The following is a 495,097-nucleotide window of genomic DNA, read 5'->3' on the forward strand; positions in this document are numbered from 1 at the left end:
GGTGATGAAGCTCCTGGGTGACTGTGAACGCTCCACACTAACTGATGAAGAACTAACACAGGAGTTTGAAAAGATGTGGACTGAAGTCATTGTAAATGTGTCTGGGCTGAAAGAAGAGAATATATCTGCAAACATCCTGATGCAACTCCGAAAGAATTTCTTAAATCGTAATGTCGCTGAAGAATTACAGAACATTGGAGACCTGAAAGAAATTGGGAAGTGTCCATTCGAGGTCAAAGAAGAACATATAAACACTGCACAATGGAAAAAAAAAATTAAAATCTTTACCTACTGGACAAGGAGGGAACTGCAGAGATTTGCAGATGGTGTCATTGAGTCTTGTACACGGTTTGTTAATGATACTACACAATCCAACAAAGATTACCATGACTGTTTCACAAAGGATCTTCTAGAAAAAATTGACGAATCTCTGAAAAACTGCAGCGAGAAATGTAATTCCAAGTTTGAGATTGATCTGAAACTTCACATATGTGGCATTGCCTCAAGGGAGTTTGTTCAAATGCACAGAAAATTCTTGTTAGATAGAGATCCCAGAATTCAGCTGGACAAGTACAAGACTCAGTATTTGTCAGATTTTCTTGATTTGTACAAACAAAGAGATGATTGCCAACGCAAAGCTACTGATTTTGTTAAGGTTTGCATCAAACCTGCTGTAGAAGACTTCATCAACAGGTCTCTTGGAATAGAAATTGTGGATGATATTTTGACAGGTTCCTATTCAGCAGAATACAGTTCACGCTCCTTTTTCCAGTACAACATCCTTAGAGAGTTGCTGCTTAAGGAAGACTTTGAGAGTTTCGTCAAGTACATTAGTAACTATGAAATATATGTTAAGGATTGGATATCTCACCATGTTGTGCATAAAATGTTGGAAGACAACACTTTGTGCAAACTGGAATCAAAGATTCTGAAGGTCATAATTAACAAAATCCTAAAAGCAATAGAATTGGCCTCAAAAGGTGAAGACGGTGTCATGCTGCCAGATACCAAGGAGAATATAACAGAGCTCATCAGCAACATGCGTAAATATTTGATCAAAGACATCTCAATTTCAGTGGAAGCTGAAAAAACCACTCTGTTTCAAATCCAGAGCACATGTCATCCATTTATCAACAGCCTCAAAGTCTCAATTAAAGATTTGAAAGAGCAGCTTGAAGAGGAATTCTCAAAATCCGAAGACATCAGTAACACATTGAATAAGCTCCCAGTCAAACCACAAGATGAGCTTTTCAACAGGGTGTTTGGTTGTGGAAAGCAGTGTCCATTTTGTAAAGTTCCCTGTGAGGCTGGAGGCAAAGAACACAAGCAGCATCATGCAGCTGTGCATCGACCACAAGGACTTGGTGAATACAGAAATGTCCAAACTGAGAAGTTGGTTGAAACACTGTGTACAACAGATGTGCATAGTCAACGTAAATTCAAAAACACAGACACTAAATGGGAGTGTCATCCTTACAAGGACTACACCAAGTTCTATCCAGACTGGCACATTCCTCCAGATCCCACCATAGAGGCGTCTGACTACTGGAAATATGTCCTGGTACAATACAATGACAGATTTGCTGAAGAATACAAGGCCAAGCCAGCTGATGTTCCAAAGGCCTGGACAAGAATCACAAAGGACCAAGCACTGAAAAGTCTGAATGATGCCTTCAACATAAAGTGAACAACTTACAGTGCAGACAAACATAAAATGATTCCACAACAATCAGTCAGGGTAAAGATGAATCTAGATTTTTATTTTAGAAACTGATTACCTTAACTTTTTATTTTCTTAAATTAAAACTAGACATTTTCAGCCTTCAGTGTAATAAATTATTAGGTCACCTAGTGTCTGGTGAAAATGAAAGTGATGAGTGAAAAATCATAAATTGAAAAACTGAAATTAGTCAGGACAGAATCTAAATGTAGTTTTATTTTTTACATATGTATCTACCATATATTATGTTTTTTTATCTTTTAAGAAAACCTGATGGATATTGATTGAATGTATTTCATATATACAATGATGCTGTCAATTAAAATGATGAAGACCATGATGATATAGTACAAAGATCAAGTTAAAAATAAAGCATGGTTTGGTTTCATGTTGTTGCTACATGTGTAATAAGTGGTGTGAAATACTTATGTTCACAAAAAAAACATTCACATCAGTATGGTATAAAAAATGTTAACTTGTCCTGTTTTTAATGATAGCAGTTCATTAGATCTTGTGCTGTACTGTATGCTAATGGTAATGCTAATTGAGATTTACTACAAATATCCTTAAAAAAATATTTTTTATTTACTATCAACCAATGAAGAAGAATACAGATAGAAATTAATGGTGGTTTTGAATTTCTTTATTTATTTTTATGTGGATCAAGGGAAGTTAAACAACACAAAAACCTGTGAAATTGTTGTACACCTAATGTTATTCTCTTAACGTATACTATCTTCATATATTTAGGAAACCATCATAATGACTAGTGGCTGATGTATCACTATTTGTATTTTGTTATATTTTCAAAACAATAATTGTAAAACATTTTTACACTAAAATATAATGTGTTCCTGGGTAGTGAATAAATCAGCATTACTGTATGTTTTAGCAAAATGTATTTTGTTCCTTTTAGCAGATAGCAACATTGTTGACCAAGTAACAAAAAAGTATACATTTGGAAAATGTATACTTTTTATATTCGGACTCGTATTGTGTTTTTTTTTTTTTTTGATGATTATAAAAGCTTTGTGTTATTTATTATGCTAGACTTATACTGTATGTATATAAAGACTAGTGCTGAATGTAATGAAGCTGATGCTGTCAATGATGATGATAAAGTCCACAGGCACAACTTTCCTAATATGAGACTACTATTTTCATAATTTTAGAAAATTATTATCCCCCTCTCAGGCTAGGCGTCACATCTAACAGAGGAGGGTTTCTGCAAGAATATCAACATCGGCAGATGCACTCAAAGCATCACTAACTACGGATGCCACAGACACAACATAGTTGAAAAGTGTGAAATTCTGAGATTTTTTACAAAACTTTAATGTATTTGAATTATGTTAGGGACACTTAATTTCCCATGTTGACTTACAAGACATTTATGAGCATAATTTGTTGTAGTTGGTCACAATAAAAACAACAAAGTCATGGAAGAGGGTTTGTTACATTTTATTTGGTAGAGTCAAGTCCCAGAAGAAAACATGAACACAGAGAGACAAGGTGGGCTAAAATGCCGTTGCAAATCCCTGTATATATTTTAAGCTAAATGTTAATGTGAAACAACCCCAAGTAGTGACAATTCTATAACCACTGTAACTGTATTAATTTGAATTTTATTTATTATAATTATATATATATATATATATATATATATATATATATATATATATATATATATATATATATATATATATATATATATACATATATATTATTATATATATATATATATATATATATATACATATATTATTATTATTATTATTATTATTATTATTTTTTTCATATTTAAGCAAGTATTTATGTTCATAAGCATTATTCATGTTGCCGGTGCAATAAGACTGACGGGGATCATACAGGTAAGTGTAATGTAATTTAATAACAAAATGCAGGGAACACAGGGAAACCAAACAAACACTAAAAGTAACAACTTAAAGAGACCCATAAACACGAACAAAACAGAAACTGGAGTCATGGAAGGTGTAGCGTGTGAGGAATAATGGGCATATGATGAACAACAAACTAGCAATGAACAGAGACTGAGGGGAACTTATAAAACAAAGAGACACACAGGTAAAATGAGTCAGTCAAAATTAGTCCAGGAGAGTGGAGGAAGGAAGACCAGGGAAACACCAGGGGGAGACAAAAAAACCCAACAGGACGGGGATGAGGCAGCAATCCTGACAGATGATTTTCCTTTAAGGTGCAAAAAGTATCGGTATTGTACTGTACTGTATTTACTTAGTATTTCCCATCAGTGTTAGGGAGTGGGACATGGGGAAAACTAAAAATAAAGATATTTTCCCCAAAGTTGGTTTCTGGATTTAAGTAAGCAAATAGGTAAGATCCTCCCATTGAATAAATAATGCATGGATGATTATGTTTCAGCTGGTAACAAGTTATTTAACCCTAACTGAACCAGTGAGTAGCTTGTCATTTCTTAAAGAACCATGTCTAAAGACACATCCTGTGGTCGTGGAAAAAATGTTCCACTGTGACATCACTTTCCACACAGCTACACCCTGAAGGGCTGCATTCCTCTGCTGCTCCAGTCACTGCTCCTCCTCCTGGCTGAAGTGGAGGTGAGTGTTTGGGTCACACACACCGATCCAACCACCAACCTGAACCCAGGACACTGACAAAGAAGCATCAGAGGAACAGGGAGACGCTGGAACCAACAGGTGAGTGCGTTCAGATGATCTCTGAGCTCTGCTGAACCTGCAGCCTGCACAGAGAAACCATCATCACTGTAACTCATGGAAAAATGAGGAGGAGGAAAAAAGGGAAAGTTTCCATTTGTGATTTTTGTGTCTGGTGTCAACACACACGTGTTTTAGTTCTGTTCATTTGAACTCTGTTTAAACATTGAGGGAAGGTATAACTCCAACACAGCAAGTTTAATTAAAGATCAGAACATAATCTCAACTTATCAGTGACTAAATAAGTAAAGTGTTGACAGCTGACTTCTACAGGACAGAGGTAATAATGGGATTCATGTTTTATTGTAGTTACAGTTTTCTGGGTTTCGAGGACGTTTAGTTTCGGTTCGTTCAGAGTGACGATCAGTGATACTCAGTGATTTTGAACAGTGGTAAACGCAGAGCTGAGGTATGAGCAGGTGGAGCAGGTGGAGTCGGAGCGCTGCAGGAATGTCAGCGTGTTCTGCTACATTCCTGTGTGGGACAGCTACACAAACACAGACCTTCATACACCGCACTCACACTCAGTGTTGAACTGATCGTGATGTGGTTTCAGTAAAACACCTGGTCCACTGTTCACTCACTGGGTTACACAGTGTCTGTGTTACGTATTAGTGAGCTGCTGCCATCACACGTGTTCATCTGCACCACTGGTCAGTTACTGTTAATATTATTAGTTTGGGTTCAGGAACAGCACGAGTCTGAGCTGAAAATGTTATAATAGCATAAAGACGACAGCATCACAAAGTCATCAGGAGTGTTTCCTTCCACCTGTTTTAGAGCGCTGTAATGAAACGTGTTCTACTGGAAAACTAACATCAGTTTTACTAAACAACAAAACTCTGAAAACAGTACAACCAGGAGCTTTGATCAGCTGTTCTTCTACTTGTAGAATCTCAAATTCTCCCAGGGTTCAAACGCACACATAACTCTATCATCTCCCTCATGTCTGTCTTTGTATTCTGACAAGACATACAAGCTGAAATAAACCACATATCAGTTGAACAACTTTGACCTGCCACATTTTTATGTTGTACTGTTCATAGTAGCAGCCTGATGAGAAAAACCCAATTTTACATTTACTTGCTAGGTTTATGTGTTAACTAACTTTCCCCAGATAAACTGTTTCTACGGAGGTAGAGTGCAAAAGTGAGTGTATTAATAATTACATTATTTCAATAATAAAAGTAACCAGTCCATAAACCGTCAAGGCAAGAGTCCATGTAGGGCACAGAGACTAAATAAGCCTACCGCAACCACTGGGGTATGGCTGTTCGTTCTCCTGGTCTGGTTCTTCAGGCCCGAAGCCTAGAGGCTAGCCATTTTATGGAACCTATAATAGGAAACAAAAGACCAAGGAAAGGAAAAGATGGATTCCTGGTCAAGGACAAGGAACCTGGCCTGTACAAAACAGGACCAAATATCAATACTAATATCTAGTGTAAATATTCTATCAATATTATTAAAAATAGATTAAGTTCTACATGTACATGATTTAAAGTTCAAATTGTTGTCAAAATAGACATACAATTATTCAAACATACAACTGTCCAAACATAGACAATTATAAACAATTACAGAGCTCTATTCTACTATAGTATTAAATATCTCAATACATATATACAGGTGACTGGGGAGCCAACGCCCGAGCTAAGCTAACACAACCGTAACCAAATCATACAAACAATACAATGTGGTGCTAGCATACTTACAAACAAGGGAAACACTCACCAGTTTCCGGTTGTTAAGAGAAAACTGTGAAACAGCTAATCATATTGTCACACTCTGTACTCATGCTATCATTGTTTTGGTTTATACACAGCCTTCACCCATACACACACAACTGACGGACCCCAGGACCGGAATAGCCCAGTTCACACACACACAGACATACACACATACACATCATCACACCCACTCACACTGTGTACATTCTTATATCACATGACTATAAATAAAGGACCAAGGAACTCCCTCGGTGTACTCTCTCAGGGTGTTACACTGGGGAGGGTGCCCTTTGTACAAAGACTACGCTGTCTGTGTCTCATCTGTCTGATTGCAGGGTTTCTTAGCAAGGAGTGAAATCATCATAGGTGAAATTCATCATAGGTGACAATCTCCTGACATTTCTCTGGTCCTTCGAGCCGGATCCGTGACTGTTTTGGCGACACTGAAGTTCCACACCGAAGTCTGTCGACAGCCAATCCACCTTAGAGGAGGTTGAAAGACCTGAGGCGTAAATTCGCCTCTGGCCGGTGGGTAGCGGATCGGCAGTGCCGCCACTACAGTGCATCGGATTCCGGACCCGTGTTTGGGTGAACCTGGATCAGAAGGTGAGATACTACACGTAAAGACCAGTGTGAATGTGTTAAGAAAAAAGGTACCAGTGAAACGGCCAGTCAGAGCCGACCTTAGGGAGCAGTCAGAATCCCAAGGTAGAAGTGAGACGGCCAGTCAGAGCCGGTCTAAGGGATCAGTCAGAATCCCAGGAGGGCCAGTCAGAGTCCTATTGGATCCACAGAGGTGTGAATGTTATACGTGTGCGTGGAGTGATCAGGCCAGCATTTTGTAACCTTTAGGAGAGGTTTGTGCCCTGATCCGATTGTTATTTTACCTGTGGGAGACGAAGTACTGACGCTCAAAAGCATCAAGGTCGGACTCAGTCCATAAAAATAACACCGCACCATATTAGTTGGTGTAGAAGGGCGTGTTATTGTCCTGCTGGAGGGCTTGAATGTCAGAGAACTCTCTCACCGGACCCAGTAGTGGTAAATAATGTTATACATCGTAAAATACAAAGATACCGGTGGACAGACGTGAAATAAGTATATCTCTAGATGACCAAATGAAAATAAATTAATAATAAAGTAAAAATAAATTAAGTGAATAAGTACAGTAAAGTATAGATAAATAATAAGACTTGCATTAGTAAGAGCAACAATTCTTATCACAAGTGCGACACCCAGACTAGAAATGGGGAAAACACAGAGCAAGGGAAAAGCTGTGTCCACATTGGAAGGTGATGAAAAGTACATGGAGACTCAATGTGCGGGGGCAGGACGAGTGAGTCAGAAGAAATGGAGGAAGAGACACGGTTTCAGTGGGAAGTTGAAAGTGGAACATGTGTTGGAATTACAGTCAAAGTTGAAGTTGGAGATGATGAAAGTGAACAAAGAAAAGAGAAAGAAAAAACGAACTGAGTACAAATTGTCAGACAAATGGTTGGAACAGAGCAAGGCGAGAGAGTGCCATCAATGCCTGCTCATAATATTTGGAACAGAGGTGCTCGCAGCAGACAGCCAGCCACTACAAATCGTAGTGATTCCTGTGATGGAAGCAGTAAAAACACAGTTTGCAATCAGAGCTGATTATGGCAAAATAGGAGACTGCAGACATAAGCAAGGAGAAGAACCCTCGGAGTACAGAGATAGACTCGAAGAGGTGTTTAAGAGACACTCAGGCCTTGTGCACAACTCAGACCCAAACTCTGCATATCGACAACAGTTGAAGATGGCTTTTGTAAGAGGCCTCAGAGACCCCGTCCAGCTGCTGGTGAAAAAGCAATGGGTTAATATAGACACAGGATCTGTACAAGAGGCAGTTAATCATGCTAAGCACGCAACAAGAGTGCTGGACCAAAAAGACAAAATGACGGGGGCGTTCACGAATGAACTAACCAGCTTCAGAGGACGTGGCAGAGGCCGCGGGCGTGGCAACAGCTACGGAAGAAGAAGAGGTGGATATGGTCGAGGACGTTCACCATATCACAATAAGCAACAACAGAAGGACGAAGACTATGAGAAAAATCAGTGTTATGTCTGCCAGAAAGGAGGGCACTTTGCTGCAAACTGTCCAGACAAAAACAACCAGCCATCTGCATGACTACAATCTGTTGAGCCTGAAGATGGGGCACAGCTACATATAGATATACATGCATTAGTAGCTCAAAACAAAGACACAGGAATGCCAATGAGAAAAATTAATGTGTCAGGAAAAGAGTATAGTTGCCTCTGTGACTCTGGTGCTTGCACCACAGTTTTAACTAAAATGCCACCACAGTTCCAGGCCAGCCATAAAGTATTGTGGGTAAGGAGTGCATCAGGGCACATAGCACAAAATAGATTATCAAAGCCACTTCGGGTAACAGACGCAGAGACCGGTAGGGAGGTAAAGACTTGTCTCCTTGTAGATACCTCATGCCCAATAAATTTGCTAGGCAGAGATCTGTTAACAGCATTAAACCTCGCCGTTGTACCCACAGACAATGGAATGAGATGTGTCCCAGTGACTGACGAGGCGGTTCTGCATGGGCCAGGCGAGCCACATTACTGTAGGACACTAGACGTCGAATGTGGGGGGGGGCGACCCAGTTGCTGAAATTGATAACTCAAAATCTATACTGATAGTCAGTATGCATTTGGAGCAGTACATCACTTTGCTAAAATATGGAAAAACAGAGGCTTTAAAACCTCAGCAGGCAAGCTGCTGACACATTGTTAGAAGCCGTTCAACTTCCAAACCAACTGGCACTGTTGCAGCTCACCAGACTGATAACTCAGACATAACACATGGGAACAATTTCGCAGATAAAGCCGCCAAGGTTGCGGCACGGAAGGACATGCCAGCACAACAACAACTCCTGTACACAGCTGCGATCACTGTTGACATACTGAGAGAAGAACAACAGGCAGCAACACTGGCAGAAGTCAAAACTTCTACTTCGGCAGAGGTATAGGACGTTTCAGCAGAATCCTTAGTCTTCATACCTGGCTCCAGTCTGCCTGCATGTCTCAGCATCTTGGATTTATTGACAACTTTAACCTCTTCTGGGATAGACCTTCATTTTTCAGGAATGATGGTTTGCATCCCAGCCGTCATGGCAGCCGCATGCTCGCTGCTAATATACAGCACGCCATTCAGTGTACTCCTCATGACTGACGGTCCCTCCTTTTACCACCTGGAGATCCTCATCTCCTACCTTCACCTCAGGGATCTGCTCCCCTCAATTCCCCTCTCTGTTCTGTGATCCCCACTAACCTAAGTTCTCTCTCCTCTAGCTGTCTTGTCCACTCTGTACCACCTCTGGACAACACACCTGTCACAGGTTATCATCAAGGGGGGAGCAGGTGTTACTCCTCATCAGTGAGGCATTTCACCAGCTCCCTCATCGGTCCAATCAGTGTCAATATTATTCCAGTTATCATCAATGGCAGACAGCAAACAGGTCACAGAGCAGCACAAAGAAACTATTCTAATCTTGTTAGGCCTCTGACCAACCCTAGTACTAATATTAGTTCTCCTACTACAAGACTTGGTCTTCTAAATGTCAGATCCCTCTCTAACAAAACATCTCTCTTAAACGACTTTATCCTCTCTCAGAATTTAGACTTCTTTTTCTTAAATGAAACCTGGCTGAGGATAGGTGAATCTATCCAGTTGCAGGAGCTCTGTGCCCCTAATTTCATTTATTTCACCTCCCCTAGATTAAGTGGTCGGGGTGGTGGTGTTGCTGTGGTCTTTAAAAATCAATTCAAATGCTCAATGCTATCACTTAAACAGGTTCACTGCTTTGAAGCTCTGTCATTTCTTATCCACTGCTCTGTTCCTGTATGTTGTACTGTCATCTACCGCCCACCAAAAGCTAATGGTAACTTTTTGTCAGAGTTTTCCCAGTTTGTTGCTGACATTGTTGTGAGGTATGTTAAGGTCATTATCGCTGGAGACTTTAACCTTCATATTGACAATAATACTAATACTCTAGCAAATGATTTTATCAGTCTTACTGAATCTTTCAACCTGGTTCAACATGTCAAAGGTCCGACCCATAACCAGGGCCACACCCTTGACTTGATATTCACTTTAGGTTTGACTCTAAATTCTATTGACTTAAAGGACTCCATCTCTGATCATAAATGTGTCCTATTTGATACTTGTCTTCATCCAATCACTGTACCTCAGAAATCCACAGTTAAACGCCATCTATTTAACAGCCAGTCAGCAGCTAAATTCACTAGCACCTTCTCTGTGTTGAAGCAGGGTATTTCTTGCACATCACATGTTGATGATGTCGTCCGCCTTTTCAACAATAATTGTGCCTCTGCGCTAGAGGCTGCTGCTCCCTTAAAAACTGCAAATGTGTCTCGTAAAGACACCAACAAACAGCCTTGGATAGATGTCGGGTGTAGGAAAGCTGAGCGGAGATGGAAGAAAACCGGACTTCAAGTGCATTATGAAGCTATGAAAGAAGCATTACTCCACTACAATACGATGGTAAAGAATGCCAGATCTAAATACTTCTCAGACCTGATCACTGCTCACTGCCATAATCCTAAATGTTTATTTCAGACTGTTGACAAGTTAGTAAACTCAACCTCTCCTAGCATCCCAGCTGAAAGTGATGCAGATTGTGAGAAGTTCTTAACCTATTTTAATGATAAAATAGAATCAATCAGAGCTTCTGTCATCCCCAACTCCTCACCAGTCATAGTTTCACACCCTTTTAGAGAATGCACTTTAAGCCAGTTTCCTCCCATGTCCGTATTTGAGCTACTACAAACTGTCTCTAAAATGAAACCATCTTCCAGCCCAGTTGATGTCATCCCAACTAAGTTCTTAATCTCGATCATTGATTCGCTTGCTCCCTCTCTCCTGAATACTTCTCTGTCCACTGGGATTGTGCCAGATTATTTTAAAATTGCATCTGTGCAACCTCTTTTGAAAAAACCTGGTCTAGATCCCTCATCCCCCGAAAACTACAGACCAATCTCCAAACTACCCTTCATATCAAAGATTTTAGAAAAGTACGTGTCTAAACACTTATTTCTAGCCGCAGACAACTATAACATCTTTGACGAACTGCAATCTGGTTTTCGCAAACACCACAGCACAGAGACCGCCCTACTGAAGGTAACCAATGACATTCTGTTGGCTTCTGATGCTGGTTTGTGCTCTATTCTTGTCCTCCTCGATCTTAGTGCTGCTTTTGATACAATAGACCACCAAATTTTGTTAGACCGGCTAAAGCACTGGGCTGGAATAGAAGGCGCTGCACTGGACTGGTTCTCCTCATACCTGTCCAACAGATCGTTTTGTGTTACAGTTAATAACTACAAGTCGTCTTTTTCTCCTGTAAAGTACGGAGTCCCACAAGGTTCAGTGCTGGGGCCAATCTTGTTCTCTTTGTATATGCTCCCTTTGGGACATATTATTCGCAAACATGGTGTTTCTTTTCATTGCTATGCTGATGACACTCAGCTGTACTGTCCCTTTAAGATATCAGACCACGGGGGACTGAGTTCCTTACATGAGTGTATAAATGAGATAAAAAACTGGATGGCTCAAAATTTCCTGCAGCTGAATTCTGACAAAACAGAAATAGTTGTCATCAGTCCACAGCGTGTAGCCAGACACATTCTGCCCTGCACAGATTCTCTCTTAGCTAATTCTAAGCCCACTGCAAAAAGTCTTGGTGTTTGGTTTAATAGTAAACTTAACTTCGAGCATCATGTCACAAAGCTTGTCCAGGCATGTTTTTATCATCTTAGAAATATCTCCAAAATATTGGTTGTATTGTACCTCAGACAGCACAAAGAAGGTGTTTTCACAAATGGCCTGAAATAAATAAGACAGAGAGGCATACCAGTAAGTAGGGTTGGTTCGTTTGACACGTAGCTTCACAGACAAAAATCACAAATGGAAACTTTCCCTTTTTTCAATGATGATTGTTTCTCCCTGCAGGCTGCAGGTTTAGCAGAGCTCAGAGATAATCTGAACACACTCACCAGCGTCTCCCTGCTCCTCTGATGGTTCTTTGTCATCATCCTGGGTTCAGGTTGGTGGTTGTTGGTGTTTCTTCAATTTCATCTCAGGGAAAACTCGACTTTGAGCTACTAATTCATTTTTATTACATTTATCTTTAGTTTGTGATTTTGCTTTGAAAACTTTCAGATTTTTATTTCAGTATAAGATAAAAGTAAAATCATGTGTTTCACTTCCTCCTTCATGAATTTCCCAACATACTAGAACACTCTGGAACAGGGTAAATCTGGACTCATCAGACCACATGACCTTCTTCAATTGGACAGTTCTTCAACCAGTTTTAGTAGTTTCATCAATCTCCTTAGATATTTCCTTTGCTTCATTCATTTCAATAATTTGACACTTCTGAAACATTTCAATTCAATTTATTTGTATAAAGCTTTTTACAATTGACATTGTCGCAAAGCAGCTTTACACAAGCAAAGAAATTCTGGAAGTTTACACAAACAGTGAATGTTTATTAATCATAATAATAAGATCGTCCATGATGAGCAAGTCAGGGGCGACAGTGGCAAGGAAAAACTCCCTGAGAAGGCAACAGGAAGAATTAACAAAGAAACCCGTAAACATGGTGGAATAAGTACAAGCAAAACCATAAACAGACGGACAAAGTACCAACTGAAAACACTGCAGCAGTGCAGGCAAAAATGTGAACTAGCAAACTAAACACACAAAGGACCGACAAACTTAACAAAAGACTTCACGGCACAAACTACAAACCTACACAATAACAAATACAAAGTAACAAACAAAAATCACTGCTGAAGGCAGGAAAACATGAACAAATACACAAACCAAACAATACAAAGTAACAAGTAACAGGCAAAAGGCAAACTCACACATGAAAAGAACAGTCCAACAAACAGAAGAGGCCCAGGGAATCCAACAAACAAACATGAAGGGACTTGACGGACAGACAAATCAAAGTCATAGAGGGGAATAATGGGCATGTGGAGGACAAAGAGTATGTGGTGAGAAATTGGCAGGTAGAAACATACACATATGTGGACAACACAACGAACCAGCACTGAACAGAGGCTGAGAGGAGCTTATAAAACAAAGGGACGCACAGGTGAAATGAATCAGTCATTAGGAGTCCAGTGAGTGGAGACTGAAGTAAGGCACATGAGGGAAACACCAGGGGGAGACAAAAAACACGAACAACACGGGGATGAGGCCGGAACCATGATAAGGGGAGAGCAGAAGAGGAGCGATAACAGTTAGGTATGATCACTGAAACAGATTAACATCTTTCTGACCGCATGATGTGTCTTCAACATAGTTGTTTAATGGTGATGGGCAAATGATACTGAGGCTTCGGAGCTTGTGTCACTCTTCGTGAAGTGCAGTGATTCGAATCGCTGTATCGGAGCTTGTATCGAAACACCAGTGTCACGTGACAGATGACGTTCGAAGCTTCGAACATGTTATGTACATGTTAATGATGAGTCATCAATGCACAGCAAAGTTAGCTGCGGAGTTCCACAGGGTTCTGTGCTCGGACCAATTCTTTTCACTCTATGTCGGTGAAGATTCTCAGTTGTCCAGGTGAAGTTATCTGAAAGTTGAGTCATGGCAACTGGACTTCCTTTAGTTAGTTGAAACGTTTCTCTACTCATCCAAGTAGCTTCTTCAGTCTGAAGATAGTTGGTTAGAGGCCGCAAATTTATGCTCCAAGACTGGTTTCACTCCACCCCTTGCCCTGAATAGGCTTGTTAGGTGAAACAAAAGATGGGGGGGATGTGAAGGATGTAATGATCACACCTCTGCCCACCCCCTCTTAACACCTAAAGGGGTCGTTAAGTGTGTCCAACCTGGTGCAGGTGTGAACTGGTTCTGGCCTTTTTGGGGATAGATGAAAGGGCAGCATGATAAATAGAAGACAGGTTGTGTCTCAGTCCTCCACCTCTGTTGAGAGAGGGAGTGTTGATTTGCACATGCAGGGCTTCCCTCACCCCTCTCTCAAACCACTTGTTCTCTTTGTCCAATATTTGAACGTCACAGTCCTTAAATGGTGTGTCCTTTGTCCTTAAGATGAAGGTACACAGCTGTTTCAGGACTTGAGGTGTTACTCCTCCTGTGCTGTGCCGTCCTCCTGTATAGCGGCTGTTTGGTTTCTCCAATGTACAGCTCAGAAGATTCTTCACTGCATTGGACCACATACACTATATTGTTCATCTTGTGTTTAGGAGTCTGGTCTTTGGGATGTACAAGTTTCTGTCTAAGTGTGTTGTTGGGTTTGAAATAGACAGGGATGTTGTGTTTTCTGAAAATCCTTTTTAGCTTCTCTGAAACCCCAGCCATGTACGGTATGACCAGGTTTTTGCGTCGGACCTGGGACTCCGACTGTTCCCTTGTTCTATTCCTGGAACAGGTTGCTGCTTTGTTGAAGGCCCACCTGGGGTATCTACAGGTCTTGAGAACTGTCTTCAGATGCCTGTCTTCCTTTTGGGCTTCTATGGAGGTGGGGATGTTTTGAGCTCTATGGTTCAAAGTCCTGATGACTATTTTGTGTTGTAATGGATGATGTGAGTCGAACAACAGGTACTGGTCCGTGTGGGTGGGTTTCCTGTAAACCTCTATTTCCAGTCTTCCACCTGTCCCAATGATGACCGCACAGTCCAGGAAGGCTAAACGGTTATCTTTGTGTCTTCTCTTGTGAAACTGATGTTGGTGTCCACCGAGTTTATGTGGTCTGTTAAAGACTGTACCTCCTGGATCTTGATATTCACCCAGTTGTCATCCACATATCCGAACCAGTGGGTCGGTGTCATCCCTGGGAAAAAGTTGAGAGCTTTCTTCTCCACCTCTTCCATGTATAGGTTTGCTACAATGGGTGACACTGGGGAACCCATGGCACAGCCGTGTCTCTGTTTGTAGAAGTCACCTCTGTATGTGAAGTATGTGGTGTTGAGACACAGGTCCAGGAGCAAACAGATCTGGTCGGGACTGAGGTTTTCACTTTACTGTACATATGCCCCCCTTAGGCAATATTATTAGGTAATACTCTAAGTTTCCATTGCTATGCAGATGATACCCAGCTATATTTATAAGACCAGAAGAAACGAATCAATTAGTCAAACCTCAAGTATGCTTATGTTACAAACAGGACAAAAACTAAGGCAAACGAGTACAGACAAAAAGGTTTATAACAACCTGGTCCAAAATACAGGGGTCATGGGAAACTAACCAACACTAACAAAGTAACAACTAAGAGACCCGAAAAACGGTGATGAGCAAAGGTACATACAAAAGCATGAATACAAAGAATCAACAAAAATGCTCCTCTTAGGCATGCAAAAATACTAACATACAAAAACAATATAAAGTAACAACAATAATTCACTGTAGATGCAGGTTAAAAACCAACTAAACACACAACTGACTAAACATACAAAGTAACAACACAAATCAAAGTGCTAATACCAAATAAATACTAAACAAGAAATACAAAATACTGAACAGAACATCTCTGCAAAAGGCAGGCTAAACACTAACGAACAAACAAAACAATACAAAGTAACAACGGAAAACTATGCACAAATGTAAGAAAACCAACTCACAAATGAGAACAAAGTCCAACAGGTGTGAGGGGAAAGGTGTGGAGACCGATGAAAGAAAAAATGAACGAATAAATGAACAGTCCAAAGAGTAATCCTAATGACAGACAGACGGACAAACAAGTGCAGAGTATGGTATTGAGTCCAATGTGCAACAAACCAGCAGTGAAACAGTAGACTGATGGAAGCTATAAACGGAATGGGACACACAGGTGAACTGAATCCATTATTAATGAGTCCAGCGAGTGGAGAAAGAGGAGGTCCAAGTATGGGCAAACAGCAAGTGGCAGGAGAGGGAGTGAGACCAGGTGGAACAAACAAAAATAAAACAACTGACAGGGGACAAAGGGAGGAACTGTAACAGTTCAGACATAAAGGCCTGGATGTCCTCCAATTTCCTTCTCCTAAATTCTGACAAGAGGTTTTTTTATTTGGACATAAAAATCTCAGAGACACTATGTCTGACTAATCACGTTCTCACCCTTGATGATTTAGTATTGGCCTCAAGTAATACTGTAAGAAACCTCTGAGTTATCTTTGATCAGGATATCTCCTTCACTTCATACATCAAAGATATCTCTAGAACTGCCTTTTTTCACCTAAGAAACATTAAAGTTAAAATTAGGAGCATCCTGTCCCAAAGTGATGCTGAAAAACTAGTCCATGCATTTGTTACTTCCAGACTGGACTATTGTAATTCCTTATTCAGCGGCTGGTTAGTGTAGTGGTAACATCACCGCCTCCCATGTGAGAGACTGGGGTTCGAATCCCAGCTGTGGCCTAACACCAGTAGGGGCAAGACCTCCTCACGCTCACCCTGCCTACCATTGTACCTTGTAATGACTTGTAAGTCGCTTTGGATAAAAGCGTCTGCTAAGTGACTAAAATGTAAATGTATTAATAGTTTGTCCCAATAACTCATTAAAGAGCCTCCAGTTAATCCAAAATGCTGCAGCCAGAGTTCTGACTGGAATTAGCAAGAGAGATCATATTTCTCCAATGTTAGCTTCTCTCCATTGGCTCCCTGTTAAATCCAGAATTGAATTTAAAATTCTTCTCCTCACTTATAAACAGAGTTAGGTAGAGTAGCCATATATTGTACTCAAGTAAGAGCAGCTGTACTTCAAAATAATATTACTCAAGTAGAGGTAAAAAGTATTTGGTGAAAAGACTACTCAAGTACTGAGTAACTGTTTCATCATAATGTCTGATTTATGTAGTTATTTTCTTAGAAACTATGTGAACACTGCAGCCAGTAAAAAAAATGATAATTTCCAAATAATAAAATAAAATGAATTAAATAAATAAAAATAAATGAGTAAAAACATATCACAACATAAAGAATACATTTTTGAACAATTACAAATTTCCAGAGTACATTCAGTTGTCCTCCAAATGGCAGCAAACAACAGAGGACTCACTTTGCAATAAACTGGTTCTGCATGTTTGGATTTTCACTCAGTGAAGTGATGGTTAAGCTTTAATAGTAGTCGGCTTTCAAGGTCCTTGGAGTGAAGCTGTGACCGTTTAGCAGTGAACAGGAGCCCTGCATGACTAAAAAGTCTCTCACAGACTGCAGATGCAGGAAGACCTGTGTTGACCTTCAGTGACAGCTTCTAGATCTGAGGAAAGGTATGCAATAGAGCCATACCTGCAGTGGATGGACATGAAAGGCACCTATCCAGCTCTCCTGCTTCTGTCTTTCCTGACCCCATGGATCCAAAGAAGTCCTCTTCATCAGAGAGGCTGCTGTTTGTGCTGACGTCATCAAACTCTGTGTCTAGATGAAGTCTGATGAATTCAAGGCCTGTGGGAAGATAAATGGTTTTCAAAAGAATGTAGGCCTGTGCTTTATTGTTACCCTTCTAATGTACAGGCTGCAACACTGCTGATGTTTGACATGAAAGGTTCCCCAAGCTTCTAACTCTTGCCACCCTGTGGTTTACTCACTGACACACTGAACTCCTAATGACAGTAACATTAACAAAAATTAATGTATGTCAGTGTCAACTAGCTCACAATTCATAAACAATATGATATTTACCAGCTTTTAAGATGATCTCCTCTGTAGTCCATAAAGTTGTGAATCTTGGTAGGAGTACTGCTGCTGCAATCAGCTCAGGCTCTTTTTCATGACATCTACAAAACGTTTCAGGATCCCTTCCTGCAGGGCATCAACAAGAGGTCCACACACTTTGCATGATGACTGAAGTCTCTTCAGCTTCTCCTGCAAGTGGTAAAGTGTTGACAGCAAGAAGCCCATGTGCACAAATGACTCCACTTGGAGGATGTTAAAGGCCATGGCAACAGGCTTCATCACAGTAGTGTACTCAGCCAAAAATCCCATTTTAGCAAGATTGAACCTAAAAAGCGTGTAAAAATTAGTTATTTCTAGTACAATGTATTTAATGTGTACTGTCCATGTTAAATACACAAATAATTACAAAACAAGTCAGTAAAACAATTTGATTAATATCATCTACAATTGCCATTGTCTTGCAAAGTTTACTTAGAAAGGTGGATTCCTCTGTTAATTATGCATCAGTGTCTAAAAACAACATAAGCTCTGTCAACTCACATCTTTGTTTTTAATGTGCAAACATTGAGAATTGCGTTTTCTCCGTGCTCTTTCTGAATCTGCAGAACCCTTTCCACAGCAAGGAACAGAGAAGAAAGTAATGGGTCTGTTTGAACCACTGTCTGCTGTTGTCCTGGTCACTTTTTCACTGATGTGATACTAAGAATGTATTTCCTCTAATGCTGCAGCCAGGATTTCAAATGTGCATGAGCCCTTAGGAGGTCTACAAGCCAATGCAGCAGAGTGCCTCTCTGGGGAGGTGTCATCTATCCAGTGACAGGTGACTCCTAAATTGTTAAGTTGTCTGGCAGACCAGCAGTCTGTTGTAGTAGCGTCATACTTCACAGTGCTCAGCTTTTTGATGATTAAGCTCTTCATGTTCTTTGCAGCTCCCTGTATTTTTTAATACAATGTTTTCCTTGGCATTACTGTACAATGAGGTTGCAAGGTTTCCATCATAGTCTGGAAGGATGTTGTCTCCACAACAGAAAATGGTTGGTTGGCCTCACATACAAATGTCAGCACAAGTTTGTCAAATGTTGCCTGTGTTACCGCCCAAGAGCAAGTGATGGAATCAGTGTTTTTTGCTTTTCTCATAGGTTCTTCAGTACAAGAAGAGAACTTTCGTTTCCTGTGCAAGTCTCTCTGTACACGTCTTCAGTTTGTTGGGGTGAACTCTCTGTTGACAGAAACATATATCAGGCTGCAGGGCATGAAAATGCACTCATTACACATTCACATCCATTTGCTAAAGTTAACTTAATCAAAAGAGGATCGATCGCCATTTGATGGCAATCGAAATAAGAAAATCCACGGCACACAAACTGTCCGATATAGGATATAAACGTTATTAACGATATAATAAACAAATCATTCTATACAGGACACAGTGACGCTACCACATTCATGTAACTACTTATCCAGTAGAACAAATTTAAGAAACTTATATTTTTAGCCTCTAGCTTATTTGCTAATTAAATATGCTAATATTACCACACTAAATGAAACAGCTAAACTTATCGCAACATGTTTCCTCAGATTAGATGCTGAAATGTCTGTGTGTGTTTTGGCAGACAGAGAAGACATCACATGACAAAGCTGTTCATTTTCACTGTGTGTAAACAAAACATGTTTTTAACATGAGGCCAGGGGTTGTTCATTCTCTTCGGTTGTAATGTCGCTGATAGAGAGCTCCGCCATTTCTTACCTACCAGTTCCGACCAGGACTGATGACTTTTTTCCCGCTATGCGAATGTAGCTGAGTAAGAGTAGAGTTCCTTCTACACAAAAATACTAAAGTAAAAGTAAAAAGTATGGTGCAGTAAAACTAATCATAGAAGTACATTTTTTTCAAAAAGTTGAGTAAAGAGTAAATGTAACACGTTGCTACCCACCTCTGCTCATAAATCCCCTAATAATCAGGCTCCATCTTATCTTAAAGAACTCATAGTTCCATATCTTCCAAGCAGAACTCTCCGTTCTCAGACTGCAGGTTTACTTGTGGTTCCTAGAGTTTCCAAATGTAGAATGGGAGGCAGAGCCTTTAGCTACCAAGCCCCTCTCCTGTGGAACCAGCTCCCAGTTCAGGTTCTGGAGGCAGACACCCTCTCCACATTTAAGACTAGACTTCAAACTTTCCTTTTTTATAAAGCTTATAATTAGAGATGGATCAGGTGACTCTGAACCATCTCTTAGGTTGCTTTCACACCTTAATCCGTTTGCTTTGGTCCGAATCAGTTGATGACTTTGTAACATCGTATCAGTTTCTCTTCGGTTCGGTTTCGTTTCACACCGAGTAAAAATTCAAACGAACCAAAACACGTCACTTCAAACTACGTGAGAACATCCTCTCCTCTTATTGGTCAGATTGTTTCTGCTGCGGAAAATAAAAAGTAAATACAGGAAGGTGAAGTGTTGTAGACTACTGTACGTTTGTGTGACAGGAGAGAGAAGATTTTTAACTATAAATGTTAATGCAGATTGATCATCCCGTTCATTATTGTTTATTACGTTACATCGCTTGCAGAGTCATCGGACGTGGTGCCTGTGAGACACTTCACCTCCTCACGTCTCCACGTTTGTCCTCCATTAATCAGACAGCATGTTTTTGGTGGACAAACGAAAGAAATTGGAATCTACACACTACCCAAAGTCCTCAAATCATGAGATTTATAGCGTTTGGTCCCGTTTTGGTTCGGTACGCGTTCTCACCAGGAGGACCGCACCAGAGTTCGCTAGATGATGCGGATCGAGACCACCTCGTTTTGGAGGTCTCGGTGCGGTTGTTTTGGTGCGCACTCGAGTGCGATTACCGTGTTCACACCGGACAAAACGAACCGCACTTGGAGGGAAAACGAACTTGAGTGCGATTTAATCAAACTAAATCCTGTAGGTGTGAAAGCAACCCTTGTTCTGCTGATATAGCTTAGTCTGCTGGGGGACCTCTACTGATAAACTGAGCTCCTCTCCTCTCTCCTTTCTCCTGTATCAATGCAAATTCCACCATTGCATGTCATTAACTTTGTGTCTTCTCTCTCTTTTAGTTGTGTTTCCTCCTCTCTGTACTTTTCTGCAGGTATCCTCGGCCTGGAGCTGTACATCTCCAGAATCCAGTTCACCTGCCCAATGTTCTTGCTGCTTGTTGTTGTTCTTTTCTCTCTTCTCTTTCCACTCACCCCAACCGGGCAGATTGCCACCTACCCTGCTGGAGGTTTCTTCCTTTAAAGCAGTGCTTCTCAATTATTTTCTGTTAGCCCCCCCCCCCAGGAAGAACTGAACATTTGTCATCATCATTGACAGCATCAGTTTCATTACCTTCAGCACTAGTATTTATATACATACAGTATAGGTGTAGCATAATGAATAACACAAAGCTTATGATTATCAAAAAACAAAAGAAGCAAGAAACAAAAAAATGAGTCGAAATAAAATAATTTTCCAAATTTGTTACTTTTTTGTTACTTGGTCAACTATCACTTTTCGCTATTTACTATCAAGAAGAACAAAATACATGTTAATTGTCTACATGTATTTGCTAAAACATACAGTTATGCTGATTTATAAAAATATAACAAAATACAAATAGTGATACATACACATAGTATGCATTAAGAGAAAAACTTGGTGTACAAAAATTTGATAGGTTTTTGTGTATTTTAACTTCCCGTGATCCTCATGAAAAACAAATAAAGCATGATATTCATTGCAAAACATGGTATTTGTAGTAAATCTCCTTTGGCATTATCGTTAGCATACAGTACAAAACAAATCTAACCAAAGAGCTGGCATCATTAAAAACAAGAGCATTTCAAACATTTTTTTATACTGTACTGATGTTAATGTTTTTATAACATCATAAATGTTTCACACCACTTATTATACAAGTAATGACAACATGAAACCAAAACATGCTATATTTTTAACTTGATTTTTGTAGTATATCATCATGGTCTTCATCATTTTAATTGACAGCATCATTGTATACAAGAAATACATTCAGTCAATATCCATCAGGCTTTCTTATAAGATAAAAAAACATAATATATGGTAGATACATATGTAAAAAAGGAAACTACATTTTGAGCATAAAATGAGGAGTCTGTTCTGACTATTTTCAGTTTTTCAATTTATGATTTTTCATTTATCACATTAATTTTCACCAGACATTAGGTGACCTAATAATTCATTTTCAGTACATCTTGTTTGAGTTTTAAGCCAACTAAACATACAACTATCCATCCATCCATCCATCCATTTTCCTCCGCTTATCCGGGGCCGGGTCGCGGGGGGAGCAGCTTAAGCAGAGATGCCCAGACTTCCCTCTCCCTAGACACCTCCTCCAGCTCTTCCGGGGGGACACCGAGGCGTTCCCAGGCCAGCCGAGAGACATAGTCCCTCCAACGTGTCCTGGGTCTTCCCCGGGGCCTCCTCCCGGTGGGACAGGACCGGAAAACCTCCCCTACGAGGCGTCCCGGGGGCATCCGAAACAGATGCCCAAGCCACCTCAACTGGCCCCTCTCGATGCAGAGGAGCAGCGGCTCTACTCCGAGCTCCTCCCGGGTGACTGAGCTCCTCACCCTATCTCTAAGGGTGCGCCCAGCCACTCTGCGGAGGAAACTCATTTCGGCCGCTTGTATCCGCGACCTTGTCCTTTCGGTCATGACCCAAAGCTCATGACCATAGGTGAGGGTAGGAACGTAGACTGACCGGTAAATCGAGAGCTTTGCCTTTCGGCTCAGCTCCTTTTTCACCACGACGGACCGGTACACCGACCGCATTACTGCTGCCGATGCACCAATCCGTCTGTCAATCTCACGCTCCCTATTTCCCTCACTCGTGAACAAGACCCCAAGATACTTAAACTCCTCCACTTGAGGTGGGATCTCCCCCCCAACCTGGAGGGTGCAAGCCACCTTTTTTCCGGTTGAGAACCATGGCCTCGGACTTGGAGGTGCTGATTCTCATCCCAGCCCCTTCACACTCGGCTGCAAACCGCCCCAGTGCCTGCTGGAGGTCCCGGTCTGATGAGGCCAACAGGACAACATCATCTGCAAAAAGCAGAGATGAAATCCTGTGATTCCCAAACCGGATTCCCTCCGACCCCTGGCTGCGCCTAGAAATCCTGTCCATAAAGGTAATGAACAGGATCGGTGACAAAGGGCAGCCCTGTCGGAGTCCAACATGCACCGGGAACAAGTCTGACTTACTACCGGCAATGCGAACCAAGCTCCTACTCCGGTCATACAAGGACCGAATGGCCCTTAACAAAGGGTCCCGAATCCCGTATTCCCGGAGTACCCCCCACAGGATGCCACGAGGGACACGGTCAAACGCCTTCTCCAAGTCTACAAAACACATGTAGACTGGATGGGCGAACTCCCATGAACCCTCGAGCACCCTAGCAAGAGTATGGAGCTGGTCCAGTGTTCCACGGCCAGGACGAAAACCGCATTGTTCCTCCTGGATCCGAGGTTCGACTAGCGGCCTAACTCTCCTCTCCAGCACTCTGGAATAGACTTTCCCAGGGAGGCTGAGGAGTGTGATCCCCCTATAGTTGGAACACACCCTCCGGTCCCCCTTTTTAAAAAGAGGAACCACCACCCCGGAGGAGGAGATCCTCAAAGTATTCCTTCCACCGTCCTACAACGTCCCCAGTCGAAGTCAGCAACTCCCCACCTCCACTGTAAACAGTGTTGGTGGGAAACTGCTTTCCCCTTCTGAGGCGCCGGACGGTTTGCCAGAATTTCCTAGAGGCAGACCGATAGTCCTCCTCCATGGCCTCGCCGAACTTTTCCCAGGTCCGAGTTTTTGCCTCTGCGACCGCGCGGGCTGCGGCACGTTTGGCCTGCCGATACCCATCAGCTGCATCAGGAGTCCCACAGGCCAACCAGGCCTGATAAGACTCCTTCTTCAGCTTGACGGCTTCCCTTACTTCCGGTGTCCACCACCGGGTTCGGGGATTGCCGCCACGACAGGCACCAGAGACCCTACGGCCACAGCTCCGAACAGCCGCATTGACAATGGAGGTGGAAAACATGGTCCACTCGGACTCAATGTCTCCAGGCTCCCTCGGGACCTGATTGTAGCTCTCCCGGAGGTGGGAGTTGAAGACCTCTCTGACAGAGGGTTCCACCAGACGTTCCCAACAGACCCTCACAATACGTTTGGGTCTGCCAGGTCTATCCAGCTCCCTCCTCCGCCATCGGATCCAACTTACCACCAGGTGGTGATCAGTTGACAGCTCAGCCCCTCTCTTCACCCGAATGTCCAAGACATATGGTCGGAGGTCAGATGACACAACCACAAAGTCGATCATAGACCTCCGACCTAGTGTGTCCTGGTGCCACGTGCACTGATGGACACCCTTATGCTTGAACATGGTGTTCGTTATGGACAAGCTGTGACTAGCACAGAAGTCCAATAACAAAACACCGCTCGGGTTCACATCAGGGAGGCCGTTCCTCCCAATCACGCCCCTCCAGGTATCACTGTCATTGCCCACGTGGGCGTTGAAATCCCCCAGTAGGACGACAGAGTCCCCAGTCGGAGCACCTTCCAGTACCCCTTCCAGAGACCCTATGAAAGCTGGGTACTCTACACCGCTATTTGGCCCGTAGGCACAAACAACGGTGAGAGACCTATCCCCTACCCGAAGGCGCAGGGAAACAACTCTCTCGTCCACCGGGGAAAACTCCAACACATGGCAGCTGAGCTGGGGGGCTATAAGCAAGCCCACCCCTGCCCGCCGCCTCTCACCATGGGCAACTCCAGAGTAGAAGAGAGTCCAACCTCTCTCAAGGAGTTGTGTTCCAGAGCCCAGACTGTGTGTGGAAGTGAGCCCGACTATCTCTAGCCGGTACCGCTCAACCTCCAGCACAAGTTCAGGCTCCTTTCCACCCAGTGAGGTGACATTCCATGTCCCAATTGCCAGATTCTTTGTCCAGGGATTGGGTTGTCGAGGCACCTCCACACGGCTGCCACCCAATCCACACTGCACCGACCCCTTATGTGCCTTCCTGCGGGTGGTGGGCCTACGGGAAGGCGGTCCCACGCCGCTCCTTCGGGCTGCGCCCGGCCGGGTCCCGTGGGAGAGATCCCAGCCACCAGGCGCTCGTCTACGTGCCCCAACCCCAGGCCTGGCTCCAGGGTGGGGCCCCGGTGACGCCAATCCGGGCGACGTATCCGACCTTGATTTGTCACTCGTCATGAGGGGTTTATGAACTGCTCTTAGTCTGGCCCGTCGCCTAGGACCTGTTTGCCTTGGGAGACCCTACCAGGGGCTAAAGCCCCCGGCAACATAGCTCCTAGGGTCATTCGGGCACGCAAACCCCTCCACCACAGTAAGGTGGCAGTTCAGGGAGGGGAACATACAACTAGTCAACTAAATAAGCAAAACAATGTAAATGTGTGATTTGGTTCAGGCTGAAAATGTCTAGATTTAAGTTAAGAGAATTTTAATTGAAGTTCATTGGTTTCTAAAATTATATCCAGATTTGTCTTTACCCTGACTGAGCATTGTGGAATTGTGTTGTGTTATTTTTTCATTTTTTATTTGTCTGGACTACAAGTTATGTTGAAGGCATCATTCAGACTTTTCAGTGCTTGGTCCTCTGTGATTCTTGTCCAGGCCTTTGGAACATCAACTGGCTTGGCTCATATTTATCAGCAAATCTGTCATTGTATTGTACCAGGACATATTTCCAGTAGTCAGACGCCTCTATGGTGGGATCTGGAGGAATGTGCCAGTCTGGATAGAACTTGGTGTAGTCCTTGTAAGGATGAAACTTCCACTGAGTGTCTGTGTTACTGAATTGAACCTGACTGTGAACATTAGTTGTACACAGTGCTTCAACCAACGTTTTGGTGATTCTAGTCCTAAAAGATCCAAGTCCTAGTGGTCGATGCACAGCTGCATGATGCTGCTTGTGTTCTTTGCCTCCAGCCTCACAGGGAACTTTACAAAATGGACACTGCTTTCCACAACCAAACACCCTGTTGAAAAGCTCATCCTGTGGTTTCACTGGAAGCTCATTCAGCACCTCAGAGACATCTTCAGAGTTGGAGAATTTGCTCGGAAGCTCTTCTTTTAAGTCATTTACTGAGGTCCTGAGGCTGTTGATAAATAAGCAGCAACTCTCTAAGGATGTTGTACTGAAAAAAAAGGAGTGTGAACTGTATTCTGCTGAATAGGAGTCTGTCAAAATATCATCCACAATGTCTATCCCCAGAGTTCTACTGATGTAGAACTAAATCAGTAGCTTTGTGTTGGCAATGATCTCTTTGTTTGTACAAAACACTTTAGGGCCATTTCCTGTTGCAAGAAGCTGTCAGCACAGAAGAAGAGGGCTACGATGAGGTCCAGAGGGTTAATCCCTTTGTCCGCAGAGTAATCTTCTGTGTAATGGTCAAAGTCAAGATCAACGTCATTGTTTTCTTCCTCCTCATCATCATCATTATTTGTTAATTGTATACAGCTCAGGCAGTCTGCATTGATTTTAAACAGTTTTCTAAGAAAGCACCATGGTATGTCTTCTACTGACGTAACAGTTTCACCATCTATGCTGTCTCTGTTGATCTCTAAGAGTGACCGAAGAGTGAGTTTGTTGGGATAAAATTTCTCCAGTCCAAGCTTGGAGAGAAAGTTCAAAATTCCTAAAACAGATAAATCCAATGGGAAAAACGTCAGCAAAGGTTGCAAATAAACTACTTATCAACAGGTGTACCACTGGCCAAAAAACACATTTTTATAGGCAGAAGAGGAATGGGGAAGGAACCCACCCTTGACCAATGGTGTAGATTTCCATGTGCACAGTAAGGACATGTCTTTACCAAGGAAAACCTCCAAAATTAATGAGAGCATTGTTTTAGTATTACTATGACTTAATACAGATAATATAACAACTAATAACACATGACTGAAGCTGAACTTGAACTCAATCTGCTGGTGTGAAAGTCTTGGACTCTGCTCATTCGCCACTGTCCCCAACATACCTAAGTAGATCTCTGTTTCTCTGTGCAGATGTAGGGCAACACTTATTCATTATAGGTCTGATTTTAGCCAAACCAGTCGCTCTCGTTGCTCAGTCACTGAATCCAATGTATTTCAAAGTATTTCCCTGTTAGCAGGACGTAACCAAGAATTCACTTATTTATAGCTGCTTGTGTTTACAATCTATCGTGGTCTACCACCAATCTATACTGTTGGTTAATCTAATCTGCAACACTATTTGAAGAGTGACATAGCTTAATCCACAACTGAACAACCAAACCATAACTTCTTAACAATTTGTTTGAAGATGTAGAGAATATACAGGAGTATGCAAAGGTGTTGATTTGGTTAAATACATGCTGTAAACCAAGAAGCCATTTAAAAAAAACTTGTACTTTGTTATTGTACAGTCAAAAGTGCTGGAAAAAGAGAAAGATCTAAATCCAATACATATTAACTGTGACCAACCTTTGCATCCAACAAACTTTTTACAGCACTTCTTTAAACCTGTCTAAAACAGTATACATTAGTTTGGGTACTGCCATATATTCTACTAGCTGTGCTCCAGCTAGTTGTTAGCATTTTGCTATTAATATAACTGTATTTCATATATGTTAAATGTGTTTGTTTACGCCAGGTGATGACCTGGACCAAGGATCTATAAGTCTCTCCAATCTGAATCTTCTGCCTCAGAAAGAAGTTCATCATTTGTTCAGATACTTGTGCAAAGAACAAGATCCCATCTCCGGAATCACATTTGCCAAGAGCAGGAAAAGACTAAAAACTTTTGCTGAAAGCATTACCAAGGCCTAGGCACAAATATAAATATATTATATTTGCTTCATAGTTCGCTAGCATTTCTATTGTGAACATGTTAGCATGCAGATATTAACCAGAAGCCCAACTTGCCTGCCTCTGAATGACATTGTATACATTTATTAAAAACTGCAGTTGAATCAAACTGTACCCTAGCGCACAAGCGTCCTAAGGTTCTCGTGCTTTAGTTCCATTTCCATAACCATTATTACCTCATAATGCATAAAAAAAATTTAATGAATTGACTTTGAGGATAGGGATAAATGTGATGAGACTAAAAATGGCTAGATTGTATTACCAAATACTAAATATACACTTTCTTTTTACACAGATGGTGCAGAATCTTAGCCATAAGTAAATTTATTCTGTATTACTATGTACCTGATCTGTATTCTTCCTTGTCCATTGTTCATTAGGTCATCTGTGGAGAACTTCATAAACCTAGACTGAAAGATAACAGCGCAATGATAATAGCACAGATGAAATATTTTTTAGTCAGAGGCAAACAAAATCCCATAATGTATTACTGTTTCTTACTTACGATTCATACAGTACCGTGCAAAAGTCTTTTTTTTCCGAATAATATCCACATGTGCTTAGTTAATATTAATGCTATTCATCAACAGAAACATATGCCAAAGAGTAATTTGATGTTGGCAAATAAAGCTTTGACTTACCTGACATCAGGCTAAAGCACATCTCTATTCATCTGATTTGCTTCTTTAATTCTGGTCACAGGTGATGTTTAAGTCAAAGATTATACTGTAGTCACACCCTGTGTGACACATTTATAACACCTTAATGGCTGATCTATTCCTGGACTTTGTAAGGGTGTCATGCATTGTTTTATTGGTCTAAGCTGAGCAGTTGTGACAGATAAGGACACTCCATCAATTTTTAAGTTTTAGAATTCAGAATTCTTAAACATTTCTTTAGAACCCCTTCCTATAAGAAAGTGTAATACAATCATTTGAACCTAATCTAGTTTCTGCCTAGCAACTCATAACAGGTCTGCCCTACAAAGGTGTGAGAAAGTATCTGCCTGCTTGATTTCTGCAACTTTTGGATGTACTGTACCTCATACTAAACTGTTTTAGATCTTCACACAAAAGTTATTATAAAATGAAGGAAAACAAAAAATAAAAAAAACAAGTCAATGACAAGAATTGACAAAATTCTGTATGTTATCAACATTAATTGGGCTTTTATGAAATATGATTTGCCACAATCAAAGAAAACTCCAAAGTAGATTAGGAAGATTCAGTCCCTAGTCTCCAGTTTGTCAGTCCTGCATATTTTTAAAGCTGTGTACCACCTGAGCGTACCTGCAGACCTAATCAGCCCATGCTGTCACTGGGCCATCCCAACATTAAAACCACCAGGTAGTTTTAATATTGTTACTGTTTGATGGATATAAGGATAAAGATAATGATGTCTTGCTTCTTCATCTGCCAAACAAATGCCACATTTCTCTTGATATTAGAATTGCTAAAAAAAAGCCTTCACTTCATTTATTTATTTACATGTATTTTCATAAAGTTTCTAGATATGGAATGGGAAGCAGAGTCACCTGATCCATCTCTAACTGCTCAAAGCTGATTTCACAGGAGCTTGATAGCTGAAGGCTCTGCCTCCCATTCTACATTTGGAAACTCTAGGAACCACAAGTAAACCTGCAGTCTGAGAACAGAGAGTTCTGCTGGGAAAATATGGAACTATGAGTTCTTTAAGATAAGATTGAGTTCAATATTTTAATGAGCACATTTAGTTATTATTTGCATTACATTTATTGGTTTTCTGTTTTTAAATTATTTAATTATATTATTTGTATTATGTCTTAATATTGCAAAATAACAGTTGCAATGTCCAACTCTCAACCATACAACTCAGCATGCCAAAGCAACCTTTGTTTTTGATTTGATAACACTTAATTGACAAGGAGTATAAACTAATATAGAAGGTTGAAAGTTCAGGTTCAGAAAGTACAGTTCAACTCTCACCTCACAGAACTGTGTCTACTTTTACTTTAATATAGCAAGTTAATATCAGTGGGAAATAAAACAATCCAACCATTCTGTATTGAAATCTAACTGTAAAATGTACATTTTCTTAGTTTAAATGTGTTTAGTAGTAGATTCACTACTGTTTAGGGTCACTGTCCTATCATGCAATTACTGAGCTTCAGCTGGTATGCAGTTATTCTGACAGTAACTTCATAAAATTGGTAATAAATCTTCTCCTCAACGATAAAGCTGTACAGGCCTAGAGGCAGCAAATCAACAAATCATGATGCTCCCTCTTCTATTCTATTACACTCTTCAATTTATGTCACCTTGACCCAGCTGTTCAAAGTGTGACTTTTTATTGCTTTATGATCCTTTAATTAAGGTTAATTTGATTATAATCTGCTGCAGTGAAGCCACAAGGAAGTTAAGATATGCTAAGATAAGATAATTCTGTTTATACTGTAACAGACCTATATAACAAAACTTTAGCTGACTCTTTCACTTTGTTCACTTTACTATTAACCATCAGTTTCTTCCACAGTCTGTATCTTCTTCTTCTTTCGGCTTTTCCCATCAGGGGTCGCCACAGTGAATCATCCTTTTCCACCTCACTCTATCATGAACATCTTCTACCCTAACACTAGCCAACCTCATGTCCTCTGTTAAGACATCCATATATCTCCTCCTTGGTCGTCCTCTTGCCCTCCTGCCTGGCAGCTCCATCTCCAACATCCTTCTACCAATATATTCACTATCCCTCCTCTGAACATGTCCGAACCATCTCAGTCTGACCTCTCTGACTTGTTGCTAACTCAGACAACGTGAGCCGTCCCTCTGATGTACTCGTTCCTTATTCTGTCTAACCTGGTCACTCCTAAGGAGAACCTCAACATCTTCATCTCTGCTACCTCCATCTCAGCCTCTTGTCTCTGTCTCACAGCTACCATCTCTAACCCATAGAGCAGAGCTGGTCTCACCACTGTCTTGTACACCTTTCCATTGAGTCTTGCTGACGCTCTTCTGTTACACAACACTCCTGACACTTTCCTCCACCCGCTCCAACCTGCCTGCACTCGCCTCTTCACCTCTTTTCCACACTCCCCATCACACTGAACTGTTGAACCCAATTACTTAAACTCCTGCACCTTCTTCACCTCAGCCCCCTGTAACCTCACTCTTCTACCTGGATCCCTCTCGTTCAGACACATGTATTCTGTCTTACTACGACTGACCTTCATGCCTCTTCTTTCCAGAGCAAACCTCCACCTCTCCAGCTGTTCCTCTACCTGCTCTCTACTCTCACTGCAAATCACAATATCATCCGCAAACATCATTGTCCAGGGAGATTCCTGTCTGACCTCATCTGTCAGCCTGTCCATCAACATAGCAAACAAGAAGGGACTCAAAGCTGATCCTTGGTGTAGTCCCACCTCCACCTTGAACTCCTCTGTCTGACCTACAGCACATCTCACCACCGTCATACTTCTCTCATACATGTCCTGAACTACTCTGACGTACTTCTCTGCCACTCCCGACGACCTCATACAGTACCACAGCTCCTCCCTCGGCACCCTGTCATACGCCTTCTCTAAATCTACAAAGACACAATGCAGCTCCTTCTGACCATCTCTGTACTTTTCCATCAACATTCTCAAAGCAAAAATGGCATCAGTGGTGCTCTTACGGGGCATGAAACCATACTGCTGCTCACAAATCTCCACCTTCTTCCTAAGCCTGGCTTCCACTACTCTTTCCCACAGCTTCATTGTGTGGCTCATCAACTTTATTCCTCTATAGTTGCTGCAGTTCTGCGTGTCACCCTTGTTCTTAAAGATCGGAACCAGAACGCTTCTCCTCCATTCCTCAGGCATCTTCTCACTCTCTAGAATCCTATTGAACAAACTGGTTAAAAAACTCCACTGCTGCCTCTCCTAAGCACTTCCACACCTCCACAGGTACGTCATCAGGACCAACAGCCTTTCCACTCTTCATCCTTTTCAGAGCCTTCCTAACCTCATCCTTTCCAATCTCTGCTATTTCCTGCTCCACAACATCCACATCTTCCTCCCTTCTTTCTCTGTCATTTTCCTCGTTCATCAGCTCCTCAAAATACTCCTTCCATCTTTTCTGCACACTCTCCTGGGTTGTTAGTACCTTTCCATCTCTGTCCTTAATCACCCTTACCTGTTGCACATCCTTCCCATCTCTATCTCTCTGTCTGGCTAGCCTGTACAAGTCCTTCTCTCCTTCCTTTGTGTCTAACCTGTCATACAGCTCATCGTAAGCTTTCTGTTTGGCCTTTGCCACCTCCCTCTTCACTCTACGCTGTGCTTCCTTGTACTCCTGTCTACTTTCCTCAGTCCTTTCTACATCCCACTTCCTTCTAGCTAACCTCTTCCTCTTGACACATTCCTGTACTTCCTCATTCCACCACCAAGTGTCTTTACCTTCTTTCCTCTTTCCAGATGACACACCTAGCACCTTCCTACCTGTTTCCCTGATAACCTCTGCTGTAGTTTCCCAGTCATCTGGAAGCTCCTCCTGACCACCAAGAACCTGTCTCAACGTCTGTCTGAATTCCTCACAAGTTTCTTCATTCTTTAGCTTCCACCACTTGGTCTTCTTTTCTGTCTTCCCTCTCTTCTTCTTCCTGACCTCCAGAGTCATCTTACACACCACCATGCGGTGCTGTCTGGCTACACTCTCTCCTGCCACCACTTTGCAGTCACTAACCTCTCTCAAATGACCTCGTCTACATAGGATGTAGTCCACCTGCGTACTCCTACCTCCACTTCTGTATGTCACTCTATGTTCCTCTCGCTTCTGGAAGTAAGTGTTGACTACAGCCATTTCCATCCTCTTAGCAAAGTCCACCACTATCTGTCCTTCCAGATTCCTTTCCTTCACACCAAACCTGCCCATCACCTCCTCATCACCTCTGTTGCCCTCACCAACATGCCCATTGAAGTCTGCTCCAACAACAACTCTCTCTCCTCTGGGGATACTCTCTATGACCTCATCAAACTCACTCCAGAATCTCTCCTTCTCTTCTAACTCACAGCCAACCTGTGGCGCATACCCACTGACTACATTCATCATCACCCCTTCAATTTCTAGCTTTATGCTCATCACCCTGTCTGAGACTCTTTTCACCTCTAGAACACTGTTTACAAACTCCCCCTTCAAGATCACTCCTACCCCGTTTCTCTTCCTATCAACACCATGGTAGAACAGTTTGTATCCTCCTCCAATGCTACGTGCCTTGCTGCCCTTCCACCTTGTCTCCTGTACACACAGTACATCTACCTTCCTTCTCTCCATCATGTCTGCCAGCTCTCTGCCTTTCCCTGTCATTGTGCCAACGTTAAGAGTCCCTATTCTCAGATCTATGTCCCTGCCTTTCCCCTTCTCTCTCTGCCCACGAACCCTTCTGCCTCCCCTCTTTCTTCGACCAACAGTAGTCAAATTTCCACCGACACCCTGTAGGTTAACAGCATCGGTGGCGGTCGTTGTTAACACGGGCCTCGACCGATCCGGTATGAAAATCTTGTGGATGATTCGCATGGTTATTTTGGCAATTTTTACGCCGGATGCCCTTCCTGACGCAACCCTCTCTATTTATCCGGGCTTGGGACCGGCACAGAAATCACTGGCTTGCAACCCCTGTGGCTAGATTTTCCACAGTCTGTATGAACTCAATAATCTCATGACTGTCAAATTTTAAAGATGTTCCTCTACTGCTGTCATTAGTGATCTCATTGTCAGACCATGAAACCCTACTCATTCACTGCCAGTTTTTAATCAGACAGAGCATCCTCTGATTTGTCACTATGCTCACCTGGCCCCTTATCGCCTGATAAATAAGTCAAAATTATCAATTGTATCTCACAAGGTAATTAGAATAAACTTTTCAATATATCAAATAAGTCGTACAGAGCAAATAGGTAATTCCCTGTGTATTAATTGCAAACGTAGTTACCATTTAGCCTTTAGCAATATTACCATATTTCTTGTTATAGTTTTGTTATCACAGTTTTAGTTTTGATTTTAGTGCGGGTTTCTCTGCTCCTACCATCTAGTCTCTGCTTACAGTGCGTATAAAAAGTTTTTACTCCCTTGGATGTTTCATCCTTTTATGGCATTCTAAATGAATCATGGTTAATAAAAGTTGGTGACTTTGACATTACTGAGGTATTTTTCTGATTTTTTTGTCAAAGTGATTTCTACAAATTAATGTCAATTTAATAAAATATCTATAGGTTAACTCAGTGTTTGCATTAATATTCACCCCCTTCAGGTCAGTATTTAGTAGATGCACCTTCGACTGCAGTGACAGCATGGAGTCTGTGTGGATAGGTCTCAATTAGCTTCGCACATCTCGACACTGGAATTTTTTAATCTTCTTTGCAAAACTGCTCAAGCTCTATAAGGTTGCATGAACCATTTCTGTGTAGCTTTCGCTGTATTCTTCGGGTCATTGTCTTGCTGAAAAACAAATTTCTAAGCCGTGGTTGTCTTGCTGACTGAGTAAGATTGTCCTCTAGGATTGCTCTACATTTTGTCACATTTATCTTAACCTCTATTGAGCACCAGTCTGATTCAAGTTGACTCCATCATCTATAGGAGCTGCACGCCCTCTGCTGGCCTGGAGGGAAAGAATATGTGTATCTATCAAAGTGTACACACAAATTATTTTATTTTTTTAAATAATGTCTAAAGTCTAAAGTAGAAGAGAAGAAGAAGAATGTTACAATAACAACTTTATTTGTCCACTTACCTGCACAACACAAACTCTGAGGTGACTGGACTGTGTACAGCTGTGAGGGTCCAGGTAATCTGAACTGAACTTATGTTGACTTGTGGGTTTTATCCTGTAAATTGTGAGCCTTTTATTTTGATTGTATCTGCTCATAAGCGGCAAACATTTACTTTTTAAAATTTTTGTTTTCATTGCATTTTCTTTGGTTTGGAAAGAGCAGTCACTGATTGTTTAACTAATGCAGGTTTAAATCTTTTATCTTCCATTATATCACTTAAAAATAATAATTTCTGACTTGATTAGTTTGCAGGTTTCTTCTTTTTATGTCAGTGAAGATTCTCAGTTGTCCAGGTGAAGTTAGCTGGAAGTTGAGTCATTGCAATTGGACTTCCTTTAGTTAAGTTAAACATTTTGCTACTTATCCAATTTGCTTCTTCAGTCTGAAGATAGTTGGCCAGAGACCACAAATTTATGCTTCAGGTTTGGTTTCACTCCATCTCTTGGCCTGAATAGGCTTGTTAGATGAAACAAACGATAGGGGGGCATGTGAAGGTGTTGGTGGGTTTAAAGTAGACAGGTATACAATGTTTTCTGGAATCCTTTTCAGCTCTATGAAACCCCAACCATGTAAGGCATGACCAGGTTTTTATTAATAATGTAATATAATAAAAAATTTATAGATTCCTGTAGATATCTGGTTCAGCATTCTGCAGCCTAAAGAAGCTTGACCAGAAATGTTTTTTGTGGAGGGAGAGAAGGCAAGATACCACTTTTTGTATTTTAAGTTAATAAAATAAAAAAGAGGAATAAGTCAGAAATCATTGTTCATAAAATAACACAGCAAATGGTGCCTCAGACTTTTGCACGGTACTATATGAATCTTAAGTACGAAACAGTAATACATTATGGGAAAAAAATTTCATCTGTGCTATTATCATTGTGCTGTTATCTTTCAGTCTAGGTTTATGAAGTTCTCCACAGATGACCTAATGACCAATGGACAAGGAAGAATACAGATCAGGTAATACAGAATAAATTTACTTATGTCACCATTTCTGCGTATTCTGTTCTCTGCCATTCCTGTCTGTACTCATTTATGGTCCCTTTCTCATTTCAGATACCCTGCATGTTTCCGCTCCTCAACCTCCAGGCACCTTGTTAACACTCATCTGGTTCACCTGTGTCATTGTCTCTGCCCCATTCCTATATAACCCACTCCACAACTCTGCTCCCCTGTCAGTTCGTCACCTTCTCTGGAAAGACCACACCTGTTTGCCTGAAACCAGCTCAACTAAAAAGATTCTCTGAACCGTTAACTCTGGACTGTATGTATGTCTGTCTACCTGCCCGCTAGAGCAGCCAATTTTAGTTATTAACCTGTTTTTGGACTTTTTCCCCTGCCAGTGCAGTTATTCAGTTATTGTATTTTTGTTTTCTTACACTCCTGCCGGTTAGTGCAGCGTCCTTAGTTTTTTCCGTTCATCTCTTGGTTTATATATCTATCACCTGCTGAATAAAAGACACTTGCTCTCCAGCCTGCCTCAGCTTGTGCTTTTGGGTCCACGCACCTACTTGTGATAGAACGAACTGACCAACATGGACCCAGCAAACCTGGGCAATGTGGCTGGTGAGTTGGAGGCACAGGCGAAAGCAATTAGGTGTCATGAGCAACAGCTGGAGGACCTTACTCTGCAGCTCCAGCACCTTACACTCCAGCAAAGATCGGATGCCTCGCCAGTGGCGGCTGCCGCCCGGGAGCCACATCTTCCTCCGCCCGAACGGTTTTCCGGTGACCCCGAGGTATGTGCACCATTCATCACACAATGCACTCTGATCTTCGCTCTGCAGCCATCCTCATTTCCATCGGAGGACGCACGGATCGCCTACATCATCTCGCTGCTGTCAGGACCGGCTCGGCAGTGGGGAACGGCGGAATGGGACCGGCGTTCCGCCATTTGCTCCTCTGTCCAAGCATTCACGGAGGCCATGAGGAAAGTTTTTCAACTGTACAGCGCCTTCCAAAGACGCCTCACGCCGGCTGCTGCGTATAGCTCAAGGGGCTTGGTCCGTGAACGATTACGCCGTGGATTTCCGCACGGTGGCAGCACGAAGTAAGTGGAATGAGAACGCACTGTTTGATGTGTTTTACCAGGGTTTGTCTCCGACGATCAACTGGCTACTAGAGACTTACCGGATTCGTTAGACGATCTGGTGGACCTCGCTACCCATGTGGATCTCCGACTACGGGAACGGATGGAAGAGCGACGGCAGGAGAGCGCAGTTCGGCGTCGTCCTATCCCGGTTCCTCTCTCCTCTGCACCTCCACCCCGTTTCCACAAACCTGCACCCGATTCAGACGCACACTCGGTCCCGGCGAGTCATTCCCCGGAGCCTATGCAGTTGGGCCGCTCCCGTCTGTCACCCGAGGAGCGGCAACGGCGCATTAAAGGTAACCTGTGTCTATACTGCGGTTCTGCGGGACATTACCTGAACAGCAAAAGACCGGGCTCATCAGGGGCAGTGAGGGTCCTGGTGAACCGAACCCACAGACTGTCTTCTCCCTCACGTCCGACCATGCATGCCTTAATCTGTGGTGGTTTCCAGTCTCTCCGTCTCCCAGTGTTTATTGATTCAGGGGCCGAAGCCGACTTTTTGGATGAGGATATCGCTAAACAGCTGGGGGTGGAGCTAGTGCGCCTGCCTGAACCGCTACGAGCCGAGGCCATTGATGGCCGACTTCTTCATGTGATCACACACCGGACCCAGCCTGTGTCTACCACAGTTTCAGGTAACCATAAAACCAACATCACTTTCCTTGTTACTAAGTGTCCACAGAATCCTGTAATCTTGGGCCACCCCTGGCTTTGTCAACATCGCCCCCACATTGACTGGGCCACTGGCGCCATCTTGGGGTGGCACCCCCATTGTGCATCATCCTGTCTGTCATCAGCCTCCAATGCGGTTTTCAGTGTTGATTCCTCCTCTGATTCATATCCCTGTTTGGACTCTGTGCCCTCTGAATATCTGGACCTGAAGGAGGTCTTCAGTAAACCCCGAGCTACAGCTCTTCCACCGCACAGGCCATATGACTGCTCCATAGACCTTCTCCCAGGGTCCATCCCACCCAGAGGTCGTCTTTCTAATCTTCACAATCTTAACAATCTTCACCAAATTGGACCTGCGGAACGCCTACCATCTGGTGAGGATTAAGGAAGGGGACGAATGGAAGACTGCCTTCAACACTCCGAACGGCCATTACGAATACCTGGTGATGCCGTTCGGGCTCACAAATGCTCCCGCTGTATTCCAGGCCCTAGTGAACGACGTGCTCCGAGACATGGTCAACATCTTTGTATTTGTGAATCTCGATGACGTCCTGATCTTTTCCAAGGACCTGCAGGAGCATATAAAGCATGTTCGCATGGTCCTGCAAAGACTTTTGGCTAATGGGCTTTTTGTAAAAGCAGAGAAATGTGCTTTCCATGTGTCATCCACAACCTTTCTCGGATACATCATCTCCCCTGATCGCATGGAAATGGATCCAGGAAAAACCAAGGCTGTCCTCGATTGGCCTACTCCCACCTCCCGGAAACAGCTGCAGCGCTTTCTGGGGTTTGCAAATTTCTACAGACGATTAATTCGTAATTATAGCTCAGTCGCCTCACCCCTCCACCAACTGACCTCCAACCAGTCCCCGTTCTTCTGGACCGCCGAGGCTGACCAAGCCTTCCGGGACCTCAAACACCGCTTCACATCGGCTCCTGTCCTTACCATCCCTGACCCGAAGAGGCAGTTTGTGGTTGAGGTGGATGCCTCAAGTTCTGGCGTAGGAGCAGTCCTTTCTCAAAGGTCAGTGTTGGACAATAAATTACACCCCTGTGCCTTCTTTTCTAGAATGCTGCTTCCTGCTGAACGCAACTACGATGTGGGCAACAAAGAATTGCTAGCCATCAAGTGGGCGCTGGAGGAGTGGCGCCACTGGCTGGAGGGGAGCAAACAGCCGTTTGTGGTCTGGACCGACCACAAGAACCTGGCATTTCTCCGTTCTGCCAAGAGGCTAAACGCACGGCAGGCTCTGTGGGCTTTATTCTTCACCCGGTTCAACTTCTCTATTGTCTACGGGCCGGGTTCCAGGAATACCAAGGCCGATGCCCTGTCCCGCCAGTTCCCAGACACCGAGGACCTGAGCCAGCAGATCTCATCATCCCCTCGTCCTGCTTCATCGGTGCTGCACGTTGGCCCATAGAGAAACAGGTAGCTGATGCAGTCACCAATCTCCCTGTTCCACCTGACTGTCCTCCCTGCTGTCTGTTTGTTACTGATGCTCTCAGGTCACAGGTTTTGGAGTGGTCCCATTCTTCTCGCCTCGCCTGTCATCCTGGATCTGATAGAAGCCTAGCCATGATCAAACAACGGTTCTGGTGGCCGACTCTCCATGCCGACGTCAGGGACTTTGTTGCAGCCTGCTCTACCTGTGCTCAAAATAAGACCTCCAACAGAGCTCCTGCTGGGCTCTTGCACCCACTCCCAATTCCACGGCATCCTTGGTCACACCTCTCTGGATTTCATAACAGGCCTTCCTCCATCTGAAGGTAACACAACCATACTCACTGTTGTTGACAGATTTTCTAAAGCTGCACACTTTGTTCCCCTTCCAAAGCTGCCCTCTGCCAAGGAGACAGCTGAGGTCATGCTGTCACAGGTGTTCCGGCTGCATGGTCTGCCGTCCGACATCGTCTCTGACAGAGGGCCCCAGTTTGTAGCGAGGTTCTGGAAAGACTTCTGCCAACTCCTGGGGGCTACAGCCAGCCTCAGTTCTGGGTTTCATCCCCAATCAAACGGCCAAACCGAAAGGATGAACCAGGATATGGAAAGGACTCTCTGCTCGAAAGAACCTTCCACTTGGTCAAAATTCCTTCTCTGGGCAGAATATGCTCACAATTCCCTTCCCTCCTCAGCAACTGGCTTCTCACCTTTCCAAGCCTCCCCTTTTCCCATCCCAGGAGCAAGACTCGGACATGCCCTCTGTTCAGGCCTTCATCCGACGCTGTAGGAGGACATGGCTCAGAGTTCGGAACTCCCTTCTCAGAACATCCCACCACTATGTTACGACGGCCAACAAACGCCGCTCTCCAGCCCCCCAGTACGCCCCGGGACAGCGTGTTTGGCTGTCCACTCGTGACCTACCATTGAGGGTGGATTCCAGAAAGCTGGCTCCCCGCTTTGTGGGTTCTTTTCCTGTCTCCAAGATTGTCAATCCCGTGGCTGTGACACTCAGGCTCCCTCGGTCCCTCCGGGTGAATCCCACCTTTCATGTCTCACACCTCAAGCCTGTTCGGACCAGTCCTCTGGCTCCTGCCTCCATGCCTCCTCCGCCCGCCCGGCTCGTTGGTGGCGCGCCAGCCTTCACGGTCCGCCGTCTCCTCCGTTCCCGCCGGCGAGGTCGGGGTCTTCAGGATCTGGACGACTGGGAGGGGTACGGTCCTGAGGAGCGTTCCTGGGTTCCTGCCCGGTTCATCCTGGATCCAGCTCTGGTGCGGTCCTTCCATCGTGCCCATCCTGATCAGCCTGGTGGGCCGTCCGGTGCCGGCCGTTGAGAGGGGGGTTCTGTCACCATTTCTGCATATTCTGTTCTCTGCCATTCCTGTCTGTACTCATTTATGGTCCCCTTTCTCATTTCAGATACCCTGCACATTTCCGCTCCTCAACCTCCAGGCACCTTGTTAACACTCATCTGGTTCACCTGTGTCATTGTCTCTGCCCCATTCCTATATAACCCACTCCACAACTCTGCTCCCCTGTCAGTTCGTCACCTTCTCTGGAAAGACCACACCTGTTTGCCTGAAACCAGCTCAACTAAAAAGATTCTCTGAACCGTTAACTCTGGACTGTATGTATGTCTGTCTACCTGCCCGCTAGAGCAGCCAATTTTAGTTATTAACCTGTTTTTGGACTTTTTCCCCTGCCAGTGCAGTTATTCAGTTATTGTATTTTTGTTTTCTTACACTCCTGCCGGTTAGTGCAGCGTCCTTGGTTTACTCTGTTCACCTCTTGGATTATATATCTACCACCTGCTGAATAAAAGACACTTGCTCTCCAGCCTGCCTCAGCTTGTGCTTTTGGGTCCACGCACCTACTTGTGATAACTTATGGCTAAGATTCTGCACCATCTGTGTAAAAAGAAAGTGTATATTTAGTATTTGGTAATACAATCTAGCCATTTTTAGTCTCATCACATTTATCCCTATCCTCAAAGTCAATTCATTAAATTTTTTTTATGCATTATGAGGTAATAATGGTTATGGAAATGGAACTAAAGCACGAGAACCTTAGGACGCTTGTGCGCTAGGGTACAGTTTGATTCAACTGCAGTTTTTAATAAATGTATACAATGTCATTCAGAGGCAGGCAAGTTGGGCTTCTGGTTAATATCTGCATGCTAACATGTTCACAATAGAAATGCTAGCAAACTATGAAGCAAATATAATATATTTATATTTGTGCCTAGGCCTTGGTAATGCTTTCAGCAAAAGTTTTTAGTCTTTTCCTGCTCTTGGCAAATGTGATTCCGGAGATGGGATCTTGTTCTTTGCACAAGTATCTGAACAAATGATGAACTTCTTTCTGAGGCAGAAGATTCAGATTGGAGAGACTTATAGATCCTTAGTCCAGGTCATCACCTGGCGTAAACAAACACATTTAACATATATGAAATACAGTTATATTAATAGCAAAATGCTAACAACTAGCTGGAGCACAGCTAGTAGAATATATGGCAGTACCCAAACTAATGTATACTGTTTTAGACAGGTTTAAAGAAGTGCTGTAAAAAGTTTGTTGGATGCAAAGGTTGGTCACAGTTAATATGTATTGGATTTAGATCTTTCTCTTTTTCCAGCACTTTTGACTGTACAATAACAAAGTACAAGTTTTTTTTAAATGGCTTCTTGGTTTACAGCATGTATTTAACCAAATCAACACCTTTGCATACTCCTGTATATTCTCTACATCTTCAAACAAATTGTTAAGAAGTTATGGTTTGGTTGTTCAGTTGTGGATTAAGCTATGTCACTCTTCAAATAGTGTTGCAGATTAGATTAACCAACAGTATAGATTGGTGGTAGACCACGATAGATTGTAAACACAAGCAGCTATAAATAAGTGAATTCTTGGTTACGTCCTGCTAACAGGGAAATACTTTGAAATACATTGGATTCAGTGACTGAGCAACGAGAGCGACTGGTTTGGCTAAAATCAGACCTATAATGAATAAGTGTTGCCCTACATCTGCACAGAGAAACAGAGATCTACTTAGGTATGTTGGGGACAGTGGCGAATGAGCAGAGTCCAAGACTTTCACACCAGCAGATTGAGTTCAAGTTCAGCTTCAGTCATGTGTTATTAGTTGTTATATTATCTGTATTAAGTCATAGTAATACTAAAACAATGCTCTCATTAATTTTGGAGGTTTTCCTTGGTAAAGACATGTCCTTACTGTGCACATGGAAATCTACACCATTGGTCAAGGGTGGGTTCCTTCCCCATTCCTCTTCTGCCTATAAAAATGTGTTTTTTGGCCAGTGGTACACCTGTTGATAAGTAGTTTATTTGCAACCTTTACTGACGTTTTTCCCATTGGATTTATCTGTTTTAGGAATTTTGAACTTTCTCTCCAAGCTTGGACTGGAGAAATTTTATCCCAACAAACTCACTCTTCGGTCACTCTTAGAGATCAACAGAGACAGCATAGATGGTGAAACTGTTACGTCAGTAGAAGACATACCATGGTGCTTTCTTAGAAAACTGTTTAAAATCAATGCAGACTGCCTGAGCTGTATACAATTAACAAATAATGATGATGATGAGGAGGAAGAAAACAATGACGTTGATCTTGACTTTGACCATTACACAGAAGATGACTCTGCGGACAAAGGGATTAACCCTCTGGACCTCATCGTAGCCCTCTTCTTCTGTGCTGACAGCTTCTTGCAACAGGAAATGGCCCTAAAGATGTCGATGTGCCAGTTTTCTGTCCCACTGCTGTTACCAAAAGGAAATAACAGTCAGTGTACACTGATGCTGTGGGCTCTGAGAGATATTGTTAAAGAATGGTGTCCACATCATTTAACTGAATCAAGAGGGTTTGTTGAAGACAGTGTTGTTCAAACAAATATACCACTCTACTCCTTTGTGAGGCTCAAGAACTGTAGTTTGTCAAAGTCTCAACTTTTGAACTATGTTCTCAGCCATGACCAGTCTATTGATGTCTTCGTACACAGATATATGAAAGGAGGAGAACATGACAGGAAAATTGCCAATGGATTAGTGGAGGTTAGCTGGTACCTTCCCTGTGGTAACAAAAACATGGACAAATTTCCAAAACCAGTTGCTTTCACCAATTTGCGTGGAGACATTTATCAGTCACTTGAGCAATTCTATTTTCTTTTTCAAGTGTCAACTGCTACTTTTGTGTTTCTGGACAAAGTTGAAGAAGAAGAGGACAAGCTTCTGAGTTCTCTTGAAGATGTGACATCCAAACTCATTTTGGTTATTAACCGCAATGAAGATAACACTAGAGAGGACAATATGTCTGTTAGCATGATGCAGAAAAAAATAGGTTTACCAAACCACAGCATCAAAATCAAACAACCAAGGGAAAATGTTGCAGGCTTTTCAGAAAAAGTTTGCACAGTCATCAAGAAATCATTAAATCAGACAGCTTTGACAACCAATATGAGCATTGAAAATATGCTAGACAAGGTTGTTGAACTGGGTCTGTCTGTGGATGAATGCACAAACAATGACCAAAAGAAAGCAGTTGAGGAGACTGTGAAGGTAATAAGGGTATGTAGTATACCAGATTATAAGAAAAAACTGCTTCCTTTACAAGGAGAAGATTGGAAAAAGCTATCACAATTAGAGAAAGAGGAGTGTAGTTTAAAAAATGCTGGTTATCTAGGACTGGAGGACTATAAATCTCAGCTACAGGATGATAAACAACAGATTAAGGAGAATCTGGGCAAACACAAACTATCTACAGCTGTGAGGAGTTTCATTGAACACTTATCTGTAAGTGACAAAGAGAAAAGAGATTTTTTTTTTAAGTGGATGAAACTTAAGCTTGATTCACATTCACGTAAAACACTGTCTGAATTACGTAACAGTTTTAAGGAGCAATGCAAAAAGAAAGATGCAAAACTCATAGCAGAGTTAGATCAGGCTTTGCTGGAGAGCTCATTAGGAATAGAGCATTACTTGAGAGAGATGGGACTGACCTACGAGTTCTCCAACTCAACAAAAGCTGCTGATCAAATAGCTCATCTCCCTGTTGTAGCAGCTGAAATGCTGTTGGATGGATATCCTTTAGAGCTGTTGGACGGAGATGCTTCCAACATCCCAGAGAGATGGGTGACAGATGTGTTGATGGAGCTTCACAAGAAGGTTGGAGAGAAGAGCAGACTGTTGGTGCTGACTGTGTTGGGTGTTCAAAGCACCAGGAAGTCAACTCTCCTCAACACCATGTTTGGTGTTCAGTTTCCTGTCAGCAGTGGCAGATGCACAAGAGGAGCTTATATGCTCTTTCTCAGAGTTGGAGAAGATATGAAAAATGAACTGAACTGTGACTTCATTGTTCTCATTGACACTGAAGGTCTAAAATCTCCTCATTTGGCAGAACTAGAGGACAGTTATGAACATGACAACCAGCTGGCCACCTTTGTCATTGGTTTAAGTGATGTCACCATCATCAATGTAGCAATGGAGAACTCCACAGAAATGAAAGATGTCCTGCAAATTGCAACTCATGCATTTTTGAGGATGAAGAAAGTTGGTAAGAAGCCAGTTTGTCATTTTGTCCATCAGAAAGTTGCTGCAGTTTCAGCTTCTGACAAAACAATGGCTGAAAGAAAACATCTCCTAGAGCAACTTAATGAAATGACTAAAATAGCAACAGAAATGGAGAATCTGGTTTCTATCAAAACATTCACAGATGTGCTGGAGTATGACATGGATAAAAACAACTGGAACATCCCAGGACTCTGGTATGGAACCCCACCTATGGCCCCAGTGAACACAGGTTACAGTGAAGCTGTGGCAGATTTCAAGAAAAACCTTTTGGAGATGGTACAAAATGAACCAAACCATGAAATCTCACAGATCCCTGAGTTTCTAGAGTGGATGAAGAGTCTCTGGAAAGCAGTGAAATATGAAAACTTCATCTTTAGTTTCAGAAACACTCTAGTGGCCTATGCCTATGACAACCTCTGCAAAGAGTTCACTGAATGGGAGTGGGAGTTCAGAAAAGAGATTCTCTCCTGGCAGACACAAGCAGAATTGGAAATCTCAAATGATGGCAATGATTCTGATCTCTGTGATTTAGATAAATTGTGTGAGTCTAAGAAATCAGAAGCGTCTGACAAAATAACAAAACAACAAAAAATGATGGACATGAAACTTCAGGACTACTACAAAAGGAAAGACAGACATGCAAATCTGATAGAGAAATACAAAACTGACTTTTTCAACAGTATCAAAGGTCTTGCAAAAGAAATCCAACATTCAGTGACCAATAAATTGGATTGTGCACTTGATCTAAGAAAAAGTTCAAGAAAGGCTCGAGAAATTCAGATGAAATACAGAACAGTGATCGAAGAGCAGGTGATGAAGCTCCTGGGTGACTGTAAACACTCCACACTAACTGATGAAGAACTAACACAGGAGTTTGAAAAGATGTGGACTGAAGTCATTGTAAATGTGTCTGGGCTGAAAGAACAGAATATATCTGCAAACATCCTGATGCAACTCCGAAAGAATTTCTTAAATCGTAATGTCGCTGAAGAATTACAGAACATTGGAGACCTGAAAGAAATTGGGAAGTGTCCATTCGAGGTCAAAGAAGAACATACAAACACTGCACAATGGAAAAAAAAAAAAAAATCTTTACCTACTGGACAAAGAGAGAACTGCAGAGACTTGCAGATGGTGTCATTGAGTCCTGTACATGGTTTGTTAATGATACTGCACAATCCAACAAAGATTACCATGACTGTTTCACAAAGGATCTTCTAGAAAAAATTGACAAATCTCTGAAAAACTGCAGCAAGAAATTTAATTCCAAGTTTGAGATTGATCTGAAACTTCACATATGTGGCATTGCCTCAAGGGAGTTTGTTCAAATGCACAGAAAATTCCTGTTGGAGATAGAGATCCCAAAAGTCAGCTGGACAGGTACAAGACTCAGTATTTGTCAGATTTTCTTGATTTGTACAAACAAAGAGATGATTGCCAACGCAAAGCAAACAATTTTGTGCAGTTTTGCATCAAACCTGCTGTAGAAGACTTCATCAACAGGTCTCTTGGAATAGAAATTGTGGATGATATTTTGACAGGTTCCTATTCAGCAGAATACAGTTCACGCTCCTTTTTCCAGTACAACATCCTTAGAGAGTTGCTGCTTAAGGAAGACTTTGAGAGTTTCGTCAAGTACATTAGTAAATATAAAACATATGTTAAGGATTGGATATCTCACCATGTTGTGCAAAAAATGTTGGAAGACAACTTTTTGTACAAACTAGAATCAAAGATTCTGCAGGTCATAATTAACAAAATCCTAAAAGCAATAGAATTGGCCTCAAAAGGTGAAGACGGTGTAGTGCTGCTAGATACCAAGGAGAGTATCACAGAGCTCATCAGCAACATGCGTAAAAATTTGATCAAAGACATCTCAATTTCAGTGGAGGCTGAAAAAACCACTCTGTTTCAAATCCAGAGCACATTTCATCCATTTATCAACAGCCTCAGGACCTCAATAAATGACCTAAAAGAAGAACTTCAGAGCAAATTCTCCAACTCTGAAGATGTCTCTGAGGTGCTGAATAAGCTTCCAGTGAAACCACAGGATGAGCTTTTCAACAGGGTGTTTGGTTGTGGAAAGCAGTGTCCATTTTGTAAAGTTCCCTGTGAGGCTGGAGGCAAAGAACACAAGCAGCATCATGCAGCTGTGCATCGACCACAAGGACTTGGTGAATACAGAAATGTCCAAACTGAGAAGTTGGTTGAAACACTGTGTACAACAGATGTGCATAGTCAACGTAAATTCAAAAACACAGACACTAAATGGGAGTGTCATCCTTATAAAGACTACACCAAGTTCTATCCAGACTGGCACATTCCTCCAGATCCCACCATAGAGGCGTCTGACTACTGGAAATATGTCCTGGTACAATACAATGACAGATTTGCTGAAGAATATAAGGCCAAGCCAGCTGATGTTCCAAAGGCCTGGACAAGAATCACACAGGACCAAGCACTGAAGGGTTTGAACGATGCCTTCAATATAAAGTCCAGACAAACATCTTGAATGTGGCAGAATTCTTCATCTAGCAACAAAAATCAGCCAATAAAACAAACAAACAAAGAAATACCCTTAAAGATGTATTGAACTGAGCTGAAACATTATCTGGGTCCTGTGAATAAAATAATGTATTTTACATTTCATGTTTTATTGTGAAGAGACTAAAGGTCTAAATAAGCTCCTGATGTCAAATGCTCACAAATCTTTGTCTGGTGAACAAGATGAATAACAAATCCATTGTCCTGGTACAATACAAAAGGTTTGATCAGAAATCTGATGTTTCAGAGGCCTAATGGGAATCACCTGGGAACAAGTACTGAAAGGTCTGAATGAAGTCTTCAACATAAAGTAAACAACATACTGTTCTGACAATTTGCTCTTGTTTTGTTCATTGATAAGACTTTTTTTTAATTCTTCATTTTGCTGTTGGTATAATGATGATGATGATTATGGAGGTTTACAAAGACAAAACAGATGTTTTCCATTTGGTCAGATGTGATGGTTCATTCTTATTTTCATAAATGTAGATAAAGACTTTTATATTTATTATTTATATCTTTCATAGTCCTTTTTTAACATACATTTATTTGTTTTTAATACATAATGTTTCAGCAGTCAAGAGGCTGGATGGTGTAGAGGTAATGTCGCTACCCTGGGGACTCGGGTTCAAATCCCAGCTCTGGCTTGTGTCCAGTAATGGTTGTGTCTTTGTACCACAGCCTGAAAAATGTCAGATAATGTAAAATGACTTTTAGCTTTATCTACTAATACTTTGAAGATAAAGCTACTTTAAATCCTTCAGGTGTTTATTGTTCTTTTTGACAGATGCTGATGTTGTTAGAAATGATTTTATATTAATTAAACTTGGTTCATTTGTATTTAGTTTTTTGATGGTTACTAAATTTTTCATCAGCTCATGAAGCTGATGCTGTTGATGATGGTGAAACTGTTTTTATGATGTGTGTACAGAAACTACATGGTTGAAAATTACTGGAATGTTGGTGATATTTTTTTATTTCTCAAGTTCATAAACAAACAATATGATAATGTACAAAGTGATTATTGATAAACATCTACAAACATCATGTAAAAATGTTTTCTAATAAACACTGAATGTTAATGTACTTCATATTCTGTATCAAATGTCAGTGTGAGACTCATGTCTCTTAAATCTACAGAGAATAATCTCCAGCTCCTCTACAGTTGAATATACAGGCAGAAGCATTAGCTAGAACACAGCTCTCATCAGTGGTTTTCAGACAACTTGTTTGTTCTGGGGCATCATGAAACGTTCCCAAAGCTGAATATTTGTTGGTTTTCTAGGATTTCTGTGGTAGTTAAATGGCGTTTGGGATTTTATTCTTTAAGATGCAGAAAATTTAACAGCACATCTGCTGCTGACACCATCTCTGTTCTGGTGCTATAATTCAACATTCAGCAGATGAGTTCTTTCTCAGCACAAACGCACAGTGCTGGAGATTCCTAGAAGAACGAGCAGCAGGAGCCACTCCTTAGTTGTTATCATTCACGCTCAGTGAAAGGAATCCGGTGTCAGTGTCACGGTGACATCACAGTTTAGAGAGATAGAAGCCGTAGTGGAAGAAGTACTTAAACCTTTGATTAAAGTAGAATCAGCAGTATTATAGAGGACACGTAGAGTTCTCATGTACTCTCTACAGTTAGAGTCAACAGGTGTTGTAACAAGTCCCGACTGTATCAGAACTGAAGATAGTGAAGTGTTGAGTTTGTTTGAACAACTTGTATTTCTAGTTTTGGGGGAAAATCATGAAGGAGGAAGTGAAACACATGATTTGACTTTTATCTTATACTGAAATAAAAATCTGAAAGTTTTCAAAGCAAAATAACAAAATAAAGATAAATGTAGATACAGATTAGTAAAAATGAACGAGGAGCTCAAAGTCCAGTTTCTCCCTGAGATGAAAGTGAAGAAACTCCAAACTGTACCTGTGGAAATGTAAATGAACTTAACCCCCTCCCACCAGTTTCACTTTGACATCACTTTCCACACAGCTACACCCTGAAGGGCTGCATTCCTCTCCTGCTCCAGTCACTGCTCCTCCTCCTGGCTGAAGTGGAGGTGAGTGTTTGGGTCACACACACCGATCCAACCACCAACCTGAACCCAGGACGCTGACAAAGAAGCATCAGAGGAACAGGGAGACGCTGGAACCAACAGGTGAGTGCGTTCAGATGATCTTTGAGCTCTGCTGAACCTGCAGCCTGCACAGAGAAACCATCATCACTGTAACTCATGGAAAAATGAGGAGGCGGAAAAAAGGGAAAGTTTCCATTTGTGATTTTTGTTTCTGGTGTCAACACACATGTGTTTTAGTTCTGTTCATTTGAACTCTGTTTAAACATTGAGGGAAGGTATAACTCCAACACAGCAAGTTTAATTAAAGATCAGAACATAATCTCAACTTATCAGTGACTAGATAAGTAAAGTGTTGACAGCTGACTTCTACAGGACAGAGGTAATAATGTGTTTCATGTTTTATTGTAGTTACAGTTTTCTGGGTTTCGAGGACGTTTAGTTTCGGTTCGTTCAGAGTGACGATCAGTGATACTCAGTGATTTTGAACAGTGGTAAACGCAGAGCTGAGGTATGAGCAGGTGAAGCAGGTGGAGTCGGAGCGCTGCAGTAATGTCAGCGTGTTCTGCTACATTCCTGTGTGGGACAGCTACACAAACACAGACCTTCATACACCGCACTCACACTCAGTGTTGAACTGATCATTACTTTTACATTTACATTTACATTTAGTCATTTAGCAGACGCTTTTATCCAAAGCGACTTACAAGTGAGGAACAAGGCAAGCAAACAAAATCTAAGTCAAGGAGAAACAACATCAAAGCAAAGTGCTATCAAAAAAGTGTTTCTGTTTCAAGAGATGTGAGAACGAAAGAGCAGAAAGGTGCAAAGTAAGATGATGCAGAGTTCTGTTTTCAGCAGTTTTTTAAAGATTGCAAGTGAGGTGGCTGAGCGTGCAGAGATAAGCAGCTCATTCCACCATTGTGGGATCACTGAGCTGAACAGTATTCCTTGGTGTCGACTGTGTGGTGCTGGTACCACCAGACGTCGTTCACCGTTTGAGCGCAGTGGACAGGAGGGGATGTAGACCTGAATGATTGAACTGAGATAAGATGGAGCTGTGGAGTTAACCACTCTGTAGGCAAGAGACAGAGCTTTGAACCTGATCCTTGCAGCCACAGGAAGCCAGTGTAAAGATCTGAAGAGCGGTGTGACATGAGACCTTTTTGGTTGATTGAAAATGAGGCGTGCTGCTGCATTTTGGATCATCTGGAGGGGTTTGGTCGTGGATGCCGGTAAACCCATCAGTAGTGCATTGCAGTAATCCAGGCGAGATAAGATCAACGTCTGTACAATGAGTTGGGTTGTGTACTCCGTTAGATAGGGTCTGATCTTTCTGATATTGTGGAGGGCATATCTACAAGACCTAGAGACTGTGGCGATTTGTTCCGTGAAGGTCAGCTGGTCGTCAATGATGACCATGATGTGGTTTCAGTAAAACACCTGGTCCATGTGGTCAGTTACTGTTAATATTATTAGTTTAGGTCCAGGAACATCACAAGTCTGAGCTGAGTTACATTAGCATAAAGACGACGGCAAAACAAAGTCATCAGGACTGTTTCCTTCCACCTGTGTTAGAGCGCTGCAATGAAACGTATTCATCCACTATAAAACTAACGTAAGTTTTACTAAACAACAAAACTCTGAAATTAGTCATTTTAAGTTAATGAGTCATTAAGCTTTTGTCATATATTTTCACAGTTTCAATGTGAGCAGCTTAGTTGAACTAAGGCGGGGGTTTCAAACTCAAATTCACAGTGGGTCAAAATTAAAACTGGGACGAAGTCGCAGTGTTCCCATCTCTCCAGATATGTAATGTTAAAGAGAAATTACATTTGAAATAAAACACATCAGTGGTATTTGCTTCTTATTTAAAAGAATAAAATAAATGATTATGTCTCTATCTGTAGTCTTCTGAGTTCCTTTTTAATGAAAATCTTTTTTCACTGTCCAACAAAAAAAACAAAAAGAAAAAATTAATAATTTACTTCAATCTTTCAACTTTTAACAGTCCATGCCTTTGAGTAGAAAAAGTGAATAAAGACACATTTTTATGTTGTACTGTTCATTGTAGCAGCCTGTTGGGAAAATCCCTGTTTAACATTTTCACTTGGTTAATTTGTTAACTAACATTCCCCAGATGAACTGTGTCTAAAAGAGTTATATGCAGCTTTGTAACTGTCGAGGGGCTGTGGAACTGAATGTGAGGGGGACACCTCATAATTCTGGGCATGGAGATGACTGAAGACAGGAACAACACCTAAACCAAGGACAAAGAGACAATTGTATATACACTACATTTACATGTAATGTGATGGAAAAACAGCTCATGTATAAAAAGACTTGTGGGAGACTGGCTGCCTGAGCAACCTGGGCATTGAACTGCACATAATGTATTTGTGTTGATCTGCCTCCTTGTGTAAGAAATAAATGCCTCTACTAAAATAATTGCTGGTCCTGTGAGGTGTGTTTTTGTAAAATAACTCTAACACAAACCCATCACAATTACCCGGTACAGCAACTTTTCAAGGATAGTTTAAAGCTCTGTTATCAAAGAGCAGCACAAGAACAAACCAGAAATGAAATGTTTCAAAGAATTATAGACAAAGTGATTTTGTATGTGCACAATGTGACAGGTCTTTGTACACCCACAAAGTAATTTACAGCTGATGTTTGAGCTGTTGATGGTTGAACACTTTCTGACCTTAGTTTCAGGGAAACCACTGTGACAACAACACTGTCTGTGTTGAGAATAATTGTAATTAGGCAAAACAATTTCCCACTGGAATTAATAAAGTATTTTGAATCTTGAATCAACTAACATTCCGTTCATTGTGATGAAGCAGAAACAATTTTGAAGTGATATAATGGAAGACAGAAGATTTAAACCTGCATCAGTTAAATAATCAATGACTGGTCTTTCAAAACCAAAGAAAATGTAATTGAAAAAATACACTTATGAGTTGATATAATCAAAATAAAAAGACTCAGGATTCACAGGATGAAACCCACAATTTAAGATGAAAACAGCATAAATTCAGTCCAGATTACCTGGATCCTCACATCTGAACACAGTCCAGTCAACTTCATGTTGAGCAGGTAAGTGGACAAATAAAGTTGTTATTGTCACATTCATCTTCTTCTTTTTTTTTTTTTACTTCAACATTAATTAAAAAAGAAATAATAATTTGTGAGTTTCACATTTTGACACACACGTTATTTCCCTTTGGCCAGCAGAGGGCGTGCAACTCCTACAGCACTGGCTCTGTTTGAATTGATGGAACAATCAGAGAGGTGTTCAAAGATTCAGTCAACTTTAATTAGACTGATGCATTAATTTTTGATGTTGTATTGATGATGGAGAGTCGAACGCTGCACAAAGTCCTCACCAGCACATCCCAAAGATTCTCAGGTCTGAAATCTGTGGTGGCCAATGCATTTGTGAAAATAATTATGTGTCATGCTCCCTGAACCACTCTTTAACAGTTTGAATGAATCCTGTCACACATCAGGGGAGAAAAGAAATCCATGGATGGAATAACCATAACCTTACTTATTTGCTTGGTTAAATCCAGGTGGGGATCATTATTTTGGACGGGCAGTTAATCTTCTTCCTGTCCTAGCTTTTATATCTTGTTTCCTATGTTTGTTTGAAATGACAACCTCTGCTTGGGCCTAATCTTTTCATATGTTTGCTGGCTGGTGCAAAGGGCTGATTTGAAACTTAAAAACCAGTAATAAGTTTTATCTACTTTTAATAAACTCTCTGTTTCTATACTTCACTAACACTTGCTCACTCAGTGGCGGCCAGTCAGCCCTACATCTGGAGTTACTGTGAGCATTAAAATGCATCCTTATACTCCCGTTAGTGACTTAGCGTACAGAATGTAGTTCTGTATCAGACTGAACATCATTTTTCAACATGTTTGTGCTAAGAACAAAAATCTGATTTGCATGTCCAATAGCTAAGATTTTTTTTTTAAATCTATTTTACTGTTAGTAGAATTCTTTGCAGATATTCAGACGTAACTCTGTGTCTTCTCTCTCACATAGTTGTTCTTTCTCCTCTCTGTTCTCCTCTGCAGGTATCTTCCTCCTTGGTGCTGTATATCTCTACACTGTATGTGCATGTCATGATTCCAGCCTCATGGCTGCCTGTATTTCCCCCATGCTCTTATTTTGATAACTTCCTGTTTTCTCCTCCCAGTCTGATTGCCTACACTCACCTAATTGACTACACCTGGTCTCCCCCACTAATAAATACCAGCCTGCTCACCTGTCTCCCCTGATAGTCTGTTCTCTACATCCGGACACTATCCAGCGTTTCTCTTGGACTGACTTGTTTTGGATTTTTTGGACTCTGTCTGCTCTGGACCCTGTGTCTCGCCTGAACACCTGGTGCTGTGAGTTCTGTTTATTCCCTGTCATTCCCCCTGCTCACAGTACCAGACCTGTACCTGGACCTGCCTGATTCCCTTTCCCGGACCTGTACCCCTTCTACCCCATCTACCCTGGATTCCCCCTCACTGGACCAGCCTGACCTGACCCTGCTTCCCGTCTACCCCTTTGGTTCATTGAGTGTTTCCCCTCTGATCTGTTTTCTCCCTCGTTGTTCTCTTCCCTGCTCAGACTGTTTGGACCTCCTAATGTTTTCGACCTGGATTGTCTGTTCTGTTGTGGATTTTGCCTGCCAGATTTATCTCTAAACTGCCTAACTGTGTATGATCTGGATTCCCCTTGACCTCCGAGTTTAGCCTTTGGATTTATTGTTTGGACTGCCTTGTTCTTCACCTGACACTGTTTTCCCACATTGGACATTGGTTTCCATCACATTCTGTGACTGTTTATCATTGTGCTTCTGTGATACTCTGGTTACACTCCTGGACTCTCTCCACCGGTTGTCAGTCACCACCATTCACCATCTCCATTGTCCTCCATTTTGTCCATGTGCTCTCTGTTGGTCGGCCATCTTGGTCGTGACGTCACTTCCGGTTTCCACCCAGACCACCATACCCACCCTACGTCATCTCCTCCCATCTAGTGACTGTTGTATTCATTGATTTACTATTGCTCTGTCGTTATAAAGATTCTCCAGCTCGTGACAGTGCAGTTACTGGCCTTCTAAACCGGTGCAGTTTCTGCTGCTTCTGGTTCTTTTTGCAGAGGATCCCGATGATGTAGTAATCATCAACATCCACAGAACTGTTTAAGTTATCATATTGACTTTGTATTAACTCTGAGTATTCCTGTTTGCCCATACTTGGACCTCCTTACCCTCCACTCACGGCTCATTAATCATGGATTCATTTCACCTGTTGGTCCCCGTCCCTTTATAAGCTCCCCTCAGTCTTCCATTTGGTTCTGGTTTGTCAAATTGAACACCTTTTGTTCCTTCGCTCGTTGGATTACCCTGGACTGCACTGCTTTCTGCACTTCCCCCCACACATCAGTTTGTTTGTTTGTTTTTTGGATTACTCTTGTTTATTAGCTTTCGTATAGCGTTTTTGTTGCTACTTTGTATTCATAGTTAGTGTGTAGTTTTTTTGCTTGCGTCAGTGCATTGGATTTTGTGTTGTCACTTTGTTCATGTTTTGCCTACGCTGTACGTCTCTGAATCCAAGCGGTGTCACCGTTTCGGCCTGGCATCAGGCCAAGCTGAGGATTTCCCTCACTTCTCCACCTCACTCTCCCTCTGGACTCCGCCCACCAGCCCATTCTCTCCCTCTGCTCACAGCAATCAGCTGAACATTGGACTCACCTGTGCCCACTTTCCCCTACATAACTCTCCTCAGCCCTTTTCCCCTCTGTCAGTTCGTCGTCGCTCCCAACCTGTTTCCAGCCTGTTTTCCATGCCTGTTCCTGCCCGTCCTCCTCAGCCCTGTCTGCTTCCCCCTCTGGATTCCCTGGACTTCGTTCCCCCCTCTGAACTCTGGACATTATTACCTGTGTTTCCCGTGAGTGTTTTCCTGCCTTTGAGCAGTGGTTTTGCTTTGTACTTTGAGATTCTGATTTGCTACTTTGTTTTCAGCCATTCTGTTAGTTTTACGTTGTCACTTTGTATCCCGGTTTTCCTGCCTGTTTTGTAGTGTCGGTTGACACCCCCCTTAGTTTCCCTGGTTTTTGTAGTGTGTTTTAATAAATCCTGGTTCAATTCAGACCTGCCTCGTCCCCCTCCTTAAACTGTGACAAGAGGATGTCAGTCAGTTCTTCTATTCCAGAGGAACCCTAGAGCTAAAAACATATAGAATCGTTTACTAAGTAATATTGTTATTTCAGATAAGTAGCTACTTACAATTAACTATGAGCGCATCATGACGTCATACAATGTAATTCATAGAAATAACAATGCTCAAAAAATGAAGGGAACACTTTTTAGGTCCCACAACAGGTAACATCTACAGTTGTTAGTTGAATCATTTACATTTACATCGAATGATGTGGCGTGTTTTCGTTCCTTAGACCTTACCCAGTCTATATCGGCATAGATATCTAGCATGATTTTCCCCATTGAGATCTCATGTGTTTTCAAAGTGCTCCTTTAATTTTTTTTGAGCAGTGTACATCAAGGCAAACAAACATTCCAAACAACTCCTCAATACGATTACTGAAAAGCACAAGTTATTTATATTGATATAAAAACCCGCCTTGGACTTATTTGGAGCAATTGTGGAATCTATAGTTAAGAAATAAAAGCAATATGGCACATGCATAATAGCAAGAGTTTGGTAGAGTTCAATTGTACAAGTGGCACCAGTGTAAGCTGCACATGACTGTATCCAGTAAAGTATCTGTATCCAGCCATTTCACACATTTTTGCTCCTCAGCCCTTCCTATTCTCTACTGAGGAGTCCTACATAATGAACATCATCTTTCTACTCTAATGGAGAGGGGGCGGGGGGCTGTCAATGGCAAATGGCAAAGTGGGAGAGCAGGTCTGAGATCTGCTCACCTATCAAGAGCTTGAGAAATCCCCAAATTGTTGTTCAGTGGCAACTTCTTAAAGATATGTGACCTTCTATTCAAGTTAAATTACTCATTTACTTTGCATTAATCCCACATCTCATGTATCCAAAACAGTGTAACTCACACAGACACACAGTGCTAAAACAATGCAATGACAAACTTAAATCCAGCAAGAACAGGAAAACGTTTAATGACATGGTAATAAAATAAAATGTTTAAAAGTTTGTCACCTGTTAAATTCATTACATTCATTCAATGTCATCAATAGAACAGTTTTATTTGAGGGATTTTTATAAATAAATGTGAAGTAAACATAAAATTGTGCTGAATACAATAAAATTTTTATATTTTATGAGAATTTATCTTTCTATAAACATAAAGAAACTAACAATAGAAAACCAGCAAGAACACCGGGCTACTGTTCCATTTCCCTTTCTGCTAATTCTGACCAGCTTTCGTCTCATCATGGCCTAAAAGGATGTCAGGTTTCCAAGCTGGCATATAGCTTAGGTATGCTTTTTTGATAGATAGGTAAACACACTGCATCCGTTGACACGTTTTTTACACCTTAATTATTTAAAAGAGGGAACAAATATGGTGTCTGTATCAGCAGAAGCAGTAGTATCAGAATCCATGTCAGACACCATAAAGTGGTATGAAACCACAATTTGTCAATGCACAGTTGCAGAATGTTTCTTATGTTTATTGCTTCACATTCTACATTATTAAATTAACATTGTTGTTCACAGACAAACATCCTCTTAAAAAGCTCACTCATTGGTCCTTCAGTGCCTCAGGCAGTTGATGGATGTAGAGCTTTGGCTTGGATTTGAAACGATAAGCAGTTTCCAGCTTCTACTGAAAGTAAAAGGTCTTTGATCAGGGATCTTTTTGGTGCTATGTTATTCCGTCATATTTTTGCGATTGCCAAGCCCACGTTCTTCTTTTTGATCTTCTCAAAGTGTCAGGATGTGTTGTTATATTGAATCTTTAATATCTATTTCATAATTTCAAATGTAGATGAACAAAAGCTTTGATACAAAACTAGACAAAATCACTTCCTTTATGTGCTTTTTTTGTGATCTGTCCATCTTAGTTTATATACATAAAGGAATTCCAACAAGTACTGAGTCTTGAACTTCTCCAGCTGAGTTCTCAAGAATGTTTTGTGCATTTGAACAAACTCTCTTGAGGCGATGCCACAAATGTGAAGTTTCAGGTCAAACTCAAACTTGGTGTTTTTATGTGGTTTAAGAGATTCTTCCACTTTGTCCAGAAGATCCTTTGTGAAAGACTCATGATAATCTGTGTTTTTCTTTGTAACATCAACTAAAATCTGTCTGCAAGACTCAATCGTATTATCAGCTATGTCCTGCAAAGTAGGCCTACTCACCGGTACACAAGCTAATAAACAACTCGAATTAGAACTAGTCACTTCGAATGAACTTCTCCCAATTTCTGTTAGGTCTCCAATGTTCTCAAAGAACTCATTCACCTTACGATTTCCGAAACTTGCTCTCAACAGCTTCAGGATGTTTTCACATATGTTTTGTTCTTTTAAACCGGTCACTTTATTAGTTTCTTTGGTCCACATCTTTTCAAACTCATCTCTCAGCTCTTCATCAGACAGTGTGGATTGTTTGCAGTCACTCAGAAGTTGTAGCACCTGCTCTTCAACCACTTCTGTGAATTTATTCATTTTGTCCTTAAGCTCTTTTGACTTTTTACTCAAGTCAAGAGCTTGATCCAGTTTATTATTTACAGAATGTCTGATTTCCTTTGCAAGACTGCTAATGCTGTTGAAAAAATCTATTTTGTATTTTCTGATCAAATCAATGTGTATGTTTTTTCTCCTGTAGTAATCTTCAAGCTTCTGCTTCATTATCTTTTCTTGGGCTGTTATTTCTTCTGAAGCCTTTGATTTTTTTGACTTAACCAAGTCACTTAAATGTTGGAGTGTGGATTCAGTGTCGGTATTGTGGATTTCTAACTCTGTTGCTTTTTGCCAGGAAAATATCTCTCTTCTGAACTCCCATTCCCAACGACAGAACTCTTTGCACAGTTTGTCATAGGCATGAGCTGCAAGAGTGTTTCTAAAACTAAAGAGAAAGTTCTCATATTTCACTGCTTTCCAGAGGCTCTTTATCCATAATAAAAACTCAGGGATCTGAATGTTTTCTCTGCCTCTATCACCTGACAATGTCTCCAAAATGTTTCTCTTGAAATCTGCTACAGCTTCACTGTAGCCTGTGTTCACTGGGGCCATAGGTGGAGTTCCACGCCACAGTCCTGGGATGTTCCAGTTGTTTTTTTCCATGTCATACTCCAGCACATCTGTGAATGTTTTGATAGAAACCAGATTCTCCATTTCAGCTGCAGTTTTAGTCATTTCATTAAGTTGGTCCAAGAGATGTTTTCTTTCAGTCATTGTCTTTGCTGAAGCTGAAACTGCAGCAACGTTCTGATGGACAAAATGACAAACTGGCTTCTTACCAACTTTCTTCATCCTCAAAAATGCATGAGTTGCAATTTGCAGGACATCTTTCATTTCTGTGGAGTTCTCCATTGCTACATTGATGATGGTGACATCACTTAAACCAATGACAAAGGTGGCCAGCTGGTTGTCATGCTTACAACTCTCTTCAAGTAGTGACAAATGAGGAGATTTTAGACCTTCAGTGTCAATGAGAACAATAAAGTCACAGTTCAGTTCATTTTTCATATCTTCTCCAACTCTGAGAAAGAGCATATAAGCTCCTCTTGTGCATCTGCCACTGCTGACAGGAAACTGAACACCAAACATGGTGTTGAGGAGAGTTGACTTCCCGGTGCTTTGAACACCCAACACAGTCAGCACCAACAGTCTGCTCTTCTCTCCGACCTTCTTGTGAAGCTCCATCAACACATCTGTCACCCATCTCTCTGGGATGTTGGAAGCATCTCCATCCAACAGCTCTAAAGGATATCCATCCAACAGCATTTCAGCTGCTACAACAGGGAGATGAGCTATTTGATCAGCAGCTTTTGTTGAGTTGGAGAACTCGTAGGTCAGTCCCATCTCTCTCATGTAATGCTCTATTCCTAATGAGCTCTCCAGCAAAGCCTGATCTAACTCTGCTATGAGCTTCACATCTTTGTCCTTTTTGTGGTATTCCTCTCTAAGTGTATTGTGTAATTCATGTAGTTCAGTGTCGTACTGTGAATGTGAATTAAGTTTATGTTTCATCCATTTATAAAAGAAATCTCTCTTCTCTGTGTTATTTTCTGATAAATGTTTAATAAAACACTTCATCGCTCTGGATTGTTTGTATTTGCCAAGTTGTTTCTTAATCTGTTCTACTTCAACCTGTAATGAAGCTTTGTATTCCTCCACACCTACATCACCAGCTTTCTTCAAGCTACATTGTTCCATTTCTAACTCTGATAATCTTTTCCATTCATCTCCTTGCAAAGGAAGTTGCTGTTTCTTGTAGTCTGATATTCTCTGAACTTGAATTCCTTCTACAATCTGCTCTGCTGCCTTCCTCTGGCCAACACCTTTGACTTCATCCACAGACAGATCAAGTTCAACAGCTTTGTCAAGTGTATTTTCAATGATAACTGTGTTTCCTCCATTTCTCAGTGATTCACTTATCACTAAACAAAGTTTGTCTGAAAACTCAGCCACATTTTCCCTTGGGCTTTTAGCTTTTAACCTGCTGTTGGGTAAATTCAGCCCTTTAACCAGTGCCTTCACAGACATAGTGTCCTGTCTAGTGTTTCCTTTCTTGTGATTGACAACCAGGAAGAGTTTGGATTTCACATCTTGAAGAGAAGCCAGAATTTTGTGTTCTTCTTCTTCAACTTTGTCCAAGAGTACAAAGGTGGCAGTTGACATTTGAAAAAGAAAAGTGAACTCTTTAACTGAATCACAGATGTCTCCTCTCAGATTGGCAAATCCAACTGGTCCTGGAAAGATATCTAGATTTCTGATACCACTAGGAAGGTACCAGCACACTTCCACCAATCCATTGGCAATTTTCTTTGTGATTGCTCGTCCTTTCATTTCTCTGTGTATGAAGATATTGTGATTGTATTGATTATAGCTTAGAGCGTGATTCAAGAGCTCAGATTTTGACAAACTACAGTTTTTCAGCCTGACAAAAGAATAGAATGGCAACTTGGCTTGTACAATGCTGTCTTGGACAAATCCTCTTGATTCAGTCAAATGATATGGACGCCACTCTTTGACAATGTCTCTCAGAGCCCACAGCATCAGCGTACACTGACTGTGGCCATGTGGCAACAGCAGTGGGACGGGAAACTGGCACATTGACATCTTGAGGGCCATTTCTTGTTGCAAGAAACTGTCAGCACAAAGGAAAAGTGCTACGATGAGGTCCAGGGGGTTAATTTTATTTTCTTTGAAGTCATCTGCATTGAAGATGTCAAAATCACTTAGATCATCATTTTCCTCATCAATATCATCACTGTTTGTTAGGTGTATACAGTTCCTGCACCCAACATTGATTTGAAATAGTTTCCTGAGAAAACACCACGGTATTTTCTCCAGTGATTCAACTTTCTCTTCATATATACTGTCTTTATTGATTTCCAGCAGTGACTGAAGTGTGAGCTTGTTGGGATAAAATTTCTCCAGACCAAGTTTGGAGAGAAAGTTGTTTATGGCTATGGAAGAGAGAAAAGATCGAGTTTACAAATCCCATAATGACAGGATGCTGTTAAGATAGGAGAATAAGTACCACATCAATACATCTGGGGTTGTTTCTTTGGATAATGTAGTAGTAAGATTGCTACAGCTGGAAGACTGGGGTTCAAATCCCAGCTGTGACCTACCTCCAGTAGGGGTCCTTAGGCAAGACCCTTACTGTTACCCTTCCTGTCTTTTAAGTTGCTTTAAATAAAAAAGTTTGTAAATGACCAAATGTAATTATTTTATATCAAATATGTCTACCTAATCTCTCTATCTCAAAGAGGCCACAGGGAAATCTGCCATCACCAAATACCTGCAGAGATTAAGGCAAGTACTTTAGAGTCCAACACTTATGCACTGCTGGTTATCAGATACTCCACTGGGGTAAAAAGCTGGCCGAACGACGAAACAGGAGCCACCAACATCATGACAAGAAAGCTCCTTCAAATGCATGTGGGGTTTCACCCCACTTCCACACGTCTCTGGACACAACTCTTCCCACTTTTTACCAGTTTGTCAACTGCTCCACCAGAGACAATACGACCTTAGATTTACTGTATGCAAACGTGAAGGATGTATACACCTCCACTTCTCTCCCTCCCTTAGGCAGATCTGAACACAACCTGGTGCTCCTCACCCCCGTCTACACTCCTATTGTTCAAAAGCAGAAAGTGACCATGAGAACGGTAAGGAAGTGGTCTCAGGAAGCTACTGAGACTCTGCAGGGGTGCTTTGAAGCCACAGACTAGAAAGTTTTCTGTGACCAACATGGAGATTACATCAATCCACGACAGACAGCGTCACAGAGTGGACAACATCATCCCAACCAGGACAGTGAGGTGCTTCTCAAACAATAAGCCCTGGCCCTGTCAGACTCACAGACAGAACAGTGTCTCCACTGATGTCCCCCCACACCCATCCTACAATGAATATCAGAGATGGTCATAAAACCACACCCGTCACTGGAACTCTTAAGGACAAAATTATCCCCCCGTCACCCTCCTCCCCTTCCTCTACCATACCCACCCCCCCTACCCATCTGTCAGTGACCAGCAGCCAGGTGAAGAGGCAGCTGGAGAAGCTGAACCAGAATAAGGCAGCAGGACCTGATGGTGTCAGCCCCAGAGTCCTGAAGTCCTGTTCTGAGCAGCTCTCTGGGATTCTACAGCACCTCTTCAACCTGAGCCTGAGAATGGAGCAGGTGCCAAAGGTCTGGAAGACATCATGTCTGACGCCAGTTCCAAAAACCTCATCTCCTTCTGCTCTAAATGATTACAGACCAGTCGCCCTCACCTCACACATCATGAAGGTCCTGGAGAGACTGGTTCTGACTCATTTGAGACCTCAGGTTGAGACATCACTAGACCCACTGCAGTTCGCCTATCGCCCCCGGGTTGGAGTAGATGATGCAATTGTCTACCTGCTCCAGCGAGCTCTCTCACACCTGGACAAGGCTAACAGCACTGTGAGGATCACATTCTTTGATTTCTCCAGTGCCTTTAACACCATCCAGCCTGTCCTGCTGAGAGAGAAGCTGCTGAAGATGCAGGTAGACTCCTCCACAGCCTCCTGGATCACTGACTACCTGACAGACAGAACACAGTTTGTACGTCTGCAGGGATGTGAGTCTGAGCGGGTGGTCAGTAGCACAGGAGCACCTCAGGGGACTGTCCTCTCACCGTTCCTCTTCACCCTGTACACCTCAGACTTTCAGCACAACACTGAGTCCTGCCATCTGCAGAAGTTCTCAGATGACTCTGCAGTGGTTGGGTGTATCAGCGGTGGGGATGAGACCGATTACAGAGGTCTGGTGGACAGCTTTGTGAAGTGGTGTGGGAACAACCATCTGACCTTGAATGTAAGCAAGACCAAGGAGATGGTTGTGGACTTCAGGAGGAAGAAAACTGGCTTTGACACTGTGTCCATTCTGGGTGAGAAGGTGGAGGTGGTGGAGAGGTACAAATACCTGGGAGTTCACCTGGACAACAGACTGGACTGGAAGTTCAACACAGAGGCTGTATACAGGAAGGGACAGAGTAGACTCTACTTCCTGAGGAAGCTCAGGTCCTTTAATTTGTGCGACAAGATGCTGCAGATCTTCTACCAGTCTGTCGTAGCCAGTGTGATATTCTTTGCTGTCATCTGCTGGGGCAGCAGCATCAGAGCCAGCGACACTAAGAAACTGAATAAGCTGATCAGGAAAGCTGGCTCTGTGCTGGGGGCTCCTCTGGAACCTTTAGAGCAGGTGGTGGAGAGGAGGATGCTGCACAAACTGCTGAGCATCATGGAGAACAACTCACATCCTCTCCACAGCCTGCTTATCAAACAGCGGAGCAGTTTTAGTCAGAGACTTCTCCAGCTCCGCTGCGACAAGGAACGGTTCAGGAAGTCATTTGTGCCAACAGCCATCAGCCTGTACAATGACTCCCTGACAGAGAGTCAGTGTCCACGCTGATGGTTTAACAATGTGTAACTTAGTCACTTTCCATTCAAGTCCTACTGTGTGTTTAGTTGTTATTACTGTCTATTCTGTGTGTTATTCTTGTACTGTGTTTCGTGTATTGTTGTAGAGATTATGTTACTAAGTATATAGTACTACTAAGTATATATAGTTACTACGGATATAGTAGTAGTAGACAAACGGGAAGAAGACCATAGTGATAGATGGACCCATTCCATCCATGTTTTCACAGACAACATTAAAACTCTGTGATAATGAGAATAAAACTGTGTGAATTAATTTTAGCTGGAAGAGTTAGAGCCAAGTTGGGAAAGGTTGATGTGACACAGACTAAATTCTAATCACTCATTTCCTTCCTGTATTATATATTTTTTCAGTAGTTTGAACAGTTTGTGGACATAATTTAGAAAATGTATAATTTTATTGTGCTATTAGGGGTTTAGGAACAAGTACGCTGGAACTTGTTAGGAGTGTCTATGTGCGTTACACTAGGATGGGCAGCTGGCCTACTTGACCCACTGTAGATCTGCACCTACTACACAACCGTTGTCAAATAAACTAATTTCAAACAATACTTTTATTTCTTAGGTCAAGAGTTAAATGTGCATCCAGTATCCTTCTTTCCAGCTTTTTTAACATTTACCAGTGGTTCATGACTTATTTTTGATTTAATTTTATAACTCAGTGGTCACCAAACCTAGTCCTCATAGCCCAATGCTTTGCTTGTTTTCCAATTAGCTTCTGATTGGCTGAAAACACCTGATGCAGGAAATCAGCAGTGGGTGGGACAGGGACAGTTGGAAAACAAGAAGCAATATGTCCATTACCATTAACTGTCTTAAGGACACTGGGTTTCACCAAAAGCTAAGCAAACTAAATTTAGTGGCAGATGTCTGCATATAAAGGAGTGATAATATCTGAACTGGATGTGGTTTCTCTCCTGCCTGAGTCAAGAATCTCATCCTCTTTTCTGACATTTCTGTGTCTTTTGTTAGTCGCTTCCCCTGCATGGTCCATGTATCTTTCTACAAAGATTCTTTGACAATACAATTATTTTTCTATTTACTTGTGCCTTGCATTTTAATTGGGCCCAATGAAACCAGAATTGTTACAGAAAGCTGGAAATAAGGTCAGGATGCACTGGAAATACAAACCATAGAATCCTGTTGTTGCTCTTATGACAAAGGAGGAAGTTTTAACACTAGTTTGATGCAGAGACATGTATAAGTGTGTGTGTGTGTGTGTGACTATTACTAACATTAATTAGTTGTTTCTACTGAACGTTTTGCTTTTTGGACTTCTAATGAGTAAAAAAAACTTTAACTTCATTGACCTAGACAACCTTGAACTCTTTCTCCTTCCTATCAGTGCTCCCACTATTTGTTCCCACTTAGCACACATCTTTAATGAGACCTTTTTAACAGCTGTGATTCCTTCTGTCTGGAAAAGTAAGAGTGTGGATATTGGTAAATATCTAAACTTCCAAATATCTCTTAGTAAGCTATCAACAACATGTCTTCGTAGTGGAGACAATATCATTGACTACTGAAACTGTAGATAGGAAACTTGGCTGTGCTGTTCTATGCGTTGATCTATTTTAATGATTGGACATGATGAATCACACAGTATTACTGAATAAATACATCTATTAACTCCCAAAATCTTCAGCTCTCTGGCAGAGCACTCACCTGTCTCGCTACGTCTCCCAGAACCCTCAGCTCTCCAGCTACCAACTCACCTTTACTGTTTCTCTCTTTCCCACCTGGGTCTCTTAAATAAATAAATAATCTAACCAGTTATAGTGTTGTCGTGTTCACCTTATCAACTTGTCAAGGGACAAAACCTCACAGTTCTACAAACTGCTATTAAATGAAATTCTTTATTTTGCCTTGGGTATTTTAAAGCTTCTTTAGTAGATATGATCTTTTCTGTTCATTTTGCGCTGTCAGTGGGTAAATCTTAGTTTTACTTGTGTAAGTTCTGAATTATTTAAAGATTGGGTTTTTTTTTTAATTGTCCTCATCTTTGTTTTGGTGAATTTTTGAATGTTTCTTGTTCCCTACCAGACTACCTACCAGGATACCAGAATAAAATAACATTCAATAATAAATGTTGATTGATTTTTCTAAGCTAATTTGAACACATCTATTCATTGGGGACCATTGTTTATTTAAGCACATTTATACTGTTACGCAGCTGCTATTGATAAGATTCATAAAAGGTGCCACAGTTTACACATTTTCCCATAGCTTCCCAAAAAAGAGCTTGAATTCCACTTCTTTAATTGAACGAACCTTGTGATTAATTTAAACTCTAATCTGTTAGGCATCATGTTTGTTTCTTTATCTTGAGCCATATTCACACAGTTTTCTAAGCCTAAAAGTTGAGTAGAATTTTTAAGAATTTAAAGATAAGATTAAATTCTAGTAAAGATAAAAGCAGGTTGTTTTAGTTCAGTGTTCTGGAAGTGTACCTGAAACCTCTTGTTCTTCCATGTTCATTGTAGAAGTGCCTTGAATTTTCACTTAATGTCTCTGTAGTTCAAACATAAAAAAATAAGTAAACATTTAATCTTTACCTTCAAGAACCACTTTTATTTTCACTTAATTATAAACATTGCATTTTTATTGGTTCATTACGGGCAGTTGAAGATAAGATAAATAAAAAAACAAAAACAAAACACTGCACACAGAGTTTCTGTGGTGTGTCATTGACTGGATAAAACGACAGAATAATGCTGAAAGAAAGCTGCTAAACATGACTAAGTAGTGGACAAAAAAAAAGTAAACTAAAATAAAAATAAACTAAAAATATGTTTTTAACATACAGCACTTCAGTGAAACTTACCTGACATCAAGCGATAGGATCCTCTGGAGCTGTATGCATCAGCTGTGGCTTTTATCCTGTTTTATAGAAACTGAAAGCATTCACTAAACTGGAACAACAGGTTATTATCACTTGTTTATTCTCCTCTGAGTTTGTACCAGGAAAACTGTCATTTTGATATGCTGTTAATAAACCAGTATGTTACGATTCCTCCCTTTGCTCCCGTCTGTGGGTTTGGTTTTTGTTTCTCATTCTGCTGCCACACCCATATGTGGACTTCCTCTTCCTCCACTCTCCACTTACCAGACTATTTACTGACTTCTTTCACCTGTGCATCCACCTGTTTTATAAGCTCCCCTCAGTCCTCTGTTCATTGTTGGTTTGTTGCTTTATTCATGGACTTTGTGCCGTGTGCGCCACAACTTTGGTCATTTTGTTTGTAAGTTAGTCAGGACCCACTCTGTTCTCCTTTTGTTTTATTTGTTTGTTGGGCTTTGTTTCTGTTTGTAAGTTTTGTTTTGTTGCTTTGTATCGTTAGTTTTCTCTGCTGTTGCAGAGACTGTCAGTACTTTGTGTACTTTGTCGGTTCGGTCTGTGTGTTTTTTTTTCTTGTCTGCATTTATGCAGCGTTTTTAGTTGATACTTTGTACTGTTGGTTCGTCTGTTTGTTAATGTTCTCCTGCCTTGGGCAGTGATTTCGTTTGTTACTTTGTATTTCTAATTACTGAGTTGACGTTTGTATTTTAGTATATTGATTAATTAGTCGGTACTTTGTATGTTTTTGTTGGTTTATTTCATATTTTTCCTGTGTCACTGCAGCGTTTTGTGTTGTTACTTTCTTTATTTTCTGTGCTTGTTCAAGTTTTCCCCGTGTCCCCTATTGTTGGACCGGGAGTTATAATAACCCTTGTTTTTTGTTGGTACTCATTGGTCCCGTCAGTCTGTTCGTAACATAGTGTGGTTGGTTTGAAATCCAAACCAGAGTTTAATTACAGACAATGAAATGCCAGGTTAAGATATTTAATCTTAATTAATTAATTTATTTGTGATTTATTTATCGTTTTGTAATTTTGTTATGTTGCAGTCTTGCACTCTTTCCAAAATTGATTACATACATTATCTATATTGTCCATGATATGGACAATATAGAGTGATCATTTAACCTAACTGCATGTCTTTGGCCTGTGGGTGGCATCCTACATGGAATACTTCTCTGTAGGATTCCTACACAGGTGCAGGGGGTGCATGTAAACTGCACCCTATGCCACCTTACAAAACTCAGGGACCTTCTGTGACAATGCGTTGTCATTCGATGGTGGGAGGTTTGTTGTGGGCACATTTGGATCCTGCCTTGCACTTTTCACAGCAAAGCTTCATACATTTAGATCACTGCCAATCTCCTGCAAACACAACTGGACCAGAATTCTTCCTTCTCTCACAGTCCAAGTTGAATGTACCCTGATTTATATAAATGACAGGAACAGATCAGAGTTTAGCATCCGGTCAATTAAACTTCTGGCATATTGATCTGGTCAGATAAGAAGCAGAGGGAGTTGTTAATCAGTTTCAGCTGTTTTTGTGTTAATGAAATTAACAACAGGTGAACTAGAGGGACAACAATGAGATGACCCCCAAAGAAGGAATGGTTTGGGGGTCTGCCTCCTTTTTGCTGTCATGCCAATGCGTTCTGTACAGGCACACGTGTGGTTGCACATGGACAAGTGTTTAGAAACGCAGAAGGGCAGTTAGATTTCATTTGCATTTAATAATACCATCTGGCAAAATGCCATTAAAATTCATTTTAAACACTTAAACGGCAAGAAAAATTAGCAAAATGAAGATTTCTTTGGCTTTCAATTCCAACAGCTAGAGAGTATAGATTAAAACCAAGAAAGAATTCTACTGAGAACATACTGAAACTATTTTTAGTAGATTCCAGAGAACATTCTCGTTGTTCATCATGTGGAAACTTCCTTGTATGTAAGATTGCCAGCAAATTTTCAGTTCTCAGTAATTACTGACATAGTTTTACTCCACTTCCTCCAAGCTGACAGGAATCCTTTTCTGTCACGTAGATTAATTCCTAACGTGTTTTCCAGAGGCAACGTTGACACACTGTTAAAAGGACAACAGTAGGTGTTGCTCCTGTAGAGCAGGTTGTGGTGTTTCATATTGTTTATTACATATATTTTTTGTTAGATTAATTTCATATATTTCATATATTTTATTACAAAACAGAGTGTTCTAACTGACTTAACTAATATGAGCACAGATCACAAGAGTGAGGCAAGACTTAAAATATAGGAAGGAACAAATCTTGGTCCACTTTACTCCAAAATTTTACACAAAAACAACTCTTGCCCTCTGCCACCTTACTGAAGAACAGTAAGATTGCCTGCTGCCTACACAGCATGTAATCACCCATATGAGGATGGGTTCCCTGTTGAGTCTGGTTCCTCTCAAGGTTTCTTCCTGTTGCCTTCTCAGGGAGTTTTTCCTTGCCACTGTCGCCCTCGGCTTGCTCATCAGGGACAATCACATTATTATGACTCATACACATACACTGTTCATGTACTGTTCTTTGGTTGTGTAAAGCTGCTTTGTGACAATGTCAATTGTAAAAAGCGCTCTACAAATAAAATTGAATTAAGTTTGCTCAGGCAGTGATTCAATGTTTTATTATTTAGTTTAATAAACAATTTATTTCGATTGTGCTTTTGTTTTCCTGCCATACTAATACATTGACCAATGGATATAGTGAGTTATTACACCTATATAGTCATGGATGGATCAAGAAAAAATAAGCCTGTAAATGTTTACAGCATTTGTGGTTGCTTGGTTGGTTGGGTTGTGTAGGGTTGTCATTTAGCATTACTGTGTCTCTTTTTGGACAGAAAGTTGTGCTGCAAGGAAGGAAATAAAATATTTTCTTATATATTGGAAGAAGTGATCTTCTTAAATATATAGACAACAAACAGAACAGTGATTAAGTAGCAGATATGTCTCAGTGCAGACATATCAAGGCAAACAGTTTGGGTGTCAACGACTGTGAGTAGATTTAAATGATATTGTAGCTCCTTCGGGCCTTCATATTCTAAATGGTCTTGACAATAAATATATGCGTGGTAAATACGCTATTTACTATCATATGGCATTTTAGTGTCTGTACTCCACTGTGAACTTGCACACATTGTAATTAAAACTGTATAGTTTCGATTTCAAAACCAGCCATGCTGGTTTATTCACAACATGTCAAGTGCACCATTTTCCTTGTAAACCGCTGAAGTGAGAAGTCAAAGTAACCTGTTTTTCCACTGTTTTGAATGCTTTAAATTTCTGTGAGTAGTATAAATACCACAACTGACACAAACACCTCCAGAGTCTCAGGTCGCCTGATGACAGGTAAGTATCAGTTAGACTTTATATGCTGAAACTATTTTATTAGTCTCATTGTATGATGTTGCAAAGACAATAAAAGTTTATCTTATCTTTTACAAATGTTCATCCACATATGTTGCAGTCACTTACTAATTGTTAGCTGAGTCCTTTGTTATGAAATTGCACATACAGTTTGGACAAAGGGTTTCTATGATCTGTAATCTGTGAAGAGTCTTTCAGGATATGGTTATCCCAGAAGACTTCATCAGTTCAGAACTATAAAACCTTCTGGATAGAAGGTGAAATGTCTTCAAGAACCGTCCAGTTGCCAAAGAACAGCATTTTGTGTTATATTTGGACAGCAACACAGTTTTCATAATTTTGACTTTATACATCAAGAAAATACATTTAGTCATTCGGCAAACACGTAGTTATTATTAGCATCATTAGTCCTTAGCATTACTGTGTGCAACCTGTAGGTTGAGCTGTAAGGGCAGGTACTCACCAAGCCAACATTCATCTGTCTGCAAATGTGCTTAGATTAACTGTATTTTAAATAAAGCTGGTGCTAAATACACATTATATGAACATGATTCCCAGATTCTGATGTGCAGGCGAGTGAGAAGTCAGACCTGAGCTACGATGGACACAGATGGAAGAGAATCTGAAGGTTTGTCCTCTATAATATGTAGAGTTGTGGGAACAGGCTTGTTCTACAACCAGAAGGCATCAAACTTGCTGCTATTGTATTGTTTGTGCATACGAAGAATTCAACTTGGGTTTCTTGGGCAGAGACTTTGCTTTTGCTGGTTTAGATTGTTTGCTTGTGCAGAGGTTGGTGTATCGTTAAAACATTTGGAAACACCTGAAGACCTGCACTCTGAGATCGAATGTAGGGTAAATATGGAACTATGAGGTCTTTAAGGTGTGATGTCGCTTAATTATTAGCTGCTTTATATGTGAGGAGAAAGATTTAAAATTCTATTCTGGATTTAACAAGAAACCAGTGGGGAGATGCCAATTTCAGTAAGAACTCTTTTTTGATAAACTGGAGACTTGTTAGGAGTTATTGGGACATCTTATTAATAGTGAATTACAATAGTGTAGAAGTAACAAATTGTTGGATTTATTTTAACAAATACACCAGACAGGCCTCTCAGGACCAGCAATTATTTTAGTAAACACATTTATAACCTGCAGAGCAAATGTTGTTCCATTCTCACCTGTTTCCAAAACCACAGTTCAGGTGGTGCACCCCATGTTCTTGAGGACAATAGAATATTCCTGTCAGTTAACACATAAGCATAGCCAATAAAGGGATAATAAGAATTTTCCCATCACAAATGCATGGACTAGTATTTTAGCATCACAGGAAGCTCCTAATTTTACCAATATTCCTCAGAAGATGGCAGTTCTAGAGACTGTATGATGTAAACGAGATATCCTGGTCAAAGACAATTTGGATTTTCTTACAGTATTACTTCAGACCAATGCTATGTCATCTAGGGTAGCAATATAATTAGATAACATGTCTCTGAAGTTTTAGGGCCAAATGGAATAACCTCTGTCTTGGCTGAATTGAGGACATCCAGGCCTTAATGTCTTAGTATCTCTTCCACATCACATATTTTATTTTATACCTTTATTGTAAAATTAAGATTATATTCCTTTTTTTCCTGTACAAAAATACTCCATAATGCCAAAGTGAAAGACGTTTGAAATCTGAATAATCAAATTTATAAACAAAATGTATAATTTCATATTTTACATGTCTGAGCACAAACCAAAACCTGAAGTCCAAGGAATTGTCTGTAGACCTCTGAGACAAGACTGTATCGAGGCACAAATATGGGGAAGAGTACAGAAAGATTTCTGCAGCATCAAAGGTCCCAGTGAGCACAGTGTCCTCCTTCATCTGTAAATGGAAGAAAGTTTGGAACCACCAGGACTCTTCCTAGAGTGGGCCGCCTGGCCAAACTGAGTGATTGAGAGAGCCTTAGTCAGAGAGGTGACTCTGCAATAGCTTCAACTTTTCTTTGTGGTCACATATCTAGAATCAGACTCCATTGCCAGGGATGAGACACAAAGCATGGTGAAAGAAAAAGTCTTATTACAACAATATAATGTATTGGCAGATTCGGGCCGGTTGTTGGCAGGTAATGGCATTGAGTTGGCAGTAGGTTTGGTTGGTTGAAGAGTAGGCTATTGCAGCATGAGCCGAGTTAGCAGACGTAAACGGGCGGGGTGTGAGTCCAAGATGGCAAACAACTTCCAGTGCGACCTCCGAAATGGCAGACGGAGGTGGAGTATGTGTCGTTGCAGAGGCTGAGGAGACAAACTGGCGAGAGGCAAAGTTAACAGACGCACAACACCAGCAAACTCAGAATGATGTGACTGTCTTAATGATCAAAGTCACAAGGGGCAGGCCAGAAACCAAGTGTCCAGGGGCAGTCCAGATCATACACAGAGTAGCCGTACACCAAGGGCTAAGCAGAGTAGTTGAGGTCAGAAACATAGTCCAAGTCATACACAGCAAACGATTATGAGGGTTGTCAAAAATCCAAAACACAACACAATCCAGGTTATACACGGTAAGAAAATCGGATGGACAGGTCAAAACACATGGAGGTCCACACAGAAACAGAGCAGGAGGGGGAAATAAGGAAGAGGTCAGAGAAAAACTCATGTACATTTACATTTAGTCATTTAGCAGACGCTTTTATCCAAAGCAACTTACAAGTGAGGAACAAGGCAAGCAAACAAAATCTAAGTCAAAGGAGCAAGCAAAAGGCGGGATCAGGTCAGACAGATCCGGTAACAAGTAGTCAAAAACCATGAAAGGCTGTATAGTATAATTCTCAATAAGGCGTGAGAAAGCAGGGGCGAGGAAGATGACTAGGAGCAGGGCTGATAGCAGGTTGGGAAAGAATGAAGCTCTGACAGGACAAGCGTAACATCATATTAAAAAAAGACTTGAGGCTGCAATTGGCGCTAAAGTAAACAAAGTAAAACCAAAGACTGTGAACAGCGTTATACTGTTCATGTGATTTTTGTGTTTCTTTTTACAATTTTTATTACAGTTATAAAAATGTAAAAAAAAAAACAAAAACCTTGACATTTTAGGATATTGTGATTATTATAGAACAAAGAACAAAATAAAGTGAAAAGAATCGGGCCAAACAGAGAACCCTGTGGAACTCCATAATTAACACGTGCATGGAAAACTTATCACTGTCACAAATTAGGAGGGGAACGAGGCAGGAATGAACTGAACACAGAATTTAGTAGTAAGAATTACAAAAACAGGGAAACTAAGGGGGGTGTCAACCGACACTACAAAAACAGGCAGAAACACGAGGACAAAGTAACAACGTAAAACTACCAAAATGGCGGGGGATGAAGTAACAACCAATAAAGTACAAAACAAAACCACTGCTCAATGGCAGGAAAAACACTCACAGAAACGGTGACAATCACTGAACAAACTGGAATATATCTGATGTATAAGATTTAAACCAGCCCAGTGCTGTTACTTAACTCCAATGACAAGTTTCAGTCTGTGTAATAAAATTGTGTCATCTCTATTATTATATTCAGCACTAAAAAACAAGACGAGTATAGAGAGAAGTCTGTTGTCTGACGCAAAGAGAAGATAGTGACTTTAAAACCAATGCTTTTTATGCACCATGGGCAGATCCCAATTCCCTTAATTGCATCCATGTTTACAAAACTTGCCATTAGTTTCTGTGTTTCTTGTTGCGTCTGCGTTTCTTTAATTACACAGAAAGTCTTTCAGGATCATCATTGTGCCGAACACTATATTATTGCTGCTTCTCACCAGCAAATAAACCCATCTGCTCAAAACCTAAAACACAAATAACTAATTTTAATGATATTTATGGACATTTCAAACCATAAATTGATCATCAGAATCACCACTACTGCATGAAATCATTGTAATATATAGTTTAGATTAGTTGAGTTTTAACCTAATACAAAAACATGTTTTGTATTTTTTAGACAATTTCTTTGTTTATTATTATGCAACATCTGTGTAATAATAGTTTGTAGACGTTTTCATGAACAACATGAAATATGATAATATCAGCATGAATTCTAACAAAAAAACTGATAACATTGCATCACTTAAGCTGGAAGTTATAACCTCATAACAAAAACTAAGATAATATCTATATTTCAATATTTGTCAGTAGACAGACTGCCAAAACACAGACAGAACTCAGCTTGAATAATGTGTCAATATACACATCAGTTTATTTCATGTTGCAAGATAATAGTTACTGTCTATTAAGTTAACATTAGTTTTGTTTGCAGCTACCAACTGAAGCTAATGGTATTAATTTGCAATATGAAAAAGTCTATTGTCAATGTTATCAAATAATGCTGACCATAGCTGTTTCCATTTACGTTGGGTTTGAAATGCATCTGCTGTGCTTCTACATTGGATCAGGACTCTGTCTTGAACTGACCAGTTCAAGTAGCCTGACAAGCTAAATGTTGGATTCTATAATGAAAGAAATGGCAAAGCTAAGCAAAGAGGAATATTAGTCTACAGGCAAGAAGTTATCTGTATGTTTCTGTTACAAACTTTGAATTTTAAATACAGTATCAAAACAAGTCATTAAGTAACAACAAATAATGTTAAGTTAATCTAGCTGTCAGTTGTGTTTTGTTATTGTTCAGCAGCATATGTGGGGATTATTTTTATTTCACAAAGCAGTTGGTCAAACTTAACTGTTGATCATCTCACACAACATTAAGGTCACCACTGAACACTGTATGTTTAAGTTCTGTGTGTTGTTTTGGGAAACAGCTCAGGAGACCAATGGAAAATGTATCTTAATATTATTTCAGAAGGGAAAACATGTGATTGGTATAGAGTGACATTTTGTGATTCTGTGTCAGATCAATAATGATGATTGAGTTTCTCAGGAAGGAGCCTTAAGACTGCTGGCACTGCAGCAATAACTGTGTGAAGAGGCTCCTGTGCTTTTAGGTTTAATCCTAGTGGTCAATTAGGATTGAGTAGTGTTGGCTTACCCTTGTTTACTGGTGCACATACATTTTTGCATATATACTTGCTAAATGTTAAACGATATTAAACGCTGTTAACCTAAGTTGTTTGATCAGCATTTCCTAGCATTTCACATTGATGGGAAACATAGTCTGGCAGGGGATGGTTGGGTTGGCATCCTCCACGTGCCTGCTGCTGCTGCAGAGGAATTGTGTGTTAGCTGGGAGAAACAGGTGAAAGCTGGGTAGAAGAATCTAGAGGTCCTCTTCGTGTGTTGTGATACACAATACAGTTCCAGAACAGAGACCCAAGAGAATCCAGAGCAACACAAAAGGTACAAGAGATATCAGAGAGAAAGTCCAATAACCAGAACCAGAGTCAAAACCAGAGAAACTCACAAGACTGCAGGAGTCAGAAATAAGGAAGGGGTAACTGTTACTAACAGGACCAACGAGTACCAACAAAAGTATATTTATTAACATAAGAAGGGCAGGGGACACAGGAGACTAACACAAACTATCAAAGTATCAAATTAAAAAGACCCAAAAACGCTGTGGCAAAATACAAATAAAACCATAACCTGACATACAAAGTAACTGAAATCACTACAGAAAGCAGGCAAACTGGAACAAACATACAAAGCTAACTAGCAAAGTAACAACAAAAAACCACGCACTAATAATAATAATAATAATAATAATAAATTCATTTATAGAGCACTTTTCTAAACATATGTTACAAAGTGCTTCACAAGACAGACAAGAAACACATGTAGCCCAACAAGATCAACTTGAGCAAGCACTAGGCAAACAGTGGAGAGGAAAAACTCCCCCTGGGGGAAGAAACCTCCAGCAGAACCAGGCTCAAGTTAAACGGCCATCTGCCTCGACCGGTTGGGGAGCAGGAAACAGCTATACAAACAAAACAATAATACAAACAACTACCACATCGGTCCTTGGGGAGACCAGTTCCAACGTAAAGACATTGTAATCTAATGGAGAGTCTTCCCAAGGACCGATTTGTTTTAGCTTACAGAAGATCGCAAAAGGCTCGCCGGTAGAGGTATGTTTTAAGGAGAGTTTTAAAAGATGTTACTGAGTCAGCTGATCTTATATGCTCGGGTAAGCTGTTCCAGAGTTTAGGACAATAATGCAGACAAAAACCCAACAGACAAACTAGACGTACAACGTAACAAGCCAAAATCACTGCACAAGGCAGAATGGATGGAAACATACAAAACTAACAGGACAAAGTACCAACAAATAATGCTGCATAAACACAGACCAAACTTACAAACAAAACAGCGGTTCCTGACAGACAAACGAACTAACAGGGAGAATGCGATGAACAGCATGTATGATGAATGAACAACAAACCAGCAATGAACTGAGGACTGAGGAGAGCTTATAAACCAGAGGGAGTAACAGGTGAACTGAGTTTGTAATTAGTCCAGTGAGTGAGAGTGGAGAGTGGAGGCAGAACAAAACAAAACCAAACCAAAAGACAGGGGCAGAGGGAGGAACTGGAACAGGTAACAGTAATGTACTGTGATTCAAACGCATTCAACATCTATTTTCCTATTTGAAGTAATTGAAATAGATAGACTAACACTTTTCCTTGATTTGACATGTTCATGTCCTACAGCAACATCTAGCGACCATGAGTCATCTTAGCAGTTTCATTAGAGACAGTATGCTTTATGGATAACCACCCAGATTCAAGGCAATGAGAAAACACTAACTAGCAAAATAAAAAATGTTGGACTCGCCAATAGAGAAATTGATTATGAACATTTTACACTACAATATTAAGTTGTAGTTAAAATACTGATGTGATCATATAAGTTCTCACCTGAGCAGGTTTCTTAAAAAGGATGAACCACTAAGTTATACCTAATACTGTAGGGGAACCAACGGGTAACTAGAAAAAAGTATTTGTAAAGGGTAAAAAAATCATTCATCTTGTATTGTGGGTGCAGGCACAGATAAAGTTTTGCTAAATATGGATGATTAGCAGGTAAATTAAATAAACAATAAAAGCAGAAGTGATAATAAAGTCCCAGTTTATTATTATAATTCTGTAGCCTAACTGAGAATGCAGCTGATTGACAGAAAAGAGAGACATTATCTTTGCATCACTTAATGTTGTAGGTGTTTAACTAGGCTACCTGTCAGATCAGGTTTAGATTTCCTTAAGAGATACTGTAAGTGTAGATAAGCTGGAAAAGCAGAGTAGGCACCGATTTGGGAAACTGGATCTGTGCAGCTCACTCAGCCAACAGAACTCAACTCAACATAACCTGTGAGCAATAACATCAGACCGTGTGTTATCTGTGGAGCAGAGGAGTGTGGATATGGTCAAAAACTGTACACACAGCTGTTCTTCAATATTGCAGTGAACATTCAGGACTTTCTGGACACTTTTAAGAGGAGCATTCATTTTCTTTTACCTTTACAAAGACAAACAATGACTGGTCATGACAATTCAGACAGCTCTTACATCCTGAGGGGATGTGACCATTGCGTTTCAGTCTGTTTGAATTGTTATTTCACTTTGGTTTGTTTTTTGAATTACCAGTTACTACAAACATGGACACACACTGAAAAAAAAAAAGAAAAAAACAATATTACTAGTGTTGAGCTGTATTGCAAATAGAAAGTTTGGAAATTGTGTGATTACATCTTATTTACAATAGAGATTCAATGATTTTGGGACTATTGTGATATGTCTTGTTAATTGATTTTGTTTTTAATAATTAAGTTCATTTTCTCTTTTATAGCCTTGCTCAACTATCTTTGCAAACTTGGCCTGGAGGAATTTTATCCCAACAAGCTCACACTTCAGTTCTTTCTGGAAATCAACAAAGATAATATATACGAAGAAGAAGTGGAATCATTGAAGAAAATACCATGGTGTTTTCTCAGGAAACTATTTAAAATCAGTGCTGAATGCAGGAACTATATACAATTAAACGATGACAACAATGATGAAGAAAGCATTTATCTGAGTGATTGTGATAATAATGAAGACAATGACTTCTTAACTACAGAGGACTCTGCGGACAATAAGATTAACCCTCTGGACCTCATCGTGGCACTCTTCCTCTGTGCTGACAGCTTCTTGCAACAGGAAATGGTCCTTAAGATGTCGATGTGCCAGTTTCCCGTCCCTCTGCTGTTGCCACATGGAAATAACAGTCAGTGTACGCTGATGCTGTGGGCTCTGAGAGAGATTGTCAAAGAGTGGCGTCCACATCATTTAATTGAATCAAGAGGGTTTGTTGAAAACAGCATAGTACAAACAGATACTCCCTTTTATTCCTTTGTAAGGCTAAAAAACTGTAGTTTGTCGAAGTCCCAGCTTTTAAATCATGTTCTCAGCCGTGACCAACAGAATCAAAATATCTTCATACACAGGGAAATGAAAGGTGGAACAAATGAAAGGGAAATTGCCAGTGGGCTAGTAGAGGTTTGCTGGTGCCTTCCCAGTGGGGTCAAAAATCTTGACATATTCCCAGAACCAGTCTGCTTCGCCAATTTGCGAGGAGACATTTGTGAGTCACTTGCACAATACAGTTTTCTTTTAGAAGTGTCAAGTGCTACATTTATATTCTTGGACAAAGTTGAAGAAGAAGAAAACAACATTCTGACTTCTCTTCAAGATGTGAAATCCAAACTCCACTTGGTTATTTGCAAGAAAGAGAATGTTCGACAAGACATGATGACAGTGAAGACCTTGGCAAAAGCACTGAATGTATCCAAAAACAGGTTAAATATTAAAGGCCCACAGGAAAATGTGACAGAGTTTTCAGAAAAACTTTGTGCATCCATCAGGAATTTGAAAAAAGAAGGAAACACTGTTGTCATCGAAAATTTGCTTGACAAAGCTATTGAACTTGGTCTGTTTGTAGATGAAATCACAAGTGACACACAAAAGAAAGAAGCTGAGGAGACCATGAATGGAATTCGGGTGAACAAAATGACGGTCTACAAAAATCGAGAACTTCCTTTGCAAGGTGTTAACTGGAAAACTTTATCAAATCTGGAAATGGAGGAATGTAGACTGAAAAAATGTAGTGACCAAGGAGTGGAGGAATATAAGTGCAAGTTACAAGAAGACAAAGAAAAGATCAGGAATGAGCACAGCAAGTACAAACTAACCACAGCCATGAGGTGTTTTATTAAATACTTATCAGAAAAGGACAAAAACAAGAGAGATTTCTTTCTTAAATGGATGAAATATAAACTTAATACAAATTTGCAGTCTGCCAATGAACTAGCTTCACTGCGTGATAAACTGAAGGAGGAGTGCAACAAAGAGAAGAAAGATATGACACACATAACAGAGTTGTACCAGAATTTGCTGGAGAGCTCATTAGGAATAGAGCATTACTTGAGAGAGATGGGACTGACCTACGAGTTCTCCAACTCAACAAAAGCTGCTGATCAAATAGCTCATCTCCCTGTTGTAGCAGCTGAAATGCTGTTGGATGGATATCCTTTAGAGCTGTTGGACGGAGATGCTTCCAACATCCCAGAGAGATGGGTGACAGATGTGTTGATGGAGCTTCACAAGAAGGTCGGAGAGAAGAGCAGACTGTTGGTGCTGACTGTGTTGGGTGTTCAAAGCACCGGGAAGTCAACTCTCCTCAACACCATGTTTGGTGTTCAGTTTCCTGTCAGCAGTGGCAGATGCACAAGAGGAGCTTATATGCTCTTTCTCAGAGTTGGAGAAGATATGAAAAATGAACTGAACTGTGACTTCATTGTTCTCATTGACACTGAAGGTCTAAAATCTCCTCATTTGGCAGAACTAGAGGACAGTTATGAACATGACAACCAGCTGGCCACCTTTGTCATTGGTTTAAGTGATGTCACCATCATCAATGTAGCAATGGAGAACTCCACAGAAATGAAAGATGTCCTGCAAATTGCAACTCATGCATTTTTGAGGATGAACACAATTGGTAAGAAGCCAGTTTGTCATTTTGTCCATCAGAACGTTGCTGCAGTTTCAGCTCATGACAAAACAATGGCTGAAAGAAAACATCTCCTAGAGCAACTTAATGAAATGACTAAAATAGCAGCTGAAATGGAGAATCTGGTTTCTATCAAAACATTCACAGATGTGCTGGAGTATGACATGGATAAAAACAACTGGAACATCCCAGGACTGTGGCGTGGAACTCCACCTATGGCCCCAGTGAACACAGGCTACAGCGAAGCTGTAGCAGATTTCAAGAGAAACATTTTGGAGACAATGTCAGGTGATAGAGGCAGAGAAAACATAAAGATCCCTGAGTTTCTAGAATGGATGAAGAGTCTTTGGAAAGCAGTGAAATATGAGAACTTTCTCTTTAGTTTTAGAAACACTCTTGTAGCTCATGCCTATGACAACCTGTGCAAAGAGTTCTGTCGTTGGGAATGGGAGTTCAGAAGAGAGATATTTTCCTGGCAAAAAGCAACAGAGTTAGAAATCCACAATACCGACACTGAACCCACACTCCAACATTTAAGTGACTTGGTTAAGTCAAAAAAATCAAAGGCTTCAGAAGAAATAACAGCCCAAGAAAAGATAATGAAGCAGAAGCTTGAGAAGTACTACAAAAGAAAAGAAATACCTGTACATTTATTGTTGAAATACCAAAGTGACTTTCTCAACAGCATCAAGAGTCTTGTGAAGGAAATGCAGCATTCTGTAAATAATAAACTGGATCAAGCTCTTGAATTGAGTAAAAAGTCAAAAGAGCTTCAGGACAAAATCAATAAATTCACAGAAGTGATTGAAGAGCAGGTGCTACAACTTCTGAGCGACTGCAAACAATCCACACTGTCTGATGAAGAGCTGACAGATGAGTTTGAAAAGATGTGGACCAAAGAAACTAATAAAGTGACCGGTTTAAAAGAACAAAACATATGTGAAAACATCCTGAAGCTGTTGAGAGCAAGTTTCCTAAATCGTAAGGTGAATGAGTTCTTTGAGAACATTGGAGACCTAACAGAAATTGGGAGGAGTCCGTTTAAGGTCAAGCTTGTACATATAGAAGGTGCAAAAGCTCTCTGCAATTTACATTTTTACTTACAAAAAGACGTAGAAAGAGAATTGCAGAAAATAGCTGACAATACCATTGATTCTTGCAGACAGATTTTAGTTGATGTTACAAAGAAAAACACAGATTATCACGAGTCTTTCACAAAGGATCTTCTGGACAAAGTGGAAGAATCTCTTAAACCACACAAAAAGCTCTGCAAAACCAGGTTTGAGTTTGACCTGAAACTTCACATTTGTGGCTTCGCCTCAAGAGAGTTCGTTCAAATGCACAGACAATTCCTGTCAGATAATCACCCTCGAACTCAGCTGGAGGAGTTCAAGACTCAGTACCTTTCAGATTTTCTTAATTTATATAAACTGAGTTCAAAAAACGAGACGGATGACTGTGAAAGTAAAGCAACTAATTTTGTTCAGTATTGTATCAAACCAGCTGTAGAAGAGTTCATCAGAAGATCTCTAGGAATAGACATTGTGGATGAAATTTTGATAAGCTCCAAGTCAGAGGAGTTCAGTTCACGCTCCTTTTTCCAGTACAACATCCTTAAAGAGTTGCTGCAAAAGGAAGACTTTGAGGGTTTCATCAAGTACAATGGTAACTATGAAATATATGTTAAAGAATGGATATCACAGCACATTCTGCAAAAAATGTCACACAACAAGACTCTGTTGAAACTTAAAAATAGGAATCTGCAACTGATTATTCCAAAAATAGAGGAGGCAATAACAAAGGCATCAGAGGGCGAAGACAGTGTCCTGCTGCCAGATACCAAGGAGAGTATCACAGAGCTCATCAGCAACATGCGGAAATATCTGATCAAAGACATCTCAATTTCAGTGGAAGCTGAAAAAATCACTCTGTTTCAAATCCAGAGCACATGTCATCCATTTATCAACAGCCTCAAAGTCTCAATTAAAGATTTGAAAGAGCAGCTTGAAGAGGAATTCTCAAAATCCGAAGACATCAGTAACACATTGAATAAGCTCCCAGTCAAACCACAAGATGAGCTTTTCAACAGGGTGTTTGGTTGTGGAAAGCAGTGTCCATTTTGTAAAGTTCCCTGTGACGTTGTACTCCGAGAACATAACAAGCATTGTGCAGCTGTGCATCGACCACAAGGACTTGGCAGATATAGAATAATAGACACACAGAAGTTGGTTGAAACACTGTGTTCAACAGATGTGCATAGTCAACGTAAATTCAAAAACACAGACACTAAATGGGAGTGTCATCCTTACAAGGACTACACCAAGTTCTATCCAGACTGGCACATTCCTCCAGATCCCACCATAGAGGCATCTGACTACTGGAAATATGTCCTGGTACAATACAATGACAGATTTGCTGAAGAATATAAGGCCAAGCCAGCTGATGTTCCAAAGGCCTGGACAAGAATCACAAAGGACCAAGCACTGAAAAGTCTGAATGATGCCTTCAAAAACTTACAACCCTGACATTTTTTTATTCCAACAAAAAAGCTGGAGGAATTTTTTTGTAAACTTTGAAAAAAAACAATGGGTCCATCCTCTAATTTCTGCTTGTCAATACCCTAAAACCAGTTATTTACAGCATTCATGATTTGGGGAGTTTAAGTGCAATCACTAGTTTAATATTTTAAATTTGTCTTATGCATAATTGTATACTCTTTGACATTAGGCTTTTTCCATTTTTATGAAAAGTTGAACAAGCAACAAAGAAATTAAAAACACAGAAACAGCTTCTCACACTTTACTATACTTGCAGGAATTTTAACGTGTATATTTTCTTGTCATTTTGTTTGCGCTGTAAGAAAAATGAAAATGTTTTTGTGTTTGGAGATCGAATAAATCAGCACAAGCTGATGCAGACAATTTTTTATATTGTATACAAATATAATAAAATATATAATTCTAACCCTAACGCAATGACCTAATTTCACCATCATATATTTTGAAAAATGATGTGGTGAAATTTTGAAAATTACTTTTTTTACTTTTTGAAAATTACTTTGTGTTTATTTGTTTCAGTTTTCTTTATGTTGTTTATGATAATTATAAAGATACATTTTTCTATCATTCACACTACTTTTTATATAACTAGTGCTTAAAATTCTGATACGCCTGCTGCTGATGTTAAAAGTACACAGGCCATCAAACAGAAAGTTTCCATTTTGACATTGATATTCTAATTTTATTTTAACATTTTAATCTTATCATGTCTATTTAATGAAAGTAAGAAATATATATTTGCAATGATATATACCAATCAATCCAAAAACTGTGAGATCAGATTGGCAATTCAACATTCTTTCAGACGGATCAGTAAATTCTTCTGCATTTGACATATAAGATGACCTTTTTTTAATTTTTCAAGTTGATATACCATATAACTGTGTGTGTAATGATTAGTGAGGATGTACAAAATCTATGTGAAAAACATTCTAATAAATACAAACTTCAAAAACTAATTATGAATGCATTTTCAAGTTAAGTGTGAATCATTATCTTTATCAGTGTTATTCACATTTACAGTCAAAAGAACTCATTTTCAGTTTCTGTCTCTGACATGAAGAAATTACTAGAAATTAAGTATCACTCTTTACAGAATATTACTCCAAATGGCTATTATACTATTTATATTTACAGAATTACTACATGGGCACAATATGTGGTTGTGAAAAAAGACAAATTTTACATCTTAATAATATCATAATATGCAGTGTATAAGCTTTATACAAATAGTTAAAGCTGTTTGACCATAATAATTAACTATAATATTATCTCATTTTTTATTAGTATAGTGAAAGTAATAATAATAATAATATTTCTTTCAAATTGAGTGCTGCAGATATTTCTAGTTCTAAACAATGACACAAAACTGTTTCAGCACTTCCACAGCTGTACACTGTGACGAACATGTTCCTTATATATTTCCACTGGACGTTCAGACCACGCTGAGCAGACTTCACCAACATTACTGAGAGAACTGATGAGACGCAACCTACATTATCACACCATCAGAAGATGAAGATATCGTGGTCATAAATAACAGAACATCAGGAGATTTACAGTTTTCAGTGTGAACTACATGTACTAATGGCTGTAGCACTTTGATTAAGTTTAACACAAATGTGAATGATCCTTTCAAAATCTAGCTTAAACAGTAATAACTCTGTCTTCTAACATTTATGTTATGTTTTTACTTTTCTGTGATTGAAAAGTTCAGGTGTCTCAGCTAAAGACTAACCTTTTGTCCTTGCTGGTGAATGTGTTAGTATTTGACAACATACAGACTTCATCAGTATTTTAAATTATCATTAAACAAAATTTAGTGTGTACTTTGGTAGTTTACTTTGGGTTTTGTTTGTGTCATATTAAGATTTGTTTGTTCATCTGAATCCTTTAAGTACGACAAATATGTCAAGATTTCAAGACATCAGAAAGTGGACAAATACTTCTTCACAACACTGTGCATTAACCCGCTAATAATGAAAATAATTGTCATGATCCCTGCCTGGTTCTGCTTCAGTTAGTTTTTCTTCCTCTGTTTCTGCTCACACACCCCTGCCTCTCTTCCCCTGCTCTGACTGTATTTAGTTAATTGACTATCTCTCTCTCCCTCCAGGTTTTCCTACCACTTGTCACCCAGATCTGTTGAAACTGTGTCCTTCTCTTGATAACCATCCTCTAGTCCTCACACCATTGCCAGATTGTACCACTTCATCCCTAAAGCCACTTGCCAGTTATTTTGATACCTGCTTTATTTCAAGTGACGGTTAAGCTTCAATAGTAGTCTGCTTTCAAGGTCCTTGGAGTGAAGCTGTGACCGTTAAGACTAAAAAGTCTCTCGCAGGCTGCAGATGCAGGAAGACCTGTGTTGACTTTGAGTGACAGCTTCTTGATCCGAGGAAAGGTATGCAATAGATCCATACCTGCAGTGGATGGACATAAAAGGTACCTATCCAGCTCTCTTGCTTCTGTCTTTCCTTACCCCATGGATCCAAAGAAGTCATCTTCATCAGAGAGGCTGCTGTTTGTGCTGACATCAACCAACTCGGTGTCTAGAGGAAGTCTGATGAATTCAAGGCCTGTGGAAAGATAAATGGTTTTCAAAAGAATGTAGGCCTGTGCTTTATTGTTACCCTTCTAATGTACAGGCTGCAACACTGCTGATGTTTGACATGAAAGGTTCCCCAAGCTTCTAACTCTTGCCACCCTGTGGTTTACTCACTGACACACTGAACTCCTAATGACAGTAACATTAACAAAAATTAATGTATGTCAGTGTCCACTAGCTCACAATTCATAAACATTATCATATTTACCAGCTTTTAAGATGCTCTTCTCTGTAGTCTATGATGTTCTGAACCTTGGGAGGAGTATTGCTGCTGCAATCAGCTCAGGCTCTTTTATGACATCTCCAAAACGTATCAGGATCCCTTTCTGCAGGGCATCAACAAGAGGTCCACACACTTTGCATAATGACTGAAGTCTCTTCAGCTTCTCCTGCAAGTGGTAAAGTGTTGACAGCAAGAAGCCCATGTGCACAAATGACTCCACTTGGAGGATGTTAAAGGCCATGGCAACAGGCTTCATCACAGTAGTGTACTCAGCCAAAAATCCCATTTTAGCAAGATTGAACCTAAAAAGCGTGTAAAAATTAGTTATTTCTAGTACAATGTATTTAATGTGTACTGTCCATGTTAAATACACAGATAATTACAAAACAAGTCAGTAAAACAATTTGATTAATATCATCTACATTGTCATTGTCTTGCAAAGTTTACTTAGACAGGTGGATTCCTCCCTTATTGATGCATCAATGTTTAAAAACAACATAAGCCCTGTCAAATTAATATTTTAAACTCTAGTTTAGCTAATTAAATATGCTAACATTGCAACATTAAATGAAACAGCTAAACTTGCCGCGACATGTTTCCTCAGATTAGACGTTGAGTTTATATACTCTGAAATGTCTGTGTGTGTTTTGGCAGACAGAGAAGACACCGCATGACGAAGCTGTTCGTTTCCACTGTGTGTAAGCGAAACATGCTTTTAACATTAGGAGTTGTTCATCCTCTTCGGTTGTAACGTCGCTGATAGAGAGCTCCGCCATTTTTGTTCCTAGCAGGACTGATGACTTTTTTCCCACTATTCCGAATGTAGTGGAGTAAGAGTAGAGTTTCTTCTACACAAAAATACTCAAGTGAAAGTAAAGAGTATGGTGCAGTAACACAAAAAAAAAAGTTACTCAAGTACATGTAACCGAGTAAATGTAACGTGTTACTACCCAGCTCTGTTTGCCTCACTCTGATAGTATGCTTCTGGGATTCAACTTGTTATGGACGGGACAACTTCAGTTTTTCAATGTCATTTATTTTAGTGTCGCTGTCTGCCAACATCTCTGCTAAACCCCATCCTGACTAAACTGCTTAAAGATGTTTTACCTTTGATCAGCATGTCCATATTAGATCAGATCAATCTTTCCTTACAAAGAAGCTTTTAAGGCTACTCAAAAAGCCTACTTTGGAGAGGTTTCAGCCAATTATAGATTAATATCCAATCTGTCCCATTTCTCTAAAATCTTTGAAAAGGTAGTTATAGGTAGTAATTATGTGACCACCTTCGCAGGAATAACCTGTATGAAGATTTCCAGTCAAGATTTAGAGGACCTCATAGTACCAAAACAGCCCTGGTAAAGGTCATTAATGATCTTCTATAGCATAAGGCAATTCAATTTCTATCCATTTCAGCCCTCTCTTAGTTTTGCTGCTATAGATGAGTCTGCCGGGGAACCTCTACTGATGCACTGAGCTCCTTTCATTATATGGCATTTACTTTGTGTCTTCTTTGTGTTCTCTCGCCTGTAGCTGTTTCCTCCTCTCTGTCTCCCTCTATCTGTTCTACTCTGCAGGTATCTCTGCTTGTTGATGTTTTTTTTGCCTGCCGTTCTTTTCTCTCTCCTCTTTTCACCCCAACCGGTCGAGGCAGATGGCCGCCCACCCTGAGCCTGGTTCTGTGGAGGTTTCTTCCTCTCCACTCTCTCCTGGTGCTGCTCAGTGGGGTTGTTGGGTTTGTTTTATAATTCTGTATACAGTTATATTTTATAAGGTCTTAAACACTGTAAAGTGCCTTGAGACTACTTCTGTTGTGATTTGGTGCTATACAAATAAAATAAAGTTGAATTGAAATTAATAATATGTTACATGTATTGTATTTGTCTGAAAAGATTATTTTTAACTTCTATGACTAGCAGATATTTAACAGCACATCTGCTGCTGACACCATCTCTGTTCTGCTGCTATAATTCAACATTCAGCAGATGAGTTCTTTCTCAGCACAAACGCACAGTGCTGGAGATTCCTAGAAGAACGAGCAGCAGGAGCCACTCCTCTTAGTTGTTATCATTCACGCTCAGTGAAAGGAATCCGGTGTCAGTGTCACGGTGACATCACAGTTTAGAGAGTACTTAAACCTTTGATTAAAGTAGAATCAGCAGTATTATAGAGGACACGTAGAGTTCTCATGTACTCTCTACAGTTAGAGTCAACAGGTGTTGTAACAAGTCCCGACTGTATCAGAACTGAAGATAGTGAAGTGTTGAGTTTGTTTGAACAACTTGTATTTCTAGTTTTGGGGGAAAATCATGAAGGAGGAAGTGAAACACATGATTTGACTTTTATCTTATACTGAAATAAAAATCTGAAAGTTTTCAAAGCAAAATAACAAAATAAAGATAAATGTAGATACAGATTAGTAAAAATGAACGAGGAGCTCAAAGTCCAGTTTCTCCCTGAGATGAAAGTGAAGAAACTCCAAACTGTACCTGTGGAAATGTAAATGAACTTAACCCCCTCCCACCAGTTTCACTGTGACATCACTTTCCACACAGCTACACCCTGAAGGGCTGCATTCCTCTCCTGCTCCAGTCACTGCTCCTCCTCCTGGCTGAAGTGGAGGTGAGTGTTTGGGTCACACACACCGATCCAACCACCAACCTGAACCCAGGACGCTGACAAAGAAGCATCAGAGGAACAGGGAGACGCTGGAACCAACAGGTGAGTGCGTTCAGATGATCTCTGAGCTCTGCTGAACCTGCAGCCTGCACAGAGAAACCATCATCACTGTAACTCATGGAAAAATGAGGAGGCGGAAAAAAGGGAAAGTTTCCATTTGTGATTTTTGTTTCTGGTGTCAACACACACGTGTTTTAGTTCTGTTCATTTGAACTCTGTTTAAACATTGAGGGAAGGTATAACTCCAACACAGCAAGTTTAATTAAAGATCAGAACATAATCTCAACTTATCAGTGACTAAATAAGTAAAGTGTTGACAGCTGACTTCTACAGGACAGAGGTAATAATGGGATTCATGTTTTATTGTAGTTACAGTTTTCTGGGTTTCGAGGACGTTTAGTTTCGGTTCGTTCAGAGTGACGATCAGTGATACTCAGTGATTTTGAACAGTGGTAAACGCAGAGCTGAGGTATGAGCAGGTGGAGCAGGTGGAGTCGGAGCGCTGCAGGAATGTCAGCGTGTTCTGCTACATTCCTGTGTGGGACAGCTACACAAACACAGACCTTCACACACCACACTTACACACCTGGTCCACTGTTCACTCACTGGGTTACACAGTGTCTGTGTTACGTATTAGTGAGCTGCTGCCATCACATGTGTTCATCTGCACCACTGGTCAGTTACTGTTAATATTATTAGTTTGGGTTCAGGAACAGCACGAGTCTGAGCTGCAAATGTTATAATAGCATAAAGACGACAGCATCACAAAGTCATCAGGAGTGTTTCCTTCCACCTGTTTTAGAGCGCTGTAATGAAACGTGTTCTACTGGAAAACTAACATCGGCCATCACATTACCACAGGCTGAGATCTCACCGTTCATCATTCATTTACATAATCGACTCCTCTTTTACAGTCACAGTGACACAGGCCGTATGGAGGTGATGGACGGGCTCATATGATCAGTTCAGGCTGGAAATGTACAATTTAAATTCACCATTGAGAATTTAGAGTTGAACTGAAAACCACACACTCTGTTAATGATTAGAGTTCAGTTTGCTGAAGCTCTACTGTGAATTTTAACGCTGTCTCTACTGTGTGTGTGTCTCAGTTTAAACCCAGTCTAACTTATACTGTGAAGTTTCAGAGAAATGTTTTGGAGGTAAAAGTTCAACACTTCCTTTTAAAGAAGCGGAGCAGAAAGTTACAACAATGACAAATCCACGTTCTGTTTTCTGGGAAACTATTTACTGTTTTTCTTTTACATTTCTAAAAATAGAAAAATAAACTTCTGCTGTGAAATTATCTATGTGAGAAAATTCCTGAAGCAACCATTTGGATACTGACGCCATGAGAGAGTGAGAGAGTGATATCTTATACCTGTCTCCACTATCAGGCTTCAGCGTCTTACATTAGCCAGGAGGGAGGTTTCAGTGCTGTGTGGAAACTGTAGGGTGACAAACACACGAGTTCCCATAACAGAGACAAACACTAATCTGACAGTCTCCAGGTTCTATAGTCGACAATCTCAGATATAAACCACAAGTAAATGTGTTTCTGAGGAAATAGAATGATGAGCAAATTACTGCAAAGTGTTTTTTATTATCAGGCAGAGGAATAAATATGAACAGTGGCTGTCAGCGAATTGTTCACTGATGTTCCAGCAGTTTTTACTGGATCATTCAAACAGAAAAGAAAATAGTCTGAAAGAGTCACAGTGTCTGAGAATGTAATGTAATGTTGACGTTGTGCTATAATGAGGTGTTGACATTGTGCATATTAACAGCAGACAGCTCAGAGCTGCATCTCATTTAGTGTCTCGGTGTTAAATAAGTGTTGGAAACTGATATCAGATGAAATGTTAGTTAAGTCCAGTAGGGAGTTAACACATGGTTCATCAAATGAGCTTTATAACTGTCTTACAATCATACAGCATGAAAGGCAACAAGAACCAGGGTTCACGTGACTCCTACTATATCCTCAGAATTAACACAGAGTGCTGAGATTGTTTCAGTTCACTTTTATTATTATTGGACATTTGTCTCATTTCGGTTTCTTTACATTTGCTCTCAGTTCATGTAAAGTCAACCGTCTCATTAGCTCCCAATACCTGGTGATAGTTTGATCTGCAGCAGGCAAAAGGAACATATAACAATCACAGATATAAATGTACGACCTGCCTTTTCATTTAGGCCTTGACCAACTTCAAACCACCATAGACAGAACAGTGGTTTGGTTCCAACCATCAGGAGTATGAACAGCGTCCGTACCTGCAGATTCTTCAGCCCTCGATGAAGCAGATTTTTATCCAACATGATTCCTCCAGTACTTTGCTTAGTCACTACCTTCGGCCCACAGCACCCAGATACAAATCAGCCCACCATGAAAAACCAGACCTGATGGTTCAGCACAGACACAATTTCACCTGTGTCAAGGTCGAGAAACTCCAGTAACACCTGCAGTAAGATGTACAGGGTTACTGTCGTGGAGCACAAAATACCCTCTAATACCCAGGATACTACATATAGATATACATTTATATTTATATATTTATATTTATTCTCACACAAAACAGTTGCTGCAGTCCAGAAATCCCAAAATGCTGACATCATAAGGAGCACAGGAAATACTGAGCTCTCCTGTGGTCACAGAATCTAAATTGATCAGATTACCTTTTATTTTGGTTTGTGTGTGTTCATTAAGAAGTAAAAGCAACGCAAACAGTGGGTAGCTTCTTTTTAGCTGAATCCATTTAATTAATACATGTTTCACAGTTATTTATTCATTAGTTCAGAGCAACTCTGGGTGAATTTAAAGATTATGAAGTTTCTAAAGAAAGAAAGTCAGAAAGTGTTGTTATATTTATATTTATATTTATATAATATATTATTATAATTCAATTCCACTAATGTGTCATTATTTCATTCAACAACACTGAGTTAAAGTAAACTTGACTGTGTTTTATTCTGAGTCGCTCTCTTAAAACCGAGGTTTGGTGATTCCCTCTGACTTTACAGGAACTGATCGTTCAGTTGATTTTCCTGTTCACTGTTTCCTTTTATCCTAATGAACGTGCACTTTACTCATGTGTACATCTGCATCCCTGCAGGTCAGTGGAGCTTGAAGGTGCTGAGTGTGCGTGATGGAGCTGAAGGTGTGGGTGGACGGTGTGGCCAGGGTGGTGTGTGGACTGTCACTCAACACTTCCTGTCAGGATGTTGTCATAGCTCTGGCACAGTCTATTGGTAAGTTTTTCAATTGTCATTCCACATATAACTAATGAACACCAGTCATCTTTATTCTCTTTAAATACCAACAACATCGTTCACTTATAGTTTTGTACTTTTTATTGTACCTTGAAGTATAAGTACAAATCGTCAAGTATCTCTGTTTCGCACAGGTCGAACAGGTCGTTACATTCTCATCGTGAAGCTACGAGGAACTGAGAGACAGCTACAGGCGGAAGACTGTCCTCTGCAGCACCTGGCTCAGCTGGGACAGCAGGCTACAGAGGTCCAGTTCATTCTGCGGAGGACTGGTCCCAGCTCCAGTGATGGTCAAAACCCAGCAACCACCAAGACACGGCTTCCCCTGCCCAGACCTTCAGAACCAGATCCCCTCAAACACAAGGACTCACACAAGACTCATACCATCAGTCAGGGTTCGTCTACACTGCCCAGAAGGACTAAAGCAAACAGGACCCGGACCTCATCCAGAACCTCTCCAGAACCACGAGCTTCCCCTCTGTCTTTTCTAGATGCTCCCAACTCTGTCAATGCGTTTCCCTCTTATGTTTCTAAAGAGGACGTGTTCAGGCAGATTCTGCAACAACAGAAAAAACTTCAAGACCTGAAAATTCAGGTCCAGGCTTTGGAGAAGGAGACAGACGCGTTGGAGCAGGCGACGTCATCTGCTGCAGTTCCTGATCTGAACCTGGACCTCACAGAGGAACTGATAAAACTGGAGCAGCAACAGACACAGAACAAGGAAGAGCTGATCCTCGGGGAGCAGTGGGAGGAACTGTTACAGGCCGAGTCGGACAAAGAACGAGGTACAGTCCCACATCATCCACAGATGTTACCCCCCGACCCTAACCCTGTCTCCATCCTCTGATGTTTCTAAACCACTAAATGTTAACACTGCTTTTATCAACAGATATGCACAGACGTGTGAACCAGGTCCAGTCATCAGCGGACGATCACATCGATCAACTCAGGGAGCTTCAAGCCAGTGCTGCACTTCTGGAACAGGAAATAGAGCTGACAGCACAGAGACAGAGGTCAGCCTCTCGACAGTCACAGGAGGCCCTGAAGCTTCTGAAGCAGGAGTTCCACAACCGCCAGCAGCAGGCAGAACAACTGGATGCAACACTTTCAGAAACACAGAGGGAGCTCAAAGCTGCAGAGCGAATGCTTCAGGTATAAATCCTCCATCGTTTTCTTATTTCTACTGACTGTCACACTCCTTCACCTGTTCACACACACACTGATGAAGGCACTGCTGGACCCACCGGAGCAACCTCGGGTTCAGCATCTTGGGACATTTTGACATGTGGAGCTGAGAGGAGCCGCTCCTCTTCCTGAACCACAGCCACAGAGGACGAAGCTCCACCAGGCTTAGGACACACAGACAGTATGTGTTGGTAATAAACTGTACCCTGCATCCTTTAGGGAAGATGGGAGATGATTCAGGTGCTTAATAAGGAGCTGAGGCAGTGCGACCTGCAGCAGTTCATCCAGCAGACCGGCGGGCCGAACGCTGACCAGACAAACGCCCTGCCCATCACTGAAGCTTACCTTGGTAGGACTGGTACTATGGAGTAGGAGCAGCCGAAGCAATGTGAGCAGGTTGTTTGACATTAATATCACAGTCTTATAGTGTTGTTTCCCTCTTTTTAAGAATGAAACACATAATGAACTTAAAGAGAAAAATGCTGACACGTGAAAATCCTCATCTATTTTAACTTTTGGGGATTTTTATCCAGATCAGATAAACAAATTAAAGTGAACCAAACAAAAAGACTTTTCTCACCACATAAAAAGTCACTTCTATTGCTTTAATGTAAATTTACAACAACTGACACATTAACGTAGAAGCATAGATTATTATTTTCTATTCTTTTCTTTTATTTCTACAGTTTATTCACTAAAAACCCAAATAATGATGATTAATTAGACTGACACTGCATTTCCTCTGTCTCTACTACAGAGCATGAAGTAGAAGTGAAACGTGTTCTCTGAAGACCTAAAGACCTGAAGACCTGAAGACCTGTCCTCATCAAACTCTGTGTGTGTGTGTGTGTGTGTGTGTGTCACATTGTGTATATGTTGTGTAAATGGCTGTAAATAAAGTTTTCTGTAAATAAAATCAAACTGATGTCTATGCCTATGAAGTCTGTTGTATCTCTATAAGTATGTTCATTTATTGCTCACAGTACTTTCACTGTCTTCCTGATTTCAAGTAAAACTCACATGATCATGTTTTCTCCACCAGAGGACGCCAAAGCTCTGTGTATGAAGAGATGCTGCTTTTACATCTGAAATCACCTAATTAATATTTGTCAGTTATTTTTATGCATTTGTTTACTGATTTAGTTCTACATATAATTTTAATACCTACATTCACTTGACTTTGTGAACTATGTTTGGGGGGGGATCCAAGACCTGAGCCTAGACCCAGATGGACTATCAAGTCCACAGGGTGCAGGAGTTGTGGTGTTGAAGGTGTTGGTCCCAGAACCTCATCTTAAACAGATATGAATAGAAGGTAAAATGGGTCCAAACCAGAATAAAGGAGCATATCTCAAAAAGATGAGTTTTATAGCTTATTAATGTGACCAATGTTTCGAGCACAACTGGTCGTGTTGTGTAGTCAAAGTGTCAGAAAGACAAAAACAGAAATTAAAAATGTAGGTTGAATAGTTTAATCTTTTTTATCTTACATTTAGTCATTTAGCAGACGCTTTTATCCAAAGCGACTTACAAAGGAAGGCAGGGTAAGTGTAAGGAGGTCTTGCCTAAGGACCCCTACTGGAGGTAGGACACAGCTGATATTCAAACCCCAGTCTCCCACTTGAAAGGTGGTTATGTTACCACTACAGTAACCAGCTGCTCATTTGGGTGTCACACAGGTGAAACACCTGTGTGACACCCAAATGAGCGGCTGGTTACTGTAGTGGTAACATAACCACCTTTCAAGTGGGAGACTGGGGTTTGAATATCAGCTGTGTCCTACCTCCAGCAGGGGTCCTTAGGCAGACCTCCTTACACTTACCCTGCCTTCCTTTGTAAGACGCTTTTATCCAAAGCGTCTTACAAAGGAAGGCAGGGTAAGTGTAAGGAGGTCTTGCCTAAGGACCCCTACTGGAGGTAGGACACAGCTGATATTCAAACCCCAGTCTCCCACTTGAAAGGTGGTTATGTTACCACTACAGTAACCAGCCGCTCATTTGGGTGTTTTGGTGAAATCCTGTGATCTCATGTGTTTCACCTGTGTGGACGCTGATTTAGCCGCTGATCGTGCACTGATGGCAGGTGTGAGATGAGGTGCTTTAAAGTGTTGTATTAGTTTTTTCCTTGATTCCAGACATGGGACTGCACAGACTGTGCACAGCTTATGGGAGCTCTTGACCTTTAGCAGCCTCAGAAGAGCTGAACAACAATTCCTCATGTCGCTCGGTGAAACAGACTGATGCTCTTTTCTGCACATCCATTTTCACTTCTTACCTTCTTGATGTTTCCAGCTGTTTTGTCATATGTCTGTGAACTGCTTCTTGTCTTTGGCAGCAGAACTTGTACAAGAGTCTGATTGTTCTGCAGCGAAAGGCCCAAGAGGAAGCAGAGAAACACGTCCAGGTGTCCATTTGGACTCTGTAACAGCTGTAAGGTTCATCATTTCAGACGCTTCTGTCTCCTAATAATTGTTTGGGTGTAGACAAAGTCAAATAATACATGATAAAGATGCACTGCATGTCTTTGAAAGGCATTCATGTCAGGTGCACTAAATACATATTTTTATTCATATTCTTGTTCCATGTTTTTTTTTTTAACAAACACTATAAATTGATCTTTGACTCTTGTGTCACTTGGAGTCACATCAGTCAAATCAGAAATTAGTAAATCCTTCACCTGGAGGATTTAAACATAATCCTCAGAGGCTTAGTCTAAACAGATAAGCTTTGGCTTCATTTGTCTGTAGTTCATGTAACAGATCTGAAGTGTCAGAGTGGGGAAGACAACACGGAAAACACCATAAATACAGTGATCGTCTGAATTAATTAATTAATTAATTAATTAACTGAGTTATGCTGGTGAAATCAGCAGAGCCCGGACATTAGAACACAAACACACACACACAGACAGAGTTGATTAAGTGATATGAGTGTTTTCAGACAACACAAACCTCCCTCAGAGGGATTTATACAGTAATCTGTACAGCAACCATCACCATCTCTTCTCACAGGACGATCAGATAAGCCACAAAAACAGCTCACCTGGCATAAAATAAAAAAATACATCATGATGTAAAATGAAACCTCAACACTCAGTAGAGTACAACGAGTAATGTACAGGATGGATTTGAAAAGCTGTAGAGCAGCTCGAAGATGATGATGATGAGGACGGGACACTGGGCAGGTACCATACATCCAAAATATACACTTCAATGTGTACAAAAAATATTCTGGTGATCAATATACTAACACAGTTATTGACACTGTGCAACTCTATGTCTTTATTCTAACAGCACCTGTAGGGGTCCTGCTTTACTTGTCATTCTCTGCTCACCTGAAGAAACCTCACAGGATCAACGCTCTGAATGGATTCTGACCCCATCTCACTGGGAGCTCATGTTTACTACAGTTCAATTCATTAGTGCTCAGCTGTTAGTGAATCACTATTTTCTTAAAGAGAAATGCAGAGTGAGGTTTTTTTTTTAGGTTTGAGAAAATACAAATGTTGAAGACAAAAACAAAACTCCAGCAGGGATCTGGAGAAGATCACTGAGGGGTTAATTGGATTAGTTCTGCAGGTTGCTCTGAAATAGCCTGCACACAGTTTCAGTACTCACAGAGACGACAGAGCGATGAAGGCGCTCCACTGCCTCTGAGTAGGTTTCTGTCTTAATGTTTAAAAGTATGGGTCAAATGCACAGTGGCATGGAAAAGGAAGTGACGCTTCAAAACATCCAGGAACTCTACCGAAAGTTCACGGCTGAATGTCCCAGCGGAAAAATGCATTTACATGAATTCAAGAAAATCTTTGGGGGCAACAGCACCACAGAAGAAGAATCTGCATATATGGAAATCGTGTTTCAATCCTTCGATGCAAATAAGGTAATGTCCAGTAACTTGGATTCAATGATGCTGATTAGATAAGAGTAGCATGGATCAGTTGTGTGTTTTGAAGCTTTAATATTCAGTTAGTATTAACACTGAATGATGTGATCCACATTATCTCCTGTCTCCGTCTCAGGATGGTAAAATCGACTTCATGGAGTACGTGGCAGCTGTGAATCTGGTTCTTCGTGGAAAACTCGAGGACAAACTGAAATGGTCCTTTAAAGTTTATGACCGAGACAGAAACGGCTGTTTGGACAGACAAGAAGTGAGACACGTTGTCAAAGTAAGTTTCCACTTGTCACAGGCATGTTTTCTGTTCCATGTACTAACTTTTTACAGGGAAATATAGAAAAACAAGAAGCTAATACGTTCAAATGAAATTACAGTACGAGATATATTCTATCAAACATGTGAACTAACATCAGCCTGTTTCATTTTTCCACCTGTTCAGATCATTTACAAGATAAAGAAGCACAATAATCCCGACATCACAGAGAACACAGACTATATCTGTGACAGGGTGTTTGAAGTGATGGACAAAAATAAAGACAGTAAGTAGCGCGCTGAACATAAAACAGCATTAATGCTGCTGAGTCAGCTCAGATTTGGTTCAATTTGATCCTAAACAGGGTGTTTGTAGTGTTTACTGTCTCATTCTGTTTCCTATTTCCAGGTCAGATTTCTTTAGAGGAATTTATCGAGGGAGCCAAAAAGGACCCGTGGGTGATGGATCAGCTCCAGCTGGATATCAGACCCTGTGACTGGTTCCTTCAGCACCAGAAGAAATCCTGATTCAGGACCGGACACTGAGTGGTGCTGACAGTCTGCCTTAACAAATAATAAATCGGTGTCAGTGACTTAACGCGTGTTCAGGAGGAACCGAGAGTCAAACCGCTCTTAAAATGTTGTGTTGTAATCACGTTATTTGGTCTGGAAGAGATCCAGAATGATCTGACTCTTCCATTAAGGCACTGGTTTCACCTGGAGTCTTTTTTAAACGTATTTTTATAACTCATTTTTGGGAGAGACTCGACTTCATCACTAAAGAAAACCTGAGAACCTTTCAAGTGCTTTTTCCTTTCATCCGTTTTTGCTGCTGGACGTTTCAACCTGACTCATTCTCCACTTTTTCATCATAACGTGCTTTTCTCTGCTTTCCTTTGTACTTAGTTTGTTTCTGAACATTTACTTCTGCTCTGACATATGTTCACACACTGTCATTGGATTAAATGCAGCTCCATTTTTTTTAAGGTACTGACTTCAAGAGGCCAAATGAGCTGCTCGTTCTACATTTTTAGGCCGAACACCAGAGTTTTACAAATAATACAATACAATACAAGACAGAATAAGAAAATTGAATATGAAACTAATGTTTGACCTGTGACTGCATTGACTGTATCACTGATGTTTTTTCAATTTCAATTTGGCCAAACGTTGTAAAATTAGAAAAAGTATTGATGATATTAATTTGTCGTTTTATATCATTTAAGAATTATTTTATATGTCTTGTCAAATGCAATGATCAGAACTCAACTTTACTGTTGTCTGTCTTAACCTGGTCTGCTCACCACGTGCCTCCTTTATAACCCAATATATTGTTTCCTGTTGTTTCTCTCAGCTGTTGTTCTGCCGTATTAAAGTGTGTGATTAGAAAAACAATGATAGTGTAAATGAGACATCTCGATCAGCTGTGCAAATTGTTTTATATCTATTGTCCATTTGATTTCTTTCAACTTCACATTTTTGTCCAGATACATTTTTGTGCTCATCTTAAAATAAACTATAAACCAGACCAGCGTCTACATGATTTTATATAATTGCACTAATTCTTATTTTAGCATGCTCTGGTTACCATGTGGAGAGTTTATCAGAGCTTTACACTACAGTACTATGCATGGATTTAACCTGACTTACTATTCTTAGCTTTTAAGGCTCTTTACCTAACAGTATGGTAACCTTTGACCTCAGTGAAAACCACAGAATCACATTTTCTGTCAGATTTTAACCCACTGAAATTCAATTATCAAGACTAATTTTTGTGTTAATGTGTTCTAGGAAACAACTGGTTCCTATCTGTTCCTCCGCAGCGTGACAATCAACACGAAAGACCCATAGACATAATGAATGAGGTGAGGGTGGGGCTGTGGGTGGATGCAGGGTGAAGTCAGGTGTCTGTGAAACCAGTGGATATCATACTCTTGGGAAAAGAGTCTTAAAGGCTAAGATTAGCCAGACAGGATAAGTGTGTACAGTAAAAGCTCCCACAGGGTCTTTATGAGTTGGCTGGAGGGAGTTGACCGGGGCTTCGTGTAACACATCACCAGCTGTCAACAAAAACTATATTATAAATAGTTTGAAAAACTATTCAAATGGATAAATATTGCCGAGTTGGCATCTGATTAGAATTCAGTATAACATGTTGCAGCAGTATGAAACTTAAAATCAGCTATGGTGGTGGTATTTAAAAGTAATTAATTACTGCATTTAAATGCATTTACTTACTTTTGTACTTTTGCTTTTGCTGAGAGAGAAGCTGGAAGGGGCAGGAGTGGACGGACGACTGGCTGCATGGACAACTGACTACCTCACCAACAGGCCACAGTATGTGAGGCTACACAACTGTGTGTCAGAGGTGGTGGTTTCCAGCACTGGGGCTCCTCAGGGGACGGTGCTCTCACCGTTCCTTTTCACCCTTTACACATCAGACTTTACATACGACACTAGCAGTAGTCACCTCCAGAAGTTCTCTGAGGTCCTTTGGAGTGTGCAGGCCTCTCTTAAGGACATTTTATGACTCTGTGGCAGCCTCTGCTATCCACTACGCCGTGGTCTGCTGGGGAGCAGGCAGCACAGACCGGGACAGAAAGAGACTCAACAAGCTGGTCAGGAGGGCCAGTTCTGTCCTGGGCTGTCCACTGGACTCTGTGGAGGAAGTGGGTGAAAGGAAGATGTTGGCCAAGCTAACATCCATCATGGACAACACCTCTCACCCACTACATCGGACAGTGGAGGGGCTGAGCAGCTCCTTCAGTTGCAGACTGTTACACCCTCCATGTAGGAAGGAGCGGTTCCGCAGGTCATTCATTCCAACAGCTGTTAGATTGTACAATGCCACAGTTTAAATATACATGTACAAAACCGGTCCATAGCCCATCTGACTGTATTGTTTTTTACTTTATTTTATTATTACGTATAACATATTATATATGTATATATATATATATATATATATATATATATAAGTCGTAATAGTGTATATAGTTGTAGATTCTCGTAAAATGTTTATTACTTTTGTATTTTTGCACACCCTTTCATTCTTTTTGCACATTACTGTTGTTCTGTTGTTCTTTTTGCACTGACCTGCTGTAGCAATTGAATATCCCCAATGTGGGATCAATAAAGAATATGTTATCTTAGAGTACTGCGGTATAAGGATTATTTAAAAGGCCCCATTAACAGGCAGATCTTTTTCAGTAGGTTATGGTGATTTTTTCCAATGCATGAACAAATATTAAAAGCTGTATTGTATCATTTGTAAAACATTAATAATCGGATGGTCCTTTATAATCATGTATAACAGTCGTTTAAACGAAAACAGAACCGATATTCAGGTAATTATCTTGGTTTGTTTCTTCTTTGATAAACACTGATGGGACACTTCAGGAGAAAAAACGGAAATAATGAGCGGACCGGTTCAGTTCTGGATAGCTCCAACAGCTCCACCATCATCCACAAACCTTCCACCTGTTCTTGTTTTTTATTTAGTGCTGATTTTTAAAATGTGTGAAGATGCGTTTCCTCACGGACCTGCCAGTCTGACGGAAGTGCGCAGGCGCAAGTTCCTCCCAGTTGTCTGTTGACAAACGTGACCACTGCTGATCTCCCATCGCCAAGTGGAATAAAATGGGATTTTACTGGATTTTGTCGACGTAGTGATGTTTCATCTGGGTTCTTTATGAAGCTGTGAATCCGGTAAGCTCCTGAGAGGGACACATTCCCGGATATTCGTTGCTTGACTGATTAAACAGTTAGCTAAGATGCAGTTTACTGCTAACGCTAGCAAAGTTAGCATGTAGCTACACATAGCTGGCGAGATAAAGTTAGCTAACAGCTAGCCGAATTCACGTTAGCTCAAACGCTAACGTCAGCTAACTGGTGTGTTCTTAAATATCTGGTTGGCATCCCCCTCAGAGCCCAGAGGCCTTCTGCTGGGAGAAGTGTGGAGGGTTTGGGGCTGACGTGAACCATGATAGAGGTTACTCATCGGCACAGCTGCTGCAACATTAGCATTCAACAGGGCAGGCTAATCAATGAAGCTAACACGAAAACCTGTTTAACAGACAACTTTTAGTGACGTTAGACTTTGACAACAGTCGTATTTCAAATGGTTATTTTCTGCAGCTCAGTCAGTAACATTTTGTAGGGTTTTCTGTGCTTTAGGTTTTCTGGAAACTACAATTATCCTCGACATAGGACTTGTCTGGTAGGCTGCATTATTTACTTTGTGCTCTCTCTTTAATCAGTTGAACCTGAATATGTGAACGACACAGTCTCCGTGGAGGAACACTGCTGCCTCAGACTATACCCAGTGCACATGTTCTTTTACTTTATTACTTATTTCAGATGAGTACATTTATTCTTTGCTTGCTTTAATAAATTGTATGAAGAGTTGTGGATCCTGAAATTCGGGAATGGGACCAGACAGACACAGTGTCAGGGTGTTGCAGCCTGCAGTGGTAGGTATGAGAACCAGTCTGACCTGATTTTGCTTGTGTATCACTGTTCAGCAAGCTGAATGAATGTGGCTCATCGTTCACTGAAGCGTCCCTGAGCTCTACGTCTGTACCAGGCCTCAAGTTTATTTTTCTATCTGTGTGGGTTCTAGCTGCAACACGTACCAACAGCCACACCTGTCATTCAGCTTGGAGACAGGACTGTGCGTCTGTGACATGGAGAGTGGTAGAGGGCCTTCGTGTCTCTGTGTCCTGACAATCACCTGACTACACATAGCGCTGATCTGCATTGTCAGGTTGGCTGGTGAACTGACCTGAAAGCCTGCACTCCATAGTCTATCATTTGTTATTCTAGGATACTCTTAAATAATTTAGGGAAGGAATACTGTGAGAGCGAAGTCTTGTGTCGCCTGCAACTCTATTATGCGTGGCTTGGTGATTCATTTAAATGCAATACCAATCCTGCTCTTTGCTTGTAATATTTTAGAGCTGATGCTAAACATTATTTGACATGTTAGGTTCTCCTAGCTGCAATTTAAAGTTTAATATACAATAAACCTAAACAGCATTTAGGGCTGCTTAAAATTCATTCATTTTTACAAAGAATTAGATCTGAGCAACTGTTTAAAACAAAGGTATAGGCAGAGGTAAAGCACTACTGAAAGAGAAGAATAATAAACTGTCTGTGAAGGCTTTAGTTCTCATCAGTATAGAAAGGGGGCTTAAAATAAGACAAATTATGTTACTTCTTAAATGAAACACCCCAGTATTAGCACCCCCAGTAGAGGTTCCACTGGATCTCTGGATTCGCAGTAATGTATTTACTTTGTGTGTGTTTTAGATCTAAACTGAAACCATGCTGAAATGGTTATCTGGTGAGGAGGGAGAGTCGGGCTCTAGAGTAAGTACACATGCTTTGTATTTCTTTCTTTTTTTTATTTGATTGGTCACATTGTGATCAGTGTCTGGTGGTTGGTGTTCTAAAACTGCTGTTGGCAACCAATACACAAACAACCATTCAGACAGGTCATATGTTTAGTTTATGAGTGACATGTCTGACTGCTTATTTCCACTGAACCACTTTATTATGTTTGTACATTTATAGAAATGTTTCCACACATTCCACATTTCTTTAAACTTCAGTACAATGAAACGGTGTGTCTAGTAATTTTAATAAGTGCTGACATGTTTTTACCTCTAATGTGCAGTGTTAATATTGCTAACAGTTCAATTAGCTAAGTGGAAACACGGGAGAAACTTCAGTGTGTTTCATGTCCAGATAGGCTGGAATTAGGAAGACTGCTGAGCACAGGGCTTTAACTCACACAATTAGAGCTCACTCAGGCTTCCTGTGAGGGGGGATCCCTGCTGTACCTTAATCCCTCTGCTTCCACATTCTGTTTGCTTCACAGCCTATATGTTAATCCTTGTATTAGTTCTTGTTAGCAATGAAGTGATTGCTAAAGATTCACCCTCATTACATTTTGATAACAAAACATTTACTTTGATAATCCAGTGGATTTAAGAATTATATGAAAATGTACTAATCTGAGGTGATGCTAGAGCAGCATTTATTGTTTTGCATATGTTGGTCTTTCAAACACCTTTTCACTGTTCTGCATTCTTGCTACCAAGATTATATATAATATAATAATATTATTTCTAAATTTAAAGGCATAGTTTAGAAGTTAATTATTAACTAGAAGCTCAGAACGTTGGTGTATGGCCCGCTGCTAGTTGTGTGTATTTACAGCCTCATGTCCCCAGACATATAGGAAAATGAGCTCAACACAATATTTGGTATCAGATACAAATATTTATGTATAACAATCAATATCAAAAAGGAGAAAGTGTGATTATTTATTGTTTTTGTAGTCTTAGTTTTCACAGTGTGTTACTGATGAAATTGAACTTATTTTAGTTAAACATGGAAAACAACTAACAGTAATTTAATTCGAGCATCAGATATGTTATGTGCATTCGTGCTGCTGCCCTCTTCCCTCAGGGCCCAGGCTCTCCCCATGGTGGTTCTGGTGGTGGTGGTGGTGGAGAGGTTGCTGTGGAGGAAATGGCAGAGAGGCTTACCCAAACTGAGCAGCTTGTCACTCAGCTGAAGGAGATGATCCGGGAGAAGGATGCAGCTCTTCGTACCAAAGATGATCAACTTAAGGTGGCTGTTCTGGTTTTACAAGGCTTGCTAATAGTAAACACATGCTGACTAATGAGAGGTCAATGTCAAATGGTCAAAGATTTTAGACATGTTGGACCACATGATAAATGCCTGTTTGTCTGTGAAATCAATATGAAAATAGATTTTTTTGGCAACTTGCAGTGCAGTAATACTTACATTGATTATGATGTTCACTTGTTATAGAGAATTCATATTATTTATGCCCACATAACTGATCACCTGTGATAAATAGTGGTCATGTTTAGTTTGAGGACTGCTTCTATGATTACCTAAATCATGACACTAAGTGTAACTCTGTTTCCATTCAGTAACTGGCTTTCTTTTTTAGGTAGCTGCATATTATCTTATGACCATAATTGTCAACATATTGGCAGTAGTAGTTACTTCACTGAACCAGCTGTTGTTATTGGGGTTTTAGTTTTTAGTTTACGTGTGGAGTTTTTCTAATACTAATGAGGTAGTTTCTGACATGCATGCTCTAGTGCCTGTTTGACAGGGATTTGTGTCTGACTGAGCCAGGCACAGTTGGCCGCATGATTTAATCTAAAAGAGTTTGTAATGTGGCAGGGGCTAATGCTGTTAGTCACTGACTGAGATCATTGAGTAGAAATCCTGTTCTGGTTAACTATTAAACTAAGCCACAGTCTGCTAAGCAGTAATAAAGACAGGAATGTGAGATTAGAGTTCAGCAGCCATAACACGTTAATATTTGTCTTAGAAGCCAAATTGCAGGAGAGTGTAAACAAACTCCACTACAAGCTATTACTGCCCTACTGTTCACATATCACACTGCTTAACGTTTGGCATCTCGTCAGACTTTCTAATAAACACTGCAGCTCATATTGTAATGAAGCACTTGCATGTGTGGTTAAGAATTTATTGTCTCTGACTCAGGTGGAGAAGGAAGCATGTGAGGCCAAACTGTCAAAGCTGCGGCTCCAGAACAAGGCCAAAGTGACCTCACTCACCACCCAGCTGGAGGAGCTGAAAAAACAACAGGGTGGTCAGGGCACGCCAACACACAGCAAGAAGGTACAAGCACACAAACAGATTCATGTTTGTACAGTGAATACCTGTCATGCATACATCATGTCCCTTATCTGCACCATCAGATTTTAGGTAATAAGTACTTTTCATCACTAGGGGGCACAAAAGCTTTGATAGTGCTTTGGTAAAGTCGGTGTAAAACTGGGCGGCATATACTACAACAGGAGGGTAAAACCAATGCAGAAATATGTTTGACTGACCACCAGGTTCTGTTGAGAAATAGTAAACCTAAAATACTAAATCACAAGTCATTATGCCCTCTGTTGCTAAATTCAGGCCCTCTAAATAATGAGCTGGTGGCCAGTTTGTAAGTTATTCTCCATTAATAAGATCCGCAAGTGGGTGGCATCATGCTTTGCTGCATTCATCTTTATATAGTCTGTACATGTAAAACACGTGAGATTGGCAGCAGAAAATAAGCAAAACAAGCACCAGTTTCATTGGTGTATCTGGTGTTCTGTCAAATGTAGTTCAACACATGAACCATTTTTTTGTGTTTCTCTTTAGGGGTCATCAGAAGGAGGAGGAGAGCAAGCCAGCAGGGGCAAGATTGTTTTACTGAAGAAAAAAGTTGAGGAACTAGAACAGCAGCTTGCACAAAGACATGAAGAACTGGACAGCATGGTAAATTATGTTTGTGTCAGATCTACTGCTTAAAAAAGCATGAGTTAACCTTTTCATAAGCTTTAACAGTAACATGATCTTCACAGTACAAGGAGCCCTTAAGGCATGTTTGAATGTCTTTCTCTCTTGCTGCATTACTATATTTATAGGGTTTAGTTGAGCAGCTCCCAGGTATAGACTTACAGAGGGAGAAGCAAGCAAGCATCAAAATCGGTTTTCATTTCTCTAACCAAAAGTGTTATTACTCTCTTTTAGAGGAAGATGGTGGAGTCACAGAGGCAACGAGGTGAGGAAATGGACGCGATGCTGACAGAAAAGGACAGGAAGCTGGCAGAAAAAGAAGCCTATATTGTCCACCTTCAAACTGCATTGGCAGGCGATCAGCCCATAACACCTGCACCACAACAAAAGGTCATACGGTCACACTTCTTAATACTTTTCCATTGCAATCCTTTTTCACACAATTAAATGCATTAAAAAAGAAAATAACATATATTTCTTTGCACACTCCCAATTTCCTAGTTCAATAACCAGCACGCTCACTAATGCTCAGCTGTTTGATTCCTCCTCAGGTGGCAGGAGACAGTGGAGCAATGAATGAGCTTCAGCTGCTGGTGCAGAGCCTGACCAAGAAAGTGGGAGAATCAGAGGAGCGTTACAGTTTACTGCAGGAGCAGACAGACAGCCTTAAAGAGCTGCTGGCCACAGAGAAGGAGCAGTACATCCAGAAGGAGACAATGTACAAACAGAACGTAGGTGTACTGTACTTTGATGCTGCAACTGTGTTTTTCTGATTATTTCAAAATGCAGTGCAGAGGCAGTGATGCTTCAAATAAAGCCACTTTTAAGACAAAGTGTATCTTATGTCTGGTGATGCACCACGTGTTTCTTTTCAGATTCAAACATTCAAAGATATCATCCTTCAGAAAGATAACCAGCTGATGGAAATCAACCAGATACACGAGCAGGAGCTCTTCAAGCTAGCAGCAAAGTCTGATGCCAGTGCAGATTTAGAACAGGTAGTAATCCTAATGTTGTTCTTTAAGACTAACGATTAAAGATTTCTTTCTAAAGTCTGAAGCCTGCCTTACACATCAGCTGTAGTGACATGATTCCAACATAGTGAGCTGCATTTAGTCTCATTAAATCTGTGTGACTGTACTAATGTTTAGGCAAAAAGCTGGGAACATTACAGGAAGGGTCTCGCTTATGTAATGTTTACCATGTTTTCATCTCCTCAGCTTTTGAAGGCTCTGAAACAAAAACTCCATGAGAAGGAAGAGGTGCTGCTGGGTAAAACCCAAGTCATTGATGTTCTGCAGGGAGAGGTGGATGGCAGGGATCAGCAGATCAAGGTCAGTAAAGACGTTGCTTCCCTTAAAACATTGTTGTCTTTATTTTCTCTTTGTTTAAATGAATTGTCTCCCAGAGTTTGCCCTCTACATCTTGTACTTTATATTTTGAGATGACGTGCATCACTTTTAATCATTTGGGCACAGAGTATATATTTTTTTCAAACTCTCGTCTGTCCTGTCTCTTTATCTTGCCTTATCTCCACAGGAGCTTACAGAACGACTGCGTCGGATGCAGGTTGAACGAGAGAGCCTGGAATCAAAGATGGAGGCAGAGAAGCATGTGATGCGAGCACAACTTCGTGACCTGATGGAGAAACAGCAGGCGGAGGTGCAGCGAATGACTGAGCAGCATCAGGCACAAGTGAACCAAGTTCAGCAGGATCTCCTGGGACAGATGGAAGTGCTGAGGAAGGCCTCTGTAGCAGCACCACCTGCTGGTCAGGAGGCCTCAGAAAATGGAAACACATTTGCAGATTCAGCCTCCGTCCAACGGATAGCTGAACTGGAAGGTTGGTTTTTCTCATACTACATGGTCGTTGAGGATGGTCTAAATGTGTTTTTTTAAAAATGTAGACAGTAAACAGGGATGGTTAAAACATTATAGTAAAGATCCATCATTTTGCCTCACATATACATTGGATCTTTGCTCGTTGGTTTTCTCTCTGGACTTCAGCCATTTCATGTGACTTTCTCTTTTTTATGTTTTGCAGCTCAAGCAAAGCAAAAAACAGAGGAGGCCAGCAGATCAGAGGCCAAGTTCCTGAAAATGAAAGCCTGGTCCAAAACTCGAATCAGACAGTTGGAGGAGGAGTTGAAGAAAAGTCAGGTAAGCCAACGAAATTTTCATGATTGATGTACTGTGTTGTGCTGCGTTCTAGATGTTTAAAGGAAAAGTATGAAACGCATCAAAGTGAAGGAAGTAGTTAAAAACATGACACCCATTTAAAAGATGCTGACCATGTCTCCTTTAGGCTGGCGTTGCCCCCCCAGATCTTACTGCCCTGCGGAGTCGTATTACAGCTCTGGAGGAGGAGCGAGAAGAAAACCTCTGGAAAGTCGAGCAATATGAGGATCTCAAAACACAGAACGGTAACTAAATCAATTCAGAGTTTGTACTTTGTCGAGTGTAGCAGAAAATCTGGTGAACCATACTGATCCACTTAAATTCACTGAAATCATTTTTTAAGTCCGTGTCACTTGTAATGTTCACGTGAAAATCAATATTTTGTGTATGTAATTATTTCTTCTAGAAATGCTTGAGGCCAAGCTTGTGGTGTATGAGGAGCAACAAAGGACACTACAAGCAGACCTGGAGCAGTTCACCAAGAGGGCTGCCTCTCAGGTCAGGGATCCAGGATTCTTCTGTGTTCTCCTGCTTGCAGTCTATAGCTAAGTCGGTAAGGAATAATGATTGTTGTCCTGTTTCTCTCTGCTCCTTCTGGCCACAGGCAAGTGAATCGGGTAGTGCTGATGATGCTCAGAGCCAGGTCCTGGAGTGGCAGGAGATGGTAGCTGAGGCAGTCAGTGCCAGGGACCGGGCCAGGGAGGAGAAGGCTGCCATGGCCCTCCGGATTAGTCACATGGAAGAGGAAAGAGAGGGTAAGACGCGTCCAAGAGGATGACTACAGTATGTCACGTCAAAGGCAAATTAATAAAAGAAGTAATTCATCAGGGTGAGAATTTATGGAAAAGTCTGGGCTATCGTTTTTATTTTATAGTTTTACTGACGTAATGTTTTATGTGCACAAACCTGCCACACCTACCAAACCAATGCACACCTAATCTGTATAGAAAATCTGACATACTGTACTACTCAACAAAACTCATGCACAGTGAGCCTTATTTATATGAAGAACTGTCCTAAAATAACTTTTTTAGTGCAAGTAACATTGTTTTGGGCATAATCCAGAACAGAATGCAGCCTTAAGACAAGCTAGTTTGTACAAGAAGCTTGTACAAGAAGTTTGTACAAACTGTTATTGTCTCCTTTTAATGTCCCGTCATTTACTTTTTGACATACAGTAGACGAATTGTCTGTAACCTAACTTCCTGCTCAGTGCAGTCTGACCTAATTAACAATAAGCCAATCAACCTTAAACCAATTACTTTATGATTTTGCTTAAAAAAAAAAGTTTGCTTTTTAAGTTGGCATCATACTCAGTGTTTCTTTGTTAGTCGTTACATTAATATGGCACAAAGAACATGTCGACTTAGTGGTGGTGGTGTTTCTGATAGTTCTGACCTGCTCATAGTCTTTGACACACCACAAATTTGAAAACTTTTGATGGAAGAACAAACTGACCATCTTAGGCTCTTAAGTTTCACCGGGTTACAGGTATGGGAAGCATCAGGGTCTGGCTTGTTTTTGCGAACGAATGTGTCTTGTAGTTTAAATATAAAAACAGAACAAAACAGCACAAACATAATGATACAAAACCAAGAATAATGTTAAAGTTGAAATTATTTAACAGACATTCACAAACAATTGTAGACGTAGACATTCATATCAGATCATATTCAGTCAGAATTTTGTTTATATTCATGTGAAAGTGGCTTTTTAAAAATCCATTACACAAAATGAGGAAGACTTTATGATTTTGTGTTTTGCCTATTTCAGGTTCTTGTAAATGATTAAATACGCCACTTTCGTTTCTGTTTGTATCCAGCATTGACACCAACCTGTTACTTCACATTCCAGTGAACGTTAGTCATCACAGTGTAGATGCCGATCCAGTTTTGAGGCTGTAGTTTGTGTTTTTGAGTTGTATTGTTTCACACTGTGAGATTCCCCACTAAGATGTTTCAGTTTTGTGAGATGTGTGAGATAGGGGAGATTTTTTTAATGCATTGGAAGCTGCTGAAGAATTTGGTATAAGGGCTGAGACTGCTGAGTTTGGTGGTAGTAGTAGTAGTAGTAGTAGTAGTAGTAGTAGTAGTAGTAGTAGTAGTAGTAGTAGTAGTAGTAGTAGTAGTAGTATTTTGTTCACTACTGTGGAACAGTTGAGCTGAGGAGCTTTGTGGTTTGGATGTGGTGGAGAAAACATTTACAAGACATTTCAGGGATTCACTAAATCAAAGAAACTGGAGACGAAGTGTATATTTTTGTAAAGTTTGTTTAGTTCAGTTAGAGTTTTATTTTGTTCACTCCACCGTTACCAGCAGTACCATCAAACTTGGTAGTCCGGATAGATGTTGAATCTGTTTGACTGTTTACCACATGTCCTCTGTTGTCTGACTGAACATCACTTTCTTTATCTTTATTTTTTCCCATCCTCACCTTTGTTATTGGGGAGCATTTGGTTGATCCCGTGCTGCCTCCCATCTCATGGACCTTCACTCCCCCCCACACTCTCCCTCTCCAGCCCCTGCTCCAGGGATGGGAGCAGCCACACAGAACAGTTTCCCATCAGTTTTGTGCATGCAGGTTCCTCCAGACCTCTGTTGCAACGTCTGCTCACTGTACTACCTGCAGGTTTCCTGAGTTTTTCTTCATCTGTGGGGTTGAGCTACAGGCAGTACAGAAGCAGACGGCATCAGACTGCCGTTTTGTTTTCCCTGTTCTTCCCCTCCTGTATTGATACTCTTCTCCATTTTAACCCTTTCTGTTCTTCTGTCCTACTGTTTCTTTTTTCAGTCCTTTTATTAACTTTTTTAGATGAAATCAATGCACCAATAACAATATTGAGGTTTCAAATAAAATCAAACATGTTTCTGTTGTGGTGGATGGTTTAATTTTAATTTTAAAGTTAATTTACACTAACTTTGATACAAGGATGAATGTATGTGTACCCCCCACTCCACACACAATAACGTTGATATATCTTTGTTTGTAGTCCGTAGAAAGCAGAGAAGCATTTTATTGATAAGAACAGATTCATCCATTTCTGAAACGGATCACTTAGTGCAGGTACATACTTCATGCTTTTGTAATGGATTTATTTGGGGTTTAGAATATAATTATCTTTATAGTTTTTAGAATATGTATAAGAAGTATAAGTAGACAGAATAACAAACAGATTAGGTACAAGGAAGCAAATCTTTGATTCCTCAGATATATTTTAGTCACAGCTCTGGACAACCAGATATTTATAAACCAGAGTAATGAATGAAATGAAGTTAAATAAAATGTAAGTCATGCTCAGAACAAAGTGGGTAATAGTCACTTTTACATTATAACTGTTGATCCTGATGAACTGTGTGTGCTACCAGCTGTTAAATTACAGAACCAATGAAGTGACGTAGAAATTAATGAACCTAGTGTAAATAATGAGACTCGAAATCCTAACAACTCAACTCACAGCCTTCACAGTAATTAACACATTTTATGAAGGACGACTGCAGATAATTTGTTGCTAGAGTTTAATGAATCTGTGTCTCATTCACTTCTGTTTCTTCTAACGCTGACAGAAAACCAAAAACCTTCCCTGAACCGGCATTTCTTTTTTAGTGAGACCTAGATATAGTTAATTTTTCATCTCCCCATTGATTTGTCCTGTTGGTGTCTTCTTTTGTCGATTACAGATAGAGTGACTGCAGGAAACTCAATTACAAGTGTAATTATTGGTTTATTACTGAAATGGAAGCTGCCTCTTATGTAATACACTCCTATGATTTGGTTTGATTAGTTTGACAATAGCTTGCTTTCTGGTTTACTGATTTTAAATTGGATCTTACCTGTTGATATAAACTGTAGACACGTTAACTAAAGCTTCATCAACATCAGTGCATGCTGAGCTTTTGCTTCTCTGTTTTGCTGCTGCAGGCTGCAATATTTCTAGCAACGTTACATTATTTCTAAGCAAATCATTACTTTTAGGAAGAGTTAATTTGAGAAACAATGAAGGTCCAAGCCTTTTTGAAAAATTATTCATGTGCGGAATAATAAATCAGCTTCACTTTGCATTAAAATCACATTCCCAATCTCAGTAAATTAAAAAAAATAACATATAAACACAGTCTTACCTAAAGAAGCCTGAATAAGCTGTATGCTTTGTGATTTTGGCACTGCTGTTATGTTAGGATATGATATATGAGACACTGCATGACTGCATTACATCTCAGGCACTAATAAAGCAAACTCAACTCAAATATATATTACGGCAAAGGACTCACTGTTTTGGCTTCATGAATAATACTCATGTCTCTCCTGCTCTTTTCATCCTCCACATACAGTATAATCTGTACTGCTGTGGTCAGTGTAGGTGTACAGTCTGCCTCTGTTCTGCTTCAGACTTGTTTATCCACAATGAGAAGTGTGGAGGATTTTAGTCCTGGTAAATGCTTAAAGTTCTGTCTTAATAATGTTGTATTATGTGATCAATGAATAGATTAGATTAGAGCCTGCTTAACCCTGCTTATGTACTGAACCCACACTGACCACTGCTTAACCCATTGAACTCCATTTCTGTTTCTGCCCCACCCTTTGCTTTGAGCTGCCCCTCCACCCCTTGACCTTCCCCTACACTTTCAAATCAACCTGTTGTGTGTCACAAAACAGATGGGAAATTTCTTTTCAGCCTGATCAATCTGGCATTATCCTGCTTGCGTCCTATGCTGCTAAATGAAAATCAAAGTAATGTAAAACCACTGCAGGAACCCCCCACAGATCCACGTCTGCCTGGTGTCCCTAAACAACTGTCTGGTCTCCTTATTGAAGTCACAATGATGAAACATTGGCTTTACGTGTGACTCATGAAACTGGACGCTCTCCTTCCTCCCACAGCCACTTTCCCTTCTTGTCTCCCACATGTTTAAATGCTGTTTTCCTCTGCTATGCAAATTAGGTGTGCATGGCTCTGACCAGAATGTTGCTCTTGAAGTGTTTCTCAGGTCCATATGCCCTATGCAAATACAAAAGTACATATACTTATACAGTACAGTGTGTCTGTAACTTTCTCCATCTTTGATTCTCTCAGTCTCTGCCTTCATACTTTGTTCATACAGTCTATCTATCTAGTTGTCTTCACTGTTGGATGTTTTCTATGTTACAAAGTTTATTAATGGAGTTGAAAGTGCCTCCCCATCTTTATCAGAACCACCAACACCATCTATGCCACCACTCTCTTCTACTTTGCAAATCTGTCTTCTTGTTTGTCACATCCTCCTTTCACTGCCATCATTCTGTCCATTACATTTGTACCCACCTCCCATCCATACAAACATCCTCAATCCAACGCAACTTCCCCCTTTCCCTGTGGCACAAAACTGATTGAGGATGACTGGTTCTTTCCTGGCTGCTCCGATTCAGCACTGGCCACTCGGCAGCAGGAGTTGGAGGAGGAGTTGGCTCAAACTCGGGGGCTCGGTCAACACAGGCCCAAGAAACTGGTGGTTCCATCCCAGCGAAGCCTGCAGGTTGGTGGCCAGACTGCTGTGGTTGCACAAGTGTTTATGTCAGGATACTTTACCTGTCTGCCTGTACGACTTTAATTTGAGCAATCTTCAGAAGGTGGAAAATTACATTAGGTATTACCCTTTGTTAAAATAATTATAAAATAATCCAATTCAGAAACATGTAATATACCCAGCTCTAATTAATTTTGGCATAAACAAAACTGCCTAAATTAGTGCCAAAGGTACGCATCTCTGCTAAAGTGTTCTTCACAGTCAGCACTTATTCCTGACCTGTGTGTAACCCTCAACAAGTTCCAGCAATTAAAATCCAAAAGAGCGTCTCTAAACTAAACCAACAAATTTATTCGGTAACTGTGTGGAAGCAGCTGCACAGCAGTGGTGTATGTACCCTCATAATCTGAATAATGCAGGGGACATTGTCCCTCCCCTGACTTTGTAGTTGTCTTCACCAACTATAGGAATTAATAGGAACTTACAGGTACCAACTAAAAGAATGGATTGTGCCTGGAGACATTATTTAGAGTAAACAATTAAATATACTTTATAATATCAGTCTTTTGACTTGTTCGAAAGCTTGCCCACCGTTTTCTGCCCACCAGCAGCTTGTTGGTGTGTGATTCATTTAATGAATTCAAACCCAAACAGACATGTAGAATTTACAATGTGTAGTCCGTCAAATCATTATTTTGAAGATTGTGTGCTTTACAACCTGCGACTGCTCTGCTTCAATTAAATTCATCCCACTTGCAGGAGGATTTTGAGTTTGATGGACAGACCCCTTTCCAGGACCCGAGCAGCACCTCAGGAGGCACAACCCCAATGGAGGGAGAGAACATGGGAGGTTGGTGGCCCGAGTACAGTACTCCTGACACAGGTGTGAGACCCACTGGACAGTTTACACTGGCATGCACACGTCATCTGCACATTACTTTGGGAACTTTAAGTTGTCTTTGGGTTGATATTTTGTTGGTTTCATTATAACACTCCAAACATTGTACTGAGTGTTGGATTATGGCTGTTGGTTGGTTTTGTCTTTGTCCATCTAACCTGCCGATATTGTGATTGTAAGGGCTGGATTACCTGTATTGGGTGATTGTGTTTTACTTACTATAAGGATTAGCTTGGTTCAGCTTGCCTTCTTTTCACACTTGAGCAAACTGAATTGAAGTTCATCCTCAGTGAGTAAAAAAATGACTGAGACAGTTGCTATAATCCTAAGATTTAAACACTCATTTGTTGGTTTACATTTTCATCAATTGACAGTATTTTTGTTGGACATGTGCATGCTGGTTGAGCTGACTAGTGTTGCTAGGATTGCACTGAATTCTGGTGAAAGCATAGAATTATATGTGGAGCGGTACTGCCCGGCTGTGGTAAGTTATGTTTTTTCATTGTTTGCATGCTCTGCTACTTTTCTTTATTTCTTTTCATGCTGTTTGACACTGCCCCTTGTCATAAAACATTGTCATGTGATTCCACTGATTCATGTTTTCTACAAACCTTACCTGCTTTCCCCCCCCCCTTTTATCAATGCCTTAGAGCTGTCACTTAATATGACCATGAGAACAAATATAATATTCTACAATTGGTTTGATAATTAATGCAGTTATATAATTATATAATTAACATTGTTCTGTTAATTTATTCTTAAATAAGAAACTAACTTTTAAATTCAGATTTGGTGTTAGTTCAGCAGTTTTACCTTTAGCCACAATTTATCCATCTGAATTTTAAAATGATTTTGTTGTCAGATAGTTTGTGTCCAGATTATCTGCTTAGCAATTAGTTACAACTAGCACGTAAGAAACAACTGTTATACTTGAAATTTAAATTCAGGCAAATCATTAAAATAAAATCATTACAATTAAAATCCATTTCTTGGTCTATGAACAAGTTTTCTGCCAGTGCTACCCCAGTACAACAATTCTCAATTCCCTTTGCCATACTGGATGGCTTTTAATCTGACAAAAACTGTGCAGGGAGTGTTGCATTTTATTAAACGTAACATGAACAGCCTGAACTCTGTTGTTCAGCTGATTATTATTATTATTATTGTAAAATTTGTCCTGTAAGCTATTAGAACATAGTTAATTCTTTCCTATATGTGTTGATTACAGGTATCGCAGATATGTTTTCTCAGTTTTTTTCCTTTCTGATGATTCTAGATGGACTACGGTCCGTTGTGGAGGAGTTGGAACTGGAAAGGAACCAACTGCAGGAGCAGATACTGACCTTAGAGGAGCGCTGTCAAGATCTGGAGGATCGACTGCAGCTGCAGGCGCGCATCGAGGCACTGCAGGTAACCTCACTAAACAAATCTTCTGCCAAGATCACATCTCATAGCCCCAGGGTTAAGTTAAACCAGTTGTACTAAATATTGTATTACACTCACACTATGAAGATGTAACTTACCTACTGATGAGTGAATTGCATGTTTTTTTACCCCAGAGGACTAGGATTTTGTAACAAACCCTTCTAACACAGGTGACGTTTGATGTAGATGAAGATGAGCAGCCATATTGGGTCTCTCAGGTGTGTTGGGTCTCTCGTGTTTGTGTGCGCTAGAGAGCACCTCTGGCGGTGACAGCTAATGGTGTGGTGTGCTTGTTTAATCCAGTACACGTGTGTTAAATAATGTTTTAAGCAAGCGAAATGTTCTCTCGCAGACTCACTGGGTGTTGAAAACCACATTTCAATGTTAGAAATGGTGAATATCAGAGGTGACTATTACCAAACATATAGAGATTGTGATGATTGTGACATAAACGGTGTTGCTGCTTTTTAGTACAAAGAATTTAATCTTTGCATACTGTTTGTTGTTCTTCTGCCACGACAGAATGAGTCAGAGAAACTTCAGAGCCAACTTGCCAGTGTGCGAAGTCAACAGAGCAGAGATGCAGAAAAGCATCAGCTTCTGGTTAACAGTCTGAATGAACAGCTCAAAGGGTAAGCTCTTCATTCACAGCAAAACCTGTTTTGCTATGATTTCATTTAAATCAGTAAACAAGGTCATGAATGGACACTATAAATCCTGTAGCCATATAGTAGGATGATTAGCGCTGCTCAAATCGTTAGTATAGCTGGATTCATATACCTGGAAATGAATTTAGTTCTTCATCATGTCAGTTTGGCCAATAAAAGTCAAAGTCAAGAGGTTTACCATTTTTGTTTCTTCTACAAATGTGTAAGTACTATGTGAGAAAAGTAATTTATTTTTAGTGTTCAAGGATTTTAATGCATATTTTACAAAAAATCTATTAAATTCATTATCAGCAGATCTTAATTTAATAAGCTTTCAAATTTGAGTCAGTTGAATTGATCATTTATTTAACTAATCAAGCCATTAAAAATAACATAGTGCTGTATTATGACATGTAGAATATTAAACCCATTATCCCAGAATTACACATTCTGTGAGTGGGAGATTTTATGACATTCATGCACTTTAAAATGAGTGCATTAATTTTCTTGCTTGTGAGTCATTATACAGTGCAGCGTTTTTTAAAAAGTAGTGAAAAAACTTTCAAAATACAGTTTTATCTGAAAAATTATTTGCAGATAATTAAGCTGTGACTGAACCTGAATGAACACACAAACAAAAAAGGCCGTATCTCTGCAGGTCATTTTACAGTCATGTTTAAATTGTTCGGGATTGGATAGACAAAATCTTTTTGTACCCAGGAGTAGACTACCCGACTTTGCATCATACAGCCTGGTATCTGACACTGGAAGTTTAAGTGTTAAATATTTTAGTTGTTGTGATTGTCTTTTTAGGCTGAGTGACACACAAGAGTGCCTGGAAAGCTCCCTCATTGAGAAAGAGAATACATTGGCCAAGACATCAGAGAAACTCGAGCTCATCAACAGCCTCAGAGAATCTTTGAGTGAAAAAGAGATTCAATACAAAGAGGTGTCTGAAAAGCTCCTTCAGACTGAGCACACTGTAAGTTTTTGTTTCGTGTTACTTCCTTTTATTTTTGTGTAAAGGTTCACATCTCATTGTGTGTTTTTCTTTTTTTTAGCTGGAGAATGTTTCCATGAAATGCAGCAGCTCAGAGAAACAATGCTCTGAGTTGAAGACAGAAGTTGCAGACCTCATGCAGAAGCTGAATGTGCTGAAGGACAAGGTGTGATTTTAGTTAATTGAGACATGAATCAAGTTTCAGTGTCATTAATAGCACATTTTTTTATCCATTAATTCCAGCTCACCCATACATGGACAGCAATTAAATATAAGATAATACTGCTGCTGATAATACTTGAAATCTCCTTGATGATTAATCTTGGCTTTGCACTAGTGATAAAACTTTGCATGCTTCACTCAATGCCTCATTGTTGTTTTATATTTCTCAATATTTTCAGACACAAAAGCAGGAAGTCACCATTGAAACACTGCAAACTGAGCTTGATCAGACAAACGAGGAGCTGGACAAACTCAACACCTCCCACTTGGAAGAACGTGCCCAGCTCATTCATGACCTTCAAAGCTGTGAGCGGGAAATTGATAGTCTTAAAGATATCCTGCTGGAAAAGGACAAAGAGATATCCATCCTCTCTGATAACATGGCTGAATATGCAGAACAGGTCACAGTGCTGAAGCAGGAGATCAAATTAAAAGAAGAGAATCTGGTTCATGTAGAAAATGCACTGACTAAGGCAGAGCGGGAGGCCATGATTATCAGAGACTCACAGAATTCAGACCAACAGGTTCTGAATAGCAAGATCACAGAGCTGGTAGAAAAACTCAAGGACACTGAGATTGAGTTAGCCAAAGCCAAAGAGGAAAAAGACTCTAAGGTGAATGAGGTGGAACATCTGATAAAGCAAGCGGAAGAGGATAAGAAAATTATTCAGGATCTTCGAGGGGACGTCCAGAAACAGATTGTGAACCATAGCAATCACCTTTCCGAATGTGAGACACACATCAAATCTCTAAAAGAGCAGCTGACTTTATCCTCACAAAAGCTACAGGAGTCAGAAGGATTCGTTTTGCAGCTTAATGACAAAAATACTAACAATGAGAAATTACAGCAACAGCTTCGTGACAAAGAGCAGACATATGAAAAAGAACTGAAATCCTTTAAGGAAGAACAAAACAGACTTCTGGCACAGGTGGAAAAATACACTAATGAAACTCAGACATTGACCAAACAATTAGAGGAGCAGGTGCAGAGTAAGGATCACATCAAAAAGGAGATTCAAGAGAAGCTGGAAATCATAGCCTCACTGGAAAACCAACTGAAGGCAAATGATCAACAAGCCGAAGACGAGAGGCAGAAATTCAACAGTGAGCTGCAGGTCCGGGATTCAGAAAATCAGAAGTTGAGCAGTGAACTTCAAAGCAAATCAGAAAACATCTCCAAACTTGAGAACGTCTTAAAGAGCCTGAAGACTGAGAAACAACAGCTGCATGAAAACCTTAAAGGGCTGAATGAGGAGCTTGAGCTACAGAAGCAGAATGTAAAAGAGCTTAATGAAAAGGCTTCATCTGCTCTTGAACTTAAAAGTAGTCTGGAGACACAAATTCATTGCCTTACGCAAGAGAAACAGAGACTTGAACTAACAGTAAGCGAAAGTGTAAAAACTATTTCTGAACTTACAGTTGAAAAAGATTCTTTGGTAGAAAAGATATCCTTACTGGAAACACAACATTCACAGAACAACAAAACTATTGAAGGGCTACAAAAAGATAATGAGGAATTGACTGTTCGAAATAATGAGTTAAGTCAAGTTCTTGAACAAAGCACACACTCAAACTCAGAGATCTTACTGGCAAAAACAAATGAATGTATGAACCTCAACCAGTTAGTCAAAGAGAGAGAGGCTCAGGTCACCAAACTACAGGAACAAGTGCAAAGTCTAAATTCTATGGTAGACCAGCTCCAGCGTGACATAGCAGAAAAAGAGCAGAAAGGCACTGATCTTCATGTCCAGTTAGAGGCCCAACAAAATCAGCAAACACAACTTCAGGAAACATTGTCGTTGCTTCAAGAACAGGAATGCAGTCTGAAGTCTGTGATAATAGAGAAAGATGCAATGCTGAAAGAAAAGCAGGAGGAGTTCCACAGTGTGCAGAATGAAATTACAACTCAGAAAAATATTGTATCCAAGCTACAAGCTGAGGCTGCATTACTTTCAGAAGAACATGAACAAAAGCTGAAAAACATGGCACAACTGTGTGAAAAACACAGAAAGGAACTGAATGAGACAAAGAACACTGTCAAGTCTCTGAGCGACCAGATCAGCACCATGGAAGAAAACACCAGAAGGCTCGAGTCTGATGCAGAGCGGAAGCAAACAGAGTTGGTTAGACTCAACAGCCACATCCGCTCAGTAACTGAAGAAAACCACCAACTTCGTAATGCCTGTGAATCCAGAGAAAAGGAGCTTGCTCAGCAAACAGTCATTGTATCAGACCTTAATGGACAGCTTAAAGCAAGTCTGGAACAGAGTTCAAGTCTCAGTGTCCAGTTCAGCAGCCTAACAGAAGAGAATCAAAGACTGCAGGAAGAGTTGGCACAGAAAATCAAATCAGTTTGTGAATTAACCAGTGAGAGGAGTTTGCTCCAAGAAAAACATTCTGCACTTGAAATTCAAATGTCAGACAATCAGAAAATAATTGAAGGTCTTGTGAAGAAAAAGGAGGAACTAACATTATCAGCAAATGAGTTGAAAAAAATCCTCAAGGAAAGTGAACTGTCAAATTCTGCTGGTTTACTTGAGAAAACAAATGAATGTGCTAATCTGTCAAAAATGCTAAAGGAGAGAGCAGAACATCTTCAAAGTTTACAAGAGCATGTTAAAGGTTTAGAAATGAAAGTCAGTCAACTCACTGTGTCATTAAATGAGAAGGAAAAGACTGTGTCAGAGCAGAGTTCACAGCTGGAGGCTCAGCAGAATCAAATGCTGCAGCTTCAGGACACAATATCAATGCTTCAGGAGCAGGGATCTGTTCTCAAGTCAGGGCTAATGGAGAAAGACACGATGTTTCAGCAGAAAGCTGAGGAGTGCAGTGTTTACCAGAACGAACTCAAGCTACAGAGAGATCTCATATCACAGATGCAGACTGAGCAGGAGACACTCAGGCATGAGATAAAGCAAAAAGAACAGACATTAAAAGAAGTAACAAATGAACTTCAGAATCATAAAGATGAGCTGAATAAACGAAATGAATCAGTGATTTCGCTTAGCAGTCAGCTTGGTGCCATGAATGAGAGTGCTGCAGCGATGGAAAATGAAATTTCCAACCAAAAGGCTGCTGTGGAGAAACTCACTGCAGATAATGTTCAGCTGACACAGGAAACGGACCAGAAGAAAGCAGAGATAGTTGATTGTAAAGACTGCATCCAAGCAATGAATGAGCAGAATGCTAAACTCAAGTCAGAACTTCAGAAAACAGTGACGGATCTGTCCAGAGCACAAGACGAGGCTTCAAATCTCAAAACAGCAGTGTGTGATCGGGACAACGAACTGAAAACTGCCTGCTCAGAGAAGGAAATGCTTAATATGACCATGCAGGCAAAAGATGAGTCCCAGAACCAGCAGAAGCATTTGATAGAGCAACTCAGCAGTACTGTGGCTGAGCAGGAGCAGCAGCTGAAACAGAAAGCAGATGACAATGTCAGTTTAAGTGCAAAAGTGTCAGAGCTTGAAGATTGTGTCTTTAAACTGAGAAGCCAAGTTGACAGTCTGACTTCAGAGTCATCCATACTGAAAAATACATTGGAGAAAAAGGAACAGTCAAGTCTTGAATACCAGAGTCATTCTTCAGCAACCGTTGAACATCTTACTTCAGATCTCCACACCAAAGAAGCAGAGTGTGAGAACTTGAAAGAACAGATTTCACACCTTGAGGAATCTGTCACAAAGCTCAACAGTACCTTGCAAGTGCAGGTAGCAGAAGTGGAAAGTCTGAAAAAGGCGTTGGAAGAGAAAGAAACTGCTTTTTTGGAGAAATCAAAGTCACTTCAGGATATTCAAAGAAGAGCAGATGAGGCTTTGCTCTTTAAATCTCAGTTCATGGAAAGTACAGAGTTGGTGTCAGAGCTGCAGAGTCGAATTCAGTTTTTGTCCACTGAGTCGGACAACTGCAGAAAGTCAAGAGAAGAAACACAAAGTGCCTTCAACAATCTGCAAGAGAAATATGCAGCCAACTTAGAAGAGTTACAAGATGTAAAGAAGCAACTGGTCCAAAGCAGCGATGAGGTGTCTAAACTTCGAAAGGTATTGGCTGATTCCAATAATGAACACCAGACAGCAAAGACTACCGTAGAAACTCTGAGAAACGAGTTAATCGTGATCAATCAGAAACTCAGAAAAGCAGAAGATCTGAACTCTAGTGTTTTAAAGGAAAAGGATGAAGCCTTTGCTTCTCATCAGACTAGCGTATCATTGCTGACTGTTGAAATAGAGAGACTTAAATCACAACATCTTCAAGTTGTATCACAAATGAATGCATTGACAGAAAACCTTGAGCAGAGAGAAATGGCTCTCCATGCAATTAACAGCCAGTACACAGCTCAGGCCAAAAATGCATCCCAGTTAGTTTTAGAAATTCAGAAACTAGAAGAGCAAAATAAGAGATTAAATGATCAGATTAGTTTATCAAAGGAAGAGCATCAGAAGCATCTTGATACTATTATAAACGAGAACACACGTTTGCGGCAGGAAGTTGAGAAACTCCTTGCAGACAAGGAAGAGCTGGAACAGAGACATCATCAGATTTGGACATCGCAGGGGGAGCTGCAGGTTCAAATGGAGCAGCAGTCCAGCAGCATGAACGAAATCATGGAGAAAATGGTGTCCGAAAAGGAGAGCCTTCAAGCAAAGGTTAGTGCCAAAGATGAAGAACTTTCTCAGTTAAAAGAAAACATTCAAAAGATAGAACAAATACTGCAGGATTCTGAGAAGGAGTGGCTTTTAGTTCTGGATAGAGAAAAACAGGATAAGGAGCTACTTGCAGAACAATTGAGAAGTGTTGAAACTGAAATGAAATCTAAAGATCTTAGAGTTAATGCTTTGAAACAGGACTTGGACAGTTTGCATGAGAAACTAGCAGAGGCTTCCTCTGCAATTAGGCATGGTTCTGATCAGCTGAGCGCCAAAGAGTCTGAGGCATCAGCATCCAGGATTCAACTTGAGAAGGTATTGGCATCTGTTCAAGAAAAGGATTACGAGAACAACAAGTTGCAACAGACTTTAAAAACCATGGAAAATGAGTTACAAAAACTTGTAGCAATAAAAAATGGTTCTGACAAAGATCCATCTGTTTTGCCACCAACCTCATCTGGGAGATCATCTTCCTCTTTACAGGATATGATAAAGCAGTTACAAGAAACTCATCAGTCTGAGGTTGATGCATTGAAAAATGAATTAGATAAAACTGTTGCACAATTACAGAACGTACAGGATATGCTTAATAGAGGAGAGAGGAGTAATGGTGAGAATTATCAACAAATTGCGCTTCTACAAGAGACTGTTGAACATTTACAGACTCAGCTAAAAGATGAAACAGAAAAAGTGAAAGAATCTGCTGTCAAACACTCTTCTTTACACAGTGACTTGCAAACAAGAGATGAGCAAATCAGCTATATGAACATTCAGATTAGTCAGCAGAAGGAATTACTTGCTGGACTTAGTCAGCAGTTAAGGGATAAAGACGCATCCATTGCCCAAGTCATGGAAGCTGTCTCAAATGAAAGAATGAAACTAAGTGAAGAAAAGACATCTCTAAAAGCACAATTAGAAAGCACAGAGCAAGCACATAAAACCTCATTGGAAGGCCTTGAAAATATTTCTCAGCAGTTAGAAGATCGGCTTTCACTCTGTCAAAGTGAAATTGAGAATAAGAATTCAGAGACACTTGAGCTGAGTAAGAAAAATGATGATCTTAAGAGTGAACTAGCAAAGGTGTCTAAAGAAAAAGATGCAATGAAGAAGAAGCTTCAGGCTGCTCTAGTGGTAAGAAAGGATCTGTTGAAAAAACTTGAGGATTATGAAAGCCAAAAAGAAGAGAGTGTAAACTATCAAACTCAAGTTTCACTTTTACAGGATAAGTTAGCGGCTGTAACAAATCAAGCTCAAGCTGCAGAAAATATGTATCAAGAAAAGGTTTCTCTTCTTGAAAAGAACATTTTTGAGAAAGAAGGGGAGGTTCTTGAACACAAAACGCAAAGTGAAAGATTTGTCAAACAATTGCAATCAGAGAAAGAATTTTTGCAAACCACACTGAGTGAAAAAGAAGTGTATTTGTCAGAAATACAGCAAACACTCAATGACAAAAACACCCTCATTGAGCAGCTACAGTCAAGTTCTGCCGAGAAAGATGAAGAATTTGAGCAAGAACGAAACCACTTTATAAAGAAATTAGAAGAGCTTGAAAATGAAATCAAGACTTGTAAAGAAGAGTTGAAGGACAAATCTTCCTCTGCTGCTTCGACTGTTGATTTAGAAAATGAGCTTGCACAGATGAAATTAGAAAAAGCAATGCTACAGAAGAAGGCTCAGGCTGCCTTGCTGGCACGCAAAGAGACAATGAAGAAAGCTCAAGAAAATGAAAAGAAATTAACTCAAGAACTAGCAGAATTGAAAGACGACTATAAGGCTCTCTTGGAACAACACTGTCAGCAAACAAATGAACTAAATGCTGTCCAATTAAGCTTTGATCAGAATGTCAAGGACCTGGAGGACCGCACTAAAACCTGCTTGTTATACAGGGATGAACTGGACACTTTAAGACAGCTAGTGGAGGAGAGGGATAAAACTCTACAAGATTTGAAGATGTCTCTGGCTGAGAAAGAAAGCCAGTGCCATTCTCTGTCGCACTTACAAACAGAGATGGAAAATGTTAAATCCAAAATTGAGAGCATGTCTCTTGAGTTGACAAGTAGAGATGAGGCTCTCGAAGTCGCAGAGCGAAGAGCAGAGAGTTTGAAATCAAAATTACACATGGTGGAGAATGAGTTGGAAAAAGCTCATGCAGAAGCAAGAGAGAAAACAGAAGAAATGGAGAGATACAAGGAAGCAATCAATGTTGCTGCACTAAGGGCTGAACAGGAGAAACAAGATTTATTTAATGAGAACATAGTTTTAAAGACCCAGCTAAACATCTCTGAGACGCAAGAGAAACCCAATTCTACAAATGAAGAAAAGTATCAAATTTTAAAGGAACAGGAGAAAACTGTTCTGGAGCAAAGTAACTGGATGAAATCAGAACTTGAAGCAGCAGTTGCATTAGTTTCTCAGAAATCATTGGAAGTTTTATCTATCCAAAAAACATTAGCAGAGACAGAGCAGAGACTCTGTGAGGACAAAGAGATTTTGACTGGGGAGCTTAAAAAAACAAAGCTGCATTGTACTGACATGGAAAAGAGTTTGAATTTGTTAAGGCAAGAAAAAGAAAATCTCATAGATGAGGTAACCACACTGAACATGCAGCTGAAGGAGTCAGAGCAGTTAAACAGACAGCTTCAGCAAAAGATGCCTGAAACGAGCAACACGCAGGAGGACGCCTTCAAGGAAGCGGTTTGTTCTTACAGCTGTCCTGAAAGCTTTGAGATGAAACTAAAGGAGAAAGATGATGCTTTAATACTTTCACAGGTGCAAATTTCAGAAAAGGAAGAACTTATTTCTGCACTCGAACGGCAGCTGCAGCAGCACATTGAAATGCATGAAATGACCATTCAGAAAATGAGAGCAGAGACAGATGAGCTCCAGAAATCTCAAGAAGTTAGCACTAAAATGACCAATCAGGACAACCACAACAAAGTTGCACTCCTAACCAGGAAACTTCAAGCAGCCTTAGTTTCAAGAAAAGAACTCAAGGAAGAATTAGAAAAGCTGTCAGCCAAACAAAAAGCTAAAGAAGCTGAGTGTTCTGCTTTGGAGTCATCCGTGTTAAAGTTGACACAACAAAATGTAAACCTGGAAAACTCTCTGTCATCTCTGAACAACGAGAAAGACCAGCTGAGCACCGAAGTCAATCGCATCCTGAATGATAATCGTAGCTTATCGGCAGCCTGTAACAGCTTAAAACTAACCATAGAAAACATCACCCAGCAGAAGCAAGCGTTCTCATGCCAGCTTGAATCTCTTAAGGACTCTCAAACAGAGGAATTGTCCAAGTGGAAGTCGAAGCATGCTGAGCTTAAACAAGAATATGAGTCTCTTTTACAAGCCTATGAAAATGTTAGCAGTGAAATGGATAAGATGAGACAGCTTTTGGAGGGGGCCAAACGTGATCGGCAGGAAGCCCTTAGAAAAATACATAAACATGAGACAGAAATGAAGATTCTGGAGACGCAAGCCAGAGAGATGGAGGAGGAAAATGACCGGATGAAAGAGAGGATGCGCCAATTTTCCAAAGGGAAACAGCAGACGATTGAGGAGCTGGAGCAGGAAAATCAGAAAATCAAAAAAGAGTTGACTGAGATTGATGGAAGTCATAAAAGGGCAATGTCCAGGCTCACTGATCAAAATCAACAATTGGAGACTGAGATTTGCCAAGTTAAAGCATCGACAGAAGATCTCAGAGTGAAACTTACTGAGCTGCAGGTTGAAAATAGCCAGTTGGCAGAAAATCTTGCAGAGGCTAACAGCTCACTGGAAAAGAAGCACTTGGAGTTAAGTACATACACAAACAGCATGCAGCTGAAACTCGATGAAGCACTCAGTTTGAATAATTCACTGACTGCTCAGATTGAGGCCCAGAAAACAGAACTTGGTGCTCAGTTGGAAATCCACAAATTCTTACAAATGGAGAAGCAGAATCTTTCTGAAAGAACTGAGCAGACTCAGAATGATTATGAATTGCAGTTGTCAAAGAAAGATGATGTAATTAAAGAGCTTGAAAGCATTATTAACAAGCACAGCCAAGAGACTATTAGTCTGAATGAGAAGGTAAGAATCTTGGAGGATGACAAATCACTTCTGCAAGAGGAGCTTGAAAATTTTCAAGAGAGTTCGGACAAGGTGAAAAATGAAAATGAATATTTGGAAACTGTGATCCTTAAGAATGCTGAAAGAATTGATGAACTCACTGAGTCTGTCAATGTTCTACAGTCCCAAAACACTCAGCTATCGTCTCAGCTTGCTACCAGTAAGGAGATGAGTAATCAAGTTCGTCAAGAAAAAGAAGAGGAGCAGCTCAAACTAGTCAGAGAGTTTGAGGAGAAACTCAAGACTGTTCAGAGAGGCAACGAAGGGTCCAAGAATGTAAAGAAAGAGCTGCAAGAGTTACTCAAGGAAAAGCATCAGGAGATAAATCATCTGCAGCAAAACTGTATCAAATATCAAGAACTGATTTTAGATCTAGAGAGCTCTTTGAAGAGCTCACAGTCTGCCTGTGAACACTTGGAGAAGGAACTGAAGAAAGGCTCAGAGAAGACTTCTGCTTTAGAAGTGAGAAGTAAGGAAGTTGAAGCTGAACTGATAAAACACAAGAATCTCCTCCAGGAGGCCACAGAAAAGATGGTGAGTGTTCAGTCGGAAAGAGACCAACTGGCTGTGGAAGTATCACAGCAAAGTAAGTCTGAGGTTCAGAATCAGGCTGTGGACAAAACTAAGCTGCCAGAAAATCTAGATGAGAAACAAATACATTTGTATAAGGAGAATCAGTTTGTGTTACAGCAACAGATAGATGAGCTCAACTATTTAAAAGATTCAGAGAGTCAAAAAGTGAATGAACTGATGCAGCAACTAGACTCACGAGATCTACAGATCAATACTCTGAAGAGGGCGGCTGAGACTAGTGAAGCCAAGCTGTCTGCTTTGTTGTCCACTCCTCAAGGCACAGATGCTACGAAACTTTGGAATGATTTGTACCAAAAGACCTTACACGAGAAAGATAACCAACTCCTCGAACAGGGTTTTGTGATCAAAAGATTCCTCGAAGACATGAGAGTAAAAGATAAAGAGGTGAATGAACTACGAGTGACTAAGTCAAGACTGGAAAGGACCCTCAACGAATACTCTGTTGCTGCTGCAGCACAGCAGAGACAGCTGTTTGTCATGAGTGCAAGCAATGCTGAACTTTCTGAATCTGTGGAGCTTATGACTGTGCAGGTGAAGGAACTGAGTGGTCAAGTGGAAAGAATGGAACACGATAAAAATGTACTGAACCGACAGCTGGTGGACAAAGAGGATATGATTTCCCAAATGCAGCTAAATCTCCAGCAAACGGAGACGATAAATGCAGACACAGATGCTCAGATGCTACTTTTAAAGTCTCAAAACGACAAACTTCAGGCCGACTTTGAGAAGCAAGAGGGAATTTCTCTTCAACTAAAAACACTTCTACAGAGCAAAGATGCTGAGATCTCCTCTTTGCTGTCCTGTAAAGATGGACAGATGTCAGGATATCTTGAACAACTTCAGGCTAATTATCGCTCCCAGGTAGCAGTTTATGAGGACAGGTTAGCATCTGTACGCTATCAAAGGGAAAAGGCTGACAAAGAGATGAGAGCGCTTGAAGCCAAGGTTAAAAATCTGCAAATCAAAGTTAATAAATCAGTCCAGGAAAAGGAGCAGATGGCAGCTAAGATGGACTCGTTCAAAAACTCGCTTGTGTCTTTACAGAATGAACGGGAGCGTTTGATGTCAGAATACAGAATACTTGAAGCAAAGAGGGAGTTGGGCTTAAAGGGTAAAGAGGGGTCTGCTGATGGAGAAGGTGGTGCAACCAAAGGCCTTAAACATGAAATTAGAAAGTTGTTACATCAGATGGATGATCTCAATTCAGAGAACGCAATGCTCAGGGCTCAACTGGTTCGGTACAGAGAGGATTTGAATCAAGTGTTATCATTGAAGGACAACCAGTTGAAGGTTCTGCTGAAGAAGCAGCAGGATGTGATCAAAACTCTTGAAAACCAAAAAGCTGCTGCTGAAAAGCAACATAGAGAGTCTCGCTTGGAACTGCAAAAAGAAGAAGAGGCGAACTCTATGGTAAAAGCTGAAGTTTCGAAGCTTCAGTCTCAGGTTTCAATCCTGGAAGCTGAAATATTGAGCCAGAAAAAAGAAAGAGCCACAACAAATGAGGGCAAAGTGATTGCTGACCTACAGGAAGTTGTGGCGGCCAAAGCCGCTGAATGTAACGACCTCCAGCAAAAACGTCTTTCTCAGAAGATCGTAATCGATGAACTAAAGGAAAAAATTCAGTTGGTTGAAAATGAGACAAACAAAAAATTGTCTGAAGCTGAGGATAAGTACAACAGTGAGCTGGACACATTTGAGCGTGAGGTAGAGCTGATGAGAAGCGAACGTGAGACGGCTGATCAAAGGGTGGCAGAGCTGGCTAAAGACCTTCTTGAAATGGAGCAACAGTTATCCGAGGCCAAAATGCAAAGCAAAGGCACAAAGGCTCAAAATGAGTCCCTGTGTAAAGCCATGGCTGCTTTGCAGAATGACCGTGATCAGCTTATTGAAGACTTCAAGACCCTGAGAAACCGATATGATGAAGAACTTCGAGAGACTCAGGCAGCCTTCAACAAAGTAGAGCACAGTCTGCAGGATGCCTCTTCAGATTTGGCAGCATTTTCCAAAGAGAGGGACCTTCTTGTTCATAAATTAAAGGCTGTAGAGAGTAAGGATGCTCACACAGAGTTAAACAAGCTGGTGGATGAGCTGTCGAAGGCCTTGTCAGGGAAAGAAAAGGAACTGAAGCAAGTTGTCCTGGAAAATAACGCGTACAGCAGGCAGCTGTCAGCCTTCTCCAGATCCATGGCCAGCCTGCAGAACGACCGGGACAGGCTGATGGATGAGTTGGTCGAGGTCAAACGTGTGGTTGAGTCCAGGCAAGGATCAAGTCCACAGACTGTCACCTCCACGAGTGGGGAAAAGTCTGAAGGACGAGCAGACAGTGCTGTCCAGAATGAGAGGGATGGGCTGGTAAGTCAAGTCATCAGCTGTGATTTGAGTTTGGCTGTTGCTTGCACTTTCCTCTCACTGCTGTGTTTTCATTTTGTGGACAGCATGAAGGGTCAAGTTAGATTTATTTTGTTCCATAGCTCATTGCTTTGACTTGACTTGCATGGTATTTTTCTATTTGGGTTCATGATCTGGTGTCAGTGATATCGTAATAATAGTTTTTATTTTGTTTTAATGTATTTATTGTTGGTTCGTATGACTTTTTTCTTTATTTTATGTTTTACAGAAGATGGAGGAGCTAAAGCAAAAGGTCCAGAATATACCTCCTGCAAAAGACACCAACCGATCCCAAGATGCAGCGAATATCAGGTAAAAGAAAACTGAAGAGAAGTAAAATTAAATCAGACTTGAATTACTATTTAATTAGAAATGTTACGATTAGGAGACTAAAGTTTGTTTTTTGTTGTGTAGGTCAGACACAGAGAGGAAAGACACACCACCAGTCAAGGTGAGTTACACATGAATATATTCAGAAATGACAAAAGTTAAACTTCTTTAGATTGTATTTTGTAATATTGTGTTTGTGCACGTTTTAAATTTTATTGTATACTGAACTGCTCAAGATGTACAGTAGTTGATGTTGTTGCTGGTACTATAGAAACAAAAATACTGTAAATGTGCATCTAAAACAACTGTCAGCAACTTTTCAAAATATAAAGGGAAACAAACAGCTGCCAGTTCGATAACCAGAATACTTCTGTTCATTCTATTATTTTTCCCTCCATACAACAGGAAACAGTTGCTTTAGTTGGTCAGAGTGGAACAGAGGACGTGGTGAGTCGGCTGGAAGCAGAGAGGGTCCATCTTTACACAAACCTGCAGCGCTGCATGTATGAGATTCAGCAGCGAGACCAGTACTTCCAGCAACTCAACAGCAAGGTATCAAACTGGTTCTATTAAAGTCTTCTGCAAGTTTTATGCAGAGAACAGAATTATTTTTCAGTGGTAGAAAAACCTTCTAAATCAAAACCATTTATGCTAAAATTTGCTGAATCATCTGTCTAAACCTTCCTGTCCCCATCCTCTCTCTTCCTACAGCTACAGCAGGCAGTGGAAGAGAAAGGTGCTGTTGCAGCTCAGCTGAGGGCTGTTTCCCAAACCCTGAGGGACACCCAGAATCACTGTCACTGGCTGGAAAGCCAGGTCCAAGGCCAGGCTCAGGTAAACATTCTTATGTTTACGCACATCTGCTGCTTGTGTGGACAGTGTGTATTCAGTTCTCTACAGTTAAAACTCACACTGTCAAATCAAGAAAAACAAATCAGTCACTCGACTACTTGTAATCTTGTCCGCGGCACCAGGGGTCAGTGTATGCTGAGGTTGCACCAGGAGCCCCCCAGGAGAGAAGCAAGGACTCAGTTGTTGCTGAAACTGCTGAAGCCAGTCAGCTGCGAGAAAGGTGAGGAGCAATGTGTTGTACATCCTGACAGATGTTTGTCTAGAATCAGCTGTTCTCACATACTGTGTGTGCACGTGTGTGTTTTCAGGCTGCTCGAGCTGGAGCTGAGTCTGGCAGATGAGAGAACCAGGAGGGAGTCGGCTGAGGAGGCTCTTCGTGTTTCTGAGGACAGAGCAAAGAGGTGGTTCCCAAATTCACTGACTTAGGCGTGAACCATTAATTCTCACACACACACACACACACACACACACACACATTAGAATCAACACTTCAGAACCTTTTACAGTGTTTGTGTTGTGTTGGTTGCAGCCTGTCCAGAGACGGTCAGAGGGACTTCAGTATCGAGATGGAAACAGAAGAGGAGTGGGAAGCTCTCAGTCTCAACCCAAACCAGCCTTTAATCACTCGCAAGGTACTCGGCAGACTTTCATTTGTGACACTTCCTGTTGAGTAAACCAACGTCATGGCTTCTGACTGTTTCCTGTCTGTTCCTCCAGGTGAAAGGCGGCATGGTGGCGTGCCGACGCTGGCTCAGAGGCAGAAGCCTCTACTTTTCCAGGCTGCTGACGAGCCGCGCCCGCTCTCGATATTTCTTTCTGGCCTACTTGCTCACAATACACGTGCTTGTCCTCATGTGCCTCACTGGTGCCCTGTAGCAAGGTCACACTGGGAAATAACACAAACTGACTGAAGGTTCAATCTCAAAGCAGAAGTCTGTATGTTTATTTTTTATCCAGTTTGTATTGTAAAGCTTGGTGAAACACTAAAACTGGTACATTCATTCTCCTCATGCTCTGGTTGAATCACACCTGTCCTGGTTAATGTTGTCAGGACAGTAAATAACATTTAACATTAAGACACCTGCTCCATTAATGACAGTGTTTATGCTAAACAGCTGGTACCAGCACCAGAAGTGAGACTGTGATATACTGTTGCATAGTGATCGAAGCCTTAAAGCCTGATCCCCTTTTCTGTCCTCTTTGTTCTTTCTGTGAAGAAGCTAATGGGATCTCCTGTTGACTTAGACGTGCTGCGTGTAGTATGTTTTCATCAGATCCACATTAGAAAGGAGATGAAGCTTCGGTGTAAACCTGACATCAAAGCCTGAGAAGGTGCAGAAAGCCATATCCTTTCTTGGTTAACACTACTGGATCAGTCTTGTTTCAAATCTCGTGCAAACATCCCGTCTGTCAGTAACCATTTGTTTTACCTCCAAACCCCAAATGTCGGCACCAGCTGCTTCTTCTGCCTGCCTGGTTTGATACCTTGCACATAATCGTGATGCTGAGTTAAAACTATGCACTGATCATCCAAATGTGTATATAATCATCTCCTGTAAGCTCAGAAGCACTACACCTCTCCCACCTTGCTCCCTTTAAAGTGTAAAGCCAAAGGTGTGTATCGTCACCGTGGCAGTTTAATAGGTGCTCTCCTGTCAAAGTCAGTGGGAGACAGAATATGTAGAATTGACTCCAGTATCATGGTGTGCCATTTAAAATGTGCTGCAGAGGACATGAAAGTAACATACTGTGTGTATTTAAGGTTTTTCTGTATTTAAATGTGCATCAGTATCTGTTTGGGAGTGTATTTATGTATATTTGCTTTTGGATTCCCTGCCTGAGGTTTGATGACTGTACATTTCTTCTTGTTTAGTAACAGACTAACAAGGCACAAAGAAAATGATGAACTGTTAAAGGCCAGACTAACAGAATGAGGACGTTTTCAGTCTTGAGAACTGATCCGGTTACAGACCTGCTCGCAGTTGTAATGATCTGTACATAAGAAGCGATTGATGGACGAAACGATGAACGGAATCTATTTATGGAAAATGTTTAACTACTGAAAAATGTTCCGATTATTTTCTCTACTCTCTATTTTTAAGAGCTGGTGATGCTTCACTTAGTGCAATACTGTCAGAGGTGAACTTTGTAGTTCACACTTGAGCATCTCGAAAGAAAAGATGAATAAAGCTTATTGAACTTTTCTCCACGTTTCCAATATGATGTGTATTTTACGGACAGTCTGTGGCACCAGCTCAAAGCACCTTGATAGGTGAGCAAAAACTGGAAGAACGATGAGCAGAGATGTCTCTCAGGGCTGTTTGTGGATTATAGATGGCACCATGCATTGGCATCACAAAGAATTTCACCTTTTGTTTTTGCACATTTAATTATTTGTCATTAAAGATCTCGGTTAAAATGGATTAGCTTCATTTTTTGGAAAATAATTCTACGTAAATCCTTTTATGGAAGATTGAAAATGTCTAAATTAAAGCAATAAATGAAATAATTACATGTTGTTTGCCTTTGCTTCTATGTACAGTATAGATTTATTGTATCATCATAGTTTTTCAAAAGTATTTTTTACATTCAGCACACACACGAAACACAGTTAAGTTATATTCAAGTCCTGTCCAGCAGAGAGCAGCATGAACCTTATTACATGTAGAATAAATTACCAGAAGATAAAGTTTCTTAAAAGTTTTGTTTGGAAAGTTTAAAGATTTTTATTTTTCCAATATTAAACCTTTTAAATTCTCCTTTTGTTTCTACTCCTCACAGTCAAAGATAAATTGGTTCTTCTTAGACCCAAGTTCCCAGAGACTGAAACCTTAGAACCGAACAGACCAGACAGGATTGGTAATGTCCACAAGGAGCCACTAGATGGCAACGTCTGTCCATTTAACACCAGAACCACAACCCAGAACCACTCAGACCTGCGCCTGTTTGTGCTGCACCGTGGTTTTTCAGTATGTTCTGATATAATCATGAATGGGAGCAAAGAGGTGGCTTGTTATACAGAGGTCCACGGCTTTGCCCCATTTCCCTCCTTCATGTGGAGCTGCAGCTGATTTCCTGCGTCTCAGACCAGTTGTTCAGCTTTATAAATATTAATGAAGAAATTCCCTTTGCTTCTGTTTTTAGACAAGATGTCATCTCACATGATAAAATGTCCCCTTTAAGAGAGAGGAACAGATACTGACCTTACTCTTTTCTCTGTGTGTCTTTCACAATAAAAGCCCCCTGGCAGCTGATCACAGGAGAATCTCCAGAGGTCCTTTCCCCCCTTGTAGTAAAAGTCACTTTTGTCTCTATAAATTTGTCAGTTTAGTTTCTGGAGGACTTGGTTCTAATAAAAGAAGCAGTTTTGTTGAAACCTGCATCTCCTGTATCCTTCAGCTCCCTCTCTCCACATCTCGCTCTCTCTCTCTCCATCAGAGTGAAACAGTCCTCCAGTTGCTGGTGACCCACTTGCCTCCAGCACCAGAGGAAGAGATCCGGAGGAGTAGGAGAAACAGGGCGGGGAGGAGGTAGAGGTGAAAACATGTGGGAGTCTGCTATGATTAATGTGCTTTCAGAGATGGAGTGAGTGAGAGAGACAGAGAGAGCGAGCAGTGAACAAGGGCACCTGAGATGTGTGGTGGTGGAGAGAGTGTGAGCAGGCTTTGGTAAAGGTGCGCTCAACAAACTAATGACCCCAACTTCATCTTAATGCATCAGCGTGAAACACTGCAGCATGTCAGAAGAATTACTGCAATTAAATGGTAGAGTTACTGTATCAGAGGGAAGTGAGTTTAGTTCAGTAACGATGATTAAACAACAAGCTGGGAGAGTAGGCAGAGGTCTAAACCCGGGAGGAAAAATCCCTCCAGAAACTCGCTGACACTGCTGCTAGAGGCAGTGATTGTATCTCCCCAGGGAAGCAGGCAGGACGCCATTATCAGTCGTCCTACTTATCCTCCTGATAGCAGAGGATCGATGGATGGTAGCGAGTGGACTGTTCGATCCTGACCCTCCTGAAACCTCTGCTGTATCACATATCATGAGGAAACCTGGAAACACTAAAGCTCAGGATGACTTTAAATCTGTGGAGGGAGTATTTTGTTATTGCAGCTCCTCTGAGATTGGATGTGTCTCTGTATCGTGCTCCCTAACATCTCTTTCCAGACTTTTCTTTAAACGTCTTTCCAGAGGGATGATTTCAGTCTCGCCTGCTTGTTTGTAATAAAGACGATGATTCATTTGATTATGTGGAAATAACTTCGATCCTAATGAATTGTCTTGTTGCTTGGAGGCAGCTGAACAGGCCGAAAACAATATAAAGACATATTCTCATTTATCAGCAGTCTGATGGTTCAGTGCACGTCCAGCAGCACAGGTCTGTTATGGATTTACAGTACAGTACATCACAGTACAGTACAGTACATCACAGTACAGTACATCACAGTACAGTACAGTACAGTACAGTACATCACAGTACATCACAGTACATCACAGTACAGTACAGTACAGTACAGTACAGTACAGTACAGTACATCACAGTACAGTACAGTACAGTACAGTACATCACAGTACATCACAGTACAGTACATCACAGTACAGTACAGTACAGTACATCACAGTACAGTACATCACAGTACAGTACAGTACATCACAGTACAGTACAGTACAGTACAGTACATCACAGTACAGTACAGTACAGTACAGCACAGTACATCACAGTACAGTACAGTACATCACAGTACAGTACAGTACAGTACATCACAGTACAGTACAGTACAGTACATCACAGTACATCACAATACAGTACAGTACATCACAGTACAGTACAGTACATCACAGTACAGCACAGTACAGTACAGTACAGCACAGTACAGTACAGTACAGTACAGTACATCACAGTACAGTACAGTACAGTACATCAAAGTACAGTACAGTACAGTACATCACAGTACAGTACAGTACAGTACATCACAGTACAGTACAGTACAGTACATCACAGTACAGTACAGTACATCACAGTACAGTACAGTACAGTACATCACAGTACAGTACAGTACAGTACATCACAGTACAGTACAGTACATCACAGTACAGTACAGTACAGTACAGTACAGTACATCACAGTACAGCACAGTACAGTACAGTACAGTACAGTACATCACAGTACAGCACAGTACAGTGCAGTACATCACAGTACATCCTAGTACAGTACAGTACATCACAGTACATCACAGTACAGTACAGTACAGTACAGTACAGTACATCACAGTACAGTACAGTACAGTACATCACAGTACAGTACATCACAGTACAGTACAGTACAGCACAGTACAGTACAGCACAGTACAGTACAGTACATCACAGTACAGTACATCACAGTACAGCACAGTACAGTACAGTACAGTACAGTACAGTACATCACAGTACAGTACAGTACAGCACAGTACAGTACAGTACAGTACAGTACAGTACAGTACATCACAGTACAGTACAGTACAGTACAGTACATCACAGTACAGCACAGTACAGTACAGTACAGCACAGTACAGTACAGTACAGTAAGGTCACAGACACTAAAACACACAGAGCTGCAGATCCAGGTGATAACTCGGTCCTGGATACTCACTGTCATCACCATCAGGATCGAGTTCACTTGTGAACATGTCCTGACGTACCCCTCCCTCATCGTCCTGTGGAGAAGGACTCTGTCTTCTCCTGACTCTTCCTCTTCCTCCTCTTCCTCCTCCTCTTCCTTCTTTTCATCTTCGGTTTGGTGAATGCTGGGTCACTCACTGACAAATTGGTCAATTGACCTAGACCCTGACAGCCTGAGGGGCCCTTTGAGTTAGTGGGTTTGTGGTAATTTGATTACACATTTGTTATGGAGAGGATTAACTGAGGCCCCTGAAGTTCAGGTCCTGACCCCTTCAGGGGCTTTGTGTCAAATCTAGTTTCAGTATCTTCTTTATTCGAGTTGATTGTACTTAGACATAGTAAAATATTTCTGAATTAACTGTGTTCAACTAAATCAGCACAGAGCAGAGCAGCACTGCTGTGTACCACACACACATGGCAAGACGGGGGGGGTCGATGGGAGCCTACAAGCTCCATTTATAAACCTGTTTCTAAGATTGTGACTTTCTTCCCTTCAGTATTTCATTTACTCTACATGAAACTTCTGTTACTTCATTTCTCGTTTTATTTTCTTCATCAACTAAAACTTGGAAACTGAGAACGATGTTTTATCGTTAAAGGTGGAAATTCTAAACTTCAACAACTCCATTCGCCACTGATTTATTTTCAATATTTACATAGAATAAACTCTCCTACATGTTGTCGTCTATGTAATTCAGACTTTATTGTCCCTGAAGAGAAACTCAATTTGCAGCGTGATAATCAAAGCAATCAACCACATATCAAGTGAAAGCAGCACAGCTCTCTCTAATGAAGGTGTGAGACCTGCATATTAAATAAGAGCAAAACAACAGCGAAGAAAGAATCATTTTCTTTTCATGATACTGAATTGTTCAGAGCAAAACTTTGGGAAATGCACTTGCAGAGAGTCTAGAATGTGTTCGTGTTTCATTACAAGAGAATAAAGGAGCATTAACTCTTAAAGATGGACGGCCGGCGCCCACCTCTAAGAACTAACTGTGTTGTGTGTTGTTTGGACTCTGCAGGACTTCGCTGCACCGCTGCTCTCACTTGCCTCCTATTCTCTATTTAGCCTGACATTTTTTTACAGTGTGCCCTATATAATGTCCCACTTTACAATTAGGTCTGCTGCTGGTGTGTACGGAGCGGAGCGGCTACATGCAGATCCCTCCTGCATGTGAAGTGTGTTTGTGAGGCTTTCAGGGTCGTCTGTAATCCAGCCTTTCACTGCTTCAGCTGTAAACGTGTCCTGACAGACGCTGGTCATTTCTTCTTCTTCTGTATTAGACGCGCTGCTTCGATGTAGAAGATCCTTCACCTTGCTACTCACTTTGTTACACATGCTCAGTGAAACAGCCGACTTCAGCATTTTTCAGAGATGTAGAACTGCATGCATGACCCCCCCCCCCACACACACACACACACACACACACACACACACACACACACACTCCCTACGTGGTTCATTAGTTGCCATAGCGACAGGGTCTACCAGCTGAGGACCAACCCAACTCTTGCGACCACAGCACAGCATGTCCAGATGACTGTTTCCTCCGTCTTCTCTGTGCAGCGGCGACTTGACGACACTTAAACCCTGAGGAGCTGAAAATGTGCTGACAGCAGTGACAAGTGATTGTCAGGAAAAAAGAGGTTTGGGAAGCACAGAGCGTTTTAAATATGAGCAGTAGCTCTTTGTATCTGAACCTCAACAAGGTTCTTAAACCTGCATTAATCCACATCTAACCACCGCTCTGAGTAACGGGTCCAAAACACAACTCTGCAGCACCGAAGAAGCTTTAAACTGTCCACAGCTCGGTCGCTGTGTGTAGGCTCAAACACACCCTGAAGGTTGTTCTTCTGTTTTTCTTGGTGCTAGCAACTTCCTCATGGTACCAACTGCACCCAGCTGCTGGTCAACAAGAACTCCACCACCTACAGGACGTACCAGTGAAATCCCAGCTTGTCTTTCTTTACATTTGTGGACATGTTGAGTGATGGTGACGTTTCTCTTTATCAGTCAGAGAACCGCCCTCCCAACAGAAGCATCATCTGTTTCTCCATCTCAGGTTGTTTTAACTTGACTGTGCTGTGGACATCAGAGACTCAGGACGTGCTGATGAGCTGTCTCCACTTGCAGAGACACAGCTTCTTTTAGCGGCTGTTCAGGCAGATTCAGAGGTTGTTCTCTGTGTGTCAGCTTATTTTGATGTTTTCCTCCTATCTGCAGCCCAAACGCTGATAAAAGCAGCTTTATGCTGTGTATTCAAAGACAGATAAGAGTTTATTCACACTCGAGTAATTAAATGCATTCAGTGACTAAATCCTCCGGTTAAGTGAATGTGTCAGAGCTCAAAATCCAACCAGTGACTGGTATAAACACTACAGTGCTAATGTGGTTTTTACCATGGAGTGTTTCACTGCTAATCATAGAGCTCATTTAAAACCTTCACGTTTCAGTGGTACCTGAGAGTTACTCCAAAGGACCAGTGTTTGACCGTGTGGGAATCAGCCTGTCCATACGGACATGTCTGTCCAGTGATGAACATGAGCAAATAAAACATTATTATTATATATTATATAAGATGGAACATGCAATTATGATTTGAACCCACTAGTGTCATATACAGTGATACAGAGTGAAAGTATTTGTTGAGCTAATACTTAGATATACAGATATAGATATATATATAGATATAATAAACAGATATTACTACTTGTACTTCAGTAACGAGAACATCTTCCACCACGTCTTGGACACATTTATTACCCTCTGCTGTCGCTGCCGTCTGGCAGAATATTCAGACACAGCATGATGAGGCCTCTTTTTTCTCATATTAGCCCAACATGGTTTTCATTCTCATTTCAACCTTCACTCAGTGGACCACTAACTTCCTGTTTTACACTCCGGTTGCTCTGACATGAGGGAGCAGCAGAGCTGCTGGATTTAGCTGGAATGTCCATATGAAATGATCATGACAGTGACCGTGGCAGCCAAGACGTCTCATGAAACATCTACGTTGACTGGCCAAAAACTAGACCCCTTGAGTTGACATGCAGCACCTTGATGTGGGGCTTCCTACACTTGCAAATCATTGTCTGTGAACATCCCGGCACTGGATTAGAATTATATAATCATATCTTCTAGTAGACAGAGTCGAACATGGTTGAATTATCCTGTTCCAGCCTGGGGCGACATGAGCACGGCCCCTATTAACCCCACATTCCTGACAATCTTGACAATCTGTGTGCAGTGTGTACAGTTTCCTAGGAACAAAGGTGATCAGTTCCGTGCTTCCTGTGTGGTATCTTGATTTATTAATTATTAATCTTGATTTGTATTTTAGACATGTGCAGTAAGTTACACCAAGTTGAAGTTAATGAAGCTCTTTGGATCCACTTCAAGACAACGATGTCTCAGGATCAGGTAATAAAAACAGCCACTGTTAGGGATCCATGTTGTCAGTTGAAGCTGTACAGATGAACATTCTCACACAAATCAGCAACCAAACCACCACAAACCAATAAACACACAGTAGACGGACAGTTTCTGGGCCCCTGGAGCTTTGGGGCCCCACGACAGTTGTGGGGTTTCCTCAGTGACTCTGATCTGACAAACCTTTGAGAGTCAGGCCCACAGGAGAAGGTTTCTAGTCAGCTGCTGCAGTCCCACTTTTTCCCCCTGTACAGTGTTGTTAACATTAAACTGATGATCCACACAGACAGGCAGAGTCCTCTGCTGCAGTTTGCATGAGGACACTGCCTCAGAAACGTGGCAGTAAACGGCTTCGCTCACTGTGATAAAGACATTAAATCCACAGATGTGGAAAAGCACAAAGATGACAGCGAGGAGGAGGAAGTGGACTCGCTACAACTTGTCTCCCTCTTTGCTCTTTTTCTGCTTCTGCTGCTTTTTCTAACCCACTGATGTTTCTCTGCACACTGTACAAAAACGTCCAAATGCATTATTGGTGTGTGTAGGGGCTGTAAATTATAACACATCCAATAAGTGAGCAGCTTGACATTTTCTAATAAAATGTTTTCTCTCTGAGGGCAAGTTAAAAAAATTCAGTCCAGTACCTCAGTCTGTGCATGAAACTACTGCCGAGATATAGTTAGCTTAGCACGAAGACTGCAGATTGGAGCAGGTGGTCCGGCTCAGTCCAAAGGTAAAACTGAGCTATTATTGAGTTTCTGCTGACGACAAATAAATCCCATCAACACTTTTGTGAATAGTAGTTTTTGTACATTTTAACTTTTGGCATTTTGACACTTTTATTCAAAGCAACGTCAAGTTACACTTAAATGAACGTCTGGGGTTTTGACACATTTTAAACTAATTGTGTCTGAACACAGATCTTTGTGTTGGTAGACAGAAAAAAACTCACTGCACTGCAGTAATACTACTGTAATACTACTGTAATACTACTGTATTTCTCATGTTCACCACGTGTTCAATCCATGTAGCTGCTGTTTTACCTACATGTGAATATGCAGACTGTGGTACTGTGGTACCGTGGTACTGTTCAGTACTGTTCAATACTGTGGTACTGTGGTACTGTACAGTACTGTGGTACTGTGGTACTGTTCAATACTGTGGTACTGTTCAGTACTGTTCAATACTGTGGTACTGTGGTACTGTTCAGTGCTGTGGTACTGTTCAGTACTGTTCAATACTGTGGTACTGTGGTACTGTACAGTACTGTGGTACTGTGGTACTGTTCAGTACTGTTCAATACTGTGGTACTGTGGTACTGTTCAGTGCTGTGGTACTGTGGTACTGTTCAGTACTGTTCAATACTGTGGTACTGTGGTACTGTACATACCGTGGTACTGTTCAATACTGTTCAATACTATGGTACTGTTCAATACTGTTCAATACTGTGGTACTGTGGTACTGTTCAGTACTGTTCAATACTGTGGTACTGTGGTACTGTTCAGTACTGTTCAATACTGTGGTACTGTGGTACTGTACAGTACTGTGGTACTGTGGTACTGTTCAGTACTGTTCAATACTGTGGTACTGTGGTACTGTACAGTACCGTGGTACTGTTCAATACTGTTCAATACTATGGTACTGTTCAATACTGTTCAATACTGTGGTACTGTGGTACTGTTCAGTACTGTTCAATACTGTGGTACTGTGGTACTGTTCAGTGCTGTGGTACTGTTCAATACTGTTCAATACTGTGGTACTGTTCAGTACTGTTCAATACTGTGGTACTGTGGTACTGTTCAGTGCTGTGGTACTGTGGTACTGTTCAGTACTGTTCAATACTGTGGTACTGTTCAGTACTGTTCAATACTGTGGTACTGTTCAGTGCTGTGGTACTGTGGTACTGTTCAATACTGTGGTACTGTTCAGTACTGTTCAATACTGTGGTACTGTGGTACTGTTCAATACTGTGGTACTGTTCAGTACTGTTCAATACTGTGGTACTGTTCAGTACTGTGGTACTGTACAGTGCTGTGGTACTGTGGTACTGTTCAATACTGTGGTACTGTTCAGTGCTGTGGTACTGTTCAATACTGTGGTACTGTGGTACTGTTCAGTACTGTGGTACTGTGGTACTGTACAGTACTGTGGTACTGTGGTACTGTGGTACTGTTCAATACTGTGGTACTGTTGAATACTGTGGTACTGTGGTACTGTGGTAAATGGTAAATGTTGGTACTGTGGTACTTGCGATGGTGGTCTATCACTACCTGACTACCGGGCAACTGGGTTCAATCTGGGGACACTTGGCATGTGCGTCTGGGATATCCTGATGGTACTGTCTGTAGGTGCTGTGGTACTGTGGTACTGTGGTACTGTTCAATACTGTGGTACTGTTCAGTGCTGTGGTACTGTGGTACTGTGGTACTGTACAGTACTGTGGTACTGTGGTACTGTTCAGTGCTGTGGTACTGTGGTACTGTGGTACTGTTCAATACTGTCATTGTTGTTAATTCTTTTAACTTAAACAGACTAATTAAACACATGAACCAGTTCACACAGTTCCTGTAAACGCTGCTCGTTTTTAATGTTGACAGGCTGAACAGGAACCTGGACTCTTGTAGAATGTATTAATATTCATATTTTTCTGTGGATTTGAATTTGTGTTGTGTATTGTTTCAGCCCTTTAAGGTTTAGAAATGGTTCTTGGTCTCTCTACTGTGCTCCCCTGTTCTGAACTATCCACTGATCCGCTGAGACGTCTTGCACTTTAACTACGATGTTGAGACCATGAAAAAAAGCAAAATGATTTCTGGCAGTTCAAACAGCATAACGCTCCTTTCATAATTAGCTCATGTCACTCACTGAACCCCATCCAGAAACGGGTCTTTTAAATCCACAAACAGATGGGCGTGTATTGGAATGCACACACACAGACGTCACACATGATGCGGACAGCACCTACCGACGGGCCTGACCTATATACAGCCTGCACTGAGCCGTGTGTCGCTCTGCATATATACAATGTGTGTATGGAGTGGGAGATCAGGCCAGAGATTAAAGATGAAAGAGAAATGGATATGGAGAGAGAGAGAGAAAGAAGAGGACAAGGTTGTGATGATATGAATAACACAACAGCACAAGCAACTTTCCTCTCATCTTGCATTCCACATCTTAATTGTGTATTTACATAGCAATGAAGGCAGCCAGAAAAACTCGATTTATCAGCTGGTTCAAAGAGAGGATGCAGGGCAGAGCCTCGCTGGGTGGAGATCCTACTGTTAATTGCCACATTTCTCCCTCAGATTAAGTCAGCTCACTTATTTACCGCCCTGCAGAAACGGCTCCATAATGAAAAGATGATATAGGCACGCGGAACAACACAAAAAGAATCTTTCATTTCCACCCCTGCCTTTAAGAATAATGAGCTGAATACATTTTAAACAGCAAAGTGTCTATTGAAGCGGGAATAAAGGCCGAGCGCTCTTCACATAAAGGTGCTGCATGAGTGGGGATTTCATTTCACCGCCGCAGTTTAAGTTTCTGCTCTCTGGTTTTGACTTCTATGCATTAATAATCGTTGTTTATTCGTGTGGAGTGTTTGAGAAGAGAATCTGTGGCTGACCAAGTGCTGCTTGTCTTTGTTCTATTAACTTGTGCCTGTTTTGCTCTTTGTGTTTTTAATGTGAAGAACTTTGTCATTTCTTGTTTGAAAGGTTAGTGCTATAGAAATAAATCTTCACTTAGGGCCCAGACTTAGTTTATGTCTTTTCCTCTTCTTCAAAGGTCATGACCTTTCTGTTAAAGTACAGCTGCCTGTCTGCATTAACAGGATGTGCTGTCCTGTATCTATGTATTGTATCAGAACTCGGATGATAAGGCCACTGAATCAGAGCCCGTTTTTGAGAAAGCTTCCACAGCACAGACAGAAACTGCTTCTTTTACGATTCCAAAGTGGTGAGTAAAAAAACGGCCATATTCTGACCAGACACTCTTTTCCTTTACAGATGTGAAGGATGTTTTATTTGGCAAGTTAGCTTGCACAGCTTGTAATGGGACAGACTCATGTATGTAACCTTTCATGAAACAACATATGGTGAAAGGTTCAGACAGCCTCCAGTCTTCTGGGTTCAGTTTTTCATATGAGCACTGCTGCAGGGATTTGATCCCATTCACCCACAAGAGGTCTTAAATACATTATATGTACACTGTTCGTGTGCTCTAGGCCATTTAGTGTAAGAGTAGATCCAGATGTTAAGGCTGATAAAACATTTAAAGGTTTTACTAAAACCTGTGTACAGATTATTTTCTGTACACAGTTTTTCCTCCTGTCACCATCACATCAATCAATCAAAGGTACATAAACAGATGTGACAAACAGGAAGTCCAAATAGAGAACGCAGCGTTTGAAATTACAGTTGCTTCAAAAGTTTCAACACTTCAGCAGGACTGAAGTAAACTGCAATCAAAACCAGTCCTGCAAGCAGTTATTGTTTCTTCCTGTGAGAACAGGGAGGGGGTATGAATTATTAAATATGTGCACATATTACAATATGATCTCCCCCATGTATTCCATTTTAATTTAGATAGCTTATTTAAATTTGATGAGATGAGAATTAATCAAAGCATATTGCTTATAAACACCTGATCATTCTGGTTAAAGTATGACGATATAGGTCACTAACAGACATTATATAAGTTGTTCACTGGTAAAACTGCTTCTCAAGAGTTCTGTATTTCACACTGATGAGTTGTTGAAAGCAGTTTCCAAAGTGAACAGAGTTAATGAATAATAAACGTAAAGAACTGGAGACATTAGAAGCTGTTTGAAGAAAAGACCCAAAACCCAGATGAGCTTTATTACATGGGCAGCTCCAGAGTCTTCACTAGTGGCCAGTTCAAGCTGTCAGAAGATGTGCCACGGAGAGCTGACAGCGGGGCTTTCATTGGCGGAGCTCCATTTAGCCCTGCTGGTGTGCTGAATGCAGCATGGAGTGGAGAACGTGCTGAAATGGAGGCAGGAAGGCAGGTATGAAGCTGAACGCTAGTGTGACTGAAGATGTAGGGAATAATGCTTCTTGGTGAGAACTGGAAACCATTTATACCAAGGTATAAAAATCCAACAGAAAAGGTCTGACAGCCCTGAGGGGGAAAGATGATCACATAATTATTTTAATGATTTCAACCATCGTGGAATTCAAATGATTGTTCTAGTAAAGATAAATGAAAATATACAACACAACAAAATCACAAAACACTTAAAAAACTATCTTAAACATAAAATGGCAAAAACTCCATAATCATGTTTACTAACCATAAAGATTTTCATATTGGAATTGGAATAGGAGCAAAGACCTGTGAAACATTATAAGTTGAAAACGTGAGTAGACAGTTTTCTTATAACTTGATCTTATTTGCCTCCAAAACTAAACAAAGACAAAGATATTTCTATTCTTCTTAACATACGTTTACCATTAACTGTCACACAGAAAGGTTTTCCATACATATCACTGGCTCCACACAACCAAATCAGCTGTGCGTAATTTACGCATAGAGAGCGCGTCATGGAGCAGCGGTAGATTGGACAGTGACAGCCCTGTCAGAGACACGTCATTATCAGGTAGGAGCAGGTTCATTAATTAATTAATAAACCGATGTCTGCTGGGCTGGATGTAATCTATGCAGCTCCCGCTGTGGTTAAACATCCTTGGTTCAGATTAAAGCTTTTTTTTGTGCCGATATTGAATTGAGTGAAGCTCCGCCCAGTCGGCGCACACTGATTCAATTTTGCAGCGCTTCCACCTGAGCACACCTTCAACCCGCGCACAGGAAATGACATCAAGTGACGTGTTGATTTGAATTTAAACTTTTGCTTTTTAGTTTTCTGCCCAGACAGGTGTTTGATAAAGAAACAATTCAATCAGCTTCTGCCTGAATGTGATTTTTCTCCCACTGTTGTTGAAGGTTAAAATGTGTGGCACTTACTTATCCATGAGAAAAATAAACCAAATCAGATTTGTACATTTAGACCCGTGGGTACCAAAGACAAAGAACTGTCATTTAGGTTTTCTGAATATGAAAACTGGTGCCTGACTTCATCTGTGGCACAGGACAAGACACAAGGAAACATGGAAACATGGAAACATGAGGTACGTGCACAGTGGAAATGTTGTGGAGACGACCAGTAAAACTTCTCTAATCACTGATTCATCAGATATGTCAGAGTTTTAAAACATGTTGCACTTTTTCCACTTACATGCATTGAAACTGTTCCAGGTGGTTTAAACATATTAGACCATGATGGACAGTAACACCATGTTGGTTTTGGTTAAGACTACTGGGCACAGTTTCACAGCTCCTGGTTATAAGGATGTAAAAGTGTATTTTGCTTCACCAATGTAATAGGAGGCTGTGATCTTACAGCAAAAAGGCTTCTCTCCCAAATAAAGGTTTATTGAAAAGTGTCCACATATTGAGTTTCTGAGCTGCATATGTTTCAAAACGAGTTTAATGTTTGGTTAACACACTTTTGGCTTCTGTCAAAAGTGTATATTCCGGTCATGTTAGTTTGTCAGTCAGCAGGATATTTCCTAGACTTGTTTACAGATTTCAATATAAAATTGAATGTTAGCCTGCTGAATGAAGAACCAGTTTCCATTTCTGGTGTTGATCCAGGAATGTTTCAAAGGATTTCTTTATGAGAGGCAATTTTGAACATTTTTCAAGTGCTTCAATTAAAATATCTGGCACATGTATCCTAGGATTCACTATCCAGAGCCTGAATCACATGCAGATCAAACATTATGACAGATTTCTGTGCCTTTCCATGATGGATGTGCTCTCTGAGTGCTGTCTAGTTGTTTATTGCATTCGTACATATAAGACACAGAGAAACACTGAGATAAGACAAAATCTCCCTTTGTTTCAAGGTTGATTAAATCAAATTTGAAGCTTTAGGTTTCCGATGTTATTCACATTCTCTCTGAACGGATGGACTGGTCCTGGCCACAAATCTTTATTTCAGCTTCTCCTGGGGACCCTAACGTGTTCCCAGGTAATGAGATGACATCATCTCTCCAGTGTATTGTGTGTCTGCCTCCTACTTGTTGGACTTGCATCAAAATGGTGGCATTTGTTGATATGGAGTCGTCCATATCAAATGCCTGAACTACCTCAACTGGCTGAAGACAGATGGATGGATCAGCACTTCTGTGCAGAGTCTGACAACATGCTGAGAGGTCCCTGTTCTCAGCCTAACTCTCTGTAAAACCACATTACATCAATGGGCAATACAAAGATTAATTAATGAGCTTTAGAGGTGAAAGTAGGTTTATTTTATGTCAGACTAGATGTTTATCCCTGTTTCTAATCTTTGTGCTAAACTACATTTGCCTCCTGGGGAAGGAAAAGGAATACTAGAGTAGAATTAATGTGAATTCACATATTAGCCTTAAACTCAACCGAATAATTTGTCCCCAAACTGTCAGACGAGTTCTTTAAGTGTATGTGATCGTGTTCCTGAACCATAAATATACATTTCTCATCCCACCAAAAAAAGGGAAATGGAATAGATCACAATGTGTTCAACTGTTCTCAGTAGATTTGAACACAAATAAAAATCAGACTACATACACTGATAATAAACCCTGGTGTTCACGAACCGGCTTACCCCTGGGGTAGAGCCGGGCTGTTGACCTGGCTCCCTGCCACTGTTGCCATGATCAACATCATCTCATCCTGGTTTGTAGTGTGGTTGTCATGGTAATGACCGTTTATTTGCAGGGGGCACTCTAGTCTCCAATATTTCAGAGAGCTAGCGGAAGTGAAGGTGAGAGAGAAGAGGGGAGTTGCCAGACAGGCCATTTGCTCAAAGGGCAGGTAGATGAATCAGTCTCACATACTCCAGCTAAGGTCCAGCTCAGTAAAAACCTAATGGGACCATAAATATCCATCATCCGTTAATTGAATTTGGTTTTACATCACAATCAGTTTGTTCATAACAATCAGACATGAGTTACTCTCAATGAGAAACCTACGTTGTTGATGATGTTGTGCTTTTGCTTCGTAAAATTGTCCTTAGGGAAAGAATCCTGGAGAGATGAATGGCCTGCTGCCACCAGGACGTCCCCTACTGGAGGTAGGACACCGCCTGGATGTGAACCACATGGAGGGCGGCGATCTTACGCTATCCAGCTGGTAGACAGTCATGGTGCCCCATGATTTATCCTGTTTGGTGATTCCCTGACTTTCAAATACTGCAGAGGTCCGTGATGCTCAGGTGACGTATTCTAACAGCACTGATGTTTCCTTGTTTCCCTCTAGTGCCACCATGAGGTTCACATGTGTCTTTTTCAGTGAAACAACTCTGTTCAACTATGGGGTGGATAGTTGTTAGCAGTGCTACACATGTACCACAACAACAGGCTAGGAGATGTCTTCATTTTCCCGTCATCAGGTCAACTTGTACCTGCAGAGCAAATCAGCCCCCACTGTGCTTAGTTTAGTGCTTATTAGTAAATGTAAAGTGCACGATGGAGATTCTGTAAAGTCCTTAAACAGATTCATGTGATGATGTTTGTTCTATGTTGGATTTAATGGGAATCGACTGATTATGCTGCTGAACACTTTGAACATCACCCAGCTGATGTGGTGTTCCTATTTTAGCTCCATCACTCTTACACTTGTATTAATGGACATTATAGTTTCCAGTCTTTGCAGGCTGCAGCAGCCTCACTGTTCTTCACTATTTCTAACCTGCTCTGCTCATAATGAATGTGAGCTCTGCTCTGTGGCAGTGAGCTGGTTTTCAGATTCCATTTTAAAATGATTCACGGAGGTTTCTGCTCCGGCCTGTGACACAATGATGAAAGATATCCACAGGCACACATCCACCTGTCTTGTCGTAAGGCGCTCGCTGGGTGTCCTTATAATAAACGCCCACCTCCCCTCCACCCTCCACCACCTTGCAGCTCACTCCGTTTCCGTGTCAGCCGGGGAGATGTGCAGCTCGGAGCCGCGCTGAGCGTCTGTCGCCTCATATTGAGTTTCAGCGCGGCAGCAGTCGGGTTTCTCGGGAGATCAGGTTGATTCCTCTCCTCCTGCCCATCACTGCCCCTTTCCCTCCGTCCACAGAGCCTCACTTACACACCAAGTTTCCCCGGCAGCGCTGCTCCACCGCTCGCGGTGCGCACGGACAGTGGGAGGCATGAAGCGGCGTTAGGAGAATTAAAGGAGAAGAGAAGAGAAGAGGAAGAGGAAGAGGACAGCAAGGCGAAGGGAATAACATATTCAGACTGAACAGGATCTAGGGACGACGTCAAAGGTAAGCATGCACCTCTTGTTACTTTCTACCCCGCTCATTACGCGCACTGCTGCAGTGTAGACTCTTCTAATGCTGCGTGGAACTCTCCGTGGGACGTGAAAGTGAGTTTGTAGGAACCTTCACCCTCTGGACTTTAATGTTTAAATCTCCATCAGTTTGTTCCCTCTTATTTCTGTCTGGAGTTTTCCTCTCAGAAATATCATGTTGAGTAAAACACTGTTGAATAAGGCACATTGTGAATAAGTGGAACATTTGAGTCCATTAATAGAAAAACCATCAAATTAATGATCAGTTTTCTAAACTGATGAGTTGAAACCATCGAATGGAATAAAAGCAGCTTTTTACCAGCTTCAGAAAAATCTCTGGCTGGTCACCACCAAGTTCAATGACTCGTCAAACACAGGTGGAAGCAGTAACTGGACCTGAGCCATGTTCATTATTTATTGCACCTGAGTTTTTTCTGCTTTGACAAGTTCACTTCTCTGCTGTGAAGACGGCCTTTGACCTTTAGTCCAATTTGAACAACGTTTGGATGTGAAGTAGTCTTTGGTCATGACTGTCAGTAAAGTCATGAACCAGGCTCACGGGTTCTCACCTGTGATAATCTGACAGGTGCAGTCACCTCGTCTGCATCATCCTTAATATTCAATACACAGAAAATTAATCTGCAACAACAAACCCACTGGGTCCCGCTTCAGTCATGAAATGTGCTGAATATGTGAATGCAGTGTGATCTATGGAGTCACCTCTGGAACCCTGTAGACTGTTAGAGGACTGATGATATATCAAATATTGAATTGAATCTCTGGCAGGTGGCATTTGAAGGTTGAGGGTCGTAGTTCAATGATCTCGATAAAACAAGTAGATAAATAAATACTAGATTTCTCACAACCTGGCAACGTGAAAGTTCTAATTAGCACCTTGTAATTGATCCATAAGGTTTGTTTAAGTGGTTTATTTTAATTACATTTGTCTCCCAGAGGATTTTCTTACCTGTTCCTTCTTTTCAGTAGTGACTAAGATCACATCTTTGAACCTGCGTCTGATTGATGGGTCTTTAATTCCTCTCTACTTGACATATTATGGGTTCGAATCATTGTGTTTTTCCAACGAAGGAAGAGGTTCGAGCAGATAATGAGGTTGTAATTCAGAAATCAGATATTTTTGGATGGATGTGTGTTAATAAACCCAGTTAGAGTTTAGTCGTGGGCTAATTAGGACGTTATCCTGTAATCGTAAATGAATAAGAGGCAGAGAGTCAGATGTCCGGTGTCCGGTTGAGAATCTTGGTGATGAACATGTTGGACATCTGCAAACCTGCTGGTGTTGGACTGTAAGTTGTTGTAGCTCCTCAAGCTTGTTCTCTGTGGGTCGTTCTCCCCAAGCTTGAGTTTGTTCTCAGCATCATTCATCACGTCCTTCAGTAGAAGTTATTACAGGAGAAGAAACGGAGCGGGATCGGCTCTTTATATCGGCTCCAGCACTTCTGTTGGATTTCACTGCATTTCAATTGCCAGTTAGTAGGTTTGTTAGCTTGGAAGCTAACAGGACTTTAAATTCACTCAGAAGCTGCATCAAGCTGTTTCCATTGGAATAAGTAGATTTTAGTTTTGCTGTGTTGAGCCTGAAAACCCCCGAACATACTGTATGTGTGACATGTCCCTCCTCCCACGTCTTTCCACTCATTCATAAAAATGTCTCGTGTGAGTTGGTGTGAGGTTTTCAGTCCAATAGGCTTTTACTTTAACTGAGATCTTTATAATGATCATAATCATTCATGCAACAGTTATTAATTAAAACAATCTGTGGATTCTGTTTTTGATGAATTCTTGGTTTAGTTTAACAAAAGTAAAAAAAGAAAGAAAAAATCGGATCACAGCTTCTCAGAGCCGGAGGCCACATCTTCAGATTACTCAATGTGTTCTATCACTTTTCAGATGTCATTTAAAATGTATGCTAGTGGGGAATTCTTAGATGGTTTCTTTTTAGGAGAAGGGAATAGGTATCTGCTGGTCCTTTCTGAATTGGAACTCTTCTTTAGTGTTTTAAAGGCAGACACGTCACAATGGTCCTTTAGAAATGAGAATACATGATGCTGAGGACGAGCAGAAAAGCTCTGCAGAGCTGTTTTCAGAAGTAGAAGTTCAGTGTGGATGAGACCTGGTGACTGATGCAGTGTGATGATTTCCTGAAACCATATCATTTATCTTTTCATCAGTGACATCCAAACGAAGCAGCTGAAGAATGGCATTTACCGTCGGCTAATTTACCCAAATGTCAGGTGTAAGCACAGAGGTGGGTGGACGCTCTCATTTACCTAGAGATGTTTAATTAATACTTTACAGCCTGCACCTGCTGCCTCCTCTCAGCATTACACTGTATATGTGCCATGCAGCACCACCGTTTTTTAAGATCGTCCAGAACATTTAGATAGCCTCTCATTTCCTCCCCCAGCCTCGTTTTGTTCACTGGACTCTGCAGAAGCTGATTCATGCTCAGCTGCACTGCTCAGACCACTGGTGTGGAAATGGCCTAGTGTACTGATGGGAATCTCAATGAGGTCAGGGGTCAGGAAAGCAATTCCTGACATGTTTTCTGTTCTTCACTTCTAGTTTGTTACACTTCCAAGAGAGGATGTGTTGGGGGAGGCTATGACCTGCACACTGATGCTGTGTGAATATTGTACATATTAACCTGGCAAATTGGGTTTCACCAGTTCTCTAAGGTTTGAGGACGTCTGCCTGTGACGTCCCAGTTTGACTGTGTTGGTCTCATGAACCTGTTGATCATAAAGCATCTTTCTCATGATGTGCCACTGTGCATTTTGACGTACTGATACAACTCTTAAATATCTTAAAGGCAAAATTCTCTTTTAACAGTTTAATGGCAGCAATGCAGACCTGATAGAATTTGTCAGTTTAGATTTAAAAGTTTAAAGTTCAGCCAAATCTTTCCGTGGTCTGAGGTCTGTTGTTGGTGAGATGACAATCATCAGGGAAGATGCTGTGTTTGGATTTGGTGTGGGGTGGTCCCTGGGTAGAGTGTGCACGAGACACGACATGCAACAAAAAGTGCACAGCAAATATTAGTGTTTAGGTAACAGCTCAGCGAAGCAGCAGCAGTAGTGTTTCGAAAAAATGTGTTTTTATGTATATAACCCCAGTTTCCTATAAGTGCAGTACAACAGCAGAAAGCATGGTAAATAATTCCCATAATAACTCCCTTTCTGATGTTGTGCTCAGGGAATACCCGCTCGCTCACCTGCTGTATTTGCACGTGGACTCAGCTGGTAATGTCTGTTTTAAACATTAAATAAGAATTTAAATAGTTTGATCATGGATAAGATTTTTAAAGATACTTTACAAAAACAAGCTCTAAGATGCGCTTTCATCACCATCTTTTTTCTAACCTCATCTAGTTAAACCCTAATCACGTGGGGGATGCAGGATGAAGACCATAGACTTAGCTGCTAAGACTTATCCACCGGTGCATTATCATAAGAAGAGTAAACGTAAGCATATCAGACACAGAAAATCCGACTTGTGCTGCTGCTCCTGCTGCTGTAAATTCACCAAATCTCTGGAGAGTGTGGCCCTTTTCCTGCTCCTCATTTATCTCTGCTCTCATACAGGACCCAGGGAGGGGGCAACAGGAAATGCGTATGTGTGAGGCAGAGACGGCTTTGGATTTTGTCATCAGCAATGATCAAAGTCAAACTCAGGGACATCTGAGTCCAATCACTCTATCAGCCTTGAAGGGCTTTTTCCGAGAGACCAAATGAGGGCGGTAAATATGGCAACCTATGAAAGAGAGAGTACACAGACAAACGGAGGATGGGGGGGATGACAATCTGTTGTGCTTCCAAACTTTCTCATTTCTCCCACTCCCTTCCTTGCCCTCCTCTCTCTTCTTTTACCTCTCCTCTCTCGTCGCCCACCCTGCCTCTCTGTGGCCTTCTCCTGCTGCGACTCGCATCTGCCGGGAAAAAAGCCGACTTTAGTCTTGGCAGGAAATCCCCAGCATGCCCACTGCCTTCTCACACTGGGATCTGTGACGTAGTGCAGAGCAGCTGAGGATGGGTTCTGGCTCCTGACACTGACCTTCTTACCTGTATTCTTTATTCCAAAAAGCAGGCGGTCTTTACCCACTGTGCTTTATCTTCTTTGAAGAAAAGAAAGACGTCAGTGTTGTGTTAGTGGAAGTATCATAAGATCGGATGGATGATGTTAAAAGTCTAATAAATAAGATTTTGCAGAATTTAAGATTCAATATCCCGTCCTGGCACCAGAAGAAAGTTTCTAGCTTTCTCTTCTTATTTTTCATGGGTGGGATGTTTTCTGACTGTTTAATGAAACAAAAGAGCAGAAAGGTTTAATGTTGTTTGGGATCAAGATATGTGAAAAAATTTTATTTACAAATGAACAATATGTTTGACTTTATAAACTGACCTGATCGTTCTAACAGATCCTCAGCACTACAGACGTTGCAGCACAAAGCAACCAATGTTCAACAGCATGCGTTTCTCAAGAGCCATATCTGTTCACTCTCGTCCTTTTGCAAGACATGTTTCCAGTTTCCAGTCTCTAAAGCCTTTTACTAAATGTTAACTCAGATGATGAGTGATGAACAAAGCACCACCTTTCAGAGTCGAATACTCTCATTCACCGGCACACGTGCATTTCTCCCATGAGAACAGTGAAGCTGAAAATCCATCCAGAAGGGCCTGTGTAGGTTCATCCACTCTGATTCATCTGGAACTCTACAGCTCCGCCAGGATGTGAGTTGGGGAAGAAAGGTAACAGATGTCTGACTGGAAAAGGTTGGAAAGACTGCTCAGTGCCAGCTGAATTAGTTCAAGTTGTGGTTAAGTTGAAATAAAATTAACCAACTTCCCATCACATTAGAGTCTACAGAGCTGTTGGTGGTAATTCTGTAGTCTGTAGTGTGGCTGCAGATCCTGGAGTTCTGTTTTAACATTGGACACCTGCTATTACAACTGAAGAGTCAAACTTAAATCAAGTAAAAGGACAATGATGGAGAAAACGTTACTTTAAATGCGAGCGTCTTGTCACTCATCGTTCTCCACAGATGTCATTAAAGAAAAAATCCACGATCTATTCCCTGATGAAACATTTGACAGGTTTTGATGTACAGCGTCAGCTTTTTACATTCCTACATGACACCATTAAAATGAATAAACCTTTCTGAGTGGACTTATGAGATCTGCAGAGCTGCTTTTGTGCAGTAGTGTGTTGTTAACCTCCCTCTTCTGCAAATGTAACTGTTTACTATAATTTATTGATGTGTATCAGTGCATTTCCTTTGGTTTCTTTAATCACTGCCGACTCCTGGGTTCTTGTTACTTTGACTCATTCAGTGGTGGATTTAGGTTTGGGGGGCATGGGCAGCTGCCCGAAGGCGGAGTGGTGCGATTAAAATGAAAGTTGATTGTTTTCCTGATGTTACAATGATGCGATGCCACCATGACCATGTGGTAATTAATGCTGTTAAACTGAGGGCCCCAGTGTAAGTTGGTGAGCTGGTCAGGAGTTGGCCTGGGAAGGTACTGTACTAGATGTGGAGGAGGGACGGGTAGGGCCACGTATCCTCACATCACCCAAATGGAAGCCTGACTGGGAGTGAGGGCCGCACATGCTCGCAGCGCCACAGAATGATCAGTGTCAGCTGAGTTTTGGTCATATCTGCTCTTCTATTTGTCGGTTTCCACTCGTTCTGTCCTGACTCCAGATGCATTCTCCTGCTAGTTCTATTCTTCCTCTGAAATCACTCATCTCGTAGCTTTAGGCTGCCACACAGGTCACAAAACCATTGAATACTAGTTTGATTATGAATATGTCTCTACACAAAGCCCCAGAAGCAGTGTAATGGGAAAGCAATCACCATGGATACTATAGTTTGAGCTTCATTACTAGGAAACCCATTTGGTGACCTCCTGAGCAACTGGTGACTCAGCGCTAGAGTGCCAGGCTTGAAGATGTTGCTTTTGTTAAACAGCTGTCTGTATTAATAATGCGTAGTTTTCCCATTGACTTTGCTTTTCTAAAGTATTATACCGTGAGCGCTGTTGCAGATTTAGACGTTTTAGAAACAAAGGTTTAGAAGTGGGTGGTGCACATTTCCTTCAGACACTGAGGGCATAGCCTTCACCCTTGATTCACATGAAGATCAGTTTGCTTTATTTTAATATAAAACATTATGTGTCATCTTTAGTGTTTCTGGGGAACATATCAATTCTGAGAAAAGGAGCCTAGTGATCTTAGCGTAGTTTTGGTAACTACACATTTTTAATGGAAAGCCTCTGCTACAACATGGGAGCACGGAGTCCTGGGACTTTATCAGACTGGAAAGGTCTGAAATGACATTGAGCTGCATTATGAAGAATCCAGTTATTTAGGGTTTTACAGTTGGTAGGGTGTTATTTCAGGTACTAGGACCAGGATGCTGAGTAGCAGATCCAAGGGTTTGAAGGCTTGTCAGATGACATAGGATGTTACCTAAGTGGAGAGCTTCGAGTTCAACAGTCTCAGGTACATGGTAGAAGTACTAAAGCAGCCTAATTCTGCCACCGTTGGTGACCATGAGTTAAAACACTCTCAGTCCGAGTAACATTGTTCATATGGTTTTTGCAGAGGATGAAATGTCTTTTCTGTTCTGATTCTTCGAAGCAGCTTTTCTGAGCCCATATTTATATTTTATCTCCCTAAAGAGTGAAGACTTAAATGTGTTGCCAAGCACTCCTCTCAGGATTTATACCAACTCAGACACACAGTAAACAGCAACTTCTCGCCACGTGAGATGCTCTCAGTGCTAGTTTTCTGTTCGGTTTATGAGGGTAGTACGTGTATTCTAGTAGTACGTCACAGCACTACTGGTTGATTCTGCTCATAAAGGACTACCAAAAGGATCAGACGATGGTCTCTGATAATCAGGCCATTCTGTCACATCTTCATTATTTAACAGCACTGCCAGAGATTCTACACTAATTAGTGAATAAGCCGAGTTGCTTGGTGTGATGCAGCTTTGTTCGTAGTTCTGTACATGTGTGAGGTGTTGTCTGTGTGTGATTATCCTGTCAGAGCAGGAGATTATGTATGGATGGCTGGATGGGTGGGATAGATGGATAAATAATGACTGAAGATATTATTTGTCCATCTGTGGAGTAGATGTCGGTTAAATCACTGGAAACTGCTGCTGTTCTCTCGTTCCAGTGACAGTTTCAGATCAGTCAGATCCGACTTGTGAAATGTTTTTTAAAGGGCAATTACAAACTATATTTCTTTGATTCCTTTGGACGACTTGTTGTTATCACATATCAGTTCCTGCGACTCCAGTAATAATCTATAGACCTCACCTCATTTATGATTTTATGTTTATAACAGATTTTCATTTGACGGTTTAAATAAATTACAACTGGACACTTTTCAATTTAATTCAAGTCAAAGTCTATTTCTAAGCATCCCTTTACGTCTTCTGTTACTAGATCAGATCCTTTTTGTAAACTGGCTTTAAGCCCTTTTTGACTTTTTGACTTGAAATATGGGTTCCCTGTATTCACAATAGAGTATAATACAATATATAAATATACATCAGCCACAACATTAAAACCACCTGGTAGTTGATGTTGCAGTGGAAACAACTCTGCATGCAGCAAGCTGTGGTGTGTTCTGCCGCCTGTCATGGTCAACTTCAAGTGTTTCCGAATGTGATCCCTGCCTACCTCAGGTGGTTTTAATGTTGTGGCTGATGTATATTTACATATTGTATAAAACGCTGCAAAAACACCTTCAAATTACATCTGTGTGTAGAAATTTTAATCTCATAGTCACATTAAAATAAATCCGGTGTATTGGCATGAAGAGTCCAAACAACAGTGTTCAGTACTTATGGTTAGGTACAGTATACAGTACAGTACATACTGGAAATACTGCTGATCTGTGTACACTGTGTACTGTATACTGGATAGTGTATACTTTATACTGTATACTGTATTAACTCTGTGAACCTTCCCAAGCTCACTGACTGGCTGTTACAGAAACACACGCACACTGACAGATCCTCAGCGGTTCTGGTCCTGTGCTCCAGTGCCTGCAGAATGCAGGAACGATAGCTGAGTGTGCAAACAAAAAAGTTCTGCTGATTTTTATTTCTTCTTTGATCTTCAGCTGTTTGCTTGTTTGTTTTACCCCCTCTTTTCCTCCTCCTCCTCTCCTCTGCCCATCCTCCGAGATTTGACTGTGTGCTCAGGCAGTTGCATCAACAGCAAGATTACAGCGTATTCAGATTCGACTGAACCTAAATCTTGAGTGCTGCTTTTGTACAGGAAGCACATTTTTAATGAACTGGCTCTAATACTAGCTCAGAACCCCGGCGTGTTACAAGACGTGCTACCGCTAGATATTGGGCTTCAGGTAAATGTAGTTATTTTTAAAGAGAACTCCCAATTTACCAAATTGAAATAACCAAACCGGTGTTTGATTGGTGGACGTCATGATGTTGTGTCAGAAAACTAAATAACCAGTGGCTTCCCCCACCCACTCTTTTTTTCTCTTCAGGGAGAGAAGTGGGGAGGAGAACTGTTGTAGGTGGACGAGTTGATGTGATTAATGCTTTGTGTTTAACATGTTGCATAATCATAAAGTGGATTTGCATGTAACCAACAGTGTGTCTCACATGAGACGAACCATATTTCACACATGCTGCATGTTGAAACTACACTTACAATAACTGTGCTGAGGTGCAGTCTGTACTTCTACTGTAAATATGAAACATTAAAGCTGAATATTTTTCATCATAGATGTTTGTACAAGGCTCCAGTGATTTAATTCACTGTAGACATCTCTGTTTCCTCCCTCCCCTCTCTTCTCTCCTCCCCACTCAGGGAGCCTGGGTGCAACAGTGGGACCTCCCCCCTGAAAGAGCTTTTCTCCTCTGGATGTTATGGCTGAAATGGTACGTAGGCTCAGTCAAAGGATAAAAATATAGTTGTAATTACGGAGGATGAATAACAGATGAGAAGAGCGATGAGTGCCTGAGCACGCATAGCTCGTTCTTCATTCTGGTTTAGGAACCACAGAGCAGAGAGGAGAAGAGAGATGTCTTTTTATAGAGGAAAACTTTGCCCACAGTAGAAAACTAATTATCACACTTGTGATGGATTACTTTGACCCAGCAAAGGTCAAGGGCCTCTAGGATTAAGGGTTGGTGACATGGATAAAATCTAAATTCCCTGGAAATTTGAATGAGAGAATTCACAGATGCAATCACTGTGGAACAGAGAAGGTCATCGGTTGTACAGACTGATCTAAAGTTATTATCAGATCCTCCCTGATAAGAACGTTTGTTGCATCTGTCTCATAAAATCAGATGTGACGGTGAAAGCTGCCTCAGACAGTGACGAGCTGATGCTTTTTTAAACAGTCAAAAACCTGGACAGAGGTTGTTGTTGTCCACGGTGCAGTCAGGGAGTATCAGGACATAATGTTATCTAATTTATCTGGATATTAGTACATTGGATAAAAAATAAAACCATTACCATGAGGTTAAATAATATTAATACTGACAGTCCATGAGAGAGTCATACCTATTGACACCTATCATCGTACTGTACGGATACAGTTTGAGGTCTGGTTGGTTTGAGCCAGTAGCTAATTCACTTCTTCATGATCTAGATATGTTTGAATGAGTGTGATTTAATTTCTGATGTTTATTAGCCTCTCTGTGCAGCAGGTATTAAGTGTACACCGAGATGGTGAGTGGTACATCTGATAATGTTGTGGTCCTTTTGTGTTGTTTAGTGCTTCAACAAAATATCTCACTTATGCACTTTTTAAAATGAGAATTTACTGAGCTTTGTGGTTCCAGCAGCATGATTTCATGGTCTTTATACCACATTATCCAGCCACTCACCCACCTTGTTATTGTCTGTGTGTGTGTGTGCAGCACTGTTTATTCTCTCTGTTCATCTCACAGTCCTTAAATCTGTGTCATTTATCTCATGTGGTTCCATTGATTGTCCCCCCACTGCTCTGCCTGCCAGTGATTGGACACTTTTCTCCACTTGTCTGGTCTCCCCACTGTTCCCAGCAGCAGCGGAAAGGCTGAGCTTTAACATATTTCTCTGAGTGGCTGCCAATTTCATCCTCAGTTTTCCTCTGCATTTAGTTTTATAGAATGTTCTTTCAGCTGTTCTCTTAAAATGTTGCTATAAGACACATTTCCTGTTGTAGCAGTTTCACTGTTATTATTGACTTGTTTTTTCTTTTTAAATTGGACTCATTTAGTCTGGACCCAGACGGCAGCCAAAGTCTGTTACGCAGATGACAATATGACTGCTTAGAGAGAAAAAGTGGGGCATGGATAAAGCACTGAAGGCCTTGGGGTGTGGGTGTGTGGGTGGAGGGGTTAAGTTAATGAGCACAAGTGAGTAAATTTGGCAAAGAAGAGCGAGAAGAAGAGCAGCAGTTCCAGGCAGAGCAGAGGATAAATCACAGGGAGATCCAGAGAGAAACTGAAGCTACTGGTCCTGAGTCACAGACCTCTGCACCCAAAGGACTCCTGCTTTTCCAATTTGCACTCTTTGCAGTTCGTGATTAGGTGGCTAAAATGAAAACCAGCAGGACTTTGGGACATGAGAAGATAAGATAAGATAACCTTGAACAAAGACGATAACTTCTTAAGACAAAGTCAACACTCTCAGCAAAGCCAAGGCCCCTCCCTCCGAACTTCTCCACACTCTTAAAATTGTAGGCAGCTTGTGGCATCGTCAGGTTGCTGTGAATTAAACAAAAAGGTCATGAGACATGAAAGCTGTGCTATAGCTTCTGTAATGTCACCCACTGGTTTCTGAAAGGATTATTAATGTCTGAGTCATTTACAGTAAATAAATGATAAAAATGTATGCTCTATAACAAAGACAGTAGAAGCAGCGTGGTGTTGTCAGCAAACATTTGTCCACTGTTTCATGTCCTATGGAGACACTTTGATATGTGGTCCATCACTATCATACTGTAGCTGTGTATCTCCACTGGAGACTGTCTCTGATAACAACAAACCAAAGAAGCTTAATGATGAACCAGCTGCTCTTATAAACGTGTCAGTGTGTTCTCTGGTTCTCTTACCACTGTGTACATGTTGGAATCCTTTGTTCTTAGTTTCAGCAGAGACTGCAGGTTTGTAGAAGGCTACAACTTGACAGTGCAGATAACAGACGGATGCTTTTTGTGTTATCAGTCAGTCATGGAGAGTAATTAGCTGCAGTATCCAGGCATGGTGAGGTAACTTGTCAGTGCAACTCAAGTCTAAGCTCACTGCTCTTATAAAAGCTGTGATGAAGATGATTTAGGAGAAAAGCATTCGCTTCAGTCTTTATATCAGACTGTGCTTGAAGAGATGCTTCATGGTGACAGAGCAGGGTCCAAATGTTTAGATTGTGTGTGTGTGTTATTATTATACGGATGCTTTGAAGCATGTTAGAGATAAATGCGATGGAGCAATGTTGAGTTCGAGGCTTATTTCCCTAAGGGGACAAAATCATATCTAGATCATGAAGATCACAGCAGTCCTGACCCTCACCAGTGTAAAGCTTTGAAGTAGCTCTTCAGGCTGCAGCTGGTCCAGTCTGTGGAAGTCAGGGAATAGGGAGAAGCTAATGGTAGCTGGTGTTGACGAAGGAAGCAAACAGTGGTTAGAAAAACACCATCTTTAATAAAAAGCAACATGAAAATGTGACGTTTGTCCTGTTAATCCCAAAAGATCCAGGAGCTTCAGTTCTATATTCAATATTGACAACATATAAAAACACACCCACTGTGTTGATGATTAATCAGTGAATTGAGAAAACAATCAGCAGACTAATCAATGACAGTAACGCACAGTTGTAGATGTTATTGATATTATCATGGATTAATGTATTAGAGTTCATACCGGGCTGAGTGGGATGGTTCACAAAAACAGTCTGTCTTCTCTTCCTCTGGCAAAGTCTCAGCTGAATCTGTGATGTGTCTCATGTTGGAGGAATCATTCATCAGTTACATGTTTAATGAAACTGCAGCTGTAGGAAATGTTGACCAATCATGTGGTCGCTGATGATAACGGCAAACATGTTCTAATAGTACAGGAGTTTGGTTCGAAATGATGTGTCCATTAACTTGCCCATTAATGAGCACGGCACACACAGAAGCTGTTTACTTTGATGTTACGTTGGAGTTTTGCTGCTTTGATAAAACTGCAGCAAAGGGAACAGTGAGGTTTTTATCAGTGGCATAGAATTAAAAACATGCTGCATTATGTGCATATTAAAACATCATAAAGTCATATTTTAAGACATTAGCTAATATGGTGTAATTTCATGTATGATTGACTAGAATAGACATTTCCTTCAGCTAAATGCATCACAGCTGCAGAGCAAAGTGTGAAGTCACTCATTACAAAAGGCATTAGTGTGTCATGAGATAATGTGAATGTAGTCGCACACTCGGAGTAATGTCAAAGCTTTAGGACACACCACACATAGATCCTATGTTCACATGGTAATTCAAACCCTGCTGAGAGCTGAGACTTTTGGAAGTGGCCAGATAATGAGCTGAAGGTCCTTTTAAAGAAGCCAATTAGCCCTAATAAGCTACAGTTTCTGGCAACCCGGGGGAGAGGATGGAGTGTGCCGATACTGTACACATCTCTCACACACTCGTCTTTCCTCCAGACTCCATCTATTTTCACTCCCGGCTCCTGCTCAGTTTCATCGTGCAAACACAATAAGGACACACACTTTGTTCTTGTCCTCACATTTCTGCCTCTGGGACATGCTAGTTTGGTCCCCTGTGTCCGTGGTGACAGTTATTGATCAGAAGAAGATGCTGCTCCAGTTTGATCTCAGTCACGAGGACTCATTATTCAGCTGCTGCTCTTATTCAAGCTAACAGAAGCAGAGGAAGAAGGATAAGATCTTATCTTAAATTTATCTTAGGAGTGGAAGAGACAAACGTTTCCATCCAGACCGTTCACAGCTCAGTCCGCCTTAAGGCAGGGGCACTAATTAATGACTGTAGAGACATGAACATGAGAACTGGTTGGACCGGGTCTGCTGAAGTCTGGCTCAGTTGGTTCTGACAGTCTTATGACCCAGTTGCCGACAGTCATTCTCATGGAGACTTCCAAAACATCACTGACCAATGGTTTCACATGAAATGCAGTGAGGATATACCTGAAGTGAGCTTTGTTTTAAAAAGTCAATTCACCTTTAGTTCCTCTGTCGGCTCCAGACTTGGACTAGAAATCTGAGGGAGATGGAGTTTGTGTGAAGCCTTTGCTTGTCTGCAGGTGTGTCTCCACCTTTACAACTTCTTCCCTTTGATAGAGGAACATCCATATTTCAGTCAGTCTCTGCATGATTTAATGTTTAGTTTGGCTCAGCAGAATAACAAGTCATTCTCCAAGCAGACATGGCGTCGTGGCAAAGACCTGGACTCAAGCTGATGTTTTGGTCAGTGAACAATACTTGTAGTTAATTTCTGTCTTTGAATTAAAAGGTGAGATTCGTCCTTTTCTTAATATTTTTAGTTCCTTGTGAATATAGATGTTGTAGAAAACGATGCTGTAAACACTAGTTTGGACGTAAGTAGCACTTGGAGATGTTGCTGGCTTAGAATAGACACAGCCTATGATGATGTACAAAACTAATAAATAAATCAGCTGCCTCTACACTGACTGCTTTCCAGTCTGAGGTTTCAACAAAGTTGCAGCCACAGTTCTGCCACAGCTTGAGGGCTGCAACATGCTTGATATGGTGACCCACGCTCAAGCTCCTCTGTGTGTTTGTGCACTGTCTGCCACTGTGTGTACATACTTGCACGTTGTGCTCTCATCTCATAGGCATTGTTGTTGCTCATGGACACTGTGGTCCCTGTGGACCGGTCTGCAGTAGCAGCAGACAGGTTTCTGTAGAAGTAGAAAGCAGGAGTTCTGTGTTGAAACCTTTACAGTTTCTGTATGTAACTGGATTCCAGCTGTTCTCATCAATATAAATATGTTGGTTTTCATCGTTCATTGTTTTGTAAGAAGGTTGAAAACACAGTGGTTCAATCAGGATGACTATGAACCACTGTTAACTGATTCACCAACAGTCAGAGCGCCGCACTAAGCTCCTGCTGGACGACCAGCTATGGACACAATCTGCCGACTCCCCATCAACCAATCAGAGGTGCAGTAGTTAGTTTGGTACACAGCTGACATTCACAGGCAAGTTTGTATTGGAGCAGTTGTGTGGTGCGTCTGCTGCACCTATACATAGAACGTACGCTGCAATAGTGTTCAGTCAGTGTTCCCACGGACCAGCGAGCCATGAACAAAGATGATCGGCTCATTGTTCGCACGGTCGCAAACCACAGTGTTTCACATTTTGAAAGGCGTGCATTTAGGGCCGCGGTCTGGCTGCAATTATGTAAGCCCACTTAACTCTGCAGCCCTCAGTGTTTTTGACTGGATGCACACTTGTTTTATTTATTAGTTTTTTTCCATTGTGATGCTTCCCCCCTCCTTTATTTTCTTCCTCGTATAGACTGAAATGGGTGAACACAGCAGTGTTTGAAAAACTGAGAAATATGTGTTTCAGTGCAAAACTTCTGCCGTCAAGGCCTCATACATCTTCCTCCTCTGTGCCGTAGAGCTCCATTATTATCCTAAAACTATAAAAAACACATCAATGAGCCACACTATCGGTACCAGGTGATCGTTTCCTTCATTACTATGAACGAACACACACACACACACTGTAGTTTTATTTGACTCCCACATTGATGCTACAGATACTAACTACAGCACCAAAAGTAAATGAATCCACAGCTGAAAACAAAACATCTGAGAAAAGGGTCATTAGACCTGTTTAAATTACTGAACCTCTTTAAAAGTTGAAAGTTTGTATTTTTATGTGTGACAACGAGAACAACATAGAAAATGATCCTTGACCCAGTAAGTCAAGTCTTAACATCTACATTAAAGCATACGCAGCTTCAAATGGATCAAATCTGACGTCTGAGTTTCTCTTTTTAACGTGGAGCTGTTCTTTCCTTTATGATTGACTCATTGTTCCTTCTTTACTGTTATTTAGTTTGTTTTAAGCTGCTGCCAATGGAACCAACACTTCCTGCAGATGTTTTCCCATTAAAAGAAGTTTTGATTTGCACTAGCAGCTTAAAATAGAATGAATAGAGAAAAAGCAGCAAGTTCAGGCCGACTGCTGTGAACTAGTGTTAAAACAAAGGACTGGTGCTCTGTGCAGGTAAGAGTGGTCACTGTGTGGAAATTAACTTCATTTATGCAGATTAAATAGTTGCTCTGCTTGTTTCGACTGTCAGATAAACACAGTTTAATCAATGTTTGGTTTTTACCATAGTCACATTAATTCCTTAATGGCTTCATGTCAAAGCCACATGCTGATAATAAACTCTAATCTTTGATTTGAAGCTTGAAAATGATTGATGATGAATGTGCTAATCATGTTAACAAGACTGTCAAACAAAAGGGAGTTTGCTATTTTGCATTCACACTTGCAGCTGCTGCCGTATTTAAACCAGGACTCAGAATCTGTGAAGCTCACACACAATATTCAATCATTTCCTTCAGTCTGAGCCTGATTTTTATTTTTCCCCCTAGTGAAACAAATCATAAATGTTATCAGTGAGTCCTCTGCAGTTGGGATCTCTGTTCATTAGCAGCTTATTCACGTTTTTTTTCTTCGTGCTGCTTTCTGAATCATTCTTCAATCTAATTGGGGCGGCTGGTTATTAGATTTGCAGGCGGCAATTGTAGGTACAAAAATGCCATTGAGATAAGGCCTTGTGATTGCTTTCATTTAAGGGGCTGCCACCTTCTCTGCCATTTACCTCACAAAATGGATTGTGGCTTCTCTCTGATCAAGACGCTCACAGCAGTTTGGAGCAGAAAAAAAAGCAATTTCACACCAAAAAGTTCACGGAAGCAGGAACAGGGAATGGAAACTCCAGAACACACAGAGTGTATTAGAAGAAGCAGCGCTATACTACACACACACAAAACCATATTTTCCCTGTTTCACCTAATCCCTGCTCTGAAATTGATAAGACAAACAGCAGCACAGTCTTCAGCCTGGATATCCAGAAACCTTTACGGCTGCACATGGATGAGGTCTGACATTTGTGTTATTTAGACCAAGTGTGGGTTTTGTGACCAATGCCATTGTGGAGTGTGATACCAGACACAGATGTGTGAGGTTCTCTGTCTTATCTGCTGCAGAGATATGGCCGAATGGAGGCTCACAGGAGGCCTCAAGACCACACACAAAAGGAGAGAGGTTTTATCACTTTGACCATTATTGAAGCCTCTTTTTCATTTGTTTGCTCTTCGCCTCAGCATCGTTAGAGGGGAGAGGCTGGAGCGGGCTAATGCCGGACTCTGGAGGGTGCCAGGAACAATTATTGTGAATATGTAATGACTGCTTTGCACAGAGTGGCATTCACATAAAGGTTAGAGAAGAGCTTCATGACTGGAGGGTCAATAATTCAAAAATCTCATTAAGTTGTGATCTGAGACCAAGATGCCAGGAAGCAGGGCAGCAAACACCCTATAGAGACCGTGTCCTCACAGAGGTGGCTGAGTCTGAAAACAGCCGCCTCTAACTTTGTGAGTGATGAATCAGTTTGACTGTTAATAACACCGATCATTAACTAATTCATATCATACTGTAATAAACCTATTTTATTTATAAATAGCTTTTCTCTCTGCTTTTCTGCAGGGAAGGGCTATAAATAAATAAAAAAACGAAATAAATAAATATAAATAAATAATTATTAGTAATCACTTTTCACATATTTTACAATTATGTTTTTTTTTTTAAATCAATGAATATATCAGTTATTTTTAATTTAACAAGTAATTTTGCGATTGACCTAATAGTTATTTGTTAATTAATCCTTTGGTTAACAGTGTTGCCATAGCAGCCATTAGCATCTGCTCTTTGCATCTGGATTTACAGTCAGTGGCTGCCCGATGTCTGATTGTCATGTTCACGACTACATGGCTAAGTTTCCTCCTTTGAGTTGCTTTGCCAGGTCTTTACCCAGCTGCCTTCAGCTGCTGCTTGTTTGTGGGTCTTTCTGCCTTCAGTCACGTCTTCAGTAAGTGAAACTCAGAGATCTGAGTTGAACTGACTTGAATTTAATATCTCATTGTCTGGGCAGCTTTTGTTGGATGTTTTGGGTCATTATCAGTTTTTCAGCACCTGATTCGGATCAGAACCATATACACCTGTATAGTTTACTATAAGCCTTATACCCCTCAGAATGCATCCGGATACTTTTATCTGAAGGTGACTCATCAATAAACACCAGTGACACAGTTCCATAGGAAGTCGTTCATGTCCGTGTCAGATGTCCAGATGATTTTTTGGATCATGAACCGTTTCTTTCTTTCTGAGTTAATCTTGGCTTTTCTGTTTCTTAGTGTTTGGCACCTTGTTGTGAAGCCTCTTCATTTACATTCATGAAGCATCTTTTAACTGTGCCAACGATACACCCGCCTCCTCTTTTGACTTGACTGGATGTTATGATTGGGTTCTTCTTCACTCTTCTGTTCTTAAGAACCTTCCAAACTTTTGTATTGGCCACTCAGTGTTTTTCTCTGTGATGGTTTTATTGTGTTTTTTTAGTCAGTGACCTCCTTCACTTGCATAAACACCTCTTTTGACTTAATTTTGAGAGTTTTAGTGAACAGCTACTAAAAGCAGATGGAACACCTGGTCATGCAACCGCCTGTCAGCCATATTTTCTTTTCTTTATGAGGCACAAACATGTCGGTAATTCCTGAACGGTCAATAGTAAAGTTTTGTCTGATTTCTTGAATTGAGCTGAGGCTTTGCTCTCATTTTGAGTGCTTGATTTCAAATGTGCTGGTGGTGTACAGAGGACAAACACCAACAAACTTATCAGCATTCAGTTACTTATAAATCTGATTGTAGCAGTTGTGCTGCTTTGGTTTAATGTTATTTTTACAAAGCATTTTATCAGGTCTCTTTATCAGGTGTTCAAAGAATCCCACACTTAACAATCACATTCAGACTTCTCCTCAAACATGAACATGTTTCAGCTTTTAATCTTTAGTATTACAATAACAATACACAACATGAAAAATGGTGAAATGACTAGCATTCAGGTGTGATAATAGAGTGGAGGTGTAGTGTTTTAAAAAAACATCCAGTTTGAACCAAAAACAACTAACTGATATAATTAAATTAATTCTTGTGAATCTCCTGTTCGTTCTTAACAACTCTAGCCGAATCTAAAACTATGTTCACATACTTAAGGTCCCTCTGTTGTCTTAGTGGGAAGATAATGAGTGACTGATGATTTGTCTTTACAAACCCTGGAACCTAACCTTTGTGAATTTAGTTTTCTCTGTGGTGACAAATCCAAAATGCCTCCATCCCCCTCAGACTTCAGTATGTTTCATACAAACTGTGCAGGTGTTATGTTCACAGTCGAAGGCCAGCTCAGACAGTCTCTACTCAGAGGTATTCAAAATGTGAGGGCAGTAGTTGTATGAGAAATTCGAAGCCTAGCTGTTTTCACACTTTCATGTGCTTGGCCCCGACTGTGTGATGTGGCTGCGATTGTCTGTTTCAGAAGCTATAAAAGTTGTATGGAATAAAACTCTTCTTTTAGAAACGGAGAAGACTTGAAGTGGACCGAGACCTTGCTGAAAAGAACCTGCATATTAAAAAGTCTGTCCAGTAACTGTCCGAAAAATATTTGCACATTTGTGTTCCTCAGTTCTCAGTCTGAAGGATAAAAATGACTCACAGCTTTTCTGTTCATTTCAAATTGGATATCCACTCCTGCAGGCTCAGGCAGAGAAAGACGGACACTGTAGGTCATGTGCTAGTTGGCACAGAGTTTTCTATTGTGGCACACTTGGCTTGGTAGATGGCTCTGGTTGGCACTGCACACAAACTTACTTAGTCTGTTGTCCTGCCGGATTTAGTTGTTGCTTTTCAGTCGGCACCTTTTTAAACATTTGTTCACACCTCTCTAAAACAAACAAGTCAACCTGCATAACAAGCACTAAGTGGTGTGTAGCCTTTTTGGAAAATTAGTATTTGTTAACTTTCTTATATTGAACTTTTAGTGTTGACTGTGATCTCTCCAATACTTCTCTTTTCTGTAGATTGCTGCTAAGATTTAAAAGCTGGACATCTGTTGCATAAATCTAAATATTTTAGGAGTTTGGATTGTAGATGTGAAGACGTGTCGAGTGGTAGTAGTAGTAGAAGATGACGTGTAATCACTTAGGATATTGGCTTGATGGGCGGATCTGTAAACAGGAGCAAACTACATGTTCCAGGCTGAGCTGTGCATGTTGACAATAGCATGAACAGTGAAGAGAACATACTGGGCCAGTTGATAATAAATTATTGCTAAAATGGCCATTGTTGTTTCTGTCAGAGTCCAAGGTGACTCTGCTTTTGTCAAACAAACGTCCAGAACCCAAATAATTAACAAAAGTACAGCAACAGAACATACTAACATGCAACTAAACATAACTCACTTGGTATAGGGCAGGTGGGGTTAATCTGATAACAGGTCGGAGAGGCTGAAATCAATAAATGCTAGAAAGTATTCATCAGATTTCCTGTTGATTCTTTTGTCAATTCAGTATTAATGTACAACAGAAAAAGTAGAATTGCATACACAGGTTTCCAACTAGGGCAAAGGCTTCATATGAAACATACAACTCCCAGCCCAAGTACAGTAGAGGTGTGTACTCCTACACTGTAGCTGTGTAGGAAAGAACAGAGGAAATCTCTCTCTCATTACTTCTTTATGGAAACATAGGTTTGCCTTAAACGACTTGCCTGTGCCGCTGGCGATGCTTTAACTCTCTGTGAGCTCACATCTTCATCTGAGAAGCCTCCTGGCTATCCTCTCCTTACCTCTGTCTGCTTTCCCTGATGTTCATGTGTATATTTGTATTTGAAGTTCCATCTGTCATTTTTTGTCCATACGCTGGGGTCACGCTCTCTCATGCAACCACATACATGTTACACATGAATCCGTGGATTTCTTAACCTCATTCGTTGCCACTTGTGAACATATCCAAAGCAGTAATGAGAACCCACCAAGCTTTTAGTTAATTAATTGTCATGCATCAGCTTCTCAGGGAAATGAATGTTCAGTCACTCGCCCAGCAGCGAGGATTACCAAGGGAGTGAGAAGGAAGAGAGTGACGGAGCAGATAAAAAGAGGAGAGAAGAAAAGGAGGATGGCCTATTACGCTCCATTTAGACTCTTCTCAATTTGGAGGAACTCCGCTGTGTGTTGGCCTCTTTACACCTTCTCATCTACAGAGACGTGAGCAATGTGTAAAGAAGGAAGGGAGGGCTGGGCGGAGGGATGACAGTGTTCACCATGATGAGTCAGGGAGGCATGAAGAGACATTCGGCGAGGCGGAGGCCTGTTTGGGAGGAGTCCTGTCAGCATGGAGAGTAATAGTATGATACACACGATGAAAACATTAAGAAGGATGTAAAATAGTTTGGGATGAACAGTGTGACCACGTGGAGCAGTTCTGACTCAAAGAAATATAATCTGTAATATTCACTTTCACCTACAGGATGTGGTGCAGTTTGACAGGTAGCCTCAGAAGCTGCAGAGGTGGTGATGTAAGGGAGGGGTAATAGGGTTCAGTTCCCACTGTTGTCTCATCAGGTACACGGTGTGATTGTCTACTTTGCTACGTGATCTGACTTAAAGCCACAAGCAGACTGTTTTGAATCTGTGTTGTGTTTCCAGTTAAAGCAGGCACCAGGTGTCAACAGGTTGATTATAAAAAGTTTAAGGTGCGCACATCGAAATTTCAGATTAACCATGAGTTTAATGACCCATTGTGAAAAACCTGCTGTTTGCATTTTCCCTGGATGTTTTATTTCCCAGATGGATTTTTGATGCAGTCTGTGAAGGTCCAGAATCAAATAAAGCCACAAATTTGAAAGCTAAACAACATTGTTCAGATCAAAACCAAATCATGTTACAACACAAGCAAAAGTTCACATGCCCAGGGAGCAAATAACCAATTACACATCACTCAGAACCCAGGAAATAGAAGAGTTTAATGAAGCAGTGAAGCACAGGCTGCAGCCTGGTGCAACCAGCCAAAACCTTAGTGTCTGTATTGGCACCTGATTTGGTCTAAAACATGAACCGTTTCATTACATTTGTTTTTATCCTGCCAGGAACCATGTCAACACCAGTGGTGGGTGAGTGGACAATAAATGAGTTGCCACATGATTTAGTATCTGTGCAGTACTGTGCATGTTCATACTCATACTATTCATCTGTCACCCAAAATATGGCTGCTGAAATAAATATTTTATTCTCTACACGACAGAGCAAAAAGGAAATTAAACTGATGTCATTTCAAATAGTCTGCAGCTGTAAAACTCTGAAACTGTTTCACTGGACTTCTCCAAATGGTTCACTATTCATGAGCTGCACTGAGGTGCTTTTATTCTCTTGTCCTCACTGAGAAAATAGATTTTTAAAACATAATCAACACAGTGCTCATGTTTAAATATCTTCAATATTATTTCACTAATATTATTAGTGCTCAGACCGGATTGGACCCGGATTAATTAGCATCTCCAAGTATTTTGCAAAATTGCCTTCAGTTACGACACCGAACACAGTGGGACTGAAGGTGGTGATGGAGAATAGAGTGGCAGACGGAGTGGGTTCAGCCCAGAGACCCTTTGTCCCTCTCAGCCAAATCCCTCTCTGTGCCTCCGAGGAGTCACGAGGATCGTTTACAGCCAGTTTTTGTATCCTACTGAAATATTACCATGCCTTGACATTTGGCAAAGCGGAGAACAAGTTCAATTGGTGCATTTATTTAAACTGTCGAGAATGAATTTGAATGTAATCTGCTATCCTCTAAGGGGACCTATTGGGTTATGTGATATAATATGAATATATTACAGAGTAAGAGTCTGGCTCATTTTTTCAATAATGCGTTGTCAGGCAGTGCCATGCATGTTGGCACTTCTGTGCAGAAATCAAGTGTATGAATCACAACTGGGACACCACCTCATCAGATACCACTTTACTCTCTAAGTAGAACTCAATCTGTGAGCGGCCTGCTCATTAATCTGAGTTGAACCTGTTCAAGATGGAGAGAGGCTTCAGGGTCCAGACACAGAGTGGAGCAGTGACCATATCAAAGAGGCTGAAGGGGGTAATGAGACAGATGAGCTGCAGCGAACACTGCTCTGCTCGCTGCTCATTTGACAGCACAGAAATAGGATCCACCAGTCAGATAACATGGCTGCACCGAGGCTGTCACTCTACAAAGGTGTGTGTGTGTGCACGCGCTTCTGAAACCTCTACAGCGCACATATGGACATGTCCGTGGCAGCTTGCCCATTTGTAAGAGTGCAATGTGTCCAAAGGCACTGTGTGTGTGCAGACCTTGTTTGTCACAGCTCATCTATCTCAAAGGGAGCAGGAGACTCTCCCATATGTTGGTTATATCTGTTTGGACTCTGAAAACCATCGACCCTCCTCTTACACATACACTGCCTCTGATACAGGTCACTGCTACAGTTCTTCTTTAATATTATTATTATTATTATGAAAATGATTTGCAGCTGCAATTATAGTACAAAATATATTTTCAACATCAAATATATTTATTACTGATTTTAATTGTTGGTCACTTAATGCAATGCATCTGTCATTGTCTGCTTTTCTCCCTCTGTCTACAAATCACCTAATATTACAAAATAAAACTCTTGAAGCCTCATTTTCTTCTAGAACTGATAAAAATGACAAAATAAGAAAAGAAACTCAACATATTTTTCATTTACTTTTTATTGGGCAGTTCACAGTGGAGAACGAGATGGAGAAGAAGGTGTCTGGCCTGTGTCATAGGACACATAGTGGCATTATGTAGTGTCTGTCTCCAATTTGGCACCATAACGAATCTGGATGGCATCATTTTGTCAGAAAATCTGAGGTGTAAAGACAAATAAAAAAGGAAACACATCTCCAGTTCAGTAAATAAAGAATCATGGGAGAATAATTCTCATGAGGAAACAAGCTCAGAAACAAACAAGAGCATCACAGCAGCAGTAAATGGGTGAAATGAGCAGCTACAGGGCGGCGTATATATCACATTCTACTATTGTTCTCCTAAGATATAAGGTATCACCGGAGTGGTGTTCCATGTGTGGAGGACGCACGCCACATCTAAGCAGATAATCATTTGATTACTGGGATATTTTAAATTAAGTTGAGAGAGTTTCTAGTGTTAGGCTAAATGGAAACGACTTAGTGCAACATTTTAGTGTAGAACTTGAAATATTTTTGGGGTTGATGGATGAAAGGGAGCGGAAGGCATGTGATGCTGACACAGAGGTCTGCTGTTAGATTAGTTTCTTACTAAAAGAGTGTTCTAAACTCATAATATGAGCTCTCATTGACACAGACCTTGACACAGAGTTTGCAAAGTGCTGCTTAAGAACGCCTCTAATATATTAAAAACAAAATAATTGTTCAATTAATTGTAAATAATCAATTTTCTTATTTAGTTTGGATTTGTGAGGTTTGGCACGATTCCTAGTCGGGGTGTAGAGTTCCCCTCTAGTGCTTTAGCATCTTCCTGAGCGTATCGGAGACCTTACACTATCCCAAGCTGTCCGTAGTAACTCTGATGGATTTGCAGTCTGTCCAGATCTCCACCTTGTGCAGTGTCTGATGGGATAAGTTCCAGCCCCTGTGACCGAGCTTGCGAGTAACTTGGTAAACAAAGACTAGAACTCACTTATTCACATACTCAGCTTGAGAAATGATCAAACTTTTCACACTTCAAGAGACTTTGCTGCCTCCTCCTCTTCTGAGCCTGCTCCAGTTTAATCTTTTGAGCCTTCTTCAGACCCAGAATTTCAGAACCTCTCCCAATTCCCAGAAATGGCGTTGGAGGTGAAATCTCCCCCAGATGGTTTAAAAAGTCCGTCAACAGACTTGTAGAGGAATCAAAATATCCACACTCTTAATCCTGTTCAGGGTGTGTTCGGGATTAAAAGTCTGGCAGTAACAATCATGGAGGAACCAGAAGCCCTCACATGAAGACATCTCCAAATGTGCAGGATGTATATGACGGAAGATACAAGCACAGAGGATGTTTGACAAACTAAATAAAATCCTTACTATGAAATAATGCTGAAGGTTGTGAGCCTACACTGTTATAATATTAGGTATTCAGTTGAGCGGGCGTATGCTTGTATAGGAGCAGGACTCGATGTAATATACAGCACATGCTCACAATCTAATTGTCTGTCTCAGGAGAAGGAGAAGGAGACATACAGTACTTATAGTGTATGAAATTTTTATGCTCTGTTTCTTTACTTGTCCTCTGGCTAAACAGCTGAGCAGAGCTCCACAAACTAGATCAGAGCAGATCTGCAGTCAGGCTTCACTTTCTCATACTCACTGAGTAATTACTCGCAGCTGTTCATGCTCTGGATTATTACTTAACATTTTGGTGAAGTTTTAGTCCAGACAGTAGAAAAGAAATAACAAAAGCTCTGTGAAATGTGTTTGCAAACTGTGTGCAACAAAAGCTATAAAAATAATGCTACAGCTTTGCATCATAATGCTAATGGTTTTTTTTCTGTTTGTTTTTTAAGCTGGAGACTGTGTTATTCGTCAACTCTGTGGGGCGTCATTCACATTTCAGACTCATGTTTAGGGCACTTTACATAGAACGTTAAAGACTTCAGAGTGTAGAAAAAAGTATAGAAAGCAGGACAAGGAGACAGTAGGGAAGAGAAACTCCCTTTAACAGAAGAAACCTTCAGCAGAGCCAGGTAGAGGGTGGACGGCCATCTGCCTCGACTGGTTAAAGCAAAAATTCAGGTTCATCGCATGGTGCCTAAATATGGAAAATAGTAAAATGATGAAAAGCTGTTTAATCAACTGAAGAAACGGATTGAGTAAGAAGTCAGGCTGCAGAAAGCTGCACTGGAAAGAAGCAACACGATGTGACAATTTTTAAAAGTCTCTTTTCCTCAATATTACATCTGGATGTTCTTTTACAAACCTGTCGACATGAAACCAGAAAATCCATTAAAGTTCTTGAAGATTTTGATTGTTCTGACAAATTGGGCTTTAAAATAGGTTCACTTTAGAGCCCCTCAGGCTTTGTAAGGTCTAACATTACTTTCCCCAGTGAGAACATGGAAAATCAATTTGTGGCCACATTTCAGTGTCTGCCAGGTACATTTTACAGAACTTTGTTTTAGTTGTGCAGCACGACTGAGTCTTGAGTGTTTGATGCAGCAAGAGCCAGTTTACCTCTGACTCAACAAACATGATTGCACATTTTTTTCCAGTGAAGGTTAATTGCTTAAACAACCCTATAAAAGAATCTGTGAATTCCACAGTTGTCTCACTAATGCAACATGGCTGCAGATTGTAAAGAATGAGCAGAAGATTAAAATTCAGACTGATTCCAAGTTGGCACAAGGATTATCTGCAGTAACTTATCAGTGTAGTCAACCTCTGTGGGTGGCCCCTAAGAACAAATGCAGTGTGCACAAAACTGCTGATTAAACTTTGGCAAAAGATCATGAATAGAATGCAAATGAAGCTTAGCAACACTTTCTCTGGTCAAATGAAACCAAAATAAATGAGTTTGGATCAGAGGAAGCTCCAACGTGCTTGGACCTGGCCACAACTATCACAGTGACGGAAAAGTGCTGCCTGGTGTCTGCCTGCTGAAACATGCATTCAGAAACCAGGCTGCATGACTTCAAAAGGTGTAGAGGGGATCACTTACATAGATGCCAATGTGAATGCAAGTTTATAATTTGAAATGCTAAATGAAAATATGACTCTCAGTCTAAAGACGTTTGTCACAAGATAATTTTTCCAAAAAGTGTTCCCCTGTGTAAGACAGGTCATCATCCCTGTCCATGAAGATCGAATGTGTCTTCAAAAATAGGATATTAAAACAGGAATCTGACGTTTGTCCTGATGGTTGTGCTGAATTCACGGATATAAACAGTTCTTTGTAGGTTTTATTATAGTTTGTATTTATCTCCTCTCTGTAGTTGAACTTGTGTTTTTGTTAGCAGCCACCTGTTGTCATCTGAGAGGTGTCCTCATGTCAAAAGTGATGCACTACACTTTTTTTTTTTTTTTTTTTTTTATACACATTTTGCTTTTATGAGTTGAGGGGACAACACAGAGTCGTGGACATGTGTCACCACAAGATGGATTTTAGCACTTCTAGTGTCGATATGTGTCAGACTGAGATGAATGTCGTTGTCCATTGTCAGTTTCGTGTGCACTTTTTCTTTTGTTGATGGCACCTGAATAGATGTGGACTTCACTTCAGCAGTGTGTATGTTTTTGGGGCATTCACACCTGTAGGGATCTAAAAAACATTATTCTTGTCTTTGTTGCTTCACTTGCTCAAAGATGATTTATACCTTTTTCTAGTGGAAGCAGCGCTGTTGTGCTCCCGGCTAACAGCTGCTGAGACTGACTACGGAGTGGATATATAATTCAGGTTGTCACTGCTGGGAGGTTTATCGATTCCTCCGTCTCTCTAGCTGATGTTCTGGTAGAAGCTGTACTTGTTGCGTGCCTGCTCCAATAATCCTATACTTATTCATTTTCCCAACGATAGTACCTCACAGAAAGATGCATGCTGTTCAGGGAAAGCACACCCAGTGTTGTGGAAACTCGTCACACTGTTTTTCTATATCCTCCTGTTATTCTGCTTTTAGAAATCTCAAAGAAAAAAACTAATTTCAGTCCCAAATTTCAGGCTCCATAGAAAGCTGGTTGCTTTGTGTGTTCTGACATGCGAGTGCTCCATTAAGGGAAATGCGTTCCATCTTTATTCATTACAATTCACCAATTATAGGAAAAGGAACTATAAAATGAACCCTTTAATGCATGTCATCCTTAAAACAGGGACCAGATGCATCCCCTCACAGTCCTAGCATTTGCCTTTTCCCAACACAGAAGGTGCAGGAAACTAGTGCACAGCTCACAAATACATCACACCGTGTTTTCTACGAGCAGCAGAGAATGAAATGATCAGAAGGAGATTACATCTAACAAGAGAGAGGTAATCCTGCATTACAACATTGTTTAAGGTGTTCTGATCATTTTGAGTTAGGAGAAGCTTAATTTAGTTGTTGTTGCTGTTGTCTTTATTTACAGCCTCTGTTTTCCTCTCTGTCATATTTTTATACTAAACTTGGAAATTGTGACTTTAATTCTCTTCCAACATGAGAACCAGAGTCAATAATTGATTATCTTTCCTGTAATAATGATTGAGAGATTAAAGTGCTGGTGGTTTATGATTATGTGTGTTAATTCAGTAGTACCAGTGCTTTAGAAGTGATGGTGACCTATGATAAAACCTCACAGATGCAGCATCAGCATCAGTTAAACTGTGTTTTTCTTTTTCATCATCCATTCTTCCTATTGACAGGTCTAATAAGCGGTGGAGCCGGCACAAGTATCACTGTACAAACAGATGTTTAAAACATTTCAACTGCTATTTGTAGCAGCTGTAGTTAAAAGATAGAACTGTTGAAGTTGTTGAGAGCACACAGTTTGAGCATTTCTGCAGTGTGAGCACTCAGCCTTGCTGTAGTAAATGGTTTGAGGTGTCCTAAAATTAACTATAAGAGCTTCATTATGTGTCTGTATGACCCTCATCACTTTAATGATAATGTTTAACTACTGAAATTTAACCAGCAGTAGACCCAGCATTATAGTAGATTAATATTTTCCATGACTGTGGGAGGTTGACGGATATTAATGTGGAGATCATTTTAATATACCATGTTAGCCAGCACGGTCTGTTGAAGGAGTAGGCAGGTGGTAAAAGCAGTGTGATTGAACAATAACCAAACATGTGAAGAGACGCAGCTTGCTGCTGAACAATGGCCAGGGGATTCTGATGCAGAGAGAACATAACAGAAACTGGGCAAAATAAGAGAGAAAAGCTTCGCTGTTCTGCTGGCGCTTGGACTCATCTGTTTGTTTTGCCCCGCTCGGGTCACGCCGGCTGCTCAGTTTTTGTATCTTTACCTTCCAGGCATTCGCATCCAAAGTAAATAAGAGGAGCCCTCCTGCCCTGACTCTCTTCTGCGACCCCACAATGATCCTGCTGCAGACACACGTCTTTAGCTGCAGCATCACAATAAAATCAGAACTGAGCATTAAAGGGCACAGATGATATTTATTGGGTGAAGCTTGCTTGAATTCAGTAATTCTAGTTTCCATGTTGCCTTCACCTGCAGATGTTTGACACACGAACACCAGCTGCTTGTGTTTGGTGACCTCAAACTAAAACACCTAGCAGCTGATTGTGAAGCAGCAGCTATGAGATCATTGAACACCTTAAAGGTTTGGTGTTTTTGCTCCAGCATAAGGTAGTGTGATTAACCATTGACAGTGTTATTGATTAGATGAGGCTGTGCATCTTGTAAATCAAAGCTCTCACAGTCAGTCGCTGGACAAAAGTGAAAGCAGCAGAGAGGGTGAGAACTTTGTAGATCTGATTAATATGCTGTATAGAGTTCAGTCACTTTCTCTGAACATGGATCCATCAAAAAGAGAAATATTAGGAGTAAACACACAGTCCAACATTACTTTCATTATCTTTGCTTCAAAAAAGTCAAATAAAAAGGACGTATAGCTGCTCTCCAAGCAAAGGTCCAGAGACTTTAGAAGAAGTAGAGAAGAAGAAGTTTAAATCTTTTAAAAACAAAGTAGGTGCAGGCTTCATACACATACACACGTCTGGCCTTTAGGATCCGATAGGACCATGCCACCATGACATTCTATTACAAATCACCATTTTGGAATATTGGAAATGGACGAATGAAACATGATTCTTTATTCTCTGACGTCGTTGTCTAGCCAGCGCTGATACAGCTCCAGCTTTAGTCTTCTTGCCTCTGACTTGGTGACGTTGGTTCGGTTGCCAAACACCCGAGCTGACTCACACTCCTGCTCTCCTGAGATTGTTGAGCCTTCGTCTTTGTTGACACCCTCATTTCCTGTCGGGGCATTCATTAAAACATTCATAAGGTGTCTTTGCTCGTAATGAGTTGTCATAAGCAACATGTCAGTGATACTGTGCCTAATAGAAGTCAGTACAGTTCACTAGTGGAGGGCTGAAGCACTTTACACCAGATCTTCGTACACTGAAAGGTTTAATTTACCAAATTAAAAATGCAGTTTGCTTCTGGGGCTGCGTTCTAGGTCATTTGAGTCACACCAGAAACACATTTGTCCTGGGGAAAATCATGTTTCATTCCAAAGTGGCACCGGGGGAAAGGACTTATCTAAATCAAAAGCTTTTATCCCATCAAGTTAAGCCAACGTCTGTCAGTCTGCATGACTCAGGTGCTGCTGATTGCTACTGTTTTATTGGACTGTTGGATGTTTAAATGTGAAACATCTATGATTTTGTGTATTTCCATTCTTTGCTACCACTTTACCATTTTTCACTTGTATCATGGCAGTATGTTAACAAAACTGTTAGCATGTTGATGGTTGAAGGTTTCTGTGTATTCATCTCTAGAATTTAAAATGCAAATTAAGTTTTTTTCTTTCTAATAAATCAACACATATTACAACAAACCATAAAACAGTTGAAAACACTGAAAGAGTTGTTTATTTTATCCTGTTTTTCCAACAAAATAGTGTTTCTTAATAAAAGGATCCTGTACACTTTACTTTTATTAGAAATTTCCAGCATCATTTTCATCCAGTATTTCACGGCCTGTGCTGTTGCTGCTGTTGCTGTTGTTGTTGCTGCTGCTGCTGTAACCCACAGTCGTTTAGCTCCTACTGTTGAAGATTGTACTCGTGCACGTGCACATGTTTCTGCAAAGGCCTCGTTTTCAGCACTCATTGGATTATGTCCTCTCCAAGTGGCTTCATATAGTTTGTCATAAATATTCAGCGTGCACAGTCAGGCTCCAGATGTAAGCATTAGGCAGAACTGGGCTGCTTGTGTATAATTGAACAGTTTCATTAAACTTTAAACTTGAATAGAATTCCTGGATTGAAGGTCTTTACCAACATATACACACATACAACCACATGTGTGTTTATGTGTAATGCTTATCAAACACAACATAAAAATAATTATTAATCAACTTCAGCAGCTTCAAAAATGTTTCTGTTTCTGACCAGTGTTGATTGTGGGCATGCATTCAGCACTCCATCCATTTGTCTCTGTGTCCTTTCTATTTCCTGGTGCAGTTCTATCTCTGCATCTGTGCTCTCAGGCTTTTTGTCTCCAATTCAAGTCGGAGTAATGTGAGATTTCTGACATGTGGCAAAGTAACTGCATGCACTGCTCATTATTAATGTATTTCTAGTCACTTTTAGTTCCAGGTGACCATCAACAAGAGCTTTCCTGAGACTTTAAATAGAAACTGTAGCTATTAGCTGACATCCAGTGTTAACATACACTTTTCACTTTTATACAAATGAACAAAGCAGAAAATTAAAGTTGTTTTTTCAGTGTTGTGCAGACCTGAGTGGGATCTTCATGAATAAAAGCTGGATTGCTGAGTTTAGTGCTAGGCCCGGCTTCACTACCATAAACAATACATCGTGCAGAGCGGCATGAATGGCTTCATGATTACTGCTGTGAACCAGCCTGTCGCTCACAGCCATTTAAATTAAGAAGGAATAAAAGAAGGTGGTTGGACTAATCATTTGCATTTATAGTATATGGGCTGTGTGACGTGCCTGTTTTAAAATAACATCATTGTTTAGGGATTCCTGTTGAGACCAGGAGCTTTAATTCATGTGTTTGAGGCTGTGCATTGTTCCAACCCGGGTTCAAATCAGTCTTGACAGGCTGCCGTTCTTATTAACAGGTTTTTGAGACGTACATCGTGCACGGACACACTCGAGCACACACCGGCAGTGTAACAATGAAGCCTTCAAATTCATGCTGTAATTGTGAAGGTTATGTGATTTTCAATCATAGTGTAATTTCATATTGTAAGATGAAATGTCATAAATGGTAGTACCTGTCCATCACTGTCTCATCACTTACTGGACAGTGGCTAAAGTCAGGACACATCTTTTCCTCTGCTTCATCCCTTCAACTATACGCTTCTATGTCCAGACAAAGTCAGATTTGTATTTCTCCTAATAGTCTTTTCTGCTTGTTTTGTGACAAAACCATAATTTAAATTGTTCACTTTGACATAAACAACACAGAGAGTGGAAATTGAAATTGTGAAGAAGAGTTATAGCATTTAAGGTGTGGTCCTGATCCTGGTGTGGACACAGGTTGTTATTTATTGTTGTATTGTGTGGCTCTTTCCACTTACCCCAACCGGTCGAGGCAGATGGCCGCCCACCCTGAGCCTGGTTCTGCTGGAGTTTTTCCCCCCCCTCTGTCTCCTGGTGCTGCTCAGTGGGGTTGTTGGGTTTTCTATATAATTCTGTATACAGTTTTATTTTAGAAGGTCTTAAACTTAAACACTGTAAAGTGAATTGTGATTTAGTGATATCAAAAATAAAACTGAACTGAATTGAAAAATGTGCAAACTCACTTTAATCAGCACAGCTGTTGTCAGCAGTGTGTGTGTGTGTGTGTGTGTGTGTGTGTGTGTGTGTGTGTGTGTGTGTGTGTGTGTGTGGGTGTGTGTGGGTGTGTGTGTGTGTGTGTGTGTGTGTGTGTGTGTGTTCAACTTTTAAAGATGTTGCAAGGCAATGCAACCCTAAGTGATCCTAAACCTTTGAAGTGGGCTAATTTAAACTTTTACTTTTTACTATTCACAATATTTAATATTTAGAGTGAAGGTTATTAGGCTTTTTAAAGGTGAATATTGTCATGACTACAAAAGCCAAGCAGAAAATACAAGTGAACCGTGATCAGCATTTATCTCAAAGCTTTTTTAGAGTCTCTGCAGCTTCTATGCAATTTTACAGTTGCTCAAGTTTGTTGAAAGCAAAGTCCTGAAAAGGAGTGCACTCCCATGTAACAGCAATTATTCACTGTGAAATGAAGAGTAAACTCTTTTCTCTCCTCTCTCTTTCTCTTTCATCTTGCTGATATTCACAAATATGCACACAAGCATGAATGCAGTGTTTTCTTTTTTAAAGCAGTCGACCATTTGTGTCCTTTCTTTTGTTCTGGCGACAGAAAAGAGGGGGATCATGGCAGAATGTAGACAGATCTCAGATATACAATATATCACAGTGACAGACTTTAAAGTCAAGGACACAGACAGCCATTTAGCTCAGTATCCATTCATTTGAGAGTTGTGCTAACAAGCAGGTCTTTGTCGCAACTAGATGCCAAAGTCATACATTTTCAGGCTTTGTTGAACCACAGCACGGTGCCCCCATATCTAACTTTGGCAACCACTGACTTTGAAAGTCAGTCCCTCCATTATCTCAAATGCTTCTTTTTTGTGTATAAAAAAATCCAAACTTTCCACTCTCATCTTTATAAAAAACACTTTTTTCCCCTCACTACATTCATCTCACCTCGGTTTATCCTTCTCTCTCAGCACTTCACTGCTCTCCTCCCAAGCCTCAGCAGGGAAATCACACCGTTGCTCTCTGATTGTTCAGGTCAGTAGGGAAGGAATTGCAGGGCATACAGTGCTGAATGGTGGTGATGACACGCTGCACCGATGAAAGAGGACAAGAGCTGCACTGTATGTCCACATATAACAGCTTAGCCAGCGTGACGGCTTCTGTAGCCAACTGCTGCTCCTCGTGCAGCTAATAAACGCTGAACTTCTTGATCATAATTATGACAATTATTTTGTACAGGTTGACATTTAAGTTGACTGTTAATCTTTCAACTCTTCCACTGAAAATCCATCAATTTTACGATGTGACTAAATTCAAAGTTATTTATCAAGCAAAAGTCGATATCCTTGAAATTTATGTAGACGTTGCTTTGGCCCTGGAAAACTGTCAGAAGTAGTTTTTTTTTTTTTTTAACTTTGATTCTTTAGCAACAAATCAACTGTACAAATTATTCATCTCTACCCCTAAAAGCAGGTCCTGAAAGATGTGTGAAGACTCTGATATAGGCATTATATTTCATAGGGGAGTAAAAATTCACCAAATCAGTGTTTCAGTTCAGACTTTATCTCTTATTAAAACAAAATATACAGATTATTTCACAACTTTAAATCGATTAATAATTTGGGGTTGTATATGTGTTACAGCGTTAATAGTGAAAGAAATGGGAAAGTAATTTTGTTAGATTAGTAACATAACGAAGGCTAAAAGAGGAAGAGAAAGTCATCACAGGTCAGTTGGTACAGTGGGGTGTGGGGTTATATGCTAACACTGATGACCTACTCTCTGTGCTGTTCCTAAACACCTCACACACAGCACGAGTTGTTACTATGGCAGCTTGAATTTGCCCAAACATTAAATGTAGCTGTGATGTAAGAAGCTGCTTCCACAAATGTCCGATAAGGTTTTTTTTTTAAACTGCAGTCTCTATTTTTAGAGACTAAACTGATAAATCGATAATTACAGTAACTGCTGCAGTAGTTGTAACCACTGAATCACCTGGACATGTAGTGAAATTAAAACATTACATACATATACAATAATACAGACGCAGGTTGTGTCATAACAGTATCTGCATACAAAAACACAATAGTTTCTATTTGTTCTGTCATTAAACACAAAGCGTTTGAACGAATGTTTTGTTGAGTCTCTGTGTCATAGGACAGATTGGGACCATGTGCTCCATGAACTACAGTATTTAGTCAATGTTATTGACGTTTTCTGACCTCTTCTAGTTCCACAACATCAGCACCAACCGGTGGTTTTAATGTAAGATCACATCTTTCCCAGTAAAAGACTCTTTAGCATCTGTTCCACAGCCAGATCAGTGACTCCACAGAAACACAGACATAAAGTTCTCACTCCTCGTACTACACGTCCCTTTGTGCCATTTGTCGTACATATCCAGCAAGTTCCAGAGGGATTACAAAGACAAACTAGTGCTGATCTATTTGTTGAAGACAGACGAACTTGGCACAGCACTGTCCTGTGTAAGTGTGTGTGACTTCTGTGTTGATTAAAGCAGCAGGTGGTAGATTAACAGAAATGGTACACTGGTGTGTGTGTGTGTGTGTGTGTGTGTGTGTGTGTGTGTGTGTGTGTGTGGACTCTTCGAGTCCAGCTCTTTTGTTGGTGGGGTAGAAAACTTTAACGAGGTGATGGAGGGTTCCTTTTCACATTGTGTTTGTGAGTTAGAAACCACAAAAAGAAAACGCTCATCACATTTTGACGGGAACCATAAACTGCAGCTGTTTCTCTAAACGAGTTTTTGCACATTTGGAAACGGTTTGATCTGAATATCGGTAAAGAAACAGCCAGGCTGTGTAATTTACCTCCATTATACAGACTGTTGTTGTTAGTTCAGATTTGGCTCAGGACAAACACTGAAGTGGCAAAGATCTATTTACTACAAGCGATTTAATAACAGCTGTTGTTATTGCTATTGTTCTGCCTCCCAGTTTCACTCTCGAGGCCGACACGCTGCCTCGCTAGTGATCAATCATGTCCTACTAATTAAAAAGTCCTTAATAAAAATGGATTGATGACGGAGGGCTCAGCCATGAGCTGTTTGTACCGAGGTAAGAAAGAGCTGCACACACGTTTGTTTGAATGTATTGTACAATGATAATAGAAAAGAAGAAACCTTATTCATTCGGTATCTTAACATCATCACATCCTCTGGAGGTAGAGTATATTTAAAACCATCAGACGGATAATGAATCACTCTCCAGCCATGAACCAGAACTTTTTAACTGATGTAACTCAATTAATTGAGCCTGTTAACAATAGAATGAGTTTTATTCAGCGAGGGCTGAAGGATGAATCTGATATTTGAGAACATCATTCTTCAACAGTGTCTTAACAAGGTGTAGCAGGAGAGAGGTCAGTGATGATGATTTCACCTTCAGTTAGATGAAACTAATTAATGTTGATTTAACAAAATAAAATCTTTTGGAAGCTTCTTGGTTAATTTACTCTGTTATACAGTCAATCAGACACGGTTTCATCAAAGAAGACAAACTCATTTGTGGTGTAGAAATAATAAGTATAAGAATATTGACTGAGTACAAGGTTCATTTCACATGAACGCAGTGAGTTATAATTATTGATGCGTTCACTGTAATAACCGTTATCAAATAAATGTTTTGGAGTAAATGTTCATTAATCTCCTCTGAAATGTAGTGAAGTCAAAGTCTGGAGTTGCATAAAATGGAAAGAGATCTCAAAATTGTACTTAGTAAATATGGGTTATGTAGTCACTTTCCATGTCTGTGAATCATGCTTGTAGTTAGAATGCATATTTACATTCAGCTCAGTACTCGAAGTGAAATACAATAAAGATGTGAAACGGCAGGAAATGCCTGTTTTAACATGCACGTAACACTGAAATGTGCATTTCCATAGTGCAGCTTCTCTTCAGAACTAACAGAGCAGCTTAAAGGTCCCATTCAGTGACATCCACTGCTCTGCTCTGGTTTTCTGTCTCTTTTCTGTCTGATGTTAAATAAAGGTGTAAAAAAACAAGATAAAGATAAAAAATAAAAGCTGCATGAAGCAGATTTTCTAGCCCACTCACATTTACATTCAAACATATCAAATCTATGACAGGATGCTGTAAATTAATTCTGAAGAATCATAATATGAAATAAACACTGACAAAAACTGTGTGATCCTAAAAATGTAGCATTTGTTTTTATTTGGACCTTCTCACCTTTAACCTTCAAAATAAGAGCTGTGACTAAATGTAACCTTGAGATGCCAGTGTGACACAACATATACCTGAGGATATTAGAATAAAGTGAAGGTCAGAGACAGAACTCAGTGCTCTTAATCTTTTCAGTCTAAACTATTCGAACATCAATAAAAAACAAACCCTGACTTGGTCAGACCACGTGGTCTTTTCCTCTTTGTTATGAGTTCAGTCACATGGACTTCATTTGATTATGTTGAACAGGAGTGAGATGAGTAAAGACTAAGTTGTCAAGGAGAAGGCATCAGTCTTATAAACACATCCAGTGCCCTCTGGAACTGCTTCCTTGAATTCCAGCACTGCATGGGTTCTTTTTCAGGGTGTAGCAGCTCCTTTAAAACCTCTATCAGCTCTGTTAAAGTGCTCTTTAAACATCTCCTGAGAAACCCCCGAACAATGCCCTGTCCTGGAACAACCCGGGAAGTCTCGGAAACCATTTTTAAAAGGATGTTTCCAGTGGGAGATAATTCAGGTCCTCCGCCTACATCCTCTGTTGCTAAGTGATAGAACTTTAACCCTCTGCCCCTGTTGGGAGGGTTAAAAGGCTGCAGAGGTAACCTTTAGATAAAATGACAACACAACCTTTAGATAGAGCAACAAGAGATGGTGCTTGAATGCAGGCTTTGTCTTTGCTGCTTGCTTTTGGTGATTATTATAATTATGAGTCAGAAAAATGAATCTATACAAATATTCACACAGTTTAACTGTGAACTGGCAAAAGGGGCAATTTGACGCAGCTATGACTACGTGTTTTATGATGACGGCAACGTGAGGCCTAAACATTAACTGAATAGCAACATACAGGCAAAGTAAAAAGGCAGAATGAGCAGAAATGTAAAAGACAAAGGTAAAAAAATAGAAGCATGTTTTCCAATATGAGCCTCAGAAAGCATGAATGTCTCTAAAGCTTTAAGTAAACGTCCTACATAAGATTCTGTAATTCTGTTATAATATATAGTGTTATAAATATTTGATGTTAATTTCAAATAACATTTTTATTGCTGAACTCTCCTCCTTTTCTGTTTCCACTACACGTCTCAGAATATGACAAAGTTATGAAAAAGCCTGCTGCTGTATTGGATCATTTCTCAAACATTGAACCGGTGTTAAGGTATTTCTTCTAGTAATGTAGTAGATATAAAAATTGCTCTGTGCTCCTCTTCCTCAGAAGGTTTCCTCCTGTGTGATAGTTGATCGTCTTTGCCAAATGTCAGCCATTAAAAGCAGCAGGTCCGACTGGCATCAAGTGATATTTAGTGCTGACATTTTCTGCTCAATCAAAACTTCAAATTCAGTTCCAAAGTCAGTTGTTTTGATGAGTCTTAATGTGACCGAAGAACATCACCAGATACCACAAATAAAGTCAACCCAGGAATACAGAAAGGAAAAAGGTAGATTACCAATAATTGCTCAAAGCTTTTTTTTTTAAAATGCTTAATGACGTATTCAAGCTTCCGACCTGTAACATACAGACATTCAACATTCTGCCTTTACGACTGATGTATGACGACTCGAGCTGTTGTCGTCTTTTCTCCTATTAGAATATGACTGTAAAGATGTGTAGATTCAATGTAAATAAAGAAAACTGACCTCTTATCCCATCAATCTATGCTCAGTTTCTTCTAATGACAAAGTAAAATCATGTTTTTAGATGTTCATCATAGATTACATAGATTACTGCTCAGTGTAGGTCTCGCACCTGGGTTTGGTCACTGGACCTCGTTCTTCCCGACAGATCCTCTCACATTCTGTCATATTGGATGGGAAACATCAGTGAACTGCCTTCTTCAGCTCCCTCCGCAGAGAGATGGTTTGGGCTGTGACTGGGTCACTGAAGAGCAGCTTTTTCTTGGCAACCCGTCGTTCAGTTCTGACCAGTCTCCCAGTCTCAGCCGCTCTCATGCTACCACGCATCACTGTAGAGATTGCAGGAGCAGTTAATGAGGTGATGGTGCTCACTGGACATCATGTTCTTCTTCCCACACAATTTGATTTGGTCTCATGAAGCCACCGATTATTTTCCATTGTGCTCCAAACTTCTTACTCTTTAGAATTGGTTTTATAACTGATGATGATAATGATCATGCACCTAATTACTATTCAGAGTGTTTTTAAAAATGTTCTAAAAACACTTTTTCATTCTGAGTAACATAAAATTAACAAGTGCATCCATTCAATATTAAACTGACACAGTAAAAGTGAAGGCACATTCAGTAAGTGCACAGACGGCATCAATCAAGCTCAAACTGTCAATTCAGTGATGCACAGAACCAAGAGGACCCCAGAGATAATCTCCACTGAATGAACAAGCTCATCGCTTGTCTGTCATCTTTGACCTTTCACTGTTTTCAGACTTCTGACCTTCACTGAAGTGAAACCCAACAAACTCATTTTCCTCAACACATTTGTGTCGTACACAGAATGTTATTACTTTAAAAATGACACCCAACTTAGATCAAATCTCATTTGTGCACGTCTATGGACACAAATACATTCACGTAGTACATATTCAATACTTACCTACAATACAGAAAGCAAACCAAGTAAAACCTGTGTCTTAATGTCTCTGTGTAGATATTTATGTGAAACAGTGATGACATCCATTGTTTGAGGTTTACATCTCTAACTTTGCCACTGTGCTGATCCCGATATTAATCCAAACACCTTGTTTTAGCTGTACTGTGCATGGTATCTCAATGCTCAGATCAGGATCAGGTTAGGCTGGATCTGTTCCTGGATTGGGGGTCTGGGTTAGTCTGTACTGACAGATCAGACAGATCAGCCCTGTGACTTGCAGCCTGTCCAGGCCAGACACTGTAGATCTCCCAGTACCCACTGAAGGAGAAGCAGGTAACTAAAGAATGAATGTTTGATTTTAGGAGAACAAACGATAAAACGGTGTGAATTAATTCAGAATCCAGCTGACCAGGTTTCAGAACTAGTTCCCCTGAAGACGAGGTGGAGCTGAAGTTCTCTTTAACTAGAACGTTTCCTCTCTTCTTGCTTCTCTGTATCTACAGTCTGTCTGACATATCAAACATTATTTATTCTGTATCTTCGTGAGCAGCGCCAGCTAATATACCTGTTCCTGTTTTGATGCCGGAACATATGAAACTTATTAAAAATCTCCAGACGTGCTGGCATCAATGAATGAAGACTGTAACCCGTGTTTGAGTCGCTCTGTCTGTCGCCTGCTGTTGAGTAGAAGATTAAAACCAGAACTATTTTTTAGTAAAACCAAGATGTCTTCAGGCTCTGAAGTGATCTAACCATGTTGTGATTGTGCACAACGTGTGACAACTTTTCAGGCTTGTTCCCAGTCTTAGAGAAAAACAGAATCAGGTCTCAGTACTGTACTGCATGTCCCCCCATGTCAGTGTCACAGGTAACCTTTTCATGCCGACTTATTCAAGCAACGCAGGGATCACTGGTAATAAGATGCTTTACTAACATGACAGTTGTTGTAGTTGGTCTACAGTAATTTATTGTACCTAGATGAGTTGCACCCATAACAGGGAATATATCATTATAACAAAGTGCTGTGAGATGGTTGGTATTTAATGAGTCTGTTGAATATTCCCCTGAGGCACTGAGCTGCCTGTGTTGTGTCTGTGTGAGGTACGAACGGAGTTAGAATAGAAAACAGCTCACTCTCTTCAACAGGCTGTGATGGGAAAGGATCTGTGTGTCTGTATTGTCTCACACACAAACACACACACACACCTCTTTGTGCTGGTGCTTTCCTATTCATCCAGTGGTAACAGACATTTCCTTAACGTCTGATTTGAATGAACTGTTCTTCCCACTCTCCCTCCCAGAGCACTTCTGAACTCCCACTTCACTTTCCAGGAAACCAAAAAACGCAGGATTTTCTTCATATTGTTACTGATTAGCAATTAGCATTTCTCATTAACAGTAGCTTCTTCAACATCTGGTGACCACCAATTTTGTAGGAAATTCTTATTAGGTTCAGAAATAAACAAGTCTTTGCTTCTATAAGAAGTAGCTGTAGTAACTGCAGTGCATCTGTTAATAAGTACTTAGTAAAGATAGTAAAGTTAATAGTTAATATCTGTCGTAAACCAGTTCTTCTTTTAGTGAATCAGGTTTAATGTTGGTCTGATACTGTCTGGTATTCTTTGACAGCTGTTTCCCGCCTTTGGAGAAACATTCTGGGCCCATCAGGAGGTTAAAGGTCAACTGATCAGTGGACATCGACCTAACTAAATATTACACTGGTTAATGGCTGAATCTCCTCTGTGACAGCTTCAGGGGAAGTGAGTGTAAAACCTGAAGTCAGCACACGTCATAATCAGACAGACAGCACAGCAACAAGCTGAGTCTGCAGATCATCGACCACAACTACAGAACAGAAGCAGCTGATTGTCGCTGTGTCGTCAGTTCTTTACCTGTCTGACGGCCACTGAATGAAGAAATGCAAACTACTTATTGACATTACTGATTGATCCTTTAATGTACCTTAATGCAAAGTATCACATGTATTTGTTCTGCCTTAATGGCTCCTGGCACTGCTTCAGGTGTTAACCTTATGGATGTCATGGTAATTTACACTGGAGAGAACAATGTTATTTCCTCCTTCTCTTCCTCTTTTTCCAGCGCACTCAATCATACACACACACACACACACACATGCACGGCTCATGCAAATGAAAGCAAATTACTGTGTTCATTACTGAACTCTGCATACTCTCTTAGGTACCTAAAGATTTAGAAAGTCTGAGAGAGAGTCTTTTCATCTTTTCAATTACTCCACTGAATGAAGTGAAGGACTGATGTGGCAGACAAATGAATCTGGGGTTGGCTAGAAATGGCCTGGTTACAATGGACACAGGTGTGTGTGTGTGTGTGTGTGTGTGTGTGTGTGTGTGTGTGTGTGTGTCAGAGATAAAGTAAAGGTGTTTTTTTAAGGCCATTCTTCTGCCTCTCTCTCGCTCCCTGTCTCACACTAAATTTCACACATTTACTTTGATAAAAGCAGCCAGAGAAGACGGGATGCTACTTAAACCCAGCAAGTGTATTTCAGCCCTGGAGAAATCCTCTTGATTTGACTGTGTTGTACATTAAAAACCTGACAGATGTCACAGCATGCTGCTACATAAGCAGGTTAATGAGGCTGATGTGTAGAAGTTGTTGGAATGGTGCAATCTCCTGAAAACTGTCAGTCACTCAGACATCTGAATGTCATCAGACCCCAGATCAGCCTGAGCCTGGAGATTTCATCAGACCTTTCAATGCATCTGCAGCTTTTGACTCATCATTTGTAATCATGCTAAAACTTGGTCACTGCACAGAAACAACCTCAAAGCCAGTCACAGGCATCACCAGAGGTTATGAAAGTGTTATATTGTAAATACGTTGATGGAGAATCTTTCCAGTGATCACTTTTAAAGATCATGCATATTACATCAAAGTCACCTTTCACAGTTTTCCTTATGTTTTATGAGTGTTGCTATGGGGATGGATTGGCTATGAATTAATTAGCATGCTAATCAGTTGATAATTGTCACTTTATGTGACACGCAGGAATTATGTGTCTTTGATTAGCTTTTGTTTTTTTGTTTTTTTGAGGTGATGAGGACCTGGCATTGGAAGTCTCCTCTGTATTTAGTCAACAAGTTTGTCGATTTGCTTTTGTAATATCATTTGCTGTTTTGCATAAAACCAACAGGTCATTGTTTCACTTTAGACTGGACGAAGAGAGGGAGACAGGTCTTCACCATTTCCTGTGGAAATGACAGTCCAGACAAGTCCCTCAACTGACTGTGATAGACGCTGAAAGTGTCAGAACTTTCATCTTTATTTGAGCCTAACAAGTGCTAACTGATTAAGTTATTAAGACTCCTAGTCCCCAGTTCCTGGCCACACGTCAAGGTCTGTTGTCCAACCATTAGTCATATGAATAAGTCACCATTGACTGATACTAGTGTCTATTTCTAAATTCTGTAAGTTTTTCAGTGTATTTTTTTGCATAGGAACAAATGTACTTATGGAGAAACGTACATCTATTTTGCATACACTTACAGTAGAGTACCTTTATAATTAGCCACATGCTGGCTCCGTGGAAAATCATGGAAGAAAATTATACGTATTACATTATGAAGTCCTCAGCAGGAAGTAAAAATGAAAATGTGCAAAAGGTTCCTATAAAGCAGAAGCAGCTGTTCACACTGATGTGAAAACTGGCAATTTCCTAAATGCTTTGTTATAACAAGTCCCATGTTGAGATTGTGTCATTTGTCACAGTGCAGCAGTCGGACAAAACCCAGTGAGATCGGGTTTTATTTTCGGGTAAAAGAACAGAATAAATCCAGAGAAGTGAAAACAATCTGTGGGAGGAAAATCCATCCATCGCACATCTAAGTAAAAAACTTATTGGAATGGATTATCTGTTGTTGTACGAAAACACTTTCATCAGCAGAGCCGTGACACAATGACGAGCACAACCATGGGATGAGTGTCACGGATGCTGCAAGGTGGCGCCCATAACTCAACCTGGACCCTTTCACATGAATAAATTATTAAATGTCCAGTATCTAAAAAAAAATAAATGTAAAAACATCCTGCAAAACGCAGATCTTATAAAACCAGGGAAATGGATCATACATCAGAAGTGTGTGGATTTCAACTGGTTACGTTTTCTGGAAATTATTCACTTCTTCTTCCACCTCCACCGTCTGATTCAGAGTAAGGGGAACTGAGCAGTTCCACAGTTGCTGTTAAGTAAATGGTTTTGTCCAGCTCTGAATCACTGCGGTTCTACTGAGACTCAGAGCTAACTAAGTCACACCCACATTAGACTGATCAAATCCCAGAGTCTTTGGATGAAAATCCTCACAACTTGATACTCTACCCACATCAAATGTAGAACGAGGACTGGGAGAGATGTTTACGTCTATTCTCAGCGTTCAGTCTGTTTTTCAGGAGGTTAGTTGATGGTGAATCATTCTACATATATAAACTAATAGTCTAATGCTGAGGTTTGTGCTGGAATCTTTAGCTTCAGGTCTCCATTAGCAACACACACAATAGAATATTAGGTAGGCGTGTGTGTTGGTAACAATCATCTGTATCTGTATCATGATACAGAGATTACGATTCAATACAGTGTGATACTGTATGAAAGGAGATTTACTGAGATTTTTAAACATATAACTTTAGGATTAAAGAACACAGTCACAGTCCTTCCTCTTCTCTTTTAGTAGGTAATGTCCAGTTCACATCAGGACCACCACACCAGACCAGACCGGAGGGTTTGGGAGCTGTTCTGACCCTTATCACAGTTGCTCAGATCTGATCTCAGATTACGCTGCCATCAACTTCAAGAACTGACTGTTCACTTGCTGCCCAATATTTCCCCCGTAGACAGGTGCATTGTATGAGATAATGGATTTTATTCACTTCACCTGTCAGTGGTTTTAATGTTGTGGCTGATTAGTCTTTCTGTTTTTTGTGTTTTGCACCAAGAAATCAACCAGAAGGGCGTCGTGTCAATGAGTCACCTTAACATCGGCTCGAGTGGGACACTTATTATAGTGCTCTGGACCAAAAATAACTTCTGTGTATTTCTGTTCTATTTTACTCTGAAATGTGTCAAATTATCATCTTAACTTCCCTCTCGATATCTTTAAGTTAAGAAATCCGCAAGCAGCCCAGTGATATAATTAAAGGATTATATTCAAACCAACAGTCCCTGTGAACAGTGTGAATATTAGGTACAGAGCTTTTTTCATGTTTCGGATTTAACCAGGTCACCTGTGCTAGCGTTGCTACAAGCAGTGACTGATGACATGTTACGTGTTTCATTTGATGATCCATAAATCACGTTGACGCCTCAGCTAAATGGAGCACAGCCACTCAGGCCGCCGCATTTTTAAGGTCTTTGGTTCGATTGCTTGACAGTTCAGTTCTCACCCTTTTTTATTCACTCACCTTAATAAAGCAAAACCTTTTTTGAAAATGGACACATATTAATTCCTCTGGGGGTTTGCTGGAGCCGACTCTGCAGGCCCTGAGCAGAGAATAGATGAGGGTTAAACTAGTGCATAAACTAACAAGCACCATTTTTCACTCTCCAAAAAACCAAAAGGTGTTTAATGGGATCATGGGCAGTTCTTACATTTTAAGGCCTACTCTCTTTAATGACCCATGACCTTTTTCCCTCTTTGTGTTCCAGCTGAATCCACCAGGCCTGCTGACTATGCCCCGGAGCCCCACCTCCAGTGAGGATGAGATGGCCCAGAGCTTTTCTGACTACTCCGACGACTGTGCCTCTGACAGCTCCCGTGAAGAAACCATTTACGAAACCATAAGGGCCACCGCCGAGCCATCGCAGAACCGCATGGACGACATTCACACGAACTCGCTGGTCGTCCGTATCCTCATCCCTGACCTGCAGCAGACGGTGGGTGTGGAGATGATGTGTTGGTGTGTGATGGTGTGGGAGTCGATATGAAATGTAACACATTTGTTTTCAGGTTATCCAGCCTTCTGGTTAAGATCCATTGAAATGGAAATTGAGATTTAATGGTGGTTTATATCCTTATTTATAGCCTATTTGTGGAAGCTGGTACATAGAAGACTCACACACAGCACCGTGTTGTTGTTTTAAAGCTTTAAAACATCCCATACTACAGTGTCTCTGTGGCATTTCCACTCTGGGCTTCAAGCAGCGTCAGCATGCATTAAGCAAACAAGTATATATATTTTTAAAAGCCCAAAAAGTGGAATGTGAGCGCAAGCAAACAGATGCATTTCCAGATGTTTAAGACATTTCAAATTACTCTTATGATTTGAGTTAAATAAGCTTGATTCGACCTACAAACTTTTTAATGTCTCTGCATTTACCTATTAGTCTTTCCTTACTTTGTCTTCTAGACCCAGATTTAGAAATAATATCAAAGAAAAACTTTAAGACCTTCTCATGAGATTAAATAAATTTGCATTTGAAGGATTCAAATGGATGAAATACACAAAACAACAGTGCACACACATCTATTTCATAATCTGTTCAATTCTTATTTCATTTTATTTTTAAAGATGGTCATAAGCAGAACCTTGGTTTAGTTTGGAAATATGGCAACTTTTCATTTCTTATAAAAATAATGGCTTTGTGGTTGTAACATGCACTCGATTCCGATAAATTGATGCTTTCATAAGGAGCCTGCATATTATTAATTATCAGCATCTAAATCCTGCTAGGAGCTGCATCTGTTCTTTACACCGACCATTCATTAATTGTAGATCTACATTTACATTTAGTCCGAAGGGATTTGTGAGTGAACCAACAGCCTTTGGTTAATGGACAACCTGCTCTACCTCCTGAGCCACAGCTGCCCTCGCTGATCTTGCAAATGAATGAGTACAGTTACTTGCGTAGGTGCATCATGGTTCAGTAATACAAAGAACCACACTATTGGCACTCAGTAAAATATATTAAGATCAGCCCTGGTCTTCAGAACACCTGAGCTGCCTGTGTAGTGAAATATTTTGGGCTGTTTACTACAGAGGAAGCCCAGAGGAAAAAGGTAAATGAATGAAGAAGCGTCTTATAATTGTTCCTGTCATTTCCCATTAACATGTTAATGAGTGGCAGAAAGTAAGTGATGCAAAATGAATGATATTTTTAGGTCCAGACTTTAAACCTGCACAAAAGAAAAGCCACCATTTCTATTCTGTTTGCCCTCAGTACGTCACACATGTATACTGAACATGTTCACATCTTTCAAATCTCTAAATTAGGTTAGTTCAACATAAAGCTACTTGCTTAGTTTGGACAGACCCTCAGAGCCAATATTGGTAAACTTAATTTATTTTTCAGTGGAAACATATATTGTATTTGTTTTTATATAGTATTGCATTAATGTTTGTTTTTTAGACTCACTCATGTTTAGTGGACGTAAAGCTTCAAACTGTAAATATACTATAATAAATTAAGGCTTAATTTAAATTGGTGCAAAGCAGATCAACATATAAATTTTATATTTTGGTCGGTCTCTCTCGAAGTGTTCAGTGTTAACACTTCCAGTAATAAGTACAGTATTAAATGCTGTATTTACTACACTGGGTTCTGCATGTAGTAGGCAGGTTGTCAGTTTTAAGAAGGTCACAAACATTGTTGGCTTTAAAATACTGCTCACTAATTTAACAAGCACTTAGTTTGAAAGGCTACTGATGCCTTAAGGCTGAATTTGTGCAGCAGTAGTTGCAAACGAGAGCTTCATTTTGAGCCGTTTCTCATTTTGAGGTGGTTTAACAGTACAACAATTGCAATTTAATTATACTGCACTTGTTTCATAAATTCTCATGAGCCAGAGCTTAAAAGTCTCAGTGACTCACAATAAACAGGCTCGAAAAGGTATTTCTACATTAAGAAGAGAAAAATAAAAAACATAAAGAAACATTAATTATATAATGACAAACCTGTGTTTGTGGACCTAATGCATACAGTGGCTTTATGCTGTATTCCCACTGAGCATACAGCACGTGTACTGGATCTGTCGTTGGATATTGCTTTACTGTTATTCCCACAGGTGGCTTAAACATAAAGGTTTTTCATCAAGAGCAGCGGGGCCTAATTGTAGCCCTCTGTAAATGAGCATCTGGGGGTGTTGCCTGAGTTTCTACAGCGGTTTCATCTTTGCCAATATTCATCTTTGCACTGAGGCTCTTTGCTGGTTTGTGTATATGTGTGTGTGTGTGTGTGTGCCCATCCTTGGGTGCTGAGAACGGTTCCAGATAGCTGTACACTGAATGCCCATGACGGTACAGGGAGTTAAAGCCTTTCCTCCTCATTATTGGGTGCTTGCAGAATAAAACAGAAGAATAGGATGTTGGCATGGAGGCTGTTTGGCAGAGCTCTGTCTTTAGCCGCCACCTGAAGTCGCTCTCTCCTGGGTTTCCCTCCTTCATTTTTACTCCTGTTGTGTCCATTTTGATTTTCTGGGTAGATGTTCTTTTTCCTCACACGTCTTTTCATTTGCATTCTGAAATTCCATCACAATGAGTCCAACACAAAGAACGTACTGAGGACTGTAGCAGCTATTAGCAGCTGCTTCAGAGCACTTTGTAACTTTTTGAATGGTAACTTTAACAGAATAAAAGAATAATCCGGTGGGTTTAGGTCCTCAAGGTACAGTATCGACCCAGAGATGAACTCATGACACTTTGATGTAATTAGCTCGGTGGGTAAAGCTCCAAGCACAGGAGGTTTGTGTGTGTGTTCATAAGCTCTCTCACATGTGTGCACTAAAGCTTCTGATTTCACATTCACCACTGAGCACTCAGTGGTGCCACTTGATCACATGATTGAGTCACACAGTCCACTTGGAAATCAAACTCACTTGAATAATTGAAGCTCATGCAGACACACAGCACGTGCATGTGAGCCTGACGGCCAACTGCACCTCTGATGTGCCACAAAACTAAGCTTTTACAGTCACAATATTTGATGTATTAGAACGAGCTCAGTCTGCTGGTACTTTTATCTCCTCCTATAGCTCCATGATTTAATCTCAGTACTTGATCAGTGCTGTGTCTTGAGCGTGGAGCTGGAGTTGGAGGGTGTAAGTTTAGCTTGTTGTGAAGACTTGAAGTAGGAGAAATCCAAAACTGCACTAAAGATCACATTAGTTTTACCATTTCACAAATACATACTGTATGTACAAAAGACAGTTATGTGTCACGTGACAGTTACGTTCAGTTAATCCTGTTGAACAGCAGCCAGAGCGTTGCATAAAATCACAACGAAATCAAGAAGCAATTTAGTATCACATACCGAATTTCAGGCCATTGGAAACTATGGTGTAGTATTCCAGCCATTGTGCTTTTCTTCTTTTCGTCTTATTTAATCATTCATATTTTGTTGTTGTTGTCTTTTCATAGTGTACTTACAAGTTTCTTGTCACAAACTAGTGACACTGAAAAGGTTCAAATAAAGGTTCAGTAGAACACTAATGTAAGAGTGGTGCTGATCTTCTCATCTACCTGTCAGAAAAATGAGGCAAATGTGAAATGTAAAGATGCAGGGAGATGAGAAATGTAATTTTTCCCTGTTTGTCTACTTTAAGTCCTCCACAATCTTCAAATCAGATTCATCCATCTTCCATCTCATTTGATGCCAGTTCACAGTTCTCACATCCAGATGGAGACACCATCTTGATCTGAGCTGATTTTGCTAATCGTTCCGAGATTGGACACAATGGCAGACTTGAGGTTAGACGAGACAGACTAGTTTTCCAAAGGCTGTTGCTTTGAATGCTTGCACCGTGGAGGTTCTGTGAATGCTGGAAAGCTGCGACTGTTACTGTGGTTGCCATAGTCAAACTGTTTGCTGAGTCATTTCAGCAAACATTTAACCAGCGTCAGATGCCAGCAACAAATAGCTGTGTTCAAGAGTGGTGGCTGTCCTACCTCTCCTGGTCACCGCTGCCAAGACTGGCAGGAAATTGAGATGATGCATTCACTGTCTGAAGCACCTTAACAGGAATTTCTGCTATTTTTCAGCCTGAATCTTATTCTGAGCACTGTGGAGATTTGCGCTGTGCATCTTTGCACTCGCTGACTCCATCATAGCGATTTTCTTATCCAGCTGTTTTCCATCATTAGCAGAACGTCAAGCATTCAGAATTATCTTTATAGACGATAGATAACCCGAGGACCTCAGTTTAGTTTCGTTTGCATTCAGATAGCTGGAAATGATTGACGTCATTTCCATATCAAAAAGTACTCTGCTTTAAGAAGTGGAGTGCAAAGTTATTATCACCTATTATTCTGAATGGCCACTATTATGAGAACTATAGCCAGGATGAAAAATGCCAGAAACGTCTTTTCAGTAAAAACTGCGTCATTCAAGTTGTCTAGATAACCACCGGAAAAGGCAGCGAGGACACTGACATAGACAGGAATGTACATGCTCTTATTTTGTAACTGGTTGCACCTTTTATTTTGTCACAGCTGGGACAAAGCCACACTTATTATGCACCATCATTGCATCTGCTCTGACAATCAAATGATCCTCAGCTCCCTGGATGCTTCATATAAACTGTTTAAGTTAACGTCCTGTTGAGGACAGAGGAGGCAGCAATAAGGGGAGTGGCTGGAGATTAGCCACCATAATAACCCAGCAGAAGGAATGGAGCCTATCAGTCCAAACAGCCCCTGACAGATGCCAGACATCTGTTTCTGTATACCTTCAACCCTTCATCTTTCTACCCCTCTTCCTCGTTCTCTGCCCACTCCACGCTGGGCGAGGGGATTATAGGCAGGCAGAGTTCACAGACTGCTCATCCCTTCAGCCTTTATCACAGACGCAGGGCTGCTATCACCGGCTGAGCAGCACATCCAGCTGTAAACACTCACAGGCACTTTGTGAATGCCACCGCACAGCTCCCATAATCTTCTCCGATTCAGACGTGGCCAGAAATCCTGCATTGTACGTTTCTTCAATTCAGGGAAGCTGGGCCTGGGGGAGACCAGAGGCCAGAGGGTCGTGTCAATTACATCCTCTACAAGCAAAGTGGCCCTGTTTAGCATGTAGCTCTGAAACAATACAACAATAAAAAAGCTTGGCAGTGGTGCTTGGAACCCATGGTTTATTTGTAGTAACTGGGACAAGGTTTGGGTTATACAGCACCAATTCCAATGTGTCTGTACTATTTTGATTGGACACCATTGTTCTGTGATTCTATTCTGATCCTCTCATCAGTCTTATGTCTCAACCTATTTGCATCCGTCAATCAAAAGTTTGAGTTCCAGACCACACGTGAAATTTTTGCCACAAGTTGATAAGCTCACATTGCTGTGGTCATTATTTCATAGATGAATATTTCATTTGTGTTGCTAAGGCTGCCAACCATCCTTTCACTCATCACTTTCTAATCAATTTGTCTCTTTTTCCTTCTCACACTCTTCAGAAATGCATGCGGTTCAACCCGGATGCAACAGTCTGGGTTGCCAAGCAGCGGATCCTGTGTACCCTGAACCAGAGCCTGAAAGATGTGCTTAACTATGGACTTTTCCAACCAGCGAGCAACGGGAGGGACGGCAAGTTCCTGGACGAAGAACGCCTCCTTCGGGAGTACCCTCAACCAATCAGCAAGGGCGTCCCGTGTTTGGAGGTGAAACCAATTAGAGTGAAGCTTAAATGTGCAGGGATGGAATTAGAGCTGATGAAAATGTAATATCGTTACAGAAACTTCATCAGACACTGTTGGGAGTTTCTAAAACTCTTAAAGAGACTGAGCCGCTTCCTTTGCTGAGGTTTATTTTGTCATTTTCAAGGTTAACAGGTCGTTTTGTAAAATTAGATTTTTGATGATAAAATTTGATAAAATCTTTTTTGTGTCTGATTTTAAGAGGCCGCCTCTTGTTTAAGTAGCCAACATCAGCAACTCTTTAATGAACGGCACCTCCGTAAATTTGATTTTGTTGTAATGATTTCCTGGGAAGGAGCATTTACTTAAGTCAGATTGTGCCTATTTTTGGAAATGAAATGTCTTTTCTGAAATTATTGGCTGTTATTGCTTAGAAATGGCTTCATTTGTGTAATGGGACAACATTACCTTTTCTCAGTGTGTCGTTTTCTTATCAGGGTTTGTTCCTGACTTGATCACTGCTACAGTTCAGCTGGATGCAGTTATAGTGTCCAGTAAACTCCTAGGAGCTATTAAAGGAAGTCGCAACTGAAATCATGCACTTGAAATTCAAAACCCTGACAAATGAGAGGAAAGACACGATGCAATGTTCACAATTCTTACAGCCTGCCAGCAAAGACGCTGTGGAAATAATTAATTGTGCTTTTCATAAAGAGGACACGTCTCTGGTGATTTTCTGTCTGGAGAAACAGTTGTTTGTCAAGATTTAACCACAGGTGTAAAGTAAATAAGTTATGATGAGTTCTGAGTGAAAGGGTTTCCACTGTCAGTCTACTGTTATTGGAAGAGGGATTTAACAAAAGCCTTTCTCAACCCACTGTTTTCTTCTGGACCTTTGATTTGATTGGATTTTTTATAAGAATTTGTCTTTCACTCCACAGTTCCGCTATAAGAGCAGAGTCTACAGGCAACCCAACGTGGATGAGAAACAAATTGCCAAACTTCACACAAAGGTAAGAAACTCTAACAATGAATTACATAAAATGTTTTTGTAGCCTGTGTTTGAGGTTCCAAAAACCATAGTGGCTCCCAAGCTGAGACTGCAAATGATTAATCGCACTATCACAAATGCCAGATACTGTATGACTGTAAGCACAACCTGGTTATGTAAATGTGGCAATCAACAGCACATCACGTAGACATGTTTATTCCAACTTAATTTTGGCAATCACACAAACAGCATGCTTCGTTTTCTGTGTGCATCAAATTATCAAGATTTTACACAGCACAGTGATGTTGAATGGAAATCAAAAAGATCCTGTATTGAAAAGTATGTACAAAGTGGATGGATGGAGCTGATTTTCTATTTTCAAACGGCGCATAAAAGAATCTGTATGAAGGCATGTGTCTTTTGTCATCAGTCAGTTCTGGACTCCAGCATTCCTCCGATCTGGTTTGATATTGTGGGAAACGTTGCCAGTTGAGAGACAAACTTGTAATCGAGCTTAGCAGGAGCAACCAAACAAAGAAATTCCTGAAAAAAGATGTCACAGTACCACCTCACACCAAAGGTGCTGCCACAGTAGAAGGACAACGTTTGGAAAGGGAGGAAGAGCTCTCACAGATTGCATTATCGTTTTAGCAGCTTCACCGGCTGATTTGTGTAAGAGTGTTTGTAGATGTTTGGTTTAATTCTTGGCAGCCTGAAGTGTGTGACAGTTGAAGGAGGGGGAAGAACACAGCCAGCGTATAATGGAGCTTACCTGTCACTTGGGCTTATTTAGTGCCTTTCTCTTCCTCTGTGATGGCTGAGGAGAAGCTGTACGGTTGTATGCTGCTCAGAAGGAATCTCTTTTTTTACCTCTGTCAGCCCAACAGTAGACCCCTCCCTCGCTCGCTCTCTGTCCCTCCCACATGAATTGAAGTAAATCTCTACAGTAAATTGAAGGTTTTTAGCCTCTTTATGGTTGTGAAGGCTGACTCCGGGCTGCTGTCCCACAGCTACTGTAATCCTGTAGTGCAGCCAAAGCATAAGTGTCTCTGGCAGCTCTCGGTTAGCTGCACACCAGGAAACTGTCTGACAGCTGCTCTAGTTCTACATCCAAATGCAGGAAAGAGGAGACTGGAAGCGACTAGAAAGGACGGAGAGTGAAGAAAAATGGATTTTATAAATAAGAAGCAGAAACATGAACACACACACACACACACACACACACACACACACACACACTCTCTTATTTAATAGACAGTCTTTTCTTATGGAGCCGTTTCCTGCCTTTTTTTTGGGCTGACCCAACTGTTTGGACCTAATCCTGTTTGCCGTGCAGTCTGCTCCTCTGCGGTTGGCTGAAACTCACACTGAGACCCAATCAGCTGCCAGGCTCCCAACCTGCTTCAGCAGAGAGAGACAGAGGGTGGAGGGGGGAGAAGGAGAGGGCACCGTCCTCCAGACTCTGATTCACCAGGCCCACAGACACACACACAGGGGACATATCAGTTACATTAAATAAAGCACTGCATGAAAACACGGGGCCATGAACATGAACTCCTGACATTTCCAGATATTGAACTGCACTGACTCATCACGGTTGATGTCTCACCATCAGCTCTCTGTCTGTGGTCGAACTCGTTTGGTTTAAATCAGTCAGTTCGGATTATGTTTTGAATTCAACAGATTGTCACCATCATAAAATCATTGCACTTAGAGCTGCAAAACACATTATTAAACTGCTAAAATACAATTAATGAATTATTTAGTTAATACAGTTTAATAATAGTGTGGTTGTAAAAATAAATGGTTGCTCGACGATGTTTGTGTCCAGTATCAAGTTCGTCTGACTGCAGCGTTAATAAACATTATGTTCACATTGGAAAAAGGTGGTTCTGGATTAACAGAGAAAAACTTAATGGAACTCAGGTCTCTTTTGTGATTGTTGTGCATCTTCCACGTTCACCTCCTTTACTCTCTGTTTGCCTTAACAAATGCAGAGCAGTCAAATAAAACGCTGATCTATCAGGTATGAAATCTTTAGGAGTTGTTTTCTTGTGGTTTCACCAGTTGTTTAAAGCTACACTTGATTTGATGATGATGAAGATGATGATGATTATCCTTAACATCCTTAATGTTGTAGTCTATTCCCACCTCCTGTCTTTTCTCTCCTCCTCATTTATTTGTATGCTTTTCTTCCCAATCCATTCTTTTATTGCAGCCCATTGTCTTTTTCTTCTTCAGCTATCTCATCCTTCTTTCCTCATTTTCTCCTCTCCTTCAGGGAGCTGCTCTCTTATCTATTTTTATCACGAGGCCTGGAAAGAAAGCAGACAGGAGCAGAACAGAAAGAATCGCCACACTGAATCTTGTCATCTCGCCTCCTGTGCTTCCTGGTTTCACTAGCTTTTTGTTTTACCTTCGTATTCATTGGTCTTTAACAGCAATTCTCCCTCAGTTTTACACTTTCTTCCTAAACACTTCCACTTTTCACCCTCAGTTGTGTTTGGACCTTTACACCTTTCTCTCTCTCAACTTCTATTTTAGTCTTGATGCAGCTCTGAACCTGGATGCCGTTTTCTCTCTCACACCCACCACCATTTGCTCTTTTCTTCTCACTGTAATAACTCTTTCTCTTGTGTGGTTCTGCAGGCAAATCTGAGGAAGGTTATGGACCTCATCCAGCATAATCAGGTGGACAAAGTGTCCAAGATGTTGGAGAGAGGCTTCGACCCCAACTACCACGACAGTGAGACTGGTGGTAAGGTTGCATCCTGTACACAAGCACAAATACCAAGTATTATCAACAAGTCAAGACTTTGGATTTAGGAAAAAGAATTGCACATCAAAAGGTTTGCATATACGTGTAAGCCTGCATGTGTGTTCTTTTCAGACCAGGGTATCTGCAATTGCAGCAGAGGCCTTTTGGAAAAACTAAAGTTAAAAGTAGAGAAAGGCTCAGCTACTCACCAATTTCTCTAGGGTTGCACTCTTTAGTCATCAGTAAGCACCGTGACAGGTGGTTTGACCAGGCACAGTTCCAAAACATGTCCTTCAGCTGTAAAGACTGTATTCAGAATGTGTCCACTGTCTGCATCCTGCACAGGCTGTGTTGAGCTTCACCCAAGTAGGTTTACAGGAAATGCAATTAGCGTCAAATCTTTGGTTAAAAGATCAGTTCTAGTGGTTGATTCTAGAGGTGAGCGACCCTTCAAGACAACACAAAGGGAGTCATCAGCCTGTTAATGGTGCTGCAGTGGGGATTTAACACTGAAAACGGCCGACTAAATACCACCACTGTGCAAAAGTTCAAAGAGGTACGAGCTACTGAAGTGGAGGCTGTTAAGTATCTTCCAGGTGTAAACATGTGAGCTGTGGACCAAGCATCCCAGAGATCACCATGTGTGTTTCCAGTAAACCTACTGCATGCTGAGTAAACTGAGTTAGTGGCTCAGTGTGTTATACTCAACCTCACCGGGCGCAGCCAGTGCCCAGAGTAATGAGCTGTGTCTTAATGTCGGTGTGTTTCCTACACAGCTCACAAATGTTCCATAAGTAACGACGTGAGAAGGTGTTTCATGCTACACTAGGCTAGGTTCATGTTAATTGATGCCATCACTATGTCCTGCAGTGGGAATCAGGCAACGCTGTCATAACTCAGAATGTGTGACTCGTGTCTGCAACAAAGAGCAGTTCCTACACTCATAAATATGAGTATTTGAAACTTTCTAAAGAGTCAAGTTTGCCAGCAGAGACGTAAATTCTACGGCAATAGTTGTTTCTTCTTTCTTTGGGCATTTTAATACTTTCTTCAACAGAGTCGCCATTAAAATCCATTCAAACAGCCATGAACTCACGCTGACTGCAGTCAAGGAGGAAAACATTTTAAAGCCAACTATCAACTGGATGGTAACAGATGAATGTTAGAAATCTCACTTTAATTTGCCTGTTTTTCCCTGTCTAAAGTCTTCTCATCACTCATACTGGTATGAGTATCCAGCTCAGTGGGAATGGGAGAGAGCAATCCATAGGATTGACAGGAAATTATCAAGGCTTTTAGTCAAAACTCTGCAGGGAGGACTAGCAGGGAGTCGGGTTAAGAGCTGTGCTTGTGGAGTGCTTGTGTTACTGTGGCACTGAAAACCATACAAGGTTCAGCTGCCCTGACACATGGTGACACTAATCAGCCAGTGAGGACTTATGAAGAGCACTGAAGAGGAAGAAAAACCTTGTTGCTTTATGAGAACAAAAGAAATCACCCCTCCTCGAGAGACTGTATTCCTGGCAGCGCCAAGAGAAGGGATTATCTTCACAGATTTGAAAATAATTATGCACCTCTCCCAGTCATCTAAAACAGTGTGTAGCCTATTGAACAGCTCATTACAGTCATTTGGTAACCAGCACTGGTTTAAGTGCTATTGACTTCACCTGAGTATTAAGGCTGAGAATTATGTTTATGTACAACCGTTTAATGAATATGTCAAGAGCATCTCAGCGGCGCAGGTGCTGTTAACACAGCCAGTATAGAGTGGACAGAGACTGGCCAGAAAAAACTGCTCTACTGAGGCCAATAAAGGTGCAGCTGAGAGGAGAAAGGGTTATTAAGAAGGGAATTGAGCTGATCTAAATGGGCTTTGAGAGCAGTTGTTAAATGGATGTCTTATTGCCGAGGGGGGAGAGGTGTCTCTGCAGATTAGGCCTCCTGTTACTCGGCCCCTACTACCTATTGAGTTCTGCTGTCCGGCTGAAGGTCTCCACGTGCTCAACAAAAGAAAATAAAAACATGCCGTCTTCCTGAAGCTGGTGTCCACACACCGTCAGCAGAGCTGTCGTCATTCTAAATCATTTCCCAACTTAATGCAAAAATAGTAAATCTACAAACATGCTGGGATTTAACACATCGCTTTAGTGTGACCGTTTGTTTTCACTCATACATCAGAGAAAATGTATTGGAGGGTTTTAGAGCCGACAGATTTCAGACACACAGCAATGAGCAGATAATGATCAATCATCTTCAGACATACACTATATTACGCTATATAACTCTTAAAATAACACTTTATTATGGTACAATAGTGGTCTCAACACTAAAAACGCCTTTCAGATGACAGGTGAAAGGCTGCTCCTGGATAAACTGGCTGCAAACAGTATAAGAAAAACTCAGTTCAGAGGCTTCATAATGAAATTGGGACACATCAATTTTCTCAGTGTCTTATTTTGATGACCTCATTTAGATTAAAATATTCAATAATGTCTCAATTACCTCAAAGTTTTTTTATTTCATTAGTCTAATTAGCTTTGATAGGCAATTGACCTGCTTTTATCAGCTGTACAATACAGAAGAGCTCACAACAACCTGAACATTAACATGAGCTGAAAAAAAGGCCTGAAAAATAAAATCAAATAGAAACACACTGCTATGTTGAGTTATTGACATGTTTCATGCTTCAGTCACGGCTTCCTCTTAGTCGCAGCACATTGTAGCTTGTTTTGGAAGATGAGTATCATCACAACTGGAAATCCAACCACCTGACCACAGCGAAAAGTGGCGCCTCCTTTGAGTGAACTCTGGTGCAGTCTGTCAGAAGTTGGAGTGTAATATCAGCCAACTGCACCAAACAAGCTCCGAATAGATGCTTCCTTATGAAATACATAATGCAGCTGGGAGCTATGTTTGGAAACTCAGCATGACAAAATGACTCAAACTTGAGCTGACACAGATATGTAGCTTTTATAAATACGAGAACAGGTCAGTTGAAGGAAAAATAAGTCGGCTGTACAGAGATGATGGTTCTGCATTGGCCATATAACCAAGACTTGAGCCCTGCGTGTATCCACATCTTTCAGAGCTGACCCAAATAAAATGGAATGATTCCTTCAAATGTGAGACCTGAACTTGAATTGAGACCTAGAGCTATGTTTTTACTTTATTTCACACGAAACTGACCATAACTCTCATAGCATTGGCTGGAATAAGTCCCACTGGGCGTTGCATAACTACTTGCAACACATTCTCTGCATGGACACAGAGGATCAGCACCGAGAGAAACAGAAACTTTAGAACACTTGAAAACCACAGCACTTGGGTGAGGTAGCAGAAATGTCTACTGAGAAAACTGGAGTGTGATGAGCTGCATCATGTGACTTAGTTTGTCTGCGTTCTGCTGGGACCTTTTCTAAAACCTGCTCTCTGTCAGCTTTACATTCATAAAAAATCTTCTTATGCTTTTTCTTTTTTCTTTTCTAGAGAGCCCGTTGACATTTGCTGCCCACCTGGACAACGCTGTGGATCTGATCAAAGTGCTGAAAAATGGAGGCGCTCACTTGGACTTCAGGGCCAAAGACGGCATGACCGCTCTCCACAAAGCTGCGAGGTCAAAGAACCAGATTACACTCACGGTAAAAGGACAACACAACACTCATCCTGCGCTCTTTTCATCTGTTCACTCCAGGAGAATAAGCAATGCAAGCCTCACAATTTCCAGAACGTGCTTGATAAAGGTTTTGCAGCATCAGATTTTTTTAATGAACTCAACGCTGTCATGGAACAGCACGTCGAGATGAGAGAAGATGATGATGATGATGATGCTTCTCACTGTTCTAGTGAAGGGAAAACTAAAGATGAGAAGAGACATAACTTTTGCTGTCAGTACTTTTTGTGCAGCTGCAACAAGCAAAATCAGTTTAATCTTCTAAATCTACCGTACAGTGCACTTCAGTAATTACATTTTTGTTTCTTTTTGTGATAGTTTTTTATCTTTTTTACATTGTTATTTTAGTCCGTTGTAGTTTGTCTCCTGTGACAGATTAAAAGTCTTTGTAGAATTTGTTTTAAAAAATAATGATGACTGCAATTATGATGAGAATTTTTGTTACACAGGAAATCTTCAGTTAATGAGACAGTTTTTAATGAACAGTGACTCTGGAAGCTTTCTAACCCACCTTGCTCTCTCTCGCTCACGTGTCCCTCTGCAGACACTGCTGGAGCTGGGAGCCTCTCCAGACTACAAGGACAGCCGTGGTCTGACTCCTCTGTATCACAGCGTGGTGGTGGGAGGAGACCCGGGCTGCTGTGAGCTCCTGCTGAACCACCACGCCTCTGTCTGCTGCCAGGACGAGAACGGCTGGCATGAGGTTCACCAGGTACACTAAACACACACACACACACACACACACCGTTAGATTCTCCAGGTGTACACACATGTTTGGTTTTTTGGAGCAGTACTGGGGAAGCATCAGTGAAGCACACACAGACACACACAGACACACACAGCCTCCCCTGGCTGTGGGCGACAGTCTTGGCAGCTCTTCCAAGTAGAATGAGATAAAGCTGTTTAAATAGAGCCACTCTGCAGCAGTGACAAAGTGTGAGCGTCTCCACACAATTTGTGTGTGTGTGTGTGTGTGTTCAGGCAAAGAGCTTTATCAGATTGCTTATATCTCTCTCCCTGTCAACTTGCAAAATCTCTGCCTTCCCCAATCTGCCCCATTTCAGACTTGATAACAATCAGCCGACAGGCTGAACGGCTGCTGCAGGGTCAGAGTTCAAGGTTTATTCTTTCGCGAAATCCCAATAAATTCAGTGGTCACATCCTTCTACTTCTAAATTTACACAACATAGAAGGTCATGCTGTGAACTGCTGCCACTGCTAACGGTATCATGCTACAGTTCCATACAACGCTGGTGATGATGGGAATGGCTTTTGTTTTGCAGACATCGGTTTATAATCCACTGGACACGGTGATAGTTGAAGGTTAATGCAGTTATCACTTACTACAATTCATCCTGCATGAATGTGTGAAGCAAATGTTAGGACAGTTAACTGACTAGTTGCTGGGACAGTGGTTCTACTGTGAAGGTTGGGGGGTCACCAGAGGTCACCGGAGAATTAAATGTTTCCGTAGATAAATTTAAATTTTGTGGAAGTTGTATCTAAAAGTTGTTGAGATGTTTCAGTCCGTCTCCCCCAGAGCCACGCTGCTTGCATGGCTGAAAAATACCAAGCATGTTTGCTTTGCTCGTGAAACGTGGGGGTTTGCTCTTTTTCTCTGTTTCGATCTGACATTCTAGATAGAGACAGATGCTATAAATGAACTGTATTTTAATATATGAATACTGCCTGATTGGTCACAATATGAAAACCTAATAAATGTTATGTTCACGGTAAGTTACATCTCCAAAAACACTACAACATTTTTATATTGGTTTTATCTTTATATGAACTGTTTTTATTTTACCCATCGTCCCACGTTTTTGGACTTGTTCATTTCATATTTAAATGTTATTGTCTCTAAACTAGCCGGGATGAGATTCTTGAAAGTATTAAAATACTTTCAGAATGTTTTACCCGACTCAGCAGCTGCCTAATTTTGGGACGCAATTCATGAAATCCTTTTCACTGTAGCCTGCTTCGGTTGATAAGCAGCCATTTGGGTGATTGTCCTCCCTCCACAAACCTCTTAGTCTCTGAAATAAGCTTCAGTGTAAATTGGCCATTTTCAAATAATCCCCACTTGTGCTGAACAACTAGCTGATGTCTGTCAGCACGAGCCCAAACAGAAATAACACTTACAGAGAAAGTTGGTTCATAAAATCAGAGCCTCCTGTTTCTGATTGTCTTTTACACTCTGCCCTGATGGACGTGTCCCAACTGTTTTCCTATTGTATGCTATGCTGTATTTTCAGTTGCACACTTCTTATCAGGTTTTTTAAGCTGTCGCTCCACACATGCTCTTGACGTCGGGGTTCAAACTGAGGGTAGAGCTGCTGCTCATGTTTATCTCATCTGCTTTGCAGCACACTGACATCTAGTGGTTCAGACCTCTTACTGCACCTACTATTGTCTGTAGTAGAAGTGTTAGACACTTTATCTTACTGTGTGTGTGTGTGTGTGCGCGTGTGTGCGCGTGTGTGTGTGTGTGTGTGTGTGTGTGTGTGTGTGTGTGTGTGTGTGTGTGTGTGTGTGTGTGCGTGTGTTTATGTAGGCTTGCCGTCACGGTCACGTGCAGCACCTGGAGCACCTGCTCTTCTATGGAGCAGACATGGGCGCCCAGAATGCCTCGGGAAACAGCGCTCTACACATCTGTGCCCTTTACAACCAGGTGAGTAGTGTGTGCATGTGTGTTTCTGTGCTTGATTCACAGATTCACTAATAAAAGCTTCTTGAACTGATAAGAACTCTGAATTAGGTGAGGTAGTAAATCACAGTACGCATCGAGGTGACATCAATTATTTCACTTTCTATTAACAATTCATAGCTGTACACTGTGAAGGCTTTTGATTAGTTTTTATTAATTCAGACCAGAGACTCACTGGGACTAATGTCGAGTTCTTATTCAATCCAGTTTTTGATGATGCATCTGTTTTTAAGATTTCTCCTATTCTGAGCTTCAAATGTCACTTTAATCTAAATGTGTGATATCTTTTGTCCTTTTATTCCGTTACTTACCGGTGTTTTTGTTTTCATTACTTTATTTCCTCACACATTTAGAATTTATTTGTTGCTTTAAAGATTTAAGATGAATTTCCTTCCCACTGTTAATATTTTCTTCAGTCTTGGATCTGTGAAGAGTGCGAAGTGTGAAAACAATACGAGGCTCAGAAACTGGACAGACGTTTGTTGGTTTTGGTCTTGTGGAATATTTTGATAAAAAATTACATAAACTCTGATTTTATCCTTTAACTGGATGCACACAGAACAGATGAACCATTTCAAACACCACTTTACTGTAAAACTGTGAGTATACACTCCAGCTAAAGGTCAGCCGTGGCCTCTAACCCTTGTTTGTACAGTCAGTCATCTGAGACCATTTATCACACAGCCCTTGGAGCAAGGCCATGAGTGGAGAACTGCAGCTCCGAATCAGAAGCAGCCCACTGGTGTATTTGAATCAAAGCGAGCATTTAGTTCCACTTAAGAAACATAATTCTGCTTCTATTTCAAAGGAGCCATACGCTTTTGACCTTTTTGACATTGCCTTAACACCATCTTCCACCATTTATTGGATATTTAGAGCGTTGTGGAGAAGGTTGGAAGTGTGAAATTCAGCTTTTGCTTTGGTGTCGGTGCATGAAGTTGGTAAAGGCTCATTTTAAAATGTAATATATTCTTAAAGGAGGAGGCTTCATAAATGCTTTATGACCAGCTCATTGGCTCCAAGTGAACATTTAAACCTTTAAAAATGGCTCCCACATACAGGATATAGTATACATTATCAAAAGACTCAGTAATTAACTAAGAAGCCTGGCACTGTCGAACAGTTCAGTAGTACATTTGTTGGGAACTATTTTTAGCTGTGAGTGTTTGTGGCAGCAGGACAGTGAGTGTGGAAGTGAATCAAAGTAAACTGATGAAGGAGCATGTCAGCCACTATAACAGTACATCTCACTGATGTCTCTTCAGTAGATGTAGGACAGCAGTGGCGCTCTGAGGTCCATTTATATTTGGACAGTAACATTTTTGTCATTTTGGCTCTGATGGAAAAAACATGATCACTTATTAAATGTTAGTTTTAGGACATGAACATCAGCAGATGCCTAATTTCCTTCCCTGGTGATAATCTGCCAGGTCTTTACTGCAGCTGTCACTTCCTGCTTGTCCTTGATGCATTTTACTTTCAGGAAGTGCAAACGTAAAGAAGGTGTCACTGTTGAGGACCATATGAGGTTTCGATATTCACACAGGATCAGGTCATTGTTGGTTTGGAGTAAATATGACCAGCATTAACCCTGAAAACCGAATGATTATAAAAGATAAAACCACGTGGACCCTGAGAAGGCGAGTTGGTAAAATGGTAAAACAGTGAGAAGAGTGGATTCAACCTGGATTATTCTGGGATTGTTCTGTATGTTCTTACTCCTCCTAATAGTTTTCTGAACACAGTGCAGAGTGTTGCATAAAAACTACAAAAGCAAAAGATCCACATCAGAACTGTGCTGTGTACTGACCTGCAGTCACTAATACAACATGAAATGCACAAGAAAAATCCATTGGAAGTTTCCCCGCTCTCCAGGCTGCTGCACCCTGGATTATCCTCAGCACCGTGGACATTAGAGATTTGACCTTTCTCACATTTGCTCACTTTGTCTCTCACCTCTTTTTGTTCTCCTCTTCCAACTATGCTGCCCATGTTTTAATTCACAGTGCTGTAATATGTCACACATTTTCAAAGCTTCCCTTTCAAAGCACAATATATAAAGAGAGAGAGAGAGAAACATGTCGTGGGATTGCTACACTCCAGATGGAAATGTCCATGAGTAAAAATAACACACTCATGCGTCTCTTAAAATAAGATGTTAAATGTCTAATCGCTGAGTTGTTTGTAATGCCGACAACACGGTACACATTATGGTTGTGTATCAGTATCTGCGTGAGACTCGCAGCATTTTTCAACTCTCAATAGCTTATTGTGGATCTAAAAAAAGTATTTATATTCGTGTGTGTGCGCAGTACATGCGTGGTTGAGCACTTTGTGGGCGATTTGTGCAGTAGATTCAAACCCCTCAGCACTCTCCATTTCTCTGTTCTTCTCTCTCTCTCTCTCTCTCTCTCTCCCTCCATCTCTCTCTACCTCTCTCATTCTCACTCCCTCTTTCTCTTTGAGTGGAGGAATAGATACACACTTAACAGCCAGTGGAGCTCCATTCCTGACATAGGTAGTTGTTCTGTTGTTTTTCCTCATATTTCTGTGTCAGTGGTGTGTAGATGTTCAACCACACTGACCGGTTCCTGCTCTTCTGACTTTTTCTTTTGCTTTGGGAGAATTCTGCTCATGTCAGTGGAAGCTAATCATCCTCTCTCCTGAACAAAGTAGGAGAATTAAAGGATTTCAGTGTTGTTTGAGACATTATCTCTGCTTAATTTAAATAATTTCTCTCTTTCATCTCCAGGATAATTGTGCCAGAGTGCTGCTTGTTCGTGGAGCTGACAAAGAAGTGAAGAACTACAACAGCCAGAGTCCATTTCAGGTAGAGTTAAAAAAGCACAACACCACTCATCTTCACTACCATTTGTATGTAAGTGATCATAGTAGATCAATTTCAGCTTCAGAGAAACATTTATAGTAGCTGCACATTTTCTTCATCTCATTTGTTACCATGGCAACAGTGCAAAATGGTCAAGGTCAGTTGAAACCAGGGATTGCAAATGTCTTTCTGGCCAAGATTAGATTTGTTTTATTCAAACTGTATTTGGAGGAAAACTGAGAGCGAGCGGCAAACTTCGACAGCGTCTGTTTAGTCATTTTGCTTCTTCTCCTTGAGCGTATGTCTTTACACATTCAAAACACTGTAGTATTACAAAAACCTCAACTTTGAATAATGCAGGAAACACGACTGGAACTGCATTTTGAGTTTATTCCACCTGTTCAGAAAAGGTTTTAATTAAAGCAGAAAGAGTTTTTAATTAATTAATATGAAAATCATTGGCACTGAATCTTGTTTGTATGACACTAGTTGGAGTGTAGAAAGTTAAACCAATATAAAAATGCTCCTATAATCCATGAAAGGATCAATTATTTTACTTTAGTGCATCTAAAAATGATCCATAATTGTACAGAAAGTGCTACAGTTTGAGTGTTTGTGCATAATTATGTGAGCTGGTGTCACCAGTGTGCATGTGCATCTGTACTGGTATGTTTGTGTTTGTAATGTTTGATGTGTGTATGCTTCAGCAGCACAGGCATCTGGGGGGAAAACCCAGCAGAGTTATGGTCTGCAAAGCTGCAATTTTTGACTCATAACCTACGCCTGAGTTACAAAAGAGCATTATTCAGGCAGGCATTTATGAAAGGCAGTCCCACGGGGTCCTCGAGTCCTCTACAGCCACTCCAGTGGAGCGCTTCATTAGCTGGAGCGCTTCACAAAGGGAGTGAGCCCAGGTCGGTAGGAGATCACATCAGTGTCTTAGTCAGAGACTGAGCGTTGAACTACGGTGCAAAGTTTGCAGCTGTGGCCTAGATTTAGATTTCGCTGCCATGTTGCTGTTCGTATGCAGCTTCATTTCTCTCCACGTGATGCTTCACTTTCATTTGCAGGTTCCAGAATCAATAATCTGCTCTTTTGCAGTTTGTAATAAGAACCTCACACTGAGAATATTCATCCAGTGAGAATTACTAACAGTATGGAATGAAAGAAAAGTATGAAGTCAACAGCTCAGTTGATGTTCAACTGCGCTGACAGGTGACAAATTCTAAACGTAACAGGTCTACGTTTTCTCTTTTATCCCAGTTTTATGTCTAAGGTTAAGGTCACATTTGAAATACCATGTGTAACATTGCAAACATGGTTATTGACATGTCTGTATAGAAGATCAGGTTTCTGATTGGTCAGGCAGCACATCTGTTATGTTCACTTACTGCTGATGCACTGAAATATAATCCACTGTTTGATTCATGTGTGCTTGTGCATATTGGGTTGGTCGGGGCCGTTCTTCCTACACCTTGATGATCCCTCTGCGTTCGCAGCATCAACAGGCCTGTTTGTCTACACGTCACATTAACCACGGGAAAACTCCCAGTGGCACATTCGGTTTCTCACATGCATCATCTGTTTGAATACACCATAGACCTTGATCACAACCTGGAGACAAAATTGTACAGTGGAGAAACAGAACAGATGCAGATGCCTTTGTACATGGATGCTCAGTAAAATGAGTTACGTTTCGTACATGTACTTTCGTACTTTTAATCACAGTGATTGCGTTTATTAATTCTTACAACATGTACAAATCTTCTCTTATAATAGTAAAGTAATATTGATGACAAGATCCTGGGCAGTACAATGAAGGCCCTGGTAAAACTATTTTTCCATATAAAAACACAACATCTCCTCAAAAGCTGAATAGTTTTTCATCACTTTCAGAGCTTAGTGTTCATCTCTTGAATTAAAGAACTAGTTATTATCTGCAGCCAACAGTTTGTACCAGCTTTCAACTAACATACAGGCAGAAATCTGTTGTTGGAGACAAACAGCAGTTCCTCTCCTGACAGAAGCCTCAATAGCAGAACAACAAGCAGCCACTAGACATGCTGTGGACTCTCACTTGTTTTCGAGTGGAGAAACTCGCTCTCTTGCTCTTACTATCTTTATCACTGTTGCACTCTCCACCTACACATGGAGCCAGGAGCTGAATCCAACAAGTTTGTGCCTGTTTTCTCAGCGCCCAGCATTCTGGGAAATGTAGGAAATCACTGAAGTGGACATAGAATTGGTGCATGAAAGGTAATGATTTAATTACCAAACCATGTAAAACCAGGATTCACTAACTATCAAACACTTATTAAAACTGTCCAAGTTTGTCAGGATTTTTGTCTGGCCACAAAAAATGCAGATAAACCACAGCTACTTGTGACTCTTGCTTTCAGTCTGCAGGGATTTTCTTCTGTTCACTCAGCACAGCGATTGGCGGATAAAGTCACACAGTCAGTCAGTGCTTCACTTTATCCCAGACTTGTCCCATGTGGTCAGGGTTTGGGCTGCGAGCAGGCCAGTCCAGGTCTTCCACCCAAAACTGGGAAAATTATTTTTTTTAGTTGGACAAATGCAAAACATATGGTTCAACTGAGTAATCTCTGAAGTAGCAGAGAGGATCAATGTGTAATTGTAAATCAGAAAAGATGTAACTGTACACTTCTGTCCACTAGTATAGGAACATTTTGATATTTACCTTCATCTATGCTAAAGATGCAGGTGGGAGCATACTGCTGCACAGGATATTAACAGTAGGTCTTTAGGTTTTCTCCTGAAACGAGTGCTGATGAGGAATTCCTTTTTATTTACACTGTGCTCCTCAAGCATTAGTCGAACCATCTCTACAGAGAGTGGGCACTCTGCACACTTGTCAATTCAACAGAGGGAACTGCTTGGAAACACCATCATTAGGAGCCAAATTAACAATTGGAAAGTGCAAATGTTAATAAGCAGTGATTGCCACAGCTGAACAAGGCACGCTTGTGTTGTGCTGCTGCGTGTGCTCTTAATTAGGACACTGTGTGGGTGTGCGGCCATGCCATTTGATAATATCATGTGTCAGTTCAGTGTCTGACTGTGTGTGTGTGTGTGTGTGTGTGTGTGTGTGTGTGTGTGTGTGTGTGTGCAGTGGTTTAGCCTGATAACTATTGTTGCATAGAACAAAAGAAAACGAATTTGAGCAGAGCCGAAGCACTGAAAACTCCCATCATCCTCTCTGAGTGCTCCGTTCTCTGGATAGAGAGCTTTCTAATAGATAAAAGGGGAATTTCTTTATTTAACAATCCCCTCAGACAATCCTCTCCACTTATTCGACTCTTCTTTGCTCTTTTGTCTCCTCACACTGAGTTTGCATCTCTCCAATCTGACCCGTGTCCTTTCTTCCTCTACAATACCTCATTTCATTTAGCTTTCCTCCTTTCGCTCCAGTTTCACCTCCACGCTCTTCAGACGTGCGTCTGCACGTTCACCGATGCCATTCTTCTAATCTAACTTCGCTCTCTGTTCCTCATTATCTCGTCTATTTCCACTTTGTTCTTCCCCACTTTCTGTCCTGCCCTCTTTACCCCCACACGTTCCCTCGTTCTTCTGCCCTTGGCACACAGTAAGTCAGACATGATGTTTCCATCTGCTTTATTTTCTCTCTTATTATTCAGACACGTGCAGTGAATTGCAGTCACTGCTCTCATGTCATGTACTGTAATACTGCATGTATCATCAGAACATTCAGTTTTTTAAAGCAATAGCAGATAGTTGTAGTAAATATATTTTTTACTTGACTCAGCTTTGCTCCCAGTGAACAGCTGAATGTATTAGTTCATGTAGGTGCTGATTATAGGAGGCCAGAGCTGCTGTTGACCGGCTGGTTTGTCCCTGACGAAAAGCAAATGTTGAAAATTGTAAAGATTAAACAACTTTAGTTCATATTGTTTTTTAATAGTTATAGTATGTGGTTGACATATGCTGACAGTTTCTAATATAATTAGACATCCACTAATAAACTATTCTGATTGCGTCAGCACCATCAGCTGGTGAAGGGGCTGATTCTGCTTTTTTCAAGTATACTTTTATTCATGAGCTTAAAAATCTGTAGAGAAAGTTCAGGATATGTCTAATTATGAAGTAAAACCTTCTGAATTGAATTAATATTGGGTTTATTGACCCCTCCTGAAAACTTTATGAGCAAAATGTCCCTTAGGTTCACATGAATTCACCCAAACATGCTCAGAGGGAATAATGAAGACATGTCCCAGTCCTTCAGTACTGGAGCAACTTTCTGCTTGTAGAAGTTGTAACTCAACACCTGAGCTGGATGTTGCAATTAAAATCTTGCTGGTGCTAAGACGCCCGGGTCTTTTCTCCTTCCTGTCCCGGACTTTTGTTCTTCATTGATTCTGGACTGATTTTCTGCCTCCTGCATCCTCATCCCCGCTCTTGGTTTTGATCTGGCAGACTTGTTACCTCTGCTGATGTTCCACTCGACTGCAAGTGGCTCACAACGCTGCTCCACCTCCTTCCCATCCCCCTCCCACTTACTTCTGTGTTATACACAACCATTTGTCTCCATGACAACCAGGGGAGAACAGGAAAAGAATCAATGTGGGGGCGGTGATGGTGGTGATGGCAGTAGTGGTGATGGTGGGCGGTGGAATGATAATGAGGGATAAATTGTGACTGTGTTTTCTTATAAGTTACCTGGTTTCTAATCAGACCTCATCAACTAAGCATCTTGTGCAGCTCTTTTCAACCTCTAGTTTAAATCAACTTTTATTAAAACATCTCCCTTTTAGCTTCTTCCGCTCTAGTTTCCTCTCAGCAACATTATTTAAAGGTAAACTACAACTAGGCCAGTGTGAAGTCGGTGCAGAGAGGCGTTCAGAAGTCAAATGATTTAATGGGATTGGGTGATGAGCATGAACTGCTGCTGGAATGCGTGATTAAAATCCTTCACCCAAACGTCTACGCTTCAGCGAACTCCAACAGCGCTGTGGCTGCAAGTGGCTTCATCTGGAGCTCACTGCTTTCTGTAAATGGAGGAAAATTCTTTCCTGCATGACGTTTCATGATGTTTAGATGTTGTTATAGTAAAAATATTCTTTATTTTGGCAGAGAACAGAATCAGTTATGTCAAATAGTTCAAAGGCAGATGGTGGAAGTCGGGCCCCGGCTTCAGTGCACAGATTTGCGTCACTCTATTGACGCAAACTGGACCATCATATGTATAAGTGGTCCTTGACATACCAGTGTGTATAGGTACATCATCACCTGTGAAGGCTGCGCTGCTTCAACAGAGTCGTTGTGTGAACTGCTGTTGATTTAAAGCAGCATTATTCCTTATTTTAGAAATAATTCTTTCTGTAAAAATCACTCCCGCATTTGTTTTACTAGAAAACCTGGATAACAAACTGGAGCTGTGGAGTTTAATGTGCCACATGAATGTCTGCTGAAAGTTGAGTTTCATTATGAAAATATGCAATTTTGTCTACACAACGAAAATAATGTCTTTGTACCAGTGTCAGACTGTAGTCGGTGAGCCAATCAAACCCTGACAAAACAACTGTGGACAGTTGCATTAATGCAGCACTGTTTTCTTGCCTGAGGGTTAATTACTGATGTCACTTATCTTTAATTTAACTGCTTAAGGATCATCTGGCTGATCTTGACTCTTCAGTGTGTCTGGTCCTATGGCTGCTCCTCTTTTTTAGTCTTCAGTCTTTATGAGTACAGTGTTAATATAAGCAGTAAAACCAGTCCCTAGTGTGAACGGACTTCTTTTAATTACCATTAAACATGTGTGAGGGTGGGGCAGTGACGTCTCTGTGACATCTCACCATCATCAGATCATTCACATGCTCCATGATGTGATTAATGGGGACGTCTGGAGTTTCTTCTCTAATTTCACTTGGTAATACGAAGGCATTCTTCAGTGCACCGCTGATACTGTTCAAAGAAAAACTGTCAGTTTGCATCAGACAACAATTAGTTCAGCATCAGTCTTAGGACGCTGTGGGATTGACGACTTCATCTGTCACGTCTTCCTCACGTGGTACTCGGTCCTTTCCACTGAGCCTGTTCTGGGATCAAGCTTCCTCTGGGAGAATAGCCTGTCATAGATTTGTCACACACTGCAGCATGTACTATGGGAGATCCTGAAAACGAGTGGGAGATCCAGCCAATTCACCATGAAGGATACGTCCCCTCCTCCGTCTCCTGCACAGGAAACATCACATTTGCCACAGTAGCTTGAAGAAGCACAGAACTGCATTTATTGACTCACACTGTACAGAAGTTCAAAGCCAGCATTTATTTTCTGGGGGAAAATCTGAAGCAAGTTGTATATTAATGCAGTATGTTGAAAAATTCAAGAGGATGTGAACTAGTGGAAAACCTCTCCATTAGAGACTCCCAAGTGCCTCTTCTCAGAAATGCTGTGTTTTTATTTATATGTGGAAAAGGTCAACTGTGGAGGGAGGGAGCAAAATATTACTACTCCAGCCAAACTCGGCTTTAATAACACACGGGCTCCATCACTCAGCTTCCACCGCTTTCTCTTCCTCCTGGAGAGATTTGTTCTCCAGGAGTCAGAGCAGGCATGAGGCTTATGTAATGTTGCTCAGTTTCCCTTGAGGTTGTGTGTGTGTGTGTGTGTGTGTGTGTGTGTGTGTGTGTGTGTGTGTGTGTGTGTGTGTGTGTGTGTGTGTGTGTGTGTGTGTGTGTGTGTGTGTACTGTAAACCCTGTAACACTCCACGAGCTCTGCGCCTGCAGGAGCGACTGTAAGCAGCAACATGACAACAGCGTGATCTGGGTCACCGACGGTGTCGAACAGCCCACTTCAGAGGAAACCTCTCTACTGCCACCTGGTGGACACACAGAAACTCACTACTTTGTGTCCAGTACATCAGAATCACTTTAATTTGGCAAGACGAGTTCAGAGAATGTGTGTTTTTAAAGATTCCTTGTTAACAAACCAACATTTTGGGTCATGACATGAGCTGTGTAAAGCTCAGCCAGTGCAGTTTTCTTTAGGTTTCCATGGAACCAGTTTTCTCTGGTAAAAGATGTGTTTACATATATACTGTAGCAAGACATGCAGAAGGATGAGCTGTTAGAGTGTAGTGATGTGTCAGGTGTATTTTCATAAAACTAGTGTTCTGAACATATTGTGATGTCCTGCTGTTCCAATGTTTCTGTTTCACTCTCTTGTCTCTGCCTGTTTCTGTGTCCAGGTTGCCATCATCGCTGGAAACTTTGAGCTCGCTGAACTCATCAAGAACCACAAAGAGACAGATATAGGTGAGTAGCAAAGCAGTAGATTGTCCTTTCCTCTCTTTCATCCATCTATCACCTGTTATCCTGCTGCCACCCAGCACGTATTCCTGAATCCTCCCCAGGATACATTTCAAATCCCTCCATGGTTTGATCCCACTAAATGACCTCCCAGTATAATCCCCCTGTGTGGGATTATGAGCGCTGTGCCAAGAGGATAAAAGTTGATGTTTACAGCAGGATGATCTCGGCCGGTTAGACCAGGAGAGGTGATCAATACCTCGACCAGTGAGAGCTTTTGATTGGTGTATTAATGGTGTTTGAATTCAAATGAATCTGTTGATGGATTTATTGATTCTTCTGTTGATTTCTGTAGTTTTTTTTATCCATATCAAGCTTTTTTAACTATATTTGAGTGTGTTAGTATAGATTAAGTACTTGGAAACTAGGCAGCTTTTCAGCAATATTTAAATTGTATTGAGTTGATTCAGCATTAGTGGAATTCGCTAAACTCGTAGCATGTTTCCACCACATGGTACCAACTCATCTTGACTCCACCCACTTAGATTTTCACTACAAATACAGTAGTACCCCCTCAGAGTACCTGCTTGTCATAGAGATGCTGCACAAACCTGCTGTGAAACTGCCAACACACACGGGAACACGGAGGATCCTGAAGGAATGTTGTTCTTCTTCCTCAGAACAGTTAGTTTCAGAAGAGACTGAAGGTAAAAAGATGAAGAACTGCTGAAAAAAATCTGCAGAGTTTGGAAAATACGACTGCAGTTACAGTAGTGAAGCTTCTCTGAGCAGTCAGTAGTCGGCAGCAGGGTTTTCAAGAGCAGCTGAGCTGGTGACATGCAGTAGAAAAGTCACAGTGAGGTAAATGGGTCTGAGTGATGACGTTTGGGTCCAAACTGTACGGTACTGACCCAGGTGTCACAACTCTTGCAAAACGTGTCAAGTCAACTGAGCCAAATTCACAGAGGCACAAAGATGGGAACAGGGTTTTATAGGTTTGTTCAGTTTGTTACATTCAGACAATGTGAACATTGTTGATATTAGGTGAGAAATCAAGCAGGTGGAACCTCTAATACAGTTACAATCACACCTTTGGTTGCAGCTTGTTAGAGTCCTTTTAGTTGAAGATTACATTAAATAGCGAGATGGTGTATATACAGTATGAGAGTTATTTCACTCGGCATCTGTGTGTGCGAGGGAACGAGAGGGAGGTGAGAAGACGAGAAAGATTTGTCACGAACATACAAAAATGAAAAAAGAGCAATTTTTTGATCAATTTCCATGTTTTTTTTTTTTTTTTCATAACGCTATTTTTTACCTTCGTTGCTTAGTTGCCTCAGTTACTCACTTATTAAGTTCTGGAGCAGCAGATTGGTGATGGCAACAGACTCGGCTCCGATTTAACACCTGATAGGACGGCGTTTTTCAGTTTCCATGCAATTCAAACAGCCATAAAGCATTAAACACTTAAAATCACTCACTTTTCTTTGGCCTGTTTAAACTGCCGTGTCAGTGTTTGCAGGTTGTGTCGATGGTTTAATACATGGAGAGTGAAAAGAGAAAATGTCGCTGTCCCCCGGAATGAACACAGAGAATTACTGAGAAACTGGCCTGGGCCTGTAGAGTCGATTGTGAAGAGCAGAGATAGCATGAGGATTACAGGGCCTTAGAGAAAATGAGAAAAAAGATGAACAAATAAATAAATATATAAAGGAGCACAGAGAAAGATGAGGTTGGAGGGAAAGAATGGAGAGAGAGAGGGAGAGAGAGAGAAATCTAATCTAAAGATGTAATCCTGCAATAGTTTCCCTGTCTAGTCCATGCCACCCGCCACACAGCAGCAACCCGGTGAATCATCACAGCGCTGCAGGATTACCCCCAAAAAGCCCCCCCCACTGTCAACATCTGCACCGCAACAAACACCACCACCTCCATCCAACGATAGCTTTACAAGGCTCCAGATATGAGCCAGGATAAGCAGAACGTGCTCAGCTAGTCGGTGGGGAATCGTCCCCTCGTCTTCACACAGGTTTGTTCACTCTACTGTGGATTTTGGGATGGGACACGTTTACTTCTGGTTGCCCTATTGGCCACCATGGGGTCAGCCTGCTGCAAAGGTGGGCACCCCACCCCCACCCCTACTCCTCACTCCTTACTTCCATCAATCCCTCACTGCTCCACCTTAAACTAACTTGCAGCCCCGCCCGCTCCTCCAGCTACTGGCTGACTGTGTGTGTGAGTGACAGATTGCACATGTGGTCTGAACTCCATAAGCTCTGTGGCCTCCACACTTTCTCCTGCTTACTGTCTTCAGATGATGTTCAGCCACACAAATCCACTGTTACATTACATCATGTTTTTATATTTGAATATATCAACGACCAACTGGGCAACGGACCTGGTCTATAGGGACCCAGGCCCCCCCTCTGTCACTTTGTGTCAGTTAGTTTGCAGCGGTTACTCTATAAATACAATAAATAAGTTTTAGTATGTGAGAAACATTGAAAAGGCCTTAAAGGAGCTCTCCACTGATTCACTTGATAAAGTGACTTTCTTAACAATCTTTATCTGACTTCACACGACGTCCTCTGCCGACAGGAAAACTCTCCAGCTTCTTCACATCTGAAAACAAACTATGCTGCAGTCTTCCTGTGTACATCTCATGTTCCTGAAAGGTATTAATTTACTGAGCTTCTGGCTGTTTGTCCTCCTGTCGTCCTCTCAGCTTCAGGAGCAGAGAGGACAGGATGTTGCTGTGCATTAAATTAATGGATGCCTCAGTGTTCAGACATTTAGTTGATCAACAGAACAATAATCATTGAAATTAGACCTTTTATATACAGTACATACTATTGTATGTATATAATAGTCTACACACTGGGACATGGGGCCCCATAGTGTGTTATTCCAGGACTGTACATTGTCCATAATTTGCTTCACCCACACCTGAATCAATTCCACATTGATCCCACGTGGTCAGAATTATTTGATATCCACAGGCACCAGCACGATAAAGTCAAATAATTCCAGACAAAACCTTGTGGGAAAAATATAAATGTGGTTATGTGCGTACAGATGGTGTCGGGTGACAGTTGGAGATGCAGATGTTTGCAGTTGTGAGCATCAACAGTCTGTTTCCTGCATGTACTGCATACTGAATTTAATTCACAGCCGCTCTGCCCACAGAGAGTTATTCAGATCAAACCTTCAGATTCAGCACATGAATATCTGTCTGTCACATCTGACTGTGCTGCCGTGGAAGGATGTGAGTCTGCAGTGACGACCTCGGTGTTAGTGGCTGATAAACGCAGGTTAATGCATGAGAGAAGCGAAGAAGTGAGCAGCAGTGTCACACATTATTAGTATCTTAATTTAGTGGTTATGTGAGCTCTTGTGTGAGCTGTGGAAGCTCTTCATCAGCCAGTTATATCATCTACTTTATTTGAGTTTATTACCCAGAGGTGACTAATCTAACTTCAGTTACAAGTGCTTGAATACAGCGAATTATCAGATCAGTGGGACGTTCAGTGTTGCCATCATTTCTGGATGGAATGATGTGCAAAGGCAGATGAAGCTGTGAAGTAGGACACAATGTGACTAGGGGAGGAGAAAGAAGATTCTCAAAGGACACTAACAACCATTTACTGTACATACGCAGCCTGACGGTCTTCATGCATGAATGTGTGTGTGACCTATATACTGTAGTGTAAGTTAGGTCTTCACAGGGCTGGAAACGTCTCGTCTTCAACTTCAGCCTGAGACAGCAGCGAGTGCCGAGGCTTTGGAAGACGTGTCTCCTGCACCGGCCACAATGTTCATGTCCAGCTGCCCTAAATAATTACAGAGTAGTAGTAGTAGCACCTCACACGTCTTTAATGCAATACCTGTCCTGCTGAGAGAGAAGCTCCTGAAGATGCAGGTTGACTCCTCCACTTCCTGGATTACTGACCACCCGACAGACAGACCACAGTTTGTCCGTCTGAGTCCTGTCATCTGCAGAAGTTCTCAGATGATGTGGAAACAATCTCCAACAGGAGATGGTTGTAGATTTTAGGAGGAACAGAGGTACAGGTTATGCTGCAGGTGATCAGCCATAACTGGCAGGTAACCACTTCCACACAGTTTGAATTATTATTATTGCTCGTTTTATTACTCATGTTCTCCAGGATCCATTACGATAACTTGACTTTTCAAATTCCCACCAGCAACATGACACCACTGTCATCAGGAGCATTTTAGCATGATGACGTTGATGATGACAGCGGTTCAAAGCAGCTCTGTGAGTGACTGCAGAGCTGCTACTGTGGCTGTAGATGTACATTTTCTTTCTTTCTTCTGTTTTTTTCATTTGTCTTTGTCCTCAGTTGATTTTTCACTTGTTTTATTGCACTTTGTCTATCACACAGGTTGCACATGTATTTCCTTACGGAACACTGAGGCTAAAGAACAAGGTGGTGTGAGTGGTTAATGGGGAATATATATCAGATAATGATCAGTAACTAGAGGACAGTTACTGTATTAATGAGTGAGTAGGTGTTGATTAATTCAAACATTAGTGGGTTTCTTGTGTAGCCTGACATAAAGTGATTCAGCATAGTGAGTAGTTAAATCCTCATTATTCATGATTTTCTGCCCATTAGTTACTGAACATCACATCCCTCCCTATAGATGGGTAAAAACAACCTGAAGCGTATTTTAAGTCGTTTTATTTCCTGCATTTCTAAACGTGTCCAAAACGTGAGCGACCTAGTATACCAAGTATACAGAATACTTATTTTATCAACGAGTAATTAACGAGTCATTAACAAGTCATTTTATGTCACTCGTTTGTATTTTAGCTGAAATAAATCCAGCAGACAACAATAAGCAACATTTCTCCATCCACACAGTTCATGTCTTTTCCATTCATTTATATTCACATCTCCACTTTTTTTAATCAAGACAATAATGTCCAACATCTGCAGCTGAGCACAAACCTGCGTTACAGTGAAAATACAAGACGACAATAGTGGAAACAAGGCAAACACTGAAACAACTAATGCAGCGCTGTGTTAATGCCAAAATCCTCTTCTTAAAAAGTTGTTTAGTCTGTCTAGTGTTGACTGTCACTCTAAAATAAGATGAGATGAAAATTACACACACACAACACATACTGTAGGAAGTGAGAATAATGAATGAGTGTATGGTGCGGATGTCTGTGGGAGATAGCTGTTGTATTTTTCTACTTCGTGCAGCAGTAAGCCTGTGTAAGAATGATTGACAGATGCGTGTATTAGACCACCCGCTGCTCGAGTGTGATAATCCAACAGGGAGCGTGGATTTTCCACACTCACGCTGCATATGACACACACACCTCAACTACTTTCACTCAACCACCAAGTGTGCTGCAGGCTTTACAGTTGCTTTGGCATTTCTCTTACAGCTCGAGTCCATTCTAACCTCCACCTGAGCACAAACCGGTTCCTGCAAGAGCGCTGGCAAATGACTTCTAAAAATCCTTCCAAAAAAAATCCAGAGCTGGCTGCCACACAGCAGGTCGCAGCTGCAGGAAAACAGACATTGCTGTCAGCTGGTGAAAAGTCATGCAGGGCAGTAGGGCCTGTTTATGCCATCAGGTTTATTTTTATACAGGCACAGCAAGCTGGTGGTTAAAAAGATTGCAGGCAAACAGAAACCCATAAAACAATAAACACATTACACATTCAGAAAAGCTTCATCTTTGGATAATTGAAAGCATTTTGATTATTAGTATTTGTGCTTTGATTGAACTGTTAACATCCAGGTAAACTGAGTAATTAACCATCCAGCTTATTTTAAACGATGAAAAAATGCCAAATAAATAAATCATCAACCACAATAACACAACACAGGTAATCAGCACTTCAGTGGATTTAGTCAATAACTTACTTTACACAGTAAGTGTCTCCGTCCCGCTCGTCGTGAGTGATAAAACATTTCTGTCTTTTTTTGGTCTGTTTTTCCTTAAAAAATAAAAGTCAACAATAATTCCAGCACTTTGGACACAAGTTTCCTACTTCTGCAGCTCTAAAACTGTAAACCTGCCTGCAGGAGACAAACTATTGGCACTGAGGGGATCAGTTCAACAGAGAAACAGATGCAAACCCATCAGTTCACAAAAACGTTCTCTCCGTCTCATCTCTTCTTGTTTGGACTCTGCAGTAATTGAAATGTTTTGCAGGTTTAGCTCATTTTCCTTCACCTGCTGAACTCTCACACCAGCTTTGACTGGTTTTGGCAGGAGACAGCGAGCAGCTGATGTCCCTCCCAGTAGTTCTTACTGTGTGTGGCTCCACATTGTGCAGCAGATAGTGAGGCTCTAAATGTGGGAAGAGTGTGTCCAGCTAAAGAAAAGCCGTCTGTGGCCGATTAGAGGCTGAAGATTAAAGACGTTTTTAGAATACAAATAATTACACACATATATATATATATATATATATATATATATATATATATATATATATATATATGTGTGTGTGTGTGTGTGTGTGTGTGTGTTTTTTTATTTTTTTATCATTCAGTCATTTTATATTTGTGTTTTGTTTTATTTATTTCAGACTGTTGGTTGCCAAAAAAAAGCAATATGACGACGGTTTAAACTCTGGGAACTGTGGATGGATTTCACTCATTTCTGAGGCTTCGTAGATTCAATAATTAGCTGACATTTTAAAAAAGTTAAAATATGTCTTGGTTCAGTCCATTTCTTTCTTGAATTTGGAAACAGTTACAGTAAAAATGACTTATAGTCAAGGGTGGGAGTTGTCATGTTGCACAACAACAAAGTGGTTTTAGATGAAACTATATATAAATAAATGAAGGCTACGTGCTAATTTATTCATTACTGTGAAATGTTCTCTTTCCTTAAACAAGTGTCTTCTCTGTGTTATACACACACTCTCCATGCTATATTTGGCTGATTATGCCAGCAGTGTATCCAGGAAGGAGGACAAATTGATGCTCACAATTTCAGCATCCTGTCAGCAAGGATGCAAAACTTCAGTCACACTGCTGCCGATTTATTTGTACGTTGTATTAGACGTTTTCACATCTTCAACAACAAGTCACGTGTTTCGTTCTCGTATGAGGTTAGTCGACCAACATGAAAGTGCAGCGCTGAGGGGGGCATTCTTCCAGTGACAGTTAATTCTCCAGTTTGTGCTGATTGGTGATATAATTAGTTTGATCTATACAACATGGAGCTGTGTGCGCTGCAGTTACTGAGAAACAAACAGGAGCAACAGAAAATTACCTGTTCTCTAGTGCGTGTGTGCGTGCGTGCGTGCTGCAGACAGTAACAGCTGCTTAAACACTGTCTTGTGTACTTTTGGTCTCTATAGGGAGAATCTAGTGGCCAACGCTGTAGTGTAAAGTGAAATCTTAGACATTAACATTCTGCACAAATAAGAAATGGGTTTTTCTAGTTTAGTGAGGAAGGAGTTCACTTACCTGCACGAAACCTTGACCTCAACCTCGTTCAAGACCTTTGGGATGAACTGGGCTTCCAACTGCAAGTCAGACCAACATTATGGAGTAAAGTGCTGCCTCCAGGTTTCAGTGTTGGGTTTAAAGTCTTCCCAGATGACAGGAGGATGTTAGTGCAGCAGATTAATTCAACAATCTCAACCATCACATATACATGTAGTGTCCTGACAAAACACTGCACACAAGACACGAGAAAAACTACGTTGCAGAGCCTGTTTGAATTTATTTGATACCACGAAGCTCATATGTACATTATTATATTCCATGCTTCATTTTTAATTAGTGTGGGGGACATGACTGGGCACTATATAGAAGTCCATGTGAGTGGAATCAGCTCTCATCGCTGCATTATTGCATAGTTTATGACAACATATGCTTTGTGTGCAGCCATCTGTTATGTCGCTCTATAGTGGGGGACACATCTCGGGCCGCTTTGTATCCGTGTGATGCCATGCTAGTTCTAACAGAAAGAGACGGAAAACACAGAGCTTTAACACGCCTTCATTAAGCCACCATATGGTTCTCACGACAGCTGGGCATGAAATCAAACAAAGCACTAACAAGTTCACAGAGAGTCACATGAATGTGCATGACATCACATAACAGGCAGGTGTGCACGCTAGTGTGTAAATGTAGTTTTAATGATGTATGGAGCCATCCCTCACCGGGTTGCTTAGCAACACCAAGGATTTGTTTCCTAAAGAAGCAGCTCACCAGTCCGTCGTTAGCTCAAAACCTTTTCTCCTTCCTTCATCCCCCCGCTCCCAACAACTGTCTGACATCAAACCCTGGATGTATGGAAACTTCCAGCATCAACGGAGTGATTTTTATTTTTCTTTAGCCTCAATTTCATTCTCAGAAACTAAAACTGCTGTTTTTCACACCAGCATAGAGTAAAAGTACCTGAAACGACACAGTGGAAACCACAGAGCACCAATTTCAAACAGAGGGCGCATGAGGTCGGAGTTCTTGTGTGTTTCTGCTTTAATGATTTTAGGAAAGAAAGATAGGAAAGAAAAAATTGTAATATAAAAAGAACATTTTAAAACTGTGTGTCTGTCTTGGAAGCATGGACCAAAGAAATGTTCTCCATATTTATTTGGATTTACCCATATGTGAACAACCCTGGACATGTTTACATGAACAGCTCAGCTCTCACCTTCAGAATCAGTGGTAGTAACTTGCTCTAAAAGTCTCAACCTGATCTCTTTTTATTTCGCCGTTGTCAAGGGCACAGTATATCCAAGCAGCTACGCATGCATTTGCTTTTCTTTCTATTTCTGCATTTGATGTAGTGGAATTTATATTTGCATTTTGTTTGCATGCCATTGTTATTTTTATTTCTTTGTTTTGAACAGAGATTTGTGTGTGTGTGTGTGTGTGTGTGTGTGTGTGTGTGTGTGTGTGTGTGTGTGTGTGTGTGTGTGTGTGTGTGTGTCTATCTTGGGGTTTTCAGTCTGCACAGTTGTTATTTTCTCCACTGTTCTTTTCATGTTTTATTAATTTTAAACTGTATGTGCAAATGGATCGGCTTGAAACACCTGAGGCCGTGGTTGTAAATTAGATTCGCTCTGCTGAATGTTATTTTATCATTGCAATAGGACAGTCTTTGATATCAGTCTGTAAATGGAGAAGCTTTTAAATTCTGAGGAGAAAAAGCAAGTAGCTTTTCTATTATTCTGCTGTTTATAGATAATTAGTTCCCAAACATTTACCAAAATTACCGTTCAGTTTTGTTCTGTGTGAACTGTATTCTTTTGACAGACAAAAAGCCTGTGAGACAGCATTTAGACCACGCTGGCTGCCAGAATTCTCTCCTGAAACTAGACAAATGTAGATCTCACAATAATTACTGTCTTTAAATGAATCCATTTCAGCGGTTTATGGTTTTAGCAGCCGGAGTTTCTGTACCTGTCAGACAGGAAGCATCATCATGTCTGCAGTGAACAGAGAAAGGTCAGCATCTACTACCGCTGTGGGTTGAACTTTTAAACCTGACACTCAAGACCCTCTTGAAATATATGAATCTGGCTGATGCTCTTCTGTAAAGCCCTGAGTCCAGCAGGTGACCTGTCCTGCTGTTAATCTCAAAATCAGGTGGCACCAGTTTAGTGTGTGAGATGAAGGAGACAACAGAAAGTGAAACGTGAGGACCAAAATGTGGATTCTGCCTAAAACCACAACCATGCTTGATCTCATCTGCTTTTTAACTTGATCCATATGTTTGATTTAATGAGAAATGTGGTATACTCTATACTACTGATGCATAAGCGACCAACACGTGTTCTGTTTTTGGACTATTTTGAATGCTGTAACAAAAGATGCATTTAGTGTTCAGTATAAAGACTTTAGCACATGATTCATATCATGAACATTCACTGACCTGTGTGGAAGCAACTGCATTTGATGGGACTCCTCTAACTACACGTGGAGTGAGAGTATTATTATTATTATTTTACATTACACATCCTCAGGTCTGAGCTGAAGTTAACCTGACTTAAAGTTCTCTCTCCTCAGCTCTCCCTGCACATTCTGCCCTCCATTAGGCCTCGTCCAAATTTAGCGTGCACTCACTCACTTTCCTTCACTATTCTGTGCTGACTGTGGCGTAAATTAGCACCGAGTCCTGGAGGACTAGAGGTTAAAATGCTGATTGAGCCTCTGAGTTCACTTTGTGTACATGTTCTCATGTCTCCTTATGCCTTATCTTTGTCTCAACTTTTAAATGGCACACTATTGCAGTCCATAAGTGCAGGAATGTGTTATGAGGTCATTAAGGAACAGAGCTTCCTGTATTAGGTCTGATTTAAAATACCGGCCAAACATGAACCTTCATGTGCTGAATACATGGGCATGTGCTCCACCCATTTTTGCCATTAATTTGTCACCTGATGGTGCAACACCTCATCTACAACCAAAGTGACAACTTTTCGGCCTCCATGTTTCTTCTCTGCGGACTTCCAGCCGCCGGGACTATGACGCGACATGACCCCCACCTGTGCAGCTGCTCCACCGTGCAGTTGTGCAGTGCAGCTTCTCCCTCATGGGAGAGAGGGGAGGTGTGTAAGGGGCGTGGTTAGGGAGTTCATGTATGTGTGAGAGAGTGAGTTAACGGAGGGGGTCGTGCTGGTTTCCCGGGAGCAGCAGGCGGCGGCGGTGGAACGTGTGAGCGGGATCATGTGCGCCGCGGAGTCGCTGTCCATGGTGCTGAAAGGGAAAGTCGGGATGCACGAACCGTGAAGTCGGAATAAACAAAGAGTGAAAATGAAGTCGATCATCAATGCCTTAAAAAAGGAAGGTAAGAAGCCCTGCGTGTTCTTTTTCTACTTTTCAAATCAGCCGCTGCACTTTCGGACGTTCGGAGTTGGCACCGTCCCCCCGCTGTCGACCTGAAGTCCGTGTGGAGGAATTTCCAGTAGCTTCGTTAAGATTAGTTCATCTACATGTGTTCTCTCTGCATTAAAACGTGATCAGCAGCATTTGAGGGATGTTGTAGGTAGGTCAGTCCGTGTGTAGGTTAAAATAAGAGGGTTTTCTTTTGTTTGTTTGTTTGTTTTAAGAGGAGGCAGCGCGCCATTGGAATAGTTTTTAGGTCACAGAGAGCGATGAAAAATTGGAGTCCAATGTGGAGAAAACACCCACAGACCATACTACGTGCGTTGCCCCGACCCAAACAGAACCTAAACAGCCCATCCATCTGCCTGTGTGTGAAAGCATGTTGGTGTCTTGACGCTTTGATTAGTCCTCTGCTGTTTTCTCAATGGAGACGGAGGCTCATAAGCAGATCTGCACCGCGGGTTGTGTAGTGTGTAGAGGGGGGAGAGGGTGCCAGAAATCTGCATTCTGCAGGAGTGAACTTAGTCTGATGTCCCAGCTTGTTAGTTCACTTATACAGCCGGTGCTTTAATGTTCTTAATATTCTAGTAACGTTTTTCTTACCACTAATAACTGGGCTTGATTGGCTTAAAGGAGCTGTTGCACTGCATTGCAATAGCTGCACTGAAGTGGCAGCTCAGTGTAATGAGATGTCTGTATTATGTGTGCACACATTGCAATATAGTCTCCTGGTCCAGCAAAGGAGAGACTGCTGATTTAAATGACACCTCAAGTACTGAATTGTGTGGACATTTTAGTACCGGTTCTATAGTCCTGTGCGTCTTTAATAAATGTGCACAATCAGTTCTGTTCTTGAAAAACTGCATCTCCACATTTAGTAAAACTGGAAGTTTGAATGTCTGTATAGTAACTGATCTGTTTTAATGTTTGACTACAAGACTGAATTCCAAGAAGGTGTAACAAACTAAAACCTAAATCGTTCTTTTAATCAGTATTTTCCTACAACATAACACTATAAATTTCCTTCAACGAGCAGTAAATAGAGGTTGTGGAAACGTATGAATCATCACCACTTTGCGTCATCACTGACAGCGTTGTGTCACATAACTGTAATTTACCCATCTGTCATGTCATAAGCGCAGAGCAAGCAATGCATTGTGGGATTCTTATAAAACGTAAAGATCTCACTTTGAGCACTTGTTGTTCCATTGTAGGAATTCAGGAAAAGGACTTAAAATTTGTTTCTGTACAATTCAGGAGCGGAAATAAAAAGGATGCAATAGGAACTGATTTTGGACACAACTCGTTTTGTCCACATCCAAAACACGAGAGGACGACAGCAGTAGTTTAAAAGCTGTTTAGAAGGAAAGTGAAACATAGAATAAGGAATTTAGCATCTTCTGCCTCTGACTGTTATGAAAAAGGGACAGTGTGAATATATCTCTGTGATGTTCTGGTGTGGATTTTGGCAGCTGTTGTATTAAAATGTAAAGACACACTAAGTAGACTGAATAATGTGCAGTAGCCAGTAGAATTAACTAATGTCGGTCACTTGAATTGAAGAGCTCCATCTGATGGAAACTTGAAATATTACAGTTTCTTCACAAACATATTAAAGCAAATATTACATTTCTAATTTTAATCATGGAATTGAATCGATTGAGCAGAAACAAGTCCTCTGACACCAACAGTCATCAGATTTATTATGAAGTATTTATTTTCACTGTCTAGTATGAAAATCATTCACAAGTTCAATAAAACATTTATTGTCAAAGCTTAGTTTTTAGTTCAGCTAACACTAATTGGGAAGTTTAACGTTCACTATGTGAGAGATTTTGTGTCACTGATCGCCGTCCTTGATTTCCATTATTATTGGTGGGAACACGCTGCAGATGCTGGACTGATTTTTATTCTGATTAAGAGCATCATGACTCTCTGGAAAGAGTCTGTTCCAGTCGGCGCCATTTGTTGTTGACAGTCAGGAGCTGGAAATCATACGTCTGTGTTTCATGACTCAGATAATTTGCCTTTTGACTCATTCGGTGCCCGTTGTTCTCACTTTGATTATTTTAAGCACGTTATTTACAACTGGAATCAAGACAGCACATGTGCAACATCTGCCGCCTCGAAGTGGGACAAAGGGCTGTAAAAATAAAATGGTCTGGAAATGGCCTGCAAAGTACTACTTAGCATGAGACAGTAGCTATTATTTTATGCCCCACCCCTTCAGGATTCAGTTCAGAGCTGCAGCTCAGCTGAAGTTAACCTGACTTTGATGAAGTTCTCTCTCCTCCAGCTCTCCCTGCACAACCTGCCCTCCATTCACCAGCTTCCAAATTTAGCATTTTGTGCTCAGTTTCTAACACTATTCTGTTCTGATTACAGCAAAGTTAGCAAAGCAGGGGAACACCCTGGTGGACAAAGATGAGACTGGTTAATTTGACACGTTTGCTGCTGCTGCTGCTGTTAACAGCCAACTTCCTCAGTTAGTGAGTGTTGCATTGTGTGTGGGGCTGTTTGGATCAGTGGCTGCACGCTTTAGTTGACTGGCTACGTTACGCTGAAAGCCACACTTGCTTTGTCAGTCAGGTCTGTTTGAGTTTGAATCTGTGCAAAGAAACAATCAGATCGCCCTGACACAAACTGAAGTACAGAGAGACAAACAGCATTTTAACTGTATTCCTCTAACAGCTTGGCGTATTAGCATAATGTCAGCACCATCATTTAGCTCCGCTGAGTGCTTCCAGACTCTCTGCCCTCTGACATGCATTCAGAGTTCCAGGAACATTTAATTATATAGATTTCACTGATTGCTTTTCCAGCTGTTACATAAGATGCCCTGATTGTTTTGACTCCCCACCCAATTTTACTTGATAATTAATTTGTGTGATTCAGAGAAAGAGGGAGTGTGTGTGAGGCTGCACCTACCTCAGAGATACATGCAGATAGGCTGGTAGTTACTAAATGTGCTAGCTCATTAGATTTTAGCACCTCTTCTCTTCGTCAACACGTCTGCTGCAGACCGAGAGAGAAAGAGGTCTGAGATATTAGTCTGGGAAAGTGTTAATGACTCAGTGAATCTCCCTTCAGATGTTCTCGCTGCCAGGAAGCAAAGAGCAGGAAGCTGCGGCACAGCAAACAGGACATGTACCCCTGTATTAATCAACTCATAATCAGGAGATGCTTATTGGAATGGCTGCAGGCCCTGCTCTGCTTCTGCTCTCCCTGCACAGCTGTAATTGCGAGGAGAGCTGGTGAGGTCTGTTGTAGACTTGTCATCGCTCAGCGCGATGGAGGAGTGTATCCATAGGGAAATCAAGGCCAACCTCCATAACTGGTTCAGTCCAAAAGTATAGTGCAGGCAGTGTTGGCAGGGGGGGCAGAGGAACTTGGCTATAATCCTGATAATCATGCTAATGATGGGCAGAGGGAGAACAGCGTGGAGCGTGGAGCCATGGTAAATCACAATTCTCAGGTTCAGTCTTCATGTGTGTATGAGTTGATGCCCTGTGTGTGTGTGTGTGTGTGTTTGGGAGAGACATTACCTTCTCACACTGGGTTTAGCTGCCTGCTATTGGAGGGGGGGCCACGGAGAAAGAGAGAGAGGTTAGATTTTGATGGACACACTCTATAAAAATATAATAACAGGAGGAGGAGTGAGGGTCTGTGGATGGACAGACTGTGTGTGTACATTTACTCATAGTAAACTGACATCACTGAGACGAATAAATAGCAGAACACAGAGGTAAGCTACTCATGCACCTTCTCCTTCTCTGAGGTATAAAAATGCTGATACTCTGTTTTCCAGCTCCACACGCTGATGGTGTAAACTGGCGCTGCACTTGATACAGAGTCAACTGTAGTCAACTCCTTATACCTGGACTGATATACACCATCAGCCTGTATCACTCTTTAATTAATACAGTCTTTATATGCAGTAGTCCTATAGAAGATGACTCCCATACACTTCTGCTCTCGTGCTGTTTTTAAATCCTTTCATTCACTATGATTGAGGACGGAGATCATGGCGAACAGAAGGTTTGCATTTCATTGCTAGATGTCGGTTACTGAAAAGGGAAAAGACTGCAGAGCCTTTCTTCAACTTGCCTGGTGTTGTCTTCACAATCAATAATCCCCTCCAGCGTCAGAAACTTGTAGGAGAAAACATGAGCGGTCTGAGCTGCCCAATTACAGTTCCTGAGGTCTCCACTTAAAAGAGGACCATGTTTAACAGTCCTTCACGTTCCAGCCTTCAGCATGGTCAATACATGTTCTAATTAAAGTGTGACCTAAAATGAAATGCAACAATGACGAGAGGCACCGTTACTGTTCCTCCTTTATTCTACAAATTGTACAGTGTGGACTTAATGAGTGGAAATGAATGAATGTAAACAGTCATTTCATCTTCACACATCCACACTGATACAGAAATACAGTACATACTATGATTAGATGTAATAGATGATGTCAACTCACCACACTGAACCTTATGAAACTCTCTGAATATGTACACATAGGTAGAGCAGTGCTGATATAAGATACAGTAGAATGGTGATATAGTGTTGTTTGTATGTGGGGCTGATTGCACACACACAGGTGAAGCTATCTGACCATCTGACCAGCATCTCCCAAGAAGCATTCTAGCCCCTAAAGCCTTCCATCATCCAGTTTCTTTTGATCCAAAAACTGGATCACAACAAGAGGTTGGACCTCACATCAACGCTGATCTTTAGTGATGAAGGCCACAGAGGAGCAAAAACTCTATAATCCAGTATCTTCCTGCTGAGGTCGGCATTAAATCTGATTTAAATCAGAAACAGCAATATAATGTTTTTATTCCTTGACGTGACGTCAGCTGCTGTACAATACAAAAGACTGTAATACACAGTTAGTCCACAGAATAAAAGCTGTGACATCCAGACTTTACAAGACGTAACGTGTGTGATCCTGTATTTAAAACACTGCGATACAAAATTGTATTTTTCAAAAAGGCTTGTTTTACATGTGCACTGGGTAAATTCAAGTCCACAAAGTGATTGAAGATCAATAAGAGAATCTTAGAATTTATTCAAACCAACAGATTTTCAAACAGGTGTTGTGTGTCTGCTTCAGTTGTTGTGTTGATCAGCACACATGCTGGTGCAGATGTTGTGTGTTGGAGCTGACTCCAGCTCCCTGCGACCCAGCACAGAAAAACAGGTGCGTAAAGTAGAGACATACTGTTCTGTAGCACAGGATTTTTATCGTGATTGGTTTTTAAATTTAACAGTATTTGAGTGTTCAAGTGGGTTTGTGGTTTAACCACATATGAGTGAAGCAGCAGCAAAGTTGTAAGAGACTGTGGCGTATTACATTTACAGTGTAGAACAGATTTACTGCCATCTGTACACTGCATCAGTCAAATTATAATTAAAACAGATGAGAAAATCATATCAAGATATGATCCAAGGTCAGTGTGACATGTTCTTTAATAGTGGTTGAGCTGAGCTCTACTGCGTTTTCAGATAGTTGATTAAGTCTCTGGTTGTAAACGTATTGTGCTGGAAACGTATGTTAATTGTCACAGTGATGTTTTCACTCACTTTAACTTCAGTTAGATCATGTGTTTGATAGATTTATGAGTCTTCAGTACAGTTCACAACACTTCAATCCTTAACCACCTAAAAACCACACAAACAGCTGGTTCGGCCACATTCAGATCGGTTTTATCCACAGTTTAAACCCAAAACTAAATACATAAATGTATGATAAAGAATTAAATCCTACATTTCTAGACAAAGGTAGAATTGACTGTTTTCTCCCCTCTTCACTCTGCAGTGCCTTTCCGCGAGGCTCCAGCCTACTCCAAACGCCGCCGGGGTCCGTCTTCTGGGAACGGCAGCGGAAACGGCCAGTCCCCCTCCTCGTTGTCAGCGCCACGGGTCCTCCTGCGCTCCAACAGCGACAACAACCTAACAGTCAGTCAGTACCAGCAGCAGCACGGTTCTCCTGGAAACTGGGCCCCTCATTTGCAGCAACACCAACACGGCCAGACCCACCTGCAAAGGGGCTCCCAGCAGCCTGGCTCCTCAGCATTACATCGCAGCCTGTCACCCCAGCTGCTCCAGCAGATGCCCAGCGGCAGCCCCAATGGCAACGTGGTGGTCCGGACCATGGGGAGGGGGGCGAGGAGCCGGTCACCCTCCCTCAGCCGGCTGGGGGAGGAGGCTCGACGGGCTCACCCTTCACAGCGCCAACCCAGGTGAGTGTGTGTTCGTCTGAGTGAGTGAATGAGAAGGTTTGAGTGACAGTTGGAGATGCACACTGTCCCTGTGCGGTGGGATTTTATTCTTCGCTTTGCTGACGGACCTCAAAGTCAGAGGTCGGTACTTGACTCACAAATAGTTTACAGTCAGTGTTTTGCTGCTGAGCTCCAGCACAGCTGTGATCTGGTCAGGTCCAGCTAAAGACTCCATCACTTCTACACCTGCCTCTGAAAACACATCCAAATAACAACGCAAAGAGAACTTGTTCAGTGAATGAGTGGATTGTTGTAAAACGTTATCTCTTCATTAATAACATAATCACTTCTTCAACACTTCACTAAGAAGCATTACCTGCAAAACAAGTGGTGATTCCCATCAGCCTCAACTGTTCTGTTGGGGTCATTTGCAAATCTTAGCATGCTAACATGCTAAAGTAATAATGGTGGATATGGGCAACATACTGTACCACCACAAACTAAACTCCCCTTGTGTTAGGGAGATGGTGTGAATGATTTTGAAGTAATTTTATTCTTTATTTTACTCTAATCTACGTTTCTCTTTTAATCATTTTCATGGGTTCAGGTCTCCTGGAGTTTCTCCTTGGAGCTCAGGCTGTGTACAGCGTCCTCGTTTACTGTATATACATTATACATTCATTCTCACCATCCCCCATGCGAGATCATGTATGACGGGTTCCTCTGGGAAACGCGCCATCAAAAAGACTGCGGCTTCCTGCAGCAGCTACAGCAACCGTTGCTATGGTTACCTGCAGACACTTTGCAAGTTTGTATGTATGCAGTATGTGTGTGTGTGTGTGTGTGTGTGTGTGTGTGTGTGTGTTTCCACCTCCACCAGAGTTCATTCAGAAATGCCACCATGTGTCCTGCCTCGGTGTGTGTGCGAACATGTGATCGGTGGAGGATTAAAGTGTGACGAGTGTTTGTCTTGGAGCGATGTTACTGTCAATCCCGATTAAGACACATGCTCTCTGGCCTCCTACTCCTCCTCCTCGTCCTCCCCCTCCACCTCCTCCTCTCCTCGGCAGATGGACACGTTTGGAAGCGCTCTGCTGCACCAACACTACCCACACTCTGTAGCTCTTCTCTCCCCTGTCCAATGTCGAAGAGCGGCAAAGAGAGATGCACTGTACATTATAGACAAGATGTGAACACGAAGCAGGAGAATAAAGACAGGATGAAGAGCAGAGAAAGAAGGAGGAGGCTGCTAAAGAAGAGAGAATAAAAGCGAAGAATGAGGGGTTTAGAGCGAGGGTGGAGCGGACGGAGTTAAGGGAAGACAAGTGATGGAGGAGATGAAAGACGGGGCAGAGAAACGGGGGAGGACAGTTGCCTTTGCTTCAGCAGTAACGTGAACATCACTATCCTGTCTTTTGACATACTTCACTAAAAAACTCAGGGGGCTTGTGGAGGGAAAACGAGTTTGATCGTTGACAGAGGAGCAGTTTTTGTGAACTGAGTGGTTCAGAAAAGAATCTCGAGGATCCTTCGATATCAGAAAGTCCCTCTGAACTCTCCCATGTGGTGCTTTACTGGTAGTGTCATGGATTTAAAATAATGTGATGCTGTAGCCTCCAGCTTTGTATTAGTGGCTATGATTTAGCAATCAATGGTCCAATATGTGATCTTGGCTTCATCACAGATCCTGTGCTTCTGGTCGAGCAGCGTGTCAATGTGTCAACGAGGCATCAATGGACAATTTGTCTATTTTACTTGAAGCTGTGTGATCCTCTCTATGCTGAAGCCTCTTCCATGAGCTGGTTTGTTGATTAGTTAACGGAAATAAAGATTCATCTGTATTTTAATTAAGTCATTTTTAATGCAAATGCATTTTTACTGGCTGCATGTCTTTAATGTGATTGTTCAGGTATTTATTGGCTGCAGCTCTATGTTGGCTGATAATCAACTGAAAACATTTGATAATCAATGAGGAATTTGAATCACTTTTCCATCAAAAAACAAAAAAAACTCAAATGTTTTAGTGGGATTATCTTGTGTTGCATTTCTGCTGGATGCTGGGAGTTTTACAATAACAGGTTTTATTATGGTGATTTACACTGAAATCAGAATCAAATCTTTGCTTGCTGGGAATAATTTTTACACCTGTGTAAAAAAAAATAGTAACATACATTTAGATGAATGTAACTTACTCCTGATCAACAAACAACTGTAAAATGTGGTTTGTGGGAATATTAACAGTTTGAAGGAAACTGCGGCACATTTTAACATATCTATCAATTAACACTTGAACTGAGAGGAAACTTAAAGCAGATATTATAAGAAAATGCTGAACTATTATAAAGCTCTGTATCCTGATCCTCTGGTGTCGTCACATATAGTTTGTTGTAGCCCCGTTCTACTGTACAGATCTCTTCTTGGTCCAGAAACCACTCAACTCGGGTCACATTTTAGTGTGTCGCCTCGGGTCATGATCAGAGTTATTTTATACTCTGCATTGCTTTTAAAGATAAGGCTGCTGATATTCTGTGTTTGTTTTATTACTATAAAATCCCACAGAAACCTGCAACAGATGATAATCGGATCTTCTAGCAGGTTGAATGTATTTCTCTTTGTCCCAAAGCTAAAAATACGTTACACATTAGCTAACGTTAAGTCACATTAGCTAAAACCACAGTGACCAGTTATTTATGAATCTAAATGTTGATACTAGTGTTTTTTAGGTGTGAGAGGGTAGATATTTAAAAAAACATGAACAAGGCGTGAAAGTCAAAGTGCTGAGAGACAAACCAACATGCTGCTGGTTTGGGAGACTGCATAATGACATGGTGCCTCTACAGAAGACATTCTGGGTCAGGACTTTCACTGAGACCTATTTACCTATTTGTGTTCACGTCCTGAAGCACTGCAGATGGATAATTACCCTCATTTTTAAACATTGTTATAAAGTTGTTAAAGATTAGTAGTAAACCGTCCTCACTAGTGCAGCTCATGACACAGTTCAGTCTAAATGACCTCACAAAAAGGCAGCGAAGGTCCTGTGGTAGGTCACAGTCTGTGTCCAATAAATGTCAACTAGCTGTCAAAAGCTCTCCGAGGCCCTTTGAAGCCCTTAATTCCAGCACGTTCTCTCTTTTCTTGTGCTTTCATCCACTCTTCTGTTTCTCTCCTACTCATAATCCCATCCCCCCTCATTTACCCTCCACCCACACAGACACACACACACACACACATGACAATGTCTCCGTGGCGTCCCTTTGCTTCCACTTGACATGTCATTTGTTAGACTGTAACACACATGCATGTGTGAGCCCACACTCGCTCGCAGACGCACAAACAAGCGCACTGTGACAGCTGTCAGTCAGCCGCTGGGTGTCATGGCAACAGCTTCTCAGCTAGATGTGATGAAAAATGAGATGTGTCCGGAGTCGGGACAGACCGGGCTCCAACATACATTATCATGAAATCATAAATATACAGTGCAGCTCTCGTGTTGACTGACAGATCTGCAGGCGGCAGTGATGTGATTTTTAACAGTAAAAACTTCTGAAAGCAGCACGAGACAAGAATCCTCTCTACGTGAGATCAGAGGTGAATCTGTGCCTCGCAAATATTTACTGTTAATATTTTACTGTTGAGCTCGAGCACAGCTGTCAGCTGCTCCCGGACCAGGAGTGTGTGAATGTGTGACCGAGGTAACGAAGGTAGAAAAACACAACAGAAGTGCAGGCCCTTCACCATGGACATAGAAAGAACCGGCACCATCACTTCTAGTCTCGTGTGTCCAGAACTGTTCTGTTCCTGATGTAATATTTATATCGCAACCAAAATAAAATTAAAGCACACTGAAGATTTCTACGGCGAGTTCCCCTGATTTATCTGTTTGAATTCAGTCATAAACCAATGAACACAACAAAGAAACAACACAGCTTAGTGTTAACAGTGTAAGTAGCTGTAACGAAATCAAATACAGGAAGTAAAAATGATCAAATCTGTCCCCAGCACAATGATAGAATAGAAGAAACATTACAGCATGTTAGTTATACCATTGACAGTATAATAACATATTAACAGGTCAGTGAACATCAAGCAGTCATGATGAATACATCATGTAACCTGATACAATACCTGGTATTAACATGACATCTGTATCATGTCCCTCCCCATAATCCAATCTCACCTCATCCACCCCCCGCCCGCCCACACACACTAATCTTACACTGGTTAAACTCCTCTTTGTTAGCACGTACCCAGCTGTTGGTCATGTTTATTTATCCCCATCTGAACTTTACGGTACATTATGCACTTTCAGAATTGGACTGTCTTGATGGCAGCTTGCACTCTGTCTCTAAAACTCCATAAGACAGTGATCACCAACATTTTGAATCACCAGCTGTCCAATGTGTCCAAGTCAATCAGACTCTCTGTCATTTTTTGTTTTGGCTCTGTCAGTTTCCCAGTGAAACTCCCCTCATCACTGAAAAGTACCTTCCAGTTTACAGCTTCAGTCTGTATCCTTATCAGTGTTCAGTTCACTGTGTAACTAGGCAGGAAGAGCTGCTGGACTTGTCAACTATAGTGTGTCCCACTGTCTCACTGCTGCTTCAGGGGCTCCTCTTGTTATTTGCTGCTTGTCTGTAGCTTTTTGAAGGAAGATGCAGAGTAACGTTTTCTTAGCTCTGAGATTAAATATTCCTTATAACAGATTATGAAATGATGTTAAACCATCAGAGAATCATTATCAAACTCAGCAGTTTAGCCTGTTTTGGAACATTGTTTTGGTTTTCAGACACACATCTCTGATCTCCTCGTCCTCTTTCCAGCCTCAGCAGCCGACTGTTGTCACTGAAGAGCCTTTGATGAAGCCAGTGTACACTAGCTGTCCAGCAACAAACAGCACACGTGATAACCTAGATCAGTTATTACACCTTACATATATTGATGAAGTAATCTGTCTCTGTCTTTATCATATCTGTCTTATCATGTGCATTAAAAACTGCATTAACACCTTTTTTCTTTCCACATTCAGATACATTACATTTTAATACCAGGTGCGAACGCGGTCAGTCGTTTTCACTTGAGAAAATCTTACCTGGCGCAAAATATACAATGTGAGGTTAGAAATGTCAAGTTTGCGGCACTTGTGTTTGCACTGTAATGTTTCAGTCCCACCTGTCTCTTTCTCTCCTCTGTCTTTCTCTCCTTGTCTCGGGTGATCATCCAATAATAGCACAAATTATGCACAGCTGGTATTAATCAACACTGTCTAATTAGCACCTCAAAGCCACCTGGGTAATTGCCAAAAAAGAAAAAAAGCATGAGGGAAAACATGGCTGACGGTTTCTCCATCCCCGCCGCTTCCTGCTGATGCTGTAGGATGGTTTCAGTTTCATCTGAAGTGGCTTGGTGGGAAATATTTCTCCCCCATGATTACACCAACAAGTTCAGATTTAGAACGGTCCCACAGCAGCGATGGAGGATGACTTTTCCAAAAGAACCTTTTATTAGTTGTGTCAAAATTAGCAGCATGAGTGTGTAAATTCCTAGTGAAATTTGAAGTTTCACTGAACAGGGGGACGCCACTCAATAATGTGGCGTTATGCAGGTTCTGGTGGTTTGTTTTGTTTACCGTGCTTTTTTGAGCCTTCTCGGCTGTTTAAGTGCATTTGCTGGAGTACTGTGTGGTCTTTAATGTGAATACTATTGATTGCACCTCAGTATTTTGAATAGGAAATGATCCAGTAAGTGATGATCATTCAGAGCTACACTGAACATTCTTGTCACTATTGATGGTTTTGTCGGGTAGAGGCCGTGTGTGAGGGCCACTGGATGTATGTTGTCTTTGATAGATTTTCCTCTTAGGTTCACTGATCACAATAAGTAACCAGCAGAGCAACAGGTCGTGTCATGTTGGGGCTTTAAAGTGTAATTGTTAAATTACTGTTTATTGATCATATTCTGTTCATTTCAGCCGCATCATCTCTGCATAGGAATCAGGTTAAAGTAACCTCTAGAAAGCATCACTGGAGTTTTGTAGCTGCTGAACCTGGTAATAGTGAGAGTTCCTAGAGTCCAGCAGACTTTAGTTTTGTGGCCCCTGGGGTGTCCGTAATCACCAACTCAAACTGAAGCTGTAACTCGTAGCTGAAAACAGGCGCGATGCACAGTGAACTTGCCAAACTCTCACATTTCAACCTGCTCAGGCTGCACCGTTGCAGTTTTTGTCCGTGGCTTTCCCTTGGAAAATGTGCTAGTGTAGTCTCACTAGGTATTGAATGGGGTTAGCTCTCCAAAGGCCCATGAAGGTTTGAGGAGGAACTCAGTCTACAGGACAAGGTGACCCACTTACTTGAAAAAAACATTTCCTTCCTCTCTCTCAATCCCTCGCTCCTGCACTCCATTTCCTGCTCTCTCTTTAATCTCCTAGTTTTTCCTTCACTATCTCTGTGTCGTCTTAACTCTTTGCCTATGACAGAGTAAATGCATGGATAAAAACACTAAACAGTTGATATCAGATGTATTAAAAACCTTCTTTTTCTCAGCCTCATATAAAAACTTTTTGTTTTATATGTTTTGAAAATTTGAAGTAGTTCATCAATATCTGATGTTTGCATCTGTTTAGTTTGACATTTTTCATCATTTACCAGTCAGAAATATATTTTTATATATTTAAATATATATCAGTTTTTCTCAGCCTTTAGGTTTTTAATCTAATTATTAACACGGGATTTTTAAAGGAAAAAGAAAGTGATGTTTTTGTTATTATTATTTTACTGGTTGGTAAAATGTCACACAGTTCCTCACTGTCAAATAAAATACTCACATTTTTGCTTCTGGGTCTCAGTCATGTTTTCCCAGATTTATCGTTCCATCTTTTGTGGTAAGTGTTTCTACAGAGATTGACCACTAAGTGGCGCTACACTATCACATGAGGTAAATCTGCACCACTGTTCTCTCTGTGATCACATCTGAGCTCTGCGGTGGATTAGGGACTGATGGAGATCACTCCTGTCTGTTGTTTTACATACAACCATATAAATCTGTGTTTTCAGAATTAGTCTCTGCACCTTCTCAATGTTCCTTTAAAACACTCGTGACATTTTAAGCATCATAATTTAGCATCTGATATTATCCTAAGTCCTGAGTAGCTCTCTGTGTGGTTAGAGCTCTGTGGGTCAGAACAAGCCCATATTCTGCCCCAATTACTGCTGCGAGTCACGTGTCTGATGTCGTCTAAATATATCCTCTGCACAAGTGGTCTGTGTGCGTGCACGCGTGGGTCTGTGCATATTCACATACATGAATACAGTGAGCACTGTGTGTGTCTACTGTATAACAGCCCCTGCTGCTTATGCTTATTTGGGGAAACTCATAATGTTTCTGTTTCACTTTAAGTTCTTGTCTTTGAGTAGCAACTTTAAAATGTCGTTGACCTTTAAACCTTGAATGTTTTTCAGATTTCTTCCTAAGTAGCTTTTAACACTGACTCTTGAATTCATATAGCTGCTGCAGAGTTCATCTGTATTACAGCAATATTATAATGTACTTTTTACAACATCGTGATATGAAATGGGAATTTCCACATGACCTACGAGTGCGTATCTTCATAGCTTGTGTACTGTAACCACCTCATGAACTTTATTGCTACTTTAAATAAAGTTCCAGTGTTTAAGATTAATGCAGCTGCAGGTTTGACAGGTTTTCTGTAGCACGCCACCACTAACTACGACTTTACAAGCTCCATGAAATTCTCCACAGGACTACTGAAAGACGTGTTTCTGTTGATGTCTAGAAACGTTCTACTTTGACTGGTATCTTTTTCTCTCTCTGTCAGTCCCAGCAGTCATGGTGAGACAATAGGCACCAGAAGGAAGTTGTACAGCGCAGTTCCAGGGAGACATTTCGTGGCGGTTCGTCCTTACACTGCCCAGGCCGAGGGGGAGATCAACCTCTACAAGAACGACAGGGTCAAAGGTTGGTTGCTTGTTTTTGTCTACTTGTGTTCTGGGGTAATATTTTCATTAGTGATGTGGCCACAAGCAGAGTCCCTGACTTCACCTCCGGAGTAACAGTGTCAGTGATACAGACGTACTGCAGGAGCACTGCGGCATGTGTAATGCTCCATCCAATCCAGTATAAGTGTGTAAAATACTGATGTACACACAGAAAAAGTAAAAGTACATTTGAATGTTGAAGTTTTCTTATCAAAGGTGCAAAAGTAAAATATACCTTTCACAACACTTAGTTTCAAATAGTTTTAGTCATGTTGCAGCTGATAGAGATTGAACCTCTTTTATTTATTTCACATACTGTAGAGTAACTTAACTTCATTTTTATGGATTTATTACACGAATCTGCAAAGTACAAGAACTTAAACTGTCAAATAAAAGCTCTGAAATATTCTGGAGTAACATACAGTACAGTACTGCAGTAAATGTATTTGGTTACATTGCACCATTGACCCCCAGCCGGAGACAAAAAGCTTGATTTTCCTCTGTTAAAGGATAAACTATGAATATCAAAAAGCAAAAAGCTAATAAAAGGTGCTGATTTTTGCTGCTTCATCTTATAATTGTGTTTGAAAATGAGACAACTGGAAATCAAACTGCAAATTACCATATGTGATCAAAAAGACTCCCTGGGCTCTGCAGGGTCTAAATACAGAAGCCAAGTAAAGTCAGCCTCTTCCTCTGCAGACATGCACTATTTCAGACCCACTGCAGGTCTGGGGATTCAAGCAGGACCTAAACCAAAAACAGATTAAACCACTTTTCAAGTGTGAGTGGAAGACTGATGATCTTATGTCATTAGCGCTGTTGATTTTTTAAATTATTTTTAAAAACCAAACCATAATCTCAGTTATTTAAATAGAGGGGCTGTAATGCTACAGTCAACCAGCTGATACAGTCCACGTTACACAGGGGACTCACAGAAAGTCACCAACTTCAATCCACATCGTTTCATTTTGAATCCTAGTGAAGAGAAGTTTCCAAAGATACAGACTGTTCCTGGTACATCTGATGGCCATAAAGACAGGGGAGTGTTGGGTGTGCATATTTTACTCCGCTGCAGTGCAGATATGGAATAAGATAATGCAGAATATACTGTATGTATGATACATAATTAGCTAAAACACGGTTTTCATCATTCCAATATTTTAAACATTTAGTGTAAAATAGACTGAGGAGCTCTTTAACCAGCACATGTAAGTGTAAAACTGGACTGAAGGATAAAAACAAAGGTCTGAACATCTTCACACAAGCTGATTTTGGATTTCTAGTGAGGAACATTTGTGTCACACTATCAGAGATTATCCACATTTGAGGCATCACTTGAGACCTCCTGCCATTCTCTCTGTTAATGGATGACATTTAATCACAGCGACTACTAAAAGTCAGCTTTTGTTAATAATGCGTTAATAACCCAGCTCCCTGATAAATATGTCACAGTCACGTTATTGTGTTACAGTGTTTTAAGAACCCAACAGTTGCTCATGTTCCTGGGTATCGTCAGCCTCTGTTTTGATGTGTATGAGCAGACATCATCTTCCTCACTGTTGTAATACTTACTATTCAAATGTGACATTTAAATTAAGTGCTTTAAATCACACAGATCTCTGGTGACACCGTTCTGCTTTTGCCTTTTGTGCTGTAAAACCAATGTCATTTTTCACTTTCCCAACTCCCACTCCGTCTCCCCTTGGTCCAGTTCTGAGCATCGGAGAGGGGGGCTTCTGGGAAGGCAGCGCTCGCGGCCAGGTGGGCTGGTTTCCAGCCGATTGTGTGGAGGAGATCCCGGCCAAGGCCACCGAGGAGAGGAGCTGTAAGTCCGATCACTTGGGGCTGCGTGGCGGTGGGACACTGACTTATGTAGGACACTCACTGTTTGCCATCACCCAGTTTTGTGGAGAGAGAGGGGAGCATGCACAGAACAGAAGCTAAGGCTAAACGATGCAGCTTCCTGAGGCAGAGTAATGGCACGTGGCTTCTTTCTCTCCAGTGCATGAGCTGCATGTGTCTCTGCTTCTCTGTCTGCCTCCCTCTCAGTCTCTTTCCATCTCCCCAGGCCGTGGTGCACGAAGCTAAGCGCTACATTGCCCTGCTAACTCAGCTGTGCTCTGATGTCCTCTGGGTGCAAACTAATGAACATATCACGCCATGCTCCATCCCCCATAAACATCACGTTTCCTTGTCCCAGCGTTCTCTCTTGCTGTTGCCAAGCCCTTTGTGCTGTGCTCGTAGTGAGTGAGGACTGTGAGACCTCCCCCCTCTGCATCCACTGTCTTTCTTTTTACCATGATCTTTTTCCTTCACTGGTATTCTGTTCACTGACAGTGTTTAATTATTGACATTATCAACATTAAGCACTGTGGTACTGGAGTCAACTCACTAAACCCACCCATTCTTTTAGTCTTCCCTGCTCTTAGGAGTGTGTCTGCAATGATGGAGGCTGATAGGGTGCAACTTGTTCTCCTCTCTCTGGGTGTTTGCCTTCTTCTGGGTGGCTTATTTTAAAATCTAACCCAAGGCCACTGGCACAGGGAGCTCCTCTCACACTGTGCCATATCCAAATCGCCCCCAGGCCTGCCTGCAAAGCAAGGCTGTCAGAAAATGGGAGCACAGTATGGTGGCTCGCAAAGACCCATTCAAAAGCAGCCTTAGCCAATGCCACAGGCCTCGCATGTGTGTGTGCTGCAATTAGACGGGCTGTGAATGGCCTGCAAACCTAACAGTTGTGGCTGATTGGGGAAATAGCAAGCAACTGAGAAATACATTTCAGCAAAGTGATTACTGCCTGATAGAAGGTCGCGAGAGTGGACGTTTGGAGTCAGAGTGTGAGTCCAGCGTTTATCTGTCTTTTAATCATTCATAGCATCTGGTATCTTGCATGAACTGTTTACAGAAATACTCATGAGTGCAATAATAAACAGACATTACAGTCTGAAGTCTTCTGTATCTCATACAGTACTGTGCAGTCTTAGGCACTGTTACATTCTTCTTTGGTTTGGCAGTGCTGTTATAACTATAAACCTATTTATATTGTAGTCACTGATTAGAATACAGCTAGTGTACACAGGACATATGTTCACAGTGATAAAAAACACAAACATATCAGAATAAACATGTTTGTTTTAACATTATGTGACTAAAGTGTAAGTGTAATAAGTGTAACCTCTGTAGAGGAATCTGGAAAGGTCAAGGACAAAAACAGAAGTGGAAGATCTGAAGAGAAATTTCCCAGAGTTTCTTCTTTGAGAGATCAGAAGTCCAGCAAGGACCTGGTTCAGCATCGGGCAGCTTCATATGGATTCAAGTTGGTCCTTCTGCAGCCTAAAGAAGCTGGACCAGAAATGTTTTTTTGTGGAAAGGCGAAAACCAAGAAACCACTTTTTGTGTTTTTAATGTTAAAAAAAAAAACAGAAATAAATACTGGTCATCGTTCATAAAAGAACAAAGCAAATGGTGCCAAAGACTTTTGCACAGTACTGGGTTTTGGGTTTTACTTGATCATCCCTTCAACACATGCAGACACACACACACTCATGGTGGTTTAATGTAAACATCTTTAGTTTCTGACTCTTCTAAATAACTAGATATAACACAGTAGGACACACACCTGCCAGGTAAGAAGGTAAAACAGGGAGCACTAACCTCTCAGTGCCAAAAAAACAATCTCTGCAGATTTAGATGAATGCTTTTTTGTGTATTGAGCTGATAGTGACCCCTCAACCTCACTGAACTCATCCAAAGGAGCCTTACAGCAGTACCTGGTTCTCTGACTCAGTATTTTATCCTGTTTGTGAATTAGAGTGGATTAGTGAAGCTGAAATTAAAAGACAAAGACTAATGAGTTTCATCATTATGGCAGAACAATTTTAAAGAGATTGAAAGTATTTATAAGATTCTCTAGAAATACTTTGTCAAATACTATGTTTGTTCCTGGTGGCAGGGAAAGCTGCCATCACAAAGTATGATCAGTGGCAGATTCATTTGCTAACCTGAGACACACTGACTCATCACGGTCAATAGAAACAGAAATATCCTCAACTAAAACTTTACTGTGAAGGTCTGTGGAAAGAAAATAAACCTAATTAAATTCTCACATCTGACACAGAACCACAAAAGGATGAACAGCACATCATTGAGTGTTTCTGTGCTGTATTCACTCATCATCAAAAGAGATGAGCAGGTAAGAACTGGACGACTTGGACACATCTGTTTGGACTGTAACCATCATACAGAGCTTTAAAGTCAATCATACAGACAATCATAAACTACACTTAGAAATCCAGAGGTGGCTTCAGCTGATCTTTATTTGATTCCAATAGTAGTTTGCTGTTTGACCTGTGCCTCCTTCTCTATGTGCACAGTTTATGTAGCAGTGCTCCACACATCCGGCCAACCCCAGTTTGATTCCCAAGCACAAACTGAAATGTCCAAACCCGACCCCCTAAAAACAGCACCTTCATGCATGTGCAGCTGTTGCTCAAAGTAGAATTTTTGGTCAAATATTTCAAAAAAGCTTTGTTTCACCTGATCCTGTGGTGGCTGTTGATCAGGAGGTAGAGCTGCAGCCACCACAGGATCAGTGCTTCGATTATAACGCTTAAGTTCCTAACTAAACCTCTTTAAATGTTATGACAGTCCATCCAACAGTTGCTAAAATATGTCCAATTGGACAGACACGGAGGACTGATGGTCTGACTTTACTGGAGCTATGGTTAAATAAATGTGATGAATAAAATCAGCAGGAAACACTGATACACTGACAGGAACAACATCTTTGGATATAACGATGAAACGACATAGTCCGGGTGAAACACAGCTCTAACTCAACAAAACAACGCCAAGCCATGCATTAGTGTTCCAGTGACAGCTGATCCAGCTGTGCAGCACCTCTCACCGTAGGTAATGGTGTTGTTTCACAGCCAGACTGGACTGAGTGGTGTCCCATTTGGCAAATATGTGTGGCATCAATTCCTCTCATGTCATTCTCACATCTCTCCCTCGCGCATGGTGAGATGTGAGTGAAAGAAGGAGGGAAAAATAAAGACTTGGAAGGAGCCAGATGCCCAATGGAATCACACACACACACACACACACACACACACACACACACACACAGTTACAGTACAAACAGCTGACAGAACAAAGACGGAGTACTGTGCATATTTTCACACAGTGCACAAGTATGAATACTTGATGTTACACATTCAGTTATGCTTATACACACACACACACACACACACACACACACACACACACAGTGCACCGTCTCTATTGATCTGTGACCATAGAAACCAGCTGGCCGCAGTCAGACAGCAGTTGCTATGGAGTGTTACTGTGTTATGGATCTTTTCTCTTTTTCTGTCGCTCCATTCCTTTTTTTTTTTTTTACACATATACATAAGAATTTTCTTCCTCCCGTCTTCTTTTCTGTAAGCTGTTACCATTTTTTAATCTCTCATCAGTCGGTCATTTAACTTCCAGCCACAACCTCCCTTCTCCAATCTGACACTGTGGACAGAGAATCAGAGGGCAGAAAAAATGTTCCTGCAAAGATGACAAGATCTAAGCCGGATCAGAGGAGATGGAGTTTCTGTGAAAGTGTGACAGCTGGTGTAAGAGAGTATGTGAAGGAAAGGAGAGCGAGTGAGAGAAAGGGAGGAGGAGACGGCAGAGCTGAATAGGACAAACAAATGAGGCGGACTAACACTGCAGGAATCTTCACTCTGGAGGTCGTGTGTGTCAAACATACGAAGTCAGATCTCGTTTAATACTCCATAACTTCTGTAATGAAAACACATATGTAGTTTAATGACACTGCACATTTCCACACAGCAAATAAAAACAGAAGCCAAATGAGAACAGAAACAGTTTTAAGAGACTTCATAAAAAATAATGTCTGACCAACATTCATCTTGTTTGTCCTCATCAGAGAATTGTTTCATTTGTTCTTCATCTCACGTTTTTTTGGCACAAAACACTTTTATGAGCGACCAGCCGCAGGTACTTGTTTCCAGGTAAAAGGTTTTGATAAAATTACTACACACTAGGTAACCAGCACCAAACACTCTCCACCCTTCTCTACTGATTCTACTTCTTCTCTTTACATAAAGCCTGTGTTAGGTACTGCTGTGTCTGTCTGTGGATCAGCAGGTAGAGCTGATTGTCCACCACCCACAGGAGCTCTGGTTTGATTTCTGGACAGATGCTTGAAGTGACACACATTTACCTGATGAGGACCTCTAGTGGCTGTGAGAGTATTGGACTTTTAGTGCTGAACATCTCTGTGAGGGGATGTCAATAGCTGGACTTTGTGTGTTTCCTCATATCCGACAAAGTCGACACTGATCTCTCGATATCATACTCGGGTTTTCCTCTACCCTTAACCGAGCTGTTGGTTAAACACTTATATAAAACTCTCTCCATGTACAGCAGGTTCGTTTTTGAGGACCAGATGTTAATTTTTAAAAAGGTCATTGTCAAATCATTCTTGAGAATAATCTCACTCAACATTCTCTTTCTAGCATCTTGCCACAGTTCACATCACGTAGTCCTTATTAGCACATTGTTTTTACCATGTCACGGTGTATGACGTCAAATGCTTAATCCATTCAAACATCTACGGTTTGCATTAAAAACTGTTTAACATGATATAGTTCACATGTCCTATCCAGTTATTGGTACTTCATCCTGACCCGGACTGAGGAACTGCCTCATGTTCAGCAGCATTTTAAAGTGTTTTTTACAGGTACAGGACGGGTTTTGTTCGTCCTATCAACACTGACTGATTTGTAATCCAGTATGTTGTTAGTCACAAATGGACGGTGGATATTGATCTATCTCATTCTGTGATTTGGCAGATTCCCGAGCCGACCGCGCTGACAGACGGAAACTCTTCAGACACTACACTGTGGGCTCCTACGACAGTTTTGATGCCTCCAGGTAAGAAGCACACAAACTGCAGAATTCATATGAAATCAATTTGTAAAACAAATGTTTAAGGGTTTTGATTGATTGGCCTTTTTCCATTTCAGGAGACTGTAGCATTTACAATCTCATTGAAATTGATGTCAATACAAAAGCTGCAGTTTGTCTTCGTATCACAATGTTTCGTGTACAATCTCTAATTAGCTTTTAACAGAAACCTTGTAGTGTTATTAAGAAAAGAAGATTTAAGATTGAACCGTGACCTCTGAACAAAGTGAAAAGTCCCGTCTAATGGTAGCTGACGTTGAATCCCAAGGTTCTCTCCATCTTCTGCACTTAAGTTATTCTGCTCCTGTCTGTTCTTCTCTGCTGTCACATCCACTTCAATACAAGCCTCATTAGAAATGAAGATAGATGTGTGCTGCTCTGTTTGTGTATGTGAGAGAGAGAAAGGCAGACCAGAGGCACATACCACTGGGAAGAGATCCTCCATCAGGAGCAAATTGTATTTAGATGAATCAATCGCACAGGTGAACCCAGCGTCCTTGTACAGACATGAATATGGAAGAGTTGTGGTTTGACTTGGATCACAGCAGGTCGGCCGTCCAACATCATCGGGCATGCAGCAGTTTTAACTCATACGTGGAAATGTGCAGCGGCACAGTTTCACAATATTAAATTGTCCTGGAATGATGTCCTTCCTCGGCCTGTGCTGGAGATACTGTAGCTGCTGAAAATCACAGAATTGTTATAGAAAATTAAATATTAGCAGATTTAAAAAAAGTAGTTTGTCATGTTGTAAATGCACAAATATCACTTCCACTGTTGGAACTCAATTCAATTCTACTCTATTGAATCATCTGTTGGGTTTTTATTTGAATTACACTCCTACATAAATAATGAAAACCATCTGATATATTTCAGTTGCTTGTTTATTTAAACAACAATTTTATTTCATAGAAAAATGTCAGAACAGAGAAGGAGATTGTTACTTAAGAGGTCAAGGAACTGATGCTTTATATTTCTGCATCCCTTCATTTTATAATCATTAATATACTTTCTGCCTAAAGTAGCCAAACATATATAAAACATTTCAAATTGGCAGCTGCAACATAAAACTTCTTCCATCGTGTTGGTGCATTAATACAAACTTTGCCTTTGATCGGATTCTACTGACAATACTGAAACACATTTAGTTAGGTACTTTTTTAAATGCAGGACTTGTATCAGAGTACTTTAACATTGCAGTAGTATTACATTTACTTAGATAAATGATCTGAAAGCCTCTCTCTTCTACATGTGGAAGTAAATTTCCCTTTTTGCATCCAAAGTGCTGCTTAAAGATATTTGTCAGTGTCACTTCTTGTCCTTTTTATCGTGAATCTAACCTTTACATGTTGACAGTCTTTCATCAGCTAATGGAAGGCTTTAACAAACTAATATAAGACGTTAATGCATCAGACAGCTGCCCAAGCCTAAAACAACACGGTGACTGAATTCTAGACTGATGCTGTCACTGCTGGAACATCATATAGCATCAAATTCACACACTCACACATGAGGAATGAACAATAACTAGTGGATGAAGCAGCTATTTGGTCCGTTTTAAAGGAATTAACACTAGTCTCTCTGAGTTCAAAAGGGACAAAATAACAGGAGAATGTGATGATAAGGCTGCGAAGGACACAGTGACTCCTTCCTCATTACTCTGCTGGATTTCCTCTGGCAGGAATCAGTGAACATGCTGGAAGGTGTTTTTCCAGTAAGTTTCCCATATGGGTCAAGGTGAACCATCTCTGCCGTCTCTCGCTCTTTGTAGCGACGAAGGCCGAATGTAAAAGACTAAAGACCCATGTGACATTAATGATCCAGGGGAAATCTTGGCTGGAAATGAAACTTTAACCTGGATATAGACGGAGCTGTGAGGGCTTCATTCTGTGCTTCTTCATGGAACAAACTGTGTCACAACTAATATTGTTCTCTGCTTCAGACGCCGCTGTGTTCGTTGTTTTGGAAAGCTGACTTTTCCAAGACACTCATGTCAAGTCTTCCCTTTGCTCTTTAAAGATTCATAAGTGTTTTTAACTGGCAGAGGGTGCCAGTAAATTTTGAATGAGACAGGAACTTTTCAGGTCTGAGGAAGGTAGCACCAACAAATGTTGAATGGTTCAGTAGCGTATTATAGAATCCAGATACATTCACAGCCATCTGTAGAACTACTGGGCATGTTCCATAAAATGACCAGGTCGCTCAGAGACGTCCTCACTGTCAAGTAAGGCAAGATCAAATAAATATAAAGGAGCAGCTAACTTTTACGTCCCGTCTATACTGAGCTCTTTGTAAGCCAGTTTCTAGTCTCACACCAGTCCACAAGACTTGTACTAGATATGCTTCAGTTAAAATCTGCTCCGCCTCCAACAGCTTGTGCTTTAGTCGTGCAATAAAGCAGAAAACGTAGCCTCAGGAGACGGGAGTTCGAGTCCATGGTGAAACAACTTTCTGTGGTTATTGTGACCATGGGGATGTTGTGTACGTGCTGCTACATATTTCATGCAATGTTAAGAAAGCAGCATTTTTTAAGACTTAAATCCCTCTGGGGTTTTTCCTCTATAATTCAACAAGATCTCCACTCAGCATTCTGAGACTTGCAATGTCATAAGATGCCTTCTGCCAAAGGGGCGCTCTTTCAACAAATCCTGATGTGGCTCCAATGACCAAGTGGAGACAAACGGCGTACTGTAAACGGTCATTTAGGTTGGAGGACACTGATGTTTTAGATGCACAGTTATCTACACACGTGCTGCATTTCTTTGGAACCCATTTAGCACTAACTTCTGTAGCCATAAAGACTGAAGGTTGACCTTTACATTAAGGTAATGGTTAGGAAGACCCCCTTTTCCATTACTCTCCAAATCAGACTTGTGGACAGACGGTCCCTCCTTGCTGACTGAAGCTGAAGCTGTAGGGAGGGAAGCCAGATGTGTATAAGGGCTTGATGACTGTCTCTTGCAACTGTGCCCTTGAGCCAGACCTCAGAACTCCAATGAAGTTCTGCATGGACAGCAGGAGGTGGCTGACAAAAAGGAAACTACTGGCATTGCATAGTGAACCTCTCTTCACAGCTATTAATACACTGCATACTCCCACGGTAGAGCCCATATTGAGGCAGCATGCTCCCTGGGGTAGGCCTGCACTTCATCCCATACAGCCTGTCGAGCAGCATGTCCCACATCCTGCATGCTCTGCTTTGTTTTCCTGAAGCAGCCTCAGTCTGTTGCACCCCCCCCTCATCCCTTGTTGAACAAGATGGCACCTTGGATAAACTGTCAAGCCCTTTTTCTGCACATTGTGGTGCACTGACCTATTGAAGCTGCCACCATGTCAGATGTGGGTGATCGAGGTGTGATTACCAGTGGCCGCCCACTACCGGCCACAGGGTGTGTGTTTGAGAGAGTGTGTAAGGGAATGCTGGGAGATAACCTTCAGTGTGTCAGCACTGCGGGCCTCCTTCCTCTCTCGACAGATTGCGTTGCTAAGGGAACTGTTGCTAGGATGGCAGTGGCGCCTCTCTCTCCTTCTTTATTTCCTCGTCTCTCTGTCTTTTTCTCTCTCTCATCCCACGTGTCCAGTGTGATGCTTGCACCTTGCTGAATGCTGCACCCTTACAGCAAACACCTCAGGCTACGGGAGAAAACTTGGCCTTTCCTCAGCTGCTTTTACGGTCGGTTCTGCTTCTTAACCCAGATGACTCTGATCACGCCACACCAGCCGGCCATGATTACTGCAGGAAATGAGAACTGGAGCGTACCATTTTACTCTTGCATATTCCTGAAAACGAAGACTAGTGGAGGAACAGCTCGTGGTTATCACATTTGGAGCTAAGCGGAAAATATCAGATTAGACAGCTTTCCCGTACAGAGGTGGCTTTATTTTGGAGTAGTCCTGCTGTGGTGGTAGAGAAACTCAGTCACCACATGGAGGATTGTTCAGAAGCACAGCTGCAAGAGTGTAGGTTAGAATAAGAAAGAAATAGTGCCATAGGTTTTCTCTAACATTCGAGCTGCAGTTGCAGGTTCACTGCACGTCTTCTGTCAGTAATGATGTAGAAACATGGAGGATTTCAGAAGATTATTGATCGTTTCAGTCACAAATAGGAAAGGTTGGATTTCCACCCAGGCTCACAGGACAACTGCTCCAGGTCTCCAGATGCCCAGTGTCCCCCTTAAGGCCAGATGATGGTGAAACTGACACAACGTAATTCCCCAGTGGAACACATTGTGACTAGATAATGAGTCTCTAGTTAAAACAAAAGTCTATTCAACATGTTTTCTTTAATATCCAGTGACCAGGTGATGGACACAAACAGTTCTGTAACACCACATCAGTCTGTCTTAGAGTTTTTTCAGAGTTTGGGGTGAACAGGACATTTCTAATGTAGTTTGATATAAAACAAATAAAACAAGCATGTTACACTGACCGGGAAACAAAAAGGAGAACAGCTGATCAGTAAGTGAGCCACACACCGGCCAAAGCCTGTGACACTCTGCTCACCCTGCTCCATCACCCACCTACTCCCCTCACTGTCTCTAACACCACACAGCCCCCCCCCCTCACCAACCAGTTGGTTCTGTGGCTGTGACTGCTCATCGCAGCGCGCACCTAGACATCCATCCACACCGAGACTCTGCTGCTCCCTCCTTCTCGCGCTCTCTCTCTCTCTCCAACCCCCCCACCACCACCGGCGCGCTTCAGCCTTGCTCCCTGCCTCATCATGAGACATTAGCTGCTATCACCACCAGCCTGATGTCGCTTTTTCTTGACGGCGCATCGCCCCCATCCCGCCGGCCGGAGCCTCCGCAGCAGCGGTGGGGGTAACCGAGTTGCCCGCTCCGCGTCTCCGCGCCGGAGAGGCGGCTGTCAGGGGGCGCGTCTCTGTCGTCGTAGTCTCCGTTTTCCTCTCTTTCTTTTTTCTCTTGGTGGTGGGGGTCGTCTCTTTTTTTGGAGATGCTGTCGCCGGGCTGCCGTGGCTGCTGTCACACAGTTTGATAAAGATAGAGGCCGGCGTGAGGAGGAGGAGGAGGAGGCAGCAGCGGTGGTGGTGGTGGGGTGGGGTCGGGGTTGCCCTGCCCTGCCCTGGCCGGACTAGCTCTCCTCCAGCACCATGAACCTCCACTCGGGCAGGGCGTCCGTGGCCATGCTGCGGATGATGGGCTGTGCTAACGGGCGCTCTGCTCGGCATCTGCTCCACAGTGACTGCGTGGTGGACGAGAAGACGGTGGTGCTCCAGAAGAAGGAGAATGAGGGATTTGGCTTCGTCCTGCGAGGGGCGAAAGGTAGGACGATTTCCTGACTTGTTGTGCTTTTACTGTCTGTTTACCCCCAGAATTGTCATCCACCCATGTGAACACAGCAGAACAGAGCATATGGTGCAGGTTTGTGCAGAGTCTGTGGAGTTTGTCTCATGTCTCCTCAGCCTGTGTGTGAGAATGCATGGAGTGATGCTGTAGCCCCCCCTCCACCAAAACTAGATTAAATACATGCAGAACTTCTGCTATTAAACGTGAATTTGAAAGAAACTTTGCTGTGACCCCCCCCCCCCCCCCCACACACACACACACACACACAGCTGGAGTGTCAGACACATAGTGGTGGTGTGTGTTGTCAGGAAAGCAGCTGATTCCAAACCACCCAACTAATAATTAGCCTGATTGTGTGTAAGATGCTTCACCCACCTTTCAGGGTGACATGAAATCTATGACATCACTAGTTAATCCAGAAAAGGCGTCACGTAAATGACGTGGAAGCTTCTTTGACAACAAATCTGCTTCGGGTTCGTGTGTACCTGCCTTGTACTTTTACCTCTTCCCACCACACATCACAAGTTGTTGTGATCCGAGGAGCCTATCCAGGCAGTTTGATATTTCACCAAGCATTTGGATTGGCTCTAAAAATAGCCAGTTTGAGCTGCTGCGTCGGTTTCTATGAGGATTCTCGACATGTCACAGTCCACGCTGCATTCCACAACTGTGCAGTGCGGTTCGGTTGGTCTCCACCACGGTTACTGTAGAGAGGTAAATATAGTACGTCGGTGTTCCTGTTTTTCAAGACACATGCAGAGAAAGGGGTGGAGGGGTGGAGGGCAGAGAAGAGGGACTGACATGGATGGAGAGGAAAGAGGGATTTGGCTTGAAAAACAAGAGGAATGTTCTAGTCATTCTGACACACACTGCTATCACCCCGGGGGAACTGACCCAGCTGAGCTTATCCTGCACGGGGGTGAACACACACACACACACACACACACAGAGGCATGCACGGATGCTCGAGCTGTCACATAAGCTTACATCCTCTTTTGCGCTCTGCATTTCTGCCCGTTTTCTACTCCCGGCCTGTCTCTCTCTCTGTCTCTGTCTCAGTGTCACACACACAGACAGGCGGACAATCATGTAAATACCCTCATAAAACCCTCGGACGTGCTCGCAGACGGTCTTCTGTCTTCCAGTAGCTGGATGAGTTATAGGAGGTGTCACTTGTCACCACTCGTTTCTCGCAGCCACAATGTTTTTTAACCTCCCCAAGAGCGAGCGAGAGAGGGAGGGTGGGCTGCAGCCATGTGTGGGGGGAATGGAGTGATAGTACAGGCTGGATGATGAGCTGTTGTTGAAAACCACTGCATTACAAAGATGACTAATAAAAGCAATGTTTGGTTTTAAATGTGCATGCAATCAACCTTTTATTCGTGGTGGTTTGAAGTGTTCTTAGGATCAGTAGTGCATTATCACTCCCTTTATTTTCATCAACTCCCTTCTAATCTCCTTAAACAGCAGCTTTGGCTTTTGAACTTCACTGCTGTTGTTACCTAGTAAAGTGGTTCCTGATGCAGGTTGGGAAACCCGCCTGCTCCACCCTGAAGTGAAGTGGCCCCAGTGTGGAAGCTAATGTTGCGTTTGCTCAGAGAAAACCTTCCATAATTCTGACTTCACACGTTAATTATTCATACATGATTATCCCCACTGCTTACCTTGGCGTCACACCTGAATGTAATGAGAGGCGAATTTACAGTCGGTGCCGTTAAAGTGTTAATATTATATGTATCACAGTTAATACTGGATTCTATGTAGGTAGATCAGGTGAATACAGCTGTGAACATTTTTATTGTTAACCCCTGTGGAAGTCTTTGTGCTAAGCTAGGCTAGGCTAAGCTCCAGCTCTGCCTTTATACTTTACACTAAGAAGTAAATACAAAGTCACTATTACACTTTTGTTGAATGTAGGTGTAAATGAAATGCATGCATAATAATTTAATGAATTAAATCCTTCTTTGCTGCACAGCGGATACACCCATTGAGGAGTTTACTCCCACACCTGCCTTCCCCGCCCTGCAGTACCTGGAGTCTGTGGATGAGGGAGGAGTAGCATGGCAGGCCGGACTCAGAACGGGGGACTTCCTAATAGAAGTAAGAGCTGCTCCACTTCTAACAACATTTTCCTTTTTTCTGTGTCGACAAATAGGCTGCAGAACCTGGCCCGGCATTTTCAGGTGAATGAGGAGAGAGCTGTTCTTTCTTGCTCATGGAATGTAATGAGAAATGGGTCCTTGGTAATGAACACTGATGAAGTGTGTTTCTGTTTTTGTTGGTAGATTGTTGCTTGTTATTTTGGTTATACAGGATGCTAAGATTATTTGTTGTGATAATTTTAAGCCAGTCTAGATAATGGTGCCAGCTGTGACATGGAGAACTTGCTGCCTTGGCCTGAATTCAAATGTCTGTAACCAAATATGTGGTGAGCTTTTTCTCATTTTCATGTGTTTGCTGGAGAAATGCACCAGAATGCGATTTTGTCATAATACCCTGCTGCATCTGAACAAGACCTCTCTTTATTTGACACCATTTTAGCAACCCGTCACTGTGAAATCATCGGTTTGCATGCAATTAGAGCAGCAGCTGACTCCTGCCACTTTTGATTAGGATAGTGACTAATGGATGGAAGAGAACATTTTAAAGTCTGCAGATTGTAGATGTTGTAATGGGATGAATGTGCTATTTAAGCTGTTTTTTCATGCACTACCTCCCAGTTAACAATTAACTCCAGAATCAGATTTATGCATTAAGTAGTATATTAGGTCAGGTCAGGGTTGCTCCTGATGTCATTGATGTAGCAGTGTGATGTGATTCAATATTATGGTTAATGTCTGACAGGCTAATTTGGTCTTTTGTAAGCAAGGGTGCAGGGTTATCCAACAAAACCAAAAGTTGTACTCCCAGGGGAAAACGTCATGTGATGAATGGTGGATGATGGGATGGAAAGTGGAGTTTTAACGGAGAAATCTGTATCGAGGGAAATAGTACAGTTGTCATTTGTGAGATATTGCAGTGAGGAGATATGCTCAGTTCATTCTGTTTCAGCACCAGGAACTGTCCACGCGTGACCTTTTCAACAGGCAGTAGAAGAGCAGGATCAGTTTTCTCTTCATATCAGACTATTGATTATTGATTATTACGTTTTGAATATGTGATGTTCATTCCACTGGGATTTAACACAATGTGCATTTTTCCAGTAGGGTTCATTTGTCTGGGGCCGTTTAATTTCAGTGGTTAGTCACGTTTTGCTCGTTGGCCTCTGTCCAGCTGTAGAGGCTGAACTGGGAGACGCTCACAAGCTGCTTTACATGTCAATCTGTACATAAGAGTTTCACTGCTGTGGAGTTACATCTCCCGGTCGTGAACTTTCACTCCAGAAGCTTTTGACCAATGGGGACGTGCCCCTGTAACTCACTCCTCATGAGACCTTGCCAGAACTGAAAGGGGAAAGTGGAGCAGCGTAACAGCCAAGTGGAAGTGGAGAATATTGTAATAGTAACTCTTGAAACTCTTGTACAGTATAATTTTTATTGCAGCTGTTGCTTTTGAAGTTATTTTTGGTTGCAAATGATTAATGTTTTCACCCAGTTAGATTTTTGAGAGATTTCATTCAGTATTACTCAAACAAATCTAATCCCATGCCCTTTTTCTAACTGTACTTGTCATGATTACTGTGTAGCCTGCACAAATTACACTGTGTTGTGTAAGCAGTTGCAGAATTTGATCTCATGGGGTTATCTTCCAAATGCCTCCATAGTGAGGATTTGTGTTTATCGAAATGACTTGAAATCATCTTTAGTGCTGCTGTGTGTTTTGCTAATGTGAGCCGGGCCTCTCACAGGAATGTTGCAGAATCATTACGAAAAAGTATCTGAGCGAACATCATGTGCTGAACTCTACTCCAGGAATCTCAGCCACTTATGTGTCCTTGCATATTACACGTTATATCACAGCTGCTGAGAAGAAACAGTGTCTATTTCAAGCTTTCACTGTTTCTGTTTGTGTAAGACTCCATAACAACTGTGTGTCTGTAAGCAGCGCTGCACTGGGGATTGGTTTATTTTGTGTTTCTGCTAAATGGAGCATCAAATGAGGAGAGCAGACTGTATCTGTGTCTGCAGCTCTTCCTCAATATGATAACAGCCGGCTCGCTCCTTATCTCTCATTTGTTTTATCTCAGATTTCTGTTGACCCTTTAATCATCAGTGTGCTTCATTCTCAAGTCAACACTGCAGAGTGTTTACAAGATGCTTTGAAGGGCTTGAACAGGTTTGACAAATTCACAGCTGCACGGCCTCAAGCTAGTTAGCCGTCATGTTCTGTAATACAGGAAATCAGACTCCAATCACTGGACTGTTTATATTGACCTTGTACTGCTCATTCAATATGAACATTTCCCAATTCGTTGGAGTAGTAGAGGACCGTTGCTGAGGCTGCGTTTTTGTATGTGTTATTCAAAAGTGCAGCTCCAACTGAAACTGCAGCGTCCACTGACAGAGCTCCCTTTAAAGGTGAATAGTTGAAACTCCTAGTGACCTCTGCTACTTCATCACATCACGTCCTCACTCCTTAGCTCTTCCCACTTACAATGCCAAGGAACGAAGCACAGATATGAAGCATGACAGAGGAACTGACACAACATGCATTTGCCAAATAGCACATCCTGTCTCAATCCAGCTCATTTTGAAGCAGCGCCAATTACTTACAGCACATTGCACAGCTGTCTCACCTGTCATCAGACTTATAATGGATCGTTCTGTTACAGTCGTTGCTGAGGGAGGGTGATGTACTAAAAGTTGTGGTGTCTGTAAAGTTTATTTATCTATTTATTTATTTATACGTAAGATATATAGAAGGAGATGTTTATGTATTAAAATGTTTGCAGGTCAGGTGGCTTGTAACCCTATTGAAGCTTTAACAGTGTTACATGACTAATAATTACAGATACAGACACATTAACACCAAAAAAATTAGCTCAAGAAAGCTCCAATCTTATAAAAGTAGAAAATGCACTAATGTGCAAGTTTCAATTAGAAAAGAAAACTCTGTATCTAAACAAGAAGTTGGCCACATTCATTTCTGAACATATGTAGACAGCATATGCTGCCTGGTAGAGTGTGTAAGTAACTTAATTAGTGTGAAGGAGATTTAGTGGCGTCTTTCGTACCAGAAACACTGAAACATTTTGAAGAATCGCACAAATGTTTTAATTTGTTTGTGGTGGAGACAAAGGATCAGAATTCATATTTTGAAATGGCATCAAAATATGAAATATGAAGCTTAGATGTCAATTTTCTATATTACTCCAACATAACAGAGATGTCAGTGATTGGACTGCCAGTGTTTCTCACTTCTACAGTTATTCACAGTTCTGGATCCGAGCAGAGTGGACTCTGGACTTCTCCTGCATCTGTTAAAAGCACAAATTCTGTTCTAATTAAAAAGACGTATCAAAATGAATTAAGGGCCGTGATGTCGGCATGTTGTAGGTTGAGTGAATGGATAATTCAGTCTCTTGATAGTTGAATGAACAAACAGCAATAAAGACAGCTGGGAGTGCTTTTAAAGTAAAGTCAGCTTTATGATGCATGCATTAAAGTGTTGAAGCGTAGCTGCTATAATAAACAGTCTAAAAATAAGGTTGGCTATATGTAGGTAGGAGCTCAGAGGACTGCCCCGCTCCTCCTTATCTGAGTCAAGATGGCTTCAGTTGGAAAAGGGATCCCAACACTAACTAACTAACTAAAAACCAAAAGCATGTTGGCCGGTGAAGTTGATTATTCTGTCTTGTAGTAGTCATAACGTAGTGCCGATGCGGTTGCCATGGCAGCCTGTTGGCTCCACTGTATAATCCCTTTAGTCCCACCAGATGGTCTGCACCTGCTAAACAGATTTCCAATCAAGAGATGTCATATTTCCCTGACAGGTGAACTCTCCATGTTCACATGTCCATCGCATGTGAAGAATTTATACGTTCTGCTGTTCTGGTGATAGGCCTCATTCTGGGCCCCTGTTTGAAGCCTGCAGTCGTGTGTTCTGCACATACAGTAGATGATCATGGGTTGAAGGACTGGAACAGTGGCTTATAAGATGTGCAGGAATCATTGTTTAAGTACACTCTGTTATGCACAACAGTGCATGCTGTATGTGTGTGTGTTCCAACATCTGTTTTTGTGTCTGCGAGACTGCACATATGCTCTGTTTCCCTTCTACTGTACATTAGCTGAACATATCCATTTGCATGCATGATTTAGGGCTTGGCTAAGCATCAATCTTTCATTGCCTCTCTCCGCTTGGCATCAGGATGCACACATCCATTCTTTTACTCTTGTACACAAGCACTCAAATCATTTGCCTAAATGTATTTAAGTGGCTGCTCGTCGTAGCCCCCGTCAATAACTGCTATTCTTCAGCGTTTCATATCAATACAGGTTGTTGACTCTCAGTAAGTGAGATGAGTGGAGCGAAGGGAAGCCTGATGATCCAGAGCGTGACGTAGGAAGATAAGAACTTGTTGATATTGTAGTCACCTGTTTGCTGCCAAGGTCATTAAGCCAGAAAGGTCAGCAGTGTCTTCTCATAGACAGGAGTAAAGTCTTGCTGCAGCAGAGTACTACCTTTTCATAGTAGGTGGTCAGTCACCATAATTACGTGGTGTCCTGTGGGGTCGTCTCATCGCTGCTGATAAACCTGCAGACTGAATTCATATTACCAGGTTGTGGCTCTTTTCTCTTCACAGTTGACATTACAGAGCGTTTTTACACACGTTACCCAGCAGCTTTTTTCTGTGTCCTGGACATTACTGATGTTTCTGCACTTACAGATGCGTCTGTATCTGTGAATGTGTTCACTTCAAGAACTTCACTTCACACAAAGCACTTGAATTTAAACTGGCAAAGTTTATTTACAGCCTATAGAACAGCACCAGTTTATTTTTGTCATCTTTAAATGAGATTGCATACAGCTTGAGTTTATAATATACAAAAACACAACGAAATATGAGAAAACAAGACGTAAGGAGACGTCCTCCTTTTAGTCTGTTAAATCAAAGCAATATTTGTTTGTGCTAATGTGTCAGCACACAACTGATGTTAGTATTTTTCTTTGGTGAAGCATTTTCATATTTTTGTTATTGACAGTCGGATCCCCTCCAAAACGGGGGTGTCCCAGGGATCCAGCATCACCAGGAGTCGTCGAGCTCTTCTCTCCCTGCCCTCAATAACTTCAAAAGCTTGAAATAATATTTTTCTGCTTCATTTCCTTTGTGCGTAAAAAGACGTTCACTGAAATAATCAGTGCTGTTCACCACAGACCACTGAAGTTACTGACTGAAACCTGATATTGATACTTTCAGTCATGTCAGTAAGAGATCCGTGAAATTAGAGGAGAAGAAAACCAGGATTAAAGATACTCTGTGATAAGTGTACTGTGTCTTTAAAGAGGAGAGTGATGGTCAAACCGTGGCTGCTATTGTGCCACGTGAGATGCACTTATGTTGTTAAGTGTATTACAGTCTTGCTTGCGACACATAACATGCATAAAGACAGAACATCCTGCATGGTGCCTCCTTTTTGTGAGTCTGCATGTAAGAGCAGCGTGTGTGTGTGTGTGTGTGTGTGTGTGTGTGTGTGTGTGTGTGTGTGTGTGTGTGTGTGTGTGTGTGTGTGTGTGTGTGTGTGTGTGTGTGTGAGTCTGTGTGTGTTTATGCAGTGGGAGAGTTGGAGTGAAGCACTTACTCTTATATAACACTCAACTTTGGCCAAGAAAGGGATGTGTGACCAGTGTAACATGCAAATGCATCTGCCTCCCTGTGCCCCCAGGTGTGTGTGTGTGTGTGTGTGTGTGTGTGTGTGTGTGTGTGTGTGTGTGTGTGTGTGTGTTTGTGTGTGTGTGTGACTCTCTGCACCTTCTGTCAGATCCTGCCTCGCTGCATCTCTCTGAGGACTGCAACACAGCACACAACTGTCAGTTGTGCAGTGAACTAGCACAGACAATCTTCACCATTTCTTTCTCAAAAGCTTGTAAAGAAGCAGGAGGGCTGTGTCATCGCCATGAAGCAGGCAGCTCGCTCAGTCTGTCTCTAAAACTAAAGAGCACCTTTCCTCATGTCCTGGTCTCTGTGTGTAAGCTTTTTTGAAATTTGTGAAATTAAATACCTCTGTTTTGTAAAATGATAAAATCATAATAACATCATAATAACTACGCAAATGCAGTGAAAATCTAAATGTAACTTTCGAAGCTAACTTCAGTGTTTGATCTATTAACGTCCCACTTGAACCACTCTGACAGCTGCTAATGATTCTTTTCATTGTTGACTAATCTGCCTGTTAATGTCTCAGTGAATTCACCATAAAACTTCACACAGTTTGGAGAAACTGATCATAGTTCTGCAGAGCCCTAAACAACATATTAGCACATATTAAATATGTTGTATGTCGCATCTTGAAAACAAAAACAACAGAGAGAAGCAGAATATACACATTTAATTAGCGTGTATGTGGCTTTTAGTTTGAAATAACCAAAATAGTTTCAGTCATCGCTTCAGCTCTACTGAAGTCAGTCAGACGTTATCTACCTGAGATCTATTCAAAAGCTGTTTTCCTGCAGGAATTCACCACAGACAGAAACATGGCACTTTGCAGTTCATGTGATTTTGAGTCATTCCACTCACTCCGTCATCTTAAAGGCAGAAAGCTTTAAAATGCTGTTAAATATAGAAGAGACAATCTGCTGTTTGAGACCAGGGACTGTCAAACGTCTGGTTTTCCCACTTAGGGTTTGTTTCCGTCTGACCTCATTTCTGTTACTTATAGTTCACACGTCTCCGTGAACAAACACATACTGTACCAGCTTGGTTTAGTGGAAGCATTAGGTCACGTCTCTGTGCTCCCTGTGGGATTACGGGCATTACTGACCTCGACCCTTTCTGCATGACGGGGTGTCCACTTTGCAGGGGGCCAGTGTGGCCGACCGGAGGGTTAGAAGGTCGGCTGTGGCAGGTTTTAGCTTATTAAAGAAAAACTGAGCTGCTCTTCGTTCTACACACAAATTGCACAAACTGCAGCCACGACAAATACAAAACAATGATAATTATTATAGTTGCTGCTTCACTTTGTAATTTTAGAAATGCCACGTGCTGTATATATTGGTATATTGGATGCTTTATTCTTAATATTGGTAAATCACCTTTCTGTGTGTCCCTGTTGTTTCATTATCCACTGTGGACGCCATTTTTCATGTTTATATAATTAAATGCTGTTACATTCCCCGAGTAGAAGAAAGTCTTTGTCTCCACAGTCCCATGAATTGATGCTACTGACGAGGATGATATTATAACTTCCTCTGTTCCACAAAGTTATTTACATTTCAACTGTTATTAGAGAGTTTTAAGAGACTCGTATCTAACAACCTTTTGAATAAGAGAGATGCTGAGTTAGTTGGTTTATGATTTAGCAACTTGAAGCAGATATAATGATCATATTTCACCTCTGCTCCCACTTCCCTGCACAGAGCTGAACCTGTAAACCTAAAATCAACCACTGGAGGTTCAGGCAGTCATTGTAAATATTTAGTAAATCTATTGCAACCTACAGAATGTAATGTGTTTAACTGTATCGTCAACTCTCCCTTTTACCATGGCTTCCTATTCCTCCATAGTGCCTTATTGTTTTTATTTTGTCTTATTGTACTTCCTCAGCACCTGTCTCTGTGCTGCAGTTAAATTTCCCTTTGAGAATAAATGAAGTCTTATTTTAGCTCGGCTCAGCTCAGCTTATCTCATCATGGCTTTATTTAATAAGAAAATCTAATTGAAGTCAAGATCCATTTTGCAAGACGCACAACAACAAATTGCAAAAATATGGTGCATATGTTTATACCAATTAAGCTTAACAATACAATTCATCAAATCTAGTCAGTCACGAATGTGCTTTACAGTGTTTACAACAACAACAACATGCGAGTCGTGTACTCCTCACTTGTGATTTCTGCTTCCTCTGTGCCACAGAGCCTCATTGTTGTTCAGATAGACCTCATCCCTGAGCCATACTGCTGCACTGGGGCACATGTTCCTTCATTATTTTGAGTCAGTGCAACATTCACTGTCCTGCTGCTGCTGCTGGAGACACTCAGATGTGTATTAATCTACTTCTGCTCTCTACACGGTTCCTGTTTGAATCATTACTAAAAGTGACAGTTTCCAGCTGTTTTAGAGAATTTAGACTCTGATTTGCAGTGTTTACATAAAGTGCACACACACGCTGACGAGACATTTCTACACACTGATCTAACAGAAGTTTGCCATCCGTTGCTACAATACATAATTAGGTTTGAGAAGAATAGATAAGGTTTATAGAAGATCGACTAACGAGATTATAGAGGAGATGAACCCTTCTGGAGAGGAGACGGACATCGACTTGGGTAGAATACTGCTCAGATGTTTGGACGCTGGACACGTGAAACATGTTCAGAGCTTCTTGCTTTATTAATTTCATCGATTTCCTTTTTTAACAGGATTATGGACATAATACAGAGACGGATGAAGGAAAAGAGTGAGGCGATGAGGCATCACACAAGAGAGGCAGCTTCATGTATTCGCTCTGTGATGACTTTTATATTATCTGCAGGCACAAAGTCTCCACTAAGGTTAAGCTGCAGATGTTTGACATAAGGTCAGTTTGAGGCTGCTCACTGTGACCTGCGTCTGTCTCAATCAACAAGACAAAGTCGCCACTTTGACTGGAAGTAAAAGCTACAGTGGCAAGAAAAAGTGCATTAACTTGTCATAAAATGTGTCTGATCTACATCTAAGTCAGAGTATTAACAAATATAATGTGCCTAACATAAAGACATTAGACATTAAAGATCAGAATGTTTTAGGCACTTGTCGTTGTTAATACTCTTGACCTAAATGAAGATCAGATCACATATTATGACAAATTAATGCAGATGACCATGCAATTCCAATAGGTTCACATAGTTTTTCCTGCCACTGTACTTCCAGTCATCCTAAAAGTTTGCATTGTATGTAAAATTTCCCTGCAGCTGTTACATTTTCTGTTGTCAAAGTTCCAAGGGAAACCCACAGGAGACAGTACCTAGGTAAATATAATATACTGCTGCAGGAGCGGTAACGCAGATTTACAACAGTGAAAAACGTGTTCTGAGCTTCCCTTCGGCTCAGAGCAGCTCACACACCTGGCCTGTGTGTCTGTGTGTGCAGTTAATACTGTGCATACATGTTTGTGTGAATACTGTATGTGTACACAGCGTCTCTCAGTGTATTTGTGTTTACTGTGCTTTTTCCCAACCCAGGTGTGTGTTTCTGAAGGTTCACCTGCAGTAGTGTATCCTCCTCACGCTCCAGTTCACTGCTGAGGTTACATCCACCAGAGACTGTTGGGGACTTCAGTTCCATTTCACATGAACATTACTATTCTGACTTTAGCCTTTGGGATCGTCGTTGGCTTTAAGTTAATCATCCATTTTTCTGAGGATTCAGTTGAGACGAGGGAGAATAAATATTAGTCTTTAACTCATCAGGTGGTAAGAAACACAACAACAAATAAATGCTAATGTTGCTGGATCGGTCTGTCGGCACCTGTTAGCTCATGTTGACCACATTAGCAGGAACAGGGAGAATATGTGTTTGCAGCTTGTGGCCAAGAAATCAGATACAGATTTCTGAAAAGATAAGAATTATCTGTGAAACTCCCTTAATGGAAATATTTTCACGCTCATCGAATGAGTAACTCGACACCTAGTCAGGCTCAAATATTGATTTTTGTGTTGTGGGATTCCCAGAAAGGCAGAGCACTGCTGTCTCCATCATCATCATTAACATTTTCATTACCCACTTTAACACTTGAACACTAATCAATAACTCAGGGAAATCAGGAATGTCTCACACATGCAGCTGTGTGCCCACAAATCCCACAAGTCAGCGCACTTACGCGCAGCCACGCTCTGAAATCACATGATCGTCAGTCTTAAAATAACAGAGTGGAAGCGTCATTCCCTATGAATAATTTATTTATAGGTATAGTGCACAAAGAGCAGCATGCCTGAGCCCACGGTGCTCTGGGAGCTGCTTGTTATTTTTGAAGCAAACACGTCGCAGCCCACTGTCAAAGTGTGGCATGAGACTAAAAGCTTTTAAGACATCTGCAGTGGGAGAAGAAGGAAGAGGAAAATTTGGCAAAGCTGTCATTGACAAAAACGCTCAGTATCAAATTAAGTCCCCGTGTAATGATGGATGGTATGATCCACTGCTCGCCCAAACACTGACAACGTTCTCAGCACCACTCCCACCTCCAGAGGTATCACACAGCAACTGTCGCTTAGCAACCGAGAACACGTTGTGCCTGTGTCGACGGTGTAGACGGTGATAATGCAGCTTTTAGGAGTGAGGCTTAGCAGAGAGTCTGGGGGGAGTTGGCTGCATAGTGGAGGACGCCAGGGCGGAATGGAGGTGACAGCCTGGAATCAGTGTGTGAGGACACGCAGGCCCCAGTCTTAAATCTTACTTTAGTATTCCACCTTTCAGGCTAATTGGATGTGTGGTAGTTTCTGAAGTTGAGAAAAAACCTTTTTTGAGAGTTGGAGGGGGCTGCAGGTTCAAGAGAAGTTAGGTACGAGTTAGGTGAGAGAGTTGGGACAAATGAACTACAGGGGGTTAAACTTAGAGGGTGTTCAAAGGTTATTTAAATAAACCTGATTGAATAAAATCAATTTGTTGCATTCCATCTTAAGAGCTGTTATTTCTATAAGTTGACGAGCAGCCGCCCGTACAGCGCTCCAGGCGTGTCACATGCTTGTTGGTGCTTTCCTGACTGTGGCACATGAAGATGCTGTCCTCCAATTGTAATCCTGTGCTTTGTCAATGAGCAACATCCAGCCCTTCAAACTGCTGAACAGTCGGATGTGAGTGGTGAATCAGACATCTGGAGCCAGGTTGGAGTCTAGAGTCTATTGATATTTAGCACAGTTGCTGTTCCAACATGGGATTCAGAGTTTGGGATACAGGTGATTCAAGATGCTGCCAACTGCCCAAAGCTATGTGCTGATTTTTTATTTACTAACTCTGTAGTAAGTATTTGTACTTTATCACCATGTTGATCTATTTGATATATTCAGAATTAAATTTAAGCCGCATTTCATCCAAATCCAATTCACTTATCAAATCTATTTGTCTTGTTCAATCCTGCTAAATGAACCTTGTGACAAACATTCACAAGTAATAAAGTAACCACAGCTCTGACGTCTGTCTTTTAGTAGTAACCCTTTTTAGTTGCAGCCTCATTAATGAGCTTCAGCTCAGCTTGTAACTCCAACCTGACAATGAGACAAGCAGCAAAATGTCCATTGTATTCAACACTACGTGAAACTTTAATAAGGAACTGTTACCTGTGTGTTTACGTTGCTCTGTGCTGATTTAACAAGTGAAGAGAGGCAAAAGGTTTAAACAGAGGTTATGAGAAAATACGGGAACAATATCTCGTGGGCTTTGAACCACTGATACTGCTTCATCTGGAGAGTGGGTGACAGTGAGGACAGCAGCAGACTACAACAATCAAAGTGTAGCTACAATGAGGATTAACGAGTAAAAGTAGACAGATCCACAACGACCTGGACGTGTCTGCAGCCTGAGGGCTGGCGTGTCAGGTTGAGTGGGCGTGAACCCGGGGTGTGACGCAGACGTGGGTTTGTGCCAGTCACTGCTTTGTCGACTGTTTGGATCTGTGCCACTAGAGCAGAGCGGTCGTTAACGCTATGAACTATCCATTAGTAGTCCTCCTCTGTGCTGCGTGAGAGGCTTATCTATTTCTGTTGGGTCATTGGCTGACAACTCTGTCTCGTGACTTTCTCTTCAGTGACCTGAGCTCCTGCACGAAGGCAACCGATTCGGCAACAGACGATTTTTACAGTCAGTCAGTCTGTCGGTGTCGCTTGGCTCCAAGTCTTACGCCATAGTGTGTGGAGTGTCGCTGTAGTGCTGCCGGAGTGTGTTTCAAGAGAAGGAAGTGAGAACGAGTGTGTTTCCAGGAATCTTCACAGCATGGGTGGAGCTGATGTGCAGGTTTAAAGCAGGACATCGTTGAATAAATTAGATCCTGCATGCAGAGAGAGAGGGTGTGTGTGTGTGTGTGTGTGTGTGTGTGTGTGTGTGTGTGTGTGTGTGTGTGTGTGTGTGTGCACATGCCCTTACATATGCTCTCATTGTCAGTTTGATATGAAGCTATATGATTCATCAGAGTCAAGACTCTGAGTCATCACAATAAAACTCTTGTCTCCATCTTCCCTTGCTCCCCCCATCTTATTTCAGTCCTTCACTTTGTTTTCCCCTCTCTCTTACACGCACACACACTCACATTCTGTATTTAATGAGCCTGCTTTGATGTACTCCAGCTTCCTACAAAGGGAAACACACACACAGAACTCAGAGGGCGCTCACCCAGCCCCCTGTCTTAGACGCAGATCAGCTCCAGTGCTGCTGCTGCTGCTTTTATGTGTGGGTGAAGGTGCACGTATGTGTGTGGCAGCACACTGTTGTCATCACATCTTTCTTTACACTTTATTCAAAATTGTTCTTGTAAATGCCATTTACGTTTCCAGTTTCATTATCTCTGACTTTATTTCCTCTTTCTCTTTACATTCAGTCTCTTGAGAATAAACATTTTGACCAAATTCAACAACACACAAATCAATACATGTCATGTGAAAACAAATCTTCCTTCTCGTTAGTTTAGTAGCTTTTTACCATCAAATCGTTATGTGAGTGATGTGTTCAGTGCTCCTGTCTGTATTTATATCACTGATCAGCTGACCTCGGTGCCGTCCAGTTAACTCCCTCGATGTCCAGTCAGACTGGATTAGCAGCATGTCATCACAGCGGACGTCTGCATAGGTCGGATTATAATTGAATAATCAGATTAACATCTGTCAGCGACTGATGTAGGAATATTTCAGATGAGATTGGATTGGCTGGGGGCTGGTCGTGTTCGGCTAAATGGGCCGGATGATGCGTAATGTTGTGGAAATACTGTAATGGTTATGATAATGGTAATGGCTTTTGAATAAGCCCTTCTGCTTGGGCTGACACAAGGCATGCATACTGTACTGGAGGCCTGATTTCTGTGTGTGTGTTTGTTATTGATTAAACTGTTAATGTTCAGCCATAAAGCTGCTGCTTCACTGCTGTTTTTCTTCCTGTAGTCGGTTCAGGACGGTGTTGGGAGCTTTTGGTCTTCAGGCTTCATCTCATGTTTTTCTGCTCAAGCCAGCTGCACAAACGAAACACTACTCACACTCTCACTCATTCAATAAATCACACGCGTGTTGCTGTGACGGATGGAGTAACGTGGCCTGCATGCTTTGTATCGGATTCAGTGGAAGCGGTGCCGGTTCTTAGCTGGTGCATATTTGATCATAGTTTTGTTTGTAGTTTTGTGTTCACAATGTTGTTGTCAGAGCTAGAGCACAGTATACTGTGATGTGTCTTGTGCTGGTGTCAGTGCCACAATGGAGTGAACTGGGTTGAGGGAGAATGTAGTTACAGAGAGAGTCCAGCAGAGGGAGCGTTGAGCGGCTGAGGTCATCGGGTCGCGTCGCTTCTCCTCCTTCACTCAATACACACATGAGCTGAGGAGAAGTTGTCGTGTGTCGCTCTCATCAATATCTCCCTTTTCAGGGCTTTTACATTTGGAGGCACCGCTGGGATGAGAGAAGTGAGGCAGGTACCCTGCAATAGAAGGAACTCCCACATCGATCATCCCATAAAATTAACCCAGGTGGTAGGAAACACAACCGCAGTTGGAGTGAAAGTCTAGCCAAGGAAAGTGTGTATCCTGAGGTGAATAGTGTTCACCAGGGAGCAGCAAAAGTCCACGGTAACTGACAAAACCCTTCTTTCCACGAATTTGGTTGTGGCTCTCCTGCCAAGATGGATCCAGAAATTGAGAACCTGCAGTTTGAGATTAAGGGAGCTCTTTTCCAATTAACCGCAGACCAGCTGATGCAGATAAGTGACTTTCTTGAAATTTCAGGAACAAGTAGAGCAAGGATAGCTGGTAAATCTTGTAATGCCCTTGCCTCATATATTATCAGACATGTTGAACGAGAAGAACTGAGTGAACTTGAGGATGAGGGCATGTCAGAGCTGTTGAGCCTAATGGACATGATAAAAACCTTGCAAGATCCTAACAAAACTAATATGCAAGAAAACACAAAAGACAGGGATGAGCAGGAGAAATTGAAGAGTGAATTAGAGCAGCTGAAATTTATGGTGCAACAGAAAGAAATGGAAATGCACAAACTCACTAACAGAGAGTATATGACCAGCAATCAAACCATTCCAGTTTGCACAACCCCAGCTTCTGCTAACAGTCCATCATGGCGAAAAGACTATAAAATCTCTGGCCAAATCGGTGAGCCTGGACAAAAGGACAGACTTACATTCTCTAGCCTGGCCCGCCAAATTGAGAATGGGTTGAGCAAAGGGTACCCTGAGTCAGAAATAGTGGATGCTGTCATCAGAGCTATTGTACCGGGACTTCAGCTGCGCAGCTATCTAGAAGGTAAAAGTGATCTGTCTCTGCCTACTCTTAGAAGGATCCTCCGCTCACATTATCAAGAACGAAGTGCGACTGAGCTATACAAACAGTTAACTACAGAGGCCCAAGGTAACAAAGAGACCCCACAGAACTTCTTAATCAGAGCCATGGATTTAAGGCAAAAAATACTGTTTGCATCACAGGAAGCAGAATCTAGCCTAAAGTATGACCCTGCATTAGTGCAGAGCATGTTCATGCACACTATACTCACAGGTTTGCAAAATGACAACATAAAAACTGATCTCCAGCCCTACTTGCTGCAACCAGCCACCTCTGATGAGTTGCTCTTAGAGAGGCTCAATATGGCATGTGCGAATGAGAAAGAGAGGCAGGATAAAAAGAGGCAGACTGCACCACAGCGGCACCCTGCAGTCCATGCAATTCAGTCCAGTGACTTAACTGGAGACAAGAAACTCACAAGCAAACAAACCATAACTATGCTGACCCCAGATGTGTTGTCTGACCTAAAAGAAATCAAAGCAGATATAGTACTGTTAAAGGATCTTAAGGCAGAAGTGTCACAAATTAGAGAGTCCATTCAGCAACCAGAGACTGGTCCTAAGCCTCATCCCCCTATTGGCAAGGAGATTGACAATCAGGCAGCCCACCATCAGCACTACTTTCGGCCCCAGTTCATGGCCTGGGATCAAGGACCCCCAGCTTTCCACCAGTCAGGTGGAGCTCCTCCAGGATACCAAGCTGTGGGTGGACCAAGGGTGACAGGGACTGCCCAGTTTCAGCAGAGATTTGCACCACAGAGATACCCAATGCCACGTGGAAGACCAAAATGTTTTGCATGCCAGCAGCGAGGAGAGGAATATTGCCAACATTGCTTCAGATGTGGAAGTAGCGAACATTTTCGTGCAGGTTGTAGGGGATACAGCGGATTTCCTAATGCTGAAAGAGGGAATCCTTTAAACGAGACACGGTTGCCCCCGAGGGACAGGGAGTGACCAGCATAGTCGGACTGTCCCAAAAGTGTACAAGCTGTGGAGGAACTGAAGAACGTAAGGCGTTTCAACAGTGTTCAGTGTGCAAAGCAACATGCTATTGTTCCAAGGAATGTCAGGTTAGTCATTGGCCCGAACATAAGAAGGACTGTAAACTGTTAACACAACCTAAGAAGAGAACGAAACAAACCCGGTCATGTAAGACGATGACCAACAAAAAGAGAAACATTGTGACAAAAGAACATTGCACAGTGACTGAACTTGTAGGAAAAAAATGTGTTGTCCACTGCTACTTACAAGGGAAGAAAACTCAAGTACTGTGGGATACTGGCTCCCAAGTGTCTGCAGTGGATCAGGTGTGGAAAGCTAATAACTTCCCAGACATTAAGTTGAGAGATATAGCAGAGATAGTCGACTCAGATGACCCCCTGCAGGTGGAGGCAGCTAATGGTACAGAGATGCCCTATGTGGGGTGGATAGAAGTGACTTTTAGGCTAGCTGGTGACACTAAAGAGTTTCATGTTCCTATGTTGGTAATGAGAGGCAACCAACAGCCACGTCCTATTATTGGTTTTAATGTCATTGAACGTGTTGTTATTAACAGTCAGAAGAAGCAGACGAACGATGTAGATGAAGAGAAACTGATAAAAACTGTGACAACAGCTTTTCCCAACCTTAAAAGAGGGAAGGCTAGGGCATTTATTAATGCAGTGAATGTTGAAAGAACAAGTGAGTACTTGGTAAGAACAGCCTGCCAACAGATGAACATAGCTAGTCACAGCGCTGTCCAAGTAGAATGTAGGATTCGTACCAGGCCCTTTAAAGAAGACACCACCATGATATTTGAGCCTGATAGCAACCCCCAGTGGCCAGAGGGACTTGAGTTCTGTGACACGTTGGTGCAGGTGAGGAAAGGGGCACAGCCAAACATTATTTTGAGTGTACAAAACCCCACGGACCATGACATTATGTTGACAGGAAAGGTAGTTATTGGTACAGTACAATCAGTTGCATCTGTGTACCCGCTTAGCTTAGCTGGGGAAACACACTCACTTGCTCATATCAATAGCATTCAGACCCAACACACTGAACATCAGGAGAATGGTACAGAGCCTTGGGACCCCCCGATTGATCTAAGTCACTTACATGAGAAACAGAGAAAAATAGTACGTGAGATGTTGAGGGAGGAGTCAAGCTCTTTTTCTCGGTCAGACAATGATATAGGTTGTATTGAGAACCTCCAGTTGGAAATTTCCTTAAAAGATCCAGAGCCAGTAGTCCGGACTTACATGTCAGTCCCTAAGCCATTATATGAGGAAATGAAAGATTATCTGAGAGACCTGATCACGCAGGGATGGATAGAGAAATCCCACTCTTCCTATGCATCACCTGTTGTTTGCGTAAGAAAAAAATGTGGTTCTTTGCGTCTATGCATAGATTACAGAGAGCTCAACCGTAAAACTCACCCTGACAGACAACCCATTCCCAGGGTCCAGGATATCATGGATGGCCTCGGAGGAAACACCATGTTTTCACTGTTAGACCAAGGGAAGGCATACCACCAAGGATTCATGGCAAAAGACAGCAAACATCTAACAGCTTTTGTGACACCATGGGGACTGTACGAATGGGCCAGAATCCCATTCGGGCTTATGAATGCTCCAGCAGCCTTCCAACGCTGCATGGAGGAGTGTTTAGAAGGCCTCAGAGACAAAATTTGTGTCCCATATCTGGATGATACATTAGTGTTTAGCAAAACATTTGAAAGTCACGTCAATGATGTAAGAAAAGTCTTGCAAAGGTTGAGACAGTGTGGAATTAAATTAAAACCTAGCAAATGTGAATTATTCAAAAGAGAAATCCGCTACCTGGGAAGAATAGTATCAGCAGAAGGAAATAAAATGGATCCCGCTGACACAGCTGCCATAAGGGTTTTGAAAGACAAAAACCCCAAAACAATTGGTGAGTTGAGGCAGGTTCTTGGACTGTTGAGCTACTATCGCCAGTACATTAAGGACTTTTCTCGCATCGCCAGCCCTCTCTATGAGTTAACAAAAGGACCTGACCAAGGAACAATCTCACAGCCCAAGGGGAGGAAGTTGCACACTAAGGGAAATGCGAAAGTGGTGCCATCTCACACCCCAATTGAATGGACAGACTCACACCAACAAACCCTGGAACAACTGATAAACTGTCTGGTTCAACCCCCTGTCTTGGCATTCCCAGATTTCTCCCAACCATTCATTCTCCACACAGACGCATCCAACAAGGGGCTTGGTGCAGTTTTGTATCAGAAACAGAATGGGAGAATGTGTGTAATTGCATATGGGTCTCGAACACTGTCAGCATCAGAAAAAAACTATCACTTCCATTCAGGTAAATTAGAGTTCCTCGCTCTCAAATGGGCAATTACAGAACGATTCCGTGACTATTTGTACTATGCCCCCTTTTTCACAGTTTACAGCGACAACAACCCCTTGACTTATGTTCTTTCCACTGCTAAGTTGAATGCTACAGGAAGCAGATGGGTGGCTGAATTGGCTGATTTCAACTTTACTATTAAATACCGTCCTGGAAAAGAGAACATTGATGCCGATAGTCTGTCTAGGATGCCAGTAGAGGTAGAGAAGTTCATGAATGAGTGCACTGAGGAGATGTCTTATGATGCAGTGGGAGCGACGGCACAGGCTGTAGAGGCACAGCAAGAGTCAAATGCCATATGGTCAATGGCCATCTCTGTCCATGGTGTGCTTGATTTCACGGACACTACCATTGTCTCAATAACACCTGCACAGCTACAACAAGATCAGAAAAATGACACACATATTGGGCCAGTGCTGCAGAGTAAATTGTCAGGAGTAAGGCCATTGCGTAAAGAACAGAAAAACTTCAGTCCTCAGAGTCTTTGTCTCATCCGTGAATGGGAAAAGCTGGAGACAGATGAGAATGGAGTCTTGTGGAGAAAGACAGCCCACAGAAAACAACTGGTGTTACCCGACCAACACAGGATCACTGTCTTAAAGGAGCTACATGAGCAGATGGGACACCAAGGTACTGACAGGACAGTATCACTGATAAGAGACCGTTTCTTTTGGCCATACATGCAGCGAGAAATTGAACAGTATGTACTGACCTGTGCTTGTCTTAAGCAGAAGAAACCAAGCCGTGAGACTAGGGCTCCTCTTACAAATATTGTCACCACACAGCCATTCGAACTTGTGTCAGTGGATTTTCTCCACCTCGATAGGTGCAAAGGTGGCTATGAATATATACTAGTGATTGTAGATCATTTCACTCGCTTTGCACAGGCGTACCCTACAACATCAAAATCTGGGAAAACAGTTGCTGACAAAATATTCAATGATTATGCTCTGAAATTTGGGTTCCCAGCACGCATTCATCATGATCAAGGAGGTGAATTTGAAAATCAGCTCTTTTCACAACTGAGCAAGTACTGCAACGTGGCAGGATCAAGAACAACCCCTTACCATCCGCAGGGAAATGGACAAGTAGAACGTTTTAATCGGACTTTGATGCAGATGCTTAAGACCCTCACTGAGAGAGACAAGCTGAACTGGAAAGAGTCTTTGAATAAGCTCACATTCGCCTATAACTGCACGCGTACAGAAGTAACAGGTTTCTCCCCATTTTACTTACTGTATGGCCGCTCACCGAGGCTACCTGTTGATATGATGTTTAACTTACCCATTGAAGCAGGGAGCTATAGTCGGCGTAACTATGTTGAACGGTGGAAACAAGGAATGCAGGAGGCATATGCTATTGCCCGAGAGAATTCACAAAAATCTGCCCAGAGAAACAAGAGGATTTATGATGGAAAGGTGAGGAGTTCAGTGTTGTACCCAGGTGACCGTGTGTTGGTGCGAAATATGACTCCTCGAGGAGGAACTGGAAAGCTAAGGAATCACTGGGAGGACAGCATTCACACTGTAGTCCGACAAGTAGGAGAGAATGCCCCCATTTATGAGCTGCGTCCTGAACATGGGAAGGGAAAGTCCAGAATTTTACACAGAAACCTCCTTTTACCATGTGATCACCTACCTTTGGATACTGAGGTGTGCCTGCCTACAACAAATAAAAGGAAGACAAGCCAGACCGACAAAGCCAGCGAAAGTTCCGAGGATGAGGATGAGGATGATTATTACAGCATAGAGATGCCACATCAACCTATCGTTCAGAATCTGGAACCAGTGGGAGAGATGCCTGCAACTGCACATGATGGGATCCCACCTGACCTCAGTACACCTGCAGTGGAACCGTCCCAGGAAGAGGTGGATGATGACAACTCCTTGGAGTACAGGAATGTTCAGGGAACAAACTCAACTGATACTGAAGGGGGACAAGAATCACTCCCCACGGTAAATGTCAGCCAGGAAGAAGAGAAGAACATGAGGTATCAGCGGCCCCAGAGACTTCGTAGGCCACCAAAGACCCTCAGATATGACAAAATGGGAACACCATCCTGTTATACACTGGCTGCACGTCCCCTTTATACAAGGCTTCCAGCTTGGGTATAGTCAGGACAGCCATGTTATGATCAACAATTGTATCTCTATAGAACTTAGGATGGCCCTGCCCTGGACAGTTTAAAATGCTGGACTTACAGCAAAAGCCAAGTTTTGTTTATTATGTAGACATTACAACTTCACACTCATCACACACACTCAGAGGCGTAAAGTAAAGCCAAGTTCTGCTGTTATGGACATTGCACGATAAGAGACTTTATCACAATGACTGTGCTTGATTTAGGAAATGTGTATATGTACTCTGAACAATTCTCACATATGTATACGCATTGGACAAGTGTGTTTGATAGAGGAAATACCTGAATGTACTAAAAGAGTTCCAGTCTGTACATTCACCTGCAACATGGGACTGAAAACGGAAGAACAAAATGTAACAAAAGAGTTCCAGTCTGTAACAAACCTGTTTGAACATGTTCTACCAAATTTGATGACTGTTACGGTTAATGATGTTGAGGACAACATCTATTTTTGATGGGGAGTATGTGACGGATGGAGTAACGTGGCCTGCATGCTTTGTATCGGATTCAGTGGAAGCGGTGCCGGTTCTTAGCTGGTGCATATTTGATCATAGTTTTGTTTGTAGTTTTGTGTTCACAATGTTGTTGTCAGAGCTAGAGCACAGTATACTGTGATGTGTCTTGTGCTGGTGTCAGTGCCACAATGGAGTGAACTGGGTTGAGGGAGAATGTAGTTACAGAGAGAGTCCAGCAGAGGGAGCGTTGAGCGGCTGAGGTCATCGGGTCGCGTCGCTTCTCCTCCTTCACTCAATACACACATGAGCTGAGGAGAAGTTGTCGTGTGTCGCTCTCATCAATATCTCCCTTTTCAGGGCTTTTACATTGCCCATATGTGTGTCAGCGTGCGATGGATGTATCTACACCAGAGTCAGCGACTGTGAAAACTAATCAATATCACTAATCGTCTGCATGTAATTGATAGTCGACGCATTGATTTGCCCCCAACAGTCCGACGAGATTGTTGCAGACATAGTAGAACTCCATTAGGATGATTTATTTCTTTGTGTTATGTTAATATTAACAGGTATTACCATATGAACACAGTTAATGTTCCAGATGTTCAGCTTTTTCTTTATGTCGACAAAAGTCCAATCTTACTGTATACAGACAAAAACTAAACATCAACTTTTAAAAATACCTCATTTAGACCTTTGTGTTGGGTCAATGTCACTGAATTGAAGTCAGCTTTGATTTGAATTGAGTGGAGAGATATCAGAGATTTTACTGTTCAGCACAATTCATGAACAAAGAAAATGATCACGACAAGGTCGAGTTGACAGGTCTGGAGATTTTGGTCACATGACATGATCTTCATCAGGATTGTGTCCCGTGGTTTTCAAACAGCAGAAGTATAAAAAATAAATAATAAATTCATCTCACATAGTGAAAGTCGTCGAGATGCAGAAAGAACTTTTAAACATGAACCCGCTCTGATCTTTGTACAACACGTGTCTCAACCTTGGAATGCCGGTCCAACCAGGCTCTTTACCATGAGTTTGACAGAACAAAATATTCACGAGTGTGTGTATGTTCATGTGAGCGTGTGTGTGTTTCCCTCCTTCTAGTGTAGTTACATAATAGGGTGGAAAGACAGAAGATTATGTAAGGCTACTCCTATATGTGAACTCGAGTACTTGTGTGTATTGGAGTGTATCGGTGGACCACAGTGTGTGTGATGGAGCATGACGGAGGGAACACAAGGTCACGCCGAAACAGCTGTTGGAGATTTCTCTCTAATTACCAAAATGTCCCCCCTCGTGACGCCCGAGCAGCGTTTGGTAGATTAAATCCCAAGCAGAGAAAATAAAGTCTTCCTGTGTCTCTCGGTCTCTGTCTCCTACGTTTTGTTGTGACGCAGTCGCTCCATCGTTCTCTGCATTTTCCCTCATCCATCACTTTTGCTTTCTCTCCCTCTCCCCATCCATCACTGCTCTCTGTTGCTCCAGGCCACGTCCCTTCATCTGACCCATCTTCCTCTTTTTGTCTTGAAGAACAGGGAACGAGTGGAGCTGATCGTAGGGGAGCGGTCCAGCAGGGCCTGTATTCGATTAGACCAGCAGTAATGAGATGAAGGAACGTCATGTGGGCATTGAGAAAGAATAAAGTGTGTGTGTGTGTGTGTGTGTGTGTGTGTGTGTGTGTGTGTGTGTGTGTGTGTGTGTGTGTTTATTTACACAGGCAAAAGTCTGATGAGTGTGGGGGGTGTGCACAATTTTATATGAGCTGTGTGCGACTGTGGTGGTTCGATTTTTATTATTACAACTTGCTGTGATTTCTCAGTAGCTGCCTCAGTGTTGGAGTAGAACAGGGAGAAAGTGCTAACGCCCAACAACGACCACCGTCATCATCATTCGTATTTCTGTGGTCGGTTTTCTGTTCCTTCTTTTCAGCGCTGCAGGTTTTTCTTCAACATTCGATGCAGTGTCTCAGTTCGTTATCACTTCATGTGCATATTATTAATCGTTTGATCTATGAGATGCTAAAGATGGTAAAGTAAGTAATGGCACCAAACAGAAGCAAGACTGTTCAGTTTGAGACCACATGCACTAAAGACAATATCAAAAAACACAGCTGAGGAGCTAAACGTCTGTCCTTCAGCGCTACACTGTAAAGATACTGTACACTACAGTGAAGTCACTGAACATGATATTTCCCGACAGTTAGAGTTGATGCCAAACAAACTGTGACTGGTTCATATCGGTGCATTCGAAGGTCTTGAAGAACCCACAGCTGCTCTAAGGTCTTTTGAGGCTCTGGTTTAAAACAAGGGGGGACAGAAAGGTTCTGGTTGCAGCAGGGAGTCAGCCTCACCTTCCCCTCCACCCTGGAGAAGTAAAGTCTCTTCTGACTACACCTTTTAAACAATGATGGTGTATTTGTGTACCTGTCAGTCACCTGATGACCCAGAGTGAAGAGCAACTTGTTTCCACTTGTTTGCTTGTAGGTGGAACTACTTTGGCTTTTAGTGTGTTCTCCAAGGACGGAGCTGCAGTTTGTTGTCACTGTCTTACTATTGACTTAAACTAAATTAAACTAAATTCAGTATAAAATGATTTGTTCATGTGATGTCAATGGATTTACTGCTTCTACAGTAATTAGAAACAAACCATGTTTTTTTCCTCCAGTTTCTTCTGTACTGGGCTCAGCGCTGGAATCAAGAGGCCCGTTATAAGGTTTGTTTGTGATGTTCATTAACCAGCTGTTGACGACTGCACTGTGTATTTGTGGCAGGTAAACCAGGAGAACGTGGTGAAGGTGGGACACAGACAGGTGGTCAACATGATCCGCCAGGGCGGCAACCGGCTCCTGATCAAGGTGGTGACAGTGAGCCGGAATCTGGACCCTGAGGACACAGCACGCAAAAAAGGTAGAGCAGAAACTGGGGTGGAAGTGTCTGAACAAGGTGCTCAAGGTTGTCCCACAATATAAATGTAAAATGAGACGGAGCGGGAAATCTAGCTAGTTATTTTTCACTGGGAGCATCAGGTGTGAAGCAGCAAGGCGCAGCTGTAATCCACGTATGTAGTAAAATGGTGTGAAAATCATTGTGCTGTATAGATCTGTGAACAGTTGTACATCCTGTATTAAAATACCAAAGGCTGCAGTAAAGCAGCATGTTGGCTGATGATGTGTTATGTAATAGTATTGCTCAGAGGCAGCAAGAAACCTCACGTACTCCCATTTTCACGATGCAAACAAAAATAACCCATCACCAGAAATTCACATATTTCCCACTGAACTGCTGGCTGTCAAAAGTCAGCTGCTAACAGTTTTTGCGGGGGATAAAGGCAGCATGATTACAGCATGTTAGAGTATCAGAACGAAACCATTGCACCTTCAAACTGTTGCTGTGCTTTGACTCTGAAATCTGAAGTGGCCCACTCCTGTTTTATTTATTTTTTAACTTTTGCTGAGTAACGTGACCACAGAAGAAGAAAATGTGACGCCTGTCGTCCTGCAACAAACACATTCCTACTTTATATCTGAATGAATCTGTGTCCTCCAGCTCCTCCACCACCAAAGAGAGCCCCCACCACTGCCCTGTCCATGCGCTCCAAGTCGATGACTTCTGAACTGGAAGAACTCGGTAAGAGCCTTCTGCTTTGCTTTTTGCTCACGATGGCGTCGGGAAGCCAGAGTCTAACAGCACCTCTCTCTTCTCTGTGTTCCTCTTTCTTATTCTCATTGATTCTCATGGTTTTTATCTCAATAGTGGATAAAGGTAAGCAGTTAATGCTGCACAACCTTTCGCCATCCATTTCACCCAACTGCAGCATCCATCAGCTCACAGCAGCTGAATGCAGCTTTTGTTTTGGCTAATGCAATTTAAATTCCCATCATCTGATTGTTTTGTTATTCTGTGGCTGGTCAATACAGAAGACCACTGCTTTTCCTCCCTCCTCATCTCCTGTCCTCCTCAGCCGTTATGCATGAAGGACATGCTTTTAAAGATCCTGCACCCATGAGCTGTTGTTGTGGCTACAAGGAGCAAATAAGTAAAACATATGACATCAGTATGACAGCGTCATCTTTGTTTGTATCTGTTGTCCTTATATCTGTGTGTTTGGTGAGTGCCACCTCAGATGGCCATCTGTGTTTTGCATTATAAAAGCTAACAGCACCTGACAGACAGGACAGTCAGCGATTCTGAGAGACACAGGAGGCCACAGCGGTGCTGGACAGGACAGAGAGAGGGAGGAAAGAGGGAAGGAAGGAAGGAAAGGAGGACAGGAGATGGACAGACTGAGTGAAATCAGTGTTTCCCAGAGGAAACGGTTAAACAGAGGTGGTCAGTGAGCGACTGTAGATCCTGAAGCGTCTGACGTCTCAGTTCAGTTAGTAGGTGACGTTCTAAACAGTCTCACTAACTACGTGTGCTCCTCCTCCCAGAAGGCTGATGTGTGATTTAATAGGAGTGTTCATTTATTTATCACAGTGTTGAAGTTGTAATCCTTAAGATTTCAGTGCTGGTTTATATGGGGACGTCTACAGTTACCCTGGTAACAACAAGTGCAGTTTAATACTACAGCAAACACTTCTTAAGCAGCTACTCTGTCAGGAATAAAAGCGAAACGCGAGTGGTGTGTGTGTTTAGTCCGGCCCAGCAGACTCGCATTAAGGCGATTTACCAAAGAAGACAGTGGAACTGAGGTCACGCTGCTCACAGGGAGGACACAGTTTATTATATTTAGTTTGTTATATTACAGAAGAGTTGCTGTTCAGCTGGTCACACGCAGCTCTTCATCCCAGAACTCGTGACTACTCCTCCCTTTGAAAAACTAAAACTGATCTGTTGACAAAACCAGCTGAAAATGATTGATGACCAGCCGCTGCTGGATGTTGAATTGAGGACAACGTGAAACCAGTGCAGGGACGGCTATTAAGGATTTTTATTTCAGATATTATTAGGACTTCTGTAAATCTGTGTACAGTTGTAGTTTTGAAACAAATAGTTTATTGATTCATCAACTAACAAACATTAGCATTAATTCTGATAATGAATTATTTCTTCAACCGTTTTAAAATAATTATTTCGTCACTGTTAATTTCTCTCATTGTAAATTAAATACTAAATTAAGATTTTGACAAGCAATTCACCTTCTGTTTCAGTGCTTTTTGTCAGTTACATTAATAAGTTATGGAAATATTAGTTGCAGATTTGTGGGTGCAGCTTGATTTACTGAGCTGACTTATTGCTCCATCATTAGTAACTGCAGCTTTGTGTAAAGGTGTTTGGAGAGCAGACAGGGAGATGAGAGGTTAATGAAAACATAAAAAATGCTGACACAAACATGCCTCGGCTTAGCTTTTTTTCCTCTAGAGCTGCTTATTTGACACATTTGCATTTCATTCTTTCCTTTATGTATTTAGAGTAGGACTTTCTTTAGTGGAGTCAACTCTGAACGTAATAATGGGCTATAAATATGAATGTGCTGCAGCGGGACCAATTAAAATTGATGAAAGATACTCTTGAAAATATTAAAGTTACAATACGAGTCAAATGTTTGTTGGTCTTAGGAGATGGATTAAGTCTAAAATCTTTTTTCTGTCACCCCCCTAAGCCACTCTAAGGAAAAAGAAAGGTGGTAAGTTACTGTGGGCATGTTTAAGTCCGATCCAGTATTTCCAGTGGTTGATTTATGTTGCGTAGTCCCTCCCCCCACCCCCCTCACTGTGATCTACACTAAAACTGTTTGTTGATTTAATATTTCTTTTAAAATGTGATTTGTAGCTCTTGAGTGATAGTAAATGGTGTAACACAACATATTTGCATGATTTACAGTGTGTTTCTGATGACAACTTCATTGTGTTCTAAATGTTGTTGGTGCATGGTTTAATGTTTTAGTGATGTCGAGTAGAAAGATGTTAAAGCTGTGTCCCTTGTTCACAATCACTGATTATTGTTTCTTCTTCTTATTCGTATTGCTCGGGCTACAGAGTCCCATTATTCACATTTTACCTTCAGAGTGCTTCCTAAACCTTTCGTACAAGCAGACCCAGAATCTTCATTGGCAGCAGTAGCAGCAGCGAGCTGCACATTATTTACTTTCTGGGAGAATTTCAAGCTTCGCAGGCAAAGAAATGTAGCAACAGATTTTTAATAATCAATTACAAAAGTATGTATGTGAGAATGAGAGTCTGTGCAAATGTGAAAACCCCACATTACTGTCAGTAAGTCCGGTTTTCTTCATTTCATCTGACTGAAAAAGGTTTGGTGCATCTTTTTTTCTCCATGTATGTGTTTGTTTCTTGGTCCTGTGTCATTGCAGGCTTGTGTGTGTGTGTGTGTGTGTGTGTGTGTGTGTGTGTGTGTGTGTGTGTGTGTGTGTGTGTGTGTGTGTGTGTGTGTGTGTGTGAGTGTGTGTGAGAGGAGGGGGAGGTTTATTCCAGGAAATGTTTCACTCACAGATAGGTTTCCAGGGCAACTGTGTTGCATGTTGTCTGATATGCTGTAGCTGCAAACCAGTTGGAAGACAGATTGGCGAGAGAGGAAATGTGCATCTCTCTTCTGTTTTCTGTGTTTTATGTTTGTGTGTTTCCGTTCTAACCCTAGTTAAGGTCATTGATGCTCCTTTCCTCCCCTTTCCCCCTCTTCCCACCTCTCCTCTCCTCTGTGTGTAGATGCGCAGAAGAAGAGGATTGTTTTCCAAGTCACTCTAAGTAATCACTGCCCTAATGCATGGAAGCTTTCTATATCTTAGGCAGAGCTCCAGTAGCCAGGGAGGTCACACCATAAGAGACCAGATCAGGGCTAGCATGTAGCTTCACTGAGCAAAACCCTTTAGGTGGACTCGATCTGATGGCATCATCACACACCAGAGGGAAGTTCAGTTCTGCCAAATTTGCCGTTGGCACCTTTCTCAAAATGCAGGAAAAGGAAAAAGACTGAGAAAGAAAACGGCAAACTTGACAAACTTCACATTCATTACTCATTTTACATTTAACGAGGGAACGACCCTGACAGTTGGATGATGCTGCTGAGTCGGCTGTTTGGAAAGCGCTTGCACGGCTTCCGAGGCTGGACACACCCGACACATTTCATCACAGTCCTCCTGTCCACCCCTTCAAAATGTCTTTCAATGTTTTCTGTTTCAGTTTCATCTGCAATTCAGTGTGGAAACACAAGGAAGGGTCACTGTGAATGAGTAGCTTGTGTTTGGCCCATGAAAACCTTATGGCTTTGCAATTTTAACCCCACCCCTGTCGTTTTTGTTGCTAATGAATTATGGTTTGCTTTGTCTTGCAGACAAAGTTGAAGAGATGACACATGCTCAGAAGACCTCGCCGGTTGATATGAAGATTGCCACAATCAAACCACGTCCATCCAGTCGCTGCTTGGTTACACCTACTGACATGAATGTAAGTACAGTATTAAAAGAACTTATAGCCCTGTTTGTGTGTTTACATGTTAATTTTAAATGTGTGTTTCTGGCCGTGTTGTGTGCCACCTCCTCAGCTGAAGTCCCTAATGGAAAAATGTAATCATTTACATTTCTGTTCTACAGTAATTACATTTTTTTTACTGATAAAAAGCTAAAACCGAAGCCAGTAGAGACACAATGACAACCGTATATTTCTGGATGTATCATTACCAACTTTCTGCTTTTCAGTCCATGTATCATGACCGACAGGGAGTAGCAGTGGTGCCACCCACTGTGCCAGGAGCCTTCCTGGGGATACCTGAGAAGGGCACAATAAAGAAGCAAAAATCAATAGGTATGATGTGCATACAATAACTGAATGGATGTGAGTGTCAGCTTAATTTGGGAACTGCATGGCTAGTATCTTGTGTTTTTTCCTTATCGTAATAGTCTGTGAGCTCTAGCAATATTAAAGCTAATTATAGATAAATTAGAATGATCCAGTCAGCAAAGTGTGCTCTCAGGCGATAATATTAGAGGTCATTAAGTATATGCTGAAACCTCATTCTCAGTGCTGAACAGGAGGGATGTCACGCAGGCTAATGTTACTCAAAGCTCTTTTGATTTGCAGTGCCATTATTATTATAACAAAAAAAAAAAAGACTGCCTTGCAATGAAAGCACTTTCAGCTTGCTCTATTTTAAAGACCAACTAGGAAAGTGTGAAACATGACAGTCTCTTCTGAGATCTAAATAGCGTTGCTCTTTCACCAAGTTTCCCTAAGCAAGGCACTTGCACCACTAACTGCATCGCTGTAAAAATGAATACTTATTAAACTAAATAGCATTTTTTGCTTTCCTGGTTAGATGAATCCTGAAATACCCCAAATAAAACAGATGCTTTTTCTAAATGTCAAAATATTCCTTAACCTATTTAGAGCTTTAAATGAATATAGATAACTCTATCTTAACCTTTTTAATGCTTACTCCTCAATCACTTTCATGCATTCTGCCTTTAATAAAAGCCTTTATTCTTGTCCTGTTATCAGTTGGTCAAGTTATCTATCAAATTAACTCTGTAAGAAATAACTACTATTCTCATCTGGCCTGAACATTTAGCCCTGATTGGATAAATAAAGGTTAACACTGAGCTTACATCAATACATTTCCTGTCGAAAGAGGAAAATAAAGACACGTCTCCCTCAGGTACTCACCTAATTTTTCTTTATGCTTTATTTCTCCAAGGTACAACAGAGGATGAGAAACAGGGATTCCTTACACCTCCCCTACTGAAGTTCTCCCGCAGTCTCTCTATGCCCGACACCTCAGAGGACATCCCTCCTCCCCCAGCTATTTCACCCCCTTCTCCGCCTGCCTACAACTCATCTGCTGGCCCTACAACTAAGAACTATGGCACCACACGACCCAGCTTCACCCAAAACTCCCCAAATGCAGTGACGACCATCAGCCGAACCACCGATGTTGGGACGTTAAGGCGGGGCTATTTCCGACAGAGCTCAGAGCAGTTTGACAGCACACGCACACGAGGGCGCACTCCAGTGCCCGAGAACCCTTACTCCGAGGTGGGCAATAAGACTCTTTATGTGCCAGCGAAACCAGCTCGAAGGAAGGGCATGTTGGTAAAGCAGCCTAATGTTGAGGACAGTCCAGAGAAAACATGTCACATGCCAGCAAGTCCCTCCAGCCCAGTTTCTATGCCCACTACTCCTGTAGAACGAACATGCTCCTCAATCCCCATCCCCACCATTATCGTCAAGGAGCCCTCCACCAGCAGCAGTGGCAAGAGCAGCCAGGGTAGCAGTATGGAGATTGAGCCCACCACCCCTGAACACCCACCACTTACACCTGCTGTTGGTGGAAGTGGAGGTTTGCGCCCTGAAGACCCTCTGTCCCTGAGCAATCCCTTTGCTGCAGCTATTGCTGGTGCAGTGCGGGACCGGGAAAAGAGACTAGAAGCAAAAAAGAACTCAATTGCTTTTCAGTCAATTGACATTGGAGATGATGACTTGAGTGGTCCTGCACCAACCCCACGCCTTCGCCAGTCAAAGTCTATTGATGAAGGCATGTTCAGTAGCGATGAGAGACTACGAAGGATATTAGCTCCTCCGACCACAGCAAAACTTGGGCCCCCTGTTGGGGGTGGTAGTGGCAACATGACAGATTTTAACACTCCAGAGCCCACAGTGGTGAGGGAGCCTCTAAACACCAGAACAGGCCAGTGTCCCAACCTGGACAGTCCCGTTAGTCTCCCATCCACTCCTCCTAAGAGCCACTACAGGGCCAACGGGACCTACCTCCATCCTGTCACTGGCAAACCCTTGGACCCTAACTCTCCACTAGCTCTGGCGCTGGCAGCTCGTGACCGTGCCATGAAGGAGCAACAAAACCATCCTCAGAATCAGCCCCCAAATCCTCCTCAGGTTCAACAAACTCCCAAGCATGAAGCCCAGTCCCTTCCAATACAGCCAAGCCACAAACCAGACCTCAACCAGCCTCTGTTTATTGACACCAAACTACGGTCTGGGATCGAGACTAGTTTTGCTGCAATGTCCACAGCGACCATGGGGCGTCCTGGCAGAGGCGGCATACGGAGGCAGTTGACAGAGCACAAATATGACTCTGATGGGGCACGGGAAGAGCGACAACATCAGGCAGTTGAGGAGAGGAAAAGTGCGCCAGCGGATGTGGCAGACACACCCAAGTCGGCTGGACTGTTGATGGTTCACACAACCACAGAAACAAGCAACAAGGTGAACAACCAAGAGGGTGAGGGCCAGGACAGCAACAGGCCATCTGAGCTGAAGGACCCCAACCAACCGGATCCTCTCAGTGCTCAAACACTGTCCATAAATCCCCAGCCATCCTCATTACGGAGGAGAAGCATTCCCCTAGGCGAATCCATGGAAGAACCAGTAAAGCTTCCCTTTCGAATCCCTCCTCCACCTCTTGCATCAGTTGACATTGATGAGGAATTTGACTTTACAGAGCCCCTACCCCCTCCACTTGAATTTGCCAACAGTATTGACATTCCTGATGACCAGGCTAGTGCAATTGCAGAAATGCTTCAGCAACACAGACGAAATGGGGGACCTCCTCTGCCCCCCTACCATGCTCACGCCCCGCCACCTGTCACTGATCAGCACAAACGGGTGGTGAACAGTATGCCTCCCTCTTATCCTCCTCCTCCACCTGACCCAGAGTCAGGGGTAGGTGACTCGGGCATCGAAGAGGTAGACAGCCGCAGCAGCGGGGATCCTCAGCACATGGAGACCACCAGCACCGTTTCCAGCATCTCCACCCTCTCATCAGAGGGAGGCTTCTGCGACAGTGCTCTGGAGAGCCTTTATGCCACCGCAGATGGACATGCCTTCTTAGTGGATAGGCCCCCTGTGCCGCCCAAACCGAAGGGCAAGTCCGTCATCAACAGAACATCACTTTATCATGATGCTCTCATTGAAGAGCCCCCTGAGTCCTATGGGTCACCGCCTCAGGCCCCTCTCCCTCCCCCCTCATCTTCCGAACCTCCTAGGACTCCTACTCAAAGGACATCCAAGCTGTGGGGCGATCAGCCCCCTGAGCTGCGCAGCCCTCCATCCACACCAGACAGCAAGAACACCGTTATCACAGAGCTGAGCTCCATTCTGCAGCAAATGAATCGCGACAGGCCACCCAAGCCAGGAGAAAGCCTCGACTCCCCCACGGGGACCAGGGGGACCTTTGGAACTAGGTATGTGATGAGTCATTCCTTACTGGCCTGGGGGTTCCAACTTCTTTTTTTTCTCAGTTTCTATGTGTTTAATGATGTGTAACAGCACAGCCTGCTTCAGTCCCAGATCTTCTTTCATATTTTATTTAAGTTCACCATTTATTTTAATTTCGATGGTTGAGTAAGAGCATCATTCGTTGGGCCCAACACTTACAGTGATTAGTCATTTCATGCAGATATGGCAGTCGTAGGATTTGCATTGTTCTGTGTTCTTCCACAGTATAGACACAGCTATTGAATTGTGACTTTTTTAATTTGTTTGTGAGAATTGTAGAAGCTAGAAATGCCAGAGCTGTTGTGATGGGCTTTAATTACCTGAGGTCTTACTACTTCACTTATGCTTCACATATAGTTTTAAGAAATCTGTTAAGAGTTTTCATAAGACACTGATTGTGCAGAAAGTGATTAGTCTTTGGTGGTCAGTTGTGACTTGCTGTGCTTCTGTGTATTTCTGTGTATATTATACTTGAGCTGCAGAGCTGTGATGGTATTTAGTGAAGTGCTAAAACCAGCATAATCAAGCCAAGGTTCTTCATATTGTTGTGGCTCACACACTCTATATTTATATACTAGATGGTATATATACACAGGTTTTAATGGACATCCCCACACAGACGTGACAAATAGACATAAGAAAGCTGCATTAGACCCTATTGTTGTTCATTAAGAAGCAGTTTCAGCATGTGTAAGTCTTTCTAAAGTACAACATCCACAGACTTTAGTCAACCACATTGATTACTCAGCAATAGATTATAGTGTTAAAACAAGCTTTCACCTTATTGTATAGCACTCACATTTTTTGTCTAAGAGTCATGATCTGTGGATATCTTATGTAGGTTATTAACACGAACAGTTAGTCGGGCGTGTGGATTGTTTTATGTATAAACTAGCACGTGTGTAGACGACACCATGCAGCTCATTCTATCAGGTATTTGTCTGTTTTCTGCCACGTTTTAAACCAAATATTTACTTAAACTGAAGCACAACAGACCAGACCTGATCATTAGTGAAAATTAAAGTGAACATTTTTCTCATTGATATGTTAGATTAACAAATGTCCGTTTGGAATAACAAGACGGAGTTCCTGCCTTGCTGTGTTTTAGATTGTTCAGGACATGCACGACTCCAATTCGCACTAAATGGGACAATGTTTTGATGGACTCTGCACCTGAACCAGTTCAGCCCTGTTTTTTTTTTAAACTCACATCTCCCCAGTATAAGAGCGAAATAAAAAGCACAATCAATAATTTAGTGGTCACATGCATTTTGTATGAATAGTCCCATCGCTCATCAGAGAAGTGTAGAGAGCAGTGGAAAAGAGTTGATTCCTCCGGCGGCTTGTGCCTCCTGATCTAATACACACAGTGAGATCAACACACTGATGTCCGTTTGTGGTAATTACAATGAGATGCCAAGCGCCTGCACTTGTGCACCCCTCCTTTACGCTTCATGCCACATTCTATCATGTTATCCTGATTTTCATCCTCTGCAGTTCAAAGTCATGTCTGTTGACCTTTACACCTTGTACTCATCTCATTTTCAGCTCATGCCTCTCCATCTTCATCTCCATTTTCTCCAGTCTCCTGTACTCCCTTCACCTCTTCTTTCTTCATGCCCCTATGTGTCTCCCATCTTCACAGGTAGGTTCCATCGACTGCAGTCATGTCACGCCCGAGCCTAGCTTCTACTTCTGTGTGTTTTGACATCCAGAACATTATGTGCTTAGAAAATGAGAATTTGGAGCACGTTGTTGCACAAACTAGGAATAAAAGTAGGAATTGTACACTGGGAGGTGCTACACATGATCCTGACTTAACTTTACTGAAGTGCCTGTTGCAGAACAAATGATAAACGGTGGATAATGAAAGTTAACTTAGCTTAGTTAACTAACTTCATTATATTTAATCACACAGTGACTGTGATGTGACATAGGAATCTTAGGAGTCTGTTTTTTCTGCCATTTCGGTGAAAAGCTGCTTTCCTATGAATTCAAGGCTCATCTTTGTGCTGTTTTCAGCTTTATGACGTAAGTGTATCAGGTGCAGTCTCTCAAAGTAAACACTTTATTCCCCCTAAGCCATGCATTTGAATTGATTTCTTTTTTATATATCACTGTGAGGATTGTTTTCCATGGTAGCTGTAGCATGTAAAGTTTTTTTTACTGCAGCAGTACTTTACCCCTCTATATGATCTTATTTGACAGCTCCTTTGGCCAAATCAATGTCACTTCAGTTCCCTCATCACACCAGTAATAATCTTGACCCTTGCTGACATAGTTTCTTTTGAGAGCAGTTGAACATCCATATGTTGACATCTGTCTGGATGCATTGACAAATCAAATGAGGGGGATATAATCAATAATCACTTGAATTGATTTCTTCTGCCTTTACCAGTTAAATACCCTGATTTGTAGCCTCAACATCAACATTGGTGAGTACTTTCAAATATAATAAATTGTTGCTAGTCCAATTTCTGCAGCTTGTTTGACACCCGACAGACCAGTGATGCTGACGCCTTGTGATGAGAACGTGGATGCAGTTAAATACCTGATGTTGCAGTGAAGGATGGTGGGCTACACCCACAAACTCAGGTTCAGATTTTGTTGTAATCAGTGGTTTTTGGATTTCTGGCCTCATGAGGTAGTGTAGAAACCTCACATTTTGTTTACTATTCAATTTTCCTGCCCACATTACATCACACATCACACTATGCAGTGATGCTATGCACCGGTTTTTAGTTGCTGATTCACATATTTTTTATTAAAGGCCCAAAGAAGCAGCTTATTTAAGATCTGTGTGTAGTTTACAGGACTGTTCTCTAGTATGATTAGCTTAGTGAGGTTACTGTTGAGTTACTGAACTGTAACCTCGCTGAGTTGTCAAGGGCAACCAGATGTTGTAGCGGCTGGATAGTGTAGTAACGTCGCTGCTGCGGCGTAACTCCAGGTCCTTACGCTTACTCTGCCTTTGCCTTGTACCTTGCTTTGGATAAGAGCGTCTGATTAATGCAGCTGTAAATGTTGTCTTGCTCTCTGACTGTTCATCTCTGTCCTAAAGTAGCACTAAATATCCTGATGTAATCACTCAGTTGACTGTAATCTGGTCTTTCTGATTGTTTTGTTTCTCACATGGATTTTAAACCTCGCTGTCTTGTATGCCACCAGGGCCTCCTATTATCTGCCTCCATGCTCAGAGGGGGTTTTAGTCTTGCACTGCTTTGTCTCATGGAGCGGGTTGCCAAGCACCGCAGCAGGAGATAAGGTCGTAGGCAGCTAGAGACGAGCAGATAGAGAGCACCTCGTCACATGAAGAGGCCTGAGGAGGGTTACGGTGGTCGAGCTTCTGTGACCGTCACACAGATGGTAACAGAAACACAGAAGATGGCCTAGATTCTTGTGTGTGTGTGTGTTATCCCAGTCTCTTAGCCTCCCAGATTAAATGTGCGTTGGTTGTGCCTGTGGACGAAAGGGTTGCCTAGCAACCAGCTGATGAGAGCAGCCTTGAGGCCTGCAGTGATGTCAGTCTGCGTCGGGGGAGGGGTGTGCGTTTGTACATGTGAGAGAGATGGAGGATAGCAGGCCTAACCCTCAGCAGAGTTCAACATCATCTCACGCAGGTCACGTGCCGCGCTGCTTTAGTAGGCCACCGTTATGTAACCGAACTCAGCCAAGTCAGTCTGTGCATGCGTGCGCGCGCACGTGTTCAGGCTTCTATAAATAAAGACAGCGTCCGCGAACACGCCAATGAGCGCGACCCTGCATGTGCGAGCCGGTGTGTTAGAAAGAAGCAGGGAGTCATGCGATGTGTGGGTGTGGTGAAGGCGAGGTCTCCCACTACAGATATCTATAGCACTGCATCACTTTCCTCTCAACCTGCTCAGCTGATGGAGGGAGAGCATTGTTCCTGCGGCCATTGACGGACAGGTGCTAACATTACTTGTATGAAGATAATGGAGAAACGCCCGGCTCAAGTTTCCCAGAACTACATGAGACCTGTTTAGTTTTTAGTTTAGTCCGACTCACCCGGAGGTTCAGTTACAGTGATATGAAACAGAGCAAGAGAGACAATAGTAGAAGTAAAGTTAATGCACAGCACAAGTAAGAAGACTGTGTAAACAGTAACATGTAGTTGGATTTTCAAGGAATGAGAACAGATCACACACTGTTCAGTCTGCACTCACTCATTAATCATCACTTTATGCCTCAGTCTGTTTTCTTAGTAGATACTTTACTTTCCCGTCTGCTGAGCGTCCATAAAAGGTTCTTACTAACATCATCTCCAACAGTCTGACTCGAATCTGATTCATTATCTTAACTTTATATTTCATTGTGCTGCTGATTCATAGAAACATTTACACAGATATTTATGATCCAGAAAGGATGAATCCTACTGACTGTAGTGATCCGAGGACACCACTACAGCATGTTCATGTCCATCAAAGGCTTAACGTGATGCACACAACGAATAGTTAGTGAAGTGCAAATGGTGCAAATAAAAAACGTGTGTAGACGGATGTGATGTTGTGGATGCTGTCGGCCACCTGAGAGAAAATCGCAGGACCGTCCTCTTTGTTATGTGTGACTCTTGGTAGCTGCAAGAACTGGTAATAAGGTCAGAGAAGCTAAACGAGGCTCCGTGCTAATTAGTCTAAAAGGCAATTACATACTTTTCACATCAATTTAACTCCTGTAACAAAAAGTGTTTAAGAGATGATAGAAGACCAGAACAGGAATGAGAGAGGTGCTGTTTTTTCAGTCGTAGCGTAGCTTTCCAATTCGACGGGTCGACAGGGTCACGAGGAAGAAAGTTCAGGCCTATTAATCACTCTGTTAAGATAAAGGTTCTTTTCTTTGATGTGTTTTTGTGTGTTTCACATGCTGTTTATCGCATCACTGACATTGTCCTCTGTGTCCATCTCATCCACCCAACACAACATGCTGTGGAAAAGCTGGTGCTGAGAAGTGAGAACTGTAAGTTTGTCTTCACTGAGTGGACGCGTTGGTGAACGATGGCCCAGTTCCACTTTAGCAGAACGACCCCCGTAGTCCCCTTCACTTCCCCTCGGGCTGTTCCATATGTTCCAAGTAGGAAGGAGCGATATCTAGGCTACACGGAGCACGTCTCCATTGACGGAAAAAGTCCATTTGAGACTGTGCAGGTCCGATTTGGCCCGTTGTCTGCCCTTGGCTCAGTTCTCTCATCACAGTCGTTCAGGATTAACACAAGCTGTGTGTTGACAGTTTGGTCAATTTATTAGGGGAAGACTCCACAGGGAACAAAGTCCTCGGGGAAGCTGAAGGAAGGAGGGATCATTCTGCATGGTTTGGTGTGTGTGTGTGTGTGTGTGTGTGTTGTGGTGGAGGGTTTCACAGTGTGTCACTGCTCCAAATATCAGGACATCCATCACATCTCTCCATCTGGGACGGCAGGTACTGTAATGTGAGTGTGTGTGTCTCTCACAGCACTCGTGTTTGTGCTTGTTGTGGTGAGAGTTGTTTCACTTTCTGTCTGTTCTTAAAAAATGACACTGTGAGTTTCACGTCCTGCTGTTTTTCCTGCTCATGCTCTTTAGCTTTTTGCTGAAGTTTGTGTCATTTTAACTGCGAAGGCTCAAACCAACCACGTGTCTCAGCAGCTCCTGACTTTTGGGCTCTGTCGCTCTCACAGATACTTCACAAATATAAAGACCCTGTATTTAAAAAAGAAACTGCTGGTTACTGTAGTTTGACTTATCAAACAGGCAGGAGGAGTGGGTGCATTTAGGGACTATTTTCAGTGGCATTGTGGTTTCTGACCTTTCAATGGAATCTGTTAATAAGAAGACAAAAAAATAGATCATCTAACTCACAATAGTCAATATAACTAATGAACTAACTAAAACGACTGAGTACAGTGAGTATGTGTTAATGTCAGTCGAAGCCTCTGATTCTTCTGTCTCTCAATTCATGTTCATGAACACTGAAGTAACATCTCTTCTGATGATGTGAATTTCTCTGAGGGGAAACCGTCACTTCAGTATCTATTATCCTGGTCTCTATCACACTGTAGAGGCTATAAAAAGGTTAGAGTGGCGAACCTTTCAATCCCCATTTTGTTGTACACATCCATCCTTTAAGAGCCGGTGGGTGGACCGAGCGCTGCAGCACACTCAGCGTCTGCAGCAGCTGCTGCCGTGATCCCTTCATATCAAAGTCATAAACCATAAAACACATTGATGGGAGCAGCCTTTAATTGTGTAGATGAATTAAACTGCATCAGTGAGCAGTCCTCTCCATCTAAACTGAAGAACCTTAAAAAAACATTAGGAATCAAGTCTGAAACATGATTCTCAACAATAGCATGAAAAGAAACTGATCTTAAGTCATCAAATGTACAAATCCAATCAGCTGTGTGGTTTCATTCTTCTGTTCCAGTAGTGACCTCATAACATCTGTTCATTTGTTACTTGGCGACTATAAAAAAGTTCTCATCACATCATCATCATCAACAAACAACTTTTGTAAGTATTAACATCACATTAATATCAAACCACATGAGCCAGAGTCTCAACATGTTGAATTTAAGCCAGCTGGTTATAAAAACTCCATATTATCATGTTATAAAATCAGCAGATCCTGTACCTGGTGCCTTCACTTTAAACAGCTGAGTCCAAGACAAAGAACTGAGACACTTCACATACAGACATGACAAAGTGAAAAACTCCTAAATAGAAACAGTAGAACTAGAAATGAACTAAATAGAAACGTCAGGTCAGTGGAACTAAGATGTCTGGAATCAGCTGCTGTAGCTTTGGTAAAATGTTTAGCATATGACGCCACCTGCTGTTCATGTTCCAGCATTACATGATCAGGGCCCTCAGTGTGAATATCTGTTGAATGAGCCACTCTCACATGACTCCTACCTGAGCTCTGATCAGGCTCCGTCAGATCCGGACTAACCTGCTCCCTCCTCTCTGTCCCCCCCAGGCCTCCAACAGAAGACTCAGGAATGCGTAACAACGCTGCCGCCGCTGCTGCCCTCACCTCCACCCCGCCCAGCAGCCTCCCCTCCCAGACGCACCCCTGCAGCCCACCCGACTCCGGCTCCTCCCTCACCCCCTGCTCCTCACTGCCACCCTCCGTGTCGCCCACGCTCACCGACGTCTTCAGCCTGCCCACCCCGCCTATGGGAAGCGGCGGCGCCTACAGTCTGAGCTCGTCGTGCGGCGGCAGCGGGAGCTCTCGCTCGCCGTCGCCGCTCACACTGATGCAGGCGGTGGCGGCCTCCGGCAAACCCTTCGCCTCCAAACCCATGGAGCTGTGGAGCAAGCACGACGTGGCCGACTGGCTGGAGAGCCTCAACCTGGGGGAGCACAGGGACGCTTTCCTGGACAATGAGATCGAGGGCGCCCACCTGCCCTCGCTGCAAAAAGAGGACCTGATAGACCTGGGTGTGACGAGGGTGGGCCACCGCATGAACATCGAAAGGGCCCTCAAACTGCTGCAGGACAGATAAGCCCCGAGGAGACGGGGTGGCGACGCACGGAGTTAGGGCTGAGGAGAGGGAGGTGTTCCCGATCACTTTTACCAATCTCTTCATCAGACATAAGCTCAAGTCGTGGAACTGGGTAGAAGTTTTGTCCAAGCTGATGCTGCCTCTTGCTGTTTCGTCCTCTCTCATCCTCCGTTGTCGCCCTCATCTCAGTGCTCCGGTCTCGCCCTCCCTCCTCCTCCTCCCCACCGTCCTGAGCATCAGGGGGATCATGGGATGTCTGGAGGAACTGCAGGGGGAGAGCAAAGAGAATAGCTGCTATGTCACATCAAGGAGGGAAAAAGCAGAGGAGGCCGGTACGAAGGACTGTCCAGAAACACAAGAACTCTGAGAAAAGGACTAGTTTGTCCTCTGGGAAAATACTCATCTGGAAGTTTATTTCAAGTAAAGACTTGTGCTCACCCAACCGCTTTGGAATACTAAAGACTTTTTCCATACACCCGGTGTGGGTGTATGAAACCAGCTGAGCTGGTCGTTGCTCCTTTTCTATCTTTGCTAGAGTTTGTTCAGAGATAATATTTCTTCACTAGAGTCCTACCGGAGTTATATTTCTGGGTGCATCTAAGGTTGTAGAGAAATATTTGACATAGATGCCATTTTTTCTTCTTCTTTCTTTTTTTGTGTCAAAATAAGAACTTTAGCTGAAATGTTTAAACAAACACTCAACCACATCTCCATGTGTCCGCACACACACACACACACACACACACACACACTATGCACAGTGCCACACTGAATACACACTGTCTGCGCAGACGTACACGTCCTAAGCATGTACACACACACACACACACACTGTTACTGCGATGGCCTTTTTCTCCTGAGAGAGAGCAAAGCATGGAGAGAGGAGGTCACAGAGGAGGAGCTCCGCTGCAGACGGTCTTCACCGAGTCTGTGTCCACCTCATCGTTTAAGGAAACCTGAGGCGAGGACATGAGGTGCGAGACGGACAGACAAACGTTGGACCAGAATTCTTCCCACCTGGAAATGGTTGCACCAACTGGTCCAGCTGCAAAGCACGTCTCTTTGCGTATGTGTGTGCGTGTGTGTTAGTGGTTGACCCAAAATATCATTAAGGCCGGTTTAGCCAGTTCCATGGATCCACTAATTATCCCAGAGCATAGGGAAACTAGAGCCTTTCTTTTGTACCTCATTCTGTCGAATCCTCTTCCACGTCACCATTAGCAGCTCAACACGTGTGGCCCCACAGTAACATTAATGTGAGAGACACGATCTGTGTTTTAAAGAGAACATTCGAGGGGTATTGAAGAGAATCAGCATTGTGGGAAATGCTCTTATTTGTTTTCTTGCCAAAGCTGACATCAGTGTTTATATTTAACATGGAAAGACTGGAATTAGCAAATACTTGAAATAAATATAAGAATAATAAGAATAAGACAGAGATTTATGAGTAAATCGTCACGTTTATCTGAGATTTGACTCTTTGAAGGTTTAACGGCTCCTGACGTGTGTGACCTGCTGTCAAACTGCTTATGAAGGGAGGTTTGATGTCAGACTGTAGAGAGCGGAAAGATTCAGTTAAACTGAACAAATCCTGCAAGTGAAACATCTTCCCGAGCCTCAAAAGCAAGTCAGAGTCTCAGTCCAGGCCAGTCCCCACGTCCACCATGGAGTCCTTATTGGAGACAGTTGTAGGAGTTGTGAACATCTCTCATCTACTCACACTCCTTCTATTGTCCGGGTTCAGTCAGGTGAGAGGTGAAACCAACCTGGAGGATGAGTCGTGAAACTTTCGGTCCAACAAGAACAAAGTCCAGACGTGTTGTTTGTCGTCTGCTTCAACTCCCGGCAAGAAAGCGGTGAAGCACATTTCCCAAACTGCGTTGAACTATGACAGGCTGTCATTTGACAGCATTTTACTGAATTTGAATCCGGTGTTGAAAGATTTTTGGAGCCGTTTTCTGCTCCGAACAGTTTAGAATAACGAGTCATCAAGAACCTAATGTTTGAGAAATAAAACTCAGTGGTTGATATTTAAAGAGTCAAGTTTGACTAGAGACGATACAGATTTTCTATTTAGCTAAACGACTATCTGAACATTTTGTACGTCGCTGTTTAATTACAGTTTGGTTAACGTTGAGCCAACTCGTGCTGGAATCCTGTCAGATCCAGAAAAACCAAACAGCTGCTGCAGCAGTTTGAAGATGCTGTTCTGTGTCTTAGAGCAGAATAGAACAGTCAAATCAAAAGTCCCTTTGGACTGAAACCGCTTTCGGCGGTGTAAAGAAGGCTGCAGGTGCAACACTGCACCGTGAAAGCTGATGGGCACCGACGCCCTGAACAACTCGACCACTGGTCTTTGAAAAAAGCATCAACGTCGGCACGTTGATCTTCGTAGAGCAGCTTCAGCCAGATGACATAAAATCAAGCTGAGCTGTCTGAGAATCTGTGGCTTCAGGGTTTTATGAGGGTTTTATGAATTCACATAGGTCCACATGCCTTCTCCTGCCCTCTGTGTCAGAAAAGAGTGTCCTGACAGTTTCATCAGTATGAGCCCCATGTGAGATTAGAGACGGACTGGTCCTTCCTGACCAGGTGAACTACGACCGGACTGTGAGCCAGCCTATCTGCCGCTCCAGCAGTAGAGACAGGGTTCAAAGGTTGTTATAAGGGTCCAATAAAAAATAAAATCAGCATTTCTAAAGATGGAGTGTACGTGTTCTCCGTCAGCGATTATAGGCTGGTCAGAAGTAGAAGTGCAGTATGTGTTGAAACGTGTACATAAGAGTGTTTAACTGGATAAAATGTCTATTTGATTCTATGTATAGCTCTATTCAAAGGTGTAGAGAGAAAAGAAATTGTAGGAAAGTTCATCTAGAGTTGCCAGAGCTGACTTGATGAGCGAAGCAGTGGTCTCATTCACCCCATCATCCTGCAGAGGATGCCTTAAACAGCTCAGTGTTCCCTTCCTCCACGACTTGCACCTCTGTCGGCTGTTTGCTCCATAGAGGAAAACGGAAAGTAGATCCTGTCGGAGCCTCGTCCTGCGAGCTGCGCTCTGACACCACCCAGTGTCTGGATAATATATAGAAATCTATCATTTCAGAGAGTTCAGCCCGGGTGGGTTTCATTCCGCACTCCACAGCTTCATGTAGGTGCAGCTTTTTGAGGAGACACAAGCTCTGTGTTCTGTGAACATTAGCCGTACGGAGGCCGGCACGGGACAATGCTGCTATAATCCTGTTCCTGTTTGAACGCGTTCTTACTTATTTTCAAACAAACAGCGACGTGTCGGAGGGGGTAGAAAAGCACAGTATTTTTAAAGATTTGTATAGAGTTCTATGAAATTTTATAGAGGTTATCTGAACAAATACTGACACGTGGATTGCCAAAAACACAAATACTATATAGAAAAAAAAACATGGATATTATTAGACTTATGGGTTATGTAAGAAGCAATATTTATTCCCAATGAATCTCCTTGGTTGTGCTTTATTTTCCCATTTTAAAGGTACATATCATGATTCGATCATTTGTCAGTGTTTTAATGAAGTGTTGCCTAAAGTAGAAACTCTCCCTACTGCAGTAGTACTCTTAAGATATTTTTGGCCAATCGAGCGACCACCAGACCCAGGAATCTTCTGACGACCACCATCTGCCTGACTAGACCTGTCTCATCTTCAGAAATCCCTGAGTCTAGTGTGTTTGTATAAAAAGAGCAAAACCTGTAAATTTTACAAACCATATCTCTGCAGGTCGTCTTGGTAGGAACTATATGAAACCTATATATATGTATACATACATGAATCCACCAAAAAGATTAGTGGCGGCTGTCGATTCCTTTATGTGGATCAGCAGGTCCCAATCCGTTTTCTGTGTGGAAATGTAGAGCTGAGTAGATGTAGGAATCTTTGAAGAGCATCGCCGTGGCGTGACGCTTCACCAGGCCATGGTCACGAACCCACTTCCATCCCCCTGAAAACACTGCTCCCACCTTTATCATTGTCCAACATTTGGGTACCTGTTTCTTTTTTTCTTTCTTAATTAATTAATTTCTTTTTTTCATTGATAGATTTTATTCTTTGATTAAGTCTTCATAGAGACTAAGATGTTTTTGGTAATTTGTGCAGAACTTGTGTTCATGTTTTCTATGTTGCTGTAATTTTGTGCTACTAAATCATCATAGAGTCAACTAATTACTGAAACGAAAAGAGAGAGAATTTTCCTGTAACTGCACTCTTTCCCTCTCCCCCGCCACCTCAAATCCTCAAGACTTCTTGTATGGCAACCAAAATTCACTGTAAGAAATAAATATAATATTGCACTAGTGTTGTTTCCCTGTGAGTCTTTACACACACGTTTCCTCTGAAACACACATGAACTCATGAACTCAGGTTTAGTTTGAAAAGAATGTCACCAGCAGCCAAGCTGCACAGATTCAACAACACTGACTGGTTCATTAGGTCTGAGATTGATCAGCGTTGAACAGAGTCTCTGATTAGAGTCCGTTCATTTACTGATGGTTGAAGGCTCATTTTAAGTTTTTCATGTACTTTTGTCGTCGGCTGCTCGTGCTGCCTCTGGTTAGAGCTCCTATAGGCTCATGATCACTGGAGCCTCAGGATGAGATATAAGCTTAATACGGCCACTTAAAATGTGTCTATTAATAATTAAATGTATTTTTGAAAAAGTAATTTAATAAAAATAATACTTCAGCAATTAATCTCACGTTGAAAAGTCATTTTCAAAATGTTTATAGTAATTTAATTTATATTTTTAATAATTATCATTTAATTTCTTTAATGAACTATAAATATTTTAATAAATCACAATATTACATATTTAAAATAGTTTCTAATGTGACATTTTCCTCCTTTTACTTTTGCAGTTTCCATCTTGTGATCATGTTCAGCTACAGGAGCTCTGATTGGACGGCTGCACACTGCTTTCTGAGCAGTCTGAGCTCCGGGGTTGGGATGGAAATAGAAAGAAATGTATAAGAAATAATCTGCTGGGAGTTAATCATTGATTTTCTGTTTAATTAAACTTAATGTTGTTTTTGTTAAATCTATGAAACAGAGAATCTATGTTCTGCTAGTTTCCCACAATGCACTGCACCAGGAGGATGGAGCACCTGCCGACAGGTGGAAACTATTTGAGCTAATGTGCAGGTGGAGCAGCTTCAGGATTGAGGAACGACAGGGAAAAACATTTCACCTTCAGATAAAGTGAAACTAACTGCTGGATTTAACCTGGTGGTTTGATGCAGCTCAGAAACGACTTCACCTCTCACCCCTGAAGCAGGTACGAAATCCTCTGTCATGAAGGTGATAATGTTTTTATTTCCATTTCAGAGAAGTGCAGCTGTCTATGGATTAGTTACCTGGAGAGCAGTAGAAAGAGGAACAACGTCCGCCTGGTAACATCTGATCCATCTCACCACTGTCTGGTAGATTTCCTCATTTCCAAAGATTGATCACTGTTGTTTGCACCTTATGGGGGTTTGATACTGAAGTAATTGCTGTGCTCTCAGATTCACTGGGGCCAGTTCAACACCTGAACAAATCTCACTTCAGATGTGGTTCAGATACGATCTACTGGTGACGAACAGAAAGAAGCTGTAATGTCCTTTTAATTTAATCCAAGCTCAGAATAAAGCTCAACTAAATCCTGCGCTGGCACTCGAACATAAGAATACACGTTACTGCGTCAGTAGGTACCTTATCAAGTTTTCTGTAGTATATCTTAAGTAGACTGTAAATGTAAAATGAGAGTTTATTTGTTATGCGGTATTTTGAAACTGTTCTAAGGTACTTTTACCTAAGTAGAGATATGGATACTTCTCCCAGGAGGCTGGGATGTTTTAAATATTTAGTTCAGGTAGCAGGGTTTGCTGTAGGCCTGTTGTTAGACTGCATTCATTTCATTTCTGCTGATGAGAAAACGGCAGTCTGAAAAGAACCCATCACGTTTCTTCAAAGTGAGTTTTTATCCACTGCTCTGATATAAGTTCCTTATTTTCCTCCTTAGATTTGGATCATTTAGCAGAACTCAGGACGACCTGCCGCTCAGACTCTGCATCATCTTCATCCTCATCTTCATCATTACTGCTTCACTAAGGTAATAATATTCACTGTGATGCTCAGGAGCGTTCGGATGAAGTAGCTGTAAATATATGAAGGGTTAAGATCAGCTGCAACAGATATTTGTCATTTTTATTCAATTACTATATTTTCTTAATTTGAAAGTTTGAACAAATCTGAACTAGACGTGTACAAATACACTTTCCATGGTGGAATACTAGTACTTTTTGTACTCGATCAATTTTAAAGCGTTTTCTAAAATGTCATTAATTAAAACTTTAGAGAGAAAAACAGCACAGCTGGTCAAAGAGGAGCAGTTTGAGAATCCATAATAATACACCAAAATGTGTAGTGAGTAAAAGTAGCATAAAAACCACAGTAAAGTACAAATACCCAAGAATTTTACTTTAAAAATATAAAATTACCAAATATTTATCAAATCTTTTAAATTAAGTATTAATACTACAATGTAAAACTGCTGTTTCCATTTAAAGCTAAGAAAGTAAAATAGTAGTAAAGTAAAATAATTGAAACAAATAAGAAGAAATAACCAAGCAGGATGTTCAGTGTTAGGATTAACTCAGTTAAAACCTATATTTGTGGTCAATCAGAGGTACTGCAAACGTCATGTAAAAATGACTATTTAATGCAAGGTGTTAAGAGTATCTGACAATAGAGACGTGCAATAGATACTTGATTCTCATCCTCATTTGTACTGTAACATGTACAAAACAAGTGTAAACGACCTCATTTGTCTTTTTAACCTAAACATTATTCTAGAACAGTTCTGATTAAAAGAATTCAGCCGCACGTTTCATTCGTAGTTTATTTATTGAAACTAAAAAAACATAATGAGCAGGTAATGATGTGACTCAAGCAAACAGAGGTACAGATGAAAATAATGCATTTGAAAAGGTCACTTTATTATAAAACCCCAAATATGAATTTAACAAAAGCCCTCACTCACACACACACGCGCACACACACACACACACACCTGTAGAAGCTACACTACTGCGATCCACAGACGAGCGGTCTGTTAGAAATAATTAGAGTTTAGAGAAAATCAGCAGCCTGATAAATCACTCACTTTAAAACCTCAGTCACTGTGTGGTCATGATGAAGGATGTTAGTCGCCACCATGCATCTCAACACATTAGGACACAAATACACAAATCTTGTCCACATCCAAAGAAAAACACAGCGACAGGGAACAAAAATAGGTTTTCAAATCTATAATTTCTCAAAGCATCATAAATCGTGATCTCTCTGTACATGATTCTAAATCTGGCGACAATCAACCAGTATAATATGTGATGATGGTTAAATACTATCATCTGGTTGTGGTTTTGTGGAGCTGGAGTCTTTATCGTCCCCACGAGTCTGCAAACAACTTAAACATTGATCGTATGTAACCAACCCTAGTAAAGAGAACTTGGTCTACTCAAACTTTACAGAGACAGACCAAGAAGGAAAGAAGGTTTATCAGCCTTTTGGTCCATAGTGGATGTGCTGGGCAGTAAACAGCCATTAATATACATAATAATCCAAAGCAGAGGGTTTTCTACTGGAAACTGCTCCTGCTTTTGAGGGTTACATTGAGGGTTAAGCTACTAAACAGCGAGCACCTTCTTGTTACTCCGATCTTTGGTGAGACTAAAATCGCTGTAGCATGTGAAGGTGAACCAATACCTTATCTGGAAGTAAAATACTTAAAGCTGCAAAATTCAACCAGCTGTGAGGCGGGAGGTAAACCGTAAAGTCGCCTCAGGTCCTGAAGAAGCCGACAGTCTGAGCTGCATCTTGAAGCTTTAACTACTACAAAGCAGAAGTGCAGAGCGAAGCTTTGTCTGTTTTAAGCCCAGATAACGAGTTCTATATGTTCTCCTGGTGCTGAGTCATTCTAAGAACTCTTCCTCCCCGTCTACTGCTGCACAGACAGAAAAAGTGATGTGAAAATGGAACAGAGGAAGGACAAAAGAAAGCAGCTTGGAGACCTGAGGTTGTCTCGCACAGTGTCGAAGCGCTAAGATGAGGTGAAGAGAGAAAAGACCAAGAACAAGAAAATGTCTCCTTCCTTTTTTTTCTTTTTGACAGGGAGACGTCACATCGGCGGAGCGACATCATTGCCGAAGCTCCACGTAGTTGGCCGGGAAGAGGCCGTAAGCGCCTCTGCACACACCTCGCCACCAGCCCTCGTCGATCATCTCAATGTTGGTGATGATGTCGTCAGGATCGAAGGAGATCTCGTCGTCACCGGCTTAAACAGTGAAAGACAGATTAGTGACGAAGGCGTCTACTCCTGATCTTCCTCCTGAGTCTATTGGTCTGTGTCAAGCATCGACTTGTCCAACTACAGTTTTCAGCAATTTAACATAATTTACTAAGAAAGAAAATAACAAGCGGAGCGAGCTCATTATTTTTTATTATTTTGATTTATTTATTTATTTTTGAAGATTTTATTTTAGACCAAATATCAGCAGACACAAACCTGAAGAATAAAACGTTCTCCGTGTAAAGCAACTGATGTACTGAGAGCCTAACTCTTGTACATTTGCCATTAATGGGACAGTTCAGAGTTTAAAGAGGGTGAATGTGAGTAGTTCCTGACAGATTCAAAGCTACTGCTGCTCATTCTGCATGTTTGAGTGTCTGGTTCCACTCTACACAAACACAATGTGTGATGCATTCATAAACATTTGACTAACTCTATTCTGAGCTGTGTCTCACCTGCTTGGTAGTCGTACAGGGCCACTGCTGTCAGCCCGATGTCCTCGCTGTACTCGTACTGATGAACCTCTGCAAGAAAACAAAAGTGTGTTACCATTTCAAGTAATTTCAGTTTATAGATAAAACATTAAATTAACTGATGGAAAGGACAAACAGACATAAACGTGAACTTCACCTCCTGCAGGCTCGTCGGGGGTCTGGTAGAGGTCCTCCTGGTCGCCGTACGGACTCTGTGGCTCCACCTCATACAGCTGCTCTCCATTCTCCTCAGCAGCATCGTGCGACGCCTCCTCTTGGCTCTAACAAGGCAAAAGTCATCTGTCAGGTAAAGACTGCAAAGTGTCCACTGGAAACCGGTTAAGTGACTTCTCACTGGATAGAGTACTGCTACAGGCTAAAATATTTTCCATATATAACAGTGAAAAGCTTCAGTGTTACTGTTGTTGCCACCACCCATGCCACTAAGCATGCACATTGCATTTTAAATGTAATTAAATTTTAACTGTGTAACACCTGCGATTTTAACTGAGCCATATTTCAAACTTTTCCATGCAACAGAGATAAACACAGTTTTCTTAATGACTGTATCTGAAGTTGTTTGTGAACTCCAGCTGCAATAATGTTCCTGTTTACTGGTGCCATCGGATCCACTGCATGTTTGAAATAATTTACTGATCTGATACAAAAAGGAAAAGCATAATATTGTTGGCACATTTGCAGAGTGGGGTTCATGTCAGGAACTCACTGTGCTCTCTATTTTAAGGGCCTCATTGCAGTAACTACTTCACCTGTAGCTGCACATTACACAGAAACATTATGTAAAAAGCACAGACTCACATTGTATGATGCTGGTGCTGGTGCTGGTGCTGCAGCTGGCTGGACAGGTGGAGTTGGGCTGGGAGTGGGACTGGGACTCGCAACAGGAACGGGAGACGGGGCCCTGGGCGATGCTTCGATTTGGCGCGCCTCCTCCTGCTCCTGCCTCTCCTTGGCCTGTCGACGTGCTCGCTCCTCCTCTGCCCTCTTTCTGTCCTCCTCCTCCTTCTGCTTGGCGATGTTCTCGAAGCGAGCCTTGATGCTGCCTGTGCTGCTGCCAGCTGACCGGTGAAGAATTGGACAAGTGATGAGTTCATGCTGATTTAAGTTGTAACTGATTACAGCTGATGTTGATAAAAGCTCACCAGCCTCCACAGGTCTGGTTTTCTTGTAAGATGGGACCGGCTTCTCCACATCTTCAAATGTTCCTGCACTCTGTCCAACAGAGACATGAAGACATAAGAAAGAGCAGTCTATGCACAATTACACACCAGATATACACAAACAACACTTACCTTATCCATCCGGTCATTCTGGACACCAAACTTCCCTCCAAAACCTTTTGAATAATCTGGTAACCAACGGGAGATAATAAAGGTCAGTGTTCGTTTTCTATTAACGACTCAGCCAGCCAGCATCATCAGAGCGTCTGCAGAACCTAACGCATGCACTAACAAGACGTATGGATTTCAGTAGTGTAATGTACGACACATTACACTACTGAAATGAAAACAACACTTCTACAAAAGCTGAGATGAAGCTAACAGTGGTTGGTTTCACAGGACTGATACAGAGAAGGATGTTGGAATTGGAGGACGGGCTGATGAGCTCATGCAAACCTGTAGAGAGGACGAACCAAAACAAAATCTGAGAGCAGACAGTGGCGGCAGGAGGACCAGTAGGAGAATCTTAACACAAGCCAGACACGTGGGATAAAGCAGCCATCTTAGTTCAGTGTCTGCACTGAACAACAGCCACGGCTGTACGAGGTGGCAGCAGGAGGCCTCAATACAACGTGCACAAAAAGCAAACAAACAGCATCATGGCAGTGCAGGAACAGCAGGGGTGGTGATCAGGGAGGTGCAGGCCTGAGGTGGTGTAATGCCAAAGATAAAAACAGCTATATAAACATCAGTCTGAATATCCTGATAAAGACTGTAGGTGAGGATAAGCTGTTCCATTCAAGCTCAGTGCTCGTAACATCTAAATAAAAACAAAAGATGCTAAGAGAGGAGAAATGTGCCACACCTGAGCAGCACAGACCTGACTTACAAGAAAATACAAATATTAACTACTGACTAAAATGGTAATTAAATACTAGATTTCACTAGAAGATAAGCATCAACAGAAGCCTAACCCTAACACAGTAAGAACCATGAAGCCATGCAGATAGTTTCCGTTTAGTCCCATCAGCTATATATAATAATAAAATGATAAAAACTGTGAATTACCCCAATAAACTGGGACAGTTTTTAGAATAAAATGTTTCTATACAATAAAAGTATTTCATTATTGTCTTTCTTAAAACAAAAACTACCTACATGGTGACAGAAACACTGGAGGTGACTGAGAAAACAGGTTTTTTGTACTTGTGTGACCTGAACCTTCACTACTCTTATCTACACTGATCATCTTCAGTGGTTGGAGGGTGTGTGCCAGTGCTGGGGGTGGGGTGCGGTGGGTGGGGTATCTGACAGAAGGGCCGTGTCTGTCAAGACAGGAAGGCATGTCCATCACTTAAAAGAAAACAGCTGTTACTGAAGAGGACGACGGTGCCACAGAAGGAGCATCAACATAAGAGTTTTTGGGTGGGTAAGGATCGAGGGGAGCGGAGGGGGGGGTTGAAATGGGAGGTGGGTTTGGGGGTTGTGTTCAGGGGAGTATCTGTGCCTTTTTGGGACTCGTGCTTGGCCAGGCTCTCCTTGTGCTCATAGCCCAGGGCACACTGGTCCTGCCTCTCCACCTCTACCCCATACCGCCCTCCAAACCCACGTTTATAGTCTGCAACATAACACACAGACAGACAGACACCAACACACACAGTGTTTGAAAAGACAAACGTACAGAGACAACAACACACGGAGGACAATGGGCGATTAAACACACCTGCTCAGTTATATGAAGGAGACATGTTATAGTTTTAAAATAGGAAGCAGTCATTCTATTTCACATGATGATTATAGTCACTGCCAAGTAATCAATGCTCTACAAGGACCAGAAGGCTTTTCACAGTTCAGGTCTGCCTCCTGGCTCCTGAACAGTATTAAAACCTTTTCAGTGTGGTCAGCTCACCTCTCGTCTGCTCAACATGACGCTCTCTTCTCTGTACCTGGTTTCTATATCTGCCTCCATTCTTTATCTGACCGCTCTGAGGAGTGAAGAATGTTTGTGACATTTGCTCACCGGGTGTTTTACTGTGGATATGTGGTTTTTCAAAATAAGGTCGACTGACACCAGTTGGACCAAGCTCCAAATGTCAAGTTGTGCATATTTTTGAAGCAGTTACTTTGCTGAGTGCAGCAAGAAGATATATAAACGTGTAACTACACTAACTACAGTCCTTTAAACAAAAACCTACCATTTCTCTGCTTGGTGCAGCATATTTACATCGAACTGTACACACACACTGACAGCACCTGACCTGGAGTAGCAGGAACTGCTGCAGTTTCAGTGTTGGTACCAAAACACTAATAAAAACAAAAACATGGGCATAAAAATACAGGTTATATTTAGAGGTTATAGTTACAAACTGCTGCAGGGACAATGCCTCTACTGCTGCCAGTTGCAGAGGTACAAATGCAGAAAGAAGAGTTGGTGAATCTGGGCGTTTGATATCTGGTTCATAACTGCTGCATGAAGTGTCTGTGACTAACAGGATTCTGACATCGTTTAAAAAGGGAAAAAGATGCACATCAACACAAGCCACGCTGTTCGACCCTCTCAAAGAGGCCTTCCACAGTGTTGAACACGTTTGATCTGAATGTCTGATCTCCCTTTGAGAGTACAGGCCTGACATACAAATAAAAAGCGGAGCTCTGGTTCTACTTCCCCTTTCGGAGCAATTTCTTAACCACAGATTGAGGAAGCCATCAACCTTTGAAAGACCACATCCAAGGCAGCAATCAAAACCACATCAGAGTTCAAATGTGGGGCTGTGGAGGAAGGAAGGTCCAACTGTTAAAACAAATTGTGCTGAACTCAAAGCAGACTTGTAAAGACTGAGGTTTGGTGGAAATTTCCAACAAAGAAACTATAAAGGAAGCGGAGCTCAGACATTCAGTCCAAAATGACCATGTTCCATTTGATAATTATTTGATCGATTCTACCATTCACCATCCTCTTCCTATAGATTTCTTCCGATAATCACTATGGAGAAGAATCGAGTAGAATATAACAACACTTCAGCTCATGATTAGTGTTGAAACTATCAGCATCTCTTGATCACCACTAACGCCATATGTACTTGGGTTTACCACCCAGTAAGCAAAACAACAGTGAGACAATAAGATGGGAATCCATTAGCAACCAAATCAGAAGGGGTACCTTTCTGAGACTCGTGGAGCTGAAGCTTCTCCTGGTGGTCCCATCCCAGTGCTGATTTATCCTGCCTGTCTGTCTGCACGCCAAACTTTCCCCCAAAACCCTTCACATAATCTGCAGGAGAGAAAAGAGGAGATTAGAAACCAGCAGAAAGGTTTGATTGACCGATGAGGAGAAAATCTGTTTATGTACATCATATGTTGTGATGCAGCAAATGTTTAATTAATTCTTGTGACTGTAGATTATTGTAGTAAATAATGACTTATTGTCCTTTTCAGTAATTTAAATATTTCATTTATCGTGATATGTTATCACATCAACACAAGCTTCAGTTCCAAATTTAATATGAATATATATTAACTGTTTGACTTAAGTTAATATATATATATAATAACCTTAATTCTATTGTTTACTGTTGTTGGTTCTGTGTTAAATTGCAGATTCATCTTTTACCAAGCTGAATGCTTTTAAACTGGTTTTCCTATAAAGCACTTAGCTTCAAACAAAAGAAGAAAATGACAGAATAAACTCCTTCTTTTTACAAGCTGTTTAACACTGGTGAACACACAGTGACAGTCTGCAGTCAGTCTGTTTAACACACAGTGAAACAACCCATAGCTGTTATCAAAGCATTTGACCCAGTTATCACATATGCAAACACAGCCCAGTGCATTGTGGGGAATTCTCTTGGTCACCTCGACACCAGCCCATATCTTCAAGCTGCTCTTGGCCAACCAGGTTAAGACTGTGCAGGTGTGTCCGACAAGAAGCTACAGGCAGAGCTGCTCTGCTGTTTAAAGACAAGTCGGGACAGACACGAGCGTGACGCTTTCAGACCCTCTGGACACAAAAACCTGCTAACAACATGCCAGCAGCACAGTTTTTAGTGATCACAACTAAGTGCAGGTAGATTTGCTGTGGACCTGGAATCAAATTTCCTTAATCAAGATAGTAAAGAGTCTTAATATGATGTCAAACTGACTACCTTGCTGTCTGTAAATGGTGGGGTAGAGTCATTGTTGTGTGTGATGACACCAACCTTTCTGAGACTCGTGCCTCTCCGTTTTGCCCTGGTACTCGAAGCCGACGGCACTCTTGTCCACTTTGTCGGTCTCAACACCAAACTTGCCACCAAAGCCCTTGGCATAATCTGCCAATGGGCAGAACAGAGACGGTGAAAAACCAGAGTTAAGACAGGAACAAGTGGAACGAAGCACAAGCCCTTCACCGATAGAACGAGCATTTACATGGACAGGTTTCTTCCTGTGCTTCTGCTTTGTTAATTCCTATAATGTTTCTTATTTTGACTCCACCAACAGCAACAATACCCAACTCAATAATAACTCAGGATTATAATGTACATCTGACATTTTAAGATTAACTATTTAAGAAAAAGTGAGCCAGAGAGAAAAGGACAGTCTTTTTTTAAAAGGACAAATATACATATCCAATTAAAATTTTTTAAGAAACCAGCTGGGTCATGCCAAAGTCTCAGACCAGATACAGACTAGAAGAGGCTGGCAAGTCTGAGCCAACACCTGAAATCTGAGATGAGAAGGGAGCAGGAATATTGTACAGGAGAAAACATTTCAAGATAGAAATGTCTATGTCAGAGTGCAGTCTCTTAGAAACACAACAACGTTATCTGACACCGTGTTTCCCCACATCACACATGCAACAGAGTTCAAACGAAAACAAAGCCACTGTTGGCAAGTTTCTATAAGCAGACAGAGGCTGAGGAATGAAGGAAGAGGAAGGAATCAAAAACAACAGGATTTGCTAGGACCTGTGCTTGTTTGTGAGTTAGGGATTATCAATTAGCCTCATTTTCTCCACGTCTCTCCGGGTTAGTGGGAATTCCACAGGGCAGGAAATCTGGACAAACCTTTCTGGGACTCGTGTTTCTCGGTTTTGCCCTGGTAATCGAAGCCCACTGCGCTCTGGTCGACACGATCTGCCTGCACTCCGTATCGACCCCCAAACCCAGAGGCGTAGTCTATACAGCAAAGCAGGAGGGGGGAGGGGGGCAAGGGTCAAAGTCAGGGTGAAGCAGCACAGCAGCGGTGGTCATGGAGCAGCCCAATTCCAAATTGTCCACAGATACTTACAGAGATAAGACGGAATCTAAACACTTAAGACATAGTCAGTAATTTCATTAGGACAATAAAATCAGGCAGGTTTTCAATCTAGTTCCTCTAAAGAAACATTTAGATGACGTGTCGTCCTGCTGGTGCTACAAAAGGAAAGTTCTCAGCACTGGGAAACCGTTGGAATTGGGCAAATGTTCTGGAGACGATGGACGCAACATAAAGGTGGTGATGGCATGAAGTTGTGTGAGCACAGCATCTACTAAATAATAAAAATAATACATCTCTAAAAGCTAAAAGAAGCCGGAGGGAACTCCCAGAGTACTGGGGTTAATATTTATACTGTATGCAGTGCAGGTTATGAGTATTATTGTATTATTGTAAACAGTTCTGTTTTGCCTGTAGTCCAGGACACTTGGCTTCAATAGTAACAGTGAGGTTAAAGTGCTGAACATCAGCTCCGATAATAAATCGGATTAACTGAGGAGAAAAGCTGAACGTCACCACTTTCACCCCCAATATAAATCCAAAGTGTTGATGTAGTGAACTAAAAATACGACACTATCATAAAAGTTTCAAACTGAGCTGCAACTTACAATGTGCCAGAACAAAAAACACAAAATAGCAGCATAACTGGGCCCATTAACACGTGTTAACAACACGCTGTGTCTGTGCATTAGGACCCTGCAGGTTCTGATCAGCACAACAGGAGTCCACATGTAACTGCTGGCCACCTGCCAGATGTTCATCAAACTGTTTACAGCTGGAAAATGTGTCGCCTGCAAGCAGTGTGGAGAGCTTAAGCTGTTACCAAACCCTCACAGGCTGATAACAGATAAGACATTGTTACTGTAATAAGGAAGTCAGGTCCGGCTCCCGGACACTACTGGAATTTTTGTAAGATGTTGAAAAGTGAGATACCACTGTCAGTGACGTGGGGCGGAAACAAATGTGCAAAAGGACAAGTGATGACATCACCTTTCTGTGAAGCGTGTTTCTCCGTCTTTCCGACATATTCAAACCCCACAGCGGACTGGAATGAGAGAGGAAGAAGCAGCACAGTTACTCTCCTACACCTGTATGTCCATAAGATGGAGGTTTGAAAAACAAACTGTCACAATGAAAGATAAAAATATGAGACACTGCTGAAGTATTTCAACTGTAAAAGTTACTTTAAAGTAATCTGAGGTACCATCGTATATCTTACTTCACTACAAATCAGAGAGGAATACCAAACTTCTTCTCCACCACATTTATTAAACAGTGTTAATTAATTGGCAGATGCCGATTCTTACCCTTAAGTAAAAAAAAAAACTAAATGAAAGTTTTACACATCAAGAAAATAAAAATGAAGCGACTGTTATTAGTGCTGTATTAGTGAGATGGACAGTCACAGGAAATACCTCATCCACACGATCTGCCTGCACTCCAAACTTCCCTCCAAAGCCCTTGGAGGTATCCGTCTGGGAGCAGTGCTTGGACAACTTGCTCTGGTAGTCATGACCCACAGCAGACTGTCAAACATAAAAAAAACAGTTTCAGAAAATATTCTTCTGGTTGTTGACATAGTAAAGATGGTCATATTTAAATATATGAAAGGGGTGGGGGGTGGGGCATCATGAAATGAGCGGCACAGCTGAAAACACCACCGCTGGTTTGAAGTGGTGACGTCTGACTCATCACAGATGCTCACAATGTGGAGTAAACTGTGCTCGGTCATCATGTTCACGCTGCAGTGACCTGAGAGAGAAAGGTGTGGATGGATAGAGCCGTTTGCCAGAAAAGGATTAGAGTGTGAAACGGCCACGACTGACTCAGCCTGTTCTCAAACAAACACACACGAGAAACTGCTGAAGGGGTTCAGGGAGTCTTTGAGGTCATCGTTCTTTGTCTAGATTCTTTAATAAGGCAAATCTAGTGAAACTCCAAGAACGGCATCACTGTACAGCGACCTGTTGTCTGTGCTGTTGGCACCAACTCAACTCACCTCACTGACTTAACTCCTACACACACACTTTCGTCAGTGTCCCCCCCCCCCCCCCGGTGTCACATAGGCCATGTTAATCTACTGTGTTTCAATTTTTAGATTAGAGAGATTAATAGTCAACAAAGCAGAGACAGACATAAGATCCCACTGAACTGATAATAAGGACCGACATGATAATATAATTACCTGCCGAAAATGGATATGATGGCGCTGGGATTGATTAATGCAGATTATTCACACACTGCCAATATGTTGGGATCCTACTTTAAAATGACATTTAATGCTAGTTCTGATACTTTAAATCTAATACTTCAACTCAAGGACTATTCAGAAGCACGTGGACATCCACCTGCTGCTGAACAGTTACTAAACGGAGCTTGAAGTGAGATTATTCTGTCAACTTCACCATCACCACCTCATCATCAGGAACACAGCTTTTTGAGAGGGAAAACTATGACTTTATGCCAAGACTATATTAATGGCTTGGTGAGCTCAGATTTGCAGTCTGTCTTACTCTGTCCATGCGATCCTGCTGTACTCCAAACTTTCCTCCATATCCATGAGAGGCCTTGGGCATGTTATCCAGCTCCTTCTGCTTCAGGTCGGTGTGCTCTGATGACACAGTTTCACGCAGGTGGTGGATACTACACAGAGGGAGGACAGAGTTAGGAGACACATGTCGAGGTTTTCCACATTACATTTAACACCAACAGAAAAATAATTTGTTTCCTCACTCTATGTGCTCCTGATGTCCGGAGCCAACCACCGTCTTAGCCCCCCAGCGCTGCTCCTTCTCTGAAACATCGTTCTAAAAATACAGAAAACACAGTTTAATGGAAAGAAAAGAAACGGTGATGAGAACAATGGGAATTAAACAAAATTACAATGAGGAATAAGTTTGGAGAGGAACCTCAAAGTCGGGGTCTGTCTCCCAGTCGTCTCCTCCATCTACATCCACCTTGACTGACTGTCCTGCTGCTGCCCTCCACATCGTTAATGAGCCTATGACACACACACACTGAAACACAAGAAGAACTATTTTTAAAGATAGAAAAAGTATCAGATGTTTTCAAAGTGGAAGAAGGCTGTGGGACATTTTAACACAAGATCCGCAATTAGTGCTAAAAATTTAAATAAAAGATTATTTTTGATATGTAAATAATCAATTAAGGTATGTTCCAACTATAACGATCTTAATTCTCCAGTTGCAGCTTCTCTGATGTTTTTGTTTTCCCATAAACCTGTACATTTAAAGTAAATAATAATAATAATAATAATAATAATAATGATGACCAATACAAATGCCTTATTTTGTACTATTCATTACCATCAGTCCAGAGAGAACGTTATACCACCTGTAGCTGTTGAAAACAACCACTTCATTTGTCTAACTCTGATAAGCTCGCTGTGCAAACAAAGGTGAGCAATAAACGTGAATTTGAATTTGGATTCAATCTGACTGCTGAAGGACTGATTGCAATAAAAACTATTTGGGATTTTTTCCAACATGTCTGACATTTAAAGCTGCAACAGTTTGTTCAATGTTGCGTAATTACTTTCTTAATTGAATGACGAATCATTTGGTCTCTAAAATTTACATTTCCCAGAAATTAAGGCGATGTCTTCAAATCATCTGACCAGCTGTCCAAAAACCAAAGATATGTGATCTATAAAGACAATAAGTAGTAGAAAACAGTCAGATATCGTTTTTAATCATTAGTGTTATGAACCAACTGACTCATCACTCACTATTCAAGCTGTAGTTTCAGATCAGATGGAGTCGGCAACACACGAACAGACGAATCTGAACCAAACTTTCAGAGTAAACTGATGAATTATTTTTTTATCAGGACAATGGATCTCTGCTAGCTCATATCTGCCAAACACTGCTACCAACATGCTGACCTTCACTGATTTGATTAAACCCACAGTCCAGACCAGCTCCATGCTGAATAGTGTGTCCGTTCGCCTGGTTCTGGATGATCTCCAGAGTTCTGGCAGCTGGGACAAAAGCTTTCTGTACTAATTCTAATTCCTGACTCAGCACAATGTGGGCACTGAACATCTGTGTTCAATCAGAGGCTGCAGGAGACGTGGCTGCATCCACCTCAGGGGATGGAGCAGAGTCCTCAGACCAGGAAGCAGCAGCAGCACCAGCCTTGCAAGTCCCAACTTCCAGTGACAGGAGTCTCTCCACAACACAACCACACCCATCTGCGGGCTACATCCGAACCCCTCCGTTTTTCCTCTTTCTGACCAGGTCTGGGGAAGAAAACTTCACCAATGTGTGACTGAGGTGTAAATAAAATCGGGGTAACAAGGACCAGCTGGTAGTGCTGGTTTCCCTCAGCACGGTGGTTATTTCCGAAGCCAATTAGCTCGCAGCTAACGTTAATGTCGTTCACACTGCTTCAGCTAAAGCAGGTCAGGCCACATGTGTCTGGACTATTAAACGTGCAGGTTTCGTTGATTTCTTAGAAACACGCGGTGAATTAAACTGAGATTTAATTGTTGGATTAGTCTGCGCACCGTGTTTTCAGGTTTCACCATCAGACAGGCTGCAGAAACACGACGAACACCTCGTTAATGGGTTTGTCACACATGGGAATTCAACGTAAAGTGACCAGTATATGAAGAAAGCGTTTTCTTTAGCTCTACAATGTGAATATTGTCGGCTGTGTGAGGCTGGCTCTGGTATTTCCTGTTCTAGTTTTCCAGTTAGCTAGCAGGCTAAAGCTAACACGCCTTCAGGAACGATGAACTGACTCAGCGAGAACCAGGTGTGGACGTTTCAGGTGATATCGTCCACTCACGTGTTAAATACTCACCGTCTACGACAAAGGTCGCTCCGAACAGATTCTAACCAGGTTTTCTACGCCACCCCTGATGGATGCAGTCCGCTCACGGCTCCGGGTTGGTAGCACAAACGCTCCTTGGCTCTGCGGACGCTCCGTCCCTGTCTCCGCGGCGCTTCCGGTTTCTCCCAGTATCCCGTTCTCAGCCAGAGCTGACGTCACAGGTGGGCGGAGAAATGTCTAAAATTAAATGAATCATATTAAAATTAAATGTAAAAAATATTTATCCTTAAATTAATATATTGTAAAGTGTCGAGCAACGAATCACTGAAGTAAAAAAGAGAATCTGGGTCATTTTAAATATTCAACGCGTTTGGAAAAATGTTTATAATGATTATAGATTATAATGAAGGAAACCTGAAAAAGTCCTTTTATTAAACTCAGATTTTACTAATAAAACTGAGCGAATAACAGATTTAAAATATCCATCCTGTTTGCTGAATATCTGTCCTGTTAGAGACATAATCAACAGCTAGAATTACTTTCATTTTAAATTAGTGTTTGTACATATATTTAAGACATAACATGTATCAGGGTGGTTGATCATATATCATATTCACTAACTAAATAAATAAGCAAGACCCGTTAGCCTACAACATTAAAAGATGAAGAATTTAGTTTTCAGTATAATCATTAAAAAGAAAGAATTCTTATTTCATGATTACTGTAACAGGGTGGAGGTGTTTCACCACATCTGTGCAACATAAATTAAAATCACATTTTCACGTTGAAGCTGTACTGTCTTGTTTTTCCTATTTTCACTTACACATAACTTAAAATAATCTTTTTTTGATGTCAGTTCAGACTTGGAAGCTTGAAAGTCCTGTCCACCACCACCTGGTGGTGTTATTGTTAATGGACAGAGGCAGAGCAGTGTTCAGTCGCTTATGCAGAAACTTCAAAAGACCACAACCCAGAAGAATCAGTGAATGAAGTATCAACATTTAACTGTTAATTATTATTATTATAACTCATAACACATTTTTGTGCAACCTGCTGTGCACTGATTAAGTCTAAGCGTTATTCTGAAGTGTTTTGTTGTGTTGTAATGTTTAGTATCTGAACTGTACTGACAACACTGTCTCCACTTTCATATAGTTAAAAGAAAATAACAGTTTTTTTCTAGTAAAGTGAACTCCAACAACAGGAACAGTGGGACAGGAAAGTGAGAAGCATTACTTTTTATCTGCAGTGGAAAATAAGTTTCAGTATTTTATTGAAAGTAAGCAATAAATAATACTGTGATAAAAATAGTTTATAAGTACTTAGACTGTACATCATTGTTACAAGGTCGGAAGATTCAGGGAAGAGCAGGAATAAAAACAGCAACATGATTTGCATTGTGCATAAACGACTAAATCACAAACAGAAATAAACTTTCTACTTGAAGCTTTGACTACATGTAGGGTGAAAAAAAAAAACTTTGGTTCCTACTCATTTGTCATTAAAAACCAATGGAGGAACCTGTGTTGTGAGCACAGACAGGAAAAACTTACACACGAGCATGTGCCACATTCAGAGGAACAACCCAGGGCTGAAGCTCTGAAAGGACAACTGAGAAACACAACGTGGATGAGTAATAATAAATACGAACAGACGACAGAGAGGAGTTCAGAAACAATAAGGCTTGATATGAAATCTTCATACAAAGTGTTTTTAAAAAAGTGTTGTGGGTTGGTTGTGGATCACACCGCCTTGAGGGTTATCTAGTCACAGCGGGGATCGACTGAGGCCTCAGTGAAGTTGGTCCATCGAAGGAGTTTCCCACACTTTTGACTCATCTGTACGTTTGAAGTCCTGCGGTACGCGTGAGCCTTGGTGTTTCTCCAGAGTGTGAGAGGGGTTTGTTTTTGTTAAAGGTAAGTCGGGTGTGCAGGGTCTGGATACATGGAATAGTTTCTCAAACAAGGTCGACTACAGAGAGAACCTGGAATTCAGTTTTCACCTGCATCTGAAAGTAGCCCTCTGTTTTTTATTCTTTGTTACTAATGTATGGCTTTAATTCTTAAATTCAAGAGTTTCATTTTGGTATCGCAGATATGGAAATTAAAAAACAAAGGAAAATATACTATGTTTCACATGATATCTGTTGTCACCATCACCCGGCTAGCCAGCAGTTATTTTAAAGGTGATGGGTGACTCACAGTGTTGAGCAGGTTGTGAAACAGTTGGACAACTCCAGCAATTTGTCTGATATTCACACATCCATTGACCTAAGAGCTGCATTTACACAAAATCACAGGTAATAAGCTACAAAATTGACAACAGTTAAAAAGGGTAAAGGATATGAATTAAGTTATATCACATATCAAAGTCACTTAAGCATAAATTCAATGATTAGAATTCAAATCAAAGAGAGGAAAAACATACATCTGGTCAATAGAGTCAGGATTATAAAAAGATTAGATAAAATGTCTGTTGGTAGAAATGTACAAACTCCAGACAATAGAAACATTCAGTTACATACATCTGAGAGCTGAGCTTAATACGGGCACAGTGGAGAAATTCTTTTCAAAGGAGAGGGTGATTAAGGGGATAGAGGCAAAGGATTACATAGTAATTCTAAAATCAATTAAATGTCCCATTGGTTTACATAAATATAATAACAAAAGTAGATAAATCTAGAAATGTTCCTCTAGGGATACTGAGATTGGTGAGTAAGGTCTTTCTCTGTGACGACAGCAAAAAACGAAACATCTTTTTAGTGTCCTTGGAAGTCGTTTCAGTTCATCATCCTGGTCTTGAATGCAGGGAATTCCCCTTCATCTTCTGACCAGCGGTTACCTATAGAAATAATGAGGATAAACTGAGAAGGGGAAGAAAGAGATGAACAGACACGAGAGAGGGAAGCAGAAAAGAAGCCAGGGGAACGGGTGGAGAAGAAACAAAGGGAAAGAGAAGAGAGGCGTAAAACGTGCGTTATTAAAGCCGAGAACCCGTGTACAGGAAAGCTGATTTGAGCAGCTGTGCAGTGAGGAAAACAGCCATACATGTCACTTCCTTTAACAGGTGCACTTGATGTGTGTGATCTTACCGTTGTGTGTTAACAAGAGTAGGTCCTGACCGTGGCAGTGTCCAGCCTCTGTATAGACTGACTTCCTGTGTTTCCACGTAGGCAAAAATCACATGCAAAAGACATGCCGTTAGTCACAGCATCAGAACCGAAGCAGCAAAGCCATTCAAGAAGAATTAAAGAGTACAAAAGGAGTCAGGGCTGAATCAGTAGCAGCAATGACGGAGCATATTGGTCACACAGACACATGCACACACTTCTACTCCTGCTTACCATCCATTGGGCTCCTCTTTGGCTGCGTGGAGGGAGATGCCGTGCCGCTGCTGATCACTCGGAAGTTGGCGGGCAGGGTATCTGACGCACCCAAAGACATTCCCCTCATGTCTTTGGGCCTGAACTTCTTTCGCCATGATGGAGCTCGGCGGAAGTTCTTATCGTCGTCCTGGACGAGAGGCGGTAGAGAGAGATGGGAGTGGAGGAAATGAGAGAGGTGGAAAACAGGAAGTTACTTTCACACATTCTCACTGTTTGAGTCACTGTGTTAGCGTGTGTTACGTGTCTCCATGTTTGTCACCTCTTCCATTCTCCTGTCTGTGCCAATGGCCAGCAGACTGTTGTATTCACGCTCAAGGGTTGCTCTGGCCTAGAAACGAGAGACGTGGAGAAAACATGTCGGTCAAGTCAAGCATAAAGTTAATAACAGACCAACCACAGGATCCCACACAGAAGAGTCTCTGAGTCTCAGTTATTACATTTTAAACGAATTCAGTTATTTCAAAGACATTTATAACCGGTCCATAAAACTTGTTTATGACGTCACAACATTGTGCTTTGTCACAGTTTGAGGTTGCAATGCTTAAAAAAAAAAAAAAGACAGACTGCACGATGTACGCTGACAAAACAAAAACTCTCAGAATGGCAAAGCTAACACACTGATGTGAGTAGGAGTAGAGCTGATTGTTAAAGTAATGTCACCTCCTCAGGTTAATGCTATGAAATATAGTATTGAACAAATTAAAAGGGTGCCATGATAAGAAATGGAAAAAAACACTATTAAAACTTATTACGTGTGTGTACCTGTGTGTTCTGTGTGGGGATCTGAAGCAGCAGGGCCAAGGTGTTATGATCAAATGTTTCATCCAGGGCGAGCAGCGCTCCATGCACTCCACTCTCGTACAGATTTCCACTGTACTCTTTCAGCCCGATGGCCTGAACCCAGCTGATCATGCGCTCATTACTCCACACCAGCACGTCTGAAATGACAGAAGTGACACAACTCCAGCTTGAGTGTAACTCAACAAAGACACATGTCAACACTGTATTGTTTAGTGTCATCTAAATTAAAAAGTGAGTCTGGTTGTGGTATCTAGTGAGGACAGTTACCTTTGAACTCCAGATGAGACTCTTCCCTCCTTCGTTCCAGCTCCTTTCTGTCATAGTTGAGTCTCCTCAGACACATCACTCCACACTGAAAACTGTTCCTATTGACGGACAAAATTGTAAACTGACCATTGATTGCGGTTTGTTCAGGACACCCATTCAGAATAATAAGGATAAAGAACATCAGCTATATTCCTGTTTTTTTTACCTGTGGAAGCTGTCCACCATCTTCAGCTGTCCGCGAAGGTCCTTCTTGGTGAGGTGGTCGAGCATGCGGGCATCCACCAGGGACTCCATGAAGTAAGAACGGTACTGTGGCAAACCCAGGCTGGGCAGCCACTCGTTACCAATCCACTCGTGGTTCATGTCTCCATACGCCAACGTCTAAGAGCACAGAAGAGAGGACTTAACAAATGTTTGTGTGTGTGTGCGTTATAAAGCGTTGTTGGAATGAAAGGTAGTTGATTCTCTGCAATATTAAAAGCTAATATTTAACTTGTAACATTTGTTTTGTCCTAAAACCAATAAAACCCCCAAGTCTTCATGATGGCCAGTAAAATGTGAGCTGACATCTTTTAGCAACCAACCAAAACACAAACATTTGTGGAAATCTCTTACATCCTAATAAAAACCGTTGAAAGTCTTGAAATTTCAAATTTATTAAGAATTTTTCATTAGTAAAAAAATCACTGGAGATTATTGAATTTGTGACAGGAATTATTATAGACTTTGACGTATCTTTAAAGGTAGGAGAAGGCCTAGTAAGTGAAAACGTGCTCTGAATATAATAAAATAAAATTTTATATTAAAGTGAATGTATGTTCTAGTCAGCATACGGTGTTTGCTGACTTTATTCACAATAATGATAATGCTTAGAGATTCTGCATCTCCTTATACTATACGAGGTGGTTACCTTATCTCTTGTTCACAGTGGTTTCTACACAGGAAACCTGACTCACTGCACAGTAACCACAGGTTTCCTTCTGAAACCTCACTAAAATATAGGGTAATGAAAGTGAGTACCTTTTATTTGGGGTTAAACATATGAGAAAAGCTTGTTTTGTTCATTTTAATTTTTTAAAATATTTTTTTCTTGCATTTTCACCTAAACTGTTAACATTGTGTCATCTGAAAAGCACAAAATGTGTATTTTCTGAGGCCACTTGTAGAGAATGGTTAGTGCTATGTTTCTAACTACTATCATACAACAGCTCAAGTTTGTTGGAACTTCCACTACTTCAGCTGTCTGGAAACAGTCACAGATGGAAATGCTGCATGAACAAAAGTCTAAATCTGCATAATTAGACTCCACACATGCTTATTGTGTATAGACGATGAAAAATTATCTAGAAGTAGATACAGAGGAAAACTGTGGTTCCTCCTCTCAGAGACATATAAAGAGAGCGGGTGAGGATTTTGGGGACTGTGTGCAAACCTGGGCCCAGCTACCCTCGTCATCCTCCTGGTGTTAGCAGGGTTAGAGTGAGCATGGTGAAAAGAAAAGACAGGCAGGCGGTTAGTGAGGCAGCAGTGTCGGGTTAGAGCAGCTTAACGTGGAAAATAAATATTTATTTAATATAGATAACAGCAAGCCAGAGAAATTAATGGTAAGGAAACAAACAGGAAGTCAAAGGGGTGACAAAACAAATCAACATGGTGGGAGAGGCTGATAAAGTTAAATCTTCTGTTATACTAAATGGAATTAATTATTTTAATATTACCATATCTTATCATATACTAACTCTTGTGAAACGTACTGTAGTGATTTGAGCAGCAAGTGTTTCCTATTGAGCTACATAGCACTAACACAAATACACACAAAACACAGCTAATGTAAAAGCAGACACACACAAGGTATGTAGGAATTAAAGACATGGACAAAAACACTACTAACACCAAAATAATCAGAGGAAATTACATTAACAATGGAATCACTTGTTCCAAGTTGCCAACAATTTAGAGAAATACTAGAGTGAACAACAATTGAGCTCAAACATTAATGTATACACGCAACAAGCGAGTTCTGGCTGTGCTGAAGGCAGCTTGGAACAAGCCTCATTGGTCAGATGCAAGAAGCCACCAGTGTCCAGGCAATCAGATTAAACTAACCGTGGGAGGTGTGGCTGCCAAACTTTCCATTTCTTCATGCGTGACCCAAACGTTGCCTGTGGTCTGATCATTTGACACCCCCCAATCACAAGTGAGACACGGGTGTAAAGAGGGAAAAGCGATGAAGGACAAAAAGATGGTGAGTGGAGAGAAGTTCAAGAAGTGATTTATTGTTATCATCGTTAGCAAACAGCATGAAAAGCTCAAATCAGGACTAGGTTGGCATTATCATTAGTACGTGTACAAGTAGTTAAAATGTTAATGCAAAAATGTGTCATGCTCAAACAGAGAGAGAGTTTGAAGGCAACATAAACAGCCAAGTGTCTCAGTAACAGCGACGTGTGTGTTTGTGTCGACATATTAACCCAAGGGACAAGTACCGTTCTTGAGGTGGGTGGTGCAGAAGGACTGGTCAGAGACATGATTTCCTGGATGGCCAGGCGAAGCTTCAGTCGATGTAACGGGTTGCTGATTCCAATCTCCCTTTGGATCTCGGTGTCTGATAGTGCTGACATGATGGCTCCACTCTTGACATTGGCACGACATGCAGCCACATACCAGGCTGGCATTCCTACCCACAGCTGACCAGATGGCAAAAGATGAGTGACATCGTATTAACTTAAAGTGAGAACTGCTAGACGTTCAAATGTAACACTGCTTTGAACCGTTTTCAGATAAACCACGTACCTCCAGCCAGGACACAACAGTTGGACCATCCCACTGGGCAAATGGAAGGCCCTGCCTGCGAGCCTCTTCCAGTAATTCATGCCTGAGACACAAAATATACATTTAAGTCAGTATTTACTAAGGAGCCCAAACATCACCATACATACACAACTAAATTCTGCCATCAACCTATGATACATTATACACTCATTTACGTTCACCTTTAAATACACGTGTACATTAACCCAAAGACATCAACTGACATGCACACTCAAAACAGAGCAGGAGTTTGAGAGAAGACAGAGAAATGAAAACCCAGGAAGACTCAAACAGAGACACACTGATGTGGAAAACCTTTGAGAGAAGTTTTTAAAAGTACTAACAAATAAAAGACCACAGAGACTGCCGAGGTTCAACCACATGTCTGCTGTCACAGAGTGGGCTTCGGTTCTGAGGAAGTTTATTAGTCAGTTAAGTTTTCTCCCAGAACCAGCGCTTTGAGAGGCCACTTAGAAATTCAACTTAGTATGGATGCATTCCTCTACAGCTGTAGGGGGTAGAACATGCACGGGGGGGAGTATTTAGGATGGATAAACCTTTGCAGCAACCTTCTAAATATACATTATTTCATGCACATCCTTAGTTAACAATCCTCTTAGGGCCGTCAGAGTTTTTAAGATGTAGGCTGTCTGAAGGTCCTTTTAAATCATTCATTGAAATAAGTATTAACCAATAGTATGACATAAATACAATTGTTCACCATGTGGACACTAGATGGGGCTGTGTGACACAGTACAACATACCCATCTTCTTCATCATAAAAAGATTAACTTATCTTCAAAAGCCCATTCTTAAACAAAAAGCTTCATTTCAAAATAGAGTAACGTATTTGTGATTTAGTGTGCTATATGATATGGACAACAACACTCAAACTATTGGTTATTATGTGATTGAATTCTTCTTTTAAGTATCATCCCTGTAGCCGTAGAGTTTAACTTCATGCTTCAACAGGAAAACTGTGAGAGGATAAATTGTCACTCACTAAAATCAGCACACACACATTCCTGTTAGTTAAGCTCCTCTGCGGAAAGCTGGATAAAGAGCAGCACGGAAAAGCCATCACACATTCAGAGGGACAGTTGTTCGGGGTCCTTAGAGTTAGGTCAACATGAAGCCAAGTGTGGGAACAAGATAAAGCAAAGAAAAAAACAATATGAACCAACTTACCCTGTCTTTGGACTACACATGGAATGAGAAGGGGATGATAAAAAAAAAAAAAACAGAAGAGGGGGGTTGGCAAAACAAAGAGAAAGAATGAATTTATGTGTTTAAGTAAAGAGCTACACGGAAGCAACATCATTTATGGTGTTTGCAGTATTTCTGCATAAAAATAGAAACGAAGACAAAACATAACATTACTTCAATGGAAATGATTGTGTGTGGAATGGAAAGAAGATGAGCTGACAGAAGTGAGCATGGGCCAGGTGGCAGGGAGTGAGTTTGTGAGCCAGCCCTGGATTACAGCAAGAGCAATAAGCCCTCATCAACTTTTACATTATTAACTCCGGTATCACTATTGAATATTGAAATTGTTGCGTTCTTTTTTTCTAAGTCAAAATAAATTGTAGAGACACCAGAGGGTGAGAGATCTTTTAGAACAACACCTACTTTTTCTGCAGCTTCCTGTTCTTCTCTGCTGGGCCCCCCAGCGTGCCCATTCCCAAGCCATCCTTTGGAGAGCTCTCTGCTTCAGGAGTGCCAGCTAAGGACATAAACATCATGCTCAGAACTCAGACAAGACCAGAAACACAGCAATACAGGTAGCAAGGCAAGACATGAGCAGTAGTAGAATAAAAATCCCATTGTCTATCTGACCTTGACTGGGGGAGTCCTTGCCAGGAATGCTGGGTCGACCCTTCTCTTTCTTTCCAAAGAGGCGTCCAATGGAAGACTTGATACTCTTTTTCTTGGCTGCTTTGTTGAGGGAGTCCTGGCTGCTGTTACTACTGCTGGGGTTACTACCTTGACCGTCCTGCAGGCCAGCCAGCCTAAGGGAGAAAAGTATATGTGATTAGATGGAAAGGTAATAAGAACAATAGATTTGGGCACAATGACACACCAAATGTGAGCAAATTCCACAACTTTTTCAGGTTACAGGCAACTCTTACCCACGAATATCTCTGATGTCTTCTTGACTGGCCGCATGCCCTGCATCTCTGTTTAGGCGCATGGAGCGTGGAGTGGTGGGGGGTGAAGTCTCACATCTGATAGTGGCCTTGTCATCCTGAGCAGACTGCACATTAGTGGGAGAGATGCACATTACTGAGGAGAATCAAGTCAGATTCTGCTCTGTACAGAATAAGCAGCTACACGGTGGGTGGCTTAAAAAAAAAAAAAAAAAAAAGATTTTTCAAATAATCCTAATGTTCATTTTATTAAATGTAGAGTGATTGCAAACATGAGAGGGATAGAGTGAAAAGACTCTACAGACTGATCTGAACTTTTCATTTGGTTTGTTGAAGAGATATTAGCTCTGGCTTCAACAGAAGGAGGTGACTGAACAATGTGTTGAATTCTTCTTTACAGAGTCTGTGCCTGTTGGGAAACTAACACTGGCCAACAACTGCAGATTTCAGGCTGTTGTCAAACAACAACAAAAAAATAAAGTTATGCTTTACTGTTGGGCTGATGTCAACACAAACAATGAAGATAAATTAATGAGCACTTTATGAGACGAATTTTCAGAGATCACTTTAGGGCTATAGAAAGTGACGTGATTTAAATTATGTCTGCATATTTTCCACACTTGATAAGCCAGAATCAGATCATTTGTAGAATAAAACTGGATTTAAATAAAAATATTAATTATCAAAATTGTTGTATTATGATTTTACACAATATTAACATGAAACATTCCCTAACAGTAACCTCTGTGAACCACAACAATATTGGAAATGATAAAAAAAACAAAGCAAAAATGTAATAACAAGAACCTCTAACAATATCATTAAAAAATTATATTTGGGGAACTTTTAATAGGTGGTAAATTGTAGGATGTAATGGAAAAACTAAAGCTGAAAATTGTGGCTCTGGGGTTGGGAGATGAAGTGAGCGAGGGTAACAGACTGATAGCTGACAGAGCCCAGAGTAGCAGGTCGCTAGATTACCTTCCTGCGGTGCTTGCGCAGGTCACTAGGCTGAAGCGTGACAAAAAAGGAGAGAGAAGAAAAGCAGTTAGTAAGACACACAACAGACCAGAAGTGGAACAAAGCCATGCACAAAACTCTAGAGCAGAAAATCAGAACAAGATCATGTTCAGCCATTTAACACTGGCACATGCACCCACACTAAGACAAACAGATCCAGAGACACAGTTAAAAAATAGTGTAGAAGTCTGCAGGTAGGAGACACTGCAAAATAACCATGCTGGAGGTTGGTAGGATGGGTCCAGCCTAGATCAAGGAAATTCAGGACATCAGTGGGAAATGTGCAGACTTTTACAGTGGTTTAATATTTCAGTCAAAACCTTGATGACATTTATCTGTTAACCAAGTAGCTGGGTGTTTCCATCAGATTAATGTTAAAGTACAGTGACAGTGATTGAGCAAATTAAATTAAACGGTTTATTGCTTTATGTGACTGTTATACACTGAAGCGAGTTAATTTATAAACCAGATGTGTTCCAGTCATATTTTTCATTGTGCACCTAAAAATCTTCCCCCCCATGCATTTCTCACAGGCTTGGCATTAGCAGAGCAAATAAACCATTGGCATGCCACATTTCTGTGGTAGGTTCTTCTGCCCCCAGGAGTAAAATACCTAATCACTCATTTCCTTTACTCAGCTGACACAGTAAGGCCAGGGAGGAGAAGAGATTAAGTGAGCTATAAAAAGAAAACAGGAAGAGGGAATTGAGGGGCGAGCAACACAACTAATTTCATCCAAAATGTTCCTTTTCCTCCAGTGTCTTCTTATTTAGGAATTCAGGACATTCTGTGTTACTTATTGTTACAACAGTTAAATTTAACAATATCCTTTTAATCCATAACTTCAACATAAACATAAATGAAAAAGCATTGGGTGACATATTCTTCCAGAAACGTTGCAAGGACTGAGGGGTGGGGGCCTTCGAGTTAATTCTTGCAATTACAAGATGAAGGTACTGAATGTTGAGTAATACTACCAATACCAACAGCCAATTAAAATTATACCCTGGTGTCCTTTCAATGTACAACTGATAAAAAAAACAACAAAAAAAAAAGGCTCTCATGTGCTGAACGGATGTGTTCTCTCCGGTTCCTAAACTAAAACAGTAGTATTTTTGTATTATTATTAGCCACAAAAAATAATTCTGGTCACCAGCTGAAAAGTGTGTCCATTTCAACTCTTTGTTTAGTATGTAACAAGACCAAGACTGGTGTATGACTCATCCGTAGCTTTATTTTTTGGTATTACTCTACATTTACAGGGATCAAATGAACCAGATCTTTGACCATTTGTTTCTTTGTATCCCAAAAACTAATTAATTTTATACCACAGTTTATTCCAAATGAACCAAAAGTTTCTTTTTTATCATAACATAATTCAGAACAACATGATGTAGAAATATTTTTAACGCTTGTTTCATAACAAAGCTATTGCTGCACGACAAATATGTTATCACCATCCTCATTGTCCTGCGTGTATATGAAAATGGAAAAAGAAAAGACTGGGCATGAAGTGGAAGACTGCACCCACCCAGGGTAGAAAGCAAGCAAGCTGTGGAGAAATCCCCAAGTACCTGAAAGTATGGTGCATAATTATAGGCTTGAGGGGAGGGACTGAAGCCAGTTTCACCATAGGGCAGGTAAGTTACTGTCTGCTGGGAGAGGGAGCTCTGGGTGATGTAGGGATCATAGCAATATTGCTACAGGTAGGGCGGCAGTTACATATATGCAAGGTTACAAGCTGTCACACATAATATTAGTACACAGCGACAAACAAACTCTTAGACCTGCACTACAAAATGTTGACAAACGAAACTGCCAACATGAGAATATGTACAAATTAAATTATAATTATAATTATCAGCCTTTTAAGATGACAGAAAGTTCATTTTGTTTCTAAATGGGAGTTAAATGTGCCCTTCATTGTTGTTATGTCATCCTGGTTTGGAAACAAATCAAAGTAAAGAAAGTGTTACCAAGGTCATGACACCCATGCGGTCTAGCTCTCTGTTGGGGCTGCGGGGAATGCGTCTGGGTGTGGAGTGGCCAGACCCTGGGGGGGAGCCACCCAAAGATGAGCCTGCACACAGTGATGGAGGGATGGAGCTCATGGAACGGAAACGTCCTCCGAGGCTGTCGCCGCTGCCAACCCGGCACTCAATCTCCTCTGCGCGGATGGCTGTGCTCTCCTTCTCCTCCTGGATCATTCTGCAGGTAAAGGAAAAGAAGTAGAGGTTAAGTGTTTGAACTCATTCAGGCATGATTCCTGAAAACATACCACATCTTAAGATGACAAAACCCTAGGGTGACACAAAGCAACACAGTTAAACTTGGTTTAAATTGGCTATTTAGCTGCTGGTACCTAATTTCATTGTTGATGGCATCAAGCTGCTCCTGTAGCATTAAGGCAAGGGTCTGTGCGTCTGCCTGTCCAGCAGGGGACAGCAAGTCCACTGAGCTGAAAATTGTCTCTCGATCCTCCTCCAGGTCCGAGGCGTCCATGTCACTCTCAAAGGCCTGGGCCACATTTGCCAACACGTTAGCCTGCTGCATGCGCTCCCACTCCTGCTCATTCAAAGTCTGCACCTGGATCAGTGCATACAGGTATAAAACAGGTATGAAACAACATATTGAAAGCAGTATTATCAAGAGAAAATAATAAAAAGAGAAAAAACTAAGAAAGGATATGAAAGGAAACAGAGGGAGATAGATGGTTAGCTGGATACTTAAGTCTTTGTCATCAATCAAGCACAAGCAGACAATTAACTGTTATTTCTATCACACTGACTTACATGTCGCTGATGTCCAGAGAGGAAGCAAACAGAACGAAATGGAGAAGAAGATAATCATCAAAAAAGAATCAATCATGAAAAAAACTGAAACAGGCAGAGGGAAGGAAAAAGGCAGACCACACAAGTAACACACTACAAGGAGAATGCCACAAAAATGAACATAAAATAACCAGACTTTTAGGTAAATCTAATTGTTTTAAGGGGCAAAGAAAACCTAAAAAACAATCTTAATCGTTGATTAATACTATATCTAGGGGTACTTTAGAACACAGCAGTGAACCTACCAGGGAAACAAAAATTTAATTCCTGGGTTAACAGCTAAATTGATCTAAAGACCTGCTGGCCACTGTATAGTGCATTCCTTTAACCAAGTTCCTTTAGCTCACAATTTATATGTCAAGTTATTAAACAAGCTAACTGCAGACGGGATATCACCTTGGATGGCTCGTCCCGGAGAGCCGCCACTCGTCCCTTCTGAGGTCGTCTAAGTACAAGAGCACCACCATAATGGTCCGAGTTACTGTCCATCATAGAGGAAGCTGACACTGGATATCTGAAATCTGGGGTGCTGCCCAACTGAGACCGTCTTTAAAAAAAAAAATAAAAGGCAACATACACAACAATCAGAAAGGCTCTGGAGGGATAAGAAGATTAAACTATGTTTTTTACCAATTAACCAGCTTACCCATGCAGTAAGGAGTTGCTCCTGCTCCTACCATGCTCATTCTCTGCCCTCATAGTCTCAATTTGGATCAGGAGCTGCTCCTAAAAAAGAGAAGCAATCTTTACAGACATCGTCTGGTGAAGAAAGACAATGTGAAGCATTGAAAGAAAAAGTTGTCACTGTTAAACTATTTAGAATAAATATATTAAAAATGGAGAAAAAAAAACAAAAAAAAAAAACCTTCTCGTGGTGAGACTCCTCAATCAACTTCTTCGTGTGCTCCAGTTCTCTTATCAGGGCATTCTAAAAAGCAAACAGAAACGAACTGATATACTGGAAAACACTACATGACATATCAAACATGGGTCATGGTGTATGATGCAAACAATATAATCACAGTGTTGTTAGATGGTTTGTCTCTGAACCTGTCTCACTAAATATAGATGATATGATGTCAGATACAAACTCAATGATCACGAACACTGTCTATTATTATTATTATTATTATTATTATTCACCTTATCCTCCAGAGCAGACATCCTCTCTTTGAGGTGAAGTTGGAGTCGCTCATTGGACTCTGACAGCAGCTTGTCCACCGTCTCAGACAGACGCTTGTTGTGCTCCTCATTCATCTTCTCTCGTTGCCTCGCCTATACAAACACCAACATTTAACATCATTAGAAAAAAAGTTGTGCACATGTAAAAACTACAACTAGAATTAGAACTATAAGGAAAAGTTCTTGAATAATTACAGACTTATCCTCCTTCTTACCCTAAGGAGCTCCTGGTTCTTCTCCTCCAGCTGGGCCTCCATCTGCCTCAGTCTCTCCTCAACGTTGCCATGACGTTCCTCTGCCTAAAAATGAGTAACAATGATAAAAATCTTCTCTGTACTAAAATATCACAGTGACGCAGTACTTAATACAAAAGACTAAACTGTCTCTAGAGCTAGGCACAATCTCCCCTGCAGAGTGCTGTCCATCCTGGAGCAGGCCCAAGCTGAGTAACGAACCAGGTCAGCATGACTGAGTTTGTGGTTTTGGAGACAAAGCTCAAGTCTTTCCAAAGGATGGAGTTACCAATTTCAGCACCTGATAAGCTTGTATTTACATAATGTAAACTCAAAGTTAAGCCAAAGCCAAAAACCAAGCACCATCAGAATCAAGTGAGGACAGCAAAGCAGCATAGCCCAACGAAAGACAAAGACAAATATAGCAGCCAGTACTTCCCACAATGCATGTCTAAATTAGACTAAAGTTGTGTATATAAAATTGGGAGAATAAGGACTCATGAAGCACAAGTTAAATTAATATTTTAGCCGCAATTGGGATGCTGAAATATATGTATTGCAAATGTATAGCAGCAGAGTTATTAGTTATTAGTCCAATTGGCTGGGGTGTAAAAAAAAAAAAAAAAAAAAAAAAAAAGTGACACAGCCTGTTCCAGCTTTCTAGCCACTCCAATGGGCAGGGTCACCAGATGGCATGTCCTGTTTGTGTTATGCACAAAACATTAAAGTTTTCTTTGTTTGAGGAAAAAGCAGATACCAGCATGAAGTATTAAGCATCACAGCTCACCAGGACGTAAAACACAGAGGCAGACAGAGTAGGCCATACCAGGACCAGATTTCAGGTTTGTAATATTATACTATTTCACTAAATTTGGTCTGGTGCTGCACTTAACCAGGCACATTGTTAGAGATTTTGATTTTTCTCAGGATTTCCTACTATTTTAAGGAAACAGCAATTTTTCTTTCCTTCAGTAGTTGTGGAAATGTAAAGCCCACTATTACTATTATTTAGCATTGGCCTGGTTAAGTTCAGTAACAGAGCAAAATACAGTTTTCTAGTATCCATTATAATGTGTTTAGGTCACTCAGTAGAGCTGATCTACCTTCTTATGAGTCTTAGTGTCTTTAGAACCACACAGAACACACTAGGGATTTGACAAAGAGGTGGGTGGGGAGCATGGCGTCCACACAAACACACAGTGTGACACAAACAAGAAAGAGCAGAAAATGGTATACATTTAATATGAGCTTCAGCACAGTTAAACATAGTGAAAATAGATAAAGACAGAACATATATTTGCAGACCTCATGACAGATTGCTCTGGTAGACAAACAGATGTCATAATGTGATAAAAGGAAGAATAATATAATGAAGAAGTTAGACTTCATGAGTCATGATGGAATATTTTTGCAGCAAGCTCCTGCAAGTATGAGAGGGCAGACACAAAAATTAATGATACATATTGATATCCTGAAAGTGAGGCGAGATTAAACTAAAGCAATTCCTTCCATTTCTAAGTACATTGATCTTTCCGCTATGTTTTATATAACAACTTTATAGCTTATAGATTATTAAATGATTGGAGAAATTAATGATTAGAGACAGAAATAAATGTAATTTCATTTGGATTTTGTAACTGGGATAAGAACCTTTTATTTTAGAAAATGCATTATTTGTATATTATCCAAATAAAATAACTCAAGCTGCATTCACAGCTGTCATTTCACACTGTAAGGCAGCATAGGCACTGTGATTATGTCTCTCTTTGTGTTTCTGTTTAGTCTGTTAGTTTGTTTGACAACAAAACTAAAACTAAATAGGAGAGAAACTACAGAATAGGCAAAAATCACATTAGTGCCTTCTTCCTTTAAAACAAAATACTGATGATAAAGATTTGGAGATGCACTGTAAGCCAGATTAAATACTTATAAGGTGCTGAGTTGCCTGTGTATGTTCAGCAGCAGCAAGACAAAGGCCCAAACTATAAATGGATAAAATCACAAGCCAACTCCAAAAATAGGTTCCTGTGGATATTAAAGGAACATAAACAATGGCTTCCTCAGTGGCTTCCCTTTGGAGAGCCTACTTGTCATAATTTAAGATGTAACAACACTGGTTACATGATGTGTGCTGGTGTCTGTGTTTAGTTAGGATTGCAAAGTAAGTCTGAAGTAAATGTGATTTTTAATCAATTTCTGCCATTACCATCTACCACTTTTTCCCCTTCAACAGATCCATGGAAGATTTGTTCATAATGTGAAAAAGAGAAAAAAAAGCTGGTTTAACAGTTGTTAGTACCTTTGTAAGAGCTGCTACTCTTTGCGCTAATTCTGCTTCCACCTCAGGCAGAGTCTCTGCCTTGCGGAGCGTCTGCTGCAGCTTCTGTTCAGCCAGCTCCAGCTTCTCTTGGAGTTGTCGGTTTCTCTCCTCGGTCTACAACAAACAAGCCAAAAACAAACATTCATGAGCAAGCGTGTGGAAGACTTGTCTGCGATACATCGTGGATTTACTTTCACTTGCACAAGGTGAAGAGAGTGGCACAAAAGAAGACTGCAGAAAAGATGGAGACAAAGGGAGACAGTGTGATGGGACGGGTTAGAGGAAAGTGAGGAGGAAGTGAGGAAGAGAGTATTCAAAATGACACAATGACAGACAAACCCATAAGAAAAGGGAAGACAGACATCTCCCTCTCAGTGAGCTCATTTAAACAAACAGCCCAGTGCCTTCGGGCAGCCCATTCAGTGTCTGCTGTGCTGGTCTGTGTGTGAATACAGCAAAAATTCATGAGCACTACTCTAAAAACTGCCAAAGAGAACAGCAGGCGATTCCTGCTGGCAACAATTCTGAGACTCCACCACAGAATCATTAAAAGCCTTAGTTGCTTTCAGAGCCTGTGTAGTTTTTAGGGGTTTTATGTAATAACTGTTCTTGATGTTTTCTTCTTCATTTTGGAAAGCAATCAAAGAAATTGAGGCTTCACACCCCTACTAGCAAAGGACCTACCTGTCTGAAGAGGGACTCCTTGTTGGCCACTTCATTCTCCAGCTTATCATTAAGGTCATGGACAGATGTGGCCTCCCGCTGTGCTGCCAGGTAGCGCTTTTCCAGGGTGGTAATTCTCTCCTCCATATCTTCCTTCTGAGCCATTGACTACAAAGCAGAACAAAAGCAGTATGCATTTAAATATAGTGTTTCAAAAATGTGTTGCGTGCCCATACCACTTCTAACCATATCATGTGTGAAACTGGAATTATTTCAATGCATGGACTTCATTACGCTAATGTCAAGAAAACATACTGTGTAAAAGTCTTTGGCACCATTTGCTTTGTTCTTTTATGAACGATGAGCAGTATTTATTTATTTCTCTCTCTCTCTCTTTTTTTTTTTTAAACATTAAAAACACAAAAAGTGGTTTCTTGGTTTTCGCCTTTCCACAAAAAAACATTTCTGGTCCAGCTTCTTTAGGCTGCGGAAGGACCAACTTGAATCCACATGAAGCTGCCAGATGCTGAACCAGGTCCTTGCTGGACTTCTGATCTCTCAAAGAAGAAACTCTGGGAAATTTCTCTTCAGATCTTCCACTTCTGTTTTTGTCCTTGACCTTTCCAGATTCCTCTACAGAGGTTACACTTATTACACTTACACTTTAGTCAACATAATGTTAAAACAAAAATGTTTATTCTGATATGTTTGTTTGTTTTTTTAATCACTGTGAACATATTTCCTGTGTACACTAGCTCTATTCTAAACAAGTGACTACAATATAAATAGGTATATAGTTATAATAGCAGTGCCAAACCAAAGAAAAATGGAACGGTGCCTAAGACTCAATACTGTACATAGTCCCTTTTCTCCCTACCTCTCTCAGATCTCTCTGTAGCCGTGTATTCATATCTTCAGATTTTATGAGGTCTTTTCGGGCTGTGTCCAAGTCCTCCTCCAGTTCACTGATGCGTGATGCCATAGCAGCCATGCGCTCCTTCATCTGGCCCAGATCAGAGGCCTGACGTTCTACCACTTCCTGCAGCTCGCTAACCTTCCCGAACCCAGGCCCCGACTCCTCCTCCTGACTCAGTGAACCATCTGATGACCGCTGTGGGTAAGTTAACAGTTTTAGCAAGTGCACACAAGATATGGAATACCGATACAGCACCCCATGAACAAATCTTTTATGCACAACAATAATCACAAGACTCCTAGAATGTAATTGAATCACTCACATTCATGCTGTACGTACTGTTCCAAAAGCATATTTTTGTCAATTTTAAGCAGAGACCTACTGCAGAACAGGCTGTCAACGGTAGATTTACATCAAGTCATCTGAGAAACTAAATGTAAATATACTGCTGACAGCTTGTTCTGCAGTAGGTTTCAGTAAGCTGATCAGTTCCCAGTCTGCTCACCACCTGCAGTACCTGCATCTTGTCTGTGCATGTATGTAGATGGAATAGCATAAAGGAAATCATTGCACACCAAGCCAGAAGGACACTAATCCAGCAAAGATTTTAGGCTCATTCTTTATCATTTAAAATATCTGCATCTGTGCTTTTATCTGTTATTGTTGATTTTTATGTCAGAAATGATCACATCAGATGCCTCTGCCACAGCCTCAAGCATGTATCTGAACTGTCACAATATGACAACATATAATATAAGATTTAACAATCTGTACTGTATATATATATTGAATTTATCCAATTAGCCACAATTTTATTTAATCCACTGAGCAAATGCCCCAAGCACCCGTGGCCTTGTGTCCTGTTTGGCTTTCATACATGTCATTTCACAGATGCTGGTATGTAACCTCACCTTGCCATTAGTGCTTGATGTGTTTTCAGAGTTGTGGTTGACCTCGCTGGTTCCATCTGCCAGTCCTCTCTTCTGGCCGTTCTGCTCCCTGAGGTAGGCCAACTAGTGGGAACACAAGTTTGTTAACACACTGCTGAGTCATTCATTTGCTGCAGATAACCTAACTAAACAATTATTTGCTTAACTACTAAACCACAAGCTTTAAATTAGTTTCTTACTTCTTTTTAATCAGTGGTTATGATATTATTACCTTTTTACATACGTGGACAGAGACACAAAAGAGCTGGTGGCTAAGAACACCGAGTGCCCAGAGTCTTGAGTTCAACCCACAACTATTCTCAATGCAAACTCCCATGAATACACTAACCACATCAACACTCTATGCCAAATGACATTACGAAAACACAACCACCAAAAGCTGTGTTGCTTAAAGAGGCAAGGCTAGTAATGAATAACTGGCCATTTTTATGTGTGTGTGATCCCAAACTGGGTCTTAGGAACAAAAGACAGTCCTAGCATGAAGCGCTATAGCATGAAGCAGAGAGGAAATCTAGGACACTTCCTCAAGATCCTCAAGGCCTCTTGTCAACCTTAATCCCATTCAGTAGACTGAATACCCGTTTCCTCTTTTGATGCATTTGCACATGTGTATTTAAATCATGAATATCCTACTTAGATTTAGTATGAATACAAAAATTAGAAATGCAGTTTATGAGAGATGTCTGGCAGGTCAGATGCACAAAATGGTGTGAAAACATAGCAGCAGTAAATAAATGTCTTATATGAGTTCCTTACGAAAGTTTGGAAAGTGTGTGTGTGTGTGTGTGTGTGTGTGTGTGTGTGTGTGTGTGCTTACTTCTTTGTGCGACATGGTAAGCTGTTCCTCCAATGCACTGCATCTTTCCAGGGCAACGCGTAGTCGCTCTCTTACCTAGAAAACATGTGAAACAAACAAAAAAAGATTGACCATTATGTCTTTTACAGTTTCCTGTCTTACAGTTGATATTAATCATATACTATTCACAGAGAAATATGCACAGATACATTCACCACATTCAAACACTCATGAAGCTGTACCTTCTCATCGAGGGCTTTGTGGTGTTCGAAAAGTGACTTCAGGGCTTTGAGGACCTCCACTTCACTTGACACGCCTGCTGGAGACTGAGCCTGTCTCTTCACCACCGTCATCCTCAGACTACGCTCATGCCGAGACACCAGGCACTCCAAATGCTCCAACAGGAGCTGGACACACAAGAGACAAGGCTGACAGGTTAGAAGCACAACAGCTCAAATTCATACTGCTATTCATCATTAACTCATTGTCACATTGTCAACAAATGCAGCAACTTTAAAAGAGAAATCAATCTAATCACAGCAAATTACTTTTATTCACAATGAACAAAAAGAATTAAAAGCTGACTGATGATCATATAGAATGTATTATTGGCTGTTTAATTACTTTTTTCTCCACTTAATTTGTTATATGTACTTTAATTACTCATCTTGCACAACATAATGACATTTTAGTCAGAAACGGTACTAATAACACAAATGCAGAGGTATGGCCTTGCTACGTCTCTGCACAAACTGCTGTCTGTAATGAAATTTATTGTCAGTGGTTGAAATATTTTGATGATGAGCAATTTGCCACACCCATAATTTGTGACAATGGTTTGGATTATAGAATACACACTGATTAATCAACCACTGTTATGACAACCATTTCTACCCCAAACAGAAACACACAGGAATTTAACAGGGCCTTCCAGTGAAGTAACAGACGAGCCAAATCTCCCCCATAGCTGATGGATAGTTGAGATTGTGTCCTGTCTGAATGTTTGATATTCAGTTGTTGTTGTTATCTTAGATATAGTGTGACAAAAAAAAAAACAAAACGTGTGTGCATCAGCAAGTTAAGAACTAACCCGTGTGTTGTTTCTTTCAGCCTTTAGCTCTGCAATTTCCTCCTCCTTCTCCAGAAGCTGTTCTCGGCACACATTCACCTCCTTTGTTAGTGCAGCAAACTCCTAGAATAGAAACAGACATACAGTAACATGTAACTACTACTTACTAAGCTCAGTTTTTCCTCAACAGGCTATCCTTGAGAAAAAGGAAATGGTTAGAAAGCGTACATATTTAACATTAAAAACATTTGGACTTTGAAATAAAGGAATATCCAATACCCCCAAAGGGTACCAAGTGGTTAAAGCTGCATCTATTATCCAGCAACACAGATATTGTGGGTTTTTTGAATGGACAGCAGCATGGTGCAACTTTGCTGCTGAAGATACAACCTTTATTGGATACTAGTAAAAACCTCTAACAAACTCTGCCAGGTGCTGCTAGCCATCTACTCTGAACTCAGGTTCAGGTTGGGGGTGAGGAAATGTTGCAATGCAATAATATTATAATTAGTTAAGTAAAGTCATTAACATTGTTTTTCTTTTGTTTTTTTTGTTTGGCCAGCCTGTATCGTTAAACTTTTTTATTGTTTCAAGTTCCAAGACATATTTATTCAAACAAGACGTCCCAAGGTACCAGTGGCATTAGCTACTTTATCTACTTTATGATCACAGAGCAAGACAAATCAGAAAAATAAAAAGTCCACCATCAACTTTGAAGGAAGAAATAGATAACAGTGCACATTCCTTTATGTGCTGCTGCTCTCTACCACACTGACAAAGCATGATATGACAGTCATCAAGTCTGAAGCATTAAGATAAAGGCAACAACTGCTTCTTATCAGTATGTTATCTGGGCTGTTTCGTGATTTTCTAGAAGCTGTAATATTTAACCAAAGTTTCTGTTACTCTGTTTTACAGATAATATGTTGACCTTTAATGCAGAAACCTACAACAAGGTTAGACGTGAAAATTGGAAGCTGACAGGAACATAATGGTGAATGACCATCACAGTAACTCGTCTCTGACCATCATATACACCTCAGTCCATGAGAAATGAAAATACATGCTACTGCTACTTTTTAAATGTAACTGTACATGTGCATGCATAAGTACGCATGCACGCACAGACTGCTTTTAAGGATTACATGCATGGTTGGACATAAAGAATGTGCCATCCCGATTTTTTGCCCTGTAGCACAAGCACCGTTAGGGGAGAGGCCTTCTTGCTGCATTTCCGAGGTGGGAGATGTGTGTGTACATGGGGCCGGTGGGGGGGGAGGGGTTGCTGGAACTGATCGCTCTTTTCAGTCACTACCACAACTATTCTCTCTTCCCTTCACTCCAGCATTTTAGCTTTTCCAGTGGCTGGCACAGATTCTGCTCCACTAAAGGAGTAAAAGGGAGTCTGCTATTGGCTCTCTGCTAGCCAATTAGAGAGCATGACAAGAAAGCCCAGAGGTAATTACAGAGTGGCTTACTTCCTACATTCCAGAGTAGACGCTGGGGTTGAGTTGTGCTGCATAACCTTAAGATTTCTCTGTCTTTATCCATCAATCACCTTTTTTCCTCATGTCTCTGAAGTTCTTTACACAAAAGGGAAAATTATAATTGGAAACTTGTAAGTTCAAAGCAAAGATAATTGATTTCAGTGTAGAAATGTAGTGTGGCAGACTTTAATACTTAAATATACTAAATAATTTTTCATTGCTCTGTATCTGTAATAACTTGATAAATGAAGCAGAAAAGTAGAAACCTAGATCTTCCTCAGTATGACAGTTAATAATAATAATAAATAAATAAATTGTATTATTTATTTATTTATTTTGTAAACATGCAGATAGATTAGAGTTGCAAGTTTATGCAAGTACAGCCAGTGGCATTCAAGCCTGATCCATTTCTCATTGCAGCACAGTAAACTGGTGTCTGGCTCAATAAGTGACATGCTGGTTGGAAGTAGACTGAGCTGCTCTATAAGCCTTAGAACAGGGGAGGGGATTAAGAGGGGGCACACAAATGTGTGCCAACCTATTAAAGGAACAGTGTACCAAAACATGAAGGAACAGACAAAGCCTTTTCAAGGATAAATGTACTTTGTGTAATCATTCTCTGCCTCACACATCTAGAAGTACATCACAGACCCTTTGTAGCACTAAGACAGAGAAAACATCTGTATTAATGACATTTATTATTGATCCCCTTAGGAAAATTGGTGTTTAAAGTATAATTAATAATTCTGCCGAAATGGAGCAAGCAAAGAATATAAGCATAGGAAGGATATGAATGAGTAATGTGTCAACATAGCAAGGCTGTTTTTTGATTCAGTTCAAAATCATTTCATACTTACTAATAACATGAAAAGACGGCATGAGCCACAATCTATCATTTTAACATCCTACAATTTTTCAAAATGGAAGTCAGTCATTTTAATTATGATAACATAAAGACCATACACAATATTATTTTTTTCATTTTTAAATTTAACATACATTTTTGTTATTAAAACATATCAACTGTTTTTCTGCAAAAGCACTGTACTTTTACTGTTTAATGATACAACTCTTCAGCTACATAGACTAAAAAGGTAACTATTACTAATTCCATGGTGGCCGACCTCTGGATTCCAAAATGTACAAGGAGAAGCTTGAATGGGGAAAATATTTAATATTTTCTTCAGGCAACACTGCAAGAGGAAGAAGGTCAGGAAACAGTGAGGCTCCTCTCTGCGGAGCAGAGACAAGACGAAAAATTCCAAACAACAATATACTTGACAAAGCTGAATGCATTTGGTGGGTATGTTAAAATCCCCCTCACACTTCAATTCTCAAAACTTATATCACACATTTTTCCTGTCCAGTGCCATACCATCATTGGACTATGCTGAAACAGAGGGAAGCACCAACAGGCCTACCTCCAACATAATGACTTTAGCCGTTCTTAAAAGCTTACAGCGCGTGCTGAAATCTGACACTGTGCAGAGGGCATCTGTTCTCCTAGAGAAGGACTCACTGTCAAAAACTAATTAGACACCACAATGGCTCCTGTTCAGAGCTGCTCAGCCTAATGGTCCGGCTAAGACAAAAAAAAAAAAAAAAAAAAAAAAAAGAAAGGAAGGATGAGTCAATGTTAAAATACATTTAAACTAAAAATTTGAATTATGTGCATTTGTTTGAGTCAATGCCTTACTGACTAATTTAGTAGTTTGAGTTCAACTCTGCACATCAATTCTGGTTCTTGGTATAGGGTGCTTTTGTATTAGAGAACACCTTGGTTCTTTAGTGTTTTCATCTAAAATCCCCAGTAAGTTTCTGTTCCTGCAAATGTAACAGTTCCTGTTGCTCATTTGAAAAAACAAACAAACAACTAAAAGACCTAATAGGAAGTACAGTAGGTAGCTGTTCCTATAACCCTATGTTTATGTATGTGGAACAGTTGAACATCTTTCAGGAAGGAACAGCAGTATTTGGACAACCATCATTAATATGACATAAGTGGTATAATGTGGTGTATTAAATCCAGGTGCACCTTTCAAGAATGAGTCTCAGAATGGATCCTGAGTAGATGCTGAGCAGTTTCAGTCCAACAGACAGGTAGAAGAGACAGAAAAGTTAAGGAGGTGACAGTAGGCATTGAAACAGCAGTAAGCTCCAGACACTGAGGATTTTTCTAAATAAATCAATTCCTTAAGTGTAAAATCATGGCTTGTTGCAAGGAACCAGTACAGGAATAAAGAAATAAAATCCTTGGAAAAGCTTGCAGGAAGATGACAGGATTTTTTTCATGTAATTGACTTTTCGGTCAAACTAAAGGGAGGAACATGGTATTCACTCCTGTCTTGTCTGTTTCCTTTTAAAGTTACTAATTCAGCTCACATTTGGCAAAGGGCTACACTGTCACTTTTATGTCACTGTGTGGAACAAGTCAGTCTTTGTCTGTCTTACCACTGAGCACTCTCAATTCATGCCATTGTGGCAGTGACCAGAATACTAAATTTGGTCAGTGCAGTCAATTGGCCTGTTTAAATAAGGAGCAAAATACCACAAATAACAAATGGCCACATTACATTGACAAATTTAAATCACATTAAGTTAGACTTTAAACTGTTTCCTCACAACTGAAAGTCTACACACAACACACCCCTAATACAGAAGTGTCTACCTCTAGTTTCTTCCTCTTTTGCTACATGAGATGTAGAACAAGACATTTGATGTTAAACTCTTCATTAAGTAAATGTGATGTGAAGTACTTCCTGTTTTGATCCCAAATGAAAGATGTAAAAAAGCACTTTGTTGACAAATCAAATACAAGAAAGGACATAATACTGGTAGATTATAGTGCAAATCTTATCAAGCATAATTATGTTGTGTAACTTGTCACATGGACACGTGATAAAAAAAAAACACCTGATTGTGAACATTTTCTAAACTTGTTTTATCTAACTGCTGTGCAGTGTTTTGTATCTGGCACGTCGAGAAGCCACAGAGACTTCAATTGGGAATACAATGATTGTATTCATATCACCCATTCACACACTGGACTTCTAATACGCTTATTTCAAGCTGTGCTATGTGACGCGCAGTGATTCTTCACGCCTGACTTCAGTGAGAAGTTTATTTTACCAATGTGGGACGACAGTAGGGATGAGTCTTCACCAAGACACCTCCAGCAACCAAAAAAGGTGAGCATACTTGTAGTCAAATTAACAGATTTATCAAGTCATTATTTTTTAAGGAGAAGCCCCATTGGGCATAAACTAAACAATACATGTTAACCTGTATGCATAAACTGTCGGAACCAAATGTTTTAACTAAGTATAGGACATCCACTTTACCACTTAGAGACATAAACAGATAAACATTTTAACAATCCTGTAGCCTTAACTTAACAAATTCATGGAAATTCATCTGATTCCAATAATTAAGCAGGGAGTTGCACGTTTAGCTAGAAAATGTGTGTCGACAACATATGACCGAAGCAACACCAAGCATGTAGCTAATTGCTTCTATTACTTCTTTTATTACTACTTCACCAATGTTTACAGCAGTTGTACATCACAGCTGGAAATTCACTGCCAGTAGGCAAACACACACCCAGTGATGCCCACTTCAAACAAAACTATTACAAGCCTTGGATGAGACAGAAAGTGACTTTGCCACAACATGTGGGTCCTAGAATACATTTACTATTGTTATTGTTACACATCACTTTTAACTTCATATCTTTGATTTGGTGTCTGCATCTGACATCAAGAAAAATTCCTAATGCTGTAAATTGTCCTGGGAATAAACCATTTCCGATTCTGATTCAGAAGTAATAGCTATCCCCACCATGGCATTTGATTGTTAGAGACCAATTTAGCATGCGCACAGAATACATATACCAAAAAAGAACAACTATGCATCATCAAACAGGGCTCCGCTGGAGTCAGAAAAAGCTGCTGACGTGTGAGCAAACTGCTCTGGAATGTTTGTGCATTCCAGTGCAAGGGTACTCTCACCAGGAAAGAGGGAAATTTCCCCTCCCCTTTACCTACCTACAGCAGCATGAAAACCTAGACTCTCCCTAGTTTAAGATTGTATACTTTTTATTTCTGCTACTAATAGAGGTATGTTCCCCACATTTACATACACACACATCTCGGAGTTCTAAGAAATAATAATTAAGGTCAAATTCTGAATTGTACTGACGATTTAGAATTTCCTTTTAGTTTAGTTTTCCAAATTATGTGTTTTACTAGAAACGCATCTTGAAAGCTGCCGCTACCACCATACTTTTTATGTAAAACTGCTAGATCTATTCAGATGAGTCACTGCCCAAGTGTGTATGAGGTATACAGTGTGAATGCATTGACTATTATTTCCCGAATTAAAGATAAAAATAAGAACACACACGTGGAGCTAAAAGTGGCAGTATAAACAAAACAAGCAGCCCAACCAATAAATAGCAGTCAACTTTAATTTAGACAAATATTCCCAGTTTTACGTGACTGTTCACTGTCAACAGCCGTTATTCATTTTTCCCCTCTTCAGCTCACTTAAATGAACATTTTTTTAATTGGTAATACACACAAGAGTCACTGAAGAGTTGCAGGGTTATATTCATTAACACCCAAAGTAGAGACCTGTGATCTAACTTCCCCCAAAGCCAGCACAAAAATATAACTTTCGAGATTGATGTGAATGGTATTTTAAAAAAGGTCACGAATCTAAATATGTAGACAGGAATTTGTTCTTCTCAATACAGTCTCCTGTGTACTACTTGGACTTTTATAAAACACAAAAATACTTTTGAGGTGATCAAATCCCTGTTACATAAGGTTACTGAAGATTAACATACGTGAAAACACCCAAAAAGGACTTTTTGGAGCAAACTGCTGAAAACAATCATTTTGGATAGTGGTATTAACACCAGATTACAGGATTTAAAGTGCTTCTACATTTTTAACAGCTGGATTTTCTTGCCTTCCAGATACAAATCCCAGGAGGCCTGGGAAAATAGTCAGATGATCAGTTGACAACATCAGAAAAGCATAAGCAGCATAAGCAGCACGTGCATGCACACGTACAGACACACACAGAGACATGCATACGATTGAAGACCTCAGTCACTTCTATGATCAACAAAATCAAGAGAAGATGGTTTAATATAGTGGAATTTGTGACTGTGATTTTTATTTTGCTAGTTCGTGATTTTCCCAAAGACAACGCTTAAAAGCAGTATAATAAAAATCAAGTTTGAAAAACTAAAGCATGTGGATGTTTCTGAGATGGCCCTCTGTCAACAAGATTACAGCTCCGATATCTTTAGTTTGAAATAAATCCTTGACTCACTGTTTAAAGGTTACAAAAACGGATCTGCTAGTTTCAGTTGATGGTCAGACTGACAGAAGATGGACTATTTAGCTCTTTTTTTTTGAGAAAGATTAAGTTAATCTATTGACGCATTTCATAAACTGTTTAATTGCATGAAATAATCAACAACAGTTTTTGTTGTGTATGCAAAGTCTGGTGGTATCTGACTCTTGCTCTTACTTTACATAGTATGTAAACACAGTGCAAGTATGCTGCCATCAATTCAGCATATTCAACATTTTAGCTTGTGACAATGCTATTGATGACAATGTTTTACTTTTCCAAGTTCGCTTTTCTGCATTTGATGTTCTAGGAAAGTTGGTGTCACCATGAATCAGAGCACTGTGTAACTGCAATGGCTCTTTACAATGCACAGACCTTTCTACTTTCAGTACAGTGAGACTACACACAGTCTGCATGCTTCTTCCATCCCCGATTTAATAAAATCTGACACAAACACTGAAAATAAACTTAAATTAACTTTATATACTAGATACTAGTTCAACCAAAACAGCAACAATACATAACTGATTACCAGGATGTTACAAATCATTCAAGCTGAAAACCTAATCCCTTACTTTAAATATAAGACACAAGTAGTAGAAACATGAGTCACTACCATACCAGCAAATATTTGGAGTAAACTGGGATCAAGATTCCTCCTACTTTATATTTATGTAAACAGCAGAAAAAAAGCACAATTATGACAATCCAATTACTGTAAGCTAATTTGCACATATTAACTTTATTAACAGGTGTGCTGAACACTAAAACAGAATCTGAAAACACTACACTTCAAAGATTTTCTATTTTGCAAAATACACTGTAATAGTTTTAACTTCAGCAATTAAAATTAACTAAATCAAGCCCAAACCAAACTAGTTTCTCATAGCAGATTTGTACCATTCTCGTTTGTCCCATGGTGGACCTAATTTGTTTTAATGCAGACCCTACTGCACCTTTCAGTAATGCAAGATTCTGGTACCACTTTCACTGATGTGGGAGCCAAACTGAAACTGACACTTCAACAGTCTCACTGCTGCAGGTGTAGAATAGGTGCTTTTCTGTTTAACCAAGACTGGAGTAAACCTTTTGTCTTAAAACATAAAACTAAGACAATTTCACAATCACATCACAAATGTTCAAGTCTCCATACAAATAAACATTTGATAAATTAATTATGTGAAATATGAGTAAAACCACAACAAGGGGTTTAGTTTCATAGGGCAGTTTAGTGCAGAGCAGCTACAGCATCTCTTTCATGTCCTAGTATGCACAACATCCAACCAGAAAGCTGGGTTTTCTATAATTAGTGATAAAGGTTTCTTTCACTCACCTGAGGCAAAGCAGTGTTAAGCTGTCTCTGCAGCGAGTCCCTTTCATGGCTAACTTCGTGCAGTTTGCTCTGAGTCAAACCCAGGTTCTCCTGGGTCTCTCTCAGAGTCTCAAGAAGACGATCCCTCTCCTCCAGCATAGACACCATCAGTGACTCAAAGTGACCCTCTGAGTCTGACTGCAACGGGGAGCCAGAGCCTCTCCGACCACTTCCGCCTCCGCCACCAGGCCCTTCAGCCTCACTGATGGTGGGCATCACCTCGCACATCATCTACAACAATGTCAAAGGTGACAGCGAAAGAAAATACTGTTTAGTTTCACAGGGAAGAACAAAAAAGTTAAGGTATAGAGCTGAACACATAGGCATTGAACTGCAACATTTCCTACTGGTAATTCCTCGGGGAGTTTGCCGCATGGCAATCAATCAGAAAACACTATCTCAACAGTTCTGTTCACAATGAGGTCTGTGGATCATCCTGAACAATCCTGGTACATTTCTGGAAAGACAATTTAACGTTACATGTTTTCAGTAAAAACCACAGACAAAATTTTATTCACAACCACTGCAGTTGCGCGTCAGCAAAAGGGTGTCATTTTAAAACCGCACCATTTTTGTCAATTAAATATCCTGCAATTTAAACTCAGTAAACCAAAACTTTTAAAACAAAGTGCAAATGAATGTGACTCCAACATATTACTCCTGGCCAGGCAAAGTTCATTTGGATTTTTGTTAACATATAATTCCTCAATGTCTGCCATATCCAGAATTTGGATATTTGAATTAATTCTCCACAGGAACCATCCCAATTTACACCAGACAAGTGTGAAGATAAAATAAAAAGACTGTAAACTAGTAATTATGATAATAATTATGCTAAAGTGTTAAAGATTATTGCCTTAAAATTATGAGTCATTTTAATGTATTGCTCCACATTATGGGGGAGTTCAGATCTGGATATATAGTGGGCTCAATGTTTACATTTTAGTTAAGACAAAAGACACTGGGCAAGTTCAACAGTGCACATGCCAGGTGATTTAATCAGAATACTGTGCAGACACTTAAGAATTTGCCATTACACTGTCTCCACCAAGCAGAAGACAAAATGGAGCCAAATCAGCTGAACCCACTTACTGATTGATAATGGTTAACTGAAAAACATTTGCAAAGAATAAAAAGTTAATCTACAGCACTGATAGTATTCAGAGATGAGCAGAGAACTTTAAATCAATCCCACTCAGCTAGGGACGATGCAAACCTGCATCTATCAACAGCTGGGCAAGAAGGTCTGGGGAATTAGAGCCACTCTCCACACCAAGGGGCTTAGGTCCTGTGGACAGACTGCTAAACTAAAAGCCAGGAATCATGTGAGGTGGATTTAACATACCTACAAGGAACAGCCATTTACAAACTGGAACAAGTAGGGACTTAGTAACCGTCACAGCAACTTGTTCATCTTAATTTTGGCATTGCCTGAGATGCCAAAAGTCATTTGCTTACAGAAGCCATTGTGTTAAGTGCACAAACGCAGAACACAACATTAGAAAACAAACATCAACCTGGCATCTTTAATTGCCTACAAATGTAAAATGTGTGTTACATGTGATTAAAATTATCACTGAGTGTAAAAGCATTTTTGTCAGCATAAAAAGAAAAAAACAAAATAAAAGACGCCAAACCCATCCTTCATATCCAGGTCAAGCTAGTCAGGCTCAGCAATGTTTATGAGGGGGAGGGTCACTCAGCATCCATGAGAGGGGGGTGACAGATGGTGGTGGTCCAGTGTAACTTAGTTGGATATGGTACACATGAAAAGGTAAAGGTGACGATGGGAGATCTGGAATCAGGACACTTAAAACCACTGAGTCTGAGGTGGAAATTGATTTGTTATGATTTTATGTGAAAGAATCCAACTAATTAAAAGTGAACTTAGAAGCTGAACTTTATCTAACAATCTGAAAACCGAGTTTAATTTAAACTTTAGTATAAACTAAAAAAAAAGCCTAAACCAAGAAGTGCACGGCTCAGTCAGTTTCCATTATGATTAACTCAGACATAAAAAACGTCACTCACTTCTCACACAAACCTATAACTTATGTCTAAAGTTCGTCTGCGTTCATCTACGTCTTTGTCTCACCTTTAATAATCAAAGTTATTCCAAAGCCTTCGTAATCCACGTTAGTTCGGGATGCCAAATCAACCAGGTACTCCAACTTATCGAGATCCACAAATATCCACAGTCGTTCAGAGAATATGAATTCCGTTCAGAGGCTCGGATGCATTAAGGCTGTGAAAAGGTCTCCTCGGAGGAAAAAACGGATAATTTCCCAAAGGCCTCAAAGCAAAACCCACATAAAGTGAGCAGGGGGCAGTATTCCAAGTTTGGCCGGCTAACTCAGCGTTAGCAAGCTAGCATTAAGTAAGCTGGTGAAGTCGATGATTGCATATCTGGATTTGGAAGTAAAAGTGCTCATCTCCGCTTTTCAAAGCAAACACACATCCCCACAAATCAAGTCCAACTCGCCGAAAGTAATATTTCACGACAGGCAGACATATGATGATACAGTTGGGTGACGTGGAAACAACCTTAGCCGTGCTAGCGTTAGCTAATTTGAACCAGAATTCTTTGGCTAGAATTCAGTTTACAGTCGACAGCTAGCCAACGTTAGCTACTAGCCAGCTAGGTAGCTAACTCCTGCTAGTTTCATATACCAACTACTTAGCGAAGATAACGTCTGGTAGTTTTCTGTGGATACGCTCTAATTCGTATAAAAGTAGACAACATGATAAAATCTCTCTCACATTTCTATCGTACACTATCGAAAATACTAAAAAGTGTTTTTAAATCCTGAAATAGTTCTTCAAAGCGTTGCTGAAATGATAAATCTATCAAGTAACGTTAGCTCATCAGCTAACGTTAGCTTCCCGTGGATTCGTCGGGAGTCGCGTCACCACATCACAGGACGCCTCGAAAACTTCCAGCTAACACGGGACGTCAGCGAGGTTTAGGTCCGTTTGTAAAACCCAGACCGTGAATAAAAACCGACAGTCCCTTCGTTTCCGACCCAGTTTCCAGTGTTCTGTCGGTATTTCCACCAGAAAGCTCCGTCGGTCCGGTCCTTCCCTGTCGCCACTGCCTGCCAGCCTCGGCAGTCGGGACAGCCAATGGAGGGCTCTGGCTGCTAGCGCGTTTCATTAGCCTGGGAGTCCGGGGAGAGGGAGCGCTCCCCGGGCTGCGACGGGAGGGACGGGGGGGAGCAGCAGCGTCAGGTCCTGCAGGGATCCGAGTCGTCACCCAGGTAAGAATCAGCACATAAAAGTGTTAAAACAGCACGATTATTGCATTTATAGGACATTTATTCAGTGTCCTCAGTCTCACGTCCTCTAACCAACAGTATAAACTATAAATACCTGAATATAAATAATAAATCCACATCTTAAAACACTGCACAATAAACATAACACGGCTTATTTCCATATCGTATTAATATGTTTTATTTATCGTAGTGTTGTAGTGGTTTTAGTATTTAGTACTTATTTAATATAAAGCTACTGCACACTTTTATTTATTTTATAAATTGCATCTATTGAATTGCCTTAGAGCTCATATTCTTTTTTGTACAATTTTTACCTGACTATGTTTCCTGTATTTAAAATATTACCTTTGTTTATTCACATTTATAATATTTAATTACTTTTACATTTATTGCGTCTTTAAAGACACTTTAAAATGACAACAGATACATTATTTATGGGTTTGGATCATTATTCAAAGTGAAATATTGAGTTGATTAGCTTCACTAAACTGAATGACCTACATTCATCTGTTGATGATGCAGGACTATAAGGAGAATAATTGCACCATCTCGTGGTGAATCAACACAAGAACATTGAGAATTTTCTGCTTTTCCCGTTTAAGATTTGTTTTTAATTTAAATTTAAAATTTGCTTCAAAAATGTAGCTTCTCCTAAACTACAACAGTAAAATTACACATCAATGAAAGAGTGATAATTAGCCAGTCTTGAAATATGTAATATTTAAGTGACAGTAATATTTAAATTCAATTTTATACTAATATTACACTTTATACAAAAGGAGTATCTTTACAGGTGCAGTTTTTATTTCAGGGCTTGAAACATGTGGTGACTTCTGCCACATTTTGGTTTCATTTTCACAATCTCAAGCACATTTTTACTTTTTAAATTTTAAAAAGTAAAATTACAAATGTATTTCTGCCACTAGAGGACGCTGTCACACTTTACAGAGAGCTGGTGTTGTTCTATGAAGCAGCTCTGCTGGACTCTTCCTCTCATGTTCAGTTACTGTCAGTCTTCTAGCAGAGTGAGATACAAGGTACAAGGCCGGGAATCGTACCACTGCACTATCCAGCCACCTTTGTATTATTAAGCTAATCTCTTCCTCAACCCTGCTACATCTTCAAATTTGTGAAGTAACCGTTGGGTATTAATGATTTTGTGGATTTACAAAACTCAAATGTTCAAATGCAGCATCTGAAAAGAAAGGAAGCTTTTTACCCAACACAGACTGAACAATGAGCCTGGATTGTTGGGTTTTCTATATCATTTTTAGAATAATTATTCTCTGTAATTTCTTAAACCTTAAACACTGTAAAGTGCCTTGAGATAAACTCTGTTGTGACTTGAATTGAATTGATATTTAATGGCCCATAGGTGGTGATTCCACTTTTCTGTATGAAAACCAACAAAGGAAAACAGACTTTTACTTTTCCTCCTCATTACTGATGTGAGGTGGTCGTAGTGTCCTTCCACCTCAAGGCCTCGGCGATCATGTTGGCTCATTTGTTCACCTCTTTGTTGACCTCAGCACGGACGTGTGCTTTATTGTCATGATTCTCTAAAGTCTAGCAAGTAGACTACCCCCTCCATTGTAGGAACAGGTGGGGACACTGGAGTTAAAAGAACATTTAATTTAAATTTATTCTATCCACATTAAGTAGTGTCCTAAAGAGATTGTTTGTACAGTTTCTAAGTGTGTGTGTGTTTTTCCATTGACTAAGAGGAAGTGGAATTTGCAGCAGCAGTGGTGGACAGGGAAGTTTAGTTTTATGTTGAATCCACAGTAACTGCAGAAAACTGGAGGATGTGATGTTTGAAAGCTTCAACTGTGGCCAGCGTATGAGAAATTAGACAAGTTTTTAGTTAGATTTTTGGTGGAAAAAGCAACTTTGTCATTAAGAGGAGAGGAGTCAAACTCCAATGCTTCTGGATCTACAGCGGTTCTGGACCCACGTTTCATTTCTGCTGTGTACTGCTCTTAACACTTTTAAGTAGAACGAGTAGTTTATTTTGTGTTTTTCATATGGAGAAGGTTTGAATTACAAAGACACACCCGTGAGCACATGAAATGAAAAGTGCTCCTCTCGGCTTGTGGTTAAAGGTTTGTGATATGGTGCAGTTCCGCAGAACTCTATAAAGCTCTGTGTCATTAAGTGAAGACGTGTCTGAAGATTATTTCCTTAAAGTCTTTAAAACTGAACAAACAGAACAAGGGAACCAGATATTCCTTATACAGTAATTACGAATGTTATCTGATCTGATTATCAAGGGGTAGTGATGTCTTTCTGGCACAGGGCCTCAGTAAGCGTGTTGTCTCATACCTACTCTGCAGACGAAGCTTGTGCTTTGATTCTGATCTCTCCACCTCCACCTTTCTGACCTCTGCCAGGATACATGCTCCGTTTGCAGGTGTTGGATGAAGAATCACGAAGGAGCAACTTGATCAAGTGGAGTTAAAAAAACATTCATTTTAAATTTCACAATCAGGGAATGGTTATTTACTCTTCAGACATTTGCTTGTAGCTTTTCTTTTTCTTCATGTGATTAGTGGAAGTCTGGAGGCATCAGAATTAAATGATATAAGCTATAATATAAGAATATGTATGAGCAGTTAAGAGGAACCATAATATGAATAGACATATTAACATGAGAAAAGATCAATCAGCAGAGGTCCAAACAAGCTTTTTTGTATAGTTAGAGACAACAAGTCATAGGAAGCAGTAACTTACTGGTAGTGTTGTACTGCATAATCACAACATGATACATATAAAAACCAAAAACTTCTAATGTAATTCATGAAGAAAATAAACATTAGATTGTTTTATTGTTTGCTTGGATGAAATAGTAAAAGATATTACTAATGTTTATGCCGTGTGCCTTGTATAGCTGCAAACCTGTCAGAGTCCACCACAACATTAACACCACCAGGTGGTGTTAGGAGCAGATCTGAGGAGCTGGATGTCAAAGTCTATGAAATGCAAAATATTTAACTATACTATTACTTGATGCAGATTCAACAATAAATTACAGGATAAAATTAAAGTAATAAATAATACGCTATTATTAATATTAATAAATAATAAAACTATTGGTAAGAGCTAAAAGTAGAAAGCTTTTCAGAAACTGTAGAAGTATTTAAGTAGGCTTACGTGTTAATGCGAAGCCAATAGGACATCTAAATGTATAATATTCTTATTTGTATTCTTGTTTATTGCCATTTTCTTTTAGATGGTTAACTCTATTGATTAAAACATTTTTCTCTTGTGCAGTATACCTACATCAGTCCAATGCTATTTGTGGTCACGTTTATAAACCTACCTCTTCCCATCACAGCCCGTCTTTCTACATTATTCTTTCTACAACAACGCTATTGTGTAACTGAGGTGGAGCTGTGTTTCTTTGTTCTCTTGGTAACAGCACATACATACACGCAACATTGTGGATATTTACTGATAAAAGATGCTTTTACTGTTGATGTTCTCTGCAACACTCCGTGATCCTGGCTGGCAGGTGACACAGTGACTCCTCACAGCTCACACACTTTCATTTCACTACTCTGATTTATTGTGCTAATCTGCAGTAAGTAAGTGCATGACTGTGCAAAATAATTTATGTATAGCATGCAGCATTCATGGTGTTAGGACATAACATTAAATTAACTTTTTATTTATTTGTAACATTTTCAGTCCCATCTGTACAGTTACCTGGATTATGTTTAAAAAATACCGTAATTTGTTGGGTCAGCTCCTCCAGTAAGTTTGGTGTCTGGTGGTGAAACTCATTTTACTGCTGCAGCTGTAAAATAAAAATCTGACAAACAATCTGGTAGACCAGCAAAAAAGGGACAATGTCTTAATGAGCTATGGTTCAGACTGCGTGTCCAAGTGTCTGGGTCTGTCTTTAATTTGTTACAGACACCTGCAGTCTTGTCATTTCTTCGACATTCATTTCTTTCAGGTTACAAAACAGTGTTTAATCTACTGTCAGTCAGTCAGGCTTATCTATATCTACACTGAGTTCAACAGTATCAACAGTCAAGTGTCCTTTCACATGCAATGAAAACCAAAACTGAACAGGTGTGATTATCTGGACATGGAGTAAGTTCAATGAGACCAGTTCAGGATTTTGTTTATTTGAATTCAGAGGACACAGAGTGAAAGGGAACTAAAGGTGTGCGTCATTTGTTGTGTAATTTACAGGACATTTTTTATTATTACAAATGTGCTGATGATTCACGTCTGATGATGCTGAAGAGGTCACATAAATAAAAGAGCAAAAGCCTTCAGTTGGTTTACTTAAAAAAAGATAATGAAAAATGATATAAGATCTGTACATGCAAATACATTGGTTTAATTTTCTTTTTGAGCATTGAAGGACGAGGACAATTGGCAGATGGTTGTCCTTCATAAATGTGTTTCTTTTTATGTACATAATGTTACGTGTTGTATCTGATTCTGGCTACACCTGTACGCCATGAAGGTGAAGATGCACTGATGTATAAACTACATGATATTTCAGGCAGTTGTCATAACTCATCTCGGAGGTGGTGAGTATTTACAGTTTTGAGGTACTTGTAATTTACTGGATTATTAAAATTTTACTTTACTTTTATTCCACAACAGTTTTTGATCCACACCGAGATCCTGATTTACTAAAACTTGCTGTGTACTAAATCTTGTGCAAACTTGCTTACACTGGCAAAAAGAGCACATGCTGATATCCTGAGGGTATTCAATGAGTTCAATGCTGCAAACTGTGAATTTTCCGCCTTTGACATAGTAAATATTCAAAGTGAGGCGTTTTTGCCAAAGTGGAGGTAGGAGAAAATAAAAAATATACACATAAGTTAGGTGATTTATCAAGAGTAAAAGTGATGCGTGGTGACTGAAAGTTCGTCTGAATTTATTCAGCCAGGTTCAGCTGTTATCTGCTTGTGCACAGCAGGCTATTGTTAGGATCCAAAGGAAAAGTGAAATGATGGGCCTAAAAAGTTTGTTTACTACCCGTGATGATATATCTGCAATTTGCAAATCCTAATTTAAATACAACCACCTCCATGTTGTTTTCACCTAGATAATGTGCGAAACATTGACAAACCAACCATGCAACCGTGCTCAGTATACAGTATCTTAGTAAATTAGAACCTAGTATCTAGGTAACGTATTTATCCTGTCATAAATTACTTTTACTTTTCTTTGCCAAAATGTTCAGAGACTTAGTTGAGAGAGACTTAGTTGTTTAATGCTTTTAGTTTCATTATGAACAATGAAGTAGCCTTCATTATGTAACAAGCTATTATTACCACTGATAACACTGGTTAACATGAGTTTGTGATACACATCACGTAAATGTTTTAAAATGTTCTGAACTCCTCGGAAATTATCCAACGTGATGCTGAAAAAACAAACATGCTTCACTAGAACAGCTTGTCACTTCAGTAGATGGTGCGGGTTTTAGTCATTGTTCCATTTGTATCTAAAACAAGCACATAAAATATTTATATTGTTGATTTTGCTTTGTCAAAAGAAAATGTACACATAATTTCGTGGGCTCTCAGTTAGTGGAATATAACATCTTTGTTTGATCAGGTCAAAATGAGACCACATGTGATGTCTCAGTGAAAATCCACTGATTTTCTGACTGACTGAATACTGACTGTCTTCAGTTGCATAAAATCCAACTGAACCTAAAACACAGAATCCAATGTGTAGTTGTGAAATAAAGCTAGAGAGTGACTACCACTTTAAGTTAGCAGAGGTATAAAATTAAAGCCACTTGGAGTAAAACATAACATAACATAAACAGTGAGATGAGATGTAATTACAGAGAGAAGAAAACAGCAAACAGTCCATCCATCCATCCATTTAAAGGTTTTTTTGACTCCCATGTGTCCTGCAAGGCGAAACACTACCTGCAAAAAATAAGATATCAGACACTTGGGACAGCAATCTGGATTACACTACTCCAGTCATTTACACAAGTCGTCTCAGGAAGGTCACAATACAGCCACAAAAACATGAACTCTAATTGCAAAACAGTATCTTTAATAAGTGGACACAAGATGATCGTACTAAAATCTCAGAACGTGTCATTTCTGACTCATTTTTCCTCTTTTGGGTTCTTGTCATGACACAAGTTACTGCTATGAATATTAAAGTACGTTACTGAATGCCAGGGCCAGCTGCCAGTCGGGTTTTCTCAGTCATGTCAAGCCAAACAGGATTGTACTTTCAGATTCTTGTTGCCCTTTGTTGGCGATTATTCATTGTCACATTCTTACTTGCTACATTCTTGTCACATGACTTGTTCTGTTCTGGGAAGCAAGAACATGATGATAATCAGGACTGATTATAGTTGGGGCAGCTCTGATCTGCTGGGTCTCTACTGTGAAGAATTACAGACCAGTCCAGTTCTGGACAATACCATCGAACATTAACATCAACATCCAAATCTTGGATTTTTAGGGCTTTTCCATCTCTGAACAACCTTCGTGATGTCAGCCAATCTGTCTTTAGGACTTCAATCTACAGTAACTGTCCTACTGATCATTGTCGAGTCCCCACGAGTCCTGGCTCAAATCTCTCTCCTAATCCTACTCAATCTCTTCCTCCAGTCTGCTTTCTGTGAGCTGTACATCTCTGGGGCAGCTCTCAGCCAACACAGTTCCTACCTGTTGATATTAATTATAAATCAAACATTATGATTAATAATGAATTAGTTTAGTTTCGCTGTATTAGCTACGCTGCTGTGTGGGGATATGCAGGTCATAAAAAGTTTTACTCCATTGTCAGAGTGAAATCAAACCCAATGTTACATTGGAACATGTGAGACTTTGTCATTACGGAGGTAAGAGAGTCTTGAAGGGTGTTGATTTGGACAAATTGTGAGCTCTATATAACATGAGAAATCACTGCGTCGTTTCATCTGCAGGTTGTCTGCAACAAATCAGATCAGATCAGATCAAATCAAATAGTTTTTCACTAATGGGATGATGATGGTCACTTCACTCGTATATATCATGGTTCTGTTTCAGAGTTTAAAGCGAGTGGCTCATTAAAAGTCAGACAAGGCTGAGTGCAATATAGAAGTCTAAATGAAACAGACATCACAGCAATATACAGAATTAAATTTTATTCTTCACAAGAGGATTATTGCTGAAGAAGAACCGTTTATCGCATTCATTTTAACAACAATGCATTTAAATGAACTTTACAGCTGTGAATGACAACAACTGCATCATGATGTGACCTTCCAAAACATTAGTTACTTATCAGTAAGGTAATTTAAATATGGATAATACTTCATTAGCACAACACAATCAGTTTCAAATTCAATGATGTAAATCTTTCCGAAACACCTTCACAACATATTTAACTGATTACAAAGAAGCCTCTAGATGCCACCATGTCCAAACAAACAAAGGACAATTTTCAAAGCAAACAATTGTGCCACACCTCATTCTGGTTCTATGCAAAGCTTTTAACCTTTCAAAGTTTGGACTGCATGGCAACGTTTGAAACCACAGATAACCCCGAATACGAATAATAATTTTGCTATATTAAATGATACAAATTAATATAGCAAGGTTTTTTTTTTTTTTTTTGAAGCTTCCTTGTCTTCAGTCTGAGTCAGACGTCGGCAGGAGTTGGTATTTAGCTTTGGACCTCTTCACTCGGTAGATCACCACTCCACAGACCAGGAGGCAGCCAACAATGAAGATGACATTCATACCCAGATTAATGCTGAGGCCTGATGCTGAAATATAAAAAAAAAGCAAAAACTCAGATAAAATAACATAATATTATTATTATTATATTAACATGTGCAGCTATATGAAATCAGTGTTACCAACTGCAGTTACCAAATCTATGGATCAGGTTGTTCAATCCTAAAAAGTAGATATAGACAAAATATATATTTCTTTGTTCTTTCTAATCTAATCTACTTATTTGTTTTGCTAACAACTTAGCCTACACTATCATGTAACTCATACATTCAGACAGAAAAAAAAACATTTGCACGAAAATAAACAAAAAATTGTTAAATTAATTATGTTGAATGTGGTATTTCAGAAAAATTCTAATTATTGTGTCCATGTATTAGTGCTTTTAATGATGTTTCATGTTGACACTCAAAACCATATTGACTTTCAGCTAGGTGTACTTAATAAAGTGGAGAATGTGTGCATATGTAAATGTACCTCGGCTGTCAGAGGGTTTGACCAGATGCAGAGGTCCCTGGGAAATAGAGTGTCTGCTACTTTCTGCTGCTACTTCTCTTCTGCCACGATGGTGGGATGGGATGCATCCCTGAGAGCACCTGGTTCCAGGGACCCCACTCTCACACAGGAGGACTGAACAGGTGATGTACACCTGCAGAAACATGGAGGTAAAGTCAGACAGGAATCCTGGCTCATGTCAACAGGAATTAAATGCTGCAAAGACGTGTGGAGCAGTGATTACAGCTATAAAACACACTGCTGCTCTTTAGGACGTTTGTTCTGAAGTAACTTTACCTCTGGCTGAGCACCAATGAATTCAAAAGCCTCCATTGCAAATCTGTATTGCAAGTTGGAGCCGGGATAAACCCTCACCGTCTTGTCCTTCACACACCTGTAAGGACACAGTTACAAGACTTTAAACTAGAAACAAAGGAATTTCCCATAATTTGAAACTAGTACAGAAAACCTGCATTTCAAATAGAAATACATAAAGAGGTACAATAAGAAGAATCTGATGTATTTCCATTGTGTACACCTACCCATGGTCAATGATGGTGTAGCTGATGGGAGAGTTGGGGTTGTCATAGGGAGTCGCCCTGCAGGACTCCACAAACAGCTCTACGTTGGGGATGGAAGTCGCAGCCTCGATCTGCATGAACATCATCTGTTTGAGATCCACCTCCACTGGGTACCTGCTGTCATTAATTTGTCTGAGGAACCTCTGGCTCTCGAAGAATTCAAACTGGAAGGTGAAAGTGCCAAAGCCTTTGTCTGCGAAGGCGTATGGGTTCTTGTGCGTGAATCCCAGAGTCAGGTTGGTTTGTTTTGGATAAGCACATTCAAAGGCGATCTCCACATCATTGCTCCTGGAAACTATTAGATGTGGGTTAGCAGAGGTGATCCCATTCCTGAAGATGATGTTACTTTCATCCTCCTGAAAGAGAACAGGAAACTTGTTACAACTGTTATCACAACTGAATATATATAGTACATCCAGAAAGTATTTACAGAGCTTAACTTGGTTCATATTTTCTTATGTTACTGTCTTGTTCCAAAATGGATTAAGTTATTTTCAAAATTCTACACGAGTACATTCAGCACAGTATTCCTAGAGTGGGCCACCCGGCTAAATTAAGTCATCGAGAGTCATGAACCCAATGGTCATTCTGAAACAGCTCCAGCATTTATCTGTGGAGTGAGAAGAACGTTGCAGAAGAACAACCATTTCTGCAACACTCCATCAATCGATACGAATCGGTACGATAGTTTGTTAACCAAAAAGCACCTGAAGGACTCAGAACAAGATTCTCTGGTCTGATGAAACAAACTCTTGAATGTCAAGTGTCACGTAAGGAACCAGGGAACACTCATCACCTGCTCAGTACCATTGGCCACTTACATATATTGGGTTTGTACAGTTAATAGTGAATTAATAGTATAAAACTTTCAAGATACACATATTTTTACTGATGAGTTCAACTAATTTAAAAACAAGTCTACAGGGTAGGCTACTAAAAGGTTTACTCCAGTAAATGTACTTTTACTATGGTGAAAATGTACTTAAATAAATGTAAAATTACAATAAATCTACTCCAGTACTCCATTTATCTACAACGGCAGTAATGTTTACACTCTTACTCATACAGGAGAAATGCTCTGACAAAAACCACGATGGCACAGAACCCGCAACCAATTTAATGAGTAGAAATGTTGATGATCAGATGGAACACAGTAGTCAACACAGAGAGCGTCATTTGAGGATTCACATAACGTCATTTACTCTGACAAACACACTGTTCCACAAAAAGTACCATGTGGTTCAGCTACTGTAGCTGTTGATAGACTGGACCTAAAAGTGGTCAAGCAAGTGCAAGGACATAATCCACTACAGCAGCTCTACATTAGACAGTGTTACACTAAACACTGCGTCACGGTTTTATGTGCTGTACCTCTATGAGGGTTCCACACGAGTTCAGCGATATTTCAGCCACCAGGTGGGTGGAGTTGGAGCGTGCTGCCAGGTTGCAAGAAGGATCCGTGAAGCCAAACAGATGCAACCTGTTCTCATTGCGTCTGATGAGGTAGTCTTTCTCCACTTCTACCTTTATTGAGGTTTCGCTGCAGGTGACTTTGGCATCTAAATAGTGGAAAACATTTATTTGTTTATCTCTATTTATAACAGTTAGGCTACAAATGTTAGCAAGTTCAGAACTTCCTAATTCCAATGTTAATGATTTATTGGTCCCACACAAAATCACATCCTTGGAATTAAAACAGGTTAACTAACCATGGTGTCCAACATTAGCAATCACACAGCGCAGCTCTGAGTCAACAGGCTGGTAGTAGTAGTACCAGTACCAGTAGTAGCTGAAATATAGAATAAAAGAGAGTGAAGCTGTGTTTTGAAACTACACAAATACAGAAATGTAATAAATGATTGTGTCCTGAATGATTTAAACTTACTAGTAGTAGTATGTTTCAGAAAAAAAGCAAATAGGAATGTTTAGATTCAGGTCGTCATCTGTTGGCGTCCATTTGAGGAGAAAATCTTCGTTGGAGAGTCTCTCTTTTAAAATGCCGCTTGGTCCAGTGACAATCAGGTCACGAATCCTACAAGAACAACAATGTCCTCACAACTTTCCAATGGGAAGATTTGATGATTTCTAAGTCATGACAGCAAAACAAGGCCCAACAGGAGGTTTAAAATGAGAGTTTATACTATAGTTTTAGCATAGATTTTTCTTACGTGGTGTACTGTGCTGATGTTCTGACTTTGATTGTCAGGGTGCGGTTGACATATGCAGGAAGATTGGCTCCATTATATGGAGTTGGTGACAAGAAGATGGGAATGTAATCTCCTTCAATGCATGAAGGGACATCTGCATCCACTGGAAATTAAGAGAAAAAGACTTTGATATGAATTTATTACTAATATTACTGTTGATATTATAATCAGTGGTCATCACAACAAACTAACAGAACATTGATGAACACACCATAAACAGAAAACTGCAGCGGGATTTTGCTTAAAGCAGGAATTGATGTTTGGTACGGAACTGTAGTCGGCACTTGAGTTGTAGTTGTTGGTTCAGTCGTGGTTGTTGGTGTTGTTGTGGTGGTTGTTGTTGTGGTGGTTGTTGGTGTTGTTGTTGTAGTTGTGGTGGTTGTTGGTGCTGTTGTTGTAGTTGTGGTGGTTGTTGGTGCTGCTGTTGTTGTTGTGGTGGTTGTTGGTGTTGTTGTTGTAGTTGTGGTGGTTGTTGGTGCTGTTGTTGTAGTTGTGCTTGCTGGTAGTGCTGCTGGGCTGTTTGATGCTACTGTGGTATTTGTTCCAACATCACGTTTATGCCTTCCCGGTGATAAGGGTTCCTTTGTTGTGTAGGATCCGTCAGTGTAGGACAGTGTGATGTGACGGCGTGGAAAGTCCTCCACCATCAGCTCAATGGGAAAATAATTGTAGTAATAGTAGTAATTGTAGTAATTGTAGTCCGGCTGATATGTTACAGAGCAGGAGTTCTGAAAAGAAAAGATACCTTTGTTAAGTAAATCTAGTCCAGAGATGTTCACTCTTTTTAGATGTTTTAGATTTGTTCAGTGACTTCTGTAATTTTGAACTCGGCTTTGCTGTGTCGTTTTGCTTCCACAGACTCAGTTCAACTATTTTATTGTTTAATCAATTTCTGTTGTTATTGGATACACTTTGATTATAGAACTATTTTAGTCACTATAATGAAAAATACTGTAGATGTAGTAAATTTCAAATCCAATCCAATCAAATCAAATCAAACATTTCGTGCTGCTTTATTTGTGTTGTGAATGATCTTATTTTTGTGATAAATGTGTTATTTTTACATAAAACACTCTCTCACCTCATCTACGGAGAACTGGGGGGGCAGTCCACACAGCCCACACTCATATGTGCTTGAATCTGTTGGAACTCTGCATCTGACCCGGTCACCATCGGGGTCAAACACTGTCAGGTTTATTGATCGTGGGCAGTTCCTGGGAATTCTGTAACACATGAATTAAGTAAATCAATAAACATTTGTACTTAAAAACATTTGATATAGCTTTGAAAACTGAACATGTTGGGATCTGGTGTTTTCTGCATTTATGAAGATTTATATTAGTTCAGTTCAGTTTCCTTATGGTTACAGCACAATTAATTAGCTATTTGTTTACATCCAACGTCATTCTTCAGTGTTTTTAATAAATATATCAATATGTTCATGGAACAGAAAAATGTGTTATAAGACAAAATAGCTGAATAAATATTCCCCCACAATATTTAAGATGTCATTCAGTTATTCAGTTGTGATAGTTGAGGCCAGAGCTTGGAGAATAAATTACATCAATGAAGATTCTCAAAAGAATTATATAATATGAACATGTTTGTCTGACAGAGTAACTGTTCTTTTATTGATCATATTTAAATCAGTGTATTACACACTTACACACTATAATGAAAATAGAATTGAAGGGGGGTGGCTGTGGCTCAATAGGTAGACAAGTTGACTGCCAATCATAGGATTGGTGGTTCGATTCCCGGCTGCCACGTCACATGTCAAAGTGTCCTTGGGCAAGATACTGAACCCCTAGTTGCCCCCGGTGAGTCAGCTCTGCCATCGGTGTGTGTGTGTGTGTGTGTGTGTGTGTGTGTGTGTGTGTGTGTGTGAATGGGTGAATGAGAAGCAGTGTAAAGCGCAAATATAAGTGCAGAACATTTACCTGATAACAGGGAGCACAGTGGTGACAGGAGGGTTGTTAGGTTGATGAGTATCAGAGCGGATTCCCATGTCCACATGTGCCATCATTTCTAAAGGAGCCTGGTAGCTTCTGACATTATACATCCAGTATCCAAATCCAGAATAATAATCGTAGTAAGTGGGATATCTGTTGGAAGAAACATCTGAGTAATAATATAATTTAGCAATATTTTCATCTTCATGTATAAATGTTATAGTATCAAATAGTAAATGTGTCCACAGTTAACCTGATCATCAACAATGGCCATGATGGAAAAATTACTAGAATATTTATACTTAGTAAATGACCATTTGTGTCAATATCATAATCAACTTTCATCAAACAAATTCAAAAACAAGTGACACATAACTGAGTTTTCAGTGCAGATATTAAACAGCATCTATTTCTTTATTTCCTCAATGTTCCACAGTATTTTACAATTCAGTGTCTCAGCAGTAAAGCAGATCCACTTGTCGTTTTATGCTATAAGCTTGTTTAACTCCTGTTATATTTATAAAGTTGAGTTTATCAACCTACAACATAAATCATCTTTACCCTTACTGTATGTGCAAGTATACTTGCATAATATGACTGAAGGTCATGGGAATCCCAAACATCGCTGTTCAGTGGCAGCTGGACTTGTTTTAGGTTCCTGAAAACATGTCCCCTTCCATCCCAAGGGCTTCATCTGTTCTGAATTACTGTCCAGTTTCAACTAAACAGCAAAATGTGGGATGAGTATGATGTGCAGTAGCTCACCTAATAGCAAAGGGTCGGTTGCTGTTGACTTTTCTTACAGTCTTCATCTCGTTTTGGCACCAGTAGTCGTAATAGTAGTTGGTGGAGACGATTGAGCTGGTACCTTCAGTCTGGGTTCCACAGTCACCATAGTAACAGGTGTAGCTGTTCTGGTAGCAGGAGGGTGAAGCTTGTCTGTCGCGAAACTCCACCTGCGATGGATTCAGTCTGATTATACATTAAAGGCATCAACCACAAACAGTCATTTCAGTTTATTAACACTGAAGGACGGATTGTATCTGTTAAACACATGATGATGTATTCCTGATTCCTGATGTATGGTTATGTTTAAAATGTAGAAGTAAACATGCATTTGGTGGTTTAAAAATGTAAAAATCCTTTTTGACTGTTCTTTTAAACTAAACCACATTTTGCAACTGTTTAAACCAATAAAGATGCAGAGGAGAAGGAGTCCATGTCAATGGATTATCGGAAAGGATGTGCCAGGATCTACCATCTAATGACGTCCCAATGATGCATAAACATACCTCAAAGGTCCCATCTGGCTGCCGTCCTTTTGGAGTGAAGGCCACCGAGCCTCCATAGTATCTGTAGTACCATGCAGATGCAGCCGAGACCATAAGCAGCAGATTCAGCAGCAACAGCGTGAGAGAAGCCATCCTGCTGAACGCACTGTCCTCAACATGAGCAGTGGTGCTTAAATATTCAGCCACAAGGAAAAAAAAATTTTTTATATTGTTTACCTCATTTACTGAAAATATCAAGTATGAAGTAGAACTCGTTTTACTGGCCTGTACTTTCTACAGGAACCTGAATAACCAAAGCTTTTCTTCTTAGAATTGAAACCATGTTTGTAGATGGATGATGTGCTTGTTTTTTAGTAGTGCAGCAGAGACAGTAACCAAAGTTCAGCACAACACAGTGCAGCCGACTGGTTCTAACAACATTGACAAAAATATATTTGTGTTTGCAAATGTTAGGAGACAAGCCTGCTCTTTCTGATGCTGATAAACACTAAGGGAAGAAATTATCGTCAGTGCGAGATAGCTGTGGTAAAATGCAAATCAAACAAAACTTGAATTCCCACACAGAATACCTGAAATCCTTAAGTGCATGTCAAGTGAAAGACATGAGCTCAGGTTTGTTTTTTTAACTGAACTGTGAACATAGTTTCACTTCTATCCTTCGTGTCAGTTTGTACAATGTGCACTTGTTTCAGAGAAATCAATGTGCGTGGAAACATTGTTGCTCCACATTCTTGGAGCCTGCAGGTTTACAGTGTTCAGGTTTACTACAGTCAATCAATCACTTTAGTCCTCAGTCTCTTTTTCAAAGATCAATACCACCAACTTTATAGGACAATGTGCATTTTGCTCAGAAAGTTGCCATGTATTGCTAAGTAATTTCATTTACTTGATTAGCATATTTATCATTTGTTGGTTTTGGAAGGTGAATTCCATTTTCTTCCCAAATCACTGTGCACAGTTCAGACGTCTATGCCTTCGAAAGTCAGATCACTCCCAAACAAGTGTTTTTAATTTACTTCATAAAATAGACTTTTTGATGTCATTGACCACTGAACATCTTTAATTTTTTGCCAGTCAAACCAAATTACTTGTGAGCTTTAGATTTAATCTCGTCTTAGGGTCATTCACAGTTATTTTAGGGTCAACTGTGCTTTCCAACATTTTTTAATAAAAAAAAGTTAATTTACAGATGTGGACAAAATTATTGGCACCCTTCCATAAAATTAAGAAAAACCCTCAAAGGTTACTGAAATAACTTGAAACTGACAAAAGTAATAATAAATTCTAATTTCTAAAAATAATCTTGTTAAAATCGGACATAGCTTTACAAATACCACGGGAATACCAAGTTTTTTAAAGAACAAACTAATAAAAGTGGCCTGGACTAGAACGATAGTTCCCTTAACTTAATATTTTCTTGCACATCATTTTGAGGCAATCACTGCAATCAGTTAATTACTGTAACTGTCAATGACACTTCTGCACCTGTCGACAGGTATTTTGGTCCATTCCTCGTGAGAAAACTGCTCCAGTTGTCTCAGGTTTAAAGGGTGCCTTCTTAGAAGTTCAATTAGATGTTCAATGTGATTTATATCAGGACTCATAGAAGGCCACTTGAGAATAATCACATCATTTGTTCTTAGTCATTCTTAGGTGTTTTAGTTTTGGGTTATAAACCTGTTTGACCCAATAACTTCCACTGAAACCAGGCTTTATATGCCAGGCTTTAATGACAATAGGCAGCACGTTTTGCTCCAGAATGCCTTAAAAGTCCTGAGATTTCCTTGTACCTTGCACAGATTTAAGAAACCCTGTGCCAGATGCAGCGAAGCAGCCCCAGAACATAACCAAGCCTCCTGTGTTTCTCAAAAGCCTCCATCAGTGAACATATAGCTGATGTGACTTGCCAAAAAGTTCTCATCTGTCCAAAGGACATTCTCCCAGAAGCTTTGTGGTTTGTCTTTGTGCCTTTTGTTGTTTTTTAATGGCTTGTTTGAAAACTGGAGTCCTCTGTCGTCTTCTATTAAGTCCACTTTGGCTCAAACAGTAACTGATTGTGTGTTGACTAACTTCAATCTACCTTGAACTTGAATTTCACCTTTATCTCTTTGGAAGGTAAACCATTCATATTCTCTATCTCTTCAGTTTTGTGTATTAGAGAGAGCTTATTAGAAGAAATACTGGAAGCCTGTGATGAAAGTTGAGGCAAAATATTAACCTCTAACTAAAATAAGATTAGATCGACAGTTAAACTTTCAAATCTGAATTTGTGGTCTGCTGGTTTAGGGCCTGCAGTAGATTCTGTGTCACAGCATTCAGCTTAGATATTTAGCTATGAAGTATTTGCTGCTCTGCCTATGAGCCGACCTGCAAACAGTGCAGGAATCTCATATTTGCATATTCCTTGTATAGGCACAATTATAGAGTATGACCTGACACAGCTTTATAATAATCTAATATTATCAGTGAAAGGCTGGTTTGTGTAGTGGTAAGATCGCTGGCCCCCATGTGGGAAACTGGGGTTCAAATCCCAGCTGTGTCCTTACCGTCACCCTGCCTACCCTTGTAAATCACTTTGAATAAAACTGATCAGGTATCAGCCCACTGGCTCTGTTGGTACCTGTAAACAGAACAGGTGAGGGAGCCTCAAAATCTAATGTTGTCAAAACTTTAAACATTTAGTCAGTGGGGTGTATTAGGGTGGCAGACTACGCTGTGTCTTCCTGAAAATGGTTTTCAAGGAAAGCCAAAACTGCCACAGTGCATCTGTCTTTCTTTTGAGTACCGCTTCTCTTGATGTTAATGTTAAATATCATTGGTTTTTAATTTCTGTATGTATCGGGCTCCAACCTCTACAACATGTCAGTGGTTTCTTTCTATGTTGTATGTTGAACACCTTTCAGGCTAAAGGTTGTAAGGACACACCAACAGATCAATCAATCAATACCCCTTAAATAAAAACCTTCTAAAATATGAAGCTGAGGACATCAGGAAGGTTTTATTGAAACTATGCATGTTGTACATGCAGATCACAGAAATCAAACAAGAATCCCCAGGTAATACCTGTGCAAATTCAGGATCATTTATTCAACATGTGATTTACAGTAAAGAACCCCAGGCTGTGTTTAATTTGAAATAAATCAGGAATTTATACTTCAACTACAAATCAAATTACTTTGAGTGTTTATCATCTTACTACAGTGTATTCAGTAGACTGGATTAACAGCAACTGAATGTTTTTCTCCCTTATGTCATCATATAATTCTTATAATTTCCAAAGATAAATGAAAATAGGTGGTGCAAAGAAAACAGAAATTGCCCAAATCTTATTGTTACAAAACGGACGGACGAGACCAACGGGTACCAACAAATAAACAAAAAAAACAAAACAAAAAAAAAAAACAAGGTTTATTACAACTCCTGGTCCAAAATGGGGGACACGGGGGAAACTCAAACAAGCACGGAGAGTAACGACACAAAACGCTGCAGAGACGCAGGCAAAATACGAACTAATAAACCAACAAAACCTCACAAAGTACCAACCAAAAAATCACTCACTAATTAGAAATACAAAGTAACAAATGAAAATCACTGCCCAAGGCGGGAGAACATTACGAACAGACAGTACAAAGTATTAACTAAAAACGCTGCATAAACACAGACAAAGCAAGTATTTCAACAAGGCATAGCAGATAAAATCCAGGTAAAGAACAAAAACAAGAAAAGTCTTACCTATTCTCTTGTAACCTAACATTTCAACAGTGCCTACCACTCAGCAGTAGAACGCAACAACCACTGCATCTGGTTCTGGTTAGAACATCCTCCCATGCTTAGACCATTATAAGGCACTTTAATCTATAACGTCCTTCTACACAAAACAAAAAGTGAAAGTAAAGAGAGATGGGGTTGCTGCTTCCATTGGAAATGTAATTTAGTAAATCTGTGTAGCAATAGAGGTGTGAATGAAATTACATACAGAAGTCATTTCTGCATTAACCTGGAAGAGATAAAATGATGGTTCCACAAACGTGGTTTAAAAGAAGTCTGGCAACTTCAAAGGATGGACAAAGTGACATTATCTGACTCCCGATGATGTTTAATTTGTCTTTCGTTACTCAGTAACTGGGATTTTAAACTATAAATGTTCGTAAAAGTAAAACTTGATGCTTTTACAACATAATAAACAGGTTGTTGATATAGGTATAAAGAGTTTTACAGGTTATATTTGACAATCTTTACACTCAGATCTTCTAAGTGAAAGTAGTGTCTTCAGTCTGAGTCAGACGTCGGCAGGAGTTGGTATTTAGCTTTGGACCTCTTCGCTCGGTAGATCACCACTCCACAGACCAGGAGGCAGCCAACAATGAAGACGACATTCATACCCAGATTAATGCTGAGGCCTGATGCTGAAATATATAAAAAAAAAAAGCAAAAACTCAGATAAAATAACATAATATTATTATTATTATATTAACATGTGCAGCTATATGAAATCAGTGTTACCAACTGCAGTTACCAAATCTATGGATCAGGTTGTTCAATCCTAAAAAGTAGATATAGACAAAATATATATTTCTTTGTTCTTTCTAATCTAATCTACTTATTTGTTTTGCTAACAACTTAGCCTACACTATCATGTAACTCATACATTCAGACAGAAAAAAAAACATTTGCATGAAAATAAACAAAAAATTGTTAAATTAATTATGTTGAATGTGGTATTTCAGAAAAATTCTAATTATTGTGTCCATGTATTAGTGCTTTTAATGATGTTTCATGTTGACACTCAAAACCATATTGACTTTCAGCTAGGTGTACTTAATAAAGTGGAGAATGTGTGCATATGTAAATGTACCTCGGCTGTCAGAGGCTTTGACCAGGTGCAGAGGTCCCTGGGAAATAGAGTGTCTGCTACTTTCTGCTGCTACTTCTCTTCTGCCACGATGGTGGGATGGGATGCATCCCTGAGAGCACCTGGTTCCAGGGACCCCACTCTCACACAGGAGGACTGAACAGGTGATGTACACCTGCAGAAACATGGAGGTAAAGTCAGACAGGAATCCTGGCTCATGTCAACAGGACCTAAATTCTGCAAAGACGTGTGGAGCAGTGATTGCAGCTATAAAACACACTGCTGCTCTTTAGGACGTTTGTTCTGAAGTAACTTTACCTCTGGCTGAGCACCAATGAATTCAAAAGCCTCCATTGCAAATCTGTATTGCAAATTGGAGCCGGGATAAACCCTCACCGTCTTGTCCTTCACACACCTGTAAGGACACAGTTACAAGACTTTAAACTAGAAACAAAGGAATTTCCCATAATTTGAAACTAGTACAGAAAACCTGCATTTCAAATAGAAATACATAAAGAGGTACAACAAGAAGAATCGGATGTATTTCCATTGTGTACACCTACCCATGGTCAATGATGGTGTAGCTGATGGGAGAGTTGGGGTTGTCATAGGGAGTCGCCCTGCAGGACTCCACAAACAGCTCTACGTTGGGGATGGAAGTCGCAGCCTCGATCTGCATGAACATCATCTGTTTGAGATCCACCTCCACTGGGTACCTGCTGTCATTAATTTGTCTGAGGAACCTCTGGCTCTCGTAGAATTCAAACTGGAAGGTGAAAGTGCCAAAGCCTTTGTCTGCGAAGGCGTATGGGTTTTTGTGCGTGAATCCCAGAGTCAGGTTGGTTTGTTTTGGATAAACACATTCAAAGGCGATCTCCACATCATTGCTCCTGGAAACTATTAGATGTGGGTTAGCAGAGGTGATCCCATTCCTGAAGATGATGTTACTTTCATCCTCCTGAAAGAGAACAGGAAATAAATGGAGGCACTTGTTACAACTGTTATCACAACTGAATATATATAGTACATCCAGAAAGTATTTACAGAGCTTAACTTGGTTCATATTTTCTTATGTTACAGTCTTGTTCCAAAATGGATTAAATTATTTTCAAAATTCTACACGAGTACATTCAGCACAGTATTCCTAGAGTGGGCCACCCGGCTAAATTAAGTCATCGAGAGTCATGAACCCAATGGTCATTCTGAAACAGCTCCAGCATTTATCTGTGGAGTGAGAAGAACGTTGCAGAAGAACAACCATTTCTGCAACACTCCATCAATCGATACGAATCGGTACGATAGTTTGTTAACCAAAAAGCACCTGAAGGACTCAGAACAAGATTCTCTGGTCTGATGAAACAAACTCTTGAATGTCAAGTGTCACGTAAGGAACCAGGGAACACTCATCACCTGCTCAGTACCATTGGCCACTTACATATATTGGGTTTGTACAGTTAATAGTGAATTAATAGTATAAAACTTTCAAGATACACATATTTTTACTGATGAGTTCAACTAATTTAAAAACAAGTCTACAGGGTAGGCTACTAAAAGGTTTACTCCAGTAAATGTACTTTTACTATGGTGAAAATGTACTTAAATAAATGTAAAATTACAATAAATCTACTCCAGTACTCCATTTATCTACAACGGCAGTAATGTTTACACTCTTACTACATACAGGAGAAATGCTCTGACAAAAACCACGATGGCACAGAACCCGCAACCAATTTAATGAGTAGAAATGTTGATGATCAGATGGAACACAGTAGTCAACACAGAGAGCGTCATTTGAGGATTCACATAACGTCATTTACTCTGACAAACACACTGTTCCACAAAAAGTACCATGTGGTTCAGCTACTGTAGCTGTTGATAGACTGGACCTAAAAGTGGTCAAGCAAGTGCAAGGACATAATCCACTACAGCAGCTCTACATTAGACAGTGTTACACTAAACACTGCGTCACGGTTTTATGTGCTGTACCTCTATGAGGGTTCCACACGAGTTCAGCGATATTTCAGCCACCAGGTGGGTGGAGTTGGAGCGTGCTGCCAGGTTGCAAGAAGGATCCGTGAAGCCAAACAGATGCAACCTGTTCTCATTGCGTCTGATGAGGTAGTCTTTCTCCACTTCTACCTTTATTGAGGTTTCGCTGCAGGTGACTTTGGCATCTAAATAGTGGAAAACATTTATTTGTTTATCTCTATTTATAACAGTTAGGCTACAAATGTTAGCAAGTTCAGAACTTCCTAATTCCAATGTTAATGATTTATTGGTCCCACACAAAATCACATCCTTGGAATTAAAACAGGTTAACTAACCATGGTGTCCAACATTAGCAATCACACAGCGCAGCTCTGAGTCAACAGGCTGGTAGTAGTAGTACCAGTACCAGTAGTAGCTGAAATATAGAATAAAAGAGAGTGAAGCTGTGTTTTGAAACTACACAAATACAGAAATGTAATAAATGATTGTGTCCTGAATGATTTAAACTTACTAGTAGTAGGATGTTTCAGAAAAAAAGCAAATAGGAATGTTTAGATTCAGGTCGTCATCTGTTGGCGTCCATTTGAGGAGAAAATCTTCGTTGGAGAGTCTCTCTTTTAAAATGCCGCTTGGTCCAGTGACAATCAGGTCACGAATCCTACAAGAACAACAATGTCCTCACAACTTTCCAATGGGAAGATTTGATGATTTCTAAGTCATGACAGCAAAACAAGGCCCAACAGGAGGTTTAAAATGAGAGTTTATACTATAGTTTTAGCATAGATTTTTCTTACGTGGTGTACTGTGCTGATGTTCTGACTTTGATTGTCAGGGTGCGGTTGACATATGCAGGAAGATTGGCTCCATTATATGGAGTTGGTGACAAGAAGATGGGAATGTAATCTCCTTCAATGCATGAAGGGACATCTGCATCCACTGGAAATTAAGAGAAAAAGACTTTGATATGAATTAATTACTAATATTACTGTTGATATTATAATCAGTGGTCATCACAACAAACTAACAGAACATTGATGAACACACCATAAACAGAAAACTGCAGCGGGATTTTGCTTAAAGCAGGAATTGATGTTTGGTACGGAACTGTAGTCGGCACTTGAGTTGTAGTTGTGGTGGTTGTTGGTGTTGTTGTGGTGGTTGTTGGTGTTGTTGTGGTGGTTGTTGGTGTTGTTGTGGTGGTTGTTGGTGTTGTTGTGGTGGTTGTTGGTGTTGTTGTGGTGGTTGTTGGTGTTGTTGTGGTGGTTGTTGGTGTTGTTGTGGTGGTTGTTGGTGTTGTTGTGGTGGTTGGTGCTGTTGTTGTAGTTGTGGTGGTTGTTGGTGCTCTTGTGGTGGTTGTGGGTGTTGTTGGTGTTGTTGTGGTGGTTGTTGGTGTTGTTGTGGTGGTTGTTGGTGTTGTTGTGGTGGTTGTTGGTGTTGTTGTGGTGGTTGTTGGTGTTGTGGTGGTTGTTGGTGCTGTTGTTGTAGTTGTGGTGGTTGTTGGTGTAGGTGTGGTGGTTGTGGGTGTTGGTGTAGTTGTGGTGGTTGTTGGTGTTGTTGTGGTGGTTGTTGGTGTTGTTGTGGTGGTTGTTGGTGTTGTTGTGGTGGTTGTTGGTGCTGTTGTTGTAGTTGTGGTGGTTGTTGGTGCTCTTGTGGTTGTGGGTGTTGTTGTGGTGGTTGTTGGTGTTGTTGTGGTGGTTGTTGGTGTTGTTGTGGTGGTTGTTGGTGCTGTTGTTGTAGTTGTGGTGGTTGTTGGTGTTGTTGTGGTGGTTGTTGGTGTTGTTGTGGTGGTTGTTGGTGCTGTTGTTGTAGTTGTGGTGGTTGTTGGTGCTGTTGTGGTGGTTGTTGGTGCTGTTGTTGTAGTTGTGGTGGTTGTTGGTGTTGTTGTGGTGGTTGTTGGTGCTGTTGTTGTAGTTGTGGTGGTTGTTGGTGTAGTTGTGGTGGTTGTTGGTGCTGTTGTGGTGGTTGTTGGTGTAGTTGTGGTGGTTGTTGGTGTTGTTGTGGTGGTTGTTGGTGTAGTTGTGGTGGTTGTTGGTGTAGTTGTGGTGGTTGTTGGTGCTGTTGTGGTGGTTGTGGTGGTTGTTGGTGTAGTTGTGGTGGTTGTTGGTGCTGTTGCTACTGTGGTATTTGTTCCAACATCACGTTTATGCCTTCCCGGTGATAAGGGTTCCTTTGTTGTGTAGGATCCGTCAGTGTAGGACACTGTGATGTGACGGCGTGGAAAGTCCTCCACCATCAGCTCAATGGGAAAATAATTGTAGGAATAGTAGTAATTGTAGTCCGGCTGATATGTTACAGAGCAGGAGTTCTGAAAAGAAAAGATACCTTTGTTAAGTAAGTCTAGTCCAGAGATGTTCACTCTTTTTAGATGTTTTAGATTTGTTCAGTGACTTCTGTAATTTTGAACTCGGCTTTGCTGTGTCGTTTTGCTTCCACAGACTCAGTTCAACTATTTTATTGTTTAATCAATTTCTGTTGTCATTGGATACACTTTGATTATAGAACTATTTTAGTCACTTTAAGGAAAAATACTGTAGATGTAGTAAATTTCAAATCAAATCAAATCAAATCAAACATCATCCTGCTGCTTTATTTGTGTTGTGAATGATCTTATTTTTGTAATAAATGTGTTTTTTTCACATAAAACACTCTCTCACCTCATCTACGGAGAACTCGGGGGGCAGTCCACACATTCCACACTCATATGTGCTTGAATCTGTTGGAACTCTGCATCTGACCCGGTCACCATCGGGGTCAAACACTGTCAGGTTTATTGATCGTGGGCAGTTCCTGGGAATTCTGTAACACATGAATTAAGTAAATCAATAAACATTTTTGCATGAAAATACTTGCTATAGGTTAGACCAAGGCTCAATCTGCTCTAGCTGAATACCAGAACCTGCTGGTGTAATTTTCTCTCAGTGTCACAAAGGCATAAACAGAGTACTACCAGGACAAACTCAGCAACACCACTGACACTAGGAAGCTTTTCACAACCATTTAGTCCTCCCCTACCACCTCCACATCTCTCACTGCTGATGACTTTGTCATCTTCTTTACCAGTAAGATGGTTTCTAACTCCACTGGCATGCCACAGGGCTCAGTTCTTGGTTATCTACTCTTTACCATCTATTCTATCTCCTTGGATTACATGTGACATGGCTTTTCCTAGTCTCCAAGACCAAGCTCAGGGGGGGCGGTCATCTGTCTCAATGTTAGGATGAGTTTAAATAGGAGAGAGAAAAGTACAGCAGGGCGACAAAAAACAACAAAGAGGAAAAACATTGTGAAGGCCAATAGGACCAGCAAATGGACTCTGGAGATATACAGCTCCAAGGCTGAGGATAGCTGCAGAGGGCAACAGCAGGGAGGTAGAGCTCAGGGCCTACAAAGTGGTCAACTCAACACCACCATCCTAGCTGAACTCCCTCATCCTGATCACTCACTGCGCTCTGCGAGTTAATGACATCTTGTGGTCCCCTCACCTCAAAATATCCCAGGCAACACTTTTCAGCTCTGTGGTTCCACTAAGGTGGAACAACCGACCTGCCTCTGCACACTCAGCTGCCTCACTTGCTAAAAACAGAACTTTAAAATGTGTCTCCTTGGCTTAGATATGTGCTTTCTTTGTACCTCACTCGTAAATTGCTTGAATGACAGCTGACAAACAACTAAATTTAAATGTAAGTTAAGTTGATGGTTAGCTATTCAGTTGTGATAGTTGAGGCCAGAGCTTGGAGAATAAATTATATCAGTAAACGTTCTCAAAAGAATTATATAATATGAACATGTTTGTCTGACAGTAACTGTTCTTTTATTGATCATATTTAAATCAGTGTATTACAGACTTCAGTACAATGAAAATAGAATTGAATGGTGGTTGTTACCTGATAACAGGGAGCGCAGTGGTGACAGGAGGGTTGTTAGGTTGATGAGTATCAGAGCGGATTCCCATGTCCACATGTGCCATCATTTCTAAAGGAGCCTGGTAGCTTCTGACATTATACATCCAGTATCCAAATCCAGAATAATAATCGTAGTAAGTGGGATATCTGTTGGAAGAAACATCTGAGTAATAATATAATTTAGCAATATTTTCATCTTCATGTATAAATGTTATAGTATCAAATAGTAAATGTGTCCACAGTTAACCTGATCATAAACAATGGCCATGATGGAAAAATTACTAGAATATTTATACTTAGTAAATGACCATTTGTGTCAATATCATAATCAACTTTCATCAAACAAATTAAAAAACAAGTGACACATAACTGAGTTTTCAGTGCAGATATTAAACAGCATCTATTTCTTTATTTCCTCAATGTTCCACAGTATTTTACAATTCAGTGTCTCAGCAGTAAAGCAGATCCACTTGTCGTTTTATGCTATAAGCTTGTTTAACTCCTGTTATATTTATAAAGTTGAGTTTATCAACCTACAACATAAATCATCTTTACCCTTACTGTATGTGCAAGTATACTTGCATAATATGACTAAAGGTCATGGGAATCCCAAACATCGCTGTTCAGTGGCAGCTGGACTTGTTTTAGGTTCCTGAAAACATGTCCCCTTCCATCCCAAGGGCTTCATCTGTTCTGAATTACTGTCCAGTTTCAACTAAACAGCAAAATGTGGGATGAGTATGATGTGCAGTAGCTCACCTAATAGCAAAGGGTCGGTTGCTGTTGACTTTTCTTACAGTCTTCATCTCGTTTTGGCACCAGTAGTCGTAATAGTAGTTGGTGGAGACGATTGAGCTGGTACCTTCAGTCTGGGTTCCACAGTCACCATAGTAACAGGTGTAGCTGTTCTGGTAGCAGGAGGGTGAAGCTTGTCTGTCGCGAAACTCCACCTGCGATGGATTCAGTCTGATTATACATTAAAGGCATCAACCACAAACAGTCATTTCAGTTTATTAACACTGAAGGACGGATTGTATCTGTTAAACACATGATGATGTATTCCTGATTCCTGATGTATGGTTATGTTTAAAATGTAGAAGTAAACATGCATTTGGTGGTTTAAAAATGTAAAAATCCTTTTTGACTGTTCTTTTAAACTAAACCACATTTTGCAACTGTTTAAACCAATAAAGATGCAGAGGAGAAGGAGTCCATGTCAATGGATTATCGGAAAGGATGTGCCAGGATCTACCATCTAATGACGTCCCAATGATGCATAAACATACCTCAAAGGTCCCATCTGGCTGCCGTCCTTTTGGAGTGAAGGCCACCGAGCCTCCATAGTATCTGTAGTACCATGCAGATGCAGCCGAGACCATAAGCAGCAGATTCAGCAGTAACAGCGTGAGAGAAGCCATCCTGCTGAACGCACTGTCCTCAACATGAGCAGTGGTGCTTAAATATTCAGCCACAAGGAAGTGAGAGGGTTTCTTGAATCATGTGCACACTTATTGAAAATATGAAGGGGAACTCGTTTTACTGCACTGTACTTTCTAAAGCAAGCGTAGCCAACCCTGGTCCTAGAGAGCCACAGCCCTGCTAAGAACTAAGGGTAAGAATTCCTGGTCAATCTCGAATAAAGAAGCAAATGTGGATAAATCTCGAATTCCGACACAGTGCAGGTCAAGAAATGAAAAAGATGGGTTATAGTTTAAACTGTGGACATACATTTACTTCTCCTAGTCATCATTTTAGTTTCATTTGGTATTTCAAAGAAAACAATGTTAATTCAAACATTGTTGCTCCACATTATTGGAGCCTGCGGGTTTTCAGTCACTCGATCACTTCAGTCCTCAGGCTCAGCAGCAGTTAATCATACAGAAACATGCAATTAGATTTAATCTTTTGCCATTACAGCTCACATTCACACCTCATTTTAATTAAAAAAACCCACACTGCCAAGAAAGGATGCCAGGTTTATAGTTGCTCTGCATGAAGGTTTCCCCGTCCACAGAAGAGCATGCATGTGTCCCTTACATACTATTAAACTATAAAACAAATAAAATAAGTCAAACCTATATTGCTGACAGTTTGTATCAGAACTGAGTGAGACAAGTTAGACAGGTGCTGTCTGGCCAAAAACCAACAATAGAGAGAGAGACAAATACTTCTGATGTTATCTTGCAGATAGACTCATAGCTAGATTATATAGCATTTGATAGACAACACGAAACACTATAATCACAAAATCTGACACCTATGAAAAAAGATTTGTTGGTAGTCCTTCATTTTCATTGATGTTTAACCTATTTCTCTTCCTTATATGCAAATTGTTGGGCTGAGTATTGTTTCAGTAATTGGTAGCTTGGCTGTGTTACTGGAAAAGTTGTTCCTTCACAAATGTCCGTCAGATGTAGGATGTACGAGATCACAGAGTCAGCTGTGCCGAGGACGCCGGGAGACTTACCTTCTAACGAATCGCAGACTGAACATTTTTTGAGCATTTTCATTCACTGTAAAAAAAAACAAAAACAAAAAATAATAATAATAAAATATTTTTTATAATATATAAATGATAATAGTCTTTCTAAGTATAGAATCAAACGCATGGATACACTTTACAGCCATCATTAGCCCATGTTACTTCCAAATTAACCTTTTGGGGGCAATCAAGTGTTTTCTCGTTAGTTTTATCAGCTGCTCTGTTAAAAATGTTGAGAAGTGCTGTTTACTGTTTTAGAGGAAGCAGTGTCAGTGTGAAAGAGGGCAGAGTGCACGATGTGAGGTCTTGACAGTGTGACCGTTCAGCCCATTCCTACTCCCAGGGCATCACATCATGCCACCTAACAGTACAGGTACATAATAACTCCTACAAGTACATCCTAAAGGTATATCAACCACGTGTCAGTATATGCAGCATTTAACAATGAGGTCTGCAGGGGGAATAAAGATGTGAGATTGGATGGTTAACAGCAAAGTTAACTACCTTCAGCAGTGAATCACATCAGCACGAGGATCGTAAGGTTGGGCCTTACCAGAAACTCTTGAATTCTTTCAGTTTTTTCAAAGCTTCCATCTTCAGCAGGTTCAGCTGTTTTCATATCTCACGTTCCCCTTGTACCAGACAACATGAGCTCAGTCAGTGCTGCTGCTGGGTCCTAACAAACACAATGTGTATTCTAGTGTACTGTAATTACTTCACATTCATATAGACCTAAACCTTTGACTTATCCAGTGTCTGTCTGTTTCACCTTGATGTGACCGTAAGACCAGGAAATCTGATGAGTTTGCAAGTAATTTACTGAAAACTAACAGCACCTGAAAAGCAGGTTATGATGAACAACTATGATAACAATGTGTCTGTAGCATCATGCAGGCAGTAGTTTTCTTTTCTTCTCAAAAAGTGATGCAAGAAACTACTTTAGGTTACTACTTTAGATTTTTTTCCTGTGAGCTGGAGATTGTCTTAACCACTGTGAAATTCTTGCTCTTCGCAAATTTGTCAAAATCTTCTCAGATAAACTGAAAATATGAATAATATGAAATTGTGTTTATTCAAATGAATGAATGAATGACCAAGGCAAAATAGTGATAATAGGCATGACTATCTTAACAATCAGTAAATATATTTCTACTTCACCTGTTTTTGCTGAACATTGAAGACATTTGGGTTCGAGATCAGAGCTTCTCCTGATGTGTTTCTCTGTTCTTTGGCAGACAAAGTATTTTTGAACACATCTGAATATTTTCTGCTAATCTAGCCACAGGGGTTGCAAGCCAGTGACTTTTGTGCCGGTCCCAAGCCTGGCTAAATAGAGAGGGTTGCATCAGGAAGGGCATCCGGCGTAAAAATTGCCAAAATGACCATGCAAATCATAAATAAGACTTTCATACCGGATCAGTCGAGGCCCGTGTTAACAAGGACCGCACCGATGCTATTAACCTACAGGGTGCCGGTGGAAATTTGACAACTGTCGCTCTGGAAATAAGAGGCATGAAGGTCAGTCATAGTAAGACAGAATACATGTGTCTAAATGAGAGGGATCAAGGTAGAAGCGTTAGGTTACAGGGGGCTGAGGTGAAGAAGGTGCAGGAGTTTAAGTACTTGATCAGTCAACTTGGTCAGTCAACAGTTCAGTGTGATGGAGAGTGTGGAAAAGAGGTGAAGAGGCGAGTGCAGGCAGGTTGGAGCGGGTGGAGGAAAGTGTCAGGAGTGTTGTGTGACAGAAGAGTGTCAGCAAGACACAAAGGAAAGGTGTACAAGACAGTGGTGAGACCAGCTCTGCTCTATGGGTTAGAGACGGTAGCTGTGAGACAGAGACAAGAGGCTGAGATGGAGGTAGCAGAGATGAAGATGTTGAGGTTCTCCTTAGGAGTGACCAGGTTAGACAGAATAAGGAACGAGTACATCAGAGGGACGGCTCACGCTGCCTGTGTTAGCAACAAGTTAGAGAGGCCAGACTGAGATGGTTCGGACATGTTCAGAGGAGGGATAGTGAGTATATTGGTAGAAGGATGTTGGAGATGGAGCTGCCAGGCAGGAGGACAAGAGGACGACCAAGGAGGAGATATATGGATGTCTTAACAGAGGACATGAGGTTGGCTGGTGTTAGGGTAGAAGATGTTCATGTTAGATTTAGGTGGAGAAGGATGATTCGCTGTGGCGACCCCTGATGGGAAAAGCCGAAATACTGAATATTTTCTGCTGATATTTAAAGATCAGTGAGGTAATCTAATCCAACATTTTAAACAAATAACACCTTCTTTAGACACAAATAAATAAATATGTATATATCTGGTAAGAGTAATACCAAACAAACTGAGCCACCTCCACCCTCCTAGGAGCAATAGGAAAATAAAACCCTTAATTAATCCTGGCCTTGATTTAGAGGAAGTTAGGTTGAGTGCACAGTGAAGTTTTTAACCCTCCAAAGAAAGATGTTCAGCATAAAAATTGAATGTTGTGGAACTGGTTTATTAGCAGCAGCCAAACGCAAGTGAAGGGTATGTGGACGAGTAAAATCAGTGAAGTCAGAACAAAAGAAGAAAGAAGGATTCCATATCCTAATTACAGTCGTGGAAGGTTCGGGTTTCTCCTCTGTTAGCCAGGATATCCGTGAAAGAGAAGATACAAAATCAGGAGGAGGTTGGGACCTCTTTTATTATCATAGTCAGTTTGTACACAGTGCATTACATTACTACATTAACCTAGAACATTATTTTCAGGAAGTCATAGACAACCTTAGGGCATTAGTAATTGAATGCTAAACTATGGGGAAGTAAAAATAGTAATGACTGGAGGAATTTCCAAGTTAATTCCAAGATAATTACATTAAATTATTTAATTAAATTCTTTTTGCCCCACGTGGTAAAACATATGCATCTATCTAATGCACAAGGAACAAAAATGGTAAATTAAAAAACCCTGATATGTTGTTTCATTTTAAAGCTAAACAAATTTAATGTTCAGAATAATGACATTTGATTTTTACAATGACAGTAAAAATAAAAAAAGTAGGCTGCAATGGACAAACAAAACCTTTTCACTAAGGGCAGAGAATATTCAATAAAACTCAGCATCGCAAAAGCAAAATGTTCAACTTCATGTTAATTGATAAGTGTTAAAATACCTACAGGTGATTAGGAGAATTTAAAACAGGAACCCGTCTGGTGTCCTCCACAACCAGCAAATATCAAACAGCAAAGGAAAATATTTATGTCCACATCTATAGGTAGGATAGAGCTTTTTTAAACATACCTACAAGCTGTACTGGTCTTTTTAGACAAGATCTTCTAAGTGAAAGTAGCGTCTCTGTCTTCAGTCTGAGTCAGACATCGGCAGGGGTTGGTATTTAGCTTTGGACCTCTTCACTCGGTAGATCACCACTCCACAGACCAGGAGGCAGCCAACAATGAAGACGACATTCATGCCCAGATTAATGCTGAGGCCTGATGCTGAAATAAATATAATCACAGACAAATTCAGCAAAAAACACAAACAATATCAATCAATATATGAAGCTAAGTCTAATCCTCCTAATGAGTTGTTGGTTCTGAAATAACTAGTGTTGTGTATGTTAGTGTCATGTCTTAAACCTGCTAGTAAGTTGGAAAAATAACAACAACCAACAGAAACTCCTCTCTGTATAATATGTATAAGTGTATGACGCAGTAACCAACAACAACCTCCATATTTATCATAAAAATGCATCAAAACTTCAGTTTGAACAAAGAATGAAACTTGACAATGGTGATGATTTAACCATGATGACTTTCAGCTAGGTGTACTTAATAAAGTGGAGAATGTGTGCATATGTAAATGTACCTCGGCTGTCAGAGGGTTTGACCAGGTGCAGAGGTCCCTGGGAAATAGAGTGTCTGCTACTTTCTGCTGCTACTTCTCTTCTGCCACGATGGTGGGATGGGATGCATCCCTGAGAGCACCTGGTTCCAGGGACCCCACTCTCACACAGGAGGACTGAACAGGTGATGTACACCTGCAGAAACATGGAGGTAAAGTCAGACAGGAATCCTGGCTCATGTCAACAGGAACTAAATTCTGCAAAGACGTGTGGAGCAGTGATTGCAGCTATAAAACACACTGCTGCTCTTTAGGACGTTTGTTCTGAAGTAACTTTACCTCTGGCTGAGCACCAATGAATTCAAAAGCCTCCATTGCAAATCTGTATTGCAAGTTGGAGCCGGGATAAACCCTCACCGTCTTGTCCTTCACACACCTGTAAGGACACAGTTACAAGACTTTAAACTAGAAACAAAGGAATTTCCCATAATTTGAAACTAGTACAGAAAACCTGCATTTCAAATAGAAATACATAAAGAGGTACAACAAGAAGAATCTGATGTATTTCCATTGTGTACACCTACCCATGGTCAATGATGGTGTAGCTGATGGGAGAGTTGGGGTTGTCATAGGGAGTCGCCCTGCAGGACTCCACAAACAGCTCTACGTTGGGGATGGAAGTCGCAGCCTCGATCTGCATGAACATCATCTGTTTGAGATCCACCTCCACTGGGTACCTGCTGTCATTAATTTGCCTGAGGAACCTCTGGCTCTCGAAGAATTCAAACTGGAAGGTGAAAGTACCAAAGCCTTTGTCTGTGAAGGCGTATGGGTTCTTGTGCGTGAATCCCAGAGTCAGGTTGGTTTGTTTTGGATAAGCACATTCAAAGGCGATCTCCACATCATTGCTCCTGGAAACTATTAGATGTGGGTTAGCAGAGGTGATCCCATTCCTGAAGATGATGTTACTTTCATCCTCCTGAAAGGGAAGAGGGAATAAAAGATATACTTAAATAAAGTCGCAAGAAAAACTACGAACATGGACTTGGTGAAGAAATGTTATGTGATCTGAACCAAAGTCACAAACATCAACAAACACTATATTTCCAACGCCGTAAAACGAAAACGTGACACCTGTCAACAATCTGCACCATCTGGAACAACAGGTTTACAATTTGTCATTGAATCAATTTACATACACTGACACCTAGTGGACCTGACAGTGGATAATGAACAGATATTAGGCAAAAAGGCTCTTACAGAGACATGAAGGAAAAAGTGGTAACAGTATTTTAAGAACTTTGAGCCATCTTTGGCAGCAAGAACCTCAACTAAGAGAAACCAAAACCAACTTGAAGCACAGTGGAGGGAGGATCATGATTTGCAGCAATGTGACTTTTTCAGATGTTTTGTTTAATATCTGGTCAACACGGTAGCTGTGCAACATATACATACTAGTGTTTATTGTGCTGTACCTCTATGAGGGTTCCACACGAGTTCAGCGATATTTCAGCCACCAGGTGGGTGGAGTTGGAGCGTGCTGCCAGGTTGCAAGAAGGATCCGTGAAGCCAAACAGATGCAACCTGTTCTCATTGCGTCTGATGAGGTAGTCTTTCTCCACTTCTACCTTTATTGAGGTTTCGCTGCAGGTGACTTTGGCCTCTAAATAGAGGAAAACATTTATTTAATATTGATGATGTGGTCATGGTAGAATTTAAAGTTTGTGATACATCAAACACAGAAGCCTAAATTCATACTTTAGCTGCCGTATGAGCAGCATGATTAAAATATTTTTATTTACAACACTTAGTTAATGTAAATTTAGTGATGTGTAGGCATGAATTCACATTATTTAATGAACTAACCATGGTGTCCAACATTTACAATCACACAGCGAAGCTCTGAGTCAACAGGTTGGTTATAGTACCACCAGTAGTAGTAGTAGCTGAGATGTAAGACAGGAGAGAGTGGAGTTTAAATTGTATAAACACTTTCAGTGATCTGAAACCACATCTTACACTAATACAAATTTTCTTATTTACGTCAAAGTATATTTATTGAATTAGAAGAACGGTTCAAACTTACTAGTAGTAGGATGTTTCAGAAAAAAAGCAAATAGGAATGTTTAGATTCAGGTCGTCATCTGTTGGCGTCCATTTGAGGAGAAAATCTTCGTTGGAGAGTCTCTCTTTTAAAATGCCGCTTGGTCCAGTGACAATCAGGTCACGAATCCTACAAGAACAACAATGTCCTCACAACTTTCCAATGGGAAGATTTGATGATTTCTAAGTCATGACAGCAAAACAAGGCCCAACAGGAGGTTTAAAATGAGAGTTTATACTATAGTTTTAGCATAGATTTTTCTTACGTGGTGTACTGTGCTGATGTTCTGACTTTGATTGTCAGGGTGCGGTTGACATATGCAGGAAGATTGGCTCCATTATATGGAGTTGGTGACAAGAAGATGGGAATGTAATCTCCTTCAATGCATGAAGGGACATCTGCATCCACTGGAAATTAAGAGAAAAAGACTTTGATATGAATTAATTACTAATAATAATGTTGGTATTTAAATCAGTGGTCAAAGAAAAATTGATGAACGTACCATAAACAGAAAACTGCAGCGGAATTTTGCTTAAAGCAGGAATTGATGCTTGGTACGGTGTGATGGGCACTACGGGTGTGAAAGCTGTGGTTCTTGGTGGTGCTGTGGTGGTGGTGGTTGTTTCTTCCTCTGCAATTGCTGTTCCTCCATCTGTGGTGGTTGTTGGTGTTTCTGCTGTGGTGGTGGTTGTTTCTTCCTCTGCAATTGTTGTTCCTCCCTCTGTGGTGGTTGTTGGTGTTTCTGCTGTCGTTGTTTCTTCTTCTGTGGTGGTTGTTGTCAATGTGTCAAAAATACTACGTTTATGCCTTCCCGGTGATAAGGGTTCCTTAGTTGTGTAGGATCCATCAGTGTAGGACACTGTGATGTGACGGTGTGGAAAGTCCTCCACCATCAGCTCAATGGGAAAGTAATTGTAGTAATAGTAGTAATAGTAGTAATAGTTGTAATTGTTGTAATAGTTGTAATTGTAGTCCGGCTGATACGTTACAGAGCAGGAGTTCTGAAAAGAAAAGATACTTCTGTCAGACAATACTCAATTGATGGGACATTCACTGTTCTTAGGCGATTTTTACGGGTGCAATATTTTGGTGAGCTTGTAAAACCCTAAATCTCTCACCTCATCTACAGAGAACTCGGGGGGCAGTCCACACAGCCCACACTCATATGTGCTTGAATCTGTTGGAACTCTGCATCTGACCCGGTCACCATCGGGGTCAAACACTGTCAGGTTTATTGATCGTGGGCAGTTCCTGGGAATTCTGTAACACATGAATTAAGTAAATCAAGAAACATTTGTACTTAAAAAACATTTGATATAGCTTTGAAAACTGAACATGTTTGGATCTGGTGTTTTCTGCATTTATGAAGATTTATATTAGTTCAGTTCAGTTTCCTTATGGTTACAGCACAATTAATTAGCTATTTGTTTACATCCAACGTCATTCTTCAGTGTTTTTAATAAATATATCAATATGTTCATGGAAGAGAAAAATGTGTTATAAGACAAAATAGCTGAATAAATATTCCCCCACAATATTTAAGATGTCATTCAGTTATTCAGTTGTGATAGTTGAGGCCAGAGCTTGGAGAATAAATTACATCAATGAAGATTCTCAAAAGAATTATATAATATGAACATGTTTGTCTGACAGAGTAACTGTTCTTTTATTGATCATATTTAAATCAGTGTATTACAGACTTCAGTACAATGAAAATAGAATTGAATGGTGGTTGTTACCTGATAACAGGGAGCGCAGTGGTGACAGGAGGGTTGTTAGGTTGATGAGTATCAGAGCGGATTCCCATGTCCACATGTGCCATCATTTCTAAAGGAGCCTGGTAGCTTCTGACATTATACATCCAGTATCCAAATCCATAATTATAATCGTAGTAAGTGGGATATCTGTTGGAAGAAACATCTGAGTAATAATATAATTTAGCAATATTTTCATCTTCATGTATAAATGTTATAGTATCAAATAGTAAATGTGTCCACAGTTAACCTGATCATCAACAATGGCCATGATGGAAAAAAAAAAAAAATCTGTGAATTCAGTGAATCAAGTTGCAATGCAGATACTATATGTCTATACATGTTCAGTAGCTCACCTAATAGCAAAGGGTCGGTTGCTGTTGACTTTTCTTACAGTCTTCATCTCGTTTTGGCACCAGTAGTCGTAATAGTAGTTGGTGGAGACGATTGAGCTGGTACCTTCAGTCTGGGTTCCACAGTCACCATAGTAACAGGTGTAGCTGTTCTGGTAGCAGGAGGGTGAAGCTTGTCTGTCGCGAAACTCCACCTACGATGAATTCAGTCTGATTATACATTAAAGGCATCAACCACAAACAGTCATTTCAGTTTATTAACACTGAAGGACGGATTGTATCTGTTAAACACAATATTAGCTGTGTAATCGTGAGGTCAAAGCTGAAATTTAATCTATACACATATACAGCATATCCATATCATATTTTAATGTGTACTAGTAAACATACAGTAAGTTTCTCTGCAGAACAAAATCTCGCATTTCTTGGACTAACCAATGGAACAAAGATGCAGAACAGTGGCTGTCAGTGGATCACACAGGATGTGACAGAACGGTACCCCCACACATACCTCAAAGGTCCCATCTGGCTGCCGTCCTTTTGGAGTGAAGGCCACCGAGCCTCCATAGTATCTGTAGTACCATGCAGATGCAGCCGAGACCATAAGCAGCAGATTCAGCAGCAACAGCGTGAGAGAAGCCATCCTGCTGAATGCTCTGACCTCAGCATGAGCAGTGGTGCTTAAATATTCAGCCACAAGGAAATAGAAGAAATTATTTTAATGGGATGTGTGATTTACTGAAAGCATGAAGCATTAAGTAGAACAGGTTTTACTGGTTGGGACACAACAGTCGTTGAATAGCCAGCTTAAGAAAATGAATTGTGTAATAGAAAGAAAAAAATAGCTCATGTTTGTTGCATTTGGCTCAGGCAAGAAAAACACTTTGGTTAGGGTTGGGGAAAGGTCATGGTTTTGTTTAAAGGTAAATAAATATGTTGTATCTGAAGATATAGCTGCAAAGGAACCACCACCAACTAGATATAGTTGGATTCACACCCAACACTGACTCTGAATCCAGACTCCTGAGGAAGGGCTGGACCTCTCTTCATTTATAAAGCTGCCCAGAGAGGCACCATGTAGGCTCTTAGCCCTTAGTTCTTCCTGGAGAACCAGAAGGTTATCTTGATGTGACTGAGAGTCACCAGGAAGGGGCTGACTGTGCCTTTGCACCAAACAGCATATCTGGTCTTTGTGACTGCTGAGAAGGGCACCACCTGTGGACTGCAGATCACTAATGCAGAACTTTGATTCTTTAGTGGAAGCTGGCTGAGATATCTGGGGGTGGTTGCAAGGAATGGCATGTCTGAACTAGAATTGTGAGTTGTTATTGGATGTCTATATGCCAACAAACACCATGACAGGTGGTCCATGAGGGTACCTGGTAGATTAAATGTTGTGCTGGAGAGATTTTAATGATATTTGTGGTCCTGGCCCTGGTTTAGTGTCACATTCCACACGGTGACAAGAGAACGTGCAGGAGAGCAGTGATAGACAAAAAGTTCCCCACATGCATCCGAGAAACTGTTTGGCTAAATGCCAACAATGTGTCAAAGCAAAGAAAGCCAAATAATTTTCTTTTGTCATCTTCAAACAATCTCAAAGTCTTGCTCAATACAACAAACACAAAGCTGCAGCCAAGTACAGTCTGCAGCTTTCGTGCTAAGCTAGGTTAACGTAGTAAACAAGTGTAAAATGGTGAATAAGACGGTGCTGAAAACTAGAGCTTTAAGTGTTTGGCTGAGTAACCCTGTCAAAATATCCCTAAGTAAAAGAAAATCTGATGCACTCTGCCTGGAAGCCTTTCACTACAAACACCTACAGCAGAACACTGAGATTTTGTCACTGACAGCAGGTTATGATGAACAACTATGATAACAATGTTCAGCATGTTCAGCAGCTTTGTTAGTTGTTTTTTCAGTCCCGTAAAATGATGCAGGACAACATTTCAAATTATTCCTGTAAGCTCACGTGTGAGTACAGGTGGAACAGCTTTTGCCTGGCCTATTTTATATATATGTATAAACATGAATTCAATAAAACAATCTTGACATAAAAGGTAGAGTGGTTCACGAGACTTATTTATTTCAAACAAGCCTATGCTAACAAATCATGTGGATACCTGTAATGACAGGTGTCCTCAGCTCCACCTCCGAAACTCTCAACACTCATCTAAAAAATCACTGTTAATACTGCAAAACTCTGTGACATCATGTGTTGTACTGGGTTAAGAAAATGCCTTTTAAATCTAGGTAGGAAAGTCAAAATCCAGTATGTAAAGTAATTAAAATAAGCTCCTCTTCAATTTTCCAATTGCAGCTGGTGAAAAGAAATTATTTAATTTGCTTTTCTATTAATCTAAATTCTACATTATGTTCAAAATAAGTCATTAGTTGTGGTGATGGTCATGTATTTGCATTTAACGACTGTCACATCACAGTTTGCCTGACTTTATATTAAGAATACATCAGCAACACTAACAAAATATTTGCTCCTCCTCTTTTGGGAACTGTCCACTTGATGATGCCTCAGGTAAACACCTACTGTAGCCCCCCCCGGCCTGAGATGGTGTGAGGAGTGTACGAGTAGAATATTAAAACATACGTAGTAGTGTGTTGATTAGTGTGGAGGAATAAAAAAAGACAGATCAGAGTCGCTCAAAATGATAGTTTAGCATGTTTGTGCTGTCACACACACACACACACACACGTATCCAAACCATCTGGGGGATCAGCTACGACTCCACAGTTAGATGTACACCAGGAGCAAAATGTGGTGCTAGATGGGACCAGAGTTTTACCAGAGTTTAAAGAAGTTATCACGGAAGGAGAGGGGTGATGATCACAAACTAAACAATCAAAATAAAACTACAATCATAAATCGAAAAGTGTCCAATGATGTTGAGCTGAAGGTGTTGTCACCAACATAATAACCTACCTGTGACATAATCAGCCTAACACACCTGTCTCTTTTTGAAGACGGTTTTAAGAAGCTCTACTCTCATGCGTATTTATGTTAAAGTCTTTTAAAATGTGTCAGTGTTTCTGTTGTTCGCACTAGATGTTTCCAACCTTTCAGGCTGCACTAACAACATGTCACAAAACAATATGCATCCATCATTCGCACAGGTCAAAGGAGTGCTGGAGCCCATCCCAGGTGTCATTAGGCAAAAGCAGGATCCACCCTGGGCCGGTCAACGAGCTGTCACATGGCCGAGACACACATTCACGAAATGAAGTGACAAAAGTGTGTATTGAGAATATACTCAGACCATCACAGCTTCTCTGTCTGGCAGGAGCCGACATGTAGCTCTAGGATCTTTGTAGACCACCGTTCCATATACCAGGAGGCAGCAAACAATGAAGCAGTAAGCAGAAATATTAGCAAACTGTTATTTCGATAAATTCAGTACTCTTTATGATTGATGAAAGAGAAACTAACCCACTGTAAAGTCGGGGTACTAACTAACTGAAGGCCGACCCCGTTACTGATTCCACAGTAAAGCAGATTGGGAAATGATCTCCCAGGTCATCGGCGACAGGCGTTCGCCTATTGGCAAACTCAATATGCGTGGTCCAAGATCATAAGAGAGCATAAGAACTTAAGGAGAATAAAGCAAGGAAAACCAGCTCTCACTGATGTCTTGGTTGGTTCTTACCTTGCGTGTGTCACGAGCTGGAGGAAGGACTCCATTGCCAGAGATACACAGGACAGGACTGAGTAGTCAATCTTTATTAACAACAACAACAACAGAATAACCATAAATCAATGAATACAACAGTCACTAGATGGGAGGAGATGACGTAGGGTGGGTATGGTGGTCTGGGTGAAAACCGGAAGCGATTGCTGACCGGAAGTGACGTCACGACCAAGATGGCCAACCTGACCGACGGAGACCACATGGACAAAATGGAGGACAATGGAGATGGTGAATGGTGGTGACTGACAACCGGTGGAGAGAGTCCAGGAGTGTAACAGAGTGTGTAAACAGAATGTGACAGAAACCAATGTCCAATGTGGGAAAACAGTGTCAGGTGAAGAACAAGGCAGTCCAAACAATAAATCCAAAGGCTAAACTCGGAGGTCAAGGGGAATCCAGATCATACACAGTTAGGCAGTTTAGAGATAAATCCGGCAGGCAAAATCCACAACAGAACAGACAATCCAGGTCGAAAACACTAGGAGGTCCAAACAGTCTGAGCAGGGAAGAGAACAACGAGGGAGAAAACAGATCAGAGGGGAAACACTCAATGAACCAAAGGGGTAGACGGGAAGCAGGGTCAGGTCAGGCTGGTCCAGTGAGGGGGAATCCAGGGTAGACGGGGTAGAAGGGGTACAGGTCCGGGAAAGGGAATCAGGCAGGTCCAGGTACAGGTCTGGTACTGTGAGCAGGGGGAATGACAGGGAATAAACAGAACTCACAGCACCAGGTGTTCAGGCAAGACACAGGGTCCAGATCAGACAGAGTCCAAAAAATCCAAAACAAGTCAGTCCAAGAGAAACGCTGGATAGTGTCCAGGTGTAGAGAACAGACTATCAGGGGAGACAGGTGAGCAGGCTGGTATTTATAGAGTGGGGGAGACCAGGTGTAGTCAATTAGGTGAGTGTAGGCAATCAGACTGGGAGGAGGAAACAGGAAGTTATCAAAATAGGAGCACGGGGGAAATACAGGCAGCAACGAGGCTGGAATCATGACAGCATGTGTGACTCTTCTTTGTTGACCTCTACTTGGATGCGTACTCTATTTTATAAACATGGTGAAGTAGTCTCCCCCCTCACACGAGAGAACAGGTGGGTCTACCAGAGTTAAAAACAAAGTGATTTAAATACCTGAGTAAAGAATATAACCTACAGTGGAGACTTAGAGGAACCTGCCTCTGTGCAGCTTGGATCATATCAATGTTTGAACTGTGGTTGTATCTCTGCAACCACTGACTTTAGCACAAAGGTTTTTCGACTGTTGAAAAAATCTTAATTATTTGTAAGAAAACTCAGAGTTGTTTAAGGTTTATTTAGATTGATGATGAACGTAACCAGACTTACCCAGTAAATAGAACAAGTTACTGGAAGAGTTGCTCTGGTTGCAGTTTTGACTGCAGTGGGCGGCTGCCAGAAGCAGCTGTAGGTGCTGTTAAAAAGAGACACAGTGGTGGGTGTTGAGGTGATGAAGGTTTGCCTCTTCCTGGAATGAAGCCCTGGAGAATTGGGATCCATCCGTGTGGGTCAGAGTGATGTGTCCCTGAGGGAAATCATACAGTGCATCAGGACTTTTAGTTCTCTACTAACCTGGTCTAAGTAGAATCGAGGTCTAGGTAGAATAGAGTCTAGGTTGGCTGCATGTGCTCCACTCTACTCGATGATATTTCTATATCAGCTTGTATCACATCATATTATATCAGTTTGTATGTCCGTGGGCAGTTCTGAGGAATTCTTAAACAAAATAATTAACATAGTAATAAGTGAGTAACGCTGTTTAAACAGGCTCGTCTGGATAGCTAGACATAAAAATCTGCTTTCCTGTAAAGCAGGAACTTGCTGGTTGTGATAATATGTTACATATAGATTCATAGTGACAAACGAAGCAGTGCTGTAGTCAGTTGTGTTATTTTAAAAAAAGGTTGATCACTGGGGATGTTACGTGTACTGACGGTCTCACTTTCACACCATTCACTGTTGGATTGTGGTGCATTCATGCTCCTGTCGATTACACCTCTTTGACTTGTGATGCTGTAGCCACAGTTGCCGTCGTAACAATACCAGTAGTGGGAGTTATAACACCCATCAAAGGTTGTGTAGTTAGAGGTGGCTGAAATTAAGGACATTTTTGGAAACTACATTTGTGAATGATGTGATCCTTTGGTCAAAAACAACAAATTTAGCTCAAGATTATATCTCGGATAGAACTTAAGAACCAAAGCAATCCAGATTAATTCACATCTGTTCAACATCTGCTGTCAACGCTACAAGCCCCATAAGTGAAGTGATGTCTTTACTATTTCAGCAACAAAAAAATGTATTAAACCCTTTGTAATTAACAATTATGAATAAAAATAAAAATAACCTTGCATATTTGAATGTATTGTAGGTACCTTTTTTGAAGAATGACTTGATGAAGTTTTGACTCTAATCATCGTCAGTCCAGTTTTAGACGTACATGGAAAAATTAATACAATGATTAAGTGGCAACACACCAAAACCAAGGGTCAGCTGCTGTGCCACTGTTGTTCTCAGTTACATAAAGTCATATGATAGATCATGATCAAATTCTTTCCGTAACTTGTAGGTTGTCATAAAGTCTAGTCTTTTGTTGTGTTTTTTTTGCTTGATGAAGGTGAGGCAGCTGTGGTCTGATGTCAATTTAGAAAGAAGGGAACAGCAGCAAGAAAAAGTATGTGACCCTTTTGGAATTTAATGGTTTAAAATGTAATCTGATCTTAATCTAAGTCAAGAGTCTTAACAAATATAATGTGTCTTAAGTATTGACACAAAAAGACTTGCATAAGTTAGGAAAATTAGTTTGGAGGTGTGGAATAGAGCTACTTGGACTGACCGCAAGAGCACAAGAAACAACCCAGAAAGACAGACAAAGATTTGAAGGCATCATTGGGACTGGCTAACATCTGTGTTCATGAGTCTACAGTAGGTAAAACATTGAACCAGCAGAGTGTCTATGGTTCTAAAAAGAATGTTGCAGCACACCTGAAGTTTTCCAAAGAGCACATTGACACTCCACAGCAGCATTGGTAAAATGTTTTATGGACTGATGAAACTATATTGAACTATTTGGAAAGAACACACAGAACTACATCTGGTGTAAAAAGGTCACTGTATATCATCACAATCATGAAGTTCCAAAAGGTTCACATACTTTTTCTTGCAACTGAGGAAATGTAAGTATGAATAACAAAAACATTAAAAGATAGAAGCAGTAAAATTTAAAAGTAAACAAACAGCTCATCAGCTAATTTACAGGAGGTGATGAGCTCAGTTCTCCTGCTTCTTACTGGACATCTGGCAGCATCTTCTGAATAAATGTCCAACTGTCTTTTTTGGAAAACAAAACAAAAGACTATTTTCACTCTACTGGAGATGAATAAATTAGTTACTCTAAAGCTTACGTGTGCATGAGACCGCTCGCTTTGGCTATTTAACCTGATATAAAGCAGATGTTTTAAGAGCCCAGTGTCGCTTCCCAAGTTCGGATCTGATCTCAATAGATCTCACCAACGTTTGAGAAATATTTGGCACCTCGTAACTTTTTACTTAATTAATTGTCCTTTACAATCCAAATTTCAATTCCTACACAATAAATCTGGAAACCTGTACGTTTTAGGGATTATGACACCTGACATTATCTTGGGTCAGATCAAGTTGACTGTTAGTCTTCACATTACAGATGATCATTTATTGAACTGAAAGTATAAAGTTTCTGGCAGATGTCATTGCACGTAATGCATACCATTTTCTCTCTTTCTTTTATTTGATTGACTGCTTTGGCAACGTTAAGTGTTTACTCAATAAGGTTCTCACGGTAATAAAGCGTCTTTTGTTTGTGACTTACGTGATGAGATGAAACGAAACAGAAAATATAGTTTCTTCTCTTACATGTATTTTAAAAGACGTCCACAGCATCACATTTAATCACTGATCCTATAATCACAAAAAAAGACTTCAGACTCCAATGTCTAAAAAACTAAAACAGGAGTTTTTGAACCTTTATTTCAGGACTGTGTGTGAAGCCTCTTATGGCAACAATTACACGCTCAATTTGATTTGAATCCATTTTAATTCAGAACTTCTCCCTTCCTGAGATGTACAGACTCGTCTTCTTCTTCTGATAGTGTGGTCATTTCACTCCGTTTTTTTAGCAACTGGTCTTGTTGTGTTTCAGAATAACACCATGCCGGATGACTTTGTTTGTCTTTGACTGACAAACTATTGTTGGCCGAACCAGGTGAGTTGAGCAGTGAGTCATCATATTACGGAAGATAATTCTCTGAGCAGAAAGTAAAGAAAATATTTGTTTTCACCTTTATTACACCAACATAACTTAACGACTCTTTGGCATTAGAAATAATACTTAGGAAAAACTGACCTGAACCAGATCCTCTCACTACTCATTCAGAGATCTGAGGATTGAATCTGTGAACCAGGAGTTCAGACTCCTTCTGGAGCCACCACTTTGACGGAACATAAGGATTCTATAGGGATTTAAGCTCAGCTAAAACTGGGAGAGTGGGAGGGTACATCATGGTGTGAGGGCCGGTTTGGACATTCACAACGGTGGAGATTGGTTTCCTCACATTCTAATTAACCTTGTTGGAGTGCGCGCCCTGATTCTAGGTTGTGAGCCGGTATTTTAGAGTCAAGAACCTAAAAACTGACAGAGAGCAGGTGAAATCTGGGAGCACCTGGTGTCTGGGTGGAGAATAGTAGGAACTAGGTGAGACTGGGTAACAGCAACGACAGAGGCAGAACTAACAGGTATGGAGCAGAGAACATGACGATTAGAAAGAGTTTTATTAGTCTCAAAAGAAAAGTATTTGACTTTACTAACAAACACTGCTCAAATGAACTTGAATTAAATGTGAGAACATGTTTTTGCACAGAACGAGACTTTGGATTCAACACCAACCTCTTCCACTGAAAGCATGTTACCTATAATGACCAGTTTAAATGATGATGACACATTTATACATACAGTAATAAAAACCATAACCAATCAGCAGCTGCAGTATAGTTGATTATTTGTTGTTGATTTCTAGTTTTATTAGCTGTATCTTAAATGTAGCTGTAGACCTTTCTCAGGATGTTAATCTAATATTCATCCATTTAAATGTGTTTTGGAACTTTACACACTGTTGTCTTAACTTTCAAACACAGGCAAAGACTGGTATTTGACCTTTGACATTTTGGCTCTGTGCATGGCCACTGCACAAATCATGCCAACAGCTGCAAGAAGACATCCAGCGATGAACACCAGGTTGAGATTCAGGCTGGTCACTGGAGAAAAGAGAAGCACAATTTAAATTTAGTGGAACTCAAACTTGGCAGGTGTGCTGTTCTGAAAACACTCCCTGTTGTTTTACCTGTGCTTCTGGTGCTCTCAGCTGATCTCCTTAAGCGCAGAGGACCCTGAGAAACAAAGTGATTTGGACTCTGGATCACAGCCTCTCTCTTTTGGTGGTGACTGCCAGACTCTGTGGATCTGATGCATCTCTGTGAACATCTGGTGTTGGGGCTCCCCTTTTCACATAACAGGACTGAACAGCTGATGTAGACCTGAATGAGGAAGACGTGTGTCAGACGTATAGGAGACTATTAGTGAGAGACAGTTGTATCATCTGTTATATCTTTATATTATCAGAACTACTGAAACCTGCATCTTGTTGTTTGTTCTGTGGTGTTACCAGATACAATAATACTTGTTAATAGACTGATTTCAGAAGGACTTTTACATACGTAGATGTGTTAATACTTTGAGCCAGATCAACTGTTATTCTTATTGAAGTTTAGTCAACAAAGCAAATAAGAATAAAACCACGAATTTGAATTATAATTCAATAAGGTTTGAGATATTTAGAGACATTTAAACTTGCTGCTTAAAGTCTGATTCAATATTCTGTTGCTTACATGGTCATGGAATTTAATGAACTTGAAGGCCTCCATGCTGAACTGGAATTGTTTTTTGTTGGAGCTGGAATAGATTTTAACAGTCTTGTCCACTTTACATCTAGTAAAAGGAGATAATAGTCTGCAAGGTGAAAGACATCAGCATCCCCATGCCCATATACACATTATACAGGCGTTTATGTTAGCACAAGCTAACAATCTTTTACAAGTACATTGTTATTTCTTTTTTTGATACTAGAGGGTGTGTTGATGTCCTACCTATTCTCGATAATGGAGTAGGTTGTATGGAAGTTGGGGTTGTCAAATGGTGCAGCTCTGCAGGACTCCACAAACAGCTCAATCTTGTTGTATGAAGTAATGACCTCTATCTGCATGTACATCCTGCTCCCTATGTCGTATTCCAGAGGGTAGGAACGAGGGTCAATTCTGTTTTGGAAGTTTTCATCTGGGTAGAACTCAAACTGGTAGGTGAATGTGCCGAAGCCTTTCTCCCACACTGTGACGTTCTCCCTGTGTGCTATGAAGCCCAGTTTTGTAATTCCACTTTTAGGATACTGACAGGAGAACTGCACTTCCAATTGGTGTTTCCTGGTGATAACATCTTCTCGATTCACATCTTTGTTCGTGGTGATTGTATTCTTGAAAATGAGGTTTTCACCATTGTCCTGCAGAGTTAAAGGTTATATACTGAACACTCATACTGCTAATAAGAAACAAAAGTGGAACATATGATACTGACAGAAGAGGCTACCTCGATCTCAGTTTTACATAAGTGGAGGGGCACGACAGCGATGACGTGAGTGCTGTTGGAGTGTGTCTTGAGACTGCAGACGATGTTGGTGGGGTCATTGAGCTGGAGATGATCTACTTGGATTCCTGCAATTGAAGACTTTTCAACTGCTACTGTCATATCGGATCCAGTGCAGATCACATTGGTTTTCACTAGAAGAAGAAATAGTATGAATATGCAATAAAATAAATAATAAATTTTCATGTTTTTAAATTCCTAATCCATTTTAAAACATGAAAAAAAAAATAAAATAAAAAAAAATATATATATATATATATATATATTTTTTTTTTTCATGTTTTAAAATAAAAAAAAAAAAATATATATATATATATATCAGATTTCCCAGCACTACCTTTTGATGCATTGTTATAGACAGGAATTTATTTTTAGATTTATAATATAAAGCCCTTTGACTTGAGTTTTTAAATTGAAACAAGTTAATTTTTACACTGTAGAGTTCCCTGGACCCAGACTCATGTTAGATGGACCAACAGACAGTGACAACATGGTCTGTGGTCAGACAGTTCCTTGTTCTATTTCATATAGGCTTTGCCCTCTAAGAGCTGTGACTATTGGGTTTTTCCCCGCACACACGCACAGTTGTGAAGATTTCTTTCATGCACTGGGCTCACTCCCTCAGGTCCGCATACAAAAAGTATAAAGTATATAAACCCCGCGTGACCTGAGCGTTTGGTGCAGTCACTTTGAGAAGAAAAGCAGACGAGTTCTTCTTCGAGTTTGACCAGCGGGGTCTGGCTGTGCCCGGGGTGTAAGACCGCCTTCGTCATGAATGACAAACTTCATGCTTTATGGGAGATCTAAACGTGGTGGGCTAGCCCCCACACCTCAGGACCTCCCAAAAATAATCAAGAGAGCTGCTGACAGTAAATGTATTCCTCTACGTCCTTGTTCAGAAGAAGACAGGCAGAATGTGTCTCTCTTCGACAAATGCATTTCACTTGCTCACCATAGAGCACGTGTTAGAGCGTGTTTGTCCCAGCGACTGGTTCACTCCAATCGATGTGTACCCATCAACCCAAAGCACAGGAAATTTATGCAGTTCTGGTTCCAAGGGGTTCAGTTTCAGTATAATCGTTGGCCTTTCGGTTTTTCTCTGGCCCCACAAACATTCTCCAAATGTGTGGAATCGTCCCTGGAGCCAATACGCAGGAGGAAATTCCGAGTTTTATTTTGTCTTGATGACCTGATTCTGATGTCTTCCTCCAGTGAAACTGCAACTCTAAATGTTTTTGTACTTAGAAAATACAATTTAGCTGCTCAGTGAAAACAAATCACAGGTTTTTGTTTGTATAGATTTTCTGAAATGGTCCCAACATTTTAGTCAGTGTTTATTTGTTTTAATTTAGTCTTTTTCTTTAATTACACCTTTCATTAGTTTAGTCTGTAGAAACTAATTAAAGCTGTGAAATTAATGTGGTGGAGTAAAAATACAATATTTCCATCTGAATTGTAATAGAGTAAAAGTAACAGTACTTGAGTAAATGCACTTTTTTACTCACCACCTCTGGACAAATAGCTCACTCTATATATCTGAGATTCTACTCACACACACCTTGCTGCTGTCTGATGGATGATGATGGGTGAAAAAGTGAAAAAAGTCCAAAAATCTGAAAAATTGTTTTGAGAGTGTTGAAGTGTTGAACAGTTTGGAGGGAAGTGATGCTGATTTGTTGAAATCCCATCATTAAATTCTTTCTTTTCCAGGATGTTTGACTGAAGCCCCAGTGCCTGGTCAGGCTGCAGTGTGGTAGCGTTTGGCAGTTCAGTGATTATTGTTGTGTCAGAGTGTCTCTAGGCAGTGGAAGGATGTACTCTGATTAGCAAGAACATGGGCTTTTTATACCTTCTTTTACTGGACAATCTGGGTTAGATAATGCTTAATCATCACATTAGATTTCAGGAAGCAGCACAGTGTTACAGCCATGAAGATTGTGAATGATATTTTAATGTTGGACAAGAAGTGTAGCTGTTCAACTCCATTTATTGATTTTATTTTTACAGCATTTGACACAGTGGTCATGTAATACCAACATGTAGGCTGCTTAATATATACAGCTAGAAAACAACAATTAACATAAAAAAAGTGAACACTTAAGCAAAAGAGTATTGACACCATGTCAGTCAAACTTAAAGGAAGCTGAAGTAATTGTCAATCAATTTTACCTGCTTGGGTGCAAATACAGTTACAAATATTCGCATTCTGCGAGGTTTAAGAATAAATAAAATGTTATTTTGCTCTCAGTTTCCAGTAACTTTTGTCTCTGATGAAACTATAAATGCAAATCAGTCCATAGAAACCCAATGTGTACATTTGATTATGTCAGATATTTAGTCGGTCAGGGCTGAAACACCTGTGCTGATGTTTAAAATCAACATTTATTCTGTAAAAGAATCGACCTTCATAGTGAAAAATCATGATCTGAAACGCATGAAATCAAATCCAATTTCAGAGTAAATAAAAGCAGAAACGTTTCTATAAAACATCCTGTTATTGATCCAACTCCTGAACTAGTCAGATCTTAAGTCAGACATTCAAACATTTCCCATCAAGTCGTGAGGTTTTGCAGTCAGAGCAACTGCAGTGCAACTGCATGACGTCAGAGCAAGTTGTGATCAAGTTGGACAGAAAACTAACCGGCTGCACTGTCCAGCAATCACTAGTAATCCGTGCATTTGTTATTTCTAAGGTGGACTATTGAAATTCAATAATAATAGTTTGTCCCAATGACTCCTTAAAAGCCTCCAGTTCATCCAAAATGGCTGCAGCCATTTAAAACACTTCTCCTCACAGATAAAGCACTTAATAGTCAAGCTCCATCTTATCTTAAATACCTCATTGTTCCATATTTAGATTATATACTCTAGATATAAAGTCCTTTTCTGTTGTATTCATACTCAAAGTGTGTTCACACTGCTTCTCATTCACCCGTTGAATGAGAAAAAAAAAAAAAATGAAAATGACAAATATCTTTCCTTTTACCATCCGTTTAAAACTTGTAAAGAAACTAAAATCCAACCTCAAGTTCTACTTTGGAGACAAGTCTTATTTTTCTGCAGAAGCCAGGAAAATGCTGGTTGCTACAACTTTCTTACCACTTCTTGATTGTGATAACTTTTAGATCACGAACTGTGGTTTCTAATATACAGACAGACAGTTATTTATACCAACTGAATCCCATGCACAGCAGAGCATAGATGAAACTGAAAAAAAATATTGTATTTCACTTCATTCTTGGTGCAAACACAATTTGTCGAAGAGCTCAATCTGTGAAATATACGGGAACAGTAATATTGAGACACAACAAAGCAATCACAAGAAAAGTAGGACAGAAAGAAGCCCTCCTGAAAAAACAAACAAACCAGAACCAGCACAGAAGAAAAGAAATCCAAAGAACTACAATGCACCCGTTGTACAACAAATGAAGAACCAGTTCTAGTGAATGATAACGTCACATATGTTTCAAACACCTGGAATAACACCAGCAAGGAAGATGCCAGACCACAGGATGCAGAAAAGAAGCAAGAGAGGATCGAAGTTAGACAGAAAGTTGAATGAAACTATTGACAATAATTCATTTCTCTTTTATTCTTTGAAACAACTTAAATGTGGATCAATTTTTGACTATGCACATACATGTGTGTCACTCTGTAATAAGGAAGTAAAACCTGATGGAAATTACCAGAAAGGCTGAGTGGACATAAATGAAGAAAGGGAAGTATTTGAATTAGAAACAGAATAAACAGGCATGATTAATAAACATTGCTTTCACTGAGAAAACAGAGATGACTGAAGAAAAAGGGAAGTACTGGAATTAAAAAAGGGTGAAAAAAACACAATCATTAAACATAGCTTTATGACCATTACCAGTAAACGCTATTATCACAAAGACGTTTGCTGCATGAGTTGATCAGGCCAACGGTGATGTGCAGCAGCAGAGTAAAAATGTTAAAGAACAACTGAAAAGCACAAAATAAATCGATAACATTATAGTAAAAATAAAATTATTAGGGAGGTGAGATAGCAGAGTTTGTGAGTTCATGACAATCCAGGTCACTTCAGTTTGCTTAAAGTGATGGAGGTCTAGTTTCAGTTGAAACTGTCCAGTTACACTAAATAAGGACAGAAGACCTTCACTCCATTGTAGAGATATTGTCTTTCTCCTGGGATCAGACCTATGTTTTGTAGCACTAGTAGCTAATAGCTAAAAGCAAAAAACAATGCAATATCTATGGGAACGTGTGCCTCCCAAGTCACCAAAAGTCCTCTCACAAATAGATTAGAAAGGTCCTGTGAGTTCACCACAGAAAAGCAAACATGCAGGGAGAAGAGGAGGGGGAGAAAAAGATGCTGCTGCTCCTCCAGTGTTACTGGTACAGATTACTGGGTCTTAACTAGCAAAATAAAAATGCAACCTTTGCACTGTTTGGATGGGGAATAGCAGGAACTAGGTGAGATGGGGTACAGGCAACGACAGAGGCAGAACTAACAGGTATGGAGCAGAGAAGATGACGATTATAAAGAGTTTTATTAGTCTCAAAAGAAAAATACAAACACAGCTCAAATGAACTTGAATCAAATTTGAGAACATGTTTTTGCACAGAATGAGACTTTGGATTTAACACCAACCTCTTCCACTGAATCAAGTGAACCATTATCTATAATGACCAGTTTAAATGACGATGACACATTTAGCAGCTGCAGTATAGTTGATTATTTGTTGTTGATTTCTAGTTTTATTTGCTGTATTTTAACAAATGTTAAAAGCTGTAGACACGCAATGTTGTCTTAACTTTCAAACACAGGCAAAGACTGGTATTTGACCTTTGACATTTTGGCTCTGTGCATGGCCACTGCACAAATCATGCCAACAGCTGCAAGAAAACATCCAGCGATGAACACCAGGTTGAGATTCAGGCTGGTCACTGGAGAAAAGAGAAGCACAATTTAAATTTAGTGGAACTCAAACTTGGCAGGTGTGCTGTTCTGAAAACACTCCCTGTTGTTTTACCTGTGCTTCTGGTGCTCTCAGCTGATCTCCTTAAGCGCAGAGGACCCTGAGAAACAAAGTGATTTGCACTCTGCATCACAGCCTCTCTCTTTTGGTGGTGAATGCCAGACTCTGTGGATCTGATGCATCCCTGTGAGCATCTGGTGTTGGGGCTTTCTGCTTCACACATCAGGACTGAACAGCTGATGTAGACCTGAATGTAAGAAGACATCCTGCATCAAATAAACTGCAGCCAGGAGCAGCATAATACACGGTTCGTCCAAAAAACAAAAAGCCACACATGTTCCTTAATAACCTGGTCATTCAGTATATTCAGGTAGTCAGCTAACCTCATTCTTTGGACACATAACGTTGCTGAACCTAAACCTGACCAACTGCAGCAACACCAGATCATAGCACTGCCCCCATAGACCTGTACAGTAGACACTAGACATGATGGGTGCATCACTTCACCTTCTCTCTTCTTACCCTGATGCTCCATCACTCTGGAACAGGGTCAATCTGGACTCATCAGACCACATGACCTTCATCCAATGCTCTAGAGTCCAATCTTTAGCAAATTGAAGCCTTTTGTTCCGATTAGTCTCACTGACAAGTGGTTTTTCTTAAGGCTACACAACGGTTTAGTCCTAATCCCTTGAATTCCCTTCACATTATGTGTGTGGAAATGCTCTTACTTTCACATAGCCGTGAGTTGTACTGTTTATTTTTCTATAATTGATTTAATTAATTATAATTAATTTGCCGATTACAATCATTGAAGATTTTTGTCGACAACATTTCTTTCTTGAAGATGATGGTTCTCCACTATTCTTCGAGGTTTTAATAATGTGTCGGACAGTTCTTAACCATGTTTTGGAAGTTTTATCAGTCTCCTTAGCTATTTTCTTTGCTTTCTTTGCTAACATCTTTTCCACAACCACAGGACTTGTCTTTCGACAAGGTTGTTAGATAACTAATCATCCATGCAGTAATTATTTAATGGAAGGCTCTTACCTATACTATTTGCTTAGTTAAATCCAGGGGTTAACTTTTTATTGTGGACAGGCAGTGAATCTAGAAACTGAAGTAAATAGCTCAGATGGCTCTAATGGGCCAAACGGAACCAAATGTTTTATATTCTTCATTTAATCCACAGAAAACATGATTCAAGGATTTTCTAGGTAGAATTTGTCACATTTTAGCAGAGCCAGGTCTATTGTTCTCCCCACTTAGTGGCCTCCATGCTAAGCTGATCTAATATGTAAAAAACAATACTATATCCATCTAACTTTTGGCAAAAGAGCAAATAAAAGTAAAACCACAATTTGAAATTGTCATTCAATGTAGTTTGTGATATCTGGAAAAAATCTATAGTGACCTGCTCAAAAGTCTAATTCCATAATCTTTCTTTAACCTGGTCGTGGAGTCCGATGAATTTGAAGGCCTCCATGCTGAACTGGAATCGTTGTTCATGGGCGGAGGAATGGATTATAACGGTCTGGTCCATTTCACACCTAGTCAAAGCCAAATAATAATATTAATAATAAATCATAACATGTTCATGCATAGGTTACCTTTTAAGGTGAGTGTAATGGAGCCTGTCTCTGGGTGGGAGATGGCTCACAGGGTTGATACTACATACGGATCAGCGTTCACAGATAGGATTTTTTTTAAATAGAGGGAACTCTTGTGCCTACCCATTTTCAATGATGGAGTAGGTTGGGTGGTAGTTGGGGTTGTCATAAGGTGAAGCTCTGCAGGACTCCACAAACAGCTCAGTGTTCCTGACTGAGGAGGTGGCTTCTAGCTGCATGTAAATCCTGCTCCCTAAGTCGTACTCCAGAGGGTAGGAATTAGGGTCAATCATGGTTTGGAAGTTTTCATCTGGGTAGAACTCAAACTGGTAGGTGAATGTGCCGAAGCCTTTCTCCCACACTGTGACGTTCTTCCTGTGTGCTGTGAAGTCCAGTGTTGTAATTCCTCTTTTAGGGTACTGGCAGTAGAACTGCAGTTCCATTAAGTTTCCCCTGCTGATCAGATCGTGACCTTCATTGACTGTGGTGAGTTCATTCTTGAAAATGAGGTTTTCATCATCTTCCTGCAGAGTTTAACGTTATACATTGAGCCTGCATTCTGCTAATGAGAACAAAAATAGAGCATAAGAAACTGACAGAAGAGGCCATTTTACCTCAATCTGAGTGCCACAAGCATTGAGGGGGATGACGGCAATGATGTGAGTGCTGTTGGAGTGAGTCTGGAGACTGCAGGCGGTGTTGGAGGGGTCACTGAGCTGCAGATAATTCTCTTGGCGTCCAGCTAATGAAGATTTCTCAACCTCTACTGTCATTGTGGACCCAGTGCAGATCACATTGGTTTTAACTAGAACAAGAAATAGTACAAATATGCATAAAATGTATTTTCTTTTTTCTTTTTGTTTCTATTTTATCAAATTTTATAACATAAAAAAGGTACAGCTGTATCAAGATGAAAAACAAAAAACAAATAAACATGGGCATTATGAAGTACTCCCCCAAGACTGAACAGCTCCACCTTTGGTAACGATAACTTGATAGTACTACTTATCTTGCGGGGACTAAAATGTCTTTTAAACTGTGTCTCAGGATTCCTTTTGGATAGGTTTGGTTCTATTTCCACACAACACTTCTGTTTTTCAGCTTCAGCACAGACCTGCAGTGTACTAGAGGTATGACCAATACTTACTGCACACAGGTGAAAAACAGTCTGTACTGTAAATGGTTTAATTTTATACCATCACAATTATACTTGTACTATCAAATCAAGATGATGACGTTGCCCTCGCGCTCACCTTGCTCCCCTCTGATGTCCACTAGAACACATCTCATCTCAGACTGATAGATTCCAGACCTGAAAAGATCAACACTAATTTGAGTTGAATTTCTCACTTCAGATTTTGGACGACCAGTATTAGCAACTTTGAACAACATGAGTAGTGGTCTTTATCTTGTTGGTTAGTTGTATTTTTCAAAATTCAAAAACAGAAAAAGTAACTCACCCTGAAGGTGGAGTACCGTGGTAATGGTATGTTGGTGTGGTGTGAACACTGGTTACAGCTGACCTGCAAAATATGTATTAAATTAAATCAATGGTTTCACACACACACTGTTTATGTCACTGAAGACAAGACCTTAAAGCCGACCCTGTTACTGATTCCACAGCAAAGCAAATTGGGAAATGATCTCCCAGGTCATCGGCGACAGGCGTCCACCTAATGGCAAACTCATCACGTGTGGTTCTGTGTTTGCTGATATTCAGTGGACCACTGAAGATGAGATCATGTAATCTGTTTGAAAAAAACACAAGAAAAAGAGACATGTTCTCATTATTACTGGAGTGTTTTGCTGTCATGAATGTCTCACTGATCACAGTGTCTTTCTTCTTACATTGTGTATGTAGCTTGTGCTTTGACTCTGATCTCCACCTCTTTGTTGACTTCTGCAGGGATTCGTGCTCCATTTTCAGGTGTTGGGTGCACAAACTTTGGAATGTAGTCTCCCTCCTCACAAGAGGCAACAGGGGGGTCCACTGTGGTTAGAAACATCCAAGATGTAATCACTTCTGAGAAAACCTCTGCCCTGCAACTGTCAGTTGATCTAAATTCAATAGCTTCTTCACTCTGGTCATCTATGCATCTACTGATTTCAAAGTCAGTGTCTTTACTACATAACTACATTCATGTGTAACACCACATATTAAGGTTTTAAGCCACTGTTCATTGCAGTGAACAGTGTGATTTAAAATCCACTTGCTCCTTGTAGCCACACTAGACATGTAAAACCTGACTTACCCAGTAAAGAGAATTGCAAAGGTAGTTTACTCAGGGGAGAAGCAGTGGAGTACAGCTGCCTCCTGTCTGTCGTGTATGGTTGGGTGGTTGTAGTAGCTGCGGCAGTGATTTGTTCTGCAGTTGTAGTTGAACCATACCACCCATACCACCATGACCACCAGGGGTCTGGGGTCATAGGTGCTGCAGTGGTTGCACTATACCACCACTGCTGCCATGGGGTTGTGGTTGTCTGTGGTTCTGCCGTTGTAGTTGCACCATACCACCATGACCACCAGGGGTCAGGGGTCATAGGTGCTGCAGTGGTCGTACTATACCACCACTGCTGCCATGGGGTTGTGGTTGTCTGTGGTTCTGCTGTTGTAGTTGAACCATACCACCATGACCACCATGAGTCTGTGGTTGTGGTCGGTTGCCACGGTGACCAGCTTGATGTTCTCGACACAATAGTGGTTTGCAAAGTAGAAGGTGTAGCGGTTGTCTGATAAGAGGAGGTGATTGCTTCTCTTTTTCTCCTTGAAGTCATTGGAGCCCTGAAGAATCGGGATCCATCCATGTAGTTCAGAGTGATGTGTCCCTGAGGGAAATCCTCCACCACCAACTCAAACCCATAAACACTGGGGTCGGCGTTGGTGTAGTGGTAGTGTAATGTGCAAGAATCCTATTGGTGTCAACATTTGATAGTTAAGTGAAGCCAAGAATTAATTCATTCAGGTACAGTGCATCAGGACTTTTAGTTCTCTACTAACCTGATCTAGTTGGAATCCTGAAGGTTGGCTGCATGTGCTGCACTCTACGTCGATGATATTTCCATATCTGCATCGAACTTTGTCACCGTCAGGATCATAGGACATCAGTTTGTATGTCCGTGGGCAGTTCTGAGGAACTCTTAAATAAACATATTAACACAGTAATAAGTGAGTAACGCTGTTTAAACAGGCTCGTCTGGATAGCTAGACATAAAAATCTGCTTTTCCTGTAAAGCAGGAACTTGCTGGTTGTGATAATATGTTACATATAGATTCATAGTGACAAACGAAGCAGTGCTGTAGTCAGTTAGAGGTTTTATGCTGACAGTGGAGACTTACCGTAGGAAGGGTAGAGTGGCCGTGTGAGGGGCTTTATTTGGTTGTCTGGTGTCAGATCTTGTTCCCAAATCCACACGAGTCAGCAGTCTCCAGTCAGAAAGCCAGTTTCGTGTTGATGTCCAGCAACAGCTAGCTTCTCTGGTATGTATGGAAACAACACTGTTGACATGCTGTGTCCAATAACTTTGATGTTAAGAACAACTGGAGCATACACAACTTTTTGGAACTCGAGGATCTGAGTCAGAGTGGGTGAATAACTTCAACTAAGGAAGAACTGATCAGCAGCATTAATATTTGTGTTATTTTAAAAATGCCCACCTCAGTTGAAAAGGTTGGTCACTGGGGATGTTACGTGTACTGACGGTCTCACTTTCACACCATTCACTGTTGGATTGTGGTGCATTCATGCTCCTGTCGATTACACCTCTTTGACTTGTGATGCTGTAGCCACAGTTGCCGTCGTAACAATACCAGTAGTGGGAGTTATAACACCCATCGAAGGTTGCCCTGTTGCGAATGTTCACCTGTGGTAAAAGATCCATCGAGCCATTGTTAGAGGTCCCTGCTACTTAAACTAAGAAACGTTGTGCAGTGGATTTGTGTACATTTTGTAGACAACAAAAAATTATAATTCCTAAATCTATGTAAAGAATATAATGTAGTTTATTTACCTGCTGTATTTCTCTCGTAGGTGCTTATTAGCGATTCCATAGCTAGTGCGAATTTTAGACTAATTTTGCCTCTATTATCAGAGGTAGTAAGTACATTTACTGAAATAGTTTAAGTTTAGTTTTGAGGTACTTGTACTTTTCTGGACTATTTCTATTTTATGTTACTGTAACATAAGTTAATACTTACTTTGTGCAGGAGTACATTCTCATTAGATTCTGTCAGATTCTTTATAATTAATTCATTAACCTCCCGTCACTATATTAGGTGAATCACCCCCACTCTTACTGACTGCTCTTCTTGTTCCACGGTCTGTAGGTAACAACACATTTTACAACAATTTTCACCTTTGAAAATTACAATAAATCTGGACTAAACTTATTTTTAGTGGAGTACTTTTACCATTATACTGAAAGTACAATGTGAAGCATGTACAGTAGTACTTCTACTTGAGTAGAAAGTTAAAGGGTACCGCCTATTGTTTTTGCAAAGCTCTATTACAATAAGAGGTAGTGAGAGCTAAATTAGCACTAGTTAATAACAATATACCCACTTGTAGGGAAAATACAGCAGATGATGTATGAAGTTTTCCTGCAAGAAGGATGTTTTGATGCATTTTGATGAAAAAAAACTTCAACAATAAAGTGACTTAAGTCAGTCAGAGATTGGCAGAGAGAAAAAGCTGTGCAGACTAAATTACTGTGTTTAGTCGTTAAATTCCATATTAAGTAATCAAGACATTCTTTTGTTCTGTTCCTTCTACAGATTTTGATAAATATGTCAATATAATAATATGTAATTATAAATACTAATATGTCAACATGTCTTGAATGATGACAAACACTAAACCTAAACATTAAAAGCTACATCTCTCACTTTAAATGTGCCGTCAGGGTTTCTTCCTTTGTAGGTAAATTTCATGCTTCCTCCGAGGTAATGTGATGCAGAGGCTGTTGAGACCAGGAGCAGCTGGAACAGGAGCACCAGTGCAGAAGCCATGATGCCCTGAACTTAACTCTATCACAGAGCAGCTCACAACCATCTGCAGCATCTTTAAATAGGCTGTGGGGAGCGGCTGCTGATGGTTCAGTCATGTTTGAGTCCACGCAGAACAACAATAGGCCAACTGCTAAACTGGTTTCAATAAAAAAAAAAAATAGATGGGATTACAAATATTTGACCCTCTGTAATAGCACCTGACAATAGTGAAACATAAAGTGGAAACAAAGAAGAGCAGAGAGACTTTCTGTTCTCAGTGATTGGATTACATGACATTCTTTTCTGTGGTATAGCACGTTATACACTATTCCCACGTATTCTGAAGACAATTTTAAAATGATGTGAGTTTGTAACTAATATTGGAAACATGGTCTGTGTATTTACAGCATCTTACAGACACAATTACAGTATTTTTGTCTGTATTATTTATTGTGCTCCCTGCAAAATCTTGCAGCACTCGTCAGTGTTTTCATTAGGCTCGTAAACTGTATATGTATTTACACTACTGACTTGGATTTGCTGTATAACTTCTTAATTAATTTCTTAATGACTTTGTGTTTATGGTTGCTGTATATATACTTACCTACATATTTATGTCTATATTTATCTCTGTTCCTATTCTGTTTTATCCTGTTTTCATCTATCTGTAATCTGCTGTAACCTCAGAAACTGACAGACAACTGAAGTTCAGTCCAAGACAAAACAAAACAGGTTCATTCAAGTTGACCAATGACCTCAAAGTGTCTCCTAATGGTAAATGAAGAGTTTCAAGTGACAAAACTATTCTTTCAGTCAGTCTAATCTACAAGGAAGTAGGTACACTCACGCCATTTAATCCAATGATTAAGTGTTCTTTCACATGAGAAACCTGAACATGTGTGATTGTCTCGATATAACAAAGGTGAGACCAGGTAAAGGGTCACTTCACCTGAACCTAAATCTAACTTCACCTGATCTAAAGCTGCTTTTCAACTTAGCACCTGATAGATTCTTAGACTGTTTTTTATGGCTGGTTCTGCTTTGCTACATATTCCACACAGGATTGTTAAATCTTCTAAATGAGCCTAAATGATATAACATGAAGCTAAATAAACTCATATAAAACCCGGATGCTGAGCCAATGTGCTGACCATTGCAGATTTTCAGTTATTTTCAGCAGGTCCTCTTAGAGCTGAGCGAAGTGATTAATCAGGGAGAAATCTGAGTTAGTTCTCGTTTTATTAAAAGTTTTTTCTGTCATGATTCCAGCCTCGTTGCTGACTGTATTTCCCCCATGCTCTTATTTTGATAACTTCCTGTTTCCTCCTCCCAGTCTGATTGCCTACACTCACCTAATTGACTACACCTGGTCTCCCCCACTCTATAAATACCAGCCTGCTCACCTGTCTCCCCTGATAGTCTGTTCTCTACACCTGGACACTATCCAGCGTTTCTCTTGGACTGACTTGTTTTGGATTTTTTGGACTCTGTCTGCTCTGGACCCTGTGTCTTGCCTGAACACCTGGTGCTGTGAGTTCTGTTTATTCCCTGTCATTCCCCCTGCTCACAGTACCAGACCTGTACCTGGACCTGCCTGATTCCCTTTCCCGGACCTGTACCCCTTCTACCCCGTCTACCCTGGATTCCCCCTCACTGGACCAGCCTGACCTGACCCTGCTTCCCGTCTACCCCTTTGGTTCATTGAGTGTTTCCCCTCTGATCTGTTTTCTCCCTCGTTGTTCTCTTCCCTGCTCAGACTGTTTGGACCTCCTAGTGTTTTCGACCTGGATTGTCTGTTCTGTTGTGGATTTTGCCTGCCGGATTTATCTCTAAACTGCCTAACTGTGTATGATCTGGATTCCCCTTGACCTCCGAGTTTAGCCTTTGGATTTATTGTTTGGACTGCCTTGTTCTTCACCTGACACTGTTTTCCCACATTGGACATTGGTTTCCATCACATTCTGTGACTGTTTATCATTGTGCTTCTGTGATACTCTGGTTACACTCCTGGACTCTCTCCACCGGTTGTCAGTCACCACCATTCACCATCTCCATTGTCCTCCATTTTGTCCATGTGGTCTCCGTCGGTCAGGTTGGCCATCTTGGTCGTGACGTCACTTCCGGTCAGCAATCGCTTCCGGTTTCCACCCAGACCACCATACCCACCCTACGTCATCTCCTCCCATCTAGTGACTGTTGTATTCATTGATTTACGGTTATTCTGTTGTTGTTGATGATGAAGATGATGAAGATGATGATGATGAAGAAGACGACTGACTACTCAGTCCTGTCCTGTGTATGTCTGGCAATGGAGTCCTTCCTCCAGCTCGTGACATTTTCATATCTATGGCAACTGTCCAACATCAACAACAAAGGACATTACAATTACAAATGTGCATCACTCCTGCATGAAGTCTACAACCCAGCCTCCCTTCTGTTTTCGCTTTCTGTTTTGACGCAGCCCCAGACCACGTTTTAGTTTTGTTGGGCTCCGTCCCAAGTTCCCACCTCTGCCTCCTACCTCGTCCATGCTGTCTGTCCAATCAGGTTCCGGGACTCATTAGGGCTCCTGTTGAAAACCCCGCCTTGTTTTCATTCAGAGCAGCAGCAGACTTTGTGTTGGTTTGTTTGTTGGTTTGTGGCTGTGTTTCCAGGTTTGTGTTAGTATGTTGTTTGCACTTTGGAACTACTCTGAAGCTTTGCTGTGAATTAGTTTTATCTGGTGGGTTACTGTTTAATGTAATGCATTTATGTTTGGTCCAGTTTTGTTTGTAGTGCATCAGGTAATAATCTGTTTTCTATGTGTATTGTTTTCATTAGCATCTCTACCTGTGCTCCATTTTATATACTTATTTTATTTATTAGCATGGTTATCTATTCTTGTGAACTTTATTCCTTTTGTTTATGCAATAAAAAAATAACTAAATGTCATTCTTCTGTTAAACCTTTTTATTATTAAAATAATATAATATTTAATGCATGATCAACTGGGTGTCAGAACACACTGTCCATCCCAGCTTGCTGCGTATGTGAGTTATAAAATGTAATATTATGTCACAAGGAGTCTGTGTGAAGTGAGTGTTAATTAAGTAGACGAATTCAAGCTGAGATGTAAATATGACACTGTCTTTTTTTTGTTTTTTTTTTGGGTTTTTTTTTTTTTTATAAGAAAATGTACATTGAATATCATTGAATAGAGAAACAAGCTTAAAAACGCTGCTTAAAATTAAAGTGCTTACAAAAATACACGGTTTCAGTGTAAATGCTGATATTACTATTTTTTTTTTTTCACTAAATATCATAAAAGTTATTGGAGACAACATGTCAACAGTGTTGTTTCCATACATACCAGAGAAGCTAACTGTTGCTGGACATCAGAACGAAACTGGCTTTCTTGACACCAGACAACCAGATAAACCCCCCCCTCACTCTACCCTCCCTACAGTAAGTCTCCACTGTCAGCATAAAACCTCTGACTAACTACATCACTGCTTTGTTTGTCACCACCATGTGGTAGATTTTCTTCATAGAGGCTACTCTTTGCATACGTTTGCAAACAACTGTAGGAAGATTACCTGGCATCCTCTTATTGCTTGCATAGTTTGTAGTTGCATTTTTCCCTCTGTCCTACATTTATGATAATTTACAGTCATGTCAACATTGTATAATTATACAATGATATAAATGTTCATACAAAAATCTTTAAACTCAGATTTGGAAAACGTCGACTCACAGTAAAAACTGTAGCTGAGAGTCTTTCTCGTTATCTGAAAAGATTAAAGCAGCTTCTCTGTCATCACTGCCAGACAGTAGCAGGAGCTTTAGCTTTGGACCTCCGTGATCGGTAAACCACCACCCCACATATCAGGAGGCAGCCAACAATGAACACGAGGTTCATGCCCAGATTCAGGCTTGAGCCAGAAACTGAAATGGAAAACAAAACAAATTCAGTATGACACACAACACAACACAACTGTGTTTCGTTTGATCTACTACCTTCTGCTGACAATGTTCAGTTTGTGCTAAACCTTTAACATCACTTCGTATGTGTGGTGTGGCCTATCTGATAAATTAGTGTACATGCATACTCACCCTGTCTGCCAGAAGTTTTAACCAGGTACAAAGGTCCCTGGGAAATGGAACGCCTTGCTGGGTTGGGCTGCAGCTTCTCTTTTGCCACGGTAGTTGGATGGGATGCATCCCTGAGAGCACCTGGTTCCAGGGTTCCCAGATTCACACAGAATCACCAAACAAGTTATGTAAACCTGGGAAACATGACATTGAGCATTCAGTTCAACGTGTATGTACCACTGGACACCAGCCTGCAGTGGAAGACCTCTGTATCATACCTAAAGGAACAATGGAGCCCTCCTGCAAAGGCTAAAGTGACAGATTATCTGTGCAAGTGGCTTTTTTTACAACCTATAGTTCCACTTTATTGTTACATGGACTTAGAAAGTTGATTTGTCAGGAGTATACATTGTTATACTGCACTGTGCTCACATTTACTAAAGTTTAAGTGCATAATACTACCTCTAGGAGTTTTTAAGCAGGGGTGGTATATTGTGCTTTCAAGAATAGTGAACAAACCTGAACTCATGTTTGTGGAAGTGTTCATGGCTGTTCATGTGTCTGTTGGAAACAGATTTTTCTAATGTCTGCTGTTACAGTCATTAATGATGTCAGTTAGTGAAAGTGTTAAGTGTTTACTTAACTTTACCTCTGGTTGAGCACCAATGAATTCAAAACTCTCCATTCCAAATCTGAACTGGGACTTGGAGCCGGGATAAACCCTCACTGTGTTGTCCTTCACACACCTGACGACACAGAAACATTGTAGAAACGCCACAAGTTCTCGTATAATAAACAGGAAATGTGTTGCACAAAGAATCTGATCTGATCTGTTGTCATAGGGAGTCGCCCAGCAGGACTCCACAAACAGCTCTACGTTGGGGACGGAAGTCGCAGCCTCGATCTGCATGAACATCATCTGTTTGAGATCCACCTCCACTGGGTACCTGCTGTCATTAATTTGTCTGAGGAACCTCTGGCTCTCGTAGAATTCAAACTGGAAGGTGAAAGTACCAAAGTTTTTCTCTGTGAAGATGTATGGGTTTTTGTGTGTGAATCTCAGGGTCAGGTTGGTTTTCTTTGGATAGACGCATAAAAAGGCGATCTCCACATCATTGTTCCTGGAAATCTTTTTATCAGTGTCAGCGGATGTGATTTGATTCTTGAAAATGATGTTATTGTCGTCCTCCTGAAGGTCAAACACAAAGAAATGGTGTCACTGTGAAGGGGACGGCTGACTAACAACTGATTGACAACTTATTGCTGAACAAACTGTAGTGAACAGAACCACTGCACTGTTCTCTGTGTTATAATTCTTTGTGCCGAACCTCGATGATGGTTCCACAGGCGTTTAGCGACATCACAGTCACCAGGTGGGTCGAGTTGGAGCGTGTCGACAGGTTGCAGGTGGGATCCATGAAGTTGTTCAGATGCAAGTTGTTCTCATGGTGTCTAATGAGGTAGTCCTTCTCCACTTCCACCTTTACTGTTGTTTCATTACATGTCACAGTGGCCTCTAAAGATTATGAGAAACTGAACTTAAAGTCAAACCTTAACCTCACCAGCCTGTACAACACTTTCCCGAAAGTTCAACATATTTACAGTTTACTACATAGTAGACTATATACAGTACATGTCATTATAAACATATACAGTAGTTAGAGTTACTAACTGTGACGTCCAACAGCAACAATCACACAACGCAGCTCTGAATGAAGGATGCTGTCACTGGAACACAACATAAGACAGGAGAGAGTGGAGCTAAGGACCACTTTACCTTACAGCCTGAGATCTCAAACTGCATAATGAGTATGATGTGAATGAATTCAGCCCAACAGGAAGACTTATTTAAAACGTACCTTGTTTTTGCTTCAGAAACAAAACAAATAGGAAAATGATCACCCAGTTCATTTTCACTTGGTGTCCACTGGATGATACATTCTTCTGTGGATGTTCTCTGCTTCAAAATGCCGCTTGGTCCAGTCACAATCAGGTCATTAATGCTGCAAGATAAAAACAGCTTGCACATTTTTGCAAAGGATAAAATGATCCCTATCAACATAACAAGCTAGTTACACAGTTTATCTATCCACCACAACAATTTCTTCCTAGAAGTCCCTTACGTGCTGTATTGTGCCGAGGATCTGACTTTTATTTTGAGAGTGTGGTTGACAAATGCAGGGAGATGTACTCCATTACTTGGAGTTGGTGACAAGAAAGTGGGAATGTAATCACCATCGAGGCATGAAGGGGCGTCTGCTTCAGCTGAAAATCAGATGAAATCAGAGACAGACTTTTAGAAATGTATAAGATGTGAACTTTTGCATTAGTCTTTAAAAAGCGTTAGCATACCTGAAATGGAAAACTGTACAGGCAGCTTGCTTAAAGGTGCAGTTGTCAGGTACGATGCTGTGGTTTATGTTCCAGCGGTGCTGGTGGAGGTGGAGGTGGAGGTTACAGACGTTGGTGCTTCACGTCTACGTCTTTCCACTGAGAAAGGTTGCTTTGATATGTGGATTCCATCAGAGTAAGACACTGTAATGTAATCGTTGGGAAAGTCCTCCACCATTAGCTCCACCTGATATACACTGTTGTTCCCAGGCCCATATGTTAGAGAGCAGGAATTCTAGTAAAGAGAAAGAGGAAAAATACTTTTAACAACTACTTTTGTGCTGTGCCACTTTGGACATGTGTCGCCACAGGAATCACACAGGAATGTTTGCAGTGTACTTACAACAAAGAAAGTAGATCCAGTCTCCTATTCGTTGTGCAGATTTCTTATAAATAATAACAACCATGTTTTAATTTACTATTCACTGACTACCTGAATATACTGAATGAGCAGGTTATTCCATCAGTGGATGTTTTCTTCCCTGAAGGTCATATTCCATATCCTTTTTTTTGAATGGACAGTGTACAACAGACACAAATAACAAGTTCAAACCATTCCTCTGAGATCACTTTTTACAATTTTAACAATTTCATGACTTTCATTATACTGAACACTACTTGGGAATGTGGTGATTTGTTTCTGACCCCCCAGTGTTTTATTGCAATATTATTAGAAATCTGTACAGCATATATTGTTCAGGTTCTCTTTCATATTGTCACTTTGAATTAACTTTGTCATTTTATACATCTTTTGAATTCTGGTCATGTTAGAGCCCCATTTTGTATTATATCAGTTACTTCACAAACAACAAAAAAACCTAACCACACTTCCAAAGGGATCTTGGATAACTATGCTTTGAATCTCTTACCTGATCTAAAGAAAACTGGGGGGCCAATCCACACAGCCCACACTCATATGTACTTGGATCTGTTGGGACTCTACATCTGACCCGGTCACTATCAGGGTCAAACACTGTCAGGTTGAATGATCGAGGGCAGTTCCTGGGAATTCTGTAACACATGAATCAGGAGTACTTAATATCTCATATTACACAAAATACCGTAGGTATGTGTGAGGAGGACCAACTTCAGCTTTATCCTACCATAGTGAGGATAAACCATTTTCACTGGTTCTCACTACATACTGATTTTTACCTGATAAGAGGCAGAATGGAGGTGACAGGAGGTCTGTTACTGTGACCAGTATCAGATCAGGTTCCCAGGTCCAAATGGGCCACCATTCCCCACTTACTGCCATTTCCAATCCAGTATCCCTGACCAAATTCAGGATCATATATAGCAGGGTATCTGTTTGATGAAATTTCAGAGCAATGAGGATACTGTAGCAACATTTTCAAGATTTTCAATTAACCAATAGCTTAATCCTGATTGTCAACCATTACAATAACAGAACATATTCAGCTAAACTATTAAAACATTGACAAATCTTATAGGAACCTGCTTAGAATGTGGGTAAAATTGAATGAGAAAGAATCTACAAGAAAGACAGATATATAGTGTCCTCAGAAACATGCATTTCTTTTGTAAACGTAATCTAGAAGGTATATCTCACCTGACAGCAAAGGGTAGGCTGCTGTTGAGTTTGATTTTTGTCACCTTCTCATACTGGCACCAGTCATAACTGTGTGAATTATTGGCTATTAATGTGCTGGTACTCTGGGTCTGGGACCCACAGTCACCATAATAACAAGTGTAGCTGTCCTGATAGCAGAAGGCTGTGGTTTGCTTATAGCGCACTTCCACCTGAAAAAAAAGAAAGAAAGAAATGAAGTCATGCGGCACAGCTCCTCTACTGTAAAACCATTGTTTATCGTAGCTGTATTAATTATTATTAATTCATTATTAATATAATCATTTCAAAACGTTCTCTATAGAAAGGAGGAGCAGGTGAGACCGGATGGGGCAGGATTTGCCCTGTAATCAGATTCCCTTGACACTCAAACATACCTCATACGTCCCGTTTGAACTCTGTCCTTTTGGTGTGAAGGTTACTGAGCCTCCATAGTATCTGTAGTCCTGCACAGAGGCAGCAGAGACCTTAAGCAGCAACAGCAGCAAGAGCGTACTGACAGAAGCCATCCTAATGAGCGCTCCTCAATCTGAGCAGTGATCCTTCAATCAATGCATTAAGTGAGTTCAGTGTGCAAGCATGAAGTAGGACTAGCTTTACCGGCCTATAGCCCGACTTTGTTGTTTCTTGCATCTTTTCAGTTTTTCTTCTAGCTCGGGTTTTTAGATCACTCCTTAAAATAAAATATCTTTGTTATAAGAATGCAAATACAGTTGATCGAAACAAACATTTACTTAAGTTGTACTGACTGACTGTTTGTCCTCACTCCCCAGTCACATCTAGATCTATTTTTCAGTGAGAGAATGCAGATTCCAAACAGAGAAGCCCCAGACGGGTTTGAACAATTTAATTAACAAACAACAACAACAACAAAAAAAAAAAGAGATAAGCAACATGACCTATTACTATAAAATTATATATTATACATTACTCTACTACCTATACAAGTATAAACATGTCTTGCATAACATGCAAACTGGCATAACAGCATTCCTTCACCTGCACATTTACAGTAATAAAAGCTATTACAAGGAAACATGTGATCATTATATCACATAGTAGCATTCCAGTTAAATGGCTTCTCAATTAATAGCACACTTGTATTGTAAATTTCACATTTTTTACAAACTGCACACAAGCCTATCAAGGAGGAGCGTGTATAAAGAATATTTTCTAGTAAACTGATTAATAAAAACTACTGGCCAACTGTTTCTGTTACTATAGATACTTAATGTGTATTATCGGCTGTTTAGTGACAGAAATAAAAAACATTTCCTTTGCTGTGTTGGCATCACTGAGCAGCAGTGGAGCAAGTAAACTACAATGATCTTTTTAATACTAAAATCTATCTAATATAGATGTATGTAAGTAAATAAAATGATTATATTATTGAATTACACTTTTAAACACTCTTCATGTTTATGTTGTTATTGCTTTTACCAATAAAGTTTTTCCTCGCGGTCACATGACATGGTGTGACGTCATGAAAACCCTGTGACACAGAGGTACAGGAAGTACTGTCCGCAGCACCAGGAGGCCACAATCTGTGCATATTGAGTCCAAACGTCCGTAAAGTACCGTTTTAAGAAATAATTCAAGGGGCTTTCAGTCGCGCTGCTGGTCGCTGAGTTCTCCACAAAGAGCCAAAATGACGGCTTCGGTGTTTTTCGGCTGCACCTTCATCGCCTTCGGCCCGGCCATCGCTCTGTTCCTGTTTACCATCGCCCGGGAGCCGCTGAGGGTCATTTTCCTCATAGCTGGGTGAGAGTTTTAGTTTCTGTTCCTTAAAGCCGGGTTAAAGTAAACGTATCTTCATCTCAGCAGTGTTTAACCTGTGCTACGGTTTAAGGAAAGCCCCGGTTCTAGCAGATCTAGTCTGTTAGCCGTCCGCCTCTTTAGCTAACGTTAGCTAATGCTAACTACAGTGTTAGCCTCCAGTCTTGCTACTTAACCCGACGTATAAATTTGTTCATCAGTTATATTCTTTACTTAACTGCAGCTAGTGATACCACACTGTAAAACAACTCGGTTACAAGTGAAAGTACTCAATTCAAACTGCTAATCAGGAATGCTGGAAACAATGAAATGGTCATTACATGTTTTACAAAAACGACTCAAACAACAAACACAGGAGTTGTTAGTAATACGATGTGTAGATTAATCAACTAACCGAATTATTTAATCTGTACTTGCATTATAATCAATATACATTTCATATGTTTTGTACATAAACCTGTGAAGTAACTGCAGTTTAAAAGTACAACATTCATTCTGAAATGTAGTAGAGGTATAAAGTGGCACCTTAAAAAAACACTGCAACCCTCTGAATAAGATGTGAATATAACGACTGGATGCTGCTGTCAGTTATATACAAACCATACTGTACTGTTTACTCTCTGTATAGAAATCAGTGCAGCTCCTTAAGTTTGCAGATGAAACGACTGTTGTATGGAAGATGGAAACATCCTGGTGCGTTCTGGATCTAGAAAAAAAATCCTCTTGTAAACCTCTTCAAGATGGGTTTTAACAGCACCACAGTTGTGGAGTTATTTAGGTTCCTTGGTAACTCCAGCTCCAGGGATCTTAAAGAGGACATCAACAACATCATGCAGTACTCAAACTGCTCTGTTTGTTGTATATTACATTTCACTTCCACTATAATAGTCATAGTATGGCTGTTGGCAGGAATTATTTCCTGTACCATTTCTTTTTACTGCAGAGCTGGAGAAGTTTCTTAGATAAGATTGGATTAGATTGGACAATGAGCTTTTTCACATAACTGAGTGTGTGTTTTTTCTTTCAGAGCATTTTTCTGGCTCGTGTCTCTGCTGCTGTCCTCCCTGGTGTGGTTCATCTCAGTTCAGATCAGTAATAAGGACAGTGAAGCGCAGCAGAAAGGCCTCCTCATCTTTGGCGTGGTGTTGTCTGTCTTGCTGCAGGAAACCTTCCGCTTTGCTTACTATAAACTGTTGAAGTAAGTTGCTGCCAAGACATTTACAGCTGACAGTTTTGCACTGTCTACAGTCTGAATCTGTATTCTGTGTTCTGAACCTTTTTACTGTTATAGTTATTGTTAATTATATTGCTCTTGCCATCTTCTCTTTGTGTCTGCGTAAACTGTGTGGGAGTTATATCTTCTAACTATAAATTGGGTCAACACAGTGCTTTACATTTGTAGTTCAACGGGAAGAAACATGGAAAATGTCACGATTCTGTACTGACAACTGATGAAGCTAAGCCAATAATTCAAACTGTATCAATATAACAAAAGACAAGATAGAAATACCAAAATCAGTCTCTGTTTTTAAACTGAAGCTCAAATGGTGTTTGTCTAAGCTTGGAGATCTGGACACAAAGACAAAATATCATGACAACACAAAACTGTTTCATGTTACAGCTTTTGTGGAGTGTCAGAAACTAACTTCTAGACTCTGATCGTCACATCAACATGTACAGCCTTCAGCATGTTAATTTGTTCTGGTTTTAAGCCCATTTCCCACCTTTAGTCTGAACTGTTTGCTACTAATGTTCCTGTTTACAGCATCACAACTAAAACACTGTTATTTGTGTTTTCCTGCAGGAAAGCCAATGAAGGCCTCCTTGCTCTCAGTCAGGAGGAAACCATGCCGATCTCCATACGGCAGCTGGCCTACGGTACGGTTAGTCTGTCAGAAAAAGAGATTTCAGCTTCTGTGTCTACTGTGTCGTGGTGTTTTTAAGCCTTTTTGTAGTGACTTTAAGGGATCATTACTAGACCAACAAATCCAGTTTCCTGATTCTTATGTATGTAAAATTGTTTTTGTGAGGATCTAAAACAGCAAATAAACATCCCTGGTTATGCATGAGTCAGATTCCAGTGTGAATATCTGGCTGTGAAATAAAACATAGTTGTTGTTTTCTGTCAGTCTCCGGCCTCGGCTTCGGCTTCATGAGTGGAGCGTTTTCTGTCGTGAACATCCTGGCTGATTCTGTGGGACCAGGAACTGTGGGGATCCACGGAGACTCCCAGCACTACTTCCTGTCCTCAGGTACCAGTCTTCACATGTTTTACTTTAACTTAAAAATTCAGTTTTCCCAGAAATCAATGTTTACTCTGCCATGGTGGTGAACATCACATGTTGAGTGACAGTGACATAAACAAGACTGATATAAGCAGCATGACTAGTGACAGAGATGTTAGACACATGTTTTAGATTTTTTCAATTTTTTTCATGTTCATCATCATCATGTTTTAAAGTGCACATTCTGTATGAGGTGTCCACATATACGTACTCTCTATGTGTAGTATAGAGGATTAGAAGCTGGCTATATCTGTCCTTGACCATAACACCTTTTTTGTTCCCCTCTTTCAGCCTTCATGACCATGGCCATCATCCTGCTCCACATGTTCTGGGGTGTCGTCTTCTTCGACGCCTGCGAGAAGCAGCGTTGGTGGGCCGTGGCTGCTGTCGTCATCAGCCACCTTGTCGTTTCCTGTCTGGTGAGGGGATTTATCATTGAGTGACGGAAAAAAAATCGGCAACTATTATGATCATTGACAAATGATTAGAAACTAAATATTGATGAGCTGGAGACTTTTGATTGGACGATTTTTTATTTTTTAATTTTTTTAAAAACATTTAAAGACAAGCAATTAATGAAAATATAGTTAACAGATTCATCTTAATAAAAAATTATTAGTTTCAGCCCAAGTAAAAACATCATCGACCATGACGTAAATTTGACAATATTTAATATTTATTTAATATTTAAGGAAAATAATTTTAGCCTTTACATTGATTTCTGTTTCTTCTCTTGACCTGCAGACCTTCCAGAACCCAGAGTATGTCGCTAGTCTGGTTCCCACTTACGTCATACTGTTCCTGATGGGTGTCTGGGCCTTTTACTCTGCTGGCGGCTCACTGAGAAACCTCAAACTCTGCCTCACTTGCAAAGACAAGGACTTCCTGCTCGCAAACCACCGGCCCAGATAACAAAGCACGCCAGGTAGCGTGCAGGACTCTCTATCCAAAGACCACCTGAGTTCACAAACACACACTGAACACAACAGAGTGGTAACACTTGGTTAATCTGCTGTTTCACCTAAAGATTTCCTGAAAGAAAGGAACACAGATCGTAGATTCACGTCCTACTCTGAGGCTCAGTTTGTGTGTATGGACTTAATTTACATCTAACAACACGTTTCTGTTCAAAAATACACAGTTTGTAGGTTTGACTCATAGTGTCCTTGGTTTTCTGATGCTCTAAAACAAACAACATGTGAACGAACCTACAAAAGGTAAAAGTGGCGCTCCAGTGTACATATTCTTCAAGTTTTCAACTTTTCTGCAGCTGTTTTCTTTCCAGTGTGTCAAATCTTTCAAACAACAAACTGTTTATGTAAATAGTTTTAATTCACTGCTCTGTAGCAAAGTTTTAACCCTTTATCAGATTGTAAATATGACGACATGTTTAGTCTGTTTGAGAACTTAAAATGACCCCAGAGTTAAAGAAAGAGACGAGAAATGACTAACTATTCATCTTATCCCATTTTTCATTACATTTTTACTTAAGGACATAAATTATGTCACTAAGCCTTGATGAATTCTTTTAGTTAAAACTGTTGTTCGATGCCCTGCTGGAGTATTTGTCTTTAGCTGCTACTTTTTATGGCTAATTGCTCAAACACTTTGATTTAGTCATAACATTTTTTCCTCCTGCTGTCATGAATCTTTTGATTTCTACAGTTCCCAAATTTTATGCTGCTGCGGTTTCGTGAGAGATGAGCAGCTCAGACTGAGTGTGACGCTACAGTGGAGACAAAAAGATAATTTCTTCATTGTTATTTTACTCTAGAATAAAACAAAATCATCCTAATTACAGACTAGCAGACAGTTTATGTACTTCTTTCTCTCCCTGCTGTCTGCAAACAAGCAGCATTATGAATTCATAAATAAGAACACAATCAGGTGAACGTGTTGCTTGGTTCAGTGTTCAATTTCTTTGCTGCCTTTTTTATATTTTAGTAGTTTAGTAGTTTATAGACGAGCACAGGAGTTACTGTGAATGGTGGCTGTTTAGAAATAATGAATGTTTTTCTTTGCACCTGACTTTGCTCTGTTCTGATCAGTTTGTACAGTTTGTATTAGTTACACTCTACAGTGTCCGATGGATGTTGGCGCAGACTTAAAGTGTAAATAGAATCCTTTGTGTTCAGCGTGTTCCTGTTTTGGGCTGGATCTCGACTCCCCTGACTGGTACTCCAGCTTTGTTCTCACATGTAGAAAACAGTCTTTCAGTCAGTTGTCAGACTATTAGCAACACTTAGGTAAAAACTTAACTCAGTCTAAACAAACAGATCTGCAATAAATCCTCTTTCATCAAGGTGAAGGTGTTCAGTTTTTGGTCAGACAGTTAATGCAGGCGATGATTCGACTGATCAGCTGCAGTTTGCAGTTCTGTTGAGCTGTGCTGCTTTTTTTTTTTTTATTCAATGCCACCGTCAGGGCAACATGACCATTGTCCAGTAGTTTGGTTCACTGCTAAATCTGTAACATTAACATCATTTCCATCTGTCTCTGATCTAAAAATGACTGATTAGCAAATATTAACATGCTGATGTGTCCAACATGGTGAATCTGCAGAGCATCAACATGTTAGCATTTAGCTAAAAGCCTATAGAAGCTTTTTAAAGAGTACTGAGATAGAAGAACACCACATTTAATCTTACTACAACTTCTAACACATAAAGTTGCATTAAATGATCAGTCATTTCATGGGACCTTTAATGAGCGGCCTCCAGGGCACAAAGCTGCCGCCAGGCTTCCAGTACAGTGTGTCTATGTCTCTGTGTGATGGGGCAAAAACTTGTAGACCTACAGTAGGATGCTGTGATGCCTGTGAAGATGAGGGGCTGCAGGAGTGGGTCTAAATTAAATGTGAAATAGAGACAGAAGTAAATCGGAAAATGATTTTCACTTCTTTTTCAGTTCTTATCTGTCCTCCCCCGGTCCTGGTTCATATATGAAAGTAGACACCTCTTTCCTGGGCCACACAAAGCCTTTTGGGATCTCTGAGGATTTCAGTCAGTCAAAGATCTTTTTACCCAGACACAGACGCAGGAAGCCTGTCCTCAATCTGCTGAAAACCAGACTTTCAAATGCAAATGCACGTCTGTGTAGACGGTGACACTGGAGTCACCTGGACGATATTAGAGGTTTTGTTTTTGTGTTTCCTGTCGGGGTTCAGAGGTGTTTGGGTTCAGGTCAGACTGTCATGGTCTGAACATATTATTTAAAACCTTTATATCTGAATTGTTAGTTGAAGCTGATTGACTGTTACACTGCTCATTATATCATCAAAGTAAGTAAAGTAAAGTGAGCTTCATCTAAAGAGGAACGTGCTGATCACCTCACATCTACATGCATGTGTAGTTTGCAGGTGACATTTGGACCTGCAGGTGGTGGTAGAGAAAACGTCAGGTGAGCCTTTTACCTTCCTTTTATTCATTTATATGATTTATTTAGTAGAGTTAACTCTGACTGAGTGAAGGAGGACTTTAGTGTCCTTCTATCATGCTGACCAGATTAGCTTGAAATGAAAAATAAGGGATGATCCATGTGTTCACCTTTACTTAATGTTTTAATGTCAAAGTGTTGTAGAATGACCTTCATGCAGTAGTTTGTATTAGAATGAATTCAACTCAGTTTAGTTCTGACTAAAATCTGGGCTTCACTTACTTTATTTGGCTCACATATACACAAACCTATAAAAATATATGTTACCATATAAATAATAAAATAAAACACAGACCAAAAACCTGTAGATAGAACTTATTAAGTTAATGGCTCTAAAATGTTGTTGAGTCACACCACAGCTCATCATCAGCTTTATCATCATGTTTATTAGTCGGTACCTGTTTAACTAGGTTTTTTAAAGCATTTTCCTAAACAGTATGTAACTGAAGTACCCTGACTATGACTGAGTGTGACTCAATGCATCCTTTAAATTACATAAATAATACTGCAATCGTGCATTATTGTCCTAACAAAAGCACTTCAGAATGAATTAAATTGATTGAACCTGTATAAAAAGTGTGTTAGTGCATAAGATTTAAAAAAGCTGATTTCATTCAAATCAGGCAGGTTTGTGTTTGTTATTTGTTGTTAATTATTTAAAGCTATTCAGAGAAATCCTGTTTCCGTGCCACTGATTTACATGCAGCCTCTGCAGGCTGGGGACCACACGGGGGCGCTGTTCTCCTGGTCCTGGTCCTGGTCCTGGTCCTGGTCCTGGTCCGGTCGCTTTCAGAGAAAATGTGACTTAAACGTTTGAACGTTTTTCTTCGGACTTGATCTAAAACCCAGTTCTGTGTTTGATGTTTTATCTGTTATACTGAAAATAATGTTTAACAACGTGGGACGGATCAAACCGGACTCGGTTCGGGTCCAGTCGGTCCCCCTCCGTGTTTCCCAGGATCCGCAGCTCGGAGCTCACCTCCGGCTCGGCCACGCCCAGCCACATAATTTATGCTAATGAGCAGGTGCAGCGGTTCTTGAGGCGCGCGGCGGCCGCTCGGGGATGAGCCGGATGGAGCAACGCAGGGAGCAGCGGGAGTCCAGCCGGAGGGGGTTCATCAGGTGATGCTGTCCAGACCAGACTGACTGCGGATCCGCGAAACACGAATGGATCCCTATTTAAGACGAAGCAGGAAAAGACTTGTTCACCTAAGATCTTTGTATTTTCTCCTAATTTCTCAAGGTGAGTCACCTGGAGAGAAAGTGCCACATGTAGAAATGTGGGAATGTTCAATGAAACCGAGCCGCAGATAAAAATACTTCCACCTACTTTTATTTCTTTTTACTGATTACAGCGCATCTTTCCTGGGGAGTTGAGAGAGTGAACGTTTCTAATTGGGATGAAATTAATAAGTGAGTTTTTTTTAAATTATTATTATTATTATTATTATTATTATTATTATATTATATTATTAGTTTAAAAATCATGCTTTTGATTTCATTATGTTTTTATGGTCACTAATAGTTTTTTTATTTGTATCTAGATTTTTATCTTTACTTACATGTGCAAATGTTTCAGGAACGACAGTAAAATGATGATGGTTTTATTTACAAATGAATTTCATACAAAGTGCAGTAAACAGATCACAGATCATTTGTTGTGTCACTTTTCACTTTTCAAATTTGGATATTTGGTATTTTTGAGTCACTTATGATTTTAGAGTTTTGACTTGACCATAATAATAATAATACTAAAGTTCTGTTGCCGCCCTGGTTGTGACTTTCAGTGACTTTTGGGCAGTGGTGGTTTGATGTGTTGGTGTTTGATGGTTTGGTTGGTTCCTGGGTGGTGGTGGGTTTGTATTGTTAGGGGGTTAAACTGCAGCAGAAACAAACCTTTCCTTGTTCTCTCTGTCCCAGCAGCAGGAGCAGCAGGATAAAGCAGCAGAAATGGGACACCGCTTCCCAGGGAGGGCAGGTAGGCAGCCGCATTGATCATTGATGCTGGTGGAGCTGCTTCAGGCGGCAAACACACAGCCGGAGATCAGCAGAAAATGTGCAACACTCACACCAAAACACAGAGCTGGGGAGTAGAAGCAACATCTGATCAACTGTTTTATTCCAGTAATTTATTCTCAATTTTCCAGAATTTCCAAATATGTTATCAGTACTATGAGTACTACAGTACAGTATTAATACAGTATTAATGCAGTACGATGTAGTCTTGCATGTAGATCGTATTGTGACATTTATAAGTTGTTATTCTTAAAGTCAGCAGGTAAAAGTAAAATTGTTCCACAGTTTTCATCAGAAACAGACACGTGAACGAGTCCCAGCAGAAACAGCAGCTCTGTTTTCAGGCTTTGTCTCCATCTGAGCCGCAGTCTAAATGTGGTCCTAGCTTTTTTTTCCAAGAGACATACGAATCCGGTCCAAACTACATGTGCTAGTAAACGAACAAAGCAATTAGTAGCACAGGTCAAAGGTCAAAGTCTAGAAAATAGATCTAATTTCAGATCTCTGACTACACGATGGCTCAGTCGTAGTTCAATCAATGCATCGGAACATATGGTTCAGCTCTCTGCTGTTTGTGCTGAAGTTTCTCTGACTCTGATTAATAATTCATAGTCACATATCCCTCATACCCTCTTACCCTTCACCTTTGCCATCTGCTTTGTTGCTGCTGCTCTCTGAGATCAAAGCCTTGGTTTGAGAGCTCAGGTGAACTCAAAGTCCAGAAACAATGTGCGACTGATGGTTTCTAAATATCAGTACTAGTGCCAATATTTTTAAACCAGTGCTCCCAACACTGTGGATTTCAAAATCACACAGTTTTCTTGTGGAAATATTCCACACAGCTGTATCTCACCTGATGTTTTTTGTCTCAGATAGAATTCAAGACGTTGCTCAGCAGCTTTGCATGGTACTGTAAACTGAGAGAAAGTTTAGTTCAGAGGAACCATTAAATATCTGCATATCTCGCACAACAAAGATCAGCCAAAATGAATAGATGGGGGAGTGAGTGTGTGTACTGGGGGCGATGAATGGGATGGGAAAGCTGTGTTGGAAGTTACAGGGGAGTCATTAATGAAGGCTGGATGACAGGTCTTTTCTCTCCAGTCTCCAGTGCCTCAGTTCCATCCTCACAACTTGTGACTTGGTTTGGCAACAACCTGCATGATTCTGGGAGGAATTCTTTTCCCAACAAAACAGAGAATTGTAAAAGTTTTGAGTTTCCCATGTTTTAATGAAATCTTTATTAATCTGTCACCTGAGAGCTGAGCTTGTTTTTCCAGATTTGCTTGATATTATGTTAAACTCGTGGAATTAATTAAGAGAATCAGATGGCGTTACAAGAACTTAATTTTGGTTTGCTGAAATTGGTTCTTTACTCCCTTTGCCAAACAGCACCAGGGTCCAATATGAAAATGATCAGATTTAATATACTTGGTTGGAAGAAACGCTGAAACAGTGCTAGGTCGGATCAGGTGATCACTCTATGACTGAATAAGTGCAACTGTTGCATGAAGTATCTGTCTCTCCTTTAAGGACCTCCAGGCAACAGCTGCTGCATTAGAAACCAACACCTCTTCCTCCAGTCATTCACTGGTCAGCCAGGCTGCTGTGTCCAACCCCATGTCCTCCAGCTCAGGAAGGACACCGACCTCCTCATGGGCCCTCGGCTCTAAACAATCGGAAACCACAGCAGCTTCTAGTCAGGCCCCAGCAAGAAGAGTGCCATCCAGCCAATCACCAGGCAGCACAACAGAGAATATCAAGACGCCATCCAGCCAATCGGCAACCGCCACAACAGAAACCAAACAATCACCAACCAGTAAACTAGTTGGCCAACCAACCAATGCAGTATCGTCCAGCCCAACACCATCCAGCCACTCTCCAACCACCACCACACCATCCAGCCACTCTCCAACCACCACCACACCATCCAGCCACTCTCCAACCACCACCACACCATCCAGCCACTCTCCAACCACCACCACACCAGCCAGCCACTCTCCAACCACCACCACACCGGAAAGCCACTCTCCAACCACCATCACACCGGAAAGCCACTCTCCAACCACCACACCGGAAAGTCAATCTCCAACCACCACGTCACCATCCAGCCACTCTCCAACCACCACCACACCATCCAGCCACTCTCCAACCACCACGTCACCATCCAGCCACTCTCCAACCACCACCACACCATCCAGCCACTCTCCAACCACCACCACACCATCCAGCCACTCTCCAACCACCACGTCACCATCCAGCCACTCTCCAACCACCACCACACCATCCAGCCACTCTCCAACCACCACGTCACCATCCAGCCACTCTCCAACCACCACCACACCATCCAGCCACTCTCCAACCACCACCAAACCGGAAAGTCAATCTCCAACTACCACCACACCGGAAATTCAATCTCCAACCACCCCCACACCTTCCAGCCAATCATTACCTACCGTAGCAGAAACCGACCCTTCACCAACAAAGACAGCATCATTTATCAGTACAGAACCATCTAGCCAATCACCAACAACCACACCATCTACAAGTGCCACAACACCATCGTCGACTAGGCCAGCACCATTCAGTCAATCTCCAACCAGCACAACACAAACTAGCCAATCACCAACCAGTACAGTGCCAACCAGTCAATCACCAGCCAGTACAGTGCCAACCAGTCAATCACCAGCCAGGAGTTTATCTAACCCTTCAGCAGGCAGCACTACAGAACCGAGCCAATCATCATCCATCCAAACACTGATCCAATCAACAACTGCCTCAAAAACCTTAAACCAATCAACACTCACTTCAGCATCTTCAAACGGATCACCAACCTCTTTAACGTCACCAATTCAATCTATAAATAGCTCAGAAACATCACAACACTTACCATCCAGGTTAGCATCTCTTAACCTGTCACTGTCCAATTCAACCCAATCTGACCAATCCCTGATCTTCTCAGTACCATCAGACCAATCCTTGTTTGGTTCAGCACCACCGGTCAGCACAGCCTTCTTGCCAGACGAGCATCCAGTTAATGTCTCACTGCTGACCAGGCAGGCAAAGGAAGCCCTGAGGTCGTCATTGCGTAGGATTCCAGGTAGGTTTAGACTTAAATACACACATTGAATGTGTGAAGAGGGCTTTTAGTTTGAAACTGCAACATCACAAATCACCAGCTGATTTCTTGTTAACCTTGACTTGTTAGTAATTCAGCTCAAAGCTCCAGGTTTACTACATTAGAGTGTTACGTGCCTTGACATTGAATGTTAGGTGTGGATTATGTGAATCATGTCATATGAGCATACTTCAACGACTGGAAACGAAAACAGTAATAAGTGAACGAGCTCATGGTCCTGAAAAATCTTTGGTACTACCTTATCTTCAAACCAAGCAACAAATGAGCCCTCTGTTTAACCCCCCACACTGAATGAACAGAAGGAAAGTAGCCTTTATCTGATCCATCAACCCATTAACCCCCCACCACAAACTCTGCATGGTACCTGTGCTTATGTGGGATGTGGCTGAGTGGGCAGACAAGCTGTGAACCCACTGAGCAGATGCTGTTACAGCAGGATGAGGAGCCATCGTTAGGTGTCTGCTGGTCCGTTCAGTCACTGGAACACTGAACTCTGAGTACTGACAGGTGGAGGTCAGGCAGACAGATGGCAATTAATGTTTTAATGTATGACCTGCTAATTCAAAACTCAGTTGTCGGTTTTAGTATTTTAGATGAAACTTAATTAACGGACCTACAAAAATGAGCTCAAGTATCCACTCATGATGTTTTAATGTGTTGACCTTTATCATGTGAGGTTCCAGTGAAAAACTGAAGGAAACAACCTGAAAAATAACTTTGTTCCCTGGTGGAGGTGGATCACTGTCTTGGTTTTTTCAGGTTTCCAGTCTGGTGAGCAGCAGTGTGATTGTGTGTTTTCTCTCAGCAGGACCATGTGTCTTTCCCTGTCTGAACGGAGGACAGTGCATTCAGACGGAGTCATGTGACTGCAGCTTGTATCAGGCCACTGGACACAGATGTCAGACAGGTGAACTGAGAGCACACCTGATATTCTTCTTTTTCAAACCCACTGGAGTTCATTTATGTTTTGTTAAAATAAGAAAACTCATTACGATCAAACTCGACTTTGTCACTGCTTGAAATGTGATTTTTCAAAATAAGGTTTGTTTTCTGCAAATAGATTTGTGCTGTTGTTCCTTTAAACTTATAAATATGTTGAACAAAATGTCAGGTTAACTCTGCTTTAGTTTAATGCTACAAAAAACAACTTTCTTAGTAACAGGACTCGGTCGGTCGTATAAAGATTTATTTTTGAAAAACAGGTCAGTTGAGTCAAGTACTAGGTTATAGTTGGTTTCCAGGACTAAATAACTTGTCATTTTCTCTGCACTAATATTTATTTCACTTTATAGATTTACTGTTTAGTTTACTCCACAATTTCAACATAACTCTCAGGAGTTGTTTTCTGGAGAATTTACTATTTGTTCAGCACAATCTAGCATCCATACAGTGAGCAACACCGGTAGATTCTCCATTTCATAAGGAGCCTGATGGTTTTCTCTGCAGCTGATGTACTGTACATTATGTATTAAGCTAGTGCCAGGACATTGCAAAAACATAAAATAGCCCGACTCTGTCCGGCATCTTTACAATACTACTACTGTGTACTAATGAGCAGACTGTATCTTGTTTAATCACACTCGTCTGACTAGTAATTAAGACAAATGTTTCCTAAAATGCTGATCTATGTTTTTAGGAAAGATGTGTTAAAGGCCTAAAAATATAAATTGTTTAAATATTTGTACATCTGCAAGGTGTTAAACAACTCACACTGATGTACGTCACAAAGGGAAATCCTCTGACAGTCACATCTTTCTCTTCCTGGTTCATATGTCCAGTTCCAAATCCTGGCTTTGAAAGGGAGATGACGTGCAGGACGTGGGGTCAGTACAACTTTGAGACCTTTGATGGCCTCTACTACTACTTCCCCGGTCGATGCACATACACTCTGCTAAGGGAGTGTGAGGAAACCTCCCAGGCCAGCATTGTCGTCCAGGTTAGTTCACCTGCACCAGGTTGAAATAAATCCTCTTGACTAGAAGCTGCCCAGAAGGTTTCAGTCCGACGCCTGCTTCCAGTGGAAGAAAGTTTGGACTCAGCTGTGCCCTGCTCCGAAACACTCTCTCCTTTCTGACTTCTGCGAGGTTCATTCTCTGCCTGAGGAAAAGATTTACTTTGAAGATTAGTGAAAGCTATCTGGTTATTAGAGTCAATTACCATTAAATACTGCAATTACCCACTATGCCTTGAAAGCATCTGCAACAGACCGAGACTTTGTTCCCCTGGAAAGGCAGCAGATACTGTAGCTGTGTCTGGGAAAACCAGAGCAAACAGGGAAGATGAATGATCCAAATGCACCGTGATTATTGATTAGACATTAAAACCTGTATTAATAAAAATGAACATGTCATTTACAAAAAATGCAGTAAGTCAAAGCACCTGGAAGAAAGTGAGATTTTATTTTCACTTGTAGAAAATGAACCCACACTTCGCTCAGGAATGATATACAATGGCAAACTTGGTGTGTGTGTGTGTGTGTGTGTGTGTGTGTGTGTGTGTGTCTCTGGAGGCCTCTGATTTTCATTTCTTCAATGCATTTACTTTTTCTCTTAATTTGTGCAATGGCTCTACAACATATCCCCTAAAAAGGACGTCACAGTGATGACACGATGGAAGTAGAACACAACTCTCTTTTAAAGTGACTTTTAACTTTTAACTAAAAAAGAAAGAAAAACTTTTTTATTCTCTGCTTTTCATTATGTGGAGTTCTCTCTTGTCCTGCTCCAGTCTCAGCTCCACTGCTTCTTACAGACATTAATACATGTAGAACTTTATAAATGTCTTCATTAGCATCCGGATGTTTGCAGATCCACAACGACCCGGCCTGTGGCGCTGCCCACTACACCTGTCAAAGATCTGTCAGCATCTTCCTTCCATGGGATGGGGAGCTCCGCCTGCATGCCACCAACGTGACCTTCAAAGGTCAAAGGTCAGCAACGTACCACAAAGACAACAAAAACATCTTTATATAAAAACATAGATGTAAACAAAGACAGAAACAACAAAGTGACCACAAACGGAATTTGTTTAGTAGTCGCAGACACATACTACAATACATTCAGGTTGTACTCTGAATAGAAAGAGAACTCAGCTCCCACAGAAGACATGGTGACGTCAGTTTCTGTCTCTGTGTTTAGTCTGCAGCTGCCTCATCACATCCACGACCTGCAGCTGGAGCAGATCTCACAGTATGTCTTGGTGACGCAGCAGCACGGCTTCACGCTGGCCTGGGAGGGGCGCAGCGGCTCCGTCTACATCAAGCTCAGCCCAGAGTTCGTGGGCAGAACCTGCGGCCTGTGTGGTAACTTCAACGCGGACGTCCAGGACGACCTGAAGACGAGCTACGGTAGGATCGTTAGTTTGTGAGGGGATAATCCGATGTGACGGTCAAAGTTAGAAGATTCTAGTCATCTTGTTTGAATGATTACATTTCAGTATGTAGTTAGAACTGTGGAGCACATCATTCAATCATATTAGTGCTTAAAAAGGCTCCAGCAAGTCGCTGAACCAGTTATCACCTGTCAAATCTGACTGTGGAGTGTGAGAGCAGAACAGCTTGTTTTAAGTCCTCCTGTCAGGAATCAAATACAAATCCTGGTGTGAACATGTCCAGACTGATTGTAATGTGAATAATCCAGCCATCTGAGGATGTGTTCAGTGCTCCAGTGTTAATACAGTAAGATGAGTGAAAGCTGAACAATCAGGTCACATGGACTCCAACAGCTTTTATCCCCCTTAAATTGGTACTTAAAAGAAATCAGTAGTGTCTGTAGCATGGCCCTGGTCCTTGAGAGCCACTGTGCTGCTTGTTTTCCAACTTTCTCTGCATTTACAGCTTCTGATTGGCTCATTAGCAGTGGGTAGGGCGGGGATAGTAGGCAAACAGACCAAGGGTCGGCTACACCTAGGGTTAAATAAATGTGAACTTTAAATGAGATTCTCTCTCTTCTAGGTTTGCTGACTCATGAAATTGAAATGTTTGGCAATAGTTGGGTGGAGGCAGAGCCCCACCAGGCCCGATGTCCCATGGTTCCTTCTGGCTTCTCGTCGCCCTGCGCTGAAGTTGAAGCCAGTGTGCTGCTGGTGAGGTGTCTTATAAATAAATAGACACACATTTATCTCAGTGTGTGCTCTTCAGTGACACAGCAGGTTAATGAATGAACAGAAACTACTACTCGACAGCAGAAGTACACTTTTGGAAGTGACCTGTGTTTTCTGTGGCTGCAGAAAGTGGAGGAGGTATGTTCAATGCTGCTGGATCCACCATTTCAGAGCTGCCATGACTTCGTCAGCCCTCTGTCCTACATGGCCAGCTGCTCCAACGACCTCTGCAGGTAAGAACAACAGATTCAGATCCACTTTATTGATCCCTGACAGCAAATGAGCAGCAGATGACATTCAGGGTATAAGGTATCGGAATAGCAATAACTTGTGTTGACATTTTGTCCTTATGTTTGCCCTCAGTGAGAGTTCAGGGCCTCGAAAGTCATCTGGACCACAAGAGATGAGTTTTAGTAAAGTTTATTCACTATTCACTCAAATAGACTTTTTAAATGGCAGGACACATACTTAAGTATCTTTCAAACAGTCTATATATCATATATCATATATTTATGTCCCATTTCTGTTGGTAGTTCCCAGTAACAATAAATCACAGACACGACCCACTTTTATTTTGTAGATGTGTAATGTTGTGAACCTTCCACATACATCTATCGAGCAAAAACACCATTCAAGACCTTTGTAAAGCACATTTTAGGTTTTTTAAAACCTTCTTGAAGACAATAACAACTCAAATTAGCATGAATCAGGAATATCCATACCTCATGTTAGTGGATAAACACGTGAGGGGTTTCCAGTTGGAGCAAGCATTTGTTGCACCTGATGACTCTAAGTGTGTTTTCCTCTCATCTAAAAGAAGAAGCGAGACCACTTCACTTCCCATCCTGCAATTTACTTCACTGGAAATCTGAGTCGGACAGATGCAGCAGTGCTGCACCGTCTCCAGGCTCCGATCCAGCTCTTTGTACAGCTACTGCAGGGAAACCTGTGAGTGCAGAGGAACGTTGAGAGTCAGCATTTATCCAGTAGTGGCTGATGTGCACACAGTAAAATAAGTGCTTAACAAACCTCTGAGGCCATGTAATGGGTCGGAATCTTACACAAGGTTTTTCACATTACTTTAATTGTCAGATGGGTTATTTACTCTTCTGTCAGTCACTATTTCAGTTTTTGAAGAACAAGTCTGTTGGATGTAACATCCTGCTCTGGGTATTATTAATGTTACATTTAACAAACAGTATCCACGGTCCCTGGACATTATGGTCAGGTAAGGTATCGTCACTCTTCTCTGCTGACTTGAGAGTGTCGTTTGGTCCACATGCACAGAGAAGACTGTCAGCACTTTTGTTGCTTTCTGGTTTAAAATGATCCCACTCACAGCTTTCCCAGTCTTGTCTTTTGGTGGCTCTGGTCCATGATCCTGAACGTGGCCTCCTTCTGTGAGTAACATTAGCCCTGGCACTCAGCTACTACAACTCAGCCTGATATGGAAGAAAACCCAGCGCTCAAGAGAGAACAGTTAGTTCAGAGACATATTTACCCATTCACACGACGAACACTGCTGATAAAGCCACACTACAACAGACATTTACAGCTGTAGCTCTCAGTTTAAAGTCTAGTTGGAAGATTAACAGCCAGTTCTCCAGTTTTCTCTCTTGATGGAGACACAGCTGTCATGTAGTTATTTCTTTGAGCTCTCATGTCTTTGCTCACAGAGTGCTTCTCTGTTTGTGACTCTGTTGAAGGTCGGGTCCCAACGGTGATGTGGTATGCCAGGTGTTCAGTGAGTATGCCCGGGCCTGTGCCCATGCTGACCACCCACTGCACGACTGGAGGCAACGCATTCCTCAGTGTGGTACGTTTCTCCAGGTGTTTTAACACAGAGGTCAGGTACCGTAGAACCGTACAAACACTACAAAATCATTATATACATTTCATTAATATAAGATCCCAGTTGTTGTAGAGATCTTTATCTTGTTGGTATGAAATGCTAAATAATAACTTTGACATTTGAAAGTCACAGTTTATTTTCTTGAATGCACATTTATTAGAATATAGATGAAATACAGAGTTCAGAAATAAAATAAAAAAGTTTTAAAATGTGAAGTAGGAAATAAAGTAAAACTGTGGATATCACACGAAGTCCATGTACAGTCCAGCTTCAAGTTCAACTTAAACAGGTTGTGTAACTTAAAAAGCACAAGAAATTTAACAATTGACAGTTGGTAAATTAAATTTTTTAATTTAATTAACTTTTTCTTTAATTTCTTTAATCAGATGGAAATGGCTCAGCTCCTTCTTTTGACATCTACGTTGTGTTGTGTTTGATTTTTGCAACCAGCGAAGCAGTGTCCTCTGGGTCTGCAGTACAGGGAATGCATCAGCTGCTGCCCAGAGTCCTGCAACCTGGAGCGAACGTGCATCGACAGCAAGCTGGCCTGTTTGGATGGATGCTACTGTCCAGATGGTGAGTTTGGTTCAGTTTTATCCAGATTCTACCTGTTGTGCCTATTTACCTTAAAAGACCTACTGCAAATTCACCTTTTCATCAACATTTAACCATCTTTTAAACCTCGTTTCTTGTAGATCACATTTCTTTTGCTTGGTTAAAAATTCTCCACTTGACATCTGAACTAAATGAACACATCAGAAACATCCTGTGTTCTCTATCTTATCTAATATTTTTAGCTACAGATGATACAAAGCAATACTCTGCTGCTGTTATCTTTCCTCAGGTCTGATCTTCGAGGATGGAGGCTGTGTGATGCCCTCTGACTGTCCCTGTGAGTACCACGGCATGTTTTATCCATCTGGACAGATGCTGCAGGAGGAATGCAACAACTGGTGAGCAGTGTTTAACTTCTTATTCCTCCTCTGCTGTTATTTGAAGACTAAAGAAACTGGATTACACCTCCGGTTTATCTGTAAATACTGCTTTCATCCCATAATAAAATGTGGACCAGCACAAAGTTCTAATTGTAAGTTTCATTATATGTCTACATCTTATTGTTCTGCAGGGTCCATGTAGTCCTTTTAATCTTCTCAGATCTGACCACCTGGGCTCTATGCATCCAGTTTCTGTCAGTGATCCCGCTGATTAGCTTAGCCTTTCATGTTCCCAGAGCCACCTGTAGACATCTCTGCTTTCTGTTTCAGCACATGCGTGGGTGGAGTGTGGAACTGCACTGACTACAGCTGCCCAGGTCTGTGCCTCCTCTCCACGGGTTATTTTATTCACTATAAAATGGTACCACAGGTTACATTCAATGTGAAACTTTAATGGAATTCACTGGATGTCAGTACTTGACTTGTCAGTGTCCCTGTTGTTTATTGGTGACTGACTACTAATGTAAATATTAGATTGAATTCTGAAGAACTCTCTGCTGCGTGTGTGTGTAAATGGCTGTAAAATGCAGCTGAAGTTGAAAATCTTGACTTCACTCACACATGGACTGTTTCATGTTAAATTCACTGTGATAATGTACAGAGGAAAAATTCCTCAAAAGACCTTGTCTTCATTCTATTACTTGCAAACCTGACTGTATGCAGTGGCTACTAGACTGATAGTTAATAAAGGGAATAAGTGGAAAATGTCTCACTTTCTGCAGGCGAGTGTTCTGTTACTGGTGATATGAATTTTCAATCCTTTGATGGACGTATCTACACCTTCCCTGCATCGTGCCAGTATGTCCTCGCCAAGAGTCACAATTCAGGAAAGTTCACGGTCACCATCCAGAACGCACCATGTGGAGCTGTGAGTTTCTTTTAATTTGCATTCTTTTTATTTTAAAAAGTTCTTTGTTTTCCTTTTTCTATTTTTCAAACAAACATCTTTCCATCTTTGGAAACTCCAGCACAACTCTTCCACTTAACATCTGCTGTCAAACTCCACTGGCTTTGATTACAGGTTTCTGCAATTTGTCTGTCATGTAGATAACATCATAATGTAAGTGCTCAATAGTCCCTGCTGAGTCCAGGTCACTCTGCTGAACAACATGCTGCGAATTAAACATGAACATAAAAATCAAGAAAGACCGAGAGCTTCTTCTCCTCTCTACAACCTTAGTCCTGCAAATTCCCTGCAGTTTCTGAGCTGCTCTGCAAACGAGTGAGTTGGGGGCAGATGTGAGATATAAGTTGTTCCACTGATCAGAGCAAAGTCCCGAGACCTCTAACAGCCAACTGAACAGGATTACCTTATCTGGGCAGACTGATAGAGCTGTGGACGGCTTTGTAGTGAAGAGAGGCACAGAGAGAGAGAAGGTTATGTGAAGACAGGCGATGAATGATGTGGGTGCTACAATCTTTTAGTTACGGTGATCTACTACTTATGAAAGAGGCAATTCACAGAGACAGACCACTACTGTCACTGATGTTTAGGCTTCCTTACTTTAAAAATATCAGGTAAGACACCAATGACACTTTAGTTCAGTAATTTACTAACAATTAAATACTAGTGATTTTGTTGTCAATTATTCTAATGTTACACAAAGAAGTGATTATTTTTTAGTTGGTAACAAGTTATTAAACCCAAACTGATGCAGTGAGCAGCTTCTCATTTCTTAAACAACCATGTCTGAAGACACATCTTGTGGAAAACTTACTTCAGTCTTCTTTTCATTGAACTCCATTTATTTCACTCTCATTTTGTTTCCTTTTGTGTGTTTGAATCACGTCTGTTGGTAAAATGCCAGCGTGCCTTATCAAACCATCTCGTCTAAACTGCAGAATTTGGATGGGGCCTGCATCCAATCAGTTAACTTGGTTATTGATGAGGATCCAAGGACGGAGATTACACTGAGTCACATTGGAGAGGTCTTCATGGCTGGACAGTACCGCATCTCGCTGCCATATTCTGACGGTAAAGCCCCCTCTGTTATCATCTTCCAACATTGTCCACATCCAGAATCCAACTTCATTCAGCGCTCTGGGGGTCGTAGCAGAGACCGATTGAATGACAGCTGTACAATTGAACTGAAATGTTCCCAATACTTTCCTGGGTTAGAGCTTGCATTGTGTTGCACAAAATGCCTTCCCCCTGAGCATTAATCCCTTTTCAAACCAGTGTTTTCATGACTGCTGCATTCTGCTAATCGACTTAACAGCCTTTCCATGTTTTGTGCTGAACTGTGTGAGAATCATCTGATCCTTTTTTCCCCTGAAGGAATAAAAACACTTAAAACATGTTATGTTCTTATATAAACAGGATCTAGAAAAGTGGCTCAATCAGTTTAGTTAGTCGATCAATAAAGCAAATAACCAGTCAGTAAAAAAAAAAAAAACTATTATTAATATTAATAATATTAATATTAATTGATCAAATAAAAAAATAATTATATCAGACTACCAACAGACTTTATTGGCTGGTTAAGAACTGGTCTCCTTCCACAGCACCATGAGCACAAGTTTATCAGTAAAACGTTACTGATAAGTCCTGTTGATATTCCACTGATCAATAGGTGGCAGAAAAGTGCCGAAGATTGGCAACTTATGAGTATGACTACAAACTATGTACTTTATGTATGAACTGAATGTGCATGTTCTAATATTAACTTTTAAAGCCTTCCACCCCCTAAAAGTCCAAACTGAATCCTCCCACTTCTCCGCAGACACCTTCCACATCCAGGAGCTGTCATCCATGTTCCTCCAGGTGAAGACGGCGTTCGGGCTGCGTCTGCAGTACAGCTGGAAGGAGTTTCGTCTCTACCTGCAGGCCGACGAGATGTGGAAGGACAACACGGTGGGGCTGTGCGGCACCTTCAACGGCAACATCCAAGATGACTTCCTGTAAGTGTGTGTTAGCTGACCTTTGACCCCTCCCGCTCCCTATGGTAACCCCCCCCTTCCAGTATAAAAAGAAAGAGCATACTCCTGTTTCAGAGGCGGAGAAGGAGGTGATGGAGAAGTGCTCTCTCTCGCTCTGTAATGCACACTGGTGGGGTGGCTCGGCATCAAAAGCCTCGCTCTCTGATCAGCGAGTTAGGCGGGCCAGATGAGCGGCCAACTGGACACGCCACTTCAACAAGGATTTTACTGTTGGTGAAATAGGGGCTCCACTGTACCGTATCGTAATGGACGACCATAAAGGGCGGATGTTGTCTAACAGCTGTAAATGGATATACATCACAGTCAGGACTGAAGTAGGCGTTTGCTACTAGAAAGAAAACTGGAAATCACTCTGCCTGAAGCTCACAGCTCGCCAGAGAAGTCTGTGGTGGAGTTAACATGTTTAAAACTGCAGGGAGACATGTTGAACTACACTAGTTGTCTAAGCAGCGAACACAAAAAAGAAAAAACCTGTAAAACAGCACGTGTGATGAAAGCATGAGGTTGGTCTGTTCTGTAAAACCGTCCCAGTCCAGCCTCTTTGCAACTTAAAGGATGATGCAAAGAATAATAGGTTTAAGCTAATAAATTCAAACGGACACATTTAGTGGACTATTAAACCAAACAGGATAATAACAGAGAAGGTGAGGGACTGGGGCCGATGTGGAGCTTGTAACCAGCAGAACTACTACCAGGAACCTTCCTACTGGAGGGGCTCAGTGTCGGTTTCACTACATCAAAAACAAACGGATCCAGGTTCTAGCTCGATATTGAAATAATCTGTGCTCTGGTCTTCTTGTAGATCTCCATCAGGGATGATAGAAAGCACTCCTCAGCTGTTTGGTAATGCCTGGAGGGTCTCGTCAGCCTGTTCACCCAGCCTGATCACACCTCAGCTCGACCCCTGTGACACACACCAGCAGGCCGGTCAGTTCCTCTTCTGCCTTGTTTTCCTGTGTCAGCAGCAGTTTTGTGCCGTGCTTTGATGGTCATGTGATTCAATAACACACAGATTTAATCCACTAGGATGTGATATTTAATAAAAGGTCTGCACCAGGCTGGTTTGTGGGTCTGAACCTCACCAGCAACATGTTAAACTGTTCCCTCTCCTGCACAGTGTCTTACGCCTCAGAGATGTGTGACGTACTGAACCATGATCTGTTCTCGGCCTGCCACGAGTACCTCAGTCCGACACCCTTCCATCAGCAGTGTCGCTCAGGTACCTGTAAGTGTGGGACGCCCTGCCTCTGCTCAGCGTTGGCCCACTACGCTCACCACTGCCGCAGGTTCTCTGTCATTATTGACTTTCGATCGCAGATACGTGACTGTGGTGAGTGTTCAACACATTATATGAAGTGAAAAACGTATAGTGTTTCTCTGAAATGAGGCTGCAGAGAAGCCTTCTAATATGTAGAATCATGTGAATCTCAGTCTTATCCTTGATGGTCTGTCTCCCTGCAGCCGTCACGTGTCCTGCCAACATGCAGTATGGAACCTGCGTGTCGTCTTGCCAGCGCCGGTGCTCTGCCCTCTCCGTCCCGCAACACTGTGGGGAGGAGTGTGAGGAGGGCTGCGTCTGCCCTCAGGGATCCTTCTACAACCACCGAACACACACCTGTGTGCACAAGTAAGCTGGGGGGGCAGGGCCTTTTACACAAGGAGAGAGATACAGTACAATACCTAGGTCGTATTTTGAACAATAGTTTTGTGCTTTAACAACATCGTGTTACAGTCACGACTTGTGCAGCATTAATTTCAGAAGCACCAGCCAAGTCCTGTCCCGGAGCAGCTCCAGCTCCGCCTGCAGTGGTGTTGAGAAGCCCGTTAAACAGCGAGCTGGCTGGAGACACTCCACCACACAAATCCTCTCAAAGTGATATTTGTATCTGCTCTGAAGTTTAGGTCAGCCTTTAAGTGGAAAGCCTTGTATCGTTCCTGCAGACCTTATAGAGCCAGAGGACCTCTCCCTTTCAGCCTGCTCTGCCCTAGAAGACACGCAGCTTAATTCCTCTTAAATGTCCCAGGTTTTTACATCCTAGTGCAGCGCCGTGCCTTACTTACCATGTGATAGAATTACATCAAGGAATTCACCGTGAAACCCCCCTTTCATTCCCACTCGGGCCGGGGACGACACAGACACCTGATAACCAGTGAGAAAGAATTTGTAGTACAGAGGCCGATGTGTGCCGCTGGCCTATATGTTACAGAAGCTTTCAGCACCCACTAAACATAATTCACCATCATTCAAGGTGGATCCATGATCATTTTTTACTATCGTCTTTATTTTTTTAAACTACTACTTTTGTATAAACGCATGTTTTTTGAAGGTTTGGTTACAGCTTTTACTCTTATTTCACTCCTAAAACCTTCTTCCTCATTCTCTGTTTAAAAGGAACCTGAAACCCTCTTTAACGTAATTCTTTACACATTATTGAACAAACTCAACAGTGTCTGGTTTATATCACCTCCAGCTTTTGGAGGGGATTTGGGATTCAGGATGTTTCTGACCATCTGAGATTTACATTCTCTCACATCTACAGTGATGTTTTGCTCACATACAGTAAACTAAGTTGGTCTTCTGTGTGCTTGTGTCTCCTTTGTTCTTGTCTCCGGGTGTGTTTTTCCAGGAGCGAGTGTCCGTGCAGTTTCCTCGGAGCAGATTACGAACCGGGAGATGTGATCATGACGTCAGCAGGTGTTCAGTAAGATCCTCCTCCCCGTCTCTGTCTTCATCAACCTGAACTTATAAGATTCATCTAAAATTACACTTTTCTTTCTTTTTATTTATATTTATCAGGATAGAGACAAAGTTGTTTACATTTTCTTGTTGCGCTTCCTCACAGTTGTTATTTTGGAGTCTGGATAAGAAAAATAAAGATATTGTGTAGTAGCAGTAGTAGTCAGTATATATCATATCATTTCTGTATTTATCTTCACCGACCTCTCTGTGTTCCCCACAGGCTCTGTCTGAATGGTAAACTAGTCTCTCAGTCTCCAGACAGCGGTAAGTCATTTCATTTCATTTTTGTTATTGTGACGTTGAGCTCAGTTAATCACTGTTTGAATTATTGGGAGAAATATTATATAAATAATATTACGAAACCTACAATGTTTCCCCCTCTCACAGACGGGCTATGTCCAGTGGGTCAGCTCTACCAGAACTGCTCAGACGGGGAGGATGGCCTCCTGCCGGGAAGGGGCGTGGCCTGCGAGCGCACCTGTGAATCCTACCTGCTCAACCTCACCTGCTCGACACATGAGCCCTGTGTGGCTGGATGTACCTGCCCTGCTGGGTGAGTGCCTTGCACAGAGTTGTTTTGTCTGTCACTGGTTAGTTGTGTATGAACGTTACAGTGAAATTCTTTGGTTTTGTTTTGTTTTCACACAATATTTCATGAATAAAACATTTTTGTTTTTAATGTGCATTAAAACTGGACTTTACTGCTCATTACAACTCAGATTGACCAGTAATTCTCAGTGTTCAGTTTTTTTCCATTTCTCATTGACCCCCTGTTGAACACATTTCAACACAATCTATTGCAGCACTTGAAAAAATCCATCACTTTCATAATCGACACATCCTTCAACTTCACCTTATGATGTGATATCGTATGAATGTGTCACACTGTTCACTCTGTTTTACTGTTTGGTGCTGATTAGACCAGAGGTTTCCTTTTTTCATGGCATCATTGTGACTGATTTGTGCCTTGAGAGTTGCTGGTTTGAATCCTCATAGCAGCTGGAACAATGCTCTTTCATAAACTCAAGGGCATTATGACCTCTGCTAATGTGCTACTGAATCTGTAGATGTTCCTCTGATGACAAGCAGCAGACTGAAGCATCTGTGGTCTTCTGAAAGTATAGAGGTGTGTTTAAGGGGGAATGATAGAACCTGACCTTTACTTTATAAGATAAAGGTTAAGAAATGAGTGTGTGCTTTGGTGAAATCTAAAACTGTGAATGTAGAAGGTTGACGGTGTCAGTGAGGTCACAGGAGGTCCAACACATCACATGAGTCAGGAATAACAATCTGATCTACAGGAGGGTGACACCCACTGAACCTGGGGAGCACAAACTTCCCTCGGCTGGTGATGCTGGTCTCCACATTCAGCAGTAAGTGTGTGTTTACAGCAGGCAGTGTTTCGGGTTTGCAGCACAACAGTTAGAGGATGACTGTGAAAAGTGGAAAGCTCCAATGTGAACCAGGAGCCAATTCCAGTTTTCTCCATTTCGATGGCAGCTGAAGAAGCTGTTTACTACTAACATTCATTCAGTTTCCAATTTTTACAACGTAGTAAAAATGTTAGGTAATAAAAACAAAAACCAGCATTGTTGGTTTGTCTGGTGTTTACATCAGAAATCTGTTCTGTTGTAGAAGAGGATGTAAATGTTGTGCTCAGTACTCAGTGCACGTCTTAAGAGGCCTGACTACTTTGTGACTCACTGCCGTAAATTTCTTCAAGTAACGCTCATCGCTGTGAACAGTGATATATTTTTAACCAGTCTCCAGATCAGCTGTGGGAGACTAAAGTCCTTTAACCCACCAGACATTATGGAATAGATTACCGTCACCTGATCGCTCTAATCCCCTCTGGCTCTCTGCCTGAATGAAGGGTTAAGTGGTTTCATTCTGTGACATCAACCAGGAGTCATCCTGATTACAAAATGAGCAGGCAGGGGTTATTTTAAACATGTCCTTACTTATGACAGTTTTACAGATTAATGGAAGCGATACACCTACAACTGGCTTCTGTTTCCCTCTGTTAGGACACGGTCACTAATTAACACGTATGGATTATATCATTAATCGTTATATTACTAAGCCTTCTCTGACAGACAACATGACACAGTGATACCCTGGGACACAGAGAAAATGTCAGGCATCTCAACCCTCCATGATTGTTCCTGACCTCTGATGTGATTCATTTATTCCTGTTTGCCACAAGATGAACTTTATGGTGACGAGAACCAAACTCCTGACGTCCAGAATACCCGTCTTAGTTCAATGTTTAATAACACACTGAAATCAGATAGTTTGTGAACTCATTTTGTGGTAAATATAGAAACAAAGAGATCTCAGTCAGCCTGGACTCTCCCTGTTGATGACTGGATTAATAAGTGCTGTGATGGTGACACAGTTTAAAGGTTCACTGGATGATCACTCAATGCATGACATCATCCGGGGGTCATGAGTCGGATTTGAAGAAGCTTGTTTTTCACAGTTTTGCAGGAACAGACTTTATGTGTGGCTTAGAGCCGACAAATCGGGATTTAAATGGACTGAATTGAACTGAATGAATTGAACTGAATTAATTGAACTGAATGAATTGAACTGAATGAATTGAGCTGAATGAATTGAGCTGAATGACTGGCTGATTATTGGCTGATTATTGGCTGATTATTGGCTGATTATTGGCTGATTACTGGCTGATTATTGGCTGATTACTGGCTGATTACTGGCTGATTACTGGCTGATTACTGGCTGATTACTGGCTGATTATTGGCTGATTATTGGCTGATTATTGGCTGATTATTGGCTGATTACTGGCTGATTACTGGCTGATTATTGGCTGATTATTGGCTGATTACTGGCTGATTACTGGCTGATTATTGGCTGATTACTGGCTGATTACTGGCTGATTACTGGCTGATTACTGGCTGATTACTGGCTGATTACTGGCTGATTATTGGCTGATTACTGGCTGATTACTGGCTGATTACTGGCTGATTATTGGCTGATTACTGGCTGATTACTGGCTGATTACTGGCTGATTATTGATTATCTTCAGGCTTTTCTTGTTACTTTCTGCGACAGTGCTTCAAGTATGTTTTCATCACTTTATTACATCTACTTTATGATTTCAGTCTTGATCATTGCTTTTGTTTATGGATTGTTCTACATGTCTGTAAGTGCTGCAAACTGTCAATCAGCAGGACAGATGTTTAAACCAATGTTCCCCAGTACAAGTGGTCAAAACCTCCACAATGATCAAAAATGCATTTTGCTACCTGCAGAGAGAGATGTTCTTATGAATATCATTTAAAGATCTACTTTCTTATGACACAGTTTTTCTAAACTGTAGGAATTAACTAAAATCATTGCACTAAATGACACAGAATACCAAACCCTCAGTCACATACCTGAGACAAACCTACATAACACTGAAGACTTATCTGTCACGGTACATCTGTCAGCCTGCAGCAGCTTCAAACAGCAGCTGATCAGCAGCTGCCCCATCTGTCATATTAATACTACATTTAGATCATTAATGAAACGGCAAAAAATACCAAGGCAAAGGCAAAAGCATGGTATTCATCTGGAGCAGGACTTAAAACCTCTAATGGGAAATGATTAGCTGAGATGCTGACAGAAGAAACCATTGTGTTTTCTTTCACAATGGCACACTTTGTTTATGATCAAAATGTCGACCATTCATTCACTGCTCATTCCGTGTCAATTAGCCCAGCTGAACTCGTATGAACCTGGTCTGTCTGGTGCAACACAGACCTATGAAGTATACAGAATTTGGATTTGGTTACAGTATGTACATAGAGTGGTAAAAATCTGGTATTTGCATTATATTATATTATATATATATTATCTTATTATAGATATGTTCTGAAAGGTGACTCAACAGGGAGCTGTACAGATATCTTCCAGTTTGAGTGATGTTGGGTTCTTCAAGAGTACACGGTGATCGTGATTTACTGTTAACTGTTGTTATACTGTTTAAGTAAACCTCTAGTGGAGATCCCAGGAAAAACCCAGCCTCAACACCGGATATATGACTGCATTCAACCCATTGTTTCATCTGAAGACCAGTCGCCACACTGCACATCTGCAAACTCACTTTTATATCATCCAGTAGAATAAAATTCAGTGTGACAGCTGTGTTATGTGCATTTATTCATAATGTGCACGTAGGTCCAGAGAATGAGTGATTTTAGAATCTTTGATCAGAGTAATTGATACAGTAACTTGGCGGGGGGATAAAGGAAGCTGTTAACACCGTTTTATCTGGCGTGTAACTCTACTCAGATGAACCTGAGGTTTGTGGCGGGACCATTCAGTATGTCACTGCATTGTCTGCAGCCTCACCAGTGGATATAGCTCAGGCCTGGATATTAGAAGATACTTATCAGCTTCGTCTCGCAGAGTGGAAAAGCAAATTGAGGGATCTGGACAAAGACTGTTTCTCTCTCTATCTCTGAGAATCCTAATTGTCTGGTTTTCTCATGTAGCTAACGAGTGTTACTGCTTTTCATCCACAGTCGCCCACCTTCTTTCTCTCTGTCTTGTTTCCCGGCATCTCTTGGCTCTGGAAGTTACCTGCTTTGGCTCTGCCTCTGTCAGTCTCTTAGTCCTCATATCTGAGTGAACAGCGGCTCCAAATGATGATTATGTTATAGGTCGATAGACCACAGCTCTTGAATAACATCTTTAAACTGCACTGTACTGAGTTATGAGGCTCTGTCATCGACCTATTCGTAATTTCAGTCAGCCACTCATCCAGGTGTATTGTTGTTCTGCTTTCAACCTGTGTGAGATCCTCACACACTTTGGTTTTAAGTTTATTTAAATGACCAAGATGCTCTTGTTTTTACAGAAAATTACACATTTCTACAAAAAGGTTTGCAGCATTATGCGGCAAAGTTTGAGGTTTATTTGTTCTCATATTTAAATGTGTTATGTGCAGGTCTGTAGAGAGAACATCACAGCACAGTGACGAAGCTCTGTGTCCACGCTCTGTTATAGCAACACTGACAAAGCAGGCAAATGAAATGAGCTTCCTCATTGAACAAGGGGCCTGGACCCCATGTCTCCTGTCAGATTAAAGTATTGTAGCTGCAGGATGGAACCAAAGAAGAAGGAGAGCAGCATCACAAGCTGTTGATCTCAAACAACAGTATCTGAGCCTGATTTACACCCAGATGTGTAAAATAGTTCCATTCTTACTCAGTCCTGTATGTTCTTTCCCAGTTTGCTGAAACATGGAGATGAGTGCTTCGAACCTGCAGCCTGCCCCTGCCTGTGGAAAGGAAAAGAGTATTTCCCCGGTGACAGAGTCTCTTCCCCCTGCCATGAGTGGTATGTTCATGTATTTGTGGACAAACTTTATTAAACTAGAATGTCTGATGTGACCACGCGATCTTTACCCTTTCATTTAACCTTCCATTTTTCCTTCTCCCTGCAGTGGGTCTTCCTAACATTTTTCCATGGTGTACAAATTAGTTTTATCATCAGCAATCATTTGCCAACAGTATCTGTCTCCAACAATGTTACTAATTCTTCAAAGTTAGCTTCTTGCCTGAAAGATGAGTCTGAGATTGTCAGAGCAGAGAAAGTGGCCACCTGATATCCATAATTCTCAGTTATCACAGGACAGAAAAAAGGCCTGGAAAACAGAGCGGCCCCTTGTATGACTCTTTGATTCCTCCTGCTTCAGACTGTTCATCACTGCTGAAAGGAAACACTCTCCCAGTGATCTCAGTCATTCTCCCATCCTTCCATTTCTTCTTCAAGCCTCAGCCAAAGAAGAAGATGGAGATGACAGCCTAATAGCTCAATGAGTTGGGATTCAGCCTTTGACAATTGAGTGGCCACTTTTTTGTCTGTTGTAAACGTGAAGCTATCAGCAAAACGAGGCCATCAGACATGAAAAAATGTCCTTGCACTAAGTGGGAACAAGTTGATACTGAATTACTGGAGCTCTGCTGTCTTTGTAGTGTTTGCCAGCACGGGACGTTCCAGTGTGTTTTCCATCCGTGTCCGTCCATGTGCACGGCTTATGGAGATCGCCACTACAGGACATTTGATGGTCTGCTGTTTGACTACATCGGTGCATGTAAAGTTTATCTTGTAAAGGTAACGAAAGCATTTATTTTTGGAAAAAGAGCCCAAACTGTTGTATTTTAACCCAGTAACAGTCTGTATCCTTTATTCACTGATGTTAATAGAGACAGTAGATGTAGTGATGCACTGTGGAACCTCCTTTCTGGTGTTTTATGGTATTTGCTCTGAAACATCAGCTGCTCTTTTGTGCAGTAGAGTTTAATAATAATGGACATTTATTGAGGCCATTAGGGAAATGGGTTCAACCATTGTTCCCAGTAATGAGGCTTACATTTAAGGAGTTTATAAGTATTTCCAGCCCTGTTTGTAGAGGCTGTATTTACTTTCTTACTGTGTCTGTTTCAGTGAGGTGTTAGTAGTTACGATGTGGGAATGTAGATTAAATATGTAAATATTCATAAACGTAAAGAAACTATATGAAGCTCGGTCAGCAGTGTTTCTGTGAATGTGTTTCCTCTCCTCCACAGAGCAGTGCTGATGTGATGCTCAGTGTTACAGCTGAGAACATCGACTGTTTCGACAGCGGAGTCATCTGCAGGAAGTCACTGCTGATCAACATTGGAAGATCCTTTGTTGTATTTGATGATGACACCGGGCAGCCAGTAAGAATCCCATTCACTGGTTTCATTTTAGTTACAGTCCCATAAAATTAAATCAAATGTAGAGGGTGTGCAGCTGTGTAATGATTTGATTTAGAGAATATTTATGTTTGAGTGTTTCTGTTTATGTTTCTACTCTTTTGCACCTAGAATCCATCCAGTGTGATTGACAGGAAGCAGAGCATGTTCATCTGGCCGGCTGGATACTTCACAGTGATTCACTTCCCAGAGGAAGACGTGACCGTCCTCTGGGACCGTAAGACCACCGTCCACATCCAGGTTGGACCTCGCTGGCAGGTAGGACGCCAGTTTGTCCAGTGGTGCTAATGGACTATAAGTGGATATATGTCCAGTTCATATGTAAATGTGTATTTCTTCAGATGAACACTACGTTTAGCATCAACCCTGTTGCTTCCTTCTCAGCTTCTCTCACTAAAGAGGCTTACATGATGTCTGACTTTGAGCTGAAAAGAAAACAGCTCAGATTTGCTTTTTGGGATCAGAGATTTTATTTACCTCTGCTGTATAATAACAGAGAGGGAGATTCACTGGGTTTGGTGAAGAGGATATGACATTAGCGATGTTAAATTATGATGAGGTTAAAAATAGTACACAGGAAAACATCCGGCTAAAGAGACATGATGTGTTCAGGGGAAGCTGAGTGGGCTGTGTGGAAACTTTGACCTGAAGACTGTGAACGAGATGCGGACGCCCGACAACATCGACTCCCCAACTCCGCAGGAGTTTGGAAACAGCTGGACGGCAGCAGAGGTGAGTGAGATGTCACCTGTATCATCATCATCATCATCATCATCAGATCGATATTTCAATTAATGAAAAGATATAAAACTGACATTTTCCCTGAGGAATAAAAAGGAAACTCTCATCCTTTACAACTGTGTGTGTGTGTGTGTGTGTGTGTGTGTGTGTGTGTGTGTGTGTGTGTGTGTGTGTGTGTGTGTTCAGTGTGTGAACAGTCCAGATATCAGACACCCCTGCAGCCTCAGTCCACTCAGAGAGCCTTTTGCAAAGCGACAATGTGCTGTCCTGCTCAGTGAGGTCTTCCAGGCCTGCCACCCAGTGGTGAGTAGCTCTCAGTCCTGTAGCTCATTTCCTCTGCCTCAGTTTGCCATCTGTTATTTTGTCATTCGATCTGTCAAATGTTATTTTGTGCTAACGCCTTGAGATCTGTTTTGAACTGAATTATAATGTCTATTCTCTGGTTCTTCTTTATGTTTAGGTGGATGTCACCTGGTTCTACATGAACTGCCTGGCGGACACCTGTGCCTGCAGTCGTGGAGGCGACTGTGAGTGTTTCTGCACCAGCGTGGCAGCGTACGCCCAGAGATGCTGTCATCAGGGCGTCCCTGTCGACTGGCGCTCCCCTTCTCTGTGCCGTAAGTCAGAGTGCAGGGACTGAAAACTCTGTAATCCGGCACTACTGGAACATTAACCAATAATGAAGCTGTAATTTTTTTTAACAAAGTGTGCATCATAAAGAGTGCGATAGTTTTTCATCTGTCTCTGCTTCTCTCTGCAGCGTATGACTGTGAATTCTACAACAAAGGTACAACACTCTCTCCACTGACTCACTACACATACACAACACAATGAGCATTAACACATCTAGTTCTGAGCTCATTACAACATCGTTTTTAAAATTGTATAGAAATAAATGGACATGAACAACTGGGAGAACACATCTTAAAGCCTTAGTACAGAGTGGTTAGCAGTGATATAACATGTTGAATATTTACACATTATATCATCATTAACATCATTGGCTTCCTGTCTGCAGTTCTGGGTAAAGGTCCCTTCAGACTCATCAGCTTCAGAGATCGTACGATGTTGGCAGCCAGTAGGTCCAGTGGTTTTGTGTTTCTGCAGCAGGGCAACCTCACCGCCACTGCTGGCATCCTGTTGCAGTTCATGATGACGCCGGGCCTCAGCAGAGCCCGACCGCACGGTGAGTACATTATGAACACTACGATTTGTCTGATCGTGTGAAACATTTTCTAATTCTTCTTCTTGTTTGTGATTAGAAACAGAATTTTAAATTTTAAATGTATGGACCTTAAATGTTTCATGCTGGAGAAGGTTCTTCTCCAAATCATCACTTCTGGAGGACCTATTGACTTTTACAATGCCATATACTGCATGCATAGTACCACTTGTGTCATTTATCTGAGTAGCTGCCTGTACGGTCGGGACCAAGGTTATTCCACAGTCAGTAACATCAGGCATTGTACTGAGCATCATCCTATAATAACTATATATAACTGCATTTCTAGCAGTCCCACAGAAGAGCTATTGTAGTACAAATGTGGATCGATGTGTTGCAGTTTACTACAGATGGAGAGACAGAAAGTACACAAACTCAATACTGAAGGAACAGTGCAGTAGAAGTACCCTTTCATATAGACTAGAAGTACCAATCACCGCATATAGTGACAGGAAGCTGATGTTAAATGAATGTAGTGCAATAAAATTAACATTAACACAAAATGGAAACGCTCCAGTAAAGTCCCACTGTATCAAAATAGTTCTTAAATACAGAACTTTAGTAAATGTACTTAGTCATCTGCTAAACAGAAGTCGACATGGACAGAAGCTCTAGATAGGTGAGCAGCAAAGTATTTAAAATTCAGCTAAAAGAATAGTTTGTGGGATTTTGCATGAACCTTGACAATCATGGAAAAGTCCTTGGATTTGACGTGTGAGAGAGTGTGGGAACTCTGCGGTTTGTTGAGAGGCTTTATAGTTTTATTTTACACTCATTTAGTGTCACTGTAGAAAAAAACAAGTGTCTCCTGTACTAATGCAGGATACAGTAGATGCAGTATCAGTGCATGAAAGGAAACTTCTGTAGTGGAGTTTGGGAAAGTTTGATCAGTGTGTAGATACCACAGTGATATGTTTTCCTTTCAACAGAATACAGAGAGCTGCTCAATGACAGAGACGGGAGCTGCTTTGGCCTCAAACTGTTAGGAAATATTTAACCATAGCTCCATGTAACTAACCAGCTCTATGGTTAATATCTAGTTAAAGAAAAGATCCAGGTTGAAAACAGTGATCACAAACCTTGAAGTTATAGAATCAGTGCATCACTGAATCGCAGCTGCTGTCTCCGAACTGTTGATTTCCAGACCTGAATTCTTGTATCATTTCTTTTCTGCTGAGACAAAACGTCTTTGAATTTAATTTCCCGGCGAGTGAAGGAGAAGGAGAAGGAGTGCTGCCTACCACCTGCTCACAGCATCTTTCAGCAGATCATCCCATTTTCCTCCTGGTTTCTGGCTGCTCTTCCACCGTCTCACCATCTGTCCATGTCCAGCTAATCTGTGAATCGAATAGTTTCTCTTTCTGCCGACACTGAAAGCCAGCCAGCCGGCGTTCTCCTCTTCCACTGTTTCTTCTGCGTTCAACAGTGTTTGGAATAATTTAGGCCTCCCAGTGAAAACACTGATGGAGGAGATGGACTTCCATTGACTTCCAATTGCAGACAGGTTCAGAGATCAGATTGCTGCATGCTAATATAGCAACCCGAGCCACAGGCTGGTCAGTAAGCCAAGACTGGAACAAGCTGCTCTCACTGTTTACTGCATGTGAGCTGAAATACAGCTGCAGTGTGGAGGACGTCAGACACATTCTGCTTCACTTTTCTCTTTCGTTACTCTGTGTTCCCTGTCTTACAAGAAGAAGACCTTCCTGTGACCTGTAACCTTTCTGTTATCATATAAACTACCAGCGCCTGAATAAGAAAAACTATTTCTGCAGCTGGACAAGAAAGATGAAAACTCTTTAATTTAAGTGCAGCACTGTTTGTGTGTTATCTCTAATGATTATTATAATATTCTGTCAATGTTTTTTTTTAATTAATTTTAAATTTCATCAAACATCCAGTGTTTATGTGAGTGATATGAGTCACATAAGTCCAGTTCGTATGTGATATTGATGCATTAAGCAGATACTGTAATGTCTGTGCTTGTTGTCTTTTCTTCTTTACCATCTCAGTAGCTTCCTTCTGAACACTCTTCTGCTACTGATGAGTCATTTTGTGTTTGTCTACACAGACACATCACGAGTTTCCTTTGAGGCGGCCGACAGACCAAACTACTTCCTGTACGTGAGCCCTAGCGGCCAGGTGAGGCTGGCCAAGTGGGAGGAGAGCGAGAAATTCTTGGACGGAGCCACCTTCATCCTCCACAGGAACACCTGGATCCCAGGCTACGACTCCCTGGAGTCCCATGCCAAACGCGGCTTCTTCCTGCACGCCACTCTGCCTCGACTCCACCTGCTCAAATACAGACACATCGACAGTTTCCGCAAGGCCACGCTGTTCAGGCTTACGGGTCAGCAGAATTCAAATTAGTGTTCCATCTTCATTCATGTTCAGCTGAGAGAGTAGCCAGTCCAAACACAATACTTCAAATACAGCAGCATTTGTTTTAATCAATGGACAAGGAACAGATTGGATTTCCAGCTGTCAGAACACGTCTGACACATTGTCCACATCAGTCAATCACAATACTGCTCTGTGAAAACATTTAGCCAGTGTAGATTAGATGGTTAAGCAGTAGACTCCTGGTTCCTTTTGGCCACATGTCCTAATGTCCTTAGACAAGAAACTGAATCCCAAACCTTTGAGACCTTAAATACTGACAATTGTCTGCATATTTCCAAGCAATCATGAAACACCTGTAAAGAGCCAGAAATAATACAGTAATGCCAGGAGCAATGAGATGTTTTTAAAACTGTGTAGTTCCTGGTGGTAAGATTAGTTCATTAACTCATTAGATAATGAGTTCTGTGCATCATTTGATGCACAGAACTCATTAAGTGGTTGTTGTGAATAAATCTGGGCTGAAACAGATTCTTTGTTTAGCTCCATAAAGTTCTGTCTTCAACTATATGATCATGATGCTTTAAGACATTTTAGATTTGCTTAATTGTTTCATAGTAGAAAAGCAGATGGGAAACAGAGAGAGAGAAGAGTGTGATGAGAGAGTGTGATATGCAACAAAGAACCCAAGCCGGACTCAAACGGGGGTTATTATGGTTACATGGCGTTTACATGTACCATTGGTCTACCAGTGTCCACCAGTGCACTCTGAGCATGAGGCTTCTTTTGGTTTCACAGAGATTTACTTTGGTTTATGCTTTATTGTTCTATGACATTAATTCAGGCAGAAAATGCATCATTTGCATGTGACCCTGATGTAAAAGTGTTGTGTGTGGTGTGTTGTCCTCCAGGCCCCAGCCCAGAGACCCCACCAGGTCCAAAGTGTCAGTGGAGATACGACTCCTGCATCAGCCCCTGCTTCAAGACTTGCAGCGACCCATCTGCTGAAGCCTGCGTCACCATACCGCAGTGAGAACCCTCCCCGTCCCATCACAGCTAGAGACTAGAAAACCTGCACTAACATTTTCTCCCTAGGAATTTCTCATTCTCATCTCCAAATATGTCCTTGAATTAAAATGTGCAGGTTTTCCTACCTTTTCTCAGGGTGTTTGTCTCATGACTTGCATCAGCATTAGGATATCTAATGTCTGTGCTGTGTTAGAGTTTCTTTAAATTAAGTTTTACACAGTTTACTATTGAACCTTTTCTAGGTGGGAACGTGTATTTATTATATAATAAATACAAATACAGAAACTGTATCTCAGAGCTCTGGGGTTGTCTCTAACTACCTGTTGCTCTGTGTATAGAGTGGAGGGCTGCCTCCCTGTCTGCTCCCCACACATGGTCTTGGATGAAGTCACCCGTCGATGCGTCTATGTTGAAGACTGTAAGTTTGTTTTCAGTGGTGTTTGCTTTGCAGATGTTAATAGTTTGTTTATATGTGGAACAAGCTGCTCATAAACTAAAACTATAAACTAAACAAATCATCAGCACCTCATGAGCTACAAATACTATACTAATAATAAAGTTTGGAAATGCTACTGTTGTTTTTGTAATTAAGAAAGTTTCTTAATCTATAAACTGAGTGGAACAGAAACACCTGCTGCAGAAAGAGGTTGATATGAATGTTGTTACTGAACTTTTACAAAGTAGTGAGTTACTTAGATTATTGCAGTGGTTTACAATGATCTTTATTTAGACAAAGTATGTGTTTCTTACTTTTCTGCTGTTTCCCAAAATGTATCATGAAGCTTTTAACCCTGAGATTCAGCACATTTCCCGAAACACTGTTTATTGTTTACTTTCAGGTATTAAGGCCCCAGTTTCAGCTGTGACACCGTCCACTGCTCAGCTAATATCTGTGGCTGGAACTTCTCCAGCCACCACCTCCGTGAAGACCACAGTCACTACTGAATCTCCTCCTTCACACACCAGTCCTACCACTACAATGACCACCACTATTCCTGCTGTGAGCATGGAGCCCACCCCCTCTAAGGAACCATCCTCACTCGACGAGTCGACTAGACCGGTCACCACTTCTTCTTCTGCAGCACTGGAACTTCCCAGGACCTCAAAAGCCCCATCTTCCCCAACAGCACCCCCTACCTTCAGGCCAGAAGTGGTGGAGCCACTGTCTACTGTCAAAGTGACAGAAGTCGTGTCCACAGCTACAACCTCTGAGGTGACCAGGACCCTGAGCACTGCTGTCAGCCCCTTTAGCCCCAGCACATCCAGGATAACTCTATTAACGTCCTCCACCAAACCCCCTGACTCTCTGCAGCCACTTTTCACCACCACAGCTGCACCCCTGCCACCAAGTACAACCACGACCTCCTCCACCACCTCCAGCTCTGTCGAACAGCCAATCACCATCAGTACTCGACTTCCTGTGGTGCAGCCAACCAAAGAGACCACAGAGGCTACAACACATTCACCAATGGTTACATCAACTGTAACAGCTTCTAGTCCTGCTCCAGTCTCAGAGACGTCTTCACTAACAGACAGGACTACAGTTTTCAGTACAGCCACTACTGCTACCACAGAGACCAGCACAAAGGCTATAACAGCAGAGAGACGTCCCCCAACCACCACTATACCCATCCCTCCTGGTTTACCAAGCACAACACATACAACCGCTGTACCTCTCCCAACCCGGCCTCCTGTCAAAACAGGAGCAGTGTCTTTGCCCACAGTGACTTCAGCCAGAACCAAAGAGTCAGTCACACCAGAAGAGCCTTTCACCACCAGAAAGACATCACCATCTGTTACCACAGAGAAGATTCGGTATCCCACTCACACTGAACTGACAACCTCCACTGCATCAATTCCTGAGTTACCAACATCCAGCACAATCAGTGTACCGACTACAACTGTAGCATCTGCTGCTACTTCAGCTGCTACACACTGGAGAACAACAACAATAAGAGTGACCATACCTGAATTTGTTGCGTCTACATTACCTGTAACCACCACAACACCTCCTGTACCTGCATCTACAACCTCTACTGAGAGGACTTCCTGGTCTGCTGCCATCTTATCAACAGAAAGAACGACTCAGAGAACAACATCAAGACGTCCAGATGTTCCAGAAATGACCACACGTTCTCCTCTAACAACAAAACCAACTGCACCACCAGTGTCTCTTACACAAACCATTACTGTACCACTGTCACCAACAACCGTGAGTTCCACCCATCCTGCATCTACTATGCGGACCACCAAGCCTTGGCAACCCCCCCATCGGGAGACCTCCTCCACCCCACTCTACAGTCCCACGGTGAAATCTACACCAGCAGTCACTTCTGAAAGTGCCATCGACGTGGTCACGTCCACTAAAACTACAGAAGTTCCTCATCTTCCAGTAACAACAACAAAACCCTTTCTCACCTCTGCAACCTCAGCTGCTGCCACAGTCACCACGGCAACAACTACAACATCTCCTAAAATCTCTACTGCAGAAATTGCAGCCACCACAACTAGGAAACTGGTCACACCTCCACCTGTGCCTGGTGCTCCTGAGACACGTGCCACCACAGCCTCCACCAGAGCTCCACCACATGTTGTTACCACACTTAGACCTGTCATCATACAGCCGATTACTGAGACAACCCACCCAGTGACGGGCAGGGTGGAGGTGTCAACGAGATCTACTACTACACCACCTCCATCTTGGTCTTCTTCCACTTCGGCCACTCGAAGGCCAACAACTTTCCCAGAAAAAGTCACCACCAGGCTGGTCTCCACTGCAAGAGCTACACCAACCACAGCATCTACAACCATCACACGAACTACAACCCTCAGAACAACACCAAGAATACCTGTGACAACAAGAGTCACACCAAGGGTCACTGAGAGGTCAACCTTCAGGCCAGTGACTACAAGGGTTAGCATAGCAACAAGTCCCCCAACAGTAACTAGCATATCAACCACTCTTGGCCCAATGACTGTATCAAGTCTTGCTACAACGTCAGAAGTGCCATCTACAACCATCACAACATCTGCCGAATTGGTCGCTACAGCGACCACAACCAAACGTGCTGACACAACACCAGCAGTTCCCAGTGGGACCACCCCAGTGCCTGCTCCCACTCTCACAACAGTGACGACATCTACAGCGATCCCCATCACCACCAGAGAGTCAACCACTTCTCAGATAACAACCAAAGAGAGTGACATGTTACCTTCTACATCCCAAGCCCTGACACCTCCACCTGATACACTGATCTCCACCCAGGAGCCCAGTATTCCTACTCCTGCCAAAACGTCGCCCCCAGTAGCCACTGTGGTTCCATCTATTGTGCCACACTTAGTGGATCAAACCACTTCAGGTGCAGCAACACTTCCTGCAACAGCATCTTCTTACACACCAGTGGAAACCAGCAGACACACTGAGGGGACAACGTCCATAGCTGTATCAGCTACGAGGATGTGCACTGTAAGTCCAGTTATTGTGCAGCTAACACATTACTAAAAGGACGAGTTCCATTTTGTTCATATAATGTTGTTCACAGGCAGAACACTGAACTTAATTTCTTTCCTGCTTGTTTTTCTTGCTGTGCGACTGCTGATTTGTATCTTTACCCAGCCTCCATATGCAGAGATCGTGGATGAGTGCACAAAGTACATCTGTGTCAACAACCAACTTGTCCTGTTCAACAAATCCCAGAGCTGCCCCTTTACTTCTGACCCTCCGAACTGCGGCCTGCTTGGTTTTGCCATTCTGGTCAATGGAAATAAGTGCTGTCCTAAGTGGGACTGTCCATGTGAGGACAACACCCAAACATAAACAATAACTAAAATATCAATATGGTGGTTGTGTCAAATGCTGATTTCAGCTTTTCATTGTTCTTAATGTTCCAGGTCGCTGCTCAATGTTTCCAGACCTGAATGTAATCACGTTCGATGGGAACAGTGTTGCCATCTACAAGGCTGCCTCATACATAGTGACCCAACTGCCCAATGAGACAGTCAGTGTTCTGGTTCAGGAGTGTCCTGCTGACTCTGAGTCACCGGTAAGTCAACATCACTGTTATTAAGCTCTCTTTATAATGAATTTTCCTACAAGACTCTGTTTTCTTTTCTCAAGCACCTGTGGAATTTCACCAACCTGTGTCTGGTGGCGCTCAACATTACACACAAATCCAATCAGATCATCATCAACAGACTGCAGAGGAGGGTAAGATCCACTCCTATCCTGATTTTTATTGTGTTAGATATACACACTGAAATTAGTGAAATCACACTGATAATGTGTATTTTGAATTTTGTTTCAGCTCTACATCAATTCACGTTACGCCAAACCTCGATTCAAAAAGTATGGCTTTGAGATCTATGACACAGGAAACATGTACCTGATCCGCAGTCCGGCCGGTCTAAAGTTGCAGTGGTACCACAGCACCGGCATGATGGTGATTGACACTGACAGCTCCAGCAGCAAGCTTCCCACCATGGGCCTCTGTGGTAAAACTGGTCTTAATCACACAGAAATGTGTCATAGACACATTTTTACCCATAAAAAGTTGCAATGAAACTTTTTATTTATCAACCCGTAATAATAGGTTAATAATGTGCTCGCACTCATTTTAGGTTTCTGTGATGGAGACCCAACCAACGACCTGACTTTGGCCAACGGAACCACAGTAGGTGCAAGTGAGGATCCAGCTATTTTCATTGACAGCTGGCAGGTTCCCAACACCACCAGCTACATCAGCCAGAGCCGCCGCCGTGAGCTCAACTGCTCCACCAGCGACTGCTCAATCTGCCTGGACATGCTGGAGAAGCACACCTTCACTCCCTGCCACGCCTTTGTACGTTAACCCACCTGTCAACGTGATTCCAAGTTCCGTTCCTCACACGGGAATCAGCATGTCAGTGGAACTAAACCCAGGTTTCTTTGTTTTCAGGTCCCACCGAGCACATTCTGTGAGGTTTGGGTGCGAGATGCAGAGTATGTCAACAACCAGTGTGTGGCTCTGGCTGCCTACGTAGCTTCATGCCACAAATTCAATATCTGCATTGAGTGGAGGAGTCCGGATTACTGCCGTAAGATGTTTGGCTATTAAGACTACATCCAGATTCTCATAGCAGTTATAAAGACAAAAGTGAAACAGAACCTAGACAAACAGACTAGTCAGGGCTCCCTCACACTCACCTGTTGCAACAGATGTGACAATATACATGTTGTGAGATTTCTGTGGTACATGGAATTTGGTGACACGCTTGAATCTTTGCGAGTGTGTAAGTTCATATTTTTATCCAACCAGCTTCTTCTTGGGTTTCTGTCTAGTCTCAAATTAGCACAACGCAGAACAGTTAATTCCACTGTTTTCTAGTAAACTACTAGATATGAGAGACTTACTGTATATGTCCATGTCTCTTTCTGTAGCCTTCCTGTGTCCCGACGCTCTGCGCTATCAGGCCTGCCTGCCGGCCTGCACCTCTCAGTCCTGCCCCAACCACGACTTTGACTCTGTTCCAGAGCAGTGTTCAGGCCTGACTGAAGGCTGTGTGTGTCCTGAAGGAACCCTCCTGCACCAGCCGTACTCTGCCCTCTGTATCTCTCCTGAGAAGTGTGGTAAGACCCCAGTCTTACAGCCTGTAATGCAGTTTCTTTAAACCATAGTCACAAGTGTTGCAGAATCTTAACTGTAAACTGCACAATGCCTGTAAATAAGAGTGAAGTCCGCTTCAGTACTTAAACTATTAATAATGAAATCATGGCTGTTATCTGTGTATGATTCTGCAGCCTGCACTGACAGCGCTGGCGTTCCTCATGCACACGGTGAAGTGTGGAAAGCCTCGAATGACGCCTGCTGCATGTACCGCTGCGACAACGACACCATCGTCCCTGTGGAGTACAACTGCTCCAACACGGCGGTGCCTGTGTGCCGTCGAGCAGGAGAGGTGATCATCAGCCTGGCCGATGACACCAGCTGCTGCCCACAGAAAGTCTGCGGTGAGGTCACGAGGGTTCCTGAACCCACTACATGCTTTAATTTGTTTTATCAACAGTGTCTGAAGCAATAACTCTTTAAATCTGTACGTCAACTAAACAATAAATCCAAATCGAAGTGATAGTGAGACGCTGTAATGTCTGACTCCGCAGTGTGTAACCAGAGCCTGTGTGACTTAATCCCTCCTGAGTGTAAATATGGAGAGAAGCTGGTGTCCTACTACAGACAGGACTCCTGCTGTCCAGACTACGTGTGTGGTGAGTTTCCATCTGACCTTTAATTTTTAGATATTTCCCAAAATGCTGAATTATTCCATGAATGTTGTGGTTTCTGTGTGTTGCAGAGTGTGATCCTGAACTCTGCGAGTCGGACGTTCCCAGCTGCAGAGAGGACCAGGCTCTGATCGCTACCAGAGCTGATGGCAGCTGCTGCCTGGCCCACATCTGCAGTCAGTTCAGAAACATACACAACAGTGCAAAAAGCTTTAGGCACTAAAATAAAGTGAAGTTGTTTTATTTAAAGTAATTTCACACTGAGAAAAAAAACTAAATCAAATCAGCTCTTTGCCTTCAAAACAGTGCCACTTATTCTCAGTATACTTAGAAGACATTTGAAATTAGGGACTGATCACATGGTATCATGATCCCCACTTGTACTGTGTGATGAATTAGAAAATAAACGTCTAACGTGCCTGAATCTTTTGCACGATATCTTGTCAAATGAAAGTCTATGTTCTGTGACTTATTCAAATGGTTTAAACAAGTGTGTGTTTCCTGCAGTGTGTTCATCATGTCAGGAGAAGCCTCCTCTCTGCCAGGATGGCGAGGTGCTGACTGTCGACAGCAACACCACCGACCGCTGCTGCCCCACCTACCAATGTGGTCAGAGCACACGCACTCATCTTAGTGACTTCTCAAACTCCTCTGTCCCGTTAATAACAACCACCTCCCCTTTCTTACTTCTTTTAAATGTCAGCTCAGATTAAATGTCGGATTTTCAGATGTGAAAGAAGTTCACTAAACTTGAAAGCACAAGTAAATATTTGTCTAAAATCTAATTTAACTTAGGTAAACTAAAATAGCTTATATTATGAAGCAGTTCATGATTATTGAAACAGTGTGGTGTGAAATGTTGCAGCTGGTAAATGTGAAACTAATTTAATACCTTTAGATTCTGGTGAGAATGTAATACATCATCATTTATTAGTAGTTTGCACTATTTCATCTAAAAGTAGCCGAACTTCTCAAATGAATGAAGTAAAACGTGCTCTGCATTGTACTGAGATAGAAGGAAGTAGAAATACTCAAGTAAAGTCTGTGTGTGTGTGTGTGTGTGTGTGTGTGCATGCAGTGTGTGAGCCCTACAGGTGTCCACAGGTCAGTTGTCCTGTTGGGATGTCGGTGGTGTCAGTGTCCAGTCCAGGTCGTTGCTGTCCCAACCAGTCATGTGGTAAGACAGGAAATGATGCGTTCACGTCACGTTCGATTTTTCAGTTAACTGCTGTCTTGAGCTTGGGTTTTCTGTTCTCAGAGTGTTCCTGTGAGAAGATCGCCTCCCCGAAGTGTGGCCTGGTACGTCATATTCACTTAGTCAGTTTGAATGTGAACTTTTGATAACTCTCTCTAACGTCGGGTCTTTAAATGTCTCTTTTTTGTTCATAGTTCACAACTCTCTGTCTTTGTGTTATCTAGATGAATGTGATCCAGGTCAGGTTCTCTTTGTTTTCTGCAGGGAGAGGCTGCCCAGCTGGACCGGGCCTTCCTGTCCGACCCACAGAACCAGTGTGCCTGCAAAAGATACAAGTGTGGTGAGTAGTTCTGGTGGAGGCTGCCTGTTCCTCACTTGATAAGTTTCCTTTGTCTTATTGGTGGATTTTATTTTGAAAAACACAAATAAATAAAAGCAGACACTGAACAAGCAGAAGATTTTATCCTGGTTTCCAGAAAGTTTGTAAGAAAATACAGCTGCAGCTTCTCTCTGTGTCCAGTCCGCGAGGCAGTGTGTGTGTTTGGAGAGCGCGGCGTGCTGCGGCCGGGTCAGACGCTGGTGGAACACGGAGACGACGGCTTGTGTCACAGCAGGCAGTGCAGCCGCAGCCTCGACCCGGCGAGTGGATTCCACCTGCTCCGAACCTCCACAGTCAACTGCTCCACCCACTGCCAACCAGTAAGAATACAACACACACACACACACACACACACACACACACACACACACACACACACACACACACTTTTTTAATATTTAACAACATACCTCTGAATGCTTCAGAATCAGATCTACATCCCTCCTAAGGACCAGTCAACATGTTGTGGTGTTTGTAAGAACATTTCCTGCCTGTATGAACATGAGAATGGGACGGCAGCTCTCTATAAGGTAGGAAGTCTCTGATCATGGTTGGACTGATTAGTAGTTGATGTGTTTATGGCTGAAAGAAGTTTAACTATGTTTTTGTATTAGAATGATTAACCTGGTTCTAAAAAAAAGAGTTTTCAAACATGTTCTGATTATAATGAATGTGTAGTTTTCTTGTTTCATTAATCATCACTTAGTGATGAATCCATTTATTCATGTTTTCCTACAGTCAGCTGCAGTCTGGTTCTTATTGTCCCCGTTCAGTCAGTTTGACCTTTGATGGATTTGTTAATGTTGAACTAAAAAGAATCGACCTCTGGTTTGATGATAGAGTTTAACTGCGACTGATCTCTTTACTGTGCAGCCGGGGAAGTCCTGGGTGTCAAACTGCATGAAGTTCGACTGCGCTGACACTTTGTCTGGACCCACACTCATCTCCTACTCCTTCAGCTGCCCCCCCTTCAATGAAACAGAGTGTATGAAGGTCTGTTACAGTATGTAATATAATGCACTAGATTACATTGTATTCTACTGTTCCTGCCCGTTTCCTAATTGTTAATAAATAGAAAACATCTTTACAAACACATTTAAAGCTGCTGGTTTTAATCCATAGGTTTTTTTAGCTGCCTCCAGATTTGTTTCTCATGTTTACTGTAATTCTGATATATGCAGAGTGAAATAAGGAGAATACCCAGGAACAGATTTTCCTTCTATGCAACGTTTCTCACACTTTCCTCATCTTTTCCTCATCTACACTCAGATCGGTGGAAGTGTCGTAAGTTACATGGACGGATGCTGCAAAACCTGTGAGTATCTGATCTGAGCGTAGCAGCGGTGCTGTAGTTAGTGTAGAGCTGTAGGCTGCAGCTGACACTGAAGAGCGCCTTCACCTGCCGCTCAACATGTTTCCAACATGTTTGCCCTTCAGTTTGTCTGTTTCAGTCCAAAACCTTCAACCACGTTGTCTGGATTTGACCATGTCATTTGTCTGCTGTTTATTCACATTAGAGATGTGTCAGTGTGCTTTTCAGTGAATTCACTCCTGTTGGTAAGAAACTGCAACAGACACCTTCTCAAAGTGCCAAATTCTTGGAGGAGCGCTCACTGAAAAGCATCTGATGACAATGGGTTTGTGGTTTATGTGCTGCCGCTTACCATCATGTACCAATCCCACCAGGTACTGGATTCCCTCTGTTCCCTTTCCCTGTTAGCCCCTTGACTCCCACAGTTAACACAAACTGTGAACAAGGTACCAAAACAACAAGGCTTGTCAGTGCCATTGTTGATATTCAACAATGTACTCCCTCCAAACAACAATGAGAAACTCCAGAAGCCCCAGAGTCTGACCGCAACCCCCCCCCCCCCCCCCCCCCCACAGAACAGTCCTCTCAGCTGCTGACTCGTTTCAGGTCTTTAAGTGAAATGAGACAAAACAGACATGTTGCATCTCCTCGCTTCATGAAGCCTTAAAGTCTGAGGGCAGCTTATGAGTTGCCTTGAGCAGAGATTGACACCCTGAAAGGAAGAATCCACGGAGGCCAGAAAATGATGTCACATTTGAGAGGACAGAAACATGCATTCACCCCCCCCCCCCCCCCCCGTGGATCATGTACTTGTACACAACAGCTGAACCCTTTCCCCATTTAGCACTGTCTGGGCAGTGCATTGTTGATTGCCAACAATGTACTGTTGGTAGTGGCCCAGTAGTCGGGCTTAGACGTCTGCATGAGTCACTAGAAACCAATGTGGGCTGGTGTCGGGAGTGTTTGCACCAAACGTAGCTGCTGTAGAAGATCTGCATGCTGCAGCACAGCTGCTGGGTTTTAAAGCTGAAGCTACTGCGTCAGGCATTTTATCCTTAAAGACTCATCAGTACAGTCTGAGGATCAAGTGTCCAGAGTAAAGTAACTGGAGCATTAACAAGAGTTAAATAGACGTAAAACACACAGGGCTGAAAAATCAAAATAGAGACAGTGGTGTTGGATCATATCTGAATCACTGATGACGGTGGTAAGTAACTAAGTACTGTACTTAAGTATAATGTAGTGGTACTTTTACTTTACTGGAGTATTTCCATTTTGTGTTACTTTTACTCCTCTACATTCATTTTAACATCATTAGCTACTAGTTAATTTTATTATTTTATTATTATATGTGAATAAAACACTCAAGTTATTTATGGATGAACTTCCTGTTACTATAGACGCTGATTTAAAATCAGTCCCACTTTTACCAACAGCTGTTTTATTTCTTTATTTCAATTTCAACACATTAAATCCAACATTGTTTTAAATACACAGTTTTCTTAGAAGGGTACTACATTTACATGCAGGTTTCTTTTGTGCAAAGTAACTAAGTAAATGTACTGGAGTTCTCTACTGGCTTCTGCCTTTTGTGAGAGACACTTACTGATGGGTACGGGAGTATTTTAGAGCCAGTCATCATACTAACATGATATTACATAAATACTCCTAATGTGGAAACAGGAAAATGCCGAACATAGCAGCTACACGTGTTATGTCCTGTGTTGTTTTTCTGTTTTATATCAAAGGGCTCAAAAAGATACAGTTCACACACACGTCACATCCAGCATCATCGTTAATTAAATAGGTTAAACGTAAATACAAATACCAGAAATATTAGGCTACTCATACTATGTACAGATGAGAGCAGCTTATTATAATATGAAAACATGTTTTTAATGTCATCCTGTGTCATCAATGAACTGTAACAAACCAAACTGGTGGACACTTGGTGCTACAGTAAATTCAGTGAGTTCTGCTGATTGACACTGTGTCACACCGACACCTCACTGCAGTGAACAGCAGCTGTTCGAGGCATCTGTGTGTAAACTGTTCAAAGGTTCGATTCAGTTTTCATGTTCAAACTATTTACCTGAAGCTTTTTTCTGTGCACCATACATGCATGATGGTTGTCTTTGTATATTCTTTGTGTTCAGCTTTCCTGTCTGATTTCTTTCCAGCTTCAGCTTCACAGTTTGTGCATGAGCCTCGGTTCTTCTCAGCCTATACCTCTCCTCCTTCTCCTCCTTCTCCTCCTTCCTGATGTTTTGCTGTCTCTCTACATCTGGCTGCTGCTGCGGTGGTTTTCCTGGATAGTTCATGCTGACTTTGCTCGACTGGATTTGTTGTGGTTTGTTGTCGTCTGAACAGGTAAAGAAGATGGAAAGTCGTGTCAGAAAGTGACGGTGAGGATGACGATCAGGAAGAACGACTGTCGCAGCAACAGGCCGGTATGTTGTGTCCTTACTGTCTGAGTTAATTCAGCGTCTCTGGGCCTGTACTTTTATTATTTTAATGTTTTAATATTTTCTCTCGTGTTATAGTAATAATTGGGGAAAAAGGTCCGGGTAGAAGTCCAGTATTGTTTCTGCTGCACTGACTCTCTCTGTCCTGCAGGTGAACATCGTGTCATGTGACGGGAAGTGTCCGTCCGCCAGCATCTACAACTACAACATCAACACCTACGCTCGCTTTTGCAAGTGCTGCCGGGAGACGGGGCTGCAGCGGCGCTCCGTGCAGCTCTACTGCAGCAGCAACTCAACCTGGGTCAGCTACACCATCCAGGAGCCCACGGACTGCTCCTGCCAGTGGTCCTGAACACACACTTACTGCAAACACACACACACACACACACACACACACACACATAAAGAGAAAAGCATTTAGAGGAGCAGAAGAATGAAATTGTTTTAGTGTGAGAGCAGAACACTGAGCTGTGACTGATGAAGGATGTGTAAGGAACCATGTTATTGTACTGTAAGTTGTTCTGGTGACTCTGCTGACAGGGAGGTGGTACTGCTGCTTGTATCCCTCATGTAAGATACCACATGATAGACCCATTGGAGTTCATGAGAGTTTTCATTTATCAGAGGAAATGAATGAAGCTGTGATCGACAATATTACTTGAGGAGAAATGGATTAAAGGTTGTCACAGTGTTTGATTTAACATCAGCCCTTCTTCCCTCCTCTTCTAACAAATGAAGTTGGAGTCAGGTATGAATTGGACTCAACCTGTAAACTGTTCAGACTTTGAGTTTTACTACTGGCAGCAGAAAATCTTCTTGATCTATGTGAGTCACAAAAAAACTGTGATGTTGTTCAAAGCAGAAATTCGTGGTACAACTTTATCTGCTGTTATAGATGAAGGAAAACAATCTGAAAAGATCAGATGTCCAGTAACTCTTGCAGATTAGTGAACACGTGTTCAGACTTTGTGCTGCACTGCTGCCTCCTTGTCAGCTCGCAGGAAAGTGAAGGAAAGACTGAGTGAGACCTTAAAGTTTAATCTTCTGTTTGTCTTCTCTGAGCTAAAGAAAGACAGTTTAAATTCTGTAAAATGGACACTGTGAGTTCTGAGCTCTGTGTTCAGTGTCCCCAGTTTGGTTCAGCCATCATCATCATCATCATCATCATCAGATTTCTGACATTGTGCCTGTTTTTGTAAATAACGTTACATCTAACTCTTTATATAAAGTTTTAGATTCTTAGACATTTCACTTTTAGACTGATAATAAACTGTATATCCACTGATTTAACATATATGTTCAAACATAGGTGCTAGTGAGGTGTATTAACTGATTTTAATCCAGCTGTATGTGGAGCACTTTATTTATTTATTGGAGTTTGATAGAGCACAGCTGTTTTATGAATGAAAACACAGAGAGAAGAGAAGCATTCGGCCTGAGTGGAAAACAAAATGAACTGGGTCCAAAGCTTTGATTTGTTTTTTCTCCTGATTACAGAAAACAGTGAGGACAAAGAAAATAACGTGTGGTGAAAGTGTGGTGATGCCTTGTAGATGCATGTTTCTCTGTGGACTAAATTCTTATCAAACAGATCCACCTGGATAGTTAAAGAGCTAAAGAGGATTTGTATCATACAAATGTACATTTGCATTTTCAATAAATATTTCCTTTGGAAAAACTAAACCTTGTATTTTATGTTTATTAGAAAACTGGAATTGTTGTTGTTTGATCTGTCAGCTTGCTCTGCTGCCCTCTTGTGGCCAAATGTTGACTCTCGTATCTGCAGCTTGAACTCTTAACTTTTCTAAAAAGTCATTTTCTGCTTCTTGTCCCAGGTTTGGTTCATGTATATATATATATATGTATATATGATAAACAATCATACTACCAGCTAACCTATACAAAAAGATGTAATACACTGCAAATATCTGCATGGATGTATTCATGCACTTGTTAAGTACCAAGTCTGTGAAAAGTATCAGAGAAAATATTCATCAATATTTTTCATACTTTCTGATATAACTGTGAAACAGGAGCTATCGTCTCTTCAATTCCATGTTTTTATTCCAATTTGTTGCCTTAAAAAAATCAAAGAACACTGTGAAATCTTGATCTGACTCTCGCTGATCAGCATCATGACACAGAATCTTGAGCACGTGACGACTCGGACACAGTCTCCAGTCCCATCAACTGCTAAACCAGATGTGTGAAGAAGGACGCTGAGAGGAATTAAAGCCAGTAAATCTGCTCTTTCTTGCATACTGGCATTTCACAGCCTGCTCGAACACCAGACTCGCTGTGTGACCTGAACATGGGGCAGATTTCATGCTGCAGCACGTTGGTGTGGGCAGACGGGAAAATGATACTGAGCTGTGAACCAACAGTTTGTGGCGGTGTAAGTCTGGTCATCGCCCTTCACAGTGCATCTGATTCTGTCCTGAGGCTGCATCAGATTAATTCAAATGTTGCAGTCCTGATGCTATAGAGCATGATTGTTTGGTCGACGTGCTCGGCTCTGTTTCTGTACTACAGTCAGTGTTCATGTAATGATTGATGGCTGACCCCACCCCTGACGGTGTCCTCCTCTGGTTCTAGAAGTGACTCGTTCAATTCTCTAGTAACAACTCGTCTGCTTATGTATCAGGCAGTGACGTGTAAAAACCTTTTCAACCCACCCTCTGTGTGAGGGGTCTGGTGGCTCCACAGACCCCAACTGTCGATTGAACTCTTGTTAATTTGTATTTTCTTTGCTGAAACTAAACTTCACCTCTGATAAAAACCTGGCTTGTGCCTTTTAGTTCCATCTTCTCATGACAACAGATCTCAGCTGGACCTGCTTTTACTCATTCACACCTCTGCTGTAAGCCCGAGCCGCGGCCCAGAGAAGGGCACATAGTGATCATTTAATCAGGCTGAATGTCAGCTGCTGGTACTGTATGACTGCTGACGTCCAGCTGGCTGGAACCAAACACTGATGTCACCACACATGCAGCAGCCAACTTGGCATCTGCAGCAGCAAAGAAACCCGACTGACGCATGTGTGGTTCAGCCCGTGTCAGGAAGTTTGTTTCAGCTCCATCCAGCGGCTCACGATCTGTTCTCTACTACAACCTCTGTTTTTTATTTATTGTCGTAGGTGTAAAGGTTGGGGGGGCTGGGGCTGCTGAGGGATCAGCTTGCTCCAACAGCTGTACCACCCAGCCCCCACCCCCACTCCACTCTCCCATCCCCCCACCTTCTCTTACAGTACCTCACTTCACCTCATGTTCTCCTCCTTGACTTCCTGCTGTGTTACTGTGTTGTTGTAGAGTTACAGAGCTGAGATCAGTCCAAACATCACCAGACGAGAAACATCATGAACTTTTATCATAAGGAACCAAAAAGCTTCATGTTTACTGGGAGTGAACGGAAACCAGTGGGTGGAACCTTTGAACACTGGTACATTTAAATAATAAAACCAAATAATAAAATGTAATGAAGATGAATTAGACTGATAAAAGCTCAGCAGGTGAAAAGCTCAATTCAGCCTGATGCAAAGATTTGTTTCATATAAACTTTATATCACAGTTGATAATTTCACCAACCATTTGATTTAGTTTCAGATTTTTTATAATTAGTTTTTGTATTCATTTTTAATGGCTGTTGCATGTTTTAGCAAAACCTCCACTTGTGCACTGAAGCAGCTCAGAGCACACGAAGTAATGTGGTACAGAAGGAGACTGGTATTAATCTGAAGCTCCTACAGTATGAACTTGCTGATCATGTGGCTTCACCTGTGAGTCATTAAGTTACTTCATGTCATTCATTTTTTTAAGTTAATTATTTTTCCAGCTGTTTTTCCGGAACGACACCCGATGTCTTCGTCCACAAGAGAGCAGACAGCTCAGCTAAGCTGCATTAAAAAGAATTTCCTTCAACTTTACCAAAACTCTAATAGTCTAATAAAACTTGTCAGCACACCCGCCGCTTCAGTCACTGCTCCTTCAGTCACTGCTCCTTCAGTCACTGCTCCTTCAGTCACTGCTCCTTCAGTTACTGCTCCTTCAGTCACTGCTCCTTCAGTCACTGCTCCTTCAGTCACTGCTCCTTCAGTCACTGCTCCTTCAGTCACTGCTCCTTCAGTCACTGTGTCTTTGAACAGGATGCCAGACTCGCTCTGATTCGCATCCACGAGGAGGAGGAGGAGTGAAAAAACATCCCGACGTCAGCGGCTGCTGATGACAAGGCCAGACCCCGACCGTCAGGTGACACAGAGAGAGCTGCACATTTGTCCCCTCTGCAGGAAGTGACCTGTCTGACCTTGTCACAGCAGCAGCAAATAGAGAGCACAGGTTGAATTGATTTAACCTTTGACCCCTCAGAGGACTGAGGACCTGATGTGTTCTCAAGACCAAAAGTGAAGTGAAGAGAGGCAGCAGCCGACAGAATCATGATGTTCTTCTCATTGTAATAATATTGTACACACACAATATTACAATAAAAAACAAAACAATGATACTGAAGCACCGAGTAAATGTACTCAGTTACTTTATTCAGCGGAATCATTTCATGACCAGTGAATCTTCTGTTGCTCTGATCTCTGACCACAATCTTTTCAACCGTTGAGTAAACACATTTCTGTGGTTTTCTCTCATGTGATGATTCATAACTGATGTGTTGTTTCATAACAGAGGGAAAAACCATGAGAATTTCAGGAACAATGACTGAACCGACAGTTTCCTTGAAAATCTCTCTGTGTTTTTGCAGATTCACGGAGCAGAGGCGAGACGGCAGCTGCAGCCTGTTACTGTTTTCTAAGATGCACAGAACTATTGGACTGAGATCCAGATGTTCCATCCTTCATTATATACACAGTTTCATATACAACGTGAGATCTTCAACATGTCAGTCACATGTTCGACGACTCATTATTTAAATTTAACTTTTCAAAGAAGCAGCAGGGAGTGAAGGAGAGATCTATGACAATAGTTAACAAATCTGTGTGTGTTGTTTTCCCAGCAGGCTGCGTCCATCCTGTTCACAGTGTCCAGAGGTCAAGCACCTTGCCACGCAACAGGAAGTAATAATTCACACCCAACCAGAGGCGACGTCACTCGGCCTGATCAGAGAGAAGCTGTACACCTGTCAAACTCCACCTCCACCTCCACCTCCACTCCTGCCTCAACCCCAGATCTTCTCAGATAATGCCAGTAACAATTTTGCATTTGATGAATTAATGAGTTGGTTCAGAACTTTTCTTAGGTACAGTAATAAAACTAAAGAGTGAAAAGTAAAACCTGCCAGACGTGTCTTTAGCTAATGTGTAAAATAAAACGTAGTTGCTACAGTTGAGGTCCAGTGAGGATCTTTTTTTTCTTTCTCCCCCTGTTTAAATGAACTGAATTACACGTAGTGAGAGCGGCGAGACCAGACGACGGCCGTTTGCTTTGACTGTTAACAGGAGTCATAAAACAGAGGAGAGGGTTCAGGTTTTAGGAGTGCGAGAGCGCCTCTGAGCTCGGATCCATCTGGAATCCACATCCAGGTCCCGCAGGCCGTCCCCCTGTCCTGTCCTGCGTGTCCCAACATGTCCCCTCACTGCAGATCAGATCACACCATGGTTTCCTCGTTTGCTCTTTGATGATGATGTTGGTGAAAGATGAAGATTTACTGTTTGTTTTCACAGCAGCAGAAACTGACAAAGACTTTAACAGAGAGAAAAGAGCTGAAATAATTAGTTGATGATCAGAGAAAATGAATCGTATGAGTTCATTATCAATGAAAACAGAAATGAAGACGACGCTTTACATTGTCTTCTATGATGTTTGATTATCTTTCAGTATTTTTTTGTGATCTCTGATATAAAAAACTGGTTCACGGTTCATTAGTTGCAGCTGTTATAATATTAAGAAGATTTGATGATAGAATTTTATTAAGAGACTTTTATTAAGAGACATCTCACAGACTTCACCAGTCTAATAAAAATGTCCTTGTAAACGGACCCAGCGTTAGCTCCCAGTGGGATACTGTGGGTCCTTATGAAACAGGAGATGTTTCCTGTAACATGGAGTGGAAGGAAACGGGATTAAGAGCTTCAGCCATAGTCAGAATGCAGAAAGCGTCTGGATTGAGGACGAATGGTCCAATGGTCCCAGCTGGGAGCAAGTGACTGAAACATTGTCAAATAGTTAATGAACTGTTTCCGTCATTCGATTAAAGAAGCTTCAGATTGTTTTCCTGCTGCGTTTATTTGCCTCATACAGTTGGATTTATGTTTTTACATCTATTTATTTATTTCATTTAACTCTGTTGTGTTTGTTTTGAGCATCTGATGTTGCATCACTGGTATCTTGAAGCAGCTAATGAGGCCGATACCTCAGGCTGAGTGTTACCATCAGCTGAAAGGTATCAGTGGTAGTTAACATTGATAATGATCATCAGTGTTATTGTTAGTTATAATTGGCTCATGCTAAGTTAGCATTGTGCCAGTGCCTCACACTGTAGCTGTGTGACAGTAATGAACCCAATCACTTTAACAAGTTATTCGAATTTTTACAGTCTAATCTTAGTAATAACCACTTTTCCTCTATGTTTTTATGTAGAACTAGGACACACACATTCTGTACACATCAAACCTCCCACACATCATTTATCAAAAACATGCTTAGCTGCAGCACATGGGTGGTGTAAAAGAGGAAGGAGGAGTGTGGAGGAGGACTGTTCTCAGACATCACACTCACGCATGTATGATGAGAATTTTGAGGAATTAAGAAGGAGTGTTGAAGCCGTCATAAAAGATCAAGAACAAGAAAAATGAAAGAAACAAGCAGCACAAAGTTTATTGGGAGTAACAAAAGACGAAGAGCGGCCTCCTCAGAGTCTCACGGAGCCACGACGTGGGACAGATGGTGTAAACCTCCAGGTTCTGTTCCTGAAGTCAGAAAAAAATTCCAACTGTGTTAATAACTAAATATCAAGTTGAAACTAAGATGTTCTGTTGTATTTGAAGATAAGGAGCATTTAAAAAACTAATATTATTACCTATTGATCATTTTATCAAACACCATTTCTGAGAAGCCCCAGAGGATAAAGAGACGAATCCATGAGCTCAGACATGTCTGTGATATCTGAGCTGGAGTAGTGACTGAGTAGAACATGGATGGTTGAATACTTCTGTCTGAACTTGACCCAAACCATGTCTGTTTGTTCTGTGAGGTCTGTAGTTTTTTGCCTGTTCACAGGTTAAAGGTTCACATCACATCTCTCACAGCAGCTCACAAAATAAGGTGTAAAGCTGAAAGAACAGTGAAAGAAACGCTGAGTCCACTTGTGATGGTCAGATATGTTACGATGTCCCTGATTGGCTGCACTGTCTGAGGTGTGTGGAAGATTATCTGGTTATGGTGTGAACATGTTTTCACGCTGCTGCGTATAAATGTTTAACTGAAGTGGAAACATTTGAAACACCTTCGATTGATTCTCTTTTCCTCAGGTTCAGGTTCTGAACGTGTCCCAAAGAACTGACATGCTGGTATTATTCTGGAGTTATTCCAAAATTATACCGGCCTCAACTAGAAGGGCACTGGTCTTAGATTTCATGAGCTGCTAAATTTAACGCGCTGCTTCTCATTAAGCTGTGAGGAGATCTGAACTCTTCAGTCTCACGACTCCACGACTTTCTGAAGCTGTGAAGAATCTCTGATTCACAAGAGAACAAATAAACATTAAGATGTCACATTAAAATGACCAATTACCCTCAAACTGTTCAGAGTAAATATCTAATTTTCAGGTTGATACAGTCCAACAGAGTCTCTGACTTTTCCTGCCAATCTGCAAAAACAAGACCTCATAACAGACACATGCTGGAGGATACTGAGTGGGTTCATATAACAAAACAGAGGATCACTAATAAAAAGCCCCACAACAAATGAAAGTCAGTGTCTGTGGGTTGAGATCATTTCACCTGTTTGGACAAATTGTGTTGAACTGTTGTCCAGCGATGACCCTAAAACCCTAAGAGTCCCGTCGTCCTCAGATCAGGGCCCCGACGACCCTGTGACATTACGACCTCCTCAGCAGGACGACAGGCTGAAGCACTAAGTCCTCACGTCTCTGTCAGTCTGACGTAACTGGACAGAAGTGCTTCACAGATATTGATGCTCCTACGATCTCAGGTCCTGTTATCAACTCCTAGTGATAATTAACATCAGTGTTTGATGGTTTTATTATAACTTACTAACTATTTTAATACAGCACGAGTTGTTGTTAAACTTTAAAACCTGTTGAATATTCATGATGTAGTAGAAATAAACTAAAGCTTCTTTCAGTGGGTTAATACGAAACACTGTAGTACAACACAAAGTGTTGCACTTACACTGTGATATTAACATGAATAAAATATGACGAGAAGGAATTTTATTCAGCTGTAAAGAAAGTTTAACTGAGCTTTTCACACATTACGCCTGAACTTTGTTTCACTTTAACAATTAAATAAATTAGTTTAGTTTAGTTTAGTTAGTTTAGTTTAGCTTAGTTTAGTTTAAGTTTAAGTTTAAGTTTAGTTTAGTTTAGTTTAGTTTAGTTTAGTTTAGTTTAGTTTAGTTTAAGTTTAAGTTTAAGTTTAAGTTTAGTTTAGTTTAGTTTAGTTTAGTTTAGTTAGTTTAGCTTAGTTTAGTTTAGTTTAGTTTAGTTTAAGTTTAAGTTTAAGTTTAAGTTTAGTTTAGTTTAGTTTAGTTTAAGTTTAAGTTTAAGTTTAGTTTAGTTTAGTTTAGTTTAGTTTAGCTTAGTTTAGTTTAGTTTAGTTTAGTTTAAGTTTAAGTTTAAGTTTAAGTTTAGTTTAGTTTAGTTTTAGTTTAAGTTTAAGTTTAAGTTTAGTTTAGTTTAGTTTAGTTTAGTTAGTTTAGTTTAGCTTAGTTTAGTTTAAGTTTAAGTTTAAGTTTAAGTTTAGTTTAGTTTAGTTTAGTTTAGTTTAGTTTAGTTTAGTTTAGTTTAGTTAGTTTAGTTTAGTTTAGTTTCGTTTAAGTTTAAGTTTAGTTAAGTTTAGTTTAGTTTAGTTTAGTTTAGTTTAAGTTTAAGTTTAGTTTAGTTTAGTTTAGTTTAAGTTTAAGTTTAAGTTTAGTTTAGTTTAGTTTAGTTTAAGTTTAGTTTAGTTTAGTTGAAGTTAAGTTAAGTTAAGTTAAGTTAAGTTAAGTTAAGTTAAGTTAGTTTAGTTTAGTTTAGTTTAGTTTAGTTTAGTTTAGTTTAGTTTGTTTAGTTTAGTTTAGTTTAGTTTAGTTTAGTTTAGTTTAAGTTTCCTTATAATATGATCATGTGTTAATTTCAGTCACAGAGGGACTAAATGACTTGTTAAGATGTGGACAGAATTGTTTTTTTATTGCCTCATTTTAGTTTCTAGGTTTCACTTCAGTGACCCCACACACCCCTACACACACACACACACACACACCCCTCAGCTCATTGGTCAGTCACACCACAGACCCGCCTACACAGTGACTCCTTTATAAAGACAAACCAAAGCTATGGGAGCTGAAGTTACACAGACTGGCCCTTTAGACTGTCACTTCTGTGTAGCCTTTTTTTAAAATATAAATCAGGACGTCTGAATTTAACAGGAGACTTTGAAGAATTAGCTTCTTTCTTTTTCCATTTTCACACATCTGAGGAGCTTTAGGAGCAGATTTTCTTTTATCATCTTCAGTCTCTCTGAAGGAACCCTCTGCAGACATGGATCTGTCAGACATCCACTTCCCCCTGGCCTCTGTTGATGACCTCTACAACGATCCCTGCTTCAGCACCAGTGACATGAACTTTTTTGATGACCTGGATGTCCGGCTGATGCACGGCGGCCTTCTGAAGTCGGAGGAGCACCTGGGTCACCCTCAACACGTCCCCATCGCAGAGGTGGAGGATGAACACGTGAGGGCTCCCAGGGGCCTCCACCAGGCAGGTCACTGTCTGCTGTGGGCCTGCAAGGCCTGCAAGAGAAAGACAACGCACGCAGACAGAAGGAAAGCTGCAACAATGAGAGAAAGGCAGCGACTCAGTAAGGTGAACGACGCCTTTGAGACGCTGAAACGCTGCACGGCCTCCAATCCAAACCAGAGGCTGCCCAAAGTGGAGATCCTGCGCAACGCTATCAGCTACATCGAGTCTCTGCAGGCGCTGCTGAGGACCGGCCAGGCCGACAGCTTCTACCCACCACTGGAACACTACAGCGGGGACTCGGACCCGTCCAGCCCCCGATCCAACTGCTCTGACGCCATGGTGAGTTCAAGAACAGCTGAACTGTTCATGTGCTGCCTCATGAAATGTAAGGAATGTGTTTGAGGTACTGTATTTATTTTTGGCCTCAGTGATTAATTTTCACAGTATTTAAGTACAACTGTGAATTAAAACAGTATCTCTGTGGGAATTAAATACATACTTTTATATGTAGATTATTTAGATTTTATAAAATGATAATTAGATTTTATATAATTGAGCAGATGAACGTGTGTGTAGCTTTGAACATGTTTAGATTATAGGAACTTTGACATGATCATAGAGGGTTAAAATGTAAAATGGTGAATTAAAGAAACACAAAAACTACTGGTATTAACTGATAAATCTATAACAAGCTGAATGTTCCACAATAATAACCATGTGGAACCACTATTCTCTCTTACTTTGCTGCTTTTAAACTATCATTTTACTTTACACTGTGTCTCTCCTCAAACACTATGTCGGCTTTTGCTAATCAATCTCGTTTGGCTTATTGATCTGCTTCCAGATGGAGTTCATCTCTCCCTGTTCAGCTAGAAGTGAAACCAGTGACAGCTCTCACTGCAGCCGGACAGCAGACGGTTGGTTTTCCTCTTCAGTCGTTCCTGTTTTTATTTGCTTGTTTCTCTATGACAGGGTTAAAATAGACAAATGATGTAATGATGTAATGGTGTTTCATTTTCTTGCAGATTACAGCAGCAACAAACCATCGCTCGTTTCCAGTTTGGATTGTTTGTCCAGCATCGTAGAGCGGATCAGCACAGACACCGCTGTGGCACCACCCGGAGACAGTGTGGTCCCCCTGGGCCCTGAATCCCCTCATCACAGCCCTGCTCTCTGTCGTCTGTCTGCTGAACCCAGCAGTATGTACGAGCCGCTCTGAACCTTCCAGCGCTGAGGACTCAAACTCTCTGAGCATATCCCTTCCTTTTTCTGGAGGACGTGCAGGAAGTGAAAAACACTCAAATGTTCCTGTCTTCTGTGGAGGGTTAGTGACAGGACCCTTCTCCATCATTTCACACTGGCATTTTGGTTTAGAGCCTCCTGGATGCTGCCTGTTTCAGAAGTCTTATCAAAAACAAAACCCAATATGAAGAGTCTAAGAAAGAGGAGAAGACTTGTTCCAGATTTATGCTGAAGACACGACCAAGGACCATTTTGTATATCTGTAAATAAGAGATGCTCGTTCATAGTATGCACACACACACACACACACACACAAGGGGTGATTGTATTGTTGTCATTTGTTTCTATTATTTATGAGTGAATGACATTTTAATAAATATTTATATTAAGTGAACTTTGTGGAACATTTCTCCAGTGTGTCTCGTATGTCCAGTATTTCTATTGGACATAAAATAATTTTTAGTGGGTTTCATGTTTTCTTCTAATTAATTATAGTTAAAGTTATAGTTAATCTCTAATTATATAATATATATGTTATAATATAATTCATACTACAGTTACTGTGTGGAAACTGTTCTCGACAGTGGTGAGGTGGGGAATAGGGGTTGCTGACTACCTGTGAGGGTGCTGTACACGTTTGTTGCAGCTCTATAGAAGCTTGCTTTTATTTTATTGTATTAATTTTGAAAAAAGGATTTAACCAGGTTTTTTAAGGGCGACTCGATCAAGACGGCAGCTTAAAGTTTCACACAGAACAAACCAACATGAAATCGAATGGACATAAAGTTTTCATTTAACTGTTTATCATTTTATTGTCTGGTTCTAAGAGTTATGAGGGTCTGAACTTCAATCCAGCTCCAGCTGCTGATGAAAACCATGAAAAGCTGTTGAAAAACTAATTTACTGTTTAAATCCAGGTTGTACAAGTTTTCTCCCATTAATTCATTTCTGTAGTTTGTTCAGGTTAGAAGTTACTAAATCTAATATGAGATACTTCAGATGCACATGGGATTATTACTTTTAGATACAGATGTGTTAAACAATAACTAATATTATACTATATTACAATAATTTTCTGCAATTTTCTTCACAGGAAACTAAACAGGAGGATACAGCAGAAGAGAAATTTGGCATTTTATTGTCTGAGTCATCACTTTATTACACAAACAGGCTGGTGGCACTTGAACATGTTTTTATTGAAGCTAAATTCATCCATTTCACACTTGCAGACAAAGGTGGTACATGTCCAGCTGCTGCTGTTGCTCTGTAGCCCCGGCTGGTTTCGGGCTCTGAGCCGCTGCTGTAGCCGAGGGAACGAGCCTCATGTCCGGCTTGACCGGCCCCCAGGAGCCGCTCACTTCCTGCGGCGGCTCGCGGCTCCCTTCTTGCTGCTGCAAAACGCAAAATGCAAAAACTGAATGAGAATCTGTACAGAGACCTTTAAACGTGGAGAAAGACCAGAGCAAGACCAGACCAGAACTGTAACACACTCAGAAACATCTGTTCCTGCAGGAGTGCAGAAAAGGGACAAACTAAATATAAAAATCTGATCCTGTTCATAATAATTAAATATTTCACACACCACATCATATTAAAACCCATAAAATAGACATAGATTCAAATGAAGAACATTTTAAAACTAATAATAATAAAATATAGTACTTAGTGACTATAAGTACATGATGCAATCACAAATACAAAATTAAAATGATTAAATTAAAAACGTTCATGTGAGCACCAATTAAAAAAACTAATTACAGTTTGAATTCAGTTTTTTTCTTTTTCAACGTCACCGATTTGTTTTCTGTTGATGTCGGTACAAGATTTCAGCCAATCAACAGTGAGGGATGTCGGTGTAGGCGGAGTTAACCTGTGCACCTGAGCCGCGCTTGTTAATTAACGTCACCTGAGAAACTGTTGAAGCACAGGAAGAAGAAGAATGAGAGGAAACGCTTGAGGTTTTAGTGCAGTTGAAATAAAAACCGAGTCCTCGCTTAAAACAAGGACTAAACTGGATCAGAGCGCGTTTTTCTGCTTCAGGGACTGAAACGTCCCTGTGATGTGATGTGATCTGTGTCCTCTCAGAGGTAAGAGGAGAGTAGCCATCAGCTCTGTAAATGACATGTGATTTATAAAAGGAGATATTTCATGTTCTGATGTGGTTTTGGTTTCACTCTAGTAGATTTGAGGTGACGTGTGGGTTAAATTAATACGTTTGTTATTTTCTGCTCCACTTCCTGTGTTTCCTCTGTTAAATGAATTGTTTTGACTCAGTCTTTAAACCCAGAGTTGGAACCAGCTTGGTTCAGACTGGTTGGCAATCAGAACCTGATGCATGAATCTGTTTTTGGGTGGTTACTTACTGTTTCTGGAGCTCATCAATGCGGTTTCTGAGAGAGATGACCTGAAAGACAGACAGTTGTGATTGAAGCAGACAGGTATGTCTCACCTGCACAGGTTTAGGACTGTGACATTTTCAGTTTGTGCTTCGTGTTCGTGACATTAGGACATGTTGAGATGCTCAGCAGCTGAATGACTGGCGACAAACGGGGTGTGAACAGATAAAAACAGGACTTTTACCAGTAAAATGTGTCAGAGAGAGATTTACACCAACTAGTCATGACTGCAGGACGTTTCTTACTTATCAGTGATTCTGACTAATCATATAAAATTACAATTTTGTTGCTTAAATTATTATATTTACATAAAAATCTATATTTTTCTTTTGTCTGTTGTAGTTCCTACATGAGTTGTCTGAGATTTTTGACCAAGTCATTTAAAATCTTTGTGTGTTCAGAGGTTCGTAGCTCCTTCCACAGTTTAGCCTGGGATCTTTTGAGGTGTGGTGGGGGGGCCACTGGCACAGAGCACTCCAGCGTCAGATCGTTCATGACTCAGCGACTGTTTTTAAAAACGTTCAGTTTCAGTTTGAGTTTCAATAGATTTCAGTTATGACCCACTGTGAATTCTGTGGGTGAGGAAGGAGTTCTACATGTCGCTGAGTCTGTCGGTCCAAATGAAGATTTACAAAGGGCACCTCAAAGTTCAAGGAAGTGAGCTGTTGTGATTTATAAAGGGAATCTGACGGTTTCATCAATCTGAATATTTTGAGGCGTCTGTCTTCTGTGTTTTGTGCGTACACACACTTTGGTTTACAGGAGTTTAGTAGTCGAGGAGTGTGTTACTGTACGTGCTAAGATTTCTTCATCCCTGTTACCCACTGACCTCATATCTTTGTCTCTTCAGCCTCTCGCAGTGGTCGTATTTAATCTCCTCAAGACTGTGCAACCACTCCCACATCTCCTTCGCCTTTTCCCTGAAAAACACAAACCAGCCACATAAGACTAAACAAATAAACAGCAAAGAACACGAGGCTCCAGATTTGAAAAGTTCTCACCAACATTAGATGAGTGCAGCGTAACATTTTGAGCATGACGCATGGACAGGACTTAAAGGGCAGAACTAAAAGGCTTAATGCTCGTAGAAAACAAACGATACCCAAATACAAAAACTAAAATAAAACTACTGTTACATGGTGTCATGTTTAAATTGTACTTTTATAAAAGAGGACTGGGTGTTTACTATGTAAGGGAAAATGCTGTAGTTGATACATTATCCATGTTTCAAATATATCCATTAAATTAACATTTACACAGCTATAAAATATTAGACTTAGCAGTAAAATATACCTACAAACATAAAGCTATCAAACAAAACCATAAAATAAAGGTGCATTTATTGTTGAATCATAATTTAATTTATTTATTTAATTATAAATTATTAGTGTTTCTAGGAAACGGACAAACTGAGTGTTCATGAAATATTTTTTACATACCTACGTAATTTTCCAGTTAAACTTAAAAATGTGAACATGATCCTAAAAATCCATTATGTAGAAAGGCGAAGGAAAAGAAAACGTAGTCATGATAATATTATGGTTCTACAGGTTTCAGTGAAGATTATACTGATGAACTACCATCGTACCACTGAGCTAACGGAGTGGGCTATAGTGATCGACCCCCGTACGATGAATAAGTATCAGATTTCTGAGATATTTCATATAATTAGTTAATCTATTAATGTTTGGGAGACTCTGGGAAAGGAGGGATGACTCTGGTAGCGGGTTGTGACGGAGGGGGAGCTGCAGTTCAGATGTTTGTTCTCAGTTTCAGATTCAGATCAGTTACAACCCTGTTACCTACACGGGGACTTTCCTACTTTAGTTTACCTTAGTTTGTCATCGCTGAGACTCTCGACACTCAGGGGTTTGCACCTCTCTGCCAGAACCTTCTTCTTCTTTTCTCTTTCGGTCTGCTTCTTGCCTCTCTTGTGCTCAATCTAGAAAAGTCCAGTTAGTTAAAACTTGTCCTCACAAACATACGACATGTTTATATCTCCTCCGTGTGACAAACCGACCCTCTGCAAGCTGCTGTAGCCTGAGCCCATGTTGGTCAGAGCGCTCTTCTTCTTGGCCTCATCCTCGGCCTTCCTGTGGGCGTCGGCCTCCTCCTTTCTCAGCCGCTCAGCCTGGAAAGGGAATTTCTGAATGTTATGATTCAACACAATGATAAATGAAAACTGCATTAATTCATTAAATGTTTTCCAGTAATGTTCACATAACTGACTTTGAAGTCACTTTAGTTTTAGCTTGAAACTTCAAGAACTTGAAAGTAAGTCCAGTCGCCACTGAGCAGCAGTGTTGGGATGACATGTGGTGTAACTAGGCTTTGTGCCAATAGGCTGTGCCTCTTACAGTTTAATAAAATTATATATACTGTATATGTATGTTTTACTGTAAATAAGGGAAACAGAAGAAGTCACTGACACCATCATGATCTCTGCATCCTTATATCTATGGTGTACATTTCATGGGATGTATAGAAGTACATCCGTCAGAGGGCAAAGCTAAACTGAACACGTTGAGGAAGGCGTACCTCCCGCCTGGCCTGCCGCTCTTTATCCTGCTCAGCACGAATCCTCTGCTGTTCAGCACGCTCGGCACGGCGCTTCTCCTGATAATCAGAGACAATGCTGCATGATTTCTGCCTCTTAAAAAATGTAATTATACAATTTGATTTATTCCCACAATTCGGGGACTATTGTGATTCTTAAATCCTGATGATGAAATTAAGGAAGTCCATCTCAACTCATCATCTGAATATGTAATGAGCCTGATGAGGAATAAACTGTGCAGAATTTAGAAAGCTGTGCATTTAGTTTGTGGCCATTTTGCAGATGATCTACTAAGAAAGAATGTGTGATTGATAACAGGTGTATACATTTATTAAATGAGGTTTAGCACAAGCAAACCTTCAGTGAATCAAGCCCAATGTGTTTTATTTGAGTAAAATCTCACAATTCGTTCTTTGAGTGCAATGAGTTCCTCTTCCTCCTTCTGCCTGCACTCAAAGTGAGCATCGATCAGTGACTGCAGCTCAATCAGGTCTTTGTTTTGACGTTTCTTCTGGATGTCCTGCAAGAGGGAGATGGGACACCATAGTTATTATTAAGACAGGACTCAGGATGCTGATGCAAACCCCTCACTTATTACAGAGGTATTGGAATAATGTTTTTGTCAATTGTCCCTTTTTGTGCCTGCGATGCTCTTGGTAATGAAATTACAGCCCAGTGAATCCAATTTATGCTGTAATTGATCCTCTGTAAGTTAGAATTTCTCTCTCTCGTCATGTACATGTACTTGCGTAGCAAAATGTTCATGAATCCAAACGTTTGTATTGTTTCCATAGAGACACTAAGGCTCCCCCACTGTCACTGTACTTTATGGGCTTTGATTACAGAAAAAGAGCAGTGGGCGCCCATGCAAACGGGTTTAAAATGTTTTACTCAGACTGTAGCTCTATTGGTATCTCTTGGTAAATGGAAGGAGTCGATGTTCCAACCTCAGCTCGTCTTGTTTATACCTGTGCTGGGCTGGTTGTATTTTGTTTTCAGGTTTTCATCCAACACATTACTCAAAGGAAATGCCTTTATATTTGGCACAACGGTCAACATGGACTGATGAGCATTTTAGATTGTGCTGGTCAGAGGTCAAAGATCACAAACATCCACTTGGACTCGGTATAAACTAGAATATGCGACGTGAATGAAAACTACAACCACAATGCAGTGTACGTTTTCTTTTGCCTCTGGCAATTTAGCAGTAGAAAAGTGTACTCCTTGCATATTAATTTGAATTTCTACTTGAAATCATCTGACTTGGACCATGACTCTGCGGTTTCCTGTGAACTGGATTTGTCAAGATGCAGGGCGTGGTCCTGTCTTTTACAGCAGTGTCTTTGTAGCCTGCGTAAAATGAGAGATGCAGAAATTCCAGTCTCATATTCAGCAGGATGCTGCACTGATGAACCTGGATGTAATGGAGAGGACCATCACAACATGAACAGGATGAGATGGAGAAAAAATAAAGTAAAAAATACTGATCCAGATTGGCTCTGAAACTGATCAGCCATCTCTCATAAACTCCTTTTAATTTACGATGTGTTGTGTGAACTAATTTTGAGAGATCATAAACCAGGGTTCAGAAAGACGTGAGTTTACCAGCTGCCTACTCATCTCTGCTTGTCCCTAGATTAAGAATATTTTAGCCAGCAGTCACAAAACACGCCTTAGTCTCCACCTGTCTGCAGTCAAGTAGTTGTGAGTGTGGGAAGGTACTTACGTCAAAGTCCACTTTCTCCCCATCAGGGATCTTCGGGGCGGAGGGCCTGTTGAAAGACAGTGTGTGAGTCAGAGTATGCAAAGTATTCCAACAAGTAACGTGCAAACAATGTAAAAGATGATGATGATGATGATGATGATGATGATGATGATGTAGCCGCAGGTTTTACACAGTAAATACACTCACTTGAACTTCGGCTTCTCCTCTGGTTTTTCAGCAACAGGAAAAGAAGAAAGAGATCAGACCATTAGACATAAATATGGAAAGAGACACAGTCTAAAGAGTTTCTGGTTAATCAGGGGAAGATCCATGTGGACAAGCTGAGTTACATCTGAGGGCTGCAAGTTGTTTCACACCTCCAATAAAATCACTGTGATGTGATGTGAGTGTGAGTCTTAGCAGTACTTCCCATCATCAGTGGACTATTACTGTGTATATCCTCTGTTATAAGTATTGTAAATGCTCAGTAATACTGGTTAAAAACTTGTGCTCAAATGAAAAGTTTGACAATTTGAGGAACTGCACATATTTGCTTTAGTGTCAAGAGAAAAGAAATGAAAGGGACTGATGCCACTTTCATGAGCTGACTCATCTGTCAAGACAAGTGACAGGAGAATTAACCTGACTCTGTCCAAAGGCAAAACTTATCTTATCTTATCTGCACAAAACTGATTTGTAAAAAAGACTGTGCCACATATATTTGTTACATTCAGACAGAGCCAGGCTAACGTCTTTAACTATAACTACTGTTAACTAAACTAAAGGTGCATTTCTACTAGTTCAGGAACCTTCACGGGAGCACTAACTAATTTATTAAAAGCACAAGCCCAGCCCTGATCCTGGCCCTTCAGAAGGAACAACTGTCCAGACATTATTGGGGTAGAACTACAGCTCCCTAACAAAGTTAGGGAACACCGGTAGAACTGTGTTCTTACAAAGGTTCCTTCACAGACATGAAATGGATATTTCTCTTTTCATCTAACTCTAGCTATTTGTTAAATAACACTGACATGTTTGTCTTGCAGAAGCAGCACTACTGTGCATTATCTTTAAAATAAAGGTCACATACACAGAAATAAGTCCAGTGAAGTCCTGTGCTTCTATTTCATAATGTTAATTTGTTGTGCATTAGTGTGTGAATCAAACAAATATGATCAGAGACATTTAAAGTGCTAATCAGTATCATTACACTATATTATAAATGATAATCTATTTTGTTTGACTTTGATTACTGTTAATTATCGGTGAAGATTCGCAGTCATCCAGGTGAGGTTATCTGGAAGTTGATTTGTGCCAACTGGACGTCTTTCATTTTAGGTCAAAACCTTTCACTACTCAGCCAAGTAGCTTCTTTAGAAAGACAAGAAACAAGTCCAGTTGCCAGGACTTAACTTCCTGATTACTGTTAATTGTTTTTCTAAACACAACCTCTGTAATTAGCATGTCATTTTTTCAATGGGATCCTCAAAGTGACAAACACGGGAGGAAAACGCAGGCAAAACAAAAGTGACTCAGCAGGAAATACAAACTACCATCTTGATCTCCCTCCTCCCCTGGCAGGAGACATTCATGCAAAGAAGAGAAGAAGCAGAGATAAGCAGTGGGGCCCGTAACCATGGCTCAGAATTCCTCAGTCATTCACCCTATTCTACCACATCACCTCTGTCAGCTGACGCAGACACTAAAGCGAACACCTTAATACTGCTTTTCTGTCAAGTAAGATCGGCGCAGTTTAAATTATTAATGCATGAAATGTGTGAAAGACTCCCTGTCTGACAGAGATACAGAGAATAGGTCCAGTCAGAACAGAGAAGAATTCAAATCAACATACCTTCCTCTTCATAGGCCTCTGCATGCAGCAAGCGTCCAAAGCAAGAGCAGAACAGAAATCATTAGTGATCAGACTTGACAGCCTGTTCCTGGCTTCTGCACAGCTTATAAAGCACATTTACCAGATCAGGGTGTTTATTTTCTCATTGCGCAGGAAGTGGCAGCGACTGCACAAGTCTCATCTCAAGCATTAATCCTGCACCATTACTACAGCTCTTTATTCCCAATGTTCAATTTAGAAATGACTGTCTGTGTAACATGGTTTCTGAGGCTAAAGCAGTAATTCAACAAGCTTACGTTACAGCCTGAGACTTCTGCAGTGGCTCCATCTGAACAAAACAAACATCTCCATAGAGCATTTAAATAGAGGGACGATTGCTTTGCATCACAACACCCCAATGTAAATGCTTTTAAGCAGTCTACCAGTCTCACTCTTCATCTACACACAGAAAGAAAGAAGCTAAACATGGACTGAAGGAAGGTGAAGAGAAATGTCTTGTACATGACTGAAATTACCCATCATCCTTTCTGCTGTGGCCTTGAATTAAAACGTTTGCCCAAATACAAACTATGGAAATGGTCAATGGGCAATGGAAAGAAGGCCATGGATGAGACGGGGCATTTGGTTCATGTAAAGACAGCTGATTTTCTTCTCCCTTTCACTTTTTATATGCACAACTCATATTCAAAACACACATCTGACACTGAGCAATAATCCTGCATACAGGACAAAATGTTTTGACTAATGTCATAACTGTGGACATTTAAGAAAAGGACGGCCCAGAGGTTTGCTGCAGTGCACTCCAAAAAAAAAAAAAAAAAAAGATAATAAAACACCAAGAGACACTTTAGGGTTCTTCATCAAAAGTGCATCGAACACTGGCCTCAGTGAAACAGCACTGATGAAATCAAATAAGAAACGGTGAGAGACAGTTTTAGATGAGTGCAGCTACATAAATAGGTTATCTAATATAAGACTAATATTTAGGTCGGACTGTGTCAGTCGTCTATCTGTGGAGCAGATGTACAGCTACGAGCTAGCAGCTGTTTTATGCAGCATGATGATGACAGAACTGACTTGGCTACAGAGCAGAGTGGCGAACATCCTGCAGGAGAAAGGTGAATGGACTGCCCATGCCACGTACCTTCCTCGTCATGAAACACCTGCTGCACCACCTTCTGTGGCTCTGGCTCTGGCTCTGGCTCTGGTTCTGGTTCTGGTTCAGGCTCAGGCTCTACCTCTGGCTCTGCTTCTACCTGGGCCTCCGCCTCAGGGGCTACTTCTACTTCTACTACCTCCTCCTGGGCTACGGGCACGCAGCATGCACCAAACCGCCGGGGAGAGGGAGGGTGTCGCAGAAGGCCATTAACGAAGACCACAGACATGACAGAGCCATTAGAAACCAAAAGTGAGAGATTACTTTAGTAACAGAGAGGAGGAATAGGTGAGGGAGGGACAGCGCTTCTGGAGAACGGAGAGAGAGAGAAACAGATGATCATGAGAGGAAGTCACTTGACCTTTCACACAGAAGCTATATTAAACTGTGCAAGTGGAAAACTACCTTTTTTGTTTGGGGGGTGTGGAAATAAAATTCTGGTTTCACTTTGTGCCAGAGTTGAGGTAAAACTTCTGACAAGTATAGATTTTCAGTTCTACCGTACATATAATAAACCTCATCAATCACTAATGATATAACTGAGATGACTAAGAAAGGGCTCATTTATCTAAACTAATCTTCATCATAAACTAATCTTCTCAATAAATTATTTAATTGACTAATAAGGTAGTAGAATATCTAGCCTGCTTATTATAATTAAATGAGTGCTCAGTTTGCTCCTAGTTTGAGCATCAGTTAAATCTCTGAATTGGTACGAGGTTTAATCATTCAGGTATTTTTCCACCTTCACTGTTTAAAATATGGCCATTGCATGAATGAGATCAATGACGGTTGCACTAATGCAACATTAATGGATATAAACATGTCGCATGCCAAGAAAATAAATGTAGAGCCTAGAAGCTCTATGACATTTTTTTCTTAACCATGTGACTTGAAACATCACTCAGTCAGATAATGTCACCCTTAATCTGGAAGTGTGGGACTGACAGCTGGATGTTGGCGTCATGTTGAAGTAAATGGAAATTAATAATAATAACTCTCCACCTTCACAAAAAGTGACTTTTCTTAACACTCTTTGCAGATGTCAAATAATTCTGTATAAAAACAGGTGTCGGTTTTGAAACACATCAAATTAAGGGTGAACAGGCTGAGAAATTAGTACAGTGGAGAAAGATCTCAAATATCAAATCGCTTTAGTCGTCTTTACCTTCCTCGTCTTCAGTTTTGGAAAAACAGAGATATAAGGGACAACAGAAAATAATTCAACACAGTGTCATAATAAAGGAGAAAAAGAAGCAGCATTTTAATGAATGCATTTATCAAAATCACCACTTGGGGGCGACAACACAGAGAGGAAGGGAGGAACGTTTGTCAGAGTTTCAACTCAGATCCTGTATGACACTGAAAAAACATACATATACATATACTAATAATGGGTTTAACTTCTATTCATTTTATTTAAAGCATCATTTTCTTTAAAAATTGAAATTAGATTCATAGATGGATTACTAGACAGACTTATAGCATCTGTTTGAAGTTATATGGAATATTTGAAGAAAAATGAAGAAGAAAAATAAACCATAGAGGCCATAATAATCAGCGACAGACAAAAAGTGATGGTAAAAAAATGACTTTAAATTGCAATTAGTTGTGTAGAACTAATGAAACACACATGTCTGAATGGTGTCACTTACCGTCCATCTGGTCTCTGAAACACAAATCAAACAAATAATAATAATGATTATAATAAATAAAAGACATGAAGTCAGGTGTAAAACCCACAGCAGCCGATTGGCAGTGTGTCACTATTATTATTATTATTATTATTATTATTATTATTCTGTTATTGTCAGTCACTTACACTTCCTCAGTGTCAGACATGGTGACAGCAGACTTCACACCTGGTGGTGGTGATAAAGAGCCTGATGAGTTACAGCAGCAGCGACATTTTGCTCATATGAGAACATCAGTGCTTCTTCCACTTTTTAGTCTAGTCATTAAGCATTTCTCCACGATGCTCTGAAAACAGCAGCTGGCTGTTGTACTGTGTACAGGTAGTGTTTGTTATACTGGTCACCAGTGCGACAGTTACTTCGTTCTGTCCACACAAACTAATTTGAGTCACTTTTTCCACTACACTCTTCTATGTTTGTTCTATGACAAAACCGTAACTCAAAACTGAAATTCTATTATTTTAAAAGAAGCTCAGTAGGAGCCCAAAACACAGCTTAAAATCCAGTCCTGTTGAAACCACAGAAACCTGATAAAACGTTCACTAGATGGATTCCTCCCTTTGTCTTTGTTGTGGTAAAATCTGTGAATTTAGTGCAGGAAAACAAACATAGTTTCTCTTGTTCTAGTAGAGTAGAAGAATAAAGTATGAAAAAATAGAAGTGTACTTAAGTACAGTACTTAGATGGACTTTGCACCACTTATTGAATCTGTCCTCACTGAAGCATTGGTCCAAAGACCTGGTCCAGGACTGTTTACTCAGCCGGATGGACGGTGTTTGTTTTCACACATGAATCCAGTGTAAGTCCACTGAATGCTGCACATCACCAGCACTGAGGTCACTGGAGCCATTTTTAGCTTAAAGAGTACTGAATGCTTCTTTTCCAATGCCTGTTATTTTTTATTCTATCTCAGCTGAAACAGTTTGTTGTAAATGATCTTAAATAATATAGAATGTGAAGAGGATTCAACCTTAGTTGGTAATAAGGAAACACATAGTCTGAGTATTATTTCATCTAGTTTTGATATGTTCATATGTTTTTTATGGTACAAACATCATTTTTAAATATTTGAACAGCAGCTTCCACCTAAGATAATCTACAGACGTCTCTAAACAGTTTACCTTAGAACAGTTCACAGCGTGGCCACGTGTCCAAAATAACTCGTGTTCATCTGTTCACTAATTCCTATAATACGAGTAAATAGTTGACTCGACTGATCTCAGTGGAGTCACAACTGTAATTGTTCCTTCAACATATTCCAGTGCCTTAGGGCTCTCTTATGAAATCCCCTTCACCTCCATTGTACTGGACACTTTAAACCACATTAGATGGAAGATAAATGCAACTTTTCTATGAACCATAGAGTGCAACACTTTTAATAAAATGACATTGTTTATCAGACACATGGAGCAAATGTGTGTCACTGTTTGAACAGACGTCAATCGGATCTCCATCGATTTGAGTTTCAGCTACATCTGCTTTCCTGGAATCAACAACATCTTTGACGGATGATGAAAAAATGTCAAACTCTGGTCTCGTATATGGGAGAAACCTGCTTGATCGGCCCGAGTCCCAACAGCCCTGACCAAAAGTGGGCAAGAAAACCGGCGTTGATGGAGCCAAAGTGGGAGGATTTCTGCTCACTGTATTTTCTATATCCAACTATATCATACTGGATATATATAAAGTGTCTTTGCATGACTCTTTCACACTTAGTGGTGGGCACAGCTGCAGGGGACTCTGAGGATTAGTTTTGGATCAGATTTCTACCCATCAGCTGAGGAACGATGTCCAAATAGCTGCTTTAATCCCTCGGCTTGGTCCAGCGGGAGGATCCTCAGCACCTAAATGGCCAATCAGCATCCACCTCAAACAAATGCTCTTTGATCGACTTACAGCTGACAGCGGCCTCACCTCAGTGTGTCCAGCATACGCTCGGTACATACCAACACTTCAGCACTCTGTATATTTAGTGAACGCCACTTCATTTCTTAAGTATGAGAACACTGTGCTTCTTGTACTGTGTTTCCGAGTCTTTGTGAAACCAAAACCAGGCACTGAGGGAAATCACATCCTGAGCTGATGGAGAGCAGATTTAGATCGAAATGTCACCATGAGACAAATTTATAATCCCATCAGATAAATCTGAATGAGGTGTATTTGGCTTCTGGCACAAACAGGCATCAGGTCCATGTCTCTGAAATGTCGACTCCGGTCGAGGACGTTTCGATTTAAAGTTCAACACCCAGACCAAAGGTTACAGAAGAAGATCAGATATTATTGTGTTATTAGTTCACTATTCAGATTTGATCATGTAAAACCTGAACCACCAGTCTGTGAACATGCACGTGACTCATGGAGATATTTAACAAACTGTACCACAGGAGCCAGAAAAACATTCACAAAAACAGATTCAGAAGATTTGAATTTTAAAACAAATCGTTTAAAGAAAATGGCTCAAACTGTCTGTGTGCTGCACAAATGAACAAAATTAAGTACGTCTAAAGTTTTAAGTCGGATGATCTGAGCATCACATAAACAGGAAGCTGTAACACCGCTCGCTGCCATGGTTTCAAATTAAAGTTCAAGCTGGCTGTTTAAATGATCAGATTGAATGATAAGAAGTCAAGGAAACTGGAATCCATCTCTTGAGCCACACTGTTGAACATCTCAAACATAAACTACTCATGTTTGATATGCAGCAGAACGTGTGGGGGGGGGGACTCGTGATGCCGGCTCTTTCCTCCCACTGCACACAAACGCAACAGAAACAAAATCTACACCCAACTGGATTTTAGACTAAAAGGGGAAATAACTAGTGAGAAACATGTTGTTTAATGGTGACCTGCGATTGAAAGGCTGCTGCCTGTGTGTGGACGTCTTACCTCAGAGCAGAAGAGAAGCTCCTCAGACGATGAAGATGAAGTTCTGTAAGAATGGACAAGCTCCGCTCAGAGAATAAGTCCCTGTGTTATAGTGATACTTGAGCTCATCAAGCCCCTATTGGCTGGTGTTTGAAAGGTCTGTGTGTGTGGTATAGATGTTTATGTGTGGAAAAGGTGGTGGTGGGGTGGGGGGTGAGCAGCCATGACCCTGGAGAAGGAGATGGATGAAATACTGTGGATGGAAGAGGACGGCTCAGGTTTTGGAAAGGAGCAGCTGAGAAGCTTCTGTTGCTAAATTTATGGTGATAGAAGGCTGAGAGGAGGGGGTTACACATCAGCTTGGCATCCAGACAATGGTGGAAGGTGTGTGTTTGTGTATGTGCACACACACACACACGCACCAGCCACTTCATCAACCAGTCAATCAGTCAGTACAGAGCAACACAATAATAGAACAATAATAGAACTGGACTGAAAGCAGAATGCTGCCTATCAATCAGTCAGTTTTAATGGGATTCGTGAAGCAGTAGAAATAAACAGTAACGTGTTTAACTAGCAGTACATTTACCACCTCAGGGAAATCTGTGCTAATTTGGAGATGATTGTTCCTAACTGGTCCGGTAAGTGGTTTTCATGTGAGGTCTCAAATTGACCAGTTCCAGTCGGGGTCCTTCTGGTCCAGTAAGTAATGGCTATGAGCCGAAGTTCAGATTGAAGCCTTTCAAACAGGCTGTGAAAGATGTAACTTAATGCACAGACAGGACTTTAAACTCTGTCCCAAGCATCATTGTGTTCAGCAAAGCACAGTGGGCCTGTTGTTCACTTGTGGACCAGAACATTCAACGGTGATATAACGGTGAATGTTTTGACTGTTGCTAGCAGGCACGAGCATGCGACAGTTTATCACCTTAGCACTCTGTTATGTTTCAGATGCCACACGCAGACCTTGAGTGTCATCTCTAGCATCTGGTACTTCATGACCATATAAAGTACATCAAAGGTTTCCATGAAAGGCAAACGTGAGTATGAAGATGGAACGGATTTTTCAGAGAAGCAGACTGGATGACTTCCAAAAGTGGATTCGGAAAGATTGCTGCATGAGCTGCTTGTGAACAACTGTTTCCTTTCTTTGTAGGAACTGCAAGTGCCACGTTTCTGTGCATCAGCTGTTAGAGACGAATGGCACAGTAAGTCTTCAGCATACAGTACCGACGGGCATTTGATGTTTACACACTTAACTTACAGTATTTTGATGAGTGAAATGTGAAACAAAGATTTAAACACTGATTTTTTTTTATTAAAAACTGAAAATTTACTGGAAATTGATCTTGTTTTAATCAAGTCATGAAGTGCCAGTCTGAATGATCCCAATCGATCAGGAAATAGTCCCTCAAAACGTCCCCCCGCCTCCACATACATCGTCAGAGCGGTGTGGAAGGGCAGTCATGACTTTGCACAGTTATTTAGACTTAAGCTGTTATTTTATGTTTGTGCAAATCCAAACACAAATACAAATTTCAACCTCAGGAATTACCTCCCATCTTTAGAGCTTGTTCTAGAAGAAAGCTGCCTGCAGCTGAAGGTCTGGACCAGTTCTTCAGTATTTATGAGCTCCATGTGAGTTGGTTGGTCGGTGGTTAATAGTTAATCACAGAAAAACAATCTTTGTGTTTTTGTGGTTTTATCTACTTATAAAGTTAATAATGGAAAAAAAAAATTTAGGTACTAATAACTTGCTGGTGTCGTCATAGCAACAAAGAATCATCACTTAAACCTTTTATGTTTCTGCTCAGATGTCATTTAGGGTTTAGTTGCAGGTAATCGAAGTATATTCATCATCATATTCAATAAGGTCACTATCACTGAATCAATTGGTGAATTAACTCTACAGTATATTGTATATATGTCATAGTTGTAGTAATGGGGATGCTACTGTTAATGTAAATTGCTACATGCAGATAAAACTGCGGCACTCTCCTTCAGCAGTTTTGCACTAAACAAATGCACAAATGTACACAACAACTGACATTTAAATACTGAGATATTGATATGTCTAATCAATCAGAAGTTGTTTCTTCTCATATGTTGCAGTAAGCAGCCTTTGGGCAACAGTTCCCTGTTCTTGTCTTCAGATGGCGCAGTCCGACCAAACACGGATGACCAGTTGGGCTGCACTCGATCTTGATCCGTGCCAGTTCATCAGATGACACATTCTTCCGCCCAGAGTGGACTGCAGCTGTGCTTGTGGGTAACGTGATTATTAGAATTACATCCTACACATGTTTTAGCAAGTTGCCCAAGAGAACTTGACTTTATCTTAAAAGTCTTGATGGGCCTGGATCAGCTGAAGTTCATGACTAATGAGTCCTAAAACATGGAATGACCTCATTCTCAACATTTTTATTGTCATTCTGTTGTTTTTTTTTTACACTGTAGATTTGTTTAATGTGTTTAACTTGATTTCCTATGGTAGGTAAATTCTCATATTTTCATTTTAATTTAATTGTCGTGCAAGTTAAAGATGTTCTTCTATTCTTCTATACTGTTGTCCTAATTAATGTCACCTTGCTGCTGTAGACAAAAGAATTTTCCCATTGTGGGATAAATAAAGTCTTATCTTATCTTATCTTATCTTATCTTATCTTATCTTATCTTATCTTATCTTATCTTATCTTATCTTATCTTATTTACTTAAATCAATCCACTTTATTTCACCCTGCCCTCTCTCTCCCCACTACAATGTGATCTGTTCACTTTACAATAAATGAGAAGCTCCAAAGTTTACAAAGCAAGTGCAAATATTTGAAACTCTATTGTTAGGGGGAAAAAGAGCAAGCCTCACTCAAAAATCTTCAATTAGTCTAGGTAGGGAGCTTTCCGACTTCGATCATCTACTTTTGCACATTAGGATATAATTTGATGCATTTTTTGTAAAGATTAAAAAATAATTCCTCTCCACCGTCTACTGGTGCTGCTCAGTGGAGTTGTTGGGTTTCTATATCATTTATATTCAGTTATATTTGTAAGGTCCTAAACACTGTAGAGTACATTGAGATTATTTCTGTGGCAGTGATTTGGCCCTTTACAAATAAAACTGAATTGAATTGACTTGAGTGTGTTAATGTAAGTGTAAGTTTTCTTCAAATACACAGCAGATGTTACACGTTTGCATAAAGTGGAAAGGCTTTTACAAAAATACAGAATATTCCAGACGAGGAAATGATGCATAATGCTGATGAACCAAGGTGACATGACTTGTAGAATATACATTTCATGGACACAGGTTAGTAGCAGCAGTTACTGTATGGGAAGTAAAATACAAACTTTATACATCGACCTTTTATAAATGAAGATTTATTATAGTGTTTGAAGAACCAAACACTCTGAGTGTAAAGCTGTACATGGTGATTAATTTCTCTAAAGTTGACTGATCTTGTGCCCATTTGCCCTGTTTACATACTAGATGTCTCCCCCCCCCCTTCAGGCTGCTGATCTGACCACGGTGAGCACCTTCCTTCAGGTGGAGGTAGCTGTTGACTGCCTGTAGGGGCTGTACCTCAGCCATCTCAGGTAGCCTGGAAACCCCCATCTGCCTTTGCAACACACTGAAAGCAACAGTTTTATTTTTGGAGTGGTCGTGGGGACTGTGGTTGGCTCTGTAAGGCTCTAGTTCACTTCAGGAAGAGACGGCCCTGTGGCACTCTGGGCTGGGATTAACAAGCAGACAGCAGTTTAACTCGACAGCCGCTCATCAAAGGTAAAACAGTCGAACTCAGCGTTGGTATTGCAGCACATTCCTGACCTGCTGGTCAGGTGCTAACCTGCAAACGGCGCATAGAATTCAATAGTAGCACGTGCACGAAATGAAATCTTACACGCATGATGCATATCAGCCATTAAATCAATAATAGGCTTGATTTGCAGTGTTAGCCAGTGTTTGTTTCTGCGTAAATTGGTGCCAGTATTAAGTGAACGACGACACACTGTAAGCATGAATTGAAGATTAGCATTTGCACACCTGCACATTGATCACAAATTTTGGCCTTTTAATACAGTTTTTAATTGAAATGTTAAATCAGTTTCATCTTTTCTTCCTTTCTTACACTGAACTCTTGTTTGCTTTACAGCCTATCCAGCAAAACGCCATCAAAACACCACCAAGGCCAGATTCCACGTCAAGTAAGTGTTGCTCTGTTCATACTGTAGCAGACTGATGATTAATATAGAACTTTCCCTACATTTAGCCTAATTGGGTTCTTTAGCTACATAGATTGAGGTCATGGCACAGTTTTATCACAAAGCTAATCTTATACCTTCCTCTTCTGAGCTGCTCCAGAGTAAGCCTCCCAGATATCCAAGCCCAGTGCCTTAAAAGGGGGTACTTCTCATGTGTCAGCCTTCTTGTCACTGTGATAGCAGGACTCACTTTGACGGCACCAGACAAATATCTATCGAGTATGTAAAATTCAAACCAGTGACATCTCACGGGAGGATATTGTTTTCTGCAGCTTCTATACTGCTAGTCAATCCAGAGAGATGCAGAAAATATCCCCCATTAGTTACAATTATCCTTCATCTCTTGAACAAAACTTTCTTACACTAAAAAAATTGAAAACTGAAAAATATTCTCCAAAACACAAAGCTCACAGTGTAGCCCTCAAAGGATTTGGGCCCGGCTGGATTTCCAACATACTGAATCTACGCGTGTGACTGGAGGACATCAGGCAGCAGGTGCTCAGTGTCAGGATGTTTGCTCTTATTTCCTCCAGTCTATAATTAGAGCAGGGACCTTTCTAATGTCACCAAGAGATACTCCAATATTCAGACAGACAGGGAACAATTCTTCTCATGTTTACACTGGAGACAACCAAGTAAAAGTAAAGTGATGTAAATAAACCAGCTCTCGTGTAAGTTACATATCATTATCTGCTAAACTTGCAGCTTTATTACCTTTCCTCACTCCTCAGTAATCCTGAACACATAGGAGTGTATACATTTTTTGTCTGTTATTTATGCCTCTGATCTTTGACCTTCTTATTGTTAGCTTGTAAGGTCAGTAACAGGAATCTGTGTGTTGGTCATTAGATAAATGCTAACACCCATTTCCCTGCATGAACCTGGTCACCCTCCTGTATGCATTTGGGTTTACTTTTATTTCCTGCAGAGGTCATTTTTAAATTCGACAGTCTCCTTGAGAGACTATTTTCATATGTACTTATCATTTCAAAGTAGCTACACCATGAGTGACAGCTTTACATTCCTTTCTATTTTCAGTAGCCAAACAGCATCTTCAGTATCCAATTCTAAGACCTGCTAATGAGTTCAGTGGGTGAAGAGTTGAATAAACTGTAATGAGAAAATGAGCTCACTTAGACTAAATCGTAATTATTTAAACTAAGTATTTAGGAATCATACACCAAGAATCATTTTAATTGGTTTTACTTAATCAAATTTATTGCTGAAAAAATGCTGAGTACTCTGAGATATTATTCACAGCATACAAATACCTCCCCAGTAAAAACAAAGAAAAGACTTGATTTGTGTTAATGAAATTTCTCATTACAACTGGAAAAACATTTCCAATCTAAAGCCTGAAATACAAAAAAAAAAAAAGATATAATCGTCACTAACAATAGTGCAGTATAGGTTTTTTTTATAATCCCCTTATTTTCATGAATCCTCACAGAACAGTCCAGCTGTAAAGAAAGAAAAAAAAACTTATTAGCATTTGTCATAAAAACATAATTAATGACCTTAAATTTCCATTGTACCCAAATTTAGTAAAAAGAAAAACTAATCAGCTGAAGACATCTGGTATTAAAATACTTTTTGGCCCAACATTTCCAGCTGCTCAGTGATTGAAAACATTACATAATGCAACTGGCACCTTATTCAATTCATGCTCTGGATTCTTTATTTAGTT

The 495,097-nt window shown here is 41.0% G+C and overlaps 21 protein-coding genes across 47 annotated transcripts in view; 11 read left to right on the top strand and 10 right to left on the bottom strand.

Annotated features, from left to right (window-relative positions):
* Window positions 1–1,687, top strand: part of LOC113174565 (up-regulator of cell proliferation-like) — a 6,533-nt gene extending 4,846 nt beyond the window's left edge. The window contains exon 2 of the mRNA XM_026378630.1: window positions 1–1,687. This exon is cut by the window's left edge and continues 3,001 nt beyond it. Within this exon, the coding sequence (XP_026234415.1) occupies window positions 1–1,687 (1,687 nt within the window).
* A 5,637-nt stretch (window positions 1,688–7,324) lies between these two features.
* Window positions 7,325–8,755, top strand: LOC113174511. 2 transcript variants are annotated; one of them, XM_033325928.1, is made up of 3 exons: window positions 7,325–7,701; window positions 7,783–7,814; window positions 7,899–8,755. In XM_033325928.1, the coding sequence occupies exons 1-3, from the start codon at window positions 7,405–7,407 to the stop codon at window positions 8,311–8,313; spliced, it is 744 nt and encodes a 247-aa protein (XP_033181819.1). In that variant the 5' UTR covers window positions 7,325–7,404; the 3' UTR covers window positions 8,314–8,755. The 2 variants fall into 2 exon arrangements, with proteins under 2 accessions (XP_033181819.1, XP_026234355.1); XM_026378570.2 differs by having other exon boundaries at window positions 7,325–7,814.
* Window positions 8,756–38,891: 30,136 nt separating this feature from the next.
* On the top strand, window positions 38,892–47,906 carry LOC113174566 (interferon-induced very large GTPase 1-like). Its single transcript, XM_033325932.1, is given in 5 exon segments — window positions 38,892–39,215; window positions 39,415–40,027; window positions 42,111–45,385; window positions 45,388–45,657; window positions 45,660–47,906. Coding segments are annotated over 5 exon segments (5,637 nt in total). The 3' UTR covers window positions 46,815–47,906.
* Window positions 47,907–55,567: 7,661 nt separating this feature from the next.
* Window positions 55,568–65,907, bottom strand: LOC113174413 (up-regulator of cell proliferation-like). The gene is made up of 3 exons (XM_026378402.1): window positions 65,886–65,907; window positions 65,512–65,572; window positions 55,568–60,552 (listed from the first exon to the last, which is right to left on the bottom strand). Exons 2-3 carry the CDS (start codon window positions 65,537–65,539, stop codon window positions 56,948–56,950), a joined length of 3,633 nt encoding a protein of 1,210 aa, XP_026234187.1. The 5' UTR covers window positions 65,540–65,572; window positions 65,886–65,907; the 3' UTR covers window positions 55,568–56,947.
* A 3,932-nt stretch (window positions 65,908–69,839) lies between these two features.
* Window positions 69,840–82,719, top strand: LOC113174906 (up-regulator of cell proliferation-like). The gene is made up of 2 exons (XM_026379110.1): window positions 69,840–69,912; window positions 77,057–82,719. Exons 1-2 carry the CDS (start codon window positions 69,885–69,887, stop codon window positions 81,778–81,780), a joined length of 4,752 nt encoding a protein of 1,583 aa, XP_026234895.1. The 5' UTR covers window positions 69,840–69,884; the 3' UTR covers window positions 81,781–82,719.
* A 4,508-nt stretch (window positions 82,720–87,227) lies between these two features.
* On the top strand, window positions 87,228–92,660 carry LOC113173933 (ras association domain-containing protein 7-like). 2 transcript variants are annotated; one of them, XM_026377525.1, is made up of 6 exons: window positions 87,228–87,362; window positions 90,428–90,563; window positions 90,719–91,369; window positions 91,474–91,736; window positions 91,989–92,157; window positions 92,527–92,660. In XM_026377525.1, the coding sequence occupies exons 2-5, from the start codon at window positions 90,461–90,463 to the stop codon at window positions 92,139–92,141; spliced, it is 1,170 nt and encodes a 389-aa protein (XP_026233310.1). In that variant the 5' UTR covers window positions 87,228–87,362; window positions 90,428–90,460; the 3' UTR covers window positions 92,142–92,157; window positions 92,527–92,660. The 2 variants fall into 2 exon arrangements, with proteins under 2 accessions (XP_026233310.1, XP_026233309.1); XM_026377524.1 differs by having other exon boundaries at window positions 91,989–92,165; window positions 92,527–92,643.
* A 2,653-nt stretch (window positions 92,661–95,313) lies between these two features.
* guca1g (guanylate cyclase activator 1g) lies at window positions 95,314–97,417 on the top strand. Its single transcript, XM_026378614.1, has 4 exons — window positions 95,314–95,650; window positions 95,790–95,939; window positions 96,108–96,207; window positions 96,330–97,417. The coding sequence occupies exons 1-4, from the start codon at window positions 95,441–95,443 to the stop codon at window positions 96,446–96,448; spliced, it is 579 nt and encodes a 192-aa protein (XP_026234399.1). The 5' UTR covers window positions 95,314–95,440; the 3' UTR covers window positions 96,449–97,417.
* A 2,068-nt stretch (window positions 97,418–99,485) lies between these two features.
* Window positions 99,486–131,483, top strand: si:ch211-220f16.2 (golgin subfamily B member 1). 3 transcript variants are annotated; one of them, XM_026378581.1, is made up of 31 exons: window positions 99,486–99,628; window positions 101,231–101,290; window positions 102,395–102,559; window positions 103,475–103,612; window positions 104,135–104,251; window positions 104,507–104,662; window positions 104,824–105,003; window positions 105,148–105,270; window positions 105,493–105,606; window positions 105,812–106,115; window positions 106,317–106,432; window positions 106,578–106,695; window positions 106,857–106,948; window positions 107,055–107,206; window positions 111,810–111,960; window positions 112,711–112,834; window positions 114,126–114,259; window positions 114,797–114,906; window positions 115,735–115,903; window positions 115,983–116,087; window positions 116,323–120,586; window positions 120,641–120,667; window positions 120,773–127,842; window positions 128,108–128,190; window positions 128,293–128,329; window positions 128,614–128,760; window positions 128,920–129,042; window positions 129,183–129,280; window positions 129,369–129,461; window positions 129,590–129,692; window positions 129,778–131,483. In XM_026378581.1, the coding sequence occupies exons 2-31, from the start codon at window positions 101,246–101,248 to the stop codon at window positions 129,934–129,936; spliced, it is 14,817 nt and encodes a 4,938-aa protein (XP_026234366.1). In that variant the 5' UTR covers window positions 99,486–99,628; window positions 101,231–101,245; the 3' UTR covers window positions 129,937–131,483. The 3 variants fall into 3 exon arrangements, with proteins under 3 accessions (XP_026234366.1, XP_033181824.1, XP_026234365.1); XM_033325933.1 differs by having other exon boundaries at window positions 99,488–99,628; window positions 116,323–120,789; XM_026378580.1 differs by having other exon boundaries at window positions 99,488–99,628; window positions 107,055–107,205; window positions 111,854–111,960; window positions 116,323–120,789.
* Window positions 131,484–147,130: 15,647 nt separating this feature from the next.
* Window positions 147,131–300,658, top strand: shank2b (SH3 and multiple ankyrin repeat domains 2b). 4 transcript variants are annotated; one of them, XM_026377670.1, is made up of 24 exons: window positions 156,372–156,443; window positions 191,560–191,787; window positions 197,297–197,500; window positions 198,418–198,489; window positions 201,117–201,225; window positions 204,712–204,863; window positions 205,440–205,607; window positions 207,450–207,566; window positions 210,355–210,432; window positions 217,660–217,726; window positions 234,374–234,797; window positions 242,611–242,750; window positions 244,485–244,598; window positions 249,643–249,724; window positions 254,960–255,042; window positions 257,042–257,166; window positions 280,425–280,560; window positions 281,200–281,280; window positions 281,407–281,415; window positions 284,941–285,053; window positions 285,305–285,410; window positions 286,300–288,802; window positions 290,385–290,481; window positions 295,806–295,943. In XM_026377670.1, exons 1-24 carry the CDS (start codon window positions 156,432–156,434, stop codon window positions 295,833–295,835), a joined length of 5,250 nt encoding a protein of 1,749 aa, XP_026233455.1. In that variant the 5' UTR covers window positions 156,372–156,431; the 3' UTR covers window positions 295,836–295,943. The 4 variants fall into 4 exon arrangements, with proteins under 4 accessions (XP_026233454.1, XP_026233455.1, XP_026233451.1 ...); XM_026377669.1 differs by lacking the exons at window positions 156,372–156,443; window positions 290,385–290,481 and adding an exon at window positions 147,131–147,473 and having other exon boundaries at window positions 295,806–300,658; XM_026377666.1 differs by lacking the exon at window positions 290,385–290,481 and having other exon boundaries at window positions 295,806–300,658.
* Window positions 300,659–303,226: 2,568 nt separating this feature from the next.
* On the bottom strand, window positions 303,227–316,555 carry LOC113174033 (src substrate protein p85). Of its 4 annotated transcripts, XM_026377682.1 has the most exons (16): window positions 316,403–316,555; window positions 314,485–314,592; window positions 314,309–314,382; window positions 314,089–314,218; window positions 312,991–313,101; window positions 312,566–312,620; window positions 311,386–311,496; window positions 310,540–310,650; window positions 309,504–309,614; window positions 307,851–307,961; window positions 306,476–306,531; window positions 306,326–306,395; window positions 305,982–306,241; window positions 305,320–305,443; window positions 305,145–305,213; window positions 303,227–304,674 (listed from the first exon to the last, which is right to left on the bottom strand). In XM_026377682.1, exons 2-16 carry the CDS (start codon window positions 314,563–314,565, stop codon window positions 304,538–304,540), a joined length of 1,611 nt encoding a protein of 536 aa, XP_026233467.1. In that variant the 5' UTR covers window positions 314,566–314,592; window positions 316,403–316,555; the 3' UTR covers window positions 303,227–304,537. The 4 variants fall into 4 exon arrangements, with proteins under 4 accessions (XP_026233467.1, XP_026233470.1, XP_026233469.1 ...); XM_026377685.1 differs by lacking the exon at window positions 311,386–311,496; XM_026377684.1 differs by lacking the exon at window positions 307,851–307,961.
* Window positions 316,556–317,628: 1,073 nt separating this feature from the next.
* On the bottom strand, window positions 317,629–349,182 carry LOC113174031 (liprin-alpha-1). Of its 12 annotated transcripts, XM_033325910.1 has the most exons (32): window positions 348,082–349,180; window positions 345,948–346,217; window positions 337,785–337,886; window positions 336,937–337,101; window positions 336,716–336,790; window positions 335,860–335,961; window positions 334,910–335,143; window positions 334,054–334,200; window positions 333,349–333,483; window positions 332,153–332,194; window positions 331,032–331,115; window positions 330,778–330,909; window positions 330,500–330,562; window positions 330,281–330,360; window positions 330,031–330,181; window positions 329,166–329,389; window positions 328,780–329,011; window positions 326,765–326,794; window positions 326,136–326,153; window positions 325,766–325,890; window positions 325,473–325,645; window positions 325,266–325,359; window positions 323,619–323,700; window positions 323,312–323,512; window positions 322,932–322,994; window positions 322,258–322,284; window positions 321,031–321,206; window positions 320,826–320,923; window positions 320,520–320,695; window positions 320,017–320,085; window positions 319,716–319,884; window positions 317,629–319,213 (listed from the first exon to the last, which is right to left on the bottom strand). In XM_033325910.1, exons 2-32 carry the CDS (start codon window positions 346,215–346,217, stop codon window positions 319,152–319,154), a joined length of 3,801 nt encoding a protein of 1,266 aa, XP_033181801.1. In that variant the 5' UTR covers window positions 348,082–349,180; the 3' UTR covers window positions 317,629–319,151. The 12 variants fall into 12 exon arrangements, with proteins under 12 accessions (XP_033181801.1, XP_026233457.1, XP_026233459.1 ...); XM_026377672.1 differs by lacking the exons at window positions 322,258–322,284; window positions 326,136–326,153; window positions 326,765–326,794 and adding exons at window positions 324,825–324,836; window positions 346,334–346,443 and having other exon boundaries at window positions 348,082–349,178; XM_026377674.1 differs by lacking the exons at window positions 322,258–322,284; window positions 326,136–326,153; window positions 326,765–326,794 and adding exons at window positions 319,464–319,528; window positions 324,825–324,836 and having other exon boundaries at window positions 348,082–349,177.
* Window positions 349,183–356,410: 7,228 nt separating this feature from the next.
* LOC113173936 lies at window positions 356,411–363,670 on the bottom strand. The gene is made up of 13 exons (XM_026377531.1): window positions 363,513–363,670; window positions 362,986–363,176; window positions 362,209–362,373; window positions 361,350–361,491; window positions 360,480–360,996; window positions 360,230–360,371; window positions 359,947–360,093; window positions 359,771–359,850; window positions 359,433–359,620; window positions 358,023–358,417; window positions 357,778–357,874; window positions 357,463–357,634; window positions 356,411–357,017 (listed from the first exon to the last, which is right to left on the bottom strand). Exons 1-13 carry the CDS (start codon window positions 363,642–363,644, stop codon window positions 356,881–356,883), a joined length of 2,505 nt encoding a protein of 834 aa, XP_026233316.1. The 5' UTR covers window positions 363,645–363,670; the 3' UTR covers window positions 356,411–356,880.
* A 2,893-nt stretch (window positions 363,671–366,563) lies between these two features.
* On the bottom strand, window positions 366,564–375,673 carry LOC113174568. The gene is made up of 14 exons (XM_026378632.1): window positions 375,542–375,673; window positions 375,015–375,205; window positions 374,238–374,402; window positions 373,008–373,149; window positions 372,493–372,658; window positions 371,398–371,574; window positions 371,148–371,289; window positions 370,865–371,011; window positions 370,689–370,768; window positions 370,351–370,538; window positions 368,928–369,322; window positions 368,683–368,779; window positions 368,368–368,539; window positions 366,564–367,918 (listed from the first exon to the last, which is right to left on the bottom strand). Exons 1-14 carry the CDS (start codon window positions 375,671–375,673, stop codon window positions 367,782–367,784), a joined length of 2,331 nt encoding a protein of 776 aa, XP_026234417.1. The 3' UTR covers window positions 366,564–367,781.
* Window positions 375,674–379,391: 3,718 nt separating this feature from the next.
* On the bottom strand, window positions 379,392–385,436 carry LOC113173937. The gene is made up of 13 exons (XM_026377532.1): window positions 385,279–385,436; window positions 384,771–384,961; window positions 384,400–384,564; window positions 383,779–383,920; window positions 383,163–383,661; window positions 382,926–383,067; window positions 382,643–382,789; window positions 382,423–382,502; window positions 382,032–382,219; window positions 381,141–381,535; window positions 380,896–380,992; window positions 380,581–380,752; window positions 379,392–380,210 (listed from the first exon to the last, which is right to left on the bottom strand). Exons 1-13 carry the CDS (start codon window positions 385,408–385,410, stop codon window positions 380,074–380,076), a joined length of 2,487 nt encoding a protein of 828 aa, XP_026233317.1. The 5' UTR covers window positions 385,411–385,436; the 3' UTR covers window positions 379,392–380,073.
* Window positions 385,437–393,266: 7,830 nt separating this feature from the next.
* Window positions 393,267–397,004, bottom strand: LOC113173984 (ZP domain-containing protein-like). The gene is made up of 6 exons (XM_026377597.1): window positions 396,765–397,004; window positions 395,150–395,340; window positions 394,657–395,063; window positions 394,399–394,498; window positions 393,855–394,047; window positions 393,267–393,768 (listed from the first exon to the last, which is right to left on the bottom strand). Exons 1-6 carry the CDS (start codon window positions 396,895–396,897, stop codon window positions 393,632–393,634), a joined length of 1,161 nt encoding a protein of 386 aa, XP_026233382.1. The 5' UTR covers window positions 396,898–397,004; the 3' UTR covers window positions 393,267–393,631.
* Window positions 393,267–406,716, bottom strand: LOC113173983. Its single transcript, XM_026377596.1, has 15 exons — window positions 406,660–406,716; window positions 405,433–405,638; window positions 405,115–405,252; window positions 404,776–404,914; window positions 404,030–404,687; window positions 403,626–403,767; window positions 403,382–403,525; window positions 403,238–403,300; window positions 403,031–403,089; window positions 402,392–402,582; window positions 401,901–402,301; window positions 401,618–401,717; window positions 400,222–400,414; window positions 399,993–400,135; window positions 393,267–393,625 (listed from the first exon to the last, which is right to left on the bottom strand). Exons 1-14 carry the CDS (start codon window positions 406,702–406,704, stop codon window positions 399,999–400,001), a joined length of 2,616 nt encoding a protein of 871 aa, XP_026233381.1. The 5' UTR covers window positions 406,705–406,716; the 3' UTR covers window positions 393,267–393,625; window positions 399,993–399,998.
* Window positions 406,717–409,019: 2,303 nt separating this feature from the next.
* Window positions 409,020–413,246, bottom strand: LOC113174082 (CUB and zona pellucida-like domain-containing protein 1). The gene is made up of 9 exons (XM_026377765.1): window positions 413,185–413,246; window positions 412,956–413,097; window positions 412,692–412,835; window positions 412,505–412,560; window positions 412,161–412,348; window positions 411,482–412,021; window positions 410,854–411,026; window positions 410,495–410,685; window positions 409,020–409,114 (listed from the first exon to the last, which is right to left on the bottom strand). Exons 5-7 carry the CDS (start codon window positions 412,248–412,250, stop codon window positions 410,871–410,873), a joined length of 786 nt encoding a protein of 261 aa, XP_026233550.1. The 5' UTR covers window positions 412,251–412,348; window positions 412,505–412,560; window positions 412,692–412,835; window positions 412,956–413,097; window positions 413,185–413,246; the 3' UTR covers window positions 409,020–409,114; window positions 410,495–410,685; window positions 410,854–410,870.
* Window positions 413,247–416,297: 3,051 nt separating this feature from the next.
* On the top strand, window positions 416,298–421,177 carry aph1b (APH1B gamma secretase subunit). Its single transcript, XM_026379053.1, has 6 exons — window positions 416,298–416,575; window positions 417,618–417,788; window positions 418,395–418,468; window positions 418,720–418,842; window positions 419,167–419,294; window positions 419,620–421,177. The coding sequence occupies exons 1-6, from the start codon at window positions 416,463–416,465 to the stop codon at window positions 419,785–419,787; spliced, it is 777 nt and encodes a 258-aa protein (XP_026234838.1). The 5' UTR covers window positions 416,298–416,462; the 3' UTR covers window positions 419,788–421,177.
* Window positions 421,178–423,373: 2,196 nt separating this feature from the next.
* Window positions 423,374–464,921, top strand: otog (otogelin). The gene is made up of 55 exons (XM_026378633.1): window positions 423,374–423,432; window positions 424,231–424,288; window positions 425,860–427,426; window positions 428,271–428,372; window positions 429,244–429,401; window positions 430,273–430,394; window positions 430,603–430,811; window positions 431,418–431,548; window positions 431,693–431,799; window positions 433,273–433,382; window positions 433,869–433,994; window positions 434,263–434,371; window positions 434,684–434,730; window positions 435,136–435,281; window positions 436,256–436,388; window positions 437,137–437,314; window positions 438,156–438,280; window positions 438,471–438,683; window positions 438,815–438,980; window positions 439,981–440,055; window positions 440,314–440,357; window positions 440,481–440,646; window positions 445,335–445,442; window positions 446,081–446,219; window positions 446,675–446,809; window positions 446,957–447,103; window positions 447,458–447,577; window positions 447,773–447,889; window positions 448,047–448,203; window positions 448,347–448,373; window positions 448,605–448,772; window positions 450,880–451,158; window positions 452,060–452,177; window positions 452,516–452,595; window positions 453,017–455,643; window positions 455,794–455,971; window positions 456,069–456,220; window positions 456,295–456,384; window positions 456,482–456,668; window positions 456,795–457,015; window positions 457,112–457,250; window positions 457,594–457,782; window positions 457,954–458,163; window positions 458,314–458,418; window positions 458,505–458,609; window positions 458,941–459,042; window positions 459,512–459,610; window positions 459,692–459,732; window positions 459,893–459,968; window positions 460,149–460,327; window positions 460,433–460,537; window positions 460,881–461,000; window positions 461,277–461,322; window positions 463,690–463,769; window positions 463,936–464,921. The coding sequence occupies exons 1-55, from the start codon at window positions 423,374–423,376 to the stop codon at window positions 464,134–464,136; spliced, it is 10,998 nt and encodes a 3,665-aa protein (XP_026234418.1). The 3' UTR covers window positions 464,137–464,921.
* An 8,565-nt stretch (window positions 464,922–473,486) lies between these two features.
* LOC113174823 (myoblast determination protein 1 homolog) lies at window positions 473,487–474,952 on the top strand. Its single transcript, XM_026378975.1, has 3 exons — window positions 473,487–474,026; window positions 474,532–474,604; window positions 474,713–474,952. Exons 1-3 carry the CDS (start codon window positions 473,487–473,489, stop codon window positions 474,904–474,906), a joined length of 807 nt encoding a protein of 268 aa, XP_026234760.1. The 3' UTR covers window positions 474,907–474,952.
* A 1,091-nt stretch (window positions 474,953–476,043) lies between these two features.
* On the bottom strand, window positions 476,044–489,305 carry LOC113174821 (troponin T, fast skeletal muscle isoforms-like). 6 transcript variants are annotated; one of them, XM_026378970.1, is made up of 17 exons: window positions 489,175–489,305; window positions 486,418–486,457; window positions 486,251–486,264; window positions 485,764–485,772; window positions 484,584–484,745; window positions 483,440–483,457; window positions 483,141–483,161; window positions 481,795–481,813; window positions 481,609–481,654; window positions 480,286–480,402; window positions 479,864–479,941; window positions 479,346–479,456; window positions 479,158–479,267; window positions 478,155–478,245; window positions 477,293–477,333; window positions 476,273–476,320; window positions 476,044–476,225 (listed from the first exon to the last, which is right to left on the bottom strand). In XM_026378970.1, exons 2-16 carry the CDS (start codon window positions 486,435–486,437, stop codon window positions 476,284–476,286), a joined length of 894 nt encoding a protein of 297 aa, XP_026234755.1. In that variant the 5' UTR covers window positions 486,438–486,457; window positions 489,175–489,305; the 3' UTR covers window positions 476,044–476,225; window positions 476,273–476,283. The 6 variants fall into 6 exon arrangements, with proteins under 6 accessions (XP_026234755.1, XP_026234754.1, XP_026234756.1 ...); XM_026378969.1 differs by having other exon boundaries at window positions 476,044–476,320; XM_026378971.1 differs by lacking the exon at window positions 485,764–485,772 and having other exon boundaries at window positions 476,044–476,320; window positions 489,175–489,304.
* Between the last annotated feature and the right edge of the window lie 5,792 nt (window positions 489,306–495,097).

Source organism: Anabas testudineus, chromosome 3 (genome assembly GCF_900324465.2).
Source record: "Anabas testudineus chromosome 3, fAnaTes1.2, whole genome shotgun sequence".
NCBI lineage: Eukaryota > Metazoa > Chordata > Actinopteri > Anabantiformes > Anabantidae > Anabas > Anabas testudineus.

Bases quoted from the DNA above. Each gene is read 5' to 3' on its own strand.
- LOC113174511 (XM_026378570.2), top strand. From the start codon at position 7,405: ATGGGGAAAACACAGAGCAAGGGAAAAGCTGTGTCCACATTGGAAGGT. The intron at 7,815-7,898 runs AGACTGCAGACA...CTCAGGCCTTGT, and splicing joins GCTGATTATGGCAAAATAGG to GCACAACTCAGACCCAAACT.
- LOC113174413 (XM_026378402.1), bottom strand. From the start codon at position 65,539: ATGAACATGGAAGAACAAGAGGTTTCAG. The intron at 60,553-65,511 runs GTACACTTCCAG...TCTCTTCCATAG, and splicing joins GGAAGAACAAGAGGTTTCAG to CCATAAACAACTTTCTCTCC.
- LOC113174906 (XM_026379110.1), top strand. From the start codon at position 69,885: ATGGACACAGATGGAAGAGAATCTGAAG. The intron at 69,913-77,056 runs GTTTGTCCTCTA...TCTCTTTTATAG, and splicing joins AGATGGAAGAGAATCTGAAG to CCTTGCTCAACTATCTTTGC.
- LOC113173933 (XM_026377525.1), top strand. From the start codon at position 90,461: ATGGAGCTGAAGGTGTGGGTGGACGGTGTGGCCAGGGTGGTGTGTGGA. The intron at 90,564-90,718 runs GTAAGTTTTTCA...TGTTTCGCACAG, and splicing joins AGCTCTGGCACAGTCTATTG to GTCGAACAGGTCGTTACATT. The intron at 91,370-91,473 runs GTACAGTCCCAC...TTTTATCAACAG, and splicing joins CGAGTCGGACAAAGAACGAG to ATATGCACAGACGTGTGAAC.
- guca1g (XM_026378614.1), top strand. From the start codon at position 95,441: ATGTTTAAAAGTATGGGTCAAATGCACAGTGGCATGGAAAAGGAAGTG. The intron at 95,940-96,107 runs GTAAGTTTCCAC...CCACCTGTTCAG, and splicing joins AAGTGAGACACGTTGTCAAA to ATCATTTACAAGATAAAGAA. The intron at 96,208-96,329 runs GTAAGTAGCGCG...TCCTATTTCCAG, and splicing joins GATGGACAAAAATAAAGACA to GTCAGATTTCTTTAGAGGAA.
- si:ch211-220f16.2 (XM_026378581.1), top strand. From the start codon at position 101,246: ATGCTGAAATGGTTATCTGGTGAGGAGGGAGAGTCGGGCTCTAGA. The intron at 105,271-105,492 runs GTAGTAATCCTA...TCATCTCCTCAG, and splicing joins CCAGTGCAGATTTAGAACAG to CTTTTGAAGGCTCTGAAACA. The intron at 114,260-114,796 runs GTAACCTCACTA...CTGCCACGACAG, and splicing joins CGCGCATCGAGGCACTGCAG to AATGAGTCAGAGAAACTTCA.
- shank2b (XM_026377666.1), top strand. The intron at 255,043-257,041 runs GTAGGACGATTT...TTTGCTGCACAG, and splicing joins CGTCCTGCGAGGGGCGAAAG to CGGATACACCCATTGAGGAG. The intron at 257,167-280,424 runs GTAAGAGCTGCT...TATTTGTGGCAG, and splicing joins CGGGGGACTTCCTAATAGAA to GTAAACCAGGAGAACGTGGT.
- LOC113174033 (XM_026377682.1), bottom strand. From the start codon at position 314,565: ATGTGGAGGGCAGCAGCAGGACAGTCAGTCAAGGTGGATGTAGATGGA. The intron at 312,621-312,990 runs GTATTTCCTGTG...CTCTCATTCCAG, and splicing joins AGGCAGATCGTGTGGATGAG to TCCGCTGTGGGGTTTGAATA. The intron at 310,651-311,385 runs GTTTGTCCAGAT...GCCCATTGGCAG, and splicing joins GAAACACGAGTCCCAGAAAG to ATTATGCCAAGGGCTTTGGT.
- LOC113174031 (XM_033325910.1), bottom strand. From the start codon at position 346,217: ATGATGTGCGAGGTGATGCCCACCATCAGTGAGGCTGAAGGGCCTGGT. The intron at 332,195-333,348 runs GTACTAACAACT...TCAAATCCCTAG, and splicing joins GAGTAGCAGCTCTTACAAAG to TGTGTTCTGTGTGGTTCTAA. The intron at 319,214-319,715 runs GTAAGCAGGAGT...TTATTTCTATAG, and splicing joins AAAGAGGAGCCCAATGGATG to GTAACCGCTGGTCAGAAGAT.
- LOC113173936 (XM_026377531.1), bottom strand. From the start codon at position 363,644: ATGGCTTCTCTCACGCTGTTGCTGCTGAATCTGCTGCTTATGGTCTCG. The intron at 362,374-362,985 runs GTGAGCTACTGC...TTCTTCCAACAG, and splicing joins AACCGACCCTTTGCTATTAG to ATATCCCACTTACTACGATT. The intron at 357,635-357,777 runs GTAAAGTTACTT...ATGTTTCTGCAG, and splicing joins TCATTGGTGCTCAGCCAGAG to GTGTACATCACCTGTTCAGT.
- LOC113174568 (XM_026378632.1), bottom strand. From the start codon at position 375,673: ATGGCTTCTCTCACGCTGTTACTGCTGAATCTGCTGCTTATGGTCTCG. The intron at 372,659-373,007 runs GTGAGAGAGTGT...TTTTCTTTTCAG, and splicing joins CCGAGTTCTCCGTAGATGAG to AACTCCTGCTCTGTAACATA. The intron at 368,780-368,927 runs GTAGGTGTACAC...GTGTCCTTACAG, and splicing joins TACACCATCATTGACCATGG to GTGTGTGAAGGACAAGACGG.
- LOC113173937 (XM_026377532.1), bottom strand. From the start codon at position 385,410: ATGGCTTCTCTCACGCTGTTGCTGCTGAATCTGCTGCTTATGGTCTCG. The intron at 383,068-383,162 runs GTACGTTCATCA...CTTAATTTCCAG, and splicing joins GCTGCAGTTTTCTGTTTATG to TGGATGCAGATGTCCCTTCA. The intron at 381,536-382,031 runs GTACAGCACAAT...CTTCCCTTTCAG, and splicing joins CGTGTGGAACCCTCATAGAG to GAGGATGAAAGTAACATCAT.
- LOC113173984 (XM_026377597.1), bottom strand. From the start codon at position 396,897: ATGATGGGATTTCAACAAATCAGCATCACTTCCCTCCAAACTGTTCAA. The intron at 395,064-395,149 runs GTAGCCTCTTCT...TTAACTCTGCAG, and splicing joins TATGTAAAACTGAGATCGAG to GACAATGGTGAAAACCTCAT. The intron at 393,769-393,854 runs GTAAAACAACAG...TCTTTTCTCCAG, and splicing joins TGAGAGCACCAGAAGCACAG to TGACCAGCCTGAATCTCAAC.
- LOC113173983 (XM_026377596.1), bottom strand. From the start codon at position 406,704: ATGAAATTTACCTACAAAGGAAGAAACCCTGACGGCACATTTAAA. The intron at 404,915-405,114 runs GTAAGTCTCCAC...TGTTTATTTAAG, and splicing joins GCCACTCTACCCTTCCTACG to AGTTCCTCAGAACTGCCCAC. The intron at 403,526-403,625 runs GTAAGAAGAAAG...TTTTTCAAACAG, and splicing joins GCACAAGCTACATACACAAT to ATTACATGATCTCATCTTCA.
- LOC113174082 (XM_026377765.1), bottom strand. From the start codon at position 412,250: ATGGATCCCACCTGCAACCTGTCGACACGCTCCAACTCGACCCACCTG. The intron at 412,022-412,160 runs GTTCGGCACAAA...TTTGACCTTCAG, and splicing joins CCTGTGGAACCATCATCGAG to GAGGACGACAATAACATCAT. The intron at 411,027-411,481 runs GTAAAGTTAAGT...CATGTTTCCCAG, and splicing joins TCATTGGTGCTCAACCAGAG to GTTTACATAACTTGTTTGGT.
- aph1b (XM_026379053.1), top strand. From the start codon at position 416,463: ATGACGGCTTCGGTGTTTTTCGGCTGCACCTTCATCGCCTTCGGCCCG. The intron at 417,789-418,394 runs GTAAGTTGCTGC...GTTTTCCTGCAG, and splicing joins GCTTACTATAAACTGTTGAA to GAAAGCCAATGAAGGCCTCC. The intron at 418,843-419,166 runs GTACCAGTCTTC...CCCCTCTTTCAG, and splicing joins GCACTACTTCCTGTCCTCAG to CCTTCATGACCATGGCCATC.
- otog (XM_026378633.1), top strand. From the start codon at position 423,374: ATGAGCCGGATGGAGCAACGCAGGGAGCAGCGGGAGTCCAGCCGGAGG. The intron at 428,373-429,243 runs GTGAACTGAGAG...TCATATGTCCAG, and splicing joins TGGACACAGATGTCAGACAG to TTCCAAATCCTGGCTTTGAA. The intron at 460,538-460,880 runs GTAGGAAGTCTC...TTTACTGTGCAG, and splicing joins GGACGGCAGCTCTCTATAAG to CCGGGGAAGTCCTGGGTGTC.
- LOC113174823 (XM_026378975.1), top strand. From the start codon at position 473,487: ATGGATCTGTCAGACATCCACTTCCCCCTGGCCTCTGTTGATGACCTC. The intron at 474,027-474,531 runs GTGAGTTCAAGA...ATCTGCTTCCAG, and splicing joins CCAACTGCTCTGACGCCATG to ATGGAGTTCATCTCTCCCTG. The intron at 474,605-474,712 runs GTTGGTTTTCCT...ATTTTCTTGCAG, and splicing joins CTGCAGCCGGACAGCAGACG to ATTACAGCAGCAACAAACCA.
- LOC113174821 (XM_026378970.1), bottom strand. From the start codon at position 486,437: ATGTCTGACACTGAGGAAGT. The intron at 479,942-480,285 runs GTGAGATTTTAC...TCTGATTATCAG, and splicing joins TTGCACTCAAAGAACGAATT to GAGAAGCGCCGTGCCGAGCG. The intron at 476,321-477,292 runs GTAAGTAACCAC...TGCGTTTTGCAG, and splicing joins ATTGATGAGCTCCAGAAACA to CAGCAAGAAGGGAGCCGCGA.